At 41.2% G+C, this 567020-nt stretch overlaps 1 pseudogene; it reads right to left on the bottom strand.

Moving 5' to 3' along the window:
- Nucleotides 1–112249: 112249 nt before the first annotated feature.
- LOC124620183 lies at nt 112250–462705 on the bottom strand (annotated as a pseudogene).
- Between the last annotated feature and the right edge of the window lie 104315 nt (nt 462706–567020).

Genomic DNA, 567020 nt, shown 5'->3' with positions numbered 1-567020 from the left:
ACTATTAAGTAAGAAGACAGCAAAAAGTAACATCCTTAGAGTACTGATGTTTGGTATTAATTTCCCGTGGGAGCTGCTGAATTTACTAACTCTAGGCCTCACTAGCATCGCAAGGAGTCATATTTTTCGCAAAATAATTGCCTCGCTATCCGCTTGAACCTACAGGGAAATGAAATTTGTTCAAAGCGTTTGTCTTGATTCTGATAATTTACAGCAGTGATTGTTCAGGTTTATAAAATTCGATTGTTAAGATACATTTATCCAGAAGGAGTAAATATTCACACCACCGACAAACAAGGAGCACACAATATGTTTCAGATGAAACTGAGAAATAGGTACCGTAATTCTAGTGCATCTTAACCTGGTTGTCTCTGAAGGCGTCATTCAGATGATCCTAAAGAGGTGTAGAAAAGATGTAATCACTTGCTTCAGGATTATAAACATAAAATGACGAATAACCTACTGTATGTGAATCTTAACTTTCTTTCCTAAATGGCATAGTTGAAACTGCATACAGAGCGATAGAAAACGTGTATTTCGATGCATTGACACCAGAAATATCGCTAGAGAGTATGGATTTCGTGGTACATATACAACTGTATTTTTGTGGTCTATCCGTCTTTTAAGTACACCTGCTTACTTTAAACTTTTTTTTCAAGAAATTACAGACGAAACTGACAGGAGCAAGGGATCTGCATCTGTGATCTGAAAAGAGGATCTGTACATTCTCACAGTGAAATGAAGTTCCGCAGTATGATAGTTCAATTCAGTCGTTTTGTGATCTTGGAGGATACGTTTCCGAGGTCGCTAAGAGGATAATTATTGTAGAAAACCACTAAAATTATCGATCAAGGCATGTTTCAAACTATTTCGTTGGAAACAGTTAAATAAATTATGGAAATTAAAGACAATCTCCGAGGTTCTAGACCTGCTGTTGGCCTAAAACTACAGCTAATATCCTCCTTGGGTGCATAAAAGACATACTTCGGCACTCTAGTTTTCATTTATACAACCGCCGACGTGCCACTACAATCGCTCTTTGTGTGTGTGTGTGTGGTTTGAGGTTTTCGGGCGCTAAACAGCGTGGTCATCAGCGCCCAAAATCGCTCTTTCGCTGCCACTTACGTTCTTTGGTGGTTGAGAGATGTCTACATCTACATCTATACTCTCCACCTGTTGTGAGGTGCATGGCAGAAGGAACGTCACATAATACTAGTTATTAGGGTTTCTTCCTGTTACATTCGCGGGAAGAATGATTGTTTGAGTGCCTCTGTGTGTGCAGTAATTATTCCAGTCTTATCCTCATGATTGCTATATGTGCGATACATTGGTTGGTTTGGGGAAGGAGACCAGACAGCGTGGTCATTGGTCTCATCGGATTAGGGAAGGATTGGGGAGGAAGTCGGCCGTGCCCTTTCAGAGGAACCATCCCGGCATTTGCTTGGAGTGATTTAGGAAAATCACGGAAAACCTAAATCAGGATGGCCGGACGCGATACATAGGACGTTGTAGTATATTCCTACAGTAATTATTTAAAGCTGGTACTCGTAACCGTGTTAATAGACTTTCTCGGGATAGTTTATGTCTATCTTCAAGAGTTTTCCAGTTCACTTCCTTCAGCATCTCTGTGACACTCTCCCATGGATTAAACAAACCTGTCACCATTCGCGCTGCCTTTCTCTGTATACATTTGACATCTCCTGTTAGTCCTGTCTGGTATGGATTCCATACACTTAAGCAATATCCTAGATCTGGTAGCATGAATGATTTGTGAGCAATCTCCTTTGTAGACTGATTGCACTTCCCCAGTATTCTGCCAATAAACTGAAGTCAGATGGCCGATGCCAACAGTGACTTATTGATATTCTTATCATAGGACACTAAGTTTTTTTCCTTTTGTGAAGAGCACAATTTTACATTTCTGAACATTTAGAGCAGATTTCCAATCTACACCACTTTGAAATCTTATCAAGATCTCACTGAATACTTATGCAGCTTTCTTCAGACAGTACTTCATTATAGATAACTGCATCATCTGCCAAAAACCTGAGGTTACTATTAATATTGTCTGCAAGGTCATTAATGTACAGTATGAACATCAAGGGTCACAACACACTTCCCTGGGGCACACCCAAAGCTACTTCTGCACCTGATGATGACTCTCCATCCAAGATAACATAGTGCATCAACCCTATCAAAAAGCCCTCAGTCCAGTCACAAATTTCATTTGATACTCCATATGATCGTACTTTTGACAATAAGCGTGATGTCTGTGGATTCAAAGCACCCACAGTAAGACTCCCATAAATAGAAGCTCTAACCCATGGTTAGAGAGTGGCTGATGACAACTATTATCAACCGTCGTACGTAGTTCGACTTCCTGTGTCCTACTGCAGGCACTGTTCAACAGTCGTACCTGATGACTATTGTTATCGACGGTCATACGTAGTTCGACTTCCCATGTCCTATTGCAGGCACTGTTGCACAGTCATACCTGCACATTACTGTGCTTCATAATATAATTTGCAACACTCATTTCTCTGTAAATTGTTCGATGGGTGCAAAACTTTCGCACGAGTCCCGCATTATGAAGGCCATTGATCAAGGCAGCAAAACTTTCGCACAAGTCCCACATTTTGAAGGCCATTGATCAAGGCAAACAGGTGGATGCAATATTACTTGACTTCCGAAAAACTTTGGCTCCGTTGCACGTGAGTGTCTGTAACTGATGGTATGGCGTACTGGAGAAATTTTATGACTGAATTGAGAATTCATTGACAGAGAACTGCAGCATATTATCTTTGATGGATTTTTATCGAGAGCTGTGTAATTTACTTCAGGTATGCTGAGACATTCTCCAGAAGGTCTTAGAGTAGAGAAAAGTGTGTGCAAAGTTTGTGCTAACGACGAAGTGCAGAAATTCACATGAAGAGTCAAGGCTTTAAAACATAATCAATATTCAAGCCATCGTAAAATGTGACTCGAATAACATCTCGAAGAGGGACTTTACTGACCGTTTCACATTGTTGCATGAACGTTCTTTGTGTTGCACTCAAGTGGGGAGGAAGAGATCGTATAGAACACTTGAAACTTTAAAACAATCATCTTACTGTGTCTCTAGATTTTGTTAATCCGGGCTCGAAACTTTTTGGGGTGACATGGTTTACAAAGAAGGGCAGAACGAGTGACTACAGGTTTATTTGGCACATGGGAGATCATCAGTTGATGGCTCAAAATCCTCAACTGGCAGACACTTGAAGAATGGCGCTAAGCAGCCTATTTACAATGTTCCAAGAACCAGCTTTAAAACGGCATGCTAGGAATGTAATCACACTTGTAGGGATGGTGAGGTCAACATTAGAGTGATTATTTTAAAGAATTGAACTCCCACATACAAAACGTTGGATGAGTATAGTCAGGGTGATGTGTACTCTCTTTTTAAAAAATATAGTTTTTCATGGACTTCAATGTTTATGATGTCATATCTTCTGAACAATGTGTCATACAATGGAAAAATTTTGCAGATACTTTCAGAGATGTGTGTAGATATTGTCTGCAAAATATGTAGTGAATAGACTTAGTAGTAAAGAAGCAGTAAATTTAAACATCATACCTGATGCTGAAGTTTTACTACATGAACAATGAAAACGGAGTCAGCGATAAAGTTTGGCAAAAGTTTGAAATTACATTTAAAGTTTGTTGGATGTCGCCAAGGGCTATCATTCTCAAATACTGGGTGCATTCAGCGTGGGTAATTTGTTTACTGTGATCTATGACGCTCCAAGTTGAAAAAATTGTTTCTAACTTTAATACCTGACTTATTGTGTTACATCCTTAATGTAAGAATATATCTCTAAACGAGTACATTATAAAAGTATTTTAAATTTTTAAGTTCAGTTAATAATTATACAAAAATGGGAAATCAACATTTTTTGCCTCTGATAGCAATTACCTGGCAACCTACAAGCGAGAGTGGTTGACCATGTGCACAGAGGTAATAAAACAGGCATTCTTCTCACGCCCCACATATGAATGGGGTGGGAGGAAACCCTAATATGTGAGGTGATTGGAAGTACCCTCTGCCATGCACTGTATAGTGGTCGCAGATTAATGATGTACCTTCAGAATTACCACTGAGGCAGGTCAGCTAGAATGTATCTCCTTCTTCAAGACGATGTAATATTAAATACGAAAGTAGTGTCCACATTTCCATCTCCACTATTTTCCCACTATTATGGAGCCCGTTTCTCTCCTATCAAAATCTAAAAAAAGAAAGAAATGCCTGACTGTTTCAGTTTTTACGTCACAATGATCATCAACATGTAAGTCATCTACATCTTTTTCTCCTCACACCACTTTATAGTGCGTAGTGGAGTGTACTTCATTTTCCCCTTTTTTCTATTTCATTCGCAAATGGTGCTTGGAAAGAGTGCCTTTCAGAAAGCCTGTATCCTTTGGAATTATTCAGCTTTTCAGATCCTGCTCATTTTTCAATACATACGTGGAAGAAAGTTATATCTTACATGACTCCTTTTGGAATGTACAATCTGGTAAATTTAACAGTAACCACCTGTCTTCTAGTGTTTGCCACTGCAGTTCAGCGAGCAATCTATGATCCTCTATTGCTCTCAAAGAACCCATTATGAAACAGGCCACTCCTCGTTTATTCAATATAAGTGGCACTTTGTAAGGGTTCCAGACTTCACATGCAGTGCTAAAAAATCTGTCAAACGAGTTTTTTGTAATCCGATATCTGCTTCTCTTACAATTACAGTATTGTTATGTTGTCATTCCACTTTCAGCTGCTGTACACAAATACTCCTAGAAACACTGCATGACAAAAAAAGTGAAGTATCCAGAAGGGAAGGAGGGTACGAAATGAAACTTCAGAGAACCCAGTGGTATGAGCCCACATATCAGTATGACGTTGCATCCCTTCTGGCCTGTACGCATGCACTGATTCAGTCGGGAAGAATGTCATGCAGGCGTTTTGTCCACTCCTGGGGCAGGCTGGTCCACAGCTGTTGTATCTGATCCTTTATTGCTTGGGTGGTGGTACAGGGCAGAGTTGGCATCTGAAATGGTCCCACGCATCTTCTATCAGGGACAAATTGCAAGATTTTGCTAGCCACCAGACTACCTGATAATTAAATGTCATGTGTGAACAGGCACTGTCCTGTTGAAAAATGGCTCCACAATGATATTGTATGAGAGGTAACAAATAAGGACGCAGGATGTCCACCTTGTGTCGTTAGTATTCCCTCAATCACTAACAGCTGTGTCCTGAAGTCATACCCAGTGGCTATGTACACAATGTCGCCAGGAATAACATTGATGTGCCTCTCCAAAACACTGGACAAATGGGACCTTTTGTAAGGTCTTCCCTATACTCGCTGATGTTGGTCATCCAATGTTCTGCAGAACAGTGATTCATCACTGAACCATACGTGACACCATTCATCAGCAGTCATGTTACCTTGTCACAGCATCACTCCAACAGTCTTTAACGTTGTTTTATTAACAGAGGCATGGGATGGTAATTCCCTAATCGGGCTCCTGCTGGTCTCCAACCAGTGGTGTGGGATGACATAGAATGTTGCCAAGAGACCATTATATGTTCCCAGATGGTAGGTGCAGATGTGAAAGGCCTACGATGTGCTTGGTGCACAATAACGGCTAAAACCCATGTGGTGGTCAGTCGTAATCGATTGGAAACTTGCCTGACCACACGATCTAATGCACTCTAACACTGGGCAACTGTCTCACAGATCTTGATATTGCACTATTCTACCAGCTGATCAAATGGGGTTCCACAGTGAGGCCATTTTCAAACAATGTCAGGTATTGATAATGCTATCTCAACTAGCACGCAGCAGCAGTATAGCAGGGTTGGTTCAAGCCAAGAGACTGATCTTATCTCAGTGTCACTTATGGTGCCAGGTTATACTGTATTTCCAGAGTCAGGCTACACACTTGGACGACTTACATTCAAAGTCCTCCCCCCCCCCCCCCCCACTCCATTCCTCACTCTTTGGATGCAATTTTTAAATACTTTGTATGTTTTTCTTCCTTAGTGTATGATGAGCTGCATTCATAATCTGCACGACATTGATTCCACTACACAATTTAAGTTTGGTACACATTGCTTTATCAGCTGCAAATGCCACAATATGTTCTCCTGTGTCATTGCCCCTTCTTCACCGTATTTGCTTGGCTTTATCAACTAAATTTCGATCTGCAGGATTATGTTCTGCCATGATTTGATTTACAGTACACACTAAATCGTGCGCTTTGCAGGCTTCATCAAGTAGATTAATCCCTTATCACCATGAGCCAGACGCTTTCTTAATTTTGTTTCAGGACCGCAGAAGCAATATCCAGGTACAGAAGCTCAACTGCCAGTTTACTGAGACTAGCACCATGACCTCTGCAGCACTTCCTAGCACTCATGTTGTGGTACTGCACTGTCTGATGTTTGTTTTGCATACCACATCATGAGAGTAGTAGGGCAAATTTTGTATGGCTCCACTCTGCATTGTTGCTAAATTTATTCAAAATGGCGGCCATAGGTGCGGCAATGTCACAGTGACGTCACGGCGGGAAATTCAAGTTTTGATGGGAAATTAGGGCAATTGGGCTACCTCCACTAACCAACCACCCTCCCCTCCGCCTCCCCCTCATCTTCCCCTCCTCTCCCCTATTCTACCCTCTCCTTCCCTTCCGTCCCCATTTGGAAATTGGTGGGAAAAGGACTCAGTCTGTGCTGGGCTGCTTGATAGGATGGATGTAAGTATGCATTGTTTGTTTAAGCAATTTGAGTTGTTAATGCAGTGTCTCCATCCAGTGTGTTCACCATGAGTTCCGGAGCCCAAGTGACCTTTTCACAGTACTACCACTAGAGTGACTTCTCGGCCCTCCCCCGTCTCGCTCCCATCACATAATCCAAGATGGTGGTCTGCGGAAAAATGGTGAAAAAAGGACTCAGTCTGTGTCTAGCTGCTGGACTGGGTGGACGGACATAATTGTTTACTGAGTTCAGTGGATGAAATGTCTCTGCTGGACAAGAAGGAGTTCATTAGCCGTAACCATGCACCTGAGGACTGTATCAATATCAATGATATTTGGTGAAGACGAATATGCTTCATGAAATAATGAAGATGCAGTAGAATGGGGCTAAGTTACACTTCATAACTCATGCTGATAAATGCGTGTGCTTTAACTATAGATCATTCATAAAAGGCCACTCAGTGTTCGGAAGCACAAGAGGCAGGACGTTCACTCTGGTGTGCAAGCTCCGCTAGAAGGGAGGCCACATCCTGGGCTCACTGCCCTAAGGGTCTCCACGCGGGCTTATGGTATGGTCATGCGGTAGCCACAGTTGTGGCCGCGTACTTCCTGTCGCATTTGAAATGCCCACAGCCTTCCTTCTTCCCACACCCACCGCACAGATACCCTTTGTCATTGAACACAAACTGCTACGGGAGTTACTACATCTGATGTTGCTGAATATTGTCACATACATAACTTCAAGATGTCACAGGAACTAAATGTAGCACTGCACAAAGACAGAGACAGACAGCTTTGCAGATGATGCAAGAATATTTAAACAATTACACCTTTTATTCCGAGGAATACCACCACTGCCACACTTGAACATGGACTCTAAAAAGATCATGACACACTTGTGAAACCATCCCTGAGACACTTCACGCGATTTGGTAGGAAATACCCTTTTCTTTGGGCACAAGCTGCTTCAGAAGTTGCTAAATACATTTAAATACATCTTTAAATGACTTTCAAAAAAGATCACTACACAGCAGTTTACTTCAATTTTGCAGTGTATTTCGTCACACTTCAACATAGACTCTAAAAAAAAAAAAAGTCGGAGCACTTGTGAAACTTCCAGTTCGCGCAATTTTGCTGTAAATACCCTTGTCTTTGAGCATGAGCTGCTTCACGAGTTACTAAATCGAGTTACTAAATCAAGTTGAATATGTCTCTAAATACACCTTCAAAAAAGATCACTGCACAGAAGTTTGCTTAAATTTTGAGATATAAAAGTGGTCTACAGATCGTGAAATACAGAAATACAGAAACTACCCCCAAAGACACGCCCTCAATTACACTGCTGTGATATTGTCGAGGAAACCGATCTCCAACAGGGCTATATCCCAGTATACCATACCGATGTACTAAACGCAATTCGTATGCTGCACCTTACAAAATCATCACTTCTGCAACAGCATGCCATGTCCTGGTTTCAGTCACAGCCAATGGACCAAAACATGTTAATGTCAGTTTAGGACTGGGCACAGACCTCAAAGTCGTGATGGAAAAAACAAAATGCGTGGTGATGTACAAAGCTGTGTCATATGCTGATTGGATGTGTTATATCAGAAAAAAAACAATTTATCAAACAACAACACAGGGATGCTCTTTTGCAACTGATAGTCTCTGGGATATCCATTCACAGTACCAGCACAGCAAGGCCGTTTTGGTTCATGTTACAAGGCCAGATCAGTCAATCATCCAGACCTTTGCCTCTGCAACTACTGAAAAGGTTGCTGCCCGTCTTCAGGAACCACATGTTTGTCTGGCCTCTCAACAGATACCCGTCTGTTGTGGTTGCACCTACGGTACGGCTATTTCTCTCGCTGAGGCACGCAAGCCTCCCACCAACGGCAAGGTCCATGGTTCACGGGGGAGGGGGGGGGGGGTTTAATGGGAATCAGCGCATATGCTCGATGCCAGCAAGTAGATGGTAGTTGTTTTCGATATACATATTGGAAGACAGGGACACAGTAAGACCTTATCGAGTTATCTATTGGATGACATTAGTGGCGTTTTTATAGTTCATAGTTTTTTATTCGCTGTAGGATGGTACATGACAGAGAGAATGTTTGGATGACAGACGTGAATGCACCCTGAAAGACGTGGATCTCCTTCGGACTGCAGTATCTGTATGCAATTTGGAGATGCACTGCAATGCAGTAATAAAATCTGTGTCCTTCTCCCAGTTCCTGCAACTGCTTGTACTGTCTCTTTTTGCCTCTACTACTACCTCGTGTTGCAGGAGAAAGCTTTGTTTGGCGCTGACCTTACAAATCATACGCAGTTAGCGATGCTACTACATGTTTCCATTTCCACTGAATGGTCAAAACATGGCTCTGTGACATAACTCAGCTCACCCTATTTCTACACAGGTTGCAGAATGTGGTAGGTATAGTACTCTCTGACTTCTGCTCAGTTCCGACTTACATAGGAACTATCACATGCACAAAGCTGGAGGGAGGGCGGAGCAGAGACTGGGAGCAGTTACAAGATGCGTAGGAACTGTCTAGAACCACATTGGAGTTTTGCTGTTGCATATAGGTTCCCTGAGAAAGGTAACTCGTTTCAAGACATGAGAGTGCTACAAATATAGTCGACTAGTGGCTTTAATCATTAAAAGACATCTCCATAGGATCTGATGCAAGTATGTGGTTGAATGGAAAGACTTGATTCCAAATCGCAGACAGAATTTCTACCTGAAAGCGTAACACTATAGATCTGAAACGTAACTGTATTGGTCATAGGATTTTGTATATTTACCACAACCTAGCATTGCATTTCTTTTAAGTGATTCATCGCATAGCACACTATTTACTGTATGTGATCATTCTCAATCAAATATCGCTTATAACCCAGTTGATATATCACATACCTGTGACATGGCGTCAGGATAGAATGCGTTACAAATACTGGAGAAATATCTAGTGGCAGCATGAGGGTGTTGGAAGTACCGGCTTTATAACACATTCCTTAGCCGAATCACTTTCTGAGTTTGGTGATTTTACTAGGAGCTTACACCGCTGGCGATGTGTACCCGCACCTTCGATCTGTTAATACACACCCCAGCAATCACCGTCTGTATTCAATGTCACAGTATTTGTGTGGAAGACCACTTCATTCGGAAGCAATACCATACTTCGATTTATAAAGGTTGTATAGTCTTCACATGGATAGCGTTAGCGATACACATGTCCACCTGTAGAACCAAGACCGCTTGTGACAGTAACATAGCCTTACAATCGTGTTTTTTAATAGCTGGTCGCTTATAAGACGATTACATCTCTGTTCCTAAGGCACATTGTACCACTCGCAGGAAAAACAGATGAGGCATGTCCATCTATCGCGGATTTTCATTCAATATTGTTTGGTATCACGAGCTTTCAGTAATTCGCAAAGTATTATACTTAGTAGTAGGAGATATGTGATAGATTTGCTATGATCAGCAGGATTATAAAGTATGTGTACTTTGGTCAGTGTTCCTCCATGTGCAAAGAAAATGACTAAGTCGTATCGTAAGGAAGGTGTGGATTTGACGTGGAAAATTGCGGTAGCCATAAGCGGGATGACAGATTTTGTAGGTGGAAAGTTATGTTCAGTCATAAGACCGCTACAGATATTCACATTTCCAGTGGCACAGTCGTCGCTCACTGTCGAATGTCATCAGACTGAGGCTGCAATTGTAATATTTAATTATAAGTACTGTGTTAAAATATGTGTGGCTGGTTTCCTAGGGCGTTTCTGTTTTGGGTGCAGGAGTGAACTCATACTCAGTATGTATTGGGCAGCCTTCGTGGTCACGTGTGTTCTCCACGGAAATTTGAGAAGATTCAATATGGGCTTATGTTTGTGCTGGACAATTATTCCCTCCCATGTAAATTGTCTCATTCACTGCTTTTACACATTTCACGTCTTTATTTAGTTGAGATTGTGGTGTGTGCATCTAGATGGTGAAAGACATGTGGAAGAGATGTGCGCTGGTTCTCTAGACATGAGAGAGACCTTAGTTGACTTTGTAAAGTAGAAGGATGATTTAGAATCTGTTATATCATTGACATCGGTATTCGCTAAAAAAAATTACAAATGGAAATACCACTTTCCTCTATTTTATCGAGTTTTCACGTAAAGATCTTCACAGACGAGATAAGTTTCTAGTTACTCAGTGGTTTGCAGCACATTCCACCTTGCTGCACCTCATTAAAGTTTTGGGTTTCCAGAGAGACGATTTCCAGCCTTTATCTTCGGAATTACACTGTGCAAGCGATCGGTAGCATGCTGCTGTGTGCTTGATATCGAGAACTCTTGTGTAAATGGAATGATATTCTGGCAAGCCATGTGAAAATACATGTGTTCTTGTAAGCCCAGAGTCTGGAGATGGCTGTAGAAAGCATGGCAGTAAGCAAGCAAGAAGGTTGGGCCAGAACCAGTAACACCTTTGTGCCAAGGGGAACCAGCCCAGCCTTTGTACAACAGTTCAGAGAGTGACCACTGTCGATGGAGGGCACTCTGATTGTGTGTCAGGCCACTATTTGTGTGGGGGCAGTTTACTCGTGACCAGCGGCCATGGTGAATGACCAACCAATTTTGGGGGAAATATCTAGGGTTGCGGCTATATATACGGTGCATGTGCTTGTGTTTTTTTTTTTTTTTTTGTGATGTCTGTCTTCGCGGTATACGTACGAGTGTCTATTGGTTGATAGCTATATGCAGGATGCAGAAATGATGGTTTTGTATGGTGCAGAATATGAATTGTGCTTATCAGATCTATATGGTATGTGGTGATACAGCGTGGTTGGAAATCGGTTTCAGGCTGAAAAATTCAAGCTTTCCTCGGCAGTAACAGAGCAGTGTAATTCAGGAAGTGTCTTTGGCGATAGTTCCCGTACCTCATGATCCTTAGGTCACTTTTGCAGGCTTTAATTGTGAATGCAATATGACTGCTGTATTGTTTTTTCGATCTGAACAATAGTTTTGCCGCTGAAAGTCTCGTCTGCAGAAAATGGCAGACCGTGCTCCCGCACCGGTGGCAGCAGTAGTTTGGCAGGTAAATTCAGTAAGAACAAATCAGAATTCGCCACTCAAAAGAGGTCTCGTGACGTCAGAGTCACAAGACATCCTTTGTGTAGTGCATAGGATCCTGTACAGACTGGTTCGAACAAGACAGGGGAATGGTATCTACGGAAAGTTCTGTGACGTCTGAGAGTAATGTGATGTCGTTTTTGTTCGACTGTTCAGAGACATGTCGAAACAGACAATCTACCTCTGGCGGGATGCTATCCACCATCTGGCATTATGGCTTTAGAGTATCTCCAAGCCAGCAGTTGTAGGACACCGACAATTCCAGCCGTTTTTCTCGTCTGTAGGACAGTGATTTGAAATGTTTTGATTTTCTGTGCTTGGACAGCAGTATGTCCTTCGAGAAGTAAGGACAATAACATCCCTGACTTCAGCAGCAGCAAATATACACTAAGCCCAGACACCGTTTGAGAAAAGTGTTGAACACCGCAGCAGCGGCTGTAGGACTCAGAAATTTCTCTCACTTTCTTTGGCATTGCCTTCAAACAAGCAGCTAAGACTCGAAAAGTGGTAATCGTTCTGTTTAGAATTACAGAGATATTTATTTCTACTTCCAAATATCATCGTTTTGGCGTGTAAAATCAAATACTGCAGCTGGTATCAGTTTCGGGATATGTTTCCCACAAAAATGTGTGAAGTGACTCACCGAGGTTTCACAAGTGTGCAGCGATCTTTATAGAGTTCATGTTCGAGTGTGGTGGTATACATCCCAAAACTGAAGAAAACTACTGTGCAGCCATCGTTTTTGGAAGTGTATTTAGAGACATATTCAATAGGATTTAGTAACTCATGAAGCAGCTCGTGCTCAAAGACAGAGGTATTTCCCACAAAAGTGCATGAAGTGTCTCAGCAACGGGCTGGACCAGGCTGGGCAGGGGCGGGGTGGGGCAGGGGAAGAAAAACAGACGAGGAGGTGGTGCAGAGACTTGGAGGGGGGGGGGGAAGTAGGAGAATCCACTCTGGTGGAAGGAGGGGAGAGGGAAAGGGTGACCCTGTGGGGGAACAAAGCCATGTTACAGTTGAAAGGAAGGGTAGATGTCATGGCGAAGTTCAACATCTGGGAGGGGGAAGGACAAGCGTATTATCATAGCCAATTTAAGTAATGAATTGCACACAGTGCTATTGGGTGCATTGCTACATTTTTGAGCCTGGCCCAGCGTGGCCCAACCGGCACCGTTCTTCAGGATGCCCCCCGCCTCATCCTCCTTTCTCTCCTCCTTCTTGCCTCCTTTTCCCTTCTCCTTGTCCTCCACCCCTGGCAGATCCTCCCAGGTTTTTGTATTCATGTGTGTTAGTGTTGTGTTCGGTGCCATTATACAGTGTCATCAAATGATGTGGCTTTAAATTGTGTGTTCGACCCATATATAGTCCATGATTGTTTGTGTGATTTTCTCCTGTGGCTGACTTTTAACTTGTGTTCGACTCCAGTGATTTTAAGTGCGCAACGAATTGCCAGCTGTGTTGTTTTAACTTTATGTCAACATTTTAACTGCCCCTGTGTACATGTCCCCATATTAGTGTATATTGTAACTCCCATCATCTCCATTTACTGTGTTCTTTCTGTCCCCCTTTTATCCCCACTCCCCCTCTTTTTGCTGTAAGCATTCCCATTTGATGTCTTTTGTTAAACCATTTGTCTGAAGAGCAGTGGAACGTGCTGCTGCGAGCCCCATATGGGCAGGGGAATGAAATGACAACAAAGAAAAAAAACGCTTGTCCATTCTTCCCCCACATGACTCCTGTGTGATCTCATTCCCTTTCCCCACCTCCCCCTCTTCCGCCAACATCTCTGCCTCCTTTACACTATCCACAGGCTTGAGGCCCCCACCCCCTGGTTTCCTCCTTCCTCTCCAACCCCTGCCCATTGCCGTACTTCTATCATTGTATGCCTCCCTTTCTCCACCTCCACACCCTCCATCTCCTTCATCAGGGCAATTTCCAGCACCTCCCTGGACGTTGAACTTCACCAGGACATCTACCCTTCCTTCCAACTGTGACCTGGCCTTGTTCCCCCCTCTCCCCAGCCCCCTCTTTTCTCTCCCCTCCTTCTCCCAGAGCGGATTTCCCTCCTTCCCTCTGTGTCCCTGCACCCCCTCCTCAGCTGCTTTCCTCTCCCATCCTTTCCCTCCCTGACCTTCCTCCGGCGCGCCCCCCACCTCATCCCTCTTTCTCCCCCTCCTTCTCGCCTCCTTTGCCCTTCTCCCTTGTCCCCTCTCTGGCAGATCCTCCCAGAAATAATTGCTCACAAGGGAACCTCCCCATCGCACCCCCCTCAGATTTAGTTATAAGTTGGCACAGTGGATAGGCCTTGAAAAACTGAACACAGATCAATCGAGAAAACAGGAAGAAATTGTGTGGAACTATGAAAAAAATTAGTAAAATATACAAACTGAGTAGTCCATGCCAAGATAGGCAACATCAAGGGCAATGGGACTACAGGAGCGCCTTGGTCCCGTGGTTAGCGAGAGCAACTATGGAACGAGAGGTCCTAGGTTCAAGTCTTCCCTCGAGTGAAAAATTTAATTTTTTATTTTCAGTTTATGAGACAAACTCTTATGTTTTCATCACTTTTTTGAGAGTAATTATCACATCCACAAGAAAACCTAAATCGGGCAAGGTAGAAGAATCTTTTTACCCACTCACCAATTGTACAAGTTAGGTGGGTCGACAACATATTCCTGTCATGTGACACACATGCCGTCACCAGTGTCGTATAGAATATATCAGATCTGTTTTCCTGTGGAGGAATCGGTTTATCTATGACCTTGCGATCAAATGTTTTCGGTTCCCATTGGAGAGGCACGTTCTTTCGTTTACTAATGGCACGGTTTTGCGGTGCGGTCGCAAACACAGACACTAAACTTTTTACAGCGAACAGAGTAGTCACTGAACGAACGGACAGATCATAACTTTGCGAAAATAAAGAAAGTAAAATTTTCAGTCTAGGGAAGACTTGAACCAAGAACCTCGCGCTCCCCAGTTAATCACGCTAACCACGGGACCACGGCGATCCTGGGCCCACACTCTTCTTGATGTTGCCCATCTTAAGTATGGACTACTCAGTTTGTATATTTACTAATTTTTTTCCTAGTTCCACACAACTTCTTCCTGTTTTCTCGATTGATCTGTGTTCAGTTTTTCAAGGCCTATCCACTGTGCCAACTTATAACTAAATCTGAGGGGGGTGCGATGGGGAGGTTCCCTTGTCAGTATAATTGAACGAAACATAGCACAATAAAAATGAGACCAGTCGATGTATGTGATAATGGACTCATGGATGAGATGTACTATCGCATTAAAAAGCTGGATCCACGCTTGCAGAAATTTAATGTATGTGATTTGGTCCGTATCTAAATCACAAGACAGCATATAAGAAATCATACCTACCAAACTGGTCAACAGAGATATTTATAGTTTCGAAGGTGCAAAGAACGAACCCTAGAACTGGTATCTTGAAGGATAGTAAAGGTGAAGAGATTGCAGGTTGCTTCCACATTGAGGTGTTGCAGAAGAGCTCAGAACCAGACGTGTTTCTCGTGGAGAGAGTCATAAGACGTCAGGGGAATAGAGTGCTAGTCAAATGGCTTGATTTTCCTGTTGCACAAAACAGTTGGATTGATGTGAATGATTTGCTATATAATAGGGTGTGCAGTCCACAACCACCACAGTAGCATAGCATTCGTGCTAGGCAATGCATTAGAGGAGGTGGTGGTATTCCAAAAAAAAACTGCCACTGGAATTACTCACTCCGAAGTATAACTACTGTGGATCTGGAACAAAGCTTCAGAAACGCTTGGCATAAGGTGACAAGAGGGTTAATCTGCTCGACGAAGCGTGTGTGGAACACGACATTGCTACACTGCAAATAAAGATCTTCCAAGTCGTCACACTGCAAATAGGGTTTTAGCTGATAAGCTTAAGGCGATACACAGAAGAAAGTATACTGGTACAGGTCAACGCATTGCGACATTTGCAGTTGATAAAATCACACACGGAAAAATTAAGTTGCGTTTAACAGTGATGAATTTCAAGTGAGTTATGTATGCTGCTCGTTGTGCACTAAACAAAAAGAAGAGGGATGGGGAGCAGAGGTGTTTGAAGAACTGTATCCTGCCAGCGATGTCTGCAGCTAAAAACGCTTTGTAGCAGATGGGTGCAGGAAGAAGGAGAGGATCAGTTAAAACACTTTGAGTTCTACCAACACCATAGACGTCTGGTGGTTTTCTTCCATTCCTCATCCCAGCCCTCTCCGTTCTCTCGGCGTTAGGGTCTCTCGCTGGTGGTGCTCCAACTATTGCTCTAACAGTCAAGCATGCGCAAAACTCCCAAGTTAGAAGAAGCAATAATGGAAGCATAATGGAAGTTGCAGCCATCGGAAAAGGACTATACTTGAAACCGTACAGGAAAGAGCTTAATCTATTCATAAATAAAAGCCCATTAGCGGTCCCACCAGATTAGCCACTCACAAACACTGATCTTAAGTTTTGTTAGAAAAAAATTCATCATTCAAAGATCCTGTGGTGTGTTTACGCGGGATACATTGCCAATGACTATGTGAATTTAGATGTTGCCGGAGGTGCTGGCACTCACTGGGTGGTGCCATATGTTAAGAAAAAAGCAAACCCCATCTACTATTCGACTCATTTAGTGACCTGCAGCCACCAGAAGAATTACAATTATATTTCGCTCGGAAAGACGTGTGTTCCACAATTTTCAGCGCTATGTGGACTTTAATATACACCTCTGCGGACATCTATGCATCATGTTTCTCTTCATGTTTATAAAGAAGAAGAATTATAAGGAAGGGCATTAAACATTCCTTCACCAGTTGGAGTTCAGATTTAGTGTTGTACACTCTGACTTTAAAAGAACCATCATCTATATTATATAGAAATTAACTTCTCGCCAATTTATTTGAGCACTGGTGAATGCAGTATTGCATTGATTGGACTGGAGATGTACAACAGCATCCCAAATATCACCAAGGCTAACAACAAACTGCATCTGGATATTAACGGTGAAAAAGACATTGTGGAAAGAGAACCTGGTGCGTATGATATTGACGATTTAAACGAAGTCTTAAAACAGTCTGGAAAAGTACTGAGCTACACGCAAACATCCATACCCATAAATATGAAATAAGGACTGTGAATGCAACGATTGACTCTAACCCGAAAGGTTCAATAGGGCTCCTACTGGGTTTCACAAAATGACAGGTTTTGAAGAAGGATCCCAGCAAATTTTACAAGTCAGATCAGACTGTGGACATGCTGTCTGTCACCACAATCCGAGCCGAGTGTAATATTGCAACAAACTCCTATCTCAACGACAGTCTGATTCATACTATTTATGGATTCTTCCCCTCAATTGGAACAGGGTATAAGATTGTTGAGACTCCCACCAACGCAATATACCTCCCAGTGACAGATTAGACATTGGACTATTTAGAGTTGCATATTGTAGACCAGAATAGTCAATTTCCCGATTTTAATGACTAGGAAATGATTGTACGATTACATCTAGGGCAGGATGGGCGAACAGTATAAAATCACTGCACGCAGTCTGCAGCGTTGCACTTCGCTGGCGAACCGCAAAGTGATAATATTTCTTAAACCAGTTGGCTTGGAACCTCGCAATAACGCCCTCTCACAACATAACCAGTTCAGTAGAGTACGACGAGCGAATTATGTCAGGAATACTTCTAGCATAAAACTTACGCTTCGATTACATTTAACAAGTATGATGAAATTAGGATTGTCACCCAACACCAAGACATGCTGACACTTCCATGCAAGAGTTCCATATATTTGCAGGTGTCATTCAAGAAAACCGACGATAGGGATACAGTGGGGCCAAGCTTAAGGTAACGCTTTGGCATTCCTATTTCAAGAGATACGCTATGAACTCAATGTGTCTGAGATCGACTAAACACGCAATCGCGGCATAACATGAACCATTAAAACATATGTCTCTGCAACACCCACGGATATGAATCGTCCAGGAGTAAACAAAGTTATCGGTAACCATAATACAGATATTATAAAGTGTCCAGACACGCGACTATGGGAAACTTTTATGTCTTCTTTGGCTAAGGAGCATAGCATTACCAGGCTGCAGGCCACAATATACAACTACAGAATGGATCGTGTGTTCAACCCCGTGCAGAGCTGTTTAATTGTATTAGACATCAACGCGCAGTATTTACACTTTACTCTGTGCCAATTGCATCCATGTGGTGCCAGCTAACTAACAATTTACAGAAAACTTGCTGTGTGGTGTTTAACAACTCTCTACAATTTGTCTACTGGCGTAATAAGAACACCCGAAAATTGACTGGTGTGCAAGTAAGTCTGCTGGAGTCTCAAGACTGAGAAAAGCTTATAAGTTATGCTCTGTCTGCATACAGTTTTAATTATCTACCTGCAAACTACGTGGAGGTTCTTAATTCTGACGCCAACAAAGACAATATAAGTATTACGCAGAAGTGTTATGTTAAAGCAGAAGAAACTTATTTTTCTGAGTCTAGTACCCTGTTCTCCACAATAACGTCCGATATAGATATCGCTGAATTGGGACTGGTTCCTACAAATAAAGTTATACCCCAAGTCTTAAGAAAAAGTAGCAATGTATCAAACAGACTTAAACCATTCCCCATTAAAGAAATTACTCATTTAAATGCAGTTAATGTATTAAGTGTATGGAAACGAAAACTGGAAATGGAGGAACTCGAAGTAAAGAAAAAGGAGACTGGAGTATATGGAGAAGACAACTGCTATAAAGGAAGACTATAAGCTGCAATTGGAAAAGGAAGAAGCTATTGCCGATGTGCTGGCCAGATTTACACACGGATTTAAACGTTCTGTATGAAAAAATCTGACTACAAAGGGGGAATACAAATTATTGGCATTTACAGTAAACAGCCATGGAAACTGGTCACGTGTTGGTGTACTGACCGAAATCAGTGGAATCGAGAACGTTTATTATGTTAAGGGATACATGAAAAATGTGTTTATTCAGCTCTATTCCCATTTGGATTGGCTTAAAAAGGATGGTTCTGTTCCATCTAAGTATGGCGAACTGGATGTTGTCCACCTAGCAACGCAACAGCCATTTGCAGAGTTTAAAACTGATGGAATAACTACATTTAGTGGCCACTCGTTTGCAAAAGTTGTAAACTTAAAGTTCTATACAGAAATCCCGTAAGAATATGGAGCAGAAAAGTTACCGACATACACACAGGAAAATGTGGAACTCTTTAACAATACTGTCATGGAAGAGATACGAACAAAAAAATTAAAATCTCCGAATGCTCTCGCCTAGAAGAACTGCAGGAGGGAACACAGCTAATAGTTAAAGCCATAAAACAAGTCTTTTACAGGAAGAAAATTAGATATGTATTAGAATTCGAGAATATACCTTCTCGGTACTTGTCAAATTAGTGGTTGGAGAAAGAAGTAGATGATTCAGATGTGGATTTAAGTTATAAGTTAAAAACTAAATTGGACATTATTAAAACTACACCTAATAAAAATAAGGAAGGAGTTGTTTTCTGTGTGTAGATGTAAATGCAAAAGTTAAATCTTTTGTACGAGAATATTTACTTGCCGTATTTACTAATCTACCAAAAATCCAAAGACATTTCCTACATTCATCTATCTAAGTGCCTGTATTTCAGATGTGGAAGCGAAGGGTTGGATGATCTTGAGAAGTAGTTGAAACTAGGTAGTTGAAAGCATAGCAAACTCCTTTTCTTACCTATATGAGCACATGCGCACACGGCCCAGAGGATGACTTGGCGCTTATTTAGACAGACACGTGACGTCAGTAGAACAATCGAAGAAATTTAACTGTAGAGGTGACTTTGACATGCTGTCGGCAGTGGTGTGAGAGTGATAGCTCATGCTGGTTGCGTCCAGCAGTGGCTCACAGCGGCGTCAATGTGCCCGCGCTCTTGGAGCATTTGTGCTCTGCACAAAGATCTTTGCTCCCATCCAGTCGCGTCAGCAACAGTGCCTAGGTGATAATGTATTTCGAGAGCAATTTCTCAGGTGTCGAGTATGAAAGGAATATCACTGCCTTATGCTTGAGCGACTCGAATGGGCACCTGTGCATGGCTTGGCTGTGGCATCACTTTGCGGGGCAACTGGTGCACCCCGATTCCAGAGTCAGCTTCGGGTGTGGAGTGGCGGGATGTGTTTTTTTATTACCGATCTTTTGTTTAAACTATATTTCGAAAAAATTACTCCATACATGTGAAGAATATCGATTTAATTAATTTGCATAAATTTTTTATATCAATGTGGTGTTAGTAGTACATTAGTTAAGGGGAGGGTATGTGTGAGTGGGTGACAGGGAGCAGAACAGCAATTTAAGTGCAGAACACTAAGTTAATTGGAATAATTTTTATGTAAAATACAGTACAATAGTTTAAGGGGGTGGGTGGCAGAGAAGAATACGCCAGAAATGGCGTTCAAAAGCATGTGAAATTCGAAAACTGTACCAGAAAATAGTGGGAGGACATAACTGATTACTTAATTTGGTATCAAAGGCGGTACAATAGTTTAAGGAAATGGGAGTGACATGGAAAACCACGTAATACAACAATAGGTTAAGTGCTGACAAAGGCCCAACCCAGAGTACAGTCCAAACATTAGGTTGTGCAACATGTTTGCCCCATGTAATTGCTTCTTGCAAACCTACATGTTGCCAAACAGCAGAGAATGATGAGCAAGAGAAATCCAATGCCCACAAACTGAATTTTTTTGTAAATAAACAATATACCCTTGAGTTTTCTGTTATGACATCCTTCCCCTCCACCATCACCAGACCGCCATCTTGGATTACGTAACGGAAGGGATGACAGCGCCCTCTGGTGGAAGAGTGATGTAATAGGTCCATTGGACTCTGGACCTTGGAGTGCACACACTTGATGGCGGTACTGCCTCTAATTGACCGAAAATAAAGACTTATGTCCAGCACAGGCAGAGTCCTTTTCCTACCAATCCCTAGGAAGAGGTGAAAGTCAGATGACTTAGGTTAGTGGAGGTAACCAGAGTGCCCATTCCTCCTGCTATTTTCTTAGGTTAGTGGAGGTAGCCATGGTGTGTTGCGTTGACCTGATGGAATTTGAACTTACCACCATTTTCTGGGAGTGGGGGTTAACAGCAGGTGAGAAGTTAATTAATTGATCAAGTAACTAAGCAGTCAATCAAATTGATAAGAGTGAGAGGAGCTATTCCAATAACTCAGACCTGTAAGTGTACCTGTAGCAGCGAGGGAGGAGAGGTGTTGGGGGAGGGGGAGGGGGTCAGGGGACATTAGGATAAGTGCCTGTCAATCAAAAGGAAATGGGGGTGACATGGAAAACCACTTAACAGAACAATAATTTAAGTACCTGTCAATCAAAGGAGAACAATAGGTTAAGTACCTGTCAATCAAGGAGAACAATAAGTTTGCCCCTGACTGCATACCTGCCTCTGATGTAGGCAACCTGCACAAGCACATTGGCCCACAAATCGCCTTACACCTCTACTCACACACTCAGGTAGTTCTTTTACTTATAAACACTTACATATTACAGGGTATATGAACAGACTTGACTATCACAGTTCTGTGCCCATATTTTGCACACTAGGATCATGTAATGTGTCAAAATTAATTTTGAACAATTTTGTGTCGTTATGTTAAGAATATAATGTAGTCGTTTCAATCTATTATAACAGCAGTAAAATGTCACAAAGCACATAAAAGGTGTAAAAATTATTTATTTATTGTAATTAAAGTCAGTGTGCGTGTATAGGTTCCAGAAAAAGCAGTATTGTAACCAGCTGTACAAGTGTTCACCCAGTTGCAGCAAAGACCATCTATGCAATGTTGGCTGACAGCAGCAACGCGCGCCAGAGATCATCCTGGACGAGCTGGCCGCTGTACAACGAAATTACAGCCACAATAAATTATATATTGTTAAAGAATAATGATAGTGCCATATGTTTGTCTAGATTTATGGTTCAGTTATGGTTTTGTGAAAGAAGCAGTTAGACACTATCAAGGAGCTGAAGAGTACTTGAGGATGAGTCAGTAAGAGGGCTGTTGTGTTACTGTATGTGGGTCGAGACACATTTACGTGTGTCACTATCAGTACTTCGCTAGGATAATTCAGTATCTATTATCAAGATAGTTGGAGATTTTCCACGAATTTTGTTGGAAAGGTTTCGGAAGCTTGTAATGAATGGATACAGATTTATTAAATGTAAGATTAGATAATGCAGTTATGAGATTAGGGTGCAATTAGTGGAACTGATTGATGAGTATTATATAAAAATAGCTCCTGACAATTTTGTTTTGTACCTGACCTGCGGTCAAGCAATCCTTGAGTGACGAGCTCAGTGTAGCGTTGCTGGTACGCTGTGTTATTTTGAAGATTGACATTTGTGTGTCGTAGGTACGGCCATAAATGAAAGTTTTAGTTTTAGCACTTGTGTCTAACAAATTGTGAAGTTCTGCTTTGGTTGCCTGTGATAGTTTCTTGCACATGCCAAAGGATTTGAGTGTTGCATGTAGTGTGGAGATTGTGGGATAAGCAGACTCTAAGGTATTTGAGTGTTAGCTACTTGTGTAGATTTGTGGAGGATAGTGTTACTACAAGGTAGTAACTTGTTGTATACTGTGAAGTATTTAATAAGCGAACGTAGTTCTCGAGTTCTTCTCGATCATAGGATCAAGTACAGGAACAAACAGACCGAAAATGAATTGTGATAACCAGTGAATTTAACACATGCTCATTGCTCGTGACGCAATTATAGAGATTCTCTTGCCCTAGCTGAACCATTTGAAGGCGGAAAATCCAACTGCTACCATTATTCTAGTAGTATGTGATGAGTAACTGGTAGAAGCGGACCTCGGGGAAGATCAGTTTGGATTCCGTAGAAATGTTGGAACACATGAGGCAATACTAACCTTACGACTTATCTTAGAAGAAAGATTAAGAAAAGGCAAACCTACGTTTCTAGCATTTGTAGACTTAGAGAAAGCTTTTGACAATGTTAACTGGAATACTCTCTTTCAAATTCTGAAGGTGGCAGGGATAAAATACAGGGAGCGAAAGGCTATTTACAATTTGTACAGCAACCAGATGGCAGTTATAAGAGTCGAAGGGCATGAAAGGGAAGCAGTGGTTGGGAAAGGAGTGAGACAGGGTTGTAGCCTCTCCCCGATGTTATTCAATCTGTATATTGAGCAAGCAGTAAAGGAAACAAAAGAAAAATTCGGAGTAGGTATTAAAATTCATGGAGAAGAAGTAAAAACTTTGAGGTTCGCCGATGACATTGTAATTCTGTCAGAGACAGCAAAGGACTTGGAAGAGCTGTTGAACGGAATGGACAGTGTCTTGAAAGGAGGATATAAGATGAACATCAACAAAAGCAAAACGAGGATAATGGAATGTAGTCAAATTAAATCGGGTGATGCTGAGGGAATTAAATTAGGAAATGAGACACTTAAAGTAGTAAAGGAGTTTTGCTATTTAGGGAGTAAAATAGCTGATGATGGTCAAAGTAGAGAGGATATAAAATGTAGACTGGCAATGGCAAGGAAAGCGTTTCTCAAGAAGAGAAATTTGTTAACATCGAGTATAGATTTAAGTGTCAGGAAGTCGTTTCTGAAAGTATTTGTATGGAGTGTAGCCATGTATGGAAGTGAAACATGGATGATAACTAGTCTGGACAAGAAGAGAATAGAAGCTTTCGAAATGTGGTGCTACAGAAGAATGCTGAAGATAAGGTGGGTAGATCATGTAACTAATGAGGAGGTATTGAATAGAATTGGGGAGAAGAGAAGTTTGTGGCACAACTTGACTAGAAGAAGGGATCGGTTGGTAGGATATGTTTTGAGGCATCAAGGAATCACAAATTTAGCATTGGAGGGCAGCGCGGAGGGTAAAAATCGTAGAGGGAGACCAAGAGATGAATACACTAAGCAGATTCAGAAGGATGTAGGTTGCAGTAAGTACTGGGAGATGAAGAAGCTTGCACAGGATAGAGTAGCATGGAGAGCTGCATCAAACCAGTCTCAGGACTGAAGACCACAACAACAACAACAACATTCAATTAGATATGTAGTGGCTATGTGAGAAGCCAACACATGAAGTGGTTGAGTTTTCGCAAATCTGATATTAAATTGAGCATGTAAATGGTGGTAGTGCGTAGGTTTAATGTTGTGCTTTTATTCATTTAGTTTTTATATCTGTCTCGTGCAGAGTGGGGATTAGGTTTTTGGTCACTCACTCACATCAGTGTCTGCTTGTGTAAAGATCAGATACATTTTAAAGAGTTGAAATGAACTCTGATTAATTAAAATTAAAACCAAGTCCCTGACTTATCGTTTTACCCAATATTCCCAATAAAGCGAAAGAGAATAATCCAATTTTGAACTTAGAAAAGGGAAGTTATAAAATATAAAGGTTGAAAGTTTAGTAGAGCAAGCACATTCAAGCCAGCGATATAACATAAATAAATTACGCGTTTTTAAAAAGAACCAGGGAAGTATTTTACCAAAGTTTAACGATGCAAAGTTTACTATTGACGTAATTTCTTGAGGAGAAACATTGGAGTAACAGTTAAAAAAAATATTTTAGTGGACAATTATAAACCAATACGTAAAGATTTACTTATGAAAGAATTCAGATTTACTACAAAAGACTGTATTTAAACTTTATTAGCAGAGGTATCGCTAATCAGAGGAGGATGTAAATAACTGTTGTTAATTTCCACGGCAATAAATAAATCTTAGGCCTGAGACATCAACTGCTTTATAAAAATAAATAAATGCAAAACCTTTTTATACCCTTTGGAACGCAAAATGCTGTAATTAGGAACTCGGATTAATTAACAGAAATAATGTAATACTCAGTGCAACATTGTTACTATACAAGTAACGTTTTGAGAGGTCTCAGTACTACATAGTAGAGTATGACTGTCAAATATAATTTTCGTTAGTAGTAATTTGTATGGTTCACTCGTTTGCGGTGTGTTGACGATCTCTATAATTATTTATGAGCTTAACCCAAAAAGATCCATGGGATCGTTATAATCTCATAGCGTTGGAAAGCTTATTTACCAATTCGATCAGGTACACGAATACTGATTGTTTTCGGAATTGCAATTGCTCATACAGTGTTTCAACGAACCTGTTATCTTATGGGAAGTTGGATTGAGATATAATGCGCCTATCCACGAATTATTGGCGATTCATTGTATCCTTATTTATTTTTTTCTCTCGATATCCTCTCGTGGTGGATTTTATCAGGACTAGATAAACGGACAATCGTAGGCAAAAATTCTGGCACAGTGCGCTCACACATTTGATTCAAAATGGTTCAAATGGCTCTGAGCACTATGCGACTTAACTTCTGAGGTCATCAGTCGCCTAGAACTTAGAACTGCTTAAACCTAACTAACCTAAGGACATCACACACATCCATGCCCGAGGCAGGATTCGAACCTGCGACCGTAGCGGTCGCTCGGCTCCAGACTGTAGTGCTCACACATTTCTACTTCCATATAAGCACAGCATGAATCATAGAGTTGAGTGATTTCTGCAGATTGGCGCAAATCTGGCAGGCAAACTCCAACAGTTTAGTCCACAATGTACTGTAGAATCGATAGACTTGCGACTGCAACCTCAGTCAACACTTTACAGAGTACGTCAGAGACTAACTTCTGTGTATTACATTCTTAAACGTCTGTTCCTATAGATGTATGCACTTTCTGCTGTTAAATATTTTTTTTAGTTGTTCCAGCCAAGTCTCCTGCTGTGACCTTGTGGTTTCACAGCATCACTGACAGTGAGTATACATTCCCGTGGAACAAAGATGAAATTTGCATCCATGTACCACATAGTCAAACCACTTGTTGTTGTCGTGGTCTTCAGTCCTGAGACTGGTTTGATGCAGCTCTCCATGCTACTCTATCGTGTGCAAGCTTCTTCATCTCCCAGCACTTACTGCAACCTACATCCTTCCGAATCTGCTTAGTGTATTCATCTCTTGGCCTTCCTCTACGATTTTTACCCTCTACGCTGCCCTCCAATACTAAATTGGTGATCCCTTGATGCCTCAGAACATGTCCTACCAACCGATCCATTCTTCTAGTCAAGTTGTGCCACAAACTTCTCTTCTCCCCAATCCTATTCAACACCTCCTCATTAGTTATGTGATCTACCCATCTAATCTTATACATTCTTCTGTAGCACCACATTTCGAAAGCTTCTATTCTCTTCTTGTCTGAACTATTTATCGTCCATGTTTCACTTGCATACATGCCTACACTCCATACAAATACTTTCCGAAATGACTTCCTGACACTTAAATCTATACTCGATGTTAACAAATTTCTCTTCTTCAGAAATGCTTTCCTTCCCATTGCCAGTCTACATTTTATATCCTCCCTACTTCAACCATCATCAGTTATTTTGCTCCCCAAACAGCAAAACTCCTTTACTACTTTAAGTGTCTCATTTCCTAATCTAATTCTCTCAGCATCACCCGACTTAATTCGATTACATTCCATTATCCTCGATTTGCTTTTGTTGATGTTCATCTTATATCCTCCTTTCAAGACACTATCCATTCAGTTCAACTGCTCTTCCAAGTCCTTTGCTGTCTCTGACAGAATTACAATGTCATTGGCAAACCTCAAAGTTTTTATTTCTTCTCCATGGATTTTAATACCTACTCAAAATTTTTCTTTTGTTTCCTTCACTGCTTGTTCAATATTCAGATTGAATAACATCGGGGAGAGGTTACAACCCTGTCTCACTCCCTTCCCAACCACTGCTTCCCTTTCATGTCCCTCAACTCTTATAACTGCCATTTGGTTTCTATACAAACTGTAAACAGCCTTTCGCTCCCTGTATTTTACCCCTGCCACGTTCAGAATTTGAAAGAGAGTATTCCAGTCAACATTGTGAAAAGCTTTCTCTAAGTCTACAAATGGAAGAAACGTAGGTTTGCCTTTCCTTAATCTAGCTTCTAAGATAAGTCGTACGGTCAGTATTTTCTCACGTGTTCCAATATTTCAACGGAATCCAAACTGATCTTCTCCTAGGTCAGCTTCTACTAGTTTTTCCATTCGTCTGTAAAGAATTCGCGTTACTATTTTGCAGCCATTACTCATTAAACTGATAGTTCGGTAATTTTCACACCTTTCAGGACTTGTTTTCTTTGGGTTTGGAATTAATAAATTCTTCTTGAAGACTGAGGGTATCTCAGGGCTGGCTCTCCCATGGCTATCTTTAGTTCTAATGGAATGTTGTCTACTCCCGGGGCCTTGATTCAACCTAGGTCTTTCAGTGTTGTGTCAAATTCTTCACGCAGTATCGTATCTCCCATTCCATCTTCATCTACGTCCTCTTTCATTTCAATAATATTGTCCTCAAGTACATCGCCCTTGTATAGATCCTCTATATACCCCTTCCACTTTTCTCCCTTCCCTTCTTGGCTTAGAATGCTTTTCCATCCGAGGTCTTGATATTCATACAAGTGGCTCTCTTTTCTCCAAAGGTCTCTTTAATTTTCCTGTAGGCAGTATCTATCTTGCCCCTAGTGATATATGCCTCTATATTGTCCTCTAGCCATCCCTGCTTAGCCATTTTGCACTTCCTGTCGATCTCATTTTTTAGACGTTTGTATTCCCTTTTGCCTCCTTCATTTACTGTGTTTTTATATTCTCTCCTTTCATCAATTAAATTCAATATTTCTTCTGTTACCCAAGGATTTCTACTAGCCCTCGTATTTTTACCTACTTGATCCTCTGCTGCCTTCACTACTTCATCCCTCAGAGCTACCCATTCTTCTTCTACTGTATTTCTTTCCCCCATTTCTGTCAATTGTTCCCTTATGCTCTGCCTGAAACTCTGTACAACCTCTGGTTCTTTCAGTTTATCCAGGTTCCATCTCCTTAAATACCCACCTTTTTGCAGTTTCTTCAGTTTTAATCTACAGTTCATAACCAATAGATTGTGGTCAGAGTCCACATCTGCCCATGGAAATGTCTTACAATTTAAAACCTGGTTCCTAAATCTTTGTCTTACCATTATATAATCTATCTGATACCTTCTAGTATCTCCAGGCTTCTTCCATGTATACAACCTTCTTTTATGATTCTGTCCATGGATTATATCACTTTAGCATCACAGTCATGGGTTTTCAAATACAGCCATCAGATAGAAGTCATGGTCCAACATCATACTGACATTGATGTATCTACAACCAGTGTTATTTACACAGTAGCTAACGTTAAACAAAATAACTACCGTGTCATGTGGCTGCTTCTTAGTTCGTCTGCTATGCAACTTGACAGTTTCATCCTTTCCAGTTCTCTCAAAACTAGCTGAACTATTCATTTATCGCTGCTAGTAAACATTATTTGCAGCAGTGTAAGCAGTTTATAAAAATACTTTCACAGTATACAAGACGAATTACTACTGACCAGATCATCATCAAAATGAACAATGTTATGATCATTTGTGGAGTGACAGTGCTTGTTATTAGCTTACGTGAAGACTGAGAGTACATACTGCAAGTGATACCCGCTAATGAGTCTCTATTACCTCACTATTGAGGCAGAAAAGTGGCCGCACAACTTTGGTGTACTCAAAAAACGACTTAAGCCATACATTCCAGATATTGTCCAATATGTCACGATGATTCAGCTGAAGGACTATGGCTTTGAAGAGAATGATGATCAAGTTACTATTGTTTATTACACGTTTTAGTGGCAGAAATTTAGAAATATTTTTAAAGTGGCTTTCAACATTTTTAGAAAACTTAATGAAAGATGTCACAGTTTGAATGTTGTAGACTATTACTTGCTTCCTGCACAGCTTATACATATGCTATAGGATGTATCATACAGATTTAACATACTGCCTCAAGTGTTTAAAAATGATGTGCTTCTTTCTACATATGAGACCTGCTTATGATGTGACTGCATGTTGCCAAATTGATAGGGCTCCTCGTATCAAACTGCACTGTGTTGATAAAAAGGAAAAAAATAAATGTTTTTTCTGCTCATTTTATTTTTATAATAATATGTATGTAGAAATGGTGGCTCAGCAAGTACGTGATAACATTTGAGACACTACTGAAAAAGCTACAGTGTCTACATCTTTTCATGAACCCTTATTTCATACTTCAGTGAGGTAGCTGTGTCTCACTCCGCCAGTCTGTCATTGACACATGTGCTCATGGGGCAGACACATCTCATGCCCCAGTAAAGCAAAGCCTGCGGCTCTCAGTGCATACTGCTGTCAGACACCCATCCACAACGTTCGATGCAGCAGCATCAGCAGCAGTGGCAGTGTAGGTACCATAGGAGGGAGTGCTGGGTATAGGAATGGGGACAGTAACAGCGATGGCGCATGAGTGCTGACTCTCAGTAAGAACATATATATTTTTTCTTTTTTTATTGTTAGTTGGATAGGACATGAGATGTGTGTGAAATAACAACAATTTCGTAGGAACACGGAAAGTACTTTATTGATTTTTTATATACAGACTTCATTGTGTAGTGGCGGCACAGAATTTTGAAAATAGCTGCCATTTGTATGCCATAAATTCAGCTAGTGTCACATTCACCCCTATAGGTGGCATTACCCACACAGAAATTCCTTCAGTGAACTCAGCCTCTATAGACTTGATAGGTTCTACACTTACACATTTTGGTACAGGGGGAATACAGGCATTGATGCACTTCTCCACATGTTACATAGGTACACTATTTTTGCTCAAGTAGTCAACAAACTCATAGTATGTTGCTCTTATGTGCTGGCGCCAGTGCACAATCTTTCTGTAGCGATCGATAAAGCACAGTATAGATCATCCAAATTCACGACACATGAATGTTTTAAGTATATATTCGTGTCCCATGAAGTTAATTCTGACATTGTTATGCTGTATATATCTACTATCGAGACTTTCAAGTTGAAAAATTGCTATGTCGATTGGATTATGGGACCGACCATATTTAATCGTCATCTTGTTCTTTATATACCCCATCGTACTGCACAGATTTTCCCACTTGTACCATGGATATTGAACTTTGGCATCAACACATTGTACATTTTCAACTTCAATTACCACAGCAAAGTCACAGTCTCGTTCCACGCCTACATTTGCATGTTTAAATCCACTTGCAGTCACACTATAAGTAATGGCAAACAATAGTACTCTTGAGAAATACATTTACATGTTTAAATACACTTGCAGTCACACTATGAGTAACGACAAACAATAGTACTCTTGAGAAACTTTCCTGCAGCTCGATGGCCTGTGGCAGCAGCTGCAGCTGCATCTGCTCTGGCAGTTGTACAGTATAGTGGAACAATACCAGGTCTGACAAATTAGGAAGACCATCTGTGGACTGCTGCTGCTGTAATGGTGTGGACAATTATATGCAAGTGTCCTCAATGGCAGTTCTACTACCACCATATCAGTGAACAATGAACTGATGAAACAATAATAAAGCATTAATGTAAACAGATATATATTTATTAATAATAAAATTAATATATATAATATTATTAGGTACTTATTTTCAAATCTAGCAATCTTATTCCCTTATGCCTGGGGGCGTTGGCTGGCCCCTGCTGGCACATGATCATTTTACTATGAACATCAGATCACGAATGAGGAAGGCTGTGGAAGCTGTATTCATAATACAATAAAGTGGAGAGGAGGGAATATATATATATATATATATATATATATATATATATATATATATATATATATATACAGGGTGGTCTATTGATAGTGACCGGGCCAAATATCTCACGAAATAAGCATCAAACGAAAAAACTACACAGAACTAAATTCATCTAACTTGAAGGGGGAAACCAGATAGCGCTATGGTTTGCCCGCTAGATGGCGCTGCCATAGGTCAAACGGATATCAACTGCGTTTTTTAAAATAAGGAACCCGAATTTTTTAGTACATATTCGTGTAGTACGTAAAGAAATATGAATGTTTTAGTTGGACCACTTTTTTCGCTTGGTGATAGAGGGCGCTGTAATAGTCACAAACGTATAAGTACGTGGTATCACGTAACATTCCGCCAGTGCGGATGGTACTTGCTTCGTGATACATTACCCATGTTGAAATTGACCGTTTACCAATTGCGAAAAAGGTCGATATCATGTTGATGTATGGCTATTGTGATCAAAATGCCCAACTGGCATTTGCTATGTATGCTGCTCGGTATCCTGGACGACATAATCCAAGTGTCTGGACTGTTCGCCGGATAGTTACATTATTTAAGGAAACAGGAAGTATTAAGCTACATGTGAAACGTCAACGACGACCTGCAACAAATGATGATGCCTAAGTAGGGGTTTTAGCTGCTGTCGCGGCTAATCCGCACATCAGTAGCAGACAAACTGCACTAGAATCGGGAATCTCAAAAACGTCGGTGTTGAGAACGCTACATCAACATCGATTGTACTCATACCATATTTCTATGCACCAGGAATTGCATGGCCCCGACTTTGAACGTCGTGTACAGTTCTGCCAATGGGCACAAGAGAAATTACGGGACGATGACAGATTTTTTGCACGCGTCCTATTTAGCGACGAACCGTCATTCACCAACAGCGGCAACGTAAACCGGCACAATATGCACTACTGGGCAACGGAAAATCCACGATGGGTGCGACAAATGGAACATCAGCGACCTTGGCGGGTTAATGTTTGGTGTGGAATTATGGGAGGAAGAATAATTGGCTCCCATTTTATCGATGGCAATCTAAATGGTGCAATGTATGCTGATTTCCTACGTAATGTTCTACTGATGTTACTACGAGATGTCTCACTGCATGGCAGAATGGCAATGTACTTCCAACATGGTGGATGTCCGACACATAGCTCGCGTGTGGTTGAAGCAGTATTGAATAACATATTTCATGACAGGTGGATTGGTTCACTGGATCTGACGTCCCCGGATTTCTTCTGTGGGAAAGTTGAAGGATATTTGCTATTGTGATCCACCGACAACACCTGACAACATGCATCAGCGCATTGTCAGTGCATGTGCGGACATTACGGAAGGCGAACTACTCGCTGTTGAGAGGAATGTCGTTACACATATTGCCAAATGCATTGATGTTGATGGACATCATTTTGAGCATTTATTGCATTAATGTGGTATTTACAGGTAATCACACTGTAACAGCATGCGTTCTCAGAAATGATAAGTTCACAATGGTGCATGTATCACATTGGTACACCCGAAATAAAATGTTCAAACGTACCTCCATTCTGTATTTTAATTTAAAAAACCTACCTGTTAACAAATGTTCGTCTAAAATTGTGAGCCATATGTTTGTGACTGTGTTTATCACAAAGCAAAAAAAATGGTCCAACTAAAACATTCATATTTCTTCACGTACTACACGAATATGTAATAAAAATGGGGGTTCCTATTTAAAAAACGCAGTTGATATCCGTTTGACCTATGGCAGCGCCATCTAGCGGGACAACCATAGCACGATCTGGTTTCCCCCTTCAAGCTAGACAAGTTTCGTTCTTTGTAGTTTTTTCGTTTGACACTTATTTCGTGAGATATTTGGCCCGGTCACGATCAATGGACCACCCTGTATATATATATATCGAGAGGTTCCATGCCCTCTCTTGCAGTCACCTCTTATTTTCATCAATTTTATTAATGTTTTATGTCATTGTATGGTGGAAACAGGTCGAATAAGGTTATTGTAATGAGAGTATTTGTACTGAGAGCTCAAAATACTTTTCACTTGATTTCTCTGCATGTTGGGTTACTTCCCTGGGTGGCCTGGACTAGGCTAGCGCAGGAGAACGCGATACACTGTGTTTCTGGGTGGGGACTGCACTTCTGCGAATACTGAGAGGATCATATATCAATAGGCTTAAGCACCTGGAGGAATGACTGACGTCGGTCGAGTTTCGCCTATTGCATGCAGGGCGAAACGACCTGTGATACGTCTGAGTATCACCGCAGTTTATATATTTAACGTTCTGACGCGTCCGGAACAAAGACTGCTGGCGCCGACTGACTGCACTGTCCTCATGATTCTGAGAGTACTTGTGGACTGTGCCCTGCTGGGCGCAACTGTCTGGTGCCGGATGGCCGGTGGTCTACGGATGTTGCTTTTGTAGCCGGTCAAACGGCAAGTTCAGTGCCCTGAGATGTAGAGCAGTGGCATGTTTGGTCAACTTAAACTGAGGCTAATTGTCGTCATGAAGCCTAGCTCGAAATTGGAGGGAACTGTCGCTGTTGGCGGGAATGATGCTCTGAGACAGTGTCAGGGGGTTTTGGAATCAGCACTGAATGCTGTTTAGCGGTTTTCGGGGATAGTAGGGAGTTGAGCAATGTTGACGTGGCATTTGCGTTGTGCGGGGCTGGGCATTTGGGATCTGGTCTTCGTCAGAGTCGGACGGTCTTGCGACTCAGTCTCACTTTTTTGGCAGAACTTAGAATTCTCAGAAAGCCTTCGAGGCCAGGGGGTGAAACAGAGTTGCTGCACAGCAGAAGTCGGCGCCTAGATCATTAGGACGCTGCCTACCGACGACGTGCTGCAGATTTCAGGTCTGGTGCAGTATTTTGCGGCTTCAGCATTGTAGGACGTATCATTTGTATACTGAATCCCTCAGCAGCACGCGCGGTCGCTTTGCTGCAAGTCCACTTTGCTTGTTTCTCCATGTGATGCCATTTGAGTCCTCACTACTAATCCCAATACTGCAATATAGTTGGGATAGTAATATTTGATTCATTAGGACCTCCAGTCATTATCGTCACTCTATTGCATCACAGAGAGTAGGAGCCCCTTGTTCTTGAGCCAACTCTTATTCTCTTAATAGTTCAGTATGCCCCATCCTTTAAACTACTGTTGGTGTCGATAATCATGTGCCTTTATGTTCTGATGTATAATAAATCTCATTGTAATATTTAATCCGCACAGGTAATTAAGGCAAACACTTGCTTAAACTCGAAAATCCAGATTCGAGTCCCAATCCAGAACAAATTTTCGCTCACCATTGTTGAATTTATTTCAACGCTCAATGTGGCCGAGTTCTTTATTTCTTTTGAAAGCTTCATTTGGATGCTGCTCGCGTGATTTCCCCTTGTTAACAACAACATGTTGAGTCCCGTACAATAATAAGCCCTAAAATCTGTCATAAAGCTGGTTTTTTCGATCACTAGGCCACATTTTGGTACTGAATCAAAATCGAACGAATCTCACAAATCTAGGAACACGGCATCAGTCTGGGGATAAATGAGGTTTCTGTTGCTTTCTGGATCTTATGGACGATAAAAATGAACATATTTTGATAACACCGAGGTTTGCGCAACACATGGTGGCTATAAAACAGATTTTTTTCTGCAATGTGGCTATAAAACTTGGAGATAATACATGTTCCATAATTGTACAAGAGAATGTCCGAGGACTGGTTTTCTGCAGCTCTTCATGTATATGCCTCTTCGTCTCTGCATAGCTACTGCAACCTACATATATCTGGATCTGTTTACTGCAGTTAAACCTAGGTCTACCTGTACAATTTTTATCTCCAACCCTCCCTTCTGTTTGTACACACATCAAAAAAAGGTTTTGCATCACCTCGGTTCCGAGAGTTCCGGAACCTGTACGGACAATTGGAATAGACATCAACATAAACATCATTTCTGCTCTTTTTATTGCTCATGAAAACCACACATTGCATGATGTACCACTATACAGCGAAACCTTCAGAGGTGATTGCCAGATTGCTGTACACACCGGTATCTCTAATACCCAGTAGCACGTCCTCTTGCGTTGATGCATGCGTGTATTCGTCGTGGCGTACTATCCACAAGTTCACCAAGGCACTGTTGGTTCAGATTGTCCCACTCCTCAATGGAGATTCGACGTAGATCCCTCAGAATGGTTGGTGGGTCACGTCGTCCGTAAACAGCCATTTTCAATCTATCCCAGGCATGTTCGATAGGGTTCACGTCTGGAGAACATACTGGCCACTGTAGCCGAGCGATGTCATTATCCTGAAGGAAGTCATTCACGAGATGTGCACGATGGGGGCGCGAATGTCGTCCATGAAGTCGAATGCCTTGCCAATATGCTGCCAATATGGTTGCACTATCGGTCGGAGGATGGTATTCATGTATCGTACAGCCATTACAGCGCCTTCCATGGCCACCAGTGGCGTACGTTGGCCCTACTCATCACGTCTTTCGTGCGACGCCCAGTGTTGACGGGCGGAAAGTGTCAGCTTGTATCCGATTACAATCAAAACTCTTTTTAACGCGGAATTTTACGTGCCCATTCGATAGAGCAGCCCCAAATTATAGTTGGGGGTCATGAATGATGGCGGTCGAGTTTAAATTTGTTCTGAGCATCTATATTACTTATTCCCCGACAGTCAACGAGCGTTCAGTAGTGTTCTCAGCGCTCTGATGTGAATGGCATAGCCAATGAGAACATTAAACATGATTATAGCGACTTATTTAGTGAACAGTTACCCATTTCTTGTGGAGTGTCGCGGCTGATGGTGGTTGTAAGCGACAATTTCCGCACAGGCAAGCGGGATATGAAATTTTCAGTATACGCACTTTCTTCAAACGTAGAGCATGTGTATGTGCATAACCCTTTCGGGACGGAGCGCGTTTCTCCAAAGCGGAGCAATTCGGCGGCGCTTTGTGAGTTCCATATCCCTTAGGTTCTTTCGTCGCTTATAAAATCTATAGTTTTTGACTTATCGGTGTAATTTTTTTTGTAAATGAAGCTTAAAACACGCTATTTACTGGCATACTATTTTCATTATCACATACCGCGCGCTTTTTGACTTGGCGGTCGTGTTAAAATAGAAAAAAATGAAAAATTTGATTTTTCATTTTTTTGTTGAGAGGTGATGCATTGAATTAAACATTTTAAAATTAGTTGTATCTTATTCTTTAAAGTTTTAGCTCAAAAACTACATATAAAATACAATTTTATCTCTTATGGGACGTGCGTGGAAAGAAAAATAAAAAGTTCGTTTTGAGGGATGAAAAATTTGACTTATGTCAATAAACTACAAAGTTTCATAAAATGTGCTTAAAAAAAACTTTACAACTTTGGCATATAGATTTTTCGATAGACAACCGTATTTTACAAGTGCTTTCGGTTCTTTGCTACTTTGTGATACCTGTTGAAGCACTCAGGCACATGAAGAGAAGGGTTGGACGGACAAGTTTCGCAAAAAAAGGGGGACCGTTTTCGCCCTCCTGGCTTTGAGCGATCACTGCAAACGACACAGTCACTCTGTTTTCCGGTGACCGTTCTTGCGATAGCACGGTGCAGGCCGTCCATCATGTGTAGGTCACCATGCTCAGAGAGTGGCCTCTTCCGCGATGGGTTGGTTGACCCCAGACGTCGCCCACAAGCTCCTTGACGAGACTGCTGAAACTGCAAATGACTCTTTGGTGTCTCTCCTCTTTTCATTGCTATGATGACACATAGCAAGTAAGCGTTGACGATCCCCACCGGAAATTTGCCAGAAAAATTACCCTTTTGTCAGGATGCGCCCTGTCCCGTGTCGATACTCCAAGCCAGTCTCTAGAAACAGCGCTGGGTGTGTGACGCAACAATCGGACCACATATACGGGCCTCGCGTCCCATAGCGACTGCCGCGTCGGGCCACGTATGCGGGCCTCGCGTTGAAAGGGTCTCCCTCCCTCCCCCCCCCCCCCCCCCCCCCCGTTATGAGTCCTTTCGCTTTGTCCGCCCCCCCTTTCGTTTTTCCTCTCCTCCCCCTTGTTTTCCCCCTCGTCTGTCCAGGTCCGCCCCCCCTCCCCCACCATCTGCCCTTGGCTATGGTGTGTCATCTTTGTGCCAACATTTTAGTGCAGCGTTTACAGTGAGCGTTCGGTGTTGTGTGTCTTTCCCGAAGTGTTGTGAACGGACATCGTATTGTCACTGGGTGTGATTTTTTATATCTCTTGTGAACAGAAACCAGGCTGTCGCCATGTTTTTTAATTGTCTGTCTACTGTGTTACCTGTCTGCTTCCTGTGTATTTTATTAGCATTGCCAACCCTTTGCTTTATGTTTTAAATTTCCACAATTTTCCACCGTTTTGCAATTTGAGTCACCGTTTTATCGCCTGCTTTTATTGTTTCTTATCTTCTTCTTACATTTTAAAAAGTCTGTAGGCTGCAGAGCAGCGTACTAAGCTGCTGCCAGCCCGCCCCCTTTGGGGGGGGGGGGGGGGGCGAATCGAAATTCAATAAAGTAAAAAAAAAACAAAAAGAACTTGAAAGGGTTAAGGTTACTCTCGCTTGGAACCGGCAACAATGCAATCTCCGTTCGTGTCCTGAGATGCGCGAACCGCCATAGTAAGTGGATTGGAATATAATCAAGTGTGGTATTTATTTTATTGGTAAGTATTAACAGGGACAGTAAAACACGATGTGTAACCAGCACTAAAGCAGCGACAGCGCCGGCCGCTGTGGCCGAGCGGCTCTAGGCACTTCAGTCTGGAACCACGCGGCTGCTACGGTCGCAGGTTCGTATCCTGCCTCGGGCATGGATGTGTGTTATGTCCTTAGGTTAGTTAGGTTTAAGTAGTTCTAAGCCTAGGGGACTGATGACCTCAGATGTTAAGTCCCATAGAGCCAATTTTATATTTATTTATTTATTTATTTTGCAGCGACAGCACCGTTCTGGTGCGCGCTGGCTGCTATCTCCATGCAGCGGGGGTACTGATTGTGCTCTACTGTAAAAGTATGCGGTTTTGTTTCCTTTGTTGCAGACAGTTTTAAATGCAATATTGGGGCATTTAAACCCTTAGACAAATTATTTCTCCTATATTTGGTACATTCCTTCTCATTTTATGTAAGTTAAACATAAATTATATACAAAAAATGTGCTGCTTTGTTTTCTTCCCATTAGACGATTTTCAGAGAAAACAAGAAAGTTGTATTTATAGCTTATCGGTTTATGGTTAGAATAGTACTACAGAATCTGAATTTGCAATAACAATAAGCAAGTTTCAAGATCAGAAGAGGGGTGGGAGGATTTGAATGTAAGGGTGGGAGGTAATGGACATAGCGAAAAGTAGGACGATCACAGAAAGAGGATGCAGGAGTAGATGAAGAGAGAGGGGTAGCAGAAGATGAATAGAGAGTGGGAGAGGAGACGATGGACAGAGAGGGTGAAGAAGGAGGAGATGGACAAATAGGGGGACGAGAAGATGAACAGAAACAGGGAGAGAGGAGATTAGGACGTGTATCCAGTTCCCATACATATTAGAACCATGTTCTTTCTCTTCTCTCTCTTTTCTATTTAACCAGACATAATCACAGCAATGCATGGTTCAAATGGTTCTGAGCACTATGCGACTTAACGTCTGAGGTCATCAGGCGCCTAGAACTTAAACCTAACTACTTAAACCTAACTAACCTAAGGACATCACACACATCCATGCCCGAGGCAGGATTCGAACCTGCGAGCGTAGCGGTCGCCCGGTTCCAGACTGTAGCGCCTAGAACCGCACGGCCACTACGGGCGGCCAGCAATGCATGGCCAGATACAGCTATATTCACATCAGTACAAGAGAGCTGACATCGTTGTTGCCATCTCTCAGCTGCGTAACGCTAACAGCTGCAGGCGCAAGCAATAGCCGCCTATATAGCTGCGACAACGTTGTGCTATTGCCTAGAGACATTTACAAAATCATGCCTGTAACTGGTTAAGGTAGGTGCACGAAGCTGCGGCACCCAGCCCACTGCAGCTGTCAGGGATCAGACTGCACCGACTCGACTATAATACATCTATACAAATAAAAACGTAAAAGTTCGTTTGCGCAAAATCTTAAATCTTCGAAAGTTCTTCACCGATTTCTATGAAATTTTGACATAATGTTGCACTCGAAAACGCGCGTGTTTGTATCGACTGGTGTGCCATCTTATAATACACTGCTCAAAATAATTTTGAAGAACGTTGTATAAGCGTTCAGTGTGTTAGATCTGCTTTGCGGTCCCTGTGGTCATACTGCTTCCCTTTACGTGTATACAAATAATTAGTAATGTATCAGCTCTGCTGTACATTATGGTATCACTTGACCCCTTAGAAGGAAGTGATCGCGGTTGTTCCAGTGTTCTCTAGTGAGATGCACAGACGGCAGTTGTCATTTGTGGACGCCGTATTCAACCAACCATGCAACACCTAAATGCAGTGCAATTTGCAAGAGCAGTTAGTTTGATCCAAGAAGGATGGACCTTCCGTCGTGTTGCTGCAGATGCCAATTTCTCTCCATGTTTTATCCATAGGTTGCGGACACGCTGCAGGGGGACAGGTCAGTACACAAGACGAGTCGGACAAGGTCGCCGACGTATTACAAGCCCACGCCAACACCGATATTTGGCCCTCTCTGCGTTGCGGTGTCGTACGGCCACCACAAGATCAACGTGAAATGTTCTCAAACGAGCCGCTGGATCCGCTGTGTCCCATCAGACTGTAAGAAATGGATTACGAAAAAGAACCTTACGAGCTAGACATAACGTTCAAGTACACAGCTTGACACGACGACATCTCGTAGCTCGCCTCCAGTTCTGCCGTTTGCGTGTCAACTGGCAAATTCGTCTTTGGCGAAACGCGTTTTTCACAATTAGCCCTGATTGCCTCTGATGCTAAGTGATGGCCGTGTTCTTGTGTGGCGAGCGGTACCTGCGAAATGTTGTCCAGGAAATCAACAGATTCGGCTAGGGTTCTGTGCTGGTGTGGAGGAGCATCAGTATTGGCAACTGTATTGGTCTTGTTGTCTGTGGTCGCCTTACCGTCAGGCAGTACATCAAACAGCTCCTGTTGGACCATGTGGTGATTGCTGCATACGGTGGTGGCCCTGAATTCGCTCTCATGCACTACAGTCTGGAACCGCGCGACCGCTATGGTCGCACGCTCGAATCCTGCCTCGGCCATGGGTGTGTGTGATGTCCTTAGGTTAGTTAGGTTTAAGTAGTTCTAAGTTCTAGGGGACTGATGACCTCAGAAGTTAAGTCCCATAGTGCTCAGAGCCATTTGCACCATTTTGTTCTCATGCACGATAATCCTAGGGTCCATGTGCCGGGGGTCATCAAGGATATCTTGTAAAGCCTGGACATTGAAGTAGGAAGTCACCATGTGAAGGACATGCGTGACAAACGCGTTCGTGGTCGTCCTGTTCCACCGCAGACTCTAGGTGAACTTTCATGGGTTCTCACTGAATAATGGGAACGGATACCACAGACATACGGAACATGCAATGTAGGTGTCAAGCGCTGAAAAACGCTCTCGGAGAGCATATGCCTTATTGAACCTCTCGAAGTGCAATGAAAAGCACCCAGGATGATGGAATTAATGGTTGTTTCCATTTTGTTTTTTACAGCTGTCGGGTACTTCATTTCCGATTATTTAAATGAACGAGAATGTAGTGATGTTTTGTAATGTATTTAATTAATGAACGATAAAGGTGTAATTTGGTAAAATACCTAGCATGCACTTATTGCTCAATGGCGTATGGCAGATGCCTTAAATCACGTTCCCCTACTTTTTTCAATAGTATATAAATAAATATTTAATATACTAAGGGTAAAAGTTGTTACCAAAAATCTCGAAACGTTCTTGACCGATTTACATCATATTTTTACATAACATTCTAATGAACATCCAGATGGACATTGTCTACATATTTTTAATACACATACGAGAGCATAATGAAACATAATAACTCGGAAATTTTTTATTGTGGTCTCAATATCGGTAACATGTCATGCATGTTACTCGGTCGACTTCCCCGCTTCGCTAGTGCAGGTCACAACCGTTGGCCTCCAGGTTGCAGCGAGTAACGTTGTGGTATGCAAACTCTGTCGGTGGGTGACAGACCCTCAGAAAACTCAAAGCGTGAATTCGAAGATGTCATTTACACATGGAACATCCTCTTCTACAGCATGACAAAGCTACATCATACATGAGCGCTGCGACATCTGCAACAATTCGACGTCTTTGGTTCTCTGTCATCGATCATCCTCCATACAGTCCCGACATGGCCTCATCTGTTTCCAATACTTAAAGCACAGCTTCGATGACTTCACTTTGATAGTGATAGTGATGAAGCGGTGCAAGCAGAGGTGATGTTGTGGCTCCGTCAACAATGTGACGGTATGAACAAACCGGTCTCTCATTGGGACAAGTGTGTTCGTCGCTAGTGTGGCCGTGTTGAGAAATAAATACGTAAACATGAAAAATAAAGATGTAGGAGGTTAATAAAATTTGATTTATTTAAAAAGCTGTAAGAGTTTTCGCATAAAGGAATTCGGGAGCATTATTTCGCAGCACACTCTCGTATTCATCAACTGCGAAGCATGCCACGTCCGCTAGTTTATTAATACATTAACTATTCTCTGATGCCTCGGGCTGGGTCTAATCAACCTATCCCTACCTCTAGTCAAGCTGCGCCATAAAGCTCCTTTCTTCACTATGAAATTGAGTATCTTCACATTAGTTACCGGAACTCCACCTACACATCTAACCGTTAGCATTCTTCGATATTTCAAAAGCTTCTATTCTCCTCTTATCTGGACTGATGATCGTCTATGTTTCAGTTCCATTGGAGGCTTCATTTCCTACCAATAGTTTCAGAAATACTTTTTTATAGTTAAATTTTTATTCGATGTTGACGAATCTCTCTTATAGAGAAACGTTTTTCATGATACTGGCAGCCTAAATTTTAAATCCTCCTTCAATGAACCATGGACTTTGCCATTGGCGGGGAGGCTTGCGTGCCTCAGCAATACAGATAGTCGTACCTTGGGTGCAACCACAACGAAGGGGTATCTGTTGAGAGGCCAGACAAACGTGTGGTTCCTGAAGAGGGGCAGCAGCCTTTTCAGTAGTTGAGGGGCAACAGTCTGGATGATTGACTGATCTGGCCTTTTAACATTAACCAAAACAACACCGCTGTTCTGGTACTGCAAACAGCTGAAAGCAAGGGGAAACTACAGCCGTAATTTTTCCCAAGGGGATGCAGCTTTACTGTATGGTTAAATGATGATGACATCCTCTTGGGTAAAATATTCCGGAGGTAAAATAGTCCCCCTATTTGGATCTCCGGGCGGGGACTACTCAGGAGGACGTCGTTATCAGGAGAAAGAAAACACGGGTTCAACGGATCGGAGCGTGGGATGTCAGACCCTTAATAGGGCAGAAATATAGTGGGAATTAGTTAAGTACGATGGCAGGAGGAACAAGACTTCTGGTTAGGTGAATACAGTGTTATTAATACAGTATCAAATAGTGGTATTGCAGGGATTGGTTTAATAATGAATAAAAAGAATAGGACCATGGGTAAGCTATTATGAACGGCTTAGTAAACGTATTATTGTAGCCAAGATAGACACGAACCCCATGCCTACCACAGTAGTACAAGTTTATATGCCAACTAGTTCTGTAGATGACGAAGAGAATGAAGAAAAGTATGGTGAGATAAAAGAAATAAAAGAAATTATTCAGATAGTGAAGGGAGACGAAAATTTAATAGTCATGGGGGACTATAATTCGACAGTAGGAAAAGGAAGAGAAGGAAAATTAGTAGGTGAATATGGAATTGGGGTAAGGAATGAAAGATGAAGCTGCCTGGTAGAATTTTACACAGAGCATAACTCAATCATAGTTAACACTTGGTTTAAGAATCATGAAAGAAGGTTGTATACTTGGTAGAGGCCTGGGGACACTGGAAGGTTTGACATAGATTATACAATGGTAAGACAGAGATTTACGAACCAGGTTTTAAATTGTAAGATATTTCCGGGGGCAGATGTGGACTCTGACCAAAATCTGTTGGTTATGAACTGTAGATTATAACTGAAAAAGCTGCAAAAAGATTGAAATTTAAGGAGATGGGACCTGGATAAACTGAAAGATATCCGTATGGTGCAGAAAGTGGCAATTGACCCTGAATAAGGAAAAGTGTGAAGTTATTCACATGGGTACTGAAAGAAATCAGCTAAATTTCGATTATGCGATAAGTCAGACAAATCTGAAGGCTGTAAATTCAGATAACTACTTAGGAATTACAATTACACTACTGGCCATTAAAATTGCCACACCAAGAAGAAATGCAGATGATAAACAGGCATTCATTGGACAAATATATTATACTAGAACTGACATGTGATTACATTTTCACGCAATTTGGGTGCATAGATCCTGAGAAATCAGTTCCCAGAACAACCACCTCCGGCCGTAATAACGGCCTTGATACGCCTGGGCATTGAGTCAAACAGAGCCTGGATGGCGTATACAGGTACAGCTGCCCATGCAGCTTCAACACGATACCACAGTTCATCAAGGGTAGTGACTGGCGTATTGTGAAGAGCCAGTTGCTCGACCACCATAGACCATATGTTTTCAATTGGTGAGAGATCTGGAGAATGTGCTGGCCAGGGCAGCAGTCGAACATTTTCGGTATCCAGAAAGGCCCGTACAGGCCTGCAACATGCGGTCGTGCATTATCCTGCTGAAATGTAGGGTTTCGCAGGGATCAAATGAAGGGTAGAGCCACGGGTCGTAACACATCTGAAATGCACCATCCACTATTAAAAGCCCCTCAATGCGAACAAGAGGTGACCGAGAAGTGTAACCAATGGCACCCCATACCATCACGCCAGGTGATATGCCAGTATGGCGATGACAAATACGTTCACCGCGATGTCGCCAAACACGGATGCGACCAACATGATGCTGTTAACAGAACATGGATTCAACCGAAAAAATGACGTTTTGCCATTCGTGCACCCAGGTTCGTCGTTGAGTACACCATCGCAGGCGCTCCTGTCTGTGATGCAGCGTCAAGGGTAACTGCAGCCATGGTCTCCGAGCTGATAGTCCATGCTGTTGCAAACGTCGTCGAACTGTTCGTGCAGATGGTTGTTGTCTTACAAACGTCCCCATCTGTTGACTCAGGGATCGAGATGTAGCTGCACGATCCGTTACAGCCATGCGGATAACATGCTTGTCACCTCGGCTGCTAGTGATAAGAGGCCGTTGGGATCCAGCACGGCGTTCCGTATTACCCTCCTGAACCCACCGATTCCATGTTCTGCTAACAGTCATTGGATCTCGACCAACGCGAGCAGCAATGTCGCGATACGATAAACCGCAATCGCGATAGGCTACAATCAGGCCTTTATCAAAGTCGGAAACGCGATGGTACACATCTCTCGTCCTTACACTTGGCATCACAACAACGTTTCACCAGGCAACGCAGGTCAACTGCTGTTTGTGTATGAGAAATCGGTTGGAAACTTTCGACATGTCAGCACGTTGTAGGTGTCGCCACCGGCGTCAACCTTGTGTGACTGCTCTGAGAAGCTAATCATTTGCATATCACAGCATCTTCTTCCTGTCGGCTAAATTTCGCGTCTGTAGGAGGTCATCTTCGTGGTGTAGCAATTTGAATGGCCAGTAGTGTACAAATAACCTAAATTGGAACGATCGCATAGATAATATTGTGGGTAGAGCTAACCAAAGACTGCGATTCATTGGCAGAACACTTAGAAGATGCGACTGATCTACTAAAGAGACTGCTTACACCACGCTTGTCCGCCCTATTCTGGAGTGTTGCTATGTGGTGTGACATCCGCATCAGGTGGGACTGGCGGATGACATCAAAAAAGTACAAAGTAGGGCTGCTCGTTTTGTATTATCGCGGAATAGGGGAGATAGTGTCACAGACATAATACGTGAATTGGAGTGGCAATCATTAAAACAATGGCTTATTTCTTTGCGACAGGATCTTCTCATGAAATTTCAATCACCAGTTTTCTCCTGCGATTGCGAAAACATTCTGTTGCCACCCACCTACATAGGAAGAAATGATCATCACGATAAAATAAGAGAAATTAGGGCTCGCACAGAAAAGTTTAAGTGCTCGTTTTCCCACGTGCCGTTCGAGAGTGGAACAGTAGAGAGACAGCTTGAAGGTGGTTCATTGAACCCTCTGCCAGGCACTTTATTGTGAATAGCAGAGTAATCACGTAGATGAAAAAAACAAAGGTTATAGAGAGTTTCGGAGAGAGCATTAGGGAACAATTGATAAGAATGGGGGAAAGAAATACAGTAGAAGAAGAATGGGTAGCTTTGAGAGATGAAATAGTGAAGGCAGCAGAGAAGTAGCTTTGAGAGATGAAATAGTGAAGGCAACAGGGGATCAAGTAGGTAAAAAGACAAGGGCTAGTAGAAATCCTTGGGTAACAGACGAGATATTGAATTTAATAGATGAAGGATAAAATATAAAAATGCAGTAAATGAAGCAGGGAAAAAGGAATACAAACATCTCAAAAATGAGATCGACAGGAAGTGCAAAATGGCTAAGCAGGGACAGCTAGAGGACAAATGTAAGGATGTAGAGGCATATATCACTAGGGGCAAGATAGATACTGCCTATGGGAAAATTAGAGACCTTTGGAGAAAAGAGAACCACTTATATGAATATCAAGAGCTCGGATGGAAAACCATTCTAAGCAAAGAGGGGAGGGAGAAAAGTGGAAGGGATATATAGAGGTTCTATACAAGGGTGATGTACTTGTGGGCAATATTAGTGAAATGAAAGAGGACGTAGATGAAGATGAAATTGGAGATACGATACTGCGTGAAGAATTTTACACAGCACTGAAAGACCTAAGTCGAAATAAGGCCCCGGGAGTACACAAAATTCCATTAGAACTACTGATAGCCTTGGGAGAGCCAGCCCTGATAAAACTCTACCATCTGGTGAACAAGATGTATGAGATGGACGAAATACCCTCAGACTTCAAGAAGAATATATTAATTCCAATCCCAAATAAAGCAAGTGTTGGCAGGTGTGAAAATTACCGAACTATCAGTTTAATAAAAAAATACTAACATGAATTCGTTACAGATGAATGGAAAAACTGGCAGAAGCTGACCTCGGAGAAGTTCAGTTTGGATTCCGTAGAAATGTTGCCGTGAGGCGACACTGACCCTATGACTTATCTTAGAAGATAGATTAAGGAAAGGCAAACCTACGTTTGTAGCATCCGTATACTTAGAGAAAGCTTTTGACAATGCTGGCTGGAGTATTCTCTTTCAAATTCTGAAGGTGGCAGGGGTCAAATACAGGGATCGAGAGGATATTTACAAATTGTGCAGAAACCATATGACAGTTATAAGAGTAGAGGTGCACGAAAAGGAAGCAGTCAGTGGTTGAGAAGGGTGACACATGGTTGTACCCTAACTCCGAAGTAATTCAATCTGTTTATTGAGCAAGCAATAAATGAAACAAAAGAAAAATTTGAAGTAGGAATTAAAGTCCATGGAGAAGAAATAAAAACTTTGAGGTTTTCCGACGACATTGTAATTCTGTCAGAGACAGCAAAGGACCTGGAAGAGCAGTTGAACGGAATGGGCAGTGTCTTGAAAGAAGGATATAAGATTAACATCAAGAAAAGCAAAACGAGGATAATGGAATGTAGTCGAATTAAATCAGGTGATGTTGAGGGAATTAGTTTAGGAAATGGGACACTTGAAGTAGAAATTGAGTTTTGCTACTTGGGGAGCAAAATAACTGATGATGGTTGAAGTGGGGAGGATGAAAAATGTAGACTGGCAATGGCTAGGAAAGCGTTTCTGAAGAAGAGAAATTTGTTATCAAGTATAGAGTTACGTGTATAGCGTCGCAGTCTGGCTAACTAGCAGGAAAGCTGTATATATTGACGTTATATAAAAAATCTATTTGGATTGCGCTGAAATCCCACCGAGTGCGTATTATTTGTCTCGATCAAGTCAAGCAATTACGTGCTCCCTGGCGTATTTAAACACAGCAACACGTAGAGATACATCAGTTACTATTCCGGTATTAATCATAGCTTCAGCACATACACAATACCAGTATCTCCTCTAAGGTTATTCAATTTACTAGGGCCTAATAGTTCGTAACAGAGCGATAATTTGTTAATGCAGCAAAGAGTACTTATGCATGCCGCGTTCCTTGGACAATCAATGTCGTCGCACAGATAATTATTTACTGAGTACACAATATTGAATGGATTGAAAGAAGTTATTAACCCAGTAATAAAACTGAATGCTCGTTGATTGCACTATTTTCACATCCGTACATTGCCATACGGAAGTAGCTTTTCCTATCTGTGTGGAATTAATGACGTATACTTCAGTCCACGATATTATGCAAGTTCCAGAGTCCATTAACTGATTTTACGAAAGTTATTTCTTTTCTCACAGTTCGGTTTCAAAGTTTAGTTTCCATATCGGTCCATCATTAATAATTTCTAACTTTGGGTAGTGTCCAGTCTTTTATTGAAAATGTTCTATTTAAGACAATTTGGAATCTTTCACTATCTGGTTTCTACGTGGTATCCTATTTGAAGTTACTGATTTACTTCTTACAAGTTTAGCGCGTCGCAGTAGAGCAATCAAAACAAACAAAAAACAGTCTCTTCGCGCCCACGTAAACGAGCACAGGCTGAGGTACGACTTGCTCCGGAAAACTCTCGTAACACAGTAACAATGCATGGCTCTTTCTTAGGCATTACACACGATTCTCAAAGAGTACTCATAAGTAGTACTCTTTGAGATCGTTCGTCCTACTCCGTGTTTCTAATTACGGTACTTTGCGACATACTATGATCTTATTTTGAAACAAATGGGATTCTATCTTTTTTATTTCTTTCTTTTTCAAAACACTAAGCTACTTGGTACTGAATTTCTTTTCTATCTACGTGCTACTATTCAAGCAACATTATTTCAAAAGGGACTTTGATTTTTTTCTTTTTTTTATGAAATTCGGAACTTGATTTTGGGACTTTTGGGCTTTGGGGTACTATTTTTATATTCTTCATTTTTCGTCCAAAGGAAGCGGCGTTACACGCATCAGGAAGTCCTTTCTCAAAATATTTGCATGGAGTGTAGCCATTTATGGCAGTGAAACATGGACAATAAATAGTTTAGACAAGAAGAGAACAGATGCTTTCGAAATGTGGTGCTACAGAAGAATGCTGAAGATTAGATGGATAGATCGCATAACTTATGAGGAGGTACCGAATAGAATTGGGGAGAAGAGGAATTTGTGACACTACTTGACTAGAAGAAGGGATCAGTTGGTAGGACACGTTCTGAGGCATCAAGGGATCATAAATTTAGTATTGGAAGGGAGTGCAGAGGGTAAAAATCATAGAGGGAGACCAAAGCATGACCTACACTAAACAGATTCAGAAGGATGTTTTTTGCAGTGGTCACTCAGAGATGAAGAAGCCTGCACAGGATAGAGTAGTATGGAGAGCTGCATCAAGCCAGTCTCTGGACTGAAGACCACAACAACAACAACAACAACAACATTTTATATCCTTTTTATTTCGACCATTATCAGTAATACTACTGACCATATGGCAAAACTCATCTACATACTATAGTTACTCATTTTCTAATTTAATATCTTCAGCAATGCCTGACTTATTTCGACTACATTCCTCTTGTTTTGCTTTTGTTAACGTTCAACTTTCTGTTTCTGTTCAAGACTATCCATTTCGTTTAGATGGTCTTCCAAGTTCTTTATCATCCACATCAGAATTACAATTTCATTGCAAACCTCAATTTTTTTTTTGTTCTTCCTGAACTTTAATTCCCTTTCAACATTTCACATTATTCTCCTCAGCTGCTTGATTTATGAAGAAACTGAAAAACTATGGGCTAAACTACACATCTAATGTACTCCACTCTAAATCATCGCCTTCCTTGTAAGCTCTTTGACTCATGTAACAACAATCTGTCTTTAGCATAAGTTGCAGAAAACCTTTCACTGTCTGTGTTTTATCCCTCACAACTTCAGAATAGTAAGAATGTATTCAAGTCAGCATTGCCTAAATCTATTTCTAAATCTGAAAATGCTATAAATGCACATTCGTCTATCATCAAGTTATCTTCAAAGATAAGTCGAAGGGATGATATTGCAACGCAAATTCCTAAATTTCTCCAGAAGCCAGTTTAATCTTCCCATATGTCGGATTCTACCACTCGCTCCATCCTTCTGCGCCTAACTCTTGATAGTGTTCAGTAACCACGATAATTATGTGCAAGTACCTAACGACTCGTCCTGGAACCGGGAATGATCTGTGCGTTTTCCTCCTGCATAAAATGTTTCGTTGCTCCAGTGACGCTCCAGCGACCTGTTAGAAAAGAAGCAAATTCTTTTGTGTGATCTGTAGAGAATTGCAGGCACTACGGGTAGCCCACCAGGCTTAACAACCTTTCTTCCCTTGAGCGATTTTAGGGAGTATTTCATTCTTGCTCAATAGAATCAGTATATTTTCGTTGGCGTTCGTGTTATTGTAGAAAATAGGAACCTAACTAAGACGTACCGCAGTGAATTGAGTGTTTCGTCCTTCTCTCTGTCAGTTTCGTGTCGGTCCAGGAACGATCACTGAGTGACTGAATAAATGATTTTGGTCGGTTTACTGACTAATGCTTCACCTGTTCGGGTGGCAAAATTTGGATTACATTGTAACACCCCACCTGTCACTTATCTGGTTTTGGTGTGTGTTCACCCAGGGAATTGACTAAAAGATCAACAGAGAGTGCAAAACTGCCGCAATGTCGGATAACGCAAAGAAAGTAATAAGGCCCTGTGACTCCTGATTGAACTGCGGTGGCATTGTTGACATTAATTGATTCAGAATTGATCCTTTTTAATTAAAAAGGGGTGCACGTTGATGTTATATTCAGCTATTGAACACCAGATGCAAATGTTGAACATAAAATTAATTAAGAAAGTGACTTGGGATTTCAACTACTTGATTGAAAACAGATGCAGTCGATTAGCACAGATTTATTCTAACTCACGACCTTCAATCATCACATTACATGACTCTCCTAACAGGCAGTGGTAATAAATTGCGTTTGCGTAAAGTGGGATAAATCAAAAGTAATTCCTATCGACTGACCCAGGTGTAATGCGAAGTGCGAGAAGAATTCTACAATACACGGCCCATGAAACCCTCGTGGAAACTTTGCCGATGTGAGCCAACAAATTAATCTGTGGCCGGAGCACGTGCAATATCACCGAACTCAGTGTGGCGGAGTGGTGTCGTTGTGCGGACGTCGGCCAACCTCGTGGTGCTGCAAGGCTGCACTCTTCTATTCACTCCTAGCTATCTTGCTCAGTACATAGCTGAACCAAAACTTCCTGTCTCCAAGCTCAATCGTTCCATTTGCTAAACTGCAGAGATGCTCACTCTTTCTCAGGCAAGCTGAGTAAAGAACGCCACGTCCGCACTCTAGGCAAGCTGGGAACAAAAGACCTCTACGGGGACTTCCCCCAGTCCGCTCTTCACCTTGGTTTCCCCTCCAGCAAAATCACTTACGCCAATTGCAGTACAAGTCACATTAATTATGCGTCGCTTCCCAACGCCGACCAATGCCTGCTCTGGGAAGTGAACAAATTCCCACAAAATTTCCCTTCCTCTCAACTTCTGCAATTTAGCTCTTCCCAGGCCACCCATCAAGGTTAGCGTCTGCACAAACACCAAGTTTTCCAGAATTCTGACTCCCAGGAGGGTACTTCAAACTCCTTGGTCCTACATTCCCATTGGAGGCCGGCGTATTTCATTGTGTCGCTCTTCACCTAATTTACTTCAGACTCTGCAGACCGTGAATTCAGCATGAAGTTGCTGTAGTCATGAAAACGCATATTTTGACCTCTGTTGACCGCTCCACCGCAGCTTTGCGCAGCTTTCCACATGTTTCACTGAAAACGGGACGACAGACATTTATCAACAGGCATACAAGTTCCCAGTACACCAGCATGGGGCAACCACCCATTCACTGTCACTCATCTTAAGGCAGCAGGAGGCCGTGTCCCGTTACCGCTTTCTCAGAGCTTGAGCCTCCCTAGGCTGCCTATTGTCACTTCTCTTCGCCGCTCCCCAGCCATGCGCCACAGTCATTTCTGAGTACTTCCCTGGGATAAACTAGCCTCCAGTAAATCGATGCATTACCACAAAGTTTTCATGTCGTGTGAATTACTTTAAAACCATCACCCGGCAATGATTATTCCAATACGTCCATACTATATCATCTACGAGATGCATTGTGCCTTGTCAGTGATTTTGTTCAGCCCTACTGTTCGCTCAACGTGAGTTAGGTGATCTTTAATGACTTCATGCAAGGGGCATAGTTCTTGCCATCTTACAACATCGGACGCTTCTCGCATTGCTGTTCTTGTGCTCGTTTTGGTTTCAGCTTTTACGTGTTAACAATGCTTTGACTTTGTTTAAATCTGTGATTAACTTCTCTTTTTAATTATATGCAACTTTCTAGTCCAGCTAATAAACCAGGTTGATCTTTCACCTACAGCTACAAACACACTCCACAGGCCACCAAACGGTGTGTGGCGGAGTCGTTTCCTTTCCTCTTTCACCCACAAATGGAGCGAGAGAAAAACGGCTATCTATCGGTATATTCGTCCGTAAGAGACCTAATTTCTCTTTATCTTGACCTCGCGGTTCCTAGGGATAGGAAAAACAGACCGGTATTTTATTTCAAAATAACCGGTATTTTTCAGTATTTGTTTGCTCTCAGTTATAATAGCAGTTTTTATTTTTTACTGATGACTGGGTAAGAAAAACGAAGTATCATTCGAAGTTTCATTCAGTCATAGGTGCAGAGATAAAATTTTTCGTTTTTAAATAAACTTTTTTAAACAATGATAAATTTTTGAAATATTGCATTATTATAGAAACTCGGCTCAAAAAGCACATTGTAGTTGGGAATCATACCACTATTTGGACATTAAGAACAGTCAGCGCTAAAGGTTGAAATGCGTAAAAGCGATCAGTGCTATTTTAATAACAATGCAAGTAGAAAATAGTAACAAACACATAGTATAAGAATTAGTACAGCATTGCTTTGACAGTAATGTACCAGTCACCATTTGGCTCGGCCTATTAGATTGCGTACGTATTCAGCTGGTCTATATGATAGTTTCTCACTGTCGTCGCCGAACATCAGTCAGATTAGACAATGGCACTATCCCCGGTCTAGAAGTGTGTGATTAAGGGGACAGCAATGAGCACAATGGTCCATTTGGTTTAAAAGATTAAAAACAGTAGGAGGCACAACAAACTTGCGACATAATATAAGGAGAAAACGTTAAACTTTACAGTTCACTCATAGTTTACAATGAAAACAGAAAGCAGCTGGCCTTACGCTGTGTCTACATAATGTGCCTTTATCTGATTTCATGACATAACTGTATTTAATTCTTTATGTCTTGTTTTTAGTGCCAAAGTTATAAAGTTATTGTAGCAGCTTATTTTTCTATAAACGTGATTTGTACTTGCTATACGCTAAATAAATAAAATAATCTGATTTCAGCCCTTGAAAACGGATAAATTAATTCGAAAAATATTCTTCAACCTAGGATTTCACCCTTTAGCGCTGAGTATTCTTAATGTCCAAATAGTAGTATGTGTTCTGGCGTAACCGCAAGCGCCAGAATGAAGACCCCAAGACCACAGAAGGCGGTGAGGTGACGCCAGTCAATAACCTGCTGACAAGGACCGCGCCACGACAGACGCGACATCTGCAAGAAGCGAAAATAAGCGCCGCTCCTGCCAGCCTCAGCCGGACATTAGTGGATGATATTCACAGAGTATTAGCACGGCCTAGCAGAGAGCACTACGATAGCAGTTATTAAGGTCCCCACACACGCTACTGCATGCTTGACAATCACACTTGCGCATGCATGCTTGCTCAAGCGTGCACAAATTCCTCGCGCCTCCACACGACTCAAGCATTCACGTACAAGCATCAGTTTGTTTACATTGGAAAATGTCGAGCACAGCCGACGATGCGCTTGCTGTTGCAACCTTTTTTGCTTGTTTTACGGAAAAAACAAAAGAGGAAACGCGATATGTGGAGTAATGAGTGGTTTAAAAAACTAAAATCGTATTCTCATTCAAATTTACGGAGTGAATTGAAGATATATCCTCGTGATTGGCATAATTACCGCAGGATGAATGAGGAAACGTATTTGAATCTTTTGTCCCTTGTGATGTCTTAAGGCTTAACAACAGAGGATTCTCATATGCTACCATTGCAAAGGTCTACTGCAGGAAACATTCCACTTGATGCTAAACATGTGAGAGAGGAATTAATGAACTACTTTGTGAATGAAGAAAAAGTTCATTGGCAACATAATTTTGTGCATTAGCAGTAAAGAAAAATTAAAAGAAAACAATGTGTATTACAGTACAGTATAAACAAATAAAAGCATAGGCAGATATCTTAATTGTAATAGTGCTAATGTAACTAAATACCTATCTCACTTACCTCTATTCCTTGTAAATTACTCGAAGAGCATTTTGGTGTCCCCATTCATTTAAAAAGCTGAAAAGATCAAAGTACCACAGAACAGGTCTGTAAACTTCGTCTGCTGCAGTCCCTTATTTGTAAGTGCTGTCACGTTTCCTTTTTTCTCGTCTATAATTCGTTCGTAGCATATTAATTTACTTAATAACAGTATCTTTAGTTGCTGAGGGCTCTATTTCTTTGTACTGTGTGAGAAGCTCCTCATATGCTAAGCCTATTTTCATTTTATTGTGATAACCTTTACTTTTAATATCCCATAAACATGGGTGTCTTTCGTAGCACCTAATAAATTCCTCCAACACTTCCCGGTCCGACATCAGAAGGAAGAAGGAAACGACACAAAACCTAATTAAACGAGCCCTCTCCATAGTCTGCGTCCGAATGACAGATGTGTACTTGTTCAAGCCTCCCTACTCTAGGCACACACGAGCAAGCATGGACACACTTGGAGGCTTGCACAAGCATGCGTAATGGGACATTCGGTCAAGCGTCAAGCTGCTTGTGATAGCCTGATGCTTGCGCTAATTTACCCTACACATGGTCAAGCAAGCTTGCACAAGCACACTTGCGCAGCACATGTCCAGCATGCAGTAAAATGTGTGGGGGCCTTTAGTGATCCACAAACTGTGTGTCAAACTTGCATGAACATTAAATATAGCAAAAGGACTCGGATTTATGTTGCATGTCGCCCATCGCTTGCGACACCATCACTATTTCAAAGTTAAGTATTGTCAATCTACTTTATTGAAATGAAACAACTGATGTTATTTGCTTGAATTGTTGTATAGCATTCCGAGTACGCAGCAGCCTTTAGGCACCCTATACAAGACGAGTGGGCAGGACCCCACAGTATGATTGCCAACTATAGTATGATCTTTTAGCAGAATTTCAAAAAATTACAAGCAATGTGGGAATACTGGTGATCTTTTGTAGTAGTCAACCACTTCTCTCCTTTCAAGAAAAGCAGCAAGTGGTGGATGGACCAATTTTTCTTTTATTTGCCTACTTGATTAAATACTTTGATTCTATTGATCTCAAAAGTGAGGAAGTCAAGCCGACTGCTGTGACCGGGCGGTTCTAGGCGCTTCAGTCTGGAACCGCGCTACTGCTACGGTCGCAGGTTCGAATCCTGCCTCAGGCATGGATGTATGTGATGTCCTTAGGTTAATTGGGTTCAAATGGCTCTGAGCACTATGGGACTTAACATCTGAGGTCCTCAGTCCCCTAGAACCTAGAACTACTTAAACCTAACTAACCTAAGGACATCACACACATCCATGCCCGAGGCAGGATTCGAACCTGCGACCGTAGCGGTCGCGCGGTTCCAGACTGAAGCGCCTAGAACAGCTCGGCCACACTGGCCGGCGGTTAATTAGGTTTAAGTAGTTCTAAGTCTAGGGGACTGATGACCTCAGATGTTAAGTCTCATAGTGCTTAGAGCCATTTTTGAGGAAGTCAAAATATTTCAGTCTTTGTTCAGTTTCTATGTTTATTACAGGAAATGGTTCAAATGGCTCTAAGCACTATGTGACTCAACATCTGAGGTCAACAGTCCCCTAGACTTAGAACTACTTGAACCTAACTAACCTAAGGACATCACACACATCTCTGCCCGAGGCAGGATTTCTAACCTGCGACCGTAGTGGTCGTGCGGTTCCAGACTGAAGCGCCTAGAACCGCTCGGCTACGCTGGCCGGCTGATGTCTTCCTTTAATCCGACCTGCTGGGGATCCAAAACACTCGACCATTGCTCGGGAATGGGTCACTGCAGATGAACTACATGTTCCTAGAATATTCCAACGACGCTCCTGCCTGTGGTTAATTCAAAGAGAACTAAGATCGAAGTAGCGAGAGTAAAGAAGAAAGCTGAGTTTTTCTCACCTTTCTGCGCCTCTGAACGGCGTAATCGTGAACGAAGGATTACCTGATTTCCGTCTTTCGTTTTAGGAGTCCTAAAACGATGTTTGCGAAAGGCATCGAGACTGATATCGTACGACACACACAAACCAACTTCGCTTGTTTCCGGGCGTGGAAATGTCACTCAACCGCAGGAGTGCCTTACAGGTTCCGGTGCGTTCAACCTGTTTTCATCCGTAGCCACCGAGAGACAAATATAGTTATCTGCGTCGGGCGTTAGATTAAGAGTTCAGCTGTACTGTTCACAAACTGACGTCAGACTCTTGACTAGAGCACTGTATAATGCAAACTGGACAAACCGCCGTTTTCAATCCCACGCTGAAGGCACGCGTTGGAACACTACGGAACACGGATAATATTGCAGTATAGTAAATTTATGGGCTTACATTTGACTTAACGAAGCAAGAAAATTAAAGGACTTGCTGAGACGAGCATTTCGCGATATGATATAATTCACTTAAGTTCCAAGGAATGGAGGAAAATAGGGTTTAACGTCCCGGCGACATCGAGGTCGTTAGAGATGGAGCACAAGCTGGGAATGTGTCAATAATGGGAATGGAAATCGGTCGCGCCATTTCAAAGGAACAATCCGGTATTTGCCTGGAGCCATTTTGGGAGCTCACGGAAAACCCAAATCTGTATGCCCGGACTCGGGTTTGAATCATCGTTCTCCCGAATGCGAGTCCAATGTGCTATCCACTGCGCCACCTCACTCGGTGTCACGTCATACGTTGCTATTCTAAATATTTACCAAATACAGTTAAAACGCTTTACCAGTAGACCTATCGTATTTTCCAGTTTATATACGACACATCTACTTACGTTCACGGTAAGTAAGTAATAAGAGTGGCTTTCATAAACAATAACGGAATAATGTTTAAATGGCCTGCAGTGGTTTATAAGAATACATATAATTTTTTTTCTATTTTCTTTATTTTTGCCAGCCTCCCCTACTTATCTGTTTAAACTGATATTATACGGAACGTCTCAGCTACTCAGGCATCCGCCACAAATTTCTTCATTTTTGTGTTACAAGGAATATTTAACAATATTTTTTCTCTGATGCCCTAATAATCTAAGCTTTAAATTGTCTACTTGCAACTTCCTTAACATAATTTCATACTCTGTTTAAGGGGACGTTAAGTATCAGTTGATTATCCACTGAGGAACCAATCTGGGATATTTTGAACTTATCCTAAAAAAAATGGCTCAAATGGCTCTGAGCACTATGGTACTTAACATCTGAGGTGATCAGTCCCCTAGAACGTAGAACTACTTAAACCTAACTAACCTAAGGACATTACACACATCCATGCCCAAGGCAGGATTCGAACCTGCGACCGTAGCGGTCGCGCGGTTCCTGACTGAAGCGCCTAGAACCGCTCGGCCACAGCGGCCGGCCAACCTATCCTAACTGACGGTTTAAGGTAGTTTATTCATCAACTCACAGTTCTCTATGCATTTCTTTGCCTGTCAATTGGAAGTGGATGATTTGGCACATCAAAAAGAGTAAGGACGGCATTTGGCTTCAGCTTCTTGTTCTCTACCCCATTTTGCTCCAGCTGGCTTTTTTCAAACTGTACCTGTAGTAATAACTGCAAATATTTTGTTGTTATCAAGAATTTGTGGTAAAGTACTATTAATTTACTTCTTCCAAAAAATTAACAGCTCTTTAGGATGACTTGTGGTTTCATACAGTTGTAAATAAAAACAAGAAAAGTGACTCACTTAAAAACTAGCATCAAAATTAAAATAGATGCATTACTTTCATATAGAATTTCATCCCAACCGCTCTGTGAGCACATCTGTTTCTAAAACAAAGAAAAAATCATTTTTATCTTCATTACACAGGTAGTTGCTCGATTTTGGTGTCCAGTCTTGGCGCCTTGAATTTACAAGCCACCTTTTACGCCGATCTATATTATATCTTAAAGAAACCGATAAAGTTATAGCGACCGTGTCTGTTATTATTTGAGATGTATGGAACTGTGAAACAATAAAATGAAGCAAAATTTGCTGATTCACTTTCCTATGCTACGCGAAGCATACAACACTGGCGTCGGATTGGAATTCAAAATGATGGATAGTTGAGCTCTGTATGTCTAGTGCTTTGCTCTTCGCAATGGGATGGAACGTGAGTGTACTGCTCGAACGCTGCTCTCCTCAGTGGGGCTGCATTTACTGCGCAGTGTATTTATTCCAGGCCCTTTCTTATGTCAGAATATGGTCATGTGACCATAGACCTGAAATAAAAGAAATTTATTCCAGCAATCATTGTTCCTTTTGAACTGTAGTGGATTATTAACCACAAACTTCATGAAGGTATAAATTAACGTGAAGTTCTAGTCAGAATGCCCAACTCCTTGAATAGATGTCTACAAGATGATTGTGGGTGAGCACCATATATTATTCCTACAGCTCGTTTTTGACCAATGGAGACTTTCTTAGAGCTGAGCTACCCTAGAACATTATTCCATATGACATTATTAAAGGAAAATATGCAAAATATGTTAACAAGTTTGTTTATAAATAACTTTCTGTTACCAGTCACGATTTTCTTTTATTTTTATTTCACACACCTCGTTTTGGGAAATGATTCCCATTTTGAAGTGCATATTTCTTTGTATTATGCCACTGGGAATCATTTCCCAAAAGGCGTCGGGTAAAACATAAATAAAATAAAATCGTGACTCGTAGCAGAAAGTTATTTATAAACAAGCTCATCGTTTTCACAGTCGCTGGTTTTCAAGAAAACAATTTATAATGAACAAAATCACAATATGTCAACTTACTGATTTGTCTCTCTTCAAGATTTGCTTTAATTCTGTGTGCAACTGGGGCTGAACTAATTTGTTTTAGGAGTTCCCAAATTTCCTTTTTTAAGTTTAAATTCTCATCAATATGGACACCTAATAATTTTGAAGCTTCCGCTCTATCTACTATTTCCTCACCCTGTGCTACACTTACTATTGGTGCAGTACCCCTGGAAATGAGAAATGCGCGTTTGGCGTCATTGGCCGGGAGGCCGCTTACGGGGCAGATCCGGCGGCCTTGGTGCAGGTCTTATTACATTCGACGCCAGATTGGGCGACGTGCGAGCCGGATTGGGACGAAATGATGATGAAGACACACAACACCCAGCCCCTGAGCGGAGAAAATCTCCGACCCCGCTGGGAATCCAACCCGGACCCGTAGGACGGCAATCCGTCACGCTGATCACTCAGCTATCGGGGCGGAAGGTGTAGTGCCCCTAGCACTGCAGGACTGAATATGTTGTGTCTTTTGAAAATCGAGGTTGAGACCATTCGCAAAAAAAAACTGTCAATGATACTTTTAAGAGCATTGTTTACCTTTTCCTCCGTTTCTGTATTTTTGATTGGATTGTAAATGTCGTGGAACTAGGACCTCCCGTCGGGTAGACCATTCACCTACAATATCAATGTCATCTGTAAAAAGAACTAATTCTGTTTGTTATATATTAGATGGAAGATCGTTTACGTATATGAGGAACAACGGTGGATCTAAGTTTGAGCCTTTGGGAACCCCATATGTGTTTTCTACCCAGTGGGAATTACGTCTCCAAACTATACTGGTTGAATTACTGAGTACAACTTTCTGCTTTCTTTTGGTTAGCTATGACATTATCCATTGGTTGGCTATACCGGCTATATTAATTTTGTGCCGGCCGGAGTGGCCAAGCGGTTCTAGGCGCTACAGTCTGAAACCGCGCGACCGCTGCGGTCGCAGGTTCGAATCCTGCCTCGGGCATGGATGTGTGTGATGTCCTTAGATTAGTTAGGTTTAAGTAGTTCTAAGTTCTAGGTGACTGATGACCTCAGAAGTTAAGTACCATAATGCTCAGAGCCATTTGAACCAAATCACTACACTCTTTCAGGATACTCATACTTTTGGAGTAATACCGACCACTGCTTCGTTTATGTAACCTGTTGTGTAATTAGTTTATTAATGCTGGTAACATGCCTGCAACCCCTGAAATGCTTTTTTTCATCACGACGAGCCGATTCGTGAGGGTCTCTCAACTGTTTCTAGAGCTTGCAGTGGGAATGTGATGTCCACATGAACGTAGCATAATGACTTATTAGACGCATATCCACATAATGATAGTGAAACATGTACTTCGTATCTCGGACGCTTTTTACCAGGAGCACAAAGGGATCATTCCTATGGAAATTACGCCTTTTCGACCTTTTGTAACAGATTGTAGACTTACGATAGCACAAAAGGCAGCAAGTCGATAACCTTATTTTACTTTCCTGTCTCGCTTCTAGATCACATGATTTTATAATATTCGTTACTTCCTAATTCACTAACCTCACGATGAATCGTCTGTCCCTTCTTACGACCTGAAAACTTTGTGGAGGCAGAAGATATACTTTCAGTGGCTAATGGCTCACCAGTTGTTGAACTGCGCATTGTTCTTGACAAAAGAGTAAACAAAACAAAAAAGTATATAGATATATGTTACTGAAAACTATTATGAACTAACGAAAAGATATGGAGCGCTTAAACGGTGAAAAACAAAACACTAATCAGTCTCAATAAAACTCAGTATACCGTAAGGCTGACCTTTCGGATAGGCGATACTTCCACCAACGAGTTAACATTTCATAGAGTGGCTGAGATACTAGTTACAGCGCTCCTAGCGGCAACCAACGCTAACTCGGCCGCCATGTTCTCCTTAGTCAAAACATTAGGAAAGCGTTACTGTTGTTTTTGTTGGAAGTGTGTCAGCTGTTGTGATATTACTGCAATATTTAACTTTTGTAGTTGACTTTTTTGTTACAAAATATAAAGTCAACATGCCTGCAGTGTGTTCAGCGTTCAGCTGCACAAATCGCAGCGATAAAACAACAAATATTTCATATTATAAGTAAGAATATTAGTACCGATATACGACACACGTTTTTTTGATGTTTATTAAAGTCATTTGCATTGGAACTGTAATTATGTTTAAGACAAATGCAGGAAGTAATTTACTTATCGTTGATTACAGATTTCCTTTAAAAGATAAGGAAATTACAAAAAGATGGGTTATAAATATGAAGCGAGAAAACTGGTTTCCTACTACAGCCAGTTACCTCTGTTCAGCTCATTTTGAAGAGAAATATATGTACCACACAAATGTCCAGAGGCGCCTTTTGCGAAAACCAGTACCTACTATCTTTAACTTTCCACCACATTTACAAAAGCAAGATAAAGTATTCTGACCACAACCCAGAAAGCGATCTTTCGACAATTTGCAAGATAGTGCTATTACAGTGACATCATTAGCACAAAGTAAGTCAATAATTTAATTTTACTCCATGTTCTTATTACTTTGAATTACATACTTTCTATTATAATCTTATGGTGTAACTCTATTATAAACTTATGATGTAACTACATTCTTTCAGTGCCTGTCGGACCCATATCTGTTTCTGCTGACAATTACTGTCTACCAAGCCCTAAGAAGTTGAAAACACAATATAACAGAGTACAAGCAGAGAATGTGCGACTAAAGAAGCGGATAAAGCAAATGAAGCAACTTAGTGTACGACACAAAAGAAGAATAGTGCAGTTACAGACTTTAGTTGCTGGTTTGAGAAGAAGGCTATGTAGTTCAGTTTCTGATATGTTAAACAGTGAACATGTAGTTGGTTTGTTGAAGGAGCTATTGGAACTTCAGTGCAGTGCTAAAGTATGCCATTATTCTCAGCAAATAAGGAAATTTGCTCTGACCCTACACTTTTATTCTGCCAAGGCATACAGCTACTTACGAAAATTTGTGAAATTACCCCACCCAAGAACGCTTCGACTTTGTTATTGAATTACTATGCTTGTGTTAACTACTTGTAACACATATTTCAAATAAATTCTCGTTCACAGTGTACTGGTTTTTGAGGCTTTGACTGTTTACTTTGAAAGAGCGACAAAAATATCGCATTTCTGCGCCCGTTACTGTTTCTAATAGTTAACCACAGCATGTTCAGAAGTTTCACCGTAATATTTTGGTGGTACCTGCTCTAATTGCATTAATTTATGGGCAACAAGCAACGTTATAGTGGATGGACAGACTTATTTGAGTTGTCTTTTAGTGTTATCTACATCGAAAAGTTTAGCCATATTTCGACAAAAACATCCCTTTTTGCTGTCAGTGTACACTGAAACCACTGCTGTCTATTGCTTGTTTTAGAAAAAATAAAGCTAGTATGGGCTATTTCAAGTAAGTCAAACGCAGTTACAAGGGGGCGGGACACAGCAGACGAATGCCTTGACTAAAGAAAACATGGCGGCCAGAACTTCAATTTACTTCAAACATGGCGGACCTATAGCCACTCTATGAAATTTTAACTCGTTGACTTCCACTGACCATATGCGCCACGCCGAAGTGAACATACAGCAGGACTACCTTCCGGCCCACCGAGCGAGGTGGCGCAGTGGTTAGACACTGGACTCGCATTCGGGAGGACGACGGTTCAATCCCACGTCCGGCCATCCTGATTTAGGTTTTCCGTGATTTCCCTAAATCGCTCCAGGCAAATGCCGGGATGGTTCCTTTCAAAGGGCACGGCCGACTTCCTTCCCCGTCCTTCCCTAATCCGATGAGACCGATGACCTCGCTGTCTGGTCTCCTTCCCCGAAACAACCAACCAACCTTCCGGCCCCCGCCTCACGCCTCCAGCGGTGTTCACGTGAAGCGCAGCTCGAGAAACTGTGCCGCAACCACAACGCCGCGCGACCGGTCGCAGGCGCGTGTCGCCTCCCGGTCGCGTCACGTCGCAATTTGCGCGGTCTCATTTGAACCTGTGAAGTTATAAAAACGCGTGCTGCGCCGCGATACACGCTCTATACGCGTTTCAGTTTGCGCATAGCCTAGCACCACCGCCTCCGAATTTTACTGTTGGCACTACACACTTTGGTATATGACGTTCACCGGGCATTCGCCGTACCCACACTCTACCATCGGATCGCCACATTGTGTACCGTAATTCGTCACTCCACAAAACGTTTTTCCACTGTTTCATCGTCCTATGTTTTACGCACCTTACAGCCACGCGGGGTAGCCGTGCGATCTGAGGCGTCTTTACTGGTGTGGTGTGTGGCTTATGAGTAGCCGCTCGACCATGAAATCCAAGTTTTCTCATCTCTCGCCTAACTGTCATAATACTTGTAGTGGATTCTGATGCAGTTTTGGAATTCCTGTGTGATGGTCTGGATAGATGTCTGCGTATTACAGATTATGACCCTCTTCAGCTGCCAGTGGTCACTGTCAGTCAACAGACGAGATCGGCCTGTACGCTTTTGTGCTGTACGTGTCCCTTCACGTTTCCACTTCACTATCACATCGGAAACAGTGGACCTAGGGATGTTTAGGAGTGTGGAAATCTCGTGTACAGACGTATGACACAACTGGCACCCATTCACCTGACCACGTTCGAAGTCCGCGAGTTCCTCGGGGGGCCCCCTTCTGCTCTCTCACGATGTCTACTGAGGTCGCCGATAAGGAGTACCTGACAGTAGGAGGCAACACAATGCACCTAATATGAAAAACGTATGTTTTTGGGGTGTCCGGATACTTTTGATCACATAGTGTATAGAGTATTAGGGGGCCTTTGGGGACCGGGTGTTATAGTCGAAATATGAGTCTCATTTTGGCAAAACCAAGTACAACAGGGAGGGACCTGCGATGAGATTATGGGTTTGGTGGGCTGTAATTTCAGGCCCAGAATGTGATAATGTAGTTTTTGAAGTATTTCCTAAGTGAACGAGGAAAGTATTGGTGAAATTAATGGGAGATTATGTTGCAGAGGGTTCTGTAGTTATTTCCAATGTTTTTCTTCATATACGGATTTCGAGAATAGGGTTTTTCAGCATCTTGTCGTCAGTCATAATTGAATTCAGATCTTCATCAACTGGGGATTGTACCAACAGTATAGAAGGTTATAGGTCAGCCATAAAATCTGTTGTGGGGGGAGGGGGGCGATGCATTTCGACACTACAGATCCATTTAGATGAATATTCATGGAGGCATAGAGTACCCGATACATATCGCCTGTTAAAGTGTTTCCTTATACGTGTTTGGCAAATGTATCCTCCAAAATTTGTTAGTTAATTTCAGATTGGGATGGGGTGGGGGGTGGGGGCAACTGATAAAAGGAAAAGGGTGGGTTTGGTCGGGATGATTAAAATATTGATTTGGATTTTTTGGGTTTGATCGATCATTCTTCATTCTCTTGTGTTAGATAGTTTTCTTCTGTGGATATTTTTTAAATTATTTTACCTCATTTCGTTGATGTGAACTTCTGGCTTTATATATTTGAATGTATGTGAGTCTTTTGTAATGTTGTGTTTCTTATGTACGTGGGTATGTGATTTTTCTTGATGTCTTTCAAGACGAGCTTAATTTTTGTGGAGTTTGCGTATGGTAAGTTTAGTCTTTTTTATGTTGTACTGAATTTGTCTATTTTTTTATTTCTCTGTCGTATTGTTCTACGTTAAGTATGGGTTCGTCAGCTGCAGCACGGAATACAAATTTTGCACTTGTTGCTCTTTTTTCCTTTCCTAGTATTAGTGTCAATACGATTTTTTCGAGTCTATACTAGCACTACTGAAGGCGAAAAGACGACATACGTAAAATTCGTATCCCGTACTTCAGTCGACGTATACAGGTCAACTGAAGTACAGGGTACTGGTGCTATCTAGACAAAAAGAGCGACATATATAACACCGCTATCATTTACCTATATAGGTCAGCTGAAGAATAGGATACTAATGCTAACGAAAACGAAGAAATCGACGTACATTAAATTTGTATCCCGTACTGCACCTAACCTATACAGATAGGTTGAAGTTCGAGATACAACTCATACATATGTCAACTGAGGTATTCCATGCTGACGTTGCTTCTATCCCTTTTTATCTTTATTTTTTACGAAGTACTAGGACTCAAACAAGCGATATCCTTAACGTTATGCTCGAGATATTAATGCACGTGATGTACGTCTACCATCCGTTTTCTCTCTCATGCATTCCTTTGTTTATAAACACTCGTCTTTGCTGTTACATCTGTGTAATAGATCATCTCTGGCAAATTCTGATGTCGCTGGTCAAAGCTGATGGGTTGTATCCCTTTCTTCAATGGTCCTGGAAAGTCAGGTCTAGGAGAAAGAAATTTAAATAGACTATCATATGTGGAGATTTAGAAAAATAAAAAGTTCTCCTGGGAAAGGAAAGTACTAATTTGAACTTGAGAAAGATTCGCGTGGAGAAACAAAGGCAATCATTATTGTTACTGTAGTAGGAAGATCATTACCTGTCTATTCAAGCTGGAGACGTGATTCGGTTTTCTGATATAATCAGGGCAATCCGTCCAAAGTCTAGATCCTGTCCTGAAAAGAACCTAGAGAAGACGGCATTGTGATTGGGAAATAAGAACAGGATTTCGCTCTGACGAACGAATTATCGCTGCGTTTAGACAAGAGCGTTAAGGTCAAGAGTACATATGAGGGACTGTAAACGTTTATTATATGGGAAAAGATATGCTCTGTATAAAAAAAAAACTCTGCTATGTTTTTTTTACAAATACGTCTCGCAGTTTGGGAAATTCATTAAAGTAGCTAGATCAAACTTTTGTTCATGGTGGGATCGACTTTTTGACACCGTCTATACGGTGACGTAGGTTAAGGTACAACGTATACACCCTGCAGTCAGTCGCTCTGGTGGCCGGTGGGCCCTGGTTTGCGAGTAAAAAACATCGCTTCGCGTGATGCTCTGCAAATTAAAAAATAGTAACACTGTGACGAGTGGTTGTGTAGCGTAGTGGTTAATATACAGTATTCACGTGTGCAGTGTCGGGGGGCCCGATACTTGTCAGATGCTCTAAAATATTTTATTTTTAAATCTTTGTCGAAATGACTTTGATCATTCTTTTATTCAGTTACCTGGTTGAAATTTATTTTTATTTCTATTTCTTTGTCAAGTCATACTAATTACCATTAACTTCATTTGCTCTCATTTTTCTTCAAATCATTCATTTTCCACTTGGAATCTTTGTTCATGGGATTTTAATTATTTTTATGTATTAACTTCGATTAAATTTCTTTCGTTTTGTTATCTTATATTTTCGCCCATGCATTGCATTTATTTCTAATTATGCTTGAATTTCGTTTTACTTGTTGTCCCCTCTTTCTTTTGCGTGGTAATCGGCGTTATTTGTCCATAGTGCCATAATATGTTTTTTAAATGTTTGTAAGACGAGTACCATGCCAAAATAATGTCAACTTACAATGAAAAATAATTTTTTGACACTACTGCACATCGATATAATGTGTAGATTATATCGTCCTTTGTTTATTAAATGGTGGATCGGTATTTCCAAATGTTTAAATATAATAATAGATAAATGACAATAATTAAGTTCACTTGCACAAAGATTACAAGTAGAGGAAAATGACAGGTAGAAAACGAGAGCGATAGTTAATGTGGCAATTAAAATCATGTGGTTATCACGTATGGCTGGTCGGTAATAACACACACTAAGTATCGAATGACGAATATGCATTTACCAATCACTGAGGCACAACCAACTAACGTAGCAGGAGTACAAGTTACGCGCCGAGAATGAACTAGAACACAGCAGTCCAAAGAAAATTAGAGTCAAAGATAGGGCGCTCTGCGCCAGAGACGCCACAATTACATTTAAAACAATTAACTAAATAAAAATAATGATCAAAGTCATTTCGATAAAGATCTAACAATATTAAAGCACATGTAAAGCTGTAGAGCATCACACGAAATTTTTTTCGTTGATTACTAACAATCGAGGGCCAACCTGGATGAAAGTCTGCAGGGTGTGATCCTTTGTACTTTAACCTACGTCACCATGCAAATGGTTTCAAAAAGTCGATCCCACCGCTAGTGGCCTCTCTTTGGAGTTAACAGCATCGGATGGTAATGCAGAATAAATTTTTTTTCTGTAATGAAACTTACCTGTTAGCTTTGGGGGTTTAGTTGATCACTGCCTGGGTTCGAACGTTGTAGATAATAACTCAAAAGTTGTGTATAACTGATCATATATTTATTAACTGAATTAGCACCGATTATAACGACTTCTGCATTCAAAGAAATTTTCATAACTTTACAAAGTTAAAACTATACATCGCATGCTGATGAGTTACACTACAAATCACTCAAAACTGCAACTGCCAAAAACTAAAACTGCCTTGCTCCAGCACTCACCCTCAATAAATAATATACAATGTGCTCCAACCCACTGTATGAACACATACTTAAGTAAACTTATAACAGGGTATCTGATTGTTTTCTGGAAATTGCCTTAAAAGATTAATTGTGACATTTTATGCTCCTAACATGCTTTTTTCCTCTTGAATTTCAGTATTCTTTTACAAAAACGGAAATGAAAACCAAATAACTTGAACGCCCACTGAAACGCTCCATTCGAGTCGTCATGCCTGTGACGTCACTGGCTAGCTCGCTGCTCCTAATCTCATAATACTAGTTCACATGATGTCTTGTTTTGGAATTTACGTCTCGGAAAATGGATTAAAATTTCTGTGGTATACCATACTGTACAAATACATGTACAACAACTCCTGAAAAGTTGTTTTTGAGTGTTCCAGAGAACGAGAAGATGCGTAAAACGTGCTTCCGTTGTACCAGCAAATTACCACCACGTCGACACTAACTTAATTAAAAGTACGTTGCACTGTAAAGTGTAAAGTTAGCATTAACGTATCTCCGAGATATGCTCTCCCACTGTCACAACTAAGGACAGCGTCATTCAACGAAATTAAACTCCTAGTGAAAATTGTCATTTTACCTATCTACACCTCAATTATTCGCTAGCTCAGTTATAACAGCGGTAAAACGACGATTTTAGAAGACGATATCCATAGATCGCTGGTTCTAGCCCGAAAGACCATGTTAACTTATTTGTCAAACGAATCGATAGTCCTCTCGCATGAAAACCAAAGCACAATTGCAAAACTTCACCACATCGATCAGAAACGGAATATTACTGTTTTTTCCTTGCTGCTTACATATGCTTACATTTGCAGTCGCTGTTCACATATGTAACGTTCAAAAAGATATTTTCTAGTTAATGTGACCACACGATTTTTCCTTTGTTAGGAAACAATGTTTTTATCTTTGTACTGTCTAGCTAGGATCCTTATTGTTTAAACTTTTGCAGTTTCATCATCTTACATGAAGATGAGGTAAACCTGCTTCAGACGCTATCTTTATTTTACACTCACACTGTGTCACCTGCACGCTTTATATCTCTCCGTATAACCTCATCGTCCAAAACTCGTTGTACTGTGGACGTATGGTGATATCTTCACTACCAGCAATGCTTTCCAAAAAAGTAAATTGATTGTTCGCACAGTAAATGCGTTTATCCTCTGTTGTCAGTATCTGTGACAGACTAGTGCGAAGCTATATATAATACATCCCACAATCGAAACATCTGCTACAGTAATTTCTTGCTAACACTATCCGTTATTCCGTATTTTGTGTAAAACTTTTAAAAACACGTGACCTCTTTCACTGCAGTTGAATGTACTATCTGTTGCATCACAGAACGCCTGACTGATACAAGAACTCTGCTGAGTGCCTTCACACAGGAAATGAACACTAAGTTTTCCCAAGAAAATTTTTATTGTGCCTTCGGTCGTAGCTCATGATTGAGAGTCGACAGTCTAGTTGTAACATACGGACCCATTTGCAAATGTTATACAGTTCCTTAGTTTTGAGCGAGTTTAATGATGTTGCAAGGAAACGAATGTCCGTCGTTGTACATATCGCCCCCTCTAAATGATTGGAGCATAAATGCATCAACTTCAGCAAGGCTTCCAGTATCAACTTACACAAAATTCCTTTCTATTGTTACTTAAAAGTTGTAACTGTGTTTCATCACCAAATAGCTATACTGTTTGCAGTAAATGTACGTAAAAACCTCGTAACTTCGGCTTAACGCTCCTATATAACGCAAGTATACGTCGTCTTGCTCCTGTGACGTCACCAGAGTATCGGCCAATAGTAGAGGCTTTTCGAACACGTGACCAGATTTTGATATTCAATGATTTTTAAGTTTTAATTAAGTAACATATTTTGTGAGAATATTGACTGAAAATGCTATTTAAATGTTATGATAAACCAGAATAACAACAATGCGAACGATATTTTTAACACAGGGAAAATAGCCTCTTATGAATTACCAAAAAGTCAGACAGTCACGAAATACAGGAAAAATGTTTGCTAAGATCACCATTTCAGCTGATGAATATTCTCAATAAAAAATTTCACAATTTTTCCACAGATAACTATTACTTTTAATTGGTCTTGAATGATACTTTAAGTACATAATGATTACGATTCCTGACACTTTCACAGAAGCTTGAAAAAAGTGCTGAACAGATTACACTCTAAGGATGTACACCGAAGAAATTATCCGAATGGGGCGGAAATCAGTATATACGATGTACATGTACAAGCAAAGAAATAATGTTTTCATAAAAACTGTATGACTTATTCAAGAGAAAAATCTTCACAAACTGAACAAGTCAACAACTCATTAGTCCCTCTCTGGCCCTTATGCAAGCAGTTATTCGGCTTGACGCTGACTGAAGGAGTTGTTGGATGTCCTAACGGATATCGCGCCAAATTCTGTCCAATTGCTGCGTTGGACAGTCAGAATCGCGAAATGGTTGTAGAGCCCTGCTCATTGTGCTCCAAACAGTCTCAAGTGGGGCGGGACACGGCGACTTTGCTGTCCAAGAGAGAGAACCACTTTGGTGGTTCATAAAGGATCATGTGTGTGTGTCTCCGCTACCAGCTGATCTACGCAACCTTAGAAACAGCACTGTTGCAACAATTACGCCAGACACACTGATCAAGGTTTGGGAAGAACTCGCCAATCGACTCGTTGTGTGACGAATGGTGTTCAGATTGAATACTTATAAGAAAAACTGTTTGAGTCGCTTTTTCATTTTGTGTGTTATTTATTTCTGCAAGTCGAATGTAATAAATGCTACAAAGCCATGAAACCCGTATATTCATTTTGAAACATCCTAATTTTATTCCCGATCTAGTACATTTTCGTAGTCAAAACGTCTATGTTATTTACGTTTCAAAATATCGCCAATGAAATGTTATAGACACTACGTTATTTGTATCGTTTGTCGCATGCTCGTTACGTCATTGGTCAAAACCGACTGCTATAAAATCACAATATCCTCTTTATCGGTCCAACTGCGTGTCTGAAATTAAGAATATTGTAAGTTCTCTCGCAAATAATAAACGCTCGTGAGACACTGTTTTTGTATTTCTAATAAAATGCCATAGAATGTGATAACTGACATAGAGAGAGAATTTACGTACCAGTGACGAACGACAGAAATCACCGAAGGTGCATAGCCTATGACGTAACCGGATAGCAGAAGCGTCATCCGAAAGATAAACACCTAATCGCCTAGTGCGATACACGTTTCCGCCGTTCACCGGACCTTTGACCACAATACAGCCGGCCGAGAAAGAACAGAGAGAAGGTTAGACCTACCAGTGCGTAGCTTGTGATGTAACAGGGTTTAGCAGAAACTCAAATAAGCAATACTAATGATTATGAAAGTACATCTACGTCTACATGGTTACTCTGCAATTCACACTAAAGTACCTGATAGAGGGTTTCATCGAACCATTTTCATACTACTTCTCTACTATTGCACTCTCGAATGGCGCGTGGCAAAAAGGAACGCCTAAATCTTTCCGTTCGAGCTCTGATTTTTCTTCTTTTATTATGATGATCATTTCTCAGTGCGCAGGAGGGTGTCAACAAAATATTTTCGCATTCGGAAGAGAAAGTTGGTGATTGAAATTTCGTTAATAGATCTCGCCGCAAAGAAAACCGCCTTTGTTTCAGTGACTGCCACCCTAATTCGCGTATATCAGTGACACTCTCACCCCTATTGCGCGATAACATGAAACGAGCTGCCCTTCTTTGCACTTTTTCGATGTCCTCCTTCAATCCTACCTGGTAAGGATCCCACCCCGCGCAGCAGTATTCCAGCAGAGGACGGACAGATGTAATTAATGTAGGCTGTCTCTTTAGTGGGTTTGTCGCATCTTCTAAGTGTTCTGCCAACAAAGCGCAGTCTTTGTTTCTCCTTCCCCAAAATATTATCTATGTGGTCTTTCCAATTTAAGTTGCTCGTAATTGTAATTCCTAGGTATTTAGTCGAATTGACAGCCCTTAGATTTGTGCGATTTATCGGATTCCTTTTAGTACCCTTGTGGATGGCGTCGCACTTTTCTTTGTTTAGTGCTAACTGCCACTTTTCGCACCATAGAGAAATTCTCTCTAGATCATTTTGTAATTGGAATTGATCGTCTGATGATTTTACTAGATGGTAAATTACATCGTCATCTGCAAACAATCTAAGGGGCCTGCTCAGATTATCACCTAGATCATTTATGTAAATCAGGAACAGCAGAGGGCCTATGATACTACTTGTGGAACGCCAGATATCACTTCTGTGCAACTCGATGATTTTCCGTCTATCACTACATACTGTGACCTCTCTGAGAGGAAATCACGAATACAGTCACTCAACTGAGACGATACTCCATATGCACGCAATTTGATTAATAGTCACTTGGGAGGAACGGTATCAAAAGCCTTCTGGAAATATAGGAATATGGAATCGATCTGAGATCCCTTGTCGACAGCACTCATTACTTCATGGGAAAAAAGAGCTAGCTGTGTTGTACAAGAGCGATATTTTCTAAATCCGTGTTGGTTACGTATCAATAAGACATTTTCTTCAAGGTGATTTTTAGTGTTCGAGTACAGTATATGCTCCAAAATCCTACTGCAAATTGAGGTCAGTGGTATGGGTCTGTAATTCAATGGATTACTCCTATTTCCTTTCTTGAATATTGGTATGACCTGTGCTACTTTCCTGTCTTTAGGAACAGACCTTTCGTCAAGTGAGCGGTTTCAGCTTAGTAATTAGTAAAAGCGCATCTACTGAGTGACAGTAGTCTATGACCTGTGAATCATAGAGAAGCTTTTTTTCAATTTTATTATCCGGCATATAGTTTACAGCGTACGGATAATACAGTAATTAGTTTATGTAGAAATGTTGTATTTAAAGAAATATTCGAAATTTACGATTCCTCTGACCATGTGCACTTCAGAATTAGACCCATCTAATAATTATTTATTTTACGGTTGATATGCCTTATTTGGAAAGCCCATTCTCCTCATTGAAACATAGCTTTTATTTTTCTAAAAACTTAGTACATCAAAAATTAAAAACTTAGTATATCAAAAATTCGGGTGTTGTAAAATATACCGCTCTTAAAAATCTAATTCTTTCAAAAGTCTACATCTACATCAAGGGTTATTTTGTTTTAGCTTTAAATTTTCTGAATCGAAAAAAGTATTCTTTCACTAAAATAACATGTTAGTTAACGAAATGTTTCAATTAGAAAATTTCAGTTTCTGGAAAAATATTGGAGAACTTTGTAAACTGAAGTGCAGATCCAAAACTTCCGAAACGTAAAAGAGAACCCACGTTTTTACAAATTGGCCATTGAACGATGGTTTAATCAAAACAATATATAACCCTCTTCTACTAGTTCTCTTGCCTTTGACGATGCTGTGTAAAATGTATGACGTGTATAATATTGTAAAAATTTTCCTACGCGCGTGTTTAAATAGGCACTGGGCACTTACAGAGTACAGTCATTGTTTAATTTAGTCTTGTGCAGCCCCAGATCTACGATACTTCCTAATCGGGGCAAAAACTTGATAGTGACGCCCCATTACCCCCCCCCCCCCTCCCCCCTTGAGCGTTTCAGGTAGGACATAAAAAATAAAAAAGATTTTTAAAAAATGTTTTCTTTTGTAGCGCACATCGTTCTGAAGAGTTCGATATATAAAACATGCATGTTCGAGGAAATGTAAGACATGCTATTTGGTCTTAAGTGCTGTGCCACGCCTCTTCACACAGTATTCTTGCAGCGCACGTCACTGCATTGGAATTCAAACGTGTATACTTTGTCTGGGAAGCCATCAAGCCTACATTCAGGGCAGTGGAAATTGGGATGTGCTGCAGTGCCTCTCCTGCTCCCGGTCAGCCGATCTGGCACCCTACCCCCTCCCCATCCCCCCACCCCCACTGAATAAAACCATCACAATTAATACTAGGTGGGATTATTTGTGACCGGTAGAATAAGAACTCATCAGAAAATTTGCACTCCTTATTGCCTATTAGCTAATAACTGTCTCTTTTATATGACATAAAATTAAGAATAAGAAACATAAAACCTTGTAAAGACAAGAGACAAGCAACACAGCGCACATTTATTCAATCCTTAGGTCTCAACATTTTTTTTTCCTCTAATCTTGTTACAGCTTTCCACAATGTGCTTTCCTTTCTGTGAAGGATTTTATTACCTCATCAAAGTTCGTCAAACGTTTTGCTACATGAAAAGTCAACATGTTGTTTCATACTGAAAAAGCTGTTAATACGAATATTACCCAAGATTGGTGTGGTGTCTCGATTTGATTACGTCTATTTTGTCACTGTCTACTAGATAAAACGAAATATGAGTTCTAATATTGCAGCAGTTGTAAAACACGTCAAATAAACGAGACTGTTTTGGCACAAATGGTCATATCTGTCTACCTCATTTACATAAATAACACGACAGAATATAATTCACGAAGTGCCAATATCAAATGCCTATTAGACCTACTACAATAAAAAGTTTTATGTTAGGAAATAGTTTCGCATTTCATTCATAGGCTCCAGTTTCTCAAGCATGAGATCGAAAAGTAGTAATGCGAAATTTTTATATAAATTTGTAATCGTCATATTCTCCCACAAAATTTTTATGTAGTTCCTATTTCTTCTCCTTCCTCATTCTAACAAACAATATTGTCATTAATAATCCCGTAACTATCCCTGCGATTGTCAAAACTTATTATCCGGTTAACTTCACTAACCCTGCCAGAATTTTCAGTTTAGTTATCACGGGTTTATCCTCCGGTTAGGCGCTATTACGTTTTCGTACAGCGCGTTTTTCGTGCTATTCGAACAGAAACCAAGCGGATGCTAACCGGGGACTGTACAACTGGTCCTTAGTAGTGTAACGATCTGGCAAAAATTTTCTGTCAAAATTCCATTTTCCTGGATACACCAAGATCAATATATAATCTTTCTTACCTGTTAGCCTGTTAGTCATTTATTCCCACACTGGTAATCTGAATCTACGGATTTCGCTAATAATTAGAACAACGCTGATTACTAGCACACCCAGTCAACCAAATAAACAGCGATTGGTATTCAACCGTTTGGGTTTATGCGGCTCAGTTGGTGTAGCCCTGTCCCCTTTTGTCTGAGGGAAAGTTTTTATTTCTAGATGCGACGGGGATTCTCCTGGCAGAGACATCACGAACACTTTTGCACGTATTCAAAAATCAGTTTATGATTCGTTCAGAAATCAACTTAGAATGTGATCAAAAACCAATAACGATTCTTTTCAAAATCATATGAATAATAGATAAACCAACGTGCGCTAAATGCTAGGGGATTTGTGAAACAAGGTTTCTTTTCCTTCAAGAATATGAATTTGGCGCCCCCTGAAATTGCCGCCTGGGGCAGATACTCAGGTTTACCCTCTCCCCCCCCCCCCCCCCCAGCCCTAGATCTGGGCGTGGTCTTGTGTTACTGATTTGTTTGCACCACCATTGTGAAATTTCGATAGCCAATAAGGGTGTAAAACGTGCTTTGATTGTTTCAATCGACTTGCAGCTGTACCCAAGCTAGAAGACAGACACGAAACAAGAAGGAAAGATAAGTAAAATTTCGTGTGAATTGAAATATTCTAAAAGTTAATATTCTTGTGACAACATCTCGAGTGTATGCAGTGCAGTTAAAGTGTTAGTTGTATACTGAAATACATTTGCAACCCGATGCTAACTGATAAGAGCAAAATAAAAAAGGATAAATTTAAACTATTAGAGACATATTCTCTAAGAACCATGTCAAACATGGTAAGGAATGTTATAGGCGGAAGCACACGACTAGACGCGGCCCTCAAGTCTCGTCCGACAGTTGTTTACGGACCAAGACTCGAATGTGGATCTCCTCTGCTTTCCGTAGGCTAGCTGAACTCATCTCTAGTCCTGACTCAAGTGTTCCTTGTCACTTACGTTCCCACCTATAATTTCCAAGCACCAAGCACTATAGTGAGAAAATGTGCGTCTGAGCACTGCATGACACAAAAATTAATCAAGAGCTGTGGGGAAACCGGAAGGGAAGAGAAACGAAGTGTTTGAGCTGTGGTGTTTCAGATGGTTCTTGAACATTAAGTTGATTGATAAGTGATAAAGAAGTCCCAGTAGAAAGAAAAAAGGGATGTTTGAAAGGCACTGACTAGAAGAACGGTCATCAGGGACTGTGATAAGAGTAAATCATTGTACACACGGCGATTCAACTGCCCCTAACGATGTCTTTTATGCAGTCCACAATGTTATATCTGGCCTTGAAAAACCACACTCGAGATTTACGTATCCCCCCGTTGGCTACGCGCAAACTGTCAGTCCGACAGGGAAAATTGACAGGATCTTTTTGTAGGAAATTTAATGCTGTTAAATTTTGTTCCGGGATACGTTTTCGGTGGAGGCCACGGTTTTCGACTCATTCAAGAAAAACGTATAAAAATGACTTTCAAACGCACCTTCCCCTCCACAGTAGTAGTTGTAGTAGTAGTAGTAGTAGTAGTAGAGGGTTTTTTGGGCGCACGACATCAAGGTCTTCAGCGCCCGCTCAGTAACATAGTGAGACGGGTGTCAAGAAAAAAAAAACTCAGAACAGTAATATAAAACAGAACATAAAACACAGGTAACAAGTGCTACGGTAAAACACAATTTTAGTGCCATACGCGTTTCGCCTTTATTTTCTGCAAGGCATCATCAGTGGCAGGTTGCGTAGACAGTTTCCTACATATTACGCTCCTGTTGCATTTTTGGTGTTGTTCTTCTTCCTATGAGCGCCAATTTGCTGTTTTTTCCGCATTCCACAGCACTATGCACTGAACGCTTGTAGTATTACGCGCAACTGAGGAGGACAGGACCACAAAAGTTGAGGATGACAGGTAACAAGCTTTGAAAAATATGTGCCTACCCACACCGATGCGTGGGATGAAGCTGGGCGTCAACAGTAAAACATGGACAACACAGGAAGAAATTGGTAGAGAATCATCCTTCACCAGTCACGAATTCTAGTAAGTTGTTTGTGGCACTCCCTCCTACCACTGTACAAAAATTTTCGCCTACACGAACTATTACTGATATTCGACCTAGTTTTGTCTATATTGATTGGGCCATTATGCCACCAGCATAATAGGTTATTTCGTTAACATTATTAATTTAAAGGTGCCCTTGAGGGAAATGACCGAAAAACGACTTTTGTAAGCATTACGCTAAAAATAAGTACATTGACAGCTCAACGCAAACTTATTCCTTACGAGCACAATAGTTTCGTAATCAAAAGGCCTGACGTATACAATGATGGAATTGTTTACTTTATGTATATATGCAGACTGAAGTGACAGATGAAAACTTTGCACCAAGTCCGTATTTGAAACCAGGTAGCATGTGTTGTGGACTGGCAAGACAGCCAATCCACAGTGACGGGTAGCCGAAAGGCACGCGTTTAAGCTCACGCAGGCTGGCGTGAGGTCTGGAACAGTTAAAGGAGTTGAGTCTAGTAAAAAAGGTACATAGCTGCTGGATACTTAACTTTAATCCATAATTGGTGAACATCGGTCGGACGGTACATGCATCACAAGATAAATAGCAAATGATAATGGCGCCTTGCTAGGTCGTAGCAAATGACGTAGCTGAAGGCTACGCTAACTATCGTCTCGGCAAATGAGAGCGTAATTTATCAGTGAACCATCGCTAGCAAAGTCGGCTGTACAACTGGGGCGAATGCTAGGACGTCTCTCTAGACCTGCCGTGTGGCGGCGCTCGGTCTGCAATCACTGACACGCGGGTCCGACGTATACTACCGGACCGCGGCCGATTTAAAGGCTACCACCTAGCAAGTGTGGTGTCTGGCGGTGACACCACAGCATGCATTGGCACAAATTTGAGACTGATGTGAAAGGCCTCTACAACCATATAGTTTCATTCGATTAAAGCACCTATGCCTGGATTTCAGGCAGGATCCCTCGTTTCGCTCGACACAGATATGGCATTCCAATACGGCCGGAAGGCGTCTGAATGAGTTTAGCGGGAATACCAAGTGGGTTGAAGCATGAATGGGAATTTGGACTGAGGAGGGATGTGTGCTAGCACAGTCTATGCTAGAGTGGCGTTGTGGTTAGCGCATTTGCCTCGTGACCACGAGGCCTGGGTACAAATCCTTGCCTTCGTACAAATTTTCATTCGTCGCTTCAGTTTCCATATATACATCACAGATGTTTAAGGTTTTAAAAGATATCTGGAACCACATAGTTTCATTTTATGTTGTTGAAATTCATGAAGTTGTTAGGTAAAATTTACACAAACGTCAGTTTTACAATTTGTAAATACTCAAGTAAGCCAGTGGTGTAATAAGGCCAGTCAACGAAGACCACAAAATGTTGAATGTGGGAAGTAATTCATGTAGTCGCAAGTTTTTGTGTGTTTGGTATGTAGGAGTGCCACGAATAATAATATACTAGAGGAATCCTAACTGGTGAGGGTTGAGTGTGGAAGTGGGGGTGTGTTTGAACTTCCTTTTTGTACGTTTTTCTTGAATAATTGAACGCTACAGCCCAGTACAAAATTTAACTGCATTAAATTTCCTACAAAAAGGTTCTGTTCATTTCTTCTGTAGGACTAAAACAGTTTCACATAGCAAGCGAGAGAATATGAAAATTCGCACGTGGTTTTTGAAGGCCAATTAACATTGCGGGTTGCATGAAACGACATTGGTAGGGGCAGTTGAAACACGCTATATGTAAGGTCAGCGATTTCATCATTTTGAGGTTCTGCTTAACTCAAATAGTTGTACTGAATGTATCTGTGATCGATTGTCGATTATCCTTTGTTTTTTTTAAAACACAGTAACGAGTATAGCCCATGGAGGTAAAAGAAGAAGGGTGGCGTCATTAATTCACGAACTTGAAGCCGATGTCCGCCATCTTAACTAGCCCAAAACATTAGGTTCACAGCATTCATACGTCCATTGTTCATCGCTTTGATACTTATCGTGACGTCACTCTGACGTGCCCGTGCCCGGTTTCGACTGCCCTGGGTGCTTTTATTGTGCGGAGACGTAGTTGTTTCGTCAAAAACGTCAGCTTAGTTGTTTACGGCTGTATTAATTGATCCGTCGTAGCCTTAAGTTTAAAGGAATCACATGTCATTTCATTCCTAAGTGGAGCAATTCAAGCAATATTTTCTTTTGTACACAGGAATTATTGTTACACTGTTTACTTTTATTGTAATGGTTTTATTTCTGTCATTTAACTTTAGATGTGCCGTACTTTAATCAGTGTCCGTCGTTTCCTGTGTTTTCCATTGCCTTCCAAGTCGAAAACGCTCCAATATCCGAGCCACACTGTATCAACGGTCTCGTCTCCTCACAATGCAGGGCTGCGTAACCGCGCTCATTGTTGGGGCAGCATCTGGTACCCTAATTTCCTCTCGCCGATAATTATAATTCATTATTGAAGTTTCTTCCCCCCTTAAAAAAGATTTTGGCTAGAACAGCCGGAGGTAGCGGTTATGTGGGCGTAAGTTTTGTGTGTATGATTCTATGAATGTGTATGTGTGCTGTGCTTCCTTTTTGAAGAAGGATGTGGCTGAAAAGACTTTTTTCATCGTGCCTGCCTTGTGCTCGGCATGTAAATAGCAATCTACTCGTTTCAAAGTGTAGTTATTCCCTCATGAAGTTTATTGTAAATAATCCACTGCACTTCAAAAGGAACAATGATGTACCTAATTACACTACCAGAAGGAAAAAAATGACATTCATTACCCCATATTAAGGTTGTCTGTAACACAAACAGGGGTTCACAATGTTGCAACCAAAAGTTTTGATCACTCACCATTGATGTAAAAACCCTGACGCACAGCAAAGTAAAATTTGAAACTAAACTGAAAACGTTACTCTTTGATAACTACTCCGATTCCACAGAAAATTTTTAAAAAAATGTTTTAATTTTGAGTTATTACTCTTTGGTCGACAAATAATTTGAATTTTTGGTCAACAAGGCCTTCAGCCATGTATGATGTATGTCTTAAGAATTTTTAATTAGATATTGTCTCTTAATAGTGAAATTTTGATGATTTTTTTTTTTAAAAATATTTTAGTATCTGTTGGAGGAGTTTAACTGATTTTAACAATTTGTTCTCCAGGCCTTCAGCTGTCAATTTGTTTTGAGTTATTACTATTGGGGCCTTCAACACACAAATAATTTGAATTTATGGTCAATAAGGCCTTCAGCCACAAGTGCAATTCGCTTAAGAATTTTTTATCAGACATTGTGTCTTAATGTCTTAACAGTCAAATTTGATAATTGTTCCTTATTGTCAACCTCTTTTGCAATTGGTTCCAAATAAAGTGTATGTGATTTGTTAAAAAAAAAAAAAAAAAAACCTGTGCAACCCACGGTGACTGAGAAAGGCCCTGTCCAAACTGAATCCTGCCTTTTCTTAAGTCCCATGTTTCAATTAGGTCATAGAGGATCCATGTGGGGGACGGGACGCGTACACAGAACGTGAAGTGCAGTGCATGGTGCTCGAGGATGTGGAGGGACTTATAGAATTTGGGAGAGTCGGAGATCTAGGTGGGGCTAGTATAGCATAGGATGGGACAGATCAAGGATTTGTAGGTGTGGAGGATGGTAGAGGGGTTCAACTCTCATGCCCAGCCAGAGAGGAGTTTAAGGAGGCAGAGGCAGTTGTGCGCTTTGGTTTGGATAGAGCAAAGATAAGGGGTCCAGATAAGGGGACGGTCAATGGTGAGGGCGGGGGAGAGGTAAGGCGGACAGGATTGGTGCAGATAGTAAGGGAAAAATCAAGGAGCCGGAAGGAGGGAGTGGTACGACCTACGATGATTGCCTCAGTCGTGGAAGAATTGATTTATAGTTGCCACTGGTTACACCATGTGGCAAAAAGATCAAGGTGGTTCTGGAGAAGGCGTTGGGACTGTTGAAGGGTAGGAGTGAGGGCAAGGAATGCGGTGTCATCAGCATATTTCAGGTGGAGGACTGAAAAGGGGGGGGGGGGGGGGGGTTGTGCATATCTGTTGAATACAGGAGGTAGAGAAGAGGACAGAGTTCTGGCGCACACCCGAAGAGGAATAGAAAGTGCGGGAATCAGTGTTTTGGACGGTGACGTAGGAGGGGTGGCAGGATAGGAAGGAGGCAATCAGATGGACATAGTTAATAGGAAGGGCATAGGTCAGGAGACTGGGATGCCATACGCAGTTGTAGGCCTTTTCAAGATTTGGGGATACAAAAATGACAGAGTGACAGGAGTTAAGCTGGAGGGAAAGGAGATGGGTGAGGTGTAGGAGTTGGTCGTTGGCAGAGAAGGAAGGTCAAAAGCCACATAGGGTTTGGGGAGGAGGCGGTGTTGGTGGAGGTGATGGATGTGCCAGGTAAGGATGGATTCTATGAGTTTGCTGAACACCGAGCTGAGACAGATAGGGTTATAGGAAGAGGCATCAGACAGATGCTTGTTAGGTTTGGGGAACATCAGGATACGGGAGGTTTTCCACAGGTTGGGGTAGAAGCTGGTGGCAAGGATTACATTGTAGAGGGCGGCGAGCACTGCAAGGAAGGAAGGAGGGAGGGCAGCGTTTGAGGTGGTCATAGGTAATGTGGTCATGGCCAGGGACAGTGTTGCGTTTAGTGCGGAGTGTTATAATGATGTCCTGTGTAAGGATGGGAGTGTTAAGTTCCGATGGTGGTGTGTGGCCCAATTACAGAAAGCTAGGAGCAAAGGAAGGAGTGGAGATATCCGTATGTTCCATGACATTGGGGAAGAGGGAATAATCAAATTGGGGACCATCTGGAATGGAAAAGACTTCGGACAGGTGGGAGACAAAGTGGTTGTCAGGACGGTCACCATGGAGGAGAGGGTATTGCGAGGTAGGACAGTTCCCAGTAAGGCAGTGGAAACCAGACCAAAACTTGGAAGAGTTTATTGGGAGTGTGATGTTGAGTTGTGTGCATGTCTGTCACCAGGAACGGTGTTTCTTTTCAGTAAGCATGTCTCGGATGTGTCGTTGTACTTGCTGGTGATGAGTGGTCTATCTATCAAAACAATGCAGTATTACATATCACGATATAGTCCCATACAAACTGGGAATGTACAGATAACATAAGGTAAGGCGTATCTGTTCTACACCATGTCCTAATGTGATAAAGCCATAATGGCATCATCAAAACATATAAATACACTTAGCAAAGTATCGTTACGTAGGGACTAAAATATGGTGTAAAATAGGCCACATCATCCACACAGTCATTTTGCAACTGGCGTTGCTGTACAAAACACACTGAAGTGCAGTAGCTACCAGAAATATGTTTGCCTATATGCTTCATAGATGCTGCTACTGTGGGCTTAAAAGTATTCTTCATTTATGTAAGAACAATACTATGATGAAAATGCAGTAGTAGGTAAAATACATGCAGCAGACTTTTAGATTTTGATAACTATTATAGAAACCAATTGTGATATAATACAGGACGAATACAGTTAAACATATAAGACTATTTAAAGGAAATACACTGACACTTTTATGGTGAATTTATGGTCAAAATAAAATATATGTAATACACTGCCTACAGCAACCTATAAATTACCTATGCAAGGTAAAATGTCTGTATGACAAAATAACTGTATGGAACAAAAGACAGATCAATGATCAGCACCCTCCGTTGGCTCGGCCATCAGGATGTCATGTAGGCATGCAGCGATCATAAGAACTTAAGAGTTAGAGGGCTTTTTGTACATGATGATATGTCTTCTAAAGGAAAGGTTTATACAACATACTAATCGTCAATAAATAAAATTATATAGTCTGACCATACAATCCATGAATAGGTAGGATATAATCAGTTACAGGATTAGATCGACGAATGTATGGAAGTAAGGCAAATGCATACAGTTCTCGACATAAATCAGCAACAAGGCTAGATATAGATAAGTGAAGCATTAAGTGGTTATTGTAGTATGTTATCAAACAAAGCAAAGTAGGCGTGGGGTACTGGTACAAAAACGCTATGTCCATTGAACACACTTGCTGGTTTATGCTTTTTGGCCTTGTAAATCTATAACTCTTCCAACAAATTGAGAGCATGACCTCATGGTCACTGATACCAGATTTGATATGGATATCCTCAAAAAGGTCAGGTCTATTTGTTGTCTTTAGACCCAATATACATTTCCATCATGAGTGGTGTTCCAAACTATCTGTTCTAGATGGTTTTCAGAGAAGGAGTTTAGTAATGTTTTGCAGGATATCTTATCACACCCACCACTAACAAAACTATAATTTTCCCAGTTGCTTGCTGGATTATTAGTCTCCACTGATGATCACAGTATGATTCAGGAACTTACATACAAGTGAACTGACCATTTCTCTAATGTTTTTGGTTACATCAGGAGATGAGTCTGATGGGTGACAGAAGGATCCAATATCATTTTATGCCCAACCCTAATACTGAGTCTTGTCCAAACAATCTCACATACAGCTTCAATTTATATCTCAGTTGATTTGAGTTTGTTGCCTATTGTGACAAATACGCCACCTCCATTTCCCATTTGCCTGTCCTTTTGATACACACTTGAATTTTCCACAAAAATTTCACTGCTATTAATTTCAGGTTTCAAACAGCTTTCTGTGCCTAGTATTATGTGAGCACCCTGCTTTTAAGGATCACTTCAAACTCTGGCTCTTCGATGGGAATGCTTTAGCAGTTAATCATTAAGATTTTAATACTCTCACCTTTGGAATACAGACTTCAGATAGCTTGCACAGTTTCCAAGGAGAATCCACTTGTGAATAAACCAAGCCAAGCGCCTGTTGGTTATGTATGTAGATCACCTTTTACATGAGTTGCAATGTCTTGGCTCTATGGTGTTTGCAAATAGGACGCTGAAATTTTTTGTAATGAGACAGGAGTGTGGGTTTTGAACCACAGAACACTTATAACAACTACTAACGCAAACCATACTCAGTTGGAAGGAGTTAATGACACCTGTATTACAGGCAGTGCAAGTCTTAGGAAATGTAGCTGGAACATCTCCAGCTCCACCTGTTTATAGCTATTCCAACAATTATGAACAACATGAAGAGTAGGACACTTGTTGTTGAGAGTATAATAATAGTTTTTGGCTTGTCAAATTTCTGACAAGTAGAGGCCAAAAGGCCATGCATGTTCTTGTCAGGAAATTCTCAACTGTATCACCAAGTACAGAAACTGGAGCCATAAGGAATCCAGTGGAATTTGAATTGCCAAGAATATTTTTTTATTGAAACAACGTTTTTCAACAAAAAAACATGCTACTTCAGATAGCTTAAAATTGTGACAGTGAAAAGGCTCCAGTTGATCTCATGCGGACTGGGCTGCTGATCCAGAGAGATTAAGTAGGAATTACAATTTCAAATTTTTTTGGGCAGAACTACATGAAATCTTTGATCAGTTATGGTGTAGCTTATGCTTGATTCAGAAGTGAGAAATCAAGTGTTGAGGAAACTGGATCCTTCTCTGATAGAAGTAATGTAACTAGGTCAAGCCTACAAAACTACCTGTGCAGCTCAAAGTTCATTTAACTGGAACAAGGCATCACAACAGTCAGCTCTCTGGCACTAATCATGCAGAATGTCACACCGTGTCTGGTGGGGCTGTCACCTGCTCTACAGTTCAGATGACTGTGTAAACAACTAGACCAGTGTTGGCAGACCACAACAACAAAAGCACCATTGTAAATGTTGTTTCCTTCCCATACATGCAGTGTTTAAGAATGCTGATATCAATCTTTTCCTGGTCACACATATTTGCTCCAGCAAGTTGCCATCACTGACGAGGAGGCCCCATTGTAATTGGCTAGGTGCCTGCTGTGTGGTTCTGGGTGTAAGTGAGAGACAGAGTCTTGCTTTGGCCTTCATAAAGAGAGGATCACAAGTATGCGCGATCAAGTATAAACGTTATTAATTTGTAGAAATGATGTTATTTAGAAATTCAGGAAATGAATCTTAAATTAAACTCAACCTGAAAGAACCCACCAGCTGTGGCAAGCTTGATTTGAATGGTATTAACTCAATGAATGCAGATGCAGAATGAGTGTGACTAGGTTTGTAAGGATAATCTTGCTTGCATTTAAAGTAAAATTATTCGAGTGGTGTCAAATCAATGTGAATTTCATTTAACCTCTTCATATTAATTATAGTATTTTAACGGGAATTATGATCAGAAATAGTGGAGTTGTAGATAGGGCATCAGCAGGCACACAGTAGGGAACTTTCTTGAAATACCATGTCAATCGTGGTTGTAAATTCGCCCTTGTTACCGTTGTAACCATCAAGTCTGATTGCTACTAAAATTCAGATTGGCATAATAAAAGGGAAGAGCCCCACCAGCATGTAATATGGCATGGGCTTGGAAAAAAAGAGGTAGTAAGAGGTACGTTTTAGTAGTTTCACTACACACACGATACAACCTGCTGAAGTGAACCAAGTGTGTGATCAGTCTATGGAGACTTCTCAGAATACAGCCGAGAAAACTTACTTAGGTGTGTTCATTGGCAAACATCTGCTAATATTACTCTTGGACACCAGTGTTTCTGTGTCCTTGCTAAACCAAACTAATTACTTAAGTTTAGGTCATCACCTTTGCAGGCAGCCAAGACATCTTTGGGCTTATGAATGGCATCACATGCCTTTGCTAGGAAAGTTTCCAGTTTTACTTACTTGTAATGAAGTCACTTGTCCAGTAAATTTTTGGATGCTAGCTGACCCCAAAGAGGACATGTTTTTGTGACAGACTCTTACTTCACTTTTGGAATAACAGTTCATAAAACTGTGCACCTTCATATCCTTGAGAGTTTGTTCCAGAGGCTGACCTGAAAGGACTTAAAGGTAAACTGCACAAGTGTTCTTTCACCCTTCCTTAATGTATTTAGGCTCTGGCTCGTAAATACCCCAATGGCACTGAGAGCACTATTGCATGTGCTAAGACCTTATCTACTTCTCAGCAAAGTTATTCTCAAATAGAATGGGGCCGGCCGATGTGGCCGAGCGGTTCTAGGCGCTTCAGTCTGGAACCGCGCCACCGCTACGGTCACAGGTTCGAATCCTGCCTCGGGCATGGATGTGTGTGATGTCCTTAGGTTAGTTAGGTTTCAGTAGTTCTAAGTTCTAGGGGACTGATGACCTCAGATGTTAAGTCCCATAGCGCTCAGAGCCATTTGAACCATTTGAAATAGAATGGGAGGCTGTCACTATCACTTATGTAGTTCATAAATTTAAATTATTCCTTTCTGGAGAGAAATTTGCATCGATCATCATTTGTTGCTCACCTTCTTTGACTCCAAGCAATGCTTACCATATGTGGCCATCTATCACCTCCACTACTGGATGTTGTGTTTGTCTAATTTTCATTATTCCATTCACAATCCAGCAGTGATGTTAAACCCAAACATCGATACATTGTCCCTATTCCTGGTGGCACATAATCTAATCTTCAGCCAACATGAACTGGTGTGTTCCCAGCTGTTTCAGTCCTTCCCTTAACATTGTGTGACATTAGAGATCAGAGGTGCCACCCACAACTAACTGGTGTTAAACCACCTCACTCACTTTGTACTACACAGTTGGCTGGACATACCACCCCCCCCCCCCCCCCCCCCCACCTGACCAGAATTTCATTCCTTCTGGTCATGCTGGCATCAACTATACCTAAACTAAGGTGCTCTGTTGTGAATCCTGAATGAGGCCCACTGCCGTGTCCTGATCCCACTTCTCTTACGCCACAACTGCTGTACCCCTCCACATTGCCCATTGGGTCATGCCCAAGATGAAAAATTATTTGCTATAGTCTGCAGCCGTACTTATATTTGGTCTATTGGTCACCTGTTTTGGCACCTAGTACCTTCATCAGACCATACTCTGTCATGCAGCTGTTTACTTCACTTACACATATTGGCACAACATATTTATTCTGGCCAAATATTGACTCAGACATCATGGACATGGTCTGCCAGGCCTATCAAGCTGCACCACTTACACCTTTGAACAATTTTATGCCCATAACAGGGTTCAACATCTTCAATGTGCCTTTTCACATGGCCTTCAACTGTCATGCAGAGGATTTATCCATCCCTTCTGAACTCAGCTCCACAAGGAAATGATATCTAACACTGTATTTAATGCCATCAACTTGCAGCGGCACCCCAATTGAGACCTGCAGCCTGGTGGAGCAGCTTCTTGGCTGCCCTCACCATACCCTCTTGGATATGCTACACCCATCATTGGGGCCCCATCATCACCGAGGTCTAGGTCTCTCCCTACCAGGTGGGCCTGCTCACTTTGTGCACCATCCAACATGGATCTGCAAGATGATCTTGTATTGCATTGAATTGTATTTTACTGAGCCAAGTAATCATAATATTGTACAATTTGCACATATGATGCTGGACAAGTCAGCATATACGAGGGCAGTTCAATAAGTAATGCAACACATTTTTTTTCTGAAACAGGGGTTGTTTTATTCAGCACTGAAATATACCAGGTTATTCCCCAATCTTTTAGCTACACAACACTATTTTTCAACGTAATCTCCATTCAATGCTACGGCCTTACGCCACCTTGAAATGAGGGCCTGTATGCCTGCACGGTACCATTCCACTGGTCGATGTCGGAGCCAACGTCGTACTGCATCAATAACTTCATCATCCGCGTAGTGCCTCCCACGGATTGCGTCCTTCATTGGGCCAAACATATGGAAATCCGACGGTGCGAGATCGGGGCTGTAGGGTGCATGAGGAAGAACAGTCCACTGAAGTTTTGTGAGCTCCTCTCGGGTGCGAAGACTTGTGTGAGGTCTTGCGTTGTCATGAAGAAGGAGAAGTTCATTCAGATTTTTGTGCCTACAAACACGCTGAAGTCGTTTCTTCAATTTCTGAAGAGTAGCACAATACACTTCAGAGCTGATCGTTTGACCATGGGGAAGGACATCGAACAGAATAACCCCTTCAGCGTCCCAGAAGACTGTAACCATGACTTTACCGGCTGAGGGTATGGCTTTAAACTTTTTCTTGGTAGGGGAGTGGGTGTGGCGCCACTCCATTGATTGCCGTTTTGTTTCAGGTTCGAAGTGATGAACCCATGTTTCATCGCCTGTAACAATCTTTGACAAGAAATTGTCACTCTTAGCCACATGACTAGCAAGCAATTCCGCACAGATGGTTCTCCTTTGCTCTTTATGGTGTTCGGTTAGACAACGAGGGACCCAGCGGGAACAAACCTTTGAATATCCCAACTGGTGAACAATTGTGACAGCACTACCAACAGAGATGTCAAGTTGAGCACTGAGTTGTTTGATGGTGATCCGTCGATCATCTCGAACGAGTGTGTTCGCACGCTCCGCCATTGCAGGAGTCACAGCTGTGCACGGCCGGCCCGCACGCAGAAGATCAGACAGTCTTGCTTGACCTTGCGATGATGACACACGCTTTGCCCAACGACTCACCGTGCTTTTGTCCACTGCCAGATCACCGTAGACATTCCGCAAGCGCCTATGAATATCTGAGATGCCCTGGTTTTCCGCCAAAAGAAACTCGATCACTGCCCGTTGTTTGCAACGCACATCCGTTACAGACGCCAGTTTAACAGCTCCGTACAGCGCTGCCACCTGTCGGAAGTCAATGAAACTATACGAGACGAAGCGGGAATGTTTGAAAATATTCCACAAGAAATTTTCGGTTTTTTCAACCAAAATTGGCCGAGAAAAAAAATGTGTTGCATTACTTATTGAACTGCCCTCGTATTATTAAAAGTAATTTTTACAATTGTACAATTTTAATTGTTTCATAAAAGTTTGTCCAATATTATAAGAAGGTAATAGACATTACATTGTGCTTTCACTTTTTCATACTTGAAGGAAACATGCATTGTAATCAGGCCTAAGTGATCAATTATTATGAAATTTGTTGCCACTTATTACCTTTTTCAAAAATATCATTTACTGTGTATAAGTTTTGCTCCAAAATTTTGTTTTTAAATTTATGTGAACACTCTTGGTATTTCTGTTTTTATTAATTTTGGCTGGTAGGTTATTATACTCCATATGCCAAGATGTTGGACACTTTTTTGGTAACAAGTCGTTCTGGACTGAAACATTTATAGGTCAGACTGCTGTCTTGTTTTGTACTTATGAATATGTTAATTTAATATTATTGGGCTGTCTTTGCTTAATAGGTAGGTTTTAACAAATGATATAATACTACAAATGTTGAAACTTCCTGGCAGATTAAAACTGTATGCCAGACTGAGACTCGAACCCGGGACCTTTGCCTTTCGTGGGCAAGTGCTCTACCAACTGAGCTACCCAAGCTCGACTCACGCCACATCCTCACAGCTTTACTTCTGCCAGTTCCTTGTCTCCTCCCTTCCAAACTTTACAGAAGCTCTCCTGCGAACCTAGCAGAAATAGCACTCCTGAAAGAAAGGATATTGCAGAGACATGACTTAGCCACAGCCTGGGGGATGTTTCCAGAATGAGATTTTCACTTTGCAGCGGAGTGTTTGCTGATATGAAACTTCCTGGCAGATTAAAACTGTGTGCCAGACTGAGACTCGAACTCGGGACCTTTGCCTTTTGCGGGCAAGTGCTCTACCAACTGAGCTACCCAAGCACGACTCATGCCACGTCCTCACAGCTTTACTTCTTCCGGTTTCACGTCTCCTCCCTTCCAAACTTTACAGACGCTCTCCTGCGAACCTAGCAGAACTAGCACTCCTGAAAGAAAGGATATTGCAGAGACATGGCTTAGCCACAGCCTGGGGGATGTTTCCAGAATGAGATTTTCACTCTGCAGTGTAGTGTGTGCTGATATGAAACTTCCTGGCAGATTAAAACTGTGTGCCGGACCGAGACTCAAACTCGGGACCTTTGCTTTTCACGGGCAAGTGCTCTACCAACTGAGCTACCCAAGCACGACTCACGCCACATTCTCACTGCTTTACTTTTGCCAGTTCCTTGTCTCCTCCCTTCCAAACTTTACAGAAGCTCTCCTGCGCACAGTTTTAATCTGCCAGGAAGTTTCATATCAGCGCACACTCCACTGCAGAGTGAAAATCGCATTCTGGAAACATCCCCCAGGCTGTGGCTAAGCCGTGTCTCCGCAATATCCTTTCTTTCAGGAGTGCTAGTTCTGCTAAGTTCGCAGGAGAGCTTCTGTAAAGTTTGGAAGGGAGGAGACAAGGAACTGGCAGAAGTAAAGCTGGAGCTCGGGGCGTGAGTCATGCTTGGGTAGCTCAGTTGGTAGAGCACTTACCCACGAAAGGCAAAGGTCCCGAGTTCGAGTCTCGGTCTGGCACACAGTTTTAATCTGCCAGGAAATTTCATATCAGCGCACACTCCGCTGCAGAGTGAAAATCTCATTCTGGACTACAAATGTTAACAGATGGCAGTGTCATAATGCCAAGTTTCTTGAAATTTTGCCTGCATAGCTTATTATATCTCAGATTGCATATTATACATATTGCCTTTTTTTGTATTTTAAAGGGATCTCACCTGCATGGTGAGTTCCCTCAGGATACTGTAGTACAGAGTGAAAGTAAGACTACTATAACTGGAAGTACTAATTTGGTGACTGATTTAAACAGTACCCTTAGTATATATCACACAGCTGACAGTTTATTCAAGATGTAACTGACATGTGTGTGTCATTTAAGACTTTCTTTAAGACATATACCAAGAAAGTTAATGGAGCTCGTACTGGAGAGCTCTTGGTTCTTTAGGAACAAGTAAGAGATTTCCTTTTTTTAGATGAGAGGCTCAAACTTATGTAGGTTGTATTTTTGGAAAATTTATGATGAGATTGTTCTCATTGAACTATTCACTCAGTGATGACGTAAGTGGTTTAATCTCTTGATCATGGTTAGCTTTGTCTGTCCCTATTACTGGAATACTTGTGTCATCTGCAAATAGTGTAGTATGCCCTGAAGTAAGCTTCCTATTTGTAATCAATATATAACAGGAAAGTATGGGTCCCAGGAATGAGCTTTGTGGTACACCATATCTAACAAGCTTTTTCTCAGAGGAGTGAACAGTACACTGATGAACATTAGTATTCTTTTTTTTTTTCAAATTTCATTTCAACTTTTTGCACTCTGTTTGACTGATACGATTCTAACCATTGGTTTGCAGTTCCTCTCACACCTTTAGTAGCCAGCTTCCTAAGGAGTATGGTATGGTCAATGACGTCAAAAGCTTTAGGCAAATCTAAAAAAAAAAAAAAAATACCAGTACTAATTTCTTCATTATCTAATGATTTTAAGGTTGAGTCACAGATAGACACAACAAAAAGATTTTCACACTCAAAGCTTTCGGCCAATGACTTTTGTCAACAACAGACACACATATGCACACACACACACTCACGCAAATGCAACTCACACACATGACTGTAGTCTCAGGCAACTGAAACCACACTGCAAACAGCAGCACCAGTGCATGATGGGAGTGGCGACTGGGTGAGGGAAAGGAGGGGGCTGCAGTGGGGAGGGGAAGGGATAGTATAGTGGGGATGGCGGACAGTGAAGTGCTGTAGGTTGGGTGGCAGGCAGGGGAGAGATGGGGAGGGGGGGCGGTGGGGAAGTAGTGGAAAAGGAGAGAAATAGAGAAAAACAAATAAAAAATACAATAAAATAAACAAATAAATTCTAAATGTGAGTGTATGCTTTCCCGGCGTATACAGCTGGCGAAGAGTTCTCGGGCTTCCAGCCGGGTGGCGGTGTCTTCAAACAGCGACGTTTCGACGAGTGACATACTCATCATCTTCTGGCGAAGTGCCGAGACTTTGCGGATTTTTTCCACCACCATGGATCCTTGCTCCTTCCATCTGTGTCAATACAGACAAGTCTCCTTATCCCTAGCCAGATCCCAGTTCCACATACTATTCCTGCAATGTTGCTTGCCTCGTGGAACCCCCTTTAAGGCTTTTCTATCAAATTACCCATCTCTGGCTGCCACCCCTCCTTCCACAATGACCTCCACATGTTCAAATTCCGCAAATCCATAGCCCTCACAAACATAGTCCTCAAAACCATATCATCCAAGCCCAAACCTCCTTGCAGTACCTTCTCTCCATCCACAAGATTCTCCTGCTACGCAATTCCAAATTCCTGGAACTCATAACACACACTGGAACTCTTGCCTTGCAGGAACTTGAGCAACATGCACAACACCACCTCAAAAAGCTCTCCATCCTGCTCACTCCCTACTCCCACTTTGGAGTGCCACTGCCCACCACCTCTTCAACAACCTCCAAACCTCCCCCATGCCCCCTCATAGCCTACTACACTTACCCCACTCACCAAAACTCCCTTTCACCACCAACCACCACACAGAATCCCAACCTTAACAGACCTGCAACACAGTTATGAACCTTTCCTCCAGAAGCTGTAGCCTCACAGAAATATGTCCTTTACAAAGAAGTCATCTTTTGCCCCACTCCCAAATTCAATCATGTAGGACTTGTTAAAGACCTTCTCTCCTTCTCCCGGTCCCTAAGTGGAACACTTTCGCCAATCAGACTCAACCAAAGACCAATACTGAACCTTGCCTAACTCAGTTCATTCCTCCATCCAACTGTGATCCATCCCCACTACCCCCAAACCACCCCCTATTAACTTTGCAGAGTTTATTAACCTCAAACCTTGCCTCACCATCATTTCCCAAATCCCTCATCATGCAGACTAACCTTACATCCACAGAAAGAACTGCAGTCCACCATCTAAAAACTGATCACGACATTATAATCCTACCTGCCCCACCACTGTTGTTCTGAACAGCAAGGATTACCTGACGGAAGGACTCGGCCAGCTGTCAGATACTTCCACCTACAAACCTTGCCACAGTGACTCCATTCCAGTAATCCAGTACAATATCCAGGCACTACTCAAATTCTTAAGCCCAGAACCTTTCCCCAGAGTCCATCTCTCTACTCACCCCTACCACTCCCCACACTCCTACCTTCTACATGCTTCCTAAAGTCCATAAACCGAACCACTCAGGACACCTCATTGTGGCTCATTACTGTGCTCTGACTGAGAGAATCTCTGCTCTCATAGACCAACACCTTCAACCTATTACCGAGCGAGGTGGCGCAGTGGTTAGCACACTGGACTCGCATTCGGGAGGACGACGGTTCAATCCCGTCTCCAGCCATCCTGATTTAGGTTTTCCGTGATTTCCCTAAATCGTTTCAGGCAAATGCCGGGATGGTTCCTTTGAAAGGGCACGGCCGATTTCCTTCCGAATCCTTAACCCGAGATTGCGCTCCGTCTCTAATGACCTCGTTGTCGACGGGACGTTAAACACTAACCACCACCATCAACCTATTACCCGGAACCTACCCTCCTATATAAAAGATACCAACCATTTCCTCCACCGATTCTCCACAGTTCCTATCCCTTTGCCACACAGTGCCCTGCTCCTCACTATTGATAGCATTTCCACATACACTAATGTTCCTAATGCCCATGGCCTTAGTGCTATTGAACACTACCTTTCCCAATGCCCAACGGATTCCAAACAGACAACCTCCTTCCTAGTCTCCATGACCAACTATATCCTCACCCACAATTACTTCTCCTTTGAAGGCATTACCTACAAACAAATCCGGGGTACAGCTACAGGCACCCACATGGCACCATCCTATGCCAACCTATTCATAGGCCATCTAGAGGAATCCTTCCTAAACACCCAGAATCCTAAACCCCTCACCTGGTTCAGATTCACTGATGACATCTTTGCTATCTGGATCAAAGGTGAGGACAATCCATCCACATTCCTCCAGAACCTCAACTTCTCCCCATTTGTTTCACCCGGTCCTACTCAACCCAACAAGCCATCTTCCTAGATGTTGACATCTACCTCAAAGGTGGCTACATCAGTACCTCTGTCCATATCAAGCCTACTAACCTCCCACAATACCTCCACTTCAACAGCTGCTACCCATTCCACACCTAGAAGTCCCTTCCCTACAGCCTAGACACCCATGGTTGTCACATTTGTAGTGACTTGCAGTCCCTCTGAGGGTCTCACTGAAGCCTTCACTGACCATAATTATCCTCCCAACCTTGTACAAAAACAAATCTCCCATGCCTTACCTTTCCAGTCTGCCACCACCTGCCAAAGCCCTACTGTCCGGCCACAGAGGAGGATTCCCCTTGTAACTCAGTACCACCCAGGACTGGAGCAACTGAATTACATTCTCCGCCAGGGTTTTGATTACATCTCGTTGTGCCCTGAAATGAGAAATGTCCTGTCCACTATCCTTCCCACCCCTCCCACAGTGGTATTCTGCTGTCCACAGAACCTACACAATATACTCATCCATCCTTACACAATCCCTGCTCCCAAACCCTTACCTCATGGCTCATACACCTGTAATGACCTAGATGCAATACCTGTCCCATACATCCTTCCACCACCACCTACGCCAATCTGATCACTAACATCACCTATCCCATCAGAGGCAGGGCTACCTGTGAAACCAGTCAAGTGGTCTACAAGCTAAGCTGCAACCACTGTGCTGCATTCTATGTAGGCATGACAAACAACAAGCTGTCTGTCTGCATGAATGGCCACCAACAAACTATGGCCAAGAAACAAGTGGACCACCCTGTCACTGAACATGCTGCCAAATTGCCTGCTCCTATTCCAGCACTACACAGCAATCATTCCACCACCACACTCTCCTTCCCACCCATCCCCTGCCCACTGTCCAACCTGCAGCACTTAATGTGCGCAATTCTCACCATACTATCCCTCCTCCTCCCCGCCCCAGCCACCTCATTTCCCCCACCCAGTCACCATTCCCATCATGCACTTGCACAGCTGCTTGCAGTGTGGTTCCAGTTGCCTGAGACTGCAATCGTGTGTGTGAATTGCGTTTGTGTGTGTGTGTGTGTGTGTGTGTGTGTGTGTGTGTGTGTGTGTGTGTGTGTGTCTATTGTTGACAAAGGCCATTGGCTGAAAGCTGCAAGTGTGAAAATCTTTTTGTTGGGCCTATCTGCGACTCAGCATCTCTGCTATATGGTGAGCAGCAACTTTCCTTCTCATAATACTGTTACAGTCCATCCTGGATTTTCCATTGTTTGATTTTAAGGCTGAGTTCAGATAGTCATACAATGCTGTGGTTTTTGTTTTAGCTTTTTTAAATCCATGCTGGTGCTCTGATATTAAAGAGAATCTGTTAATAAAACTTTCTAATCTGGAGTAAAACAATTTCTCCGATATTTTTGAAAATGTGCTGAGTTGTGCTACTGGCCTGTAACTAGCTAGATCATTTTCTGGTCACTTTTTCTGGATTGGGGTAATTTCTTTTTGTGGAATGGGGTAACTTTAGCAACCTTTAGGAGGTCTGGGAAAAGTCTGTTACTAAAGGATACATTAATTTATAAGTCAATGGTTCTACAACATATTCCCCCCAATTTGTTACAGTAAAACCTGGTATGTTGTCACTGCCACTGGAGTATTTATTTTATAGTCTTTTTATAACTGTGAGCACTTCAGTGTTTGAGGCTTTGTGGAGAAACATTGATGCTTTTGTGGTTCCCACATGTGTTGTGTGTTGAGTACTGGCTCTATGGCAGTTTTTCTTTATCAGGCGTTCAGCTATTGTACTGAAATAATTGTTAAAAGCATTTACAATTTTTTCTGGTTTTGATGTCAATTCATCATTTAGATGCAGTTTCTAAGTTTTGTTTATAGCATGGCACTTGTTGTTAGTTTCATTTTTCACAACTTTCAAAATGCCTTTCATTTTATTTTTAGATTCTGTTACTGATTTATCATTATACAATTTATTTGCTTGCTGAATTACTTTCTTGTATACAGTACAGTAAGACTTAAAGTATGTACTAAACTTATCATTGGCCTCATGGTGTTTCATGTGGTTCTTCAGGTAGCAGTTTTTCGGCTAGAGATTTTTCTCCCTTTTGTTAGCCATGAATTTGTGCATTTGTTTCCAATTCTTGCTCTCTTTACTAGGAATGCAATGTTGAAGTAAAGAAGAAATGTTTTATGAAAAGAATTAAACATGCTATTAACATCATTTTTTCATATACCTCTGACCCAGCATCAGTCTGGATGATTTGTTATGTGATATGTAGTGCTGTCAGTTTCGTTAAGGGTTTTTGTATTGTGGACTTCATTTGTCACAGATGGAACCTTGATACAGTATGGACAGGACCTAATTTTGGAATATGGACCTAAGACAGCATTCACTGTTTTGAGGGGTATCTCGTATATATGCTGTTGTTGTGAATAAAATAGAACTAACTCCATATTTTTCCACCAACGCTGGGAGGCAGTATCATTTGACATCATGTAACACTCTCAACATTAACCAGGCTGTTCCAAGTAACGTGCCCACTGGCAGGGCAGGAGGCATCAAGATAAAATAAAATGGAGCTACTGAATCACAGATAGGCATGACAAAAAGAGTGTCAGAAAGTAAGCTTTTGGCCAACAAGGCCTTCATCGGAAATAGACAACATACATGCAAACACACACACTCATGCAAAACAAGACTCACACACAACACGACCATAGTCTCTGGCTGCTGAGGTCAGAGGTCTGGCCTTTTTGTTGTGCCTACCTGCAACTCAGCATCTCTGAAGTATGGTGAGTAGCAACTATCCTTTCCAGAATATTGTTTTGAAATTGACAAAATTAATATGTTTTTCACATATGTGAACAATATGCTTTATTCTGTCATTAAATAAATGATCTCATTAACACTTTAACCACATCATTGGCCTTAATTTGTTTCATTTTGATTATGATAACATACCAGACATTTACATCATACAAAAAATATACCAATCGTCTAGGTGAATTATATTTGCCAATGCAAGTTACAATCCACATACAAAAATATGAAATATGAATACATCCAGTCACTAAATTATACAACATTTATATCTATTACACAAAGCAGAGACTTTGGATTATCAGTAACATTTTGATATCAAATTTGTACAAACAGGTATCAAAATAATTTATACTAAAAATATGTACATTCCTTACAAGTAGAAAAAATATTGTATTTTACGCTTCAGTAATCTTATGATACATCTGAAACTACTACTTTGAGAGATTCCATCCATATCTCATTTACCTCTTCTACAGACTGCACCAGAAGTTCATACAATTTTGACTGTTGCATAGGTACTGATACAAACAAAGCATTCTGAGACTTACTTATGGAAAGTCTGCAATAATGAGTGCAGTAATCAAATTGTTATATTTTTGCATAATTGCAATTACATTATTTCTATGAAATTCTTCTCATAGGCACTTGAATTCAGTCTGAAGTGTTTTTTTATACATTTAGATGAAGTTATTTCAAGTATTGTTAGCTCCTTCCTAGGAGGCATCACAGTCCAGTTTTGAGAAATGTCTGGAGGCTTATTCAAATGAATTATACAACTTTTTCAAATTCAGTGGTTTGAAGAGTAAATAGCTGGTGATCTATTTGTTATGATTCTGTTTGGCACTGTTTCTCCAACAGAATGCAAAGTGATTTCCTTGGTGCCAAGTTTAGAATCTCATGATCATTCTCCTGAAAATCTACAACAAATTAACACAAGTATGAAATTATTATTCAACATGTATTCCTCTAAAACTAAATGAGTTGAACACATTTTTTCATTCATTCAATAACATATCCTGCTCCATAAACCTCATCATAAAACTGACCCTCCAGGGATGTGGAACATGTCAAGATATACAGGCAGTAATACTCACTGTGGGAAACTTCTGTAACAAATACTAACAATAAATTATGACTGGTGCTAATCTACCACAACTGATAACTATGAGAATTACCTTTAGATCATGGAATTTTATGTAGTTATATTATGATAAAAGCAACCAATTCGCAAAGGGCCTTTGCTCCTTCTCTAACACAAAGCAGCTGCTGTTTTTATCCACTACTTTCAATAAAGCATTTATGTATTTTACACAAAAGAACTTGAAGCTGCCTATATAGTGGCACACTTAGCACATGTTTGACATGAACATTAGAGTTAAGTAGTAATTACATCCATGAGGTCAAATATTCTGATAAATTATATAAGGAGGGCTAATAACTTCTTTACAATTTTAATTACTGAGGATTTTAAATTTCTTGCCTGATATCTACTACTACCATGGTATAAACTTTTAAACCAGAATGTAAAACTCTATTCTGAACCCTATAATCAATATGGAAATTATTTTTGCATAAAGTATTATGGTTGTGAATTATACTATTGTTATTAAGCACAAATATCATAAAGTAGCAACTACACAGAGGGGTCCTGAAAAATGTAGACGCTCTTTGATAGTCAATATTAATGGAACAAAATGACACACAGTTACAATTCTTGCACAGGAGACAGGTTATTTTATGTGTTCAAAGTGACCCCCATTAGCAGCCATCAATACTGATGTCACCGAACTGTTGACCAAACTACAGCTGTCAGTGTTGCTGGTGTGACAGCTGCACAGTATGCCTGAATGGTTTATCATAGCTCATTCAGTGTAGCTGGCTTCTGTTGAGAAACTTCATTTTTCAAGGTCCCTCATAGGTGCAAGTCAAGAGTTATAAGGTCTGGGGACCATGGAGGGTACTCAAAGCTTCTTTTTGACCTATTCATCATTGAGATAGATTTTCATCCAAGTAGGCTCTGACATCTCTGTGGTAGTGAGGTGGAGTGCCATCTTGTTGTAGGTAAAATCTTTCATTTCCATACGCCTCTTGGATGGCAGGTAAAATCGATGCTTGCAGCATACGATGATACCATTTGTAGTACCTTCAACGAAGAATGAGCCAATCAAATCATGCAATAACAGACCTTACCATACAATAACACCCGGTAGGTAACATGTTTGTTCATGTGAACATCAGGATTCTTGGTAGCTCAGTACATGCAGTTGTGGCAATTTGCAGTACCGTTCCATTTTAATTGCACTTCACTAGACAAGATAATCATCCCTGAAAACTGTTCATTCTCATTCAGCATGCCATCAAGCCACTTGCAGTACTCCATCCTTTGATCCAGGTTGTCCTTACTCATAGTGTGCAGTGATCTTGGAATGCACACTTTCCACTTTACAGCCTTCAGAATTCGTCATATGCTTGATCACCTTACCTCACTTTCACGTGCACCTCGCTTCACAGATTTATGAAGAGACATAGTAAAATATTTTGACACAGCAGCACTGGAAGATAGAGTTGTAGATGTTTTTGGTCAGCCAGACCTTTCCTAATGCACACCCTGAACAGACTCTTTGGCTTCAAATTTCTCCAGAATATGATACATTGTTGTACTTGTTTGTGGCTGAGTTCGGTACACATTACGCCATTGCCACTGTACCCCCATCATGTTTCCGTGCTTCCAGTACCACTGCGATATGGCCTTGTGTTGCTCAAGTGACAATCTTACTTAATTCAATGCTGCACTGTCAGGTGCTCGGAAACACACACCTAGATCAGTTGAGAAAACAATGGGCTATGCTAATGTGCAAAACTGCAAGGATAAGTCATTTTATTCTGAATGTATTAACTATCAACATGTGCCTACATTTTTCTGGACTTCTTTGTATTGGCACATAAGTGTAAGAATCTCTACGTCCTAAAAGAGCTTCCTACAGGAGGCTCAGTCATCAACTTTACATAATGTTCTTTTTGCAGTTTCTGCAGAACAAATATTTTTTGGTGTCAGTTGTATTGCTGCATAAGATTAAGGTAACATGCTATAATGCATTTTTGATGTTCTGTATTACAAACTAATATGCCCTTAAATTGCTTAACATACTGACATTCTTCTCTCAAACATTCTTTAGCATGTTAATAACATATATTTTTATTAATTTATAATTTATGTTTTTATTTACCTTTCTCTATAGCTTCTCTCCCTTTGGTCAGGTTTCACTTACCAGAATCTCATGTTCAACCATTACCCCAATTTACAATCATTTATTCTTCTATACATGCACTTAAGCTGGTATTTTAGATGATATACCTACCTCTTTGCCCTTTCTCTGGAGGGGGGGGGGGGGGGAGGGGGGCAGGGAGCGGCGGCAGGAACTAAGAGTGTGGAAAGCTCAAAGTAACTTCTTGGAAATCAGTTATGGACCAAACACCATACATCTTTCTTGCTAATACCACCTTATGCGTGATATTGTTAACCAATACAAATCCACATTTTGTACAAGAAATTATGATGAAATAGGATAATTTAACTCAATTTCACTCAATATAGAACATCCAGAGACTAAATGAAATAATGAACATACCAACAGATAATGACCATCTGCTCAGTTGAGCCAAAAGTGCTTAGTAACCAACAAAATATTAGGGATAAAATATATGTACCTGCACACAAAGATGAAAATGAACTTGATGTTGTCCCACCACCTTCATAATAATATACATTTGAATCATCTTGATTTTCAGAGAGCAGCTCAGCATCAATCCTATTTTTATAGGTAATTAGACATTTCATATTTGGTCCAGAGGTGGGTTTGAGAGCTGAAAACAATGAATAAAGATTTCAGAAGTACAAAACAATTTCAGCTGTACTTCATACAGCTTATTACATGTAAAAAGTCAACAGTGGTTCCATTAGCCAGAGACAACAATGTTTTTGTATGTAAACATGTTTGTATTTAAATATCTAAATGTGAGTTATATAATTTATCATAAACAGATTATATATTTGAGTCACTCTACAACAACAATTACATGGCAACATCTCTGAAAATGTCAGTAGACAAATCATACTGATAAGATTCAGAAATATTTTCAGCATAACATTATTGCAGCAATGACCAAGAAAACTTACAGTCTGTGGATCCTTACAAGTGAAAATTACAATTTTACAATCTATGGATTCTTACAAGTGAAAATTACTTTCTCTATTATTATTGTGCACAGTTTCAGTTACTTTTCACTTTTGAATCAACAGGACACCATGCTACTAGTCTTGGCTACACTTCTTGCTTTTCTGCTCCAAATGGTGACAACATATATACATCCAAAGCCTATCTTTACCAAATCATGTAATTTTTGGTCAACTTGTGGATCTGATGATAATCTTCCCTATACGTCAATACCAACTAGCACCTTCAGTTGTTCGAATTTGAAAATTTCATTATACACAGAATTCTCCTACACTTCTACAATTGATTTCTGTTTCTACTGAACTGCAGATTACTACTGCTCAGCATTACAGGAAACAAGGTAGTATTAGCAGTCACTACATAATTAGGTTTGTTTTGTTGCTCACTGTTCACATTGTTCACTGTCCCTTGGTGCAATAGCAGTTCTACTGCAGTCCTGTGGTCAATAATAAAGAACAGAAGAGAGAGTAAGGTTCAACATCTCATCAACATTGAGGATTGATGATGGCACTTGTCTTACACAACTTAGGTAAACCACAAAAGGCCTATATTTTGATTGCTGGTCCCAAAATCAAGGCAGATGTGAATGTCCTGTGTCTGTCTGATATTAGGGGTACTCACACAAAAAGTCAAAATTTCGTGTTTTCTTCCGGAATATGCAAAGCATAAAGAAGAAAAGTTTAGAACTACAAATAATTTTAGAAAGTTTTAGAGACACTATAGATGTGCTTTGTATAGCTGAGCATTGGCTTAAAGATACTGAAGTTGCCTATTTTTCCCTTCCAGGCTTTCAAATGGTTAACAATTTTTGCAGAACTAATAAAAATGGAGGTGGCTGTCTGATACTTGCCCGAGATAATGTAGAATGTAATTCATTACTGAAAACCAAGCATATGAACTGTGAAAAGCATTTTGAACACGTCACAGTAGAAGTTAAATTTATTAAGCTTTTAGTTATATGTATCTACAGACCACCTGATGGTAACATACAAATATTCACCTCCAAACTAGATATGCTACTACAACAATGCAGTTTAAAATATCCCAGTATTATCTTATGTGGAGACTTTAATATAGATTTCCTAGTAGAATCCACTGCTTCCTGGAAAATAGTGAATATATTGCAATGTTATAACATGATAAACTTAAACATAAAACCTACTAGAACAACTAATACCGGTTCCTCTGCAATAGATGCTGTTTTGGTTAACACTGACATGTCATCTGTCTGCAAACTGGACAACATCTCCAATGGTATATCAGATCACAACTGCTTGATACTGAATATGACCATGTAAGTTGCAAATAGACAGACAGAACCTCCCCAACAGACTTACAAAAGATCAACTGGCAATAAAAATAATATAGCACATTTCTCACTTCTGCTCCATAAAGCTGACTGGAAAGGTGTCTATTGTGCCAGCAATGTTGACAGAAAGGCTAATGAATTTATGAGTATCTTGCAACACTGCTATGAAGTGGCATTCTCAATCAAGCTTACAGCTAAAAAATACACATCTCAACTGTCCAATAATAAATGGGTAACACCAGGAATAAAAACCTCTTGCAGAAATAAGAGACTGCTATATGCCTACAGTAAAACTATAGACAGTGAGGTATTCCGTAACTATTTCAAGCAGTATAAAAGAATTCTAAACAAGGTAATTCATGAAGCAAAGAAAATGTATAATAGGCAGTTCATTATCAACTCAAGTAATAAATCAAAAGCAACGTGGAGATTGATAAATGAAACAGCTGGCAAAAAAGACAAGACACGCTCAATAACTTGCATTAAAGATCAGGATGGTGTTATCACTGATCCTAAGCAATTATGTGAAATATTTAATGACCATTTCACAAATATTGGTGACAAGTTTTCTTCTTTAATCAAGACTCCTGCACTCACTCATCTCTCAGATTCAGCAGTATTCCCGCAATCAATTTTCCTTGACCCAGTCACACCAAATGAAATCTGCAACATTCCTGTGGTCTTGATGGTATATCTGATTGCCTTTTTAAACGAGTCTGCCATCATGTGTGTGAACCACTGTCATATATAATAAACTGCTCTTTATCATCAGGTCAATTTCCTAGAATTTTTAAAGCAGCAAAAGTTATTCCTCTGTTTAAAAAAGCGGAAAGGAGTGATGTAAACAACTACAGACCCATCTCAGTCATCAAAAGTCCTTGAAAAATCAGTATATGACCGTGTTACACATTTCTTGGAAAGTAACTGCTTACTAAGTCCTCACCAGTTTGGGTTTAGGAAAGGGAGATCAATAAATGGAGCATTATACACATTTTTAAATGAAATCTATAGAGCACTCAATGATAGAAAACACCCAACAGGTGTGTTTCTTGATCTCAGTAAAGCTTTTGATCTTGTCAACCATGAATTACTTTTGGAGAAACTACTACGTTATGCGAAATTGCAATGACTGGTTTAAGTCATATCTCTCAGACAGAGTACAGAAAGTACTGATTACATCAAAAATTGGTGAAAATGCTCAATCAGAGTAGCAAGTTGTAAGACAAAGTATTCCCCAAGGCTCTATACTTGGTCCCCTTTTATTTCTAATATTGATCAATGATCTGCCCCAAAGCATTCAGGAAGGTCTACTGGTAATGTTTGCTGATGACACCAATATACTGTTTTCAAATCACTGTCCTCATCAACTCAACTCCACAATTGCTGATACAATTGTAGTCTGGTAACTGGTTGAACAAAAACAAACTCCTCCTAAATAAAGATAAAACAGTGTATATAAATTTCCACTCGACACAAAAGGTATCATCTGTGATAGATGATATCAGGATTGAGAATGTGCCCATACAGCGAGAAAGAGCCACAAAATTCCTTGGAGTGTGGATAGATGACACACTACAGTGGGACATACATAAAGATAAATTATTAAGTAAAATGAACAGTTTGTGCTATGCTTTTAGTATTTTAAGTACAATCTGTGATATCAAAACACTAAAATGTGCCTACTTTGCATTAGTACACTTTATAATTACATACTGCATTCCTTCTTGGGGCTTCTCCCGTAAGAATGTATTTATTATGCAAAAGCGAATAATTAAGACAATGAAACAAGTACCCCTGTCTTCCACCACTAAACATCGCTTTAAGGAGCTCAGTATTTTGCCAGTGCCTTGTATCTATATTCATGAAACAGTGTGTTTTATTCATGAAAATCTCCATATATTTACAAAAAATAGAGATGTTCATTATCATAATACTCATCATTCCAATGACATATTTATAGCTGATCAACGGCTACATAAAGGGCACAGTAGTGTAAGGCACAGGGGAGTACTTCTGTACAAGAAGCTACCTGAAAATGTCAGGTCTTGCCAGAAAGGATTCAGATCCAAAATAAAGTCAATCCTACAGAAGCACTGCTTCTATTCAGTGGAAGAATTTATGAATAGTAATCTAAAACAATTTTTGTAATGTATTTTAATGCATGTGTTAAAATATTACTTTCAACTGACTCATTTGACTCTATTCACAGATATAACTGTTTCTTGTTATGGCTCATCTGCACTTATGATAACCAATGTAAATAGTGTTACTCTGTAATCATTATCTGATGACTGTGTGTAACATACCAAAAAAGTTATGATTCACTATGTACACATATAATTTATATAAATGTATATCTTAAGAATGTCTATACTTATGCATGTAACTGAATACCTACAAAATAAGTATATTTGTGTATCAAAGGATGTTAAAGGTAACTTATCCTACATCTATGTGTAATAACACAACAAGATTTCTGGATGAATAAATAAATGGAATGGAAATGAATAAATAAATGGAATGGAAATGAATAAATAAATGGAACATTCTTTTCACCAATGAGTGTCGCATATGCCTTCAACCAGACAATCGTCGGTGACGTGTTTGGAGGCAACCCAGTCAGGCTGAACGCCTTAGACACAGTGTCCAGCAAGTGCAGTGAGGTGGAGGTACCCTGCTGTTTTGGGGTGGCATTATGTGGTGCCGATGTATGCCGCTGGTGGTCATGGAAGGTGCTTTAATGGCTGTACGATACGTGAATGACATCCTCCAACTGATAGTGCAACCATATTGACAGCATATTAGCGAGGCATTTGTCTTCATGGATGACAGTTCGTGCCCCCATCGTGCACATCTTGTGAATGACTTCCTACAGCATAACGACATCGCTCGACTAGAGTGGCCAGCATGTTCTCCAAACATGAACCCTATCGAAGATGCCTGGGATAGACTGAAAAGGGCTGTTTATGGACAACGTGACCCACCAACCAGTCTGAGAGATCTACACCAAATCACCGTTGAGGAGTGGGACAATCTGGAGCAACAGTGCCTTGATGAACTTGTGGATAGTATACCACGATGAATACAGGCTTGCACCAATGCAAGAGGATGTGCTACTGGGTATTAGAGGTACCGGTGTGTACAGCAATCTGGTCCACCACCTCTGAAGGTCTTGCTGTATGGTAGTACACCATGCAATGTGTGGTTTTCATGAGCCATAAAAAGGGCAGAAATGATGTTTATGTTGATCTCTATTCCAAATTTCTGTACAGGTTCCAGAACTCTCGGGACCAAAGTGATGCAAAACTTTTTTTTGAGGTGTGTATGTTACACAACAGCAACATGTTAAAATCTGACATAGTGTGAAAAATTTAGAAATTAAAAAAATTTGTGTAGTGCAACATGTAAGTAGAGACACCAAAGAGAGAGGAGGAGTTGCCACATGTTTTAAAATCTGTCATAGTGTGAAAAATTTTGAAATTAAAAAAATTTGTGTAGAGTAACATATAGAAATATGTGCATGTGAGCTTAAACTAAACAATGGTACTTTTATAATTGTAGCTGTGTATAGGTTCCAATTGGGAAATTTTCAGCTATTTTTGAAAAAAAACTTGGATTCTTTGTTGTGCTATCTGTAAGACAGAGGGATAAAAAATATTGTTTGTAAGAATTTCAGTGCAGATTTTCTGAAAGAGTCCAATAGAAAGCTTGACCTTGACGTATTACTTGATTCTTTCAACCTGACATCAGTTATTGATTTTCCTACTCAGGTGATATGGGAAAGCAGCACACTGACAAATAATGTTTTTGTAGACCAAGATAAATTTAATCAAATAAATCCTTTTTTCTGTTAAGAATATTGTTTGTAAGAATTTCAGTGCAGATTTTCTGTTAAGAATAGTCTGTCTGATTTTGACGCACAGCCACTTACAGTATATGACACAGCTCCATACAGTAATGCAAAACAGTCCTCCAAAATAGTGATTTAACTAGCGATTTAACAAACGAAAATTTTAGGGAAAGACTGTAACAGTTAGACTGGGATGAGGTGTAGTGAGAACCTGATGCTAATTTACAAATTAACCTATTTCATAATACCACTGTGAGTACATCTGAAAACAGTTTCCCTTTGAAAACAGTGAAATATAATTGTAAGAAACCATCCAAAATGTGATGGCTTACTAAAGGGATAAAAATATCTTGTAAACAAAAAAGGGAAATGTATCTTATAGCTAGAAGGAGTAATGATCCAGAAACAGTGAAACATTACAAAAACTACTGCACTGCATTAAGAAAAGTTATTAAGAAGTCCAGAAGTATGTGCACATCTCATAATAAAATTAAAATAATTTGGAATATTGTTAAAAGGGAAAAAGGCAACCAAGAGCAGAGGAAGATTATATTTCTATCAAACTCAATGAAAAGTTTGTTAACAAAAAGTCAGAAGCACAAAACATTTCTAACAATCATTTTTAAGTGTTAAAGAAAAAATATGATTCAGCCATTCATTAGAAAACGAAAGCCAGCATATGGAGGAGGCAATACCTATGCAAATTGATAAAATTGAAATTCAACCCACCTCTCCTACTGAAATTAGGAAGATAATGTCACTGAAAAGTAAAAAAAAGCTCACATGGAATTGATGGCATATCCAACAGAGTACTAAAGGCTTGTTCCCAACAGTAGGATTCTCAGCTTACTGAAACATGGCATTTTTCCAGACAGGCTGAAATACGCTATTGCTAAACCATTGCATATTAAAGGGGATAGGTCCAGTGCTAACAACTACTGCCAAATCTCACTTCTGACAGCTTTATCCAAAATTCCCGAAAATTTAACATATTCAAGAGTAGCATCACATATTTGTAAAAATGAAGTACTAACAAAATGTCAGTGTGGTTTTCAGAAAGGCTATTCAACAGAATATGCTTTATATGCTTTCACTGATCAAATATGAAATGCTTTGAATAACTGAACATCACCCATTCTGATATTTTGTGATTTCTGAAAGGCTTTTGACTGTGTAACCATGAAATTCTTCTAGATAAGCTTAATTACTGTGGTATGAGTGAGACAGTGTTCAAGTTGAAATTAACTGTATAGATAGTCTACAAATATCAGCAGAGTCTCTAACTGGGGACATATCACGAATGGCGTTCCACAGGGTACAGTCTTGGGTCCCTTACTGCTCGTATAGTAATCACACCCAACAAACAAGAATCAGCCGATGCTTTTCAGAAAATTATTAAGTAGTCCTCTGCAAATGGACTCTCATTAAATCTTGAGAAAGCTCAGTACATACAATTCTGTGCAGTAAATGGCATAACACCATTGGTAAATGTAGACTTTGAACAGAAGTCTGTCACTAAGGCAGAATATTAAAAATTTCTGGGTATGTGCACTGATGAGAAATTGAACTGGAAGAAACACATTGATGGTCTGCTGAAATGGTTAGGTTCAGCTACTTATGCTATTAGCATTATTTCAAATAACTAATCAGAGCAGTAAGGGAAATTGTAGCACTGGGTAAGAAGATGTCTTGGGAAAAATTCATGAATGATATAGAGGAGAATTTTAAGGATGACAAAGAAATATTATACCATGTATTAGGTGATGGAATGAAGCAAAAAGAAAATACTTCAGAAGCCATCAACAAAGAACAAAATCCCATCTAGGAGGAAGAAGGAGTTTTTAAAGTATAGAAAGAGTAATTCCAAAAACTATATGATAGACAGAATGAAACAAATATGTGGTGAGACAGAGGGAGATGAAAGAAATATCACTATCACAGAGGAAACAGAAAGAGAATGTCTGCAAATATTCGATGTAGAGAAAGCTGTATTAGAAATGGAAAATGATGACATCACAGTGGAAATGATCAAAGCTTCAGCATGTATCAGAATTCAGTGGTTGAATGGAGGATGATATGGACATTTGAAAAGATTCCTGAAGGCCGGACAAAGGCAACTGTTGCACCTATCTTTCAGAAGGGTAACAAGGTACTCCGTGAGAATTATAGATGAACAATACCACTGTGCCACTGCATGAAGATTTTATGAAAAGATAATTTTACAGAAAATCAGGAATAAGATAAAACCACAATTAAGAGAAGAACAACAAATATTACAACGCATTGCAGTTGCATTCATAAATATAAAAAGGGCTTATAACACTGTCAGAAGGAAAGAGTTATGGGAAGGTTTGAATAGACTGAAAGTGTTAAAAGGAAAACAACTGAGAATCAGAAATATGTACAAAAATGCCTGAATTGTGTTATAATATATGGCAAAAACTGAGAGTGGTTTATATCAAACAGGGGTTTGGCAAGGAAGTGCGTGCTCACCAGTACTTTTTAATATAGTCATGGACAACATCATAAGTAAAGCCAGCCAAGGGCCAAAAGCAAATGATATGAAAATCACAGCATATGTGGATGATGTGATGATTTGGGAAGAAAATGGAGCATAAATTGGAAGAACACCTAAATACCTGGCAGAGAGTAGTTGAAGAAGCAGGCAGCTTAACAGAAAATGAAGTAATGAAAATCAGTAGGAAAAATGAAAAAATGAAGGATGTAATTTGCAATGCAAAAATTATCAAATAAGTAGATGCTTTCAAATAAGTAGATGCTTTCAAATATGTAGGAATTAATCTTGCTCTCACCAACCTCCAGTTGTTTCAACTTAGTTACATCCTATGTCTTTGAATTTCTATCTTTCTGCAGCTTCTTCAGCTTTAATATATGAAAGTGTCATTGCAAAAAGAATGCCTCCAATTTTTTGTGGTGTCTTTGGATGTCTGTGCCAGATGTCACTGGTGTAGTCTGCAGCTTCTTCAGCTTTAATCTATGAAAGGGTCATTGCACAAAGAATGCCTCCTATTTTTTTGTGGTGACTTTTGACGTCTGTGTCAGATGTCGTTGGTGTAGTGCTAATGATTGAACCTTTCTCTTTCATTTGCCAGTGGTTCAATTGTTTTGCGGTACCTGATGCCAGCAGAGGAGTGTTCCAAAGTGGGGTCTGATATGGACGCTCATATAAAACAGCGTTGTGTGACTCAGTTCTTCAATGCTGAAGAAATTGTGCCGGTTGAAATCCATCAATGCTTGCTAAAGGTGTATGGAGATGATACAATAGATGTGAGCAATGTGAGACGATGGATATCACATTTCCAAGGTGGTGAAAATGGTGTGAATAACAAGCCATGGCACACTCGACCCTGCACAGCTGTCATACCTCACAATCAAGAGCGTCTTGATTAACTCATTCATGCTAATTGGCAGATAATGGTCATAGAATCATGTACAAAGCTGAATATTGGCTGTAATGCCTCGGAAACAATGTTGGAACATCTTGATTATTGAAAAGTCTGTGCAAGATGGGTCCAAAAGATGATTACAGAAGAACAAAAAACTCATCGAATTGAAATCTGTTGAGACCTCCTGAACCAATATAAAGCTGAAGGTGATGATTTTCTGAATAGCACCGCCATCGGCGATGAGACATGGTGTCACCACTAAGAGCCAGAATCCAAAAGACAGCCCTGGAATGATGACATGTGAATTCTCTGTCAAGGAAGAAATTCAAGACACAGCCCTCTACAGGCAAAGTGATGTACACAGTGTTCTGTGATAGCCAGCGTCTGCTTGGTTTGGATGTTCTGGAGCCTGGAGAAACTGTCAGTTCAGCACACTACAAGATGACACTGACTAAGCTGAAAGTCCGAATTTCCAGGCCAAAGAAGAAGACCAACTTTCACCTGCAACTCCACATCAATTTTGTAACCATGCAACTCACTGCAAAATTTGGCTGGACTGTCATACTACATCCACTGTACAGTCTCAATTTAGTTCCTTCAGACTTCCATCTCTTTGGGCCACTGAAAGATGGACTGCAGGGCGAACGTTTTCAAGACTTGGATGCTGTTGTCAAAGCTGTAAGGAAGTGGTTAGCCTCAGCTGGTTCCGATTTTTACATGTGCAGCATGGAGGCTCTGGTTCATCATTGCCAAAAGTGCATAACATATGGTGGTGACTATGTGGAAAAATGATAGTCTCCGGCTGAAATATTACTCTGTTTATCTGTGCTCTTGTGATTTCTGTATCTCCTGTAATTTCCATTAGTAAATATAGGAGGCATTACTTTCAGAATGACCCTCTTACATTCAGTAACTAAATACAGTTCATATATGCTTCTAAAATTAGAAATGTTATAAATGCAGATTTGCCTATCTATGTTCTAATATAAATAATTTGCAGTTACGTACTGAATTTTCTTTTCTATCATACATTTTTTCAACCTCTTCAACATTTGCAGAGCTAGTTTGCATATATATTTGTAATGTTGTAGTGGATCATAGTTTTCTGTGTATTCTGGCTATAATAGTTCATTTACTGTGCTATTCATAGTAATTCACCTGCATTCCTATTTTCTTGTTAACTATTTGATTTTGTGCTCATACCACTGTACTCACATCACTAGAACTCTTGATTTTGTGTCACACTTCAATAATTCTCACTATATTTAAGTTCAAACTATCCAGTTCTCTTCTCAAGTAATCTAATACTTGACGCTCTTCAATAAGTGTAATGCCTGATTTGTTTGTGATATGATTAAAAATATATTTTGTGAATATTTTTACAGCTATATTTTTACTAATTTATGGGTCACTTTGTTTGATGCATCTATATCATCTGCATTGCAGTAGTCTGCAGTTCATGTCAAGTGCTTATCAGGGGGTTCACAGAACCACATTCAGACTATTTCTCAACCGTTCCACTCTCCAATAGCCTGTGGAAAGAATGAGCACCTACACCTTTCCATGCAAGCTCTAATTTTTCTTATTTTATTACAATGATCATTTCAGCCTATGTGGGTGGTAATCAGCAAAATATTTTCACATTTAGAGGAGAAAGTTAGTGATTGAAATTTCATTCAAAGATTTCACTGCAATGATGAACATCTTGATTTTAATGACTGTAATCCCAGCTCACGTATTTTATCCATGATGCTCCATTTTGCGATAATTGAAAACAAGCTGGCCTTCTCTAGACATTTTAGGTATCCTCCATCAATCCTATCTGGTAAGGATCCCATACCATACAGCAATACTCTAGCAGAGGATGAACTATTCTAGTGTACACAGTCCCTTTAGCAGAACTACTTCATTCTAAGTGTTCTGTCAATAAAATGCAATCTTTGATTCTCATTCCCAACATTTTCTACATGATGGTTTCAAGTTAAGTTGCTCGTAATTGTAATCCCTAAGCACTGTTTTTGTATTATTTGTTGTGTAATGAAATTTAATGGATACTTTTTAGTACTCATTTGGATGAACCTGCACTTTCTATTGTTCAGGGTCAACTATCATTTTTTGCACCTTATAGATATCATGTCTAAATCATTTTGTATTTGTATTGGTTTTCTGATGACTATTAGACAGTAAACCACAGCATCACCTGTAAACAATCTAAGATGGCTGTTCACATTTCTCCCAAATTATTTATACAGATCAGATACAGTAGAGGGCCAATAACATATCCTTAGTAATGCCAGATATAATTTCTTTTGCACTCGATGACCTCTATTTAGGTACTACAAACTGTCATTTCTGACAGGGAGTTACAAATCCACTCAATCAGGTGAAAAGCTACTCTGTGTGCACAACATTTGATTAGAAGCCATGTGTGAGGAATTGCTTCAAAAGCCTTCTGTAAATCCAGGAATATGGAATCAACTTGAGTTGATAGAATTAATAACTTATTGTGAATAATGGGCCAGTTGTATTTCACAAGAACAATATTTTCTGAATCTGTGCTGAATGTGTGTCAATCAATCATTACCTTTGAGGTATTTCATAATGAATGAACACAGTACATGCTCCAAAATCATACTACAAATTGATGTCAGTAATAAGGGCCTGTAGTTCAAGGGAGTACTTCTATTTGATTCCTTGTGTATTAATGTGACCTGTGCAACTTCCCGGCCCTTAAGTACTGGTCTTTTGTCTGGAAAGCAGTTGAATATGATTGCTAAATATAGAGCTATTACATCAGTGTACCCCAAAAGGAGTCTAACTGGTATATGCTTTGGACTACAAGACTCGCCTTTCCTAATGAATTAAGATGATTCACTACAACAAGTACTTGATTTGAAGTTACTCATATTGGCAGCTGTTAGTAATCTGAATTCTGGAATATTTACTATATCTTCTTTCACTGGTAATATTATCATTGCTATCACGCAGTGAAGATATTGATTGTGTGCTGCTGCTGATGTACTTTACATATGACCAGATTCCCTATGGGTTTTCTGTCAGATTTTGAGACAGAATTTCATTGCAGAAACCACTAAAAGTATCTTGCATTGAAGTCGAAGCTATGTCAAGTCAAGCTTATGCACAACATTAACAATCTTGAAGGATTTGATTTCTTTTAAATCTGGTATACTTTTTTTTGTTGCTTCTACAAAAGTGTCTTGGCTGTTTTGGTGTAAGGGGGATCCCTCCATACCTTATCGATTCACTTGGAATGAATTTGTCAACTGTTGTCAATACTATTTCTTTGAATTTAAGCCACATCTGACTGAAGCTTACATAGTTTGGAAGGAGTGGATATTTTCTCATAAGAAGCTGTGAATTGAATTTTGTCTGCTTTTTTAAATACATATATTTCACATTTATTTTTGATGGATTTGGATGTTTTGGTATTCAGTTTTGCTGCAGTGACCTTATGGTTACAAATCCCTGTCTTGATCATGACACTTTCTATTTGTTCAGGACTGTTTGTTGCTAAGAGGTCTAGTATGTTATCACAACCATTTACACTTCGCATGGGATTCTGACCTAATTGCTTAAAATAATTTTCTGAGAATGTATTAAATAAAATTCTGGATGATGTTTTATTGATAATTTGAGTCTACAGTTTCAGATCAATAATTCAAAAAGGATGGCATCCATTACAATATTAATAAAATGAAATAAGAAGACAGCACAGTTTTTGAGTCTCCCCCTCCCCCCAAAACATTGCATGAATTATGCTCTTGGGTACCACACCTCATTATTTGCATATAAAATGTGGAAAGTTGACAAAAACAGAATGTTGAGCTTGTCAGTATCTCAAACAATTGGTGATCAACACAGTGCTTTAATTTGGTTTCTGTCTGATTTACCACTTTTGTCACTTAATATTGTGCATGTTGCAGGGTATGAGCAGCTCTTTGCTTCACTCTCCTTAGAATACATTCATCATGGACACATCACACAGAGGAAAATTTAAGGAGAGAATATTTGTTATGTGCAGAGCATAAGGAGTATAGAATTTTTATATCTGAAGACAAATATTATTTTATTGCTAATATGTCTAAGACTTGCTTATTTCTTTCAGTGAACTTTTTATTTTTAAAACATTGATGTTTCTGATATTAAGGTTACAGATAAGGATTACTGAAGCATTTCCTGTAAAAATTTTACATACTGTGCAGTTCCATGGAAACTGTAGTATCTGTTCCATTAACAGGTATCCTCAGCAGTTTCATGCTTACAGGCGTGCCATTTTTGCTTTCTTCCTCTGCACCATAATTCATTACATCTTCTTGTTGAATATCATTTTTAGTTTCAGGTTTATTCTTGCACTGCGAGAGATACTTGTAACCAAAGAAGGCAGAGAGCAGCACTAAAATAAGAAATAGGTATAAGTAATGCAATATCATTTATGGGTTTAATGTACAGTACATTTAATATGAAACAAAAGTAACTTTTTTAAAATAACTTTAATTTGTATCATGTATGAAAACAGCTATTTCAGGTAGCAGTACATTATTCATTGTATATTGGAGACCATTACTCAACATAAAGTTTCCAGTAGATTGAAAAGTTTTCTTTCTATGGCCGTTCAGTATGAATCAGGATGGAGTTTCCTTTATGCTATTCAGTTTTATTTCTGTGAATTTCATCACAACAGCAACTGTTTATATGGTTCTGAGTGTGCTGTAACCTCTGCTTTAGATTATACTTGCAGAAATATTGTTATAAGGAAATGGAGCTATTTGTGACTTTCTGGCTGCATAAGGTCTTCGATATTTTCTGAGTAATTTTCACAATGTAACAGACAGTTTTACCCTTGCACAGTCTGCTACAGTCTCATGGAACTTTAAACTCTAATCATTATTCTCTCTGGTAGCCGCTAGTAAGGGTTTCCAACATTTCTGTGGTGCTGAAATCTATGGACTTCAATGTTACCTTCCCTCATATGTATTCATAAGTCTATTAATTCAGTGTGATGGGGAACAAGTGCATTTCAGCATCCTCGCATAAACCAAGTCAATATGAACATTAAAAAAATACCATAGCATCCTCTTGTAAAGACAATGACACCAGAAAAAACCTTATTAATAAACTGAAGTTGGCTAACTACACAGACCAGGCACATTAATAATGACCACTGCCTATTTCCAATGTCAACTCACAATAACTTCACACAGAGAGCAAGTGTCAGCATTAGCATTGTAGGTTATATAAAGCATGTCAAAAGAGATGAGAAAAACAGTGCAGTCACTGGCTTAATGCAAAAACAGAAGCAATTTAGATGACATCCAACAGGATATCAACACTGGCTTTTGGGCAAAGTGCAAAAGCATTTCCAAAATGGCTCAATTTGTAAACTGATCATGTGCCGCCATGGTAAAAGTATACCATGCTTGGCAAAATGGTGCTATCTAAAACCAGTGCTGAGGCAACTGTTGTGCACTATGGGCCATAGATAGCAGGGCTGAATGACAACTGTGGAGATACTTATGGTGAACAGATGTGCAACTGTTGAGCAACTGACCACCCAGATGAACCAATGGGCTACACTCAGTGTCTACTCAATGACTGTTCAGTGAACATTGCAGTGTATTTGCCTCTGCAGCAAGCGCCTGGTTCATGCCCCCCATGCTGACTGCTGTTTGTTGATGAAAAGGGCTGCAATTTTCATGCCAGTACTGCAACTGGATGCCTGTTGTGTGCCGACAGGTGGCGTTTTCTGATCAATCATGTTTTACACTCCGTCAGACAGATAGCTGTTGGCATGAAACATCTGAAAGCAATGGGTCCAGGATGGAGAATGGAGCATTATGATCTGGAGAATATTTTCATGGCATTCCCTGACTGATCTTATCATTCTGGATGACACATTGGATCAACATAAGTATGCATCTATCCTTGGAGACTATGTCCACCCCTATATGCAGTTTGTTTTTTTCTCAGAATGGTGGCATCTACCAGCAGGACAATGCAATGTGTCACCAAACTCATAGTGTATGTGCATGGTTAGAAGAGCACCAGGATGAGTTTACTGTATTACTCAGACCACCAAACTCCCTGGATTCAAACCCAATCAAGATTCTGTGGGACCATCTTGATCAGGCTGTTCGCATCATGGATCCTCAAAGAGAAATGCTAGCAGCTGGCCATGGCACAGGAGTGGGAATAGCTCCACATCCCTGTCGGTACCTTCCAGACTCTCTTCCTGTATGACTTGCAGTGATCTGCACTGCAAAACGTGGTTTATTGAGGTTTTTGACAGGTGGTCGCATTAATGTGACACAATAATAAACCTCACTGTTGTAATTCTTCATGCTTTGCTGGTGATCTGTTGACATGTTGAAGTGTTCTGCCATATTTCAGTGTCATCCATGCACAATATTTTGACACTGTGACTTATTGTCTTCATCATGTGCTAAGTGAGACTGCTCATCAATACTTCATTATTTAATGACCAATGCAATTAGTTTATTGTGCTACACAATCCAATGAATGTTTTAGGGAGAAGTCTTTGAAACATGGAAAGAAATTAGAGTACAATAAAACCACTAAAAGTTATGGAATATACTGATATTATAGTGTAGCATGAATTACATAACTATTTATTCAGACATGAAATGGATAATCACTGAGGCTCTGTTATAGGTAAAGCAGCTGACAGACTTTGATTCATTCGTAGGATACTGGAAAAGATGCAGTTTGTCTAGAAAGGAGACTAGGACATTTACATCCGATTCTAGAATATTGAATAAGTATACAAAGGAGGGCATCACAAATGTTCACAGGTTTGTGTGACTCATAGCAGAATGCCACAGAAATGCTGAAAAAGCTGACTTGACAAATGACTGAAGATAGACACCAATTATCACACAAAAGCCTCCTTACAAAGTTTCAAGAACTGATATTAAGAGATGATTTTAGAAATATAGTTCAGCCCCCTCTGTGTCACATCTGTAGGGACAGAAAAGACAAGAACTGATTAATTACAGTACACACAAAGGCATTTAAGCAGTTATTATTTCTAGAATACAGTAGGAGGAGTATGTTCAACAGTAAATTCCATGCTTTTTCCTTGACCATCATGGGTTGATGAATTCTGTATTCCTCTAAACATCTAAATCTTTTTTCTGCATGAACATTAAACTTTTGAAGTGTTTGTAGATGCTTTCCCACTCCAGTGTTATAATCATGTATTGCATTACTAGCAACAACAAATGAAAATCATTAATATATTTTAATGAAAAGAATTATAAAAACCAGTTAAAGAGGTCTCTAGAAGACAGACAGAGAATTCAAACCCATATTTTAAATTGCTAAACCTTTTCAGGGGCAGAAGTGGACTACAATTTACTGGTTATTGATTATGAACTACACATTAAAACTGAAGAAATTGGAAAAAGATAGGAAAATAATGATGTGAGAACTGAATAAATTTTAAGAACCAGAGGTTTGTTGAGAGTTTCAAAGATAGCATTAGGCAACAATTCACTGAAACAGGTGAGTGGAATACAATACAAAATGAATGGGTAGCTTTGATAGACAATATACAGAACCCATGGTCTAGAGGTAGCATCTCTGATAAGGGATCAAAATCTCTGGGGTCTGAATCCAGCCACTGCCAAAATCTTGAACAAAAATCATCAGCAATAGCAGCCAAAGAGTTGCGGTATAAGAATTCTCCTTTGTTCTACCAATGACCATGTCAAAGGAGGTGGAGGAGAGGACAGAAGTTCATAGTAGAAATAAGAATAAAGAAAGACTGATTCAATTCTGCAATAAATTACAGCTGGAAATAGTGAATATATTGTTCAAAAATCACCTGAGGGGGAGGTATATTTGGTAAAGGCCCAGATACACGGAAAGAGATTGGCTGAATTACATAATGGTCAGGTGGATATTCCGAAATCAGATGTTGGATTGCAAGATGTTCCCTTGAGCAGATATATAAACAAATTTAGTAATGATGAAGAGTGGGCTGATGTTCAGAAAAGTTCCAGAAAAATCAAAGTGGAAAGAAATGAGGCACTGAGGAATGATGTGGTGTGTTTGAATTTCTTTAGGTTGTAGATGCTATGATAATGAATACCACAGCAGGCGATTCAGTTGAAAACAAATGGACATATCTAAATGGGCAGTCACAAAAGCTGGACGGACAGACAAACATAGGAACAAAGATCGTAACTGAAGAAACCTTGGGTAAAAGAAGAAATACTTCAACTGATTGACAAAAGAAGGAAATCCAAAAATGTTCAGGGAAAGACATGAATACAGCAATATAAGTCATTTAACAAAGAAAGAAATAGAAAGTAGAGGGAAGCAAAGGTGAAATACACGCAGGAAAAATGTGAAGAAATCAGAAAAAAATAGTCCATGGAATGACAGCATATAGAAAAGTCAAAACAATCTTTGGTGAAATTAAAAGAAGAGACATCGATATCAATAGCCATCACCTTCATTTGCTCTTTATCCAGCATCAGGCAAGACTGGGACATTCCTTGGTACTGATTGAAGAGATCATGGGCATACTGCTGGTCCATAGTGTCCACCAGGCATAATACTCCAGTTATCAGACATGTCGCCATTATCAGGTGCATTGATGAACTGAGGGCACGCAGTTGACGTATATCCCCTCATGCAGCAATTTCATGGAGATGCTTTTGTTGGTATCTGTGGAAGCATTGACATTGTTGCCCTGTCTGGTAGCATCGATGTTGCTGCTCTGTCAGCCCTGGTTGCCTGTTTGGTGGGCATCTTCTTAATAGGACCCAGTGCTGGTTTTCAGCTTTGCTGAGATTATAACTGTAGTTCCAATTGATAAGATTATCCCTGGTGTGAATTTCATTGGCTTCTCTAACAACACTGTCCCAATATTTGCAAGTCAGCACTAAAATCCTTGTACAGTTGTATGTGATTGCACGATATTCTGACAAACACTGAGTGCTGTGTGACCACTGAGTTGTTGGGTTACATTAATTAAGTGTACTGCTGGTGTCTTGGCATTGGTCTTCAATGGTGTCCACTGCTTGTCCAATATATGTCATGCCACATTGGCACAGAATCTGGTAATCTGGTACACCCTACCCATCCACAAACCGAGGACGTCTTTGACATTCCCCAGTAATACCTGTCTTTTATTGAGTGGGCATCTTACATAGTTCTTTTTCAGTATGCAAATGACTTTTCCCAATAGCACACCAGGATATGGTACAAAGGTTGTGGCTACCCCTTTCTCTGTGATTTCTTCCATCTCCACAAAGAGTGAACACTTAATCTGCTATTCTGTGTACCCATTTTTTTGGAACACAGTTCTGAGACATTACAGTCCCTGCAGCAGGCCCTCTGCACCTTAGGTGGTGTGCACTCATTTAGTAGTGGTTTTAGTAACCCAGGTTAGTGGCAGCAGGACATACAGGTGAGTGTGCATTTTCTTCCAATCCATGCATTTTCTTCCAATACACACCTTCACCCAAGGTGCTCTCAGCAATTCTCTTGATTATAGCCTCCAAGAATGGTAGTCTTCCTTCTTCTTTCATCTCCAATGTGAATTTGATGTCAGGATCTATAGAGTTCAGATGTACAAGGAAGTTAAGGAGTTTGTCTCTGCCATGAGACCAGAAGATGCACATGTCATCCACATAATGGAAAAAGCAGATGGGTTTCCATTTGGATGACATCAGGGTCTCTTCCTCAAAATGCTTCATATACCAATACAATCACTGCCTCTCCCTCCTTTGCTCACAGTATTCTCCATTAAATAGAAAAATATGTGGAGATTAGCATATGCCTGAAAAGGTCAGTGATCCATTCGTCAAATTTCTGATCAATGAGTTCTAGTGTCTCACATAGAGGCACCCTAGTGAGTATCACCATCATACCTGAGTGTTTCAGCCTGAAGTTGTTGAGGCATTTCACAAAATCTACAGAGTTGTGGATGTGATGTGGGCATTTCCCACATAAGGCCTTCATATCTCTGTCAGGTATTTTGCAACAAAATATGTGGGAGCTCTAACGTTGCTGACAATAGAACAAAGTGGCACCTCATTTTTGTGAACCTTAGGGAGTCCACAAAGTCTTGGCAGTACAGATCCTTGCAGTGACAATTTATTGATGACCCTCTCTAGTAACACTGATTCCTTGAGAAGTGACCTGGTCTTGCTCTCCATCTCCTTGGTGAGATCAGCACTGATGTTCCTGCAAGAATCATCATTTATTATGCTCTGCGTCTGCTCAATGTAGTCTTTGAGGGTGAGAATAACAGTGGCACTGCATTTTTCAGCAGATACAATAACAACCTCGGGGCACTCTCTCAGGTTCTGAATGGTTGCCTTCCCTTTGCAGGTAATGTCTGACCTTGCAGTCTTCGTTCTCATCAGAGGATGAAACGTTTCATGGCATGCTTCTTCTGCTGCTTCAGGCAGTAGTTGCATGGCAACCTGTTCAACTGTACTGACAATGTCCATGACCAATGTGAACTTAGGGGTGGGTGGGGGTAAAATTAAGTCCCCTCTGCAGAACCAAAATCACATCATGTCACTTGCATGTTAGTCAGACTGAGGAAAGTCTTGCATGGTGCCTCCAGTGATGGTTTGTCAGTGAGACATGAAAATTTTGATGTTTGACTACTGTTCAATCATTTTCAATCTTGGATCTGCGACCGGATTGATGGTGTTACCAAGTTTTGCCCTCTACAACTCCCTATAGTAGCATGAAGTTATTCCCTGATGTCTTAACAGATGTACTATCATCCTGTCCCTTCTTCTCGTCAGAGTTTTCCATATATTCCTTTCCTTGTCAGTTCTCCAGAAAACCTCCTCAGTCTTTACCTTACCATCCCATCTAATTTTCAACATTCTTTATAGCACAACATCTCAAATGTTTCAATTCTTTTCTGTTTTGGTGTTCCCACAATCCTCATTTCACTAACATACAATGCTGTGCTTCAGACACACATTTTCAGAAATTTGTTCCTCAAGTTAAGGCCTATGTTTTACACTAGTCGACATCTCATGGCCAGGAATGCCCTCTTGCCAGTGCCAGTCTGCTTTTTATGTCGTCCTAGCTCCTTCTGTCATGGGTTATTTTGCTGCCTAGGTAGCAGAATTCCTTAACCTCATCTGCACCATGATCACTTATTCTGATATGAAGTTTCTTACTGTTCTCATTTGTGGTACTTCTCTTTACTACTGTGTTTCTTTGACTTACTCCCAATCCATGTTCTATACTCATTATACTGCTTATTCCATCCAACAGATGCTGTAATTCTTCTTCACTTTCACTGAGAAGACCAATGTCATTAGTGAATTTGATCATATCAGTATATCCTTTCACCCTGAATTTTAATTCCACTCTTGAAACACTCTTATCTCTGTTATTGTAAAAGGCTACATTCTTGTCTTACACCCTTTTTAATCTGAGCACTTCGTTCTTGGTCTTCCTGTCTTATTGTTCCCTCTTGATTCTTGTACATATTGTGTATTCCCTGTCTTTCCCTCTAGCTTACCCCTATTTTTCTCGGAATTTCAAACATATTACACCATTTCACATTGTCAAAAGCTTTTCCAGGTCAACAAATCACATGAACGTGTCCTGATTTTTCTTCAGTCTTGCTTCCATTATCAGCTGCAACGTCAGACTTGCTTCTCTCATGCCTTTACCTTCCCTTAACCCAAAGTGATCATCATCTAACAGATCCTCAATTTTAAGTGATTGTGGCATAATTCTCACACTTGTTGGCTCTAGCTACCTTCGGAATTGTGTGGATGATGTTTTTCTGAATGTCTGATGGTATACTGACAGTTTCATACATTCTGCACACCAACTTGAATAGTTTTTGCGTTGCCACTTCCCCCAATGATTTTAGAAATTCTGTTATTTATCCCTTCTGCCTTATTTGATCTCCAAAGCTCTTTTAAGTTCTGAGTCTAATACTGAATCCTCTATCTCTTCCATGTTGACTTCTGTTTCTTCTTCTGTCATGTCATCAGATAAGTCCACCCCCCATAGATGTCTTTAGTGTACCATTTCCACCTAACTGCTCTCTCCTCTGCATTTAACAGGGGAAGGCTGCAGCTGCCAAACAAAAATTTTCACATCTTATAGACAAAGCATCACTGGAGGCCCTGACTAAGTAAACAACCATTTTAGTTGCAGCTCTGGTTGTCTCTTTTAGCATCACAATCTAAAGTGAATTGCTGTCCCATAAGCTCCAGCATGCTGGAGTTAATGCACTAGTATAGGGCACGCACCATCTCAGATGCTGAGAGTCTACCCCAGGAACTGGAACATCTCAGAACAGTATTGTCCCTCCACTATAGTAAACATGTGGAGCTGGAAGAAATCATGGAGGAAGAGGTAACTACAGCCTTTACACTGTACACCAGCACATTGTCTGGAAATAGGGTGCATACTGAAAAAGCATCACATAAGAATTAGCATTTGCCCACCCAATAAAACAGAGGTATTATAGAGAATGTTGAAGATGTTTCCAGGGCTCTCAGGTGTCCAGCCGGATGCAATCATTTAAGTCCCACGATATTTTGGTGAATAACTTTTCTGCCATCATCAAGTGGTTCTGATGGAATGGTCTGTCTGCTCATGCTAAGGCACATTATGATGTCCAGTGCCTTCATGGTTCTGGCTTTCAGGTCTCACAGGTGTGGCAACCACAACAATTTTGAGTAAAAAATGAGGCCCAGAAACCTCACTGAGTCATTAAAATGTAGAATGATGTCCCTCATATGCAAGTCACATAAGTTAAAAATGTCACAAGAATGATTAAAATGAACACACACACACACACACACACACACACACACACACACACACACACACACACACACACATCTGTAGAAAAATGAAAACGTGTCTTTGCACTCCACTCCTCCACATTGTAAGTTGCAACTGATAGGTTGCTGTTGAAACACTGGAGGAGATACAGAAAACAGTAAAATTATCCCCAAATAAGTGGCACTGTACAGGACTCCATACCATAGATGAGATTGTGTTCATGGCTACAACAAAGGGAGTAACACTTAAAAAACCACCCTGACAGACATCATTCTCCTGCTAAAAATGGGTGGAGGCTCAGTCTTGGAGCGAGATGATTGCTCCAGTCCTACGTTGAGGTCCATCATCTATGAGGCATAAGATAGGATGACGGACTGTGTACTTCCAGTCCCCATCAGTGTGCAATTCTTCACCTTTGACTTTGGTTTTTTGGTCTGAGGTGGCTTGGGAGCCACAACCCTGGAAATGGTAGTGGCAGCACTGGATGGTAGAGAAGACTTGATCTTTGGAGGGGCAAGAAGTTCCACAATGTCAGCAACCACAATCATTTCTGAAGTTCTGGGGGAGGGGGGAGGGACATTGTTTGAAGTAACTGCAGCACCACAACAAATGCAAGTACTAGTGCTGGCACTAGCAACCTCTGTTTTTGTAGCAGCATCAGTTTTAAGGACTGGGTGTTTGAGAATGGAAGCATATGAAGCAGTGAACATGGGTGGTTGCATGTCTTTATATCTCTTTTTAGCTTTGCCATACAGAATGTGCTTCATTGTTTTTATCTCTGGATCTTCCCCTCTTCAAGGAAGACACTGCAATCCCTACTCCAGACAGGGTGACCCCCAGAGCAGTTGACACACTTGGGAGGAGAGGAATGACCAACTCTGTCACGGGCAGCTTTACTTCATTTGCCACAAGTGGCCAAGAATAGTGTGCCCAAAGTGCTGTCATTTAAAGCAGTGCACTGAGTTTTGAAAATAACACTGCACGCTGAGGTGAAGGAAGCCAACCTAAACATGCTCTGGAAGTTTTTTGTTGCTGAAACTCAGTATAAATGAGTCCGGTTTCACTAGGTCGCCACCCACCCTTTTCATAATGTTTTGCACATCAACAGTGCCTTGCCGGGACCACTCAGCTTTCAGTTCCTCTTAGGGAACGCCAACCAAATCCCATGCAGGTCACAACACCTTTGGTGTAGTTCAAGATGTTAGGCAGTTCAGTTTCAATTGCATACACCCTGAGGCATTGAGCTTTTTGGAGATTCTTCACTTGCTGGCACATTTACATTTCCACCAACAGGCTCCCATTTCATGAGTGCCTGACAGATTTTAATGTTCCAGAAATTCCCTCTAAACCTTTCTGTATATAAAATGGCGAAACTTTGTCAAAACTGCTCTCTTTCCTTTTAACTATTATAAACACATTCTGAGAAACAGCACGTGTTCCATTACAAGTGTGAGTCAGGAGAACTCGCTCCCAAGCCATATTGTTAGACTGGGTGTTGCTACCTTCCAGTGGGCCATCCTTTCTGCTGGGAAGAGGAAGGGGAGATTTCAAAGGACCCATCTTGGTCCCATGAGCAGCTACAGAAATAGAAGTCCACCACCTAGACAGAGCACCACATGCCTAGGTAAGCCTTATGCAACTGAGGTTCAGCATGTTTCACAGAGATTGCCTGCTGATGACTGTTCCACCTCAACAGCTAAGCATCTCATCAGTGTGCAGCACACCTTGAGATTTAGGATTTTTGTTGTAGAGGTTTTTACCATCCTCATGACCAGGTGGTCAAAGCAAGATCCCCTTTCCCTGTGACATACAACTTTCAACCACTCTGCCACAGGATGGTCGCTGTTGCCTGACCAGAGCTTACAGTGACAGAGAACTGATAGTACTTACCAATCTCCAGCTCAGGAATCCTGGGGTTGCCAAGCCCATACACAGCAAATGAATGCTGAGCCCCTGAGGGCACAAAATTAATGAGGAGTAGCAGAAATGAGGTTAGCGATAAACTTAACAACCAAATTGGTGATCACAAAGTAGACAAGATAAGGAATTCTGCTACCTTGAAAGCAAAGTAACGCAAGGGAGATGAATGAAGCAAGGAAGACATAAAAAGTGACTAGCACAGACAAGGCAGGCATTCCTCACCAAATGAAGTCTATTAATACCAAACAGTTCTTAATTTGATCAAGAAATTTCTAAGAATGTATACGGGGTAGTCAAATGAAAATGAGGCTGGTGGAAAAAACTGAGTAAAAATGCAATCACTGTAACTGTTAATGTAGTTATCTGACTGTAAGACAAGACAGTCAATGTCTTCATGGAAGAATATTTGTAGCTGCTCACAGAAATGTGATTTCACCATGCAAAGCAAATCGAAAGCCACAAATGTTTTTCTTCAGGGCTCCAAAACTATGGAAGTCACATGGGGAATGATCAGGACTGTATGAGAGATGTGTAAGAGCTTCTCAGCAAAACTTCTCTGGAGTGTGCTTGCTGGAGTGACTGTGTGTGTGTGTTTTCCTTTCTTTCTTGAAGATAGCTTTGGCTGAAAGTTCAGAGTGTAACAGTCTTTCTGCAGAGCCTGTCTGCAACTCAATGTGTCATCTTTACAGCGAGTAGCAGTCTATCCTTTTCATAATTGTTGGACTTTCCATTGTTTGTAAACTTATTTGGTTTGCTAGTTCTTGTGAGTCTCTCAAGATTACTAAGGGTCTGCCTAGAAATATCAACATGAGAATACATTTATTGCCAAATCTGTTTTTTGTCAATGTAAGAGAAAGATGTGGTTAAATAAGTATTAAGCCATCGTTTCTATAACATAAAAACGAAAAAAGAGATTGTATACAGCATTTAAGATTGTCCAGCTGATTTTCTGGTTCATTATTGCATGTTTGGAATTATTTATGTGATGCATGTGCTCAGTTGAATGAAGGTGTCTATGTAATGCACTCTTGACAGCTATCTATGGGCACTCAGGCCAGAATCTGGCCTTAGCGGCTGGAGATAGCAGTCATATAGTCATATGCGCATGAAGTGTGCCTGCTTGAGTGAATATGTGTGTGTGTGTGTGTGTGTGTGTGTGTGTGTGTGTGTGTGTGCGCATTTTCCTTTCTTTTCTGAAGAAAGCTTTGGTCGAAAGTTCAGTGTGTAACAGTATTTTCATGTTCCTGTCTGCAACTCAACATGTCATCTTTACAGCAAGTAGAAACAAAGTTTATAGTGGGAGACTAAATGAAATATTTCCATTCACCACATTTAGAATGAAATAAAGAGGCACAACATAGAAATGCACAATTTTCATGAGCAGCACCACCTCAAGGGCAAGCCAAACTGATATGTAGTGAAAATATTTTCTTACATGCACATAGTAATTTTATTTAACAAAGTGAACACATATAAAAATGCTTTCCTAAACTTTTCTTAAAGGACATCATTTATAAATTTGTAACTGTATATGAAATTAAATTCATAATGAATACTGATTATAACCATTCTTACCAACTATCAGAACAATTATTAATGCTACAATTGTCAAAGTCCATACACCAAGACTGACTGCAAATCCATCTCCCAAAAGCTTGCAGTTCATGCCTGTCTCACCATGAGGGCACATGCAGTTGTAGAGAAATTTCGAATTTTGATGTAAACATTGCTGGCTGTTGATACATGACATTTTTGCACAAGTAGTTTGAGTGCAATCCTTACTACTTGAAGCCAGTACTTTTGCATCACTGCATCTGACAACACAAAGATGGATTATTTCTAAATTTATATCAAGGAAATAGAGTTTCTTTATAAAAAAAAATCAATATACACTGCTTATACATCAAGCTGTTAAAGTAATGTGACATAATAAATCACAGTTTGGTTGGAATCTAGATGGTGAACACACACACCTTATAGCATCTGAAGATAACTGGGTTGGCTTCTGAAATATAATACACAAAAGGATATTCCTATATAGACATGAAAACACACTACCTACCAGTTGTCTTAAGAGAAGTTCAGAATTAATATTATCAAAATAAATTGTATGCTACATTAAGAATAATATTTCATAATTCAAAATATGCATTTTAATAGACATCTTTGCTGCTAATCAAACTTATAAGGACTTTACAATGGAGGCAATGTCCAACAGTAGCACAAGTACTGAAACTGAATAATTCTATGGAACATAACAAACAAAAGTTTTAAATAATCATATTCACATTTTTTAGAAAGGCATATAAGACTGAACAGTGGTTATACAGCATATTAATAAGTTTCAAAAGATTAGTTATAACTGTTTCTGCTTCAAAAATAGAATGCCGCCAATGCCCCCACCCCTGCTTTTCTCATTTATCAATTTATGTCTTAATTGATATATAGGTAGCGAAATGTTTGAAGAAACTCTCCTTGTGTCTTACTATAGTGCTTGAAACTAATATTCTATGTTATTCTTTATTGCATTGGTTATGTTCATGACTACAGAGGAAAGAGCCTATACAGTAAACAAGCTCTCAGTTCTTCTCCCACAATGTATCATTTTCTTAATAAGAAATTATGAGTAATTTGTTTCTTCCTTCACTGATTCTTGATCTTTACATCCCCAAAACAAAGAATCTATGTGGTCTGACAACTAAATATCTGCTGTTGTATCTTGCATGTACTTCTCAGAACATGATAATCACTGTTATACTTGATGGCCAAGTTATTTATTTTTGTGGTAATTTTATTTTCTGACTTTTATTTGCAAAATCATATACTGCAGGATCTGTAACTGGTAACGTATTAACAAGAAACACCTGATTCAATTGAGATAACTAAGGAAAGGATATATTACCACAGTAGATTATCTTTTTATTTTGAACACCACAAAAAATAACGTGCTTCAAATACAGGAGAGCTTGAAAGATACTCACATGCAGTTAGACTGCTTCAGCTTGTCACTACATTTCACTGGTTCTGGGCAAATTATAAAATTACACTCAGAAGAATATTCACAGCCATATTCAAGATTAAGGGCTATTGTTGCCTGTCCCCATTGTGTGACATTTGACCCTGGAGGCAATGGAAGGGCTCTTCCATCTAGTCTCACATCATCCACACAGCCTGTTACAAAGAGTTTCAACAATCCTTTTAAGCTCAAGGTGTTGTCTGCAGCACTTATAATATGTAACATCTACAGTTTACATACTGAGATTTTGTAAGTAAGACAGGAAACTAGTTTCAGATTTAACTGCAATATTTTAATCAACAATTACTTCTGCATAATCTTGGTGCAAGATATGATATTTAGTTGGGTTACACTACTGTAGAAATTAAGTTTTGTTCTCATAACACACTTCTTATTCAACACTCTCATTAAATTCCTGTCATGATGAATGCAGTAGGGCTGATCAGCTCCACTTACTTTGACACTGTATACCACTAATACATTAAAAATTTAATTCTTTATGAATTTCTAATTTTCTAATTTCAGGGTATAATTTATATGCAGGTGAAGATAATGACAAATATTTCATGTAGAAACATTTTTAAAGTATAAATTCGTAACTGAAAACCTGTGGAAACCATGTAGGTCCTACATTTAAAAATCCAAAAAACCAGTAATGGTTTGTTTTAGGAAAGCCCTGTTCCTGTTCTATGTGAAGAACATCTTGTCTTTTTTATTATTCAGGAAATACTATTACTCAATAAAAATGTCAGATAGTTACTCAAATTTTAGACAAAAACTATTCACAAATCCAGAGCTACTGCCTTGTAGCCCTAATTTTTATCCATCCAAAAATGTATGATTTAATTATGAATATATGTTAGTGAAAGATGTTAAATACAAAAGTTAGGTGCCTGTAAATTCTTGGCAGGTTTTAATAAGCAACAGGGATAAAATTGCAGGTCCCAAAATCCACTCAAAAAATTGAACATAGTAGCATAAAACCCATTTAACGAATATACTAACAATGGTCAACCAAAATAACTTAATGACAGATGTGTAAAAGTGGTGCTACCAATTCCTGTCACTTATGTTGTTACTGAATATGTAATAGCTTTGTATTTTAACATTTTGTGAACACCTTTCTTGTTACTCTTTTAATAGCTGTTGTAGATAATGCCAAGGGTAGTAGATGGTTTGTAATGCATCCACAAAAAATTGTAATTGTCTCAATTTATCAAACGCCAGGCCCTGATGAGATAGCATTTAAAGAAAAAATTAACACTTCAATATTGCAGTTGTTGAGATACAGACAGCATAAAATTATAATTCTAGATGATATTAACATGGATAGATGGGGAAACATCAGAAGGTTTCACATTGACTGTATGATGGTAAAACAAATATTTTGGAACCAGATTTTAAACTGTAAGAGACTTCCAGGGGCAGATCTGGACCCTAACCACTATTTATAGGTTATGAACTGTAGAGTAAAACTGAAGAAATTGCAAAAAGGTAGGAAATTAATCAGATGGGACCTGGATAATTTGAAAGAAGCAGAAGTTGTTGAGAGTTTCAGAGGGAGTATTGGGCAATGACACAAAAGAAGAGGAAAGGATTACAGTGGAAGATAAATGAGTAGTTTTGAGAGACAATAGAGTGAAGACAGCAGATCAAATAGGTAAAAAGATAAAGCCTAGCAGAAATCCTTGGATAACACAGGAGATGTTGAAATCAATTGATGAAAGGAGAAAATATGAAAAAGCAGTAAATGAAGCAGGTGAAAAGGAATACAAATGTCTAAAAAAATGAGATAGACAAGAAGTGCAAAAAGGCTAAGTAGGAATGGCTAGAGGACAAATGTAAGGATTTGGATGCATGTGTCACTAGGGGAAAGATAGATACTGCCTACAGGAAAATTAAAGAGACCTTTAGAGAAAAGAGAAGCAGCCGTATGAATATCAAGAGCTCTGATAGGAATCCAGTACTAAGTAAAGAAATGAAAGCTAAAATGTGGAAGGAAAGTACAGAGTGCCTTTACATGGGAGATGTACTTGGAGGCAACATTAGTGATGGAAGAAAATGTAGCTGCAGATGAGATAGGCAGTATGATACTGCAAGAAGAAAATGACAGAGCACTGAAAGAAATAAGTTGAAACAAAGCCCCGGGAGTAGATGACATTCCATCAGAACTACTGATAGCCTTGGGAGAACCAGCCTGACAAAACTCCTCCATATGGTGTTCAAGATGTATGAAACAGACTTTGAGAAGAATGTGATAATTCCAGTTCCAAAGAAAGCAGATGCTGACAGGAATGAATATTACTGAACTGCCAGTTTAATAAGCAATTGTTTCAAAATACTAACATGAATTCTTTGCAGAAGAAGGAAAAAACTGGTAGAGGCCAACCTTGAGGAAGATCAGTTTAGATTCTGGAGAATTTAGGAACACACAAGGTTATACTGATGCTACAGCTTCTTTCTAGGTTGAGCGAAAGCACACCTAAGTTCATAGTATTTGTAGACCTAGAGAAAGCTTTTGACACTGTTGACTGGAATACTCGCTTTGAAATGCTGAAGGTAGTAGAGACAAAATACAGGGAGCAAAAGCCTATTTACAACTTATACAGGAATGAGACAGCAATTATAAGAGTCAAGGGGCATGAAAGGGAAGCAGTGTTATTCAATTTGTACACTGAGAAAGCCATAAAGGAAAACAAAGAAAAATTTGGAGTAGGAATTAAAATCCAGGGAGAAGAAGTAAAAACTTTAAGGTTTGCTGATTACATTGTAATTCTGTGATAGACAACAAATGACTTGGAAGCATAGTTGAATGGAATGGACAATACCTCGAAAGCACGATGTAAGATAAACAACAGCAAAAGCAAAATAAGGATAATGGAATGTAGATGAATTAAATCAGGTGATGCTGAGGGAATCAGATTAACAAATGACACACTTAATGTAACATATGAGATTTGCTACTTGGGCAACAAAATAATTGATGATGGCTGAAGTAGAGAGGACACAAAATGGCAATCACAAGAAAAGCACTTTTGAAGAAGTTTGTTAACATCAAATATAGGTCAGGAAGTCTTTTCTGAAAGTAGCCACATATGGAGATGAAACATCAACAGTTAACATTTACAAAAGAAGGGAAGAGAAGCTTTTGGAATGTGGTGCTACAGAAGAATGCGGAATATTAGATGGGTAGATTATGCAACTAACAAGGAGGTATTGAACAGAATTGGAGAGAAAAGTGTCAACCTAACTTCAAAAAGAACAAATGGATTACAACAGGTATTAGAATCTCATGTGCAGAGAAAAGAAGATTACACAATATAGCAAAGACACAGAACATGCCTCCTGAATTTCATTTGTACCTGAAGAATTACAAGAGGATCCTCAAAAATGTTGTAAGGAAAGCTAAAACAATGGCAAATGAAAAATACATTGAAAATTCAAAAAACAAATCTAAAGCTATATGGGAAGTTATAAAAAATCAAACAACAAGCGAAACTAAACAATATAAAAATATGAACTTATGTTATGAAGGACAAATGATTTCTTGCCCAACAAAAATTGCAGGGACCTTCAACAAATATTTTGCAAACATAAGTGAACAATTGGTGAGTGGACTGGAAGAACACAACAAAATATCACTTCCATCATGCAATAGTGCGAGAAATGTGTCTACATCTTTGTTCCTTTCACCCAAAAATACTGAAGAAATTTTATCAGTTATAAAAACCTTGAAAACAGGGTACTCATGTGGAATTGATGGACTACCAGATGCAATTATTAAAAAATGCTGTCTTGCCTTAGCTGAACCCTTGACACACTTGTGCAACAGCTCACTGGCATCAGGAACCTTCCCTTCATGCTTAAAAACAGCAAAACTGAAACCACTGTTCAAAAAAGAAAATCCAAATGTGTTTCAAATTGTAGACCAATAGCCCTACTGCCTGTATTTTCAAAAATTTTAGAAAAAGTTTTTATAAGAGATTGTCTGATTTCCTAAATAAAAATAAAATTCTCTCTCCTTCACAGCATGACTTCAGGAAAGGCTATTCAACTGAAAGTGCAATATTTGAATTTCTTAATGAAATTTATACTAAACTGGATGCAAGATTTTCAATAATCTACCTAACCATATTAAATCAATAGGTAAACTCTGTAGTTTTAAGAGTGAAGTAAAGGCATATTTAATTGATCATTGCTTTTACAGCCTGACAGAATATATAAAAGCCAAACAACAAAAATAAAGATGCATTATTAATATTCTACTTTGTACGTTGCCTGTCATGTTTGTTGTATGTATGAATCTTTGCTAAATTACTTCAATATCTAGTCCTAAGGATTGCAATACAAACTGTATTTTATCTTGTTAATACCTAACCATGTCCAATATCCTTGTATATATTCTATACATATAGGATTTGAAGGACTAAATAAATAAATAAATAAGAAAAAAATCTGTGGTACAAACTGGCTAGAAGAGAGGATACATTGAAAGGACACATTCTGAAACATAAAGGGGCCACCAATTTAGTACTGGAGGGAAGTGTGGCAGGTAAAAATCATGGAGGGAGACCAAGAGATGAAGAGAGTAAACAAATTCATAAGGATGTAGGATCCAATAGTTATTCTGAGATCATGTGGGTTGAACAGGAAACAGTAGCATGGAGAGCTGCATCCAACCAGTCTTTGGACTAAAGACTACAACAACAAGAAGGGCAAAAAGAAAAGAAAAAGTGATTTATATGGTTTATTCTTTAAAGTAATTGAAATATTAATATCTCAATGAAAAGCCCACCAGACTGAATTCATGTCTTGATAACATTATTAATAACATACACAGAAACTCTCTTGAATGTGATACTATAGAATTAGGAATATCAGTAATTTATTTATTTGTTTATTACTTGTCATTAGCCAACATTTGTTGAAATAGACAGTTTTGACATTACATTTGATAGTGGATCTAAAATTGGGAAACTACGTACATTCAAATTACATTACATGAGGATAAAGAGTTATTCTCTACATTATAATTCCTTAACATCATAGTTACTCTCTACTACATTCCAATTCCTTAACATCATAGTTGCTTTCTACTACATTCCAATTCTTTTACATCATAGATACACTTATCAGCTAACAATTTGTGCAGCTGCTTCTTGAAGGCATCACCTTGTAGGTCTTTCAGTGATTGTGGTAACTTGTTATATAATTTTAATCCTGTTTGCTTAAAGCTACTTTGGACCTTAGACAGCCTAGTAAAGTCTACATCAAGATTGTTTTTATATCTGGTATCATGTGAATGAACATCCGTTCTGGAAGGTAAGGTATGTATTTGTTTTTTATGGAAAGAAGACACGTTTTTATATACAGAGAAGGTAATGTTAAGATGTTAAGTTCCTTAAAGTGCTTTCGACATGATTCTTGGCTTTTAATACCTGTAATTGCTCTAATTGCTTTCTTCTGCCACATGAACACTGTCTGAGCACCAGTTGAGTTGCCCCATAATTTTATTCCGTACTGTACGTGAGATTCAAAGAAGGCATAATAAGAAGATAAAAGTTGTTTTCTGCTAACTAATGTTTTTAGTTTCCTTAGCAAAAAGACTACTCTAGATAGTCTGGTACATAACAGTTCCGTGTGGGTGTTCCATGTTAATTTTGGGTCCAGGCGGATTCCTAGAAGTCTTACAGAGTCAGACTCATTTAATTTTTCCTGTAGATTGTGCAAGAAGAAATATATAGTTTCAGTCTTGCTACTGTTGAGTATCAGCTTGTTACTGTGGAGCCATATGGCAGACTTTTCAAGCATTACTTTTGTTTGTTTCTTCACTTCCTCCAATTTGTTATCTGAGGTAATCAGGGTTGTGTCGTCAACATATATTATTGACTTGTGAAGCATGAAAGTAGGCAAGTCATTCATGTATACCAGGAAGAGAAAAGGTCCAAGCACTGAGCCTTGTGGCACGCCTCTTACAACTGGTAAGGCATTTGATTGCTGGCTATTTACTATAACTACCTGAGTTCTGTTTGTCAGGTATGATCTGATTAATGCCAGTTCGTTATTTTTGACACCATAGCCCTCTAGTTTATTTATTAGTATTTCATGGGATACAGTATCAAATGCTTTACTCAGTTCTAGTAGTACAGCACAAGTGATGGAATTGTTCTCGAAGCCATCAAGTATGTCTGTCACAAGAGTTTCTACTGCATTTACTGTAAACAATCCTGGCCTAAAACCAAAGAGCGAGGAGGAAAAAACATTTTGTTCAGCAAAGTAGTTGCAAAGTTGTGTTTTAATGCAGCATTCTATTATCTTGGATAATATAGGTATGAGGGATATTGGACGGTAATTTTCAGGTTTGTTTTTTTCTCCTTGTTTATAGATTGGGATAACAATAGTAGCTTTCAGGACCTCAGGAAATTTTCCAGTTGTAAAAGTACTATTGATCAGAAAGGTAAGAGGGGCAACAATAATGTCATTTATTTGTTTCAAGATGGTGTTGGAGATACCATAGAGATATTCACTGTATGAGCCATGTAGGTTTGTGACGACTTTGTATACAGTTTGCCAGGTCACCTGTTTCCATTTAAAGGATAAGTTATTTAGGGCAGGAATGTTGTAGGTAAAACTTCCAGAAGTTGCATCATCTGGTGCAGAGGTAGCAGTAGCTTCGAAATTAGCACTGTTAACAAAAAATTCATTTAATTTTTCTGGCACTAATGCAAGGATATGTCTTCAAATTGAAAATTCAGCTCTCAGTAGTGAAGGAAGAGAAGTGACATATAGACTACTAGAAAAATCCAATATAAAAAATATGATAGACCAGTTAAAGGAAATGGATTGACCACGTATAATGGATAGTAACAAAAGAATATGTAAAATCTTTTCCATTTTCTTGACAGAGATTAAGTGCATAGTAAAAAATACATGCCGCATTGTAACCAAAAGATATCATACTAATATTACACATAAGCAGCATTATACCAGTAAGTGGCATGCTCCATAATCTAACAAACTCAGCATGCTACTATAAATTCCCCAAAATAAGTCTCATAAAAGTGACTGAGACAAGGAAAATTACATAAATATGAGAAAACTTTACAGATCCAAAATACAAAAATCCTAGATGTGGTGCAAATGATGAGTATATTGTAAATTTCAAAATAAATGTAAAGCAGCCTGGAATGTCATCAAAGGAAAATTAATTATATTAATAAAGAAAACGTATCCCTACTGACCATGGTGCACTCAATAAATATTCTGTAAATAGTGCCAGCACTAGCACTCCATTCAACAGTTCTACTTTGGGTGCAGAAACCCTGCTAAATTATGCAAAGCAAATAAGTGATAAACTTACATGGACCTTGATCACTTTAAATGACATCCATAAATCTATATATAAACTAAGCAATTCCTGAATAGAAGACTATTTTGGACTCAATAATTTCAAACTAAAGTGTATAGCAAAGAAGATCAAAATGTCACTTCTCTCACTGTCTAACAAAGTACTAGATGAAAGAAATTTGCCAAAATGTCTTAATCTCACAGTTATGTTAATTATATATAAAAAAAAGTGACAGGAACTCTCAAATAACTATAGACCCATTTCAATAGTACAACCATATCAAATATAGTAGAAAGTTGTATGCATAAACAGATATATAGCTATTTTGAAAGCAACAAAATCTTAAATTAGCAACAGTTCAGATTCAGGGCTCACCTATCAACCGCAAAAGCAGTTGAACCTTGGGTGAATAATGTTTATGAAGGATATGAAAAAAGGCTATTTACAGCTGGAATGCTTACTGATTTAAGCAAAGAACCTGATTCGCTGTCACACTACATAATCATCAAAAAGTTAGAATATTATGACATACAAGATAAATCACACAGTTCATTCAAATCTTATTTAACCAATAGTTTACAGTTTGTTTATAGAAATATGCAGAGATCAGCAATACTCCCAATAAGAAGAGGAGCACCCCAAAGCTATGTCTTGGGACCTTCATGTTTATTGTCACTTTAATAGACTTTTCAAGTTATATACCATGTCAGAATCTCCTAATGTTGATGACATCAATAACCACAGGCAAGAAATTACAAAGTGGATAGCTAACAACAGAGGAATGGTGCAGGTGACTTATTGCTCATGTCACGGCAATCAGCTGTGCATAAACCAAACAAAAACTGAAGAAATATTTTTTAATCTGAAGGTAACCTAAAAATAAAATAAAGTTGTAAAGCTACTTGAACTGTTCATAGACCAGAAACTCTCTTGGGAAGAACACACAAATTAACTGTGCAGCAAACTAGCTCATTATTGTATAAATTAAGGAATAGTGCAAGCAAACAGTTGTTGCTCCACTCATATTTTGCTTTCTTCCATTCTCATCTGCAATATGGAATATTGCTATGGAGCACTTCCGCAGAAGCCAATAGCACAGGGTGGGACAAATAAAAATGGCCCAGAGAACAGAGTTCCAGTGTACAAAGAAACACAGCAGAGGAAAGGAAATGCAGTACTAACCTAACTACAGCAAATGTAGAAAGTGACCACCATTCATCTCCTGGAACTTTTGAGGCCTAGTCAGGAAGTTGATGAAGATGAAGGTCTCATCTGAAATGTTCTGCTGTAGTTCTTGAAGACTATGAGGGTTGTTGTGAGACACCTTAGACTTGAGGGTTCTCCACACAAAGTAATTGCACCCTGACAAATCAGGTGACCTGGGGGTCAGTTAGTGCCACAGCCAGACTGACCCCTGCTAACAATTCTGTCAGGTGTGAAGATTATGTCTATGTACTCCAATGTTTGGCAGGTTGTATGGGCAGTCGCTCCATCCTGTTGGAAGTAACTGTAGGTCTTTTCCTCCTCTTTTAATGGTGCCACAAATGGTTTCAGAATGTTGGCAATATAACATGCTGAAGACGGCATCTAACGAAAGAAGATGGGACCAATAACTTGGCATGCAGACACCATACACCAAACCCTAAACTTCTGGTCACGCAATGGTGTCTCGTGAAAGTCACGCGGATTCTCTGCTGCCCAGAACTTGTGATTCTGTGAGCTGCTGAGGAGCATCTGCTGGTTTTACTGCATGAGCAACAGACACACCGTAAGGATGCATGTGCTGGTCCAGGTAGAGTATTCATCCACATGATTGACATGATATGCTGATCTCTTGTGACAGGTGTCGGGTTGGTCTGTCAGGAGAAGCATTTTCTGGTGAACTGAAGCCACATTTTCTGGTGTGCGAGCACTTTTCACAATGTTTTTTAACTTGTCCCAAACAGATCCTGATGGATGCCATTTTTGGACTAGGCATTGCTTTGCACTCTTTGCTAGCACTACGATAATGTTAAACTTCTCAGCAAACAACTGAACATATAGTTTCCATGAGTTTGTTGTCACCTAACTTTCCACAACAAACAACCACTGCACCACTGTGATTTCCATTGTCCCCTTTGCACATCTACATTCACGCTGACACAGCCCGCACTTCACTCTGAACCAGTGTGGATCACGTGGTGGGTGTACACTTGTGTGCGCATCATCATGGGGTGTGGTTATATGCATACTTTCATGTCCAATTGAATCCACTTGTCCATGCCACTTTTATATGCCTCATCATATATTTGGAGATGGCAGAAAAAATAATGAGATGTTTAGTAGGATTACCATCTAGAAAGGACTGCAGAAACTACTTCAAATGTCTCTAGCCTGATAACTGTTTCACACATGCCAGAGAAAATCTGGAAAAGTTCAATGTGAGATGTGATGTGCATGTGCAAAATACCAGAAACAGTCACATATTGGATTTGCCTTCCTCAAGACTTGCTATAGTCCATAGTAACTACAAATACTTGAGCATAATTTTTTTTTCAGTAAGCTACCATACTTAACTCATATAGTACCACTAAATAAATATTAGAGCATATTACAAACTTGGCTAAAATACAGTGAATTCTATTCAACTGAAGAATTCCTAGAAAGAAATTATTATAATATATATGTTTCCTAAGTGATAAAGAAAATCTTTCAGCTCTTAATTAAACCCCTGTTATCTGTTTTATTTTCCGCATACATAATTGATCATTGTATAAAACTTGACACCACTGTAAGCTTTGCCGAAGCCCAGTTGTATGAAAAATATAGGAATGTGACTAAAATATTCTATTCTATTCAGTCTTGGTTGAGTTTCCATTGAGTAATGTTCATACAGTCAGTCTGCACTGAATAATGTCATATAAATCCACATGAAGTCCATAGCTTACATTCACAGAAATAACCACTTACATATGAGGTAGTATATAAAAAAATCCAAAATATAAATACAATTATTATATTATACCTAGATCTTATTCTGCGCCATATGATTCAAAGTAGTTCCTTTGGGAGCGAATACACAGATCCTAACATTGCTGCCAAAATTTGAAATGCATCCTGGAAGTCTTTCTTTCTTATGGTGTTCAGTACCTCCAGTGATCTCCTACACTTTATAAAATCATCAAGTCTTCACCTCAGGGAAAAGGAAAAAGTCACATAGAGTTAATTTTGTGGAATATGTCAGGTGGGCACACTATTGCCATCATATTTTTAGTGAAACATCCCTGAATAATATATACCACGCGTGATTATGTATTGTTGTGGAGAAGTAGACAACTATACATATGTCACATCTATTCTTTACTTGTCCTTCGTCAAGCATCATGGAAAAAATGATAGATGATGGGTTTTATTACCATCCCACCAGAAGGAATGATATCTTTACAAATAATTCAAATAATTCCCCCCCCCCCCCCCCCCCACTCTCCTCAAAATAAATGAAGGGTCATTTGTATTTTGATGATCAATTTTTAGTTTTGAGGTCATAGCCATAAACCCGTCTTTTATCATCAGTGACAACAACTGAAAGAAAGTTTTCTTTTTCTTGAAGCACTTGTTTAAAGCATCTGCAAACATTCAAATGATGTTGCTTCTGAATATCTGTTCTGTTGTCCAATATTTAGAAAATAACTTAATGTGGGCATACTGCTCTTTTGAGTCAGCCATCACAAAATTGCGAACTTATAGAAATATAAGAGGAAGTGAAATGAATGGAAAAATTTAAGTAAACTGTTTATTATTACAAAAGCGATCTCCATAACTGTTAAGAGATTTATCCCACCATGAAACAAGGTAGTCAGTGCCTAAATGGAAAAATGTTTGTGGGTGTCTACAGAACCATGACTGAACACAGGTGTACATCTCTTTACCAAAAGCAAATTGATGGCCAGTTCTTCAGGGCTCTAAAAATATGGAAATTGTATGGTGAACGATGGGGGCTGTATGGAGAATGTGTAATGGTTTCCTACCAAAACTTTTACAGTGTAATTGAAAAAACATGCATGCCAGTTCTGGAAAAGGCATGATGATCTTTTTCTTTGACAGCAAGAGTGTGCTGCTCATTGACTTTCTGGAACATGATGATACAATTCAATGGACATATTGCAAAAATTGAAGAGTGCAATCAAGTCCAAACACCCAGGAATGTTGACAGATGGCATCATTCTGTGCCTGCTCACATGCTGCTGAGGTTGTCTCGACTATTCTACAGAAGTTTCACTGGGAAGCCCTTACACCTTCTCCATACAGTCCCAATTTGTTCCTGTGTGATTTCCATAATTCTGGAGCCCTGAAGGGAGATAGTCATCACTGTCAATTTGCTTTGGATGAAGAGGTGCACACCTAGGTACAATCATGGTTGTCTAGAGGAACTCAGCATTTTTCCATGAAGGCATTGACCATCTTGTCTCAGTCAGATAAATGTGCTAACAGTTATGGCAATTACTTTTGAAATAAAACTTACTTTTTTACATCTGCCTCATTTTTATTTTACTACCCCTGTACAAAAATGGGAGTATGCTCATCAGTATCTAAACAAACCACTCAGCTCACAATCCTTTGGCCATAAATACAAGTACACTGGCCATGATGACATTTTCTTGGCTCCTACATTCTTACCCCCTATTACCACATGACTTTTGGCAAAACAATGTCGGTAGCACATTGTTCTAATTGCAGTACACAGTGTTTTGTTAAGGACAGTAACATTAAATTTCATGTGTAGGTATTATTAGTTTAATATGGCAGCATTTCTTGAAAGTGATAAACGTTTTTGTATATCATTGTGTGTGTGTGTGTGTGTGTGTGTGTGTGTGTGTGTGTGTGTGTGTGTGTGTTACCATGCACAATTACAATTTGAAGCATTTCTTGGATTACTATTTCATAAGGGTGATGTTTTCCTCTTCAGATTTCCTAGAGGTGAAAGGTATTGACAGGCTTCATCCCGCTGTAGCCCTCAGTGGTTCACAAACCCACAATAGGCCACAGCAGTCCACCTATCCCACTGCTGCCCCACACAGAACCCAGGGTTATTGTGCAGTTCGGCCCCCAGTGGACCACCTCCCCCCCTCCCCCCCAGGAACGTCTCATACCAGATGAGCTTAACCCCAGATGTTTGTGTGGTAGAATATTTATGGTGTATGCGTATGTGGAAATGGTGTTGGCACAGCAATCACCGACACAGTGTAACTGAGGTGGAATAAGGGGGACCAGCCTGCATTCACCAGGGTAGATGGATGACCACCTTAAAAACAATCCACATACTGGTGGGCACATTGGACCTCAACACCAATCTGCTGGGCAGATTCGTGCTGGGGATTGGCACGCCTTCCACCTTGGGAAGCAACATGCCATACCACGTGGCTATAACTGTGTGTACGTACTCACATCTCTTTCAAACACTTCATGGAAAATTGTTTTTTAGCAGAGTCGAGCTAGAATTGGCTTCACATTGATGCTATGGCAATCAAACTAAAATTTCCTGAATATCTTCAAGCAAAGATGCTGAGCTTCATTCTAATAATTCTCATGTACCTTGATATTTACATTGTGTATGTGTGCATGTGAGAGAGAGGAGTTAAGCAAGAGCACTAGAAATGCAACTGCAGATATGCAGGATTTCCTGTAGCAAGCCAGTGTGTGCATTCAGCTATGTGTATAAATTCTTTTAATATAATTTTCCTGTTAGTGGATTAGTATAGAAGAAAGAAGTTTTTGCTTTCAGTCATTGTACCAGATTTGGAAATGAATACCAGAACAAACAAGCACTTTAGATAATGGTCGATTTTGCTGAAAATGATATAGCTAATATCAGCATAGCTGAAAAAGTGGCAAAAAAATCATTTGAGGAAGAAAGTGCGAAAGTTACATAATCTGCAGTATTCATTCTGCAGGATGCAGAAGATTTTATGTTTGGAATCGTTAATATGTGATTTTCAGAAAAATGATGTTATAAATGAATTCATGGGTGATTTACTTAACCCAACAATCCATACACCAGGGCCTTGGAGGCCCCTGAAGGTCATACTTTTTAAATTTTTCTGTAACTGTCGATTTGATTTCCAGTATTCGTCCAGTCACCATATGGCATCCCTCTTATCAAGTCTGAGCCAAATTGTTTTTCAGTATAGGAATAAAAAATAATACAAATTATCTTTATTTATTGACGATGTTGGTACACCTTTGAGCTTCCTCCAATCATATGATTTTATTGTTGTACAGTGTTCCTACTATCACAATTTAGTTTGTTTGCTTCCCCAATGCTGGTACTGGTACCATCATGACTTGCTTCCTTTTGCATCAGCTGTTGTTTGAATGATACTTTTATTATCGGTTCATCGTGGAAAACCAGAATGTCACTACATGCAACTGCAGCTAATTTCTCAAGTGTTGTTATTCAGTGGTTTGAAGAAGCTGATACATTTAAAAAAGAAGAAGTTTTGAAGATAGAAATAGTCACGAGTCAAACTTTGAACCTGCTGATACGAATGCTGTGGAAGATTACAGTACTTCATCAGAGTCTGAAAATGAAATCCCACATCAACAACTCAGCGAGTCGTAATGGAACCATTTGGAATTTAGTTCCTCCTGCAGCTCCTTGTGCACCTGTTCACAATATCATAAAGAAGGCACCTTGTATAGCTCATGGATTGGAAACCTGTAAACCTAAGAATGCTTTGTACTACTTCATCTCCAAGGAAATACGAGATAGAATCATCAAGTGCACAAATACAAAACGCAGATGAGCAATTGCTTCACAAGGTAATACATGGAAAAATGTCTCATTTATTGAAATGGAGTGTTTTATTGGTCTTTTACTGCTTGTTGGTGTTGAAAAGAGTTGGGATATCCCTATAAGAGAATTATTCTTGGATGAAAAGCCAGATCCCACATATAAAGCCACGGTATCAGTAAATAGATTCAAGGATATAAGGAGAATAATAAGATTCAGTGATGGCACACCCATGAAGCTCAATCTGTAGGTAGCAAACTTGCAGCTGTTCACTATGTATGAGAACTGTTTTTTGACAAATGTAAGAGAGATCTTGCTAATAGCTTACAAGGATCATCCAGAAATATTACTGTTGACAACTTCTTCACTAGTATTCAGCTGGCAAAAGAGATCTTTCAGATGCAAATTATAAAGGTGGGGACAATCAAATAAAATAAACCAGAAATCCCCAATGAGATGAGACCATCCACCTCAAGAGCAATGCATTCCTCATTATTTGCCTTTAGAGGTGAAATCACAGTGGTGAGTTATGTTCACAAAAAGAAATTAAAAAAATCAGTAGTTCACATTAGCACAACCATAATTCAAAATCATGCAAAAAACAAACAAAAATCAGATGTAATAAAGTTCTAAACACCACAAAGGGTGGAGTAAATAAAATGGAGCAAAAGGTTCAATTTTACTGTAAGAGACAAAAATGGAGATGGCCATTTTCATTATGAATGATACTGATACATGTTGCAGCAATGAATAGTGACATTTTATTTTCTCCCTGACATTCAGCATACCATAGTAGAAGAATCAATAGAAGGTGTTTGTTCCTAAAAAATTTGGTGCAGGAAATAGTAAGACCTCTAATGGAGCTTCAAATTCAGATCCCTAATCTCCCAAAGAAAAGAGCTGATGCCATCAATAGATATGTGCAAAAAGATGACTCATCGCTGGACCTATTACCTGTACCAGGAAAGAGAAAATGGTGCAAATATTGTCCATATAACAAACATTAGAAAAGCACCATGATATGTATGAAGTGTAAAAACATCTATAAAGAATATAACAGGCACTTTTTGTGCATCTTACTTGACACAAGTTGTAATTCAAGGAACTGAATTAACAACGCTTATAATCTGGAGAACACATATATTAATACAATTATTTGTATATGCTGTATCTAAGTGATTGTAACTGATAAAAATAAATGCTAAGAATTCTTTAAAAAATGAATAAAATATTACTCAGGCCCACCAGATTTTCTTAGTATAGCTTATGAGCATTTCACTCTGTCAATAAATCTGAAACAAATACATTCAACTCTGAAAAAATGAATATATGAAAAGAGAACAATTTAAAATACAGACAGGGCCTCAGGGACTCCCTGCACATGAATGCATATGTGTGTCAACCACTGCGTTGTGAAAAAATTTAGTTTCTAACAGTTAATTCTGTTTTGTTGTAATCTTTTTCTGCATCATTGAAGAATTCACTCTATTATGAGATCTACAAAACAGGTAGAGTGAATAACAGTTTGCAGGTTTGGATACATGTGCTACAGTAATGGTTCTATTGCTTTCAGATGCTGCCAACCATTATGTCTGAGTTATTAAAGTGCACAAACAGAGGTCAAATGAGAGCACAGTACCCATCAGCATTTTAAATCTCAATTTCTAAAGCAGTAAGATAAATAATTGTTACGAAAAATTTCAGTATATTACTGACACATCCATTGACACAGACAAGATGGAACAGCAAGGAAGCAGCAATCGCTCTGACAATAAAAAGCCAGTAATTCAGCGAAAAAGGCAAGAAACTAATTGATGTAGTATACTGATTGATTATCGCCGCACATACGAAGGGTGATGTGAGATTTGATGGTTAATTGTCTGCTACTCATTGAACATATATCATGTTTTTAATGATGTCACTCTATTTTACTGATTCTGTAGCAAAGGACACTACCATCCAATGCTTATCTTGATGTTGGCTTACCAATGATTTGAGCCAAATTCGCTTTTGAAGATGACAGTTTAAACTGTTGAAACTGGTAAAGTGAATCAAATAAAGGTTTTGTTGTGCAGCTGACAACTGACTTTTTGTATTTGTTGAAAGTGGTGTTTTATGAGACTGATGGTGCAGCCAACCATTGAATAATGTCACATCTAACCAAAAGAATGCAGAAAGCTGTACTTAGTAATTCAACCCATGTAGTGCTAGGACGTTACTCTTACTGGGAAGAAATCAAGTATGGGATTTCAAATGGTTCTAATGGCTCTGAGCACTATGGGACTTAACTTCTGAGGTCATCAGTCCCCTAGAACTTAGAACTACTTAAACCTAACTAACCTAAGGACATCACATACATCCATGCCCGAGGCAGGATTCGAACCGGCGACCGTAGCGGTCACGTGGTTCCAGACTTTAGCGCCTAGAACCGCTCAGCCACCCCAGCTGGCAAGTATGGGATTCCCAAAGGCTCAACCTTAGGTCTGTTATTGTACCTAAATAATCTAATATATAGAAAGCAGAAGTAGTTCATTTTACAGATGACACTAGTTTTGTAATCAATCCAAGCAGACATAAAGCAACAGAAGGAATGGTAAACAATGTTCTTCAAAGTACCATTGGCTGGTTTTCTGTGAATGGTCTTATCTTCAGTTTAAAAAGGCACAACATACGCAGTTCTGCACATATAGGGATACTACACCAATGATAAGTGTAATAACACAAGGTGAGGAAATGATAAATGGGGTGAAAACTTCAAAATTCTCAGCTGTCTGTAGTGATGAGAATCTTAACCGGAAAAACGCATTTTGGAACTAATACAACAACTTAGTTCAGCCATATTTGCACTCAGAAACATTTCAGATCTTGGGGGGTGAGACAGATCAGTAAGTTGACATATTTTGTATATTATCATTCAATAATGGCATATGGAATAACATGGTGCTCACTTATGATCACCTTGTAGACATCTGCTTATGGAGTTAGTCATGCTGACTACTGCTTCACAGCACATTTATTCTCTCATGAAGTTTGTTATAAATAATCCACTGCAGTTCAAAAGTAACTATTATGTACATAATTACAATACCACAAGAAAAAATGATATTCATTACCAATATGACACATTGCGGTTGACTTCAGCACAAAAAGGGGTGCACAACACTATGACCAAAATTTTTTATCACTTATCCAGTGATATAAAAACATCTCATGGGCAGCAAAGTAAAATTTTAAAACAAACTGCAAAAGTTTCTTCTTGACAGTGCCTTCTATTCCATAGAATGTGTAAAAGAAGATGGGTGGGATTAACTAACTCACAACTGTATATTCAAAATTGTAAATTGTCAGCATGTAGCCATATTTACAAATTAATTTGTTACTGAAATGCAGAATGACTCATTCCATATCATTATGATTTATAGTGGAAATGATCATTGGAAGATGAAACTAACTAACAAAAGACAAAATTTTTATGGCAATGGGAATAACATTGAATGGGTTTGTATATTGACATTACATCATCTACAAAGAGTGGAGACACTGATTGCAGAACAATTCTACTGTTCCCAACATATATTTGTGTTAGGGCCTTAAAGACAAAATAAGAGAAATTGGGGCTCATACAGAAGCATATAGACAGTCTATTTTTCCTTGCTCTGTTTGTGAGTGAAATAGAAAAGGGAATGAGTGGTAGTGATAGTGGTACAAGATATCCTCCACCATGCACCATGTGGTGACCTGTGGATTACATATGTAGAAGTAGATGTTGCTAAAAAGGTAAGGATAAAATATGTTGAGCAGTTTCATCATAAAATGAATGCCAGAATTGCTGCACAGACATTGGGTAAATATTGCCCTTGAACCACTTGACAAACATTTACATCTAGAATACTTTATAGACTGTGAACCAATAACTGGGTTTATAAGATTGATGAATGACATTTTCAATTGCTTTAACAGTAGGAATCTGTTAGCAAAAGGCTAGAAATCATCTCTGTCAATGCGAACAGCTGGCTATATTTCGCCATTGCTGGATGAAGCTGAATAATACACTGACAGGAAAAAAAAACTGCAACATCTAGAAGGAGTTGCGTGATATAAACAAAAGTTTGTAGGTAAGTTCCTACAGCTGAAAGATGATGTATATTTAAATTTCACACCAGTCACACCAGAGTGCACTAGCAGCATTAGTTTGAGAATGCAAATTAATTTTGCTTCAAATGCTGTAATGGTCATGAGCATTAGGTACCTTTGAGATTGCATGTGGTGAATTGATGTTAGTCAAGAATGTCTTTAAGGCATTAAGATGACATTATCAATACCTAACTGAGTTTGAACAAGATTGAGTAATACGGCTATGAGGGGGTGGATGTTCCTTCTGTGATACTGCAGAAGGACTTGGCAGGAATGTAGCCACTGTACATGACTTCTGGCAGCAGTGGTCATGACAAAGTACAGTTGCAAGAAGACTGGGCTCCGATGGCCACGTGGCAGTACTGAGAGGGAAGACCATCGTGTTCGACATGACTCCAAACCACCGCCATCTGTGACTTCAGTGGTGTCAAGTGAGAGCTCGTTGGAGGGCAGGATGGAGGTCTGTTGTGTTTTCTGATGAAAGCTGCTTTCTGCATCCTCATATTATACATCATTGTTGCCCTGAGATCTGTCCTCTATACTGCCCTCTTTCACAATGCCATTGGCAGAATGAGGGTGACTCTTTATACTAGAAATCTTAGGTCACCATTGGCAAAGATCTTTTATTCAAAACATAAGCAGCAGCCAAATTTGAACCCAGTACTGAAAGAGGTCACTAAACCCACCATACTGTTTCTAATGAGGATTTCAGTCTTACTTCCTAATACTCCATGTAAAGGATTTTTACATTTGGTACAATATATTGTTTTCCACAACTTACATATGAATACAATGAATCCTGCTACACAAACAACATTCCTTACATACTTTGACAGCTAATCAAAGCAGGCACGTGGCATATAATAAGACTGGTCTTGAGACGCTGCTTCAACATTTGGGATTACGCAATGTGTACATAAAAATGGATTTATTTTCACTATACCCTGTGCTGAAGATACATTTAGAACAGAAGAAACCATGGTGTCCAAGCAAGTTGCAAATTCTGAACCTCCTACCTGCTGATGGATGAGCAATTTTTTGTAGGTAGCTTTGAACTGAGTAGCAGTGGGATTATTGTTATCATTGCCATGGTCTTATAACAGCTTATTAGAACTAAGTTTTGGAGTGGGACTGCTTATCAGCGAACCATGTAATCTTTTTAGGCCTTGAATTGACACAATAAATCCAAGGTATGCAGTACTTCTGTTTGTATATGAATCAGAGGGGCCGTATCCATGCAGTATCAACTCCTTTATATACAATGATGGGAAAAAAAATCACAACACCAAAAAATAATTGATGAAGAGTAATAAAATTTTGGGAATATATTTCCCTGGGTAATTATTTAACTGATTAACATTGCAGGATCACAGGTTAATGTGAGACAAGACATTGCAGATGTGAAATACTGGCTAATTAACAATCACTGTAATCACCAGAATGCGGAATGCAAGCATACAGACGTGCATGCATTGTGTTGTAAAACACTCCCTGGAGTGCTGTTCATGTATGGCAGCACAACAAGTTGAACCACCAGACTGACATAAAAATTTGTGGTCAGAATATATGGATTAACCACGAAACGTATGATCTGCTGTCATATGAAATTGCACCCCAGACCGTAACTCCAGGTATAGGTCCAGAATGTCTGGCATGCAGGCACATTGGTTGCGAGCACTCTGCTGGCCTCTTTCTAACTGACACACAGTCATCACTTGCATCAAGGTGAAACTAGCTTTCATCAAAAAAGGCAATAGATCTCCACTCTGCCCTCTAATGAGCTACTCAAGTGTGGTCACAAGCATCTCCTACCCACCAAAGGCAGGGCTAGTTGTGGAAGCAGTCAGGTGATCTACCCACTAAGCAGCAACCACTGAGCTGCTTTCTTTGTGGGCATCACGACGAACAAGCTGTCTGTCTGCATGAGTGGCTACTGACACACTATGGCCAAGAGATAGCTGAACCACTCAGTTGCTAAACATGCTGCTCAACACGATGTGCTTCACTTCAATGACTGCGTCACAGCCTTTGCCATCTGGATCCTTCTTACCAAAACCAGATTTTCTGAGTTGCACAGGTGAGAACTCTCCCTAAAATATGTTCTATCTTCCTGTCATTCCCCTGGCCTCAACTTTTTCCAGCCCTGTAACCATTTACCTATCCCCTTCCCTGTTCTCACTCCCACACAACACAGCCTTCTAGCCTTCTGTTTTGGCAACGCACCCATTAGTCCCTTTCCACTGCCCCCCCCCCCCCCCCCCACCAAACCTCCTGACTGCACCTAGCAGCCCTACCCTATCCCCACCAACACCTCATGCTCCTCCTTATTCCCACCATCCACACTGGATTGCTGGCAGCATCGGGTACAGTTACGACTTCATCTGGTCATAGTAGCTGGAGGCAATGGTCCTGTGTGTGTGTGAGTGTGTTTTGCGCTTGTCTGAATGGGTATGCTTTTTCTGCTGTAGAAGAAGGTGTTTTGACGAAATTCTTAAAAGTAAAGCAGTCTTTTTATTTTAAATAACCATTTCTTCGAAAATATAATGTGATTGTATAGGTAAAAAAATTTACTCACTAAGCGATGGCAGGAGAACACAAATATGAAAGGTGTTTCAGTTGGTAAGCATTCGGAGCATTGGCTCCTTCTTCTGGCAGAAGGATTGAAGGGGAAGGAAGAGGGATGTAGGAAAAGGACTGGTGAGATTTAGGAAAATGGGTAGAGTTCAAAGCACTTACCCAGAACCCCAGGTCATCAGTGATGACTTTAACAGACAGGATGAGAAGCATTACATTAAGTGTTTTCATTGTGCTGTCTACAACTCAATGTCTTCTCTATATGGTAAGTAGCAATCCATCCTTTTCATAATATTGTCGTTTTTCCATCCTGGAATTTCCATTGTTTGATTAAGGTAGTAATAGCAAACTTAATGTTCAAAAATCACAAGAGGGTGAGGTACACCTGGAAACTATCTGGAAACACACGTCAGATATTAGACTGTAGGGCATACCCAGAAGCAGATATATAGACATGGATCACAATTTAGTAGTGATGAAGAGTAGACTGAAGTTTAAGAGCATCATCCAGAATGATCAGTGTGAGAAGAAGTAGGGTACTGATGTACTGAGGAATGATAATAAGTACCTCAATAGGCAGCTCAGTTGAGGAGGAATGGACTTCCCTAAAATGGGCAATCGCAGAAATTTGACAGCCAAATGAGGGTGCAAGGAAAATAACAGAAGAAATACTTCAATTGATTGACTAAAGGAAGACTCCAAATATACCAGGGAAAGATGAGGATACAGCAATATGTCACTTAGGAAGTCTATTGAGGTCGAAGTTGAGTGTGACAGTGAAGTTATCTGGTGGCGTAGAACAGGTTCAGGTGAAACCAAGTTAATTGTTGGATGTTCTTAATGGCCACCTGACTCCGCCGTGACAGTTCTAGAGTCATTCAAGGAAAGTCTACTATCAGTAGCATGGAAATACCCAGATAATGCAATACTAGTTGCAGGTGACTTTAACCTGCTGGGTATACACTGGGATGTCCAAGGGTACCCTGCAGGGGAAGGGGCACAAACAGACAGTCATGTGAAATACTTTTGAACACATTTTCTGAAAACTACAATGTCAGTATAGAAATGGGGATTAGTGATCTTGATGTCATTAGAGCAACTATAGTTATGAAACTTTTGTTCTTTTGGGCCTGTGGTGCTATATCTTCTAATGACATGATTATTGTGAGTATCAGCCAGCTATGTGGGTCTTTAAATAGTTTTTATTTTATAAATCACTCATGATGAGTCCATTTCAGCATACAGCAAGTGCATTGTAAATACATAAGTAGGTGATGGTCTTAATATAATGGTCTGTAAATATGATCAGAAAAGTTATAATACATTCGTTTGGTGTTTTTACCTTACATGTAATATTGTTGCTGCCATGTCCTGTCTTTTTGTACATTTATTAGTTTCTCATTAGATATATTCTGGAGACATATATCTGACTATAGTTGGCTTTTATGTATGCTATTTTTTCTTGACAACTTGGATGACAGTGAATCACTGATTTACATGTTTACATAGTTACCATTATAAATAAGTGATGTATGTAAATTTGATTTTTTAAAATTATTTCTTTAGGTTAGGTTCGTATCCTGTTTCTGCCTGGAATTTATTTTAGTTTTATTCAAGATTTTTATGTTATACTTTTATTTTTTCATAATAATTTTGTTATTGTCTACGATTTGTGATGTTTTCTTGGTGTTATGTCTTTGTTTTGTGCTCTTCATGTTGTAATATCTGTTATGTTGATGTAGATGTAGAAATAGGAAGTGCAGGGAAGCCAACATAAATTTCTGCAGAAAAAAATGCAAAGGAATAAAAAAAGAAAGAAAAGGAAAGAAAACGTAGACTTAGGATGGACTGATTCAGCATACAGAAAAGTCAAAATAGGCTTCGGTGACATTAAAAGGCAAGCTCAACATTAAGAGAGTAAAAGGAACTTCACTGTTAAGTGGAATGGAGAGGGCAGATAGTGGGAAAGTACATTGATGGCCTTTATGAGGATGACAACATAACTGATGATGTAACAGATGAAGAAATGAGTGTTGATATGGGAGACATAGGGGATCCAGTATTAGTCAGGGTTTAACAGAGCTTTGTAAGACTTGCAATTAGATAAAGCAGAAGGAATTTTAGAATTCCCAATACCATTGGGGTAGTGGCAACCAAATGGTTTTTCAAATTGTGTACAGAATCTATGAGACTGGAGATGTACTGTCAGAGTTTTGGAAAAATATCATCGACACAAATTATGAAGGCCGCAAGGACATATGGGTGTAAGAATTATCACACAGTCATCTTAACAACTCATGCACCCCAGTTGCTGAGAAGAGTAATATGCAGCAAATGGAAAAGAAAACTGAATGTCTGTTTGGCTTTTGGAGAGGCAAAGGCACACAAGAGGCAGTCTTGATGTTGCACTTGATAATGGAAGAAAGACCTAAGAAAACTCACGACAGGTTCATAGGACTTGTTGTACTAGAAAAAGTGATCAATAATTTAAAATGGCTCAAAATGTTCATAATTTTGAAAAAATAGGAATAAGCTAATAGGGAAACATAGGAAATATACAATATGTACAGGAACCAAGAACTAAAAAGCGTATAAGGCACATACACAGTTTTCTGACCATACTGTTAAATCTATACATTGAAGAATGAATGACAGAAATAAAAGGAAGGTTCAAAAGAAGGATTAAAATTCAGCATGAAGGAAAATCAATGAAAGATTCACTGATGAGGTTGCTATCTTTAATGCAAGTGGTGAAGAATTACAGGATCTTTCAAATGGAATGTCAGTTTAATGAGCACACACTGAGGATAAGGAGTAGCAGAAATTCCAGTGTCCCAAAACTTTATGACATCAGCTTAGTCCTCCAGCCGACATAATGTATGGTTGGGTTTGTCAGAAGGTCTTAATGGGAGAAGGTATATGAACTTTGTGTCTGTTATTGTATTTGACTTTTGTGAGTAGCTCTGCATAAGTGAGTTTTAATGATGTCTTATGTTACTGAATAATGGAGGCAACACATGGTGCATCACCGGAGCGAGCAGGGTTGCATGTATGTGGCTGCTGTGTTGGTGTGTTGTAGGCCACTGTGACTCCAGGACCTGCCCACCTTGTCCTTAGAACTCCCAGTAGCTATTATTTTATTTTAAGTATTAGTTTTTTGCTGCACTATGTATTTATTTATGCATGAGAAGCACATTTTGCCAATTTGCCACTGACAAGTGTATGCCTTACAGCTGGTATGATACTGGTCCTCATGGAATCTTGGAGCATAAATGGTGGTCGTCTTTTTGTTATGAAATGATCATGTTATTTACACATTTACTTTTAATTAGTGTCATCTTGTAAAGCTTTTATTATTATTATTATTATTATTATTATTATTATTATTTTACAGCTTTTCTGACAGTTTTGGCTCCAGGGATACTGTATGTTTACAGATATTAGCACTGCAATAAAACATAAACATTCTGCATATATAGAGGGTGACATCAACAAATTAGTCCTAGAACACGTAATGTGAGTTGAACTAAATTCCTTGCCAGTAAACCTGAGCAAAATCTAATCCCGCTCTGAGCATAAAATCCTACAGGAGTTACCTATTGCACATGACGTCAGTAAATACAAAGGGTACACTGCTGCAATGCTTAAGCCTCTACTTAGATAGCAAAGTTACCTGGGACCATAAGTCATCTGGGCTATAGAAAGATTGTCCTTGGCTACTCTTGTGGTTAGGATAATCTAACTTAGTGGAGATATCAGTATCACAAAATGTACTTAATTTGGATCCTCTCACTCTGTTGTGTGCGACAGAATTACGTTCTGGGGCAATTCACCCACACCAAAGAGCTTCTTTCTGCAGAAAAATGTTGTCGAAATTACTTTCAGAGTACCGCCAAGAATGTCCTGTTGTAAAATTTTCAAGAAACTTGGACATGCCACTGCTTCCCACTATATTTAATCTATTATGCACATCATAGCTGACAATGCACTGAGTTCACTCAAACAGATGGTGTACATTTTGAGTATGGTAAAATGGCTTCTGTTGAGAAGCATGATGAGAAAGCGAAGAATTTTGGAACACTTCAGCATTATGATAATACTGATGAATTTAAATTTTTTAGTAACAAATATGGGTCTGTAATTATTAATAAAATTGTAACATATGTGTATAGAGTTAATGTTAGGATAGAATGGCTGACTCTTGATGATAAAGCTAACAAGAAGATATTTGAAGACCAGGGCACATTCGAGAAAGTGGCGTATAGCATGTAGTAATAAAATGGGAGCTTTTGATTTGAATCTACAGAAGGAATCAGGTGTACCTTGGCGTAAATATACTAGACAAATAGGTTTAAGTTTGTAACGTATTCTAAGCCAGAGCAAAGTGCTGATATAAGTAAAGTTAAGTCTTGGACAGATCTTGAAAAAGAGTGTAAAGTTAAAAATAGGTTGTTTAAAGGTACCAATCCTTTCTATATTGGTCTACAGATTGCAGGTGATGAACCCGAAAAGACAGATAAGTTCAGAGTGAAGTTAAATATCACATTTATTGTAAGAAATAGAGTGTATATGACATTTTGTAAAAGGAAAGGTAATGTAACATTCTGAATAAAAGTATTTGTTTACAGCTAATGTCTAAGTTGGAGTTTTTTTATGCCAACTGGGACCATATTCGAAATTATCTGGATGACCTACACCTGGCATTTCTTGTTCCTAATATTCAACAAAGGATTGATGAACTTGCTATTACCTTTTATGACAACAAGATTAATTATTCCGCAGCTGTTTTCGTGTTGGAAGAATTGTGGTATTATAACCCTAATTTGGAAGAATTATTGCATCAGTTTAGGGACGCTTACAGAGAATATGTATTTATGCCAAACAGTATAAGATGTGCAAACAGGCACTTTGATTTTAGGCAAGGGCGTTATACACCACTATGCCCATAGGCCATGAAGGCATGCATGTATTGGCCATGTGGATGGCACCTGTGTCCCATACAGGCACAGCTTTTTCAGTCACTGAAATGTGTTTCTCTGCATGTGGCATGAAAGCCAATTGGAGGATAGCTGTATTAGTTCATATTTTGTCCACTAAATTCAGCAGGAGTCGATTTACAAGTGTGCCTTTACTGAATATGCTGTAGGAACATCAGACGCTAGCTGTGTTTTGGCAATGCTAATGTGGCAGTTGTAATCTTATCCTCTCACACATCACCATTAAATTTCTCTCAGTCATTTCATTATTTTCAACAGTTTCATGAGGTGTAAGATATACAAAAGAAACTTTTTACTTACCTTCATTTTCTCTCTTGTTGTTGGCTCCAAGTCTTGCGTCTAGGGGTACATTCTTCCAGCTGAAATTTTGGTTTAACATTGTGGGTTCCTGATGACTAAATAACTGATGAAGATTTGCCTGTATATTTCTTGAATTTTATTCTTTGTCACATTGTTAAATATCATACCGTGTTTACAATATCCACTTAATATTCCAAATTACATTGTTATTGTTGATCTCCATCAGAGGCGTGCCCTGCCCACGACTACTACATTCTGCGGTACTCACAATATTCCAAAGCATTCACAAACTTTCTTGACAAAAGAAGTATCTGCACCAAGTTATGTCATTATTTTATAAATGAGTATAGAAATAAACTTAATAATTTGTGTAAGATTGTACAATTAATAATATGAATTTTAAGTAAGCTCGAAATTTCCGTTTCAAATATTTCCAAAAGAATAATAATTTTAACTGTACACATGTAATAAATTAATTTCCTTTTATACATTTTAGCCAGACATTTAATACATCATATGCAAAATCAAATGAAATTCTTTTAATTAAACAATTGAGATAATGTTCACCTATACAAGAATTGATAGTATAAATGATATCGGTTGTTTCTTAAAAAGGCTGATGTTAGAGGAGGGTGTCCCATTACACAGTACTGATGTGACACACATATAAGCAAGCATATTTCCTAATCTATAAAGTATAGGGTTTAAAATGATGCTAAACATGTGTCTCCATGTTGTTTCATTATTATGTAATTATTCTTTAAATTTGCTAGAAAATTGTCAGGTCGCCTTTGATTTTGAAGAGGAGAGATAACAGGGTTGAATATGTTAACACTTCCAGGTAGAGAAGCTATGATCATTATGTAAGACTATTCCCTGATGTTTTGTCTCTGAGTGTGGGAGATATCTTCAGAGGTAAACAGGCAACTGTATCATGGGCTCGAGGGCTCCTCGCTTTTTATAAAGCTGCATACTGGGCGCAGCCATTCATCACATGATGATGGCTGCATAATTGTTTCAGACTGGTGTCATTGTTCTTGATTAAACGTAGAGTAATTGATTGTCATTCTGCTGGTGCAAAGCCAACATAATAGTCACATAATCTTACTTCATACCATCATCTTTTGTATTAAAACTATAACATTGCTTACAATCATCTATGATCTCTCTGTACATGTGAGTATGACGACCCATTGTCTTTGTTAAAACATTTGTCTCACTTAACTTTATTTCATGGTTTACATCTTTGGAGACATGATCTGCTGCACCCCAGTCGTCCATATGTCCCAAATGGCAGTTACTTTTGTGTTCAGCTAAGTGGGTGTTAATATTTCCTTCTGTAGTTCCAGTGTATAACTGCCTCCAACTACATGGAATTTCGTGCACCCCCAGGCGTCACTCCACACACCCCTCCAATCCGCGTCCTCAATTGAGGATGATACAGCAGTCGGTTGGTCATGATGGGCCACTTGTGGCCTGAAGACAGAGTGCAGGTGTCACTAGTGGATGCCATAAATCTTTTGCTGATCTAAACATTCTTTTATCTTCTTGGTTGGTCTAAAGATAATTTAAACCACATAATTGGCCAACACTATCCTGGTGCAGTATAAAATTTTGTTAATAAATGGGAATGAAACTTTTCCAGATGGTGACCATTGTTCTGTAGTATTCCTCAACTTGGTTGGAGTACTTAATCCACATCCTTTTGTAATCATTTTTCTTGAAAGATGACTAAGTAATTCAGCTCATTTTGTAAATAAACTGGCTCACTAATTTCATTAACTCTGGCTCCTTCTTTTTTGTCTCTGGATTCCTCACATGGGTATCGATCAGTGTGTGTAGCTTTCCTGTACACCTTATAGCCTAAAGTCAATCCACTTGTTTGATCACAGCTACATCCAGAAAATTAAGTTCCCCTTTGCTCTCTTTGTCCATTGTAAGTCGAATTTTTGGGCTGATGTTATTGAGGTGTACCAAGAACACAGTCAACTTCTCTTCACTGTGTGTCCATTCTACCCACACAGCAGTACCACTTAGAAGGTCTTTTATTGGCTGTCTGCAGTGCCTGTTTGAAAATATTCATATACAAATTGTTAATAACATGGACTAACAGGGCTGCCCATGGCTACCCAATCAATTTTCTCACAAAATTCAATGCTATACTTGTAATAAGTTGAAGTGAGATAGTGTCTAAATGAAGCTACTGTATCAGTTGGAAAAATAGTTTCCATATATGAAATAGCTTTGTTCAAAGAAATGGTTGTAAATGACATGATATCAAAGCTGACAAGAATCTCACTCTTTCCCAATTTCATGTCTTTTAATGTTTCAAAAAAGGCACTGAGTTTTTAATATAACTGCCAACTGCACAAATATAAGCGTGTGCTGATGAAGCTAGACATCTGGTCACTTTGTTAAAGGGAGAGCCTTTAGCACTCACAATAGGTCTCAAAGAAGCCTGTAGATTGTAGAGTTTTGGTAAGCCATACAGTCTGTGTGGATGAGCATCTGTCCTTCACAGTTGTTTCTTATTGTCCAAAGAGCAACAAATGATTTTACCAGTTGATGGGTAATTTTTAAAACTTTCGCTGTAGAATCTTTCTGAATCTTTTTATAAGTAGTTGAATCCAAATGATCACTAATCTTCTTATAATAATCCTCACTCTTCATCACAGCTGTGGCATTACCTTTGTCAGTGGTAAAGCTAATGATGTAATTACGCACACTGATATTCCTCAGATCCATCCTTTTCAATTATGATTAATACTGTAGGAGAATTACATTTACATAATATTCTAGCCATTTCTGTCCTAATTTCATCAGCAAACTGTTGTGAAAACAGACAGATTCAAATAAAATTACCTTCTTCGGAGAGAACTGAACTTTCATCTTTAGTCAGTTCTGTGCAAGGCATGTTAATAAGCATTTGAGAATTATCAGTAATTAATGTTCCTGATCTGTTATTCTGCAACTTACACTTCTATTTGCTGACACTTCTGCACTAAGTTTAACAGTCCTTACCATTACACCATCAACCTTAATCCAGTCATAACACTACATTCTATTACTAATACATAAATAGAAATGTAACAGCTTACTGCTAGTTGCCACCAGTTCTCACCGTGTTTGATAGATCTGCTCTCATAACGTCACAAGTTTCATATAGTTGTAAATGTGTCACGTTTATGTTGAACAAAACATCATCTTCACCTTCAGAAACTTCAGAACTGTCTAGGTATCTCGACTGCAAAACAGGAAAGTGAGCATACACAGTTGTTGAGCTTTCTTCTTGCACACTCCCTGTAGTTGCTCACCCAGTTTTGACATATCCTCCCTGTAGAGGTGTTTAATCATACAGTGTAGGTTTTCATGGTCATTGTCTATCACAGTTAATAATGCCAGGCCGAGAGGCCATGATTGATGTATAAAACTATTCCTTGATGGCAGGAGGCATCTTTGCAGAGATAATGGTAAGTGCTTCAAGAGGTTGAGGACACCCCACATTTATAAGGCTGCATATAGGGCACCACCATTTGTCATGTGATTCTGACTGTGTGATTCTCTTTGGCTGTCCCCACTGTTTTTGATTAAAAATAATCTACTGTCATTCTGTTGGTACAATGCCAATATCCATATTTTATCTATCTTAATACCTTCATCTCTCCCATTAAAATTATTATAGTGCTTGTGAATCTCTCTGGTCTCTTTTTACATGTGTGCATTATCTTTGCTAAAATGCTCATCTCACTGGATTTTATGTTGTGGTTTACCCATCAGTCAACATGTTATGGTATGGACAATTTGTAAGTATTATGTTGGTGCATAAGTCCATAGAGTTTTTCCATAAGATACATATAACAGAGACTTCAATCATCAATAATATGTTTCCTTCACTATTTACAACAGTCTGCCAATGCTGGGGTAAATTTTTGATTCCGCGACTGTAATAATTGTGAGGTGAAGAAATCATCAAGCCAAGTTCGGAGCACATTTTCATATGGAAAGGAAGTTTCTTGAAAGTTGTTTGGTAGAGAGTGGAAAAGGTGAAAATCTGAGGGCACAATATCAGGTGAATAAGCTGGAATGACTTCCGAACTCAACTCCAGTATAGTGTTTTTGTCAGTCTAGCAGAATATGGGTGTGTGTTATCATGGAGTAGCAGCACTTCACGCAGTCTTCCTGGTTGTTGTTCTTGGACTGAGTCTACAAAACATCTCAGTTGTTGACAATAAATGTCAGCAATTTGGGGAAACAATCTGTAGTGCAACACACAGTCTTTTTTCCACCAGATGCATAACATTATCTTTTATGCATGTGTGAAAGTCTTTGTATGGGCTGTTGCTCTTTGTTTGGGATCAACCATTTCTTTCTTTTCATGATGTAAGCATAAAGACACCATTTCTCACCACCAGTAATTATACAGGATAGGAATGGTTAACACTGTTCATGAGCCAATTGATGATGAAAAATCAGAGATGCACATAAGGCCACCCACTGATGTTAATGATTTTGGCATAGAGCATGCAATACTCATACACCTGATTTTTCATCCTTCTCCACTGCATGGAAGTGTTGCATGATGGTGGAATGATCACAGTTCATCACATTTGTCAGTTCTTGAGCACAATGACATGGATCATTGAGATATAACACATTTAAACAATCTTCATCAAGCCCTGAAGGTCTTCCTGAATGTGGGGAGTCACTAACGTCTAAATTATCCTCCTTAAAATGAGAAAACTATTAATGAAATTATCCTCATACATGGCACAAATGTTTCTGGCTGCCTCTGCTGTGGTCATCCCTCTACTGAATTCAAGCAGAAGAATATGTTGGAAATGTTCCAATTTCTCCACTTGGAACTCGGTTTTATAGCATCCACAGCTCCTCTCACTATTTTCAAATGATAAAAGGATAATATCTAAACACAAATAACAACAATGAACTACAAATAAAGAAGGACAATCAATTGATAAATTCATAGAAACCAGAATACCAACATGAAAACAATATTGCCACAAACTTATGCACCAACAAAATATGTTTCAAATGACAATTACTTTTGTGTTGAGCTAGGCTGGTGTTAAGACTTCTTTTTGTGTTCCAGCATATAGTTGTCCAAACCTACATTGATTTTACATCCTACGTGCCACTAGTGGATGTAATATATCTTTTGCCATTCTGAAGTATTCTTTTATCTTCTTGGTGAGTCTAAAGATCATTTCAGCCACATGGTTGGCCAACAGCTTCCTGAAGCAATCCATAGTCTTGTTAATAAGAAGGAGGAAAACTTTCCACATTCCTCAATAGCTCTGGCTTTCTCTGTTCTTAGACTGAGTAACAATGGGGCCAGGCAGAGATAATGATGCAATTGACAGCCTGTGACAGATGATGGTGATATCTACGCAGCTCTATATATGCAGAGGACTCTTGAGCTCTTCATGCAGTTGCTGTTTTACCTCTGAAAATGTCTCCTGCCATTGGAGGCAAAATGTCAGGAATAGTTGTAGACATCAACTACCATCTCCCAGACTGAAAGTTTTAACTGTAGTAAACACCAACCATGAAAAACTACACTGTATGACTAAATATTTTGTTTTGTTGACACTGAACTATAAACCAGTTCCTCTGAGGGCTTCAGTTAAGCTTCTTGAGTGGGAACTTAATTTCTCTTTCAATGTCTCTTACGAGAATTATGTCATGAACACTAGCCAATATGGAATAATGGCATGACCTTATACAGGTATATAACTTAAAGCACTTTTTCTATTATTATGGTGAAGAGAAATGGTGACGGAGTGCCACTCTGTGACACCAGAATGGGCACTGGAGCCATTTGTAATGAAAATTTTAACTTTTAGACTGAAGCTGTGATTTGTCTGTACATATTTAGGTTGAATTTATAAATAATTGTGGAATTCCAAGTTCTCTCCTAGCCCATCACAAGTAGTTTATATTATCACTTTCAAATGATTTTTGAAGCCAACAGCATGTGCACTTCTAAGCCACATTCATATTTGTTGACGATCAAGATTCCTGATATAAAAATGTGAGCTACAGTAACTTCGTCTGTAACTGCCCAAAATTAACAAACAGGAAAAAGAATGACACAGTCTGGTGAAACATAAACCGGCTCAAAGAAAAAATATTTGATTTGGACTCATAATAGCACTATGATTAAATTTTACATGGAAATTGACGTGTGAAAACAAATAGAAAAGTTGTAGTAAAGATCTGTGTTCAGAAATGCCCCATTGAGTGATGTACATAGTACTCTAGCTAATTAATCCAGGAACTTTGTATTGGTTGTGGAAATGGATTGACAACAGGAACAAATGCAAAGTAATAACCTTGTTTTCGGAGAACAATGAAATATAAATGGATGACAATTTAATATTGTGAGTTTGCTGAACACTTACCATTTCTGTAATCGCCATAAATTTCCAACAAGTTCATGCCTGTGAACTCTGCTCTTCCTCCAGCATGCACACCTTCCTTTTTATCAATTATCAGCCACTGATGACCCTCGAAAAGTAATGTCTGATTATGTCATGTGAATTCACCATCATCTATCTGAAGAACAGATGATGAACCATAACGTGAAACCTAAAATTTCCATTAAACTATAATTTAATTTACAGTGCAGTGTGAAGATGATTTGTAGACACCAAATTTTTTAATGCTATCTTAGATGTAACTTGGCTAGACCTACCTTTGCTGTATGCCAGTAGCCATCGTCCACAGATATGTAACACAAGCAGATGTATTTCTCTTCATTGTGTTTACTGTTTAAATTGTATCTAAAATATAAGTTTCCATGCTTTATCTAAAACATATCAATTTTACTATCAATGATGGATTCATCATAATGATAAATGACAGAAGAAATAATAATTAGATCAGCAAAACAACCATGTAAATATTTAAATCTAGAGCCATATGCTATACTCCTTTAATGGGAAGAAAATTGGAGAAAGCAAGAAACATTTCAATTTTAAAAATCAAAATGTTAATTTCAGTTGCTTGTAACTTAATAAAAAAAGACAGAAAATGTTATCTACAAATTGTCTGTCTAATTTGGTTATGTTTTGTTTAAAAACTTATTTCATTTGTATATTGTGAGAGGGTTATCATTAATTTTATTTATTCTACAGCTTTGACATATGGTTATGATACAAAATAAAGGGCACAAAGTAATATCTCATTACACCTCTGAACACTGATCATTACAACATCAGTCTAGATTTTTGTTCTTAAATAAAACAAAAATATATACTATTTCCTGGAATAATAATTCACATGTGTAATACAAGCATATAATAAATAAATATGATAAATACAGTTAAGAGACAATTAACTAATACACAAGGTGATTGACAAAGATATATAAATATTTTAATATGTTATTCACATGTAAAACTAAAGAATGTTTAGTTACACAGTTACAGCTAATTAAATATGTTGCCTGAAATTTAGCAACTTTGCTAATATGGAACCATTACAAAACTGTATGAGATTAAAGTAAAGCAAGATTTCCATTTATTTTGTTGTTACTGGTCCGGTGAATCTAATAAAATATATCCCAGACGTGTATCTGCAGTAGTTTTCCAGAACATCCTGAGAAGCAAAGATTTTTATACAGGTAAATCTCTTTACTTTCCATTAAGAATGTACAAACATTTATTTCATTGTTGGCAACCATCAGTGAGTTGTTTCAGTCATTTCCTAACCTTGAAATGAGTTTTCTTTGCTTCTCTGGTTGTTCTGGAAAACTACTGCAGATACACATCTGGGACATGTTTTGTCAGATTTACCAGATCACTAATAACAAAATAAATGGAAATTGTGCTTTACTTTAACCTCGTACGGTTTTCTGATGGCTTCATATTAGTGAAGCTGCTAAATTTCAGGGAAAATCTTTTATTAGCTTTAACTATGTAACTAAACATTTGCAGACCTATGTTTATAAGAACCTTTTTTCTTTAGTTTTACTTGTGAAATAACATATTAAAATATTTGCATATCTTCGTGAATCACCCTGTATATTGTATGTTTTTCTAGGTTCTGATGAAAGATGGTTTTCCCAGACAGGTGGCAGCATACTTGAGAACCCCATAAATTCAAATATAAAAATATTACTTATGAAGAACTCGTAAAATTAATTAATTGATTCCTGAATCATGGGACTGTAATTTATTGTTAGTATTCTAGAGGAAAATGTTTATAGTAAAACTAATTTATAGTCACACTAACTTGCTGACACATTGACTAAATCTCAGCATACACAAATAAAAGCATTGAAGGGTGTGGAACATAAGTAGTATAAATACAGGAATAAAATTCTATTACAAACTGCATCGTGTGATACAGTAATATATGTTATTATGTTCTATTAACAGAAATCAGTTAAATATTTTAATTTTATCATATAAAGGTACATGGTTTTTTTTTTCAATAAAGATGTGACTGATTTCTTTTTCTATCCCTCTCCCAACTAGCAAGTTTTCAGTCTCCTATAATTACAACACTAAATAAACTACGTATCACCCACTCTTATTTTGGATCCAGACTTTGGGCGAGCACAGGCTAAGTTTGAAGCAAGTATTTCTGTTCACTGTTATGTTTTAATTTATAAGTTATTGCACATTATTTCTTTCCATATGAACTATAGAATTAATGTTATGTAACAAAGATGAGTACATCAAACAATGGAAACTCCAGATAGGAATATCAACAATGTAGAAAAAGGTAGAATCCTACATACCATAAAGAAGACACATTAAGTTGCAAACAGGCACAATCAGAAGACACTTACATGGAGCTTTTGGCCACAGTCTTCATCAGCAAAAGAGAAACAAACACCGTTCATACACAAAAGCAAGCATGCATCATGCACACTAGACCGCCAACTCCAGCATCTCGGGTTGGAATGGCGCTCTGGCCCAAGATGCTGGAGTTGGCGGTCATGTGTGCATAATGTGTGCTTGCTTGTGTGTAAATGGTGTGTGTTTCTCTTTTGCTGGTGAAGGCTGTGTCCAAAAGCTCTATGCAAGTGTCTTAATTGTGCCTGTCTACAACATAGCACATCTTCTTTATGTTAAGTAGCTGTCAATCTCTTCTTACAAAGATGAGTACATGTTACATATCTCTATTCTGAAAAGAAAGATACACCTACACTCAAGGAAAAATTTTTTTTTCATATTATGTGATGGATGGTTGAGTCTTTATTCATCTAAGTTCTTATTGGTGGTTAATTTTATTATACATATATGTCATTACACTATCATATGATTTATTTTGACTATAACATTACTTTATTTTTAATAAATTAGCTGTTACCCACAGCTGCACTCACATGTCAGTAGGTTTGTTATGATGAGTGATGGTGAGTAAGTAAGCTACTGCACATGCTGTAACATCAGCTGCCCTCATGTGTCTGCCTATTTGGAAAAGTATAGCTCATGATAAGCTCCCCACTATCACCCCTCCCAAGCTGTCCCCATGCATGAGCCATTGGCATGAGCAACATCGCTGCCTAACAATGTGTACAGAGGGGGATAAGTAGGTACGAGCAGCTGTGCATCATGCTATTGAAGTATCTGTACATTACACAACATACACATTATAATGTAACTGGAAAGATACAACATCTACTCACCAAGTGGCAGTAGGACACACACATATAAAAAGAGGCTTTGCTGATAAACAAACAAATGGACTTTTTATATGTGTGTTCTGCTGCTGCTTGGTCAATAGATTTTTTATCAATCCAATTACATTATACTGTCAAAAATTAATTATTTTCGTTTTTATAAGCCCATGTAGCCATCATTCCTTCTTATGTAATCATCTTGTCAGTCTTTGTTGTCATCGGTCTTATTCACAGTCATCTGTTTTCTACCTTATGTCCTAGTCCGTTTATTTATCTGTAAAACCTTTTTTTAAATGTGTGTTCTTCTGCTGCCACTTGGTGAGTAGATTTTTTATTTAGCCATTTACATCATATTGTATTAGCCCAGTGGCCATCATTCCTTCTTATGTAACCCTCATGTCAGTCTTTGTTCTCATCTGTCTTGCTCAAAGTTTGTCTGTTTTCTACCTTATGTGCTAGTCCATTCATTTATTTATCTGTAAAACATTTTTTATATGTGTGTTCTCCTGCTACCACTTTCTGAGTAAATTTTTTATCTATCTAATTACATTATTGTGTCACAAATTGATTATTTTTGTTAACATATACACTAAGCAACAAATAATGTGGAAGTATGGATTCAACACATTGAAGACTGCAAAGCATTGTATTCATTACTCTGAAATGTACCATGTTGCCCGTATCAATCAATAAAACATTTTTGCAAGTATGATAAAGTTAAAAAGTTACAGTAAATAGCTTTTCCAAGAGTAATTATTTTTCTTTAATTTGCATAATATTCTTCAAATCAATAAGTATCTTGTGCTACACACATTCTAATGTATTATAAGGTCTTGAGATGAAAATATTATATGCCACATACCAGACAAAACAATTTCATCATCTTCTTTTGGATATTTGCCCTTGTCAATTTTTAACAATAAATCAATTTAGTTTTCATCCAGCTCAATGTTTATGACATCATATCTCCTGAACTATGTGTTGTACTATGACATAATTTTGTTTGTGCATTCAGTGACATATGTGGATACTTGTCAAGATGACATTATGTTCTAGCTGGAGACCCAATATGAATGTAATTATCTGGATTCTGTTTGCAAAATGTGTTGCGAGTGTAATTAGCAGTAAAGAAATAATAAATGTAAATGTCATGCATGTTGTGGCAGTCTTTCATGCATCTTAGTGTTTATGACATCACATGTCCTGAACTATCAGTCAGTACAATGACATAATCTTGATACATTCAGTAGCACATGTGAACACAGCCAGCAAAATGTGGCACATATATAGTTAGTAGCAAAGAAGTATTAAATTAAAATGTCATGCCTGATGCAACAGTTTTACTGCATGAACTGTGAACATTTAGTAAGTGAAGAACTTTTTCCTTTCGTCATTTTGTGGTGGTTGTAAGGGAGAAATGGTTTTTTAAAGGTTTGAAATTATGTGTAAAGTTTGTTGAAAGTCAGCAAGTGCTCTCATTCTCAAATAATGGATGAATAAAGTATAGGTGTTGTGGCCTGTATTCCCTTTTCACTCCCACTCCTTCAATAGATAGGTTGTTCTTGTCATCACAGTGATTCTTTCCAGGCAGTAAGTGATATGTGTAGGAAGTTTGGTTGAAATTGGTTCAGTGGTTTCAGAGGAAATGTGTAAAGTACATACATTTCTGTAATATATGGATATATTTTTTCCCATGATCTGATTTTAATGAAATAAAGCCTACAGAGTGACCAAAGCTATCCTCAAGTTACGTGCAACAACCCCATGAAAATTTATCTAGTAGGTTTGGAGAAACATGTTCAAACAAACACACAGACACAACTGTTTTATTTTTAGTACAGATCTGACTGGAATTGATTTCAGTCATCAGAAAACGAAAGAAGAGCAGGAAGGAACTGAAACTTTCATTTTCCTGGTTACATTTCATGATTCTACATTGATAATATTTTATAGCTTAAAAATTTTGTTTCGTTTCATAGTGAGGATATGATTTCACTGGTTTGTCATGTAACAGACTTCATAGTGTGGGCACACTTTCATTGGCCCATTGTACAACAGGCCTCACAGTGAGTACACACTCTCAGTGACACACCACATGATGGGTCTCAACATTAAAAGGTTAATCAGCATCTGACAAGTTAACAATCTAGATTAGCATACAGGGTGTTCCAGATGAAGTGGATGCCTATGTAACTTACAAAACAATAGGTGAGAGAAATATTTATTGAGATAGGTCCACATAGGATATGTTACACTTTCTGTGGGGGCTATGAACGTATTTTACTGAGCTCTTTTCCAGAGCAATGAGATACAGTTTCGTAAACAGAACATTAGGTTTTTCAATCATGTAGCTGATGTATTTAAAACATCTGTGTACAAATCATTGTAAATCACATTTCTATCATGTTTAATTTGGGATACAGAAACCTTTGAAGTGTTAGGAGTGGATGCAACATGCTGTACACACTAGCTGCCTGTGTTCTGATGGATGCTCTGGTAGTGGAATGCTGATTTAAGTGAGGTGTTCAAATGTGTCCCAGGCTTCTGAGTGTGCAACATAATGTGCCTTCAAACGATATGCAGACAAGATGTAACGTCGTTGGTCTCATGGAGTGACAAGCTTCCTTGATGCGCCATTTGAAGTCATTTGGGGTTGTGCGTTTAGTGACATAAATACAATTCTTTAGGGACTCCCACAAAAAGAAACCTGCTAGCGTTAAATTAGTGGACAGTGTGTGCCATTCCTGAGGACCATGGCATCGCAACCATCTTCCAGGAAAAGTGCTGTTCTGTCCTTGCATAACATCACATGCAAAATGGCTGGGCGACTATTGTGATATATCCACAAATGGCCTTAAATGTCTAGAGGAACATTTTCAAGGAGAGTACCTAAACTGTCAACAGTAAAAGCTTGATACATTTCACCTGTTTTACGGTACAAAATAGAAATGAGTAGAAATCAGAAATTTTCTTATTAAAACTCACTAACATTGCCTCAGGCAAATTCAGGTCATGCCAGAGACAGAGGCTGAAGCAGGAAGCAAGCTATTATGTCACAAGTAGGTCAAGTCACGATGCGGTCTGCTGAGGAAGGAATAAGCATTCAGTAGAAAAGGTGATGGAAAACCTAAGGAAGTGAGACAAGCATACTTGTCAGTTTGTAAGCATGTTGCAAGAAAATGTTATCTATTTCATGAAAGCACTTAGTCAGGAACTAAAACAGCAGTTAACAGCCTATTAAGTGAATGTAGCAGAACAAGGAGCACACATTCAGTCACTACAAACTGAGTTTTGCATCACAGCCTTACATTTGCTCCCTTTAAATACCCCAGCTCTTGTCATGAGTTGATCATTGGAGTTGATGGCATTCACAGTAATAGCACTCGATTCCATGATTATGATACTTTAGTGAATCTATGTTTTAGATGCTCCAGCACAGTTTATGAATTAGCCAAAGGTGTGCTAAGGTGATGGCCTTCACTGGATGAGCTTCATGCCACTTGCCACCTACGATTTACTGATGGGGAAACTGAGTGTCTTTCAGCAGCATCATGTCCCATAGTACTGCCAATACGACTTCAATGCAGAAGCCAGCAACAGGGCCTCTTGGGACCCACGTTCCTGTTCAACGCTCAGGTGCCTTTGGGTGCTGAAACCCACCAGGAGTAGTGAGGAGACCAACCGACCACATGACTACTGACACCAGGTATATTGCGGATGGGTCATCAAGGGTCACTGTAGAATTTGTAGAGGGACTGAGGACACTCTGCAGCCAGAGTGTGAGAACCATTTCATGCTGGGGAGCTGCCGTACTGCTCATCAGCAGCCGCTGTGCCACCAGGGTTGCTGACATCAAACAGTGAGCTGATTCATAGGACATCAGCTAGACTCGAACATACAGCTGAATTAGCAACAGCCAAGGCTGCCACAGAAGAACGATGACTTGTTAACATTGTGAATAAATAACTGAACTCTAATAATGTTTTACTGGCATTGCTGACACTTCACAGGTTCCTAACAGCTATCCTGACTTCACGCAGTGGTGTCTCTGATCTGCCTTTTGTAATGACGATGTAGTGTGGATTGATGATTTCATCCCTAAGAATTCTACACAACACATTTAAGGACTACCTCCATTGACAATCAACAGGACATAACCACCCAAGATTTTCTGTGGCCCAGTAAACCATATTATGATGGTTCACTACATCATAATTTGTGAATGTTGATTCATGGGAGAACCTAATGCTTTGTAAGGGTTCAGAGTGAAATTATGGACAGCCCATTCAGAGACAGTAATTCTCTGATTGAAAATATTCCTATGCAGCTCCTGTGTCAGTGACAGATAGTACTACGAGCTATACAGATGTAAGGGTGATACCAGTGACTGCAGCAACACCTTGTAAGCTGACAGAGGATCTGTGGTGTTTTGCAGCTATGGAAACATCTCCATCTCTTCACTTCTTGCTGGTCTTCATCTGTCACTGCCATGCATTCTCAGACTACTTGTTTCTAAAGTTGTTGATCACCGCATAAGAGTGTAATGGCTGCTGGAGCTCTTCAAACAGGATATCTCATAGCATACGGCATGGTTGTGCTTCATTGGCATCACTTCAGCATTTGCTGAGCATCAGCAACATGTCAGTATACTCGTCAGATGCAAGCCATGTTTATTTGGTGTCAGTATCTGTGGCACACTGAATGCAATTTGTTTGTGTGGTTTGACCTGCTGTGTATATGGCGGTGTAAGGCAACAGTTGGCAGCCTAATGGAACATGACATCTAATATCGCATTGAGGAAGCTTGTAACTCCATGACACCACATTACATCCTGCCTGCTGCTCATTCAGGAGGCACACTGCACTGCATATTCAGGAACATGGACTCACATTTGAACACTGTTCTAATGTTATGCCCCACAATAAGACTGGTCACATTTGCTTGGAAATGAAACACACATCCAATTTCTGGAGACCAAGATCATCTTTAACAATACAAAGGAGACTTTGTATCTTTTTGCTAATAGGAGTAAAGACCACTGAGTGCCATGTTTTTGCTGGAGTCGACTGATCTTTCCAGAGATTGTGCCAGCGTAATCAGAAGATTATGGTTTCTGAAACTTTGACCTACCGTTACATAATTTCTTTGGAATACCTGATGTCTCTACATCTCTTCCATGCATAGAATCTTCTTTGATTATTCTTAAACCAGATGTTAGCAATGATTTAATTGCACTCTGTGCAAAATCCCAACGATTGTCTTCACCTGTTATTCTTTTCCACAGTCCATATTCTCCTGTTTTTTGCCTTCCTTCCTTTTCCTACCATCAAATTCCAGTCAGTCATCACAATTAAATTTCTGTGAATTTAAAAATTTTACTAGCTGACTGAATGTTTAAAGAAGTTTCAGGCTTGCTGCCAGTTGTCATCTGTGGTATTTTGAATGGGCACTTACCAGTCATCTTCAGGTGAGCCATTGGAGACTCCCACTGTCCCACAATTTGTTAGTGTATTATGCGTAGTCTACACATGCATTAAGACAGTGGTTACATACTGACCACACTACCTAGAAGGCAGTGCTCTTGGTGGTGGAATTGCAGAACTCTACTGTCCCAGGATTGTTGCTCATCACAGCCATTGGTGTACTGTGCCTTCTTTAGGGGTGAAAATTGTGGAAATGATTGGGTCTACACATTATCAAATCAGTAACCATTATCATGGCTCATCAAATTTCCCCACAGATTCTTTAACAATGGAGTCCCAAAATACTGTTGTTTTGGCTAAAATTATAAATTTATCTTATGCCACTGAATATCCAGTGGAAGATACAATGTTCAGCAGTAGCAGACTTGGTTGTTTGCACAAGGCAGGAGCAACATCGATGTTCAGTGCAGCATTCATGTTCAGTGCAGTGTTCTTGCCTGGTGCACCTAGTCTGACCAACATAGGATGTACCATACTGGCAAGGCATTTTGTAGATTCCAGTCTTCTGTGATAACAAACCATCCTTCACTGACCCCAGGGGGTAGAAAACCAGTTTAACCTGAAACTTCTGGAGGATTCTACCTATCTTGAATGAAACATTGCCAACAAAGGAAAGACAAGCTAGTGATTCTGCTGACACACTATCCTCTTTATCTGCTTCCAGGTTTTTGCCTTTAACTTACAGTGTCCTATTAATTTAGGGGCCATAATATCCAATTTCTCTGAACAATGGTTTTTAGGTGGGTGAATTATTTAAGCAATTTTTATGGATCTGGAACTGTGTGTGCAAGTCTTAAAAGACTCATAGTTTGCAAGGGGTGACATCAACTCAATTACTGCAAATACAAACATGTGTTAGTGGGCTTCTGATAAAGTGAATGCCTCAGAGAGCAAAGGCAGAAAACCATCTTTATTCATTTCTGTAGAGACCTGAATGCTCTTTTGAATGGAGTTCAGGTGATGTAAAAACTCCTATTTACTCCATGAGGCAACATTGTGAAAGTATTTTCTACATGCCTCCAAAATACAGTTGGTTTGAAGACTGCTGATTCCAGTGCTCTCTCTTCAAAATCCTCCCTGAGAAGTTGGCCACCTTATGAAAAGGGGGTTATCCTTGGTGACCCATCAGTTTGTTCAAAAAATTATTGGTTGGATAAAAAATAAATTGAAGAAAGAGCATGCCAAAAGGAAGCAGTGTTGTCTGCTGAAATTTATTACTAATTACAATGGAACCTCCATTTTACATTCTCCTGTTTTACATTTTTTTGTGAGTCTACGACATAAATTCATAGCTCCTGTGAAAATAAATAAATAAATAAATAAATAATAATAATGCTAAAAATTCCCCAATTTTGCATTCTTACTCGAAGCCTTGCTTGACTTTGTCCCGTTTTCTTTCTATTGACAGTTGATGTGGTTGTACAAGTTATAAGTGGTTCAAAAGACATGACATGGATGTTGGAGGAATTAAGGGAATATTTTAGCCCATTGTGAAGAGGGAAGATGTGAGAGAGGAAATGCTGATGTAATCCGCAATCAGTGTTGCCAACACAGCTTGCAACATTTAGCTTCACTGCACAATTATGATACGACTACTGCTAGGTTGCAGCAGTAAAGGAAAACAAGATAGTTGACACGAAGTGTTCGAACTAAGCCAATATGTGATGAAGGAGCCCAGCCACCAACTTTTCCTGTGCCACGTGTAAGTCAGTCTCATCTTTTTGCATGTATTTCCATTGTACTGTATTCAGCAAGAACATCAATCGTCAACCTTTTAAATTCAAACACTGAGTCTCAAAGAATATGTTCAGTCATAACTGAGGAAACATTGCCCATTTCCAGTTAGTGAACTCTTATTGACTGGCGATTTGTTAAGTCACCCAATAGGCAGTGCAGCTACCATACAACACTAACACACATAAAATAAGCTAACCTACTCTATGTGTGGAGAGGGGAGTGGCTATTCAGTGGCGAAAGTGCAAGTAGGGATTAAAGCATTTTGTGAAGTGCTGAAATATATTTTTCATGCACATGATGTGCTATGTATGACAGAGATGCCACAGAGAAATAGTACAAGGGTTTTGTGATAGCACATTTTAAAGACTTTTGTGTTCAAATCCAATGTGACACAGTTGCAACAATTACATACACTACTCATGTATATAATTTGCACCACACACACCAAACACTGTAGATTGTAAAGCCTGGCAGCATTGACAAAGGGCATGAAGTAAACTTTAGCACCTAAGCTTTCTTTCAAATTTACATTTTACACAGTGTACAGAAATTCACTGAGCCAACTTCTAACAAGCTTGTAATGTTAACTGGGGAAGAAAACTCAGATTTTTACGTCTCATTTGCCTCATAAAGACTAAAACAACACTTTAATAGTGGTGAGCATATGAAGTGCGGCTCATAAGAAAAGCATTAAACAATAACAGCAATGGCGGCAAAGAATTTCATTAAGCAGATGTCCGTATTTATGCTTATGGTTTAATCACTTAGCTGCTGTGCTGTTTTTGGTTTAATTCACCATGTTCATCAAGTTTTGCTTTTTTCCGGGTGAGCACAAAGGATGATCTCTCAAAAACGCATATTTTGAACGTATAATTTGTGGTTGTATCATGTTGGAAAAATGGTACAGTTACCAATTTCAATTTTTGTATGAATTTTTACTTGCTGTTACACATCTGTGATTTTTTAAGAACTGATGAAATCCATTATCACAAATTATTACAGGAACATCGTATTGTACTTTTAATTTCCTCCACTTAGATAGGTTTTACACAAAGTATTGGAGAGGACTGCGACTATTAATCATATTTGCCAATTACATGTGGTTTTACTCACATGTTGGTGAGTTTTAACATTTTCTTCAATTCTCCATTTTCCTCAATTTTGCATTTTTAAAGTCTGGACTGCACGAAAACATAAAATAAGGGTTTCACTGAAGTGCCAAATACTCTGTGAGGGAGAGACCTCTGTAAAGGGTGATACTACATCAAAACTAACAAAACACTCTGAACTGCCTAGAGGAAGAGCTCCCAGTCTACTGATAAAATCACCTGAGTTACATATACACTATGTGATCAAAAGTATCCAGAGAGTGTCAAAAACATACTTTTTTCATATTAGGCGCATTGTGCTGCCACCTACTGCCACGTACTCCATATGCTCGTAGACATTAGATGTCGTGAGAGAGCAGAATGGGGCACTCTGTGGAACTCACGGACTTCGCTGGATGTCACTTGTGTCATAAGTTTGTAAATGAGATTTCTACACTGCTTAACATCCCTAGGTCCACTGTTTCCAATGTGATAGTGCAGTGGAAACGTGAAGGGACACATACAGCACAAAAGCGTACAGGCTGATCTGCCCTGTTGACTGATAGAGACTGCCTACAGTTGAAGAGGGTCGTAATGTGTAATAGGCAGACATTTATCCAGACCATTATACAGGAATTACAAACTGCATCAGGATCCACTGCAAGTACTATGACAGATAAGCAGGAGGTGAGAAAACTTTGATTTCATGGTCGAGTGGCTGCTCATAAGCCACACATCATGCCTGTAAATGCCAAACAGCGCCTCACTTGGTGTAAGGAGTGTAAACATAGGACAATTGAACAGTGGAAAAAGGTTGTGTGGAGTGACAAATCTGGTACACAATGTGGCAATCCGATGGAAGGGCATGGTGAATGCCTGGTGAATGTTGTCTGCCAGCATGTGTAGTGCCAACAGTAAAATTCGGAAGCAATGGTGTTATGGTGTGATGCACCTCCTGTTGTTTTGCATGGCACAATCACAGCACAGGCCTACAATGATGTTTTAGGCACATTCTTGCTTCCCACTGTTGAAGAGCAATTCGGGGATGGTGATCGCATCTTTTAACACGATCGAGCACCTGTTCATAATGCATGATCTGTGGCAGGTGGCAGTGTGGTTACATGACAATAACAACCCTGTAATGGACTTGCCTGCACAGAGTCCTGATCTGGATCCAATAGAACATCTTTCGGATGTTTTGGAATGCTGACTTCATGCCAGGTGTCACCGACTGACATCGGTACCTCTCCTCAGTGCAGCATTCCATGAAGAATGGGCTGCCATTCCCCAAGAAACCTTCCAGCACCTGACTGAACATATACCTCCGAGAGTGGAAGCTGTCATCAAGGCTAAGGGTAGACCAACACCATATTGAATTTGAGCATTACCAATGGAGGGCACTATGGACTTCTAAGTCATTTTCAGCCTGTTGTCCAGATATTTTTGATCACATAGCGCACGATGTCAGCTGTTACCCACCAACAGTCTCAGCAAGGAAGCAAGATGTTTAGGTAACTCAATATGCATTATTTAAGACATTTTTTAAGAAACAGAAATGTTGAAGCACTATAACAGTGTTATTATAAACAGTAACAGAATATATATTTCACCTTACAGCAGCTTTTTGCAAAATACACGGCATTCACCTAAAGCTGGTTCTCTTATGTTGTTATGCAATAACACATCCACTGAATGCAGGTAGCCATTATTTCTCAGAATTACTTCACCACATAAGTTTACAAGTATTTTATTAATGTAATTATATGAGTTTTTTAATTTTATTAGATAAAAAATATACTCACCAAGCAGCAGCAGAATACACACATAAAAGACTGCCATAGTTAGCAAGTTTTTGGAGCCAGTGGCTCTTTCTTCAAGCAGAAGGGTTGAAAGGGAAGGAAGTTTCCTAGGCCTCTCCAGTACTTTTCCTTCACCCTTCTTCCTTCCCTTTCAACCCTTCTGCCTGAAGAAGGAGCCATGGGCTCCGAAAGCTTGCAATCACAACAGTCTTTTATGCATGTGTTCTGCAGCCACTTGGTGAGTAGATTTTTGATCTATCCAATTAAATAATTTCACAATAATTGATTGTTTTCATTGTTATAATTATATGTGCTGATACATTAGCAGCATACCTCAAGGATGGCATATTCATTTGTGTATTGGTCAGAAAGACGAAACAGCTCTCCTTCTGGCTCCTCTGTTCGGAACCTAAGCTGTACGGATGTTGAAAAATTGTCACTTTCAAAGGAAAGAGCAAATTTTATGTAGCTATGAGGCAGGAATGTGACTGGCTGTGTGGGCTCAGAGCAACTATGCCCAGTCCACCCGCCATCACACAAACACCAAGGTGATTCATCTGTAAGGTCAGCTTGGCATGTCCCATGAGCAGAACAATCTAAAGAGTGACATACAGCATCTGTCTGTGGACAGCCAACTACCGTGTTGTTAGACAGCAGTGCATCAGATAGATCCAGTATCTGTAACAATGTAGTTCATTAATTAATTGCAGAATGATAGATGCATGCTACAATTAAAATAACTGGGGTCATATTTTAGCATACAAGAAATCATCTACTAAATTTCAACATTGTCTGAGGGCAGCACAAATACCAACAAAGAAAGAAAAATGTTTTCCCTCAGATATTGAAATATTTTAAAGTCTTTTTTTTCACCAGGATGACATAATCAGTACACCACTTAAAAAAAAAGAAAATAAACATGAAATGGATATATTGCTACTTATCACATAAGTGTTAAGTTACTGACAGACACACTGAAATAATATTTCTAGATACTAACAGCTATTCGAGTAAGCTCTTCATATGCTAGTGCTGCCTTTTGGAGTGTACAGGGATGTGGCAGGGACAGGATAGTAGGCCGTTAGGGGGCACTGGGCTGGCAATGGAGAGGAGAGATATAAAGAAAGGGAAAGGACTATGCAGGTGTGCTAGTGGGAGAGAAAATGTGTATAGGACTAAGTGGCAGCAGGGACGGGGATAGAGGCAGGCAAAGAACAGAGGACAGCGAATGCTGAGGTAAGGAGGATTACACGAATGAAGGTGGTAGGGAGACCTCCCACCTGTGTATTTCCGAAAAGCTGGTGTTGGTGGGAAGAATCCAGATGGCAAATTCTGTGAAGTCAATGAAGTCAAGAAAACTGTGTTGTTGTGTGCTCAGCGGCTAGGTGGTCAATGGTCAAGCTGTCTCTTGGTCACAGTTTGGCAGTGGCCATTCATGCACACAGACAGCTTCTTAGTCATCACGCCCACATATCTTCACCTACATTTACATACACACTCCGCAAGCCACCATATGTGTATAGTTGAGGGTACGATGTACCACTACTGGTCATCTCATCTCCTGTTCCAGTTGCCAATAGAGTGAGGGAAAAACTACTGTCTTTATGCCTCTGTATGAGCCATAATTTCTCGTCTTTATGGTCCTTACACAAAATGAATGTTAGTGGCAGTAGAATTGTTCTGCAGCCAGCTTGAAATGCCAGTTCTCTAAAGTTTTTCAATAGTGATTCTTGAAAAGAATATTGCCTTCCCTCCAGGGATTCCCACTCGAGTTCCCGAAGCATCTCCATTGTTTGAACCTACTGGTAACAAACCTGGCAACCTGCCTCTGAATTGCTTTGATGTCTTCCTTTACAGTGAGCTGTTGTGGATCTCAAACATTTGGGCAGTACTTAAGAATAGTTCACACTAATATCCTATATGTGCTCTCATTTACAGATAATCCACACTTTCCTATAATTCTTCCTATAAACCAAGGCCAACTTCTTATCTTCTCTGCCACAATCCTCAAATGCTCTTTCTATTTTGTATTGCTCTGTCATGTTATAATAATGTCGTGTGACTAGGGCCTCCCATCGGGTAGACCATTCGCTGGGTACAAGTCTTTCGATTTGATGCCACTTTGGCAACTTGTGTGTCGATGGGAATGAAATGATGATGATTAGGACAACACAACACCCAGTCCCTGAGCAGAGAAAATCTCTGACCCAGCCGGGAATCAAATCCGGACCCTTAGGATTGACATTCTGTCGTGCTGATCAATCAGCTATCAGGGGCGGACGCTCTGTCATGTTATGCCTAGATATTTAAACGACCCCACTGTATTAGGCAGGACATTATTAAAGCTGAATCTGAACATTACAGGTTTGGTTTTTCTACTCACCTTTATTACCTTACATTTTTCTACTTTTAGAGCTAGCTGCTATTCATCACAGTCAAACCCTGGCAGTGAACATGAGGGGTGTTCCTTTGTGGCTGGTCAGTGGGCATATGGGGAACGGTAGGTGATTGGGCAGACAAAATTCTGTCAATACCAGAAGAAAACCTGAATGAGACCTGCTGTTACCAGCTTTAGATTAGGCAACGGATTTAGCACAATGTTAGTTTGAAAATGAAATCAGTTTTATTTACATACCAGTAGCTTAGAGTCTGATGGATCACAAAGTCAGAAGTATGCAAGTCTTGAGCATTTTTTAGTTTGAGGCAGTTTGATCAATAGATAATACATGGGAGGGCCCTGTGGGTGCAGTTCCAGTTTTCAACTTCAGAAATAAAGTAATGTTTTCAAGAGGGGGATTAAAAATCAGGGCAAAAGTCAATCATCGACAATACTCACTGATGACATTGCTATTCTCAGTAATAGTGAAGAATCACAGGACCTGTTGTGGACGAACAGCCTAATAAATACAGAATATTGAATGAGGGTAAACCAAAGAAAGGCAAAAGTAGTGAGGATTAGCAAACATGAACTTAATCATAAACTTAACATCAAAACTGGTGACAACCAAGTAGATGAGGAGAATGAATTCTACTACCCTCGAAGCAAACTAACATGTGACAAATGAAGCAAGAGGACATGAAAAACACACTAGCACGGGCAAAGAGGGCATTTCTAATTAAAAAGAAGTCTACTATTATCAAACATTGACCTCAATTTGCTGAAGAAATGTCTGAGAAAGTATTTTTCGAGCACAGCACTCTATCATAGTGATTCATGTACTGTGCAAAACTGGAAATGAAGAGAATTAAAGTGTTTGAGATGTATAGAAAGTTGTTGAAAAGTAGATGGATTGAGAAGATATGAAATGAGGAGGACCTCTGCAGAATCTGTGAGGAAAGTAACATTTATATTGACAAGAAGAAGCAACAGGATGATAGGACATGTTTTAAGACAACAGGAATAGCATCCAAAGTACTTGATGAAGCTATAGAGGGTAAAAACTGTAGACAAAGACAGAGACTGGAATATATCCAACAAATAATTGAGATAGTTGGGAGCAGGTACCACTCTGAGCTGAAGAGGTCAGCATAGGAGAGGAAGTAATGGCATGCCATATCAAACTGGTTATAAGCCTGATTACTAATGTACAAACATTTCCTTTTTTCCATGATATGTGTTGCATGGACACTGCATGAACATTGAATGCAAAAAAACTAATTATGTGCAATATGGAAAAATAAGTGAACATGACGACCTATATCACACCATGGAGGGTAAACAACTTGAAAGAGTACAGTGTGCAAAATTCCTGGGTATGCACATTGATGAGAAGATTAACTGGAGAGACCATGTGGTGAGCTTAGCACTAAAACTAAATTCAGCATGTTTTGTACTTAGTATAATTTCAACAGTTTGTAGTAATGACTGTACCAGATTAGTATATTTTGGCTATTTTCAGTCCATTGCATCCTATAGGATAGTATTCTGGGGAAAAACAAATTGTCATCTAAATGAGATTTCCAAATTACAAAAACGCGCTATTCGGATAATGACCCAGAGCCCACCTCAAACACATTGTAGGCCCCTTTTTAACACTCTAAGCGCCAAGCCCGTAAAATTTACGGGCCTGGGATCGCGCGAAAATCACCAAGCCCGTAAAATTTACGGGCCGCTACATTTAATTTCATTCAAAACACTGCAACGTTATTTCTACGGGTTTGGCCAGCGCTATACGTTTTTCAGATGTTTATTAACAAAATGCGTCCATAGATGTCACGGCAGCGCTGTAATTCATGTTAAAACTTATCTTTGCGTTCTCAGTCTGTATATCATTCAGTTGTTTGTCATCATGTTTCGGCGCGGTTTATCAGACGCAGAAATTGCGGATTTGATCAATCATAGCGACACTCTGGATAATGTAGAGAGTGATTCAGACGATTCTGAATGCAATGGTGTGTTTGAAGGTACGTATTTCCGAATTTTCCACGTAATTGTGCAGTACGCACATATCTGTTGAACATGTGTAAACGATGTATGTAGTTACACATAATGTGATATTCTTTTTAGAAGACGAGATTGATGACAGTTTGTCTTCAGATGAAGACGAGAATGATGTTGAAGGTGTTGCTTCAAATCCAGCAGCTGTGCCGTATCCGAAAGACAGTGAGTGGACTGCAGTTGACACCTACCGACCTCTGCCTGTCAACACGACACCCAGGCAGATACTAGTGGATATTGATGAGTCGAGTTCTGTACTGGATTGCAGTAAAGTGTTCCTTACTGACAGTGACGTAAATGAACTCAAGAGACAGACAAATTTGTATGCATCACAGACAATACAGAAGAAAAGAAGAGGAAATAATCTGAAGCCCCATTCAGTTTTGAGTTCGTGGAAGCCAGTGACTATAAGTGAGATGAGGCGTTTCTTGGGTATTATTTTCCACATGTGTGTTTCGAAAAAGCCCAAAATTGCGGACCATTGGAGCACTAATCCTGTTCTTAGTTGTAACTTTTGTCCCCATGTCATGAGCCGTTTGCGTTTCACTCAGATACTGTCATGCTTGCATCTTGTTGACAATTCAAATCAGAAAAAACCAGGCGAAGATGGATTTCATCCACTTTACAAAGTTTTGCCATATTATAATAATTTGAAGGAGCGATGTATCCAGGCATATCGTCCCTCAGAAAAAGTGACAATTGATGAAGGAATTTGCCCATTTCGAGGTCGTGTGAGTTTCCGTGTTTACATGCAAAATAAGCCTCATAAGTATGGACTGAAAGTATATGCTGTTGCTGAAGCCAGTAGTGGCTATGTTGTAAATTTTGAAGTTTATGCTGGTAAGCATATTGTTGACAATTCTTCGTCTGCGGTTATTTTGCGATTGTTGTCTGACAGCAGCTTGCTGAACAAAGGCCACACTGTGTATTTAGATCGATTTTATTCCAGTCCAGAGCTATTTCAGCAACTGGCAGAGAAAGGCACTGGAGCTGTTGGTACTGTGAACAAATCCAGGAAAGGATTGCCTAAAGATTTAGTATCTGCTAAGCTGAAAAAGGGCGAAATGTCTTTTCGGCGTAAAGATAATGTATTGGCAATGAAGTGGAAAGATAAGAGAGATGTGTATACATTGTCTACAAGGCATCAAGCAACATTTGGTACGCATACTAAGAGAAATGGGTCTGTAGTATTGAAACCACTTCAGGTACTTGATTACAACCTCAATAAAATTGGAGTGGATATTGGAGACCAACGCCTGCAGTACAATCCGTTCCAGCACAGAACTGTGAAATGGTGGCGAAAATTATATTTCCATTTGCTGCTTATGGGAGTATCAAATGCATTTTGGCTGTACAATGCAGTGCACAGGAAGAAAATTACAATAACAGACTTTATAACAGTGCTTGCAGTTCAGCTTGTTGAAGACGACACACTTGAATTCATTCCAAGAAATGAAGGAACTGTAGGTCGGCTAACAAAGAGACATTTTTTGCAGCACATACCTGCAACTACTAAGAAGTATGCTGCTCGTGTGTGTCACGTGTGCAGTTCCAGGAGCAAGAAACAGAGTGGCAAGGCTTCTCGCAAAGAGACACGATACGAATGTGAACAGTGTGGCGTTGCACTCTGCCTGGAACCTTGCTTTAAAATTTTCCACACTAAAAAACAATATGATTCTGTGTGAAATTTATATGTAATACTGTATACTATCAGAAACATGTAATGTAGTGCCACAATTTTGGTTAAAAATAAATCACAATTGTATTCCCTTATTCGTATGACTTTTTCTAAATTCTTAAAACATCTAAGTGATTTCTATAACTGTACCTTAAAGCTGTGCATTGTAAAGTAGTTTCTTTCACTCAGAATTAAAGTAGAAATGTGCAGCTTCAAGATGGTACCAAATTTGCCACAATCCAAACAGTAGATTTGATGCAGTAATTTTTTTAATATTGGTAAAATTGCCCGGTTTCTAGGGACGGGTGCATAAAATAGGCCTGGTACAGAGAGTGTTAAAGCATTGAAAATTTTAACAATTCCATCATTATACATTCTGAAATGTCTGTTGGTGATCAAAAGAAATCAGGACAAAATGGAAACCAATACAGACTACCATAATTACGATACACGGCAATGTAAAGATCTCCACATACAAGCTGTAACAAGGACCTGAAGTCAGAAACATGTATGTAATCAAGGCATCAAACTTTTTAATGCACTACCAAAACATATCAAAGAGCTGGAAAATGAGGATAAATTTAAAACTGTTATAAAGAATCACATGCTTGACAAATGTTATTACAGGGTAAGTGAATTTCTATGCTCAACTATATTAGAATATAAAGAAGCACATGCTTGACAAATGTTATTACAGCATAAGTGAATATCTCTGCGCAACTGTATAAGAATATATGTTTAAGTTAATGTGACAAATGAAATTACATCAGTGAATATGTCTGTCAATCACATAAGAAATTATGTTATAAAAACACTTATTAGTTGTATATTGTATTAAACATAAGACAGATTCATATGAATTCAGCTTAGATAAAAATTTTGTAAAGATATTATATAGTTGTTAAAATGTATCCTGACAAATCCTATATCACAAATGTGATCATTGGGATGATAATAAACAAATAATAAATGCACTGTGGCATAGAAATTAGCATTACAGCCTGGCATGCCATGGGCTGCCAGTTAAAACTCAATCACTAGCTTTTACTTGTTATTTAGTGTTTATCTGTTCTGGGAGATGCTGTGTACTACATCACTGTGGCTTGAATTAGGCAACATAAAAGTCATCACCTACATGGGCAGGAACAAGACTACAAGCATTACATCATTCCAAAAATCTATATAGTCAGGAGACCAATGGACCCAAGAACAGCAATAAGTCAACTGCATATCAGGTATTTATTAAAGTTTTCCAGAGATGCTGATCAGGACCTGATGAAATAGCTGAAAGGATTCAACCAAGTCATCAGACACAAGTGGGATGAAATGTGTTTGGCAAATGTGTACTTTTACTTGGATGGCATATCCCAGTAGTTGTTTATTCATTAGCTGGGACAAATTCCAGGCCACTATGAAGAAACCATTTGATGATAACCAGCAGCAAGTCCACTTAGTGGAAGAACAATTGAAGAACAAGGCCCAACATCATGGGGAAATGATACAGCCTTACATAGAGAATATTTGTCCTAATTGCCATGTACTGAATCCAAATATGACAGAAGCCAACAAAATCCCACACTTGATGAAAGGACTGCAGAAGACATATACCAGGCTCTTCTGGTAAAAGACATAAAACAACCAAGCAATTCATCATGTGGTGCAACATGTTAAGGAAATGCAACAGAAAATAACTGTACAAAAGAAGAATGTGATGCATATGGCAATTGTAGAAGACCACGATGACTTCACCATTCTTGTATTCCAGGCAATAAGAAAAGAGATACAACAGTTTAGACAGTTAGAACTGCTACACTGACTATGCAAGAGATAGTAGCCATCAATGTTCACCTCATACATCAGGAGGTAATAGAAAATGTTGAAGAAGAAGAGGTGTATTAGTCTTTGGCACTAATCTCTGCTGCCAATTGAACACACCAGTAAGAGTGGACTTGACCAACTTGGACTTATGTCACAACTATCAAATCACAGCCCAATATCTGACAAATGCAGACACAACCAACTCCTCTGCCAAATATACTTCCTCACAGAAGAACAGACATTTGGGATAAGGAGGGCAACACACCGGTATGTTTCCATTGTGGACATCCTAGACACAAAGCACACTACTGCAGAGAAAGAAGACACCACCAGATGCCAACCATTACAATAATTCCATCCACCCAGTCATTTGCGACTGATTACTGACAACCTGTGGGATGAATCCCATCACCATAGCCAGGATGAGGTCACTTCACAAAATGCTGTAGCCATTCCCCCTTGCCATATCCTAGCCACCAAATTCAGGGGAATTAAGCAAGGTGACCACCTGTGGAGGTGAGAATGCCTCAGATGAAAATACTCCAGGGATGGCAGTTACAAAGATGTCAGGAAACCTCAAAGGCATCATCATCTATGCCCGAGCTGTGTGGGCTTTAGTCAACTCAGGGACTTCCTTTTCTTTAATATAAAATGCTTATCATTACCGGCTAAACAAGACTATGCTCTGTGATATGTAAGCAATTGTGCTGGAAGCTGAAAGTGGGCAATACATCCAGTTGATAGCAAAATGTATTGAAAAAAAAAAAATGGAAGACAGCCCTTCAAAATTGTCATTTTAACAGAATGTAGTTGTAATACTGTTCTTAAATGGGACTTCGTGCAGGTATCAAAAGCAGTCATTGGCTTTGGAAGATCTGAGTCATTCCAACAAGCATGCATAACAAAGATTACTCTGAGCGGTTATTTGCTGTTGAAGGAGTTATCCTGCTGTCATGAACATGACAAGTACCAATTGTCTATCTGGATGTTCAGTTAAACTGTGAAGCATTTGTCAATTGTAAAAAGCGACCCAGGCTCACAAAATAAATCTACATGCCAGTGGCAAGCATAAGAATTACAAGTGATTAAGGAGAACTGTGGATCACTAATTGTCATGAGCAGCTGCAACTCATTTGTAGAGGCATGTGCATGGAAAAGGAGGATGCAGTCCAGGAAGAGCAGTTTAGTGTCATTGAGGAAGAATCTTGCTGTGCTACCAATGCAGACTATGCAGGGGAGGAAGTTCCAATCTGATGTGAGGGAGACACAATGTCAGTAAGTGTTAACTGTCCTGTGACAATTTTCAGGTGCCTTCAAATCCAGAGTGGAAAATAGGAAGACACAGTGACCCACAATAGAACATGATATCAACACTTGGCAACATCCGACAACTAGCCAGTGCTCTTATAGGGCATTGCTAGATGAATGACAGATAATCTGGAAGTGGAAAAGATACTGCAAGATGACATCAACGAACATTCAGAATATCCTCAGTCTCCTCCTGTCATCCTTGCGAAGAAGGAAGATGGCACATGACATTTCTGTGTTGACTATTGACAACTGAACAAAATCATGGAAAAAGATGATCACCCATTTTCAAGCACTGATGACACCCTAGTTTGCTTGAAATGAGCAAAGTATTTCTTGACTATGGACATGTAGTCAAGCTATTGCCAAATCAAGGTACGTGAGGCTGACTACAAGAAAACTGTTGCTGTGTCATCTGAACAAGGCACAGCCAGGGCAAAAGCACCACAGGCACAAAGATGCAAGCTGGTGCCAGTGTCATAGAGACTTGTCACTTGCGCAAGTTCCACCAGTGCCATGGGGGTGCTGATGATGAAGATATCGACTTCACCTCGACTAGTTGTCGGCTGAGTACAATACCTCAATCTGCGTGACAATGGTCAGAAGACTACTCGGAAGATAGAAGAGCAGATCTCACCCACTTGGTTATAGATCATTGTGCATGGCTGACTTCGACAGGGAACATCATTTAGTGAGCTCTTAGAAGTGAACAGACAGTTGTCGTAAATTGCATTTGCTATATGCTGTGAAGTTTACCAACGATCATTTGCACTTAGCCATTGAGGGCCTCTTTGTGTTATATTACATGCAGTGTTGCAGACCTCAATATTGCACTAGTCACAAAGATAAGTAAACCTTTTAACTCATTTTTTGTGACTGTTACTAATTTGTTGGTGTGTTCGTTCTCCTATCCTGTTACCTGACCTTGGGGCATAGCTGTGTTGTAAGTGACAGGGAGAATTGTCTTAGAGGTGTACTGCACCAAAAGCCATTTTACGAACTCACAAACTCGGCCTACCATAACAACAGTTGCAACTCGGTCTCCACAGCTGTAGCGATGAGGCCTTTATAAAACTGGTGACGAGTGTTTACAAAAACTACCTTTATAACTCCTGATGACCTCTATGAGTTCAAAGTTATCCCTTTGGGCTATATAAAGTTCCACTCACCCTAAGAAATATAATGGGCAGTCTACCTATACACCTTAAATGAATGATGTGTCCTTGCTATGTAGATGACACTGTTGTGTTTTTGAAGACATTTGAAAAACATCTAAGCTGCCTGACAATCATGATGCATATTGTTCAGACTGTAGACCACTGACCGAAAGCAAAAAAGTGGCTCTTCATTTACTAAGAAATAAAAGGTTTGGGTTATCTAGTTAATGACAGAAGAGTCTCTCCTGATACAGAGAAAATATGAGCAGTCACAGATTTTCTGATTACTCCAGACATTTGTGAAGCAAGAAGGTTTCTCAGAATGTGCTCACACTACTGGTAATCCATAAAGGACTTCGGTACCTATGCACTTTGGCTCTGAGCACTATGGAAATTAACTTCTAAGGTCATCAGTCCCCTAGAACTTAGAACTACTTAAATCTAACTAACCTAAGGACATCACACACATCCATGTCCAAGGCAGGATTCGAACCTGCAACCGTAGCGGTCGCGCGGTTCCAGACTGTAGCGCCTAGAACCACTCGGCCGGCACCTATGCACTTTCCTTGCAAGATCTACTGCAGGGAGATGCCAAATTTTCTTGGAACAAGGTGCAAGAAAGAGCTTTCCTTATCTTCTAAGAACTTGTTCAACATCTTCTCCACTCCTACAATCGTATGACAAGAATGCCAAGAAAGAATTTCAAATTGCCACTACTGGTTAAGGCATAGATGCAGTTCTAGTACAAATTCACGACTATGCAGAAAAGCTGGTAAGTTATGATTCCAGAGTACTCCCCAAACAACAGAGTGCCATGCAGTTGTTTAGGCTATCAACAAGCTGCAGCCATATTTATTTGTCATGCCATTCACTGCCTCGATCATCATTCAATGCTGGCTGACTAGCCTGAAGAATCCATAGAGGCAACTGGTGAGAGGGGAACTAAGGATTCAAGGGTACATCACAGTGATATGTGATAAAAGACACAAACGCAAGGACGCTGACTGTCTTTCAAGGAATTCTTTGGTGGAACACAGCTGTGTGGATGAAAGCCCATTCATTGTTGCATTAAATGGCACTGCTGTTGAACAGAGGGAAGATCCAGCACTGCTGATACCATAGAAGCCTAGAAGATAAGGAAATGAACCACAGGAGGATACCAATTAGTAAACAAAAATTGTATGAGAGGAACTATGATCCAATGGGGCAGAAATAATTGCTCATCATACCAGCTCATCTATGGTCAGCTATCCGGAAGTTTTTTCATGACACTCCAACATCTGTTCACCTGGGATTTGTGAAGATTCTAGACAGAATCACCACATGTATCACTGGCTAGTTCTCTACTGATCTATTAAGACACTATGTGAACCACAGCAAGGAATGCCAGAAATGGAAGCACATGTCACAATTAGCTCCTGGCTTTTAAATAAACTTGGTGTTGCATCTAATATCAATAAAAGTCAAAGTAAAGCCTAAACTACAATGTTCACATTAAAAGTTAATCTGCCCAGTCAGGCAATCAAGGCTATTTTTGAATACAATCACACCCCACAAAAGCTTGCAATATGTGATGTACTGTGACAGGGAAAGGAGCCTATGACCACTGGATGTATTAATTTTAGTAACTTATTTGCACTTTTACATGTATGTTCAGTTTCTTGTCAAAGACCTCCACAGAGCCAAGCCCTGAAACAATGTTTTGTTTTCTCTACTACACAGTGACACAGGTTACCCCAAAGCTATAACACAAAACATACATCCCATACTAATACAAATAAATCTACCTTTGGAACACATTGTGGAAACATATTAAACAGGGACTGGTAACAATAAACTTGTTTCCAGAATGAAATTTTCAATCTGCAGCTGAGTGTGCACTGATATGAAACTTCCTGGCAGATTAAAACTGTGTGCCAGACCGAGACTCAAACTCTCAGTCCGGCACACACTTTTAATCTGCCAGGAAGTTTCAATAAACTTGTTGTTCCAACCAATACCTCTGGGCCATCTGGTACAAATTCTGCCTGCAGCAGCACCATTCATCTGAATTGGAATCAACCTTTTGAAAGGCTCTTCAAGTCAATAAACAGAAACTGATGGATAATAGTTTTCACTGACTTCATCACCCACTACATTGTCACCAAAGCTGTGTCATCTGCTGAAGCTCCGGAAATTGCAATGTTCCTTGCAGAAGACACCATTTTGAAGTATGAAGCACATCAAGTAATGATCTGTGACTGTGTAAAAGTTTTCCAGTCAAGACTAGTATTAAGAGGCAATTTCATGTCGTGACATTACACACAGGGTGACAACTGCCAACCAACCATTGATGAATGGCCTCACAAATTGCTTCAGTAAGATCTTTGCAGATATGCTCTTGATGTACATTGATGTTGAACAGAGAGACTAAAATACAAACTCCCTGTCACGACATTTGCACATAACACAGTGAAGCAAGACACTAAAGGCTTCACACCATTTTTCCTGGTCCAGAGTCATGGGCAAAAATCACACTGGATACAAGATTTCCATTTCAACTGAACAATACTCAGAATGACTGTGTGAAACGTCTCATCACCATGTCTGAAGAAGCACGACAGGTGGCTTGCATATGGATACTGGAAAACCAGGAGAATGACCAAGAGCACTTAATGCAAAGCACTGGTGAGTGAAATTTGGCCTGGAAGACTTCCTATTAATTTTTACGCCTTTGTGGAAAACTAGTCTATCAAAAAACATTAAGTTGAAGATTACAACACTTCATCTAGAAGAAAAAAGTGCAAAGACATCACTCACATCCTCTGTATGAAGCCCCACTAAAGTCCAGAGGCACAAACTGATGATGGGGGCCTCTTTTTGAAGGAATCTGAAGACCCTCTTGATGACAGCAAAGCTTCAATGGGAGGGGCTACCATGACACTCAACATAGTGAAGGGCATGTGACAACTTGAACTGAACATGAGAATTCATCAGAGCTGCCATATAGAGGACCATTGACAAGATCTGGATCAAGGTGATGCAGTTAGTTCCAATGAAAACTTCTGGCACAGCGGGTTGCTGTTTCTTCAGGGGGTGGGTCAATGCTGTGAGCTGTGCTGAATGCAATGTGGCACAGTGATTAGCATCACTGGCTGGCAAGACACAAGTCACCAGTTCAAACTAAATCATCAAAAATTGTTTGTTGTTTAGTATTTATCATTGTGGAAAGGTTCTCAAAATTTCTTAGGATTGCGTATTATTGAATATTCAGTGTTTGTATACACAGCAGCACTCTTCAACCAAGAGCTCAGTTCTGATGTGTCTGTCTGTAGGTTACTGTTCTTAATAAACATGCTTTTTACATGTACTATTTATTAAAGTTGTCTAAACAGTTTAAAAGACAACATTTTTCAGATTTACATGGAAAGGATCAACATACGTAGGCATTGAAAAAATAAAAATAAAATCTTTGTGACTACATGACTGCCCTAAAAGTTTGCCAGTCAACAATGCCATCAGCTTGATTTTTTTACCACTGTGCTTGTTGACTGTACCCATAAAAGCTGTACCAAAACAGTTTCAGTTTTGAGCAGCAACAACAACTCATGAATACAATGAATAAATATACTGACTTTTCAAGTAAACATCTATATCCAAAATGATACAGTTGGGCATATGCACTAAAACTAAAATGGAAGCAATGCAGTCCATTTCACAACAGGAAACTGAAGGCTGTCCTTTCACAATAAGAAACCTCAAAATCCCTTTTACATAGTCCAATATCAAATTGTTTATAAAAGTTTATATTTTAAGCAGGTTTTGGATCCATAAACAGGGAAAATGATGAAGGGCACATGTCACTGGAACATTTCTAATCTCTGTTCATTTTGTGAATAATAATGTACAGTTTGCACTAGCCCTGATAAATCACAATAATGAATTTTTTAACAAGAAAAATTGCTAAACAGCTGTGCAGTTTGAGAAGTTATTTTCTTTTCTTTTCTTTTGACAACCAGTTTTGGCAATTCAGTATGTCATCTTCAGGCCCCATGAACACTTCATGTATCAAACATGTTGATATTGGCATGCTGGAGCCATCAGTATATGGATACCATGTATTTATATTTCGATTGTTTGCTTCGAAGATGTGACAATAACTGTGGAGACTGTGGTTCAGCTGTTCCAGCCCAGTGTGTTATTGGAGACAGAGGGATGTTTGTGTACAGGGAGATGGCATCAGTAGAAACAAGTAGGGATCCAAGACGTAAAGGAGTTTTTCCAATACCACCCCTAGTTCCAATCACTGGGATCAAGTCCCTGTGGAAGACACAGGCACAAGACCTGCCCAATGGACCCACCCACTATGCCAGTTCTGCACAGGCTTAGCCTACCCCTTCAGAGGCTGGGCCGCCTGTGAGAGCAGCAGTGACGTATATCAGCTCTGCTGCAAGCATTGCAAAGCTTTTTATATTGGTATGATGATCAGCCAGCTGCCCACCAGGATGAACAGCCACTGCCAAACTGTGGCCAAGAGCAAAGTAGACCACCCTGTGGCACGACATGCAGCTGAACTACCCAAGCCATATGGAATCTCCCTTCCACCACCCACTTTCTGAACTGCACAGATGGGAGTTGTGCTTATAACACATTCTCTGCTTCCAGAATAATCCCGGCCTCAACCTATGGTAACATACTCTCCCCAAACTCTCTGTCCTGTCACCCTCCTCCATATTCTCGTCTCCCACCCTCTTTGTGTGCAGCCTTCTGAGAATGCACCTGCCCATCTTTCCCATTCTCTGCTCCTCTCCTTTTTTACTCCCACCCCCACTCCTGCACCACCTCTCTGTCCCACAGTCTCCCAACACTGTGCCTGTTGGCAGTCTATAGTCCAGTCCCTCCATGCTCCCCCAGACTGTAGTCTTCTCTGCCCCCACCCATACCCTGCTATCCCTTCCCCTTCCCTGCACCCTCCAGGTTGCTGCTTCCATTCAACGTGACAGTTGTATTCCAGTCTGAGCTCCTGGAGATGGTGGACATGGCTGCGTGAGGCGTACTTGCTCATGTGAATGAATGTGTGTGTTTCCTTTTCTCACAAAGGTTGTGCCTGAAAGCTAATGTGTAAGCATCTTTTAATTGTTTGCACCTGTAACATAATGTGTCATTTTTATGGCAAGTAGCAATCTATATTTTCCTTAAATTGTTGTTAATGCCAACTTTTGCATATCTTCTAAAGCGTTCCTATAAAACTTCATGTTTCCTACGCATCAAAGCAAATGATTTGAAAATTGTATATAATTAGATGATTAAATCATATTTCACGTTAAACTAGAAAAGAAGTAAACTGCTGAAATGGGGAGCTTTAAACAGCATGTTTGAGGCTGCTATACATCTGTCAAATGTCACATTGTGTATAGTAGTGACACTGAATTCTACAATATTATGAAAACAATAATTGCTACTCACCATGCAGCAAAAATGCTGATTCGCAGATAGATACAACAAAAAGACTGTCAGAAAATGACCATTCGGCCAACAAGGCCTTTGTTGGAGATAGAACACGCAGACACACACTCATGAAAATGTGACTAACACACACAAGACTAAAGTCACTGGCAGCTGTGTCAGGCCACAGAGGCCAGTGACAGTGGTCATATATGTGTGTAAGTTGTGACTGATTGCTTATTTCAAAATTTATTTAAACTATCGTGGTAATTTTGTCTCTCTTTTATGTTTTTGAAAAATGCACCAGCCTTATATAGACCACTGAATTATCCAGTCAGCTATTTTTTCATAACTGGCTATTTAATTCAATGAGGAAATAATGAAACATAATGAGTTGGAAACTCCTTCATCTATTGTGTTTTCTATACCCATGAGTAACTAAAATTTTTCCCTTTTTCTTTCTATATCTAATGCAGCTGCACAAACAATTTGTAAAATGAACATGAATATCTCAAACTGTTATTTATTTGTGCGAAATTCCATTTAAATTTATAATTCAGTTTGTTATATTTATCTTCCAATTATACATTTAGCTCCACCCAAGCTCAGTTAATTAAAAGTTATGGTCAATTGAAATTTTGACAATAGTAAATAATGATGGAAAACTTTGAGCTAATAGACAGAATATAAAGTGTCGTTACCATTCATTCAATAGCAGATATTTCATTCTTTTTGAAAACATGCTCTGAATTACTTGGAACTAATTAAATTTGAAGATAACAGACACCAAAAGTTTGGAATCTTATAATTTCAATTCCTGATTTTGCTTTAATGCTTACAAGATTCTGAACTTTAACATTGCATTTTTTTTACTATGTGTTTTCCTGAATAGGACAATGCCTACCACTAATTAATTAAGATGTAATTAAGATTTTGAGTAATTTATTATAATAAAAGATTATTTTCAAGATGGATGCCATGCTTTTAATTGGGGATTTCTAACTTGGAAACATAACTATGTTCCACATACTTTTATAATTTACTAACCTCCAACATTTTTCATACCAGGTAACAGTAAAGTACAGGGTGGGCACAAAGTCTTGCCCAGATTATAACAATTTATTACAGAATAACCATTTGACATAATAATTTACATTTGATGCCGTTACATAGGTTAGTGTTACTAGTTTTTTTAAGACCATTTATGTTAGTAAACCTTAACATGTGCTCCCTTGGTAGCTTGGAGAATGTCGAGGCAGTATTCCAGTTCCCACCAGGTGTTTCGTGACATGTGTTCTGTCACAGTGCCTACAGCAGCTTGTATCTTAGTCTTCTGCTCGTCAATGTCAGCAAGTGGTGTGATGAAGACTCTGTCCTTGATATAGCCCCAGAAAAAAAAGGCAAGGGGCGTAATGTCTGAGGAGGGGAGTAACGTCCAGATTGGTGGATTGGAAGGAACGGTCCAACAGCCTGGTCACCCCGCTCTCCAGACATTACGCCCCTTGACTTCTTTTTCTGGGGCTATATCAAGGACAGAGTCTTCATTACACCAGTTGCTGATGTCGATGAACTGAAGGCTAGGATACAAGCTGCTGTGTGTACTGTGACAGAACACATGGCACGAAACACCTGCCTGGAACTGGAATACCACCTCAACATTCTTCGAGCTAGCAAGGGATCACACACCGAGGTTTACTAATGTAAGTGGTCTTAAAAAAACTAGTGACACTAACCTATGTAAAGGCATCAAATGTAACTTATTATGTCAAATGGTTATTCTGTTATAAATTTTTATAATCAGGGCAAGACTTTGTGCTCACCTTGTATTATAGTGCATACAAAATCTAACCTAACTGATTTTCAAAACATTAAGTAGTTTCAAAAATAACCTCATATTCTTACACCTGTCTTTAAATAGCCATTCCTCCTCCAGAATCACCAGTTTGTGACCAGTCAGCAGTCATGTAACATCACTATGTCGGTCCATGTTAGAGTCCAACATCAGATACAAAACGCGAAAGCATCTATACTAAATGAGACTGTGACCAGAAATTACAGACATGATAACTATGTTGATCTATCCTACTTGGTCCAGAAGAGACAATGTCAGACCTACGATTGAGCTTTAGGGAACACTGTACATGATTCCTTCTCAGTCAAAATAATGTCAGTGGACTACCTAGGTTGAATTTCTAAGTATGAGTTTCTACATTCTTTTGGTTAGATATTACATTATCCATTGGTTGGCTTTATCATATATCCCTTAACCCCTCAGTTTATCTAAGGGGAATATTGTGATCACCCACTCAAATGCCTTAAACAGATCACAGAAAATGTCAACTGGTGCTATTTTGTTATTTAATGCTTGTATAATTTGGTGAGTTAACATGTAAATTGCAATGATTGTGTTGAAATTGTAATTGTGATTTACTGAGAATATTACTGTTGGTTAGGGAACATACTATTTTAGTATGAGTCACTTCTCAAAAATTTGGAAAATTAAGTCAGTAGTGAAACAGGTCAGTAGTTATTGTCATCTCTCCTATCACCTTTCGTGTCGAGGGGATTTACAACAGCATATTTCAGTCTACCTGGAAAAATGCCTCGCATTAATGATATATAATTTTCTTAATTTCAGAAGAAAAAGTTGGTGATAACTGCATATGATTGAATTTTAAGAGACTTGCTTTTACAACATACTGCTGTGACTTTTCTCTTAATGTTTGGCTGTCATTTTCTATTATGTTTGAGAAATGAAAATTAAATACATTTGCTATCTGTGATTCATTTATAGCCCTTCCATTAGGTTCAATAGTGATGGGTTGTCCTGTGTCTCATCTCACTACATTCCATGCATATCACTGCATTCTCTCAGTTATTTCGGTTTGTTATTTTATTTATAAGATCAAATAAATGTCACATCAATTCCCTTCAGATGGCCAGTGTAATTCCTTATAAAACTAATGTGAAGCATCAAAGAACATTATGCACTCTGTAACGTTCCCTGGCAAACTCACACATTAACAAACTAAAATTTATTTGTACCATATACGCCGCTCTGAGCATTTGTATATAATGTAATTATTTAACAAAAAATATTATTGAATTTTGCGTAAAAGACATTTGTTATTATTGTAATATTTTTTGTAGTAATATTCTCTCTGTATTTAGGATGGTAATATTTCTATATTAATAATGTAATTGCAAAATGTGTCAATATCTGCGATAACAGAGATGTGAAATTCAGCCAGTCGAAAATAATGTCGTGAAATTACAAAGAAATGTTAATAGTCAGCAATGCTATGAAAGCATAATGCACTATGTATTCTTTGGTCTTCCTCGTTTAGAGCTGAAAGCGGTAGGAAGCTGTGTCGATGTATTCGGTGAATGGGTAGACGTCATTTGTCTGTATCTAGATTTAGCCGCCATTGAAGAAGAAATTACGAACTAATGTGAGTTGAATATTTGTTGTGGTAAAAATATATTGAAATTTATAAAAAGTGTGTATTATTAATGTAAATTAGCTTGCCCATGTCATCTATAATATTTCTTTAAAGAGTTTTCAGCATTTTTTAGCGGTGTTGCTGGGCTGTGCCGCGACCGATCGATTTGCAGCGGTGGCACATTTAAAAAATTGTTCCGCTAAAGGAAAAATCAACCAAACCCATAAATCGGGAACAGATAGATAAAAAAATTAACAGTGAATTAAGAGAATGTTCTTCTTTTACAGCGATCCAGAGACTGACTGAGATTTTAAAAAATAGTTACACATTTGTGCATTCTTAGATGGATAGTTAACATTGAAATTTAACAATTTTGGTTCTTTCAAATAACTTTAATGTATAGCGAAGTAGGTTTGATCAGTGATAATTAAATGTCGGCTTGGTAATAATTAACCATTTTCTGCTAATAGTGATAATCTTGTGTTCAAAAGCTAACGCCGGGATAGAATTCAGTAAAAATATTTAACAAAAAATCCACTGCATTTAGAAAATGTGTGCCAAGGCCGAATGATGTAAAGAATTTAATTTTCAACCAAATATTCTTAATCAGTTAATATGAGTTCACGTAATTTTTAAATGTACGTAATTCTTTTGAAAGTGAAAATTTTTATTACCACACGTAAATAAGAGAGAGGTTCTACAACAAAGTTCGCACGCAAAGAAAGTAAGGTAAAGAAAATTAACTTAAAAGCAAATTTTATTCTTTAACGAAAAATTTCATAGCGATTTCGTTAAAACTCTGAAACAATGAAAACCAGTAGTTTTATTTCGTTTATAAGTTTACTGGGATTAACAGCAAGGAAGATGACCTCATATTTCCCTCTTAACAACATTTCTATGTGAAATTTCAGAAATCTAAAAGTGTATGAAACGTAATTTCTTGATACTATGTTCAGTATTTGAATCATTATCACTACAATAAACTATACTACAAACTAACGTTATAGAAAATTGTTATCTATTTTAAGTACCTGTCCATTGTAAAACAAGTTTCTTATGCAGCCATTAAAGTTTATAAAATTGGGACTCGCATTCCACTTCTGAATTTCCTTTGCAAACAATTTTGAGTAAGTGCCGCCAATCTGAAGAGGACTATTTAAAATAAGTTTTCCACTGAACAGAGGAAATTCCCCCTTTGCTATGCAATTTGATCCATTGAAAAATGATGCTGTCATGTCATTCATTTCCAAAACATCAGCAGATTTACAGTGGTCAACTAAGAGATGAACATTCTGAAACAAAAGGGGAAAACCCTGATAAATTAATTTTATTACTAATGAAATTCTAACATAAGGTTTTCCATAAGGAAATTATTTTATCTATGTATTTATATGTGAAGGTGAGATTCACACAGAGGACCAAATGCTAGAACACAAATGCTAGAATGTATTGGATGTGATGACAAGTGCTACGAAGAATTTGGTAGATTCTTTCAAATTGTCTACAGGATGAACAAAATAAAAGGAAAACCTCAAAAAGTCTAACATGAAATAAGTGACTGGTTGGTAAACAGAACTATTCTTTACAGACACTGCTTGCATATTTATAAGTTAAGCTCTCATACATGCCTGCAGTGATTTCCAATGAAGACTTTGCTGTTTGGAGTACTTTGTCATGAAATGTGAAAAAGATTTTTAGTCACATTTTTTCCTCCTTTCTGCTCATCCCTTTTAATTCACATATCTTTTGCAACTACACTTTCAGCCTAGTTTTTCATACAGGAATGAAATTAACCACCACTGATATCATTATATGATTAATAACACCAGCAGTGTAATGTAAATAAAATAGCAAATAAGACCTTTCATATTTTCGTACTAAAAAGAAAGAAAAGCCACAGTTAAGGTAACTGAATGAAGCTGAGAACTCAAATTTTGTAACGGAGAAGCAACTTCCTCATTACTGTCGAATTAATAAATATTCTGATATATCTACTAACCTCATAGTTCCAGAAAATGTCAATTTGATGCCATTTCCCATCATTTAAAGGTTTCTTTGTTTTTATGAATAGTTCTACTGTAACCTCTCCTAAATGCATAAGTAGCCTAGGTCTGCCATTTCTTACTTCTAATGCAATGTAATCTGTAAAATTAGGAAAGCATATTTTTACACTACATACCACTATAACAGTGTTTCTGTATGAATATTACAATAAACATGAATGATACCTGATGTAGTCATATGATTTAACATGAAGGAAGATAGAGGACCATCATAGAGCAGCAGACCATGCTCCTTAATAGTCACAAATTCAAGACTAAGGTGATTTTCAGCCTGTGTGTGAAATGATGGAAACCAAGCCCAGCCATTTCCCTGGAAACTTCTTACAGTCTGCTGACAGCGAGGTCCTCTGAATCCATCTGGACACACACAGCTACAAAATAAGCCAGTTTAGATATAAAGACGGCCACTGTATGGCAAAAGTGGAGAAAATATTTCTCGTATAACAACTGAAATAACACACACACAAGCTTTGTGATACATGTGGAACCATATGAAGTTCACTTACAAACAACAAATAACAGTCTTAACAGCAACCTATTACATTTAAAACCAAATGTTAAGGTATCAGAAAGAAAAATTCTTATCCCAAAGAACAGAAAAATAAGGAAATATAAAAAGCTGTCGAACAGGGAAAAACTGGAAGAAAAAATACTGAGAAATGTAAATCATGATGGTTGTACAATGTGTTCAACAGGAATAGAATACAATAACAGATTTTCTCAAATAATATAAACTGTAAAGAGGAAACAACAAAAAACTGTAAAGTCACTTAAAATTTTTGTTCCTTAGTGTTATTTTTCAGTTTTAAACTGTCTTAGTATTCATGATATAATTCCATAATTTTAATTATATTTCACTGCCTGTGAATTCTTGTATAATGTCAGAATATTTGTATTTAATAATGTTTAATTTCTTCACCAGTTACTGATTTTTGATCTTGACAACTGCATAATGTCACTGTGCATTTTCCTCACTTGTATGAAATTTATTTACTCATGTGGCTCATAACCTGTCCAACACACTCTTTTTGGTGCTGCTAGGAGCATCACAAGTTATGTGTCTTACTTGTCTCTCAAGAAGTGACCATGATGAGTTGATTAATAGCTGAGCTCTGTATATTACTTGATGGTGAACATGATGATGAAGATGATGATGATGATGATAATGAGGCAAAGGAAGAGGAGGAGAGAGGATGAAACTTGCTACTGGCATCTAGCCTACTCCTCTCAAATAGTACCAAAATGGTTGCAAAACTTAGTGTCCTCGTCTTTCAAACAGATTTCATCAGGAGTGTTACATTGCGACACTTCACTGCACTGTTTGGAGAGGCATGGAATTTAGTTCAGTACACTGATGTAAAATTCCACTGCTACCACTCCTAATGCCAACCAATTACTGGCACTGAAAATGTTTTCACACCATGGTTTAAAGCATCTACAAAGGTGTTCCGTGACTGGATTAGATTCCTTTACAATACTGATTAACAAAGGCAAATACTTGTATTTAATGTGCCCTGCCAAATTAATATTCTGATTCTGAATAAATTATCTTTACTACTTTATAATCCTTCACCTCTCCATTTGAGTTTTGTTGTATGTGGTATACAGAAATGCACCTCAACGAATATCTGCTGACAAACTTAAATAATTTGTTATGGTTTTTTGATAATTATTACTTTGGAACCATCTAATCACAACTGACTAAACCATAATTTTTGTGCTATAAGTATTTCACCTTTATTGTTTGCAAAGCATTTTCAGTGGAGTGGAATATGTACGTATTTTGGTTTATAGTATTTATATCTAAAAACAAAGATGATGTAACTTACCAAACGAAAGTGTTGGTATGTTGATAGAGACACTAACAGACAAAAACACACACACAAAATTCAAGCTTTTGCAACCCACGGTTGCTTCATCAGGAAAGAGGGAAGGAGAGGGAAAGACGAAAGGATGTGGGTTTTAAGGAAGAGGTTAAGGAGTCATTCCAATCCCGGGAGCGGAAAGACTTACTTTAGGGGGGAAAAGGGACAGGTATACACTCGCACACACACATATATCCATCCACACATATACAGACACAAGCAGACATATGTAAAGGCGAAGAGTTTGGGCAGAGATGTCAGTCGAGGTGGAAGTACAGAGGCAAAGATGTTGTTGAATGACAGGTGAGGTATGAGCAGCGGCAACTTGAAATTAGCGGAGGTTGAGGCCTGGTGGGTAACGAGAAGAGAGGATATATAGAAGAGCAAGTTCCCATCTCCGGAGTTCTGATAGGTTGGTGTTAGTGGGAAGTATCCAGATAACCCGGACGGTGTAACACTGTGCCAAGATGTGCTGGCCGTGCACCAAGGCATGTTTAGCCACAGGGTGATCCTCATTACGAACAAAAACTGTCTGCCTGTGTCCGTTCATGTGAATGGACAGTTTGTTGCTGGTCATTCCCACATAGAACACTTCACTGTGTAGGCAGGTCAGTTGGTAAATCACGTGGGTGCTTTCACACGTGGCTCTGTCTTTGATTGTGTACACCTTCCGGGTTACAGGACTGGAGTAGGTGGTGGTGGGAGGGTGCATGGGACAGGTTTTACACCGGGGGCAGTTACAAGGGTAGGAGCCAGAGGGTAGGGAAGATGGTTTGGGGATTTCATAGGGACGAACCAAGAGGATACAAAGGTTAGGTGGACAGCGGAAAGACACTCTTGGTGGAGTGGGGAGGATTTCATGAAGGATGGCTCTCATTTCAGGGCAGGATTTGAGGAAGTCGCATCCCTGCTGGAGAGCCACATTCAGAGTCTGATCCAGTCCCGGAAGTGGGGCAATTTTGGGGTTCTTCTGCGGGAGGTTCTGGGTTTGAGGGGATTAGGAAGTGGCTCTGGTTACTTGCTTCTGTACCAGGTCGGGAGGGTAATTGCGGGATTCGAAAGCTGTTTTCAGGTTGTTCGTGTAATGGTTCAGGGATTCAGGACTGGAGCAGATTTGTTTGCCATGAAGACCTAGGCTGTAGGGAAGGGACCGTTTGATATGGAATGGGTGGCAGCTGTCATAATGGAGGTACTGTTGCTTGTTGGTGGGTTTGATGTAAACAGATGTGTGAAGCTGGCCATTGGACAGATGGAGGTCAATGTCAAGGAAAGTGGCATGGGATTTGGAGTAGGACCGGGTGAATCAGATGGAACCAAAGGAATTGAGGTTGGAGAGGAAATTCTGGAGTTCTTCTTCACTGTGAGTCCAGATCATGAAGATGTAATCAATAAATCTGTACCAAACTTTGGGTTGGCAGGCCTGGGTGGCTGTAGGGAAGGGACCGTTTGATATGGAATGGGTGGCAGCTGTCATAATGGAGGTACTGTTGCTTGTTGGTGGGTTTGATGTAAACAGATGTGTGAAGCTGGCCATTGGACAGATGGAGGTCAATGTCAAGGAAAGTGGCATGGGATTTGGAGTAGGACCGGGTGAATCAGATGGAACCAAAGGAATTGAGGTTGGAGAGGAAATTCTGGAGTTCTTCTTCACTGTGAGTCCAGATCATGAAGATGTAATCAATAAATCTGTACCAAACTTTGGGTTGGCAGGCCTGGGTAACCAAGAAGGCTTCCTCTAAGTGACCCATAAATAGGTTGGCGTATGAGGGGGCAATCCTGGTACCCATGGATGTTCCCTTTAATTGTTAGTATGTCTGGCCTTCGAAAGTGAAGAAGTTGTCAGGATGAAGCTGGCTAAGGTAATGAGGAAAGAGGTTTTAGGTAGAGTGGCAGGTGATCGGCGTGAAAGGAAGTGCTCCATCGCAGCGAGGCCCTGGACATGCAGCATATTTGTGTATAAGGAAGTGGCATCAATGGTTACAAGGATGGTTTCCGGGGGTTACAGATTGGGTAAGGATTCCAGGCATTCGAGAAAGTGGTTGGTGTCTTTGATGAAGGATGGGAGACTGCATGTAATGGGTTGAAGGTGTTGATTTATATAGGCAGAGATACATTCTGTGGGGGCTTGGTAACCAGCTACAATGGGGCAGCCAGGATGATTGGTTTTGTGAATTTTAGGAAGTAGGTAGAAGGTAGGGGTGCTAGGGGTGCGGGGTGTCGGTGGGGTCAGGAGGTTGATGGAGTCAGGTGATAGGTTTTGTAGGGGGCCTAAGGTTCTGAGGATTCCTTGAAGCTCTGCCTGGACATCAGGAATAGGATTACCTTGGCAAACTTTGTATGTAGTGTTGTCTGAAAGCTGATGCAGTCCCTCAGGCACCTACTCCCGACGATCAAGTACCACAGTCGTCAAACCCTTGTCCACCGGGAGAATGACGATAGATTGGTCAGCCTTCAGATCATGGATAGCCTGGGCTTCAGCTGTGGTGATGTTGGGAGTAGGATTAAGGTTTTTCAAGAAGGATTGAGAGGCAAGGCTGGAAATGAGAAATTCCTGGAAGGTTTGGAGAGGGTGATTTTGAGGAAGAGGAGGTGGGTCCCACTGTGACGGAGGACGGAACTGTTCCAGGCAGGGTTCAATTTTGATAGTGTCTTGGGGAGTAGGATCATTAGGAGTAGGATTAGGATTATTTTTATTTGTGGCAAAGTGATATTTCCAGCAGAGAGTATGAGTGTAGGACAGTAAATCTTTGATGAGGGCTGTTTGGTTGAATCTCTGTAACGCACCAAATACAAAATGTAAATGCTTAATGCGATCAAAGGAAATGATGGACAAGGTTCCACAAAGAGGAGACAGTTCGTTCCATTTCTAAATCAAAGATTTCCTGTCCTACACTCATACTCTCTGCTGGAAATATCACTGGTCCATTTCATCCTCAAGCAAGCGGGCAAACTGAATGAGTTCACCTTAGGTTATCTAAGATGTTGAGCTACTACATTAACCCACAGCATTTAAATTGGGATGCCTATTTGAACCTAGTTATCTGTGCCTACAACACAAAATCTCATTCTGGAATGTGCTCCAACATGAACTGGGTCCACAAAGTGAACCATTGAAGGAATTTGCAAAACAGTTAAAGAAATTTGGAAAATGGTTAAACGCGGCAATACAAAAGTGTTAGAGAAACAAGAGCATATTGGGCAAAGAGCAAGTAAACTACCACAGTATAGAATAGGGCATTGGGTATTGGTAACTAATCCTTATACTATATAGGCAAAACTAAGAAATTTTTGACTAAGTATCAAGAACCATACAAAGTTGTTGAAATGACTTGAACAGTCAACGTAAAACTGCAATTACCAACAAGGACTTTGATAGTGCATGTCAGTCAAGTCAAGCCATTTAAGGATGTAGTTGATGCATTGCCACAAATCTCTTCAACCAATCCTGAAAGATCAGAAAGACGAAAGAAATAACTACCTAAGAAGGATATATCTTATTCATTTAGATCTAGGAGCAAGTAAAGTAGGATTCTTCAGTGTAATCCAAGTATCATGATTGTTGTTTTTATGTTAGTATAATTTTTTCTTCTATTATACTGTTTTGTCTTTAGTTAGTAGGAGGGTCATGTGCCAAGATGCAGGCCAGAGAAATTCTTCTGTGCATAGCACTGCTATATTATTGCAAAGGACATATAATGCAGAATCAACCGCTGCACAATGGTAAACTGTTCATTAGAAAAGCAGATGTCTACTAACAAACCACAAACGGAATTCCAGACAATCAGAGACCACTGGCTTTATTCTATGTTTCCATGAGAAACAGTAATCATTACTTGTTAAGAAAATGGGACACCTACAGGAATTATGTGATTAGAATTACAAGGTAATGGACTGTTAATAAAAGGGACTAGATGTGAGCTAGCAGCAAGACAGTTTCACCATCCAGCTACCATTATGGGTACAGCACTAATTAATGCATCCACACCAATGTTGTACTGGCCAGAGAAATCACCACACATTCTATCCCACCAAAACCTAACTTTTATCAACTCACTGGATTCAACTTTATTATAGTTGATAGATAACTTGATAAATTCCGAAAACCAACAAATCCCAGTAAACCAAATATTGCAGCATGTGAAACAGTATAATGAAAAGCACAGGCAGAAGGCAATTATTTACAGTTTGTCAACCCTGAGCGTAATCTTGGGTCCGATATTTATTTGTGCAATATAATTCTGTGTGAAATGTAAAATAGTACACTTTAGTGAAATTGCAAACCACCAAATGCCAGTAAAATGGATACAACCGAGTCATAAGATGGGAAGCAGAAAACACACCACTGTAATTAGATGAGCATAGCAGAATGAACTAAGATTCAATATTCCATTGTAACTTAGCATAAGGAGAAATGTAAATTACTGATTAAGAATATATAGACTAACCAATAACAAGTGAAGATGAAAATTCAGGATGAATTTTAACAAAAGGGAGGCATGTGTTACGGTACAGAGTAATATAGGTTTCAAGTTATAAATTTTTTAACAGCGTTCACCCACCTTGACATGAGATCGGTTGGTTATACCACAATTAGCAGTGGAGCAGGAAGTATGGTGATGCAAGACAGATGGGCAGCACAGTCTGCAACTCTGCAGTAGCTCAGTGAGAGAGAGCACATGCAGAGGGAAAAGACAGAAGGACAGCAACTAAGCAAAATAACATGCATGCTTGTTTGCGCAGCAAAATGCTGCAAGAAGTGATACCCATGGCTATGGGAAATACTCCTAGACCAACTTCACTAGCTGCTAAGAGAGAATTAAAGCAAGGGTAGCAGAATAATGAGGCCACCTGCAGTCATTGATAGTAAACCATATGTCACAGAACTACAGAGAGCTCTTTAAATACTGGAGCCCCAGCTCCAAGTAGAGGGAACGATTCAGGTCAATGGGAACAATGGAGTTGATGACATTCTGTTCCATGACCATGTTATTTTAGTAAGTCTTGTTGCAGATCAACAACCACAGTACCAGCCAGCTGTGGAGTGCTGCAGAGCTGAAGTCCACTGATGAATTTCATGCTGTGTCGCTCCAACCACTACTGATGGGAGAGCTGCTGAACTACCAGCAGCAGTGCAGTACCAGGTGTGTACTCTCTGAGTGTGGGACGAAAGACAACAACCAGGCTGGCAGTACTGGGTTCAATGCCTGCCATCTACACTGCACCGAGGATGGGGTGGTCCAGGGAAAAAGAGGCACAGAGTGGGATTGTGTACACTCCCTCAGCTGGTAGCAGCTATCTTGTTCCATGTTTGTAGGATGTTGGCTGCGGTATTTTAAGTCTCTGCAAATGTGACTTGATTTGTTTCATACTTCCAATACCTAATGTGTTACTTGTATTGTGTTTTAAAACTCCTGTATGTCATGTCTATGTATAATGAATCACAAATTTGACATTCAATTTTGTAAATTCCTGATCCCTGGAATTCAACCCTCTTGATTGTTGGTTGGCTTATGTTTGTCTGGAGAGTTTGCACAGTTTTATATGCTATTTGGAGATCTTTAAAAAATAATAAAAAAAAATTGTGCATGGCAATCTGTGTGTTGATTCATGTGTTTAAGTCATAGTGAATCATGAACTTCCTTTCTGTAAAAAAAATATTGTGCATGGCAATCTGTGTGTTGATTCATCTGTTTAAGTCATAGTGAACCATGAACTTCCTTTTTGGGCAGCATTGTCACTGTGTGTGTGTGTGTGTGTGTGTGTGTGTGTGTGTGTGTGTGTGTGTGTGTTGTGGGTACTTGTGGGTTTGAGGCTGTTGGCAACACCATCTACAACAGTACATCAAAATGAGCATACAGTTCCTACTGGTGTGAAAATGAAATTTCAAATGGCAGGAAGAAGACCAAGAAAATCTCTAACAAAGAAACAGAACTCATGTAGATCAACATCCTAGAAATCCGTACATACTACTTTAAATTATTACTACATCATAGAAAAGCAAGAAGTCCTAGAATTGTTAGAATCTCAATCTACAGTATCCTAAGTGTAAACCAAATATTATAAACCAAAATATGTATTTATTCCTGACCACTTAAGATGCCTTGCAAACAATAAAGGTAACACATATATGGCACAAAACAGTGTTTCATTCAGTTGTGATTAGATGATCCCAAAGTAATAATTATAAACTTATCATAATATTATACACAACTGAGGATGACAGGATTACAAAAGTTGAAGATGTTACTGCTCCTATGCCAAGCATTCTCTGTCAATATGTGCAACAAGTTCAAAAAATACATCTGAGGCTCCATAAGACAATATAGCACATAAAATTCAACCAAACTTGAAGGGGAGCAACCTAATTCCACCTTACATTAATGTAAAGGCTGCAAACACTCCTACAGTGACACAAAAGTCAAAATCATATGCAGAAAGGTATTGGTAACTAAATGAAATTAAAATGCTGTATTAGAAAAAAGCATTATCTGAATGTGATACAGTGTAAAACTCATTTAGAGTTAGCACAGCACACAGGAAATCCCACAATGCTCATGCCATTAATAGACAAAACTGAACACAACACATACACAACAGACAAACATATACAAAACAAGCATAAACAGAAAGCAATGAGAATAACAACAAAAAAGACACAAACATACATTTACATTTGGAACGAGACAACACAATAACATTAACATACATTTCATCCATGTTTCATATACTTGACAGACAGAACTGCACAAAAAAGAAAAGCAGCTATTTGAAAAAGGGTTTAAATGTTGCATCAACAGGAGGTTGAACAACCAGTACATAACAGATCTCACAGTAGAAGCTGAACACATCCTTACAAATGGAGAACGTAGGATCTGTGTTCTGATTAACCTCTGCCGATTATAATTATTCCATTATAATGCTGAGGCACACAAATCCTTATTATGTGATATATATGGATATATAACACAAAAATTGTTAACACAAAAAAGATTGTTATAAGTTTTATATTTATAATTTTATTTTTTCAGGATCTGAAATGAGACTTGGCTGATGATGATGATATAAGTATTTTTGTAGAAACATTTTACTACAGGACTTATTCCAAATTTAAGATAAGGAAAAACCATATGCACTTGATAATCCAACACCACTAATAAGTGTTTGCTTTATGCTGCACATAACTAATTTGAATGCTTTGATACTCTTATAAATAAAGAAAATCTTGTATTTTTTTCTAAATTTTGTCATTCAGGCAATATAACTACTCAAAAACATTACTGTGTAATTACTCAAATTTTAGAATGCAATGAAAAAAATCAATGTTTTTAACTTAAAGTCCTAAATTGCCTGTATTAAAAAATGTATACTTTTACTAAATAAGTATGTTAATGAAATATCATGAATATAATACTTGTGTTTCTAGAAAAATCGTAGTGGCTTTTTACTAGAAAAGTGTACATCTAAATATCTCCTCACTGAAGCAGAAATTATTTTTAATGTCATTTAAAGAGAATAAAAAATGAAACAAAGAAGCTTCATTACTAGTTACGTACAAACATTAGCTATTGCCCCTGTCTTCTGTGTTATTACTGAATATGTGGCTGCTCTGTATTTAAGTACTATGTAAACCACTCCCAACACCAGTCTTTAAATAAGCAGTGTAAATGAACAGTGCTAGAATCACTCTGCAATAATACACAGTCATGTGTAATCAATTCTATAAAGTCCCCATTAAGCTTTCAATGACAAATAATACACAAAACTAGTTTCTGTTAAAACGTAATCAAATCAGCAAGTTCATGTAAAGTTTCTATTTGGCATGTACATCTGAGGTATTGGTGAAAACTGAAAATGGAAAATACAGGATGGAATAATCACATATTATGCAATAGATTGCTTCTCACCATATGGTGGAGGGGTTGAGTCACAGACAGATACAACAAAAAACCTGCCAAACAAATAAGCTTTTGGCCAAAAGGCCTTCTTCTGAATTAGACAACATACACACAAACACAACTTGCACCCACATGACCACTGTCTGTGGCTACCAACACCAGACATTGAGCAACAGTTCATGATGGGAGAAGCAATCTGGGTGGTGGGAGTAAGGAGGAGGCTGAGGTAGGGAGGGGGGAGAAGAGCAGGGTAGGGGTGGAGGAAGATAAAGCGCTGCTTGTGTTGTGAGAGTATACAGAGATTAGGTGCGGAGAGGGTAGGGCAGCTAGGAGCAGTCGGAAGGTTAGATGTGGGGGGGAATGGAAAAGGAGAGAAATAAAAGACTGTGGGTGTGTTGTTGGTATGGAAGGCTGTGTGCTGCAAGAATGGAAAGAAGGAAAGGGATAGATAGGTGAAGGACAGTGACAAACAAAGATTGAGGTCAGGAGGGTTACAGGAAGCTGGTTTTGGTAAGAAGGATCCAGATAGCACCAGCTGTGAAGCAGTCACTGAGGTGAAGAATGTTGTGTTGGGCAGGATGCTCAGCAGCTGGATGTTCCAGCTGTTTCTTGGCCACAGTTTTTAGGCGGCCATTCATGTGGACAGACAGCTTGTTGGTTGTCACACCCATGAAGAATGCAGTTGGGATGGATGAGGATATTGTGTAGCTTCAGTGGGCTGCGGAACACTGCTGTGGGAGGGGGATGGGAAGGATAGTGGGAGGATGTTCCTCCTTTCAGGGCGCCATGAGATGTTGTCAGAATGCCAGGCAGAGGATGTGATTCTGTTGTTATAATCCTGGGTGATACGGAGTGATGAGGGGAATGCTTCTCTGTGGCCAGATGGTGGGACTTAGAGACGTGGTGGGTGACGGAAGAGATAAGGCATGGAAGATCTGTTTATGTACAAGGTTGGAAGTGTAATTTTGGTCTGTCAAGGCCATAGTGAGACCCTTGGTATATTTTGAGAGGAACTACTTGTCATTATAAATGCAATGGCCACAGGTGGCTATGTGGTACGGAGGGACTTCTTGGCATGGAATAGGTGGCAGCTGTTGAAGTGGAGGTATAGCTCATGTTTGGTAGGTTTGATATGGATGAAGGTACTTATGTAGCCATCTTTGAGGTGAAGGTCAAAATCAAGGAAGGTGGCTTGTTGGGTTGAGGGGGAACAGGTGAAGAAAGAAGGTGTTGAGGTTCTGGAGGAATGTGAAAGAGTGTTCTCACCCTCAATCCAGATGACAAAGATGTCATCAGTGAATCTGAATCAGGTGAGTGGTTTTGTATTCTGGGTGGATAGAAAGATGGCCCATGAATAGGTTAATGCCATGCAGACACCCATTGCCATACCCCCAATTTATTTGTTGCTGATGCAGTCAAAGGAGAAGTAATTGCGGGTGAGGATACATTTGGTCATGGTGATCAGGAAGGAGATTGTTGGTTCACAATCTGTTGGATGTTTAGAAAGGTAGTGCTCAATAGCAGAAAGGCCATGGGCATTAGGGCTGTTAGTGTAAAGGGAGCAGAGGTTCTGTGTGTTGCTCGCAGACTGGCCTCGATGGCCAGAGACAGTGGTCATGCGTGTATGAGTTGTGTTTGCATGAATGTCTGTGTGTGTGTGTGTGTGTGTGTGTGTGTGTGTGTGTGTGTGTGTGTGTGTGTGTGTTGTCAAAATCAGAAGCAGATCTTTTGGATGAAAGATTTACTTGTTTAGCAGTTTTTTTGTAGTGCCTGTCTGTGACTTAACATCTACACTATATGATGAGTAGCACCTATCCATTTCATAATACTGTGATAGATAAAAATGGAATACATAACAAATATTGAAATGGGTATTTCTATTTGGATGCAACATGAACAGTTTTATTTACAGGAAAATGTGCAGGATCTGGGAGAATTAGCAACTTTATTTTAATATTGTCTGCTCACTGTTCTGTAAAACACTGCACCAGCCACAGTACAGCTCCATTGTGAATGCTGTTCTCGAATATGGTATGAATTAGCAGATGTTCAAAAGCACACGGAAATTGCCCTGACTACTGTGAAACAATTGAAACTGCTGCAAATGGACCTGTTGAGAGGAGTACCAAATACCAGTATTACCTCAACTACTGTCCTCTCCTGTGAATCCTGTCTCCTATGCAGACAGTACTGGATCTATCACACTTGACTGTGAGTGGCACATCAGTGGCAGGGCTAGGTGCCCTGTACAGGGGAAACAGGGACCATGCAGACCTCTGGGTGTCATACCCATCCCCAAAACCAACATTATTGAAGTGCTGTCTTCCACTGAAACTGAGCAAGTGAGATGAATTTCACCTGTTGGGAAAAGTGTTGTGTTCTGTGTCAGGAGGAGGCAAATGCAAAAGGGTAGGTCTCTATTAACCATCAGCAGTTCAAACACATGGAAAATAATGGTACCCTGCAGGGAAATGACAGAAAAGGATGGGAAGAGCCCCAGGTGCACTCAGTGTGTATGCCTTGGGGCCTCGTTCAAAATTTTGAAGATGCTATTCTGGCAGCCATTATGGGAACAGGGTGCAACAAATTATAAGCCATGGTGCATGTTGAAACAAATGATGCCTGTTGTCTGGGCTCTGAGGACATACCTGGATTGTTTCAGTGGCTTACAGAGAAGGTTGAGAACCAGTCTTGATCATGGAGTTTCAACAAAGCTCACAATATGAAGCACTGTTCCCAAAACTAACCATGACATCTTGATTCTGAGTCATCTGGAATGCTCAAACAAGACACTTTGAAGGTTCTGTGACAAGTTAGGATGTGACTTACTGGATTGCACTACCGGGTTGAGAGTCTTTTATATGGCTCAGGTGTGCACCATGGATTTAGAGGCTGGTAATCAGGCAGCTGACTGTGTGTGGGATGCACAAAAGTTTTTTAAAATTTGGTGACTTTCCATCCAGTCCAGATAAGGATAGCTGTATGGACCTCAGAAGTGTCAGTATAGCATACAAAGCAATGCCCCGTACAACTAAGAGTATTAAAATCTAGTGATTAACTACTGATGCATTCACAACAAAATATCAGAGTCTGAAGTGCTCCTAAAAAGCAATGAACCTCTTATGATACTATATGCTGAAAGCTGGTTAAAACCTGAAATTGATAGCAGAGAAATTTTTGGGGAAAATATAAGTGTATATTGAAAAGATAAACTAATGATAAATGGAGGTTTTGCATTTGTAGCAATACATAAGAAATTCAAATCCACAAAGATAAATATTGAAAATGGATGTGAGACTGTCTGTGCCAGACTCAGTATTAAGGGTGGACATAAACTTAACAACCAAGCTTAACTCCAGAGGTAACTGAAAACTTTAGGGAAAACCTAAGTTCACTAGTACATAAGACCCCAATCATACTGTCCCTATCAGAAGAGACTTTAATCATCAAAAAATCAATTGGATAAATTACATTTTTTTAAGTGGTGGGTGTGACACAACATATTGCAAAACATTACTAAATGCTTTCTCTCAGAATTACCTAGAAAGGATTGTTCAGAAGCCTACTCACAATGGAAATAAGTTGAATCTAAAGGCACAAATAGACCTGACCTCTTAGAGCAGTGGTTCCCAAAAGGGGTCCGCGGACCTCCAGGGGTCCGCGAGCTATGCCAGAGGGGTCTGCAAGATGCTATTAGAATAAAAAATATATTAAATATATTTTGTATGATAACAGATTCTTTGTTTTGGCCACTCAATATTTTTTCAATAATGAATATGTCAATGTTTTTTCTAAGTACCAAAAATAGAAAACATATAAAAAGACTCTTAATTTGGCTTTTTTAGGTACTTGATACTGTGATATGACAAGGTACCAATCATGCTCGATGAGGGGGTTCTTGAGAATATTTTGTTGGGAACCCCTGCCTTAGAGGATATACACGTTGAAACTGGTGTCAGTGGCCATGAGGCAGTTGTAAGCAAGCTAAAGAGGGCAACAAAAACAAATCTAAGGATTTAAATGTACAGAAACTTGATAAAGTGGTGGTACTGCCATATGTCAATAACGAACTCTGATCATTGAGCTTTAGAGAGGATCACGTAGATGAACTGTGGCTCAGGTTTTACAAGAACATTTGACCATGCATTTGACAGATATGTATCTAGTAGAACAGTTTGTGATGGGAGAAACCCTCTATGAAATACAGTCACTATAAGCAAACTTCCAAAGGAAGAGGGACTACTGCATAGCAAGTGAAAAACAAATCAAAGGGCTACAGGCAGAGAAATGTTGAATGAAATGCATTTCCCTGTCAAGATGGCACTGTGTGAAGCCTTAAACAACTGCTGTAACAGAATATTACTGAAAATTTTTTCACAAAATACAAAGATATTCTGGTCATATTTAAAAGCTGTTGGTAGCACCAAAGTTAATGTTCAGACACTCATGGATGAGACAGGAGCTGAAATGCAAAGCAAATGAAAAGCAAAAACATAAATGCTGAATTACATTTTCAAATGTTACATTAAAAAGGAAATTCTAGGGGTATTGTTTCAATTTAATCTGCACATGCCTGCAAAGATGTGTGATATAGGTATGGGTATCAATGGTATTGAGAAACAGCTGAAGTCCCAAAGATTGAACAAAGTCATAGGGCTCAATGGAATCCCAATCAGATTCTATATCAAATTTGTGGCTGAGTTAGCCATTTTTTAATTATAATCTACCACAGATCCTTCAGAAAATAAATAAATAGTGCCCAGTATTCAGAAGAAAACACAGGTCATACTCATCTGCAGGAAGGGTAGCAAGAATTATTTAAGAAAACTACTGTCTAATATACCTGAGATTCATATTTGTGTAGACTTTTAGAACATATTCTAAGCTCAAACATGATTATGTATCTGGAACAGAATGACATCCATGCCAAATAACATAAGTTTCAAAAACATTGGTCATGTAAGAACCAGCTTGCACTTTTCTCACACACCATTCTGAAAGCCACCGATCAAAGCAGTTAGGTAGTTGCAGGATTTCTTGATTTCCAAATAACATTTGTATCAGTAACATTTGTAAATTTATCTTCATTAGTACAATCATACAGAGTATCAAGCATACTTTGTGACTGGACTGAGGATTTTATGGTAATGGAAGATGCAGTTTGTTACCTTGTATGGAGAGAGTATAATGGAAATGTTCACTACATCTTTTTTTCAACAAGAATTGGAGAAACCACTACTCTGTAATTTAAAACATGATCATATGAGACCAAACTTGCAAATTATGTATTCTCTATAATTCTGATATAAATGCACATAGATGAAGCATAATGCTGATATAAAATTTACTATTTTATGAAAAACATAATTATTTCTGCATTTCTAATGTACATCAAGGTTTTGTTCATTTGTGAAGTTGAGAATATTTAAAATTAGTGATATAGTCATACTCACTGTTTCCCATAACTGTTCAAAAAGATAAAACCAACAGAAGAATTTATTTCTTTTTGCTTTCATGAAATATTAATCAACCTATAACTCTTTGGTCAAGGATATTGGTTATATAAATGTATCTTTGTACTGATATATCTAAAAACAAAGATGATGTGACTTACCAAACAAAAGCGCTGGGCAGGTCGACAGACACACAAACAAACACAAACATACACACAAAATTCAAGCTCTCGCAACCAACGGCCGCCTCATCAGGAAAGAGGGAAGGAGAGGGAAAGACGAAAGGATGTGGGTTTTAAGGGAGAGCGTTAAGGAGTCATTCCAATCCCGGGAGCGGAAAGACTTACCTTAGGGGGAAAAAAGGATAGGTATATACTCGCGCACACACACACACACATCCATCCGCACATACAAACACAAGCTTGTGTCTGTGTATGTGCAGATGGATATGTGTGTGTGTGTGCGCGAGTATATACCTATCCTTTTTTCGCCCTAAGGTAAGTCTTTCCGCTCCCGGGATTGGAATGACTCCTTAACGCTCTCCCTTAAAACCCACATCCTTTCGTCTTTCCCTCTCCTTCCCTCTTTCCTGATGAGGCGGCCGCTGGTTGCGAAAGCTTGAATTTTATGTGTATGTATGTGTTTGTTTGTGTGTCTATTGACCTGCCAGCGCTTTCGTTTGGTAAGTCACATCATCTTTGTTTTTAGACATATTTTTCCCACGTGGAATGTTTCCCTCTATGATATTCATATCTTTGTACTGAAATTGATATACAAGGTATCTCACAATTCATGTTATGCTTTCTTAGAAGTTGGAGAGGGGTCTTAGTAGACTAAGTTTTACATAGGAACACATGTCCAGAAACTACAGAGCATCAAAGTTATAGGCACTGGTGCCTGTAAATGTAAGTGTATACAAGGTGATTCCATGATGATGTTACAAACTTTGAGGATGATGGAGACAGATAAATACATCACTTTGAGGTAAGTATCACCAGTTTGAAGTTACAAGAGGAAATTATTCTGATGCCTCTGATAGTGGAATATGTGTACCAGCACTGTTTTGCTATGAATGTAGTGTACGCAGCTTTCAGAGGTGGTAGTATGGACGAAAACAAGAAAAAAAGTCTAGTAAACATATGCTCTAAAATTCATACCTTAAGAGCTATGAGCAGTTTTTCAATAGAGGAGATGAACAAGTGCTTACAGCTTCTCAGGTATGCATTTTAGAGCCCATGTTTACTAGACATATTTTCTTGTCTTGGTCCACACTCTCACCTCAGAAAGTTGCATATCCTACATTCCTAGCAACAACAGTACCGGTACTTGTATTCCATTGTCAGAGGTATCAGAATGATTTATGGTTGTAACTTTCGACTTGTTTGTTTCTGACCCAGGGACCCTTACCTCAAATTGGTACATTAATCTATCTCCGTCACCCTTGAAAGTTTGTAACATCATTATGGAACCACCTTGTATATACACATATTTACAGGCACCAGCACTTATAACTTTGATGCTCTGTAGCATCATTAGATGACATTTCCAGACATGGGTTCCTATGTAAAACTTGAGCTACTAATTCCCTCTAAAACCTCTAGAAGTGTGTAACATTAATTGTGAAAAACCCTGTACATCTCTAGTCTGGTTCACTTGTATTGTGTTATATTTTGGCAGAAGGCAGTTTGCTGTAGTTGTAGAGCAGTTCTGTTGTGAGATGTAATGGTAGGAAGCTGACAGACCTTGTCAAGAAGTGTTTTAATTTGTGAAAACTGCAGAATATGGAATAAAATAATTTTGAAGAGGATACGTGTTCCTGCTTCATGGTATTACTGATTTGGTGCATGGATAAACAGAACCCAGATACTTCTTTGCAGCTCCAGCATGAAGGAATCATTAACCTACAATGACTGTGCAAAGAGAAATAAGAACGTACAACAAACAACGATAAATAAGTTAAGCACAAAATACTTTTTAGTGACTATCTCACCCTGCACTTCGTGGTTTTGATAGCTGAAGACTCATAATCTACATTACACAAACAGTATTTGCGTAAAAATTGTTAATGAATCCAAAATTTAATTAAACTTTGCTGCTTTTTATGTTTATAAATGCAGGAGGGTGGGGAGGGGGGGAGGGGAGGCAAAAGAGTTAATGGCTGATATAGAAATAACTTCAGATGTGCTCCAGGGAAGACTGTCGGGACCTTGCTATTCATACTGTACATTAGTGACCTAGCAGACAGTATTAATATCAGTTTCGCAGATGATGCTGATGTCTGTAATGAAGTACAGTCTAAAAAAAACTGCACAAATATTTGACTGAAACTGGATAAGATTCTAAAGTGATACAAATATTGGCAAGTTGCTTTAAATGTTCAGAAATGTGAACTTGTGCATTGCATAAAATGAAAACATGGAGTGGTAACGTATGACTACAACATAAATGAGTTCCAACTGAAATTGGTCAACTCAAACTAAAATCTAGGTGTAACATTTTGTAGGGATGTGAAGTGGAATAATCACATAGGCACAGTCACAGGTAAAGCAGGTGGCAGATTTCAATTCATTGGTATAGGGGAATGCAATCAGTGAACACAAAAGTTGGATACAAAACACTCATTTGCCCAATCTAGACTATTGATCAAAGGTGAAGGACCTGCAATAGATACAATTAACAACAGCTTTTGAATGTATGCAGAGAACAGTAGACTGAAGATCATAGGTTTGTTTGACAAATAGGGGAGTTGCATGGAGATACTGAAGATACTATACCAAGAAAGCCTACTAACAAAGTTTAAAGAACCAGCTTTAAATAATGATTTTATGAATATACTGTGATCTCCTACATATCACTCCCACAGGGCTCACAATGACAAGAGGCATTCAAATTGCAATTGTTCTTGCATCCCACAGGTGAATGAAATAGGAGGAAGCCCAGACAACTGGTACAATGGGACAATGGGGAGAACTTTCTACCATGCATTTCACAGTAGTTTGCAGAGTATGGATGTGGATGTAGGAAAATATTAGCATCAACCACAAGAATGCTTAACCCACAAGAAGGAAAGCTTTTTGAGATACGTAAAATCCAAATTTTTACTCACCATATAGCGAAGATACTGAATCACAGATAATCACAACGAAAAGTCTTTCACAAATCAAAAATAGGTGACACACACACACACACACACACACACACACACACACACACACACACACACACACACACACAAATGTAACTCAGTGTGGCATCAGTTGCCTGAGACTGCAGTGATGTGTGTGTGTGTGTGTGTGTGTGTGTGTGTGTGTGTGTGTGTGTGTGTGTGTGTGTGTGTCTGCTATTTTTGATGAAGACCACACTGGCCAGAAGCTAATTTGCGGCAATCCTTTTGTTGTGCCTATCTGCGTATTAGGATCTCCGCTATCTGGCAAGTAGCAACTTTCCTTATCATTATATTTTTACAATCTATCCTGGATTTTCCATTGTCTGAAATCAAAATTTTTGCAACTTTATCTCACCAAAAAGTATCTAAAAGTGTAACTCAGTTATTACTTGGTGGAGGAAAGAGCAAGACTGTTACACCGTGTAAACAAATTATCAGTGTGTTTTGTTCAATAACACTACAGCTGCATTACTTTTTATATGCCTAAAATTACACCAATATTCAAATTAACCACAATGGAAGAGCTACCAATTTTTCAGTTTTATCATATTGTTAATTTAAAAAGTTAAAAACATACAAAATGGAAAGAACATTCAAACTTAAGGCATACATTATTTTCATTTGCATATCTAATTTCTATTGGTGGTTGGCTTCATTTTGGGATAATAAAACAACACAAAGTAAAATTGTGTTTTCGTAAAATAATGTTTCCTGAACACAAACCAAACCATAGATTTGTTTGAGTATTCTTGCACGTTTACCACACACAGCCTGTGGTCTTGTGATAGCATTCTTGCTTCCCGCTCACAGGGTCTCGGGTTTGATTCCCGGCAGGGTTAGGGATTTTCCCAGCCTCGAGATGACTGGGTGTTGTTGTGTCATCTTTATCATCATCATTCATCCCCATTACAGTCAGAGGATGGCAATGGCAAACCATCTCCACTAGGAACTTACCTAGTCAGCGGTGCAGGTCTCCCGCATTGGTCCCCTACGCTCCTTGGAGTATGGGACCTCATCATGATCATCATCACAACACACAGGTGTTGTTAGACACATCTCATTCTTGCATTCTGACATTCTGCACCTCTGTCTACATTTATTACTTGAGGTTTCATGATGCTACGACTTATTTCCAACTGCTTCAACCTGCTTAGAGCTGATGATTTTCTCTCTATTCTGTAAAGAATGCATGCATTTCTTCTAATGAAGTCCAATATACTATAAAAAAATGTATCTATTGACCATCTCTGTGAAGCTTCTTTTTTTACTGAATATATTCTAGCAATCTCAATATCCTGTTTTACTATAACAGTCTATTGTTTCAAATCATTGCAAATTGCTACACTTAAATGAAGCATTCTGAAAATGAGAATTTTTTTTATTGCCTTGGTAGCTGGGTTTGTATCCCCAAGCTTCATCACAGTTGTTTTGGCATTGTTGATGATACTGGGATGTCTTTTCCCAAACAGTTCACTATACTGTTGTTACATTCCTTCCAGTTCTACGGAATACAGCCGTAAGTTTCACAACACTGTAATCAGAAATGGTTTGATTGTCTAGTCAATGCTCATCCTCCTCAGATATGGAAATTCATTGCACTGACATTTGGTGTCTAGGCCAACTGCTAACCAAAATTTGATGCCAAATTTATCTGGTTTATAAGCTGCGTGTTGAATTAATCTGTGCCTGACCTTAGTGGGAAGGAGCTGTTCGTTAATGGTCATGTTATGCCTTGGAATATAAAACAGGGAATGAATGTCAATGAAATGTAATGATCAGCTCAGAGACTTCGGCATTTATTGTAGCACCATTTCACAGGGCTGTGCAATGCAACAGATCATTTGCAATACTCTCAGCTAGCATAGATAGATTCATAAAGAAACGATGTGTCCAAGGTGACCACTGCTACAGTTCTGACTCTACAGTCAGAAATAAAATCAGTGAGTACAATTACAAGTATGTATTTTGCAGAGTGTGTGTTGTGTGTTGTGTGTGTGTGTGTATTATAAGTGAAATCTCTGATAATAAAAAATTTATGAAAAATGTTGTCACTTTAGATGGACAAAATCCCAAAATGGTCAGTCTGACCCTTCTGCAGTTCTAGCACTAAACTGTAACTGCCATAACTTCTTCAATATCCCTCTAAAAGAGACCAAGCAATGACTAAAATGACAAATACAACAACAGCAACAACAACACTGGAATAACTTTCCTGCTTGCATTGTAGGTCAAGAAACATAAAATTGGAATGTGGCTGTACCTGGTGAAGTAATCAAGTTAATTTTACCTACAGCCACTACAATTTGTTTTAACATGCAATACATGTTCTGCAGTTAAACATATGTTGCTAAGCATTGGCCTGTCGTGTGCAAAGCCAGCCTGAAGTAACAAGTCAATAGTTTGGGCACTGTTTGAGTGCTCAGAGCCCAAAGGTATATGCAATTTATCTCGTTAATTATTTGCAAGCTATGGCCTTCTGGAAAGGTGATATGCTTTCTACATAATATGTCCAAACATTGTATGGACATGATCTAAGGGACAAAGAAAAAAAAAAGGAATGGAACAGAAACTGAGCACGAACGTTCATTGCCAGATGATTATCTTAGCATTTACATACATTGTGAAGAAAGTTTATTCCAAGCCTGTTGCAACTCAACAGGTCCAGTACAGCAATGCAAAAGGGAACTAAATAAAATGGTAGTACATATGTCTCACACATAAATAACTGCTGCATCTTAGTAGGTTCAGATGCAGAGTCCGATTCCATTCCCCAGATAATTTACCATCATACCATAATTAATGTGTCACAAGTGCCTAGAATTCTAATAACAATAAAAAAATATTATTTTAATATAATCATAATTATTTGTTTATTTCATTCGTTATCATAGTGTTACTGCTTTGGGGGGGAGGGAGGTGAGCAAATTATGACCCCCCCCCCCCACCCCAGTGATACGCCCTTTCCCCTCCCTCCCCTACCGCTTGGGTCTGAATGAATCTTACACTTAGACAGAAGAACATACTTTTATTATAACAAAAAGCAGATGATCAACAAGGAAAAACAATCCTCTTATACATCATTGTTATGATTATGAATGAAATGCAAATGAACAATAAAAGATACAAAGTTTATATAAGAACAGACATAAAATATTATGCATGAAATTATGAATTAAGTTGTAATGCTGATGTGCTGTTCATTTAATGAATGCAATTTTTCAACTTACAAGAATTTCTCCTACTTTTCACATCAATTATATAACAAAATTTCTTTTAAAAATTATATATGTGCAAGAAATGCTACAGGAAAGACAACAGTTTGAAATAGTTCAGCTTTGGAACTTACCGTTTACTAGTGCCTTTCTGAAGACAATGACCACCATTATAACAATAATATTTCCCACATGTTTCTGCTGTGAAGATCCTTTTTGTGGAATCACACACTGGTGTGACAACAATTGTTATTCCAACCAGTGAAGTCATGTTAGCATCTACCAAATGTGGTTTGCTGCTTGTTCCAATGACATTTGTACATGATTCTGGACACTTTATTTTTTCGGTGAAACAGTAGTCTAAACCAGCCATTACAATGTCAAGACCAGTTCTTCTTTCAATCTACAAAAATTAATCTTTGTGAAAGTAGTTTTCCTTCAATTGCTATTAATAACACTAAAACAATATTAAATGGTACATAAGATAAAATGCTTTGAATTGAATTAGTTGCAGTATCAAATGAGTACATAACAGGAAACAATTTCTGATACAGCAGAAGAGTGTAGATGCTATGCAAAATAAAAAAAGGAAATCCAGGATTGAATAATGACAATACTGCGAAAAGAATAGAATACTGTTCACCATATGGAGGATACACTGAGTCACAGACAGGTACCACAAAAAGGCTGCTATACATTCAAGCTTTCAGCCAAAAGTCCTTCTTCTAAAATAGAAAAACACACACATTCCCACAAGCACAACTCACACATACATAACCACTCTCTCTGACCACTGACACAGGACTGCATTCAGCAACTGCACCTGATGGGAGAAGCAATCTGTCAGTGGTGCGGTAAGGAGGAGGCTGGAATGTGTTGGAGAGGGAGAGGGGGAGAAGGAGCAGGGCAGGGTTGGAAGAATGTAGTGCTACCTGTGGGAGTGTGCAGGGGACAGGTGAAGTCAAGGGGGTGGTGGTGTTTGAGGGGGATTGGGGGGGGGGGGGGGGGGCAGGAAAATGCATAGATAGGTCAACGATAGGGACTAGCAAAGGTTGAGGCCACAGGGTTTACAGGAATGTAGGATACATTTCAGGGAGGGTTCCCACCTGTGGAATTCAGAAAAGCTGGTGCTGGTAGGAAGGCACAGGCTGTTCACACTCACTGAAGTGAAGCTCATTATGTAGGACAGCATGTTCAGCAACTGGGTGATCAGTCTGTCTCTTGGCCAAAGTGTGTCCTTCCTACCAAAACCAGCTTTTGTGAAATACATGCGTGGGAAACCTCCCTGCAATATACCCTACATTCCCATAACCTTCCCTGCCCTCAACTTTTGCTAGTCCCTGTATTTTACCTACCAATCCCCTTCCTTGTTCCCACTCCAGCACTACACAGCTTTTTATTCCAGTGACACATCCACTAGTCTTCTTCTCTCCTCCTCGCCTTTTCTCCTTTTCCAATTCCCCCCCCCCCCCCTCCCCCTCCTTCCTCCTCAAACCCTCCATCTAGCAGCCCTACCCTGTTCCCACCACACACCACATCCCTACATGCTCCCACAAGCAGCACTATAGCTCTGCCCCCCCCTCCCCCTCACCACACCACCACTACCAGATTTCTTCTCCCAATGATCCTGCATGTGCCAGTTGTGGTTATGTACTTTAGAAGGACGCCTTTTTGCCAAAATCTTAAATGTATAGGAATCTTTTTGTTGTGGTTGTTTGCAGCTCAACATCTCCTCTATTCAGTGAGCAGCATTCTATCCTTTTCATAATATTGTAGAGTAGCTGCTCTGTTGTATATTTATTTACAATTTTTCTTCATGAAGTCATTCTTTCTGAAGTCATTCAATTGCTGACTTTTGCAAACATCATCACACTTGGGTGTACATTGATATTATAGTAGTAAATTTGAATATAGTAATGATAATAATAATAAATTACTAGGGTTTAATATTATTCTCATAGTAGTATACTAAACATGAATTGTAAATGAAAGGCTTATTTCAATAGTGGTACAAGTCCATTACCTGCACTTTTCTGTCTATAATGCTTCTGAAATTAATGAGCCAAACAAACAGAAAGAGAAATTCATCTCTCGCAAGAAGCCATTTGCTTGAATATTTCTGGCATCTCACTGCAGATATTTCAGTGCTCATTTAACTTTATGACTATGTATCTCAATATGAACAAAAATGGACTTGTACCACTATTGAAATAAGCCCTTCAAATATCAATATTAGTACAGGGTCACACAGAAAAAAGGAAACATTTCCACAATCCAATAAAACTAGAAGTGACGAAGGAAAAAATTGCATTAATAGTACTGGTAATTGAAACCTCACAAGTTTGCTATTTATGAAACACTGACAGAATTTATCATTTTTTCAAAATTAAGTCCTTCAGATGGCATCCTCCTGTATGAATACATTTGTGAAATCTGCTGTTGAGATTCCTTATTGACCGTTGCAACATCTCAGCTGGGATACCGTGAATTGCAACCTGAATTCTCTGTTTTAACTCATCCAGGGTTCTTGGTCAAGTCATCTACACTTTGCTCTAGAGGTCGCCCCACAAGAAAAAAAATCACAAACAGATAAATCTGGTGATCTAGGGGGCCCGGAATGTTACTGAATCATGAGATCACATGGTTGCCAAACAACTCTCTCACATATGCCACTGATTGCCGTGCAGTGTGTAATGTTGCTTTGTCTTGCTGAAACCTCAACGCAGGTGTAATGAAAGTTCATTACATCTCCTCATAACAATCGGCATTGACAGTTATTGTGTTTCCCTGTTCATTTGCAAAAAAATATGGTCCAATAACTCCACGTGATGAAACACCACACTCTACTGTCACTTTACTAGCATGTAAAGGGCACTCATGAATGTCATTAGGATTTGTTTTCGCCAGTAACGGCAGTTCTGTTTATTCACATAACCTGTGAGATAAAAATGTGCCTCATCTGACATCCATAACTTGTTTAGAAATTCATCGCCATAGTTTATTTTTGTTACCATTTGTTGACAGAATCCTAATCATAACCGGTAATTCTTGTCCTTCAATTGTTGCACCATCTGTAGTTTGTATGGATGAAATTTTAAATCAAGATGAAGAAATCTGCGAACACTCTCCTGGGACATTCCAACCACTGCTGCTTGCTTACAAACTGAATGTCTTGGGCTCCATAAGACAGACTCGCATACAACATTGATGTTTGCTAATGCACACTTCTGGGTCATCCTTCTTCTTGAGGGCAGATCCAGTCTCTTCAAAGTTATTAATCCAAAATTTTATCGAGAGTTTTGGTGGAACAGCATCATGACGTCCTAATTCATAAAAACGTTGAAACTCCCTCTGTGCATTACCAAAATATCGCTGTTTCATAAAACATTTTTATGGTTAATGATGCTGTTGTCCGTTTCACTAATCCACGATTACTGTAATGGTGTACTATTTACTCACTGCCTGTCACAAACCCACAGTGCTGCCACTTGCTCATGGCTGGCAATACTCAATTCAAACATTCCCATTATTCTGTTCACCCTGTATAAGTATTGGTCAGGATGAAACAATATGCAAAGAAGTGGAATATGGAAGCACTAAGGAATCAAGAGATACGAATGAAGTTCTCTAAGGCTCTAGATACTGTGATAAGGAACAGCTCAGTAGGCAGTTCAATTGAAGAGGAATGGACATCTCTGATCAATCACAGAAGTTGGAAAGAAAAACATAGGTGCAAGGAATTGAGTGCAAAGAAACCATGGCTAACAGAAGAAGTTGGTTGATGAAAGAACGAAGTACAAAAATGTTCAGAGAAAATCAGGAATGCAAGTGGCTTAGGACTGAAATAAACAGGAATTGCAGGAATGCTAAGGTGAAATGGCTGCATAAGAAATGTGAAGAAATCGAAAAAGAAATGATTGTCGGAAGGACTGACTCAGCATATATTAAAGTTAAAACAACCTTCAGTGAAATTAAAAGCAAGGGTGTTAATATTAAGAGTGCAGTGGGAATTGCACTGCTAAATGAAGAGGAGAGAGTGAATAGGTGGAAAGAGTACATTGGAGACCACCATGCAGGGGAAGACTTGTCTGACGTGATAGAAGAAGAAACAGGAGTAGCTATAGAAGAGCTGGGAGATATAGTACTAGAAACAGAATTTAGAAGAGCTTAGGAATACTTAACAACAAATAAGGCAGAAGGGGGTTGATAACATACCATCAGAATATCTAAAATCATTGGGGGCAGTGGCAACAAAGTGACTATTCACATTGAGTATTGGTTAAAAACAGTCTTGGTTGCAATTTTGCTTTTTTATTTTTCAATGACATGTTTCGCCTTATTTAGGCATCTTCAGGTTATCTACATAAAAAAACAGAGAACAAATACATCTATTTAAGAATCATGTTCGCGTGTGCGGACTTGGATAACCTATAAGCATGTATAAACAAATCAACTATTGAAAGAACAAATACCTTAATTTCATATTTCTTACCATAATGCTTATGACCTGAGACCCCATCTTACTCTGTTACTCGCTCCTGTGAACGGGAACGTGTTATGCAGATCTTGGTGCCTCTCATGTCCATCTAGAAAAGGTAATGATTTTATTATTTTATATTTCTAGTTTTTACTGAGTTTAACAAAGGTGATGTTGGCCTGATATATTCGACGATGCCCTTTGGGTACACTGACAAAAGGATTCTTCTAAGAAATACCAAATTAAGGTATTTGTTCTTTCAATAGTTGATCTGTTTATACATGCTTATAGGTTATCCAAGTCTGCACAACGCAATCACGATTCTTAAATAGATGTATTTGCTCTCTGTTTTTTATGTAGATAACCTGAAGATGCCTAAATAAGGCAAAATGCGTCACTGAAAAATAAAAAACCAAAATTGCAACCAAGACTATTTTTAACCACTACTGTTAAGCACTGCTTTGCTGTATGCCACATATGGATTGGAAGAATTTCTATTCACATTGATGTGCAGAATGCGTGAGTCTAGCATATACCATCTAACTTTCAGAAAAATATCATCTGCACAATTCCAAAGGCTGGAAGAACTGACAAGTGTGAGAATTATTGTACAATCAGCTTAACAGCTCATGATTCCTAATTGATGACAAGAATAATACACAGAAGAATGGAAAAGAAGATTGAGGATGTGTTAGATGGCAATCAGTTTGGCTTTAGGGATGGAAAAGCCACCAGACAGGCAGTTCTGATGTTCTGGTTGCTGGTGGAAGGAAGACTAAAGAAAGATCAAGACACATTCATATGATTTGTTGACCTGGAAAAAGCATTCAGCAATGTCAAATGGTGCAAGACATTAGAAATTCTGAGCAAAATAGGTGTAAGCTCCATGGAGAGACAGTTAATATGCAATACAGACAAGAGCCAACAGGGAATAATAGCCATGGAAGACACAGAATGAAGTGATTGGATTAAAAAGTGCGTAAGACAGGGAGTCCTCTTTCATCTAATTGTCCAGTCAGCACATGAAAGAAGCAATGATGAAAATAAAAGAACAGTTCAAAAATGGAATTCAGATTCAAGGTGAAAGGATCTGAATGATAATATTCACTGGTGACATTGCCATCCTCTGTGAAAATGAAGAACAATTACAGGATCTGCTCAATGGAATGAAGAGTCTAATGAGTGCAGAATTTGGATTGAAAGTAAACCAAAGGAAGATGAAAGTAATGAGAAGCAGCAGAAATGAGAACTGTGAGAAACTTAACATCAGGATTGATGGTCATGAAGTATATGAAGTGAAGGAATTCTGCTATGTAGGCAGCAAAATAACAAATGATGGACAGAGCAAGAAGGACATCAAAAGCAGACTAGCACTGACAAAAAGGGCATTCCTGGCCAAGAGAAGTCCACTAGTGTAAACACAGGCCTCAAATTGGAGAATTTACATTTGGAACACAGCATTATATGGTAGTGAAACATGGACTGTAGGAAAACTAGAACAGAGGAGAATTGAATCATTTGGGGTATGGTGTTACAGATGAAAGTTAAGTTAAGGAATGAGGAGGTTCTCGAGAGAATTGATGTGGAAAGGAATATATGGCAAACACTGAGAAGAAGTAGAGGCAGGATGATTGGGCATCTGTTAAGATATCAGGGAATAACTTCCATGGTACTAGAGGGAGCAAAAACTGTGGAGGAAGACAGATATTCAATTACATGCAGCAACTACTTGAGGATGTAGATTGGAAGTGCTACTCTCAGGTGAAGGGGTTGCCACAGGGGAGAAGTCATGGGAAAAAAAAATCTATCTGCGATACAGCCACGAGCAGTGGGTTGCCGTACTATAGGTCCACTGCTGGCTCTGCACATACGTCAGTTTGTCAATAAATATATTGGCAGACAGATACACACCAGTATGTTGACATCTGAGCCTACAGAGATCTCCATGGTAACACGCAGCAGCAACACCACCTCCCATGGTGCCGGTAGTGCCACATTTGTGGCATTGCTTTGCCTGTACTGATTGCATGTCTATGAGAGCCCAGAGCAAGTATCTATTTTTTTATCCACCAAACCAGTATTTAAGTGACCATTCAGAACCAGAGCGAGCAGTTCCAGCCACAGTGCCTGTCCCACAATACTGAAACTGAAGCACCACTAAAGGCAGCCAAGCAATCATCCTGGAATCTCTTGCTCTCCCTCACAGTCTCCTCATTGGACTAGGGGATTCAGAGACATATATGAGTGTTTGAACTTAGAATCTGTGCTAATGTCAAGTAGTTGCTGTCAGTGAGCTATCTCCTTTGTCCTAACTAGTGAAAATGTTTATCAGTGATTTCTGTTTCTGTTTTGAGAACCTATTTAGGAATCATTCATTTGTATGTCTTTCAGAGTTACATGGACTTGTGTTCCACAGTGGACAATTGTTAATGAATTGCTGCATGTTCCTTGTTGGAATAAAAGTGCATGTTTTACTAAATTATCTGCCAATTCTTATTTTGTGCATGTGTATGTGCAGTTCCCTTTTAGCCACCACATTTAATAACAATGGGGATGTTAGAACTCTTATGTTTTCACATGTTCTCAAAGACAATCATTGCACATGCGAGGAGATTGGTTCCCCAGAACACTTCTTTTGAAATGCATTAGATACAGACACTTATTAAATAACACAGAACACATAACAGAAACAACACTATCTGATGCACTGAGGAACCCAGATATATGGACACAGTTAAATGGAATCACCAACAACATCTTAAAAGCATAACATGACATATACAAATGGACTCATCTATACAGAAGGCGCAGAAGATGAAGACAGACCGGCACAGGAAACTCGAGTAGCTGCAATACTGACGATGATATGAGTGACATTGACAACAGTGACATAACATAGACACATGAAATATACATAACATAAAACACCTAAAAGATGTACACCTACTCATGTGAACATTAATCAAAGACTGCAATTTATATCTTATTATGAATCAATCTGATTAAAAGTAGGAGCAATTACACTAGTCCGTGGATAGATATTGTTCTAGAATCCACCATTTTTAAGTAGTTACGTTAAGTGAACACATCATTTTAAATGTACTAATATGAACATAATATAAATTTAATATAAAGTAAGCAAGCAAAATCAAAGAGAGTAAATACACAACAGAAACAGATCATGCATCTTATACAATTATACAAAAGTAATGGGACCACCACTCAAAAAGTCTAGTTTCAGTCAACAAAAATGTATTTACAAGAATAATAATAAGTTAGTGATGGCTTGTTACATCTCCTACAGCTATGTAGGAACAGTTGTTGTTGTTGTGGTCTTCAGTCCAGAGACTGGTTTGATGCAGCTCTCCATGCTACTCTATCCTGTGCAAGCTTCTTCATCTCCCAGTCCCTACTGCAACCTACATCCTTCTGAATCTGTTTAGTGTATTCATCTCTTGGTCTCCATCTACGATTTTTACCCTCCATGCTGCCCTTCAATACCAAACTGGTGATCCCTTGATGTTGTAGGAACAGTATGTAATTTAATTAGATTACACTGAGGCAAGATGTTGTTCCAAAGCCATGCAGAATTTGTTTACTAACTAACCTAGTGGTAGTAGTTGTTATGCATCGTAACAAACATTAACTCACACAGCACTCATAGATCGAGTTTTCCCAATGAACATTGTTCATGTGGATAATACTAAAATAGATAGCGCCACATGTAGACGACTGGCCTGAAGTTCAATACCAAGTCTGCTTCCCCAGTTGGTGTTGATGAAGGGACATCTACATCTACTCTTTCCTGTCTTCTTTTATTCTCGTCTTAAATTATAACGTAAATTTATAATTTGCCACTTCCAAATACCTGTATTTTTCTTTAAAAAATAAGTGTAATTGCTGTAAGTAAACAAAAGGTAACACCAATGTGCAGACATAAGAACTCCACACAGACCAATCTCCAGGTGGTGCTGCATGGGTGCCAGTGCCTGTGATCTCAACTATGTAGCACAATTTTGCTGCACGGTGGTAGTCTTGGGTACTGTCTAAGAGGTCTGTGTGGAGCACTAAGGCCTGTATAAAGTAATCAGATGGCAGGCTCCAGTAGTCATAATGCAGCTCGAAAAAAAATAAAAAATAAAAATGCAGCTTGTTCCCAACATAATTACATTCGAAAGTTTAATCCAGAGGTGCAACACAATGTGAAACACATGTGCAACTTAAGAACAAGTTAGTAGACTATTTTCATTCTCAGATACACATGGCAGCAGCATTGCAGAAGTTTTTTGGTTGTAATAAGAAAACCAGCCAAAACTATTGCTAGTGGATCACAGTTGTAATGTCTGTCTAGAGACAGCAAATTTCAGTGTTTAAATCCCAACTGTAAACAATCATGCACAGACTCTTAGTTCATTTGCCAGATGAGGGCCTTTGAAATGATTACTGACAAAGTTATGTTCCTGTGCTAATTGCTCTGTCACACACCAAAGACAACAGTGTTACTTCTGCAAGGATAGGTCCACAATTTGTCACAAGTTGAGCCACAAGACTGAGGTATGAAATTCTGATCAGAAAATGAATGTGGACAGCAGATATGGACTCAGACACTGATCCCAAACTACCAAAGCTGGGTGTGAGAAACACTGGTATCTTTGATGTCAAATGTATCAATATTTTACTCCTTACTTATCTCTGGGTCCTGGAAGCTTCGGAGCCAAGCCCATATTTCCCATGAAGGAGCATTGTCTGGCCTTATAATGACAACAATGCCCCAGAGTTAGTAGTCACATGCTGTCTTGGCACGGGAGAGGAGTTGGTCTTGGTGTTGAGCTTCTGTGCAGAGCGGTCATGAACTGTTGCACCACAGGTAAGTAATGTGCAGAATTTGGTAGAAAATCGAATTAATAATAATTTTTGCAAACATTATTGGGAAAATCAATGATCTGATTAGATAATTTGAAATAGTAATCAGCCTTGATTAGAAATTTTTATTAAAAATTCAAAATCCCATGTTAATGGTAATCAGTTTTGATCATATCTAGGTCATCATCAGCTTGGGTCTCCCTTAGGTGGCAAGTAAAGATGACAAACTATGAGGTCATTTCTGCTCACCACTTAATGAGACATGGTTGGACGGTCTAGATACGATCAAAACTGATTAAAAGTGTTATGTCAGTTTGTAGAAGAAAGCACATAAAGTTGCAGACAGGCATGATTAAAAGACACCTATGAGTATCTTTTAATCCTGTCTGTCTGCAGCTTGACATGTCTTCTCTACAGTAAGTAGCAACCTCTCTTTTCCTACACTGTTGATATTCCTAGCCGGATTTTCATTGTTTGATTGCTGTAGTAGAAAAGTAATTCAGTTATTTCATGGAAAGGTCCATTGGATTAATTGAGAAACTTATGGTTGAAACCATACCCTCAGACTTCAAGAAGACTATAATAATTCCAATCCCAAAGAAAGCAGGTGTTGACAGATGTGAAAATTACCGAACTATCAGTTTAATAAGTCACAGCTGCAAAATGCTAACATGAATTCTTTACAGACATATGGAAAAACTGATAGAAGCCGACCTCGGGGAAGATCAGTTTGGGTTCTGTAGAAATGTTGGAACACGTGAGGGAATACTGACCTTACGACTTATCTTAGAAGAAAGATTAAGGAAAGGCAAACCTATGTTTCTAGCATTTGTAGACTTAGAGAAAGCTTTTGACAATGTTGACTGGAATACTCTCTTTCAAATTCTAAACGTGGCAAGGGTAAAATACAGGGAGCGAAAGGCTATTTACAGTTTGTACAGAAACCAGATGGCAGTTATAAGAGTCGAGGGGCAGGAAAGGGAAGCAGTGGTTGGGAAGGGGGTGAGACAGGGTTGTAGCCTCTCCCCGATGTTATTCAATCTGTATATTGAGCAAGCAGTAAAGGAAACAAAAGAAAAATTCAGAATAGGTATTAAAATCCATGGAGAAGAAATAAAAACTTTGAGGTTCACCGATGACTTTGTAATTCTCTCAGAGACAGCAAAGGACTTGGAAGAGAGGAAATGAGACACTTAAAGTAGTAAAGGAGATTTGCTATTTGGGAAGCAAAATAACTGATAATGGTCAAAGTAGAGAAGATATAAAATGTAGACTGGCAATGGCAAGGAAAGCGTTTTTGAAGAAGAGAAATTTGTTAACATTGAGTATAGATTTAAGTGTCAGGAAGTCGTTTCTGAAAGCATTTGTATGAAGTGTAGCCATGTATGGAAGTGAAACATGGACAATAAATAGTTTGGACAAGAAGAAAATAGAAGCTTTCGAAATGTGGTGCTACAGAAGAATGCTAAAGATTGGATGGGTAGATCACATAACTAATGAGGAGGTATTGAATAGAATTGGGGAGAAGAGGAGTTTGTGGCACAACTTGACAAGAAGAAGAGACCAGTTGGTAGGACATGTTTTGAGGCATCAAGGGATCACAAATTTAGCATTGGAGGGCAGCATGGAGGGTAAAAATCGTAGATGGAGACCAAGAGATGAATACACTAAGCAGATTCAGAAGGATGTAGGATGCAGTAAGTACTGGGAGATGAAGAAGCTTGCACAGGACAGAGTAGCATGGACAGCTGCATCAAACCAGTCTCAGGACTGAAGACAACAACAACAATATGTTTGAAACACATTCATGTTTAAGAATCAGTAACTGTTGTGGAGACACATACTGACAGCAGGCTTCTGTGAAAGTGATAACCTGTTCACTTAATGTGAAAACTCAATGCAGCAGTAGTTGTTTCAGTTTGAATGTGAAACAAAGATTACTGTGAAATGAGACTGGATGAACACAGGCATTTGTTAGGAAAGTGTGTTTTATGCAAAAGGAACAATAAATCAAAGTAAGTTAACTTGTATTATTATTATTATTTCAGGGTGGCATTCTTCAGTCTTTAATTCAATAACTTTAATATTTGCAATTTATAAGAGCCATATATTTGTGTTGGGCACTTGGTCAAGTTATTTTCATAATGAAGCAAGTTCACTATGTAAACTTCCCATACTTCTGAGAGTCAGATAGTAACAAAATTAAACTAGAAAAGACATTAATAAAGAGAGAAATGACCGAGCTTTACATGTGTTGACACATAAAAGAACAACTGCTCTTTTGTGAATAATATTGATTAAAAAGCAATAATCAGAATTAACTGTGAAGAACAGAGCTAAGAGTCTACATGCAGAGAGAACAATAAGAGTACATCATTCGTGACAGAATGTGTGTGAAACAGAAATCTACAACCTACTGAATTGCAGCAGGAAGAAGAGGAATTCTACATCATCCTGGATTGCAGTGGTCTGAGATGACCTTCACATGGACATAGGTAATGAGCTGCAAAACACAACTGTTTTTCCAGAATGTTTGACACACATGAAGCCACAGTTGGAAGTACCATCAAACAGGGAATTGCTAAAGGCAGCATTTAAAGATACCAGTTTTAAGAATGTGAGAAGAGAAAAACAGTACATATGGAACTAACAGCAGCACTAAGGCCAAGTAAAACATACTGAGCCCACATAGAAGCTGCCTGATCCCACAGATGCCAAACAACTGAAGTCAGTTCTTGGACAACTGAACAACTACAGGAAATTTATCCCACATGCCACAGCCATTGCACCACCTACCTCATAAAGACATCAAGTGGCATTGGTTGTCCACTTTCCAAAAAGCCTTCCAGGATCTTAAGCAAGCGCTCCTCCAGTCCACCTGTCTCATTGTCTGTGATCTTCAGAGATTGCTAATAGTGGCTGGAGTCATGTGAGATTATGGCTCAGGACAGTCATACCACAAAAGGTTAATGGTATTGAACACACTGTTGCTTTTGCTTACAAATCATTAACAACACAACAACACCACTACAATAAAATAGAGAAGAAGGCATGGGCAGTTATCTTTGCCATAAGAAAATTTCATGACTACATTTATGACCAGAGTTTCATCCTCTTGACAGACCTCAAGGCACTGCTGTCTCTTTTAAACAGGAGCTGCTATATCGCAAAAGATGGTAAGGCACTTTCATTGGCAGACCATGTTTTTATCTGTAAGGGTCTGCTGAAATATAATGGCTCTGAATCTTTTATTCTGTTCTGTATATCAGTTGAGGTACATGTTATGTGTATTACTCAATCAACTGTCCTGCTTTCCTGATGCAAGTTGCAACCCTCTGCCACTAGACAGCTCTGAATCGCAGCTTGTAACATGGCAGTATGTAACCTAACTGTGCCGGTGCATGAGAAACAGCAGATTGCAATTGAGCTTCTCAGCATAGAAAACATGCCTCCAATTGAAATGCCAAGAATAATGAAAGCTGTGTGCAGTGATGATTGTATCAATACCAGTAATGTGTGAGATTGGATCAAAATGGTGAACCTAGACTTCATCACCTGTCATGATGTCAAGGAGCCCATCACCCTCGTGCTCAAAATGCAGATGTTCAATCTCCTGTTTCATTTCAAAAGTGAGCATATGAGGCACCCTCCATGCATGCAGTTTTCTGCTGTGCAGTCCTGCAATGATGGCCTGTATATGCTCTCATTATATGCACACTTACCTGAGAACTGTGTCTGTATTTTCCAAGGATTTTCTCTGATGTGGTCATCACACCAATTCCAGCAAGTCTTGTCGGATGCCATACACGGTCATCCATTCTGAGCTCTATTACACACATTTAGGTTAGCACCACTGTTTTCTTCATTGTGAGCATGAACAATCCAATGTTCTAAGTTAGTCATGTTGACAGAATCCTCATTGTACACAGTTCTCACTCTTCTGGGATTTCAATTGCAGGCATGTTTTCTGTGGTCAGGAACTCAATAACAATATACGGTTTTTCACATAATGCCATAGTTACATTACACACCGTCATGTTACATACTGCAACTTGGAGCCCTCTAGTGACAGAAGGTTGTGTCTTGCATCAGTGAAGTGGAAAATTGACCAAGTAATGTGCATGACATATAGTGCCTCAACTGACATTGAGAATAACATAAAAAGTTCGAGGCATTACTATTCAGCAAGCCCTTGAATATGTACTTATGATTGTGCAAATACCATTATTTGACCATCACAAGGACTCTGATATGGAGGGTGTAGTAATACATATCCCCCGGATGTAGAGAAACAACTGAAAGAGTTGAAAGCAAATAAGGCACAAGGTGCTGATGAAATCCCAACTCAGTTTTACAAAGAGTACTTTACAACACTAGCCCCTTACTTAGATTGCATTTATTGGAATTTCTCCCCCAGCGCAAAGTCCCAAGTGACTGGAAAAAAGCGCAGGTGACTCCTATTTACAAGAAGGGAAATAAAGCATACGTGCAGAATTTAACATCAGTTTGCTGCAGACGTTGAACGTATTTTCAGTCCCAACATAATAAATTCCTTGAGAGGGAAAAGATTCTCTCAACAAATCAGCATGGTTTTAGAAAGCATTGGTAGTGTGAAACTCAGCTTGCACTATTCTCAAATGATATCCTGTGAACAATGGATGAAGGGCAACACGCAAATTCCATATTCCTAGATTTTCGTAATGCATCTGACATGGTGCCACCCTGACAACTAGTGGTGAAGGTACAAACATATGGAAAGGTCTCCAAATATGTGGGTGACTCAAACACTTCTTAAGAACAGAGCCCAGTATGTTGTCCTCGACTGCGAGTGTTCATCAGAGACAAGGGTATCATCAGGAATACCTCAGGAAAGTGTGATGGGGTTGCTGTTATTTTCTATACACACAAATGATCTGGCAGAGCCGGCCAGGGTGGCCGAGCGGTTCTAGGCGCTACAGTCTGGAACCGCGCGACCGCTACGGTCACAGGTTCGAATCGTGCTTCGGGCATGGATGTGTGTGATGTCCTTAGGTTAGTTCGGTTTAAGTAGTTCTAAGTTCTAGGGGACTGATGACCTCAGCAGTTAAGTCCTGTAGTGCTCAGAGCCATTTGAACCATTTGATCTGGCAGACAGAGTCAGCAGCAGCCTGCAGCTGCTTGCTGATGATGCTGTGATGTATGGGAAGGTTTCATTTTTGAGTGACTATAGGAAGGTACAAAATGAATTAGACAAAATTTTTAGTGGGCATGATGAATGGCAGCTAGCTCTAAATGTAGCAAAATGAAATTTAATGCAGATGAATAGGAAAAACAAATTTGTAATGTTTGAGTCCAGTATTAGTAGTGAGCTGCTTGACACAGTCATGACAATTAAATACCTAGATTTCATTTTACAAAGCAGTATGAAATAAATGAGCTAGTAAGGATTGCAGTAGTGGATGTGAATGGTCAACTTTGGTTTATTGGGAGAATTTTAGGAAAGTGTGGTTCATCTGTAAAGGAGACTGCATATAGGACACTAGTGTGACCCATTGTTCTAAATGTTTGGCATCCACACCAGGCCAGATTAAAGGAAGACATTGAAGCAATTCCTGAATAAGGCAAAAGTATTATGGAGATGCTTCGGGAACTCAAATGGGAATCACTGGAGGTAAGGCAATGTTCTTTACTAGGAGCGCTATTGAGAAAATTTAGAGAACTGACATTTCAGGCTGGCTGCAGAACAATTCTACTTCTGCCAATAGAGATTTCACATAAGGACCATGTAGATAAGATTAAAGAGATCAGGGCTCAAACAGAGGTATAAAGACAGTCATTTTTACCTTGCTCTATTTGCGAGTGGAACAGGAAAGGAAATGACTAGTAGTGGCACAGGGTATCCTCTACCACACACCATATGTTGGCTTGTGGAGTATGTATGTAGGTGTAGATATTCAACACCACACCACTACACAATTCATTAAAGTGTATACGCTCTTTTGCTTACCTATATGTCAAGATGCATCCTTTGATGCAACACCAGATGTCTGTTTTCAGACAGCAATGGAGACCATGCAAGCAGTAACACAGGTGGCCATTAACGTAAAGTTCATAGTTAAGGTGACTCTGGGTGACCCCATTCTGCAAGAAATGGTGCACCATGTCCCACATGGGTACCCAGCTGACAGAAAGCTCATCCATAAATGAGACACTGCAGCATATTGCTGCCATCATGAGCTCTCCATCTTTAAGGGGATCCTCCTCCAGGGTGACAATGTGGAAACTTGAGTCATCAGTCCCAAAGCCATGCACTGTCAAGTGCTGGACCTGCTCCAACAGGGATACTGGGGAATTGTTTTAACAAATCAGATGGCCTAGGAGCATGTGTATTGGCAAAGCTCTGTTGCCTCTTCCTACACAGCCATGGTCATCAATCCATTTGGATTTTTCAGGACCTTTCTTGGGGGCCCAATGGCTGGCGCACCCTTGTCAACACCCACAGCAAATTCCTTTAAGTTTAAAGAACGTGGCCCATGACACTGGCCAAAATTATTCAAGTTCTGGCACACATTTTCTCCATTGAGGGCTTACCAAGCACAGTCGGTATGGACAATGGTATTGTTCTGTTCAATGGAATTTAAACAGTTTTGTGAGGAAAATGGGGTTCAACAAGTGCAAACAACTGCTTTCCATCCTGCATCCAACAGCATCACAGAATGTTTTGTCTGCACCTTCAAGATACATATGGTCATGGTACAGCAAGAGAACAACAAAGAGGATGCACTAACACTGTTTATTGCTTCCTATCATACGACACCTCAAGATGGCACCAGTCCTCATAGGCACTCCATGGTCACTTACAGTGGACCAAACCATCTGCTGTCAAGCTGGTGCCCATAGCGACTTACTGCTAACAGGCTACCTGCATCATTTTCAGCCTTGGCAGCAGTGTTCATTAGGGGCAAACATTGTTGGGTCCCAGCTCGGATCATTCACCTTCTGGGAAATTCCATGGTTGAGATCCAAAATCAGGCTAAGGCATCCAGACTTATTAATCAACTCCATATGTGATAGGGGTCTTGCCTCTCCAAAAATGATTCTGCCAGGGTCCTTTTTCTGAAGCACCCCACCTGGTCCATGATCCAGAAAGGCAGCTGAGGCACAACCAGCAGTGGTTGCAGTGGTAATCCCATAGGCAGCACAACCACAGCTCCAAGGACAGGGCCATGGCAATAACAGACATGTGGATGCCAACTTTGATGGACCTGAGACATCTCCACAAGCAGACAAACTCATCACAATGAATTACCAGATGTCGAGATGGTTCTATGCTGTTCCATGTGACAGAATCCAACTGGAATACAGCTGTGACCAGTAGGCTGCTGTACTATAGGTCCACCATCAGCTCCACATATGGGCCAGTTTATTAATAAACACACCAATGAACATATACACATTGGTATGTTGACATGTGAGCCCACAGTGGAATGTGTGATGCCACCATCACCTACTGCTGTATTTTCATCACCAGTGGCAGTGATAGATTTGCAGCACTTTGCCTATGCTGACAGCATGTTCACGGAAGACCAGAGCAAGTATCTATCACCCAAGCTGGTTGCCCAGCACTAGAAAAACCAGTTCTAGCTGCAACACCTGTCCTGGAGGATCAACACTGAAGCATGACTATGAGTAGCCAAGCACTCACCATAGAAACCTTCACTTCTCCTCAGGGACAGTATACCTCTGGTTGAACTTAGAATCTGTGCTTATGTTGAATAGTTGCTGTTAATGACTTATGTTCTGCAGGATTTTGGAGAGTCAAGTGGTTGTTCATCCTTATTATGGATCATGTTTATCAGTGACTTCTATTTTTGTTTTGGGAACCTATTTGGGAATTATTCATTTAAGTATCATTCAGACTTACATGGAGTTCTATTCACCAATTGACAATTATTTTGACCTACTGCATATTCTGAGTAGAAACAAAAGTGCTTGTTTTACAGTGCTAACTGGTTATTCTTACTTTGTATGTGTCTGTGGTGCTGCTTTGGTCATTGCAGTATTCTATAACTACACTATTAATGAGTCATATCTGGAATCAGTCAACTCTTACAAATACCTGGGTGTAACATTTTGCAGGGATATGCAATGAAATGATCATATGGCATCAGTCTTAGATAAAGCAGGTGGCAGACTTGGGTTCATTGGTAGAATACTAGGGAAGTGCTATCAGTCAACAAAGAGGACGGCATACAAAACACTCATGCAATCCATCCTAGAACATTGCTCAAGTGTCTAGGACCCATACCAAATAGGACTAATAGGTGATATTGAATCGATAAAAAGAAGGGCAGCATGAATGCTCACAGGTTTCTTTGACCCATGGAAGAGTTTTATGGATAGGCTGAAGCAACTGAACTGCCATATGCCTGAAGAAAGATGCATACCATCCATCAGTAATCTATTTCAGGGTGTATACGTGGATGAGGAAAAAAAAATTCCCGGATTTCCTGGTTAAAAATACACTTTATCCCGGATGAAAATACACTTTTTCTGTGTTAAGTAACAATATACTTTTCCTCGGAACTCTAAAACTTATCAATACTTTCAATGGATGTGGTTTTAAACACTGGCGTAGAATTTCCTGGCAGTTTATAAAATGAAACTCAGGAGGAAAAACACGTTTTGAAAAGATGTCTGATATGCAGCAACATGTACACAGAATATTTTCGTATTACGAAAGTATAAATTCGAATTCCACCAAACACCGCATGTTACTTTCCAAAGGATTGAAATCGAGATTGCGATGTGCTTTTGTAAGCCAGTCGTAGCTCATGTCAAGCGATCTCGTAAACCGATGACAGCGGATATTCAGAACATAGGACATGTGATGCAGTCAGCCAATAGCAACATCACTGTTAAGTAGCATGAACCCACAAATAGGAAAAGGTAATGGTTTAAATTACTATATATAGTGTTGCTACAAGAAAGGAAAAGCTTTCACGTATAATATTGGTCTCTAAGATTAATAAGCAGCAAGGGAAGCTAAGCTTTCACACATAATGTTGATCTTTTTTGCACGTGTTACACTTTAAGATACATCAAACAAATGTGCCAGTAAAATTTTTAACAACGACATAAATGTCTGATCTTCTGGGCTCGAAAATATTCTAAATGGTCATTCTCAAAGATTTGATTTTTGAATGAGAGTTAAATGCTATGTGACTTAAGAAATTCATCGGACAGTCATGCACAGAGTTCATCTTGTGTAAAATGAAATTTACTTTACTTGAAAATAACGCTTTTCAAACAACCATTCAGAATATTTTCAGGCGACCTGTTAGAAATAGATTCGTTTCAGCAGTTGCACCAGATGACAGGTGTCACCGCGCTTGTGCACCTATGATGATGCAGGAAGCCCGTATGTTCGTACGTGTAAAACATTATAAGATCTTACATTATGTTATAAAAGAAACAAGACACTAGAGGATACTCCAAGAGCATGGGAATTTTGTGAACCATACTAAACTGCATAATTCGGCTTAAAGTGCACATTCGTATGTCCAGATTCAGATGTAAATTTTCTTGGAGTACCAGTACCCTATTATCTCATGTTTGGTTCTTTATTATGGCATAATACCATATGTGCTAGAAGATGAAAACGTGAACTTGAAATGCGGCGAACAGTTGAAACTAGCCAATAGCACAGAATTAAACACTTCATTTCAAATAAATTGACCTCAACAGAAAAGATGAATAAAAGTCAAATTTCTTTAACAAACTGACAAAAATAACTTCATTGTTCTGCACGGCGATTAACGCTTGACTGTCAGAAAGGTGGAAACAATATAAAATATGAAACTAATAATATATTTTAGCCTTCCGTAATTATGTGAATGTATTTTAATTAACTTGATAGCTCCCAGCCACAGAAATCTGTTTTGTTTTCATCTGACATGAGAGCAATAAATGAAGAGGAAACAACAAAATCACTTAACGTAAACACAGGTCACATGGAGACTACCACCTCCCCACCAGAACTCAGACTGCTCTGTGCATCAGGTCCGGATCTATGATGTTTCCAAACCGGGACAATATTAGATAATGGTGCTTCCCATACCTCGAGTGTTTGAGGTAGGATGCCAAAAATTTAAAAAAATTGACTTTTCAAAAATATGTTCATTTTGTAGCGCACATCTTTCTGAAGAGTCTGATACATAAAAGCTATATGTTCAAGTGAATGTAAGACATGTTATTTGGTCTTAAAGTGTGCCGAAGTACAATGCCAAGCCTCTTCCCGCAGCATTCTTCCATCGCATTTCTCTGTATTTCGCTCTGTGGAAGTCAAACATGTAATATTTTGTAATGGGTGCAACCAAACTATATTCCGGCCAGTGAAAATTAAAATGTCCTGTGGTGCCCTTCCTGCTCCCAGTCGGTCGGTTTGACATCCTGCCCCTCTAAAAAAATCTCGCAATATATACTGGATGGGATTATTTATAACCGGCAGAACAAGTACTTTTCAGAAAATTTGCAGTCTTCACTGCCTATTAGCTAATAACTTGCTGTTTTGTGTGGCATAAAATTAAATGTATGATACATAAAACGAGTAAAGACAAGACACAAGCAAGACAGTACACATTTCTTCAATCCTGGTGTCCTTGCTTTTTTTCTCTCTAATCTTTCCACAGCTTTATATGGCATACTTTCCTTTCTGGGAAAGAATCTATTACCTCATCAAAGTGCGTCAACATTTTTCTATATGAAAAAATGAAATGCCGTTGTCTAATACTAGAAAAGCTTTTAATACAAATAGTACCCAAGACTGGTGAGGTTTCTCGGTCTGATTACGTGTATTTTGTCACTGTCTGCTAGATAAAACGAAATAGGCCTAATATTGGACCAATTGTTACTTACACCAAATAAACAAGACTGTTTTCGCACAAATTGTCATTTTTATAACACAACAGAATATAATTCACAAAGTACCAATATCAAATGCCTATTAGGCCTACTACAAGCAAAAATTTTTATGTTAGGAAATAGTTTCACATTTCATTCATACTCTCTAGCTTCTGAAGCATGAGATCGAAAAAGTAGTAGTACGAAATTTTTATATAAATTTGGAATCGTCATATTCTTCCATAATTTGTGTGATTCCCCGTTTCTTCTCCTTTCCCATTCTAACAAAGAATCTTGTCATCACAAATTCTGTAACTATTACTGCCAGTGTCAACATTTATTCTCTGGTTAACTTCACTAACCCTGCCACAATCGCCTGTTTGTTATCCCACATTTATTCTCTGGTTAGGCGTTATTATGCGTACATACAATGCATTTTTTGCGCTACTCCCAGGATGGAACATTAGCGGCTGCTAGCCAGGGATTGTATAACTGGCACTTAGTAGTGTAGCAGTCTGGCCAAAAATTTTCTGTGAAAATTTCATTTTCTTGGATACATGGAGAGGAAAATACGTTATTCTTTGTTGCCTGTTATTCCTATTAGTAGTTTATTTCCACACTGGTAGTCTGAATCTATGGAATTTGCAAGTAATTATAACAACACTAATCATATGCGAACCCAGTCAACCACATAAACAGCGATTGTCATTCACCCTTTAGGCTTTATTTGCTCAGACCCGTCCCCGTTTGTCTCCAGGAAAGTTTATTTCTAGATGCGACAGGGATTCCCCTGGCAGAGACATGTACACTACGCACACATTCAAAAATAAACTTATGCTTCATTCAGAAATCAATTTAGAATTTGATCAAAAATGTTCAAAAACCAATAGGAATGCATTCAAAATCATATGAGTAATCAACAGACCAATGTGCGCTGGATGCTTGGCGCTTTGTGAAACAAGGGCTTTTACCTCAATAATATGATTTTTAAAATATTCCAGAGGTAAAATAGTCCCCCATTCGGATTTCCGGGTGGGGACTACTCAGGAGGATGTCGTCATCAGGAGAAAGTAAACTGGCGTTCTACAGATTGAAGCGTGGAATGTCAGATCCCTTAATCGGGCAGATAGGTTAGAAAATTTAAAGAGGGAAATGGATAGGTTAAAGTTAGATATAGTGGGAATTAGTGAAATTCGGTGGCAGGAGGGACACGACTTTTGGTCAGGTGAATACAGGGTTATAAATACAAAATCAAATAGGGGTAATGCAGGAGTAGGTTTAATAATGGATAAAAAAATAGGAGTGCGAGTAAGCTACTACAAACAACATAGTGAATACATTACTGTGGCCAAGATAGACACGAAGCCCACGCTTACTACAGTAGTACAAGTTTATATGCCTACTAGCTCTGCATATGACAAAGAAATTGAAGAAATGTATGATGAAATTAAAGAAATTATTCAGATAGTGCAGGGAGACAAATTTAATAGTCATGGATGACTGGAATTCGGCAGTAGGAAAAGGGAGAGAAGGAAACGTAGTCGGTCAATATGGATTGGGGGGTAAGAAATGATAGAGCAAGCCGCCTGTAAGAATTTTGCACAGAGCATAACTTAATCATAGCTAACACTTGGTGCAAGAATAATAAAAGAAGGGTGTATAGATGGAAGAATCATGGAGATACTAGAAGGTATCAGATAGATTATATAATGGTAAGACAGAGATTTAGGAACCAGGTTTTAAATTGTAAGACATTTCCAGGGGGCAGATGTGGACTCTGACCACAATGTATTGGTTATGAACTGTAGATTAAAACTGCAGAAACTGCAAAAAGGTGGGAATTTAAGGAGATTGGACCTGGATAAACTGACTAAACCAGAGGTTGTACAGAATTTCAGGTAGAGCATAGGGAAAGAATTGACAGGACTGGGGGAAATAAGTACAGTAGAAGAAGAATGGGTAGCTTTGAGGGATGAAGTAGTGAAGGCAGCAGAGGATCAAGTAGGTAAAAAGACAAGGGCTAGTAGAAATCCTTGGGTGACAGAAGAAATACTGAATTTAATTGATGAAAGGAGAAAATATAAAAATGCAGTAAATGAAGCAGCCAAAAAGGAATACAAACGTCTCAAAAATGAGATTGACAGGAAGTGCAAAATGGCTAAGCAGGCATGGCTAGAGGACAAATGTAAGGATGTAGAGGCTTATCTCACTAGGGGTAAGATAGATACAGACCTTCAGAGAAAAGAGAACCACTTGTATGAATATCAAGAGCTCAGAGGGAAACCCTACTCTAAGCAAAAAAGGGAAAGCAGAAAGGTGGAAGGAGTACATAGAGGGTCTATACAAGGGCGATGTACTTGAGGACAATAGTATGGAAGTGGAAGAGGATGTAGATGAAGATGAAATGGGAGATACAATACTATGTGAAGAGTTTGACAGAGCACTAAAAGACCTGAGTTGAAACATGGCCCCGGGAGTAGACAACATTCCATTAGAACTACTGACGGCCTTGGGAGAGCCATTCCTGACAAAACTCTAGCACCCGGTGAGCAAGATTTATGAGACAGGTGAAATACCCTCAGACTTCAAGAAGAATATAATAATCCCAATCCCAAAAAAAGCAGGTGTCGACAGATGTGAAAATTACTGAACTATCAGTTTAATAATTCACAGCTGCAAAATACTAACACGAATTCTTTACAGATGAATGGAAAAACTGGTAGAAGCTGACCTTGGGGAAGATCAGTTTGGATTCCGTAGAAATATTGGAACACGTGAGGCAATATTGACCTTATGACTTATCTTAGAAGAAAGATTAAGGAAAGGCAAACCGACATTTCTAGCATTTGTAGACTTAGAGAAAGCTTTTGACAATGTTGACAGGAATACTCTCTTTCAAATTCTAAAGGTGGCAGGGGTAAAATACGGGGAGCGATAGGCTATTTACAGTTTGTACAGAAACCAGATGGCAGTTATAAGAGTTATTTGGAGTAGGTATTAAAATCCATGGAGAAGAAATAAAAACTTTGAGGTTCACTGATGACATTGTAATTCTGTCAGAGACAGCAAAGGACTTGGGAGAGCAGTTGAACAGAATGGACAGTGTCTTGGAAGGAGGATGTAAGATGAACATCAACAAAAGCAAAACGAGAATAATGGAATGTAGTCGAATTAAGTCGGTTGATGCTGAGGGAATTAGATTAGGAAATGAGACACTTAAAGTGGTAAAGGAGTTTTGCTATTTAGGGAGTAAAATAACTGATGATGGTCGAAGTAGAGAGGATATAAAATGTAGAGTGGCAATGACAAGGAAAGCGTTTCTGAAGAAGAGAAATTTGTTAACATTGAGTATAGATTTAAGTGTCAGAAAGTCGTTTCTGAAAGTATTTGTATGGAGTGTAGCCATGCATGGAAGTGAAACATGGACGATAAATAGTTTGGACAAGAAGAGAATAGAAGCTTTCGAAATGTGGTGCTATAGAAGAATGCTGAAGATTGGACGGGTAGATCACATAACTACTGAGGAGGTATTGAATAGAATTGGGGAGAAGAGGAGTTTGTGGCACAACTTGACAAGAAGAAGAGACCGTTGGTAGGACATGTTCTGAGGCATCAAGGGATCACAAATTTAGCATTGGAGGGCAGCATGGAGGGTAAAAATCGTAGATGGAGACCAAGAGATGAATACACTAAGCAGATTCAGAAGGATGTAGGATGCAGTAAGTACTGGGAGATGAAGAAGCTTGCACAGGATAGAGTAGCATGGAGAGCTGCATCAAACCAGTCTCAGGACTGAAGACCACAACAACAACAATGAATTTGACGTAGGTCCTACCAATAATCTACTGAGATTTATTTCTGCAGCATATCTCCACAATTACATACATTAATTAAGATATGAGTGAATTGTGTCATGATAGACAGTTCTTAATTTATTGCTGGTGACTACCTTTAAACGATGGATGAATGGTAAAGACCACTGCTAATTTCCTCACTTAGAAAGTTTATGTGACAGACAAAAGGCATTATCTATTACATTGTTAATAAGAGATGCATGGTGACCGTAATTAAAGTTCCATTTTCAAAATGCAGTACAAAAATAACCATGGTCAGAATGACTTCAAATTTGAGCAGGATATTAATGAAGAGGGGGGGAAATGTAATTGGAAAAAAAAATAACGAAAGTTTTTCTACTAGATAGCACTGTAAGCAGCAGAATACACAAAATAAAAGACATGAGGTACATGACTGTTCCTCAGTTTGCATCTGAGGTGCTCTGAATGACTGTCTCAATGCAGGATTATGCATTGCTGGTAAATCCGTTTTCAAGAATAGTGATTGTGCATTAGTAGCTCTCCAGAAGTTCCAGACAGTCAGAGGTATCAAAAAAGGCAGTGGTTCAATGTCTGCCAAGGATCAGGAGAAAATAATTACAAAATTCAAAAAGATAAGTTCATTTGAAGTGTATCTTGTTAGAAAATCTTCATTAAATTCTTCTGGTTGCCATAAAATTTCCCTCTTATTTAATAATACAGCATTCTGTTTGAATGTGATATAATTCTGAACAGCAAGTCTTTTTTTACAATGTTTTGAAACTGAAACTTTATGATCACCCTGTATCTGTTGTTAGCTGTAGAAATTTTGTTTGCGGAATTATAATTATGCTTTTCAAATTGGGACATCTGCACAGAAGTCATATACAAAAAGGGAGCCAATTCTGTTTTCTGAAACACCCTAACGGTTTTTTAAAGAATGTTTTCATAATGAATATATTAATTTTAATGAGAATACAAGCGTTAATCCACTGGAAATGACTGCAACTGTATGACTGAAAATAATAATGATAATAATAATAATAATATTAATAATAATAATAATAATAATAATAATAATTACAATAATAATCTGCATTAATAATTTTAATGTTGTTGGTCCATTACACCAATAGGCATACTACAGACACAAATTACCTCTTCATGGTGCATTTGTAGAAGTGCATTGATTTTCTCAGGCTTATAAAGTCTCCAAGCATCAATAGAAAAGAAGGTGTCAAGGATATGTGGATGACTTTGGTGCTGTTTTACGCTGAATATGTCAACAGTTTTCTTTTTGATGCTAAGTGTTGCTGCCAAGCTACTTTTAAGAAGCCCCATTTTGCTCTCCTGAGAAAGAATATTTTGAGGAAGACAAAAAACTGATTAGGTACTTACAGTGAAAAAACACTGAGTTCATTGTGAGACATTATGTACATATGTAACATACCACATAGTTCCTCTCTCTTATAAAGTCATCAGCAGATATTCCAGAAATTCTTAAAGATCCCGGATTAATAACCTTTTCATATGGCAGCATCTTAACAGTGACAGTTACACTTGCTGTGACGTTATTCTGTGAGTACCTATGATCACAGACTCTGAATAATAAATTATATCTGAAAATTATGATTCATTTTAATAGAATTGGGAAAACAGAGTTCATAAACTGAATAAATGCTTGAGAGACATAGGATGTAAGTATTATGATATTACTGAACTTACATTCCTTCATGAGTACTGCTTCTCATTGTAATCATTCCCGTGCCCTCATTTATTTTAAATCTATGATGTTCATATGTCTGCCAGTAAAATCTTTTATCTGGTAAATCCCAGTCATCTGGATCTTCAACATATATCCTCCCAATATCTGTTTCTGGAGTTTGATCCTTTATATCAGTATGGAAATACATTAACATGCACAAAAATATACATGCATATTTGTTAATAGCCTCGCAATAATTACATTACATAGAACATACGATAAACATCTCTTTGTGCTATTAAAGCAGCATAGTTTCCAATGGCATTGTAACTGTGGTAAGGTTTATGTGAAACACAAGCAGTTATCTTTTACAGAGATGATGATAAATGAATGATTCAAAATCTATGTTATTTTTAGTTCTACTTGCATAAATGTTATAATTTCCTGAGATACTTAAGATTTTGCATATTACCTACGAGGATCCTTTCACTTAATGAAATTACTTATCAGTATTTTAAATAATGTTTCTACTGAAGCTGGGCAATTATCAATCCTTGGATTTATAATGTGTAACATTATTCCTGTTTCTATCTGGAAGGGCTGTTAATGGAGATAGATTACACTCTCATTTGCCATTACGATAACTTAAGCCTGCAGCTTTGTCATCTTTTTCAGAGTCAATTCCACAATAGATTCCAATAAAAATTATTTTGCTTCACACCAAGCCACTAGATACATCTACATCTACATCTACATCCATACTCCGCAAGCCACCTGATGGTGTGTGGCGGAGGGTATCTTGAGTACCTCTATCGGTTCTCCCTTCTATTCCAGTCTCATATTGTTCGTGGAAAGAAGGATTGTTGGTATGCTTCTGTGTGGGCTCTAATCTCTCTGATTTTATCCTCATGGTCTCTTTGTGAGATATACGTAGGAGGGAGCAATATACTGCTTGACTCTTGGGTGAAAGTATGTTCTCGAAACTTCAACAAAAGCCCGTACCGAGCTACTGAGCGTCTCTCCTGCAGAGTCTTCCACTGCAGTTTATCTATCATCTCCGTAACGCTTTCGCGATTATTAAATGATCCTGTAACGAAGCGCGCTGCTCTCCATTGGATCTTCTCTATCTCTTCTATCAACCCTATCTGGTATGGATCCCACACTGCTGAGCAGTATTCAAGCAGTGGGCGAACAATCGTACTGTAACCTACTTCCTTTGTTTTTGGATTGCATTTCCTTAGGATTCTTCCAATGAATCTCAGTCTGGCATCTACTCTACCAACGATCAACTTTATATGATCATTCCCTTTTTAAATCACTCCTAATGCGTACTCCCAGATAATTTATGGAATTAACTGCTTCCAGTTGCTGACCTGCTATTTTGTAGCTAAATGATAAGGGATCTATCTTTCTATGTATTCGCAGCACATTACACTTGTCTACATTGAGATTCAATTGTCATTCCCTGCACCATGCATCAATTCGTTGCAGATCCTCCTGCATTTCAGAACAATTTTCCATTGTTACAACCTCTCGATATACCACAGCATCACCCGCAAAAAGCCTCAGTGAACTTTGTCATCCACAAGGTCATTTATGTATATTGTGAATAGCAACAGTCCTACGACACTCCCCTGTGGCACACCTGAAATCATTCTTACTTCGGAAGACTTCTCTCCATTGAGAATGACGTGCTGCGTTCTGTTATCTAGGAACTCTTCAATCGAATCACACAATTGGTCTGACAGTCCATATGCTCTTACTTTGTTCATTAAACGACTGTGGGGAACTGTATCGAACACCTTGCGGAAGTCAAGGAACACGGCATCTACCTGTGAACCCATGTCTATGGCCCTCTGAGTCTCATGGACGAATGGCGCGAACTGGGTATCACATGACCGTCTTTTTCAAAACCCATGCTGATTCCTACAGAGTAGATTTCTAGCCTCCAGAAAAGTCATTATACTCGAACATAATACGTGTTCCAAAATTCTACAACTGATCGACGTTAGAGATGTAGGTCTATAGTTCTGCACATCTGTTAGATGTCCATTCTTGAGAACGGGGATGACCTGTGCCCTTTTCCAATCCTTTGGAACACTATGCTCTTCTAGAGACCTATGGTACACCGCTGCAAGAAAGGGGGCAAGTTCCTTCACATACTCTGTGTAAAATCGAACTGGTATCCCATCAGGTCCAGCGGCCTTTCCTCTTTTGAGCGACTTTAATTGTTTCTCTATCCCTCTGTCGTCTATTTCGATATCTACCATTTTGTCATCCGCGCGACAATCTAGAGAAGGTACTACAGTGCAGTCTTCCTCTGTGATACAGCTTTGGAAAAAGACATTTAGTATTTCGGCCTTTAGTCTGTCATCCTTTGTTTCAGTACCATTTTGGTCACAGAGTGTCTGGACATTTTGTTTTGATCCACCTACCCCTTTGACATAAGACCAAATTTTCTTAGGATTTTCTGCCAAGTTAGTACACAGAACTTTACTTTCGAACTCACTGAATGCCTCTCGCATAGCCCTCCTCACACCACATTTCGCTTCGCGTAATTTTTGTTTGTCTGCAAGGCTTTGGCTATGTTTGTATTTGCTGTGAAGTTCCCTTTGCTTCTGCAGCAGTTTTCTAACTCTGTTGTTGTACCACGGTGGCTCTTTTCCATCTCTTACGATCTTGCTTGGCACATACTCATCTGACGCATATTGTACGATGGTTTTGAACTTTGTCCACTGATCCTCAACACTATCTGTACTTGAGACAAAACTTTTGTGTTGAGCCGTCAGGTACTCTGTATCTGCTTTTTGTCACTTTTGCTAAACAGAAAAATCTTCCTACCTTTTTTAATATTATATAGGACAAGTAGACGCAACACTTTTTATTTCTACTGACTTATACACAACACATTGCATTAACCATTGCAGTTCTGTTCATCTTGATGAACATGTACCTAAATTAATACAAGGTGTATCAAAAAGAATCATGCAATTTAAAAAAAATCATAACTATTATGTTATCTGAGGAACCTGTCCTGACAATCACCAAAGTGATGATCTAAATAAAACTACAAGACTGGACAAGGAGACAGCATGCAGAATATTGGGCTCAGGTCCAAAAGCAAAAACATGGCAAGATATTGATGCTGAAGCCATGTTCTAAGAGAAGTCACTCAATCCTGGGCTTGAATAGGAGAGAAATGAAACTCATGGTTGGACTATTGACAGGCCACAGGAACTTCAAAAAATACCTACATCCAATGGGGATAATAGAAGAAGACCTCAAATGCAGGATGTGTAATGTGGGTGAGGAAACCACATCACATTTGATCTTCGAATATGAAACATTGGAGATTAAAAGACACAGAATATTCAGATCAACCAGACGTGAAGAAACTGTGACTAGTAAAGCTCTGGTAAAGGATCTCCTTGCACTGTGCAAGGGCACTGGTTGGCTATTTTTACAGACATAGGGAATGATACCACACAATTAACTCTGTTTCAGTGTGGGCAGCAGTGGGCTTGACCATTGTTGTTTTTGTTTCCCTGATAAAATCAAATCAAATCAATTTTACCTGAGAGACATGCGTGAAGAACATACTGTTGGAAAGAGCGAACTCTCAAGTTTTACATGATTCCTGCTAGGTAACAGCAGTGTGTGTCCACTTCAGTTCTAGTAAAAATGGTGTTGGGACAATAGAAAGTGTTTCGAGTTCTACAATTTGCTCAGTGCGAGTCAGTAATAACTATTCAGCATGACTTTTGTACTAGGTATGGTGTGGATCCTCCTATAGCACAAAGCATTAGACAATGGCATGAATAACTCCAAGAAATAAGATGTTTGAGTAAAGGAAAATCACTAGGCCCTCCCCAAGTGTCTGACACAGATGTTGAATGCATCTGCCATGGTTCCACAAGGAGTCCACAGAAATCTGTTTGCCATGCAGCCCAACAGGCCCTCGATGTCTGTCTAGCATGTGTTGTGTCGATGTTTACACATCAAACCATACAAAATTCAGCTACTGCAAGCTCTTTGCGAAGGTGTGGAGTTCTGTAATTTCATTCTTGGCAAGGTGGAGGATGACAGTTTCCTTCCATGTTTAGTGTTTAGTGACAAGGCAACATTCCATTTACATAGAAAGGTGAACTGTCATAATGAGAGAATATGTGGTATGGAGCAACCACACGAATCTGTGCAACATGGGAGGAACTCTCCAAAATTTAATGAGTTTCATGTACATTCATGGGAAAAGATGTATGGTCCATGTTCCTTTGCCAAGAACACTGTTACAAGAAGCACATACCTTGCTATGCTTGAGAACTTTCTTTTCCCACAGTTAGAGACTGATTCAAATGACTTCATTTACCAACAGGATGGGACACCAACACACTAGCATTTGGAAGTTTGGGAATTTTTTAATCACTGGATTACTGAACAACGAATCGTTCAGATGTAAAGGTAGTATCAAGAGTACCACAGGGAAGTGTGATAGGACCGTTGCTGTTTACAATGTATATAAATGATATAGTAGAAAGCACTGGATGCTCTTTAAGGCTATTCGCAGATGGTGCAGTTATCTATATCACAGTAGCAATGCCAGCACATAATAAAAATTTGCAGAATGACCTGCAGAGAATTGATGAATGGCGCAGGCTCTGGCAGTTGACCTTGAACGTAAATACGATGCTTGGAACTTTAATAGTGGCAATTACTTATTTACAGCTTGTACAAAATAGATACGCATTTCAAAGTTTTACTGACCTTCAGAGTAGTCACTAGCATTGTGTATAACCCGTTGCCAGTGGTGTGGAAGTCATAGGATGCTCTTAGCAGTGCCAGTAGTGTTGACAGTTTGAGCGGCACGGCCTATTGGCCAACAAATTTGTAGCAGTTCTGAAGCGAATGCCGTAAAGTGTTTCCTTCAGTTTATAAATCAAGCTGAACTTACGAGGGCTTAAGTCAGGGGAGTGCAGTAGGTGGTATAGCACTTAGCAGCCCCATCAGTCAAACAAATCAGTAACAGCTTGCACTGTACGTGCTTCAGCATTGTCCTGAAAAATGATGGTCAGCTCCTGCAGAAAGTGTCATCACTTCTGTCTCTATGCTGGTCACAGGTTGTGTTCCAAAAATGAACATCATAGAGACAGAAGTGATGACACTTTCTGCAGGACCTGACCTTCATTTTGCAGGACAATGCTCAAGCACATACAGTGCAAGCTGTTATTGATTTGTTTGACTGATGGGGCTGCTAAGTGCTGTACCACCTACTGCACTTCCCTGACTTAAGCACTCATAAGTTCAACTTGATTTCTAAACTGAAGGAAACACTTCATGGCATTCACTTCAGAACTGCTACAAATTCGTCATGCAATAGACCGCATCACTCGAACTGTCAACACAACTGGCACAGCTAAGAGTATCCTATGACTTCTGCATCACTGGTAATGGGTTATACACAATGCTGGTGACTACCTTGAAAGCCAGTAAAACTTTGAAACACGTATCTATTTTGTATGAGCTGTAAATAAATAGTTGCCACTATTAAAAGTTCCAACCCTTGTAAATGTAACGTATTTCACACGCATAGGAAAAGAAATCCACTACTGTATAGCTACACTATTGATGACAAACAGTTGGAGACAGTGTCTGCTGTAAAATATCTAGGCGTTACTATCCAGAGGCACTTTAAGTGGAATGGCCATATAAAACAGATAGTGGGAAAAGCAGAAACCAGATTCAGATTCATCAGAAGAATCTTAAAGAAATGTAACTCATTCATGAAAGAAGTGGCCTATAAGGCACTTGTTCACCCAATTCTTGAGTATTGTTCATCTGTCTGGGGTCCCTATCAGGTAGGACTGATAGAGGAGATAGAGAAGATCGAACGAAGAGTGGTGTGTTTCATCACTGGATCATTTAGCTGGCGAGAGAGTGTTACGATGGTGCTAAACAAACTCAACTGGCAGATGTTACATGAGACATGTTGTGCATCACATAGAGATTTACTATTGAAATTTCAGAGGAGTCAACAACATATTACTTCCTGCCATATACAGCTTGCATATTGACCACAAGGAGAAAATTCGAGAAATTAGAGCCAATACAGAGGCTTACAGACAATCATTCTTCCCACGCACTATTTGCGAGTGGTACCAAATGTACCCTCTGCCACACACCATTGGGTGGCTTGCGGAGTATGATGTAGTTGTAGATAAATCGGTTGCACTGGACCAAATGATTCAGCCTTACATTACCGGCCTCTGAGGTCACCAGACCTGACTATATGTGATTATTTCTTGTGGGGGTTTATGAAAGACTCTGTTTTTGTGCCTCCATTACCAACAACAATGAATGAACTGAGACATTGCATAAAAGCAGCTGTGGAAATTTAACTCATGACATGCTCACCACAGTAAGGGAACAATTTGAATTTTGCACTGACGTATGCTGAGCATCTCAAGGAAGGCATATTGAACACCTTTGAAAAGTTATGAAAAAAAGCTTTGTGAGTTTCCTGTTCATCAAAAAACAAAATTCATTGTATATGTTTATTAGTTTTAGAAATATAGACATGCCAAATAAGATGATTCTTTTTGATACACCCGCTATATCACAAGCCATAACAAATGTTTATATGCATTACATGCAAAATAACAGCCGAGAAGCAGTGTCATCAGGATTCAGCAAGGGAACTTACCGTTTTGGATGATCAGTCAAAAAAAGCAGTGAAAGCTATGTTCTTATTAACAATGAGGAAATTTCTTTTCTTTTTGCTTTCTTATTTAGCGTAAAGGACCATGGCAGTAAACATTGATTGTTAATCTCATGGCAGATAAACTTATTAGAAGAAATATAATATAATATCGAATTGTAGTTAATGTGCCACTTATGGATTCATGAAACACAGTTGTTAACACAACCGTACCACAACAAAATTCATTCCATCCTAATTTCTTTGCTTTTGAGAGAAACTCAACACCTTATATTTTTAATAGGAAGGGCTTGGAAGTATTCTTTACCTGATACTTATAAATTAATATATTTTTATTCCCAGGTTTCATCTTGTTGTCGTTGACATCGCCAATTATGATCCTCACTGTTGAGGTCCCCGTGAGTGGAGGATGACCAGAGTCTGTCACTAATATAGGTACAAAGTACTCATTTTGTTCTTCTCGGTCAAAAGACTTCAGTGATGATATAATTGCAGAGCCTTGGCCATTAGCACCTTCTGTTTAAAATATTTGTATTACTGAACAAGTAATGCTGTTAAGGTACATATGTATGATAGGAAGCTACTTAGGAAATAACATAAATTTTCTTTAATAATCTATCAGTGCTGACTACTGTTAATAGTCTTTTGCTATTATCATGACAAAAATGTACATTGGTGTGCACAAAACAACAAAAGTATGCATGTTTTTATGAATTAAAAATACCAGAAATAATCACAATTTCAGAAACATGCACTAAGAAGATAAAACTATAGAGATGAGAGGAACACATAACTCCAAATAAAAACTACTTTATCAGTAATTTGTAACTCAGTGGTACTAATTCCACCTTCCCATCAACTATTACTTGTGTTTACTATAATACATTATTAATGTTTTTATCTGAATTCTCTTAAATTAATCCTTTCCTTTACCTGTCAAAACATTTTTTTTCAAGTTTGGAAAGCACCTCTGCATTTGCACTCTGCAGAATTTTGAAGCAGCAGTGTCACTAGTATAATCCTACTAATACTTTTATACTTTCTCCTCTAGCACTGAGATGACAGCATGAATAAAATGTAACACTATATTCCCCTCCCATACATTACTTAATTTAAAAGAAAATGAGTTTACAACAACACCATGTCACAGTTCGTTGATAACAGAATTATATATTTCTGTTCTAATAATCAAAAAACAAAGATGATGTGACTTACCAAACGAAAGTGCTGGCAGGTTGATAGACACACAAACAAACACAAACATACACACAAAATTCAAGCTTTCGCAACCAACGGTTGCTTCATCAGGAAAGAGGGAAGGAGAGGGAAAGACGAAAGGATGTGGGTTTTAAGGGAGAGGCTAAGGAGTCATTCCAATCCCCGGAGCGGAAAGACTTACCTTAGGGGGAAAAAAGGACAGGTATACACTCGCACACACACACATGTCCATCCGCACATACACAGACATAAGCAGACATTTGTAAAGGCAAAGAGTTTTTTGCCTTTAAAAATGTCTGCTTGTGTCTGTGTATGTGCGGATGGACATGTGTGTGTGTGTGTGTGTGTGTGTGTGTGTGTGTGTGTGTGTGTGTGTGTGTGTGTGTGCGGGCGCGAGTGTATACCTGTCCTTTTTTCCCCCTAAGGTAAGTTTTTCTGCTCCTGGGATTGGAATGACTCCTTACCCTCTCCCTAAAACCCACATCCTTTCGTCTTTCTCTCTTTCCTGATGAAGCAACCGTTGGTTGCGAAAGCTTGAATTTTGTGTGTCTGTCTGTGTTTGTTTGTGTGTCTATCAACCTGCCAGTGCTTTCGTTTGGTAAGTCACATCATCTTTGTTTTTAGATATATTTTTCTCATGTGGAATGTTTCCCTCTATTATATTCATATCATTAATGTTCTAATAATCAATTAGAAATGGTTTATTGTATCAGTTTCTCCAGGATGGCTACTCAAACTTGGAAAAAAAACCAGAGTATTCCTAAGACAAGGAGGAAGTAGTGTCAAAATCTCCCTATTCTCAGTTGAGCTACATGCCAGACATACACAGCAGTTTAACCACTGTTTTTAAACATCAATAATTTATATGGAATAATATTCATGTAATTAATACACTTTGAGATATTAAGTATTTTAAGATTTGCAATTTATGAAATTCAGTTTCCATGCCAAGAAAAAAGTGCAAAATTCTTTGTGATTTTTTGAAATTCCTGAAATTACCTGAGATTCCCCTGATTTTTCCAGGTAATTTTTTGAGAATTCCAGGTTTTCCAGAAGAATCACCACTGTGTTCTTGAGAATTTGATAAAGTAAATACTTTCACATTTGTATCTGAGGTGCTTTCTAGTTGTTTAAACAGTTGTTTACACTGTGAACTCATTGGTACAGAGGTTGCCTTTTCTTGTAATGTGTGTGTGCATTATGTCCAAGTTTTTACAACTCGTTGGTAATTAAAACATTGTCATTATTCTAAATGAGAATCAGTGCTGTTTTAATGTGACTACCTTATCAACTTATGGGCCACTCAGTGATGAATTTTATGTGATGTATACTGAATACAATATTTGAAAAAGCGTGAGATAGAAGTTTTGAGGTAATTTCTGCTATGTGCACGTCTAGACCTTGAGTTGGCAGCTCTATGCTAGGCAAGATGTGTGAATTTTTGTTCTTTGATGAAGATAAGTTATTTACATTATAATAACATTTAGTTTAGTACAGATTACCCTTTAAATATGTGTATTAGTGTGTTTTTTAAGCTTACTATTAAAGGTTTAACATTTATTTACATATTATTTCAGAAAATGTGAAAAGATCATAAAGTTGGGTTGTATTACCTAATCATTATATTATTACACTTGGCCTCCCACGGGTATTATTGGAAAGAATGCTGTGACACTACAGTAAACAAGTTCAGTTGGACTAAGAAAAATACATTACATTGTGAATGATTTCACAACAGTTGTGCACATACTATCAAGTGGTTGAGGGTGTCCTTGTGAAATATTACAATAGAAACTTATGATACGCCGATCAAAGTGACCTCACTCCCAGATACAATAATAGTGTGGTAAACTAATACTCACACTTTTGATTACATTTTGGTGCATTAATCTTAGAGAATCCACTTTCATTGTTATTTTCTTCTATCCAAAAATTTAAGTGGAGTGAACCCACTCAAAAATAAGTTAATATTTCTGGAAAGTAGTATAAATCTTGTTGTCTGATTTGCAAACATTTGCACTTGTCGTTTGTTTACATACAGTCTGCATAAATTGAAAGTTACATTTTATTCTGAAAAAGGTAATTAACAGATGCTGTAGTTAAGTGAGTGATGAATTCTTGTTTTACGATGAAATAATTAACTTATTACATTATTTCATACACCTGAAGCACTAACCTATATGCTTAATTTTTGTGGCTTGCAAATAATGAAAATTTGTGTAAGGTTAAGCATGGAAAGTGATTTCACTCTATTTTTAAGTGTTTAATCTGTGGTGCAATGTGTGATAAGTGTGGATGTTGCTGTATGGTAGTCAGACAGGGAGTGGTATGAGTAGACTGTGGATTGGAGTTTCACTGGGGTGATTGTAGTGGGGAACAGAATGGGGAACCCATTGAGTTCCCCATGGAACTGTAGGCTCTGAAAAAAATGACAATAGAATCACTGAACAGGAGGAAAAGATTTGTGCCCTTCTGGCAGAACTAAAACACATGAAATTTGAACTAGATAGGTTGAAGGGGGAAAAAAGATGGTGGGAACTGGGTAATGGTAACAAGCGATGGGCAAAAAGGGAAAACCTCTTCCACTTCTTCATTTACATTTGAACATACTATATTGAGTAAATTTGACTTGTTACCTGAAGTAGGATGGGCAGACCCTCATCCAGATGTAGGTCACAGGAATGTGCAGCAGACTTCTAGCAAAGAAACTAAGTGCAGGTTGGTACCAAAAGAAAGCAGGAAGAAAACAGTCTTGCTGCTAGGTGCATGGCTACCATGTCAGGGGTGAAGGCCAAATGGTACAGGGCAAATCAGGAACAGGGTACAAGGTCACAAGTATTGTGAAACCAAGTGTTAACCTTAGCCAGATAACAGAGGACATAGAAAATTTGTGCAAAGATTTTGACAAAGAGGATTAAGTTATCATAGTAGGTGGAGCATGGAATAGCCTGACTAAGGACACGAATTACAGGACTCATGGTGACCTCAATGAAATACAAATAGCAACTACGCAAACAAATGTGAGTTTTGTAGAAGTCCCGCAGCACCATGACCAGCCCTGAATTAGCATAGCTGTGAGCCATGTGAACACTAAGCTGAGCAGGCTACTGCTGACAGAAATGAAATCTCATATGAGTAAAGTGCCTGATGCTACAATTTGGAGATGAAAATATACTTGACATGGCCAGCATATGAAAAGGAGAGGGAAAAACAGGTTGGATGAGCCTCTCATAGAAAAGGTTTAGGGAGAGGGGGGAGGGGGGGGGGGCATCATAACAAGCAGCAAGATCCTTGCATTATTGGTGTCAGAGAGGTACCTTTTTTAGGTTAGGATCAGGATTCTGGCAACCTGTTTTTAAATATGTCAAGATGGCAGAAGAGCCCCACGAAATGCTTAAGAATGTACAGAAAAGTAAAGTTAGTTTATTTCATCAGAATATTAGAGGACTGAGTAATAAGGTAGAAGGGCTTCTTGTCTGTTTCAAAAATTTAGATATCTCTGTAAAGATAGATATCCTGTGCCTGTCTGAGAACCACATAACCACAGAGTTAGATTACATTTAAGCATCTCACTCATCTAGTACTAATGTGTAAAAAGGAGGAGTTGTTATATATATTAAAACAAAACACAAGTTAAAAAACATTGAGACAAGTAGGTTTTGTAGTGATCAGCACATACAGGGTGACAATTATAGAACTATATTAAATAAAGTCCTCATAACTTCTGAAGAGTTTGTGTTAGGATGTTCAAACTGCATAATTGGCCACGGGATATGGTGGGAATTAATATGCGCTGTATGGCTTGGTTTAGCAATGAAGCTCACTTTCATTTGGATGGGTTTGTCAATAAGCAAAATTGGCAGATTTGGGGGACTGAGAATCTGCATTTCATGATCGAGAAGTCTCTTCACCCTCAATGGGTGACTATGTGGTGTGGAACGTCCAGTCATGGTATAATCAGTGCTATGCTCCTTGATGGCACAATAACTACCAAATGGTACGTGAAGGTTTTGGAAGATGATTTCATCCGCATTATCCAAAATGACCTTGATTTCGACAAGATGTGGTTGATGAAAGATGGAGCTCAACCCCATCGAAGCAGGAGAGTGTTTGATGTCCTGGAGGAGCACCTTGGGGACTGCATTCTAGCTTTGTGGTACCCAGAGGCCATTCACATGGGCCTCGATTGGCTGCCACATTCTCCAGATCTGAAGACATGTGACTCCTTTCGGTGGAGCTATGTTAAAGACAAGGTGTACAGCAATAACCCCACAACCATTGCTGAGCTGAAAACAGCCATTCAGGAAGTCATTGACAGTATCATGTTCTGACACTGAATAAAGTGTGTTCACACCCTAGTTTGTAAATAATTTACATTTTTGCATATAATTTAGTAAATGTCGTCCTATAGAAGCATCTGCTTGTGATTTAATACTGAAAAATAATTCACTTCTAATTCTAACTGTATGGCCCAGATCAGCAGTCACTGCAAAGACTGTTTATTTTGTATGTTGCACTTTGCTTGTGACACATCTGTGTAGTTACCAAAGTTAAGTATTGTAAATAAACTCATTAATATGATTTGTTTGATTGTTTGTCTAGTGAACTGAGTGTGCAGACTTCCTAGACACAAGATTGGTGATTAGGTGAACGAATCCCATAGCGACAATCTGTTACCAGCTGCCACAGTTGTTTTGTCATGGGCTTTTCTGTTTTGTTGGCACTTTAGTTCTACCTTGTCTTTTCTTTGCAGGGAGTGTTTACATGTTCTAACAATGTCTATTATAGTGCTTTTTCTATACATGATTTCAAGTGGACGTTGCAGAAAATTTCTTTGCTTGTGTGCTTATTTTTATTGTTTGCATTATCTGTTTATTGCATTTGCTTATTCCAAAATGAGCAACCCATCTCTCTCACTCCCTGCTTAGGTGCCTCAGCTTCAAACAATAGATACAATATAGCTAACACAGATGTTCCAGTTTCAGATGCAGAAGATTGCATCTTTTCTAAATACGGTAGAGCAGTTATTGGCAAACCAAACATCTAATGCAGCACAACAAGCAACAACTGTAGCTCCAAGTGTCATACCGCCTTTTTGCTTGTTTAACAACAAAGGAGAGGAATGGCTCAAGTGTTGCAACAGTATGAAGCCCACATCATAACTCACAAAATCTCAGATTTTGTGAAACTCCATTACTATTTATCAACAATAGAAAGTGTAGTCTTTTGCCTCACTCAGAAATTGTTCCTAATGCCACTCCGAGTGAACTTTCCTGTGGTCAGGTTGTAGGTTCTCTAATTGTTATGACCGACAAGTGAATGTGGTGGCAGTTAGGTACCAATTCTTTCATTGGAAGAAAAGGTCAGAACAAACTTATCATGAGTGGGTAACAGATTTGCAGGGTATGACACAGAAATGCAAATTCAAATGTGCTTGTGGTGCTTTATATTCAGATGTTATGTTGTGTGATGTGATCATGTACAATGCATCTGATGTCAGACTTGGAGAACAGATTCTGAAACAGTCAGATTCATCATTTCACCACGTTGTGCAAATTCTAGATCTTTATGATTCAGGTGCCATGTTGGCCAATAAATTTGAGCAGCCACCAATTTGTTGGGTTGAGCCGTTCCTTGTTTGCAACCAGCCCATTAGGCAGCAACAGTCCCGAATCATCCTTCGTAAACAGTTCTCTACACAGGTGAACAGAATTAAGTCATGCCACAGGTGCTACTCATGGCACAAATGCCAAGACTGCCCCTCCCGACAAGCTCAGTGTTATGCTTGTGGTAGGAAAGGACATGTACAATCTGTATGTTTGCAACAGAGCAAACATAAGAATTCTGTGCACTCACATAATTCTTGTCATAAGGTCCATGTAAACAATGTAGTGTATTCAAAGCATGCTGCAAGCATTGGCAGAATTAGCAAACAGTTTTTCCAGAGCTATGCCAGTCCAACAAACTTTTTATTCATTTGCATATTAGTGGAAAACGCGTGAAATTTGAATTGGACATGGGTGCTTCCGTTACATTGCTGAATCATAACATATATAAACTGCTAGGCTTCTCATGCCTGTCTCAAACTAGCATGCACCTGACAGCTTGTAATGGAAAAGACATTCACATCCTCAGAAAATGTACTTTGCCTGACATGTATCACTTGCATGTGCAAACTGTGACTTTCAGCGTGCTACAATCACGCAATTGTGAGAACATATTTGGCCTTGATTCATTTGATTTGTTTGGCTTTCAAATTTAGGTCAATGTTTTGTCAGTGACTGCATTCAATGCCAAAGACAAGCTTGCTGAAAGAACTCCTTGAACTCCTTTATGAGGGTTTAGCCAAGGCTAACAATTTTGTTGCACAAATTGCTATGAAAGACAATGCTCAACCAAAATTTTGCTGGGCCAGAACTGTTTCCATTTCATTATGAGACAAAGTAGCTGCTGAACTTACAGAATTGCAAAGTAGAGGAGCTATTGTGCCCATACAACCTAGTCACTGGGCGAGTCCACTGGTTTTGCTCTCCAAACCTTCAGCTCTTATACATCTCTGTGTCCACATTAAGTCTAGCATCAATCCACAAACTGTGATTGATCCATTGCCATGCCAAGAGGATCTCATGGACAGATTATGTGCTGGTTGCTACTTTCCAAAAATTGATTTGTGTGACGCATATCTTCAAATACCACTAGACAGTGAATCTTAAACCATGTGTGTTGTGAACACTCATTTAGGGTTGTTTGAATATTTGTGTTTGCATTTTGGCAGTACTTCTGCACCCGCCATTTTTCAATGGTATTTGGAACAGCTGACTGCTCCAGTACCAAACTGTTCAAACTATTTGGACGATATTGTCACTGCAGACCGTATACCTGAAGAACACATTGCAAATTTGTGTGCTTTTTTTCCATGTGTTATCTGATGCAGGACTAAAGTGTAGACTGAAACCTGAGTTGCAGTATCTTGGTCATGTCATAAACAGTCAAGATGTACATCCTCTTAAGTCAAGCTAGCCATGAGTGCCCTGCCAGTAGTTCCTCGTAAGGTCACAAAATTGCAGCAAGTCTTAGGGAAAATGAACTATTATATTCGGTTCATACCAAATGCAGCACAAATTGCAGTTCCATTGCATTGCTTGCGTCACAAGGATATCCCTTTTGTTTACATTTTAAAAATTTTAAGATGCATTGCTCAGTGATCGATGCTTGGTTCACTTTCTTCTTGACAAACCAGTTGTGTTGCAAGTTGATGTTTCCTCTTACAGAATCAATGCAGTGCTTTTGCACAGATTTGGTGATAAAGACAGGATTATTGCTTTCGTATCAAAAGTGTTGTCCAAATATCAGTGTAACTTTTCACAAATAGAGAAAGAGGTATTGGTTGACATGTATAATGTCACCAAATTCCACCACTATTTTATGGCAGAAAATTCTACTTAGTAATGGATCACAAGCCACTGTAGTCCTTGTTTCATTCAGTGAAGCCAGTTCCTGTACAAACTGCCCAAAATTCACAAAGATGGGCTTTGTTGTTGTCTCAATACCAGCACAAGATTTTGTATTGTCTGACAGCTCAACATGGTAATGCGGACGCACTTCCATGTCTTCTGACTGGCCCTGATACAGACTTTGATGCTTCTGCTGTATCTTGTTGTCACATAGATGGTCACAATTTTGAATTGCTTCAGTCTTTTCCTCTGAACTGTAAGAAAACTGCACAGGCCACAGAAGCTGATTCAAATTCGAACATTTTGCTAAAATACGTTCGCACATCCTGGCGTCGCTCATTCCATTGCATAAAGAACTCTGTAGTGTGCCGATACTTTGCACGTCAGCATAGTATTTCCATACAGAAAGGTGTGATCCTTGTTCAAAATGACAGTGGACAGTCACATGTGTTGATCTCGAAAGCTTTGCAAAAGGAAGTGTTGCAGTTACTTCACCTAGGACACTGGGGGATTGTTCGTACGAAACAGTTAGCATGCAAAGTCTGTACTTGGCAGTGTATGGACACCCAAAAGGAACAGATGATGTCACAGTGTCACTAATGTGCAGCAAATCAATCTGCTCCACCTCAAATTTCTCTGCTTGGCCTAAGTCGCAATCACCATGTCAACGTGTGCACATAGACTTTATGGGACCTTTTTGGAACATTCAATGGTTGATTGTAGTAAACTCTTATAGTGAGTTTCCTTTTGCTGTGGCCATGAACTCGACAGTGTCATGTAGCACAGTTCAGGTGTTGTCCTCTGTTTTTCTCCTCGAAGGTTTGCCTGAAGTCATAGTGTCGGACAATTGCCCTCAGTTCTCATCACATGAATTTGACACATTCTGTGAATGCAATGGCATATAGCATCTAACTAGTGCACCATTCCATCCACAATCAAACAATGAAGCGGAATGTTTTATCAAAACCTTCAAGCAGCAGATGGCCAAGCTTTGGACCACACACACCAGGGATCAAGCATTGCAACTGTTTCTCACTGCCTATTGTTAACATCCACGTGATGGACCACTGCCAGCAGAATTGGTTCACGTCTGCAGCCATCGGACACTGCTCCACCCTCCTCAGCATCCAGCACTGAAGGATGGCTTCAAGTATTGCTTTGCTTCACATGATATTGCGTTTTTCAGGAGTTATAACGGCAGCAAATGGTGGGTGTGAGGTGAGATCCTTTGTCGACTTGGCGCATGCATGTATCTCATTACAGGTCCAAACGGATTGCAACGCCAACATCACAGTCAAATTTGCCACTGTCATGTGCACGGTGATCCTTCTGTATCTCTTCCCCAGACTGATGGATCCTGAGGACAGAACGGCCACAGCAGCCGCCAGAGGGTGTCATCACAACACCGTGGGACAACCCCATGGAGACAGAGCCTTCGCATCTTCCGCTTCCTCTTGTCCTACTGTTGTTATGGCGTTAAGTCAAGTGCCAGCATGCCAGTCGGGAACGAAAAGGAAGAGAAGGCTATGAGAAGAAGTCAGCCAATCGCATGCCTGACTGACCTTCCTTCCAGGACAACAACATGACAGCAGCGGCCCTTAGGTGAAGAGGACATAAGTGCTGCAACCGACTGGTGATGGCCCAGTTCTACTGAAGTGTCAATGATAGCGACTTGGATAGCAGTTTCAATGATAGTGATTTCAATAGCAGTTCAGGAAAGACTTTTGTCAGTAAGAGATCAGCAATCACTGCAAGTACTGATTATTTTGTATGTTGCTGTTTGCTTGCGACACATCTGTGTAATTGCCAAAGTTAAGTATTGTAATTTTCTTTTTGTGAATAAACTCATTAATACAATTTATACACTCCTGGAAATGGAAAAAAGAACACACTGACACCGGTGTGTCAGACCCACCATACTTGCTCCGGACACAGCGAGATGGCTGTACAAGCAATGATCACACGCACAGCACAGCAGACACACCAGGAACCGCGGTGTTGGCCGTCGAATGGCGCTAGCTGCGCAGCATTTGTGCACTGCCGCCGTCAGTGTCAGCCAGTTTGCCGTGGCATACGGAGCTCCATCGCAGTCTTTAACACTGGTAGCATGCCGCGACAGCGTGGACGTGAACCATATGTGCAGTTGACGGACTTTGAGCGAGGGCGTAGAGTGGGCATGTGGGAGGCCGGGTGGACGTACCGCCGAATTGCTCAACACGTGGGGCGTGAGGTCTCCACAGTACATCGATGTTGTCGCCAGTGGTCGGCGGAAGGTGCACGTGCCCGTCGACCTGGGACCGGACCGCAGCGACGCACGGATGCACGCCAAGACTGTAGGATCCTACGCAGTGCCGTAGGGGACCGCACCGCCACTTCCCAGCAAATTAGGGACACTGTTGCTCCTGGGGTACCGGCGAGGACCATTCGCAACCGTCTCCATGAAGCTGGGCTATGGTCCCGCACACCGTTAGGCCGTCTTCCGCTCACGCCCCAACATCGTGCAGCCCGCCTCCAGTGGTGTCGCGACAGGCGTGAATGGAGGGACGAATGGAGACGTGTCGTCTTCAGCGATGAGAGTCGCTTCTGCCTTGGTGCCAATGATGGTCGTATGCGTGTTTGGCGCCGTGCAGGTGAGCGCCACAATCAGGACTGCATACGACCGAGGCACACAGGGCCAACACCCGGCATCATGGTGTGGGGAGCGATCTCCTACACTGGCCGTACACCACTGGTGATCGTTGAGGGGACACTGAATAGTGCACGGTACATCCAAACCGTCATCGAACTCATCGTTCTACCATTCCTAGACCGGCAAGGGAACTTGCTGTTCCAACAGGACAATGCACGTCCGCATGTATCCCGTGCCACCCAACGTGCTCTAGAAGGTGTAAGTTAACTACCCTGGCCAGCAAGATCTCCGGATCTGTCCCCCATTGAGCATGTTTGGGACTGAATGAAGCGTTGTCTCACGCGGTCTGCACGTCCAGCACGAACGCTGGTAAAACTGAGGCGCCAGGTGGAAATGGCATGGCAAGCCGTTCCACAGGACTACATCCAGCATCTCTTCGATCGTCTCCATGGGAGAATAGCAGCCTGCATTGCTGCGAAAGGTGGATATACACTGTACTAGTGCCGACATTGTGCATGCTCTGTTGCCTGTGTCTATGTGCCTGTGGTTCTGTCAGTGTGATCATGTGATGTATCTGACCCCAGGAATGTGTCAATAAAGTTTCCCCTTCCTGGGACAATGAATTCACGGTGTTCTTATTTCAATTTCCAGGAGTGTATATAAAAAAAGATGCTGTGACTTACCAAACAAGAAAGCGCTGGTAGATAGACACAATAAAAAACACAGAAACACACACACAAATTTCAAGCTTTCACTACCCAAGGTTGCTTCATTAAGATAGAGGGAAGGAGAGGGAAAGACAAAAGGATGTGGGTTTTAATGGAGAGGGTAAGGAGTCATTCCAATCCCGGGAGCAGAAAGACTTACCTTAGGGGAAAAAAAGGACAGGTATACACTCACACACACTCACATATCCATATGCACATATACAGATACAGGCAGATATATGTAAATTTGTTTAATTGTTTGTCTAGTGAACTGAGTATGTAGGCTTCCTAGACACAAACATTATAAATTAGCATGCAAATAATCCACGGAACATAAAACTAGCTAACCTTAAAATGACAGAAAATGACATGATAAGAATTACAAAACTCAAAGGCATTGAGAGCTGGCTGACCTAGAAAACTGAAGTGTGTATAACTTTAAGTGCCATTGGAGCTTGGGATATTATTACAGGCCAAACAATTAAACCAATGTGTAACGTTGACATGAATGCTACAGCAGGGCAGGCATATGGAAAGGATCTCACAGTGTGGAAAAACATGGACAAGACATTGCTGCTCAGAAAATTACCAGAATGTCAACTGAGGAGAAGACACTGCTTCATGTTATTAATTGTGAATTTTCGTTTGCCTTGTGGACCAAACTTCTTTCAGTTTACAAACAGAAAAGCAATGTAAGCACACATTTACTCCAGCAATGATGGTACAACTTAAAAATGGATGTTTCAACGGACATGACTCTATACTGTTCGAAGTTAGCAGACCTGGTAAACTGCTTGAGGAATCAAGGTTAAATATTTCAAACTTTAAGATGATCAAAAAACTCTTACTGATGTTACCACCATGTACAATTTTTTTTCTGATTGCATTGGAATCAACATATCTTGATCAATAAACATTAACTTATCTGATGTCAAGATTGTTGATGGAAGAAAAATTTCTAAATCTCCAGAGAGATACTGTTTCAATCCAACAAGAGAATACCACATCATAACTGACACAACAAACTAACTGCCTGACACAAAAAATTCAAAAATCTGTTGGCCGGCCAGTAGAATGAACAGATGAGAGGCTGAGCATGCCTCCACAAGTGGTGGCCTCTGAAGATTGTCGAATTTCTAGCTGCATCTGCTGGCTTCTGTGGCGTGCCCTACAGCTGTGGAGACAGATTTTAGGTGTGGATCTATGTGGGTCAGTACAGATACAAAGAGGGAGGCATTTCTGACAGTCAAACAACAGTTAGGTGAATGAAGTTCAGCCCTGCACTAATTTACAAGATGTGTTAACAGGAGATGTGTATCTGTCATAATGGATGTTACTGCATAGCTTAGCAGATGATTTGCTAATGAGAATAGGCTCAAAATTAGTCATCAAGTAATAAAGAAAATTAATTCTGCAGCTTGGATGGTTCTTTGCAATTTATCACATATTTGATACACAGAGAAACAAACATTTTAATAATAACCTTCATATTGGAGATAAAAATTTGAGAAAACCAAGTTAATACTTCAAATGTACTAAACCTGATTATTGGGCAAAAAGATGCAGAAATGTTTGCATCAAATGTAACAAACCTGGTCATGATGCAAAAGATGAAATAGACCATCTTCTTGGGTTGAGGCAAACTGTTTGAAAACTTATTCATTATTTCACAGTTTAACAGGGTTGTGTATTCCAATTATGTAACTGAGACCATTCCCACTTAAGTACACATAATAAGTGTTACATCTGTGCTGCTAAGAGAATTGTGGTACCCCTTTTGCCCACTGAATGTAGAGAACAGTATGATTTCATTTTAAGAGTAATATGTGATGTGAGGAAAATAGATTCAGTAATGGGGAAGAATCAGTGTTTGAAACAAGCTTCAACACAGTGAAAAAGCTGATGAAGGATAATGTTATCAGAATTGAAACAGAAAAAATATCTGTATGGAATACATAGATAACTTTATTCTGATGATATTTCAGACCGTAACATTCACTTCATTAAAAATAAAACTTACTTTGATCAAATGTTATGCTGAATGATGATTTTATCTGGTCATTTGCACTAGGATCCATTTTAAATGTGAATGGTGGTCCATTATTTTTTGAATAATCATCAGCATCAGCTCCAAGTATTTCTACTACTTCAGCAGGAGGAGTGTGCTCATATAAAACAGGTTCATAATTCTGCAGGAGATGTGGTGGATTGTCATTAACATCTTCAACAATCACTAACAATGTAGCTGTGGATGTCTGGGGTGGAGCTCCATCATCAACTGCTAAAACATTTACCTGAAACATTGGATAAAAGTGAGGAAGTAATATTTGACAGAAACTCTTATCTTCTTCTAACAGTTGTTTGTAATAAAGTTCTGTTCAGGAATGATATAAATGAAAAATAATAGTTTGACTTGAGAAAAATAAGTATATGGGATAAACTTGCTGCTTTCCCGAAAACAGCAGTTGCCAATTTTCATCACAGTAGTTTATCCTGTGCAAGCTTCAGTTTCTTCTTGCCTCAGGAGGTGTCCTGTCAACTTATCTCTTTTTTAAATCAGTATGTGCCACAAATTTCTTTTCTCCTCAATATGAAAATATTGGACTTGAATTACCTGAGCCTCAAAACAGATTAGGAATAGCTAGATGACGGCCCATGGACTATGGCATTGTATTTATGGCTCCCAGTCAGAAGAATTTATGTGAATACTATGAAAATCAGTTACCTAGTGGGTGGAAATGGCTCTTTTGGAAACAAATTCCGCTAGTAATGTGCATCAACTGAAAATAACCCATTAATGATGTGTGCAGTACTTGAAATCTTTCAGCTTGAATTTAACCAATAACTTATCTTTTTTCACAGCACCACTTCCGCACCTTGCTGGGCTTACATTCCTGAGTGAAAGGGAATAACAGAGAAGTGGCCTTGCCCTAGTCTAGGGATTGTTTTCTGAATTAATCTTTCATTATGCAACATAGTATGCACTGTTTTTAAACTCAGCTGGTTCAGAACACTGCCTGCAAAAGACACGGTTTTAATCTAAACCCATATAGTTTGTTGCAAAAATAGCTTCTGCTCTGCGGTACAAAAATTACTGGTACTTATAAAGAAAGAAATTATCCAAAAGAATACTCTCATCCTATTTATACCTGCTGTCTATGTATGCCAGGTGGTTCCTTACCTAATTAGATTATTCAACAGTTCAACATTGTGTCACTTTTAAACTGCGTAATTAGTACTTATATCTACATCTACATCTACATCTACATTGATACTCCGCAAGCCACCCAACGGTGTGTGGCGGAGGGCACTTTACGTGCCACTGTCATTACCTCCCTTTCCTGTTCCAGTCGCGTATGGTTCGCGGGAAGAACGACTGTCTGAAAGCCTCCGTGCGCGCTCTAATCTCTCTAATTTTACATTCGTGATCTCCTCGGGAAGTATAAGTAGGGGGAAGCAATATATTCGATACCTCATCCAGAAACGCACCCTCTCGAAACCTGGCGAGCAAGCTACACCGCGATGCAGAGCGCCTCTCTTGCAGAGTCTGCCACTTGAGTTTATTAAACATCTCCGTAACGCTATCACGGTTACCAAATAACCCAGTGATGAAACGCGCCGCTCTTCTTTGGATCTTCTCTATCTCCTCCGTCAACCCGACCTGGTACGGATCCCACACTGATGAGCAATACTCAAGTATAGGTCGAACGAGTGTTTTGTAAGCCACCTCCTTTGTTGATGGACTACATTTTCTAAGCACTCTCCCAATGAATCTCAACCTGGTACCCGCCTTACCAACAATTAGTTTTATATGATCATTCCACTTCAAATCGTTCCGTACGCATACTCCCAGATATTTTACAGAAGTAACTGCTACCAGTGTTTGTTCCACTATCATATAATCATACAATAAAGGATCCTTCTTTCTATGTATTCGCAATGTCAGCTATGCATAGCAAGGAAAAGGGTGAGGGTGACATATATGTTGATTTGCCAAAGTCTTTATTTGCATTTTCGGTAATATGATATGTTCGATAGGCTATGATGTCACGATCAACGAAGCTTTCCAGTCCGGATACATTCGGTACGCCTGTTCCACCACGTACAACAGCGACTGTTAACCATCTGTTACCGTGGGTAAACGAATCATTGATGTCGATGCTGAAGTTCAGTCTGCAACCACAAAACACTGCTGGTCCGTCCAATAGAGAGTGTGCAGCGACAGATTTGATGGTATTCTTTTTCTTGTCGGCGGCAGATGTGGTCATTTCGACGTCTTCAATTGTTTTATATATAGTCTGTTGCGGTTGAAGTCCATCTTGGCAGCGCGCCAGCAGCCGAAGACTGACAAACAGCGGACGCGGGCACCTAGTGCTACTAGTGGCCGCGTACGGGATAACGCTCTGCTGGCACTGTGAAATTTTCTAAGTCCCTTATCTCTCGCCGCGCCACTGCGCGGCCATAAAAGCGAGCGCTGACCGCGGAGCGGATCATTCGTGCTGCTGCTGCTGCACAGGCAACTGCATTGAACCCTGCCAAGATGCCATACAGAAGATACAGTCGTCGTCGTCGTGCAAGACAGACTATATATAAAACAATTGAAGACGTTGAAATGACCACATCTGCCGCCGACAAGAAAAAGAATACTATCAAATCTGTCGCTGCACACGCACTACTGGACGGACCTGCAGTCTTTTGTGGATGCAGACTGAACTTCAGCATCGACATCAATGATTCGTTTACCCACGGAAATGGATGGCTAACAGTCGTTGTTGTACGTGGTGGAACAGGTGTACCCAATGTATCCGGACTGGAAAGCTTTGTTGATCGTGACATCATAGCTGCTTGTCAGTCTTCGGTGGCTGGCGCGCTGCCAAGATGGCCTTGAGCCGCCTTATCGGCGGGGTCAAAGGTCACGCGCTCAGAGAGCTGACGTAACATGCTGTTGCATACTCTATGTCGACAGATCCTAGATGTACTCTTGTCCGTTTTTAAGCTACGCTACAGATCACTTTATTTATGAAAATACAATGTAGCTTGCAGTACAAGTAAACAGGAATATCTGTACATGTCTATTTCATTCTGACACATGAATTTTTCCCATCAATTATAGATCCGCAGTCAGAATTGTCATAATGTTAGGCACCTGTTATTTTACTCTCTTTTTAAAGTATTCCTTGACTAAATTAATTTCCCCTGTGGTTCTGCTATAAGATGGTAGCTACGAAAAACTAAGAATGGATGAAATGTTTTAAATCTACCATTAGAACATCTTGAGTCTCTGAGATATCTTTAAGACTACAATATCAAAGAGTTGTTGTTGGAATTGGCCAATTCATACAAATACCTGGGTGTAACACTTCATAGGGTTATGAAATGAAATGATCACATAGGTTCAGTCACAGGTAAAGCAGGTGATAGACTTTGGTTTATTGGTAGAATACTGGGGAAGTGCAGTCAGTCTACTAAAGAGATTGCTTACAAAACATTTATGCAAACCATTCTCAAATGTTGCTCAAGTGTGTGAGACCTGTACCAGATAGGACCGACAGGGGATACTGAGCATATACAGAGAAGGGCAGCACAAATGCTCACAGGTTTGTTTAATTCATGGGAGAGTGTCACAGGAGATACTGAAGGAACTGAAATGGCAGACTCTTGAAGATAGATGTAAACTATCCTAAGAAAGTCTGTTAATAAAGTTTCAAGAACCGGCTTTAAATGATTACTCTAGGGATATACTACAACCCCCTATGTATTGTTCACACAGAGATCATACGGATAAGATTAGAATACAATCATTCTTCCCATGCTCCATATGTGAATGGAACAGAAAGAAACCTTAATAACTGGTACAATGGCATGTACCCTCTGCCATGCACCTCACGGTGGTTTTCAGGGTGCAGATGTAGATGTTGATGAAGAAGACAATGAGAATTGTCAGCAAAGATGAACGTGAGACAATGAAATTGCAGAATGGCACAATGAAAGTAAAAGAATTAAGGCGACTATGATGAATTATTTCTAATCTGTGAAAATACGTGGTTGTGAATACTGATACATTATTAAGAAAAGAAGAAAATAAGATTCCACTGGTTGCAATTTAAGTTTCCATTACCACGTAGTGTGTTTCCGAACAATTTAGGTTTCTGTTACCATATGATGTGTCTTCGATATGTTTTTATTATGTCAGTACGTGCAGTTAAGTTCTTACCTTATGCCAAGATGCAGCTTCTCTGTCAAGTTTCCTCTGAATAATTACTTCGCCATTTTCTTTAATGTTAAAGTGTCTTGATGCTTCAGAATCATAATGAATACTGTATGATACTTTACTATTTCCACTCCTGTCAGCATCTTTTGCTTTAAATGTAGCAACTGTTTTTCTCACTGTGGTGTTTTCTGGTAATGTAATTTCAATATGAAATTTTTCAAATCTAGGTGAGTTGTCATTGATATCTCTGACTTTCACAGTTACCCAAGCATATCTCGTGTAGTACTGTCGTGATGTATCATTATCACCCTGCAGTTTGAAGTAAATACAATAAATTCTCTGTAGATTAATAATCTAAGACATTGTGAATTCACAAGTTATATAATTCAAAACATTCACAAAAATAGGTATTCATTGCAACAGCTAACTGGACTACTGGTATTCATAAAAAAGGAATGCAAGGGCAGTCACTAAAGAAAGAAGTGTGTATGCAATAAGAAGTTAACATCACCACGAAACCACAGAAATAATGAAATTAAGAATCTGGAAAACTAGTTACTTCATAGAAACAGTTTGTCAATACACCAAGCATAAATTTAAAAGGAACCTTGTCAGTAACTTGTATCTGGAACCTCAGGATATTGCCATGGATGTCCTCATAATCCAGGGGTTGAATTATTTTTAATGAACCAGTTCCATCATTATTTCTGACTAAGGAAAATTTATTTGACCCATAGCCACTATTTTCAACAACCTGGAAAGGAAATATGATGGTTTAAATACACAATAAAACTTCGATTCATATTTCACTAGTGTCATCCCAGCTAAAACTCTCTGTGATAACTTTTAATGCAATGATGGTCATATCCCTTGACAGCACTTTAAAAGGCAACAAGTTTCTGCAGCTGTTTCTCCATAGGATAATCTCCACATCTACAATTTCTTCACCACAATGGTACCACATTTTCTAATGAATTTAAGTCACAACTATAACACGTTGAGTATGTATTAAAACACATTTAACTTATCCACTGTTACAAGTTCTACTTTGCAGTTCAGTGGTCGAGACTCACATCCAAAAAGTTAAAGGATTTTTAAGGTAAAAAGATAAAAAAACAGTGCAACATGTCATGGCGACACTTAGTGTACTAAGGCATGATGGGACAATATGCAAATATGTGACACGCATAGCATGCAAGAATGAGACTTATTAATATATTCCATGTGAGGAGAGGTCTTGGGTACAGTGATTCTGACTGCATATTGAGTGTGTCTGGTAAACAGCACTTGTGATACAGAAATATAGGATGACACTATGAAATCTTCTGGAAGATATTATGATTTGTCAGATTATTGGCTATTTATTGTGGGCCCAACATGGGTTGAGAGTTATCATTACCCATAGAATCATTTCCTGGCTACGCACTGTAGTCTATGGGTGCTGGGTTTTAATCCCGGGCTCTGTGTAGGTTCTGAATAGAAATCATCAGTAAATCAGTAATGGCACTTGATGACACCTGGTACACAGGCATTTTTATTCTGCCAATAGCCTTTTGGAAAGAGAGCAGAAGAAAACTGCCCATAACATGAAAGAATGTGTAATGATCAACAATATGAGGATAGAGAAAGCAATGGAATCCACTTCATGTGACCTGTAATTGAAAAAAGTGTAGTAAAATATTCTGGATTAAATTCTCCTTTGAATATCCACGTGGAGGCTGCCAAGAGAAAGGTGGCCATGATAACAATGTTGGAAAACCAACGAACAGGTAACATTCTACAAGTAAGACCACAAAATGTCTGAAGTCTGAAAGAGACACAAACTACAAAATCTGAAAAGGGGAAACAGGAAGTCTGAATAGAAACATATGAGGGCTCAGTAAATAAAAATGGGAAAAAGGTACAGGTATATAGGACATTATCAACAACATAAGAAAATCTTATAACAGCACTAGCATGCTTTATGGATAGGAAGTTACGCCAGACAGTGAATTATTGTCAACAGTTTATCTGTAGTATCAGTGTCATCAGAATTGAAACCAAACCATTGTGAGCAATTATAGTTCAGGCATACATGTCAATGTGTATGTCTGAAAGAAGCAGAAGATGTAAGACTGGCAAAAGAGCTTACCACTGTTTAATACCCATATCTGGCCCTCAACAGTTAAACTCTGCTCTTCACAGGAACTTACAAACATGTCTTTAATGTACAACAAGATGCTGTGGCCAGAAATCTGAAAGAACCTACAGAGAAACGTAATGAAACAGGTGCTACCCTAATTGAAATAAATTCATCATGGAGGAAATCTTATGAGGAAACTGGTAGTTCAAGCCTTAGCAATCTGGCCAAGCTAAATGACAAACCATTGTTTGGAGGTGTATTTATTGCAGTAAGGAATTTGATAATATCCAGTGAGGTTATCATAGATTCTGAATGTGAATTAATATGTGTGAAGCATCAAAGCGTGGTCAAAAATGGTGATGAGATGCTTTAATAGACTGCCACTTCAGTGAGAAATTGCAGAATATCTTTAATAATTTTCCTGATCATGCCATTGTAATAAGGGGTGACTTCAACTTGGCAGGTAGAGATTGGGAGAGTCATGCTATTAAAATTTGTGTCAGAGACAGGGATTTGGGTGACATTATTCTGAATGTCTTGCCCAAAAATTACTTTCAGCAGATAGTTACAGAACTAACCTGTGAAGATAATGTCTTAGACCTTCTAAAACAAACAGATCTGAACTTACTGAATACACTATAAATGCCAGAAACTCAAAGACCTATGTTCTCTTTAACAGAGCACAACATTATTGAATCACTTGACACAGAGGAAGGTATCAGTAATCACAAGGCTAGAAATCAACTATGACCACAGGTTTTACAAGGAATGTTAAGAGAGATAGAAAAATATTTTTGCTTGGAAAAAGTGACAGGATACTAATTACAGAGTATCTGAGTAGTCAACATCAAATACTTGGTGGTGAGAATGAAGATGTGGAGCACAAATGGGAAAAATTCCTTAGACAAGTACGGTATGCTCTAAGAAGGCCATAAGAGGTGGGAAGACCAGGTTAGAAAAATTCTACATAAACAAAGAGAACTTCATCACTGATTCAAGAGAAGTCAAAACCTAGCTGACAAACGAAAGTTGAATAAAGCACAAATGAGTGTAAGGACAGCTGTGACAGAAGTCTTCAATGACTTCGAAAGTAAAATTTTGCCAATCCAACTGGGTGATACGCGATTTGGTCTTATGTAAAATTAGTAGGTGGTTGAAATCCTCTAGTCATTCATTCATTGAACATACTGGTACAAAAAGTAAAGGTAACAGGGAGAAGGTCAAAATACTGAATTCTGTCTCCTGAAATTGTTTCATGGTGAAAGATTGTAACAGTCTCTCCTTTTGATCATCCTATGAACATCAAAGTGGAAGATACTGGGATAACCAAACAGGAAAAGAAAAGCAATTCCAGTCACTTAGTAGTGGAGAGGCATCTGGACCAGATGAGATACCTATAAGAATCTACAAAGATTATGGGAAGAACTTTCTCTTCTTTCAGCAGCAGTTTTTGTACAATGCTGGAGGAACAAACAGTACCTAGCAACGGGAAAAAGCACAGATCATTCCCTTTTTCACGAAGGCTTGTAGGACAGATGCACATATTTATAAGTCTATATCATTGATGTCAATCTATTGTACAATTATGGGGAACACCTTTTATATTTCGGAATTATGACTTTTTGGTTGGCTACTTGGTTGATTGTTGGTGTTTAAGGCACCGAACTGCAAGGTCATCAGTCCATTCATCCTATATGTATCAAACCAACAATAATCCTTTGAAGGACACATAAGGCAAATACTGGGAAGCTTGATTCTAAACAAGATACAATAAGGTAGAGATAAAATCAAGGAGGACAAGGAGGAAAGTGAGAGGGGGTAAGGTGGGTGTGCCACTCTAACCACAATGCAGTTGAAGGTCCCTGGAGCATGATATGCAGTGGGAGATGCATCCTCTGCCGTCCACCAGCACCACCTCACTGCCCTTTACCACAAGAAGACGAGTAGCACAGACAACATGATAAAATTTTAGGAAAGATAAAACATCAAAAATGGCAAACATAAAAGAACAAGGAGAAAGAAAAGGTGGTAGGGCCCATAGGACAGTCAATTCCCTGTGAGAAGCCTGAAGGGAAGAGAGCCACGTGATCATGATCTCCTTTTGTTTGGGGAGTCCAGGGTGTACCATTCCAAGTTCCAGACCTCCTACATTTGATGGTGTAGAGTTGACTGAATGTCCAGTTCTGGAATCGCCATTTCCAAAATCGGCATCCTGATAGTCAACTTTTCCGCTGACTTAGCAATCCCCTATTCTTCAGGATCTCCTTGTTGGTAGGTAGCACCTTGGTGGACCTCAGAAATCACCGAGGCCATTAGAGATCACGGGTGGACTCTGCAATGCTGTAAGTGGCATCCATTAATCGAGCACATCATTGCCTTTAAACAGCTCCGCGCCTAGGTCCATCACTTAAGCAAGTCCAAGCAAAGATGACTGCCCATCCAGCTTGATGGATGTCAGAAAGGAGGTCATGAATAGCTGTGACTACAGGGTGACGAAGGTAGCACTGGTCTCTAAGCTGAAGATTGCTCAGGGAGTCACTGCAGATTAGAAACATCTTGCTGGTGCAAGAACAAGCATGGCTAAGGGCTGTTTTAAATGCCAGCAATTAACAAAGACACTGCATCCATTTGGCATGGAGCATAGTTGATGCACCTTGCATGTGTGCACACAAAACTGGTTCAGCCATTGACTACTGAGCCATCAGTGTATACCAGTTCCGAATCTGGAAATACATTGATGCCAACCAGGAACAGGTCAACTGAATCTTTTGGTCTAAAGTATAAATCGAGACAGATCCAAGGCTGGGGAGCATGCCATGGGGGTGTAAACAATTGCTCCCTGACAAGAGGTGACATTGGGGGAAGCTGAAGTTCAGAGCAGAGACACTGTAGTTGAATTGCTATCATGGCCCAGTTCAAGGTCTCTCTTGTAGGAGGTGGCTCTCCCTACTAGGAAAAAGGACACAGTAGTTTGGATGCTTAGGGGAGCTGTTAACATGTATAGCATAATTGGTAGCTGTTGCTGGTGTCTGATCCAGAGTGGAGCGACACCAGCCTCCACGAGTTGGCTGTTCAAAGGGCTAGTTTGCAATGCTCCTGTTGCAAGTCAGACCCTACAGTGGTGTATCGAGTCCAGCAATCACAATCCTGAGGACAATGTCAAACCATATGTCGGACTCCCATAATCAACACAGGATAGAATCAGAGCTTAGTAAAGCTGCAGAAGGGTAGAGCAGTATGCACCCCAGGTAGTGTTATTGAAGCAGTGAAGTGTATTAAGGTGTAGCCAGCTATGCTCGTGCTGATGAAGATGGGGAAGCCACGTCAACCAGGCAGCAAAGGCCAGTCCCAAGTCTCCACCACACTGAGTAACCGGTCGTCAAGGTAAAGTTTTGGTTGTGGCTGAATAGTACGCTGATGACAGAAATGCAAGATGCGAGTCTTGGCAGTGGAAAATGAAAGCTGTAGGTGAAGGGCCAGGACTGTGACTTTCAAAGGGCACCCTACAGTCAGTGTTAAGCAATACTCACACTAGAGGAGCAGTAGTACAAGCAAAAATTGTCGGCACACAAGGAGGGTGATACTGCAGACCCTACAACTGCTGCTAGATTGTTAATGGCCACCAGAAAGAGAGGGACACTTAATACACAGCCCTGCAAGACCCCATTCTCTTGCATATGGTGAATACTGTGGGAAGAACCAACTCAAACCCAGAAAGTATGGTGTGACAAGAGGTTCTGGACAAAAATTGAAAGTGGGTCCCAGAGACCCCACTCATGTAACATAGTGAGGATGTGATGTTGCCATGTGATGACATAAGCCTTTTGTACTTGAAGAAGACAGCAATAAGGTGCTGAGATCAGTCAAAAGTTGCCTGGATGGCAGACTCCAGGCAAACCAAATTATCAGCAGTGGAATGCCCTTGGTGAAAACTGTCCTGGGATGGAGCCAGAAGACCCAGAGACTGAAGGAGCCAAGACAGCTGCCAGCTCAATATGTGTTCAAGCAACTTAAATGCAACATTGGTGAGACTGGGTGATACCTGTTCATCTCTAGGTGATGCTTACCCCATTTCACTGGAGGGTTCTACTGGAGGGTCCACGGTGACCTGTATGGTAGCGATCACTTCCCGATCTTCCTGTCCTTGCCTCAGCATCATACCCGTGGCACCAGCCCTAGATAGGCTCTCCACAATGCTGACTCCTCACTAAATGGAGGCATTATGAGGCCGTCCAGAATGCATTAGCAGCCATTCTATTGGCCGCTGACTTAGCAATCCCCTATTCTTCAGGATCTCCTTGTTGGAAGGTAGCACCTTGGTGAACCTCGGAAATCACCGAGGCCATTAGAGATCACGGGTGGGCTCTGCAATGCTGTAAGTGGCATCCATTAATCGAGCACCTCATTGCCTTTAAACAGCTCCATGCCTAGGTCCATCACTTAATAAAATGACAGAAGTAAGAATGCTGGGAACAGTATGTTTCACCCATTGGGCCATGCATACCTCCTTCACACGTTTTGGTGAAGATCAGATGCCTCTATGACTGCCAGACCTCTGCAGGTGTACTTGGTATATCCCTGAACAATGCTGTTTTCACTGACACAGTGCTCTGCTTTATGCTCAAGCCTCTGCATCTGAGAACTACAAACCTGCCTTTCCCACCACTGAGACAGGAACTCACCCTCACTCCAAATACTGATGACGACAGTAAGGAGATAACATTGAGAATCCACTGACAGGTGTTGGAGCATTAGGTTGTGCATGCAGCCCAGCCCTCAAGCTGTATCAGGGAAAAGGGCTAGGACATTGATGAATTCCCATTCACTGAATGCAGCATTATAGGGCTCCAGGTGGCAAGTAGGGAAAGATAAGTGCAACTGCTCAAACTGCTATTTAAGGACATGAAAGGCAGGGTGATAGTTCTCAGATGCAGAGGCTTGATCAAAATGCAGAACACTGGATCAGTGAAAAAAGCACTGTTCAGGAAGATACTAAGTACACTTGTAGAGGACAGGTTTCTGTAGAGGCATCTGATCTTCACCCAAAGCTGCTAAGGAAGCATATCTGTCTAATGGTTGAAATGTACCATTCTCAAAATTATTGCTTCCGTCACTTTATTAAGTGACAGACCCAGGCACAGAGCCATTTAAAGGCAATGAGGTGCTCAACTGATGGATGCTGCTTACAGCACTGGAGAGGTCACCTATGATCTCCAATGGTCTCGTTGATTTCCAAGATCCACCGAGGTACTACCTACCAACGTGGGGATTCTGAAGAACAGGGGATTGATAAGTTGGCTGTCGCCAGAATGGCTGCTTTTGTATTCTGGATGGCCTCATTAATGCCTCCACTTAGTGGGGAGCTCACAACAATAGTTGGCACTGTGGAGAGCCCATCTAGGAGGGCACCCAGGGGAGAGATTCTGAGGGAGGGACAAGAAGATTGGGAAATGATTGCTGCCACACAGGTCATTTTGGACACTCCAGTGGATGGATGGGACAAGACCAGGGCTGCAAATAGAAAGATCACTGACCAACTAAGTTTCATGTGCCACACCAAAGCGTGTGCAGTAACCAGTATTCAAGAGATACAGAATGGGTTCTGCCAGTCTTCAATGTCTTTACTGTGGCCAGTGATTATTGTTCCACTTCACAAAGGGTTTTGGACACTATAGACACCCAAGATTAGCGGGAGCTGAGAAACCAATGTCCTAAGACACTCCACCATCAGAAGAGAGAGAAATAAGACAGATGGTGAAATCCCGAAATACCCTTACCTGTACAGCCACAGCCTCCAAAGTTGTATCAACAGGCACAGCTTCGGTATATACAGAGACCAGAACATACGTGCAAAATCCACATGACACCCTATCATAATTGGCACGCGTCTTAAAATATCTGTGGCAGTGACAAAGGGCAATGCAGAAAGCAGAGATCATAGCTCAGACAGATGTTGGAAAACACTGCAACAGTTCCACTGGAAAATCATGCCATCTGCATACTGTGAGAGCACAAAGGGACCAAGGAGACAGATTATGTCCCACGGTCAAATGCTGCCACTGGCTGGGAGTGTATGGTATCAAGACACACAGACATAGGTTCTGAAACACGTTATGTGGTGGGACTGCTGCCACAGCCACAAAAGCAGAACATGTGAGATCCAATGGTATGGGAGCCACTTGACTTTCCTTCATCTTGGGTGACTTCTTTTTGCCTTTCTTAGGGGGGTATGGATGACTGGGAAGGTTTCCCTGAATTAATTTCAGGGACTGAAAAAGGTAGTGAAGCCCTATGGGCAGCAGCCTGTGGCTCCTTCAGCTCCTGGCTGGTATCTGATTGCAGACTGGCAGAAACCTCAGAGGGGAGTGTCCTGAAGGGCCCCTTCCTGGCATGAGAAGCTAGACGATGATGATGTGTCTCTGGCTAGGGCTGTGCACTGCCAGTGGGTGGGTGCTCTCAAAATGGGTGTGGGGAAATTAGCAGGAGAGCCCCCAACCCTTTGGGGGGTGAAGGGGGGGGGGGGGCAGGCATGGTCAAGCATCCTGGAGGGCTCGCTTTCACTGTAGGATGCATAATGGAGGAGGGCAGTGTCGGCAGAGAGGGTGCTGTCATCATAGCTGTAGCCTATGACATTGTCATGCATGCAGGATGTAGACCTTAATACTTTTATTGGCCTCTCAGTATGTGGCAGTCTGTCCACAGACTTATATTCCTGTTGTTTTTTCTCTCCCTGAAAAACAGTGCAGTCTGGTGAGCAGGGTGAATGGTGTTGTCCATGGTTGACACACACAGGTGGAGGACCACAAGGAACATGCACTTGCAATGGGTGTCCACAATCCCTACAGACTAGGGCTGGCATCACAATGTGAAGACATGTGCCCAGATTTCATACATGTGAGGCACTGCACAGAGGGATGGGGGGATATATGGTTTTACATCATCTTGACCTTTACAGGCAGAAAATCACCCTCAAAGGCCAAGATGAAGGCCCTAGTAGCAACCCTATTGTCCTTTGTCCCCTATGGAAATGAGGGACAAAGTGCACAGCCCGGCAATCCAAGTTGGCACATAGCTCATCATAAGACTGCAATGGAGGCCACGATGGAAAATGATGCCTTGAGCCATGTTAGACTATTATGGGGGATGATAGTCACAGGAATGTTATCCAGCTTGTCACAAACAAGAAAATCCCGTGACTGGACAGGAGATAGTGTTTTAACCAAAACTGATACCCTCTTCAGTTAGGAGATGGTTGCAACTTCTCCAAACTTGTCCTTTATAGTCTCTATGAAGAATAATGGCTTTATGGTGAAAAAAGAATCCCCATCTGTAATTGTACAAACCACGTATTGGATGGGGGGGGGGGGGGGGGGGGAGTATTTCTATGATTGTTGCTTAACTCTACGTTCCTCCCAAGGCACAGCCAGGGAAGGAAACATTTTGGGGTTGTATCTGCATCTGTTGAACGAGTTCTTTCTCTCTGAAAAGTCTGCTGGGGCCATGTGAACACCAGCAGGAGAAAGCTTCATCCACTTCACATGTAAGTCATCTGCCATGGTGCCACTCACTTTGTATGGCAGCTCTCCCCATGGATGTGACCCACTTCATATGGGGCTCTCTCCATGGGTACTAACCACCCTCAGCAATGGCGATCTGGCCAATAGTCCATTGCTCCGAGACCCCATGCCCCAGTCATAGTGGGCATAGTGGACTACATTGGGAGGTTTCAGCTCAGGTACCAACACTGCAATCCCTGCATGGACAGGGGGCTACTACTGTGTAGGTACTTGTACTTGATGACCCCCCCCTCCCCCCCCCATTCCCCCCCCCCCCCCCCCCTGGCCCCCGCCCCCTGCTCACAACATGATGGTTGCTGTGCTGAGTTCTAGGTGCACTGCCTTACTGGAAGGGGAGGGTGCTACACTGGAAAGGCACAGAGGTGGAACAGACATCACACTGGGCAACCTTCCTTGCAGGACTCGCAGTTCTGAAAAATTTGGAAAAGTGGTGGCAGGTCAAATCCAACAACGGGGACCATATATTCATTAATGAAAAGGTGTAAAGTGTGCCTGAAGTGAAATGCAGAACTAGGGTCCTAAATCATGTACCAGGTGCAAGTGGGGTCTACACAAGAAAGACCATCTGATGGAAAGGCAGAGGGATGGAGTGATAGTGAAAATATAAGCCTGCAGCACAGAAAGGGAAGTAATGCTGCAAAGGCCGATACCCTGTGGTAGCCAAGCACGTACTCACAGAAGAGTTGCTAGCCCTCTAAGGGATATGACCTTTTAGAGAACAAAAATCTCCTCTATAAAAATCAACACAGATTCTGCAAACAGAGCTTGCCCTGTTCCTTCCTGATGTATGGCTTTTTCCACCTTAGGAGGGCCAGAGTTGAATATTTGAAATTAGTTTGATGTTATTAGCAAGGTAATTTATTCTCATGAAAAATTCATACCAATATATGTAAGACAACATGCACACTTGTCTCTCTCTCTCTCTCTCTCTCTCTGTCTGTGTGTGTGTGTGTGTGTGTGTGTGTGTGTGTGTATGTGTGTGTGAGAGAGAGAGAGAGAGAGAGAGAGAGAGAGAGAGAGAGAGAGAGAGTGATAGGTATAGACATTGATGACAGTTATATCAAGCAGGTAGTAAGAATTATTATGGGAGAGTGTTCTTCTCAGTTGAAAACATGCAGAATCCTAAATGATAATACATTATTACATTCTGTCCATGAAGCAATGCAACTGACAGCTAGTACACATTTGTTTTAAGTTTCTTCTAGAAGCATCACAGTAACAAGACTTTAAACATGACTGGTTAAGTATGACAACACATTTTGTGTACACTCTATTCCCAATGCTGCTTGATATTTATGTTTCTGAAGATGACCAATACATGGCTGAGGCAAGCTATAATTAAAAAAAAAATTGTTACTGTGATTGTGCTCAGAAGAAATGAAACATTGCACACTTTATTTCATGTTATGTCCCTCATCTGTCACATTCCAGGAAGGAACATAATGAGGACATTAGAGACAAGGAAAAATACAACTAAAAAAGTCCACAACCTTGTTGAAGAGGCTGGGCAAGGGAAATATGTGACTATGTTTTTGTGAAAGAAAATGTTTAAAAAAATGGTTCAAATGGCTCTGAGCACTATGGGACTTAACATCTGAGGTCATTAGTCCCCTAGAACTTAGAACTACTTAAACCGAACTAACCTAAGGACATCACACACATCCATGCCCGAGGCAGGATTTGAACCTGCGACCGTAGCGGCCGCGCGGTTCCAGACTGAAGCGCCTACAACCGCTCGGCCACACCGGCCAGCAATGTTTTAAAAACCTGGGTCAAACCAGGGAGCTAATGTTGTAACATTGCATGGACAAGATTATCTCAGATACTCATAAATATCATCAGTCTATCTGGATCTTTGACATGGCAGAAGTATGAGACAGTCCACTATGTCCATGAACATATTTCAGCTTTGAGAGTAACTCTAGGCATATGTACATGAATGTGAATAGAAACTTTAGGCTTATGACTTGGGTACGATATTGTAATATGTCAACTGGGGAAGGGTTGAGAGGAGATGGACCAATCTGTAGCGAAGCAAGACAGGGAAAGTCACCACAGGAGTGCAACAAGTGCTATTATCTGACTGGATTGGGCAGATGCATAGCCAGTACATGTTTCTGGTTGCATACAGGGACACAAACATTTGCACAATAAAATCTAGTCAGAAAGAGACAACAAATTCAGGTGACAGTAGAACACAGTGTTTGCAGATAATGTAGAAGGTAAGCAAAATGAAAGACAAGGATGAAGCTCTTTCTGAAAGGACTGCATGTGTCAGAAAACTCTGCAGAACACTAGGGGAGAGGTCTCCTTGTGCATGACTTGTATGCAAGGCTTCATGAGAGACATTTCAATGTTTGGACTAATGTAAGGCATTTAGGTGATTGCTGGGAGGTTATGTGAGACCTTGCTCATCAATGACTTTTCCAGGTGAAACAACATAGCATACAGTGTCTGCTCCTTTGACACAGCCACCAGTGGTTGGGAGCAGGAGGGACTGAAAGGGCACATTGGAACCAGGTGCATGGTTACCATAGAATAATAGTGTGGTGATGATGGTGCACATATCTGTAGTTGTATCCAACATAACACAATTTTTTTTCAAGGAAAGTAGAACCACACCAAAAAAGCAGTTACAGTAAAGAAACTTACCTTGAACTGAAAAGTGCTAGACTCGTCCTGGTCACGGACTGTCACTGTAAGTATTGGTTTGTGAGGGATGTTGTCACCTTCTGTTTCATCCACTTCTGCAAACCATTCTGATTTTGAAAATTCTGGTGGTGTGTCATTCACATCCTCCACTAAAATTGAGACGGTAGTTGTCCCTGTTAAGAGAAATAGTCTTTCTTGCAGTCTTTTCTGAGCATACATGTTAACCAGTGCCAATTCAAGAACATTTTTCCACACAAATTATATATCATTTGCCTCCCACCCACCTCTTCTCAGGCTGTTAGTAAGGCCTTTAAAACTACATCCAAATTTAGTGACTGTGGAAATGGGTTGTTTTTCTGTCTAAAGTAGGCACTTAATTGATATTCCTCTGTAAATAAAATAAAACCTCTGTATCTTGTTCCCAGTGCTAAATATTAAAAGAAGTAACAATTCATTTCCACATAAGGCAATTCCTGAGATCTTTAAAAACTTATAGTGCAGGTAGAAGGAACTCGATCTATTGTCATGTTCTCGTTTCAATAAAAATGTTTTATCTATTAAACTTGGTGGAACAACATAAAATTTCTGTTATTTTTAGTTTAATACTGGAACTTTTTAATTCTATAATTTAGTTACAATGTTTTTCACCTTCCACTGGATAAACAAGGACAGAAATGTGTTTAAGAAAATCTAATTTTATATTGATACGTTGATAGTAAGTGACACCTTCTGAATAACTGTATGAATTTTACATAGGCTAACTTTATTAGTAGATTAGATTCAGTTTTAGTTCCATAGACCAATATTGAGATGATTCCTGTGGGTGTGAACACGTCAAAAAGTATAACTTAAAAACATTTCAATATAATACTTACTACACTGGTCATTTGTCAGTAGATTGTCAAAAGAAGTGATTACATTAGAGTAAACTAGAATTGCTAATATTTACAGAATTAATATGCTGCCAGAATGAAACATTGTTATGCAATTTTCATAAATTTATCATACACAAAATACCTAATCTTGACTGTTGTGACCGAGTGCTGTCAGAACTGGAATCTAACAGACATTTTTATTAAGCTGGACTAACAGGCCCTGTTAAGATATTCACCTACATAGTGAAAAGAGTTGCCTATGAAAAAGTCCTTTAAACTCTGTTTAAAGCATGCTTTATCCGAAACCAAGTTTTTAATAGTTGCTTGCTATTTATTGAAAATGTTCTTATTCCTAGTGTCAATAGTACATATTGAGCTATTGGTCAGAAATAGAGATATTTTACTTGCAACAAGTTTCATTAAGGAATAAATATACTGAGAAGCAGTGGTTAGAATACAAAGTTCCTTGAACAGTTTTCTACGATTAGTTCTTGAATTTACACCACAAATGCTTCTTATAACATGCTTTTGCTTTCTAAAAACTTTTTTTTGGTTTGATGAGTTACCCCAGAATAAGTTTTTTTTATATTTATATGCCATACATCATTCTCACTGCAAATACAGACTTGTTTAGGTGCTTAAGCAATTCTGTGGTATGCCCTTCCCAATTGAATGTATTATCAAATTGTAATACCAGAAATTTAACACTGTCAACCTCTTTGATCTGCATATCTTCATATGTTATACACATGCTGGAAGGAAATCTCTTGCAGGTTCTGAACTGCATATAGTGGGTCTTTTCAAAGTTTAATGACAGTGAATTAGCTTTAAACAATTTATTAATGTCAGTGAAAATTTGATTAGCATCTATTTCTAAGTCACTACTTGACTTGCTACTTATTGGAATGTTTGTATCATCTGCAAACACACAAACTTAGCATCTGGCAATGTAACAGACAAGAGGTCATTAACGTACACAAGGACAAGCAACGGGCCCAAGATGGAACCTTTAGAACACCACATGTAATTAATTCCCAATCGGATAAAGACTGACTTTTTACCCCACAGGTATTTTGCAACTACACCCTTTGTTTCCCGTTAGGTGAATAGGACTCAAACCATTTCACAGCATTGTCGATGACACCATAATATTCTAATTTACTTGAGAGAATGCTGTGGTTCACAAGTCAAAGGCTTTTGACAGGTCACAGAAAATACCATTAGCCTCTAATTCATTATCTAATGAATTAAGTACATTCTCACTGTCAGTGTAAATAGCTTTCTCTATATCAGAACCCTTAAGAAAGCCAAACTGTGACTTGGAAAATGTATTATTTGCAGTCAGATTCTTAGAGATGCTCGAACACAACCTATTCAAATATTTTTGAGAAAGCCGGCAAAAGTGAAATTGGTCGATAGTTTGGTGGTATCTGTTAATCCCCCTTTCTGTAGAGAGGCTTATCTTCAGCATATAGAATCCCTCTGTTTCATATCATATATATATATATATATATATATCTCTCTCTCTCTCTCTCTCTCTCTCTCTCTCTCTCTCTCTCTCTCACACACACACACACACACACACACACACACACACGTACACACACTTTTTGAGAATATTTATTAATTTTTATAATAAATTAGGCCTATAAAAATTTAGCTAGCAGCGTGTGTGTTTTATTTACAAGTAACATAAAACTTTCGCAGTTAAACATTGTCCTATGTTTCACATGTCAGTGCGAAAACAGCTTCAGAAACAGCATCGTACACCTGTTTGATGTAGTACCTAAGACTCTCCATAGCATAATTAGACTTAAATATGTACTGCTAGGAAGGTTTACAGTCATTTGGCTGCAGATACATGTTTCTTCATAATAATCCGTCAGTAGGTAGATGCAGAACAGAAACTAAAAACTTGTTGAACAGTACTGACAAAGTTGACACCAACAAGATAGGACAGCACAGTCATGACATGGTTTAACGAAAGAGACCCACATGGACCAAGAATCTCAGGAGTTAAGGTCTTTAATTCAGTTTTGAAATCCTAAATTTTATCTCCTCATATTCGAGCCATTTTCGTATCCTTGGCTTTGGACATTTTTCACAGAAATACGCTGTCTTAACAACTCATTGAAGAGAACAAGACTTAGCATTCATCATTAGTGAATATACTTGGAATGTAGCTAACTAAGGTAGACTTGACAGACTTCCAAAGCCGATCAGTATTGTGGGTGTGGATACTGGTGTCATCCGAAGTGACGAACTCCACAGAATGATTCACGAATTCGTGGTCAAACCCTTCAGCTTTTAGTCTTGCACGACTGAAACCTGTCTGTGATGACTTTTGTTCCAGGCAGTATCAAGTGTTTTATGAGAGCCACTAAAGTCACCTTGTCTTGGGACAATACCCTCGCAACGAAACACTTGCGGGAGGCTCCTTCTATCCCACTGAATACCCAAATATGATCTATTTCATTTTTAGAACGTCGTCCTCTCTGGTTCTTTCGTCTAGCAACACGAGATTCATCTACTTCTACAATTTTATTCGCTCCACCAACTGGTACACTATCATTTGTCACTACCAGATAACAGACTGAATGGATAATTTGGAGGACTCGAACCACGCATTTTTCCTGATGCTGGTTCGCTTTCCGCAAAGTTCGCAACGAAATTGCAACGGTATCTCAGTGTCGACACTCCTCTTACGAAGTTTTACAGACTTCGCAGCACCACAGTCAACACAGTGTCACAGTCCCTCCTTTCTTCGTCCGGCAGAAGTCCATATTTGCGGCTAAAAGTCAAACATTTGTCTATGCTGGATATGCATGGAATTAGAGTTTTCCATGTCAGACAATCCGCAGAAGAAACGTGAGAAACAGCAGACAATACACTCGCTATCGACAGAAACCGTGTGGGTTTCCCAATAAAATCACAAATAATAACGGCGGGAATGTAATGTACACGAACTAAAGGAACACCGGAAAACATAAAAATGACGATCACAAATAATTGATCATAACGCCCGCCACGAGACTTCCATAGTCGATTTACTATCGCACGTTCGATATGTATCGTTTGGACCTCTCCGACTTCGATAGGCGATAATCCTTGAAAATAACCGTGAACACAATATCTGAAATGGTAACTCGTCCCTTGTTACCAGTCCTTTTCAGTGACTGCCAGAAAGATTCTTGGAGACTGTTTGACCCTCCTAATGATGTGCATGTTTTGTCCAACGCATGGAGCATTCAGACGAAAGATTTTTTGGTGGGGTAGAGTAATTGTTTCTGCTCCCTTTCCATTTTGCGGCATTCAATAGCACGCAATATAATTTCATGAGCACCGCTATGTAGCACTGATCGCCTACTAGCAGTAGGCCTACCGGTAGGTGGCTCAATACGTTCCAGGAATTACCTTGTTTTGATAACGTACGTACCGGTATTGCACAATAAGCGCCAGTCACAACACAGAAGCGCAAAACAATAACAAAGCAGACGACTAATAACTACCTCGCGCCATACATTAGCAACAGCCAAAAAAACGAATGACTGTCTACCGAAGCCTTCCGACGTCTACCGACTTTTACCGAGTCACAGCTGGGACAGTACTGAGCTGCCTGACAACTAAAATTTAACACACTACACTTTACTTCATTATTTAGTTTTGTACATGTTCCATAGATCATTGGAACGATTCTTTTATCGAACTAACGTGTAATGAGTCAGTTGCAGGACATTTACCTCTTTGGCGACAAGCGACGTAGCTCCTATCGGCTTATATTCCGGAAAGACGAGTGACATAGGATGTACATCGGTCGTTTCTAAACTTTGTAAACATATCCAAACATTTTTCTTACGTCTGTTGTCTGCATAAAGATACTCCATGATGCTTGTACTAGCATGGAAATACACAGAAGGCAACACTTTTCATTCGCGTTGGAATAAAAGGAACACAGATAACAATGGATGTTACTTGCTTTGTGGCATTCACCATTCCCCGTGTTGCCATGCGCCGAAGTTCACAAGGCCATACGCAGTGCAAACGGCGTCGACTGTTATATACTACACGCTTTTTATTTATTTGTAAGCTGGCTTTGCAATACAGTTCTGAAAAATAGGAAAGAGCTAGCAAAAGGTCTAAGTAACCAGCAACTGCAAAAAACTGAACTTCGTAGACTCATCCGCTGTCAATGTCTGAAAAAAATTAATAATAATGGAGAAGATGAGACGCATCTGGATTATAATAAAAATAAGACTGGTGTACCACAGCTACCAGCTAATGAGCTACTACCATTTTGAGGGCAAGCAAATAAAGTGATGGAAGAAAGCTTTTTTTCGTTTTCACGATGGTGGTTGAAAATGCGTACGTTTTATATAAAAATTCAAGGCCTAGCTAACATCTTGTTGAATTCGTCACTGAATTGGCATCGACTTTGATGAACAAAGTTTCCACTCAAAGTACTTCACCGGTAAATGGATTCCGTGAAAAACATTTTGCTAAATTGTTTCGGAGTAGGCCTATAAAAATGTCAGCATGCTCTCTGAGAGGATGGAGTGCAGAACGAAGCAAGGCAAGATCTGAGATATTGACAAGAAAAGATACCAGGTACCATTCTGAAACATGTGAGGTAGGACTTTGTTGTCCAAAGTACTCAGAAATTTTTCATACTAAGGCAAATGTAACTAAGCAGTTTTCAATTAAAGAAACTACATTTCCTAGCATTGTTCTTTTTAGTGTCAACAACTGTATCTCCATTTAGCAAAATAAAGACGAAAAATTGTTTGTTGTTACAATAACACCACCTTCTCCTCTCCATACAAAAAAGGTCACTGACGTAAGTCAATGGTACTATGTAGTTTTTCGTAGGAAGAAAGCTAATTTCCAAGAATGATTATCTATCGAACCTACGGATCCCTAACGATATATATCGAATGTGTGACTCTATTATTAATAAGCATTGATCCACCTACCTTCTTCCATGATTTAAACAGAAAACATTGATCCACGTATTCAGCGAGATCGTGGCAACACAAAACTGCACGCTGACCGATCTTTGTGATAACACTGAATTAGTGGATCAGTGTATTTCAGTTAATTCATGGAGAAGGTAGATGGATTAATTTTTATCAGTAATAGAGTCGCACATCTGATATACATCGTTACTGGCCCGCGCGTTCTATGGGCAATCGTTTTTGGAAATTACCGAAAAAAGACAACCCTTTCAAGTGCAATAAACTAACTTAAATTCTGGGAAGGAGAACCTGCTACACGAAATTCAGAAAAACTGTGAAAAAGAACAGCGTCTGCAAGATAAACTACACCCAAACTGCCAAGTCCTCAAATTGTTAATGAGCATGTTATTATTTTCAGCCCTATTCATGCAACTTCTCTTAATTTTTTCACTGGCTTCCAGTTTTTAAGTAGAAATTCATCAATGGAATAGAAGAGTTGTCCAGGAGAAATGATTTTAAATTATACTTAACACTTGCTTCACTCCCTGTCATTTATATTATTGGACAAACGACCAAAAAAATTTGTTGTTGCATATTGAACTCCTTCCTGGGCCACTGAAAAATTAACAAAAGGTAATGAAGGTCATTTTTCCCTATACTGCTGTAGATACAGGGTGACAATTATTGAACTACATGAGATAAAATCGTCATAAATTCTGCACGGTTGACCGCGGGGCATGATGGGAATTTGTATGATTTGCTTTAGCGACGAAGCCCACTTTCATTTGGATGGGTTCATCTATAAGCAAAATTAGTGCATTTGGGGGACTGAGAATGCGCATTTCGCGATCGAGAAGTCTCTTCACTCTCAATGGGTGACTGTGAGGTCTGCAATGTCCAGTCACGGAATAACCGGTGCGACATTCCGCGGCGGCACGGTGACTGTCAAACGGTACGTGAAGGTTTTGGAAGATGATTTCATCCTCATTATCCAAAGTGACCCTGATTTCAACAAGATGTGGTTCATGCAAGACGGAGCTCGGCCCCTTCGAAGCAGGAGAGTGCTTGATGGCCTGAAGGAGCACTCTGGAGACCACATTCTGCCACTGGGGTACCCAGAGGCCACTGGAATGGGTTTCGATTGGCCGCCATATTCTCCAGATCTGAAGACATGTGACTCCTTTTTGTGGGGCTATATTAAAGACAAGGTGTACAGCAATAACCTCGAAAACTATTGCTGAGGTGAAACCAGCCATTCAGGAGGTCATCGACAGCATCGATGTTCCGACAATTCAGCGGGTCATGCAGAATTTCGCTACTCGTCTGCGTCGCATCATCGCCAATGATGGCAGGCATATCGCACATGTCATGACCTAAATCCGAATATCTGTACTGACATTTACATATTGAATAAAGTGTGTGCACACCGTAATTTGAAACTAATTTAGGTTTTTTTTTTCGTATAGTTCAATAATTGTCAGCGCATATACACTTCATTGTTCTCAAATTGTGGTGTTCTTCTCAAACTGTGGTGGATTGTTCACAATGAATTTCGTTAGCGAATATGTATATTGCGATGGCTCAGTTAAAATGCTTAGCTCCTTGAAGAGATACGTACATGACGTCCATGGGTGAACATCACAAATATATTCTTAATGCTTTGATTACTAACCTGTCTGATGATTGTAACAATGAAGAATCACACAAATAAATATGAACTGTCCATATAAAATTCGTATTTTTTAGGAATAAGAAACTAGGTTTGGCAATATGTAAATAAAATAAGCTCTTATCTGCACCAGCAATCATACATGTGTTGAAGAGACAGAAACAGCTGTAAGAGGGTCATCACCTACGCTCACAATACTTTTGTGTTATACCAACTTACAAATTTTTTTCTTCTGATTGAATAAAGCGAAATAAAAACGTACTTGCATTGATTTAGCTTGATTTTCATTTTGCTTCCCGCCTTGCGCTTTTCTGTTTCGACAATAAGGGCCAGGTAATTTCTTCTTTTCGTACATATTTTCGTCAACTGATTCGTCGTTATGAAGATAGTAAAAATACCGATGAACTTCGCAATGTACTGAACAAGCGGACACAGAACAATGAACAAGCAAGCAGTGTTGCCAGATGCAATGGTCTCTGAAATCAGGAGGCAGAAATTCGAAAAAGCAGGAGGTAGCAGTAGATACTACACAGCCTATTCTCTACGCTAATAATCCACTATTGTACGCTACCAAGTACAATATATACAAAAGTCACAGCAAATTAGGAAATTACTGCTACAGTTTGAGTGTATTTTATTTTTTCCTGAGCTCGGGGTGAATTCATTTCCTCATTTAACTTTCACGTACACAAACTATTTGAAACTTTTCGCACTAATTGTAGGGCTAGATATAACACCACGTGCAACTAACAGCGATTTGAGGCATCGTAACTTGAATGCTGAAGTGCAGTAAGCCAGTAATACACGGCGAGTCAAAAGTCCTTGGACACCTTCATAAGTTGGAAGATTAAAGGGAAAATTGAAATGTGATGATGGGAACATAGGTTTGACGTGGGACTGCAACTTTTGGAGTGAATGTCATTCATGGCCGCCATCTTGAAATCCGCCATTTTGGATTCAAGTCACTTTTTTTTAAATGGGAAGGTTCAAATGGTTCAAATGGCTCTGAGCACTATGGGACTCAACTGCTGAGGTCATTAGTCCCCTAGAACTTAGAACTAGTTAAACCTAACTAACCTAAGGACATCACAAACATCCATGCCCGAGGCAGGATTCGAACCTGCGACCGTAGCGGTCTTGCGGTTCCAGACTGCAGCGCCTTTAACCGCACGGCCACTTCGGCCGGCCTTAAATGGGAAGGGGGGGGGGTGTATGACACATCAAATAACACTCGCTTGAGCTCTGGAATTGAGTGGTATAATTTGTTTTTGTCTATCTTGTACAGTTTAGAGGTTATTAATGTTCAAAGTTGGGAAATTATCTTCATACTGACTGCTACAACACATGTTCTACGTGTTATCCATCCCGAGAGACGAGTCGGTATCAATGTAACTTTGAACATTAATATCTTCTAAATTGTACAAGATAGACCAAACCAAATTACGCCACTCAATTCCAGAGCTCAAGAGAGTGTTACTTGATGTGTCATACACCCCCCTTTCCATAAAAAAATGACAAATTCAAAATGGCGTATTCGAGATGGTGGCCATGAATGACGTTTACTCCAAAATTTGCGGCCCCACGTCAAACCTATGTTCCCATCATCACATTTCAATTTTCCCTTTAATCTTCCAACTTATGAAGGTGTCCAAGGACTTTTGACTCGCTGTGTATTGTTAGTAGTATATGCAGCTATAACTGATTACATTATTTACGCTTTCAAATCCTTCACTAATACCATTCCAGTTACTCAAGACTGTTGACACCTAGTGATACATCTTACCATAACCATTACTGTATAGTGCTTGGACATCACAGTTTTACAAGCGTATCAGTCATTGTACCCATGTTTTTTCGCATAATTTTAGCTTAGAAATTATAGACGCCACGTGAACAGCTTTATTTTCTTAGAATGAATAACGAAAGTGTTACTGCAGACTTCTTTTAACAACATTATAGAGAAATAAATTTCCAGCTTTGTCTTTTATGAATCATTACTTACGGTGTTCTAGAAGAATCTGTATAGCTTCCCGCAGTCAGGTATAGTGTAGCTTATCATTGTCCAGGCATATATTATAAGCAGGCAAATAGAGCACTTGCCCGCTAGAGGCAAAGGTCCCGAGTTCGAGTCTCAGTCTGGTACACAGTTTTAATCTGCTGGGAAGTTTCATATCAGCGCACACTCCGCTGCAGAGTGAAAATTTCTTTCTGGAAACCAACCCTAGGCTGTGACTAAGCAATGTTCCCGCAAGATCCTTTCTTCCAGGAATGCTAGTCTTGCAACTGGCGCAGGAGAGCTTCTGTAAAGTTTGGAAGGTAGAAGACGAGGTACTGGAGGAGGTGAAGCTGTGAGGGCGGGTCGTGAGTCGTGTGTGGGTAGCTCAATCGGGCTAAATGCCTGGCTTTAGCGGCCGCCCGGAGTGGACGTGACGCACTTCTGCCTGCGGAGCGGAAAAGTTTGTGTTTATTTACATTGCGACTCATCCTGATCGTGGGTTTCACGCATTGAGATAAGTGCAGGAAATCGACATTATGTTTCAACTTTTTCCCGGACTGTGCACGACCAAAAGCCTTAGATGTGGAACGTTTCCTCCGTGAGGAGGCCAAGATCCCGTGGTCACAACTTCTGGGTATCCACCTGTGGATTCTCAGAAACACCGTCTACGTTAAAATGATCAATGAAACTGCGTGTGAGCGTGTTTTGAACGCGACCAATCAGAGGCTCCGTTTCCGCCACACTGACGGTAACGTCGGCGTGGTAAAAGTCGAACATTTGAGATTATGCGTTCGAATCATACGTGTGTTCGAACTGCCAGTCGAGGTACCCGCAGAGGATTCCATAGCGGCTTTCCGGCAATACGGCGCTGTTCATGATACCTAGGTGGAACCCTGGGCGCACTTCCACACATAAACTGTTCTTAACGGCGTGCGTCAGATCACAATTAATCAGCACAGCCATGTTCCGTTGTATCTATCAGTGGATGTCGGGCCGAAATCATGTACGACGGACAGCCGCGAACTTGCTCTGGGTTCGGACAAGAGGGACACGTCAGATCTGAATGTCTGCAGCGACGGATAAGGCAGCTACCAACTGGAGGAGTGGTACTTCCCTAGTCATTTACGATACTTCAGATCATATATGCGACGGCGCTTAAGTTACCGCCGGCCGCCACGCGGCTCTCGGGATCACTTGAACAGTTGATGGACAGCATTCCGCCCCTTCCTGAACCATCGGCGGACGAGATGACTGACGATGTCTCTTTAGCCATGTTTCCAGCTTCGGTGTTTGCTCTGGCTGCGCCTGAGGCCGACACTACTGTCGAACATGACTCCTTGGTCGACTATCTCGTTATTCCGATGGCGGCCTTTCTGCCTGACCAGCGTGACTCCCTCCCGTCTTTGGAAATGGAAGGACGATTGCGAAAACAACGCTCCCCTAAATGACGTAAAAGGAGGCGCCGTACGACGTCGGAATGGGACTCTTTGCCCTGTACAAATGGTCCACTACCTGTTGAGGAAACCAACGTTTCAGCTTCTGAGACCGTGGACGACGGCGTCGTCAGTGCGCCTGTGGAACGGTGGCCCTCATTGGCTCTCGCATTGACGGAACGGAATGTTCCTGCTTCTGAAGCCCCTACCGAAGTAGGAACGATACCAGCCTATCTGGCAGTGTCGGCAGCCGTTGAACATATGGGTACCATGGCGAAGGAATAAACGCGGACGTGGAGCGAGTATTTTGAGGCAACAGCAGATCTCATAAAGGAGTCTCCACCGTTAGGGGAGGCGACCTGCTGGTGTGAACATCTGCGCCATGTGAGGGGCACCGGCAGCTTCTGCTACTGGGTGCCTCCGCATCTCCACAGCAGCGACCTGCAGCGCCCAAACCATGGTAGGGCACAGTTCCACGCATACCGCATTGCGACACTGAATGTCAAAGACTTCCGCACGCCAGTCAAGATACATCTTCTGAACCAGCCGGTGTGGCCGAGAGGTTCTAGGCGCTGCAGTCTGGAACCGCGCGACCGCTACGATCGCAGTTTCGAATCCTGCCTCGGGCATGGATGTGTGTGATGTCCTTAGGTTAGTTAGGTTTAAGTATTCTAAGTTCTAGGGGACTGATGCCTCAGGTGTTAAGTCCCATAGTGCTCAGAGCCATTTGAGCCATACATCTTCCGAAAGAAATAAAATGGGCTTAGGAACTAGACATTGGACTGTTACAGGAGGTGCATTCAGCAGAACTACCCCAGATAGCAGGATACGACTTCTATGCCTCTCACAGCGATCACCTTGGCGGTGGAGTGGCGGTGTGCGTACGCGAAGGCATCCTGATTGACGACATCATATATCTCCCATCTGCCAGGGATATGGGACTTATGATTCAGTCCATGTGTGTCGTTAATGTGTATGTGCCATCTGCGTGAAAGAATTCGACTTTATGAGGAGGATATGGCCCCACTGTTCTTCGGTCGACATGAACATCTTCTCTTGGAGGGGACTTTAACTAGGAACTCGGCCAGAAAGATCAATACCCGAATTTTACACTGTCAGGAGCTGCGTTTCATTGCTCATGATCTAGCCCTATGGGATACCTAGGAGATACGGCGCACAGACGACCCTGGCTTCACGTTTCACACGAGCCCCTCGGCTAGTCAGTTAGACCGCATTTTTTTCTCCCATGAAGTGCTGAATGTAGAGCACTGGCCTTTGGTGTTATATGACCACTGTGCATATGTGTGTACATTGCTCCTTCCCCGCCAGAAAGTTTGGAGGAGTCGAGCATCATGGAAACTCGACACGCAGCATCTGTGGCATCCTAATTGTCGCCAATCACTGAGATTTGGAGAAGACGCGAACGATGTCTCCAATCCTACACATCCGTAGTGGACTGGTGGCTAAAATGTGCCACGCCGATGCTCCGGCGCACATTCATCGCTTACAGCAGGGAGGTAACCGCTTGGAACAGGCACACTAAAGACGTCTACTTCAGCGCCCTCCGCGCCCTTGATGATCAGCCACCTTCCCTGGAAGTACAAACTGAACGCCGCGTGATTAAGGCGAAGCTACTAGTGGTTACTCGCTGGAAACCACAGGGAGCTGTGATGCGTGCCCGCAGACCTGATGTGGTGTGACGGGAGAATCCCTCCATGCATCGTATTGTGCACGATCGCAGACACCGCAGACAAAGGCTAGTCACTGAACACGTAGATCATCATGCGCAGTGGGTCAACTGCCAAGCGAACATAGTCGATAGCTTTGTCAAACATTATCGCCGAGTCTACCGTGCCGACGATGGGGTCGTTCTAGACTACGATCCTATTGCCGTGGTCTTTCCGTGCACCGTCGCGCTTGAGGAGGGGGTTACGTTATTGTAACCTTTCACCTCCGAGGATGTCACTACCGTTATCTTCAGGTCTGCGCTCTGCAAGTCGCCAGGTACCGACGGAATCCCAACTGAATATGTTTTGTGGTCTCATGTCTACACGGTGGATGGAGGTGTATAATGAACTGATCACGTCTGCAGCTACGATTCCGCCAGCTTTTGTCGAGTGCATTGTTGTTCCCGTTTATAAACTGACACCTGGAATTACTACGGGCTACTACCGTCCTACCACATTATTAAATAACGATTACAAGATTTTTGCGCGGCTACTGGCGGCGTGCTGCAGACCCCTCTTACCACGTGCACTCTCCACCGCGCAAACTACGCCAAGTGCCACGGTTAACGTCCAGACAGCAACTGGAGGCTGTCGTGACGCGATTGTGCTGGCAGAGGCGTGAAAACTTCGTGCGGCGATTGGTGCCGTAGATTTTGACAGCGCATTTGACAGGGTGCGCCATGTCTTCTTGTATTTTGTCTTAGAATGGAAGGGCTTCCCTACCCCGTTCATCAACTTCAGCCGGCCGGAGTGGCCGAGCGGTTCTAGGCGCTTCAGTCCGGAACTGCGCTGCTGCAACGGTCGCGGGTTCGAATCCTGCCTCGGGCTTGCATGTGTGTGATGTCCTTAGGTTAGTTAGGTTTAAGTAGTTCTAAGTTCTAGGGGACTTATGACCTCAGCAGTTGAGTCCCATAGTGCTCAGAGCCATTTCTTTTTTCATCAACTTCCTTCGGCGGCAGTTTAGCAGCGTGCGTTCGTTGGTCCACGTCAATGAGCGTTTGGCGGGTCCAATACTGATTCAACGGTCGGTCCGACAATGCTACCCCTGTTCTCGTAGGCGCTACAGTCTGGAGCCTAGCGACCGCTACGGTCGCAGGTTCGAATCCTGCCTCGGGCATGGATGTGTGTGATGTCCTTAGGTTGGTTAGGTTTAATTAGTTCTAAGTTCTAGGTGACTGATGACCTTAGAAGTTCAGTCGCATAGTGCTCAGAGCCATTTGAACCTGTTGTTGTAGCGTGTACCTTTATGCAGCGGCGCTGGAGCCGCTCATAGCCTGCTGACGACGCAGTTGTCTCGACCCTCCTCACGCGGTTACACCTTCCGATGTCATACATACGCAGATGACTTCCTGCTGCTGGTTCGTTCTCGGGAGGAGGTCTCGAGGATCCTCGACACCATCACGGCTCATGGGAGAGCGGCTGGAAGTGTGTTGAATGTGCAGAAATCCACGGCGCTGTCTATTGGTCGCAAGCTACCCCACGGAAGGTCTGGCGCCCGTGCACTGTGTCCAACATCTCCGGTATCCGCTTGGGATCACCTTTACGTCAACATGCCGTACAGCGGCAGTCAACTTTCGTCAAGTTTTAAGAATTATCCATACGATGATGAGCCACAGACCCCTACGCCACCTCCATCATTTGCAGCCTATTGCCTACCTGAATGCCTACGTAGCACCCAGAATGGTTCATATTACGCACATCCTGCCTCTGCCGATTACTATAGGACGTTGTATCCAAGCGACATTCGGATATTTTCTGGCGCCTGGGTTCATCTTCAAAGAACGCTGTGACACACTCACTCGTCCCCCTCGTGCAGGAGGGCTCAGTCCTATGAAAGTCCGCTATAGTGCGTCAACACTTCACACGGCCACGATGCATAAACACTGGCGAAGTGCCGAGGCCTCCGTTATGCATCATTTACTTCCGTCCTCGTTCCAGTATCCCTCTCCACGCCTGTCCCGGTCGGTAGCATCAGACGCGTGTTTGTACACATCGCAGCCTTCATTGTGGACCTCAATTATGCTCGCGCCGAACTCTCACGAACGCCCCTCTCGCAGGCGAAGGATTTCTACGTCCTTTTTCTGCGTGGTGATACCTGTAACGTCGTAGAACGCAAATTCCCATTGTTTCAGCGGACTGTGATTTGGCGGCACATTCATCATAGCTTCTTTCCGACGCATATCAGATCGACTTGGTACTGTGCGACCTGTGGGACGTATCCCACCTATCAGCGGCTCCATGCCATAGGACTCCGGACTCTTCTCTCTGCGCCATCTGTCGCAGTGTCGACGGCGATTATCACTGATACAACTGTGTAGCCGTTGTGGATGTCTGGTTGTTGGGGGCGACAAATGGTCGCCTGTTTTCTACGAGTGCCACCGCATGTTGCTGAGCCCGAGTCCTTTCTTTACCCAGCGGTGGAATATTTTCCGGCAGCAAAGGTACTTTGGATAAAGGGCGGTTCTTCGGATAAATGAGTGGACTTTGGCATCTCTATATGGAGAAACTCTTCACTTGTGCCTTGATTTTTGGCAATATTTGCAGACCGTACATGCGGAGATTGCACGCAGTTCCCGTTATCACGCGTGCTTTTCCAATTACCTCAACTGCATATTTACCGTGCGTCCACTCAGTTGGCGTGCTCCCGTCGTGGCAGGTGACCACTCGATTCGGAATGAAATATGACACGCCTACACCTCGGATTCGGCCCGCCTTCCACCCTGTTTCGCCTTGCAGGATTTCCAGGGTTCCAGGTGGGTGGAATAATTTTTTGTGTTTTTGTTTCTCTATACACATGCACACAAAAAATAAAATAAATAAATGAGTAAAATAATATAAGCATTGTGAGGGTGCAGCACGGCGGCGGGAAGGGAGAGCCATCGTGACTGTGGCCCTAACAAAACCACAATACAAAAATAAATAAAAAAGTCGATAAAGCACTTGCGCGAAAGGCAAGGGTATCGAGTTCGAGTCTCGGACCGGCACACAGTTTTAATCTGCCAGGAAGTTTCATATTAGCGCATGCTCCGCTGCAGAGTGAAAATTTCATTCTGGAAATCTATCCTAGGCTGTGGCTAAGCCACGTGCCCGCAGTATCCTTTCTTCCAGGAGCGTTAGTGTTGCAGGGTTCGCAGGAGACCTTCTGTGACGTTTGGAAGGTAGGAGGCGAGATACTGGCGGAAGTGAAGCTGTGAGGACTGGTCGCGAGTCGTGCTTGGGTTGCTCAGTAGATACAGCACTTGCCCGCAAAAGGCAAAGGTCCGAGTCTCGGTCCGCCACACAGTTTTAATCTACAAGGAAGTTTTATATCAGCGCACACTCCACTGCAGAGAGAAAATTTCATTCTAGATAAACAGAGGTTTGAAATTGTATCCATGTGACGAGTAAATGTAGAGCAATTTGACTCACCACTTGGACCTGATAAGATAAAGGTCTCTGGATTGAAGAATTCACAGAAGGGATCTCCAAAACTTAATTACTATCTCAAGAAATAAAGAGTTAATCAAGTGGTGCACCAACATTTACCAAAATAAATATTACTTTGAAGGAATAGATACGAGTGTGATAAAAAAAACAGGAGATTTGCCCTTTTATTTGTTCAAATGGCTCTGAGCACTATGCGACTTAACTTCTAAAGTCATCAGTCGCCTAGAACTTAGAACTACACTCCTGGAAATGGAAAAAAAAAACATTGACACCGGTGTGTCAGACCCACCATACTTGCTCCGGACACTGCGAGAGGGCTGTACAAGCAATGCTCACACTCACGGCACAGCGGACACACCAGGAACCGCGGTGTTGGCCGTCGAATGGCGCTAGCTGCGCAGCATTTGTGCACCGCCGCCGTCGGTGTCAGCCAGTTTGCCGTGGCATACGGAGCTCCATCGCAGTCTTTAACACTGGTAGCATGCCGCGACAGCGTGGACGTGAACCGTATGTGCAGTTGACGGACTTTGAGCGAGGGCGTATAGTGGGCATGCGGGAGGCCGGGTAGACGTACCGTCGAATTGCTCAATTGGGACCGGACCGCAGCGACGCACGGATGCACGCCAAGACCGTAGGATCCTACGCAGTGCCGTAGGGGACCGCACCGCCACTTCCCAGCAAATTAGGGACACTGTTGCTCCTGGGGTATCGGCGAGGACCATTCGCAACCGTCTCCATGAAGCTGGGCTACGGTCCCGCACACCGTTAGGCCGTCTTCCGCTCACGCCCCAACATCGTGCAGCCCGCCTCCAGTGGTGTCGCGACAGGCGTGAATGGAGGGACGAATGGAGACGTGTCGTCTTCAGCGATGAGAGTCGCTTCTGCGTTGGTGCCAATGATGGTCGTATGCGTGTTTGGCGCCGTGCAGGTGAGCGCCACAATCAGGACTGCATACGACCGAGGCACACAGGGCCAACACCCGGCATCATGGTGTGGGGAGCGATCTCCTACACTGGCCGTACACCACTGGTGATCGTCGAGGGGACACTGAATAGTGCACGGTACATCCAAACCGTCATCGAACCCATCGTTCTACCATTCCTAGACCGGCAAGGGAACTTGCTGTTCCAACAGGACAATGCACGTCCGCATGTATCCCGTGCCACCCAACGTGCTCTAGAAGGTGTAAGTCAACTATCCTAGCCAGCAAGATCTCCGGATCTGTCCCCCATTGAGCATGTTTGGGACTGGATGAAGCGTTGTCTCACGCGGTCTGCACGTCCAGCACGAACGCTGGTAAAACTGAGGCGCCAGGTGGAAATGGCATGGCAAGCCGTTCCACAGGACTACATCCAGCATCTCTACGATCGTCTCCATGGGAGAATAGCAGCCTGCATTGCTGCGAAAGGTGGATATACACTGTACTAGTGCCGACATTGTGCATGCTCTGTTGCCTGTGTCTATGTGCCTGTGGTTCTGTCAGTGTGATCATGTGATGTATCTGACCCCAGGAATGTGTCAATAAAGTTTCCCCTTCCTGGGACAATGAATTCACGGTGTTCTTATTTCAATTTCCAGGAGTGTAATTAAACCTAACTAACCTAAGGACATCACACACATCCATGCCCGAGGCAGGATTCGAACCTGTGACCGTTGCGGTCGCTCGGCTCCAGACTGTAGCGCCCAGAACCGCACGGCCACTCCGGCCGGCCTTTTATTTGTTTTTCAGCAGTAGAGCACAAGATTTTATTTAAAAAAGACACGACATCTCCTGCAAAAACAATAGGCCTTACAACACTGTTAGCAAGGAATAAGGGCACTCTCGGAAACAGATCACTGTTGGTTGGAATTAGAGTTGCTATTGCATTGTTTATATGCCACTGTCAGCTGATCGGTGGTGAAGGAGGGGAGGGAAGTACAACAGTGTAAACAATTTGCTCCTCATCCGTCGAGTATTGGCGAAGCACTCGGTATTTGCTGTAAGGACCAGTTGATTTATTAGTCAGAATACCCTGACATTAATAATATCCAATAAGAATCAAATATAAAAATCATTTCCATAGCTGTGGACCTGAATTGGATTACTGGTGACACCATCAGTTTTACCTGACAAGCCCGTCACTGAAATGGCGTCAGATAAAAATATTTGTACCAAGCTGTGTGCTACACAAGATTTATGTACTTAATATCACAATAAAGTTACTGTAAGCACTGGATGAATCACAATAAATAGCGGAAACTGGCTCTTGTGGAAGTGTACAGCAGCAAAAGCAAAAGCCTTCCAGCAAACATGGGTCAGCAAAGCAACCATTTGTGAGATAACTGCGCCTGACGTGGTGGCCGAGCGGTTCTAGGCGCTACAGTCTGGAACCGCGCGACCGCTACGGTCGCAGGTTCGAATCCTGCCTCGGGCATGGATGTGTGTGATGTCCTTAGGTTAGCCAGGTTTAAGTAGTTCTAAGTTCTAGGGGACTGATGACCTCAGAAGTTAAGTCCCATAGTGCTCAGAGCCATTTGAAGCATTTTTTTGATAGCTGCGAATGCGTGGTTATGAACCGCCACTGATTTCAGTACGAAATATTGGCTTAGTTAATAGAAATATATTTGAAATGAAAATACTTCTGCGTAAGTGGGCAAATTAATGATGGGGGCACAGACACATTTTGATGCTGATGTATGACGGCATCTAACACGCCGACCTGTAGGCTGATTCCGTCATGATACTATAAGCATTCAGGGATGATGGTGACGGGTAAGTGTAACTACGTGAGGTAACGGATCCTCATCGACTGAGTAGAAAGTTATAATCCCAAATCGTTCTGATACCTCTGACAGTGGAATACCAGCTGTGTTGTTACTGCGATTTCAGGGTAGGCAACTTTCTGAGGAGGCAGTATGGACCAAAAGAAGAAAATATGTCTAGTGAACATGTACTCTAAAATGCGTACGTTATGAGCAATGAGCATTTGTTCATCGTTGATACCGTGAAATACATCTCTTCCACTGCAGTTGTTTTGATTTCCATAGTTTTGGAGGAGGTACTAAGACCCAAAACAAAAAAAAGGTCCAATGAATATGAACTCTAAAATCCATATCTTAAGAGCTATAACAGATGTGTTTAACAGTAGCGAAGATGAACGAGTGCTTATAGCTCATAAGGTATGCACTTTACAGCCCTTGTTTACTGGGCATTTTTGGTTGGTTGGTTTGTGGGATTGAAGGGACCAGAGTGCTAGAGCCATCGGTCCCGGGCGTTTTTGTCTTGTTCCGGTTCATTTTACCACATCTGGAAGTTGCCTACCCTATATTCTTAGCAACAACAATACCTGTAAATGTGTTCAACTATTAGTAGTATATGAGAAATTTTTTGGAACGTTTTAACGTAACACCTGCTTTGTTTAACCCTCAAATCTAAAGGGAGTGGAAGGGCTGACCCAATACAGAGGATATTTCAGTTCCAATGCGTTTATTAACTACCAAAAACAATCTCACATTAAAATTGACAGACGCCACTCAGGCAAGATTATTTACGAAACACTCATTACATAAAATCATAAGCAAGTTAATAAATCATTAGCCAACGATCTCCCATATACATCGAGAAACGCCACTCAGGCAAAATATTTAAGAAACTCATTGCATAAAATCATTAATAAACTAATAAACCATTAGCAACGATCTCATATAGAAATTGACAGAAGCCACTAAGGCTGAATCTGACCATAACTTTAACAAAACATTTCTAGTTAAGACACGTTATTTAAGACCCTTTCAATTCCAATACGTTAAAATTACATGTAAAATAACAGTGGACACACAGCCTCAATTTTAACACGAATACTTAGAACAAATTTATTAAAACGTAAATTACTAGACTAGAGAACCTTGCAGAGCGAACTACGAAATTATTCAAATGCCCATTGGCTTTTAAGATGGGCTTTTAGGACATAGAAAGTTACAACTTTTTACAATCACAAATGTGTAACAACAGAAGCAACGCCCAAACTTGTAAGACCGAAGTTTAACCACGAACGGTGGAACCGACTGGGGGAATTAATACTCAACTTCGAACCAAGACGTGGCTCTGTTTGCAACCCCACATCGAGTAGGCCACCGAAATGTGAACCCAGCAAACGCTACCGAAGAGGAATACTCGAGCTCAGGCGAAGTCCACCGTCCGTAAGCCAAACTTGTAATCTGAAGGGAAGCTCTGCGCTTCGGCTGCTCGCTGCCTCAGCTCACTTAAGCAAAGACCACACCAGACAACAGGAAGCCAAAAATCTTTTCTTAACTTTAACATTCAAGATTAACCAGTGAATTAATACTATAAAATCAAGGCTAAACAACAACTAATTTGCTTTCTTTAAGTGAAACAGTACCTGATAAACAAATGCTAAAAGTGGGAAATGAACTGGTTCACGAGAACCGACACTCACTAGAACTTAATGACACACATATTGGCCACCTTAAGTGGGCCTGCAAATCTCAATACGGTAAACTTTAGAAATAAAACTCAGATCGCCCGCAGAGGACATATTGACATGGATTAACCGAGATCGTAAGCAAATTAAACACTTGATAATAATAGCTAATGAACTAACATTCTGCAAATACATCAGTATTACGCGGAAGCAGAGCACACGCTTGTAAGAGGCATCAAATGAAATCGAACACACACGACACCACGAGTCCGGCAACGTCTTACTGTACCAAGAGCGATCACAATCACAGTTAATGCTGGAGCGATTTTGCGAAGATGTCAGAGCATCACTTCTCAAAACCTTAACAGCGTGTCCCTCCAAGGAAGCAGGCACATCCACAGCTGACGAGGTTGCCGGAGAATGCACAGCGCCGGCCAACTCCCGCCGCCTCCAGTACAACCACGTGATAACCGCCGCCCGGCCTCAGGCACGCCGTCTTCGCTTCTGCTCGCCAGCCAATCGCCGACTCGCGCACGGCCGCCTTCCGTTCTCAAAGCGTTGTTACCCTTACTCGCTCTTTTTCTTTGTGTGTGTGGTGGTGATGCTGAAGTCTGATCAACTTCGTTGATTTTTACTTCTGTAGGGAATGGAAAGAGTAAAAATTTTCGCTTTATTTATTTATTCTTCTTTCAGCTTTACGCTGCGCACACAGAAGGGTCCTTTAACTCGCTGCTTTTTGTGTGTGTTTGAAAACATGAGTGTAGAAATGCTAAAGGACTTTATGTTCTTAAATTATGGAGAATTAAGTAGGGATAACATTTACGGAGGCTCAAATACTATCGCCTTCGGTACTTTATATTTGTGGTTGCGTAAGGGTTCTACCGTACCTACTGTGGTGAGTTGTGGTGTATTGTCGCGTATCATGTCCAACTTCCGAAATAAGGTTCGTGTCTTCTCCTTGACCTTGTCTGAGAGGTAAGATTCGCTTAAGGCTCTATGAATATCATGATTCCGCATCCACCATTGGGCTCCAGTGATCCATCGTAGGCATCTGCTTTGTATAACCTGTAACTTCCTGTAGTTAGTGGCACACGTAGTACTCCAAGAGGTCGATCCATACAAAATAGATGGTTCGACTGTGGCGTGGTAGCCCGCCGCGGTGGCCGTGCGGTTCTGGGCGCTTCAGTCCGGAACCGCGGGACTGCTACAGTCGCAGGTTCGAATCCTGCCTCGGGCATGGATGTGTGTGATGTCCTTAGGTTAGTTAGGTTTAAGTAGTTCTAAGTTCTAGGGGACTGATGACCTAAGATGTTAGGTCCCATAGTGCTCAGAGCCATTTGAATCATTTTTTGTGGCGTGGTACAACTGGAGTTTCGTGCGTTGGCTGAGGTACGAGCTCTTCAGAAATTGGAGGAGAGCTCCCAGCATTTTGACGTTAGACGTCTTCTTCTCCATAATGTGATGACTATACAGCAGTTTGGTGTCCAGGTGCACTCCAAGGTATTTTACGGTTGTTGCCCAGGGGAGTGGCTGGTCTGATAACCGTAGGCGTTCATTGACGATGGGTCTCCGTCGTGTGAAGACAATAACTTTGGTTTTCTCTACATTAACTGTTATTTTGTGCCTGTGAGTCCAGTGGTCCACTGAATCTAGTTGGCGCTGCATCTGTGTGACGAGGTGGACAGTCTGGAACCGAGCGACCGCTACGGTCGCAGGTTCGAATCCTGCCTCAGGCGTGGATGTGTGTGATGTCCTTAGGTTAGTTAGGTTTAATTAGTTCTAAGTTCTAGGCGACCAATGACCTCAGAAGTTAAGTCGCATAGTGGTCAGAGCCATTTGAACCATTTTTGACGAGGTGGTCCATTCTGGTGCCTGCAGTCAGGAGCGCTGTGTCGTCGGCATAGAAACTGGCAGTAATATGTGGAACCGTCGGGAGGTCGTTAATGTATAAATTTAACAGCAGTGGAGATATGACCGATCCCTGTGGAAGTCCTTCAAGGACAGGCCGTGTTGTTGAATTCTTGTCATCAATGTGAACATATAATCTGCGATCCTGAAGAAAATTGTCGAGAAGTTTTAAATAGCAATCTGGTAGGGGAGTGGTACGTCGGAGCTTGATGATCAAGTTGCGTCGCCATACTTTATCGTAAGCCTTCTCTATATCGAGAAAGACTCCGATGGTATGTTTTTTCTTGTTGAAACTGTCTTGGATAGATTCCGTGATGCGTAGTAGTTGTAACTCAGCCGATAGCTTCGCCTGGAAGCCAGACTGCTCCGGTCGGATGATGTTGTGTGCCACAAGGATGTCCAGCATGCGTTTCAGTAGGACACGATCCAGTACATTTCCCAGCGTCGGCAGTAAGCTTATGGGTCTGTAGCTGTCAGGGTGTGAGAGATCCTTGCCCGGTTTTGGTATTGGCACTATTCTGACAATCTTCCATGCCTCTGGGAAGTATCCAGTCCTGAGGCGGCTGTTCACTATCCGGGTGAGAAGCACAAGAGGCTTTCTCGGTAGGTGTTTCAATTCCGTATTGCCAGTTCTGTCTGTTGCAGGTGAGGTGTGTTTGCTATACTTGATAATCCTCAGAATTTCCTCCGGCGTTGTCAGCCGGGGCATGGTATTAGTCGGGGCGTCCCGAATAGCTTCCCATTCCGCCGCTGTGTCCTCCTCTGCACGGTGGAGTGCATCATCTCCATCCTCCGTGGGGGGCGTAGTCATCTGTTGTTGGTATGTAAAAATGGTTCAAATGGCTCTGAGCACTATGGGACTCAACTGCTGAGGTCATAAGTCCCCTAGAACTTAGAACTACATAAACCTAACTAACCTAAGGACAACACACACATCCATGCCCTAGGCAGGATTCGAACCTGCAACCGTAGCGGTCACGCGGTTCCAGACTGTACCGCCTAGAACCGCACGGCTACTCCGGCCGGCTGTTGGTATGTATCCTCATACAGCTCCGCCTGCGCCAGTGAGTCGTACAAGAGGCCACGGAGTCCTCGAATTGCTCTTTTGGGGGGCTGTTGCTGTCTGAGACTTTTAACTATTCACCATTCATCTTTGTGCGTAATAGAAAGTTGTCCATTCGGAGTTCCCACGTGTGTTGCTTCCAGTCCTGAACCTTCCGCCGGAGTTCTCGGGTTAGTCTGTGACTCTCCCGTCTGTCATCCGGATGGCGGTAACGGACCCATCTTTTCCGAAATCGATTACGCCTTGTCTTCAGTTCCTGCAGTGGTGGAGGAAACTCGTCATAATTGACTTCTGGTTGCAGGCGCTCCGTGAGTGCTCGTTGTTTCGCACTGTTAATCTTCTTCCTGAGTACTGCGACTGCCACATCAATCGCTTCTCTGGTAGTAACAACCTGGGTTGGTCGCACATTGTTGTTGAGGTACGTTTGGAACTGCTGCCAGTCGTAAGTTCTTGTCGTCGGCAGTGGGAGTTTCAAAGTAGCCCTCTCTATGAGTCCTAACACCGGTCTGTGGCCCGACGAAAGATCATCCAGCGTCCGCAGATGGAGATTCGGGTTGATGTTCTTGATTATGGCGATGTCGAGAACATCAGGGTCATGTGTCTGGACGTAAGGTATCCTCGTCGGTTCCCGTGGGCCATGGACGGAACAATGTAAATCCTCAGCCAGTGCGAACAACATATGTCCTTTTGGGTTAGTCTTACGGGAATTCCAGGCAACATGTTTACTACTAAGATCTCCTCCAAGAAGGATCTTGTCGTAACCCTCTGTAACGACATAAAGATCTTCTGGGTGGAGAGGCTTCTTTGGGCTAAGGTAAGCCGCAATACAGGTAATGTTTCCGAGCGTCGTGTGGATTGTTACTGCCGTGGCCTCTAAAGTCTGGAGTTGGGGTAAATGTTCTTGGTGGTGACGAATGCATTTTTTGATCAGAACTGCGGTCCCTCCACCCCGTTGGTCCCGTCTGTCCGTCCGGTAGATGTGCATGTTCCTCAAGCGGAGGTCAATTGACTCGCGGAGATGTGTTTCGGAGACAAATGCTACGTCTATCCTGTGACGATGTAAGAAGTCCATGAATTCTATTTTCTTCAGTTTCAGGCCGTTGGCATTCCAGATGCAGAAGTTAAGATTCCTCGTGTGATGCCTTCTATCCACTTAGGGTGTTTGAAAAGCTGTCAGTATGCTTTCTACAAGCGAGAGGATAGACGTCAGCTTCTGCTGGAGGGCGGTGAGTAGTTGAAGAATATCTGTTAATGCTGGTGTAAAGGTGGTCGACCAGGCAGATTATGTCTCCGCTGGTGTTGGTGTCGGTGAATGGGCATGTATTGCTTCGGAGTAAGAGCGCTGTTGTCTTGTCTGTCGTAGAGTCACTCTGGGTGCCGGTTGTGGTCGAGAGGCGATTGTTTCCACAGGGAGAGGTGCCGCTTGTTGTTGGGTTGCCGGAATCGCTGCCATGGCCGAGTTCTTAACAATTATAGGCCGTTGTGGGGTCGATTTCTTTGGTGTCCTTCTAGTAAATTTCCGTAGGAGTTCTTGAAATTTGGGGCAGCCACGGTAGGTCGCTGGATGTTCTTGCTCACAATTGGCGCACTTTGGGGGTGCCGTCCTAGGATGGGTACAATTCGAAGATTTGTGGGAGCCACCGCAGCGGACGCAGCGTGCTGGCATGCTGCAGTAGTTCACTGTATGCTCGAAACGTTGGCAATGTCGGCACTGGACTGGTCCTTCTTTACTATTATAGGTATCTATTATCACTCGTGTGTAGAGCAGGTACTTGACATCATAGATCTTGTCACTGTCTTTTCCGGATGGGAGGGTGACTCGGTACACAGGTTGCGGTATCAGTTGTTTCGTCTTCTCGTCGCGTTCCTTAAATTGGTAGACTTGTAGCACTTTGAAGCCTTTTTCCTTGAGAGCATAGTAAAGTTGTTCTTCGATATCTTCCGCCGGAAGGCGTTTGAAAACTACTTTCAGTTCCCTGTCGTCTGGTGCTTGATGCGTAAAATAGGAGAAGCTGTGGTTCGTGAAGAATTTTATTGCACGTCTTTGGTCTTCGAAGGACTCAAAGTGGTATCTGATTCGGTCCTTTTGGTATGTAGCTTTAAGGTTGCCCTCTAGAAGTCCGTTGAGCGTTTCATTGAGGTGAACGTAATCCTTTGTGTAATAAAGTGACTGGGGGCACTTTGAGAAGCACATTCTTGTCTCTGTCAACGGCTTTTCCGGCATTAGAAGTTTGTGCCTGTGGCTTGTTGTTGGGTAATGGAGGCGCAGCTTGAGGTGTCAGTGGGGCGAATCGGTTCGTTGTGGGGATGGTCTCTGTTCGTCTCTTAGCCGGGTTGGCTAAGTCCTTGGCTAATGCGTTGCTTCTGCGCCGTTTGTTGTGTACGAGCGTAAAGTCACCCTCTGCCTGTGGGGAGTCGTTGTCGTTTTCTGCTGGAAAGGCCACTGACATCTCCGCGTCGTCGACCGTTTGGTGGGAGTGCTGTGATTCGACATCTGAGTCCATAGATGGAGATGCCAGACAGGTGTCGTTATCCTGCTCTTGTGTTTCCTGTGAATAGCGGATAAGGCGTTGTACGTCCTTCAGCGTTTCCTTGTCCACCTCACGACATATATCGAGTCTTCTGGCGTAGTCCTGGCGGTCGTCTTCATTGCTGCGTCCGTCGTGACGTGACGTATGGCCGACGTCCGAATACGGTTTCGTCGTGTGGTGTGTAGTCTTCTGCGGTCGAATAGCGCCTGTCGATCGTCGTTCTTGACGTTCTGTCCTGTCATGAACCGGTGCCGTAGCCTGGGTCGTCAACCTGGGATCCGTCCTGTGTGGAGCGGCCGCTGGGGCGTCCGGCGGGCCAGGCCCAACCGACCGACCAGCGGCCGACTCCGGCGCGTCCGAGGCGGCTGCGCCGGCCGCGCGCGCATCGTCCTCGCTCGTCGGCATTGCGAACTCAACTCCAACTGCCCTTACTCGCGATCGGCGCTCGCTTATATCCCGAGCCGACCCAAGCACCAAGACATACCTTTGTGCTAGGACATCGATCGTACTCATGTCAGAGATACTACTGGCCCCGGTTGCGCCACGGCTCTATTTTCTCTTGTAACTTCCGACTCGGTCGTGTCCAGACCCTTACCGCAAATGGATACATTTACCCTTCTCTATCATACCTGAAAGTTTATAACATAATCATGGAATAACCCTGCACATTTGCAAACGACTAACCCAGAGCACTGTCATCCTGTACCAGTTATATGTTGTCCCTCTAACGGCTTGCAGCGTGCAATAACCACTCACAGACGGCAGGTGGCAGCAAGAGCAGCAGAAGATATATAAAGCGAGTCGGGGGGACGCGGAAAAAAGTACAGTCTTTCTCGTAATGTGGAAACGTCCAAAAGGGTGAAAGCATATCCGAAACGGCTAAGTTTGCAAACTATTCGTGTGCCACCGTAGTTAAGTATACCACGCATGGCAAAATGGCGCTATCCAAAACTGGCGCCGAACAACTGTGGTGCACCACGGGCCGTAGATGACATCAGTGAATGACGGCTGTGGAGATGTGTACGGGCTAAAAGGCGTGCAACTGATGACCAACTGACCGCCCAGAGGAAGCATGGGGCTACCAACAATGTATTCTCAAAGACTATTCAGCGGACGTTGCTGCATAAGGGTCTCCGTAGCAGATGCCTGCGACATGCACTCGTGCTGACTGCTGTCCATCGGCGACGAATGCTGGAATTTGCTCCTCAATACTGCAACTGGACGTCCACTGAGTCCACTGAGAGCCGACAGGTGGCCTTTCCAGATGAATCACGTGTTATTCTCCATCAGACGGATGACCGCTGCTGGCTTGTACAGCGTGAAAAGTCTGAGAAGAAATCTCAGGTTGGAGGAGGGAGCATTATAATCTGGGAAATGTTTCCGTAGCATTCTCCGGATGATCTCGTCATTCTGGAAGGCACAATGGATGAACACAAGTATTCATCTATCCCTGGGGACCATGTCCACCGCTACATGCAGCTTCTTTTTCCCCGGCATGATAGTATCTACCAGAAGGACAACGGAACTTGTCACACTGCTCACAGTGTACGTGCATGGTTCGAAAAGCAATAGGATGGGTTTACTATACTCTCTTGCTCAGCAAACTCTTTACATTAAAACCCAGTCGAGAATCTGTGAGACCACCTTCATCGTGCTGTGCCTACCATGGATCCTCAACCGAGGAACCCAGTGCAGCTGACCACGGCGCTGTAGTCGACATCACTTCACATTCCTGTCGGTACGTTCGAGAACCTTTCTGACTCTTTCTTCATGTCTCGTAGCTGTCCGCGCTGTAAAAGGCGATTAATCAGGCTTTCGACAAGTGGTCCAATGTATGTGACTGGACAGTGTCTAGTCTCATGTTAAAGGTTTAACATAGTGCCACAAGTATTAAAATTAGAAATTGCCAACATATTTAGAGGCAGTGTATTTGTATTGCATTGTATGGAACTGGGGACCTAGAAACGATGGAGAGGCTTCGCCCCGCCGTAGCCCACAGTGGTACACAACCCCACAACAGGCTACAGCAGTCCACTCACTCACCGCCACCCCACACAGAACCCAGGGTTATTGCGCGGTTCAGCCCCTAGTGGACACCACAGACTGGCCGGCATACCGGACCTCGAAACTAATCCGCCGGGTGGATTCGTGCCGGGGACCGGCAAGGCTTCCCGTCCGTAAAGCAATGCGTTAGACCGCACGGCTAACCGGGTAGGCGAGGCAGTGAAACTCACAGCACGTAAATATAACTATCCGGTATATGAAAATGAGAGTACTTAGCGATTTCCAGTAACTTTTAGACATAATTTCAATAAATTTTCTAAACTTTCTCTATGTTACAAGCTTAACGTTAAATATTTAACGCATTAGCTCATCTGAGAGGTAATCAGAAGATTGAAGCTGTTTTTTTTTTTTTTTTTTTTTTTTTTTTTTTTTTTTTTTTTTTTTTTTTTTTTTATACACGGGAATTCAATTCCTTAAAGAATTGGGAATTCAGTGGTATGATCGAGGACAGCTTGTACTTTGGCCTCCAAGGTCACCTGGCGTCCTCTGGATTTTTCTGCCTGGCGTTATCTCAGAAGTGAAGTGTTCAGCATTTCCATTCATACCGCTGAAGAACTGGAGCAGCGACATCTACGATTTTTTCAAGATTTTCAAGATGATATACTCTGTAGGAATCAGCATGGGTTTCAAAAAAGACGATCGTGTGAAACCCAGCTCGCGCTATTCGTCCACGAGACTCAGAAAGCCAGAGACACGGGTACCCAGGTAGATGCCGTATTTCTTGACTTCCGCATGGCGTTTGACACAGTTCCCCACAGTCGTTTAATGAACAAAGTAAGAGCATATGGACTATCAGACCAATTGCGTGATTGGATTGAAGAGTTCCTAGATAACAGAACACAGCATGTCATTCTCAATGGAGAGAAGTCTTCCGAAGTAAGAGTGATTTCAGGTGTGCCGCAGAGGAGTGTCGTAGGACCATTGCTATTCACAATATATATAAATGACCTTGTAGATAACATCGGAAATTCACTGAGGGTTTTTGCGGATGGTGCTGTAGTATATCGAGAGGTTGTAACAATGGAAAAATGTACTGAAATGCAGGAGGATCTGCAACGAATTGACGCATGGTGCAGGGAATGGCAATTGAATCTCAATGTAGACAAGTGTAATGTGCTGCGAATACATGGAAAGAAAGATCCTTTATCGTTTAGCTACAATATAGCAGGTCACAACTGGAAGCAGTTAATTCCATAAATTATCTGGCAGTAGGCATTAGGGGTGATTTAAAATGGAATGACCATATAAACTCAATCGCCGGTAAAGCAGATGCCAGACTGAGATTCATTGGAAGAATCATAAGAAAATGCAGTCCGTAAACAAAGGAAGTAGGTTACAGTACACTTGTTCGCCAACTGCTTGAATACTGCTCATCGGTGTGGGACCTGTACAAGATGGGGTTGATAGAAGAGATAGAGAAGATCCAACGGAGGGCAGCGCGCTTCGTTATAAGGTCATTTAGTAATCGCGAAAGCGTTACGGAGATGATAGATAAACTTCAATGGAAGACTCTGCAAGAGAGACGCTCAGTAGCTCGGTACGGGCTTTTGTTGAAGTTTCGAAAACATACACTACTGGCTTTTAAAATATTTACACCACGAAGATGACGAGCTACAGACGCGAAATTTAACCGACAGGAAGAAGATGCTGTGATATGCAAATGATTATCTTTCAGAGCATTCCCACAGGGTTGGTGCCGGTGGTGACACCTACAACGTGCTGACATAAGGAAAGTTTCCAACCGATTTCTCATACACAAACAGCAGTTGACCGGCGTTGCCTGGTGAAACGTTTTTGTGATGCCTCGTAAGGAGGAGAAATGCCTACCATCACATTTCTGACTTTGATAAAGGTCGGATTGTAGCCTATCGTGATTGCGGTTTATCGTATCGCGACATTGCTGCTCGCGTTGGTCGAGATCCAATGACTGTTAGCACAATATGGAATCGGTGGGTTCAGGAGGGTAATACGGCACGCCGTGTTGGATCCCAACGGCCTCGTATCATCAGCAGTCGAGATTACAGGCATCTTATCCGCATGGCTGTAACGGATCGTGCAGCCACGTCTCGATCCCTGAGTCAACAGATGGGGACGTTTGCAAGACAACAGCCATCTGCATGAACAGTTCGACGACGTTTGCAGCAGCATGGACTATCAGCTCGGAGACCATGGCTGCGGTTACCCTTGACGCTGCATCACAGACAGGAGTGCCTGCGATGGTGTACTCAACGACGAACCTGGGTGCACGAATGGCAAAACGTCATTTTTTCGGATGAATCCAGGTTCTGTTTACAGCATCATGATGGTCGCATCTATGTTTGGTGACATCGCGGCGAACGCACATTGGAAGCGTGTATTCGTCGTTGCCATAATGGCGTATCACCCTGCGTGATTGTATGGGGTGCCATTGGTTACACGTCTCGGTCACCTCTCGTTCGCACTGATGGCACTTTGGACAGTGGACGTTACATTTCAGATATGTTACGACCCGTGGCTCTACCCTTCAATCGCTCCCTGCGAAACTCTACATTTCAGCAGGATAATGTACGACCGCATGTTGCATGTCCTGTACGGGTCTCTCTGGATACAGAAAATGTTCGACTGGTGCCCTGGTCAGCACATTCTCCAGATCTCTCACCACTTGAAAACGTCTGGTCAATGGTGGCCGAGCAAGTGGTTCGTCACAATGCGCCAGTCACTTCTCTTGATGAACTGTGGTATCGTGTTGAAGCTGCATGGACAGCTGTACCTGTACACGCCATCCAAGCTCTGTTTGACTCAATGCCCAGGCGTATCAAGGCCGTTATTACAGCCAGAGGTGGTTGTTCTGGGTACTGATTTCTCTGGATCTATGCACCCAAACTGCGTAAAAACGTAATCACATGTCAGTTCCAGTATAATATATTTGTTCAATGAATATCTGTTTATCATCTGCATTTCTTCCTGATGTAGCAATTTTAATGGCCATTAGTGCACCTTCACCAAGGAGTCAAGCAGTATATTGCTCCCTCCTACAAATATCTCGCGAAGAGACCATGACGATAAAATCAGAGAGATTAGAGCCCACACAGAGGCATACCGACAATCTTTCTGTCCACGAACAATACGAGACTGGAATAGAAGGGAGAACCGATAGAGGTACTCAAGGTACCCTCCGCCACACACCGTCAGGTGGCTTGCGGAGTATGGATGTAGATGTAGATGATCCGGAGTTGTTTGAAATAATTCGTAACTCACTGAAGAGATGGGTGGAGTATTTCTTCCATATGTGAGGACGACATGTGAAACATCTCATTTAACAGGTACGACCCGTACAAGTGTACAGTAAACTGTCACATGTAATGGATTGAATCAGTACTGTATTTCTTCTTAGGTTTTGGTGGAATATGAATCTAATTAGATGTGCAATTACTTGGAAAGTTTAAATTTCAAATATATTTCAAACATATTATGCAAAACTTTACAACCGTGCTATAATGTGATTTCCTTTTGACTTACAAGGATAGTAATTATAACTTAATTGAATATATTAATTTTAGTATATAAACTGAACTGTTTAAATATATTTAAATTTTATGAATAATCATTTAACACTGTGAGAAATAACATAAAATGAAAAAATATAGCTGTAATGAGAGCTGAATCCAAGCCGACAAATTGCCAGTCAGTGTTCTAGACCACACGTATGAATCTGTAGAGAGTGTTTTACGTTTTCCTATAGCCCGACCTGGTGAAATATTCTAGGGGTTTGCTCCTACTCACATAGTCTGAGTCAAATCGGCGAGCCTCGTTTGACGGCCTCCTGTTAGGTTTACTTGATTTGAATAGATCTAAGTAACTCTTTAAATCTCACTTTCTCATCCAAAGATTTTCTGGTAATGGGATTCCTTAGTAGATCATCTACAGAAAACATCTTCATACTGAATTTCCTCCTGTACTCTCTTTTTTATTACCCTCTTTGACTCACAAGGACCTTTTGGCTAACAAGGGTAGTAATTGTAACTAAATTGAGTACGTTAATTTTACCTAAATGTACTGAACTGCTTAAATACATTTGAATTTTATAATTAATCATTTAGAATTGGGAGGAATTAAATAAAATGAAAACTAATTGTGTAGCAACAGGAATCGAGACCGAACCAAGAAATAACCAGTCAGTGTGCTTAACCAATCGGCGATGACGCCATTACGTCAACCAATTCTCACGAATCCTCATATTCTGTGCTTGCATAATACGTTACACGTATGACCTGGTGCAAGAAGGGATGACGTCACATCAGAGCGAACACAGTCGAAAACAGACAGCTGCGCCCCTCCCTGAATTGATCATAATGTGGCTGACCATCATCTCAGCACTCGACACTGGATTCTAGTTCTCGTGGAGAGAGCGCCACAGAACACGTTTTCGTCCAATTTATTTGCGTAACAGACCACAGCAGAAGAGAAATTACGTAATTTTAGTGGGATTCCCTGTCCACATTCTAAGAGAAATGGCATCATTTTAGTGCGATAGTTACAGTGTGCTGTAGCATATTGGCACATGATAAACGGCCGTGACTGGTTTATATTGACTAGAATAATATTTCACACTGAAGTCAGAGGCAGATCGTAACCATTTATTGACAATTATCTCGCAATGGGTTCGTTCGCGGATACATGTTTACCGGACTTTTTCTTTCTGTTATAATATTTTTCCGTCCATGTCAGCTTTTGGTGCTACTTATGACACACCCTGTATACACATGTTGCACCTCTCAACTTGGAGTTTCAAAGGGTCGCTTGTGGTGCTTGAGTCTTAAACCAGCACTGATGTTAACTCATAGAAAGAAACTCGTGACCATTAACACCGGAACTCAAACTGCGTTTTTAATGGCGAAGAGAAAACGTCTTGCTTCACAAAATATAAAGAAGGAAGATGGAGATCACATCCTTCGTGGCATATGGTCATGAAACATATCCACAGAAGCACGAAAGATAAAATAGGTCAAGACAAACAGGAGAATATGTACAAGTCAGTTCTCAGCGGGACTCAGCGGCAGCTGTAGCGTTCGTCCTCCAACTTTGAACGGTTTCTTTATCGTCCTGCAGCATCAGAAAGGCATAAACTTATACGAATTGTGGCTAAACGTTATAGTTAGGGGTTGGATGGGCCCACAGTGGCGATGTTGGAGAAAGGTTCAAATTTTGCTCGCACTGCAAAGAGACTTCCTGTCACAGATTATATTTTCTCTGTAGAACAAGCAGGACAATGCCTCCCTGAAGACCAGGTGGAAGAAATAAGGCAAGAAGTGTCCCACACGTTACGTCCGGCTCTATCGCTGCGGGATACGATCTCTTCTGCAGAGAGAGAGCCATTCGTTCCCCCGAATGATGATGAAGTAGTAGTTTTACCAGCTGACAAGGCGAATGCCACGGTTGTACTGACAGGGGATGATTACGAACTTGAAATGGATTTACTACTGAACGATTCGGCTCACAGAAGACTGTCTAGTGACTACACAGAAAATATTAAGCGTAAGACACTTTCGCTGTTGAAAAAGAGCTCGTTGTCCGAAGACTTAAGTAAGAAATTTTATCCTGGTGCTGCCGTTCCGTCCAGGTTGTATGGTCTGCCTAAGTTACATAAGGAAGAGGCTCCTCTACGCACAGTTGTTAGTAATTTGGGTGCACCCACTTTTAACCTGTCGAAGTATTTAATATCTGTTCTCTGTCCATATGTTGGCAAGAGTGAACACCATATTTCCAATCTGCTGGAGTTTATTCGGCGACTGAAATCTTTGAGGCTGGATCCTTCGGATTTTTTAGTGAGTTTTGATTTGGTACCTCTATTTACAGGTGCCACTCCGGAAGAATCCCTGAGTTTGATTCGGGAAAAGCTGGATGAAGAGTTGGTGAAGCTTTGTCGTCGTTTGCTGACACCCGTATTTTTCATTTAACTGCAACATTTTTTAACAGAGTGACGGAGTGGCTATTGGTAGTCCTTTATACCCATAGACGTCAATTTATTTATGGAGGAGTTCGAAGATATTGCACTGAGGACCTCGACTTTGCAACCAACGTGCTTTTGGAGGTATGTAGATGATACCTTTTTTGTCTGGCCACATGGACGTGATGCTTTCAACTGATTTTTGGACGACTTCTACTGTCTTCATCCCAGCATTAAATTTACAATGGAGGTTAAAAGTGATGCGATGCTTCCATTCTTGGACGTTATGGTTTACAAAAAACCAGATGGTTCTCTGGGACTTGAGTGTTCACTGAAAGCCGAAGCACACTGATCAGTATCTGTATGCTAAGAGTTGCCATCCACCATACCAACGCAGTGACGTCCTTAGGACTATGGTATGCAGGGCATATGCCATTTCCGACGCGGACAGTTTAACCCAAGAAATTGCACGTATGATAGCAATTCCTGGAGGGCAGCAAATATGGTGGGCGACGTATGCGCCGTGTACGGTACGGAAGCCTATATAGGACACCGATTTGCAGCCTTCGTATGAGTTCTCAGCGGGACTAAGCAGCAGCAGTAGCAGTAGCAGAGTATTCTCCTGAAGATGGCCATCAGTTCGATCGCCGAATTTGTTCATTTCCAGTTTGGGAGAACAAAGCGATCGTTAGTAGGACACCGCTATGGTGTTTGCAGATAAGCTAATTTTACAAGGGAATATGTAAGAAAAACGCAACTGAATAACCATGCGCTTGATCCACTCACTAAGGCCACAATAACTAAATCATGAAAAATAGCTTGGCAGTTGCACTTATAAAGCAAAACAATAATCCACTGGATCACAGTATGTCAAAACTAATGAATAAGTTTCTGAACCATACAGTCAAGTGAATTGTGTCTTTAGCCATGCATGTGTGATATAGTGTTTGCTCTTACCTTCTAGCCCGCTCCCATCTGTAGCAATAATCTGGATTGTGTAGCTCGGTGTACGCTCTCGGTCGAGACAACAAATGGCTGTCGCTATTTCTCCAGTGTCGGAGTCGATTCCAAAAATAGCGGATCCTGTGCGTTCATCTACAGCGTTCTTCTCAATCGAGTACTTTATCCTTGCATTGCTTTCCTCGTATGGATCGTCGTTGTCCACTGCTGTCACGTTCAAAATGAATGTACCTGCAAACAGCAAAAGAAGCACCTGCTCGGAAATCCGATCTCTTTGTAAGAACTGCTTTCAAAATTCAAAACTGCTTACAACGACTCCTACCTCTCCCCCTTTCTCTAGTGACATTCTAACTAGAGCTTCACACTTTCCAAAATGTGCGAGTTTTGAGAAACATATTGATATTATGTGCACTGTTGCTTCTCGTAATAGCAGCCTTATGGAGTTTGTTGGCAACAATCAGTCCACTTTCTAAGATAACAATAACATTCTAAAGTATAAAGGTTAGTTGTACTGAGCGGAACTGCACTGCAGTATAGGGCGCTGCACGACGCCGTCAAATATTGTTTATATGCAACGAGGGATTGAGAATACAGGTGGTACAAGTGACATTTCACAAGAAAATGATCTAAATGCACGTTTGGAAAGCTGAGTATCTATCTATTCTAAGTAAAAATAAAAAGCGATTTTCCGCATAGGGCCGCACACTCTGACGAAAATGGTTAGGTCCTAAGACAATGCCTGGACTGCATTTCGGATATAACTAGTGCAGACAGAAAGAGAATTGCTGCCATCTTTAATGAAGGTTCAGGTACCCATTTTCTGAAAGTACAGCAGTAGCCAAAGGTGCGTGCTATAGTGTGTACTTATAGTAATATTTAATGCATGTTTAAATAGACTATATTTTGAAATATCTCTTGTTCATCTTAAGGCAAAATCAGCCTACTGACACAACAGATCATAAGTTTCTTGATTGTGGCCATATATATAACGTGATAAGATTTCGGTCTCTCTGAAAAGGCAAAGAAACACTTCAAACATGTATTGATTTATCAAGATGGGATGGAAGCAGTGACACAGGTCAGCGGAAATGTTTCCATAATGAAAATGAAAACAGAAAACTTCATTTCAATGAAATCCTTGCCATAGCAAACGACAGAATTACTATAGACACAGAAGGCAACAGCGTACAGCGGAGGAAGACCACGCGAATCTGAATCAGTAAAGAAAATCCTCTAACAGTGTAGTTCTAGTATTCACTAAACCGTGATCATGAGTTAATAGAGCAGATTTTAAGAGACCTAGTATTGGTACCCTATCAAATCGTCTTCTGTGGTCTTTCCATCAAGTTGAAATGGAAAAATTTCCAGGAGACGAAAAACTACGTCCCTCCACTTTCACACTTGTTCTGTAGCGGTATATACCATTCCTAGACTGTTGCTAACATGGGTGTAAGAAGAGGGAGTGGAGAACAAAAAAGAATATGCTCAAATAAGAAGATGAGGAAGACTGAAAAATGTACAATACAAAGGTGCAGCATCACAGGAAGGACATTCTTTAAGAGATACGACAGAGGGAAATGAATATGGTTCTACGGACACTGACTGTTAGGGGATTAAAGAAAGTTACTATGAATAATGTCTTGTATATGTTGGAAGAACACCACTATATTTTCGTTTTGGTATTTTAATTTTATTTGCTTTGATAGGCGTCATGTATAATTTTGGTATCTGAATCGATTGTGAGCGAGCAGCGATGTTGTAAGCTGTATCGTAGAAGTTAAGCTACGGTAACATCTTTGAGCTGTGCGAGGGCGCAGTGGGAGCAGACAATGTTTAGCTTGGGTAGAGAGAACTGTCGAAGTTCAGCTGTGTTAGAGTTAGGCAAGTGAGGAAGCTATGGTAATATTATGATTCAGATTTAATGTCTGTATTTATCATTTTGTTCAATCGACATGATTATGAGACTGATTTGTGAGGAAAGAAAACTAATGGAATGTCAGGTAAATACAATAATGATATTACTTTTTTTTTACTATTGCTGCGCCATCGAACTAACTTGGTTATTGTACTGAAATTTGTTAGTTTTGAGAGATAGGAAAGTGTATTGTTTGGATTTTGAGAAGTTCATTAAATTTAAAATCTGCCTTGAGCACTTTTTCTCAATATACAAAAAAACACAGTTGTGTCATTTATGCGCATATTTCATTTCCTTACCAACCTTTCTCTTACAATTCTTTTTAACGGACCATCCAACCAAGTATGTTTGATAAACAGTTCGATTTGCAATTAACAGAAAACTCATTGCACCTCTCGAGTGTCTTTGTGTAGATACAGTAATATGCAGCTTCAGCATAGCGGCGCGCGAGACAGAACAGTATTGCAACGCGTTATCGAGATTTGCGCAGAACAGAGGTAAGAAGAAAAGATTATGATTTTTTTATTTATTCAATCAGGGCCAACTTACGTTATTTAGAGACTGTTTTTGTGATCAAATTTTGCAAAGCCAATTACTCTAGGTTTCATGTCCAAGTTAATTATTCAGGCAGTTTATACTGTTCAAAATTCTTGCAGCCAGATTGCCAACTTTTACAGTATGAAAGACTTCCCTTTTCATTACTGCAATTAATTACTTTTACAATGGAGCTTGTCTTTCACATTACGACAGTATAAGTTTAAATTGACAGTTCATTTATTATCACAGCTCAGGTTTACAGAAACAGAGTGCTTCAGTTGATATTTTTATTTATTTAGATAACCTTCACTATAGTTTTATTTATTCAGATAACTTCCAACTTTATACCCATTAATTTTCAGGTTGTTGTATTAATTTCGCTTTAATTACTCATAAATCCTTGTTTTATAATGATCATGTATTGTATTACGTATATCATGAGCGTTGTACCAACACATCGGCAAAATATAGCACAGTAAATAAAACATTTTTGCAGTTGTACCTGTTTTACTCGAAAAAGTTTTAAGACGCAAGGAGTATAAGTATTTTTAAGATATGATACAAAATAATGCAGGGGCACTACAGTCTCTAACCATAGCTACAACCGCACACAAACTGACCATTAGGAAAAAATAGCTGATTAGCTGATATTTCGATAGTGATTCACATAATTCATAAATAGCCATTTAATTTTGGCAGTCATTTGCTCAGTATGCTTCAGCAAGAACTTGTACCTTTGCCCCTCAGATCGTATGTTCCCACTAAAGTGCAGCGGCAGAGGCTAGCGTTTCCCTGGTGACGCGCAACGCCACCTATCAGGCGTCGTGACGCGGCTGCTCGCGGAATTGGCGTTCCCATCTGCAAGCGGCAGACACTAGTGGTAGCCAATAACGGACCGCCACCGAGGTATGGGTGGGGGAACCACTGAAACACGTAGTTCCTTTGATTAACTTTATCATGAATCTATTCGAAAGAAACACGAAGATGGATGAAGAAGATGCCAGTTTTTTATTTTCTTTACGATATATTCTTTCACATATTTCATTACTCACGTTGTCTTACTTCACCGAAAACAGGTTTGACGAATTACCGATCATAGCTCTTCCCTATCTCACTACAGGTATGTAGCCGACAACGTTTAGAAAAGCGAGTGCTCTAGAACAAAAGCTCATTACAGATTTTAATATTATAACTTGCAGTGTCTAACTGTAGTTTACTACAATGATGATACATTACCTTTTATGGCATTTATTTATAACTGCAAATGTGTGACAGTTGATCCTCAGTATTTGCTATACTAACAAGGGGAGGCCACGACGTTGGGATCACAGGCTTACTTTAAACTTTGTACACCTCTAGCAGGCCTAAAAACAACTTAACGTGCAGGTAGTAAGGTGTTGTCTGCAGCTCGTGGTCTTGTGGTAGCGCTCTCGCTTCCCGTGCACGGGGTTCCGGGTCAGCGATTTTTCTGGCCTGGCGATGACTGGGTGTTGTGGTGTAGTCTTCATCTTCATCATCATCATCATTCATCCCCATTACGGTCGGAGGAAGGCAATGGCAAACCACCTCCGCTAGGACCTTGCCTAGCACGGCGGTGCGGGTCTCTCGCATCGTCCCCTACGCTCCTCGGAGTATGGGACCTCATCATCATCAGTAACGTGCACTAGTCTGGCAATTCCGAGAAAATCGCAGGAGAGGTTTTACGCATCTATTATGTAGCTAATGAGTCTGCGCCTACGTACCGGATGTTAAGAATTTAGGGTGGTCAAGTGGAGTCTGCACGGTAGCTCAGCGTGTTCGGTCAGAGGGCTGGTTGCCCTCAGTAGTACAAAACCGAGTAAAGGAATCAACGATCAACTGAACTGATGTCATGCGACGTCCTCCCGGACCGAACGCAACGAATGACACCGAACAAAATGAAGGGAAGTAAAAAAGAAAAAAAACAAAAAGAATCCATGTATGTTCAAAGGGTTAGCTGCCCTCTGTAATAAAAAACTGAGTGAATGGATCAACTGTGAACTCGAGGGGGTGTCATGGGATGTCGGCCCTGAACAAATCCAACGAACAATAACTAACAAAGAGAATAAAAGGTTGTTAGCTCCCGAGCTTCGTAAGAAAAGCGTTTATGAAACGACGGTTCCACTCTCTCTCGAACTCAGTTATTAATCTATTTTTTCATTACTGGTCAAATTATTTAATTTGTTTGGCATTTGAGAGGTAATAGAAGGAAAAAAACCACGTGTATTTGCAGGAAGTTTCAATTTATGTTCTCCGTGTTGTATGACAAATACTATCCTGTAGTGTGTAATGTTGAGAGCACATACGATGAGTAACTGTACATTACTGTTGTGGTCTGGCACATTATGACTTAACTGTATTACTGATTGTGAACAACGTCATTTGAATCATTATTTATCGAGGTCTGACTTGGGTTTTCCAAGCCTATCACTCGTCCTTGAAAACTTAATTACAAGTACTAAGTAGTCAAATAATTTATAAATTTCACTAAAGCTTCATGTAAATGGACGTGGTTTTTTTTATTATATTGCCTCCCAAATGTCACACAAATTGAATAGTGTGACCAGTGAAGAGAAAAATATAGATTAAAAAGTAGGTATTAGCGATATTTGAACCGTCGCCTCGTCTCCGAGCATCTCGCTTAGCGCTTACTCTAATCACTTGAGCACAATGACTTCTTAGGCTCGGTATCTTCGAACAAATACATCTGTTACATAACAGATGTGTAAAACTTCTCTTGCGGAATTGCAGAGTAATGCACGTTACTACTTGCACATTATGTTGATCTAAAGGCCTACTAAAGATGTACAAAGTTTGAGGCAAATCTGTGATCCCAAGGTCGTGGCCTCCCTTTGTAATATCACATGTTTTAAGAGCTGTGAGTGTTAGTTATTGAAAGACTCGCCAGGATAGCCGAGAGCGCTAACGCGCTGATTCCTGGACTCGGGTAGGAGCGCTGGCATCGGATCGAGTCCGCTCAGCGGATTAACGACGGCGGACGGTGTGCCGGCCAGCCTGGATGTGGTTTTTAGGCAGTTTCCCACATCCTACTAGGTGAATACCGGGCTGGTCCCCACGTCCCACCTCAGTTACACGACTCGCAGACATTTGAAACACAGTCACACTATTTTCACGATTTACGCTAGACGCAGACAGCCGGGGTACACTAATTCCGTCACGGGGGGTATGAGGTGGCGGCAGGAAGGGCATCCGGCCACCCCTTAACTTAACCATGCCAAATCCGTACTTAACCAGGCCGACCCTGCGCCCAATGCGGGATAAAGCGAAAGAAAAGTGTTAGTTATTGAAACAATCAGTGAAGTACACTGACATGAAAGAAAAAAGGTCATGGGATAGTGATACACGCATATACCGATGACTGCTGTATCGCGCACATAAGGTATAAAAGGGCAGTGAATTGGCAGAGCTGTCATTTGTACTCATGTGAAGCAAGTGAATAGGTTTCCTACGTGATTATGGCCGCACGACGAGGACTAACAGACCTTAAACATGGAACGGTAGTTCGAGCTAGACGCATGGAACAGTCCATTTCGGAAATCGTTACGGAAATCAATATTCCGAGATCCACAGTTCAAGAGTGCGCCGAGCATACTAGATTTCAGGCATTACCTCTCATCACGGACAATGCAGTGGCCGACTGCCTTCACTTAACGACTGAGCCCAGCGGTGTTTGCGTAAAGTCGTCAGTGCTAGCAGACAAACAACACTGCGTGAAGTAACTGCAGGGCTCACTGTGGAACATATGACGAAATTTCCATTAGAACAGTGAGGAGAAATTTGGCGTTGATGGGCTGCGGCTGCAAACGACCGAGTTTTCGTGATGTCTCAGCTTGTCTGCATGGAAATCCTTGTTCTAACAGAACCTGGTAACTAAAATAGCGCAGAATAACGCCGAATGCATTCCTCTTAATGATCCTAACATGGCACCCCGTCCATCACGTATTACCCTTCATGGAAATCGTTAAGTCCTGTTTTCAACAAACATCTCCGAAACGCAAATGTACACACCGTTATGTAGAGGCTTCTATGTCCCGGAACAAAGGATGTCTGGTGAATGAATTGAGCATTATGATTGGCTCTTACTGAATTTACCCACCAAATTACTAATGCCACCGGTGTGTAAGCACTGTCCACCTTTTTTTGATTTCTGCAGACGAGACTTTCAGTGGGAAAAAACTATTTTGTACAGATCGCCATATTGCACTGACAGTTTAACCCTGCAAAGTGGCCTACAGATCGTCAAATACAGAAAGACTCCTACTCAATTACACTGCTCTGCCACAGGATGGAAGCTTGAATATTAGATCATGAAACAGATCTCCAACCCAGCAATATATCACCTCGTATCGTGTCGATGTAGTAAACATACAATTCGTATCCTGTGCCATACAAAATCGCCCTTTTTGCATCATTCTTATAACTATCGACCGCCAGACACTTGTGCATATACCACAAAGACAGACAGCATCGTATATACTCCTCGCAGCTCTAGATATTTTCCCCCAGCTGATGGTCGCAAGTCATCAGCTTCCAATGCGTGACCAGAGCGCAATCGGCGGACCCAATTCACTCTCCAGACTGTTGTACAAAGTCTGGGTCGGTTCCCCTTGGCACAAAGGCCTCATCGTTTCTTGTCCCAACCTACTTCCTTGCTTGTTTTCTACACCAATCTTCAGACTCTGGAAGTACAAGAACACATGTATTTTCACATGGTTTGCCAGAATATTATACCATTTACGCGATACTTCTCGATGTCTAGCACATAGCAATATCGTTTGCATAGCAGTATCGCTCGTGTAACATAATTCCAAAGATTTGGAATGGAAGTTATTTCTCTAGAAACACGAAACTTTAGCAAGGTGGAGTGTGCTGTAAGCCACAGAGTAACTAGAAACTTATCTCATCCGCAGAGACCTTTACGTGAAAACTTAGAAAAAATAGAGGAATCTGAAATTTTCACTCATGATAACGGATGTCGGTGATGTAACAGATTCCAAATCATCCCCATAATTTACAAAGTCAAGTAAGGTGTTCCTCATGTCTAGAGAGCCATCAAATGTGTCTTCTACCTGTCTTTCACCTGCTACATGTGCACACTACAATCGTTCTCTCAACTAAATAAAGGTGCAAAATGTGTAGAAGCAGTCAACCAGACAATTTACGTGGGAGGGAATAATATCCTTATTGAATCTTCTCAAATTTCCACGCATTCACGAAAGATATCCAACACATACTAAGTATTAGTCCGCTATTCGGCCGTCTAGAGGACGCAATGGTTAAGTCAGCTACATTCCTGCATCCCAACAGGCCTCTCCATTCGGACAGCTGTTGCCGTTAGCTGGAAACGTGAATCATTTCCACTACAGGTCACCAGTGCAGACAGAATCTTCAAATGGCTCAAATGGCTCTAAGCATTATGAGACTTAACATCTGAGGTCACCAGTCTTCTAGACTTAGAGCTGCTTAAACCTAACTAACCTAAGGATATCACATACATCCACACCCGAGGCAGAATTCGAACCTGCGACTGTAGCAGCAGTGCGGTTCCAGCCTGAAGCACCTAAACCACTCGGCCATAGCGGCCGGCACAGAATCTTCCTAGGAAACCAGCTACATATATATTTTATCACTGTTCTTACAATTAAATATTACGATCGTGGTCTCAATTGTACGATATTCGACAATGAGCAAAGTATCGGAAATACACCCTGCTGATGGCTGTGGCTCTGGAAATATCTGTAACATTCTTATGACTTGACATACTTTCCCCTTTGCTATCACAGTATTCCACATCATATCCATAATTTCCTTACGACTGGTCATAGCCAGTCACTTTGCATATGTCGGAACACACACTCATACATTATAAGCCTGATGCTCAAGGCGAACCTATCGCACATCCCTACTACTAAGTATAATACTCTGCGAATAACTGATTGCTGCCGATACGAAATAATACTGACTGAAAATCAGCTATGGTGTGGACATGTCTCATAAGTTTTTTGTGCAAGCGAAACAATACTGAGAAAAAAATCAGCGATGGGTGGATATGTCTCATAACTTTTTCCTGCGAGTGCTAGCACTGTGTCTTAGAAAGGGAAGCGTAATCGTCTTACAGACTGCTATATGTTAAAAAACACGACCATATTACTATCACAAGCTGTTTTGGTTCTACAGGTGCACACAAGTATCCATGTTAAAAGCTGTACCAGCTTTATAAATCGAGGTACGGCATTACCTCCGAATGTAGTGGTTTTTCCAGACTAATACTGCGACACGTCGCTGATGATGCAACCTTGTAATAAAATTACCGAATTGAGAAAGTGATACGGCTAAGGAACATGGTATGAAACCAGTATTTTCAACTCCATATTACTGCCGCTAGATATTTATCCAGTATTTGTAACACATTCTGTCTCAATGGCATGTCAAAAGTGCGGTGATATATCGACTGGAATATAGCCCAAGGTTGATTGAGAAGGCTCACAAACAGCAAATGGCATGCTGATTGAGGTTGTAAGAAATGTACACAGGCTTTTCAGCTCTCTAGTGTTACGCTATCGCTTGAAATGCTGTCTGGGATTTGGAATCAAGTCTTTCTATTCGACCACATACCTGCATTGGATCCAATGTATAAGTCCTTTAAGGACTACAGCCGCCAGTGAATCATATTTCTGGCACTCTCATATCTCGAAACGAGTCATCTTTATCGAACCTGTCTGCTACAGTAAAATTTTAGATAGTCCATATGCATCTTGCAATTGCCCCTCAGACTCTGCGCTACCATCCCTGCAGCTTTGCGCATGTGGTCGTTCCAATTTAAGTCGGAACTGATTACAAGTCGGAGAAAGCTGTATTTACCACCTTCTGCAACACCTGTAGAAACAGGTTAAGCTGAGTTAGTGTGACAGGTTTGTGTTTTGACCATTTGATGGAAACGACAACATGTTGTCATAGCTCCGCCAACTGTGCACCATGTTTAAGGTTAGTGCCAAACAAAGCCCGCCCCTGCAACACGGAGTAGTATAAAAGACAATACAGGAACTTGGAGAACGACGAGGATTTTGCTACTGCATTGTGGTACTTCTCCAAACTACATACAGATACTGCAGTCCGAAGCAGATTTGCATCCCTCGGGGCCCATTCACCTCTATCACTCCAACATGCTATCATCGTTATTCTGTACCATCCAACAGAGAAAAATTAGGAACTATGAAAGCTCCACTAACTTCATCCGATAGAGAACTCGATATGATTTTTACTAATCTCTCTCCTCCCATATATCGAAACAAATACAGCATGCATGGTGTCACCGAGCACATGTGACAGTCCTGTCAAATATACAGGTATTCATCCACTGTGCGGACCAGTTTAAAGTTTCATCACCTTTACTCTAGGAGGATTACCGTACCCCACAGACTATACTGTAAGTCGCAAGAGACGCTCCGTGTGACCCTGTGTCGTTGTTTGAAACATTGATTTTTTTCTACTGTAACACACTTTGTACACTGCCAAACATTTTGTTTTTCCGCCACGACTTCGAGGTCTGTGTCAGATTCTAAACTGATATTAACACGTTCTGATCCATTGCCACTAGCAGAAAACTGGACGTCACATGGTGTAAATCATGTTGTTACTGCTGCTACCATAACACACCACACACACTGGCTGATTTTGAATAAAAGACAGTTACAACATAAGGAAACTTGAAGAGTTTGGCGGCGTTGTAGGGCGTTTCCAAACTACAGTCCGAAGGTGATTGACGACCTCTACATTTAAACTCATCTGTCACAGTGACGGAATAGCTGATGGCTCTGCATTCCGTTTCGACTGATTCCTCTTATTGTAGTCATGTACGCGATCACTGTTTCGGTGCTAGCCATCCCCAGAAGGTGTTGCCCCTCCACCAAAACTCTTTCTCTGTCTCAAACAAATGATTTCAGTCAATCATTATGTGGTGACCAACAGCGTACCAGTGGACGGATGGGATGGAAAAGACACCATCAATGTACTGTGATAATAAGCATCACAGTTGATAGTGTGAATAATTTTAGCAATTTTACAGTAATTTGAACACCGACCAATGATGAAAAAATGTTTCCCAGTTTCAGTATCATCGCTAAACCGCCCATTTTCTACTTTGCGAGTATCTTTGCGAATGTAGATAGATGACTGTGCAGTACGTCCATTCACTGTTGTTTCTTGAGCATATACATCATAAAAGTATACCAGACAGCACTCTACATATTTCTAGCACCTCAAACATAGTGTATAATTTACGATCTATCTCTATTCGCATGGAAGTCACAGAGCATTCTCATAGTCTTAGGATAAAATTAGAGACTGAAAGACCCCCTCGCACTTTGACTAACCGACCCTGCAGCACCGTTACCGATTTAATCTGCTGATGCCCAGAAGTAGACCACTACATTCTGCGTCTCGTGAATGAATGGACCCTGTCGAGTCCTCGCCCACCCAGGTGCACAAAATTTCTGCAGATGCGCTAATGTGGAGGAGTATAGTAACAGATTTGAAAGTGTTGTAACAGCAGGGGGGGGGGGGGGGGGGGCACAAAGGCGGTGTGAGGGAGAGAAACTGCCCTTTCTCCTCACAGTGACCTTCTCGTTACGTCCACATTGCTTGTGTTACCGTGGATTTCCACAGATGAACAACAAGCTGTTGGCGGTTCCTTTTTGTGTGAAGCTAGTGCATCCAAGTCCCACATGGCCTGCTATACTTTGGCATTCACTACAAGATCTTCATGATTACTCTGCAGTTCACGCTCAGGTGTTTGTCAGAGGGCTCATGTAACCACTTTCTTGAACATTTCACACTCGAACAGCACGTGGGAAAAAACGAACAACTAAATCTATCTGTGTGACCTCTGATTTCTCTTACTTTGTTGCAATGGTCTTTTTTCCTTATTGAGGTGGAAGTGAAAAAAATATTTTGACATTCGGAGGAGAAAGTCGGTGACTGAAATTTCGTGAAAATGGCTCGCGTGAGTACCACCAAACTTTGCTTATCATGTCCGTGACACTCTGTCTCCTATTTAATAATACAAAACGAGCTGCTCTTCTTTGAACTGCTTTGATGGTTTCCGTCAATCCTTTCTGGTAACATCGTACTGAATAGCAGTGCTCCAGAAGAGAACAAACAAGTATAGCTTAGGTCGTCTCTTTAAAAATTTAGTTACATATTCTGAGTGTTCTGCTATTAAAACACAGTTTTTGATTCGCCTTCCCCACAACATTTTCCATGTGATGGTTCAAGTCTAAATTGTTCGTAACTGTAATTTCTAAGTATTTAACTGAATTATCAACTTTTAAAATTGAGCAACGTATAATATAACAGAAATTTAGCGGTATTTTGTTACAACTGAAGTGGCTGAATTCAAATTTTTTATTGTTTAGGATCACTTTTTGTACAGTGCAGATATCTTGTCTAAATCACTTTACTTTTCGGTTGTATCTTCTGATGACTTTACTAGATAGTAAAAGAGAGCATCATCTTTAATTTAAGAGGGCTGCTCAGATTGTCTCTTAAATCGTTTTTATAGATTGAAAGCATCTGAAGACCTGTAACACAGATACCACTTAGACTTAACTAGATGACTTCCCATCAGTTACAACGAACATTGACCTTTCCGAAAGGGAGACACGAATGCAACATCCGACCACCAAACTCCATAGACGAGCAAATTAGTTAGGTACTGCTTATGAGGAACAGTGTGAAAATCTCGGGTTCGATGAAAGAAAGCATCAGGAATGATGTAAAGGACGTCAATGAAACGGATCCTTCCATAGGGACATCCTTTTTCACACATTTAGTGATCTAAAACAGCAGCTTGCAGTACGATGTAGAACAGAACGAAGTTCTTGACAACCTTTGCCACTGCTGACACTCCCCAGGAGGTTCAGCCGGTTTCTAAGGACGTCACAGGGATGAAATCATATTGAATGTGATATCATCCCTTTGAAGGGTAGTGTGATCGCAAGTTTTGCTTTGATGTACAGGATGGAACCACTACAGGCCGTTCGTGGCCATTCGACGAAATTTGAAAGTGATCCAAAGCAGAAAAGAGTATTTGACCTTATTCATGGTTCAAATGGTTCAAATGGCTCTGCACACTATGGGCCTCAACTTCTGAGGTCATTAGTTCCCTAGAACTTAGAACTAGTTAAACCTAACTAACCTAAGGACATCACACACATCCACGCCCGAAGGAGGATTCGAACCTGCGACCGTAGCGGTCTCGCGGTGCCAGCCTGCAGCGCCTAGAATCGCACGGCCACTTCATGACCTTATTCATCCGTCTTTTTTCGTGCTCTCCTGTGACGTACACACAGAGGGGTGTGATATTGACATGTAGTGAATGAAATGGCAAAGGGGCTCTCTAAGACCCCCAGTTCGACAGCTGCATTGGTGCCACTGGAGTACCTCTGCTCGGTGCTTTAAAAATGTCCATGGTTCAAACCCAGTCGGCCATCCTGATTCCGGTTTTCCGTGATTTCCGTAAATCGCTTCAGGAAAATGCCAGGATGGTTCCTTTGAAAGGTGCATGGCCGACTTCCTTCCCTAACCCGATGGGACTGATGGCCTCCCCCAACCAACCAAACAACCTAAAAATATACCTGTGCAGACATATCCATCCATCGACCCCTGCCTGGAGGCAGGACAGGCATCCCGCACCACACTCGTGTTTCCTGGTCGCATACGAAATCAGAGGGGTGTCGAAAGAGTTGCCTATCTGGCTGGCGGGTAGAGATCGGTAGATGGGTATCTCTGTAAGTTGGCATTTTTAAAGTGCACAGGCGGTACCAATGTCGTTGCCGAACCTGGGGGTGGGGGGCTTAGAAAGACCTTTCCCGTTTTATTCAGAAGCATTTCAGTATCACATCTCCCTTACACGCGCCAGAGGACGGCGTGAAAAAGGATGGATGAAAAAACGTAAACACCCTTTTCTGCTTCAGATAACGTTGAATTTTGGTCGGATGGTTTTTAACTGTCCCTACTGATTCCACACAGTATATCAAAGCAAAACGTGTGGCTAAACTGCATTCCAAAGGAATGAGATCGCGTTCAGTGGGGTTGGAGCCCTGCGATGTCCATAGAGTTAAATAGCCCGGAGTGGGGTGGAGGGGGGTGTCGGCAGAGGCAAAATTTGTCAAGTGAGTCTTCCTGGTGCATACTGCACTGAAAACTATCGTTTTCGATCGCGAAAAGTGTGAAATTCAAAATGGTTCAAATGGCTCTGAGCACTATGGGAATTAACATCTGAGGTCATCAGTCCCCGAGAACTTAGAACTACTTAAACCTAACTAACCTAAGGAGATCACATACATCCATGCCCGAGACAGGATTCGAACCTGCGACCGTAGCGGTCGCGCGGCTCCAGACTGAAGCCCGTAGAACCACTCGGCCACAACGGCCGGCGAAAAGAGTGAAAATGAATGCTTCTAGGGAAGGAGTGATTTCATTGACGCCCTTTACGCGACCTCCTGGGGCCTTTTCTTGCCGATTCTGAGCGGCGATGTGCTAGAAATGTTTTCCTTTATCACCCTGAAGAAACCCACTTCATTTCAACGCTTGGAGTCGCGGTTCTGACCTCGATCGCAGAGGCATCAAAAGAAGGGACGAAATGTGTGTAAGAGGGAGCTGAAGACCCTCCCATCGTGTGACATGTCCTCCGTGGCGTTGGGCAGATTTGTGGGGAAATATGGTGCCAGTGAGACATCATTAATCCACCTCGCATGAACTTCTGAGCTCTGGCCTTTCTTCCCGCATGTGTCGAGCCCGAGGGTCATATCACAGGGCGCCACGGTTTCGCAGCATTACAGAGGAAGGTTGTAGGCAGATTTTGTCAAATTTCAAACCTCTGCGTCGAAATGGAAGACAAGTACACGGTTTCGAAAAAATGCTCCTTTAATCGTGTTGCGCAGTGTAGATAGTAGGCAAGGAATGATGGTGTGGATATGTTCCACTGTAAATGATCCATGCGTTGGATGAGGACATTAATCTCGAAGGCTGTTTGTGGGGTTTAGGCGTCGCATCCACTTCCCTCGATTACCATAATCATCTTTAACGACAAAAATGGACTACAAAATCACTCTTGATAGGCGTTCAGAAGATCTAATTACTTATCGAACCTCATATACAGGTTGGAGGATGGCAGTAATAAACCAACACCTCTAAGTTCTTGCCCAGTGAACAATGCGGAATATCTACTTTTTCACCCCAAGGGTCAACTCCACACCTGCCGCCGCGTTCTCGACCACGTAGCCGCGGTAGAGCGGCTGTGTGAAGGTGGGCGCGTTGTCGTTAACGTCAGTGAGCGCCACCTGCACCTCGGCGAATCCAACCAGTCCGGCGCCGCCCTCGTCTTGCGCGAACGCCGTGAACCGCCACAGGGGGCGGCCGTCCGGTGGGTCGCGGTCCAGTGGCTGCAACACACATACATACGTAGCACTTGTAGGGGAACTCGGGGCGGAGCAGGATATCTAACATTTAACAATAAAGGAGCACAAGAAAACACTTCTTAAAGGTATCAGAAAACACATTGTCATATAACCTGACGCACTTCAGTTCAAAATCACTTAACATTGTTACGTATTTACTAAGTTTTTTCAAAGAACTGTTGCGTTCCACCCTGCCTATGGGGCAATTGTTGGTGAAATTGTTGCACAACCGTTCTAAGTATTAGGAATAACATTTTGAAATAAGACATAAAGTTATTTAATGCACAATTTATACTAAGCAATGTGGAATCTTAAAAAAAACCGTTGACAATAAGAAAATATTTTAACGTCATTTTAAAAAGTTACAATTATTGTTAATGCTAAAAACTAAGTTCTTTTACTGTTACTTTACTGAATCCCGTTATTCATGCACTCAGTGGCGGATTTACATACAGGCCCACTGGGCACGGGCGTAGGGACGGCACCTTAAGGGAGCGGCATTTATTGATCTGTACTCATTTTAACCTTTTAAAATAACTGCGCTTACAAACGACAAAAATGTTTAATATTGTTAAACAACTTGCTAGTTTAAATAAGCCTTTTAAGAACGAAATTCGACAATACAAGCTTAGAAATGGAAATTTAACATTGCATTTCTGTCTGGTATCATCTTCATGATTGTTCAAAATATTTTGAAGTAAGCTGTCAGGACGGCAGTCTACAATACAATGTTTCAAACGTTATTATTCAGAGAATGTTGTCGGCTTCTACTTAACCCTACCATATTTTCCCCGTGAAAATACCGGGACCCCTGAAAAGTTGTGCTAAACTAATCATCAATTTCTTAAATACTGTAACATGTCTGGGCCTCAGTATGTAAAACCCGACTCTCCTTAAATTTCTTATAGAAATTATGGGAAAGTGTCAAGTGAACCCTCCATTACTGTAATTAATGTGAAAGCTCTGTGGTATTCAATATCTGAGCTTTACTTTTTGGTGAAAAAAGAAGAAGAAACCAACTTTCGTTTGTCTCATTTATTGTGCTGCAGCCTGCACGGTATCAAAATTCCCGCTCTGTGGAATCGAATAGTACGTGGCATTGTAAATTTTATATTAAACTTCTTAACTAAGCTTTTTTTCTTTGAGGAGAGGTTCCTTTTATTTTATGTTGGAACAAAACGTGCATTTGCGTATAGACGTAACAACAGTGTTCACACAAATGACAACACACCACGTCAACTGCCAACAAGACTACTTAAACTTTGTAGTCTGTCTGCTCGGCCCACAGAAACCGCTAAAATGTTATAAGAATAAGTGGGATAAGAGTCGATCCAGCACACCTAAATGCAACAAATTTAAACAATTATTTGCTTTTTAAATTAGAAAGACAGTGTCAAGAATCGTGACAAAAAATAAAAACACCTACAGCCGTCCTTATGATTTTATTTTATTTTGTCGCTACCAGTTTCGACGCTTCATTGCGTCATCTTCAGGCTGTTTTGATGCGGTACAATTTGATACGATCCCCATGCATAACCCATCAGTTGCCAGCATTACTGGATACGCAGATAATGTGTCAGCACTCCAACCATCAACTGTCACCCGCATCAAAACAGCCTAAAGATGACGCAATGAAGCGTCGAAACTGGTAGCGACAAAATAAAATAAAATCATAGGGACGGCTGTAGGTGTTTTTATTTTTTGTCACAATAGTAAACGGCCCTCGTCCCAGAGACGTAATGCTAAAAGAATGGACATACAAAAGTGTCAAGAATATTCAGAACATATTTGCGTCCCAGCTAAATACCGGCGACACGGGAAACAGAAGCCAAAAAAGGGACTGTCCCGTTTTCTTTACGAGATGAATTCCAGAATTCCAGCCGGCCGGTGTGCTTCCACTGATCACTGACAACAGAGAAGCAGGGGACAATGAAATTAAATTATTCTGCATTGTCGTTCGAGTTTCACGTCGAGTAATCCGAGTTGGTCAGTTCATCGCTCCATGTTTAAAGGAAAAATCTTTGTGCTCGTGAGGCGTGTTTAAAGTAAAAAGCTTTGTGCCCATGTGCGGTTTACTACGATTGGAACTGGGTATAGTCTCTCTTTCTTTCCTTTTACAATTTTTTTTTTTTTTTACTGTTGGTTGACAATTTTGTAAGTGCCTTAACATGAATAACAGTGAAAAAAGCAAATATGTAAAATTAAGTGGGTGGGAGGGGGGAGGGGGGAGAGCAATTTCATAAATTATCGAAGGAAAGGCGAGAACGAGAAGCCAATGTTCTAAAAACTCTTGGAAGAGCAGATAAATTTTTCGCAAAAAATGTTGCTGGTTCGTCTTCGAGTTCAAATAGTACAGATGATATTTCTGGCACTGCAGCTGTTATAAAAGAAGTACATACAGAAGAACAAACGTTAAAAATGAAGAAAAGCAAATTGATTCTGATTTCGAGTTTCACGGAAAACTAAATGTCGAGTCAGACATTACAAAAAGAAATAACCTCGTTAGTGATGATCCTGCAGAATGGTGCGTCAATGAACCAACAATCGACATTCTCTTACAACGGGGCATTAATCGAAATTGTAATGGTGATTTTTCTAATTCAAGAAGATCAATAGGCGATAAAACCAGGTATTGTATTTTGCCATAAACTTTTAATTGGTGAATCAACTTTGAGTGATTTTCTAGTATACTCCTGTAGCACCGGGGCTGTTTTCTGTGCACCATGTAAATTGTTTGGAGGTAAGGCTGCGATTGCTACTAAAGGTATTGCAGATTGGAAAAATATTTCTAATATTTTATCTCATCATGAGAATCACTTGACCCAAATTTTGAGTTATTACTATTAACAAGAAAAAAGTCACTTGGAACAATAAACAATCATTTCAAGTCATATGTTGAGACAGAAAAAATGTACTGGCCTAGTGTGTTGAAAAGGGTGTTTGCTGTAGTGAAGAAGCTTACAAATCGTGGAATTCCCCTACGTGGACACGTTGAAAGATTCCATTCATTACATAATTGTCAATTTATGATGTCTCTAGAACTTATAACCAAGTTTGATTCATTTCTCGCAGAGCACATTGAACTGATATGGAAATCCATGGCAGGGACATACAAGTTATCTTTGTTCAACAATCTGTGATGAAATAATAGATCTTCTTTCTGAACGAATAAAAAGAATTATCACAAGTGAAATAAAACAGGCCAAATATTTCTCTATAATTGTAGATTCTACTGTGGACATTTCACATATTGATCAATTATCTTTCATATTAAAATATGTTAACGAGAATGGTGAACCTGTTGACGGTTTCCTTCCGTTTTTACCAAACCCGGGACACAAGTTCGAAAACTTAGCTGAGGCCTTACTGAAAGTCCTCTCCACAAATTACATTGATATTACTGACTATAGAGGCCAGTCATACGACAACGCAAGCAATATGTAAGGAACGTACATTGGTTTGCAGGCACGAATTAAAGAACGAAATCTGAAAGCACATTATGTGCCTTGTGCAGCACATTCTTTGAATTTAGTGGGCACTAGTACAGCAAGCTGTTGTCGGGAAGCATGTTCATTTTTCAATGTAGTGCAAATCCTTCACAATTTTTTCTCTGCTTCTACACAGCGCTGGGATAAACTTCTCTCTTTCATGGAACCAGGAAGCAAAACGCTTAAAAGTTTATCAAAAACACGTTGATCAGCAAGAGAGGAAGCGTGTGTGAGTCTATATGAAAACTGAGAGGGCGTTGTCAGTTCCCTCACACATATTGGCAACAATACGTTTGAAAAACCACTTGTGCGAATTGAGGCTTCTACTTTATTGTATCAACTCAGCAGACTAGAAACAGAATTCATGATGACACTTTGGAAGGACATACTCCAGAGATTTAATAGTGTAAATCTGAAATTGCAAAGTGTAAGTATTGACACTAAAATAGTGTATGAATTACATGAATCACTTTTAGGATTTATTACATCTATTCGTGGCATATTCGACTATCGAAAATAAGTCCATGGAGATTGTGACTGATATAGACTTTGAATGCACCTATAAAAATCACGAAAACGTGAACTTCATGATGACGAAGAAGCAGACTCTGAAAAATCTGGAGGCGAGACATTTCTCCCAGTACTCGACAACTTGTACGCCGAATTAGTGAGGAGGAAGGAAAGCTATAGAACACTGTTGGACTCCTTCACAGTTTTTAGTGATCTTAAGAACAGTTCATCTGACGATATTGCTGAACGTGCAGCAAAACTCCAAGCATCATATGACACAGATTTAGAGCTTTCCTTCCGTAGTGAATGTGTACATTTGGCGGAACTTTTCAAATCTTCTGAGAGTAGTGATGTACCACTCGAAATGAGTAAATTTTTACGAAAAGAGAGATTACAGTCCGTGTTTCCGAATTTTGACATTGCTCTTAGAATGTTTCTATGTATGGCACTTAAAAATTGTTCAGAAGAACGCTCGTTTTCGGCTCTTAAAAGACTGAAATCGTACCTAAGTATTAAGTTCTCTGAGGAGAGATTGATTGCCTTGTCCATTCTTCACATCGAAGCCAACCTTCTAACTGATAACCGTCTGAACTGCCGTCAAAGAGAGACGCATACTTTGCTGACTGGTGAGTTTGTTTATTTATTCATGTTAGTCTTAAAAATTTAAGATTATACTGTGATTTTATTATAACTTGGAGCACATTCATTGGATTTACGAACTACGTATGACCTGTTTATTTTACAATTGTCGATGGAAGAACGCGGAACTAATCCTTGTTTACGAGCAGACGTGACCGAAGGCGTCCGACAATACTAAACAATACCCGAATGACCTAGGCCGATCGGCGCTGTACGTTCAAGTCATACTGATACTGTAGCATATTAAAACTGATGTGTATTCTTGGGGTGTGCTGAAATGTATAGCTACCGCGGAAATATACGTTATCGGAGAGTAGGTTCAGATGAAAAAGTGTTAATAAATAACGTAGTTCAGTTGTGTTGATAAATACGTAAAAGCTTTGCTAATACCGTTAGATAGAGCTATGGTGAGAGCAGTAGCTGCAGTACAAAACCGTTCAGCCCTTACATGGATTAAAGGTACTGTGTACACTTATTATACAGCATCTAGTTACACAGACCCTAATGCTTTATATGTTAACTATTAGATTATAAAACAAATTTGATTTTTCCTCACTAGTCTGTAAAATTATGTAATAGCAAATCCAGTTCTGTGTTTATTGGTCTGTATTTAGTTGTTAGTTCGTGCACCGAAATCTCGATTTCATTTTCATTTCTTACGCTTTCCTATAGATTCATGTATTAATATCGAACGCGTTTTTTTATCTGCTACACATTCAAGTTATTAGATCGTAAAACGACAGTTTAATTTTAGTTTTGAACGCATCTCTGTAAAACTACGTATTAATTTGTGATGTATGACAAGTTCCCTTCAATTTTTAGATTGTAATACAACTTTTTTATTTTCATTTTCAATAGTTTTGTGTAAAAGAATATATTAAAAGTGAATGTATAACAAAAATCCGTTGTCTCCTACACGCTCTGCTGAATTTTTGGGCCATAAAAGAAAAGTTATTTTCCTTGTGTTCGTTTCTGTTGTCTTTCGACGGAGGAATTTGCTATCACAATGCAGTTTTAAGTTTGTTTTATCCGCTGCCGTACACCAAGTACAGTACAGGAACCATATTACATTTTTATTGAGCGCGACTAGATCGCTGACGCGTCCTTCAGAACAACTAATAGGAGAGCACAGAAACAGCTCACAGCGCTCCCACCCAAAACGGCAATTGTTAAGTGATCGGGCAATAGTTATTATTTAAAACATGTTTTTTGGGGGGGGGAGTTGGCGCATATAATATGGTGTGCTTAAGGGCGCAAAATTTTTAAATCCGCCACTGCATGCACTAGATGTATTTTCTGGCTTGGGAATAGACAACTTAGGATGATGCCTGGTAATAAATCCTACAATCCAGCTCTGCACAGCTAGACGAGTTTCTTTGTCAACTACGTGTGGCAAGCGTTTTCTTTCTGCTAGCTGATAGGCTAATAGTCTGGGAATGGGATGTGTCAGCGTTGGACTAAGCAGTCTTATGTCCATTGACTTCAGATACGGTATCACCTCATTTTCTTGTTCTGCAATGAATACATTTTTAACTTTCCCATCTGATTTGTGAACTCCATAGTTGAGAATATTCTTAGCCTTACGAATGTATCTTTCCAACATTGATTTGGGTACGTTAAACTCCTTAGACGTTTTTGAAACTCTCATTTTAGAAGATAAAGTGGCTGGAATTGCCATTTCTATTGATTTAATATCCAATTACGGTCGTCAGTCTTTGTAATGTAATTTCACACCATCTGGAAAATCAAGGAAGGAAAAAAAATGTATAGTTTGAAACATACTTGCATCAAAAAACTGAGGGGCAGAACATTGCGTCCCAAGTGCTCATTTCAGGATAGCAACTTTTGTTTAGCATAATAACACGGATTTATACGTATTATATAAGAAACGTGCAGCGGATGGCGTGCAGTTTAAGATTACGTGCCAGCATGTCAGTTGAGGACGTACAATTAAGAATTAACGGCTTATCCTGCCTGATAAGAACACAAATCGTAGCGTGAAGGGCACCCGCTCACTTGCAAGTCGCACTCCAAGCAAAGTGACTGTCGCACCTTCCATTCCATTCTGAGACATAGTTACATGTCACTACAATAACACAGTCTAATACATACAGTCACGACACTCTCAGGCACTTAAGCTGTTATCTTTCGCCAGCTGGTGCGACACTAGAACTCCAAGCGGTGAGAAAGCAGAGAGTCACATGCTTTGTAAGGATGATGTTTGTCTTTAATTGATGAGGATGATGTTAGTGTTTAACGTCCCGTCGACAACGAGGTCATTAGAGATGGAGCGCAAGCTCGGGTGAGGAAAGGATGGGGAAGGAAATCGGCCGTGCCGTTTCAAAGGAACCATCCCGGCATTTGCCTGAAGCGATTTAGGGAAATCACGGAAAACCTAAATCAGGATGGCCGGAGACGGGATTGAACCGTCGTCCTCCCGAATTGTTTTTAATTATTTTCTACTTAGTTGAGGAAATAGTTATTACATTTTGCGATACATGTGTTAGTAAACAACCAGTAGACATGAATTATCGTGAAGTACATGTGAAAACAGCCGAAACACACCAATTCAATAATATAAACTACAATTTATTTATGAAGAAATACTTTCAAATATGTGTGTATTTGCAGCTTATTCAGCTGAAAGCAAGAGAATATCCACACATATTTCATTCATGAGAGGCATATACTTCAGTTGTTGTCTGTTCTTATTAACATAGGTTCCGCTCCGATAGCTGAGTGTTCAGCGTGACGGATTGCCGTCCTATGGGCCCGGGTTCGATTCGCGGCTGGGTCGGAGATTTTCTCTGCTCAGGGACTGGATGTTGTATTCTTCACCATTTCATCCCCATCCGGCGCGCAGGTCGCCCAATGTGGCGTCCAATGTATTAAGACCAGCACGAAGACGGCCGGACCTGCCCCGCGAGGGGCCTCCCGACCGATGACGCCAAACGCTCATTTCCATTTCCATTAACATAGGCACCTTCCTTGACATTTAAGAAAATCTTGTGGAGTCTAATGATTCGCCAATTCTTACGCTTTACTGGAATTTCTAATATACTAATACTTTTCTAAGTGTGCTTACTTTTTCTTCAAAAGTGAATTTGTTGAAGATTCTTGACGTTTGTGACCCAGATTTAGCAACAATTGTGGGATTACTATGTTCTGTGTTGGGAAAAAGTTTTATTCCTTTCGACGATTTATTTATCACGTCCGTGTATTTCTCGCTTCAGCAGCAGTTGTGGTGGCTTATTTGGTTCGTTAAATAATGTATGTATTACGTTTCACAAAGGTTTCCTACGTTCCACATTCACTGATTTGGCTGAAGGTGTAGCGAATAAAACTCTGCTTCCTTGGGTAGATACACGATGTCTTTCTACAAAAGGTCAGGTCTTCTGGTGTTTACTTGCAATTTTTTGTTATTACAGGAAAACGACATTTTTCAATACATGTCCCGTAAGTTACAAGAGAATCGTAAATAAACTATCCTGTAATTTACGGTCTCCTATCTCCCAGAGCCCTTAGGAAACAGAATAATGACGGATGTGAAGTCGTTTTTAGTTATTGTAGATTTTTAAGACACTACATACGCTCCATGCTGTAAAAACTATGCTACAAATCAGTATAAACATTAATATTCGCACTCGTCCGATAACATATTCAGAAGTGTCGCTTTCTGGCCGCTTGGGGTGCTGTTGTGCAACGGATAACAAAAACGAGACGGAATGTCGTGACAGTTATGTTAAACTGTGACAATAGGTTACAGTGTTCTCCAGGCGAGGAAACAGCATAATTCCGTTGTCGCTTCGCTAACTCGTTCTGTCCCGACCTCCGTACCACACGTACATACTGATTATTATGAAGACGCCTGAAACACTATGAACGATTAATACGCCAGACAACCTTACACGACTCATTATTGTGATCAGCACTACTGTGTAAGAGTTTATCTTTCCGCAGAAGCATTTGCTAGCTTTACAGAAACTATTTTACTCTCTGTATTTCCTGTAATACACCGTTAAAAAAATGAAAGGAGGAGAAAATATTCTCTGCTAAGGCCCGGATACTCGGGAAGATTCCAGCTGCGTTACATCATGGTCAGACAGAGATTACGATATCAGATACTGGACTTCAAGGCGTACCCAGGAGCAGTTATTAACTCAGCCACTATTTGGTAATGATGACAAGTAGACAGAAGTTTATGAGAATTGTCTGGAAGAATCAATGTGGAAAGAAGTGAGACACTGAAGTGTTGTGGGAGGAAGCTGCGTTTGAAATTTTCTGAGGCTGCAGATACTGTAATAGTGAAGACCACAAAAGAGTTGAGTTGAAGGATAGACGTCTTGAAAAGAGGCAATAACAAAAACTGGACTGACAAAAATATGTACAAGGAAGGTGATTTTGAAGAAAGCTTCGGTAACAGAAGAAATACTTCAACTGCTCGACGAAAGAAAGAAATGCAAAAAAGGTTCAGGGAAACACAGGAATACAGCAATATATATCACTATGAGTCGAATAATTAGAAAGTGCAGGGATACCAAAGCGAAATGGAAGCAGGAAAAATGCGAAGAACTCAAAAAAAGAAAAAAAACGCCCCTAGCGTTCAATCAGTATACCGAAGAAACAATGGCGAAAATAAAAGACGGGGTAAGGAGTGGTTCAACATATAGGGAAAGTCAAAGAAACTTTAGGAGACATTAATAGCAAGGACGTCAGTATTAAGAGAGGAAGAGGAGAGAGTGGATAGACGGAAAGACTATACTGAAGGCTTCTACAAGGGGGAGCAACTGTCTGTTGAGGTGATAGAAGAAGAAATGGGAGTAGATATGGAAGACGTAGGGGACTCAGCATTAGAGTCGCAGTTTAACAGCCGTTTGGGAGGTATGGATAACATGCTTTTGTAATTTCTAAAACCATTGGTAAAGGTAGTAACCAAACGAACAGTGGAGTTTGTGGAATTTTTGAGTCTGGAGACATACCATCAGACTTTGACAGAAACATCTTCCACACAATCTAGAAGATAGCGAGAGTAGATAAATACGAGAACTATCGCATATCTCCAACGCTCATGCACTGAATTTGGGAGAAAGAATAATATACAGAAGAATGGAAAAGAAAATCTAAGAGCTGATATATAAAGACATCTGGTTTCTGGAATGTTACAGGCAGTAGGGAGAGAGTTCTGAAGCTGCTCTTGATAACGGAAGCAAGACAATAAAAATCAAGAGACGTACACTGGTTTTGTTGGCCTAAAAAAATATTGTAAAACGGTGCAAGATGTTCGAAATTCTTATAAAAATGGGAGTAAGCTGTACGGAAAGCCGGCTAATAAACAATGTTGGGTATCCAAGAGGGAAAATAAGAATGGAAGTGGAAGAAAGAACTGCTCGGATTAAAAAGCATGTGAGACAGAGAAGCAGTTTTTCGAACCTAGCATTCAATCAGTATACCGAAGAAACAATGGCGAAAATAAAAGACGGGGTAAGCAGTGGTATTAAAAGGACATCAATGATAAGCATACTTTTATTTTCAGTGTCTGATTGACGGTTTTATCATTCAACGATAATGATTTTGTATTTCGCCTAACATGAAGCTGTGAATACTATTATGTGAGTACGCGACATCTTATTACCTGTGTGTTGTCGTTAACATTTACATCAATCAACAGATTCGTGTTTCAGCCAATAATTTTACTTATGTATTATCTTATTGGTATATAAGAACCTGATGATGATCAGTCGACCGACACTGGTCGTGTAAATATAGAATTTTACAAGCAGCTCAAAGTGGTAATATTTTTCAGTAGTATCTCAATCTGAGGTGTGTCCCGAATTTTGCATAATTTTGATCATCTAAACTCCTCAGTACATCTGTTCGTTTGAGAAGAGCCTCTATTAGTGACCTACCTTGAGTACAAAGACGTCTCCCGTGGTGGGATCAACGCGGAAGTACCCCTCACTGCCGGACCCTTCTGGGGCGACGCCCGGCCCTGATATGGAGTACACCACGTCCTGAGGGCGGCCCACGTCGCCATCCACGGCTTTCACCTGTAACACAGAGGACACCGTACAAAAGAGCCGTCCGTTGCCATCTCAGCAGCAGCATAACGTTCGCTGTGCAAATAGTCGTGCGCTGCTATCACACCTACACTCCTGGAAATTGAAATAAGAACACCGTGAATTCATTGTCCCAGGAAGGGGAAACTTTATTGACACATTCCTGGGGTCAGATACATCACATGATCACACTGACAGAACCACAGGCACATAGACACAGGCAACAGAGCATGCACAATGTCGGCACTAGTACAGTGTATATCCACCTTTCGCAGCAATGCAGGCTGCTATTCTCCCATGGAGACGATCGTAGAGATGCTGGATGTAGTCCTGTGGAACGGCTTGCCATGCCATTTCCACCTGGCGCCTCAGTTGGACCAGCGTTCGTGCTGGACGTGCAGACCGCGTGAGACGACACTTCATCCAGTCCCAAACATGCTCAATGGGGGACAGATCCGGAGATCTTGCTGGCCAGGGTAGTTGACTTACACCTTCTAAAGCACGTTGGGTGGCACGGGATACATGCGGACGTGCATTGTCCTGTTGGAACAGCAAGTTCCCTTGCCGGTCTAGGAATGGTAGAACGATGGGTTCGATGACGGTTTGGATGTACCGTGCACTATTCAGTGTCCCCTCGACGATCGCCAGTGGTGTACGGCCAGTGTAGGAGATCGCTCCCCACACCATGATGCCGGGTGTTGGCCCTGTGTGCCTCGGTCGTATGCAGTCCTGATTGTGGTGCTCACCTGCACGGCGCCAAACACGCATACGACCATCATTGGCACCAAGGCAGAGGCGACTCTCATCGCTGAAGACGACACGTCTCCATTCGTCCCTCCATTCACGCCTGTCGCGACACCACTGGAGGCGGGCTGCACGATGTTGGGGCGTGAGCGGAAGACGGCCTAACGGTGTGCGGGACCGTAGCCCAGCTTCATGGAGACGGTTGCGAATGGTCCTCGCCGATACCCCAGGAGCAACAGTGTCCCTAATTTGCTGGGAAGTGGCGGTGCGGTCCCCTACGGCACTGTGTAGGATCCTACGGTCTTGGCGCGCATCCGTGCGTCGCTGCGGTCCGGTCCCAGGTCGACGGGCACGTGCACCTTCCGCCGACCACTGGCGACAACATCGATGTACTGTGGAGACCTCACGCCCCACGTGTTGAGCAATTCGGCGGTACGTCCACCCGGCCTACCGCACGCCCACTATACGCCCTCGCTCAAAGTCCGTCAACTGCACATACGGTTCACGTCCACGCTGTCGCGGCATGCTACCAGTGTTAAAGACTGCGATGGAGCTCCGTATGCCACGGCAAACTGGCTGACACTGACGGCGGCGGTGAACAAATGATGTGCAGCTAGCGCCATTCGACGGCCAACACCGCGGTTCCTGGTGTGTCCGCTGTACCGTGCGTGTGATCATTGCTTGTACAGCCCTCTCGCAGTGTCCGGAGCAAGTATGGTGGGTCTGACACACCGGTGTCAATGTGTTCTTTTTTCCATTTCCAGGAGTGTATAATTTGTGCGTTGTACAATTCGTCGTGAGTTGAAACAGTGGTCGCCTTTTGAATTTTTAGAAACGATTGCTAGATTGATGCTTGAGGAATGATATTACTGTTGCCTTTGAAAAGGTAATTTGCTATAGTTCAAATAATAAAAGGTCAGACAGTGACCGAGTAGTTTGGTAACAGTTGGCGTTTAATGGGACAGGTCTTGAAAAAATGGAAAGTTCACAAGAAGTAATTCATTTGTCGATTATTTAATGATTTTTAAAAGTCTAATTCACCCAGATTGTTTCGAATTCATTCATTCTACTTTTGGTAATGAATCACCGTCGAAGAAGCCGCGCGGAGTGGCCGCGTGGTTAGAGGCGCCACGTCACGAATCGTGCGGCCCCTCCAGCCGGAGGTTCGAGTCCTCCCTCGGGCATAGGTGTGTGTCTTGTCCTTAGCGTTAAGTTAGTTCAAGTAGTGTGTAAGTCTAGGGACCTCGGCACTTTGGTCCCTTAGGAATTGTACATCTACATACATACTCCGCAATCCACCATACGGTGCGTGGCGGAGGGTACCTCGTACCACAACTAGCATCTTCTCTCCCTGTTCCACTCCCAAACAGAACGAGGGAAAAACGACTGCCTATATGCCTCTGTACGAGCCCTAATCTCTCTTATCTTATCTTTGTGGTCTTTCCGTGAAATAAGTTGGCGGCAGTAAAATTGTACTGCAGTCAGTCTCAAATGCTGGTTCTCTAAATTTCCTCAGTAGCGATTCACGAAAAGAACTCCTCCAGAGACTCCCAACCGAGTTCCTGAAGCATTTCCGTAACACTCGCATGATGATCAAACCTACCAGTAACAAATCTAGCAGCCCGCCTCTGAATTGCTTCTGTGTCCTCCCTCAATCCGACCTGATAGGGATCCCAAACGCTCGAGCAGTACTCAAGAATAGGTCGTATTAGTGTTTTATAAGCGGTCTCCTTTATAGATGAACCACATCTTCCCAAAATTCTACCAATGAACCGAAGACGACTATCCGCCTTCCCCACAACTGCCATTACATGCCTGTCCCACTTCATATCGCTCTAGAATGTTACGCCCAAATATTTAATCGACGTGACTGTGTCAAGCGCTACACTACTAATGGAGTATTCAAACATTACGGAATTCACACACATTTGAACATTTCACCGTCCAAGAAGACTGTTTACAACTGGTTCACAGAATTTCGTTGTGGTCGTGTTTCAGTCAGCGATATACCAAGGCATTTCAAAAAGTAAGTTACGCATGTCGTCCCATGCTAAGACCATTGCGCAAGAAAGAGTGGCTCATTGTCAGAAGAGAGTACGTGATCCGCGCTGACATGAGAATAGCATAATCTCCACGTCAGATGAGTGCTTCTACTTAACCATTTAACAGACTCGCATTTTTTCCACCGTGACTAATTTTGTAAGCTAAGCACATCATCAGTTACAGCACACTCCTGGGGCTGGGAAATGTGGCCACAATGGTCTGGTGGAACGAACTATCACAGGTGCAATGCGTGGGTTCAGGCATTTACTTTTAAGAGGCACAAACAGATTTACTTTACCTCTGGTAACCTTAAGAGAAAGACGTTTTAATACAGAATCCGCATTAAACATCACGTTCCTTTATTAACAACCGGGCAGAGCCGGTTTACGTTGGAAAATGACATAGGCGGAAGTCATGGTAAACAGAAATACTGTCTCCAGTAAATTTACTTACATTAGAAAACTTTATTTTATTTGATTTAAAGGAACAGGGCTCTTATTTTTCTTGTACTTGATTCTACTAGAGACGTTGAAAAATTTGGTGCTGGACTGTGATTCGAATTCGTATCTCATCTTTCGAGGATCTGAATCTCTCGGAACAGTATAGTTCAATCATTTCGTTCCTAAGACTGCAATCTTCTCTAGTTCTCCTCCAAAGGTAAGTATCTGGGTCCGAATCCCAATCCAGTACAAAAATATTCATTATTTCATTTCAAGCCCTATCGCGTGCATACCAATCTTCTAGTGAGAATTAACGTGCATTTTTAATGTCTGTTCATGTGTTGCCAACAATCGCAATAGGTGTCGTTATTTCTGGTCAAACACGCACACATCTTACTGTTGGTGAGTAAGCAAATGTTACTTAAGCTATGTTCGTGGATGATAAAGAAGGACGGTAGGTGTACGGTTCGATTGTCGTTCAGGCACAAAAATTGGTATCCTTATTTTAGATTCAAATATTCAGCAGCTGGTAAGAAAAACCGATACGGAACATTTGATTTTACTTAGTTAACAATCCGATTGCGTGCTGGGTTCGTATCTCCGTCACATAACTTAACATCATGCGCTTCATCTTCAAATGCATGAACACTTTGTTCCTTCTGAACGGAGGTATATCACACATCTTTCGTGGTTAGTTAACAGGGACAAAAGGGTCTTTAAAGTAGTCCCGGTTTATTACAAAAACTGCCGTCCTTTTTTTTTTCAAGTTTAGATTTGGTTACTGATATTGGCGAAAATTTCTAATTCGTGCCTCTTCATGACTAGTCAGCAATATGATATGATTAGATTAGATAAGATTAATACTTGTTCCACAGATCATGAATACGACATTTCGTAATGAGTAGAACGTGTCATTTTAATGAAAGATTTCTTTACATACCGTGATTCAGTTTCTTTGCAACAATTTTTTACCCTCTGTCTCTCTCATTCTTTTTTATTTTTATCTCTCTCTCCCTCACACTCTCTCTCTTCTCTCTCTCTCTCTCTCTCTCTCTCTCACTCTCTAGCTCTCTCTCTCTCTCTCTCTCTCTCTCTCTCTCTCTCTCTCTCTCTCTCTCTCACACACACACACACACACACAGTCTGTTTTTGTTTTTATTAGTTTGTTCTGCTCGACTATCGGTGAGGCACGAAAACGTTAGTCAATGATTTTCTTAGTTTTGAGTACACTTACGAAAGATATATAAAAACAACTATGAGAGTTACTGATTTATGAAGCTTAGTTTGCAGTCAGTTCTGAGTATTATTAGTGACTACGCTCCAGTCCCTAAACCCATTTACAGACATGTGAATCAGACGGATTACGTATTTCAGGCCGTAGTAGCCGCGTCTTTGAGACGCCAGCTATGGTCACTTCCCAGCCCGCTGTAGGAACACATCGGTTCGTCTTCTTCCTGCTGGTAATGTAACTGAGATTTGGCAACAAGGCAAGGTATATTTGGAAACTCTGTGATCGATGAGTTACTTCCTGGTGTGCACGGAATTAAGCCTCGAAGTTCACTTGATTTTTCCTGTCATTTCCATTGAATAACCTGAGTTAATATTAATGCTTGAGCTGTAACAAAAGATTTAACTTTACGGTTTTCAGCCCAGGAAAGTCGTTGCACTTGAAAATCTCATCTAATCTCGTCCTTTAAATAGCGGTTTACGAGTTCTAGCCACTACTGGTCTCGTAAGAGGAGACGTAGACGCATGCTTCTTCCCTAGCTCTGTGGAAACGTGCTAACCTGAGAGAAAGCGTTTGTTATGGTTTGCGGTTCCAGTCTTGGTGACTTACGTTTTTATCCCTTGTGTGAAAGAGCTACAAGGAGTCAGATCACACATCGATAAGAAAATGGTAAGAAAATACTTTCGGCTCATAGTGCAATGGTGAAAAACTTACAATGCTGCACAACAGGTAACGCCTCTTTCCGCTGCTGACAAAGAAATTTTGGGTTTCTAGGAATCGGCCTTGGGAGAGCCAGTCCTGACAAAACTCTACCATCTGGTATGAGACAGGCGAAATACCCTCAGACTTCAAGAAGAATATAATAATTCCAATCCCAAAGAAAGCAGGTGTTGACAGATGTGAAAATTACCGAACTATCAGTTTAATAAGTCACAGCTGCAAAATACTAACGCAAATTCTTTACAGACGAATGGAAAAACTAGTAGAAGCCGACCTCGGGGAAGATCAGTTTGGATTCCGCAGAAATGTTGGAACACGTGAGACAGTACTGACTCTACGACTTATCTTAGAAAATAGATTAAGGAAAGGCAAACCTACATTTCTAGCATTTGTAGACTTAGAGAAAGCTTATGACAATGTTGACTGGAATATTCACTTTCAAATTCTGAAGGTGGCAGGGGTAAAATACAGGGAGCGAAAGGCTATTTACAATTTGTACAGAAACCAGATGGCAGTTATAAGAGTCGAGGGACGTGAAAGGGAAGCAGTGGTTGGGAAAGGAGTGAGACAGGGTTGTAGCCTCTCCCCGATGTTATTCAATCTGTATATTGAGCAAGCAGTAAAGGAAACAAAAGAAAAATTTAGAGTAGGTATTAAAATCCGTGGAGAAGAAATAAAAACGTTGAGGTTCGCTGATGACATTGTAATTCTGTCAGAGACAGCAAAGGACTTGGAAGAGCTGTTGAACGGAATGGATAGTGTCTTGAAAGGAGGATATAAGATGAACATCAACAGAAGCAAAACGAGGATAATGGAATGTAGTAGAATTAAGTCGGGTGATGCTGAGGGAATTAGATTAGGAAATGAGGCACTTAAAGTAGTAAAGGAGTTTTGCTATTTGGGGAGCAAAATAACTGACGATGGTCGAAGTAGAGAGGATATAAAATGTAGACTGGCAACTGCAAGGAAAGCGTTTCTGAAGAAGAGAAATTTGTTAACATTGAGTATAGATTTAAGTGTCAGGAAGTCGTTTCTGAAAGTATTTGTATGGCGTGTAGCCATGTATGGAAGTGAAACATGGACGATAAATAGTTTGGACAAGAAGAGAAGAGAATCTTACTAAATGTGGTGCTACAGAAGAATGCTGAAGGTTAGTTGGGTAGATCACATAACTAATGAGGAGGTATTGAATAGAATTGGGGAGGAGTTTGTGGCACAACTTGACAAGAAGAAGGGACCGGTTGGTAGGACATGTTCTGAGGCATCAAGGGATCACAAATTTTGCATTGGGGGGCAGCGTGGAGGGTAAAAATCGTAGAGGGAGACCAAGAGAGGAATACACTAAGCAGATTCAGAAGGACGTAGGTTGCAGTAAGTACTGCGAGATGAAGAAGCTTGCACAGGATAGAGTAGCATGGAGAGCTGCATCAAACCAGTCTCAGGACTGAAGACAACAACAACGACAACAGGAATACATAACTTTATTTATGAAATGCCACATTTGCATACCACTTGAGTATGACACAGCATACCAATCAAACACAGACTCAATCGAAATCTAAATGATTAGTATTTTACTAATTCGTGCCAATAGAGGCACGATTGTGTACACATACTCAGTTTTATTGAAACAGACTTTCGTCGTAAGGTTATCGTGGGTAGTTTTCGTACGGTTTCTTTTAGTGTTGTTCAAACAATAGTTAACATGAGAGAGAAATTAATTATCAACGATATATGCGAATTCTCTGATGTTATCTATAACAGAATAACAATGCACATGCAGTTTATTGATTACGTGCATGTAGAAAACGTGTACTGAGTTAAAGTTGTCAAACAAGGTTTTATGAAGAATAAAATGACACTGCCACACGACAGCTAATGTAGAAAATAGTTTTCCGACGTATTTTGGCACGATGCACTCTCCCCATACATAATACAAAAGTTTCGAGATGTATCTGCAGCCTGTCCATCTATTAAAGCTGAAAAGAACAAAACGTCGCAGAAGTTAGCCCTTTTTCCACATGCGACTATTTTGGGTTGAGAAGTGAAGGGAATTACGTTCAAAGTTCCATTAGATCGATAACTTCAGCAGACAGCAGTATGGTGTTTTAAAAAATGTAGCAGTGAATGTACCCAAACTCGCGACGTATTCTCAACAGTGCGCGACGCTTTCCGTTAGGCTACTAGCTGACACATAGCTACAACACCTCCAGAACTCAACAACAATTCCTCCAGAACTTGCGCATTGCACAGTGCTGTGAGATAATGCATATGGCCGGATCTAGACTTCTGAGAGACAGACAGTTACAACTTTTCTTTTGCATTGCACGACGTTATTAACAAACAGGTAGCGCAATAGAGTAGCTCAAGTCGAAAGGAACACTTCCTGTTTAAATTTCTGCATCCTACACTGTTGGCAGTTCTGTGTAGGTGTCAGTTACGTGATTTTATTTCGGTGATTACAAAAGAGTCGAATGTATGCACTGGGTAGCCGAGGCAGCTAGTTCATGGTGATTCGGTCAACCAAGTAAATGAATGTACTGAACATGCTGCAAACCACTACAGGGAGTCTGTGTGTCAGAATTCTCATCCAGCGTGGCGCAACATTGTTATGATAGAAAAATGAGTGATACAGCAGTGAATTTGGTGGTCTCTTGGAGTGATGCTAGGTTCATATACTTATGGTCTGGGTTCGATTCCAACTTCTGCTGATGATTTTTGATAAGGAGAGACAGATTCTGTTTTCTTCTGGCTACGCCAAGTGAAGAAGGTATAATGGCACTGTGGTCTGAAATTCACGTTAAACATGATATTCCTTCTCTACCAAGTAGACGTTAGGTTGAACCACAATCAAGTCAGGAGTCGCGTCACGTAGAATCTATATCAGCAGTAACATTTCTTATACTAGTTATTTATTTCTAGTGACAAAACAAACGCAATGTAGGGTCACAGGACACTTATTCCATCTTTTATTAGAGCCTCTGTATGTCGATAAGATCGGTTCTGATCTGGGAATGCAACTCAGACCGCCCTTAACGCGGAATTTGATCCCTTCGTGACAATACAGCTCGACTGCAATTTATTGTTTGTTCAAAACTGCAGATTCCTCAACATCTCCACATATTGCGCGTGAAAGGGTTCGAATCCTGGCCTGGCACTAAAGCTTTATGTATTATCAAGCTCTAGCATGAGAACACCTATCTGCTGGTGGGTAATAATTTTGGTTTTTAATGTATTTTCATTCGTTGTCAACACTAACTTTATTTGACGTTTTTGAGTTCCAGTGAGACACAGAACTGTTTGCGAAATCATTGTAAATTCAACGATGTTATTCCGAGCTGCTGGTGGAGGAAAAATTCGGTAGCTGACGTCTCTTTGTGTGCAGTCAACAACGATATGTATGGTGTTCGATTCCCAGTCAGCACTGAAGTCTTCGTCATATTATTTCTAGCTCAAACATGCTCACATGTCGCTGCTGGTGTAACAAACCCATTTTTAACGTTCATTTTCTCTAGAATATAACAGCGATAGGTGCCAGGCTGGAGTCCTGGGAAAGAAAAAATTAATGTTTCGTCTCGTCATTTCAGTTAAAACGTCTAGCTACTGCCGAGAAAATCCTATATGTCACAGTTGATTGTGCTTCGATGACAATCCAATTAGATTCTGGGTTAGAATCCCTGTCCGACACAAAGCTTTACGTCACGGCATTTCACGTGAGTTACTTGTGAAGAAGCAATATTTAACATCTCTCGTAGTTCGTTAACAAGGACAATAGATGCTGGGTAGGAATTCGCGTCCGTTAACAATGTTTACGTTATGTAGTTTACAGTTGATATTTGCTAACTGATACTGTCTAAAATCGAGGTATATTACTCTCTGCATGCCTAGTCAGGAATGACTGTTAGTTTCCGTCAGTCACGAAGCCTTTGCTTAGTCTGCATGACCTGGGTTTGAACCCATAGGCAGAACGAGACGGTTTGTCGTGTCATTTGAAGTTCACACATATTGTCAACTAGCTGCTCGTGAATAAGTCAAATTTTTAATGTCATTTTGTGTTAAATAATAAGTACGCTATGTTATTTTGAAGAGGAAATCATGAATACGACGAACTTACTACGTGAATTACCTATCTGACGTAATAATGAAAGTGGTAACATTTCGTGTATGTCATTTATTGTAATAAATGTGAACTTACAAGCCTGAAGAACCGTCTTATCTGTGAAGAGATGTTCCCTGATATTTTTAGTACCTTGGTACTATTTTAAATCTTGAGTTATTGCGATACAGAGCAGTGTTTTCTACTGGTGACTTGTTGGAACCATTTTCAATAGTCAAACGACTGTACCGAGGGGCGATTAGAGGACCTGCTAGACAGCTGCGCTATGTGGGTTGCATTCGAATCAGGCGAAATGCAATTCAGGTCGTTCGGATACTTTTGAGCACGACTGTACCTCAATTCTTTTTTGTCGCCGATCTCTCTGCCTGTAGCTCCCAGTATTGTGTTAATTAAAAGTCAATATGCAGAAGTCGCTAGTTTACATTCTGCTATCGTGCTATGCCCTAGTCTCCACATACCGGTTGTAGAGTGGCTCCATGACAAAGGAGCGGGTTTCTATCGTTGAGGAGCTGAACGATTGGTAGAACGCTCCGGTAGTTGTATACAAAAACTCGGTAGCAAATGTCTGTTGAAAAATAGTGTCACGTATCTGAGTCGCTTGGAAATGTAGTGCACCATTCAACAAAAGCTACTTGACCTGCCATGTTAATGAATAACTTACTTTTTGAAGTCCTCTTTTAATTCGTGAAGGTCTACCAAATCGGTTGTTGTTCCATATAACACGGATGCTGAGAGCGACGTGCCGGAAAAGGATCGAAAAGTGTCAGAACGTGAGTTGGACGCATGGTTAGGCATGCCGAAGTAAGCGTTACGGTCGATATTCCATGAACATTCACATATTTTTTTCCCCCAAAGAATGTCTACGAAAAGACGAACGATTAGCTAAAAGCTACAATCGCATTTAAAATTTGCTTTTTTGCATTATTTTCTACAAAAGACTACTAATAATTCAACAATATCTCCACTATAATATCGGATGAATTTAGCTGTGTTCACAGGATGCATATCGGAGGTAAGAGAAAGAGACGTAGCATCACTAACACTTGCGAGATTATTTTCGACTTGAAAATATGCACTATGTAAAAGCAACTCAAACAGTCACGTTCCAGTAACTTTATTTTTAGATCTAAACTTGTTATTAGTCATATATGTCAAACAGTAAAACCACTTCAAATTCAACTGAGTAACTGAGTGCAAGTATAACAAATTTTTAGTAAGAATGAAGACTATTTTTGTAACTACAAATACTTGTTTACAATATAACATACTCACTACAGAAATGAATGAACGCAGTAATTATGGCTCAAAGGTATTAAATCAGTATACGTTCATGTAAAAAAGAGAACCTAATAGCGGGTAATTCAAAATAAATAATACGTGGAACTCTTTCTCTACGTTGTATGTGCCCGTTATTTTCTCTTTCATTAACAATGAGCAAGTAGAAAGGCTTCAGAATGTTTGTCTCTTTAAATGTCAGATAAAACACATAGCGAAAGCATAACGACATGGTTTCTGTGACACCTTCCAGACTACATTTTTCAGTCTGCAGCAGATTATGCGCTGATAAGATACTTCCTGGCAGATTAAAACTGTGTGCCAGACCGACACTCGCAACCATTGCCTTTCGTGGGCTTGTGCTCTACCAACTGAGCTATCCAAGCACGATTAACGATCCGTCATCACAGCTTTACTTGAGTCTTGCCAAGGTAGCTCAGCTGGTAAGGCAAGATCCAGCGAAAGGCAAACGTCCCGATTTCGACTCTCCGTTCGGTACACAGTTTTTATTTGCCGGGAAGTTTCTTTGATACCTTGTCTGCGGAAAAGTGTTGGGAAGATTACAAGAGACGTCTTCTTCCAGACTGTGTAAGATACTAACAGCACAAAATTGCTCCTTCTTTGTAGAACAAGTTGAACGACCCCAAATGTTAGCGTCTTCTGTGTCGTACACTTGGAGGCATCTTTTTAACTCTGTACTGTCACACTTTGTACTTTATTTGAAATATTTTGCTTGGAACTCTTGTCTTGATGATCAGTCATCTTATCAGCTCCGATTTTCTCTCATGTGTTCTTTATTTGAGAATAGCACTTGCATCCAATGTCTTCAAGTATTTACTGGATCAATCTCTGTCTTTCCCTGCAGTTTTTATCCTCCAACTCTCCTCAACTACTACGGAAGATATTCCTTGAATCTTAACACATGTCCTGCTTCTTGTACCTTCTTAAGGTCAAAGATTTCCACGTGATTCCATCTTCGCCTATTCTACAGAGAATCTGCTCACCTTGTGTCTTATGAGTCCACCTAATTTTCAACTTCTTTCTGCAGCACCACATCTCAGAGACTGCAATTCTCTTCGTTTCTGGTTTTCTCACTGTCGAGACCACGAGTCGCGAGATCGCAACTCACTGCAAGCTAGACTTCCCTCTACCATCGCATGTTGCGCGGGTCAGCCTACCTCAAAGGCAGAGTGAGAGAGCTAGTAATTCCAGAAGCCTACAACAGATGTACGCCATAACAGGAATCTTGTTGCACTTCAGCAGTCACGTGGAACGAGTATGCGCAGTTCACATCACTGCGTAATCCAGTATACAAGCCACATTTCGCAGTTTAAGAGGCAGTTCCATTTCCAACGATCTCAGCTGTTGTCTCGCAGCGGATCTGCCGAAAAGCATCGACCGGTGCACCAAAGGAATCGCCACGCTCGTTGACGATGACTCCTTCATGAAATCAGCAGCTCAGAGACAACACAAGACATCGTCGCAGAGCAGTGTCCATGATGACAAGAAGACAGTCGTTTTCATCAACTCGACTTTAGTCTGTGAAAGAGACACTGACACAGGCTAGAAATACACTGATGAAAGAAAAATCCCATCACCAAAAAATAACTAATATAGAGCGATGAACTTTCGGGAATGTACTTATCTAGGTAACGTAGTCAAGTGGTTAATATTGGAAGATCACAGGTTAACGTAAGCGGGAGGTAAGTCATTGAAAATGTGAAATGGTGGTACATTAATAATGTTGAATGCAAGTATACAGAAGTGCATGCATTGTGTTGTACGGGCGCCGGATGTCAGTTTGTGGGATGGAATTCCGTGCCTGTTGCACTTGGCCGGTCAGTACAGGGACTGTTAATACTGTTTGTGGATGACGCTGTAGTCGTCATTGTGTGACGTTCCATATGTGCTCGATCTATAAGGTTCTCATACGTTTTCTGCTATTGCAAGTAATTCACCCTTACTGTACTGGCACAAAGATAAATCAGCACACTGCATGAGTAGTAAATAAGACCCATGACTTCGTATCTAGTTTTATCTGTGATTGACTTGCTTGTCAGTCAGTTGTTCAGCGATGGGCCTCTCTTATTCGAGGCCTAGTGGTGAGTAGCTTAGTTTTTCAGAGAATGAGATTTGTTTTCTGTGAATCAGGCAGAAGTTATCTAGAATATTTTATTATGGAGATGAAAACTGATATACAATACTTTCTTGTTCATTTTATTGATGGAGAAGATTTTGAAGGAATTTTAAGGGTATGTTTATAGTTTCTAAGTAACGAGAGACTTTCGTAATTGTTAGATTCTTTTTATATTATGCAGTCTTTTTATCAATAGAGTTGGATTACTCAAAAACGATTTTCTTTAAAATAAAACCCATCTTCATGATACATTGTAAAGTTCTGAATTTTTATTGTGTGTGCATGGACCTTATGCCATAGGCGGCAGCCGATTGTGTCTGACAGTTTGCGTATATTATTTATCTTTAGCTGCTGCATCTGCAGACTGTATTTACTTTCGAGAACGTAAATACTCCAGAAACAAAAACAGCATGCTGAACAAGAGGCAAGTCACTTTTATTTCAGGGCAGATCTCACCTTGCATTCTTGTGCAAATAGTGTGTAGTCAGGATTGTTAGGTGTCATGCTAGCAAGTACATTAACTTTCAGTGAACAGTGTTGGTAATTTCAAACAGTTATTTTCTTCCGAGTAGAGTAGTAATCTATTTTTGTGAATATTAGGAGTCTAACATTGCATTTCATATCATGCGTCGTTCATAATGTGCTTCGGTACTGAGTTTTAGTTATATAGTTTTCATTGAGCGCACAACTTGTTTCCTTTTGCATTTAATTAGATTTACTTTCTTTAGTTAAAATTTTACATTTTATGAAGCTTAAAGATTTATTTCACGATACTGTTTACATGCACAACACAGGGCCAACCAACAGTTAATTTTGCTCAGCAATAGAATACGATACCTAAGTTCACTTAACATGAGGAGAAAGTTTCCGATATCAGTGTTAAGCCGTGGCGCTCGTTACTCGCGCGCCAGTCTCTTGGCTGTCCATTATCGATCCTTCGATGTTTCTTATCTTTGCTTGCCTTGTTGTTTTCCGCATTCGCGGGGCGAGTGGCAGTTGACGTTTTGCTCGGGCTACCTGCTGAGACGCCGCGAGGTACGAGGTGGGAAGCAACCATGTATATGTGGAGTTGGTTGTGCGCTGTCTGCCGGTTCAGCATGGAGGATATGTGTTGGCTGCCTGCCTGTCTGCTCTCCTGATTTTGCTCGCCGTGCCTTGCGACCACCTAACTTGGGTTGCTGCCTGGTGTATCCTACACGAGCCATACCGGACGTCCAGCAGAAGCCATCAGAAGTTAAGCTGCCTTGTGTTTCTTTAAGAAAAGGAGCAAATGTATAAGACCTTTTGCAACCAATTTTGGTGGCCTCTTAAGTGTGGCCTTCGCGTTTACACTGCCTTGGGGAGAGCTAATTCTTTTAAATTTAAGTAGTCAGGGTTCCCTGTCCTTTATAATCTTTTGGGGGTTTTTATTTGAATTTTCTCTTTGGGGTTCCTTCCTTGTGCATGGTTAAATGTTTACTTGTATAGCGGGAAGTGACTCCTGGTTAAAACTCGGAGAAGGTGTTTGATGTTACTGCCGCTTCCGGCATTTGTCTTTTCAATTAAGTGTTGTCATCCCTTCGGGCGACCTGATGTCACTCCCGGTTAATTAATGCAGGTTTATGTGTGCTTAATTTTGAATTGGCCATTTGAATTAATATTTTGGAGCGCAGTATAGCACTAAGGCAACCTCATTGTATACCACCTTGTACTCCGGTCTAGTACCTTAATTTTCAGTGCCACCAGTTAGCCCCACTACCGGTTTTACTGATGTGCTCCCTTCAAAATCTTGTCTTGTATAACTTCGCTCCATGTGTGACTCGGAACACAGAGATGAGCTTTCGTGTGACTTTAGTGCTAGTCACTTAATGGAATCTTTATTTTGGCTTGGCTTCCACTGAAGAGTTTGAGTGGAGCGTAGTGTGTTTGATTTGTTATTCATTTAATTACTGTAAGTTTGTTTATTTAATGGGGAGCAAGACATTTAAAGACTGTTGGTATTAACTCCCCTAGTTGCGGGGTGTTGCTAATTCGTTCCAAATGGCCTACTAGTTATTCAATGGCAAGGCTTTTGATTAGTTGGTGACTGTGAGTACAAATTCACGCTGTTTGTTACCGAAATTGTTGAAATGTCTGTGTCGTGATTCAATCACTAGCTACGTGTTTGAGCTAAATTCATATAAACCTTACATTGTCTCCTTAAAATTTGTTGCCAGCAGAAACCCTTAAGACAACTAAGTATTGTCACTGCTTATGTTAAACTTTACTGGGAGCAATATTTCATGTAGCTAAATTTTGTCTATAAATGTGTATTTCTCTGATGTAATAAACGAGTGATAAAAGAAAAAAGGAAAGGGGCCTGGTTCTTCCCATTGTGTCCGGTTTGTAACATGTATCAAGTGTAGTCTGTTTTCTCTTAGTTTGACGATATTTTATAGAAATCTTACAGATTGGTGAAAGATCTGGCGATCGAGCAGACAAAGGAAACATGCTGGCATTCTGTGGAGCATGTTGGGCTACAACACTGGTATGTGGGCCAGCGTTATCTTGTTGGTAAACACCCCGTGGAAATCTGTTCATGAAAATCGCAGCACAACAGGTCGAATCACCTGACTGACGTACAAATTTGCAGTTAGAGTACTTGGGATAACCAAGAGAGTGCTCCTGCTGTCGTACGAAATCGTACCCCAGACCATAACTCCAGGCGTAGTCCGAGTGTGTCGAGCAGGCAAACAGGTTGGTTGCAGGCACTTACCTGGCCTCAATCTAACAAACACAAGGACGTCACTGGTTCCGGAGGTAAAACCAGCTTTCATAAGAAAACACTACAGACATCGACCCTGCCTTACAGTGAACTCTCGCTTGACACCACTGAAGTCGCAAATAGCGGTGGTTGGAGTCAATGGAATGCACGCTTCAGGACGTATGGCTCGGAGCAGTCTTTGAAGTAACCGATTTGTAACAGTTCGGTGTGTCTCTGTGGTGCCAGATGTCGCTCAAATTGCTGCTGCATATGCAGTGCGATGCACCAGAGCCATACGCCAGACGCGATGGTCTTCCTTCTCGGTAGTGCGACGTGACCATCCGGTCACCGGTCTCCTTGTGACCGAACATTCTCGTGACCACCGCTGACAGCGGTCATGTACAGTGCCTACATTCCTGCCAAGTGTATTTACAATACTGCAGAAGGAACTACCAGCTTCTCGTAGCCCTATTACACGACCCCATTCAAACTCAGTAAGATGTCGATAGTGGGGTCTTTGTCCACTTAAAGGCATTCTTGACTAACATCAACTCATCACGTCCAACCTCAAAGATAAATAACGCTCACAAATGTTAGAGTGTGTGCTTAAAGCTATGTGTTGTCATTCCTCATGTTAGCATACTAGCGCCACTCTTATGCGACTGGGGTGAAATTTGAATAGACATCATCTTTCAGACGTAAAAACACGCCTCCCAACTTTCGTTAACGTCGCACAACTCCTTCTTTGTGTTGCGATTTATTTTCATCGTTGCATTTCTACAACGATACATTAGAGTTGAGTGTTCCATTTTCTGAATAAATCAACTTTTCTGCCATGGAAATTTGTATTTATTTCCTTAGTTATAATATTTATGTGTAAGTGTGCCTGAGGAGCAACGCTGTTAGCACATTCGCACAGACATTTAAGTGTCTCCTCATAGGTTGTTGTGAATGTACAGGTATCGCAGTAGCAGCATCGACTGGCGACGAAGTTAAGTTAGAACACCGAGAATTCATGATTCACTTCCATACTATGCTAGTATTACAATACAATGTCCAGCCACATTAAAGCGACCACCTGTCAATAGTCTGAATAACCACCTTTTGCAGCGCGGACGTACAGGAAGAGAATCATTAAGGTTCCGACAGGGACGTAGAGTCATGTCAACTCCAGTGCCACGGTCAGATGTGCTAAGTTTCTCGGTTGAAGATCTATGACACAAATAGCTCGATCAAGGTGGTCCCACAGATTTTCGATTGGATGTAAAGCCAAGTAGATTAGTGGCAAGGGGAGTGCTGGTACTCTTCGCACGTCACATGTAGGCTGTGATCTGTGATACATGTTGCATTGCCCTACTGGTAGATCCCATCGTTCTGAGGAAAAAACAAACTGCACGTAGGGGTGGACATGGTTCCCAACGACAGATGAATACTTCTGTAGATCCATTATGCCTTCCAGAATGACGAGATCACCTAGGAAATGCCACGAAATTATTCCCCAGATCACGACGCTCCCTCCTCCGGCCTGGACCGTTATCACTATTGTTGTAAGGCCATATACGCCAACAACTAACTGTCCGATGGAGCATAAAACATGATTGATGTGAAAAGGCCCCCTGTCGCCCTTCAGGGTGGCCGAGCGGTTCTAGGCGCTTCAGTCCGGAACCGCGCTCCTGCTATGGTCGCGGATTCGAATCCAGCCTCGGGCATGGATGTGTGTGATGTCCTTAGGTTAGTTAGGTTTAAGTAGTTCTAAGTCTAGGGGACTGATGACCTCAGATGTTAAGTCCCATAGTGCTCAGAACCATTTGACCACTTGTGGCCTCTCAGGAGACGTTCAGTTGCGGTATTGCCGGGCAAATTCCGGCCGCCACCTCTGATGAATAGCCGTCATCATGGGTACACGAACCAGTCGCCTGCTGCGGAGGCCCATAAGCAACACTGTTTACTAAACATTGATTGAGGAGACACTGTTGTAGCCTCTTGCTTCTTCTGTGCGGTCACTTGCTCAACAGTGACACGTCTATTTGCCCATACACTACTCCGCAGCCGTCGTTCACGCCTGTCGTCTACACTGATCAACCAGAACATTATGACCATCTCCCTAATAGCCGGCATGTCCATCTTTGGTACGGATAACAGCTATGACACGTGGCATGGAAGCAATGAGGCCTTGGAAGGTCGCTGGAGAGAGCTTGCATCACAGGCTTCGTAGCTTGCATCGCTCCGTTTTTGCAGTTTCCAACACACAATTCAACAAAACCTGACGTTTTAATTTCACATGATGGGCATACGAATAGTGAAACTTAACAGCTCAAATTTCTAGGTGTCAGATAGATAGTAAGCTGTCGTGGAAAGCCCTCGTTCAGGATTTTGTCCAAAGACTTAATACTGCTATTTTTACTATTCGAACGGTATCAGAAGTCAGTGATCATTCGACACGAAAATTAATCTACGCTGACTATTTTCATTCGCTTATGTCGTATGGTATTATATTTTGGGGTAACTCTTCCCATACGAAAAGGATACTTTTGGCTCAGAAACGGGCGGTTCGGGCAATCAGTGATGTGAGTTTACGAACCTCTTGTCGACCTCTGTTCACGAGTAGGCGTATTTTGACATTGGCCTCTCAATATGTATATTCTCTATTGTCGTTTCTTGTTACCAATATTAGTTTATTCCCGAGAATAAGCAGCTTTCACTCTGTTAATACTCGGCAGAAATCAAACCTGCATTTAGATCGGACTTCCTTAGCTCTCGTGCAAAAAGGTGTGCAGTATACTGCTGCATCCATTTTCAATAAGCTGCCACTCGAATTCAAAAATATTAGCAGTAATCCACGCGCTTTCAAATCGAAACTGAAGAGTTTTCTCATGGGTCACTCCTTCTATTCTGCCGAGGACTTCCTTGAAAAATTAAGCTGATTCTTATTCTATTGCTGATAGCGTTTATGGACTGACTTCATGAACATTTATTTTTGTCTGTTATTACTTCTGTGTTGTAATTTCATTTACTGACACGTTCATGACCTTGGAGATTTGCTCCTCAATTTGGTCCTACGGAACTTGACGGGTAAATAAATAAAAAATAAATCTGCACACACAACTCAAAGAGTGGTTGAAATGGCTCCAAGCACTATGGGACTTAACATCTGAGGTCATCAGTCCCCTAGAACTTAGAACTACTTAAACCTAACTAACCTTCGGACATTACACACGTTCATGCCCGAGGCAGGATTCGAATCTGCGACCGTAACAGCAGTGCGGTTCCGGACTGAAGCGCCTAGATCCACTCGGCCACAGCGGCCGACACACAAGTCAACTAATTCCCATACATTTCTGGGGGATTTGGGGGGGGGGGGGCTGTGACGAGTTCTGACACCACGTCCAATCACATCCCAGATGTTTTCAATGAGGTTCAGATCTGGCGATTTGGGGGGCCAGCTCATCAACTGGAATTCACCACAGTGTTCCTCAAACCACTCCATCACACTCCTGGACTTGTGACATGGCGCATTATCATGCTGAAAAAATGCCACTGCCGTCGCGAAACATAATCGTCGACAAGGGGTGCATTTGTTCTGTAACCGGTGAACAACTTGGCAGTCATGATGCCTTGCACGAGCTTCACTGGATCCATGGGTGGCCACGTGAATGCTCCCTACAGCAAAATGGAGCCGCCCCAGATTTTTTGATCCCACAGTACAGATATCAAGGAGCTGTTCCCTTGAAATCGTGCCCTTCGATCGGCATGGTGAAGAAGATATCGAGATTCATCAGACCATGCAACGCTCAGCCACTGCGCCAATATCCAGTGTCGTTGGTCACGTGCCCATTTCAGTGTAGTTGCCGATGTCATGGTGTTAACATTGGCACATGCATGAGTCGTCGGCTGAGGAGGCCCATCGTCAAGAGTCTTCGGTGCAATGTGTGGCCCGTGGTGCAGCAGAGTTGCCTTGGCGCCAGATTTGGATGGCGCCATTTTGGCATTTACGGAATACTGTAATAACTGTGGCAGGTGAACAGTTTACGAACTTAGCTATTCCGGAAATGCTTCTACCCTTGGTCCGAAAGCCAATGATCATTTCTTTTGGACAACAGATAAATGGCTCCGTTCCTCGTTACAACAATGACTGCATTTTCTTCCGACAATCCCCGATACGCTTTGTGTGCGCTACACTACTGGAGATGCCACCTGCTTTCTGTGAGTGGTTATTGCACACGGAGTCGAATAAAGTATCTGGCTCGTGTATTTCAGTAGTTATGATATTTGTGTGTATGGGATCCTGATACAGTTTCACTGTTCTCACGCACATAAATGTCATCTCGTAGGTTGTTGTCAACGTACAGGTATCGCAATAGCCAAATCGCTTGGCGACGAAGTGAAGTTACATCAACCAAGGTTAATGATCACTTCCTTACTATGTTAATAATAATAATAATAATAACAATAATTTTGTGTGGGTCAGTGGCCTGGTGCAAGTCTATTTGACACCACTTCGACGACTTGCGTGTCCCTGACCCACCCCAGTCATCCAACCGGGGAAAGAGGACTTACAGTTCAACGTGGAATCCGAACCACGTATTGTTTCTGGCGATAAATCACATCGTTGAGATGTGAGGACTAGGTTATGGCGAAAACTGAGAAGCCAGTGATACGATCGACATTCGAGCATACTACAGGCTCTTTTGTGGGTGAACCCAGTAACGGGGCAGCCACTACGCTGTCTCTAGCAAGGCAGCATTTATTGTGACGGTTCTCTTTTGGAAGTCGACATTGGCACTCCTTTTGGATATATTCTGCAAACTAGCGTATTTTATCGGTGAAATGTGTCTGGTTAAAAAAGCACTGCAGTAAAGTTAAGCAGTCTTCAAAAGGGAAAAAAATATGAAAAGTAAAAAAATTAAAGGAGAATCAGTAAAGTACAGGGTGATTCAAAAAGAATACCACAATTTTAAAAATGTGTATTTAATGAAAGAAACATAATATAACCTTCTGTTATACATCATTACAAAGAGTATTTAAAAAGGTTTTTTTTTTCACTCAAAAACAAGTTCAGAGATGTTCAATATGGCCCCCTCCAGACACACGAGCAATATCAACCCAATACTTCAACTCGTTCCACATTCTCTGTAGCATATCAGGCGTAACAGTTTGGATAGCTGCTGTTATTTCTCGTTTGAAATCATCAATGGTGGCTGGGAGAGGTGGCCGAAACACCATATCCTTAACATACCCCCATAAGAAAAAATCGCAGGGGTAAGATCAAGGCTCCTTGGAGGCCAGTGATGAAGTGCTCTGTCACGGGCTGCCTGGCGGCCGATCCATCGCCTCGGGTAGTTGACGTTCAGGTAGTTACGGACAGATAAGTGCCAATGTGGTGGCGCTCCATCCTGCTGAAATGTGAATAGTTGTGCTTCTTGTTCGAGCTGAGGGAACAGCCAATTCTCTAACATCTCCAAATACTGTAGTCCAGTTGCAGTAGCACCTTCGAAGAAAAAGGGACCAAAAACTTTATTGGCTGAAATGGCACAGAAAACGTTCACCTTAGGCGAGTCACGTTCATACTGAGTTGTTTATCGCTGATTCTCAGTGCACGCTGAACAACTGTCGTCGATTCACTTCTGCCGTACTCAATAACACAAAAAGCTTTCTGTTGAGCGGTCGCCATCTTAGCATCAACTGACGCTGACGCCTAGTCAACAGCACCTCAAGCGAACAAATGTACAACTAAATGAAACTTTATAGCTCCCTTAATTCGCCGACAGATAGTGCTTAGCTCTGCCTTTTGTCGTTGCAGAGTTTTACATTCCTAAAGTTGTGGTATTCTTTTTGAATCACCCTGTATAATTAGACGAGGATCAGTCAGGTGGAAAGGATTGCACAAAGGAACGAAAGTTTTTGTGAAGTGTCTTTTGACTCCCGCTAAATGTGAACCTGGGATACCAGATAGAAGATTGAGCCTCAGTTTCTACCAAAGAGCATGTCTGTAGGGTGAACCAGACTAATCGACAAAATTTCAGTCGTTGTTCGGGGACAGTTTGGTACAAAAGACCTGTGGTCTCTGGTGACTACTTAGAGAGTTACTGTATTTAATTTAATTTCCTACCCTCACTACGACGACAACCACATTACACCACATGAGGGTGGTTGTGTGTTTTTTGTTGTGCGTTTTGGTGAATGCATATTACATTTTTTTTTACTGTTCTGAATGAATTGGGGCAACGAACTAATGAATCATAATTATTAGGTCTACAACTTTGCTTCCGCCATTTTTTCTCGAACTCGAGGCTTTGTTGTCAAAAACTTTACGAATGAAAGTACTGGCCGCCACTGGCCACTATTTTCTCCCATTTTTCTGGCGGCATACGAATCCCGTGGTGGAAGAACCGGGCGTCTTTAGAGGAGATCCATGAATCGATCCAATCTCTGACTTCTTCACGTGACCGAAGCGCTGGTCAACCAGGCTGTGTGACATTGACCGGAAAAAGTGGTAGTCAGAGGAAGCAATATCTGGAGAATGCGGTGGGTGTGTTACGACTTCCCATCTCAACGTTTCCAAATATGTTTTGACTGATGTTGCAACATGGGGTCAAGCACTATCATACTGCAAAATCACTATTATTTTTCCCGCAAATGACGAGAATTGGGGTCTTGAGTTGAGATAATCAATCCCGAATAACTTTATGATGCAGTCACAAGTTGAATAATATTTTGGTGACGTTATGTTTACAAATGCAAATACTTATTGTATGGCACTTACGACCTACCAGCTGCACCACGACGTGACGCTACTGCCATCTATTGGAAAACAGCGGAAGCACAGTTGCAGAGCTCAAACATTATACATTATAATGAGCTAAGATGACTGGTAACTTATACCAAAATACTCAAAAAATGTCCCTAAATGACTCCGAAACTTTGTCAGTAGAGTTCAGGTTCACACTGCATATTTGTACGCACAATATCAGCAAATGAACTATGTGTCTGTAAATATAATACCCTTGCACATAGTTAAACGTTTCATGGCGAGTATCATTTTCTCAGGAAAAATGCAGCCAGTTCGCCAATGATCAGCCGTATCCGCTCCTACTGATAATAATGACGATGCATCCCCAAAGAATTCCGAGGAAAAGTGAGCTGCTTTTCTGTATCTGTATCTATATCAGTAAGTTACTGTAAACAGACTGGCACAGAGTGAATTCAATTTTACCACTATTAGGTTTTCTTCTTGCTACATTTGCATATAGAGCGTCGGAAACATCACTGTTTACTTGTTAGATGCACCTGTGCAGGTTGTAATTAGCCTAAGCTTGTATTAGAGGTTCCTACGAGAATAATACGTCGGGGGTCGTATTGTACCCCTAAATCCCTCATTTACTCGAAGAAACTTTTCAACAATTTCTGTCTCCTGAAGATTTCTAAAGGAAAACGAAGTTTTGAGATAAAGCAACAACTGCAAATGTTAGGAAATCTATGACTTTATTAGTTGTAGACTAATTCATGTCGTCAAACCTTATATTTTTCAGTCTCTTATTTCTTCCCAAATACGACTGGTATTGACAGAGTTCGTGACATATGAAAGCAGAAGGCTGACAAGGATACCATTCCACAGTACCGCTGAATTTCTACAAGAAAATCGCTCTGCTAAAAAGACACAAACTGTAGGATGCGATGTCCTGACAGAGTAAAACTGTATGGTAGAATGAGAGTCGGGATATTGTCTTATGCGTGTAAATTTTTGTAATTTTGGATCGTAGCTGTTCTGACTAATTTGATGCGGTCGGCCACGTGTTCCTCTCCTGTCCCAATATCTTCGTCTCAGAGTAGCATTTGCAACTTATGTCTCCCATTATTTGTTGTATGTATTCCAATCTCTGTCTTCCTCTGCAGTATTTACTCTTTACACTCCCTTTAGCAGCACAGTTGCATGTAAGTTACTGCCTGAAGTCTTAGCACATGTCCTATCATCCTGTACGTTCTTCTTGTCGGTGTTTACCATATGTACCTTTCCTCGTCGATTATGCGGAGAACCGCCTCATTCGTTAACTTATCAGTTCATCGAATTTTCAACATTCTTCTGCAGCACCATTTCCCGAAACGTTCCGTTCACTTCTGTTCCGGCTTTCCCACAATCAACTATTCACTACCGTATAATGCTATGTTCCAAATGTATGTTTGTTCCTCAAAATAAGGCATATGTTTAGTACCACTAGACTTCTTTTTCGCCCATAATGGATTACTTTGCTTCCAAGGTAACGAACTTCCTTAACTTCACCTATATCGTGATCACCAATTTTGAAGTTAAATTTATCACAGTTTACTCTATTCGTATTCGCTACTGATTAAACTATTCATTGCATTCAATAGATCCTGTAATTATTCTTCACCTTCACTGGGGATAGCAATGTCACAGTGAATCTTATCATCCTCTCACGCTGAATTTTAATTCCACTCTTAAACCTTTCTCTTATTTTTAGCATTGCTTCGTGAATGTATAGATTGAATAGTAGGGGCGAAAATTGGATTCCTATCTTATCCCATTTCGTTCTTGATCTTCCATCTTATTGTTCCCTTTCATATATCAGCCGTCTTACCCTACAGCGTACTCCTATTTTCCTCAGAATTTCGAACATCTTGCTGCATTTTACGTTATCGAATGCTTTTTCTAGGTCGACATATCTCTACGAACGTATCTCAGGTTTTCTTCGGATTTCCTTCCATTATCAAGCACAGCGTGAGGGCTGTCTGTCTGGTACCTTTACCTTTCCTAAAGCGGGCATAAATACACTACCGGTCATTAAAATTGCTGCACCAAGAAGAAATGCAGATGATAAACGGGTATTCATTGTACAAATATATTATACTAGAACTGACATGTGATTACATTTTCACGCAATTTGAGTGCATATATCCTGAGAAATCAGTACCCAGAACAAACACCTCTGGCCGTAATAACGGCCTTGATACGCCTGGGCATTGAGTCAAACAGAGCTTGGATGGCGTGTACAGGTACAGCTGCCCACGCAGCTTCAACACGATACCGCAGTCCATCAAGAGTAGTGACTGGCGTATTGTGACGAGCCAGTTGCTCAGTCACCATTGACCAGATGTTTTCAATTGGTGAGAGATTTGGAGAATGTGCTGGCCAGGGCAGGAGTCGAACGTTTTCTGTATCCAGAAAGGCCCGTAAAGGACTTGCAACATGCGGTCGCGCATTATCCTGCTGAAATGTAGGGTTTCGCAGGGATCGAATGAAGGGTAGAGCCACGGGTCGTAACACATCTGAAATGTAACGTCCACTGTTCAAAGTGCCGTCAATGCGAACAAGAGGTGACCGAGACGCGTAACGAATGGCACCCCATACCATACCATCACAATTACACGCTTCCAATGTGCGTTCACCGTGATGTCGCCAAACATGGATGCGACCACAATGATAGTGTAAACAGAAACTGGATTCATCCGAAAAAAATGACGTTTTGCCATTCGTGCACCCAGGTTCGTCGTTGAGTACACCATCCCAGGCGTTCCTGTCTGTGGTGCAGCGTCAAGGGTAACCGCAGCCATGGTCTTCGAGCTGATAGTCCATGCTACTGCAAACGTCGTCGAACTGTTCGTTCAGATGGTTGTTGTCTTTCAAACGTCCCCATCTGTTGACTCAGGGATCAAGACGTGGCTGCACGATCCGTTACAGCCATGCGGATAAGATGCCTGTCATCTCGACTGCTAGTGATACGAGGCCGTTGGGATCCAGCACGGCGTTCCGTATTAGCCTCCTGATCCCACCGATTCCATATTATGCTAACAGTTATTGGATCTCGAGCAACGCGAGCAGCACTGTCGCGATACGATAAACCGCAATCGCGATAGGCTACAATCCGACCTTTATCCATGTCAGAAACGTGATGGTACGCATTTCTCCTCCTTACACGAGGCATCACAACAAGGTCTCACCAGGCAACGCCGCTCAACTACTGTTTGTGTATGAGAAATCGGTTGGAAACTTCGCTCATGTCAGCACGTTGTAGGTATCGTCACCGGCGCCAACCTTTTGTGAATGCTCTGAAAAGGTAATCATTTGCATATCACAGCATATCACAGCATTTTCTTCCTGTCGGTTAAGTGTCGCGTATGTAGCACGTCATCTTCGTGGTGTAAAAATTTTAAAGGCCAGTACTGTATTAGCAACTGAACATCCGAATATACTCACGAGTGGAGATACTCTCAACCTGACAGCACTTCTCTCCAAATGTAAAGACACCGCAGGGGTGCTCCTGCATATTTTTCTAGACGAACGCCTTGGGAAAAATACTGGTTGGAGGGAAATTTAGCCAAAGTAGTATTAGTTCTTAGCGTTGGCAGTTCAGCAAGCCACCCAGGAGAGCCTGTATAGACCTTGGAATGTGGACGAGGGTACATACTCGTACATCCAAGTCTCTGAAGAACGCTTAGAAAGAGGTCCGACTTCGAGACAATTTAATTACAGCGTACCCGTCAGATCTGCGGAAAATACACTGCCACGCGGAGTGGACGCACGGTTTGAGGCGTCATATCACGGATTGCGCGGCCCCTTCCACCGGAGGTTCGAATCCTGGGTGTGTGTGTTGTTCTTAGTATAAGTTAGTTTAAGTAGTGTGTAGGTCTAGGGACCGATGACCTCAGCAGTTTGGTCCCTTAGGAATTCACACAGATTTGAATTTGAAAATACACTGCAAAAAAGAATCACTTTTTCGAAACCTCGTAATTCCCATCCATTGAGACGCGTAACTTTGAAATTTGGCTCAAAGGTGCGTACAATATTCCACTGTAATGGTGCAAAAGCGTGGCGCCCTGCGAGGTCACCTTCGGGCTTGACCACGCTTCAAACGGGAAGGTGTCGACATATACTACAAAAAGGCTCACAGCTCAGAAGATCATGTGACCAGTAAGGTGGGCCAAATTTCGCCACAATTTTGCCCATGCCACTGTACAGGTGTCACGTGATCGGAAGGTAGTCAAACGCCCTTTCATCCACATTTCACCACTTTTTTTAATATCTCTGTGATGGAGGTCAGAAACGCGACGCCAAGCTTTCAAGTTGTGCGGTTTTCTTATGAGCGCCCGAGGGAAACATTTCAGGGACACCACCACTCAGAATCACCACGAAAGAAAACGACAATATGCAGTTCAGTGAGCAACCGGAAGATATTCATTACAAAGTTCGACACTTCCCTCACTCTAGGGTGTTTAACCCTTCTCTGAGCGCACTGTGGTGCTGCATCACCAGCGAACATAATCGCACAGGAGCGCTGCCACCGTTTTTGCTCTCGTGTACAGGTTCGAATGACTTGGGACCATTCCAAACCATTCGACGAAATCTGAACGTGTTCCAAAGCAGCTAATGGCGCTTATGTTTTATCAGCGCCCCTGTTTTGCATCCATCTGTGGCTTGGTCACACCGGTCGGCCGATCTCCCCAGAAGAAGTCTCCCGGCCAAATACGTCATAAGCATAATTTTTTCTTTTCTTGAAAAAATGTGTTACATCTCACCACCAAAGAAATTCCATATTGTAAGCCAGCTTCGATTTCCTGAGAACGCAGTACCCGGAGAACTGAGGCCTATGCAATGGAGGGACGGAATACAGGATCAAATCGCAACATCCTGGTCCCGTGCAGAAACAAGAAAAATTAACAGAATGTTTTCTGTCAGTCTTAGCTTTGTATCGATCTTGGACTGGCGTATGACAAAGTTGCGCCGGTCTAGGGCTATAAGAATTAATCGATTCACGATTTAAAAGACAGAAAGTTTGATTATATGCTGTGTAGTGCCTGTAATATTAGTGAAGAATATGTGCTAATGTTCTCAGCAGTTCATCGTTTCCTTTATGGGGTGAACTGAGTTGAAAATATTCTGATTGTTTCCAGTAATTGAGGCAGTGTATAGTTTTTTTAACTGCTGCTTGGAATTGAGACATTTCTTTATTCTTAGTATAGCTAGTTAGTATTCTCTGAAGCCGAGCGACGGTCGGAGCGGAGGAACATAGTTAACAGATGTGTGTTCCAGGGGCCTAGTAATGATTTTCATGTTGGTAAAATAATGTTTCCATGGGAGTTTTAGTTTTAGACTCCTAACAGATGGCTCAGATGAGTCAAAATTTATAAAAATCGAGTACGAGTCGTTATCCAAACATAAAAGGAGATCAGCAAGACTAGTACACCACACAGACCAAGAGAAAGAAAAATAGAAAACGTCAATCACTTGCGGTTCTTGAGGAAGAATGGATAGCCGTTCCTCCATAGACATCCAGACACCTAATTGAAAGTGTCTGCAATGGAGTTCAAGCAGTCATAAGGGTTATGGGTGGACGTATCCCATAAAAATGTCCTCAAATAGGTGTCTGGATACTTTTGTGTGTTCCACAAGCTGCGACATTGTCGCGAATAAAACAATTTTTTTTAAATTTACGTCTATGATCACAAACTTTTTGTTCACAGATTACCTGTTTCGATCTATAATGACCATCTTCAGATCTGTGTTTTATAAAACAAAGATCTGAAGATGGTCATTATAGACACTATAGATAGTGTGTTACCAACTGCACATCCGAATCCCCTCATGGGTGTACAAAAAGCCTCAACCTGCCATTATCTCTCTCTTACTTTACAAACAGCAAACGGGCGCTCCTGCTTAGCTTTAATGAGGAACGCACCGGGAGAAAGACAGTGGTGGAGATTTTGCTTAACCAAAAGCGTGTTATTCCTAGCGCTGGCAGTTCAACAAGGTATGCAGGAGGGTCTACGTTGACTTTGCACTGTAGAGTAAGGCACATACAGGTTGGGCCATGAAGACTTCTTAGGCAGGTAAACGGGAAAGGGAGTTCTTTACAAAAGGCGAGGTTCTGGGGTCTACTTCCATGAATTTTAATTACCAAAGATGATACGTGCGGATAAACTCGAAAGCTGTCAGACGATTAATCTGAATAGTCTCGCTAGTAAAATCCTACCCAGAATAACACACAGCTGAAAGGGAAGAAAAATTAAATACGTACTGAGCGAAAATTAATTTGTTTTTAGGACAGAAAATAGAACCAGAGAGTATTAGTGCTATTCCACTTAGTAATGGAAGGCGCACCTTTGATAAATGTATCCCTTCCTATCCTTTCTGCACGTGAAGAAAGACTTCGACGATGTAAGGTGGAATGAGATGTTTACAATCCTTAGAAAATTGAGGCTAGAGTGCAGCGACATATGTTGCTTATTGTAGGGTCGTTGTCGCTTGTCGTGCGTTATATGGGATGCGAATGGTCGGGTTTGGTTTACTGGGACAATTCTAGGAAAGTGTAATTCAACTGTAAAGGGGATTGCGTACCAGAGACTTGTGCCATTCATTCTCGAGTATCAGTCGAGTGTCTGGGATCCTCACAAGGTCACATTAAAGGAATACATCGTAGCAATCTAGATGTGCGGTGCTAGATTTGATGCTAGTATGTGTACAACTGAAATGGTCTGTGAACCCAAGTGGGAATTCTAGGAAGGAGGAAGACGTTCTTTTCGCGAATCACTACTGAGAAAATTATTATGAACCCGTATTTACAACAAAAAGCAGAAAGATGCTACTGCCACCAACCTACATCTCGTGCAAGTATAAGACAAGAGAAATCAGGGTTCATACGGAAGGCTATGGACAGTCCTTTTCCCGTCGCTCCATTTGCGAGTGGAACAAGCAAGAGAATGACTAACAGTGGTGCAAGATATCCTCAGCCATGCACCGTGTGGAAGCCTTTTTTAAACCTGCTATACGCCGTAAATAAAAGACATATGTACACAAAAAATAATTTAATTACTAAAACTTACGTCCACTTGACGTTACTTTTTAACATAATCTCCATAACGATTTATAATTTTTTGTATCTGTGGACAAGGTCTCTAATACCCTCGTCATGAAATGTTGGCGTCAATGAATTGGAATGAGTCTTGATGTTGTCTTGAGGCTTCTCAGTAGGGAAGACGGGTGATCAGAAATGTGCCACTGAAATTGCCCGTGAGGGTGGGTGTCGTCATGGATCAGAACAAATCTACAAGTCGGCGTGGCTCACTGAATAATTTCGTCTCGTTCGCCGATGATTTTCCACTGCACCATTCCCGTCTGCTTGTAGGAAATGAATAAGCTTCGAAATTTGCACCTGACGGGAGAGTCAGTCGAGGCGGCCAAGTCTGCGTGAATGCAACTCTGCACAGATCAACGTCTTCAACTCGGCAGTGGCATACCACCTACTTGCCCCTTGTCTGGCGTTTGTGCTGTTCGATCGGTGGTTGAAGAAAAAAAAACCCTCGCATTTAAGTGTAGATTTATAATCTACAATTATAGAGCCCAAGTGGGAGTTAAAAGAGTGTAAGACAAGTTCGTGTTAAGAATGATCTAAGGCAGATTTGCAGTCGACCACCACTGTTGTTCGCCTTATTCGTTGAAGAAGCATGAAAGAGGCGAAGCAAAATTTAGGAGGAGGAATAAAAGCGCAGGGAAAAAGATGCCATTACTAAAGTTTGCATAAGACATGGCCATTCTAACCAGATATTAGGAAGGATTAGATAGACTGTTTAACAGAATGATTAGTATACTTAGTACAGAATATGGGTTTATAATAAACAAAGCGAGACAAAGGCGACGAAGAGTGGTTCAAAGAAGAGCAATGACTTGCGCAACATCAAAACGAGGAATGACAGAGTGGTGCAAGAAGTTAAGCAATTCTCCTATACAGGGATGAAGATTACACTGGACGGCTGAAGCAAAGAAGAGATCTAAGGCAGACTGGCACAGATGAAGGAAGCTGTATTGAATAAATGAGCTTTGTTGATATTAAATATTCATAAAGAAATACAGAAGAGGTTTCTGATCTGCAGGTGTGGGTCTCGAATCAAGTCATATCCATAGATTTTAATTTGTTGTATTATTAGTTTAGGAGGACAACGAGATTTATTAAATATGCATAATTTTAAAGTATTACGTCTACACCGCCGGTCTTGCACCACATTCTCTCTTATGTACTGTGATTTCTGCCTGGTGTTAAAACAACTTGATATGTCTTTGTGCTTTCGTCAGTATGTTTTTTTCTCGACGTAAAAAAGGTAAATACTTTTACTTTCATGCCTTAAAATCAGCAGTGACGTCATGCGCCATGTGACACAAAAATAAGTTTCATGTTTGACCCAGTCTTTTTCATCAGATGTCGTAAAATAATTTAAAATAGAGATACTGTTGAACGACTGAAAAGAATGAAATAAACAGCCTAATTTTTATGTATAATCCGTTCTTCTCTTTTTTTGTTAAAAAGGAGAGATAAAAAAGAATTTTCCTCTTCTTCGAGCGAGAACAAAAAATTCATTTGTCATAAACAATTTCTCCGTAACAACACAATAACTCAGTGCTGTGTCTAGATTTCGACCTTCTCTACCACTGCATTTAGCCGCTTGGGGTTAGAGACAGCAAGTTTCCGGAGGAACTGTCATTCTCTAACAGCTTTCCCATGCATCATGAACCGCTTCGGACAGCGCTGTCTTGGTTGTCGGTGTTGGGCTTCAGTCTGGAACTGCGCGACCGCTACGGTCGCAGGTTCAAATCCTGCCTCAGGCATGGATGTGAGTGATGTCCTTAGGTTAGTTAGCTTCAAGTATTTCTAAGTTCTAGGGGACTAATGATCTCAGATGTTAAGTCCCATAGTGCTCAGAGCCATTTGAACCATTTTTTTTTTTTGAAGAGCTACTTGATTGAGAAGTAGCGCCTCCGGTCACGAAAACTAACAACGGCCGGGAGAGCGATGTGCTCACCTCACACCCCTCCATATCCGTATTCAGTGACGCCTGAAGGCTAAGGATAACATGACTGTCGATCAGAACCGTGGGATCTTCCGCGACCTGTTAGGAAGGAGTTTTTAATCTAGTTTCAGAAGGAATGAGAGATGAGAAAGATTAACTGAGTTCTGCAGTAAATATCAGCTATTAATAGCAAATAATCTATTCAGGAATTATAAGAGGAGGAGCTGTACTTGGAAAATGCCGGGAGATAAGGGAAGATTCCATTTAGCTTACATCACGGTCAGGCAGAGATTCCGAAATCAGATACGTGTCAGTATGAAAAATGTAAGAAATTGAGAAAGAAATGATTGTCCGAAGGACTGACTCAACATATAGAACAGTCGAAACAGTCTTTGGTAAACAAATACGGTAACATTACGGGTGTAGTGGGAGTTCCTTTGTTAAATGCGGAGGAAAGAGCAGATCGTTACACTGAAGGCGTCTATGAGTGGGAAGACTTGTCTGAAGTTATAGAAGAAAGAGGAGTCGACAGGGAAGAGATATGGGGTTCAGTATTAGAATCAATATTCAAAAGAGCTTCGGACGACTTAACATCAAACAAGGCAGAGAGATAGATAAAATTTCATTGGAATTTCTAAAATCATTCGGGGAAGTGGCAACAACACGACTGTTCACTTAGGTTTGTAGAATATATGAGACTGGAGATATACCATCAGACTTTTGGAAAAACATCATCCACACAATTCCGAAGATAGGAAGAGCCGACAAGTGCGAGAATTATCGCACAATCAGCTTAACAGCTCATTCGTCCAAGTTTCTGACACGAATAATACACAGATGAATGGAAAAGAAAATAGTGGATCTGTGAGACGACAATCAGTTTCGCTTTAGGAAATGTAAAAGCACCGGAGAGAAAGTTCTGACATTGCGGTTGACAATGGAAGCAAGAGTAAAGAAAAGTGAAGACCAGTTCAAAGGATTTGTTGACCTGGAAAAAGCGTTCTAGAATACAAAATAGTGTAAGAGGTTCGAAAATCTTAGAAAAATATAGGTAAGCTGTAGGGAAAGATGGGTAATAAGGTATACAAGAATCAAGAGGAAACAATAAGAGCGAAAGATTGACAACGAAGTACATGGATTAAAAAGGGAATAAGACACGGATGTAGACTTTCGCCCCTACTTTCATTCTACAGATCGAAGAAGCAATGATGGAAACAAAAGGAAAGTTCAAGAGTGTGTTTGAAAATTTTTTTTTGAAGGCGAAAAAATATTAATGATAAGATTCACTGATGACATTGTTATTCCCCGTGAAATTGAAGAAGAAATACAGGATTTATTGAATGGAATGAATGGTCTAATGTGTATAGGATACGGATTGAGAGTAAATCGACGAAAGAAATGTGAAGTAGCAAAATGGTTCAAGTCGCTATAAGCGCTATGGGACTTAACATCTGAGGTCATCAGTCCCCTAGACTTAGAATAAACTTAACTAATCTAAGGTCATCACACACATCCATGCTCGAGGCAGGATTCGAACCTGCGACCGTAGCAGCAGCGCGGTTCCGGACTGAAGCGCCTAGAACCGCTCGACCACAACGGCCGGCGATCCTTAAGTGAAAACGCTATCGAATTCCAGTAGGAGGTGATTTTCTAATTCAGTGAGCTTTGATTGAGTGTTAAAACTAGAACCGCTCGGCCACAGCGGCCGGCTGTGAAGTAACAGAAATGAGATCAGTGAGAATCTTAGCATTAGAATTCGAGCTCACAATGTAATTCTGCTCCCTCGGCAGCAAAATAACCTTTTATGGACGAAGCATGGAGGACATAAAAAGTTGCCTAGCACTGGTAAAAGGGAGATCCCGGCCAAGAGAAGTCTACTAGTACCATACACAGGCCTTAATTTGAGGAAAAAATTTACTAGAATTCCTTGATAGTAAAACATGGACTGCGGGAAAACCGGAGCAAAAGAGACTGCGGGGAAAACCATCAACAAAAGAGAATCGAAGCGGTTGAGATGTGTCACTACGTAAGATTGTTGAAAATTAGGTAGTCTGATAAAGTAAGGAATGAGGAGGTTCTCCACCGAGTTGTCGTTGAAAGGAATGTAAGGAAAATACTGACAAGGAGAGGGGCAGGGTAATAGGACATCTGTTAAGACACCAGGAAATAACTTGCATGGTACGAGAGGGAGTTGTAGACGGTAGAACCTGTAGAGATTTTATATGCTCTTTGCAGCAAAAATACTCTTCTAGCATTCTTGATGGAGCTATTAACGTTAGTAACCATCATCACTTTGATGATTTGATGATCACTAATCTCTGTCTCTATACCGGCCCTGACTCTGATTTGTTCGAAGTGGTAACTGAAACTTTATGACTATTCCTCTTACGCTTGCGTCATCATTAAACGGAACAGTTTTTGGATCGACCTTTAAGGTAAGGAAATATGGAGGAAGGCAACAAACGAGTCGAAAGGTATCAAACGATTGCAAAAAGGGATGGTAAATCTCATTTTCAAGAAGGGTCAACAGACAGACGCGCACAGTTACCGGCTGACGACAATGTATAGTACAGTTATGGAATATGTCTTATGTTCACACATTAGACGTTTCTTGAGAGAGAAGATCACCTCTTCAACAATCGGCACGGATTCCACAAATGGAGTTCTTGCGAAACTCAGTTCGTCATTAAAATCCAGAACGCCGTAGACAAAGACGCACAGATTGATAGGCGTGCTCCTTCCGCAAGGCATTCTATACAGCTGCTTGGAATTTTACCGGGTTGTATGGCTGTGGTCCATGGAACTCTTCAACCCCTGACGTTTCGTCCAAGGCTACGTTAGACATCTTCTGAGGTGCTCCTGGTTGTGCTGAGTCTTGCCGGCAACAATCAGGAGCACCTCTGAAGATGTCCACCCTAGCCTTGGACGAAACGTCAGGGATAGAAGAGGTCCATGGACTACGGCCATACAACCCAAAAAGATTCTCAGCAGCTGAAACATCCGGTCGTGAAAGCCTTCATTGTATGATTATATACAGTGTCGCGCTGTCGCTTAGTGGACACAATATGAGCATATCGAGTATTGGACCAGATTTGTAGTTGGATGAAGTACTTTCTTGTAAATACAGATCAACACACTGTTCTTAACGGAGCAAAATCGTGAAATGTACAGATAATTTCTAGAGTACCCCAAAGAAGTTTGACGGGAAGCTACCGTGTACAATCGGTAAGAATGCGACGGTATGCGCTACTTAATGTGATCCAAAACGCCGAGCATAAGAACGAATTCTTCCGGGGCTCATACCTCAGACTCTAATGGTGATAACAAGGTACGGTCGAGGTTTTGGATAGTCTCTGGGCTAGGGACGATTTGTGTACCCAACAGAAAGATCGTCTTAGTGTCATTATCCTACTTTACAAGGTCAAATTATGAATATTACACACTTTCTTCTGCTTAGGCAAATGGAGCAAATCGGTTGATTTTTTTTGCACTTGACGTGGTCCATGGTGGGGCTTAAAAAGCTTGTGGATGTACCATTACTTCATGTGCGGTCCCTCAGAAAACTCCAAACAAAAGTCTTTATACAATTTTTTCGTACTAAAGCCGAGCCACGGATTCCAAGAGACTATGCACAACATAAGGTTAAAATTATTACGATATATTCCTAAGATCCCAATCCCGATCTTGAAAATTTTCTTGTTGTCTTTAGCTGTTTCCAAGATCAGAGGTTTATAGATGTCACACTTCTACACGTAAAATATGCATTTAAAATCCGGTATGAGGAGAAATGAAAATAATAAATAATCGCAAAAAATTGCTCAAATTTTAACGGAACCTTCTCTAGGAATTTATCTAGAAGTACCATATTTCTGTTTCCCAAAGTCTTTATCCATTATTGAGAAACATCTTAAAAACATGATTTTTGGATACCAAAATTGTTCTGCAGATTCCAAGATAGTTATGCGTAGCATATAGGTATAATTTCCATGACATATTCTAAGATTCCTTTCTCGAACAGCCTTGGAAAATTTTCCTGATATCTTTATCCGCTTCCTAGCTACAGGTGTTCGAAGTTTAGTACGTGTGCACGTAAAATACGCACGTGAAATCCGATGTGAGGCAAAGTCGTAATTTATGAATTGACGTAACACGAAGAGATATACTTCATAAATTATAGAGAGCAGCAATCAGTCGTCCTTTTTTGTAGGTTTTATTTGGCAAATCCAGATTTCGGCTAATGCCTAGCCATTATCAGTGCAGTATTTTTTAGTCTCGATACATGTCAGTTTCCTGTTGTTCGGGCGTCAGTCACAGTTCTTTGAATTGACTGACGCCCGAACAACAGGGGAACTGACATGCATCGAGACTAGAAAATAGTGCTTTGATAATAGCTAGGCACTAGCCGAAATCTGGATTTGCCAAATAAAAGCTACAAAAAAAGGACGACTTATTGCCGCGCTCCATGATTTATAAAGTATATCACAGTCGCTGAGTGCACCAACTTTCCTAATGGAAGGCAAGCTGATGACGAAGAGATATGCTGTGAAGTACCTCCGTTGTCAACAGAAGGGTTCTAGGAAATCCATGTTGCAGGACTCAAGGGCGTACAACATTCTTATGCACGTAAAATCCAGTCTGTGGTTAAAATTAGTTTTGCGTTATTTCAATTTCATATAAGTAAACTGTTTAAATTCTGCTGACTCATAAAGTTCTTTTCATATGAGTGACATGATCTGCTGTGGCAGGGAAAAGATGGGGACCAGCAGAAAAATGCTCCTATCTGGACACAAAAAAGACGAATATGCTCCTATTTAAAAGACTCTGACTGGAAGTAAGGGTTACCAGCTGCCTCACCATTTTTAAAATATTTCGCATAAGTGTTTGTATGCTAACATTTTCACCCTTTTTATGCTGGTAGAGAAGGATAAAGTGTCTGTGGGAAAGAGACGGAAAAGTAATAACTACTGGAAGTTAGTAGTTGTGGTATAGAAAGAATGAAACAGGCAATGTCAGTGTGAAAGAAAGGGAGGGACATAGTGGCAGTGACACTGGCAGAACAATGATAGGAAAAGATTGAAGGAGACAGTGCCAGTGGAAAAGGAATAAAGAGACGGCAAAAATGGAAGTGGATGACGGCCATCGATAATAACAGGCAGGGTCTATGACAGTGACAACGAAGAAGAGAGAGAGAATGACAGTGAGAAGAGACAGCAACAGTGGGAAGTAATGAATGAGCTAGTAGCAGTGCGAGAGAGCAAGTGGAAGACACTGACAGAAAGAGGAGGCAGTAGTAGTAGGACAGAACGAAGGAGCCTGTGGTTGTGGCACAGGAGACAGTGAGGAGACAGTGACAGAGAGACACAAAGAGATGATGACAATGATTTGGAATAAATAAGTGAGAGAGTGACAATGGGCAAGTGCGAATGGATGGGTATGAGCGACTAACAGTGACGGACTAGTGGGTGTGAGCGACTTACAGTTAGGGGAGCTTGTGGCAGTGAGAGGTGAGCTGCATGTTAGATACAGCGGGAATATGTTCGCATGGCAAAATTTTTGGGAAAATTTGTAAAGGTGCCGAGGAAGACAGAATGACAGTTGATACCTCAGTGAGAGGCTTTTAAACAGAAACGTATTCTCATTTGTTTGTGCTCCTACAGGAACATTTTTCCTCTGGTTTATATTAACAGTCAGGTGTATAATGTTGGAGACTCCTTGAAGCCACTTGCGGATGATGATATTGTCTGTAGGAAGCCTTAAACGCCAGAAAACTATAGTGAAATACAGGAAGACTTGCAGAAGGTGAAGAATTCCTGCAGGGCTGGCAGATGACCGCGAAAGTGAATAGCGGGTATAAATAAAAGAAGACATCCTCTACTGTTCTACTAGGGCTAGTTTTCTTCAACCTTTGACCAGTCGTGAAACTGAAATTTTTTTTTTTTTTTTTTTTTTTTTTTTTTTTTTGGCAACGTTCAGTTACATCTTCGTTACTTTTCCACATAGTCGCCGCTCCGACTTAGACATTTGTCGTTGCCTTGCACCAACCTTCCAATAACTTAGTCATAGAAGGAAGCCAGCCGCCCAGTGATTTCCGCCAATTCCCTGAGTTGATCTACGGCTCTTGATCTGTGCCAAAATACTGTCCTCATAGCCAGCGGTTGATGTGAGAGAAGATTTGAAAATGAAAGGGTGTCAAGTCTGGGCTGTATTTCGGGTAATCATTTCCCATCTAAAACGCTGCAGGAGCGTCTTCATTGCCATGCGACGGAGAACTGTCATGAAGGAAACAGACGACAGTTCGTGATGTGGGCCACAGGAAATCAGGCGAAAACTCTCACCAGGACTGTACACTTGGTGGGAGGCCCTATATTGCAGGCATCTCTACGTGCTGTCTATGATCTCAGTACCGAAAAGTGCGACGTGACGCGGTAGACGGACTTACTAAAAACACAGCACAACACATGTATGCAAAGATTCACAGGATATTCACTGTGGTTTTAACTTCGCGACCGATCGGAAGTTAAAAAAATAACCATCATGTTACACTACTGGCCGCATGTGAGTGGGAATAGTAACCACCATACAATGGAATGATCACATTAAATTCACTGTAGGAAAAGGAGATGTCATGTTGGGATTCATTGCAATAATATGAAGCGAGTGTAATGCATCCATGAAAGAAGGGGCTAAAAATACTCTTTCTATCCGTTTTTGTGCACTGTTCATCGGTCTGCGACCGTTAAAGTAGGAGTAATAGAATGCAAGGAGAAAATGCGACGAAGAGAGGGGCTCTTCGTCACAGTATCGTTTCCTCGACGGAAGATCGTTACGGAGATACAACGGCAGATGCTGTGTAAAATTGTGAGAGTTACTGTTGACATTTCGTAGCGTATGTTTGAAGACGAGTCGGGTAACGTGTTACTTCATCTCACATTTGCCTCACGAAATGATCACGATAAGAAAATCAGAGAAGTTAGGTGTCACACGGAGCATTACCGACAATCATTCCTCCGACGCGCCATTTGTGAATGGAACAACATATGGAGGGAGGGGTGGCAAAAGATATTGATACAAGAACTACCCTCCACCACACACCGTAAGAAGGCTTGAGGAGTATAGATGTAAATGAAATGCTGATTACTCAAAAAAAAAAAAAATTACAGAAGATCAACTGAACATAAGTAAGTCACCATCCAACATTCTACATCAATGATTTCAGGTAGGCAGCCGTTGGCACTGACCGTGAGGATCCTCCTAGGCAGGTTTGCGGGGTCCTCTTCCTCTTGCAGCTCTGCGCGGTACACGGGCTGCTGGAAGACTGGTGGCATGTCGTTGACATCCACCACCGTCACCAACAGCTCTGCCCGGGACGACGCCACCGGGGACTTCCCTGTCACCACTGCCGCAAGCCGCAGCTCATACTGTAAGCACACACACACATAGGAAGGTACTGAATGATGGTCTTTGTAAATAACGTGCCATGATACACACATATTGGCTTTTGAGTATGTTAGTTATCTGTTCATTCTTCTACTGGTTATTTTGCAATTATTTTAGATATTTCGGCTTAACACTCTGATAGCCATTAAAATTTCAGCACCAGAAAGGACAGTAAATAACGAAATATTGTAACCGCATAGGCTTCTGCAGCCAGAGTCAGTTGACATAAAAGTTTACTGAGTATAGTACTGCATCATACAGTAAAAAACTGTGGTGGAGAAACCAACTTTTTGCCCACGACCAAGATTATTCGAAAGACGCAGACGTCTATTAAGGACTCAATAACTGATGCTGACAGAACTGAGGGATTCATTCCTATTCTAGAATTTATGGAGTGCCAAAAATATATAAACAAAATTATCCATTAATGCCAATTGTGAACTGGATCAATTTTCCTACAAACAATTTGGCAAAGTATCTACTATACAAATTAAGACCTCTGTTTGGCAAAACGGTCTCTCATGTGAATAAATCGATACTCCTAATAGAATACATGACGGGAGAAACAATTTTATCCATGGACATCATGCTCAGCTTTGACATAAAGTCGCTATCCACAAATGTGCCAGTGGACAAAAATGTTCACGTCCTACAAGTGCATGTCAAGCCAGACATACGTAACCTCGTTGAGATATGTCTTCTACATACTTCAAATGGCAAGGAAAATACGAAGTAGCAATGGGGAAATTAGCAGCCATCGTATTCACGACTTCGGAGCAACGGCACTTTCTTCTGCTCCTTTACGCCCACAACGCTGATTCAGATACTAGGATGATACATTCGCTATATGGCCTAATGGTGCAGTGGACCTACACAGATTTCACGAATATTTTAATAAAGTGCACGGGTAGGTATAGTTCACCCTTGAAATGAATGACGCACTTTCATTATTAGACGTGGATGCATATTGGGCAGAGGAGGGCGCACTAGCTCGCAGTGTATATTAGAAGCCTACACATATGAACAGGTACGAGTATATGCACCGCCCAATCCAACCACCACTAGCAGAGAAGAACTCAGTTATCCACTCTTTGGCTGTAAGCGCGGTCTGTACCGCTCAAAACATAACACATGAGCTCAAATGGCTGCATACAACGTTCTTGGCCAATAGTTACAACCATAAATCGATCTACACAGCCATGGCAACGAACAAAAGAAAACAAGACTGGCAAGAAATCGACAAACTGAAACTAGCAATGCGCTTACCTTACGTGAAAAATGACACTGACCAGATTGGTAAACACTTTCCCCAGGATGGTGTCCGGCCTGTGTTCTACAGCAGCCGCAAGATAGAGGATGTGCCAGGCTCCACCAAAGACAAGATAGATGTTTTACAAACTGGAGGTGTGTACAGCGTGGAACGTAAGAGTGGAGAAGTATATATCGATGACACTGGCAGACAAATAGCAACATGGATACGGGAACACGAGCGGTACATTCGCCTAGGACAACGCAGCAAATCTGATGTGGCCGAACACGAGCAAGAAAAATAAAATTTAACGAAACCAGCAAACTTGCCAAGCAGCCAGTTTTGGTAAAATGCAAGATCAGAGGAGTCCTCGAACCACCAAAACATCCTAACAACATGAACGCAGAAGAAGGACCCAGTCTGATCTCGTACCGACTGCCAGCTCTCAGAGTCCCACAGGCCGCAACAACAACACAAGACGCGAGCGCTACTGGCGAGAAGCTCCTGTGCCCGGCCTGCATCCAGCAGGAGGAGAACAGGCGTAAGTATCTCATTTTCCGATGCAATAGATGACATCAGATCGTCAGACGCTTCACTGTAGGAACCTATTACAAGAAAGTTCCCACTCCTTCCATCTTATGAGGCAAATCGTAATAACGATCTTTTAAACATTTTGACGCAATGTGATGCTCACAAGGAATCCCTTAAGTGAAAGGTCGCAAAATGCGAAATATGTTTATGGCATTCGACGCCCAACATAGTCTGTCATGCAACCACAATATTATCACATTATTGTCGGGTTTCCAGTCTGATCAAACTAACTACTGAGCACAATATTTCAGCGGTCCACCTGGCCGCCATCATCAGGTGAGAAAAGCTACGCTGCTCTCGCCGATGACTGACTCCCCTCGCAAAGTGCTGCATTGCCTTTTAGAGGGACACAGGATGCTATACAATGAGACGCAAGTAGTTGCAAATACTTCTCGGTATTGGGATTGTGTTTTAAAAGAATCTGTTGAAATCAGACTAGCAGATAATATCATTAATCGTGATAATGGATACCCGCTAAGTAAAATGTGGAATCCTGTTTTATCAGACATGAAGAAACAACGGCATCTGAATCGGCCGGCTATGAATAATCATTTGTACCGATATATCGTTTGCAACAGCATTCACCACCGGAGGCACTGCAACTCTTTTGGCGCCAGGGGGCAGCAGGAATGATTGAGTGCGAGCGCACTGTATTTAGCGCGTGCGCTTTTGTACTTCCGATCCACATAAAGGTGCTGTCATTTGCGAGTGGAATCAATTATCGGCGAGAGCACCGTAGCTTTTCTCACCTGATGATGGCGGCCAGGTGGACCGCTGAAATATTGTGCTCAGATGACAGTTTGATTCGGCTGGAAACTCGACGAAAATTTGATATACTAAAACGCCGGGAAAGTCTACATAGTCACAACCACAATATTGGTTGCTAATGACAAAAGGGGCGGGACGGGAGGTATCCAATGATGAGCTCAGCATGAAGCTATGGAGCTTATTTGAGCGGCTTGTTCGACGAGTAACTTACAACAGTGCTACAGTGCTTTTGATATTGGTACAAAGCAGAGCAATGACAACGATAAACAAAGAAAACAATTGCCGAAGTTGACATTTCGTCAGATAGGAACCCATGGAATTTCTCAAAGTGAGAAGTGACGGATGAAATATTAGCGTTTTTGCAAGATGAGTCAGTGGAATATTTGGTGTAGTATACGCTAGACTGTGCTGTCAGTGTGATTGAGGAGTACAGTATGACGATACCCGCTTAACAAGTGAAGGTGATATTGAAACAGATGTCGCGGCATGTAATCCACCATCTCTGTCTGACAGGAAGCCACAAATCTCGTCTCCTGTGAAACGTAGTAAAGTTCATTCGTTGACGAAGGAGCAGGCACTAAACATAATTGCGTACGTAGATCATCCACAGCATCGCAGAAGAAAAAGCAATTAAGAACAGATTTCGAATATGTTCGCAGCAACATGGTCGTGTAGTGCACAAGAAAAACTACGGATATTCAAGGGGGGACAAGGTGCACTTGTTACAGAAACTGGTGTTTGCGCGTTTCAAAGATGCTCGTACAATTTACAGGATACACATGATAGTGACCTACTACGCTATGAACAGCAAATTAGTGATTTCAACGGAAGCAGTGGATGGTTCCATGACTTCAAACAGTACTACAGAATTGGCAGACGTAAGATAACGAAATCTGAAACAAAGCGTCAATTTGACAATGCACAGAAAAGTACGGAATCGGTTTGAAAATTTGTAGACGAGATAAACAAACATCCCATCGTTCAGTAAGGATTTTTTTCAAGTCTAACCGCTCGGGATTTGAAGAGGAAATGCATTTGAAAGGGACCCTGGAAATTAGAGGTAACAAGAGAGTTGTATCAAGATCAACTAACATCAGTACCTTAACGCATTCGTATAAATTATTCCGAGTTTTAATCTGTATGGTAAACTGACTGGAAAGTTATCTATTGTGCTGCAAGAAGTTGGAGGTACTCTGTCCCCTACTATTCTTTCTTGTATCAGTGATCTTTACGGGTCAGTAGGGAATATTTACACTATGTGATCAAAAGTATGCGGACACCTCCAAAAACATACATTTTTCATATTAGCTGCCTTGTGCTGCCACGTACTGCCAGGTAATCCATATCAGTAGTCATTAGACATGCCGGCCGCGGTGGTCTCGCGGTTCTAGGCGCGCAGTCCGGAACCGTGCGACTGCTACGGTCGCAGGTCCGAATCCTGCCTCGGGCATGGATGTGTGTGATGTCCTTAGGTTAGTTAGGTTTAAGTAGTTCTAAGTTCTAGGGGACTAATGACCACAGCAGTTGAGTCCCATAGTGCTCAGAGCCATTTGAACCATTAGACATCGTGAGAAAGCAGATTGGGGCGCTCCGCGGAACTAACAGACTTCGAATGTGGTCAGGTGATTGGGCTTCACTTTTGTCGTACGTCTGTACGTCGAGATTTCCATATCCTACACATCCCTAGGTCCCCTGTTTCCGATATGATAGTGAAGTGGAAACGTGAAGGGATACTTACAGCACAAATGCGTACAGGCCGACCTCTTCTGTTGACTGACAGAGACCGCCGACAGTTGAAGAGGGTCTTAATGTGTAATAGGTAGACATTTATCCAGACCATCTCACAGGAATTCCAAACTGCATCAGGATCCACTGCAAGTACTATGACTGGCGAGAGGTGAGAAAACTTTGATTTCATGGTCGAACGGCTGTTCATAAGCCACACATCACGCCAGTAAATGCCAAACGACGCCTCGCTTGGCCTAAGGAGCGTAAACATTGGATGATTGAACAGTAGAAAAACGTTGTGTGGACTGACGAACTACGGTACAAAATGTGGCGATCCGGTGGCACGGTGTGGGTATGGCGAATGCCCGGCGAACGTCATCTGCCAGCGTGTGAAGTGGCAGCAGTAAAATTTGGAGGCGGTGATGTTATGGAGTGGTCGTTTTTTCATGAAGGGGGCTTGCACCCGTTATTTTTTTGCTTGGCACTATCACAGCACAGGCCTACATTGATGTTTAAGCACCTACTTGCTTCCCACTGTTGAAGAGCAATTCAGGGATGGCGACTGCATCTTTCAACACGATCGAGCACCTGTTCATAATGCACGGCCTGTGGTGGAATGGTTACACGACGATAACATCATTGTAATGGCCTGGCCTGCATACAGTCCAGACCTGAATCCTCTAAAACACCTTTGAGATGTTTTGGAGCGCCGACTTTGTGCCAGTCCTCACAGACCGACATCGATACCTCTCCTCAGTGCAGCACTGCGTGAAGAATGGGCTGTCATTCCTCAAGAAACCTTCCAGCACCTGACGGAACGTATGCCTGCGAGAGTGGAAGCTCTCATCGAGGCTTAGGGTGGGCCACACCGTTTTGAATTCCAGCATTACTGATGGAGGATACCACGAACTTTTAAGTCATTTTCAGCCAGGTGTCCGGATACTTTTGATCACATAGTGTACGTTACAGCACGCAAGAGTGCGAAACTGGGCCTAAAGGAACTAACAACTGTGGTAGATAATTAAAATAAGTTGCTTTTGCTTGGTTCCTGGTCCACGCACAGAAATCATACTCCTTTAGAGCAAACTCCCCTTCTTGAAAGGTGTGTGACATTGCAGTTCATACCACTTGGAACCACTGGAGAAATACAGCCTCTGGATGTTTGTTTCTATAAAACATATTGTCCCACTGTCTGCAACTACGCCTTAAAGTATAGCCAGTTTCACGATAACGTCCACCAGATACTGTTTCATATTCGGTTGCGTGCCATCAGATTCCCTCAGTTCTGATCACCCCTTTATACAAATATAATTTAAGGCACAAAGAAATTACAGATCCCGGCTGCGAGCGGGCATTGATCGAAATAAATGGGGAAATTTGAAAATCTGTGCCGGTCCGGGATTCGAATCCAGGTCTCCTGCTTACTAGCAGATGCTCTGAGCACTGAGCCTCCCGGACACAGTGGTCGTTGCAACTGCACGGACTACCCTAGCACGCCACCAGTCAGACACAGATTCTTAACTAATCCAAACACTAGTAATGCAGTGTCCCTTGCCCATTATCGTCATTACTCGCGGTATTTCGCCGATTACCATAAGAGTTCGAGCCTGGTGTGAATCTGCACTTAGGACGTTATTGGCCATCTCCCCTTAATTATATGTATATGTGGTGTCTGTTCTTTTGGACATCAAGGTATATGCCGGCCGCTGTGACCGAGCGGTTCTAGGCGCTTCATTCCGGAACCGCGCTGCTGCTCCGGTCGCAGGTTCGAATCCTGCCTCGGGCATGGATGTGTGTGATGTCATTAGGTTAGTTAGGTTTAAGTAGTTCTAAGTTTAGGGGATTGAAGACCTCAGATGTTAAGTCCCATAGTGCTTAGAGCCACTTGAACCATTTGAACCATCAAGGTCTATAATTCCTGTGTGTCTCACTTCATAATGGCTGCTGGATGAAAAATGGACATGCCCGAAAGAAGAGACACCACATATATACACCATATGTCTATAAGAATTTCTTAAAAATGGGTATCTAGCTGAACGTCCTGTACGGATTTTAACTCCCAAGGAGTTGGCCTTCAGTCTTGATGGTTCAAACCTTTCTGATCACTGTGACGTGCTATTTTTCATTCAGTGTTCGTGGTGCAAGTTAATGGTTTGTTTTGAACATTTATTGAATGTCCACCACAGCCATTTTGTGAAGTGTAGTACAGGGTGACAACTATTGAACTATATGAAAAACGTAAATTAGTTACAAACTACGGCTTGCACACACTTTATTAAACATATAAATGTCACTACAGATATTCGGATTTACATTATGACATGTTCGACATGACTGCCATCATTGACAATGATGCGACGCACACAAAGATTGAAATTCTACATGAGCCGCTGAAGCCTCGGGCAGCTGATGCTGTCGATGACCACTTGAATGGCTGTTTCCAGCTCATCAAAGGTTTTGAGGTTATTACTGTACACATTGTGTTTAATATAGCCCCACAAAAAAGGAGTCACATGTGTTCAGATCCGGAGGATATTGCAGCCAATCGAGGCCCATGCCAGTGACCTCTCGGTACCCCAAAGCCAGAATGCGGTCCCCAAAGTACTCCTCTTGGACATTAAACACTCTCCTGCTTAGATGGGGTCGAGCTCCGTCTTGTACGAACCGTTTCTTGTAGAAATCAGGGTCACTTTGGGTAATGAAATCATCTTCCAAAACCTTCACGTAACGTTCGGTAGTCACCGTGCCATCAAGGAATATCGCACAGATTTTCTCGTGAATGGACATAGCACATCACACAGTCACCCGTTGAGGATGAAGAAACTTCTCGATCGCGAAATGCGGATTCTCACTCCCCCAAATGCACCAATTTTACTTAGTGACTAACCAGTCCAAATGAAAGTGCTCTTCGTCGCTAAGCTAAACCATACATGCGCATACTAATTCTCATCATCCCCAGCGGCCAACCGTGCAATTTGAACGTCCAAAGGGGCAAACCGCTCGGAAGTTATGTCAGTTTTATTTCATATAATTCAATAATTGTCACCCTGTACATAAACGCCATAAGATGTTGATCTCTGCACCTCCCGGACACTCATTATCTGTCGCCATCCTGATGCAAACGGTGAGTCATTAACAGCTAATATTTTTCCTGTCTGAAAACAAAACTTTCAAATAAGCCTTACTTAAGTTTGAACTTGCGATCTCGCACTCAAGGAGTACCCGGTCAGTGAGGAGTAGTGACTAAATGTAAGTGACTTTGCAAAGTTAAAACACAGCTGTAGTCCCAGAACAGGGCCTTTGTAAACGTGGCTGAAACGTTGGTTTCTCCAGTATGGTTTCTCACAATACTACGCGGCACCATACTCAGAAAACTTTTATGTCCTTGAGATACAGTGCTTGTACAGTATAGCAGGTAGAGTACGTGATTCAATTAGTAGGTGATTTCGGGGTCTACAGCGTGCGAAATTAAGAACACAGATCTTCCACCTGTGGCAGCAACGATGCCTGTAACCCGACTGTGTTTCGAACCGAAGTAAACTCGGATGGCAGCTATGGGCAGTCATTCCACGCTGCTCCACCTCGAAGAGTCCTTCAGTCGTAGCGGCAGCTTGCCAGTCTGTCGGCAACGCTCGACCAGATGTTCTCAGTGCGTTATCGATCTGGAGAACGTGCTGGGTAGAGGAACATTGAATCTCCTGCTGCATCACGATAGGTCAGGACTGAGGAGACAACACGCAGTATTGCGTTTTCTTGTTGGAAGTGTAAGTAGGCTGTTTAGGTTTTTTATTGGTAACGCCACCTCTGTATGAAAATCACTGGCTGTGCTGTGTGCAGTCTGTGGCTGCTTTGCATTGTTGTAATACTCGCCATTGTAGTGTTGGGCAGCGGCAGCTGGATGTGAACAGCGCATAGCGTTGCGCAGTTGGAGGTGAGCCGCCAGCAGTGGTGGATGTGGGGAGAGAGATGGCGGAGTTTTGAAATTTGTCATGAACTGCTATATTTATATATGATGATATCAAGGTAAATACATTGTTTGTTCTCTATTAATATCTTTCATTTGCCAACTATCCCTATCAGTAGTTAGTGCCTTCCATAGTTTGAATCTTTTATTTAGCTGGCAGTAGTGGCGCTCGCTGTATTGCAGTAGCTTGAGCAGCGAAGATTATCATGAGGTAAGTACATTGACTTCTGCAGAACTTAGCTTTCGGAGGACGATAACTACGACACTTCCACAGAGATTATGTTACAAGACGCACAGTTTAGCGCTGCAGTACACGTATTTGAGTGATTAATTTTATACTTAAAACATTTATTTTTAAAGATTTTTGAATTACAAAGAAAGTTTTCCGTGATATATTTCATTCCATTGGTGTAATCTGTAACACCTGAGGGTATAATTACATTAATCCTCAGGGGGGTACACGCTTACTTTGTGTACCATGTGTGTGGCAACCACAAGGAACCCTAGCTAATATGGTATTTGCTTATACAACTTTACACATCGGTACCATATTTCTCTAAAACATAAATTACACAGCTATCTGATCATTTAACTGAGAGATAAACATGTTTTTTACGTCAGTGACAGGTGTTTATGTAATTACACAGTTGGATAACTTCACACTTATGAAACTGTATTTTGTCCGTACTTTGTAAACTGTTCATATTTTTTCGGAACCATTGTGATATTATGAGAGCTTTGAATGATGTATTTGGTATAAGATCATGATTTTTAAAGTATGTTTGAGGTAGATGACACTATTGAAATGAGCAGAGATTTTTTTTAGGTTTTGAAATTATTGGAGGAAGCTACGACGATTTTGAGAGTTGACTGAGGTGTTATGATATTATTACGATGACTATGTGTATTACGCTGTTGCGGTATGTTTATGATCAGTAAGCTGATGCTATATGAGTTATTTGATTATGCTACATATCTGTAATGATGAAATATTGAAGAAGTGTCGACGAATAAGGTAAGGAATAATGAGTAGTGGTTAGGGACGCTTATTTGTGAAAAAGGTTGTTGGAAACCAAGAATCGTACTTTAAGAGTTATGAAATGTGTGTGTATATGCGTGAATGTATCACAATGCCGGCGAAAATTTTTTTGGACACTTATATTTATAGGATTTTGTTTCTACAGATTTGCAACGCTAATTCTTGACCTGTGAAATATTTTTATGTGAGACTGTAACTGTAGCGGAAACTGCTGTCGTAAATACTTCCGTAAGAAAGTTAAGTGACCACCTGCACGTAATGCGTTGCGGGCACCCACCTGGGCGACAGCCGCCCGAAAAAAAAAAAAAAAAAAAAAGAAAAAGGCCATTAGCCTTTCAGCGGCACAGGTAGAAAAAAAAAGTGGAGGCCATTGTCCGTGCTACTGACATTTCCTTGTTGAAAGCATACTGTGGAGCTCATAATTTATATTTACTGAAATGCCTAATAAAATGACAAGAAATATTTTTACATCTGCACACCTGATTATGACAAGCGTCTTTCTATGAGAGTTGAGAGAATTTCTACTAACTTATGAAATGTCACATGACTACTGAATGATATTTTTATGCTTTGCTTTTCATAGTTGCTTATTTCATTTGATATCTGGTTTCCAGCTGTGTTGCAGCATTGCTTTTATAAAATGAAATGCATTTGCTAATGTGAACACTTTCTGTCAACAGATCTATTAAATAATTATTTTATGATCCACATTCTTTAAAAAAGGAGCACTTGGAAAGGAAACAACAATATGAAGGAACTAGTAACAGTAACACATAATTTTCTTTTCAAGTACATGGTAATATTTCTTTTTACAATCAGTTGTTGTGGTGCACCACTTTAATTACATAGATATTAAGATGTGAATATACATTTCCCTTATCTGCATTGTTGTTTTTACTGTAATATTTTTTCTGCTTGAGCTATGTCATGTTTAGGTATAAGTTACTGCTGTTTGCCAGGCGTAGTGTTACTGAATTTGACTTTGTGTTACTCTGCTAAGCCAATTTTACTACTCATTTATTTTTCTTGTTGCTGCACATTGGCTCATATTAGTTGTAATGTTGCATTGCTTGGTAATTAAGATTTACTGTAGCTTGCTTTGCAATTTTCCATTTTTTTGGTCATTGTTGTTTGTGTTACTTATTTTGTGCTGCTGCACTGCCTCGTTCCTTAGTTTAGCATCTGAGCTCAGTAGATTTAAGTTAGCTTAAGAGGGGGTAGCCTCTAAGAGAATGAGTTTCGATGAATTGGAAGAAATGCATAGAGAAGTTATACGAAAAACAAGTACAGAAAACAGGTTTAGGTAGGATTTTCTTGGAAATAAATGTTGAGGTAAGAAATGTGTGAACATATAAATACAGAAAGCATGCTTAGATAGAATTTTTTTTGGTGGAAACAAAGGATGAAATAAGAGGAAAGATATATGAAGTTTTGGGTTGGACTGCAGTACCACATGTTACACTGAAAACGAACCCTGTCCTTTCCTATTGGTGTTATTCCGCTATGTGTTTGTGTACCCTTGTGTATTTGTTTTCTTCCTGTCTCTGTGTAATTTCATAGAATTTTTTCTTCTTTTAATATTAAGCTACATTCACTATGATGAGGAATACTGTTATCCTCAAATATAATTTGCATTAATAATATTTTATTTACCTTGTAAATATGCTTAGACATTATTTATTCTGTTTTGTTTTAATGCTCATATGTGAAGGTAATGTTTCAAAAGTTATTCTGATCTTTTATGTATGTACTCATGTCATAATTCCTGTAACACTGATGTATATGTTATTTCGATTCTTTTGTAAAGCCTGTACTACAAATGTTATCTGTATTGTTATGTTCTTTAATGATGTATTTTGTACCTTTGTAATTTTATTTTCATGTTGTAAATTTATAATTGTATAGACACCAGTTCTTCAAATTAAGTTACATTTCACTGCACACGTTTCTGTTGGTCATAGTATATGGACAATATGTGAGCAGTAGGGACTGATAGTGTTTGCACATGTGTTAATGATTCAGCAAGGGACTGGATAACAGCATTGCTGGTTCTAAGGACAATTCCAAAAACTTTGTGAGTGCACAAGTGGTGGTTATGGACTTGCTATATTATCTGCAAGACTCTTCAATGGTGATTGTGCACCTGCACAGTCACAACAGATGGCTGTTGGTTATCTCTACAAGGACTACAGTGGATCTACATCTTTGATGATCAATCAATATCATTATTTCTACAAGGACTGCAGTGGGTCTGCACCTCTGATGGCCCACCAAACCCGTAATCTCTACCAGGACTACAGTGGGTCTGCTCTGTGATGACCTACCTACAATATTCTTCAAAACGTCGAATGAACTCTGCTGTGGCTTTGCTCTGTTGTGGCCCATTATCTGTCAGCATGTCAAGAGTCAGCACTGTCTTTCCGTTGGAAGGACAACGCTACTTCTTCAAGGCTGCATGGAAATCCACTACTTCCAAGTGCATTTTCTTTTACTGCTCGGACTTTGAGAAAAACTCTGCATTTTTACTGTGATGAACAATGTGGACTGTCTTTATGGACTGTGAGAAATTTTTAGCTTTTGACCAACATTGTATCAATAAGTGTGTGCATTTGATTTCTTTGTTATTGTAATTATGAAAAATTTTTTCAAATCTGTATTGGCCACTGCCCAATCCAATTTGTAAAATTTTTTGTGGGGAGCATGGGGGCTATGTAAGTAGGCTGTTTAGGTTTTTTATTGGTAACGCCACCTCTGTATGAAAATCACTGGCTGTGCTGTGTGCAGTCTGTGGCTGCTTTGCATTGTTGTAATACTCGCCATTGTAGTGTTGGGCAGCGGCAGCTGGATGTGAACAGCGCATAGCGTTGCGCAGTTGGAGGTGAGCCGCCAGCAGTGGTGGATGTGGGGAGAGAGATGGCGGAGTTTTGAAATTTGTCATGAACTGCTATATTTATATATGATGATATCAAGGTAAATACATTGTTTGTTCTCTATTAATATCTTTCATTTGCTAACTATCCCTATCAGTAGTTAGTGCCTTCCATAGTTTAAATCTTTTATTTAGCTGGCAGTAGTGGCGCTCGCTGTATTGCAGTAGCTTGAGCAGCGAAGATTATTATGAGGTAAGTACATTGACTTCTGCAGAACTTAGCTTTCGGAGGACGATAACTACGACACTTCCACAGAGATTATGTTACAAGACGCACAGTTTAGCGCTACAGTACACGTATTTGAGTGATTAATTTTATACTTAAAACATTTATTTTTAAAGATTTTTGAATTACAAAGAAAGTTTTCCGTGATATATTTCATTCCATTGGTGTAATCTGTAACACCTGAGGGTATAATTACATTAATCCTCAGGGGGGTACACGCTCACTTTGTGTACCATGTGTGTGGCAACCACAAGGAACCCTAGCTAATATGGTATTTGCTTATACAACTTTACACATCGGTACCATATTTCTCTAAAACATAAATTAAACAGCTATCTGATCATTTAACTGAGAGATAAACATGTTTTTTACTACGTCAGTGACAGGTGTTTATGTAATTACACAGTTGGATAACTTCACACTTATGAAACTGTATTTTGTCCGTACTTTGTAAACTGTTCATATTTTTTCGGAACCATTGTGATATTATGAGAGCTTTGAATGATGTATTTGGTATAAGATCATGATTTTTAAAGTATGTTTGAGGTAGATGACACTATTGAAATGAGCAGAGATTTTTTTTAGGTTTTGAAATTATTGGAGGAAGCTATGACGATTTTGAGAGTTGACTGAGGTGTTATGATATTATTACGATGACTATGTGTATTATGCTGTTGCGGTATGTTTATGATCAGTAAGCTGATGCTATATGAGTTATTTGATTATGCTACATATCTGTAATGATGAAATATTGAAGAAGTGTCGACGAATAAGGTAAGGAATAATGAGTAGTGGTTAGGGACGCTTATTTGTGAAAAAGGTTGTTGGAAACCAAGAATCGTACTTTAAGAGTTATGAAATGTGTGTGTATATGCGTGAATGTATCACAATGCCGGCGAAAATTTTTTTGGACACTTATATTTATAGGATTTTGTTTCTACAGATTTGCAACGCTAATTCTTGACCTGTGAAATATTTTTATGTGAGACTGTCACTGTAGCGGAAACTGCTGTCGTAAATATTTCCGTAAGAAAGTTAAGTGACCACCTGCACGTAATGCGTTGCGGGCACCCACCTGGGCGACAGCCGCCCGAAAAAAAAAAAAAAAAAAAGAAAAAGGGCATTAGCCTTTCAGCGGCACAGGTAGAAAAAAAAAGTGGAGGCCATTGTCCGTGCTACTGACATTTCCTTGTTGAAAGCATACTGTGGAGCTCATAATTTATATTTACTGAAATGCCTAATAAAATGACAAGAAATATTTTTACATCTGCACACCTGATTATGACAAGCGTCTTTCTATGAGAGTTGAGAGAATTTCTACTAACTTATGAAATGTCACATGACTACTGAATGATATTTTTATGCTTTGCTTTTCATAGTTGCTTATTTCATTTGATATCTGGTTTCCAGCTGTGTTGCAGCATTGCTTTTATAAAATGAAATGCATTTGCTAATGTGAACACTTTCTGTCAACAGATCTATTAAATAATTATTTTATGATCCACATTCTTTAAAAAAGGAGCACTTGGAAAGGAAAGAACAATATGAAGGAACTAGTAACAGTAACACATAATTTTCTTTTCAAGTACATGGTAATATTTCTTTTTACAATCAGTTGTTGTGGTGCACCACTTTAATTACATAGATATTAAGATGTGAATATACATTTCCCTTATCTGCATTGTTGTTTTTACTGTAATATTTTTTCTGCTTGAGCTATGTCATGTTTAGGTATAAGTTACTGCTGTTTGCCAGGCGTAGTGTTACTGAATTTGACTTTGTGTTACTCTGCTAAGCCAATTTTACTACTCATTTATTTTTCTTGTTGCTGCACATTGGCTCATATTAGTTGTAATGTTGCATTGCTTGGTAATTAAGATTTACTGTAGCTTGCTTTGCAATTTTCCATTTTTTTGGTCATTGTTGTTTGTGTTACTTATTTTGTGCTGCTGCACTGCCTCGTTCCTTAGTTTAGCATCTGAGCTCAGTAGATTTAAGTTAGCTTAAGAGGGGGTAGCCTCTAAGAGAATGAGTTTCGATGAATTGGAAGAAATGCATAGAGAAGTTATACGAAAAACAAGTACAGAAAACAGGTTTAGGTAGGATTTTCTTGGAAATAAATGTTGAGGTAAGAAATGTGTGAACATATAAATACAGAAAGCATGCTTAGATAGAATTTTTTTTGGTGGAAACAAAGGATGAAATAAGAGGAAAGATATATGAAGTTTTGGGTTGGACTGCAGTACCACATGTTACACTGAAAACGAACCCTGTCCTTTCCTATTGGTGTTATCCCACTATGTGTTTGTGTACCCTTGTGTATTTGTTTTCTTCCTGTCTCTGTGTAATTTCATAGAATTTTTTCTTCTTTTAATATTAAGCTACATTCACTATGATGAGGAATACTGTTATCCTCAAATATAATTTGCATTAATAATATTTTATTTACCTTGTAAATATGCTTAGACATTATTTATTCTGTTTTGTTTTAATGCTCATATGTGAAGGTAATGTTTCAAAAGTTATTCTGATCTTTTATGTATGTACTCATGTCATAATTCCTGTAACACTGATGTATATGTTATTTCGATTCTTTTGTAAAGCCTGTACTACAAATGTTATCTGTATTGTTATGTTCTTTAATGATGTATTTTGTACCTTTGTAATTTTATTTTCATGTTGTAAATTTATAATTGTATAGACACCAGTTCTTCAAATTAAGTTACATTTCACTGCACACGTTTCTGTTGGTCATAGTATATGGACAATATGTGAGCAGTAGGGACTGATAGTGTTTGCACATGTGTTAATGATTCAGCAAGGGACTGGATAACAGCATTGCTGGTTCTAAGGACAATTCCAAAAACTTTGTGAGTGCACAAGTGGTGGTTATGGACTTGCTATATTATCCGCAAGACTCTTCAATGGTGATTGTGCACCTGCACAGTCACAACAGATGGCTGTTGGTTATCTCTACAAGGACTACAGTGGGTTTACATCTTTGATGATCAATCAATATCATTATTTCTACAAGGACTGCAGTGGGTCTGCACCTCTGATGGCCCACCAAACCCGTAATCTCTACCAGGACTACAGTGGGTCTGCTCTGTGATGACCTACCTACAATATTCTTCAAAACGTCGAATGAACTCTGCTGTGGCTTTGCTCTGTTGTGGCCCATTATCTGTCAGCATGTCAAGAGTCAGCACTGTCTTTCCGTTGGAAGGACAACGCTACTTCTTCAAGGCTGCATGGAAATCCACTACTTCCAAGTGCATTTTCTTTTACTGCTCAGACTTTGAGAAAAACTCTGCATTTTTACTGTGATGAACAATGTGGACTGTCTTTATGGACTGTGAGAAATTTTTAGCTTTTGACCAACATTGTATCAATAAGTGTGTGCATTTGATTTCTTTGTTATTGTAATTATGAAAAATTTTTTCAAATCTGTATTGGCCACTGCCCAATCCAATTTGTAAAATTTTTTGTGGGGAGCATGGGGGCTATGTAAGTAGGCTGTTTAGGTTTTTTATTGGTAACGCCACCTCTGTATGAAAATCACTGGCTGTGCTATGTGCAGTCTGTGGCTGCTTTGCATTGTTGTAATACTCGCCATTGTAGTGTTGGGCAGCGGCAGCTGGATGTGAACAGCGCATAGCGTTGCGCAGTTGGAGGTGAGCCGCCAGCAGTGGTGGATGTGGGGAGAGAGATGGCGGAGTTTTGAAATTTGTCATGAACTGCTATATTTATATATGATGATATCAAGGTAAATACATTGTTTGTTCTCTATTAATATCTTTCATTTGCTAACTATCCCTATCAGTAGTTAGTGCCTTCCATAGTTTGAATCTTTTATTTAGCTGGCAGTAGTGGCGCTCGCTGTATTGCAGTAGCTTGAGCAGCGAAGATTTTTGTGAGGTAAGTGATTTGTGAAAGGTATAGTTTAATGTAAGTCAGGGCCGTTCTTTTGTAGGGAATTTTGAAAGTCAGATTGCGTTGCGCTAACAAAATATTGTGTGTCAGTTTAAGGACAGTCGTGTATAATTGTTCAAAGGGGACGTTTCAGAAGGTAATGTCCCGGAAAATAGGGCACAGTGACAGCCTTTACATGACAGAACGGTAGCGACAGCTCTCCAAATTCGCGGTATGTGAACCAGTATCTACGGTTGTTAGCATGGATGGTGCGCTAGCATGGCACCTAACGATACTATTAACCAGTTGCAAAAATCTTTGAATCATACATAACATTGAATTTCAACTAGTGCATACTTCTTTGGTGATCACTTGTTACTACCATTTTATTAAACCGCGTTACACTTCTTGTCACAGCAGTAATCAGCTCAGGTAGTCTGCCAGTCTTTTCAATAGAATATTTTGCTACCAAAATTAGTATGTGGACAAATCACTATGCATGCCGTTTTCTTCCAAGTGTTATTTGTACCGTGTTAACCCTTCTAGCCCAGTGGATCGACTTGCACCCTAAAAAGTTTTTAAGTACTTCAACAATATCCACGAAACGCCGCTGCTTTCCGTGTTTACATTCTATCACTAGAAGGCAGCACCAACAGGATCATGAGTGTGCAAGAGATTTCATCCATCCTGTAATCAAGTGAATGCATGTAGTTCAGCTAATGAAGTTGAATTATTTTGCAGCAGGTTTTTTTTACGTACTTTTTACTTTATAATGCGTAATTAGAGTGTACAGAATAATTATTAAAAATTATATTATTGGAGAGAAATATGCATATTACTTCCAGTACTGTGAGGTTATAAATAAAGCGGCTCACATGGACTCATTGGGAACACTACTATCTGGGGGCAGGTCTACAAGTGACCATATGTAAGGAAACAATATTGCGTGAACAAACCAATTTTATTTCCCTTTGCAGATGTCTTTATTATTGGCGGAAGAGATTCTGGAGTTCTGATGAATGGTTCAAAAATGTTCAGACGTGTGTGAAATCTTATGGGACTTAACTGCTAAGATCATCAGTCCCTAAGCTTACACACTACTTAACCTAAATTATCCTAAGGACAAACACACACACCCATGCCCGAGGGAGGACTCTAACCTCCGCCGGTATCAGCCGTACAGTCCATGACTGTAGCGCCTAAGACCGCTCGGCTAATCCCGCGCGGCTGATGAATGGTGATATCACTGATACTGAAGTATTGCAGGAAGATTCGGATGATCAATTTCCGCGTTCGGACACGCAGCTACTTAACATAAATCACAATTAACCAGCCGTTTTCAACGATTATTGTTCATACATAGCGCTAGAGCTTCCAAGGAACAGGTTTCCTAAGAACTACGAATAATTATTTGGCAACATACTGAACATAATGATCACACCAATGTTAAGTACGAAAATAAAGGCCAGTGGAATCGCCCTTCCCAATCCATGCACATTTTTAATAAGTAACTTGAAATATTAATTTGATGTTTCGCATTGTAAGTACCGTGCACCTTACTATAAGGAAACGGCAACAATAGTCGGTTCATACTGAAATGTTTCAATGTGTCGAGCTACCACATAAAGGATGAAAGAAATTCCAGATAGAACACGAGGCAAAACTTGTATTACACTTCTAAATGTTAATTTTTTGCAGTGATGTTACTGTATACAATAATTCGTGAAGTTGCTATTAATTTCGTGCTTTGTAAAAAAAGTAAGTGCTTCGCCGGTAACGTTATTCCATCCCACGTAATAAAGATACAGAGAGTGAGTGGAAAACGGAAATACATTCCGTTTCGCAAGGTTTCCTCGGAGTCACTTTCTTCATACATACACATTGAAGCGCCAAAGAAACTGGAATACGCATACGTATTCAAATACAGAGATTCGTAAACAGGTAGAATACGGCGCTGCGGTCGGCCACGCCTATATAAGACAACAAGTATCTGGCGCAGTTGTTAGATGGGTTACTGCTGCTACAACGGCATGTTATCAAGATTTAATTGAGCGTGGACGTGGTGTTATTGTCGGCGCACGAGCGATGGGACACAGCATCTCCGAGATAGCGATGAAGTGGAGATTTTCCCTTACGAACATTTCACGAGTGTACCGTGAATATCAAGAATCCGGTAAAATATCAGATCTTCGACATCGCTGCGGCCGGAAAAGGATCCGGCAAGAACGGGATCAATGACAACTGAAGAGGATCGTTCAGCATGACAGAAGTGCAACCTTTCCGCAAATTGCTGCAGATTCCAGTGCTGGGTGATGAACATGTGTCAGCGTGCGAACCATTCAACGAAACATCATCGATATGGGCTTTCGGATTCGAAGGACCACTCGTGTACCCTTCATGACTACACGACGCAAAGCTTTACGCCTCGCGTGGGCTCGTCAACACCGACATTGGACTGTTGAAGACTGGAAACATGTTGCCCCGTCGGACGAGTCTCGTTTCAAATTGTATCGAGTGAGGATCCATTCACCCGCATTGTGCATTCCGACGGACTTGGGCAATTCCAGCAGGACAATGCGACATCCTACACGTCCAGAATTGCTACAGAGTGGTTCCAGGAACACTTTATTGATTTTAAACATTTCCGCTGCCCACCAAACTCCCGAGTCATGAAAATTATTGAGCATATCTGGGGTGCTGTTCAGGAGAGATCTCCACTGCTTCGTACTGTTACTGATTTGTGGACACCCCTGCAGGATTCCAGGATTAATGGCGTCAATATCCTCAGCAGTACTTCAGACATTAGTCAAATCCATGCCACATCGTGTTGCGGCACTTCTGTGTGCTCGCGGGGGCCCTACACGAAATTAGGCAGGTGTACCAGTGTCTTTGGCTCTTCAGTGTATTTGTCTAGCACGCTACTGCAGCTACCCTTTCAGAGATGTCCGTTCCTCTCCGAATGTTCATTTCTCTTCAGCTGAAATGTCTACCGTGGTATTTGGTATAGCAGTGAGTACAGCCTCAGATAACGTCAAATGCACGTAATCATTCCTCAGTTCTTCAGTACATCACTTCCTTACTGTCTTTCTTCCTGTCGATTCTCTCAAACTTCAGCTTACTCCTTATCGTTACTAAACAGTGATATAAATCCTTTCCAATTCTGGGTAACCAATAAAATACAGTAATTGATTTCGTAATCTGTGTTTGACTATGATGCAATCCAGTTGGTATCTTTCCATGACTTCTGGCATTTTCCAAGTATATCATCTCGTCTTGTCTTCTTGAACAATGTACTACCTGAAATTTTTGCAGAACAGAAGGATTCTTTTTCCTCTCCCATTCCTACTGCGGAGAACGTATCTCATCTTTTCTTTCTCCTATTATTTCCCATTATTATAAGTTTTTCATCCATCTTTACGTATCGAGTTATGAACTTAATACTCTCATAAACTCTCATCTTTTGACTGTGTAGTCGACATGTGTACCCGAAGTATTGTTGTTGGTGATGGGCTACTGTCGATTTTAATGCGAAAAGTTCTATGACTGAACTGTTCATACTACCTAAGTCTTTGCTTCTCCTTCATATGGATAACGAAACCCATTTTTGTTATGTCATTTTCTAACGCAGTAGATATTACCTTAAATTCATGGAATCATAAATCTTTCTTTTATTTACTTTTCCCTTCACAGACAGTCACTATATCTAGATTGAGCTTTTGCATTTTCCTTTCCTGATTTTCTTGTTTCCGTGCTACATACAGACTTCTCACATTCCGCACTGTAGCTTGTTGAAATGTTACCCTTTCGTTGGTTTCTCAATCTTTTTTCCCACGGTCACCTCCACTTCGCTATTCCCTCGCAGACATCTGAATGGGTGACTAAACAGGCGTCTTCTGCTAATGTAGGGATCATCCCCAATAAGCAATTACAAAAATGGTTCAAATGGCTCTGAGCACTATGGGACCTAACTTTTAAGGTCATCAGTCCCCTAGAACTTAGAACTACTTAAACCTAACCAACCTAAGGACATCACACACATCCATGCCCGAGGCAGGATTCGAACCTGCGACCGTAGCGATCACGCGGTTCCAGACTGATATGCCTAGAACCGCACGGCCACCCGGCCGGCAAGCAATTACATGAACTGTTTTGAAGAACACGTAAATCAATATTAACAATGAATTATTAAAACAACTATAAATAATGCCACGAACAATGAGTTTACCTCTAAAATAATCACAAGCTGTTCAACCCAGTCAGAAGTTCATTAAATATGATGGATAGGAAACAGATATCCAGCTAAGATGAAAAATAAATAAAAACTTAAGCAGACAATGAACCGAAATGTCATCAGTTGTCAATCAGCTACGGCAAGTTCAAAATTAAACTGCCTGCAAGTCCAATTGTAAATCCAACACATGCACACGAAATCTTGACAGTACACCAAACTAAACGGTGTTCGAACACTAGCAGTAATGCTAAATGATTATTCCAAGCTTGGAAATAATCTTTAACTATTAAAGTCCCGAGGACGAAATGTTCTCAGTTCAGTGCTGCTCCTCAGACACCATTTTCAGCCGGCCGGTGTGGCCTTGCGGTTCTAGGCGCTTCAGTCTGGAACCGCGTGACCGCTACGGTCGCAGGTTCGAATCCTGCCTCGGGCATGGATGTGTGTGATGTCCTTGGATTAGTTAGGTTTAAGTAGTTCTAAGTTCTAGGGGACTGATGACCATAGATGTTAAGTCCCATAGTGCTCAGAGCCACACCATTTTCCCCACTGTACGAAAAAATATTCCGAGTCCAAATTAACGGGAAATAGTTCTGTTCTCGCGGAACAGACGTGGCGTCGTATGTAGCCTGTCAAGTATTTCGTCCCGCTGGCTGTCTGCGCCTCACCTTCCAAGTATCAGCTTCTTGTCTCATTCATATTCGTTAATGACAGTTCATGCCCTCTTACAGTATAAGTGACTTTTTCTTTAGTGGGCCGATCTTTTACAATGAAAGCTTCTTTACAAGCATTTTCGTGTGAGTAGTAGATTAGTCTTTTGTAACTTTAACATTCCTAAAATTATGACAAAATTACAATTACAAAAAAATAACAAGAAAAGACCTGATTAAATAATGAATTTCATAAGCTTAAATTCTACAGCAAGTGGTATACATGAATATGTAGCAATTTTTACTTCGCTTTCCATTGATGCATTCATATTTATTGTTCAATTAATTGTTTAGCAGCTAATTGCTAATCAGTGCATTGGTAACGGAAAAACAGCCATATTGCTCATTAAGATAAATCACGCATACAAAATAAACATGTCACACACTGTATTGTATCAATTGTCATCTCGCGATATGGTTATATTTGCCGTTCAGTGTTTAAGCTGCTTTTAATTGACTAATTAAGTAATCAGGATTGATTTTATGCTCCAGTTCTAATTTACGTACAGGTATTGATTTTCTGGTGGCACCAGTTGTAGCCTTGATTTACTTTTATAAATGGCACTTCACAAAGTCTTGTAATATATATATACATCAAAAGCTATAGAAGAAATACTGTTTCGTATTACTTAAAAATATCGAATACCAATAGCATTTTAAATGTACGTATGTAGTACAATATTTCGATATCTGTTGTTATACTCATCAGCATTAAAATGATGTTCGCATTGTTTTTTCATCATAACTGATGTAAAAGTTTTCCTTGTGTAATGTGCAAGTTGCAATCCTAGCTTATTCTACTATGTTCGCCAAAGTCATGAGGTCACAGTAGCCGTTGATCTCTCGAAAATACTGACTGCAGTGTCGCTAGCCGCTGATTGGCGAGGATTCCTTACTCGGTATGTGCGGAGGGTAAACATTAAAAAGTTATTCCTGCTGAGCCTACTGATGTGATGTTATGATTACTTAACTTTCTGGATTAGTCTCGACTGATGTGGCGATCGTTTTGCTCTCAGGCTGCTGTAGAGAAAAAAATTCTCGCATCAGGACTGGCCTCTGGTGATGTGAGGGTGAACTGTCCTTAGGGTGCTGCGAAAAATTATTCTCTCGCCAGTCCAGCTAAGGTGGTCTCAGCCTGGGGCGCGACCTTAGACTGTCTTCCTCGTATTCATCGACGAATAATGACAAAGAGGGCAAAACTTCGTTCAGCTGCTCAGGAACCTTGGTTCCTCGCTCTTCGCGCAGCTGGGCCGCCGTTGTCCTCGGTCCTATTCATTTCACGACCGAACAGATCGAGCTACGTTTCACCAGATGTTTGTCTATTGAATACCTGTTGAGTTCGACAGAGGAAACTTAAGACGCCCAAAACGCACACAACACGTGAGCACAAAAGATGTGGTAGGACGTATGCATTACAGACGCATTGGCATGTCGGTCTGTCCGATGACTCTTCTTGAAAACTCGGATATAAAGAACCTTTTTCCAATCTTTTGGGGCCATCGATCTAGGATTAGCGGCTGCTAAAAAAAAGAATAGGGGAGGAAGGGAGGAGCACGGGAATTCCAGCTAGAGAGAGAATCCAGCAACACTTGCCCTGATGCAAAGTTGCAAGTTTCCTAGATGTGCCGAGACATTTTTTCCATCTTTAACTTTTAGGGTCGTCCACCCTCGTTATACGCACGGAGACCATATGTGACGTTCGCCACTTTTTCCACGGAAAGGAAGCATATTCCTCACCTCAGTGTGCCACTGAGTGAGGTACACATACTTACTCGCCCATAGCAATCTGAATTCACCAAGCGTTTGCTCTCACATCTCTAAGTTGTTGCGTCATATTCTCCACCAAATATAAACATTAGCATTTAGTACAGTTTTCTGTTGTACTGTACAGGATATGTATTTTGGCACAAAATGTAACTTATTCTAAGATAGAGATGAAGAAGTCTAATTTTGGCTCTCGCTTCCCGCGCCCGGGTTCCCGGGTTCGATTCCCGGCGGGGTCAGGGATTTTCTCTGCCTCGTGATGACTGGGTGTTGTGTGATGTCCTTAGGTTAGTTAGGTTTAAGTAGTTCTAAGTTCTAGCGGACCGATGACCATAGATGTTAAGTCCCATAGTACTCAGAGACATTTAAACCATTTTTCTAATTTTGGCGAAAAGAACAAACAAGTTATGATACCACTTAATAAACCACAGGCTGTTATAGAAGGCGGAACGTAGAAACTGTGTGACATCGATAGGATGTCAGTTCAGCACAGAATGCTTTACTACTGACAGGGCTTACAGCTATACACATGACAGGGTGTTTCAGGACTTTCTGACAAGGCACATTTTGTTAAAGAAAATATTTGTAATGTCATTTGTGACTTAGTCGAATTAACCTTATGAAAAATTCTGAGCAACAATTGTTCACAAAAACGTGTTTTCAAACGCTCGTCGGAATAAATATAAAACAGATTTTCGTACTGTCTTCTCTGAAGCTGATTACATGCTAGATAACATCGAAAACAAATGCCGCCCTTGTAGTGAGGCAGTACTCTGTTTCCCTGGTGTTCGTCATAGCAGAAATGTGCTATCTGGTCCCAAATAAAAATATCAGTTGGACTCTTTCGCGAATGCGCTGAGCGCACAAAAGATCCTGATTGTCCCAGAAATTATCGCTCACAATATTTGCATATCACACTTCTCACACTGATGGCCTCTATGCTGGAAACTGTGACACTACAATACAGTTATTAATATAGAAATTTTATTTCTTCTTATTCCTTTCGTTACTGCGATCGCTATTTATTTCGACTGTCAAGTATATACGAGGGCGTTTTTTTTTATATCTGATCAATCGCGAAATGAAAACCTCAGTAAAAATCCGTTAACACTTAGTGCAGATGTGTTGTGCAGTATCTCCAGTATGCCTATCTGTCGAATCATGTCACGTTTTTCAGTTCTGAGCACACAGTGAGCAAGTAAATACGCCTAGAAAATAGGGTCTCTCGCCACGTGTCAAGCCCTACTGAGGGGTTTCGCCTGATTTCGTGCGGCCCACGTAACATAACTGTCACGCGTTTCCTTCTTTATGACAACTATCAGCCGCATACTGCAGGTGCAACGAAGATGCCCTGCAACGTTTTCGATGCAAAATGTTTGATCACCCACCATACAGCCATGACGTAGCTGCTTCCGGTTTTCATCTCTTCGCTCACATGAATCACTGGCTAGGCTATGAGGACAGCACTTTGACAGAGACAGTGAGATGGAGACCATCGTAGTCTCAGTCAGCTGCTTTTTATTGGAAAACTGGTTCCATCCTACGATAAATGTCTAAGTCGAAGCAGCAACTATGTAGAGAAGTAGCTGGAAGGCGTAGCTAAATATTACAGGTAAAAAATTTGATTCTCACTGTTGTTTCCATTTGGTGACCGGTCGAAGGTTGAAAAAAATAGCCCCCGCATAAACGATATAAATGACAGTAATTTCAATGTTATCTGAAATGTGAATACAATATTCTGTGCCGGCCGGTGTGGCCGAACGGTTCTAGGCGCTGCAGTGTGGAACCGCGCGACCGCTACGGCCGCAGGTTCGAATCCTGCCTCGGGCATGGGTGTGTGTGATGTCCTTACGTTAGTTAGGTTTAAGCAGTTCTAAGTTCAAGGGGACTGATGGCATCAGCTGTTAAGTCCCATAGTGCTCAGAGCCATCCAATATTCTGTAAAATAAATATGTTGACTTCTACCTCCGGTGACAATCTCTTTAAAATCTGTCTGACTGCACTGCCGTGTCGTAAAATACTTAAAATATTAAAGTACTAAACTTCAGTGTGTGTTGTTTGTTGCTATATGTTATGGACAGCTAGGTAAGGAAGATGCAATGAAGCGATGTATTGCTATATGCAGTTGTAGGCTTTCCCAGAGTCTAGACATAGGAGGAGAATGTTGTGTTATTCGTATAAGAAGTGGACACGGAGCAGAAGAAGTTTCTCGTATGTAGAAAAGACTGGTCGATTAGTGAGAACGTTAATTAGAGCATTGGACGAGAATGTCTATCAGTAGGCCGGCGTAATGTTTTACGGGAGAATGAATTTCCGGGAAATTTTGTTTACAATTTATTTTCTCAGTAGATCAGCGCTGGAGTTATTAAGCTACCTCCAGAAATGACTGTTGCAGGTTATCAGATTCAGACCGGAAAATTTGCTGATAAAGATGCTGTTATGTATTAATTGTATTTGCATCCTACAATGTAAGGACCGATGAGCTCGCTGTTTGGTCCCTTCCGCCAAACCAAGCAACCATCCAACAAAGTTCGGTATGTTAAAACCCTAGAACAAAATACTGCAATAGACACTGTCCAGTCACATTAATGTAACCACCGCCTATGTTCGACGTCAACAAGTAATAACTACTAACTGAAGGCAGGTGACAGAACCAGCAGTGGAGGGTTTATAAAGCATGTCGGGGAGACGCGATCGTTGTCGTAATGAGGAAACGGTGTGGTTTATCTGACGTCGAAAAGGGCAAGGTCAAGGGTGGAAGTATTTCCGAAGTGTCACCTGCCGCCGTTTTAAAGTATACCGTATATGGCAAAATGGCTCTAACAAAAAGCGGCGCCAGGGTTACTGTGGTACACCGGGGGGTTTAGATGGCAGGGATGAACGACGGCTGTAGAAATGTGTACGGACGAATTGACGTGCGACTGTTGAGCTCCCATGACCCAAGGGCAATCAACAGTGTCTTCTCAATGACTCCCACGCCCGGGTTCCCGGGTTCGATTCCCGGCGGGGTCAGGGATTTTCTCTGCTTCGTGATAGCTGGGTGTTGTGTGATGTCCTTGGGTTAGTTAGGTTTAAGTAGTTCTAAGTTCTAGGGGACTGATGACCATAGATGTTAAGTCCCATAGTGCTCAGAGCCATTTGAACCATTTTTTCTCAATGACTGTTAGATTAGATTAGATTAGATTAATTATTCATTCCATAGACCCACAAAAGAGGGGATCGTCTTGGGTGTGGAACATGTCAGATAAACACATTACAAAAATGTAAGTAGAAAAAATTGAGTTTCATTAGTTTTAATGATCCAAGTATTGTCAAAATTTAAAGTATAATAAATTTTCATTAAAATTGTCTACAGCACTTGTTGAGAAATTCATGGATGGAATAGAAATTCATGGATGGAATGGAAGGAGCTGGACCCCCAAAATTCTTTTAAATTATGTTTAAATTGTGCCTTATCTGAAACTAAACTCTTAATGGATGCTGGTAACTTATTGAAAATATGCGTTGCTGAAAGCTGGACTCCTTTCTGGGCAAGAGTAAGTGATTTTAAATCCTTATGTATATTGTTCTTATTCGTAGTATTGATACTGTGTACTAAGCAGTTAGTTGCAAAAAGAGATGTATTATTTACAACAAACTTCATTAAGGAATAAAATTACAGAGAAGCTGTGGTTAGTATGCCCAATTCTGTGAATAGGTTTCGACATGATGTTCTTGGATTTACACCACACATTGTTCTTATTAGATGCTTCTGTACTCTAAATTTTTTTCGTCGGTTTGTGGAGTTACCCCGAAATATGATACCATATGACATAATGGAGTGAAAATAAGCAAAATACGTCAGTTTTTTTATATTTATATCTCCTATGTCTGACGTCATTCGCATTGCAAACACAGACTTGTTAGGCGCTTTAGCAGTTCGTTAGTATGTTGTTCCCAACTGAAATTATTATGAAGTTGTAATCCCAAGAATTTTACACTCTCAGTTTCTCCTATTTCCATGTCATCATATTTTATACACACACTAGAAAGAAATCGCTTGGAAGTTCTGAACTGCATATAGTGGGTCTTTTCAAAGTTCAATGACAGTGAATTGGTTATGAACCACTTAATGGCAGTAAAATTTTGATTAGCTGCCCTTTCTATATATTTGATTTACCATTTATTGCAATATTTGTATCATCTGCAAATAAGATCAACTTGGCATCTGGTAATGTAACAGATGACAGGTCATTAATATACACAAGAAACAGTAATGGACCTAGCATGGAAACTTGGGGAACACCACATGTAATTTCTTCCCAATCACATGATGTCTGATTGCCTACTGCTGAAGTGTTACGTAATGACACCCTTTGTTTTCTATTAGTAAGATATGACTGAAACCACTTTGCAGCACTACTATTGATGCCATATTATTTTAATTTACTTGAAAGAATGCTGCGATTCACACAATCAAAAGCCTTTGGCAGGTCGCAGAATATGCCAGTTGCCTCTGTTTAGTGAACGTTGCTGTGTTGGGCCTCCGCAGTAGGCGCCTGGTTCATGCACCCATACTGACTGCTGTTTATCGGGGACGAAGGCTAGAATTTGCACGCCACTTCCACAACTGGACGTCTACTGAGTGTAGCGGTTTCAGATGAATCTACTTTTGTACTCTGAACGGTGTGAACTGCCTGGAAGCAAACACGCTGCAACACTTCTCGGAAGAGTCCAGGCCGGAGAAGGGAGTGTTATGGTCTGGAAGGCACTATGGATCAACATGAGTATGCGTCTAGCCTTGTTTTTCCTCAGCACGATGGCATCTACCAGCAGGACAACGCAACGTGTTAGACTGCTCGCACTATACAAAGAGCACTAGGAAAAGCTTCCCGTTCTCCCATCCTCACCAAACTCCCTGGATTTAAAACCAATCGAGACTCTGTGGATCCACTGTAATCGGGCTGTGCACGACATGCATCCTCAACCGAGAAACCTAGCGCTGCTGGCTGCGGGAGTCAGCATGCCTCCACATCCTTGCCGGTACCTTCCGGAAGTTCACTGACATTCTTCTCGCACATCTCGCAGAGGCCAGGCCCGCGCTGGACAGGATATTACATGGTAAAAACGATATGAAGAAGTTTATAAGTCAGACTGCACAATTTAAAATGGTTCTTCAAACAAGCTTTATGTTTCCAGCAAGTCGAGGTCACAGTCACTAAATTTAGATATCACATTCTGTCTTTCACACAAATTAGTCAAGTATTAGGAATGTTAGGATTAATAAATTGATTTAAAGTTTTATGTCCTGACATGAATTGGAAAAGGTCGCAAAATACGATTGTAAATGTTCAAACCATGCCCAAAATCAAGTTTATTACCATTGCGTTTAAGTGACTCACAAAATTTCATCATCATCAATACTCCGTATTTCATAGTTGATAGTTATTGGTCCATCACATGATCTTCTTATCAGTCTGTCTCCATTTCTCTCGGTCTTCTGCATCTCTGAGTATCTGGCACCAGTTTCGTCTGCCTGCCGCTTTATCTAATATGTTCATCGCCTCGGTGGTCTTGCCTGCAATCTTTTCCCTTCGATTTTGTCAGCTTCGATGCAGCATCCCTACCCAGAGCTATTTCACGCAGTGTTTCTTGTGAAGAACCGCCCTCTTTCTGAGCCACTGCTCACAAATAGACAACTTGATTATAAGAATTTTATTAATTTCCAAATCCGTCCCTCCATAGCAATCGCGAAACTTCACCCTGTGTAATACAAATTCCGTCAGCGGAAGACAAACTCTTCAGCAAAATGCAAATCTTCACACAAAACTCGCAGTTTTCTCTAAGTGCACGATCCATATGATGACCACATAGGGTGAACGCACACTGCTGACTCCCCTAGGAGCAAAACCCACAGTGTTGCTCCGAGTTCCGTGAAATGCAGCATTCCAGGCTTCCACTAGCTGTGCATCAACGCAATGAGAGTTACTGCGGGAAAAGACTACATGATGGGCTCCATTTTAAGTTTCTTCAACACATTTTCATTTGATGGGTTCCATTTTAAGTTTGTTCAACACATTTTCATTCCTTTTGCTATACCACTTGGTTCGTCTCAAGAACTTCATTTCACAGATTGTCGGTCTTTCCGATATCTGCTGTCTTTATTTCCAGGCTTTGCCACCATAGCAAAGCGCAGGTCTTGTTAAGGTCCTGTAAAGGCGTATTGAGGTGTGCTTCTGGACTGTGCAAGGTTCCACTACGTTAAGAATGACTCCCATTGTTTCTATATACCTGGTGGCTTTTTTAGCTACGTGTGTTCCTTCCAGAAAGGATAATTTATAGCCTACATATGTGAATGATTTCACTCTTTATACAGTTTTATCTTTCAAACTGCTATTACTTTGTGCAAGCTATTTTCATCAGAAGGTCATAGTTATTTTTTCGGTGTCTAAGTTCAAAAAAATGGCTCTGAGCCCTATGGGACTTAACTTCTGAGGTCATCAGTCCCCTAGAACTTAGAACTACTTAAACCTAACTAAACTAAGGACATCACACACGTCCATGCCCGAGGCAGGATTCGAACTTGCGGCCGTAGCGGTCGCGCGGTTCAAGACTGTAGCGCCCAGAACCGCTCGGTCACCCCGGCCGGCTGTCTGAGTTCATACTGTATTTGTGATGTGATCTGTAAATTGCGTACAGAACGCTGCAGGTCGTCCTCTGGAGATACTATAGGAGCTAAGTCATCTGCAAAGACTAAAATTTCTAGCTTTGTGTTTCAGGGGTTAATTTGAATGAAGATATGTGGCATTCGACTCCACTCTTGGATGGTTTTATTCATATAAATAATAAACAAGAGAGATTAAACACCGCATCCCTATTGTATTCTGACCCAATCTGATAATCTGTCTGCTTTATTGACACAGATTAAATCTGTTCCGTAAATTTATCGATCTCCTGCTGTAAACTATAACAATTTGTTTCTGTTGACTTTATCAGAAACGTTTTTTGATGTTGACGGAGGCAATATGAGTTTCTAGATTGAATTGCCTATGTTTCTGTATTAGAGATTTCAATGAAAAATAGTCGTCACAGCATGATCTTCCTTTGCGAAACCCATTTTGTTCCTCACCCAAGATGGATTCATAGTGTCTGTAAAAATTAGTTTTGATGGTGTTGGCAAAAATGTTATATGCCGAGTTTAATGAGCCTATTCCTCATTTAAGACGTTCAGGAATCTGCCAACAAAATGACTTACTTGCATATTCAAACAGCTCTACAACCTTCTCCTGGGGACATTATTATTTTTTTAGTTTGTTTAATACTTCATGTACACACTTAGAAATGGATTCTCTTGAATCGTTCCCTTAGAGTTTGATTGTAAGAGGCTTTAATGTGTGATACCATAAATTCTGAAAGCTCTGTATCCAAAATTAGGTAAAGCGATGGGATTTACAAGGGGAAGTCAAATGGAAACGCGTCACGGAAGAAAAATAAGTAAATTGTTTATTATTTCTAAAGTAATCACTGTCACTTGTAATACATTAATTCCACTGTGAGAGAAGACGGTCTAGACACTCGTGGAAAAATGTTTGTGATTGCCTACGGAACCAAGATTGTACCTAGGAGTGCACCTCTTCATCCGAAGTAAATCGATGGCAATGAATGTCCTTCAAGGATTCAGAGATATGGAAAAGCGCATGGGGAGAGCTCGGTACTGTATGGGGGATGTGTGAGCAGTTCCAACCGAAACGTCTTCAGCGCACTCTAAACAACCTTGGGAAAATTTGGGGTCCACATGGAGCCCTGAAGAAAGATGTTCGTGGCCATCGATGTGCTTCAGACAAAGAGGTGCACGCGTGGGTACAATCGTTGTTTCACAGGCAACCGCAAACATTATTCCATGAAGACACTGACGATCTCGTCTGACAGTGGGATAAATGTACGATGGTTGGAACTTTAATAGTGGCAATTATTTATTTACAGCTCTTACAAAATAGATACGTGTTTCAAAGTTTTACTGACCTTCAAAGTAGTCACCAGCATTGTATATAACGCGTTGCCAGCGATATGGAAGTCGTAGGATACTCTTAGCAGTGCCAGTTATGTTGACAGTTCGAGCGGCACGATCTATTGCCCGACGAATTTGTAGCAGTTCTGAAGAGAATGCCGTGAAGTGTTTCCTTCAGTTTAGAAATCGAGTTGAACTCACGAGGGCTTAAGTCAGGGGAGTGCAGTAGGTGGTATAGCACTTAGAAGCCCAATTAATCAAACAAATCAGTAACAGTTTGCACTATACGTGCTTGGGCATTGTCCTGCAAAATGTTGGTCAGGTCCTGTAGAAGGTGTCATCACTTCTGTCTCTATGCTGTTCATTTTTTGGAACACAACCTACGACCAGCTTAGAGACAGAAGTGATGACACTTTCTGCAGGACGACCATCATTTTGCAGGACAATACAAGCTCTGAAAAGTACTCGTGGTACAGACTTTGAGCTTCTCTTCCATTACGGCGAACTTCACCGTACGTTAACAACATATCGGAGTACTCTGCAGACGTGTACTCAGTCATCCTATTACTACAGTATTAGTCATCGCAATGTCAACTGAGGCATCACGAGGAAGCATGAAAACGAGGCAGACGGAAAAAGAGGATATCGAGTGACATATCATTTTACCATTCACGAATGTGGCTAGCCTACCATAACAGGCGAATTGCGTAAGAAACATCTAGCGCGTGATTGAGTAGCTCTTGTTTTCCTTATAATATGGCAACGAATCGTTTCCGGACACGGGTTCCTGTGTAAAACTTGATGTACTAAGTCCCCTCCACCACCTCTAGAAATGTGTAAAGTGAGTTGTGAAACCCCCTGCGTGTACAAGCTAAAGCCTCTCCTACATTTGTCCTCCAGAAACGGAGACAAAAGACAGGCTTCTCAGTTAGATCCTTAGGGAAATCGCATAACAGAACCTAACCGTTTCTGTCTAAAAAGTTTCATTTTCAGATTTTCTGCCGTAAGTACTCACGGTTTTGTTGTTATTATTCTCTTCTTCTACATACGTGAAAAGAGTCACAAAAATTGTGTAGATGTCAGTAAGCAACATCACTCTAATTCGTTAGACACTCGTTTAAGAAAACACAGGGCTTATGTTCATAAGGCTGTTACCTTCATCCTTTGTCTGGAGATTTAGTTACTGTAAATTTCTCTCTCTCGATCTCTACTCTTTTTTATCTCTAGTTCTCGGAAACGCAAACATACACACTACACTTGTATCGCGTACACTTAGGGTGGGTGTACTTGTTTTTCAGCCTTTGGTTATCTTTGAGCTGCTGCACGACTACTGCGAGTTTGCCCGTAGGTTTTGTCGTCACTAAACAACAAAATGTGGGCTTTCGAGTATGAGGTGCTCAGTCATGTTGGGACAGGGAGTCCGTTAAGTGATTTCATAGAGCAAGGATAATGGAAATGAGAGATACGAAATAAAGTTGCGATTGTTTTGCTAATGTCTTAAACTGTCACGAAAATTTATTTTACTATATCTTCAAACGTACCAAGATTAGAAATAATATAAACTATGAATAAGTCGAGCTTCTGAGAATTTACTTGCAGTTCTTATCGACTTGCGCACTTTTATAATGTTCTTACAGTGGTTGATGAACTTTTTTACAAAGTTTTACGGACGCTGGTGATAGAAGTCGCAAACTTAACTCACACAAAATTAAGCTTGAGATGACGAATAACTGCACTTTTCGATTGTGCTATCGAGAAAGAATGTGTGTGACTTCCAATGGGCAGGCGTAACTGACTTCCCGAAAGCAAACTCAAGAAATTGAAAAATCCAATGATAAAAAGTGTTATCATTTCGCATTCCCCTTTCATTGATATGTTTTAAAACAGGAAATGTAACTGTGGTCGTATTGGTTAAGGTACATGATTTACGTGTGTGAGCCCGCTTCTCGTCAGTCATTACAATGCCTGAACGTTAGAAACTACAGTGGCTTACCAACTGCAGGCCAAGTTGAAGACAGTGGAACAACGTTTACAACCATATATACAGTACAACCATTAAAATTATTTTTTGCGAGCCAATTTCCTAACGAACTGCAGCGCCAATGGTAAATCATTTTACAGTGTTTTTCTGATTATCTCTTCAGGTGACGAACTTGTACATGAAGACTATAATATCGGAAATCTTTGAGTATTTGCTGAAAAAAAAGTTTCTGCCAACACAAACAGATCACGAGTCTCATTTGTTTCACCCATCTTCTAGAACAATTAAGTTGTTGTAGATGATGAGTATCCAGCAAAGACGGAAGTATGGGCCGGCCGGAGTGGCCGTGCGGTTCTATGCGCTACAGTCTGGAGCCGAGCGACCGTTCTGGTCGCAGGTTCGAATCCTGCCTCGGGCATGGATGTATGTGATGCCCTTAGGTTTAATTAGCTCTAAGCTCTAGGCGACTGATGACCTCAGAAGTTAAGTCGCATAGTGCTCAGAGCCATTTGAACCATTTGAACGGAAGTATGTGCTACAAATAAGTTTAAACTAGTAATTATGGCTATTCGTAATAGTCAAAATTATCCCAACAGGTTTAGGCTAAATTTTCTGTTGTCATGATTATTTTTCAGATTTTTAAAAGTATTTCATGCGGTACAGATGTGCTGAAACACGTTTACGTAAAAAAGAAAACTGAAGGGAAAAACAAGTGGTACGCAAACTTAGGCTGATGCCATTCCATTACGAAGTAATTACTTACTAAGGTCCATGAAGCATGGACATTGCCGTTGGTGGGGAGACTTGCGTGCCTCAGCGGTGCAGATAGCTGTACTGTAGGTGCAACCACAGCGGAGGGGTATCTGTTGAGAGGCCAGACAAACGAGTGGTTCCTGAAGAGGGGCAGCAGCCTTTTAAGCAGTTGCAGGGGCAGCAGTCTGGATGACTGACTGATCTGGCATTGAAACATTAACCAAAACGGCCTTGCTGTGCTGGTACTGCGAACGGCTGGAAGCAAGGGCAAACTACAGCCCTAATTTTTCCTTAGGGCATGCAGCTTTACTGTATGATTAAATGATGATGGCGTCATCTTGGGTAAAATATTCCAGGGGTAAAATAGTCCCCCGTTCGGATCTCCGGGCGGGGCTCCTCAGGAGGACGTCGTTATCAGGAGAAACAAAACTGGCGTTCTACGGATCAGAGCGTGGAATGTCAGATCCATTAATCGGGCAAGTAAGTTACAAAATTTAAAAAGGGAAATGGATAGATTTGTGGGAATTACTGAAGTTCGGTGGCAGGAGGTACAAGACTTCCGGTCAGGTGAATACAGGGTTATAAGTACAAAATCAAAAAGCGGTAATGCAGGAGTGGGTTTAATAACGAATAAAAAAATAGGAACGCAGATAAGCTACTATGGACGGCATAGCGAACGCATTATTGTAGCTAAGACAGACACGAAGCCCACGCCTACGACAGTAGGACAAGTTTCTACGCCAACGAGCTCCGCAGGTGACGAAGAAATTGAAGAAATGTATAATGAGATAAAAGAAATTATTCAGATAGTGAAGAGAGACGAAAACTTAAGAGTCATGGGGAACTGGACTTTGATAGTAGTTAAAGGAAGAGAAGGAAATGTAGTAGGTGAATATGGAATGGGGGTAAGAAATGAAAGAGGAAGCCCCCTGGTAGAATTTTGCACACAGCTTAACTTAATCATAGCTAATATTTGGTTTAACAATCATGAAAGAAGATTGTATACGTGGAAGAGGCCTAGAGGCACTGGAAGGTTTCAGATGGTAAGACAGAGATTTGGGAACCCGGTTTTAAATTGTAATCATTTCCAAGGGCTGATGTGGACTCTGACCACAATCTATTGGTTACGAACTGTAGATTAAAACTGAAGAAATTGGAAATAGGTGGGAATTTAAGGAGATGGAACCTGGATAAACTGAAAAAAAAACAGAGGTTGTAGAGTGTTTCGTAGAAAGCATTAACGAAAGATTGAGAAGAACAGTGGAAAGAAATACAGTACAAGAAGAATGCGTAGCTTTGACAGATAAAATAGTGAAGGCAGCAGAGGATCAAGTAGGTAAAAAGACGACGGCTGGTGGAAATCCTTGGGCAACAAAAGAGATATTGAATTTAATTGATGATAGGAGAAAATAGAAAAATGCAGTAAATGAAGCAGGCAAAAAGGAGTAGAAACGTGTCAAAAATGAGATCGACAGGAAGTGCAAATTGGCTAAGCAGGAATGGCTAGAGGACAAAATGTAAGGATGTAGAGGCATATATCACAAGAGGTAAGATAGATACTGCCTACAGGAAATTAGAGACCTTTGGAATAACTTGAACGAATATCAAGAGCTCAGATGGAATACCAGTTCTAAGCAGAGAAGGGAAAGCAGAAAGGTGGAAGGAGAATATAGAGGGTATGTACAAGGGTGATGTACTCGAGGGCAATATTATGGAAATGGGAGAGGACGTAGGTGAAGATGAAATGGGAGATATGATACTGCGTGAAGAGTTTGACAAAGCACTGAAAGATCTAAATCGAAACAAGGCCCCGGGAGTAGACAACATTCCATTAGAACTACTGATAGCCTTGGGAGAACCAGCCCTGACAAAACTCTACCATCTGGTGAGCAAGGTGTATGAGACACGCGAAATACCCTCAGACTTCAAGAAGTACGTAATAATTCCAATCCCAAAGAAGGCAGGTGTCGACAAGTGTGAAAATTCCCGAACTATAAGTTTAATAATTCACGGCTGCAAAATACTGACACGAATTCTTTACAGACGAATGGAAAAACTGATAGAAGTCGACCTCGGGGAAGATCTGTCTGGATTCCGTAGAAATGTTGGAACACGTGAGGCAATAGTGATCCTATGACTTATCTTAGAGGACAGATTAAGGAAAGGCAAACCGACGTTTCTAGTATTTGTAGACTTACAGAAAGCTTTTGACAATATTGACTTGAATACTCTCTTTCAAATTCTGGAGGTGGCAGGGGTCAAATACAGGGACCAAAAGGCTATTTAAAATTTGTACAGAAACCAGATGGCGGTTGTAAAAGTCGAGGGACATGAAAGGGAAGCTGTGGTTGGAAAGCGAGTGAGACGGGGTTGGAGCCTATCTTCGATGTTACTCTATATTTTGAGCAAGCAGTAAAGGAAACAAAAGAAAAATTTGATGTAGGAACTAAAATCCACGGAGAATGAAATAAAAACTTTGAGGTTCACCGATGAAATTGTAATTCAGTCAGAGACTGAAAAGGACCTGGAAGAGCAGTTGAACGGAATGGACAGTGTCTTCAAAAGTGGATGTAAGACGAGCACCAACAAAAGCAAATCGAGGATAATGAAATGTAGTCTAATTAAATCAGGTGATGCTGACATAATTACATTAGGAAATGAGATAGTAGTTGAGTTTTGCTATTTAGGGAGCGAAATAACTGATGATGGTCGAAGTAGACAGTATGTAAAATGTAGACTGGCAATGGCAAGGAAAGCGTTTCTGAAGCAGAGAAATTTGTTTACATAGATTGTAGATTAATTGTCAGGAAGTCTTTTCTAAAAGTATTTGTATGGAATTTAACCATGTATGGATGTGAAATACGGACGATAAATAGTTTAGACAAGAAGGGAATACAAGCTTTCGAAATGTGGTGCTACAGAAGTATGCTGAATATTAAATGGTTTGATCACGTAATTACGGAGGAGATACAGAATAGAACTGGGGAGAAGAGGAATTTGTGGCACAACTTAACTAGAAGGAGGGACCGGTTGGTAAGACATGTTATGAGGCCTCAATGCATCACCAAGTTAGTATTGGAGGGCAGCGTGGAGGGTAAAAGTCGTAGAGGGAGACCAAGAGATGAATACACTAAGCAGATTCAGAAGGATGTAGGTTACTTGGAGATGAAGAAGCCTGCACGGGATAGCTTAGCATGGAGAGCTGCATCAAACCAGTCTCCGGACTGAAGACCATATAACACCCACGATATATATATATATATATATATATATATATATATATATATATATATATATATATATATATATATATATATATTGTACGAGTGGAATATGAACATGTGGATAATATTCATTCAATTATGTAATTATTTCTTAAAAAGATGATAATTATGTAAAACAGAGACAATATTTGTCTCACATTCTTTGTTAACCTATGTCATTCTTCTCTTTTGTTTTGTACCCTTTTGTCGTCTTCTTCTGATGTACATCGCCGACGCAAGACGCGAATCGATTTGAGGTCTGTTAAATGAAAAACATTTAATGAAAAATTATTGTACTTTTATGTTCATTTGCTGGTAAAACAAATAGAGCCAAATTCGTTAAAACTATTTATGATTAATTATTGAAAATTCACTTCCTCTTTTAATTATAATTTTGTATTAATTGTTTTAGCATAGCCGCAAGAAGCGCAGCCATTGTTAGTAGCGATTATACATACCAACTTCGTCTGTACTTCTAGTCGAAAATACACTCCTGGAAATTGAAATAAGAACACCGTGAATTCATTGTCCCAGGAAGGGGAAACTTTATTGACACATTCCTGGGGTCAGATACATCACATGATCACACTGACAGAACCACAGGCACATAGACACAGGCAACAGAGCATGCACAATGTCGGCACTAGTACAGTGTATATCCACCTTTCGCAGCAATGCACGCTGCTATTCTCCCATGGAGACGATCGTAGAGATGCTGGATGTAGTCCTGTGGAACGGCTTGCCATGCCATTTCCACCTGGCGCCTCAGTTGGACCAGCGTTCGTGCTGGACGTGCAGACCGCGTGAGACGACGCTTCATCCAGTCCCAAACATGCTCAATGCGGGACAGATCCGGAGATCTTGCTGGCCAGGGTAGTTGACTTACACCTTCTAGAGCACGTTGGGTGGCACAGGATACATGCGGACGTGCATTGTCCTGTTGGAACAGCAAGTTCCCTTGCCGGTCTAGGAATGGTAGAACGATGGGTTCGATGACGGTTTGGATGTACCGTGCACTATTCAGTGTCCCCTCGACGATCACCAATGGTGTACGGCCAGTGTAGGAGATCGCTCCCCACACCATGATGCCGGGTGTTGGCCCTGTGTGCCTCGGTCGTATGCAGTCCTGATTGTGGCGCTCACCTGCACGGCGCCAAACACGCATACGACCATCATTGGCACCAAGGCAGAAGCGACTCTCATCGCTGAAGACGACACGTCTCCATTCGTCCCTCCATTCACGCCTGTGGCGACACCACTGGAGGCGGACTGCACGATGTCGGGGCGTGAGCGGAAGACGGCCTAACGGTGTGCGGGACCGTAGCCCAGCTTCATGGAGACGGTTGCGAATGGTCCTCGCCGATACCCCAGGAGCAACAGTGTCCCTAATTTGCTGGGAAATGGCGGTGCGGTCTCCTACGGCACTGCGTAGGATCCTACGGTCTTGGCGTGCATCCGTGCGTCGCTGCGGTCCGGTCCCAGGTCGACGGGCACGTGCACCTTCCGCCGACCACTGGCGACAACATCAATGTACTGTGGAGACCTCACGCCCCACGTGTTGAGCAATTCGGCGGTACGTCCACCCGGCCTCCCGCATGCTCACTATACGCCCTCGCTCAAAGTCCGTCAACTGCACATACGGTTCACGTCCACGCTGTCGCGGCATGCTACCAGTGTTAAAGACTGCGATGGAGCTCCGTATGCCACGGCAAACTGGCTGACACTGACGGCGGCGGTGCACAAATGCTGCGCAGCTAGCGCCATTCGACGGCCAACACCGCGGTTCCTGGTGTGTCCGCTGTGCCGTGCGTGTGATCATTGCTTGTACAGCCCTCTCGCAGTGTCCGGAGCAAGTATGGTGGGTCTGACACACCGGTGTCAATGTGTTCTTTTTTCCATTTCCAGGATTGTAGCATGGGTTTGTGTTAAACTAATTTGCATAAAATTTAATAATTTTTTTATTGGTGGCATCAATTTAAATGATTAACTATTTATTGGGAAAAGGAAAATCTTAATTTAAAGAGAAATCCTCTATCTTTTGTTGGCCGCTATCATAACTTTTATCAAAGCGGCAAATTAAATTACTTGAAACTGCAAACTTTCAATATTCCGATGTGTAAGAAATAAATGTGCACCGGTGGACTGAACTCTACTTATAAAAGAAAAAAATTAATCGAATCAGACTGCATTTTCTAAGAACAGTGCTGATGGTATTTATTGTTGAACAAGATTTCATTGCTGATGTATGTGGCCAAAATTAAACTACGCACGAATCACGGAGAAAAATATTTCTGGTAGCATACGTCAGTGTTGTGTGCGGGTGGTATTCTGTGGTTCCTTCTCATGATCAATTTGCTAAGAATAATTAAATCCATCGAAGACAAAAATTATAAAAGCTCTGATGTTATCCAGGAGAAGTTGTAGTATGAATAATGCATTATACATGTGTATAATATTGTCAGTGTCAATTACAAAATCAAATCAATGCAACTGCTAAAAAAAAAAAAAAGAGTGAATTCAAACAGCAGAATACCATAGAGTATCGTATCATCCATATTCATTGCACTTGTCGATGCTGATGATACACAAAAACCGCCACAACCACCACCACAACAACAACAAAGTATACGAAGACTGGGCAAAGGCTCTGAAATGCTTAAGAGAGAAATACGAGAATATCTAGAGATCACGCTGGGCGAACATTTCAACTAGTGGACTCTTACCAAGGAGGAAGTCAAACTAACAGCATGATAAATCTGAGCTACCTAAATAGGTACTCGTAACATAAATTCAAAGGCCATTTTCTTGCAGAAATCTATACGAGTATGTTCTATTCGTATTCCAGACACATTCGTCTTATATGTACTGCCATCTTCAGTGGATTTAATCTGAAATAATACAGTTTTATTTGTATGTGCGACCCTTATAGATCAGAAAATTACGGTATAGTTTCTACATTACTAAATTATATCTTATAGTTACTTTTTTCGCCCGCCAAAATCATCGATTCTTGTCATCTGTCAGGAAAAAGAGTAATTGTAAGTAATACTTTATTAATATAAAAATTATGGTATGAACTCTTTTATTCCAGATCAAATCCACTGCAAAAACCTCAAAGTAAAATGCGAAACACGTATGGAACATTCAGAATGGCCACACCAGCAAAGTAACTAGAAAGGCACATTGAAATACAGCTAGGTTTAGTCACACTATTAACAGACTCTAATGGTAATCATATTTCGACAGTTGATTATGACAAACTATGTATTGTTATCAAACAAAATCGTTAAATTCGTTTCGACTCCCATTAAGTTCGTAATTTTTTTTATACGTATGATAATTTTGTTCTGGTATGAACGAATCAGAAATGAAGCTCGTAGTGCAACAAACATAGCAACGATCTCACGTTTGCTGGACTACTCCAAATCCTTGTCCACTGAGCACACAGTATAAAATGTGGTACATGCGAACAATGAAGTGTATGAAGTCATTGTCCAATTTAAATAAGGAGTTCCAGAACTGACTCACGAGACATCTCTTTTGTTTTTGTCTCGGATTAACTTAACACATAAAATATAGACTGAGTGGGCGAACAGGTGATACGTGGGCGGTCTGGCAGCGAGGCTATAGCATAAGCGAGAGTACTACATGAAACGGGAGCCCACGCGCAGGCGTGGCCAAAGTGGCCAGCGCACGCACAGAAGAAGTGCACTAAGGTCACCTGACGGGCAGCCTATGCAACCTGCGCTTGGTGCGAGCATGCTGAGGCGGCTGGGGTAGTGCTGGAGCAGCCTACCAAGAAGGTATATGTACTTAACAGAAATCGATAAGTTTTGTAAAATACAATAAATGGCAAGCTAATGCCGTTTTTTTCTTTGTTCAGTTTTAAAAGGGTTAATGATTTGTAATAAATTTATCAGGATTTGTGGAGAGGCATTGATGAACCCAAAAACCATCGACCTTACTGAGGTGAGGTCACATGCATGCCTCCACGATACAAATAGCTGTACTGTAGGAGGAATCAGGCAACGGCCTTGCTGCAGTGGATACATCGGTTCCCGACAGATCACCGAAGTTAAGCGCTGTTGGCTGTGGCTGGCACTTGGATGGATGACCGTCCGGGTCGCCATGCACTGTTGCCATTTTTCGGGGGCACTCAGCCTCGTGATGCCAGTAGAGGAGCTACTCGACCGATCCACCGAATAGTGGCGGCTCTGGTCAAAGAAAACCATCGTAACGACCGGGAGAGCAGTGTGCTGACCACACACCCCTCCTATCCTCAACTGAGGATGACACGGCGGTCGGATGCTCCCGATGGGCCACTTGTTGCCTGAAGACGGAGTAACAAGACTGAAGGGGTAACTGTGAAGCGACCAGACTAACCCGTGGTTCCTGAAGAGAGAGGGTAGTCTTTTCTGTAGTTGCAGGGACAACAGTCTAGATGAGACTACTCTGGCTTTGTATTATTAGGCAACATGGTCTTGCTGTGTTGGTACAACGAATCCTTGAAAGCAAGCGGAAACTAGGACCAATATTTTTGGAACTCTACTGTGCTGCTTGTCGATGGTAGTACCCTGTTGAGTAAAATATTCTGAACGTAAAATAGTACCGCATTCGAGTCTCTTCGCAGGGAGTACCATGGAGGATGTTGTCATCAGGAAAAACAAAACGGCCATTCTGTGAGTCTGGAACATGGAAGTTTGATCTCTTAAACTGGTAGGTTGCTTAGAGAATTTGAAAATGAGAGCGCGTAGATTGAGGTTAGGTAATAAGTGAGGTGCGGTGGCAGGAAACAGGATTTCTGGTCGGGTGAGTACAGGGTTATAAATGCGAAATCAAATAGGGTTAATGACGGAGTAGGTCTAATAACAAACAAGAAAAGAAGAATGTCGATATGCTGCCATATCACGAAAAAAAGATAGCGAACGCATTATCGTTGTCTCGTAGCCAAGGCGGACACAAAGCCAACACCTACTACAACTGTACAGATTAAATGAATGTGTGGTGTCTGTTTTTTCGGACATGTTCGGAAGAACAGACACCACACATTCAAATTTTTTCAAAGCCTAGCTGGGAAATGAATTCACCTTCTACAATGCGGATACAAAAATTACGTCCGACCTTCTGTGGGAATTTCTAAGTAGCGAACGGGAGTATAATAGAAAGGGACTGCTGATAGGTGGCGCTCGATGGGAATGTCGATCGGCCCTGAGGCGTGCCTAGATCGTCCATGCAGTTGCGATAACACTGTGTCGTGGATGGCGCAGTGGTTACCACACCTGTCTAGTAAGCAGGAGGTCCCGGGTTCGAATCCCGGTCTGGTGCACATTTTCACTCGTCGCCGCCGATTCCACGTAATGTCCAAATGCAGCTGACAGTAGTGATCCTTTCCCTTTCCTTTCGCTCCTTCCCTCTCCAACTTCAATTTACATACAACTGTACAGGTTTATATGAGTAGTAGCTCAGCAGATGAGACTGAGGCAGCGTATGATCAAAGGAATTATGCGGATAGAGTAAGGTTTCCTAAAACTTATACAGCCAATTCTTTCCAAAATATGATACACCAAGCCTATTCACAAAAACCAAATCTATCACAAACGTTCCTACTGTTAGTTATACTGCCACTATTTAGGAACAGTCAGTCATAATTCGTTCTTCCACTACAAACTCCGTTTTCCAGGTAAACAATAATATTGACAAACAGCACTTTCAGACTAAAATAACTATGCATATAGTTCTAGAACATTAGCCACAGCCGGCCGGAGTGGCCGAGCGGTTCTAGGCGCTACAGTCTGGAGCTGCGCGGCCGCTACGGTCGCAGGTTCGAATCCTGCCTCGGGATGGATGTGTGTGATGTCCTTAATTTAGTTAGATTTAAGTAGTTCTATGTTCTAGGTTACTGATGACCTCAGAAGTTAAGTCCCATAGTGCTCAGAGCCATTTGAACCATTAGCCACACTTTCGCAAATATTTACTAGATACCTACCAAATTTGTGTCACATACACAGAAAATTGTTCTCCACCAGTTGAATAATTCATTATTGTCTTATTTATTACACAGAGATAATTATTAAGCAGTCACTATAACCCTTAAATGTGTCACCCCGCTTCTAAAATATGGTACAGTTGATTTCTAAAAGTGATATCTGCTCGGTGACTCAGTGTTGTGTTGTCCTTACATTGGTATCGTTATTACCGACATGAAAATCGCCATAAATACACTGGCGTATCGTCTTCCCACTATTGAGATCGCTTAAGGGGCACGAACCGGGAAAAGTGACACACGGTTGCCTACGACCCAGTTGCCAGGCACACAGCGGTGTACTGCGGGTTGCTGCCCTTCCTATCCGCTAGGGACACAACCGATGGAGGCCACACCTCCAGCAGTAATCCATTGCTGATACGGAAAATCCTCGAATCGAAAACAGAGTAGGCCAAAAGCAGGGAGCCAGAAAGCTATTCCTGCGACCAAAGCTGTCGTAAGTATACAAAAAAGAAAGAAAACTGTGGAGACAGATTCAGGTTCCGACATTTCTTTGAAGAGTACAATAGCTAGATCCTACAGTAATGACTGATGCAGCACATGTAGGTGGACGAAATTATATCTTTGCTAGCGGAGGAGAGGGAAAGTCATTTATTTATTTATTTATTTACACGTCAAGTTCCGTAAGACCAAATTGAAGAGCAAACCTCCAAGGTCACGGAACATGCAGTACATGAAATTACAACATAAAAGTAATAACAGACAAAAATAAAACGTTTATGAACCCGAAAAAAGTCAGTCCATAAGTTTAAGTAAACGCAGTCAACAATACAACAAGAATCAGCTTAATTTTTCAAGGAACTGCTCGACAGAATAGAAGGAGTGACCCATGAGGAAACTCTTCAATTTCGAATTGAAAGCGCGTGGATTACTGCTAAGATTTTGAATTAGTGCGGTAATTTGTTGAAAATTGATGCAGCAGTATACTGCACACCTTTCTGCACAAGAGTTAAGGAAGTCCGATCCAAATGCAGGTTTGGTTTCTGCCGAGTATTAACTGAGTGAAAGCTGCTTAATATTGTTAACAAGAAATGACACTAAAGAATATACATACTGAGAGGGCAATGTCAAAATACCCAGACTCGTCAACAAGGGGTCGACAAGAGGTTCGTGAACTTACACCACTTACTGCCCGACACGCCCGCTTCTGAGCCAAAAATATCCTTTTAGAATGGGAAGAGTTACCCCAAAGCATAACACCATACGACTTAAGCGAATGAAAATAAGCAAAGCAGACTAATTTTCGTGTCGAACGATCACTCACTTCAGATACCGTTCGAATAGTAAAAATGGCAGCATGAAGTCTTTGAACAAGATCCTGAACGTGGGCTTTCCATAACGGTTTACTATCTACCTGAACACCCAGAAATTTGAACTGTTCAGTTTCAATAATCATATGCCCATTCTGTGAAATTAAAACGTCGGGTTTTGTTGAATTGTGTGTTAGAAACTGTAAAAACTGAGTCTTCCTGTGATTTAGCGTTAGTTTATTTTCTACAAGCCATGAACTTAGGTCATGAACTACACTATTTGAAACTGGGCCAATGTTGCACACAACATCCTTTACTACCAAGCTAGTGTCGTCAGCAAACAGAAATATTTTAGAGTTACGTGTAACACTAAAGGTCATATCGTTTATATAAATAAGGAACAGGAGTGGCCCCATCACTGATCCCTGGGGCATCCCCCACTTGACTCGACCCCACTCAGACGCCACATCACAGCTATTCTCAACATTGTGAATAATGACCTTTTACTGCCTGTTGCTAAGGTAAGATGTGAGCCAGTTGTGAGCTACTCCCCATATTCTGTAATGGTCCAACTTCTGGAGGAATATTTTGTGATCAACACAATTAAACGCCTTAATTAAATCAAAAATAAGCCTAGCGTTCTATATCTTTGTTTAACCCATCCAGTATCTCACAGAGAAAAGAGAATATAGCATTTTCAATTGTTAAACGACTTCTAAAGCCGAACTGTACATTTGATAGCAAATGGTGTGACATAAAATGATGAATTATCCTTACATACACAGCCTTTTCAATAACTTTAGCAAACACTGATGGCATAGAAATAGGTCTAAAACTTTCTACATTATCCTTTTGTCCCTCTTTATAAGGCTGCTTTACTACTGAGTACTTTAATCGTTCAGGAAACTGACCATTCCTAAAGGAAAAATTACAAATATGGCTAAATACAGGGCTAACATGTGCAGCACAGTTCTTTAATATTCTTCTAGGCACTCCATCATATCCATGATAGTCCTTAGTCTTAAGTGATTTAATTATTGACTCAATCTCCCCCTTGTCTGTATCACAGAGGAGTATTTCAGACATCAATCTCAGAAAGGCATTTTCCAAGAAAGTTATATGATTCCCTGTAGAAACTAAATTTTTATTAAATTCACCAGCAATGCTCAGAAAATGATTGTTAAATACTGTTCATATATCTGATTTATTACTAACAGAAATATTTTTACTGCGAACTGTCTTTATATCGTCTACCTTGTGCTGCTGACCAGACACGTCCTTCATAACTGACCATATGATTTTAATTTTACCCTGCGGGTTAGATATTCTATTTGCATACCATAAACTCTTTGCCTTACTAATAACATTTTTAAAAACCTTGCAGTACTGTTTGTGATGGGCTACTGTTGCTCTCCCATAAGGCACCGCCTTATCGTAGCACTGTCCGTATGGGCGGGAGAGTTTGTGTGCTCCAAGGAAGCTGAGAGCTATATCGGCGGTAGCGTAGCTACTGGCAGGTCCAACCCAGCTGGGCAGGTCTCAGCAGAGGAACCAGACAAAGTGTGTCTCACAACGACCCGTCTTATATCCTATATCCTATATATCCTATTCCCTACCCTCTCCTCAGTTACCATTCCTTTTCTTTCTCTAATTACCTTAACACACCACTGCCTTGTGGTTGGTCTCGGGAGGGATGAAGGCTAAGGGAGAAAACCCTGAAAGAAAATCGGGAGTGGGGCCCCAAAGGCGGTTGGAAGGCGCACTACGTCCCCTTCCGGCAGCTCCTGCAACCGAAGTGATACCAGACGTATTGGCTTGCCATTCCTCTGGATATTATCATTAGGTCGAGAGGGAGACCGTGATGATTGGGCAGCGCACGAGTCTTCATATTTATCGCTCAGGCTTGTAGCATCCTGGAGAGGACACTTCAGCGACGTCCAAGGACTTCGGCACAACACGGGAAGAGGCAGTTACCGGTTATAAGCTCTGTCTTACTGGCGTAAGATTCGAGTGCCAGGGGCCACTTCCGACGGTGGGAGAGATCATTGCATCTCATTGGACAGCTACCGCCCGCCTCAAGCTGGGCAGCCCCCAGCCAATAAGGTGCTGTCCCGCCACTATCCGCCTGCTTCACGGGGTGTGTGGAGCTTAGAAGTAATCTTCGACAAGCGGGTTGATATAGTACACCTACCAACAACAAAAATGAAATAGTAAAGAAATCACTATTTCGTATTGCCACCTGGAATGTTAGGACTATGTGTCCAAGGTACATTGACGATGCCCAAGAGGTTGATTTCATCCGTACGACTGCCGTAATTGACAGAGAGCTCCATCGTTTGAATGTTGACATTGCGGGACTGCAGGAAACGCGGCTTCCAGACGCGGGCTCTATCAGGGAGGATAATTACACATTCTTCTGGCAAGGGAAGTCTTAAGACGAGCCAAGACTTCATGGCGTAGGATTTGCTGTTAAAAACACCCTCCTGGACTGTTCTGTGCCACCACCCGGTGGAACAGAGCGAATTATTGCTTTGAAAATATGCTCCTCAAGTGGCACTGTCAACATCTTAAATGTGTACGCTCCCACCTTATCATCCTGCATGGAAGAGAAGGATCTGTTTTATGATTTACTCAGCGACAGAATAGCCAAGGTACCTAGCACCGAGACACTGTATATTCTAGGGGACTTTAATGCTGGAGTTGGATCAGATAATGACATATGGCCGAATTGCCTGGGACATCATGGGGTGGGAAAAATGAATGCAAATGGCCAGAGACTGCTTGAAGTTTGCTGCTTTTATGGACTCTGTATTACAAACACATATTTCCAGCTTAAGGGCCAGCACAAGGTGTCTTGGAGACACCCGCGCTCTCATCACTGGCATCAACTTGACTTAGTCATAGCTAGGCGTACTGGTCTCAAAAATGTGCTACTGACACGAAGTTATCATAGTGCTGATTGCAACACTGACCACGCCTTGGTGGCGTGCACATTCTAATAAATGTCACCACGCTAAACCGAGAAGTCATCCCCGTATCAACACAGATCATGTTCATGACACACAAAGAAACAAGATTTTGCCAGTAATTTTGAAAGTGCTTTCCCAGGAAACGTGCAAGCAGAAAGGAATGTTGACAAGAAATGGGCAAAACTCTCGGGTGCAATTTACAGCTCAGCAGTATTGGCCTATGGAATAAAAGGAAAAAAAGGACTGATACGAGCAAAATTTGGAAGAAATGGAATCAGTCACTGAGGCTAAACGGAAAGCCCTGCTTGCTTACAAAAGAAACCCAAATGAAAGAACTCGAGATGACCTACGAAAAGCAAAGAACAGGGCACAGCAAACATCCAGGAGATGCGCAAATAACTACTGGCTGAATTTACGTGCAGGTATACAGAAAGCGGCCGATTCTGGGGATGCTAAGGCAATGTACGATGGTATTAAGAAAGCAATTGGACCAACTCTCAGAAAAACAGCTCCTCTGAAGTCCAAGACGGGTGAACTCATTACTGATGAAGGCAAACAAATGGAACGCTGGGTTGAACACTACCTCGAGTTTTATGCAGCCGAGAATGAAGTTAGCAAGGATGCATGTGACGCCATCAAACAAAAGCCAGTTATGGAAGAACTAGATGCAATGCCTACTATGGAAGAAGTTAGTAGAGAAATAGATTCTCTTGCTAATGGAAAGGCCCCAGGTGAAGACGGGATCCCTGCAGAGGTTATTAAGTATAACAAGTCTGTTCTTCTCAAACATTTATATTCACTTATCACAACCAGCTGGGAAGAAAGTTATGTCCCGATGAGTATGCGGAATTGGGGATAGTTACTCTATGTAAACAGAAGTGACTGTAAAAATTACCGAGGCATTTCATTACTAAATGTAGCCGGGAAAGCTTATGCAAGAGTCATCCTAATGCGATTACAAATCTTAGCTTCCAGAATCTACCCAGAATCTCAGTGTGGCTTTAGGCCCGGCCGATCAATCGTAGATATGATCTTCTCCTTAAGACAGCTACAAGAGAAATGTAGTGAGCAGCAGAGGCCACTTTATATTGATTTCATTGACGTTGTTAAAGCGTTTGATTTAGTGAGCAGAAATGGGCTTTTCAAACTGTTGCAGAAGATTGGATGCCCACCTTAATTATTACAGATAATTGTCTCTTTCCATGAGAAAACACAAGCAACAATCTGCTTCAACGGTAAAACATCAGAAGCATTCCCTGTTAATAGCGGTGTGAAACAGGGGCGTGTGTTAGCTCCTACATTATTTGGGATTTTCTTTTCCCTTCTGCTCAGATTTGCCTTTGAAGACTGTGAGGAGGGAGTGTATCTACATACGAGGTCTGATGGAAATTTTTCAACATTGCTCGCCTCAAGGCCAAGACTAAAGTAAATACAGTTGTTATCCGTGAGTTGTTATATGCGGACGATGCAGCTCTAGTACCGAACACAGAAGATGAGCTGCAGTATATAATCAACAAATTATCAAATGCCTGTGAAAAATTTGGTCTACTCATCAGCCTTCAAAAGACTAAGATCATGGCGCAGAGCACTACCAACCTTCCATCCATCAGCATTGATGGCAATCCTCTCCAGGTAGTTGATGACTTTACCTACTTGGGATCCGCAATATGTAGCAACTTGTCCATGGACACTGAACTTACTAACAGAGTCGCAAAGGCATCATCTGTCATGGCTAGATTGAAAAATAGAGTATGGAACAACGGACTGCTTACCACAAAAACTAAATTAAAAGTCTACAACCCTTGTGTTATAAGCACCCTTCTCTATAGCTGCGAGACATGGACAACTCTTTCTAGGCATGAATCTCGACTCAACAGCTTCCATCTCCGCTGTCTCCGGAAGATCCTTGAGATCTCTTGGAGAGATAGAGTACCCAACACCGAAGTCTTTCATCGTGCAAGCACAACCAGCATCTTTGCACTCCTGAGTCATCGACGTCTAAGATGGTTGGGCCATGTCAGGCGCATGGGTCCTGAACGGATACCGATACAACTGCTGTACGGAGAACTTCAGGAGGGTGTGAGGCCAGTAGGACGACCGCATCTTCGCTTCAAGGATGTCTGCAAGAGAGACCTGAGCAAGACCAAAATCAATCCAAGTCGCTGGGAAAGCATTGCAGATGACCGTGTCAAGTGGCGAGTAACTGTGCGCAATGGCGTCAAGCTCTCAGAGGACGAACGCACACAGGAACAAATCAGGAAGAGGACAAAGCGAAGAGACAGAGCGGCTTCTTTTCGAAGTCCCTCAAATTTCACACGTCCAAACTGTAGTAGGGACTGCCACTCTCGAGTGGGACTTTTTAGCCACAGCAGACGCTGCAGACTCTGAATCAAGCACGTTACACCATCATCCCTAAAGGATGGACGGATGCCATTATTTTTATTATTGTTTCTTGATTATGACTGCTTCTAACATTTTGATATAATTCCCGCTTTGTTGTATATGATATCCTAATCTCAATAGCCAACCACCCAGACTGCCTATTACTGCTAGTACCCCATTTAGAACGTTCTAATGGAAAGCAACTCTCAAAGAGCATGAGAAATGTGTTAAGGAAAGCATTCTAGTGATGACTGGGTGTTGTGTGATGTCCTTAGGTTAGTTAGGTTTAAGTAGTTCTAAGTTCTAGGGGTGGCACAACTTGACTAGAAGAAGGGATCGGTTGGTAGGACGTGTTCTGAGGCATCAAGGGATCACCAGTTTAGTATTGGAGGACAGCGTGGAGGGTAAAAATCGTAGAGGGAGACCAAGAGATGAAAACACTAAGCAAATTCAGAAGGATGTAGGTTGCAGTAGGTACTGGGAGATGAAGAAGCTTGCACAGGATAGAGTAGTGTGGAGAGCTGCATCAAACCAGTCTCAGGACTGAAGACCACAACAACAACAAAGTTCTAGGGGACTGATGACCATAGATGTTAAGTCCCATAGTGCTCAGAGCCATTTGAACCATGTTTTAGTCTGTACTCTAGCTGGAAAAAACACAGTCTGGTTCAAATGATATGAATTTAGGATATTCGCCGACATCTTTTTTCTTGCACCATAATATACAAAATTTATATTGAAACCACCACATATCAGGTGTTCCCCAGGGAAGCGTCCTGGGACCTCTGCTGTTTCTGATCTATATAAATGACCTGGGTGACAATCTGAGCAGTTCTTTTAGTTTGTTTGCAGATGATGCTGTAATTTACCGTCTAGTAAGGTCAACCGAAGACCAGTATCAGTTGCGAAGCGATTTAGAAAAGATTGCTGTATGGTGTGGCAGGTGGCAGTTGACGCTAAATAACGAAAAGTGTGAGGTGATCCACATGAGTTCCAAAAGAAATCCGTTGGAATTTGATTACTCGATAAATAGTACAATTCTCAAGGCTGTCAATTCAACTAAATACCTGGGTGTTAAAATTACGAACAAATTCAGTTGGAAAGACCACACAGATAATATTATGGGGAAGGCGAGCCAAAGGTTGCGTTTCATTGGCAGGACACTTAGAAGATGCAAAAAGTCCACTAAAGTGACAGCTTACACTATACTAGTTCGCGGTGTGGGATCCTTACCAGGTGGGATTCACGGAGGACATCGAAAGGGTGCAAAAACGGGCAGCTCGTTTTGTATTATCACGTAATAGGGGAGAGAGTGTGGCAGATATGATACGCGAATTGGGATGGAAGTCATTAAAGCAAAGACGTTTTTCGTCGCGGCGAGATCTATTTACGAAATTTCAGTCACCAACTTTCTCTTCCGAATGCGAAAATATTTTGTTGAGCCCAACCAACAAAGGTAGGAATGATCATCAAAATAAAATAAGAGAAATCAAAGCTCGAACTGAAAGGTTTAGGTGTTCGTTTTTCCCGCGCGCTGTTCGGGAGTGGAATGGTAGAGAGATAGTATGATTGTGGTTCGATGAACCCTCTGCCAAGCACTTAAATGTGAATTGCAGAGTTATCATGTAGATGTAGATGTAGATGTATAACTAATCTCTGGTACATCCTACAAAGTGAATCAAGAACCCTTTCTAGCTTGACAGAAATGCTCTGAAGTCACAGTTAGGGGACCTATAAACAACAACAATTAGAAGTTTAGTTTCACGAAATTCAACTTCCCCTGCACAACATTCAAATATCTGTTCAGCGCACAGGGTCCCGGGTTCGATTCCCGGCTGGGTCAGGGATTTTCTCTGCCTCGAGATGACTGGGTGTTGTGTGTCATTCATCATTATTTCATCATCATTGACGAAAGCAAGTCGCCGAAGTGGCGTCAACTAAAAAGAACTTGTAATACGGCGGCTGAACTGCCCCGCATGGGGCCTCCCGGCCAACAATGCCATACGATCATCATCATCGTTTCAGTACAGTGCGGTGATACGTCTATGGACTCAATTGGAACACTGCTACAGCAACAGATATGTCTACAACACACAAAAATTACTGGAAAGTCATCTAGAAGTTACGGCTTTAGAACACTCGTTCCAAACCTCGCTGCGACCATTACCCATGACTGCAAATACGTATTACCTAGTAGCCCACTCCCCCCTCTACCCCCCCCCCCCCCCTGCCCTAGTCATCGAAATTAACCATTAAGTAAGTATTACAATGAAACAAATTTAGTGCCGCCAGCTGTGGCCGAGCGGTTCTAGGCGCTTCAGTCCGGAACGGCGATGCTGCTACGATCGCAAGTTCGAATCCTGCCTCGGTTCAAAATGGCTCTGAGCACTATGGGACTTAACATCTGTGGTCATCAGTCCCCTAGAACTTAGAACTACTTAAACCTAACTAACCTAAGGACATCACACACATCCATGCCCGAGGCAGGATTCGAACCTGCTACCGCAGCAGCCGCGCGGTTCCGGACTGCGCGCCTAGAACCGCTAGACCACAATCCTGCCTCGGGCATGGATCTGTGTGATGTCCTTAGGTTAGACAGGTTTAGGTAGTTCTAAATATAGGGGACTGATGACCTCAGATGTTAAAAAGTCCCATAGTGCTTAGAGCCATTTGAACAATTTTTTTGAAACAATTTTTTTTATCGCTTTCATTTTTAAGCCGATGAAGAAAATGTGATATTCAGTTTTCGTAGTTGCTTTATTAAATCACGAGCTAATGAGTAAGTGAGACAATTGGTACTTATTATTATCAATAACTTTTTTTTTACAGACTGGTGAAACAGTTCTGACAAGGGAAACTCTCCATTGCACCCCGTTCAGGTTAAGTGGTACAATGGCCCAGTGGATAGCCCGACAAAAACCGAACACAGATCAAGCGTGAAAACAGGAAAGAGTTGTACTGAACTGTAAAAAAAGAAGTAAAATAGAAGCAATGAACGGTTCGAGCTTAAGATGTGGAACATCGAGCGAACTGGAAGAACCACGATGTTGTGGTTTTGTGGTCACCTTGTTGGACTGCATAGCTCGATATCCATGTTCAAAGTCATTCCGTTTTGAAAGTTTTGACTCTTTATTGCGACAAAGTTCACACCCGTTTGTTTATTGTCTTTATTTCTGTGATATTTCCATGCAGCGTATCACCTCCTCTCACCATTAAACACATCTTCTGTCTTCAGCGTACACAACAGAACTTGTATATCATATTTTGCACCGGCTATATCATAATAAAGAATTTCAGACCAAAAATGATATGGTGTTTTTATTTTTCCCAGTATACATTTGTAGATTTAACAAATTAAAAATATTGTCATTTTAAAGCAGCTTACAATCTCTAACATTTACATTTTTCCAACAGTTATTCTCTTTCATTCAAAAATAGACCAATTTTGTAATTTGTGTCATGTATAGGTCACCTTACCCTTGTTAAGGAAGTCGAAATTGCCATGGGGGGTTCGAATTCGATAGTAGGAAAAGGAAAGGGAGGAAAAATAATAAGAGAACGTGCCTTGGAAAAAGGAATGAAAGGGGAAGCCACCTGGGAGAATTTAGAACAGAACATGATTTAACTTGAAATACAATGTTCAGTTTTACATGTCTTATGATGATGAAATTTGTCAGGAGTCTATTCTTAGACTGAAATGAAATGTGAACGATAATCAGTTCAGACAAGGAGAGAACAGGAGCTTTGTAAATGCGGTGCTTCAGATCAATGCTGAAGATTAGGCAGGAAGCTCGAATAAAGAATGAAGAGGTAGTGAATCGATTTGGGGAAAAGATAAACTGATGACACAACATGATTAAATGAGGGAATCGGTTGACGGGACACGTCCCGGGGGTCGAGGTGTATCCAGTTTTGCAATGGAGGCCACAATTTGTTGAGGCGGAGCAAGGCTTGAATACATTAAGCATGTTCAAATACATGAAGGACGCAGTAGGTAACGCAGAGATGAAGAGGCCTGCACACCCATAGCTTCTGGATGTGCTCAAGCCAGTCTTCGAGCTGAAAACCGTAGCAACAAAACAATTACAACAACGATGCATCTATTTTATATTTCTTCTCTTTTAGCTATTATTTGAAAGTCCTATTTTTCCTTATTTTGTTTTTGGCGCCAGGGGCCCCCAGCCTAGTCACGAACCTGATTGAACAGGCTGCTGTGATGTACAGAAGGGTGCAGTACTCACCACCGTGCGAGCTTCGTAGTCAAGCTGAGCAGCCACTCGCACCTGTCCGGTGTCGCCATCTATCGAGAAGGTGCCATCCTCGTTGCCTGCCTCGATTTCGTAGCGCACAGCAGGATCTGTAAAAAGACGTTATCATTAAATATTACAAAATAAAGGTTTCTTAAAATATAAGTTTCCCCAAATTAAATGTATTAGGCTGGCGCATAAGTGCGTAGTATTTCTGTTTCGCAAGTTAGTATTTCGCTTCCAGTGAGTTTATTTATTGACTGTCATTTTTTATTTGTAGCTCACTGTTGCTGTCTGAGTTCGCATATTATAATTTTGTCATTTGGAGATAGTGATTGGAGCTGTGGGCGCTAGAACATGGGTGCCATGTGGAGAAATTGGAACATTTCCGACGTATTCTTCTGTTTGACTTCAATAGAGGGGTGACACTAAAAGAGGCAACCAGAAACATTTTTGCCTTGTATGGGGATAATGCCGTTGGACAGTGCACGGCAAGAAATGGTTTCCTCGTCTTAAGGAGGATCATTATGAAAATGGCTCTCCAGTTTCAGGAAGACGTTTTAACGCATTAACCCACAATGATCCACGCCATTGTACTCGAGAGCAGCGTTTGCATGCGATCGGGAAGGTTCAAAATCGGGTGTATGGGTACCGCATCTCTAAGCCGAATCACAAAATCAGTGGGTGGCCGTATGTGCTTCTCCTCTTGCTCGTCATCAACTGCCTCGTGAACAACACCTACTATTCCTATCCCGACTTGTTACTGGTGACGAGAAATGGTGTCTTTAAGCTAACATAAGCTAAAGAAAGAAACGGTTGTGTCCAGACAACCATTCCCGGTACATAGACCTGCGCGCTCCACAAAAAAAAAAAAAAAAAAGGTTCAAATGGCTCTGAGCACCATGGGACTTAACATCTGTGGTCATCAGTCCCCTAGAACTTAGAACTACTTAAACCTAACTAACCTAAGGACATCACACACATCCATGCCCGAGGCAGGATTCGAACCTGCGACAGTAGCGGTCACGCGGTTCCAGACTGAAGCGCCTAGAACCGCACGGCCACACCGGACGGCAATAGTCATGGGGAACTTGGAGTGCGATTGTAGGGGAAGAAAGTGTTACGGGAGAATACGCACATCGTACTAGGAATGAGAGAGGAGAAAGGATGTTTGAGTCTTGCGATAAATTTCAGCTAGTAAATGCAAATACTCTATTCAAGGATCGCAAAAGGCTAGCAGATACGGGACTATTTCAGTTAGATTACATCATGGTCAGGCGGAGATAGACTCAGATCACAATTTAGTAGTGATGAAGAGCAGGCTGAAGTTAAAATGACTAGTCAGGAAGAATCAATGCGCCAGCAAATGTAATATGGAAGTATTAATGAATGAAGAGATACTCTTCAAGTTCTCTGAGACTATAGATACTGCGATAAGAAATAGCTTAGTGAGCAGTTCAGCTGGAGACGCATGGACATCTCTCAAAAGAGAAATCACGGAATTTTGAAAGAAAAGCATAGGCACAAAGAAGGTAACTGCAAAGAAACCATAGGAAAAAGAAGACATACTTTAGTTGATCGATGAAAAATATTCAGGGAAAGTCAGGAGCACAAAAATACAAATCACTCAAGAATTAAATAAATACGAAGTGCAGGGAATCTAAGACGAACAGGCAGCTGAAAAAATGTCTTTCTTCGATTTACTCTCAATCCATATTCTGTACTCATTAGACAGTTCGTTCCATATACAGATCCTGTAATTCTTCTTCGCTGTCACTGAGGATAACAATGTCGTCAGCGGGCCTTATTGATATCCTTTCACCTTGAATATTAAGTCGAGTCTTGAACCCTTCTTTTATTTCCATCAGTGCTTCCTCGATGTATAGATTGGATAGTAGGTGTGAAAGACTACATCCGTGTTTCACACCCTTTTTAATCCGAACACCTCGTTCTTGGTCCTCCACTCTTGTTATTCCCTCTTGGCTCTTGTACATTTGTGTATTCTGATTCGAATAGTGGATCCTCTGTCTCTCTTATTTTGATTCCTGTTTCTTCTTCTATCACATCAGACAAATCTTCCCCCTTCATAGAGGCCATCAATATGCTCTTTCCATCTGTCCTCACTCCTCTGCACTTAACAATGGAGTTGCCATTTCACTATTAATGTTGCCACCTTTGCTTATAATTTCTCGGAAGGTTGTATTGAATTTCCTATATGTTCAGACTGTCCTTCCGACAATCATTTCTTTTTCGATTTCTTCACGTTCTTCACGTGCCAATTTCGCGTTAGCTTCCCTGCAATTTCTATTTATTTCATCCCTAAGCGTCTTACATTTCTGTGCTCCTGTATTTCTGTATTCCTAAATGTTTTTGTACTCCCTTCTTTCAATAAACTGACGCATTTTCCTGTTACCCATGGTTTCTTCGCAGCTACTTTGTTGTACCTATGTTTTTCTTTCCATCTTCTGTGATTGCCCTTTTTAGAGATGTCCATTCATCTTCAACTAAAGAGCCTATGAACGATTCCTTGTAATAGTGTCTATAGCCTTAGTATTTCCGTATCCCACTTGTTTGCTCATTGATTCTCCCTGGCTCGTCTCTTAAACTTTGACCTACTCTTCATCATTATTAAATTGTGATCTGAGTCTATATCTGCTTATAGGCACACATTACAATCCAATACCTGATTTCGGAATCTCTGACTGATCATGATGTAGTCCAACTAAAATCTTCGCGAATGTTCCGGCCTTTTCCAGGTACACCGCCTCCTCTTGTGATTATTGAGTATTCGCTATTACTAACTGAAATCAATTGCAGAACTCAATTAGTCTTTCTCCTCTCTCATTCCTAATACCAAGCCCATATTCTCCTGTAACTACTTTTCTTATTCCTTCCCCTACAACTGCATTCCGATCCATAATGAATATTAGATTACGTCTATGATGGCGTTACGAGGCGGTTTCATGATAGGATACTTGAGGGACCGACGTCGATTGTTCCGTGAGTTCACGTGCCCCTATTAATGCAGCCATGTTCCATGAGAAAGAAACAGCATCTCAGAATCAATCTTTCCGTCACACGCCGACTGGAATAGCCAGCAGCTGTAGTAACGTCGAGCATAGGTCAGTCTATACGTTATCGTTTACGTTATCGTTATTTTGTAGGGGTTTAACTAAGAGTTAGTGGGCAGCTCTGTGAACAGATGTTACTAACACACCGGTCTGAAGAAGTGAATGGTAAAACGATTTTCTTCGCACTTCTTTCCAATGCTGCTCCTAACTCTGAGTTGAGCTGAACCCTACACCTGACCTGCTACATTCAAAGAACAGGCCGGCGATGCCTACAGCCGTCAGCTCTATTGAAATTTTACTCATCCTTGGGTATTTTGACTGCTTCACCGACTGTCCGTCTATGAATGTTACTTTCCGTGGCAACCACTATATTTTCGTATAATCCATAACCTGGTCACATGTTTTTCCGTGCACAGATACCGCTGATTTTACATTTAGTATTTAACTTACGAGGTACATCCGGAAAGTAAGTTCGATCGCGTCCACAGATGGATAGGAATGAGCATGCTTAGGAGTACAGAGGCGGTATGTGGGAATAGCGCAGTGCAGTTTTCAATCTTGTGACGGCAGTGGTAACAGCACAGTGCCAGAATAAAATGGCAGATCTGATATTGTCTCCCGTCAACAGCGAAGTTCGTTTTGTTATCCGATTTTTGCACGCTCGGAAGCAACCTTCAGCAGAGACTCATCAACAGTCGCGCCACGTGTATGGACACATTATGAACGACAGGATCACCAGACGAAGGTGCAGGCCACTCGTTGAAGGACGAACCAATATTTACGAAGAAGACTAGTGATCGATCGTCCCTCGTGACACCACAACTGATGAAAAGTGTATGGAGAGCAATTTTGCGGAACGCTCTCGTCAGTTCCCCTAGATGTGTCGCTCGCTGTTGCACGAATTTGTCTCCCGGTGGTTTGGTTTTCATGAAGTATGTGCATGGTGGGCGCCAAGGCAACTGACAGATGAACGCAGCACTGACATCCCTACAGCAGTACGCAGAGAAAGGCGACAAGTTTCTCGCTCATTTTGTAACTGTCGGTGAAACGTGAGTGTTTCACGCCACACCATAAACAAAACAAAAGTTCATGCATTGGCAGCATAGTGGTTAACCTATGAAGACCAAATTCAAGCAGACAGTCTCTGTGAAAATAAGCGAGGAGAGACCATAAATGGTGATCGGTATTGTAAGACATTGAAAACTCTGAGGTGGGCGATCCAGAACAAGAGACGTAAGACGTCGACAAGAGACATTACGATTGTGCACGACAATGCACGACCCCATGCTGCCAACTCCACACGAAATGTATAAAATCAATCTGGGTGGGAGATCTTCGATCATCCACTCTACAGCCCGGACTTCGTCCCAAGTGACTTTCATCTCTTCCATCTCAAGAAGTGTTTTCTGGCAGGAAAACGTTTCCCTAACGACGCTGGCGTACAGACTGAAGTGACTTCATGGCTTGCGGACGTTGATGGCAGACTGGTATGACATGGGCATACAGGTGACCGTGAACCGTTACGATAAATGTCTCACCAATGGTGGTGACTACGTTGAGAAGTAGCCAGTGTATTTATGTAAATATTCCAATAAATTTGTCTTAGTGACGTTTTTGTTTTCTTTACCAGTCATCGTAAGTTACTTTCTGGATGTAGCTCCTATGTGGCATTACTGCTTTTGAATACATTCTTTTGTTCACCTTCCAGTTTCACGATATACATATTGCCACAACCATGTCACTTCGTATGCTGTCACAGTGTGAAGGTGGTTAGACGCTATTGTTATAGGTCAGAAGAAGTCTTTTGTCTTGTGTCGATTGAGAAATGTAGATGTTATTCCAGCCTTCAGAAGGATTCTGTGTATGCAATCGGTAACTGTAGTCACAAAAGGTAAATGTGCGGGAGGTTCCTTGCTTTTCTTGTTTGCATAACTATTATTATTACCGCTTCGGATGAAGCCCTGTTAATGGAAAAATTAGCATATCTCTTGGTCATCAATATTTTACTAAAGAGAGCTAGCTGTAACCGCAAGCTCTTACTGTCATCGATGCGAAGCGGCGCCTAATACACTCGCGGATTTTCCACGATTTTAAGGAGCTCGGTGTGTATGCACAACGTTATTACTGTTGTATTTAATATGGGTGTGCTAACTGCCAGTAAGTGGCCACTGACGCCAGTAATCACAAGCAGGAAAATGATTTAATTAATCAGTAACGTAAAATTATTTGAAATAATGTCAGCGTTGTATAAGAAAAATAAATAGTGCAATGAACGTTCGGCTATAGCTATGTAAGTTACGGAAATAAGACTGGAAACCAGGCTTTCTGTTCTACACTGAGTGCATAATAAACTCTAATAACCATTTTATTTCCTGAGATATTTAGTTGTATAACGTATGAGAAAGAAATTAATTTCAGGAGCGATATTGGAGCGCTGGGATATACACACCAAGTTTAAAAACAATTTTTGCGTATCTATATTGTAGTGTCACCGTGATTTATGACGAGGAGGATTAGTATTACTGGAGTTAATTATTTGATAGATCATTTGCGAGCGGCAGAGGTTTTGAGATAGGATTTCATTTCAAAGCTTTTGTATGGATCAGAGATTTACGTGACCTGTTTCGGATACATTTGGTCTGTTTCGGGAGGAAGTAAATACGGAGCCTTTGTAACCCGCTTATTCATTTGTTCTCGTCGCATCGCTCATTTTTTTTTTTTTTTTTGTTTGCTCGACCTCACGTATTTCATGTGTTGAGATTACAGCAAAATTGGGCTTGTCTGTTGGAAGCTTAGCACAATACAGCAATCGTCCGCCAGAATTTATAGCTCTTCCATGTGAATGTGAAGTGCGATTTTTATTAATATCTTCATAATGGGACGCTGAAAGAATTATACCCTATTCGGTTGTGAGTCTTTCGCTCTGTAATTTACATCAGTACCGTAGATAGCAGTATGATGATAGCGAACTGACTTGTTCAGTCTCAACCAGTACAAGTGACTAAAAAATAAAATTTATACGAAGTTTAAATGCGAACATTTTAGGTGTTGCTTGATCGTGATCGTTACAAATATCAACTAAAGCTGTACATTACTGCAACCAGTCACACTATAATTTCCAGTATGCATTTCGAGTGATTTTACCTCCACCATTAGATGGATTTATATTTGACAAAGCAGGATGGCTTTATGTATGACTTTTGGGTGAACCGTGTGAAACATATCTTGTAAAAGCCGTGTTATTTTTCATTTAAAAAAATTCTTACTATGAAATAATTAATCCTTACGAGAACTAAGTTACAAAATTTATATATAACATCAAATACTAGAAAATGAATGTTGGCTGTAATGCAAAGACAATGACTACGAGAAATATTAAAGAAAAATTGTGAACCTCGGTAAATTTTTTTGTAAATCAAAAGTTTGGAAGCGAGCCCTTCCTCTTCTCGTAACTCACTTCAGATGTTCCCTACGAACCTACAGGAGGTACGTGCGATTGGGCTCTGTAATTCATCTCATTTATTGAATAATAATTGTCGTACTGACAATAAATGTGTTAGCATTCATTGTACAAACCTTTTAGCAAATAACATATTAATTTTGTTGTGTGAGTTTTTTGTTGCAAATGAATGTTTCTGGAATTGCGCACTTATTATCGCGTAGTGTCGTTCAAATACTACGTTCTTAAAAAGTCGAAATAGTATATTCTTTTCTACGAAGTCCGAACTAATATTTACTATCGCTTTTCACCTGAAATTCACTTTAACGTTTTCAGGGTAATAATGCTTGCAAACAATGAAGTAGAATAGCCACCAGAGCCTGATGCATCAAGAGTTATGGCCTACAAAATGTACAGTGAAAGTGATACGATGTTAATTGATAACTTATTGGCATGTTTTATAATAGCGACCGCATCATTGCATCTTTCCCGAGACAAATCTTTATTCATGTATTGCATACTTTCTGGTCGATTTAATTATTTTTTTTCCTCGCTTTATTATATACTAGGAAGGAAGGATACGTTTCAAGTGGCACCGTATGACAGCTGAAGAAAACCCCTCTTAGTCGCAAGGTCGAAGTTATGTGGTTGTTTAGACTGGTAGGTGAAGAGTCAGATCCTTGCAGTCATAAAAGGATTTCGCTGACCAATTGTAGAAAAAAACGTGCTTCTTAGAAATTTTTTTGGCGAGTGCAACTTCAGAGACACACAGAAGTCATGTTGTAATTTCGTGAACAATTTAGTTTGCGGAGTTTGAAGATATAACCATTTTCCCCTTACAGGAGGATTTTCGTTGTTTTCTGATAAGTTGTTCCATCACAGTAATCTCAACTGTAAGTCGCTGTGGTGGGGAATACCGTCGTAGGTATCACGAAAGAGAAAATACGGATGTAGAGCATTAACTTTTATTGGTTACATCACATATCTTTTCTACTGGATAATCTCCACATATGTCAGTTACGAATAAGACCGTTTCAAGGCCCAAGCTGCACAAGCAGTCGTTTGGGGAGCCAAACTGGGAGGATCGTCAAATTCAGTTTTACAATGAGCTGACAAGGGTTACCTCCAAATATCGTGTCGGAATTCCTTTTGCCCGCTATAGTGCAGCAGCTCGGCCTGGCATGGGCTCAACAAGTCCTTGAAAGTCCCCTGCAAAAATATTCGGCCCTGCTGCCCTTATAGCCGTCCATAATAGCGAAAGTGTTGTCGGTTTAGGATGTCGGGCAATCTGGGTGGACAAATAATACGCTTGAATTGCCCAGAATCTTTTTTGAACCAAATGCACACAACTGTGGCCTGGTAACATGCCGCAATATCATCCACAAATATTCCATCGTTGTTAGGTAACATGAAGTCTGTGAATGGCTGCAAATGGTCTCCAGCAATATGATCATAACTACTGACAGCCAATGATTAGCTCAGTAGGACCAGAGGACCCAGTGCATCCCATGTAAACACAGCCCAAACCATAATGGAGCCAAGATTGCACGGTGCCTTGTTGAGAATATGGGTCCGTGACTTCATGGGGTCTGCGCTACACTCGAGCCCTACCACCTGCTCTTACCAATTGAAATCGGGTATTATCTTACTAGACCACGGTTTTCCCGTCGTCTATGATCCAACCGTTATGGCCACGAGCCCAGGAGAGGCTCTGCAGGCCATGTCATGCTGCTAGCAAAGGCACTCTGAAAGGTGGCTACACTGAGCCACAGCGCCAGAGATTGCGCCAAAGAGTATTATTCAGCTGCCTCCACTGGCAGTGCTGGTCGAGAACTCGTAGTAGGGTGTGCTTGCTGAGATGTCGTAGTGAAAAGTGCTTGTGGAGATGTTGTAGTAGTGAGCGCTTGTTCATGTTTTATGCAGTTGTTTGATGGGCTAGACAGCAGATGTTGTTCTAATGGAGATATTGTAATGATTAGAGTGCTTTTCATCAATATATATGAAGGTAACAAAACTCGCTTTTTTTTTCATTATTTCAGTGTCTTAAATAATGCGTCATTACAGGTTCAGTCAACAAAGCATTTGGCTCGTGTTCTTGTATTAGAGTGTAATTCTGGTTTTCTTGCGCAATTATGGTATTTCTATTTTTTAATTAGTTCAGTATAAATGATATTTAAAATTTCTGGTCTTATTGAAGAAGAGCCGTGCCAGATGTGTACGTTGAATTACACTCCCACACACAGAACAATTACACTTGTGTTTTGGTTTCGTAGGTTTTATAGTTGCTGGGGACTTAATTAATTAATTGTGTTAACGGAAATTTTCTTTCATTCTTGTTGTTATTCTATGCAGTCAGATTGCGTACTAAAACTAGTCAGGGCCAACCGTTTACGACACTTCGTAATCGGACAGACAGTTATTAAAATGAAAAATATTTGCATTCAAAAAATTAATTAAGCCCCCATGCACGTGGCGACCCTGCCAGGATCATCCATTGGAATTCTTCTGATTGTATAAATACAGTAGTAGACAGTAGTATTGTTGTAGTGATTTGTAGTTTAGTAATTGTAGTCTATATTGCATGTGTAGATTTGGTAATTGTCATTCTTCTAATGGTATTTTGCAAAATTTAATTTTTGATGTCTTGTATACGTGTTTGACAATTTTGTGCAATTATGAAGATTTCAATTGTTCGTTAATCGTGTTTGAGGGAAACCTTTCGTGTGAATGGTATTGTTGGAGATAAAGAGTCATTGCGTGTAATTTTCGTACAGTGATGTGTTTTGTACATTTTGTAAATGATTACGTGATCGATGAAAAAGGCAAAAATGATGAATAGTCAGAATAACGAAATTGTTGACATGGTGAACTCGCCAACACAGGAGAACAGGATGATTAATAATGAAGTGGAAAACAATTTAATAAGTCGGGAAAATAGTCCAGAAACAGTTCAAAATTTTTCACAATCAAAAAATTTTCAGAATACGAGATTAACGACAGAAGATATGGAGCAGTTGATGAGTGCAATATTAAATTTGGGATCTGAATTTAAAACAATGGCAACACGGTTAGAAACCAAGATGAAAGCAATGGCAACACGGTTAGGCTCACAAATAGGAACAATTAAAACCAAGATGGAAACAGTGGAAACACAGTTAGGCTCACGAACAGGGACATGTTTCAAAAACATGAAAGATGAATCAAAGAAAGAAATTAGAGAAGAAGTACAACCGATTTTGAATGCTCACAATAATAGTTTAATTTCAACAGAAATCAGACAAGAGGAACAGGACAGAGAACAGGAAGAAAAAGATCGCGTGATAGTACAAAAATTTTCAGAATTAAATTTACAACGTGCACACAATAAGGAAGAAAAATTGAAAGAATCGAGGAATCCGTACCAAATGACAGAATAAATAACTTAACGCAACAGTGTGAACAGTTAACTACTAAATGTGACAATAGTGAAACCCGAGTCGCGACACTTACAGAAGACATAAATAAACAGAAATAACAATTAGGTGACTTATCGGAAAGAGTTGAGGAAATTTCAGATAAATTGACAAGTCTTAGTTTAAATGGGGACAGAGATTCAGGTGATACAACACCATTGCCATTTGCAGAAACCGAAGAGTACCAGAACATAAATAAGCATGTTGAAAATCAGGGAAAATTTAATGAACGCATTAAAAGAGAAGTTGAGGCATTCCGAAAGCAAGTCAAACAAATCGAAGGCGAAATTGTAGGAAAAGACAGCAAAAGAAATTTGGAATCACAGATAGCAGAGGGGTTTGAAGAAAATAATTTGTTTCATTTACGGGATGCAACAAGAGAGCGCCAGGCGCGTGAACTTGACAATAATCAACATTGGGACTGGGACAGATGCGGTAGGTCTTTGTCGCCACGAGGCGAAAACTTTGACTATAAACACTTTTTGACTGTTCGGAAATTTAAGATCTTCTGCAATTCTAAGAATGACATACATCCATGTGCATCGTTAGATCAATTTATGTACGCACTTCCACGAAACTGGCCACTAAGTCACAAACTAGAAATTATGTGCGGCTATTAAAGTCCTCAGGGGATTCACTACACTAAGTGAATATGTGCCGTAGCATGCATAGGGCCCCGAGCTGTAGTGGTGCTATTTCCCTTTTAGTTTTCTGCACCGCTGCCTACTCTTTTACTATTCTTTGCATCTGTCAAAACAACTCTTCGACTATCAATCTATCTAGACAGTAGATAAACGATAACCGGATATGACTATTTTACCCAAAAGTGATTTCGGAAATTACCGTTTGGACTTACTATATTTTCTGCAGCATTCATTCATAGTTTAAACGAAATCTTACCTGTTTATCTTCGTGACAATATTACTTCATGTGTTGACGATATTCTTATTGCTAAACATTCTTGGAGTGAGCGCAACAAAATTTTGGATTCATTATTACGTATTTTTGCAAGAGTTGGCATTACAGTGAACTTGGAAAAATCTGAATTTGGTCGTTCTCAGGTGAAATTTCTCGGTCACATTATTTCTACAGAAGGTATTCTTCCTGATCCAGAAAAACTAGACGCTATTCGTAATTATGCTGTTCCTACCACAAAACGTGATGTTTGTAGTTTCCTTGGTGTCTGTAATTTTCTTAGACGCTTTGTTAGATTGGACAATTTGGCCACACCTCGTTTATGTGAACTATCTGAAAAGAATTCTAATTGGTGTTGGGATGAGAAAGCTCAGTCAGAATTTGAACAACTTCGTGACGCTTTAGTTGATGCTCCACTTCTTTCACATCCGGATTTATCTAAAGATTTTTGTTTGGCGATGGACTCATCATACAAAGGCCTAGGTGCACATTTAATACAAGAGATAGAAGAAAACGGCATTGTTGTGCAGAAAACTATTGCCGATCAGTTCTTGCCAAATGCAAATTATGTCAAAAGGCTAAGCCGCCAACTATTTCTCACAGAGCACCATTGTTTCCTATCATTCCAGCGAAATTAAAGGACATGGCTGCAGTCGATTTGTTCGGTCCAGTGGTTCGTTCTACTAATGGTTTTGCGTACATTTTCGTAGCAGTGGAATTGACATCAAAATATGTGTGTTTTACACCTTTATGCAAAGCAACAGCTCGTTCAGTATCTAACGCTTTCATCAAACATTCCTTAAAGAAGTGGGTCATGTTGATAAGGTTATATTAGATAATGGATCACAGTTTCGTTCTAAAATTTGGCTTTGTACTCTAAGGCATCATAAGATTAAACCAATTTTGTTTTCACTTTTTCACCCTCAATCTAACGCTTTAAAGAGGTGTATGAAGGAAATCAATAAATTGCGTCGTCTTTATTGTCATCAGAATCACAGAACATGGGATCAGTATCTTCATATTTTTCAAAACATTCTGGATGAACTTCCTAATGACTCAACTTCTTTACCGCCAATACTGATATTAAAAAACAAAGCACCGACAAATCGCATTTCTGAAATCGCTCCTTTTCCACCTACATGGAAACTGCGGCATTTTGAAGTTGTCAACGTGGCTCTACGAAATATTGCATCTGCGGTTGCTAGAAGAGAGAAATCAGCTAAACATCCTGGTCGTTTAAAAATCTTGTCAGTTGGTCAGAAGGTGTTAATTAAGTCTCACCGTTTGTCTCACAAAGGAAAGGGCTTGTGTCGCAAATTTTTTTTGCTTTATAACGGTCCATATGGAGTTCGCTAAATTATTCATAATAACACTGTCGAAGTAGAAACTCTTAAATCTCGACGCTCTAAGGGAATACATCATATATCGAACGTAAAATTTTTTGTGGAATGACATACTTATGAGAAACTAACAGCTAGATGTAAACATGCAGAGAATACAAGGATACCGCGCTGTGTTTTGGCGGCGGCACATACTCAAAGCAACAGTCAAGTCTGCGCGCCGCACAAGGCAGTCATTGATCGCAAACAATTACTTCCTACGTCACGCGATTACAGCTGATCGAGCGCTCAGTGCGAATGCACTGACAGCCGTAAACAAATAAACAGTCTAATTTCTCCGATTAAATTCAGTATAAAGCTGGAGTGACTTGATGAATTATGCTATTAACGTTCAGTATTTTTCAGGATACGGTTGTATGAAATATTTGAGAACTTCAGGTAAATTCTGTGCGTGTCCGACGTTAAGGCGACTTGCTATGGAGAAAATTTCAGGAAGAATGTAATTCTGAAGAAAAAAGTAATAAACTAAAAAGGGTAACTATTAATTGAGTTTATTTTTCAGGTAACATATTTCCACTTTGGTACATACTTTAGACGTAATTTGCTGCTCGCGATTACGTGATTCATACTTTGTGCTAGATCTCATGTTCTATGAATTTACTTGTGAAGCGACGTGCTTGCGTACATTAACTGATATTGACAATGATTGATTAATGGACAGTGTTGTTATTTGTACATATTATGCTTTTTCACTGACGTCATATTCTTTTTATTATGTGCCTGCTGTGCTTATTTATTTGAATTGTAATTGTCACATGATTAATTGTGCTGATATGGTTATGTATGTAGGTTATACTTTGTGATTTATCTGCTTGCGCCTTCATGTTTACTTATTAAGATTACATATGAACATTTATTTGCTTATGCTGATATGATGCTAATGACCTGTTTATTATGTAAGATATATGTTTGCTGCTGTGCGTATGGATTGCATATTTATACATTTCTGTTTGTTGTCATAACTACTCTTTAATTTGGTATATAGAAATGCTGATATACTGTCTACAAACATAGAGTTAATTATAGATTGTTTGCTTGGCAGAGCCTCGTTGTAGGAATTGTGCTGCATCCACTTGTTGACATTCTGTTCTCTACTGGTATATTTACTCGCTATTGCATGTTTCGCTTACGCTCAGTGCCTTATATTTTTAAGATAAGAAAATGAACTGCTATAATTTGACGAACGACATTAGTACAAGAAACGTCATAGAAGTCACATGAGCTGGAGGTTTTATGGAATCTGTATAAATTTGTGCTAATAGAAAGGAAGCTAATGACATGACATACCAACACTAGGTTTAGACCATTGACAGTTATTACACTGCATTCTTCGTGAGCAATTGAAATAGGAAGTGACACTTGACACAAAATACTCCACATGTTTGCTTCTGCCATGATTCTTGAAGTGATGTACACACTGTGAAATATTATGATCATTCACACTCTGTAATTGTACTTAATTACTGAGAGTTATTCGAACTAAAGTCTGTTAGAGGTCATGTATGCATTTCCTTTAATGATGTACAAGGTAACCAAAATGTATTTTATGATTCGTAATGAGTAGAAGATATGGGTCAGGTGGACTACACAGAGGTTGTGTGTTGACATTGTGTCTACGGATTGTATGGGATGATGAACTGAAGTTTGCACTAGAATTTTATCTGTACTTGTTCGAGGAGACTGACTAGAGGAAAGAGTTGTTATGTAAGGTAAATGATATTGGTAATAAGGTTTATATGTATCGACATACTGAAGAGGTATTATTGAGGTATTGAGATTATGTGAAGTTGATGATTATTGGAGTTTTAGCGGACAAGAGGTAAGGTAAATGATATTGACGATAAGATTTATTTGTATCGACGTAAGAGGTGTTATTGAAGTATTAAGATTATGTGATGCTGATGATTATTGGAGTTTTGATGGATAAGAGGCAAAGTAAGTGAGGAGCATTTTTTCTTTTTTGTTGGTTTATATGGAACAAGGAGGATGAAGATAGCAGACTAGAAGACTAAAGTGGAAGGAAGATTGTCTACACACACTTTGTTAAATCAATAAGCAGTATATACTTTTTCTTTTGAGAGAGTAAGCATTTGCGTATCTTGGCTCACTGACAGTTGTTCAGCAACTGTACATTTTGATCTGGCTTGGCAAACATTGGCCTTGACATGATGACTATGACATTGACTAACTATTGGCTCTGAGCACTATGGGACTCAACTGCTGAGGTCATTAGTCCCCTAGAACTTAGAACTAGTGAAACCTAACTAACCTAAGGACATTACAAACATCCATGCCCGAGGCAGGATTCGAACCTGCGACCGTAGCGGTCTTGCGGTTCCAGACTGCAGCGCCTTTAAAACTATTATTGACTGTTATACATTGCTGCCACTACTACTTGATACACATGATGAACATCAAAGTTTGACAGAATTGCATTTACACAGTTAACACTATTCAATTACACAGTAGTACTTAATGTGGATGAAAGATAAGTGAGTGTGTTTTGTGTGTTTTCCTTTCTTAATCCCAAATAATTAGTCCCAACCTACCTCCTAAATATTATTTTACTTGTTTGTTGTGGCTTGCACTGACACCCATAAATATTACAGGTTTACTGATATTTGTGCATTTGTAATAGTTAATATGACAATTATCTGATGTCATTTGTGTGTTTATTATAATTTGTATGTTCAGTGTAAGAGCATTGGGAATAATTTTGTAAAAGCAATTGTGTGTGCATTCAAACTATTGTTCATGCCTGAACTGTCTGATTAGTGATGGTGAATATTATGGACTGTTACCTGCACTTCTTCAACATAATGGGTGCCACTTAGAAATGTTTAATTTCTGCTGATGAACTGTGCGATTAGTGATAGTGAATATTATGGACTGTTACTTGCACTTTTTCTACATGATTGGTGCCACTAGGACATATTTAATTTCTGCTTATAAACTCTGATGAACAGTGTGATTAGTGATAGTGAATATTATGGACTGCTGTCTGCACCTGTTCAACATTGCTGGGTGCCACTGATGGACTGCTTCTACTGAAATGATGTCACTTGTTGGTGTCTGCACCTGTTCAACATTGCTGGGTGCCACTGATGGATTGCGTGTACTGAAATGATGTCACTTGTTGCTGTCTGCACCTGTTCAACATCGCTGGGTGCCACTGATGGACTGCTTCTACTGAGATAATGTCACTTGTTACTGTCTGCACCTGTTCAACATTGCTGGGTGCCATAGATGGAACTGCTTCTACTGAAATGTTGTCACTTGTTGCTGTCTGCACCTGTTCAACATTGCTGGGTGCAACTGAGGGAACTGCTTCTATTGAGATAATGTCACTTGTTGGTGTCTGCACCTGCTCAACATTACTGGGTGCGACTGATGGAACTGATTCTACTGAAATAATATCACTTGTTGGTGTCTGCACCTGTTCAACATTGCTGGGTGTCACTAATGGAACTGCTTCTACTGACATAATGTCACTTGTTGGTGTCTGCACCTGTTCAACATTGCTGGGTGCAACTGATGGAATTGCTTCTATTGAAATGATGTCACTTGTCAGTGTCTGCACCTACTCAACATTGCTGGGTGCCACTGTTGGAACTGTTTCTACTGAAATGATGTTACTTCTTGCTGTTTGCACCTGTTGACCATTGCTGGGTGCTACTGCTGGAATTATCAACTACTTGTTTTTTTTTTGAATAATTAAAAGCAATTTATGTGAACATTTGTATAAACTGATTTTTTGTGTATTGTGTAAACTATTATGTAAAGTCATATGTATGAAAGAATTTGTATTGCTTACTGTATTTTATATATTAGGTTATTGAAAGGTCAGTGCAAAGCCAAAATTTTATCTAATTATGTTATATTTACGTATTAATATTATCTTTTATTTTTGTCTGTATTTTTGAGGACGAATTTGGTGGTATTTTCACCACCAATGCTGGCAAAAATACCATCAAATTCTGGCCCGTGGAGGAAGGGCATATGAAAGGTGGCTACACTGAGCCACAGCGCCAGAGATTGCGCCAAAGAGTATTATTCAGCCGCCTCCACTGGCAGTGCTGGTCGAGAACTCGTAGTAGGGTGTGCTTGCTGAGATGTCGTAGTGAAAAGTGCTTGTGGAGATGTTGTAGTAGTGAGTGCTTGTTCATGTTTTATGCAGTTGTTTGATGGGCTAGACAGCAGATGTTGTTCTAATGGAGATATTGTAATGATTAGAGTGCTTTTCATCAATATATATGAAGGTAAGAAAACTCGCTTTTTTTTCATTATTTCAGTGTCTTAAATAATGCATCATTACAGGTTCATTCAACAAAGCATTTGGCTCGTGTTCTTGTATTAGAGTGTAATTCTGGTTTTCTTGCGCAATTATGGTATTTCTATTTTTTAATTAGTTCAGTATAAATGATATTTAAAATTTCTGGTCTTATTGAAGAAGAGCCGTGCCAGATGTGTACGTTGAATCACACTCCCACACACAGAACAATTACACTTGTGTTTTGGTTTCGTAGGTTTTATAGTTGCTGGGGACTTAATTAATTAATTGTGTTAACGGAAATTTTATTTCATTCTTGTTGTTATTCTATGCAGTCAGATTGCGTACTAAAACTAGTCAGGGCCAACCGTTTACGACACTTCGTAATCGGACAGACAGTTATTAAAATGAAAAATATTTGCATTCAAAAAATTAATTAAGCCCCCATGCAACTCGCTTCGGTCGCTTGCTGCCATAACCCATTAACGCCACTTTTCGCTGCACTGTTCTAACAGATACGTCCTTCGCACGTCTCACATTGATTTCTGCGGTTATTTCACACAGTGTTGCTCGGTTGTTAGCACTGACAATTCCTTGCAAACGCCGCTGCTCTTGGTCGTTAGGTGAAGGACGTCGACCACGGCGTTGTCCGTGGTGAGAAGTAATACCTGAGATCTGGTATTCTCGGCACACTCTTGACACGGCGAATCTCGGAATAATGAATTCCCTAACGATTTCCGAAATAGAGTGTCCCATGCGTAAAGCTACAATTACCATTCCTTGTTCAGAGTCTGTTAATTTCCATCGTTCAGCCACAGTTACGCCGGAGACCTTTTCACATGACTCACCTGAGTCCAAATGACAGCTCCGCCAATGCTCTGTCATTTCAGAGCACGTGTACGCGACATTACCATCGTCTGTGTATGTGTACATCGCTATCCCAAGACTTTCCTCACCTCAGTACATTTGCTGTAAAATGGTCTGTGCGGTTATTAGGTGCGCAAAAGAATCACACACAGCACCACGTGCGATACTGATCTGGCCACCAGATACTAAAGACCTGCTATACTATGGATGCAATTAATAATGAAATGTTTTAAATTTGACAAATGAATAGCGAAGTATATTTAATTCAAAGTATGTGGGCACATGAAAGATTTCTTTAAGTGAGACAACATAGCATTGTCTGTCCTATCCTTAAATAACCACACTTAAACGGGATCTACTTCTCAAGAAGCATTACATCAAATGTGTTTCTGTCCACCTAATAAAATTACAGGACTAATGGAAAATGTGAAAGATGATCTTGGTTTACGAAAACAAGGAAATTATAATATACCTTAGCAATACGGCATATTGTACATTGGCCAGACAACTAGGATAGTGGACATGTGCCATGATCATCAGAAGCAAGCCTGGCTGCGCCAGTCAGCTATATCAGTGATTTTCGGGTACTGTTTAGAATTTAACTGTACAATGATCTACGGAAAAACGAGAGTTCTGGCGCAAACCCCAGATACTGGGACATTGTTATAAAGAGAGTCAACATAAAGCTGGAGGAAAAACCTCATAATCTTAACACTGCGTGCCAACTCAGCAAGGCTTGAGATGCTGCTCTGGGATTACTAAAAAAGAAACGGATGCAGCAGCAGAACTCAAGAAAAATAACTGAGAACATGAATGCTGGGAACGAAGCCCAAACAGAGCACCACATCTAGCAGAGGCGATCGCTGTCTGGCGCACCGGACCGTCTCAGTGTGATTCTAGTGGGAACGAACTGCAGACAGAGCGTCTCGTAGCGACCATGGAGCAGAAAGGTAATATGTATAAATACTGAAGCCGTTGAAGGAAGAAAGAAGACACCTTGATGTGCTCCACTGCGGTGGGCCACACGTCGCCAGGTGGCGCTGCTGCAGAGCTTTTGCTGGCCAAACAGGGAATGGCAATCGCGCCTCCAGAGCAGAACAGAGGTGCACCAGCAATAGCCCTCTCTACCCCGCGTCCGCCCATCCCATAGCCCTGCGATATTGTGGTGAGGAGGGGGAGGGGGGCAGGCCGACCGCGTGCGGTCAGTCGCTCCAGTCCGCACAGAAGAACAAAGCGCCGCAGTGGTAAAGGCGGACTAACAATGGAGCAGCAGCACGCAGACGTCGGCGCCGCTCTAGGAAGGCACAGACCCGCTTCCGAACGGCGCTCCACGCCGAAATGGAAGCAGCCTTACTCAGGGAAATCCATAACGGGCGACCACAGACGGCGACTGTTGGACTAGTGAGACGCCTACCAGCGCCCCGACATACGCGACGGTGGCCTCCCATGCGGAGAGCCAAAACCAGGAGAAGAAACTCAAGAAGAGACTAGTGACCAAGCGATGCAGGTGACGGAGAAGAAAAACTGGTAACGACCAACTGAGAAATCCAGAGGGTCGAATTCATCTTCCGGGGATACGCCGTCAACGAGGAGTTGATGGAGGTAGCGCTGGAGGGGTATCCACCGGACAAATACGAAATAAACTGGCTGCAATACCTATAAATGCAAAATCAGGTAGATGAGAAGGAAAGTGTTACTCCATACAACTCTGGGCAGCCCAAAAGGAGCTACCAGAGAAGACTACGCCCACGCCAGGGCAACGTCACCAACAGTTCCGGCCAGGCTTTTTGGAGGTTTCCCCGTGGCTGTAAGTCGAATGACGGAACTGCCCCTTACTACTCCTTCTGCAGTCTCAATTGGGAGACCTTTGTGTGTATTGTATTGTATGTTCACCGGGGACCTAGAAACGACGGAGAGGCTCCTGTCCCCACCGCAGCCGCAGTGTTCCACAACCCCACGACGACTACCGCAGTCCACTTCAACCCTCCGCCGCCCCACACCGAACCCGGTGTTATAGTGCGGTTCGGGCCCCAGTGGACCCCCCAGGGAACGTCTCACACCACACGAGTGTAACCCCTATGTTTGCGTGGTAGAGTAATGGTGGTGTACGCGTACGTGGAGAACTTGTTTGCGCAGCAATCGCCGTCATAGTGTCACTGAGGCGGAATAAGGGTAATCAGCCCGCATTCGCCGAGGCAGATGGAAAACCGCCTAAAAACCATCCACAGGGAGACCTTAGTTAAATTCCCCTCTCTTCTTTTTAATTCCATAGTATCACCTGCAACCAAATAAAGATACAGAGCAGAACAAACTAACGACAACCGTTGTCGGCAAAAGGCACTTCCCTGCAAGCTCTAGAACGGCCAGCACTCCCCCATAAGAGGAGGGAATGGAACGTGCTTAAAAAAGACAACGTGTGACGTCGAAATATTGTGCATGAACGACACTGATGTCAAACAAAATATCCGACACTTCAAGCTGTGAACACATCGTCGGGAAAAAGTGAAGAATCACGTCATTGTCTTTGTTTTGCCTACATACATTACGTTCACATCATTAATGCATACCGTCACATTTGTTTAATTATGTTTTCCATTCTCAAATCACCAATTATACATTGATATTACAAAGTTTCAATTTTTTGCTTAAGGCAGGCTGTTAGAAGAAAGACCCAGTAAGAGCCATGGAAGTTTTAGCCAAATAGGGGCAGACAGTCGCAACCAATATCAATTTAAACGTTTTCAATATGTTGCGTCTTGAAGCTTACAAATATTCAAGAAGCGATATTTTTACGCCAAAGCTAAGCTTATTTACGGGATGAATGGTTTCGGGCGTTGTCCATCTTCACAAGCCACGTATTTGTATCTAGGATGTGACACTTAAATGAATCTCGTATCTTCATTATCCAGCCTGATGTGACTCACGTGACGATTGTATTTTATACACAATCACGTCAAGATGGATAATGTAGATGCGAGATTCATTTAAATGTGATGACAAACAGAACTGTCCACGCCTACCATATCCTAAATATAAATAATTTGTTTGCGTAACTACGGTTTGAGATGTCGTTACTTCGGCATCAGGCTGAGTAATGTGGATACGAGAATCATTTAAGTGCGATTACAAACACAGCTACCATAACCTAAATACAAATACGTTGCGCGTGAATAAGGTCTAATCCCTATGCTAATAATGGTGTATGATGACTACCTTAGTCATTGTCGTTTCTTCTGCTTTACATTACATTTCTTGCACCTTTCGGTATTAATTATTCAATGTTGCCATAACCTAAATACAAGGACGTTGCATGTAAGCTAATAATGGCATGCAAGATGCGGCTATCTCAGTCATTGTCGTTTGTTCGTTGCACGTGAATAGGACCAGATCCCTGTGCTAATATATATTTTTCATAACGATGTACAAGAGTTCGTTATATCGTTCATGGTTAATTGCTCAACTTTATGTTTTTCATATCCATGTGTAAATGCTTTTTTAACTTATACACCACACGTAGAGAAAGTAAATTACACTGCAACTTATTCCTGGGTTGTAGCAAACTAACTGCGAGAAGAAATGTTACGTAAAAATTAACATAATCTTCGCAAGGTTATTTATTTATGACAGATACTGAATTTTTAATACAGCTTGCTAGTAGTTTACTCTCAAGTGCAAAAAAGGATGTGGACACATCCTTTTCGTAAGTATATACGAAAAGTAAGATGCCCTGCACATTTACGCATGGCACGGTCCAGTGGTGCACTTACGGTAGTTTGTAGGGGACGGGGCTATACCTGGAAGTATGGAGTATTTTTAATATTTTGTAAGACAAATTGTGACTTACGTAGCCATGAAAAAATCCGCGTTATAGTGCAATTAAAAAATTACGTAATAGTGGCTTTTAACGCATTTACTTGAAAGAACACAACACCTGATTACGCTATGTTTTCTCCTTTGTCTGCAGCTGGCGGGGGGGGGGGGGGGGGGGGGGGGGGGGGGGGCTCCGGTCCATGTGAAACTAAAGAGTGGCAACTTTGTTTTCGAATTCCAGTATTGTAATGACTAATGACGCGTGCAAAGGGCAAGGTCTGACTTTTCAAAAGCGATCAGCGTTCAATAAATAAACAATGAAGTGTGACAAACTGAAGGACGGAATGAAGGACTGGCTCTTGTCACAGGCACAGGAATTCTGGGAACAGAATTTCTTCAGTTCGTGAAACAGTGGGATAGTATTACTCAGCCCTATGGTCATGGACATACCCAGCGAGGGGAAGGTTGGGGGAGGGGGCAGCGCCCCCCCCCCCCCCCCTCTAGAAGATTCGCAGTTTTTCACTAGTTTACTGTTTTATTTAATAAGAAATGCTGCATGTTTTCTCGGATTGTACAAGTGCATTCTTGTATTTAAAACGTTTATTAAAAGCAGTTTTTCACTGGTTTACTGTTTTATTTAATAAGAAGTGCTGTATGTTGTCTCAACTCCTTGTTCCCTGAGACTAGTATGACCTGTCAACCCCCCCCCCCCCCCCCCCCCCCTCCCCCCAGTTCAGATCCTGGGTACGCCCTTTCCTATGGTGATTACTTCTGAATAAAGTCTTCAGTTCTACCTACAGTGTTGTATCATACCATTTGCTTTGAACACCCTTGATATACGATCTCTGTAGGATTCCATCTGTAGCATCACAAATGTTCGCTGTTGCTGTCAAAGTTAATAAGATAACTTGTGCCTGAAACAGATGGTAATTTCATTGGAGAACGTTGGTCAAACGATAAGATATAGCAAGGACGTTATTATGTGCACAGAAATTCAGATTATTTTTAAATTTGCGTTCCTTCAGATTAGAATAATGTGGACGATAGTTTCCCCTTTAAATCGAATAATTTAATGCACTTACAAAGCAATCAGCACCATATCAGGTAAGTGGTACTACTGATGTTTGAAAAAAAAAAAAAAGACATACAGAGCACAAAATAACCGATAACAGATCCTTATGGCGTGGTAAATAGCAACAAGCTAATTTAATTTAGATAAGTGAACGGAAAAAGGTACAGAGACTGATTTGAATACTCAAATTTATTCTTCAGTGAGAATTTACATTATCTTCTCTTGATGTGATGGCTCCACAAAGTAAGGATTAACATTGGCTTATAAGAAAACTTGGTATATCAAAAATAAAACAAAAATATTTTTATTGCATTATTAGGTCGAAAACCTCGTACTTCAACTATTATTATAAGCCAATGAAAGGTAACGATCTACATGCTGCACTCTAGTGAGGGGAGAAAGAAACCACGTATATTGTTAGGCAATTATACTAATTGAGAAAAATACGCATAACTTTTCCGAGATACAAAAATTTACTCAACCGGAATTTACATGGCGAAATATTAAACTGGGACATTACAGCATTAAAATGCCACATTCAGCATTACTTAATAACCTAATACAAAATTTTATACAATACGACTTATTTTTTAAGCCATTCAATGTCATTGTCCGTAAGGTTGTAAAAGTCGACGTAAAGCAATATATAGATCCAGAAACCTGCGGGAAGGTATAGAACGTCTCCTCAGGAATACATTCTATTTTATTCGTACACTGATGGGCCAGACCATTACAACCACCCGCATGGTCCATCTTCGGAACGTGACAGGAAACGAGGCCTCTGACGCTGCTGCCAAGGCTGCAGTCATCGTACCTCAGCCCGCTAGTTCTTATTTACACTCTCTGATGATCTCAGTGTTGCCGTCTGTCAGCAGGTGATGTCACTTCGGCATCACCACTGGTCTTCCCTTCATGGGCACAAGCTCTGACTTGTTAAGCCTCTCCCAGCGGCTTGGACGACCTTCTCTGGGCCCTCTCGCCTTGAGATCACTTTAGCCAGGTTGCGTATCGGACACTGTCTTTTTAACCATCAACATTTGCTAACTTGTGCTCCCCCACCACGTTGTGCTCATTGCGGTCAACCTTTGACGGTCCGCCGTTTCCTGACGGAATGCCCTTTTTATAACCACTTACGTTCTCGTTTGTGTTTGCCGTCTGAATTATCGGCTGCTTTAGCAAACGACACGCTGGCTGTCAACCGCGTTTTACTTTTTATCCGTCGTAGCAATATGGCAAAGGAATTTAATTTTTAGTTCAGGGCCTGCGTTTATCTATGGCGTATTCTATAGACCTTTCTCCATGTCTCTGTTTTTAGCTGTCTTCTCTTCCGTCGATTGGAATTAACGTGTAGTCGTTCTTAACTCTTCTCTTTATCTTCGTGTTCTACAGTTCTGACACGGGTGCGTATGACCCTAATTGTTCTTGCGCCCTAGAACAAAACAAACAGATAAACAACGGAATACGGCGGCGACTCCGCATGGCATGCATGTGACAAGCCGTCGGTATGTTTCCGGAGGTATGTGGCACCACACGTTTATGGGTAATGATTGCCTATCGAAGTCGCCGGGTCCAAACGATACATATCGAACGTGCGATCGTAAATCGATCACGCGACTCCGGTGGCGGGCGTTGTGATCAACTATTTGTGATCGTCATTTTTATCTGTTTTCCGTGGCTCCCTTACTTGCTCTAAATTACATACCTCCGCGAATTATTTGTGCTTTGCTAGGGAAACCCAGACGATTTGCGTCGTCAGTGAGTGGGATGTCTGGTGTTCTTGATGTTTCTTCGGCCGATTCTCTTACATGGAAGAATCTAATTCCATGTTTATCCAGCGTATAAAATTGTTCGGCTTTTTGTCGCAAATATGGAGTACTACCGGACGAGGAAAGAAGGGACTGTGTAGACTGTCGTGGTACGAAGTGTTTAAAACTTCGTAAGAACAGTTTTGATGCTGAAATACCGTTACAATTTCATTGCAGACAGTGCGGAAAACGGACTAATATCAGGAAGAATACATGGTTCGACTCTTCCAAATTATCCATCCAGATCACCGTAATGGACTTCCACATGACGACAACACCGGCGACGAGTAAGGAAAGTCGTCTCCTTTGCAATTACAAGTATTTTTGTAAGACTGTGCTTTTGTCGTTGCTATAGTGACCAACGTAAACATACTCATACGCCCGCCACTAGAGTCGCGTGATCGATTTACGATCGCACGTTCGATATGTATCGTTTGGACCCAGCGACTTCGATAGGCAATGATTCTTGGAAATTACCTGTTTATGCATAGGTCTCACAATTCCCGTAACTTACGGGCCGGCGGTTTGTTGGCACGTAGGTGGCGCCCCATAACGTCCCAGATATGTTCCATCAAGTAATTTGGTAGCCAACACATGAACGTATATTCACTACCGATTCCTCATCGACAGCGCGAGGCTACATCTTTGGCAGTCGCTAAGCAACCGCTTACGCGGCCTCTCGCGAGAGGGCATGCTCGCGCGACCGACCGCGATGATTTAACACCCAACTGCTTTGGCTCTTTGTCAGTTACGTCTAGCCACTACCTGGAGAAGCAAGTTCCTGAGCAGCCACAAGCGGTCGTTCCGCGGGGCTACAAACTGACAAGCATTACCCGGCTCTGCTCTGTTTTGTGAGCTGGTCGTGGATCACTAAGCCCACTTGTCTGAAAAACACGACGCTCGAGTTAGCCTTTGATGCACGGTCCGTGGATATACGCAGAGAGTGGAGTGGCGGACACGTATGGATTTGTTTGGTGAGCATCTTGCTTGGTCCTGTGGCGTGCTTGTCCTCAGTGATTACGCTTACCCACTTCCAAGTTGTGTCTACTGGCAGTGGCGTTGTTATGTTCTTTTGCCACGTCCAACTGCAGCACTTGTCTTTTGGCGTGTATGTATTTACCAAGAGTCTGCTACATGTGTGTAGTGCACGGGAGAACTCAAGTTTCCTACTGCTTCTTTTTGTGTTCCAATGAAGTGGTCTATGTTGGCCATATTTACGTGTGCTGGACGAAGTGAATTACGCAAGAACCATTTCAATGTTTAGGGCTCTAAGTAACTGAAACTTTTTGTCAATATGTTGTTCATTTGTTTAAATACTGTTAAAATTAAAAATAATTTTCTGAGTGTAAAGTTAGTTTGCCCAATAATTGCCATTAATTTTTTTTTTTTTGATGGAAAGTGTACTCTTCACGTTTATGTTTATTGAGAGGATAGTCTTGAATGTGTAGTGTGGGCTTTGTATGAAGTTCAGTATTTTGAGTACACTTGTTTCTGCAATAGTTGGGGCCCCATTTTCTTAATCGTAAGTTGTATTCCGCCCAGTTGTTCTTATTGCCCTTCGTTACGACGGCTCACTGCTCAGCTGTGCCGATTCTTAAACTCCTTGGATGCTACTTCTCATCAATATCTCTACTGTAAATTCTTTTCTCGGTTGTAGCATTGTTTGTACGATATAGATTGAAGCAGAGGCAGTAAGGACTACAACTTATTAAATTTCACCTTTACACGCCTCCTGTAACTATGTTATTGACGCTTCAGTGTTTTTTAAATTGTTGCTCATCTACTTAAACATTGTTTTAATAGAGAAGTCTTATTACGAAATTATTGTTACTCACTAACAAAAATTACCAGTCCTTCAGTTTTTTAAAACATTCTTTGAGCTGTAGGGGTCAATCCTCTTGCTGCCGTAAGCAAGCATTTTTTAATAAAAAGCAAAGTCTGACTTTTTCTAGTAATTTTAACTGATGTCTCCAAATAAATTTCTTTTCTGGCGTAAATGTCAAGTTTTACTTCTCAGCACCTTACTGCTACCAGCTCCCCGTTGGCTGCCCCATTACAACTATCATTCTCCTCAAATCAATTTAGCCCGATTCTGGCCTTGTGATAAAATCAGTAATCCTGCATCGTCACCAGGAAGGCATGAAGCATTAAGAGATGCATGTTCTCCACAATAATGTTCGTGTAGTCCATAGCTGATAGCGTCCGTTGTGCGATGCGTATTTCGAGCAACTATCCGCCTTAATGGAGTATCGGGACACGACCGTCAACGTGGTATAACGCGAAACGTGATTCATCCAACCAGTGGCACGTTTCCATCGATCTGCGGACCATTTTCTATGATACCGTTTCCACTGCAGTGGTAAGTGACGAGATCGTTAGGTATACATAAGAAAACGTAGAGACTGTCTGATGCATAGCCCCATGTTAAACAATGTGATGTAAGTGGTGTACTCCTAAAAATTTGTGCCTATACGAGCATTGTACTCTGTCATCGTATCTGCCACACCGCCGCATATCCTGTTTTATAGAACCGTCAAACCTCCGACCTCCACATTCTGCGTTGAGGCCAGTACGTCTAACACCTTGTAGCCTACTCGTTTCATCGTCATTCAACCATTTACCATAGATGCTCACGAAAGCAGTATGTGAACAGACGACCAGTTTCCCCATTTCTGAGTTGCCCATTCTAAAAAGCCAGGCCGTAGCAATCAACCCACGTCAAAGTCGCTTATATCAGTGATATCCCCAGTTGCCGCCCGTATTGTCGGCAGAATTAATTCCCAACTACTTGCATTCGACAGTGACAAACCCACTTGGGCTTAATCTACGCAGATCAAGCAGTCTGGTACCATAACTGCACTACTCGTATCGGAGGATGGTGTTCTGCTCCCGGATGGGTGATTTGCCAAATGGGCTGACTGTTCGTTCACGTCTTCATCTGATGCTGCAGTGGAAACCCACACTCCCTGCAATTCTGGTCATCTCGTGGGCCGCCGGAAATGTACCTGTTATACACTGAGATGACAAAAGTCATGGGGTAGCGATATATACATATACAGATGGCGGTAGTATCGCGTACACAGGATTTAAAAGAGCTGTCATTTGTACTAAGGTGATTCATGAGAAAAGGTTTCCGACGTGTTTATGACCTTACGACGGGAATTAACAGACTTTGAACGGGGAGCTAGACGCATGGGACATTCCATTTCGGATATCGTTAGGGCCTTCAAAATTCCGAGATCCACAGAATCAAGTGTGTGCCGAGAATATCAAATCTGAGGTATTACCTCTCATCAAAGACGGTTCACTGGCCGATAACCTTCATTTAACGACCGAGAACAGTGGCGTTTGCTTAGACCCTGTTGGTGCTAAGCAACACTGCGTGAAATAACCACAGAAATCAACGTGGAACGTACGACGAACGTAACCGTTAAGACAGCGCGGCGAAATTTGGCGTTAAATGGCTATGGCAGCAGACGACCGATGCGAGTGCCTTTACTAACAGCACGACATCGCCTGCAGCGCCTCTCCTAGGTTCTTGACCATATAGGTTGCATCCTAGACGACGGGAAAGCCGTGGCCTGGTCCCGATTTCAGTTGGTAAGATCTGATGGTGGGATTCGAGTGTAGCGCAGACTCCACGAAGTCATGGGCCCAAATTGTCAACAAGGCACTTCGCTGGCTGGTGGTGGCTCCATAATGGTTCGGGCTGTTTTTACATGAAATGAACTGGGTCCTCTGGTCCAACTGAGCCAATAATTGACTGGAAATGGTTAAGATCTTCTACTCGGAGACCATTAGCAGTCATTCATGGACTTAATACTCCCAAACCACAGTGGAATTTTAATGGATGATAATGCACCATGTCACCAGGCCACAACTGTTTGCAATTAATTCGAAGATCATTCTGGACAGTTCGAGCGCATGATTTGGCCACCCAGATCATTCGGCATGAATCCCATAGATCATTTACAGAACATAGTCGAGAGGTCAATTTGTGGATAAAAACCTGCACCGCGAACCTTTCGCAATTATGGAGAGCTATAGGGGCAGAATGGCTGAATATTTCTGCAGGGCATTTGCGATGACTTGTTGAATCCACGTCACTCCGAGTTGCTGCACTACGCCGAGCATAAGAATTTTAAGAGGTATCCCACTACATTCGTCACCTCGTTGTGTGTTCCTTCCGTCTGAGGCGCTGGAAGAGCGGACTGGCCGACATTTGCGTCCTTTCATTGAAGCGCAGCCTAGCGGAAAGGGTCTCGCAGCATTGCAATTCCGATGTGTTCACGCAGTTGCCTCATCGGTTGGTCCCGCGGCAGTTTCAAGGCGAACGTCAGGGCATCATTTTTGTACACTTTGGAGCTATCCGGGTGTGTGCGCCAGGAGCGATACTCCGCATAGCTGCCGCGAACCCATGACTGTGACAGACAGGAAATCAGGAGACAGCTTCTTCCTCGCGAACACGAGCGCCTGGCTTTTTGTGGTATTGAACTTGATGGCCCAAGCATCGAGACATTCACACTGTAGGCGAGCAGCACTGTGTCATCGGCGGATGGGGCTAGCTCTGTGCGCACTACATTGGGTACAGGCAGGGGAATCCACCATCCTGTGAAGCTTGTGGTGTACCAATTTGGGTTCCACGTATTTTGGAAATAGATATTTGATATACTGGGTTTGGCTGTAGATCAGCCCACCATCTTCGCCGACACTGCCGGCCGAAGTGGCCGTGCGGTTAAAGGCGCTGCAGTCTGGAACCGCAAGACCGCTACGGTCGCAGGTTCGAATCCTGCCTCGGGCATGGATGTTTGTGATGTCCTTAGGTTAGTTAGGTTTAACTAGTTCTAAGTTCTAGGGGACTAATGACCTCAGCAGTTGAGTCCCATAGTGCTCAGAGCCATTTGAACCATTTTTTCGCCGACACTGACCCCTGTGTCACAAGGGGTTTAAAATTTTATGATCTGTAATGCATCATCCCTTAAGTGCCGATGAGGGAAGGTGAACTTTAATGCATTATAAACAAATCCGCCTATGGGAAACTCTATCCCATACCCCCCCCCCCCCCTCCTTCCTCTCCAGGCCTGCATCACGAGAATGTATGCTGAAAATTCGTATGTGCGCTGATGACCATGTTGTTGGACGCTCCACATTCAAAAACACCACCACCATCATCATAATCATTGAGTGGGCTCTGAACCGACCCATGGGGTGGCATTCAAAAAAATGGTTCAAATGGCTCTGAGCACTATGGGACTTAACATCTATGGTCATCAGTCCCCTAGAACTTAGAACTACTTAAACCTAACCAACCTAAGGACATCACACACATCCATGCCCGAGGCAGGATTCAAACCTGCGACCGTAGCTGTCCCGCGGTTCCAGACTGAAGCGCCTGGAACCGCACGGCCACACCGGCTGGCGGGGATGGCATTCAGTCTCATGGTGTACAGTGTTCATAATTTTAAACATGGATGACAGCAGCATGGTAAATATATTTTCAATAAATGATGTATGCAGCTAATTAGTTGAATAAAGTTTATTGCAATAAGCCTTGACCAGGTTTCAGTACCACTAGGTGTACCTTCTTCAGAAGCAATAAAGTCCCTGTAATGTTGTAAATACATTACAGAATGAAAGCCTAAGATAACCGATACATTACAACCATGAAATGAAGTGCCTGGAATAAAAATGGTACTTACGTATCTTACATTTTTACGTTAAAAGTACAAGCGTACATTATGAGCTAAAACGCTTTAAGTCAAAAAGCAGAACTCATAATAGTTTGTCTACCATGAAAAAGAACAAGCGTTACTCCATGAGTACAGCCTATTATAAAAACAAACACTAAACTAAACGTGTGGAAACTAGTTAGATGACAAATTAATTTAGCATAGAGCGCGCCACGTGCTGGGTGCTAGTAGCATGATAAACGCTCAACCTTATGAAAAGCATGATTGAAGTATATATCAGTGTAATATAGAATTAAGTGTTTTAAATAGAAAAATGTTGTACATAGTGCAAAAGCAAGGACATTATAAAAGATAATACAGTGACTATGACAGTACATAGCCCAAATTAATAAAATGTTTAATAAAATATATGTGCCGATGGAAAATAAGGAATGTACTGTAGCAGGATTTTAACAAGAAATTATAATACACAAAAAGAAGAATATACTTCGCGTGAAACCTGCATAACCAAATAAAATGCTGTCTGGGGTGCTGTCAGTAAGGAACTACAGAGTCCGCTAATCAAAGGGAAAAGTAACCTTTCCGAAATGGTGGTCATCTTTACTGGTCAAATGTCTAAAGATTTCATGTTCTTCCAAGACATAAAGCTTTCACCCTTTCTTCTCTCTATGTAGAGTCGTTATTACGTCTACTCCTTTTGAATTGTAGCCTGATATTAATAAATGATCTGCGAAAATGGAATTAGGAACATTGATATCCTTCTTTTCTCACAAGTGTTCCATGTATTTTATGTTAAAGACCCTACCGTGCTGTCCGATGTACAACACCGGACATGTACTTCAAGTAGTGTGTAGACTCCTGAACTACGTAAATGTTCATTTGAAGTTTTTAAATTATAGATGAAATTAAAAAAATGTAATCTGTGGGAAAAGCAATTTTGCATCCATATTTCTTACTCAACAGGCACTGAATCCTATACGATACATTACGTAAGTTATTTAGAAATTTTCCGATATCTATATCCCCATTTTGACAGTTACATAAAGTATTAACTCTTTTATTAGTTATCGTTTCGAAAATTTTTCCTGTTAATGAGTGTTCGTAACTGTTATTACAGGCCACTGTTTTAATTAAATTAATTTCTTTGTTTATTTTAACTGGTGTTAAAGATGTGACTACAGCGCGACAAATAGCTGAATGAAAGAAAGCTGTCTTGGGCAACTGAGGATATGTCGAATCAGAAGGTACGATTTGGTTAGTGCTTGTTGCTTTACGAAATACACCGAAAGTTATTTATACCATCAGTTGTGGTCAAACTGATATACAAAAAATTTTGCTCACGATATTCGTTTCGAAACTCGCGAGCGAAACTAATTTTCTCATGAATATTATTAAATATTTCAAAGAGTTGGACTGCTCCACCGTTAGTTCCGTTGTATATAAGCAAAATATCATCCACATATCTCAAGTAGAACTAAATACCTGATTCTCCAGAAGCGTTAACTTAAAAAAAGTTCTTCTAGTGAATTTATAAAAATGTCTTCTAGTATGCCCAGTAATAGAGTGTCGGGCAAATAAAAGTGGTGCGGAGAATAGAGTTCCAGGGTACAAAGAAAGACAGCAGAGAAAGGGAAATACAGTACTAACGTGACTGTAGCAGATCTCGAAAGTGACCACCATTCATCTCTTGGCACTTTTGGGTCCTGATCGGCAAGTTGCTGAAGGCGTATCGAAGCTGGACCGCTGGAATTGTTGCAACACGTTCAAATGTGTGTGAAATCTTACGGGACCAGACTGACCTCTGCTAGCAACCCTGTCGGGCGTGAAGACTGTGTAAACGTGCTCCAGGATTCGGCCGACTGTGTGGGCAGTTGCTCCATCCTGTTGAAAGTAACTGTAGGTCTCATCCTCCTCCGTTAACGCTGCTACAAATTCACGTCCAATGGTATGCTCTCGTCCGTACCTGTTTTATTTGCTCCACCTTGCAGATTACCCATTTCAAGGCTATCAGGTTTTCTGTTAAATTCGAAGTAATTGTATTTAACTGCCATTTTTAGTCAGTGTACACGATCTATAACATGTTCATCGATTGTATCTTTCTTACAAGCATGAAGGTTTTTATCAACGATTTCCACAGTTGTTTGAACTGGTACTTCAGAATGCAAATTAATAATATCGCAGATATTAATTTTGTCGCTCGGTTACGCTCCGTATTTTTTATTTTATTTATCTAGATTCAAGATTCATAAAATAAATCATCCTGTTGGTCCAATTGTAAATACACTACTGGCCATTAAAATTGCTACACCACGAAGATGACGTGCTACAGACGCGAAATTTAACCGACAGGAAGAAGATGCTGTGATACGAAAATGATTAGCTTTTCAGAGCATACACACAAGGTTGGCGCCGGTGACGACGTCTACAACGTGCTGACATGAGGAAAGTTTCCAACCGATTTCTCGTGCACAAACAGCAGTTCACCGGCGTTGCCTGGTGAAACGTTGTTGTGATGCCTCGTGTAAGGAGGAGAAATGCGTACCATCACGTTTCCGACTTTTAAAAAATGTTCAAATGTGTGTGAAATCTTATGGAACTTAACTGCTAAGGTCATCAGTCCCTAAGCTTACACACTACTTAACCTAAATTATCCTAAGGACAAACACACACATCCATGCATGAGGGAGGACTCGAACCTCAAATATTGATAAAGGTCGAACTGTAGCCTATCGCGATTGCGGTTTATCGTATCGCTACATTGCTGCTCGCGTTGGTCGACATCCAATGGGCGTTAGCAGAATACGGAATCGGTGGGTTCAGGAGGGTAATACGGAACGCCGTGCTGGATCCCAACGGCCTCGTATCACTAGCAGTCGAGATGACAGGCATCTTATCCGCATGGCTGTAACGGATCGTGCAGCCACGTCTCGATCCCTGAGTCAACAGATGGGGACGTTTGCAAGACAACAACCATCTGCACGAACAGTTCCACGACCTTTGCAGCAGCATGGACTATCAGCTTGGAGACCATGGCTGCGGTTACCGTTGACGCTGCATCACAGACAGGAGAGCCTGCGAAGGTGTACTCAACGACGAGCCTGGGTGCACGAATGACAAAACGTCATTTTTTTCCGGATGAATCCAGGTTCTGTTTACAGCATCGTGAAGGTCGCATCCGTGTTTGGCGACATCGCGGTGAACGCACATTGGAAGCGTGTATTCGTCATCGCCGTACCGGCGTATACCCGGCGTGATGGTATGGAGTGCCATTGGTTACACGTCTCGGTCACCTCTTGTTCGCATTGACGGCACTTTGAACAGTGGACGTTACATTTCAGATGTGTTACGACCCGTGGCTCTACCCTTCATTCGATCCCTGCGAAACCCTACATTTCAGCCCGATAATGCACGACCGCATGTTGCAGGTCCTGTACGGGCCTTTCTGGATAAGAAAATGTTCGACTGGTGCCCTGCCCAGCACATTCTCCACATCTCTCACCAGTTGAAAACTTCTGGTCAATGGTGGCTGAGCAACTGGCTCATTGCAATACGCCAGTCACTACTCCTGATCAACTGTGGTATCGTGTTGAAGCTGCATGGGCAGCTGTACTTGTACACGCCATCCAAGCACTGTTTGACTCACTGCCCAGGCGTGTCAAGGCCGTTATTGCGGCCAGAGGTGGTTGTTCTGGGTACTGATTTCTCAGGATCTATGCACCAAAATTGCGTGAAATTGTGATCACATGTCAGTTCTAGTATAATATATTTGTCCAATGAATACCCGTTTATCATCTGCATTTCTTCTTGGTGTAGCAGTTTTAGTAGTGTAGAATTAGCAGTGAATACCGCGAATTACTATGTTTCTTAATGGAAAGATAAAAAAATCATACGTTTTGAAAATAATTATTCAATAGTATTAGTCAAATCTTTGTAAATTATCTGTTAAGTGTTAGCAACAGTGAAATGTATACTGTCTTCTGGGGTTTGAGCGATAGCTGTTGCGGGAATGAAGACCTGATTGTAGGCCACCAGAAGCTATCATTTCGCGTAGTGAGGCACAATTACGACAGCGAGGGCTGGGCGGCGCTCACCCCTCCAGCAAGACCGTCGACAACCAGCTGCGTTACGCCGGCTGACCCGGCGGCAGGTTCTCCTGCACGCGATGAGTTTACAGCTGGGAGACGCCGCCTGCTGTAACTTGATTAGTGCCGTGGTCCGGGTGGAGACGCGCCGTATTCGACTAACTTACTTTGGAGAATTATGCAAAACACAGCTCGTCGATCCTCCACAGAGCTTCCCAAGAGAGATCCGCGCAAATTGCCGCGCACGTCATTCTTCTCGTAATATGATTTGCTACAAGTGCTCGTGTTTGGCTTCCATTCTCCTGTATATTTTGCTATCGAGGCAACGCATTTAATAAAGATGTGCAAAATACTGCTTGTTGAGTGCCGACGTATTGGCCCTCTGCTGCCCAGATAATTGAAAATTTTTCATTTCGGATACCAATATTGCGCTCCTTTCTCTACGTCTCTGTTTAAAGCAAAGACCAACGGAAATAATTTTAACGAAGAAACTAATCTATACAAGTAATAATTTAAATATTCTTTTGTTCGGAATCTTAATTTCTTAAAATTCTTCACCGATAGCACGCGCACGTTGCATGGGAATACACCCGTATTTTTATATACCTCTTTTTTAAATATGTAACATGTTATGGGGAAACATTGTTATCAGAAATCTCGTAAAGTTCTCGACCGATTTACTTCAAATTTTAAAACACACTCTATAAAGTATTCAGGCGGACATATACCATATATTAAAAAAAAAAACAATGTACAGGTTTTCTGTTAAAACCGGCAGTGTGAAAGAAAATGGTCTACTGTAAATCTGTGCGGTTTTGTTTGCTTTGGCGAATCGAGTTTTAACTGCGCGAGCGGTACATTTGGACAATTAGACGGATTGGTTATCACAAATTTATTCTTTCTCATTATACGAGGCCTATTCAATAAAGAATGATCATAATTTTTTTATGGTCACAATTTCTCGCCCTAAAATTTAATCTTTGTTATTCTGTCAGCCTAATGTGCAACAAACACGCCTTCCAGTTTCATTGTTGGGACTCCTGGTTCTCGACTGTGAGAGGCAGACTAGATCAGACTGTTCATTGTCGCCTACCGCTGCAATGGAGGTAACAGGCGAGGAACAACATGCGGCTTTGAGATTCTGCTATCGTCTCAACAGATCTTCAGCTGAAGCCTCTTCAATGTTATAGGAGGCCTATGGAGAGTCTGTTCTTCCCTACAGCACAGTTCTAAGGTGGCATAAAATGTTTAAAGAGGGGAGACAATCAATTTCAAAGGTATGTGGACCCGATGGTCCAGTTACTTCTCTTACGGAAGAAAACCTCAACACTGCTGCTATCATTGTGAGAGACGATCGACGAATTGCATTAACATCACTTTCTGAAATACTGAACATTTCATTGGGTGCCACACATACTTTGGCGACAGAAAAATTATAAATGACACGCGTTTATGCGCGATGGGTTCCAAGACTTGGTTTCTGAACAAAAGGACATTCGTGTGCAGGTTAAAGTTGATGTTAGAGGAATATCCAAAGTTTCTTTCAAATGTAATTACTGCTGATGATACTTGGCTGCAGCCTGAGAGTAAACAGCAAAGCTCAGTGAGGAAATCACCTTCGTTACCAAGCCCCAAAAAAGCAGAGGTTGTTGCTTCTGCTGGTGATGTTGTGGTCATCTCATTCTTTAATATTAATGGAACGGTTTATCAGCATGTTTTACCTGCACACATACACGTCAGTAAGCGGACAATACTACAGGGATTTCCTGAAAACATTGCAAGTTCATATCAGGCACAAAAGACAACATTTCCGTGAAGCAGGCTGGGTGCTGCACCACGACAATGCGCGGCCATATTTGCCAATGTTGTTGCTGAATATCTAGCAAAATCAACGTGAAGTGCATCCCTCACTCTCCCTATAGTCCGGATTTAGCTCCATGTGACTTTTTTTCTATTTACTGACACGAAACGCCTTCGTGGGAGGCATTATCAATCATCAGAAGCAGTGGTGAAGGCTGCGGAGGCGATTTTGAGGGACCTACAACATGTATTTGAAGAGTGGCAGAAACGCTGGGACAAGTGCATCGCATTCATGAGAGACTTCTGGGAAGGACCACCAAAATTATGAGTATGACTAAAGGTATGCCGTCAAAACAAAATCATTCTTTATTGGACAGTCCTCGTATACATATATTTAAGCATAAATTGTGTACAGAACAATGTGGTGTTTTGTTTTCTTCCTCTATGACGGTTTTCGCAGAAAACAGGAAAGTTGCATTTCTGGCTTATCGGCTCATGATTAGAACATTACTACACAGTTTCATGATGACGTGGACAGAGAGGTGGGAGGAAATGGACATATAGAGACCGCAGAGAAGAACATAGGCAGACAGAGTAGGCAGGAGGATATGGAAAGAGAGGAGACGATGGACAGATTGGGGGGGGGGTGGGGGAGGGGGGGAGGAACAAGGAAGAGATGGACAAGGAGAGGGGGAGGAGGATATGGACAGAGACATTGGGAAGAAGGAGTTAGGACGTACACCCAATTCCCAAACGTCTACGTTCTCTTTTCTTTCTTTTCCATTGAACCAGACTGAGCCACAGCAACTTGTGGCCGGGTACGGTTAGTTGGGTACTGAATTTTATAATCACATATTTGATAGACAGCGCTACAGATTGGAAAATGAAGATGAAAGTTTTAACATTTTCTTTCACGTGCCTGTCCAACTGATTTGTAACTATTGGTTTCGTTTTGTTTGTGGGTATCCATACATCATAGTTGGCTAGGGTAGTAGCAAAAGTTCTGTATGCGTCACTTATGTCCTCTGCCAATACTATACCACCATCATCGACAAATCTGCAGCAATGCATTCCTTATCATTGTTTTCATTCCATTATTTTAAGTATAATAAATAAGGAGATATAAATATCAGACAAGCGGTATATCCTAAGACTTCAAGTAGAATACAGTGATTCCTATTCCAGAGGAGTTAGATTCTGACAGGTGCAAATACCACAGAATCAACAGTTTAGTAGCTCATGTTTCCGAAACACTAACACGAACTGCTTACTAAAGAATGGAAAAATCGGTAGAAGCAGATCACGCGGAAGATCAGTTTGGGTTCCAGAGAAATTTAGAAACACGTGAGGCCTTGCCATGTCTACGATTTACCTTAGAAGATAGACTGAAAAATAGCGAACCTACGGTTACAGCAGTTGTAGGTTAAAGAATGCTTAGACACTGTTGACTGGAATGTACTTTTTCAGATTCTACGTAGCAGGGGTAAAACACAGGGAGTGAAAGGTTGTTTACAACTTGTACAGAAACTGCAGCTATCAGTCGAAGGACATGAAATGCAGGCAGTAGTCTAAAAGGCAGTGGCGCAAGGCCAACAGTAAAGGAAACAAAGGAGAAATTAGGGAACTGAATTAGAGTCCAAGGAGAAGAAAAAAGTTGAGGTTCACTGATGACAATGTAATTCTGTCAGAGGTGGCAGAGGTCTTTAAGGAAAACAGAATGGATAGTAAAGAATAATATTAAATACATACCACCCCGATTTTAACATTGCACGTGATAACAAACTCAAAATGCAACTATTATGTTGTTTCTAGATAATGGAATGATAATCTAGATAAGGTGCAACGAGCGTAAAAGCAAGAAAATGTCATCGTACTAATTTGACACATTTTGCCACAATTTTTGTAATCTAGATATCTACACTACTGGCCATTAAAATTGCTACACCAAGAAGAAATGCAGATGATAAACGGGTATTCATTGGACAAATATATTGTACTAGAACTGACATGTAATTACATTTTCACGCAATTTGGCTGCATAGATCCTGAGAAATCAGTACCCAGAACAACCACCTCTGGCCGTAATAACGACCTTGATACGCCTGGGCATTGAGTCAAACAGAGCTTGGATGGCGTGTGCAGGTACAGCTGCCCATGCAGCTTCAACACGATACCACAGTTCAAAAGAGTAGTGACTGGCGTATTGTGACGAGCCAGTTGCTCGGCCACCAATGACCAGACATTTTCAATTAGTGAGAGATCTGGAGAATGTGCTGGCCAGGGCAGCAGTCGATCATTTTCTGTATCCAGAAAGGCCCGTACAGGACCTGCAACATGCGGTCGTGCATTATCCTGCTGAAATGTAGGGTTTCGCAGGGATCGAATGAAGGGTAGAGCCACGGGTCGTAATACATCTGAAATGTAACGTCCACTGTTGAAAGTGCCGTCACTGCTAACAAGAGGTGACCGGGACGTGTAACCAATGGCACCCCATACCATCACGCCGGGTATACGCCAGGATGGCGATGACGAATACATGCTTCCAATGTGCGTTCAACGCGATGTCGCCAAACACGGATGCGACCATCATGATGCTGCAAACAGAACCTGAATCCATCCGAAAAAATGACGTTTCCCCATTCGTGCACCCAGGTTCCTCGTTGAGTACACCATCGCAGGCGCTCCTGTCTGTGATGCAGCGTCAACGGTAACCGCAGCCATGGTCTCCGAGCTGATAGTCCATGCTGCTGCAAAGGTCGTGGAACTGTTCGTGCAGATGGTTGTTGTCTTGCAAACGTCCCCATCTGCTGACTCAGGGATCGAGACGTGGCTGCACGATCCGTTACAGCCATGCGGATAAGATGCCTGTCATCTCGACTGCTAGTGATACGAGGCCGTTGGGATCCAGCACGGCGTTCCATATTACCCTCCTGAACTCACCGATTCCATACTCTGCTAACAATCATTGGATCTTGACCAACGCAAGCAGCAATGTCGCGGTGCTATAAGCCGCAATTGCGATAGTCTACAATCCAACCTTTATCAAAGTCGGAAACGTGATGGTACACATTTCTCCTCCCTACACGAGGCATCACAACAACGTTTCACCAGGCAACGCCGGTTATCTGCTGTTTGTGTATGAGAAATCGGTTGGAAACTTCCCTCATGGCAGCGCGTTGTAGGTGTCACCACCGGCGCCAACCTTGTGTGAATGCTCTGTAAAGCTAATCATTTGCATATCACAGCGTCTACTTCCTGTTGGTTAAACTTCGCGTCTGTATCACGTCATCTTCGTGGTGTAGCAATTTTAATGGTCAGTAGTGTATCACTGTTGGTTACTCTATCTGGCTAATAATTGTGGTACACTGACTGAATTATTTACTAATTGTGGGAACATGTGCCCAGTAGGTGACATGACAGTTCTTTCTGTTACCCTCACAGCAGTTTTATCTACATTAACATTTCATGGTCTGGAAACCACACTGATGTGATAGTAAGCAATTACATGACCTTAAATGAACGGCTGATGATATGTGATTCGTGGCTACTGCTATTGCTCTGATGAAATGTGCATCAACATATTAAGCATTACCATACAACAGAGCTGGATACATTATTACAGTTCATAGACGATAGTTCCAGCTGCGAACTATTAAGAAAATATTAGTGCGGCACAGTTGTTGGTATACACTGGCATTCTGGAGATTTAGTGTAAAATGTGGTGATTTGTAAATGCTTTGTATACACTTGATATTGTAGTGCATAGACATTCTTTTTCAGTAGTGTATAAATTTATAAGGTATAAGTAGGACTATCTTAAACAGACAAGGCACTAGGTTGTCAGGTCTAATACTGTTAATCACTGTTAATAATTATTGAAATATATATCATATTGAGATTGTACCCATAAGGGGGAAAATTAGAATTTAGTTGACATTGCATGTCATGACGATGTTATCTGTATGGCTAGTATTTATATTACTTTCAGAGTTCGTTAGACTGCAATGTGTCTATCAAGGTTTCCCCTTATGTTACATAACAGAAGCAGTTTGTATTTACTATGTGCAATGCAAAGATCAGTGTTGTATTAATAATCGATCTATTCAGTAATTGGTACATCTTTGCGATGTCTTAAATGCGTCATTGAATAATGCTTGACCTATTCTGTTCTGTGTATCTCTCTTTTTTCGTTAAATGAATTTAGTGAGTGCGTGGTCTTTCCACCTCAGAAAACAGACGGATTATTGACGTAGCACTTCCCAGTAAATTGTTCACTCCTGCAGTGTGTGTCAGTACCAGTTTGACAAGTACAATGAACATTGCTTTGTCTCCGTTATTCACAGAAAATGCTTTCTGCCTTGTTAGTCATCCGTCTGTACCCTAAAATAGACGTTACTCGAATCTGTCCAAATTCTAAATCTGACTCTCATTTCCACAGTGGTCTCGCTAATCCATATTTGTCCACTGGCGCCGCAAATGCTCTTAGTCCCGGATTATAGTGCATCGGCGCGTCAGAGCAGAGTGGAGCTGGGTGTGGGGCATCTGCCGCAACACTGCCTCGCCTCCAGTACAGTGGAGGGGCAAGGCATCAGGGCGGCAGCAGGCAGGCTCACTTGACTGCGTGGACGGCAAACGGACAAACCGGCCGATCTGAAAACTTTCTCAAACGATTTTAAAGAAAATACTCTGTAGAAAACTTGATTATCGCGCATCTCATACCTTTATTCGTCAGCTAACAGCTTTTGTTGTTGTTATTGTTGTGGTCTTCAGTCCACAGAGTGGTTTGAGGCAGCTCTCCATACTACTCTTTCCTGTGCAAGCCTCTTTATCTCCAAGTACCTACCGCAACCTGCATCTTTCTGAATCTGCTTAGTGTATTCATCTCTTTGTCTCCCTCTACGATTGTTACCCTCCACGCTGCCCTCCAATACTAAATTGGTGATCCCTTGATGCCTTAGAACATGTCCTACCAACCGAGCCCTTCTTCTAGTCATGTTATGCCACTAATTCCTCTTCTACCAAATTCTATTCACTACCTCCTCATTAGTTACGTGATCTATCCATGTAATCTTCAACATTCTTCTGTAGTACCTCATTTCGAAAGTTCTATTCTCTTCTTGTCTAAACTACTTATCACCCATGTTTCACTTCCATACATGGCTACTCTCCCTACAAATACTTCCAGAAAATACATCCTGACACTTAAATCTATACTCGATGTTAACAAACTTCTTTTCTTCAGAAACGCTTTCCTTTCCATTGCCAGTCTACATTTTATATCCTCTCTACTTCGACCATCATCCGTTATTTTGAAACTTCCTGGCAGATTAAAACTGTGTGCCCGACCGAGACTCGAACTCGGAACCTTTGCCTTTCGCGGGCAAGTGCTCTACCAACTGAGCTACCGAAGCACGACTCACGCCCGGTACTCACAGCTGTACTTCTGCCAGTACCTCGTCTCCTATCCGTTATTTTGCTCCTATCCGTTATTTTGCTCCCCAAGTAGCAAAAGTCGTCTACTACTTTTGTGTCTCATTTCCTAACCTGATTCCCTCAGAATCAGTTGATTTCATTCTACAACATTCCATTATCCTCGTTTTGCTTTTATTTTTCCATTATCCTCGTTTTGCTTTTGTTGATGTTCATCTTATATCCTTCTTTCAGGACACTGTCCATTCCGTTCAACTGGTCTTCCAGGTCCTTTGCTGTCTCTGACAGAATCAGAGTGTCAGCGGCAAACCTGATAGTTTTTATTTCTCCTCCGTGGATTTTAATTCCTACTCCAAATTTTTCTTTTGTTTCCTTTACTGTTTGCTCAATATAAAGATTGAATAAAATCGGGGATAAGCTACAACTCTATCTCACTCCCTTCCCAACCATTGCTTTCCATTCATGCCCCTCGACTCTTATAACTGGCATCTGGTTTCTGTAAAAATTGTAAATAGCCTTGCGCTCCCTGTATTTGACCCCTGCTACCTTCAGAATTTGAAAGAGAGTATTTCAGTCAACATTGTCAAAAGCTTTCTCTATGTCTACAAATGCCAGAAACGTAGGTTGGCTTTTCTTAATATATCTTCCTAAGATAAGTCGTAGCGTCAGTATTGCCTCACGTGTTCCCACGTTTCTACGGAATCTAAACTGACCTTCCACTAGGTCGGCTTCTACCAGTTTTTCCATTTGTCTGTAAAGAATTCATGTTAGTATTTTGTAGCTGTGACTTATTAAACAGATAGATTGATAATTTTCACACCTATCAACACCTGTTTTCTTTGGGATTGGAATTATTGTGTTCTTCTTGAAGTCTGAGGGTATTTCACCTGCTCACAAAAAAAGAAAAAAAAATTGCTCTGAGCACTATGGGACTTAACTTCTGAGGTCATCATTCACCTAGAACCTAGAACTACTTAAACCAAACTAAACTAAGGACATCACACATCCATGCTCGAGGCAGGATTCGAGCCTGCGACCGTAGCGGTCACGCGGTTCCAGACTGTAGCGCCTAGAACTGCTCGGCCAACCCGGCAGGCTCTTGCTCACCAGATGGTAGAGTTTTGTCATGGCTGGCTCTCCCAAGGCTATCAGTAGTTCTAATGGAATGTTGTCTACTCCTGGGGCCTTGCTTCGACTTAGATCTTTCAGTGCTCTGTTAAACCCTTCACGCAGTATCATATTTCCCATTTCATCTGCATCTGTGTCCTCTTCCATCTCCATAATATTGCCCTCGAGTACATCACTCATGTACAGACCCTCTACATATTCCTTCCACCTTCCTTTCTTTGCATAGTACTGGTTTCCATTTGAGCTCTTGATATTCATATAAATGGTTCTCTTTTCTCCAAAGGTCTCTTTAATTTTCCTGTAGGCAGTATCTACCTTACCCCTAGTGATATATGCCTCTACATCCTTATATTAATCCTCAGTCCATCCCTACTTAGCCACTTTGCACTTCCTGTCGATCTCACTTTTGAGACGTTTGTATTCCATTTTGCCTGCTTCATTTACTGCATTTTTATGTTTTCTCCTTTCATCTATTAAATATCTCTTCAGTTACCCAGTATTTCTACTAGCCCTCGTCTTTTTACCTACTTGATCCTCACCATTTCATCTCTCAAATCTACCGATTCTTCTTCTACTGTATTTCTTTCCCCCGTTCTTGTCAATCGTTCCCTAATGCTCTCCCGGAAACTCTCTACAACCTCTGGGTCCTACATTTTATCCCGTTCACATCTCCTTAAATTGCTACCTTTTTGCAGTTTCTTCAGTTTTAATCTACAGTTCATAATTAATAACTTGTGGTCAGAGTCCACATCTGTGCCTGGAAATGTCTTACAATGTAAAACCGGGTTCCTAAATCTCTGTCTTACCATTATATAATATATGTGAAATCTTCCAGTGTCTCTAGGCCTCTTCTACGTAAACAACCTTCTTTCATGATTCTTAAACCAAGTGTTAACTATGATTAAGTTATGCTCTGTGCAAAATTCTACCAGGCGGCTTCCTCTTTCATTCCTTACCCCGATTCCATATTCACCTACTATATTTCCTTCTCTTCCTTTTCCTGCTATAGAATTCCAGTCCCCCATGAGTATTAAATTTTCGTCTCCCTTCACTCTCTGAGTAAATTCTTTTATCTCATCATACTGTTCTTCAATCTCTTCGTCATCTGCGGAGCGAGTTGGCTAACATACTTGTACTACTGTTGTAGGCGCCGGCTTCGTGTCTAACTTGGCTACAATAATGCGTTCACTATGCTGTTCGTAGTAGCTTACCCGGGCTCCTATTTATTTTATTCATTATTAAACCTACTCCTGCATTACCCCTATTTGATGTTGTATTTATAACCCTGTATTCACCTGACCAGAATTCTTGCGCCTACTGCCACCGAACTTCACTAATTCCCACTATATCTAACTTTAATCTGTCCATTTCGCTTTTTAAATTTTCTAACCTACCTGCCCGAAAAGGGATCTGAATTCCACGCTCCGATCCACAGAACGCCAGTTTTGTTTCTCCTTATAATGATACCCCCCCTGAGTAGTCTTCGTTCGGAGATCCGAATGCGGGACTTTTTTACCTCCGGAATATTGTACCCAAGAGGACGCCATCATCATTTAACCATACAGTAAAGCTGTATGCCCTCGGGAAAAATTACGGCTGTAGTTTCCCCATGCTTTCAGCCATTCGCAGTACCAGCAGAGCAAGGTCGTTTTGGTCAGTGTTACAAGGCTAGATCAGTCAAACAACCAGAATGTTGCCCCTGCAACTACTGAAAAGGCTGCTGCCCTTCTTCAGGAACCACACGTTTGTGTGGCCTTTCAACAGATATCCCTCCGTTGTGGTTGCGCCTACGGGACAGTTTTCTGTATCGCTGAGGCACGCAAGCCCCCCCCCCCCCCCCCGCCCCCCCCCCCTCTCCACCAACGGGAATGTTCGTGGTTCGTGGGGGGACGGGTAACAGCTTATCATTTCATTGAAACTTGCTTTCAGATTAAAACTGTGTGCCGGACCGAGACTCGAACTCGGAATCTTTGCCCTAAGCGGGCCATTAGACTTACCCAAGCACGACTCACGCCCCGTCCTCACAGTTTCACTTCTGCCAGTACCTCACCTCCTACCTTCCAAACTTTACAGAAGCTATCCGGCAACCTTGCAGAACTAGCACTCTTGAAAGAAAGGATATTGAGGAGACATGGCTTGGCCACAGCCTGGGGGGTGTTTCCAGAATGAGATTTTCACTCTGTAGTGGAGTGTGCGCTGATATGAAACTTCCTGGCAGATTGCAGAGTACTTGCCCACATAAGGCAAAGGTCCCGAGTTCGTGTCTCGGTCCGGCACACAGTTTTAATCTGCCAGGAAGTTTCATATCAGCGTACACTCCGCTTCAGAGTGAAAATCTCATTCTATCATTTCATTAATTGTCATAGTTATCGTGATACTAAGCAAGCTACTGGAAGAAAATCAAATAGTTTGCTGTAAAAAATAGAGGTGCTATGAATTTGCGTTTGGTGCGCGTTAGGTCATACATTGTTGAACACCAAATGTAGTTGAACTATTCTTTAAACTTTGGATGGGATCTATAACACACTCTTATCTCTAGAAAATGGATCATTTTTAGAACTCGCGTGCCCAGCTGATAAAGAGACAATGAATATTCATGACACCCTTGTATCTCACAACCAAATCTTCTGGTGTTAGACACCCAGGTCGGCACCAAACGTTGTATGTCGATAGAGTAACAACCAAAACTCCAATTTAGTTCGTACTACGTGCTGTTGTCCAGAAAAACGGGCCTAAATAGTAATTAAAAGTAACATCAGGACTACGGTGCACATAGAAAGCATGACTGTGAGTAACTAACTCATATAGCTTCTGTGGGGAAGTTGGTAGATCGTCGTACCAAGGGTCCTGAGTTCATACCAAAATGATGACAATTTTTTTACTGTATTATGCGTGTAAGTGTTACGTGTTTCTATTAATACTTACGCATGTGCGATGCAATTGTTTTTTGATTCTACTGTTGCGATTTTTTATGTTTATTCTGTGAAACTACAAATGCACTAGGTTCTTCATCACATGTGGTGTCTGTTCTGTCGCGCATGTGCGACAGAGCACCACACCCATCTATACAAATGTACTCTTCATGTTCGCTACTTTCAGCCAACGAAGCGCAAGTAGACTGCGAAAAGAACATTGTTACAAACCCCGAAAACTACTTTTACATTTCAGGTAAAGGTTACCCCATACAACAGTTTCATGCATTATTCGGGGGACCGTTGGCACGACGACATCACGCTCTAACAACTCACCCACGTGATATCTGCAGACATATCAAACACAGATATGCCTTTCCTGTGTTTCATAGTTCTGGTGTTACTTTTAATTACCGTTTACGCACGTTCTAAAGGATGGCAGCACATAATACGAACTCAGTCGCTGATACTCTATTTACATACAACGTTTGGTACCGATCTGAGTGTCTGGCATCTGGAGGTTTGGGTGTCAGAAACGGTCTGAGATATCGAAACAAGATTTTGGCAAAATGATAGTACGCAAAGACGGGAGTAAGTTGCCATATGGTTACTGTGCGTAATATTTTAGCTAGCGTTATATGAAACTAACTACATAATTTTTTCAATGGAATAATCTGTTTTTTTACATGTCGTCAACAGCTTGTAGGTTCCTAGAAACCACAAGAAGTTTACGAAACATGGCTCTGACATTCTCAATCGGATTCATAGCCATTGTGAGAACTGAGGAGTCAACAACCGGAGCATTGTGGGATTGTTTCCAGCCACGAGAAATGAGTGCCTTCTGAAGACGATTTTATAAATAATGTAAATTATTTATAAGCATACAAAACTTTCCAAAAGCAGTCGGTGATGTCGACAGAGAACACTTTCATCTAAAACAATCAGAAAATCCTGATACAATTTTTATAACTATAAAATGTTTTCGTTCTGTCCTCCGACAAGCAATTGCAGATCCTCACTGGAAATTCATCATCATCAGTGTTGGGCGATATGCGAAGGAAACTACAAGTGGCAGATTCCATTCTTCTAGTGTATCTTGCTTGATTCAAGAAGGGGGACTTAATATGCCACCAGGCTTTCCACTACCAGAGGTGTCATGTGTGTTGCCTTTTGTGTTCATTGGACATGAGGCATATCAATTCTTGACGCTTTTTATCAACTCTTACAGTCGTTGGGTTTTAGACCAAGGAAAATAATATTTCGTAAAACGCCTTTCCGGACCATGACCATGTTCTCCACAACAATTTAATTATTCTAGAAGGATCCCTGACTGTCGATGAGAAACATACAGTAGAAATCAAGCTTTCTATACAAGCCACGTATCAGACAGGACGAAACTTTAAAAGAGCTTCAAATGAAGCTGTCAAAATGTGACGGTTCTGAAAACTTTTCTCTCACATAATGAAAGATGATTTTCAGGTGTTTGTCACCTATGCTACTTCAACTTTATTATCACCTATCGTTTATAAGACAATGAGAGAAATAAGAGATTAAGAAAATGTATTCTATACTTCTAGTTTGTAATACTACTGCTAACTCCCTAGGTAATTTGTTCAGAATGAATCAGTCGTGTTGATACTTGTTTCACTGGTTCCGTAAAGAACGGCGAGTAAAAACAATTGCTGTTAATGCTTTCGCTAATGCCACTTTCTCCAAAGGAAACAAGTGCCAGCAACAGTACCGACTCTGCTATCCGCGGCAACAGCTGAATGCTGGCGGAACTGCCTCAACACAGCCGGAGTCACTCAACACTCTAGTCGCTGCTCTCAGAAACAAACATGCTGTTCTATGCTGCTCTGCTTCGCACCGCTCTGCTCGCAGCGGCGCTATAATCACGCGCACTGAACAGCTCTCGTTTGTTTTTCCAGTGATGCTCTGCTCACTGTACCATGCTGCTCTCATTGTGTTACGTCGCACCACTACAACCGCAGCCTTACGCAAGAGGATTTCATGTTCAGTACTCACAAACGTGTAGAGAATATATGACTTTTAGAGGACTTATTCTGATCAGTAAGTTTACCTAAAAGCTGCTCATTTATCTCCAGTAAATTCGCAACGAAATTATGTTTTCCTTGCCGTTACTAATGTGTTTCACCTACACACCTACAGCATTAACGTTGTGCACCGATGGGACTGCGCTTCAGCCGAAACTTGTCTTATACTGTTACTTATTGAAGAGACATCCTTTCCGGAGATTGTAGAAGCGAGCATAATGATGTGTCTAAATAAAGGGAGAAACACAAAATAGTGATAATTCAAGCAGTTGTGACACAAACGTGTCAAAGTTAGGATGAACAAGAGGATATATGTCCCAGCTTAAATACCACAGTTAACACAACTCTAGGTGTGGGAGGAACACATCGATGCGAAATGAGACCAGACGCAGCATCAATGTCGCCCCCTACAGACAGCGACTCCTATTCTGCTAGGATATATGTTGTCAGATTGGCGTAGTTCTGGGGGACCGAGTGAGGTGGTGCAATAGTTAGCACACTGGGCTTGCATTCGGGAGGACGACGGTTCAAATCTGCGTCTAGCCATCCATATTTAAGTTTATCGTGATTTCCCTTAATCGCTCCAGGCAAATGCCAAAATGATTCCTTTGAAAGGACACGGCTGATTTCCTTCCCCATCGTTGACATAATCCGAGCTTGTCTTCGGTCTGTAATGTCGACGGGACGTTAAACCCAATCTTACTTCCTTCTTTAGTTCTGGGGAGAAGGAGAAATAATAAGGAAAAGCCAACGAGTAATTAAGGCTTTCGACACCTCTCTTCACAAGCGTCTTCTAACCAAACTGCGTGCCTATGGTATATCGCCCCAGTTGTGCGACTGGATTCGTGATTTCCTGTCAGAAAGGTCACGGTTCGTAGTAGTAGAGAGAAAGTCATCGAGTGAAACAGAAGTAATATCCGGCGTTCCCTAAGGAAGTGTTATAATCCCTCTATTGTTCCTGATCTACACTCCTGGAAATTGAAATACGAACACCATGAATTCATTGTCCCAGGAAGGGGAAACTTTATTGACACATTCCTGGGGTCAGATACATCACATGATCACACTGACAGAACCACAGGCACATAGACACAGGCAACAGAGCATGCACAATGTCGGCACTAGTACAGTGTATATCCACCTTTCGCAGCAATGCAGGCTGCTATTCTCCCATGGAGACGATCGTAGAGATGCTGGATGTAGTCCTGTGGAACGGCTTGCCATGCCATTTCCACCTGGCGCCTCAGTTGGACCAGCGTTCGTGCTGGACGTGCAGACCGCGTCAGACGACGCTTCATCCAGTCCCAAACATGCTCAATGGGGGACAGATCCGGAGATCTTGCTGGCCAGGGTAGTTGACTTACACCTTCTAGAGCACGTTGGGTGGCACGGGATACATGCGGACGTGCATTGTCCTGTTGGAACAGCAAGTTCCCTTGCCGCTCTAGGAATGGTAGAACGATGGGTTCGATGACGGTTTGGATGTACCGTGCACTATTCAGTGTCCCCTCGACGATCACCAGTGGTGTACGGCCAGTGTAGGAGATCGCTCCCCACACCATGATGCCGGGTGTTGGCCCTGTGTGCCTCGGTCGTATGCAGTCCTGATTGTGGCGCTCACCTGCACGGCGCCAAACACGCATACGACCATCATTGGCACCAAGGCAGAAGCGACTCTCATCGCTGAAGACGACACGTCTCCATTCGTCCCTCCATTCACGCCTGTCGCGACACCACTGGAGGCGGGCTGCACGATGTTGGGGCGTGAGCGGAAGACGGCCTAACGGTGTGCGGGACCGTAGCCCAGCTTCATGGAGACGGTTGCGAATGGTCCTCGCCGATACCCCAGGAGCAACAGTGTCCCTAATTTGCTGGGAAGTGGCGGTGCGGTCCCCTACGGCACTGCGTAGGATCCTACGGTCTTGGCGTGCATCCGTGCGTCGCTGCGGTCCGGTCCCAGGTCGACGGGCACGTGCACCTTCCGCCGACCACTGGCGACAACATCGATGTACTGTGGAGACCTCACGCCCCACGTGTTGAGCAATTCGGCGGTACGTCCACCCGGCCTCCCGCATGCCCACTATACGCCCTCGCTCAAAGTCCGTCAACTGCACATACGGTTCACGTCCACGCTGTCGCAGCATGCTACCAGTGTTAAAGACTGCGATGGAGCTCCGTATGCCACGGCAAACTGGCTGACACTGACGGCGGCGGTGCACAAATGCTGCGCAGCTAGCGCCATTCGACGGCCAACACCGCGGTTCCTGGTGTGTCCGCTGTCCCGTGCGTGTGATCATTGCTTGTACAGCCCTCTCGCAGTATCCGGAGCAAGTATGGTGGGTCTGACACACCGGTGTCAATGTGTTCTTTTTTCCATTTCCTGGAGTGTATATTAACGTCATAGGAGACAATCTGAGTAGCCGTCTTAGATTGTTTGCGGATGATGCTGTCATTGACCGTCTTGTGAAGTCATCAGATGATCAAAACGACTTGCAAAATGATTTAGGTAAGATATCTATATGGTGCGAAAAGTGGCAATTGACCCTGAATAAGGAAATGTGTGAAGTTATTCACATGAGTACTAAAAGAAATCAGCTAAATTTCGATTACTCTATAAGTCACTCAAATCTGAAGGCTGTAAATTCAACTAAATACTTAGGGATTACAATTAAAAATAACCTAAATTGGAACGATCACATAGATAATGTTGTGGGTGGAGCAAACCAAAGACTGCGATTAATTGGCAGAACACTTAGAAGGTGCAAGAGGTCTGCTAAGGAGACTGCTTACACCACACTTGTCCCCATTATTCTGGAGTATTGCTGTGCGGTGTGGGATCCGCATCAGGTGCGACTGACGGGTGACATCGATAAAGTACAAAGAAGGGCAGCTTGTTTTGTATTATCGCGAAATAGGGAAGATAGTGTCACAGACATGATACATGAACTAGAGTGGCAATCATTAAAACAAAGGCGGTTTTCTTTGCGACGGGATCTTCTCATGAAATTTCAATCACCAGTTTTCTCCTCCGATTGCGAAAACATTCTGTTGGCACCCACCTACATAGGGAGAAATGATCACCACAATAAAATAAGAGAAATCAGGGCTCGCACAGAAAAATTAAGTGCTTGTTTTTCCCACGTGCCGTTAGAGAGTGGAACGGTAGAGAGACAGCTTGATGGTGGTTCATTGAACCCTCTGCCACGCACTTTATTGTGAATAGCAGAGTAATCACGTAGACGTGCATTAGAGAGAGAGAGAGAGAGAGAGAGAGAGAGAGAGAGAGAGCTAGTTCCTGTCATTTGGGCGTGCCAATCGGTTTCACAGTGGGGCCAGAATGGACAATACATCTACATCTACATCTACATTTATACTCCGCAAGCCACCCAACGGTGTGTGGCGGAGGGCACTTTACGTGCCACTGTCATTACCTCCCTTTCCTGTTCCAGTCGCGTATGGTTCGCGGGAAGAACGACTGTCTGAAAGCCTCCGTGCGCGCTCTAATCTCTCTAATTTTACGTTCGTGATCTCCTCGGGAGGTATAAGTAGGGGGAAGCAATATATTCGATACCTCATCCAGAAACGCACCCTCTCGAAAACTGGCGAGCAAGCTACACCGCGATGCAGAGCGCCTCTCTTGCAGAGTCTGCCACTTGAGTTTATTAAACATCTCCGTAACGCTATCACGGTTACCAAATAACCCTGTGACGAAACGCGCCGCTCATCTTTGGATCTTCTCTATCTCCTCCGTCAAACCGATCTGGTACGGATCCCACACTGATGAGCAATACTCAAGTATAGGTCGAACGAGTGTTTTGTAAGCCACCTCCTTTGTTGATGGACTACATTTTCTAAGCACTCTCCCAATGAATCTCAACCTGGTGCCCGCCTTACCAACAATTAATTTTATATGATCATTCCACTTCAAATCGTTCCGCACGCACACTCCCAGATATTTTACAGAAGTAACTGCTACCAGTGTTTGTTCCGCTATCATATAATCATACAATAAAGGATCCTTCTTTCTATGTATTCGCAATACATTACATTTGTCTATGTTAAGGGTCAGTTGCCACTCCCTGCACCAAGTGCCTATCCGCTGCAGATCTTCCTGCATTTCGCTACAATTTTCTAATGCTGCAACTTCTCTGTATACTACAGCATCATCCGCGAAAAGCCGCATGGAACTTCCGACACTATCTACTAGGTCATTTATATACATTGTGAAAAGCAATGGTCCCATAACACTCCCCTGTGGCACGCCAGAGGTTACTTTAACGTCTGTAGACGTCTCTCCATTGATAACAACATGCTGTGTTCTGTTTGCTAAAAACTCTTCAATCCAGCCACACAGCTGGTCTGATATTCCGTAGGCTCTTACTTTGTTTATCAGGCGATAGTGCGGAACTGTATCGAACGCCTTCCGGAAGTCAAGAAAAATAGCATCTACCTGGGAGCCTGTATCTAATATTTTCTGGGTCTCATGAAGAAATAAAGCGTGTTGGGTCTCACACGATCGCTGTTTCCGGAATCCATGTTGATTCCTACATAGTAGATTCTGGGTTTCCAAAAACGACATGATACTCGAGCAAAAAACATGTTCTAAAATTCTACAACAGATCGACGTCAGAGATATAGGTCTATAGTTTTGCGCATCTGCTCGACGACCCTTCTTGAAGACTGGGACTCTCTGTGCTCTTTTCCAATCATTTGGAACCCTCCGTTCCTCTAGAGACTTGCGGTACACGGCTGTTAGAAGGGGGGCAAGTTCTTTCGCGTACTCTGTGTAGAATCGAATTGGTATCCCGTCAGGTCCAGTGGACTTTCCTCTATTGAGTGATTCCAGTTGCTTTTCTATTCCTTGGACATTTGTTTCGACGTCAGCCATTTTTTCGTTTGTGCGAGGATTTAGAGAAGGAACTGCAGTGCGGTCTTCCTCTGCGAAACAGCTTTGGAAAAAGGTGTTTAGTATTTTAGCTTTACGCATGTCATCCTCTGTTTCAATGCCATCATCATCCCGGAGTGTCTGGATATGCTGTTTTGAGCCACTTACTGATTTACCATAAGACCAGAACTTCCTAGGATTTTCTGTCAAGTCGGTACATAGAATTTTACTTTCGAATTCACTGAACGCTTCACGCATAGCCCTCCTTACGCTAACTTTGACATCGTTTAGCTTCTGTTTGTCTGAGAGGTTTTGGCTGCGTTTAAACTTGGAGTGGAGCTCTCTTTGCTTTCGCAGTAGTTTCCTAACTTTGTTGTTGTACCACGGTGGGTTTTTCCCGTCCCTCACAGTTTTACTCGGCACGTACCTGTCTAAAACGCATTTTACGATTGCCTTGAACTTTTTCCATAAACACTCAACATTGTCAGTGTCGGAACAGAAATTTTCGTTTTGGTCTGTTAGGTAGTCTGAAATCTGCCTTCTATTACTCTTGCTAAACAGATAAACCTTCCTCCCTTTTTTTATATTCCTATTAACTTCCATATTCAGGGATGCTGCAACGGCCTTATGATCACTGATTCCCTGTTCTGTACATACAGAGTCGAAAAGTTCGGGTCTGTTTGTTATCAGTAGGTCCAAGATGTTATCTCCACGAGTCGGTTCTCTGTTTAATTGCTCGAGGTAATTTTCGGATAGTGCACTCAGTATAATGTCACTCGATGCTCTGTCCCTACCACCCATCCTAAACATCTGAGTGTCCCAGTCTATATCTGGTAAACTGAAATCTCCACCTAAGACTATAACATGCTGAGAAAATTTATGTGAAATGTATTCCAAATTTTCTCTCAGTTGTTCTGCCACTAATGCTGCTGAGTCGGGAGGTCGGTAAAAGGAGCCAATTATTAACCTAGTTCGGTTGTTGAGTGTAACCTCCACCCATAATAATTCACAGGATCTATCCACTTCTACTTCACTACAGGATAAACTACTACTAACAGCGACGAACACTCCACCACTGGTTGCATGCAATCTATCCTTTCTAAACACCGTCTGTACCTTTGTAAAAATTTCGGCAGAATTTATCTCTGGCTTAAGCCAGCTTTCTGTACCTAGAACGATTTCAGCTTCGGTGCTTTCTATCAGCGCTTGAAGTTCTGGTACTTTACCAACGCAGCTTCGACAGTTGACAATTACAATACCGATTGCTGCTTGGTCCCCGCATGTCCTGACTTTGCCCCGCACCCGTTGAGGCTGTTGCCCTTTCTGTACTTGCCCAAGGCCATCTAACCTAAAAAACCGCCCAGCCCACGCCACACAACCCCTGCTACCTGTGTAGCCGCTTGTTGCGTGTAGTGGACTCCTGACCTATCCAGCGGAACCCGAAACTCCACCACCCTATGGCGCAAGTCGAGGAATCTGCAGCCCACACGGTCGCAGAACCGTCTCAGCCTCTGATTCAGACCCTCCACTCGGCTCTGTACCAAAGGTCTGCAGTCAGTCCTGTCGACGATGCTGCAGATGGTGAGCTCTGCTTTCGTCCCGCTAGCGAGACTGGCAGTCTTCACCAAATCCGGTAGCCGCCGGAAGCCAGATAGGATTTCCTCCGATCCATAGCGACACACATCATTGGTGCCGACATGAGCGACCACCTGCAGATGGGTGCACCCTGTACCCTTCATGGCATCCGGAAGGACCCTTTCCACATCTGGAATGGCTGCCCCCGATATGCACACGGAGTGCACATTGGTTTTCTTCCCCTCTCTTGCTGCCATTTCCCTAAGGGGCCCCATTACGCGCCTGACGTTGGAGCTCCCAACTACCAGTAAGCCCACCCTCTGCGACTGCCCGGATCTTGCAGACTGAGGGGTAACCTCTGGAACAGGACAAGCAGCCATGTCAGGCCGAAGATCAGTATCAGCCTGAGACAGAGCCTGAAACCGGTTCGTCAGACAAACTGGAGAGGCTTTCCATTCAGCCCTCCGGAATGTCTTTCGCCCCCTGCCACACCTTGAGACGACCTCCCACTCTACCACAGGTGAGGGATCAGCCTCAATGCGGGCAGTATCCCGGGCAACCACAGTCGTAGTCCGATCAGGGGATGCGTGGGACGAGCTGGCCGTCCCCGACAAACCCCCATCCCGACCCCCACAGTGATGCCCATTGGCAACAGCCTCAAGCTGTGTGACTGAAGCCAACACTGCCTGAAGCTGGGAGCGAAGGGATGCCAACTCAGCCTGCATCCGAACACAGCAGTTGCAGTCCCTATCCATGCTAAAAACTGTTTTGCAAAGAACGTCTGAACTAATCTACAGAGAGCGCAAACAAATTGACAAAATTTAAACGGTTATTAAAATACAAGATTGCCAAGTAAATGCAGTAATGCTGCTACTTGCGCACTGCTGACACTGCTCGGCGGCGGAAGGAGACTACGCGAATTTACACTATTCAGGTACTAAAACGCGATGCTACACTCTCAAATACTATAATACGCCCGAAATTTATGAATTAAACAATGCAAGTACCAAAAACACGCAAAGAAATTAAGAATTAAACTATGTAACAAATGAGTGAGCTAGGAGTATACGACTTGCTGCTGCAGCTGCTTATCCAACGGCGGCAGGGAGCACGCTAACTGTGACCAACCGACACTGGCCGTTCAAAACAAAAACAGAAGACAAACGACTACGCGAATTTACACTATTCAGGTACTAAAACGCGATGCTACAACTCTCAAATACTATAATACGCCCGAAATTTATGAATTAAACAATGCAAGTACCAAAAACACACAAAGAAATTGAGAATTAAACTATGTAACAAATGAGTGAGCTAGGAGTATACGACTTGCTGCTGCAGCTGCTTATCCAACGGCGGCAGGGAGCACGCTAACTGTGACCAACCGACACTGGCCGTTCAAAACAAAAACAGAAGACAAACGACTACGCGAATTTACAATATTCAGGTACTAAAACGCGATGCTACAACTCTCAAATACTATAATACGCCCGAAATTTATGAATTAAACAATGCAAGTACCAAAAACACACAAAGAAATTGAGAATTAAACTATGTAACAAATGAGTGAGCAAGAAGTATACGACTTGCTGCTGCAGCTGCTTATCCAACGGCGGCAGGGAGCACGCTAACTGTGACCAACCGACACTGGCCGTTCAAAACAAAAACAGAAGACAAACGACTACGCGAATTTACACTATTCAGGTACTAAAACGCGATGCTACAACTCTCAAATACTATAATACGCCCGAAATTTATGAATTAAACAATGCAAGTACCAAAAACACACAAAGAAATTGAGAATTAAACTATGTAACAAATGAGTGAGCTAGGAGTATACGACTTGCTGCTGCAGCTGCTTATCCAACGGCGGCAGGGAGCACACAACGGATAGCAGTATGTTTGACCGCAACCTGATTTAATTCGACTACATACCATCACCCTTCTTTTATTTTGATTTAAATGCTCATCTTATACACTATCCATTGCATTCAGCTGACCATCTGTATATCGCTCATGGTATCAAATGCTTTGAAGTAGATTGTTGACATTCAGCTGCTGGACTACTACATCCACACCAAATACCATTATCAGGTATCCAAACCAATCAAACCACAAAAAGTTGGTTTTATCAGAGTGACCGATAATAAAATTATAAACAAATGCTAAACACAGCTTGATTTATGACTTTGATGACATTTTGTAATTCCTCCGCCGGTCGTCACTTTCGCTGACTCCCTTTTCCAGCGGCCCAGGGCGAGGGGAAAGTCGGACCTCAGAGGGAGGGGGGGCTGGTGGATGGTCTCGTGTCACTTAAGAATAGACACCTTGCGAAGTCTCTGGCGGATACTGAGAAACGCGCCACTAATTCGTGGAGCCCTTCAACAATGATACTCCAACTCGACGGCTGCAAGTGTAACTGGCTGATTTGGTGCTAAGATGATCCGGGCGTAACACTTCAACAGCCGATCCATGTTTGATGCGGAACGTGGGCGGGCGGAATGACTGGGCCCTACTCTCTCGAGAATGCCGCAAGTAATGCAACGATAGTACGTTATCGCAATCTGATTAGTAAACTGGAGGGGATGGAACTTGTTGTAACGGCGACCGGAACAGTCACGGGGTTGAAGTGACGGAAAACGCTGCGGGACCATCAGAGCGGCCCGCGAACAACAACACAACGGGAGAGGGCGGACAAGACCAACGAAGGACCTTATGACAACAGCAAGAACGAGACAACAGAGGCAAGAAAACGTAACTAGACAACCACGTCCACTCATAAACAAAACACGAAACTAAATACGCTGTCTAATGCGAGGCGATATGTCAAGAGACGTACGCAATGTTAGACTGGTTGGCTGAGCTTTTTTTTTCTTTATTGTTATTTTAACACCATTACAGAAGCTGGGCTGGCAGCAGCATCCTACGCCGCTGTTCAGCCACAGGTTTGACAATGAAAAAATATAAAGAAGACACAGAAAAATACTGAACAAAGTGGCGGGCAAAAAACAGTAGACATAGAAAACAAAAAACACGAAGCCGTTCACACTCGACGAAAAACACACAAAAAACTGGCGGCACGGCGCACAAACACTGACGACTTCGACGGCACAGGTGAACGTAGGAGCGTGACGGCGGAGAATACTAAAAACAAACACGATGGCACACACACGAAACTGATGGCGATGATCTCCGGCGCGCAAATGTCCACACAACGTGTGCGAGTCTGGAAACCTGCCAAGAGGGGAAGAAGGGAGTGGAGGAGGGAGAGGGAAGAACAAAGATGCCAATGGCAGAGGAGATGGTAGGAGGAATGGAGGTATGGGGGAGGGGAAGCGCGGGGGAGAAGTGGGGAGAAGGGAGGAGGGAGGGAAGGGGGAGAGAAGAGAGAGAGGGTGCCCATAGGAACAAACACAGGAAGAGGGAGGGAGGGTCAGAGTTGGTATGAGGGGTAGATGGAGGGGAGGAGGGCATCATCAGTGAGGGGGAGCTGGCGGAAGCCACCTTGGGAGAAGGTAAGGAGTGTGGAGAGACGGAGAGCAGGTGGGATGTGGAAATACAGGCGTGGCAGCGGACGGGGGCGGGAGAGGATGGGAGAGACCAGCGGGTGAGAAGGATCGAGTTTACGGGACGTGTAGAAGAGCCGTATCCGTTCGAGGGATAGGAGGAGGTGGGGGAACGGAATAAGGTCGTACAGGATCCGCATGGTGGAGGGGATACGGATGCGATAGGCGAGGCGAAGAGCATGTCGTTCTAGGATCTGAAGGGATTTGTAAAAGGTAGGGGGAGCAGAGATCCAGGCAGGGTGGGCACAGCAAAGGATAGGGCGAATGAGGGATTTATAGGTATGGAGGATGGTGGAGGGGTCCAGACCCCACGTACGGCCAGAAAGGAGCTTGAGGAGACAGAGTCGGGAGTGTGCCTTGGCTTGGATTGTCTGGAGGTGGGGGGTCCAGGAGAGGCGACGGTCGAGGGTGACGCCAAGGTACTTAAGGGTGGGGGTGAGGGCGATAGGACAGCCATAGATGGTGATATAGAAATCTTGGAGGCGGAAGGAAGTGATGGTTTTGCCTATGATGATCGCCTGGGTTTTGGAAGGATTGACCTTAGGCAACCACTGATTGCACCAAGTGGTGAACTGGTCAAGATGGAACTGGAGAAGGTGTTGGGAGCGCTGCAGGGTGGGGGCAAGGGCAAGGAAGGCGGTGTCATCGGCGTACTGGTGAAGGTGGATGGAGGGTGAAGGCGACGGCATGTCCGCCGTATACAAAAGGTACAGAAGAGGGGAGAGGACGGAACTTTGAGGCACACCAGCGGAGGGTAAAAATGTGTAGGAATCCGTGTTATGGATGATGACGTAGGAAGGACGTTGGGAAAGAAAGGAGCCAATCAGATGGACGTAGTTAATAGGAAGGGCGAAGGTTTGGAGTTTGAAGAGGAGACCAGAATGCCACACGCGGTCATAGGATCGTTCAAGATCAAGGGAGAGGAAGATAGCGGAGCGACGGGAATTAAGCTATTCGGAGAGGAGATGAGTGAGGTGAAGGAGAAGGTCATCGGAAGAGATGGACGGCCGAAAGCGACACTGGGTAACGGGAAGAAGGCGGTGCTGGCGGAGATGCTGGTGGATGCGACTGGTTAGGATGGATTCCAGGAACTTGCTGAAGACCGAGGTAAGGCTGATGGGACAGTAGGAGGAGACAGCGGACGGCGGTTTACCAGGTTTAAGGAACATCAGGATATGGGAGGCTTTCCACAGGTTGGCTGGCTGAGCGAGAGGCAGGCCCTTAAGTACTCTATCCGGGACCCCGCTATTGGCCGCTGCAACTACGTGTTCCACTGTGGCACCCTCATGCTAAATGCGGGCCAGGAGGCGCGCGCCGCCACAGCTTACGGCGCGATGGTGCAGAGACCTCTAGGGGTCTTCGACGTCCGTGATGTCTGGCGATGATTCGAATTCCAGGGCGCGCGGTACCAGAGAACTCGAAATTAAAAGTGGTTCCATCAAGATGGTGCCATGAGACACGCCGCTGGTGAATCGCACGAATCGTTGAAGGATAAATTGCAGGGTGTTCCATCTAACGCAATGGATAACATAACTGGTCACAAGATCTTCCTAACTGACGCCGTGCCACTATTTCCTGTAATGTTCCGTGAAATCACGTGGTTACGCGAATATAACAAATAATATACTTGTGTTAAGAGACCATATTGAGAGCATAACTGCGGCAATCCATTCAGAAGAGTACAAACATATTCTCAACAGATCTGTAAAATGACTGACAGTTATGCTGTTTGAGGCTTTTTCCCGAATTACGAACCACTTGATCGGTCCTGGGGAGTAGCGCTGGGTCATATTGTCCAATGCGCACAATATTTCTGCACCCAAAGATGATCAGCAGCTGTTTTGTGGAATACTGTGCCGTTTAGGCAATACCATCCGACGCTATTTCTGAGAACCTTTCAGTGAGCGAGAGTTTTTAAGAGTGGTTTGGCAGATATGTACCCAAATTTTTTTCCACACTTAACCTCATTGTATACCTTCTAGTTTAAGGCATAAATATATCACCCTTCCAAATAATAAACGTGTTTTATTTTTAAAAAAATTGCTTTTTCTAGTAGGAAATTTGCTAGTGATTGAGTCCGTGGAAGTATATTGTTGACCAGTCGTTTTCAAACTTTTTTGGCGACGGAACTGATTTAAAACACTAAATGTTTTGTGGAGCCCTAAAATAGGCAAAGCCTGTTTTCATATTCATTCTTCAACTATAGACATTAAATGAAAATCTTAAAGAAATTCGTACATTATACACTACTGACTTCAACAATGTACAAAAAAACCACAATAATACAATATACAGAATAACACTGCAGTGATTTCACTGTAAATTGACAAATCTGTTCCCCTATAATGGGAGGTATGATTTTTTTGTTATGTTTTTGACCAACTGTTTAATGTCAGGCTTGACAGAAGAGAGTTGAAGACACATTTCAGATTCAGCATCCAGTAAGTTGCGCTATTTTATGTACGTAGCTGAATATGCTGAGAATCCTGAACAAAAGCATGTTATTGGGGACGAGAGATGAATAGAAAGAATCTGTGAGGCAAGTAGTGGATATTCTGAGCCAAAAATCATCTAGTGATGTTGTTTTGAATAATGATTCCATGCTTTTAATCTTATTTCATTTCTAAAACGAATTCGTTTGTTTCATTTTGCATATTTTCTGGCTTCCGCAAATTCGGCACAAAAGATTTGTGAATCTCTGAATTCATTTTCTGTTTTGTATTCTGTTTCTCACAAAAATACGTAAAAAAGGCGCGCACATATCATGGGGACATCGGAACAATTCTTTGAATATTTCATTTCGTAATCTTGCTGTCTAACAAACAAACACATTAAAGGTTAAAAAGCTTTCTTGTTTAGCCTTGCCAACACAAAAAATCCAAAAATCTATTTTTTAAGGCAGTTACTTTCTTACTAGTATTGAAAACTGTTGTCTGTCTTCCTTCTAAAGATACTTCCAAATATATATGCCAAAAAAACTAGTCGGAATCATGAAGTCACATATTTCAAACCGTCTTTTAATTTAAAACCATGTACAGTCATAAAAGTTTTTAATTCAGGTCTTGGTTCAGATAATTTTGTTAAGGTCTTACCCCGACATAACCATCTAACCTCGGTGTGGAGTAGAAGTGTTTTACAATGAGTAGATAATGAAATTTCGGAGATACATTTGACGAGGTAACATATTTCAGTGATTAACATTGCAAGATCACAGGTTAATGTAAGCCAGAGATAAGCCATTGCAAATGTGAAATGCTGGTATATTAATAACCGATGTAACCGCCAAAATATTGAGTGTAAGCATGCAAACATACCTGAGTTGTGTTGCACAGGTACCGGACGTCAGTTTGTAAGATGGAGTTCCATCCCTGTTACACTTGGTCGATCAATACAGGAACGATTAATGATGGTTGAAGATGGCACTGGAGTGTCGTTTAATGATGTCGCATATATGCTCTACTGGAGATATATTTGATGATCGAGCAGGCCACGTCAGCATATCGACACTCTGTAGAGCATGTTGGATTACAACAGCATTATATGGGCGAAGTTGTCGTGTTGGAAAAACAGCCCATGGAATGCTGTTAATGAATGGCAGCACAACAGGTCTAATCTGCAGATTAACGAACAAATCTGCCGTCAGGGTGCATGGGATTTTCGAGAGTGTGCTCCTGCTGTCATACGAAATCGCACCCCAGACCATAAGTCCAGCTGTAGGTCCAGTGTGTCCAGCATGCAGATATTTTGGCTTCAGGCCTTCAACTGGCCTCCTACTAATCAACACGACGCCATCACTGTCACCAGGGCAATACCAACTTTCAAGAGGAAGCACAACAGACCATCACTCCGCCCTCCAATGAGCACTCGCTTGATACAACTGAAGTCACAAAAGGCAATGGTCTGTGGTCAGTGAAATGGACGCTACACGGTGTCTGGCTCGGAGCTATCCTTGAAGCAACAGTCTTTTATCAGTTGGTTGTGTCTTTGTGGTGTCAACTGCTGCCCAAATTGCTACTGCAGATGCAGTACGATACACCAGACTCATACGCCGAACACGGTCGTCTTCCCCCTCTGCCGTCAAGAGCCCGGTCTTCTTACGACTGTACATTCCCTTGACCAACGCTGCCAACAATCATTTACAGTGGCTACATTCGTGTCACGTCTTTATGCATTATCACAGAAGGAACATCCAGCTTCTCGCAGTCCTATTACACGACTTCGTCCAAACTCAGTGTGGTGCTGATAACGGCGTCTTTGGCCTTGAAAAGCCATTCTTGAGTAATGTGAACTCACCACGCCCAATACCAAAGATGTTAAACCAAACGTGATTTGAATAATCGTACTCTTATGCGACTAGCGCGAAATTTGAACAGACTTCATCTACCAGACGTACAAATACGTCTAAAAGTTTTCGTTTTTGTTGCACAACTCCTTCTTGGTGTTGTGATTTTTTTCCCGTCCGTGTATGTCTACTCCAATAATCTTCACACAATATTGAAAACAATCGGCACTCAAAACGGCGAGGATTAATGCAATTGATTATTTTTACTGCTTCATCAGGAACTAACTTTAGATTTGGCCGCATCTTCTTTATTACGAGTTCTTCACTATTCTGGATACAGTGCCTGGAACTAAAGTTTGACTCTTTACTTTTTAGTTGTCATACCGCACCTTCTGTTTTATCAATTATTGCCTTGCCCCATCTGTACAAATATTGATACAATCGTTCCAGCCGAGATGTTTTATTTCAAAAAAATTATCACTAGTGTCACTTGTCAGCGATGGGCGTATAATCAAGTCTTCTTCGAGTGAATTTTTATATAATTAGATGAGATTAGTACTTGTTCCATAGATCATGAATACGACACTTCATAATGATGTGGAACGTGTCAGGTTAATAAAAGGTGTCTATACAAGATATTACATTACACAAAATATTACTGACACTTAATATTTTTAATTTTTTGTGGGGGTTGGGGAAATTACCCACTTACTATATCCAGAAATTCATCTAATGAGTAGAAGGAGTTGCCATTAAGAAATTCTTTTAATTTCCTTTTAAATGCTATATGGCTATCTGTCAGACTTTTGATGCTATTAGGTAAGTGACCAAAGACTTTTGTGGCAGCATAATTTACCCTCTTCTGAGCCAAAGTTAGATTTAACCCTGAGTAGTGAAGATCATCCTATCTCCTAGTGTTGTAGCCACGTACACTGCTATTACTTTTGAATTCGTTCGGATTGTTAATAACAAATTTCATAAGTGAATACATATACTGTGAGGCTACAGTGAAGATCTCTAGGTCTTTAAATAAGTGTCTGCAGGATGATGTTGGATGAGTTCCAGCAATTATTCTGATTACACGCTTCTGTGCAATGAACACTCTTTTACTCAATGATGAGTTACCTCAGAATATGATGCCATACGATAACAGAGAATGAAAATAGGCGTGGTAAGCTAATTTACTCAGATGTATATCGCCAAAATTTGCAGTCACCCTAATAGCATAAGTAGCTGAACTCAAACGTTTCAGCAGATCCTCAGTGTAATTTTTCCAGTTCTACCCCTCATCAATGCATACACCTAGAAATTTTGAATATTCTACCTTAGCTACCGATTTCTGATCGAAGTCTATATTTGTTAATGGTGTCATTCCATTTACTGTATGGAACTGGATATACTATGTTTTGTTAATGTTTGATGAGAGCCCATTTGCAGAGAACCACTTAATGATTTTCTGAAAAACATCGTTTACAATTTCATAAGTTAATTCTTGTCTGTTGGGTGTGATAGCTATACTTGTATCATCGACAAAAAGTACCAGCTTTACATCTTCGTGAATATAGAATGGCAAGTTATTAATATATATTAAGAACAGCAGAGGACCCAAGACCGAACTTTGCAGCACCCCATTCTTGATTGTTCCCCAGTTTGAGAAATCACCAGTTTTTTGCATATTATGTGAACTGCTTATTTAAAATTAATGTACTCTTCCAATTAGGTTTGATTTAACCATTTGAGCACTGTCCCATTCATACCACAGTACTTGAGCTTATCTAGAAGTGTTCCATGATTTACACAATCAAAACTTCCGGTTATTCAGAGCATTTAATATTTCATTAATGAAAGTATATATAGCGTTTTCCGTTTAGTATCGTGCAGGTGCCAGTCCAGCAACATCAGTCGATTCATCGATTTGCAGGACAAATTTGTTGTGCTGAAAGAGACCAACTAATTCTTGTTTGATATAGTCCGTGATATCTTTCATTCGACGTGAAACAGTGTTGTGCAAAAACGGCACTGCAGAAAGATGCTAAGCGGATTTGTCATCGCGGATACATTGTGTTATGTCTGCCACGCATGGTTTTATTAAATTCTCAGCGATAGTATGCACTTTTCCCGCTTGTGCCATGCAATAGATGACAAAATACGATGCCACCGCGGCTTTCTCATTCATAGATTGGGTGGCGTACTTCATAATTTTTTTGAGTTCTCAATATTACTGTTCTTTCTTAAATATAAAAAATTCTTTAGTATTGTTTTTGAAATCGGGGTGTATAGTTTCTAAATGTCGACGCACCTTAGCGGGCGCCATGAAACAATTAGGAATTAGCTTGTTACATGACATGTAGAGAGGGAAACCTTTAGAATCAGAAAAATAGAGTTTAACGTAAGATTAGTCATAATTTTTTTCTTCATCTTTAGTGAGTTGTTAAATATCTTACTGTTTGAAAATATGGAGCCCTAAGTTGTTGCATCACCTTCTTGAATCTCATAGTCATCTTTCAATGCAAGATTTTGTTAGAACACCTTTAAGCCAATGTTCTTTTCTATCTTTCCAAATCAACAGTTGAATTTTACAATATGACAAACATAGAATAATATCGGCACAAGATACTGAATTTTACAACTATAGTAAAAAAAAACACGTGTCGAATACATTGCGGTCCGTGGGTCGTGTGCGGATTCACCATGCCTAATTGGACCCCGCAATGGCAGACTCGAGTAAGAATTGTATTGTGTGTTGAGCGAAGCGGGATTTATTCAGTAGTGGAAATCAGTATAAAGACAGGGTTGCTACGAAAGTAATAGTACAATGTATGAATCGTACATGTATCGAATGTACTATGGAAGTGGTAGATACATACATGAGATAAACAGTCATCCCAGAATTACAAAGTTTCTTTCATAACACGAGTAATAAATTCAGGTGTTTGCATTTCCTGGGTGGAAATTGGTATAAATCCACTCACTGTCATGTTGGGTTATTGCATTGTTAGTACTTTGTCCAAACTCTCTTCTTCCTAAGTACCTGAAAAATTCCCTACTGGATTGATTTTGTTAGGGGTTTGTTGTTCTTGCAATGAAATTGTCTCACACTCTTCTCGTATCGCTATTTTCAGCTCACATAAGGCCTCAAACCGCGTTCCATTGCGATAAACACGACTTGAAACTGTTCACCAAACGTTTATACTGGGTTCAAATCGGGGATAAGTGCAGGCCAATGCAAGACATCGAAATCTTCATTCTCAAACAACTATTTGGTTGTAGGAGAAACATGCACAGATGCATTGTCTTGTTGAAACATTAGACTTCGACCACTAGGTCCTCATACATTCTAATCAGTTCTGGCCTTAGTACCTCCGTGTACAGGTCAGAGTCCATTCTAGGGTTAAACCGAGCAAAGTGTGATTTAGCTGCTCAGAAGGCTGGTCAGATCTTAACATTACCACAACTGAAATTTCTGCTCATTCTTACCTGCTGCTCCGTTATCAGATCAGGCCAATAATACTGAAATCCAGTAGGCCTATCTAAATTAAACTTCTTCCCATCACTGAAGATCACTTGATCCCATTCTGAAGTCCATTACATATGTTTTTTAGCAAACTCTAATTTAATCTGTTTGTGGTTGGGCCTTAGAGCAGGTTTCTGCTGTCGTTTTTTGAATGAAAGATGTTTGACATGTGCCAAAATTTGTCGTACACGTCTGCCAATTACTGGCAACTGTAAATCATGAACAAGTTGAGAAATGTTACGGTTTGTGGCCCATACTTTACGGAAAAGCGACCGTTTCGATGCCTCAGACACCTTTCTGCTATGCCAATATTTGCCATCCTGTCCATACTGTGCGATCAATCTAGTAGAATTATCATTGTGCTAAACGGTACAACTTATGCTTTGACGACTAGACAATCACATTTCCTTGTAAGCACCGATTTTTGTTTTTTCATTATATCAAAACTGTTTTACACCTGGCATAGTGAAAATCGTGATTTATGTACACAAAAAGCACTGTTGATAACGATGTCTATTTCCTATCTGCAATGAAGGCACAGACACAAACCCTTAACACCGTACAGAGCCCATTGTCTTTGTACCGATTACCGCCATCTACCACCTGAACCATTGCTGTCTTGTTATATGTCGTATTACTAACACAAAATGCGATACCATTTGACTGCATATGACAATATACTGGCTCTCGCACTATTGCGTATATACTGTGAACAACTATTCCAATAGACAGTTTTAATTTTTTTACAAATATCCATACCTTTATACTGATTTCCAGAGTTGGGGAGAGCATAGTGAGATGTCCGCAGTGCAGCTATTACACACTGACCGAAAAAATGACTGAGAGAAAGCCAACATTAGTATGATATTTATAAGAGTTTTCTTTCAGTTTGTGACAAGCCTTTGTGTGCTTTTTGTATGTATATCCTCCTGACTGGAGGTTTGTCGGACTTCGGCTGTTCACTTGTGTAATAAATTGGAACACCTGTAGCCGCCCTTTCGATGTTATTTGTTCTATGGCTACCAGTTTCGGTGCTTCGGTACACCATCTTCAGGCGTTAACTGATGCTGAGGAAGTTAACTCCAATCGTATAAAAGATTCCATCAGTGGGCAATACCTATGAAATGGTTTGCGCAGACTACCTGGAACTACAATGTTGTGTCTCCAACCGTCAACTACCAATTCAGAGCTGTTGGTAGTTGTTTTTGGTAGTTGATGGCCGCAGACACAACATCGTTGTTGCAGATAGTCTGCGAAAACCAGTTCATAGATGTTGGAATCAATAAACGATTTAACACCTTCAGCGTCAGTTAAGGCCTGCAATGGTGTACTGAAGCACCTAAACTGGCAGCCATAGAATAAATAACATCGAAAGGACTGCCGAAGGTGTTCCATTTTATTACGTTTATGGGCTCTGTTCTTTGGGTTGATATTATTTGGCGGAGCCGTCCCTAATGCCTTGCGGAGCCCCAGGGCTGCGCGGAGCACTCTTTGAGTATTGCTGAGTACACAGTGTGTGTGAATATCGTTTTCCAACGTCACACAATGGTTATGAATCCTGTGACGGGCGCTCTGAGAAACCTAAGGCCTGGGATTAAACTGATCCTGCTGTCTGCTCTCCGTGTAATACATTCCGCTGAATTTCATTAATTTAAAACACTAGAACGCGAGCTCCCTGAATTAAATTTCGAAAGGTCGTTCTTTACACACAATAATTCCGTGAAGCACTAATGGAAGCACGATTCTGAACCAACAGGAAGGGATGCATTTTCAGGAAACTGCCCTTGCTGTGAGTGTTCAAAAACCGTGCGAGCAAACGGTAGTTTTACAACTTTACGCAACGTGCCCCGGCAGCTGTATTACATACACTGCTTTGGGCCGCCGAAACCGGCAGAAGACGTAATTGTATTTTTTAGTTTCGCGTTTGCTGCAGATTCAATTTTTCTAGATATTTAGTCTGTTTGTGCATTGGTTTCGTGCCCCCTAAAACATCTACCCAGGCATTCTTAATCTATTACACTGTACGTAAAGCGAGTAGCAAATAATCTAATAACCAAAATCTATAGAAAGGAACATGTCAAAAAATGATAGTACTATTAACAATGTGATGAGTATATTTCTCACGGCATAACACGTTCCACGTCAAGTCCCATGAGTGACATACCTGACGAGCGTAATATGCAAAGAATGTAATCTGGAGCAGAAGTTTTTTCGAGTGGACGGGAAAGACAAATAAGGAAAAAAACAGCCTAAGAGATAACGAAAGCAGAAGCAATGGAAACGGAAGGAAAAACAGGAAAGAGAATGATAGGAATGAAGAGAACTCGGGGAGTGTTAACAATGGGACGTGTACGAGTATACCTTTTCGTTGACACTGGCGTGTACCAAGCTTTGGTCTAGTCTTAAATGCAGAGTGTTTCGATGACACGCAAGTTATTGGGTATTCTCTTCCACAGACGTGTGATTAAAATGAGGCGGAGGTAGCACTGGAATAACCCTGTACACGTAATATCTCGTATTTCAGTTATAGATCACTGAAATGTAATTGATATCAAGAGGAACTACTGAGATCTCCATTGACTAAGAAACCAAAGAGGAACACAAAACATGTGAAACTCACTCGCATGCTTGGTCACTTCCACCCTAACTGAATCAGTACGATTAAACAGCCCAGTTTTACGAACATCGTGTGCAAGCAATTGTGGCCAGTTCGAGTCGTCTAAAGGTTTCACTGTTTGTATCATGCTGAAATACGTTACAGTAGAGAAATTTGGTTAGACAATCTACTAGACTACCTTTAGTTTTGTTTGTTTGAGGTCTTTTAAAAGGAGATGTCCGTATATCGATGATGGGCGTCTGATTAAATCCAAGCACAGTTCGATGGAGATCAATACATATACTGTGCAACGGTACATTCCATAAGTATTTGAAGCTGTTCTGGTGTGGCTCGGCTAATAAGCAACCTCTGTAAGCTGCTAACGGCCAGTTCCTATCATCATGTATGAGATTACAAAATGAAATGTTACTTAGTTACTTTACTTTACGCGATCAGGCAAAGAGGACCGAGCTGCTACAAGGTTCCTCCTCCACTGAGTTCTGTTTTGTGCCTCCTGGCGCCAATCATTTTCTATTGCAATCCGCAGCAAGTCCTCTTGGATTCCGTCCCACCATCTCTTCTTTGGCCTCCCCAGTGGGCGTCTTCCACAGGGAGTATAATCCATAGCTTTCAAAGGCCATCGGCATTTATCCATCCGACTGACATGTCCTGCCCATACGAGGCGCTTGGTTCTCATCAGTCCTACAATGTTTAGTCTATTGTACATTTCGTCTAGTTCACAATTATGTATGATCCTAAATTCTCCAGTGATCTCATCTTGTACCAGATCAAAGATCTTCCTTAAGACTTCCTGCTCAAAAACAAGAAGATTGTTCAAGTCTTTTTTCCGGACACTCCAAGTTTCACAACCATACAGTGCTACATGTTGAATCATTGTTGTATACAGCTGGAGTTTGAAATTCCTCGAGAGACCACGCGATGCAAGAAGTTGACTGAGACCAAAGTATGATCAGCTGGCGGCTTGGATCCTCGCTTTGATTTCTGCTTCACATGCTGCGTCTTCTGTAAAGATTACCCCCAGATATTTAAATTCACGAACCCTTTTGTAGGGTCCGTTTCCTACTATCAAAGGTGGAATGTGTCTCTTGAATAAGCATGGGTTCTGCTCATCACCAGATATTCCGTCTTTGATTCATTCACAATGAGTCCAATTTTGTTAGCTTCCACCTCCACGCTTTCACTCACCCTAATTAATTCTTCTTTAGATCTGGACAAGGCCACATCACCAGCAAACGTAAGATGTGATTTTCTCACCCTCTAGCACTATACCCGCGAAACTTTTACGAGAGACTTCTCTCAATATCTTTTCAAGTGTCAGCTTGAACAACACCGGTGACACATCATCTCCTTGTCTCAACCCTGTGCTTATGTTAAAGCCCTCCGTGAGGTGGTTCCCGAACTCCACTTTCACTTTTGAGTCAGTGAGACAAAATCCAACTAGGCTGACGAGTTTCTTAGGTATTCCAAACTCCGTTAGGCAGTTCCTCAGGATATCCCGGTGGATGTAGTCATATGCCCTGATAAAATCAATGAAGAGTACATCAAGTTCTTCGTCATACTTCACAACTTTTCGGTGAGTTGTTGCAGCACAAAGATGTTTTCAACTGTTGTCCAGCCCTTTCTAAATCCGCCTGATATTCACCAGTCACTTCTTCTGCAAATGGCTGTATTCTATCCAGTATACAGTTGGACACGATCTTGTAGCAGACATTTAGTAGGGCCATTCCTCTGTAGTTAGTGCAGTTCATTTTGTCACCTTTCTTGTACATAGGGCATATGACAGATGTCTTCCAATCTTCTGGGATCTCCTCCAAAATCCGGATCCCCTTGATTAATTGGTTAATTTTTTTGTGGAGTCCCTCCTGTCCAGCTTGAATGATTTCTGCCTGGATTCCATCTTCTCATGGGCTTTTGTTCTTCTTTAGCTTCATTATCTGATTATTTCTTCCAGTGTGAGTGGAGGATAGTCTAAATCTGCAATGCCAGGAAACTGAAATTAAAACAGATCTTTAGGTTCATCACAGTTGAGGAGTTCCCTGAAGTATTGTTTCCACCTTCAGCAATGTCAAGCTCACTGGTGAGTATGCTCCCATTATTGTCCTTGATGAATTTTTGGCGGCCTTGATATCCCTTCTTGAAGAATTTCACTTTTTGGTACATCTTTCACGCCTCTTTCCCCAAGAAATTTTGTTGAGCCTCATCTATCAGCCCTTTAACATACATTCTCTTTGCTCTTCTCAGGGTTGCCTGAGTAGTTCTCCGAACTTCTTCGAAATGTGCTTTGCGTTATACAAAATCAACCCCTTGTAACCAGCTCTCCCTGGTTTCTCTTCTCTTTGCTGATGTGTTAATGCTTTCATCCCCAAACCAAATCTTTTTGCCTCTGATCCGCCTCTTGATGACTACATTCGCCACCTCATTTACGGCATTCTAAACATATTTGCACATTCCATCTGGATTCTCTTGTGAAACCTCTTCTTGCATATTTTCAAAGCGATTCCTGTACTGGAGCTGAAATTCTTCTTTCTTTGTGTTATCTTCCAGCGCATCGATATGGTAGTGTACAACTTTTGAACGTTTGTTTCTTACTTTGGCTTTGGGGTGTACTTTTAGCCAGCTGTTTACGAGGAAATGATCACTCCCACACTCTGCACCCCTCTTTACATCCCTCACCCAGTTCTTTGCTTTGATATCTATTGCAGTGTGGTCTATCTGATTAACTATTTTACCATCTGGCGATATCCAAGCTCCTTCATGTATATCCTCCCGTTGGAAATTTGTGCTTTGGATGTTGTAAAGGTTATGAATCTGATGCCATTGTCATTGCTGAGTTCATGAAGACTGTGTCTTCCGGTTGTTGACTGGAATACGTTTTCTCTTCCAACTTTAGCATTCTGTCTCCCAGTAGGACTTTACAATTATTATTTGGGATGGCATGTATGACTACCTCCAGTTCCGCGTAGGATTCATCCTTCACTTGGGGTGTATTTTCTTCTGTGGATGCATGGTAATTCACAAACGATATTTTACATCTCTCTATGTCTGTTACAACTGCTTTTCTAGGGCTCACAGCCTCAAACCCAGATAGATTAGCAGCCAGAACCTTACTCACACAAAATGTCATACCCAGGTTATGTCCTGTCTCACAGCCTCCATGAAAGATTGTGTACTTCTCGATATCTAGGGTACCAGTACTATCCCAACGGACTTCCTGCAAATCGACAAGATGCATCTCCTATCAATCGATCTCCTTGACTAAGACTGATGGCGGCGCCTGTTTTATATAAACTACGAATATTCCATGTTCCAAATCGTAAACTTTGTTCTCGCACTTTTCGTCTATTTTGTATTACCAAATTCCGAGGCTTCCTTGTAGTCTGTTTACCATTAGAAAATTTTCCGCGATGAGGTGATAACCCATCGACAACCCCCAACCTGGAGGACCAGGGTATTTAATTTTGGGGTAACCTTCCCCTAGATGAATTGCTTTCTCTTTAGCTGTCGAGGTTTTCTTACAAATGGGAAAGGATGAAGGGCAGGGAGTGGAAAGATAGGTCGTTGTGAGTCACACTTCGTCTGGTTCATCGACTACAAAACAACATGAAATCACAGATAAAATTTGGTATTGTATTCTTTTGCAAACCAATTTATTTTCCAAGATCGCTATGTTAACATAATTAATGGATTACTAGTTTCGGCCATCATCAGATCCATATAACCGGGCAGTGATAGCTACATCATACAATACTTACACCATTCTATCACATCAGGACTATACAATACACACAAAAATCGACACATTACAATGCCATGCCAAGTGATTTATTGTAAAGGAGCTACCGAAAGTTTCGATTCCCATCTTTCTCGTAAGTTGGTTGAATGACAGTCGTTCTTCGCAAGCATAGTTCACAAACGCAACAGGAAGACGGAGCGGGGAATGATGCTGGTACGGGTGTAACTTCCACCACACATCGTAAGGTGGAGTATAAATGTAGATGCAGACTGCAGGCACGTAATAAACAACTTGGGTTACCGGTATTTTGGGTAGGGCGGCAGTATTTCAGCTGTAGATTGGCGACATACGTCACCTAGCTGCGAAACACGTTACTTGTGTGCTTTACAAGTAAACGTAGCGGTAGTTTAGAAGATGTGACGCGAGATTTTCAAAATACAGTTTTTATAAGATAGTTTATAACAATTATTTTGGGAAGAATACTTTGGATATATAGTTCAGTTAGGAATGTGGTTCAAAGTGAAAGTGCAAGTGGGCGGCGTGGTTTGACCGTATTTTGAAAATATCTGAAAAAAAAAGAAGTCTGTCCGAGGGAGAAGTGGTCGTGTGCGGAAGTAACTCTGTTACGAAGAGATACATGTAGCACAGTGGAGTTATGTACATTTAACATTAACCGAATTTTCCCATGGTGCTTGGCAGAACAAAATAATAATATTAAATAGGAAACACTTCCTAATGTTCTGAAAAATTCTTTTCATTTGGTTACGTTATGGCTTTCAGCTTCTTACATAAAATTCAAGTGACTGTTATGACAAATGACTAAATTTACCGCAGCTGTCACCTGAAGATGGGCTAAGAAGCTGAAAGCTGGTTCGTGACCAAATAAACACAATTTTTCACAATATTAGGAAGTTTTCCCTATTTAAAATTACATATATTTTACTAATGGAAAGTGCAAATGTTTAGTTTTATGTGAATAATTACGATATGGAGCGTCATGAACTCTCTTAGAGTTTTTTAAAGCATCAAATAGTACTGTAACACCTGCAGTTTAGGGCTATAATGCAAAACGTATGTACTAGACTGTGTGCGATTATTTATGCAAATAAACTTGCGAAATAAACCACCATACAATGTGCAGACGAAAAACTCATACCAGCAGTTAAGTAATAAATGTGTAAACTTAACGCAGTTGTGACTGTTTTTGACACTAATCTTTCAAATTGTACAATCCCAACATTTATTTTTCAACTATGATTATGTTACAGTCATTCTTCAGGAAATATCTCTAATGATAGGCATTTATGCGATTGTAAACAAGTAATGGGATACGCTAAATGCCAGAAAGTGGGAATACAGGAAAAACTATGAAGGATTCAAATTACACATTTTATTTGAAGGAATGCAAATTATAATAGTTTCACATCATTTTCAATGTCTCACAGAATCACTGAATGTGCACAGCATCACCCCATTTATTTCTGAGCAGTAGTACAGAGTACAGTACGGAACCTGTGCGTAGATATGTGCCCGTCTTTTGGTTGGCCGTGACTGAAAAAGTGTCGTGTAGTGGCAGAGATTTTCTGCCTCCTTCCCAGCGACACAGAAGAAATACACTTTATTGGCTAACCACGCCAGAATCCGCAAGAGTAGGAAATAGTTAAACATGTTTGTTAACTTATCATTGGTTGGAACTCAAAACGCCTGCTGCAGTTCGCTGGCAAGGTACCAGTACAGGCAGATCCAGTTGAGTTTTGCAGAGAAAAGTTGTAATACATTTGCTTCGAGCCAGCTGCAGAAGATGGCTGTTGCAGGTCGTTACAGAGAGCTGCAGTGAGAGATGTCTCCATCTTAAGATCAGAATACAGAATTTGAGCTGAATTTCAAGTCTTCAGCCACGGCTGCAGGTGCCTTCTAGCTTCACGCAGCTTAAGAGTGGTAAGCAATAGTCATCATTACATCCACTGAGACAAGGTGAGCTTTGAGTTAGTTAATTTGCATCAGGCTTTATTTAGCTGGACTAATTTTCACAGGCAACTAGTTGCACCTATTATACGCTTAGACAAGAGAAATGGTGTTTGTTCATGCTTTTATGGATATTTTTCATTAAATCACGAAGCTTCTCCACAACTGTTGTCTGTATTCATGACGTAGTTTTATATCATTTTATGTATCCACCCGCATGTGTTAAGGCTATAGTTCGTATAAGCAATCCCATGTTCACTTATTAAGTGTTCGTATTCTTGATTCAGTACGTAAATCGTGTTTTATGCCTTTTGGCAATAAACCAGGCTGTTATATTAACCATTACCTACATTTCATAGCTTGGTGACTCCCCTTATTAATATGTCCATGTGAGTTGCGGTATTCATACTTTCATGCTCATCTGGGCCACCCCTGGTAATTTTCACTTAATAAGCCCTTATACGTTGTTGGACCTTGTTTATTTTAAATTTGAATCATCTTATGGGGAACTCTCCTTCTCACTGGGAACAGAAACTATAGCAGTAGGTGGCAAGTGCTACTCTGAAATCAAGAGGTTGACACAGAAGAGCAGAAGAGGAATTCGCGGTCCAGGATTAATTTTCGGTGTCCTACAACAGTCTCATTTTTCCTAAACATTTTTATAGGTCAATGCATAAGAATTTATTGCCTACTATTTTAATCATTTGTTCTTGATCACATTTTAACCGGAAAAGGCATATAAAAACAGCACAAAGAACTTCAAGCACACAAATTAAGACTTAAGAGGCATGCACCACACTAATTTGTACTTCTCTTGCAGCAAGAAGAAGGTCGGTGAGTAGAGTCAGTCATTGTCCTGAGTTTCGACGTTGCAATTTTAGGAGATATAAATGTACGTGTTTTAGTAGGTTTTTAGTGTGTTTCATGGTGTATAGAGATTAGAGATCGCATAATTAGGAGAATGTATTTTACCTGAATCAGTGTTTGTGGGTATGCCGAGGTTAAATCGTGCTAATGTGCATAACATGAAAAACATGTGTGAAAATGATCCGTCACTGCAGATAGTGAATTTACTACTGAAGTCGAGAAACAAAGTTTACAGAGTATCATTGTTAAGGAAAGTCAAAATATCAATTTTCAGGGTTCAGCATCAACAGGTAATGAACTAAATGTCCTTGAGATTAATAGGGAACGGTCCAAAGCTGAATCGTTGTGTAAGGAGCATGTTGAGATGTCACTGTTAACGGAAAGCTCTGTAGCCGCCGGACGCGGTGAAGTGGCACAGAGTGCTATGAACCGTGCACTGACTCCATTTTCGCCACCACCATTTGGACTCCAATCGTTACTGATTGAGATGGCACTGGAAAATAAGAACAACATGACAGGATGTTCAGAAAATGGGAAGCGTTGCGGAAAGAGATGGAAGAGTTTTTCAAAAACACAGAAGAACTGCATAAATGGGTGAAAGAGCATTAGAAAAACCCAGATGAGCATCATAAAAAGACTGAAGGTTTTTCAGAAAGACGGAAGAAATATTTTGCGGCACTCACGTTGATCAATAAACTTTATTATGACAATCACTGAATGCAGTAGAGAGTAATCCAGTCGTTGATTCCGAGCAGGCTATGTGCAGAAACATTTACGCAAGGCAGGTCACTGATTACGACGGAAGTGTACCATAAGTCATTCGATAGAACTCTTAATTTGAACTTATAAACCGTGCCACACTTCCGTGAGAAGAACAACACAAACAATATAATCATTAACTCTTCCGCAAACATGTCATTTCATGTGAAGAACTATTGGTCGGGACAATTTGTAACGTGAACAAGCTGTCTGCCAGAACAGTGAAGCTTACCAATTTTCTTGTGTGATTTTATTTGTACATTTTCAGGGACTTTATCATTTCTATTATTTGTTAACAGAGCTCACTAATAGCTATGGATTAATGAAATTATCCTGACACCATCAGTGGTGTTGTAACTTGTACCGTTTTGTAACCTTATGGTATTTTATCAATCAGAATTAATAATTATTGAACTGATCTTATGTACACCATCAGCAGTGTTGCACATGTACATATCTGTAACTTTGTAGTATTTAGTTATGAGTGATATAATACGGAAATAACCTTTTTTGTATGAGACTGTCAAGTTGAGTGTCACAATTTCGACACTAATTTACAAATATGTATTTGATTCTGTTTACACAGTGACGTAACTGCTATTATATGAGCGTTAGTCTAATGCTTTTAATGTTCTCGATGTTATCCTTGTATATACGTAATCAGATGTAACCATGACTAGATGTTTCTGGTGATTTACAAATTTATGCTTGCATCTTATCGTACAGCAACACAGGTGTAGTACAGAGTGATCATCTAATGTTTTGGATGTTAACTATATGTGTTATTATATGTGTTAGTGTATTTGTATGTGTGTATTTGTCACAAACCATGCAATAGGATGTTTTTCTAAATGGATGAATGACCTGCAAATGTGATACAATAAATGTGCGTTTCTTTTAATTAACTGTGAAATTGATTTCAAATATGTGTATAGTTGAGCACAAGCTCACCACTTGTGTGCGAAGTTTGTAAGGCATTGCTACGGTCGCAAGTTCGAATCCTGCCTCGGGCATGGATGTGTGTGATGTCCTTAGGTTAGTTAGATTTAAGTAGATCTAAGTCTAGGGGACTGATGACCTCAGATGTTAAGTCCCATAGTGCTTAGAGCCATTTGAACCATTTGTAAGGCAATGCCTTCACTTATAAGTATTGTAAATTAGTATGTGTGTGGTGCGTTCTTAGGTGATGTTTCCCTTCACTTACATGTATTCGCAATGAACTGACCCTAAGACCCTCGTATACGAACGAGTGGGAGGAGGCTTGTTAGTGAGTGTGCATGCGTAGTTCCATATTCATTGCTTTGGCGCTAGGCCAAAGTTTTCCACTCATAATATGTGACTTGAAAATTATCAATCAATAATAATGCAAAACAAAATGAAAAATAGTACCCTTCGCCCAACAAAAATATCTTTGATGTACTTGCGCTACAGATGAATCACAGCACAACTGCCTTAGCTTCCATTTTAGAAACGATGAGGAGGTGATGCCAGCCAAATTAAATGAATAACCAGACTTTTATAATAACCAGTAGTTTGCCTTTACAGTTTGGTGGATCCATTTATTGATGTGTCCATGTTTGGCGGATCCATGTGAGGTGTTGCACCCATACTGACATGCTTGACTAGGCCAAACCTACTAATGGTCAACTAATAAGCCGTCATCCGTTGCAACCTTCATTGTTTTAAATTTGCATGATCTTAATGGGGAGCTCTCTTTTTATGAGAGTCACAGGGGATATTACTTATAGCATCTCAGGGCACGCTAAACGCTCAGCTGACACCTCACAACTGGACACAGAAGATTCGCGTCAAAAATAACTGAAATGAAGTAATATATTCTACTGCTTGTTGCTTGTAGGCAAGCGAGCGAGAAACAGGTTGCAGTATATTTACCATCGCGGTCAGGAATGCTCAGCACATTTGGCGTTCCTCGGGTCACAGACGAACGAACTTACACATTACTACAACTACACTACTGGCCATTAAAATAGCTACACCACGAAGATGACGTGCTACACACGTGAAATTTAACCAACAGGAAGAAGATGCTGTGATATGCAAATGATAAGCTTTTCAGAGCATTCACACAAGACTGGTGCCGGTGGCGACACCTACAATGTGCTGACATGAGGAAAGTTTCCAACCGATTTCTGATACACAAATAGCAGTCGACCGGCGTTGCCTGGTGAAACGTTGTTGTGATGCCTCGTGTAAGGAGGAGAAATCTGTACCATCACGTTTCCGACTTTGATAAAGGTCGGATTGTAGCGATTGCGGTTTATCGTATCGCGACATTGCTGCTCGCGCTGGTCGATATCCAATGACTGTTAGCACAATATGGAATCGGTGGTTTCAGGAGGGTAATACGGAACGCCGTGCTGGATTCCAACGGCCTCGTACCACTAGCAGTCGAGATGATAGGCATCTTATCCACATGGCTGTAACGGATCCTGCAGCCACGTCTCGATCCCTGAGTCAACAGATGGGGACGTTTGCAAGACAATAACCATCTGCGCGACGTTTGCAGCAACAGGGACTATCAGCTCGGAGACCATGGCTGCGGTTACCCTTGACGCTGCATCACAGACAGGAGCGCCTGCGATGGTGTACACAACGACGAACCTGGGTGCAAAATGACATTTTTTCGGATGAATCCAGGTTCTGTTTACAGCATCATGATGGTCGCATCCGTGTTTGGCGACATCGCGATGAACGCACATTGGAAGCGTGTATTCGTCATCGCCATACTGTCGTATCACCTGGCATGATGGTATGGGGTGCCATTGGTTACACGTCTCGGTCAACTCTTGTTCACACTGACGGCACTTTGAACAGTGGACGTTACATTTCAGATGTGTTACGACCCGTGGCTCTACCCTTCATTCGATCCCTGCGAGACCCTATATTTCAGCAGGATAATGCACGACCTATGTTGTAGGTCCTGTACGGGCCTTGATGGACACAGAAAATGGTCGACTGCTGTCCTGGCCAGCACATTCTCCAGATCTCTCACCAACTGAAAACGTCTGGTCAATGGTGGCCGAGCAACTGGCTCGTCACAATACGCCAGTCACTACTCTTGATGAACTGTGGTATCGTGTTGAAGCTGCATGGGCAGCTCTACCTGTACACGCCATCCAAGCTCTGTTTGGCTCAATGCCCAGGCGTATCACGGCCGTTATTACGGCCAGAGGTGGTTGTTCTGGGTACTGATTTCTCAGGATCTATGCATCCAAACTGCGTGAAAGTGTAATCACATGTCAGTTCTAACATAATATATTTGTCCGATGAATACCCGTTTATCATCTGCATTTCTTCTTAGTGTAGCAATTTTAATGGCCAGTAGTGTACTACATCTTGGGGCATTGCAGCATCGTGTGAATTATTGTTTGTAAGGCTTTGCAACCAAACGCCGGTGTCGCTCACAGCATAAGAGAAAATTTTAAGCTAATCTGGTATGACCGGTGCGTAGCCGACTTAGGACGGTGGATTCCTTCCAGAAAGAACGCAAAGAGGGGTGCGATGCAGCTGTAGTCTTCTTAATAGACTCTAGTAAAGGTTTATGACAAATATGCTGTAAAAATACACATACAAGTTTCTTGACACATATAAAAGAACATACAGTTACGTGGACCTATTTACAGACTTTCAACGTTTAACTGTACTATCTATTACAAACTTGAACATTTTCCTCGCGTAAATTATTTGACACATGCAGATAAAGTACAGAAGTGTCAGCCGTAGTATGAAGATAAATAAGTATAAGAAATAGGCCCAAATAGGCGATCTAGCGATTTTCCTTCGATCATATATTGACGAACAATCACTACATACATGGAACATACGTTCCGTGCAGTTTAAGATGGAATGACGGCCATCATTGTTATTCTTTGACGGAAGTAGCTAAAAAAATCCTCGTCAGTCTGGGACTATTACCAGACGAAATTAATAGAGAGGAAAGAATATTCAAAGAGAAGATGTACGTTTCGTCTGGAGTTTTTTTAGTAAACACGAGAACATAATTAACATTTTCAGTGAACTGACGTGACAGAGGGGCACAATGCCAAAATTCCAGGAGTATAAATTCCAGAAAGAGTAAAGCAACGTATTGCTGCTTCCCATGTGTATCTAACGAAATTCATAAGACGGTAAACTCATAGACATTCGAGTGTCAACAGTGGCTTAACAGTAGTGCTTCGATTCTCACACTATTCACGAATATTGCAGTATCAAGGATTGCTATGGGTAAGGGTAAGGGTAGGGAAAATTCTGGTTGACGAGGGTATCCTTTACTACACTCTCTAAGTTAACTTATCAGAATTACACTCACACAGATACTCTCTCACTTCCTCACTCACTCTCACGCACACTCACACACACACACACACACACACACACACACACACACACACACACACAACGCGCGCGCGCGCGCTCCCGCGCGCAAACTCGCTCGTTTTAAACAGCAATATGAGGGAAGTAAATCAATTGAAAATGGCTCTCACTGCTTCGGTTCTACTTAACAAGACAACTACACGGAAAATATGACCAATGGAACAGCAGCTAGTCAGAATTTTGGACCTATCAAAGGAAAAATTGAACATAATGTTTACTGCTAAAATTTACAGTCGTATTTACACACCGCTGTATGCCTGCTGGCACTTCACTTGTTTCTCCGCCGGAGAGCAGAACAATGAGTGAATCACAGTTGTAAATGCCGCAGGGATATGAAACCGGCTGGCTTTCATGGCTGTAGGACGAAGGCATTATTATTGGCGAGATGGCGGTGTCAGCGCGAGAAACGAAGCAAAAGCGGCTGACACAGCCCGGGGCCTCCGCAAAATACTCACAAAGGAAATCTCTCTTTGTTCAGACGCCGTTTTCTGATTAAAACGGGTTATATTTTGGGAACAGAGCCAGAGAAACACACAGAAATAAATGTCAGGGTGCTACGTTTCCGAAAATGAAATTTAATGCTAATAATAATAGGAAAGTAATTTTTTTGCCTTCCTCGGTTCTCGTGAGTGTTTGTTGCATTTAGCACGCTCCATAATTTACTCGGGGAGATGGGGAGGGCGTAGGGGGAGATAACCCCTTACGACCATTCAGAGTTGGTTTGTTTGGTGGATTTCCTAAATCACTGGACTGAAAAGTTGGATGGTTCATCGTTTTTATGTACTATGAAATTGTGCTCTGTATCGAATTATGTAACATCAATGAGATGTCGGACAGCGTAAGCATCCGTATTTAGGGCTTGCTTGAAAACCTGATCTTGCATGTAGATTGCTTGATTGTATGAAGAGGCTTGTACAGGACAACTGCGGACGAACGCAACATATTATTTTCACTGCTTTTCTTCTTAAATGATGAGGTACCCCAGGAAATTATACCATAAGATATTAATGAATGGAAATATGAAAAGTCTATTCTGATGTTAATTTGTTTCCAGAAGCAGCAATTATCTGAACCGTAAAATATGTTGAAGTTAGTTGTCGGGTTGTTTTGGGGAAGACCAGACAGCGAGGTCATCGGTCTCATTGGATTAGGGAAGGACGGGGAAGGAAGTCGGCCGTGCCCTTTCAAAGGAACCATCCCGGCATTTGCCTGGAGCGATTTAGGGAAATCACGGAAAGCCTAAATCAGGATGGCCGGACGCGGGATTGAACCGTCGTCTTCCCGAATGCGAGTCCAGTGGAAGTTAGTTCTTTCAAAAGCTCAGTCACATGTTTATTCCAGTTCAGATGTTCAGGAATAGGCACATTCAAGAATTGGATATATTCTGCCCTATTCAGTGAATCCAATTTATATGCTGCATTAACTGTTCATACTGCTTTATTTGTGTACGAAACTGAAACAACTAGTTTCTAAAGTAAGGAAGAGCACATCTGGAATAAAGCAATTAGTAAAACTTCTGCGAATCGTTATTTTCTTCTATTGCTGTTCCCTAACTATATTAATTATGACATTTGTGGCATCTTCAGAAAGTACCCACTTTCTGACTGTATGATAGCAGTGGAATGATACGGCTTCTGGAACAAAGTGAGTGTTGTTCTCACTAAGTAAATAAATCAGCTAGTTGATATAGCTCCCCTTACGTAAACAAAGTGTTCACTTGGGCTCCTAGTTTGGTTATTTATGACAAAATTAATGGGAAGTAACTGTCATTACGATTACAGTTAATGGTCTGTAACTGTTATTATTACCATAATTTACGGGCCACATGGCACCCAAGTAGCGCAGTTGTGCTCATGTTTACCCAGGTGTTAGTTAAAGGTCAAATGCCTTTAGCTTCAAGTGATAGTCTCCATAAAGACATTAATTTATGACATAAAACTGGTGTCTGCCCCCCCCCCCCCCCCCCGCAACTGGTGCAGTGTGCTCTTTTTGGTTCATTTCCCTCCCCCCCCCCCCCTTTCGACCTCCACCGCCCCCTTAGTGTCCCCAGCATTCTAAGGACGTCGTTCTTAGTCTGTACAATACTCGAGCAACACCGTGAACTGTCAGCAATTTCCAGAATGATAATGTACCCAAATGCTATTCATCGAGATTTTAAAGAAGACATATGTCACCAAAAATATGTTCTCGCACTTTTACAATGTAATGTTATAGCAAATAACACTCGAGTAGATAAGCTGCTCACTTTACGGTATGTCTTCCACACACTGGCACTACATTAAGGCAGGGGACGATTGGTGGCGGGCGTACAGGTCTCTTCATCACCGAGTGGCTGATGGAGTTAGGCTGTCACAGGCGGTAGTCACCCAGCACGTCCTCTCTCCTGCTCTTCAGGTGCTTGATTAAACACATGGGCACTAGGCCCGCTGTATTGCAGTAGAAATTTCCCTCACATCTTATTTAAAGTGTTTAAATATGTGCAGCTGGCTTAGCACAGTCAATACGGTACTTGCAAATACACACGTCAAAAAAAGTTTTGCATCACCTCGGTTCCGAGAGTTCCGGAACCTGTAAAAAAATTGGAATAGAGATCAACGTAAATATCATTTCCGCCCTTTTTATTATTGCTCATGAAAACCACACATTGCATGTTGTACCACCATGCAGCGAGACCTTCAGAGGTGGTGGTCCAGATTTCTGAACACAAAGGTTCCTCTAATATCCATTAGCACGTCCTCTTACATTGGTGCATGCCTGTATTCGTCGTGGCATACTATCCACAAGTTCATCAAAGCGCTGTTGGTCCAGATTGTCCCACTCCTCAATGGCGATTCGGCGTAGATCCCTCAAAGTGGTTGGTGTGTCACGTCGTCCGTAAACAGCCCTTTTCAGTCTATCCCAGGCATGTTCGATAGGGTTCATGTCTGTAGAACATGCTGGCCATTCTAGTCGAGCGATGTCGTTATCCTGAAGGAAGTCATTCACAAGATGTACACGATTGGGGCGAGAATTGTCGTCCATGAAGACGAATGCCTCGCCAATATGCTGCCGATATGGTTGCGCTATCTGTCGGAGGATGGCATTCACGTATCGTACAGCCGTTACGGTACCTTCCATGACCACCAGCGGCGTAAGTCGGCCCCACATAATACCATCCCAAAACAGCAGGGAACCTCCACCTTGCGGACAGTGTGTCTAAGGCGTTCAGCCTGACTGGGTTGCCTCCAAACAAGTCTCCGACCATTATCTGGTTGAAGGCATATCCGACACTCATCGGTGAAGAGAACGTGATGCCAGTCCTGAGCTGTTCATTCGGCATGTTGTTGGGCCCATCTGTGCCGCGCTGCATGGTGTCGTGGTTGCAAATATGGACCTCGTCATGGACGTCGGGAATGAAGTAGCAGCCTGTTGCGCACAGAGTCGTAACACGATGTCCTGTGGCTACACGAAAAGCATTATCCATAATCCGTAGGTTGCGGTCATACTGCAGAGTAGTAGCCCTTGGGCGGCCTGAGCATGTCATCGACAGTTCCTGTCTCTCTGTATCTCTTACATGTCCGAAGAACATCGCTTTGGTTCATTCCGAGACGCCTGGACACTTCCCTTGTTGAGAGCCCTTCCTGGAACAAAGTAACAATGCCGACGCGATTGAACCGCGGTATTGAACGTCTAGGCACGGTTGAACTACAGTCAACACGAGCCCTGCCTCCTTCGTGGTAGAACTATTGGAACTGATCGGCTATCGGACGCCCTCCGTGTAATAGGCGCTGCTCCTACATGGTTGTTTACATCTTTGGGTGGGTTTAGTGACATCTCTGAACCGTCAAAGGGGCTATGGCTATGATAAAATATTCCTCGTCAACGTCTATCTTCAGCAGTTCTGGGAACCGGGGTGATGCAAAACTTTTTTTGATGTGTATAGTAAAATGAGTGGCCCCATTGCCGAATGGTTGTGCTAAATAGTTACATTTTACATGAAAAAATATGATGTGTTACAAAACCATTTGTTTTATTCGATCACTTTTTTACAACCCTCACTGTGCAGTTTAATATGAGGTGGGTCATCAGCCTTGCAGCCGACATCCAACTGAAAATGCTTATGTCAATAGTCGTACTAGGAAATAAACTCATCATTCATATTTCTGTGTAGTATTACTCAAAGCAGGTACCAGCGCTTTAGGAAACAGATAATAATCAACTGAATTCAAATTATAGCACTCATCTATAAGTTTTTTGTAAATTTCAAAAGTAACTTTACACACATTTTTAGATATAAGCCATTTAAATACGTAATGTCACCACTCTCTGTCTTGCCAAATCCACAGCCTTCTAATTTAACCATTGTCATGTATTGTTGTATAACTGGTTCCAGAGTATTTAGAACAGCTGGGCTTCACAGATTCCCTGAAAACCTCAATGTCCGGTGTGTTAACAGCTTCTTTGTGGTAGACTATAAAGTGTTGAAAGAGTCCTCAGTGCTGAGAACTTGCAGTACACATTCGTCGCCTGCATGTAGATAAACGATACACACCATTAATCTCTTCTTATTGCATTTGGCTTCATCCTGTCATGTGATGAACATACTATGAAACTCCCTGTGTGGTATTTCTCATATGTCTAAAACCAAAGATGATATGTATATAGTTGTTCATTTTTTAATATTTCATACAGTGCTGTGAATGCTATGGATTAACAGTGGTTTAAAGTAGCTGTATATCAGTCGAATAAGTACTCTTAAAGGGTGAAAATGTTGAACTGTGCATCGCAGCTCGCCTCCTCCGTGAGGCAAGTGGCAAGTAAGGATTAGTGGTGATGCAGTTAGCAAAAGAATGTGATCACCCATGTGTGTATCCAACACATTCCCTCATTTTTCTGTAAGTGAAGAGAAGCCACCAAATGACAAAATTCTGTTACATAACACCACCTGCTACTTAAATATCAGTTGGTTTTCGAAAATACTCGGTGTAGTGAAACCGAAGTAATAATACCCTTTGATGAGTGGATGTGTCTATGTGGAACTTCGATTACTGACATGTTCAAAGGAATTGGTCAAGCTCGCTTAGTAGTACTGGGCAACCACATAGTTGCCGTAAGGGACTTCCCAGGCATGATTACAACTTATAACGAAAAGGAATGCACTCGTCAGAGGGGGTAGACATTTAAGAATGCTCTAGACAGGTGGTTAAACTTATAAACATATGGGAACAGCCTCTGCTAGAAAATGTGGACCAGTTGGCACATCAAACTCATAATCCTTCAGAAGAAATCAACGCTCAACTGTACAATGCATATTGTTCATTTATTTGTGGGAGTATGTATGAAACAACCATGCTTGATGTGGGCTCCAATCTATAACGCATTTAAGTAATTATTTCTATCCTCACATGTGTAAGAATTTATAAAGGAATAAAAATATAGGAGCAGTATGTGCTTTCTTTCTCTGTAAAATAAACCTGTAATCATCACCAAGGCTGAGTTGATGCAACATACTCATCACAAGGACATTGCAGTAACCGTCTGCTCCCGCAATGATGCTCATGCTGAAAAGAAAAATCGAAAACAGTCACTCCTTCCCGAAACCATTTGTGGTTTTATAAATGGGCCTTCTGCCTGTGGGGAACTTATCTTATTCTACCACTACATCCTGAGAGGATCTGCTTCAAACATGTTTATATACACTGCTAGAAAAAAAATTAGTATGCCCTCTTACAGGGTTCCAGTTCACTCAGGATTTATTTTTGCATCAGTGCATATGGAGTACATGAATGATTACATTTACAGATCAATAGTACAACCGGTTCTGAGAAGCAAGGTATCGACCAAGGAGCAACACCCATATTAGTACGTGTTGAAGCCTCCACAGGCGGCAATGCAGGGCTGATTCTGGCATTCAATTGATGGCACAGATGGCGAATACTGTCCTGGGATATGTTATGCCACATCAGCTCGACCTGTTCATGTAGTTCTGTAAGGGTTGTTGATTGACGAGTCTCACGAGTCACTTCTCATCCCATCCGATCCTACACATGCTCAATTGTAAACAAGTTCGGATACTGTGCTGGCCAGGGAAGTTGCTACACGTCTTGCAGGGCATGTTGCGTTTCAGGTCAGTGTGTAGGCTAACATTGTGCCGTTGGAATAACACATCAACTTCCTGTTGCAAGAACGGCAAAAGAATGGGTCTAACAATATTCTGCACGTACAGTGTGCTGGTTAGCGTACTCTCCAAAAACACCAAACGAGAGTGAGAAATGTAGCTTATCGCATCCCAGATCATTAAGCGTGGGATGGGGCCATCGTGTCTTCCACGAATGCACTTAACGCGATGGTGCGCATCAGGTTTGTGTCGTATGTGCAAACGACCATCACTTGCATGCTGGCAGAATCTTCTTTCATTGCTGAAGACCTAGACGCGCCATTCCATCTTCCATGTGATCCTCTGAGGGCACCACTCAAGCCATGCTCGTCGATGCTGTAGTGTGAGTGAAAGACTGGCTAGAGGTGTGCGTGCACATAGTCCCACTACCATTAACCAGTTCGCAACGGTTTATGTGTAAACTCTTTGGCTCACAAGCCTACTTATCCGTGCTGTGGTAGCTGTAGGGTATGAAACTGCTGACCTTACAATACGACAATCCTGGTGGGCGTCTGTGATGCGTGGATGTACAGAATTGATCTTCGGGTGTTTGGCTGTATGAAGCACAATTGTGTCCCCGTGGCATGGCTGTCTGCTTGTTTCACACCTCTGTACCACACTGAGCGTTCTGGTTGTGAGCATTCCCTATTAAAGCGTAGACACAGGTGGCGCTCTGGTAGCTAGACCACCAGGCTGTTTGTTGGTGAACAATGCTGTAACGATTACCGATACATCTACTATCCTCCAGGTGACATAAGACATCATTTGATCAAAATCGACACCGTTGTTCCAAGTGTACCATTTTTTCAGGCAGTGTATTTTCCAAAACATTATTCTAGTCCAAGTATCAGCTATTGCAGGACATTCCGCATATCACTGAGGGAGTAACATGGAAGATGTCCAGTGAAAGCCGCGATGTTCAACCACCTGAAAAAATAAAACGTACAGTGTATTCATATGTGACGACATTGCAGTGGGAAACTAGGATGAGACGCAGATGGGATTCCAATTCGGTTTTACAGAGAGTACTCTACTGCATTGGCTCCTTACTTAGCCTGCATTTATCGCGAATCTCTTGCCCAACGTACAGTCCCGAGCGACTGGGAAAAAGCGCAGGTGACGCCTGTGTATAAGAAGGGTAGAAGGACGGATCCTCAAAATTACAGACCAATATCCTTAATATCGGTTGGTTGCAGGATTCTTGAACATATTCTCAGTTCGAATATAATGAATTTCCTTGAGACAGAGAAGTTGCTGTCCATGCATCAGCACGGCTTTAGAAAGCATCGCTCCTGTGAAACGCAACTCACCCTTTTTTCAAATGATATCTTGCGAACCATGGATGAAGGGTATCAGAGGGATACCATATTCCTTGACTTCCGGAAAGCGTTTGAGTCGGTGCCCCACAGCAGACTCCTAACTAAGGTACGAGCATATGGGATTGGTTCCCAAATATGTGAGTGGCTCGAAGACTTCTTAAGTAATAGAACTCAGTACGTTGTCCTTGATGGTGAGTGTTCATCGGAGGTGAGGGTATCATCTGGAGTGCCCCAGAGAAGTGTGGTACGTCCGCTGTTGTTTTCTATCTACATAAATGATCTTTTGGATAGGGTGGATAGCAATGTGCGGCTGTTTGCTGATGATGCTGTGGTGTTCGGGATGGTGTCGTCGTTGAGTGACTGTAGGAATATAGAAGATGACTTGGACAGGATTTGTGATTGGTGTAAAGAATGGCAGCTAACTCTAAATATAGATAAATGTAAATTAATGCAGATGAATAGGATAAAGAATCCCGTAATGGTTGAATACTCCATTAGTAGTGTAGCGCTTGACACAGTCACGTCTATTAAATATTTAGGCGAAACATTGCAGAGCGATATGAAGTGGGACAAACATGTAATGGCAGTTGTGGGGAAGGCGGATAGTCGTCTTCGGTTCATTGGTAGAATTTTGGGAAGATGTGGTTCATCTGTAAAGGAGACCGCTTATAAAACACTAATACGACCTATTCTTGAGTACTGCTCGAGCGTTTGGGATCCCTATCAGGTCGGATTGAGGGAGGACATAGAAGCAATTCACAGGCGGGCTGCTAGATTTGTTACTGGTAGGTTTGATCATCACGCGAGTGTTACGGAAATGCTTCAGGAACTAGCGTGTGAGTCTCTGGAGGAAAGGAGGCGTTCTTTTCGTGAATCGCTACTGAGGAAATTTAGAGAACCAGCATTTGAGGCTGACTGCAGTACAATTTTACTGCCGCCAACTTATATTTCGCGAAAAGACCACAAAGATAAGATAAGAGATTAGGGCTCGTACAGAGGCATATAGGCAGTCATTTTTCCCTCGTTCTGTCTGGGAGTGGAACAGGGAGAGAAGATGCTAGTTGTGGTACGAGGTACCCTCTGCTACGCACCGTATGGTGGATTGCGGAGTATAGCTGTAGATGTAGATGTAGATATAGAAATAATTCTGTTTTGGCTGACAGATGAAAGTCGGTGTCTTTTATTTGAGTAAGACATACCCACAGATGTTGATCTATGATATTGCAAACCTTATTGTTGTTTTCAGCAGGACAATCTGACTTTAAGGAGTGTTTACCAAGCTCATGTAGGAAGTGACAAGTCATTCAATGAATTCAACACCGTATCTTGGAATTTCTGAAATAACTGGAATTACAATTTTGTGGTTATTGATCAAACTAGGAAATTGAATGATGGCCAACATAGACGAAATTTTCAGAAATTTCTGTTTAAATAATAGTGTACCAAAACATCTGCATCAGTTCTTTTGTTTGCTATGGATAGGTTGACAAAGACATTAAACACCTCTTCCGAGGATGTAATGTGCAGGTCAAACGTCTGTTTATATGTCGACACAAAAACTGAAATTCTCGAAAGCTCTATTGAAAATATCACTGAAGCTCTTGGAATGTTATACCGCAGAAATGCAAGTGGGGGAGGGAGTGGGGTGGTCTCAAAACGGTAACTATAAAGTCCCACGAAACCGAAGAAACACTAGAAGATATAAAAAAGTTCCTTCTGTAAATAATGAGGAAAGAACAGCATGGGAAGAATGTACTGGAACCATTCTGAGAATAATCAGTATAGTAAATGCAAATGTTGACGAGTCTGGGCGAGTTTTAGGCATACAAAAAGGAAATCCCATGCATTAACTTGTCTACAAGTTGTGTACTGTCTGGAAGGTAGTTTAATAAACAGCAGCATGTTACCGAAATGCAAAGTATCCAGGCACGTAACGCTATTCGCCGTAAACAGGGACTGCTTAGACTAGGAAAGTTCAATCTATATCTTTCTACCGCTAAGGGGGATGGAGGCAGAAGAGGAGAAGAATAAGAATAATAATAAGAAGAAGATGCAGTATTCTAGGATAGGTCACGCGAGTCATTTGGAAGCAATCTCTTTTGTAGATTGATCCCGCATTTTTCGCCAGTGTCCCGGATTAAATTTCCAAGCTCTTCACAGAGTCTCATGCTTATGAAATGAAGGCATGCGACACTGTTGATGGTGATCTGTCCATCAGATGGGGACATTCAGCTTGGCGGCCCTTTTCATGCTATTGAAGGAGCAGAGCAGTAGCATATGTCACTTAGTAGGGTTTCTTCTCATTCCATTCACGAATGGTGCGCGGAAAGGACAACTGGTTAAATGTCTGCATGCATGCTGTAATTGGACTAATCTTGTCCTCATGATCACTACGGCAGTGATGCATAGAGGAGTTGTGCTGTAGTGCATTCCTAGAATCTTCGTTTAAAAATGTTTCTTAAAACTTTCTAAGTAGCTTTTCTCGGGATAGTTTACATCTGTCTTCAAGGCTCAGCCAGTTCAGTTTCTTCAGCATCTCTGAAACAGTCTCTCAAACAAACCTGTGACCATTCGTGCTGCCATTCAGCGTATATGTTCAATATCTCCTGCTCGTAATACTTAATAGATGTCCCACATACTTGGAAGATATTCTTGGATGTGTCACGAGAGTGATTTGTAAGCAATCTCCTTCATAGTCTCATTGTATTTCCCTAGTATTCTACCAATAAACTGAAGGCTGCCACCTGCTACACTTACAACTGAGTCTAAGCGAACGTTTCATTTAACATCCCTATAAAGTGTTGCACCCGGGTATTTGGATGAGATAATCAGTTCCAACTGTGACTCAATGATGTTACAGTCATAAGAGACTACGTTTCTTCGTTTTGAGAAGTGCATATTTTTACAAAAAATGGTTCAAATGGCTCTCAGCACTATGGGACTTAACTCCTGAGGTCATGAGTCCCCTAGAACTTAGAACTACTTAAACCTAACTAACCTAAGGACATCACACACATCCATGGCCGAGGCAGGATTCGAACCTGCGGCCGCAGCGGTCGTGTGGTTCCTGACTGTAGCGCCTAGAACCGCTCAGCCACTCCGGCCGGAGTTCATTTTTACATTTCTGAACATTAAAAGCAAGTTGCCAGTATATGTACCACTTTGAAATCTTATAGAGATCTGATTGAATGTTTATGCAACTAATTTCAGACAATAATTCACTATAGTCAACTGAATCATCTGCGAGAAGTGTGGGGTTACTATTAATATTGTCCTCAAGGTCATTAATATTCAACATGAATAGCAAGGGTCCCAAAACACTTCCCTACGGCACACCTGAAGTTACTTCACATCTGTCGATGACTCTCTGACAAAGATAACTTGATGTTTCCTTTATACCAAAAAATTCTCAATCCAATCACAAATTTCGCACTAACCACATACGTTCCTACTTTTGATAATAAGTATAGATGTGGAACTAAAGCAAATGCTATTTGAAAATAGAGAGATACTACATCTGTCTGACTGGCTTTATCCAAGACTTTCAGTATGTTTAAAATTGAATGAAAACTGTCTTGATCGCAATACAATATTTATTGGCAGTGGTGAACGGTTTCGGTCAAAATGCGACCATCTGCGAACCATATTACGTCATGATGGCAGACGGTATATTATGGTTTGAAGATGGTAACATTTTGAACGAAACTGGTTACCATTGCCAATAAATATTTTATTTTGGTCAAGAATATTTTTAATTCAATTTTAAACTGTTTTATTGAGACATCTGATATTCTCCACGAGAAATTTTCTCGAAAATACTTTCAGTATGTCATGTGAGAAAAGTGCTAGTTGGGTTTCATCCATCTCACAAGCTGCGACATTGTCGTGTATAAAACAGTGACCAGTATATAGAATAAATTTCCTTTAATTTACGATTATGGTCACAAACTTTTTGTTCACAGATTACCAGTTTCGGTCTATAATGACCATCTTCAGATCTGTGTTTTATAAAAACAATGGCTGCAGTACATTAGGACACTGTTTTTATAAAACATAGATCTGAAGATGGTTATAATAGACGGAAAATGGTAATCTGTGAACAAAAAAATTGTGGCAACAGACGCAAATTAAAGGAAATTTATTTCATCCAATCGATGTTTACAGAATTCATATTGGTTGGCATGGAGATCATTCTGTTCTAGATATCTCATTACGTTTGAAGTAAAATAAGTTATAAGCTTCTACAACAAATCTGAGTCAAAGCTTTTAGACGATAGTTTTGTTAGTCATTTCTGCTACCCATCTTGTTGACAGGTGAGACATGTGCTTTCTTCCAACTACAGGGCACGGTTTTTTATTCGAGGGATCTAGGATAGATTATAGTTAACATAGTGACTAACTCAGCTGCAAATTCAGTATATAATGTGATAGGGATACCACTGGGAATGGAGCTTTGTTCAATTTTAATGATTTCAGCTGTTTCTCAACCTCACTCACATTAATGTATGTTTCACTCAACTTTTCAGTGGTATGAGAATTAAATTGGGCAATACTGAATTTTCTTATGTAAAGGAACATTTTGAAAACAGATTTAAACTTTCTGCTTTTGTTTTGCTACACTTAATTTCTGTTCCTCGCTCATCTACAAGTGACTGGATGCTAACTTTGATTCCACTAACAGCCTTTACATGATACCACAATTTATTTGGTGGGAGATCATTAGACAGTATTCTGCTACAGTAGTTAGTGAAGGCTTCACACATTGCTCTCTTTACAGATAAACGCGTTTTATTAAGAATGTTTCTACAGCCCTATGCTTTGTTTAACATCTGTTATGCAGTAGTGTCTGTTTCCTTCAACATGCTGCCCTTTACTAAAAGTTCCTATTTCATCAATGAGATATAGTTCTAATACTTTTTCAACCAATTTTTGAAAATATAAACCTTTCTAATTATTTTAATTGCTCTCTGTACTTTGGTAATCATTGTTGCGACAACCGCCTCATGGTCATTAATAACAGTCTTGATGCAGATATCCTCAGAGAATTCAGATCTATTTGGTGGCATTAGATCTAATATATTGCCATCGTGATTGGGATTAGAACTATCTGTTCTAAGTAGATTTCGGAGACGGCATTTAATAATGTTTCAAAGGATATCTTCTCACGCCCACCACGAACAAAACTATAATTCTCTCAACAGATTACTGGATGATTTAAGTCTCCACTGATGATTACAGAATGACAGGGGAACTTAAGCACAAACAAACTGAGGTTTTCGCTAGTATTTTCGGCTATATATGGTGAGTCTGGTTGTCGATAGAAGCATCCAGTTATAATCTTTTGCTCAAGCATCCAGTTATAATTTTTTGCTCACGCTGGATACTGAGGTTTACTGAAACATTCTCGCATGCAGCTTCAATTTTTTTTATCAGGGGATTTGAGTTTGTTGTCTACTACGACAAATACACTGTTCGGCCAGAACATTATGATCGCCGACCTACTATCGTCATTACTCGTCCAGGTGATACCAGCGTCACTTGGCGAGAAATGACTGCCGGTCAGACACACGCACACTGCGTGTAGTATCAGTGAGCGTGCTGTCCGTATTTAGAATGGGGGAGGCACGCGATCTGTCTGAGTCTGACTGGGGGCAGATTGTGACGGCCTGGACGTTCGGCACGAGCATTTAGGGATCTGCAGGACATGTCGGATATTCAAGGAGTGGAGTGGTGAGTGTCAACACGAGGCGAAACCAACGTGAAACCACGTCCTGACATCGTGGGGTTGGGACGCCGCCCCATATTAGAGATGTCGGACGTCATAGGCTGGGCAGACTGGTAAAACAGGAGGGGTGGCGAACTGTGATGGAACTAACATCAGACTTTAATGCTAGACCGAGTACAAGTGTGTCTGAACACGCAGTGCACCCTATACAATAGGCCTCCGCAGCCGATGATCCATGCAAGTGCCAATGAAATCGGTGCGTAACCATCGGCACTGGGTGTTGACGCGCTGGCAGAGCGTTGCATGGCCTGGTGAACCTCGGTACCATCTTCATTATGCCAATGGGACGGAGAGAATCCGTAGTTTTCCAGGAAAACAGCTCCTTGGCATTTCGACAGCGGGGCAGAGAGAAGCTGGTGGTGGCTGCACTATGCTCTGGGAAACATTCACATAAGCATTCATAGGTCCAGTGGAACTCGTGCAAGGCACCATCATGGCCAAGGAGTATCGTACACTGGTTACAGACCACTTACCGACAGCACTGCCGTTTTTCAGCAAGATACTGCGCCATGTCACAAGGCCAGGAGTGTGATGGACTGTTTCGAGGAACACAGTGGCAAGTCTCAGTTGATGTGCTGGTTCGACAACTCTCCAGGTCTGAAACCGATCGAACACATCTGGGATGTGATTGTATGTGGCGTCAGAGCTCATCATCCCGTCATCCCGCCTCCCCCCCCCCCCTCCCCATCTCTCCCCTGAATTTGAGGAGATTAGATGACTTGTGTGTGTTGATGTGTAGACAGCTCCCTCCAGTGACCTACCAAGGCCTCATTGCTTCCGTGCTACGACTTGTTGCCGCTATTATCCGTGTCAAATGTGGACATACCGTCTATTAGACAGGTGGTCGTAATGTTCTGGCTGATCAGTATGCATCACCTCCATTTTCCATTAGCCTATCCTTCGATATACACTTAAATTTTTCCATAAATTTCACGGCTATCAACTTCAGGTTTCAGCCACCTTTCTGTACACAGTGGTATGTGAACTTCATTGCTTTTCAGGACCACTTCTAATTCTGAAACGTTATTGTGAATGCTTCATTAGTTTACCACTAGGATGTAAATACTCTCATCTGTGAGAAGCATTTCTTTCGATCTTACACTTCTTGGTTTAGTACAACTATCGTTATCTGTGTTAGAAGAAGAGTCACCTAATCTAAAACAGTCAGCTACCTAGGTAGCAGCCTCTGATCTGTAATGCACATCTGACCAGTTTGCGGTGACCCTACAGTTCTCAATCCTGTTGCCCAAGTCCAGGTAGTCGCTGGTTAGCTTCCGCAAAAGCCTGTGGTTTAGCCCTCCCGCTCGACTCAGAAGCAGTCTGATGTTATCAGCTCCGGGGACGATGCTGCAAATAATGTTCTTCCTTGGAACTCCGGGGCAAGGCTGGCCTTCTCAACCTTCTTTACTAGTCGCTGGAATCATCCAAGCATGACCTTGGAGCCCAGATGACAGGCCTCGTTTGTTCCAACGCGCGCCACAATCTGCATTTTTGCAATTGGTTGCACCTTGGTCCCTCTGTGGCTGTCGAAACAACCTTTTCAACATGTTGAACGATCCCGCTAGGTATACAAACTGAGAACCCCAGGTGTTCCTTCCCGTCCCTTGCTGCCATTTGCTTATGTTGTACCGTTATTCCCCACCCGTTTGAACTGCTGATGATTAATAAAATCCTCCACTTTTGAGTTTGCCTCCTCTTAACGCAGCAGGTCAAGCGAGTCCTACAATCTCAGTTTCAGTGAAGTACCGCATCTCGAACTTGTTGACAGCGGGATCGTTACAACACCCTGAGTCCTCCCTGGTCCCTGACTCCACTGTACAGGATGCCTGACACACGACACGCCACTCACAGTCAAATAGTGATAGATTCCGTACTTTCATGTAGAGTGTACAGGTCACACGGGAGAGAATAGCATAACTGGTACACAACGCTGGTGAGCCCTACCAGCATTTCCATTCGCAGCAGCTGAAATTCATTTGACAGTAGTCAGGGCGATTTCCAGCTGCTTACGAACGCCAACGAACTCATCTGCTTCCGGTAACAACGTGAACAGCGTTGTGGCTGGTGTAACGTTTTGCAGGACTAAACCTGCTGATTTTCTTATGTGTTAAGCTAAAAATCTTACGAATTCCCTTTAAGATATGAAGTAATTAATACACAAACGAGATTTCTATTAAAGCAACACAAAAACCTGTGGTAAAAATTACTAGTTTCCTAAAACTTTTTGAAGTTATAATAGTCAACATACTCCACAATAACATTAATTTACGAGAAATGCAGTAATATACACTTCGCTTGAAAGAGAAAACTAGATGTAACACGGCGCTGCTATAACTGGATCACAACCGCCGGTTTAGTATGAAATACCACATGCAATCAACAGTTGCAAACTTCGAATATTTTCCAGAAATGCGCCTGCACCAGATTCCACCCTTTCCATTCCTTTCATCGATAACGAAAACCTAACACCGCACTGTATAAGCACGACATACAATACAGGTACACACTTGACACTTCTTAACAGGTTGGAGGAAATGGTTCAAATGCCTCTGAGCACTATGGGACTTAACTTCTGAGGTCATCAGTCCCCTAGAACTTAGAACTACTTAAACCTAAGTAACCTAAGGGCAACACAAACATCCATGCCCGAGGCAGGATTCGAACCTGCGACCGTAGCGGTCGCACGGTTCCAGACTGTAGCGTCTAGAACCGCTCGGCCACCAAGGCCGGCAGGTCGGAGGAAGACAAAAGCGAACCATCTCCAATAGCACCATCTCATGAACGGCGATGCAGAATTCCTGTATTTGTTCCCCAAGCTTATTTCTTGACTTTTTGTATCCTTTTTTGAATATGACACAAAGATGTTGTTCATAGCACTATTAAATGCATAAAACGTGAACGTCTTTAGAAAAATTTCATGATTTACACAATAAAACACGTTGCAAAGATTACAAAAATACAAGTATTGTGCTATTTATGACGTTTAAAGTTTGGTATGACTGACATTCTCAGTATGTAAACTTTACTGTTCAAAAGACTCTGAGCACTATAGGGCTTAACTTCTGAGGTCATCAGTTCCGTAGAACTTAGAACTACTTAAACCTAACTAACCTAAGGACCTCACACATATCCATGCCCGAGGCAGGATTCGAACCTGCGACCGTAGCGGTCGCGCGGTTCCAGACTGTAGTGCCTAGAACCGCTCGGCCACCGCAGCCGGCGAACTTTACTGTTGCTCAGACTGTGACGTACGGCGTAAACACATTCTATAGTTGTGGCACTAGTTTAAGTACATTACATGTCCGAAAAACTATGGAAACTGGACTATAATTATTTACATTTTCCGTATCGAGTAGCTTACAAAAATGTTTAAGAATGGTTTATTGTAATATGTCTGTAAAATGTTCCTCGTGTTAGTGTTGCATCACTTGCATCACTAAATGGCTTGCTAAATTACAACTACTCTTCATAATTCTGACTGGCAGGGGATTGCTACGCACTAACATCGGCATCACTGACTCGCGTCTGTTATTAATAAAGTTTCATCACAACTGTTAAATGTTCTTCACAACTACACTGTCATCAACTCGGATCCGCAATACTGAGAATGGAATGCACGTGAAGCTGCCAAGAAAATGTGACTAAAAAGAAGCTTACAGTTCAACAAGAGAACAGTGTAGACCTAATTCATATAATATGGACTTTGTACTTTCCATAGGAAATAAAGATTATAGTAAATTTTTCTAACTTGAAGTTCTCATTTTTAAAATTCATGTAGTAGGTCTCCATTGTCGAGCTTTCGCAATTCAGTAACTTTTAACCGTAAGTGGGTAGCATAGTTGGCCGTACTGTATCAAATAGGTCGCTGAATTCTCTAATGAAACAACCCTTTAACATTTGTTTTTCTGAAACTTCCTGGCAGATTAAAACTGTGTGCCCGACCGAGACTCGAACTCGGGACCTTTGCCTTTCGCGGGCAAGTGCTCTACCATCTGAGCTACCGAAGCACGACTCACGCCCGGTACTCACAGCTTTACTTCTGCCAGTACCTCGTCTCCTACCTTCCAAACTTTACAGAAGCTCTCCTGCGAACCTTGCAGAACTAGCACTCCTGAAAGAAAGGATATTGCGGAGACATGGCTTAGCCACAGCCTGGGGGATGTTTCCAGAATGAGATTTGTTTTTCTGTTTCACAATCTCTCTCAATCTTTACAGCAGCGAATTCACCTCTCTCTCCTTTTGTTCAAGGTCACTAAAACGCGGAAGGTGATGTAACTAAGCTGTGGTTCTCCGTTCAGAGCTCTAGCCTCTGAGCTATCCTAGCAAAGAATCATCATCACGTATAAAATACCTCACTCGCTGGCAGTCAACTCATCCAGACGTTTCAACATATTATTCAGTGAGGTTAAAGATCAAAGATGCTGCTTCTTGACAAGGTGATTATTCAGATGGAATTATTCCTGCATAGCCAAAACGTATATTTCTACAATCAAGATCTTCATCAATTCATCCATTGGCTTGATTTCTTCAGGTGATGATTAGAGCTTTACGACTGTCTCTAGTTTGTTGCACATATGTATAACTTAGTGTATGTGTGTTTGTTCACTATCTTGTCAAAAACTGTGGATGGATTTCAATCAAATTTGGCGTAGAAACTGCAGGCCTCACGTGTATCAGCACTGTGTAGTTTATAGCCTCCCAGTTCCAATAGGAGCGGAGATATGGGCAAAAACGTGTTTCCTCTCAGCCTCCCGTGTATAAGCTGCCCTGGGTGACAGGAATGTTGTATGGGTACAGCATCAACCTGCCAAATCAAACTGCTTTCCAGGGAAGCCTGTGTGCCAGTCATGAGAAATAGTTTTCTGGGCCCCATTATGTGGGCTGCCCTGTATGGCAGGTGTGTTGCATTCGGGCAGTATCGGCCTGATTTGTCGACCTGCTTTCCATGGCGACCTGTATGTTGGACAAATAAATAATTTTTAAGCCTCTAACGTGCAGCTTGACAGGTATGTTGTGAGAATAGTGCCGGCCTGCTTTATTCAGCTGTATTGCAGGGGCTACACACGCTGATGTGCATGTCTAGGGATAGGTCGGGATGGATAGAGGAAGTGATTGATCAGGTTGGAGGTGGAAATGGACAGAAAGATGGATAATGGGTGGATGAGGTAGACAGACGGAAGAAGGAAGAGGTGGACACAGAGAGGAGAAGTACACTCATGCTCATAAATTAAGGATAATTGCAGAATGTGGTGTCACACAACGTGGCAATACACAAAACTGGCGCTAATAGCATAGGCACATAGGGAACACGACACAGATCTGTAAGTCCACCCTATTGGTGATAAGTTGAGAAAACCGTCCGGAAACACATGTGCTACAAAACGCCACTGTTACCTGCGCATGTGCCCCGACATCAATATGGGATATGATCACCATGCACACGTACACAGGCCGCACAACGGGTCGGCACGCTCTGGATCAGGTAGTCGAGCAGCTGCTGGGGTATAGCTTCCCATTCTCGCACCAGTGCCTGTCGGAGCTCCTGAAGTGTCGCAGGGGTTTGAAGACGTGCAGTGATACGTCGACCGAGAGCATACCAGACGTGCTCGATGGGGCTTAGGTCTGGAGAACAAGTATGCCACTCCATTCGCCTGATATCTTCTGTTTCAAGGTACTCCTCCACGCTGGGAGCTCGGTGGGGCCGTGCGTTATTATTCATGAGGAGGAAGGTGGGATCCACTGCACCCCTGAAAAGGCGGACATACTGGTGCAAAATGACGTCCCGATACACCTGACCTGTTACAGTACCTCTGTCAAAGACATGCAGGGGTGTACGTGCACCAATCATAATCCCACCCCACACCATCAAACGACGACCTCCATATAGGTCCCTTTCAAGGACATTAAGGGGTTGGTGTCTGGTTTCTGATTCACGCCAGATAAAAACCCGGCGGGAATCACTGTTCAGACTATACCTGGACTCGTCCGTGGACATAACCTGGGACAACCGTTCCAATGAGCATACACTGTGTTCTTGACACCAGGCTTTACGGGCTCTCCTGTGACCAGGGACAGTGGAATGCACCTTGCAGGTCTCCGGACGAATAAACCACGTCTGTTCAATCGTCTGTAGACTGTGTGTCTCGAGACAACTGTTCCAGTGGCTGCGGTATGGTCCCGAGCAAGGCTACCTGCAGTATTTCGTGGCCGTATGCGGGCATTGATGGTGAGATATCGGTCTTCTTGTGGTGTTATACACCGTGGACGTCCCGTACTGTAGCGCTTGGACACGTTTCCTGTCTGCTGGAATCGTTGCCATAATCTTGAGATCACACTTTGTGGCACATGGAGGACCCGTGCTACGACCTGCTGTGTTTGACCAGCCTCCAGTCGCCCTAGTATTCTACCCCTCATAACGTCATCAATATGTGTTCTTTGAGGCATTTTCAACACACAGTCACCATTAGCATGTCTGAAAGCGTTTGCACACTTTCTCGCTGCACACTTACTCTGACACGCACCAACACACCTCTGCTTATGTGGACTGCTGCCAGCGCCGCGACCGCAGGTCAAATGTACCGCGTGGTCATACCCCGAGGTGATTTAAGCCCGCAAACCGCCCACCAGAGCGTTATCTCACCATGTATCAGTATTATCCTTAATTTATGAGTATGAGTGTAGAATATGTGTTTAATATATGTGCCGAACACGTACACAAGTGAAGCCATGGGGAAAAGAACTAATATTCCAATAAAGGAAGGCATATTCCGTCTGAATGCGACAGTAATGGGAGGTACTGGCCTTGCATATTAGATACGTGTAATACAGGATGTATCAAAAAGAATATACATATTTTGAATGCATATATTTATTAAACTTGAAGACATACGAATATTAAACTTTACACACATGTTTAAGAACCTCTCAAGTTTAGATTACAGATGTTCAATATGTCTTCCATCAGCGACTCGAACAATATCACATCGATACTTAAATTCCTCCCATACTCGGGCAAGCATGTCCTTCGTCCCTGATTTTATGGCAGTACGCATCCGGTTCTTCAACTCTTCCAGGTTGTGTAGGAGTGGTGGTACATAAAATATGTCGTCTTTAACGAAACCCCCACAGGAAGAAGACAGAGAGTGTCAAATTCGGTGACCATGGAGCCTAGCTGAGACATTCTAAGTCGCCAGCTTCTTGACGACCAATCCAACGTTTCTGTAGAGTTTCATTCAGATACTCACGCACTTGGTGACTAGAGTGAGGGGGTGACCCGTCTTGTTGAAAAATGAAGTTGTCTTCGTGCAGCCTTGGAAACAGCCAGTTTTATAACATATTGAGATTCTGCTGACTTTTACGTTTTTCCATCAAGTAAGAAAGGGCCGTAAACAGATGATCGGGATATCGCACAAAACACATTGACTTTGGGCGGATCTTGTACATGTTCAATGGCTGCATGTGAGTTCTATAGGCTCCAAATTCGAACATTATGTTTGTTTACCTGACCAGTAACATGGAAAGTCGCTTCGTCAATGAACTCGATTCATTGTGCGAAAGTGTTTTCACTGTCAATAGCATCAAGAATCTCGTTATAAAATGCCACGCGTTTGCGTTTGTCCTCACGACGCAGAGCTTGTAACATCTGTAACTTGTGCGGCTTCATAACCAACCGACGACCCAAAACACTACAAATTGTTGTTGTAGGCAGTTGTAACTCCCGACTGGCACGATGAGTTGATTTTGAAGGACTACGTTGAAAAGCAGTTTGAATTCGTCCAACATTTTCTTCAGGAACACGAGGGCGGCCAGGAGTCTTTCCTGTACATACACATCCTGTATCTAGAAACTGTTTATACCATCTGCGAATGTTCCACCCATTCGGAGGATCAATTTTGTACCTCAACCCGAAACGTCTTTGCACTGTAATCACGGCAATGCGCTTCACAAACTCGAGAATCCAAAATGATTTCTGCTGCGGAATAGCCATTTCAAACGTCGTATCACGGTTACCAAGCAAAACTGAATACAACTGACATCTAGCGTCTATTAATAAAACTAGACTACGTACTCATTTCTCCAATAGCCGATCCGAGGTGCAGCGATCGATAGTTTGGACAAAATAATACTTTGTGATACGTATATTCTTTTTGAAACACCCTGCATTTACATTCCATCTGGAGCAGATTACAGAGAAATAGAATAAAGTTGTTTAGGGAAGAAATTGTTGCTTTAATAGCAACGAGTGAACCCAGAGTCACATAGAGAGATGTTGTCAACAGTAACTACTGTGGAGAATGATGGTCATAATATTAGGGACATATTCGTTGTTAGTACCGCAGTCGAAAATTTTTTATTTGTACAACTGCATCAGCAGGTAAAAGGCTTAGTTGGTTTTATATTGCTGAACGCCCCTCTTGGTAGTTAGGATGTGGTCACTGAATGTGTCATTTATGGTTGTGACAGAGGACATTTTAAGGAAAAGGACTTTGATTTATCAATGCCTTTGCTACCTCTGTATTCACCAAGAAAGGATCAGCAGTAAACTTCCTAGCGACTAGGGTAACACATACAAAATTAATAAAAGGAAACAAAATACACTCCTGGAAATTGAAATAAGAACACCGTGAATTCATTGTCCCAGGAAGGGGAAACTTTATTGACACATTCCTGGGGTCAGATACATCACATGATCACACTGACAGAACCACAGGCACTTAGACACAGGCAACAGAGTATGCACAATGTCGGCACTAGTACAGTGTATATCCACCTTTCGCAGCAATGCAGGCTGCTATTCTCCCATGGAGACGATCGTAGAGATGCTGGATGTAGTCCTGTGGAACGGCTTGCCATGCCATTTCCACCTGGCGCCTCAGCTGGACCAGCGTTCGTGCTGGACGTGCAGACCGCGTGAGACGACGCTTCATCCAGTCCCAAACATGCTCAATGGGAGACAGATCCGGAGATCTTGCTGGCCAGGGTAGTTGACTTACACCTTCTAGAGCACGTTGGGTGGCACGGGATACATGCGGACGTGCATTGTCCTGTTGGAACAGCAAGTTCCCTTGCCGGTCTAGGAATGGTAGAACGATGGCTTCGATGACGGTTTGGATATACCGTGCACTATTCAGTGTCCCCTCGACGATCACCAGTGGTGTACGGCCAGTGTAGGAGATCGCTCCCCACACCATGATGCCGGGTGTTGGCCCTGTGTGCCTCGGTCGTATGCAGTCCTGATTGTGGCGCTCACCTGCACGGCGCCAAACACGCATACGACCATCATTGGCACCAAGGCAGAAGCGACTCTCATCGCTGAAGACGACACGTCTCCATTCGTCCCTCCATTCACGCATGTCGCGACACCACTGGAGGCGGGCTGCACGATGTTGGGGCGTGAGCGGAAGACGGCCTAACGGTGTGCGGGACCGTAGCCCAGCTTCATGGAGACGGTTGCGAATGGTCCTCGCCGATACCCCAGGAGCAACAGTGTCCCTAATTTGCTGGGAAGTGGCGGTGCGGTCCCCTACAGCACTGCGTACCATCCTACGGTCTTGGCGTGCATCCGTGCGTCGCTGCGGTCCGGTCCCAGGTCGACGGGCACGTGCACCTTCCGCCGACCACTGGCGACAACATCGATGTACTGTGGAGACCTCACGCCCCACGTGTTGAGCAATTCGGCGGTACGTCCACCCGGCCTCCCGCATGCCCACTATACGCCCTCGCTCAAAGTCCGTCAACAGCACATACGGTTCACGTCCACGCTGTCGCGGCATGCTACCAGTGTTAAAGACTGCGATGGAGCTCCGTATGCCACGGCAAACTGGCTGACACTGACGGCGGCGGTGCACAAATGCTGCGCAGCTAGCGCCATTCGACGGCCAACACCGCGGTTCCTGGTGTGTCCGCTATGCCGTGCGTGTGATCATTGCTTGTACAGCCCTCTCGCAGTGTCCGGAGCAAGTATGGTGGGTCTGACACACCGGTGTCAATGTGTTCTTTTTTCCATTTCCAGGAGTGTACGTTGCTTCACGATGTCAAAAAAACAGGAAAATAACTTCATATGCTTACGAGATTACACTGTAGACTGTTATGCTTGTTATAATTTTTATACTTTATCTATTCAAAAAGATTTTACCTGTCTAACCGAACAATTTTCGATGGGAAAAAAATGGGGACACCAAGAACAAAACTGAGCATTGCGCTCGCTCATATCGTTATCTGTGCTTGTGGAATCTCTATGGGTTTCGTTGTCTAGCTACAGTTCCTCTAGCATTTATTGAGGACGCCTTTGCGGTGCCTTGAATTGGATTAACACACGAGCGCAGCTCGTACTTGGGGCTGTTCCCGGGAGTTTAACATCTCGGAAGGAGTGTTTCTGGATTCTAGCCTAGGGTTGGTAATCGCAGACGTCCACTCGCTGCATTTACGCAATATCAGTGTCTATGTTTTTAAGAAGTACGATGCAATGTTCCTTCGGACACGTATGCATATCTGAAGGAACATTACGTTGTATTTATTAATAGCACAGCCGCTAATACTGTGTATTTATTTATCAATACCAGGCCTTCGACTCTCAATAAATATATCCTTCCTGGAGGGGAACGTACGTAAAGCACGAGTGCAAGCTGTCACACATTGACTTCGACATATGGAAGTTTGGGTCTAGCGGTGACTTGTGCTCAGATAGTCGACGTGGGTTTGGGCAACCGTTCACGCAAATTCGGAAATATGGGTTCGAGTCCCGGTCCAGCACAAAATTTCATTGCCGTCATTGCAATGTACAGCCGAAGGTGGTTCATATTCGCGGTTCCAAAACATTTTCTATATTGCTGCATTTGGATGGCGCATGTTTACTATGGGGAGCGTGCCTGTGCCTATTGGAGAATCGTCAATTCCCTCTGTCAGTGAGGCACCGAGGCGTACTCAGGAGTTCCTGCTGCCTTGCTTGCTGGACGCGCTCACATATGCAATAATACTTATATGGATATGATGTCTGTTCTTTCGGACATGTCCGAAAGAACAGACACCATATCCATATAAGTAGATAGTTCTGGCAATACCGGCCATGACCTTCTTCTTCTTCTGTGCGGATGCACACATATTTCCCGGTAGCTCAGCGTGTTCGGTCAGAGAGCTGGTTGACCTCTGTAATAAAAAACTGAGTAGAAGGATCAACAAACGAACTTGAAAGGATGTCATGTGACGTCCGCAACGACAAAACACAACGATCAACAAAAAAAAGAAAAAAACAAAAAAAGAAAGATGGATAAAGCGTCGACCATGTAAGCAAGACATCCCGGGTTAGGGTCCCAGTCGGGGCACACATTTTCACCTGTCCCCGTTGATATATATCAACTCTCGTTAGCAGCTGAAGGTATTAATATAGTTCTAATATGCATTAATTCTCCTGGGTCTACCGCAGGAATAACGGTGAGCATCATGCAGCCAAGCGTCCGCCGTTGTGACCGAGCGGTTCTAGGGGCTACAGTCTGGAACCGCGCAACCGCTACGGTCGCAGGTTCGAATCCTGCCTCGGGTGTGGATGTGTGTGATGTCTTTAGGTTAGTTAGGTTTAAGTAACTCTAAGTTCTAGGGTACTGATGACCTCAGGTGTTAAGATCCATAGTGCTCAGAGCCATTTGAACCAAGCGTCCGCCGAGTTTCGTAGAAATCCCTGTTCTTTTGCTACTGAGTTTCATTTGGTGTTCTTGCCGTGACCTGTCCTCTGTCCTGGTTTACTCTGATGGTCGTTATTTACAGGGTGCCTTTTACGTGTATTAGCATCCTGGAAAATAAGGACGTGGCCAGGTTAAACACTGAGTATACTATAAGAGCTATTCTCGAGGAATTTGTTTTATGTGCGCTATTGGTGAATGTATCTTTCTAAGCTTTGAATTTTTAAAATTTCTCGCACTCACTTTGCTTTAATGTGCAAAAATTTGCCTTTATCTACAGTACTAGTGCCTGTGTTTGTTTTGTTGTTGTAAGTATCTTTAAAATGTTTAAATATTGTGTGCAAACACTGATCGAAAAAGTCCTCATTTCACCTGCAGTACTAGTGCGTACACTTCCTCGATTTATAGATCTTTAGAATTTTTCACTGTCAGTTTACCTTTATCCAGAAAAATTAGCTCTACCTGCAATACCAGTGCATACCTGTTCTAAGTTCGAATGTGTTTAACCTTTTGTTGTCAGTTAATCTTCAGAGGCCCAGATCTATCTGTAGTTATTTACGTATGCAATTTATACTCTGTTACAATACTTGTGGGTGGAAAGGACTCAGTTGTCTGCAGTCATTTGGTCTGTCATGTTTGGGTCCATATCATATTTTCCACTTACAATTTACGTACATTTAACGCACTTTTTGCGTGTACATTTTTAATTCGTACTGAAGTGAGTAACTCAGGGCGTGGGGCCGAGCTGAAGCCGCTTACCATTCGTAAATTAATAGGTGTATTTCAACCCAATTATTTTGGATTTGTCCCTGATCGCTCTTACGAAAATTATACTTGTTTATTTAATAATGATCTCTTTCTCATTTTAAAATAGTGTAGTGGTATCTGTTATATTGTATGTCCTGTTATCTTGAAAGTTTGTTTTATGATTATAGAGTATGTTTATTGTGTTCTGTATCACATTGATCCTTAAGTAAAAACGCTATAGCATTTGATTATAGAGTATGTTTATTGTGTTCTGTATAACATTGATCCTTAAGTAAAAACGCTATAGCATTCCAGTAGGGGGTGATTTTCTAATTCAGTGAGCTTTGATTGAGTGTTAAATTCTTTGTACGATGATAGAAATTGTAATTTTAAATTTGGGATCCGGGAAATAAATATATTTAAAGATGATTTTCTTTCTCATATCAGTTCCAAACACTAGCTCCCTACCATTTGAAAAACAGTTCACTATATTGTATTCTGAGAGAGCGATAAAGAGCATGCCAAAAATTAATGATACGGCCGACAGGCTACAAGGCAACGCAGGTGAGTGCACAGGCGGAAATTAAGGCGCAGGTGATAAATTATTTTTACGAGTTTGCATGAGGAGGCACAAACAATGCTGGTCACTTCGGTACAGGTTATAAACCTAATAAACGAATAAATTAATTACGGTGATGGATGAACCTGTCGTTGGCTCGTGGAACACGGCTCGTTTATTAAGCGCAGTAAACTAATTACACAGAAAACAAGTACAATTCTCGAAACCAAATCCAAGTCCAACTATGAGCTGTAGGTAAGAATCTGGGTGGTACAGTAACTCGAAAGTTTAAGCGTATTCTTTTTCCACTTTAAATTCTTTTCGTTTTTTTATTTTTATCATGAGTGACGTCTCTTAGGAGGGTACCCAATATTCAGGGTGTCCCATTTATCTTGACAACCCCAAGTAACTGTTTGTCCAGATGCAAATTACAAAATGTTTCAAGCAAATGATCTTTAGCCGCCGGGGGACATCAATCAGCATGATGGCTTTCGTGGTTGCTTTGTTTTTTACAAAGTTATGAACAGCGGTATGACTTTTTTAAATGGCACACTGTATTTTTTATTCGGTAATTCATTTCCTCTCCTAAAGACCTATTCAAAAATGTATCACAGTGTACCATTCACTGAAATACTGCGTTGTTAATTACATAACACAACACTGACGTTGATGCTCCCAGTGCGTAGTGCAGGTTCAAATGGCTCTGAGCACTATGGGACTCAACTGCTGTGGTCATAAGTCCCCTAGAACTTAGAACTACTTAAACCTAACTAACCTAAGGACATCACACACATCCATGCCCGACGCAGACTGTAGCGCCTTTAACCGCTCGACCACTCCGGCCGGCCGTAGTGCAGGTACTCGGGGTAATGGAACACATTTGCTTGCTGACGTTGACAGAGGACAAATGTAAATATAAGTAGAATGCACACCCGTCATTCCGTCAATTATCGTTAGTTGAAGAGTTGTGTGAGTAGAATTGCACGAACGAAGAGAAAACAGAAATGCTACTCATCTATGGGGAATGTAAGTTAGCAGAACAGTAATTGCAATACTGTTTTCTTATGTACGAGTACATTTAGTACAGAAGTTTAGTTCTTTTAAATACTGTTGTGTTGAGTAGGCATACAATAAAGGCTGTCCTACCTACAAAGTGCATCGACATAACATTTCTTTTATTGTTATTGTTGAAGGTAGGAGAAATGCCACGCAGGCAACGGAACTGTACAGAGAGCGATATCCTGACAAGAACCCACCTTCCTGACGAATGTTTTCTCGTCTTGTTGCGACGCTTCAGGAAACGTGAAATTTCAACCCACGACAACACAATCATAGCACTCGCACAGACGAAGCTACCGAGTTACTGTTCTCGCTTCCGTTACTATGAATTCACAAGTGAGCACACGACAACTTGAACACGAGATTGGCATTCCTAAAACCAGTGTACATCGTATTCTGACACGTCACCCGTTCCATCCTTACCATGTACATCTACATCAAGAATTACATGGGAATGATTTCCAGAATCGTGTACAGCTCTGCCAGTGGGCATAGCAGCAAATCCTCACCAACCCGAACTTCTTCTCCAATGTTCTGTTTAGCGATGAATGTACCTTCTCAAACAAAGGACGGGTAAATACATGGAACATGCATTATTGGTCCAGTGACAACCCATGATGGCTTAGACAGGCCCATCAGCGTCAATCCAGAGTTAACGTCTGGTGTGGGATGCTTAGTACTACAATTATTGGTCGTTATTTCATCAATGGTAGCCTAAACGGCACAGCGTTTGCCAACTTCTTCAGATGAAGTGCCGCTAAGAACCAGAATGCTTATGTGGTATCAACACGATGGATGTCCAGTATATAATGCCTTGCGTACACGTCGTGTTCTGAACCGAAGGTATCCTGCCAGATGGATTGGTCAGGGAGGAACAGTTACTTGGCCTGCTAGGTCTCCTGATTTAAATACTCTGGACTTTTTCTTTGGGGGGGGGGGGGGTATGCATTGAAGACGTTGTGTATCGCGATAACCCAACAACTCCAGAGTACAAGCAGGAAAGTATCGCACTTGCTTGTAATTCTCTTCAACAGGCAACACTGGAAGTTGTAAATAATTCTTTCATTCAACGAGTGCACCAGTGTATCGGTGTCCAGGGTCACCACTTTGAGCACCTTTGAATGTTCTACTCCTGATAAATGGTACAGGAGAGTTAAATCCAATTTTGTGTTACGTTTTTACTTGGTTTTCATTTGTTTTAAGACAACTCCAGCAAGTGGACGACTTTGTGATCCCGGGCTCAAAGTCAGTGTTGTGTTCTGTAATTAATAACGCCGTGTTTCACTGAATGGCACACTATGATACATGTCTGAATAGGTCTTTAGGAGAGGAAATGAGTTACCGAATAAAAGACACAGGGTGCCATTTAAAAAAAGTCATATCGCAATTCACATCTTTGTAAAAAGCAAAGTTAAAACGAAGGCAATCATTCTGATTGATTCCCCCTAACGGCTAAAGAACATGTGCTTGAAACATTTTGTAATTTTCATCTGGACAAACAGTTGTGTAGGGTGGTCAAGATAAGTGGGGCAACCTGTATATTATATGGATGTAGTACATACGTATGTATATATGTTTGTTCCATATCTCCTCCTAAACCAAAGAACCGATTTCAACCAAAATTGTAACACACGTACTGGCTGAGAAGAATCATTTGGTACGAGTTTGGAAAAGCAGTGAAGCCCACGATGCGAGAATACCCATATTTAATTATTCACTACTTGAGAATGAGAGCATTTACATACTTGCAACAAAACTTATCGTTGACGACCCCCAAAAAATGATGAAAGGAAAGGAGCTTATCGCTTACTACATTTTCGCTGTTCATGCTGTAAAACTAAAACATGAAACATGGCGTTTCAATTTATTGCTTATTTACTACTAGCTGTATTAATGAAGCATTTTGGAGACAGTATTCACATTTATCACTGAATGTACTAGAGAAGTTACAGCATGGTACGACACCTAGTTCAGGAGATACGACATCAAATACTGAGATGCGTGGAAAACTACCACCTAATGCCTGACGTTTAAATTTGTTATTTCTTTACTACTAAGTCTATGTGCAATACATTTCGCAAGCAGTATCCATGTATGCTGCTGAATGACCTAGAAGAACATGTCACTATACGACACACTTCAGGCATCATAAACACTGAGATGCGTGAAGAACAGCCGCATCATGCATAATGTTTAAATTTGTTACGTTTATTATTGCTAACTGTATTCATATTTGTCAGACAGTAGGCACGTATACCACTGGATGTATCTGCAAAATTATATCAGTGTACAGCACGCAGTTCACAAGATACGATGTCATAAACATTGAGTTTCGAGAATGTGATACTACTGGGCAAAATTCGCTAGACATATAGGTGAAATATGTTTATAAATACGGGAGAAAATTGTTAAATATGTGTGAAATAAATTTTACATGTGCGTATACAGGCAAACTCGAGGGTAAAATACTCATCTTAAATCTTTGATACGATTTCAATCAAATTTTATACATTTCTTATGGAAAGAAACTGAGGGAGTAAGAACTATCAGCCTCCTATTGAGGTGAGTGTGATAATGTGGAAAGAGAAGGGAGGTGTCAGGCAGCAAGGGAAAGGGAGGAGATAGGCACAGATGAGAGGAGGGGGAGATGGACAGAAATAGGGGGGGGGGGACAGAGAAAGAGTGGAGAGAGGAGGAGATGGACAGAGACTGGGTGAGGAAGAGAGAGGTAAAGATATGGAGAAGGAGAAGATGAACAGACAGAAGGGAAGGAGGAAATGGACAGAGGAAGGGAAGAAGAGGAGATAGAGAGGAAAGGGGAGGAGATGGACTGGGGAGGGGAAGATGAACAGAGCGAGGGGCAGGAGAAGATAGGCAGAGAGAGGGGAGGTGGAGAAGGAGGGCAAAGAGAGAGGGCGGTGAAGGTGCATAGAGAAATGGGGAAGGAGGAGATGGACTAATAGAGGATTGGAATGTACATACCAGGGCAGTGTGGGGTACTCGGCTAGCACACACACACACACACACACACACACATACACACACACACACACACACATATATATATATATATATATATATATATATATATATATATATATATATATATATATATATATATATACACTCCTGGAAATTGAAATAAGAACACCGTGAATTCATTGTCCCAGGAAGGGGAAACTTTATTGACACATTCCTGGGGTCAGATACATCACATGATCACACTGACAGAACCACAGGCACATAGACACAGGCAACAGAGCATGCACAATGTCGGCACTAGTACAGTGTATATCCACCTTTCGCAGCAATGCAGGCTGCTATTCTCCCATGGAGACGATCGTAGAGATGCTGGATGTAGTCCTGTGGAACGGCTTGCCATGCCATTTCCACCTGGCGCCTCAGTTGGACCAGCGTTCGTGCTGGACATGCAGACCGCGTGAGACGACGCTTCATCCAGTCCCAAACATGCTCAATGGGGGACAGATCCGGAGATCTTGCTGGCCAGGGTAATTGACTTACACCTTCTAGAGCACGTTGGGTGGCACGGGATACATGCGGACGTGCATTGTCCTGTTGGAACAGCAAGTTCCCTTGCCGGTCTAGGAATGGTAGAACGATGGCTTCGATGACGGTTTGGATGTACCGTGCACTATTCAGTGTCCCCTCGACGATCACCAGTGGTGTACGGCCAGTGTAGGAGATCGCTCCCCACACCATGATGCCGGGTGTTGGCCCTGTGTGCCTCGGTCGTATGCAGTCCTGATTGTGGCGCTCACCTGCACGGCGCCAAACATGCATACGACCATCATTGGCACCAAGGCAGAAGCGACTCTCATCGCTGAAGACGACACGTCTCCATTCGTCCCTCCATTCACGCCTGTCGCGACACCACTGGAGGCGGGCTGCACGATGTTGGGGCGTGAGCGGAAGACGGCCTAACGGTGTGCGGGACCGTAGCCCAGCTTCATGGAGACGGTTGCGAATGGTCCTCGCTGATACCCCAGGAGCAACAGTGTCCCTAATTTGCTGGGAAGTGGCGGTGCGGTCCCCTACGGCACTGCGTAGGATCCTACGGTCTTGGCGTGCATCCGTGCGTCGCTGCGGTCCGGTCCCAGGTCGACGGGCACGTGCACCTTCCGCCGACCACTGGCGACAACATCGATGTACTGTGGAGACCTCACGCCCCACGTGTTGAGCAATTCGGCGGTACGTCCACCCGGCCTCCAGCATGCCCACTATATGCCCTCGCTCAAAGTCCGTCAACTGCACATACGGTTCACGTCCACGCTGTCGCGGCATGCTACCAGTGTTAAGACTGCGATGGAGCTCCGTATGCCACGGCAAACTGGCTGACACTGACGGCGGCGGTGCACAAATGCTGCGCAGCTAGCGCCATTCGACGGCCAATACCGCGGTTCCTGGTGTGTCCGCTGTGCCGTGCGTGTGATCATTGCTTGTACAGCCCTCTCGCAGTGTCCGGAGCAAGTATGGTGGGTCTGACACACCGGTGTCAATGTGTTCTTTTTTCCATTTCCAGGAGTATATATGTGTGTGTGTGTGTGTGTGTGTGTGTGTGTGTGTGTGTATGTGTGTGTATGAGTCGTCAGATGGATATTCTCAGATGTTCTGGAAGACATCTGCAATTTAATTTTTGTAATATGTAGCTGGAATCGGCCCAAACAAGTACTGCTCATCAAATACACTACGAGAAACCGAGTGTAGACGGAAAGCGTCAGTTTGTTTGCTGTTTCGGAAACACTATTTTTAAGGCGGAGTTTTACGTGCTCATCCTATAGGTGATCCCAGAGCAGCCTAGTGCGATATTCGTTTTATCGATATGTACTAACAGGGACAGTAAAACACGAAGAACAACCAATACTTAAGGAGTGACAGCATCACACTGGACTGCGCTGACTACCACCACCATGCAGACATGCTGCTGAGTTAGTGGTGGAATACGGGATATACGTCGTGTATTACTACATCTGTTAAAATATATCAATGAAACGAATATTGTACTAGTCCAATTTGAGACAACTCTATCAAATGGGATCATAATATTCCACTTTAAAAATCATTTTCTTTCCGTAGACACTGGGCTCCGCTTGAAAATGGCATGATGAACAGTATTTGTTTGGGCTAACTATAGCAACACATATATATAAGGATATCAGTATGCTTGCTTGTATATTCAGTGTTACTACGTGGTTTATTAGTACGTGTGATATTGACCTCGTGACGTGCTGCCACATTGATGGTGCTACTTGTACAGTTTTAATAGTATATATGATATCCGCCCTCCCCCCATGAACCATGGACCTTGGCGTTGGTGGGGAGGCTTGCATGCCTCAGCGATACAGATAGCCGTACCGTAGGTGCAACCACAACGGAGGGGTATCTGTTGAGAGGCCAGACACGCGTGTGGTTCCTGAAGAGGGGCAGCAGCCTTTTCGGTAGTTGCAAGGGCAACAGTCTGGATGATTGACTGATCTGGCCTTGCAACAATAACCAAAACGGCCTTGCTGTGCTGGTACTGCGAACGGCTGAAAGCAAGGCGAAACTACGGCCGTAATTTTTCCCGAGGGCATGCAGCTTTACTGTATGATTAAATGATGATGGCGTCCTCTTGGGTAAAATATTCCGGAGGTAAAATAGTCCCCCATTCGGATCTCCGGGCGGGGACTACTCAAGTGGACGTCGTGATCAGGAGAAAGAAAACTGGCGTTCTACGGATCGGAGCGTGGAATGTCAGATCACTTAATCGGGCAGGTAGGTTAGAAAATGTAAAAAGGGAAATGGATAGGTTAAAGTTAGATATAGTGGGAATTAGTGAAGTTCGGTGGCAGGAGGAACAAGACTTCTGGTCAGGTGACTACAGAGGTATAAACACAAAATCAAATAGGGGTAATGCAGGAGTAGGTTTAATAATGAATAGGAAAATAGGAATGCGGGTAAGCTACTACAAACAGCATAGTGAACGCATTATTGTGGCCAAGATAGATACGAAGCCCACACCTACTACAGTAGTACAAGTTTATATGCCAACTACCTCTGCAGATGACGAAGAAATTGAAGAAATGTATGATGAGATAAAAGAAATTATGCAGATAGTGAAGGGTGACGAAAATTTAATAGTCATGGGTGACTGGAATTCGAGAGTAGGAAAAGGAAGAGAAGGAAACGTAGTGGGTGAATATGGATTGGGGGAGAGAAATGAAAGAGGAAGCTGTCTGGTAGAATTTTGCACAGAGCATAACTTAATCATAGCTAACACTTGGTTCAAAAATAATGAAAGAAGGCTGTATGCATGGAAAAACCCTGGAGATACTAAAAGGTATCAGATAGTTATATAATGGTAAGACAGAGATTTAGGAACCAGGTTTTAAATTGTAAGACATTTCCAGGGGCAGATGTGGACTCTGACCACAATCTATTGGTTATGACCTGTAGATTAAAACTGAAGAAACTGCAAAAAGGTGGGAACTTAAGGAGATGGGACCTGGATAAACTGAAAGAACCAGAGGTAGTACAGAGTTTCAGGGAGACCATAAGGGAACAATTGACAGGAATGGGGGAAAGAAATACAGTAGAAGAAGAATGGGTAGCTTTGAGGGATGAAGTAGTGAAGGCAACAGAGGATCAAGTAGGTAAAAAGACGAGGGCTAGTAGAAATCCTTGGGTAACAGAAGAAATATTGAATTTAATTGATGAAAGGAGAAAATATAAAAATGCAGTAAATGAAGCAGGCAAAAAGGAATACAAACGTCTCAAAAATGAGATCGACAGGAAGTGCAAAATGGCTAAGCAGGGATGGATGGAGGACAAATGTAAGGATGTAGAGGCTTATCTCACTAGGGGTAAGATAGATACTGCCTACAGGAAAATTAAAGAGACCTTTGGAGATAAGAGAACCACTTGTATGAACATCAAGAGCTCAGATGGAAACCCAGTTCTAAGCAAAGAAGGGAAGGCAGAAAGGTGGAAGGATTATATAGAGGGTCTATAGAAGGGCGATGTACTTGAGGACAATATTATGGAAATGGAAGAGGATGTAGATGAAGATGAAATGGGAGATACGATACTGCGTGAAGAGTTTGACAGAGCACTGAAAGACCTGAGTCGAAACAAGGCCCTCGGAGTAGACAACATTCCATTGGAACTACTGACGGTCGTGGGAGAGCCAGTCCTGACAAAACTCTACTATCTGGTGAGCAAGATGTATGAAACAGGCGAAATACCCTCAGACTTCAAGAAGAATATAATAATTCCAATCCCAAAGAAAGCAGGTGTCGACAGATGTGAAAATTACCGAACTATCAGTTTAATAAGTCACAGCTGCAAAATACTAACACGAATTCTTTACAGACGAATGAAAAAGCTAGTAGAAGCCGACCTCGGGGAAGATCAGTTTGGATTCCGTAGAAATACTGGAACACGTGAGGCAATACTGACCTTACGACTTATCTTAGAAGAAAGATTAAGGAAAGGCAAACCTACGTTTCTAGCATTCGTAGACTTAGAGAAAGCTTTTGACAATGTTGACTGGAATACTCTCTTTCGAATTCTGAAGGTGGCAGGGGTAAAATACAGGGAGCGAAAGGCTATTTACAATTTGTACAGAAACCAGATGGCAGTTATAAGAGTCGAGGGACATGAAAGGGAAGCAGTTGTTGGGAAGGGAGTAAGACAGGGTTGTAACCTCTCCCCGATGTTATTCAATCTGTATATTGAGCAAGCAGTAAAGGAAACAAAAGAAAAATTCGGAGTAGGTATTAAAATCCATGGAGAAGAAATAAAAACTTTGAGGTTCGCCGATGACATTGTAATTCTGTCAGAGACAGCAAAGGACTTGGAAGAGCAGTTGAACGGAATGGATAGCGTCTTGAAAGGAGGATATAAGATGAACATCAATAAAAGCAAAACGAGGATAATGGAATGTAGTCGAATTAAGTCGGGTGATGCTGAGGGAATTAGATTAGGAAATGAGACACTTAAAGTAGTAAAGGAGTTTTGCTATTTGGGGAGTAAAATAACTGATGATGGTCGAAGTAGAGAGGATATAAAATGTAGACTGGCAATGGCGAGGAAAGCGTTTCTGAAGAAGAGAAATTTGTTAACATCGAGTATAGATTTAAGTGTCAAGAAGTCATTTCTGAAAGTATTTGTATGGAGTGTAGCCATGTATGGAAGTGAAAAATGGACGATAACTAGTTTGGACAAGAAGAGAATAGAAGCTTTCGAAATGTGGTGCTACAGAAGAATGCTGAAGATTAGATGGGTAGATCACATAACTAATGAGGAAGTATTGAATAGGATTGGGGAGAAGAGAAGTTTGTGGCACAACTTGACCAGAAGAAGGGATCGGTTGGTAGGACATGTTCTGAGGCATCAAGGGATCACCAATTCAGTATTGGAGGGCAGCATGGAGGGTAAAAATCGTAGAGGGAGACCAAGGAATGAATACACTAAGCAGATTCAGAAGGATGTAGGTTGCAGTAGGTACTGGGAGATGAAGAAGCTTGCACAGGATAGAGTAGCATGGAGAGCTGCATAAAACCAGTCTCAGGACTGAAGACCACAACAACAACAATGACATCCGCATTTAAGCACGATGTTTAACTCGTGGAAGCGAAGAGCATGGCAATATTTGCCACCGTGCTTTTGAAGATGATGCAAGTAACAAATGTATTTACGTACTTGAGAATCATATGATAGTACAGAAACTAAACTAAAGGCGGACAGAAGCAGGTGAGATGGAATCATTAAAAAGATTCTTAGCAAGTATAGAAATGAAAACAGTTTGTTATCTTCTGGATTTGCAACACGAGGTAGGGAATCTCAATCAAGATGGTCATGCTACACAAAAAGTCTGAAAGCTAAAGAAGAATGAGCTAGACAGAGATGGCGGGAAGAGAAAAGTGCTGCTTGATAGCTTAATAAAAGACAGAGATTAACCAAACGCAAACTGAAGTTTCAGCAAATTACGAACTAATTCCCAGTCCCTGTTTCAAAAATCTCGGTACACAAATGGTTAAACTATAGTATCACTTCTAACATCACCCGCTTCACAGACCGATGGCTACGCCACTCCCCTCCTCTAGGTAAACTGGGGCGACAGGAAGGGTACTTGACCACCAAGAGAGAGAGAGAGAGAGAGAGAGAGAGAGAGAGATATCTAACCATGAAAGTAAATGAGAGCGGAACCCGAGAACACGTTAGGAAGAAAATAAAATGCCATCCCTATGTTATCTAATATCTTCTCCTTCTTTGTAAAAAGCCTACTGAAATATCGTCAGTAACTTAATAGAAGAAGAGTATGGGCCTAAATTATTCTGCACCTTTTCTAAGAACATCAAGATATAGCGTAGGCTTTCGCGGTCGGAGTCCATTCAACAAAATTATTCTGACTGTATGATAGCGCCGTATGTTATTAAACTATGGACACATCGGATACTACTGCAAGCAGACATCATCAGGTTGTAATAGCATTCAAAGGTAGAAATGTTACTACTTACGGCACAACCAGAGAAGCAGAAGAATTTTAACGAAATCTCGACATCATTACCAATGTACATAAATGTAGTGGATGTTCTTCATAGGCTCAGCATGCTGATCTGTAGAAACTGATGTAAATAATGTTAGCTGGGCCTCAATGTAAGTAGTGTAATGAGTAAAGAGATAAAAGTTCCCGATGTCGTATGACTACACCACCAGCACATCGCACACTGAACTCAGTGACAGTCTCCATTTATCTAAGAATTTCTCTGCAGAATGGTTTAAGATGGTATGATTCTATACTGTGGAGAAGACGGATGCTAGACTGTGTTTTACTGGAAGAATACTGAGGAACGTAATTGATTCTCGATACAGGTAGCTTAAAAAATTCTTGTTGTCTTCTTTGTTTTTCGGCTCCTTTTCTCTGCAGTCGCAGTTACACAATTTATATGGGTTTAATACCGTCGTTTCAAGAATCCTGGAGATACTAGTAGGTATCAGATAGATTATATAATGGTAAGACAGAGATTTAGGAACCAGGTTTTAAATTGTAAGACATTTCCAGGGGCAGATGTGGATTCTGACCACAATCTATTGGTTATGAACTGCAGATTGAAACTGAAGAAACTGCAAAAAGGTGGGAATCTAAGGAGATGGGACCTGGATAAACTGAAAGAACCAGAGGTTGTACAGAGTTTCAGGGAGAGCATAAGGGAACAATTGACAGCAATGGGGGAAAGAAATACAGTAGAAGAAGAATGGGTAGCTCTGAGAGATGAAGTAGTGAAGGCAGCAGAGGATCAAGTAGGTAAAAAGGCGAGGGCTAATAGAAATCCTTGGGTAACAGAAGAAATATTGAATTTAATTGATGAAAGGAGAAAATATAAAAATGCAGTAAATGAAGCAGGCAAAAAGGAATACAGACGTCTCAAAAATGAGATCGACAGGAAGTGCAAAATGGCTAAGCAGGGATGGCTAGAGGACAAATGTAAGGATATAGAGGCTTATCTCACTAGGAGTAAGATAGATACTGCCTACAGGAAAATTAACGAGACCTTTGGAGCAAAGCGAACCACTTGTATGAATATCAAGAGCTCAGATGGCAACCCAGTTCTAAGCAAAGAAGTTGAGGCAGAAAGGTGGAAGGAGTATACAGGGGGTTTATACAAGGGTGATGTACTTGAGGACAATATTATGGAAATGGAAGAGGCTGTAGATGAAGACGAAATGGGAGATAAGATACTGCGTGAAGAGTTTGACAGAGCACTGAAAGACCTGAGTCGAAACAAGGCCCCGGGTGTAGACAACATTCCATTAGAACTACTGACGGCCTTGGGAGAGCCAGTCATGACAAAACTCTACCATCTGGTGAGCAAGATGTATGAGACAGGTGAAATACCCTCAGACTTCAAGAAGAATATAATAATTCCAATCCCAAAGAAAGCAGGTGTTGACAGATGTGAAAATTACCGAACTATCAGTTTAATAAGTCACAGCTGCAAAATACTAACACGAATTCTTTACAGACGAATGGAAAAACTAGTAGAAGCCGACCTCGGGGAAGATCAGTTTGGATTCCGTAGAAATGTTGGAACACGTGAGGCAATACTAACCTTACGACTTAACTTAGAAGATAGATTAAGAAAAGGCAAACCTACGTTTCTAGCATTTGTAGACTTAGAGAAAGCTTTTGACAATGTTAACTGGAATACTCTCTTTCAAATTCTGAAGGTGGCAGGTATAAAATACAGGGAGCGAAAGGCTATTTACAATTTGTACAGAAATCAGATGGCAGTTATAAGAGTCGAGGGGCATGAAAGGGAAGCAGTGGTTGGGAAAGGAGTGAGACAGGGTTGTAGCCTCTCCCCGATGTTATTCAATCTGTATATTGAGCAAGCAGTAAAGGAAACAAAAGAAAAATTCGGAGTAGGTATTAAAATTCATGGAGAAGAAGTAAAAACTTTGAGGTTCGCCGATGACATTGTAATTCTGTCAGAGACAGCAAAGGACTTGGAACAGCAGTTGAACGGAATGGACAGTGTCTTGAAAGGAGGATATAAGATGAACATCAACAAAAGCCAAACGAGGATAATGGAATGTAGTCAAATTAAATCGGGTGATGCTGAGGGAATTAGATTAGGAAATGAGACACTTAAAGTAGTAAAGGAGTTTTGCTATTTAGGGAGTAAAATAACTGATGATGGTCGAAGTAGAGAGGATATAAAATGTAGACTGGCAATGGCAAGGAAATCGTTTCTGAAGAAGAGAAATTTGTTAACATCGAATATAGATTTAAGTGTCAGGAAGTCGTTTCTGAAAGTATTTGTATGGAGTGTAGCCATGTATGGAAGTGAAACATGGACGATAACTAGTTTGGACAAGAAGAGAATAGAAGCTTTCGAAATGTGGTGCTACAGAAGAATGCTGAAGATAAGGTGGGTAGATCACGTAACTAATGAGGAGGTATTGAATAGGATTGGGGAGAAGAGAAGTTTGTGGCACAGTTTGACTAGAAGAAGGGATGTTGGTAGGACATGTTTTGAGGCATCAAGGGCTCACAAATTTAGCATTGGAGGGCAGCATGGAGGGTAAAAATCGTAGAGGGAGACCAAGAGATGAATACACTAAGCAGATTCAGAAGGATGTAGGTTGCAGTAGGTACTGGGAGATGAAGAAGCTTGCACAGGATAGAGTAGCATGGAGAGCTGCATCAAACCAGTCTCAGGACTGAAGACCACAACAAGAACAACCGTCTTTTGCGACTGTAATGAAAGATTTCTTAAGTACATACGCGTTTCGCTTTACAGTATTTAGAAGCATCTTCAGTGGCCGTGTGTTTTGTTGCCTGCGTCATTCTTCCTGTCCATTCATGCATATGTGGTAGATTTTTGAACACAGTGCTTTCACTAACAATAAATATGATCACATTTTCATGTTGTGAAGAACCACTGCCTTCTCATCATTCCGTATCATAATGGCTCTACAGAAAATGAAAGTGTGAACATATTTAGTGTCTGCCTCTCCTAAGGCCAAACTGATCGTCACCTACGAGATCTTTACAGAGTTCTTTTAACGGAGCAGATAGAAAATCCTCAAGATAGAGCTACACGGTTTGTCGCCGTGTGCAATTACTCAGTGTGAGAGTGTCATGAAAATGCTAAACTAACTGTAGTGTAGACATTGCAAGAGTGATTCCATGCATCGTAGAGAACCTTACAAAATTAGAAGAAGCCAAGTAACAAAATGAGTGAAGACACACGTTACTTCCTACTAATTAGAACTTGCGTATAACGATGATATAGAGGGGTGGGATCATGTGGATGGGTATGGAGTAAGATGTGACGCCATAGAGCACATACCGTACAATAACTTGCGGGATACAGAGGCGAATGTACAACTTTTCTACGGCCGATTCAAATCAACTTCTGGTGGTATCGATTCTACAGGAACTTCGCAGGATAAAGTTTCGCACCATAGAGAGCTATCGATTGCTGAAGAAGCGGAATTTTTCTGACTGGAAGACTGCCTGAGACTGGAAGTAATGCGGACAGCCATAAATCCCAGGGGCCGCAGCTGTGGACGCCGACGCTGCCAAGTGGGCAGCCGTAGGCACGACAGATTTCCAGACAGGGCTGGAACTGCTGGAAAGTGTCCAGCGCCGCTGCGCAGAGCGTTCGTGTCTTTGTGGAGTATATTTTGATCCAGCAGCTGCTTAAAAATTTTAGACTGAACCTGTGACACTACAACACTTTTATCGCTACTGAAATGGTAATTTTTTCATTTTTTCCTTTCTTCTCACACATGTTACAAAGTTTATTTATCATTACGGGGGATATATATACCAGTATTATGAAATAACAAGGATCCGTGTTCGTTGTAAGTGAAATATACACTGAAGCGCCAAAGAAACTGGTATAGGCATGCGTATTCAAATACAGAGATATGTAAACAAGCAGAATACGGTGATGCGGCCGACAACGCCTGTATAAGACAACAAGTGTCTGGCGCAGTAATTAGATCGATTACTGCTGCTACAGTGGTAGGTTATCAAGATTTAAGCGAGTCTGAACGTGGTGTTATAATCGGCGCACGAGCGATGTATGGCTGGGGATTTTCCAGTACGATCATTTCACGAGTATACTGTGAATATCAGGAATCCTGTAAAACGTCAAATCTCCGACATCACTGCTGCCGGAAAAAGGTCCTGCAAGAACGGGACCAACGACTACAGGAGGGAATCGTTCAACGTGACAGAAGTGCAACCCTTCCGCAAATTGCCGCAGATTTCAATGCTGGCCCTTCAACAAGTGTCAGCGTGCGAACCATTCAACAAAACATCATCGATACGGGTTTTCGGGGGCGGAAGGCCCACTCGTGAACCCTTGGTGACTGCACGATACAAAGCCTTACGCCTCGCCTGGGCCCGTCAACACCGAGATTGGACTGTTGATGACTTAAACATGTTGCTTGGTCGGACGAGTCTCGTTTCAAATTGTATCGTGTGGGTGGACGCGTACAGGTATGGAGACAACCCCATGAATCCATGGAACCTGCATGTCACTAGGGGACTGTTGAAGCTGGTGGAGGCTCTGTAATGGGTGGGGCGTGTGTAGGTGAGTGGTATGGGACCCCTGATGCGTCTAGATATGACTCTGACAGGTGACTCGTACGTAAGCATCATGTCTGATCACCTGCATCCAGTCATATTCATTGTACATTCCGACGAACTTGGGCAATTCCAGCAGGACAATGCGACACTTCACACGTCCAGAAGTGATACAGAGTGGCTCCAGGAACACTTTTCTGAGTTCAAAAAATTCCACAGGCCGGCAAAACCCCAGATATTAACATTATTGAGCATATCTGGGATGCCTTGCAACGTGCTCTTCAGAGGGATCTCCATCCCCTCGTACTATTACGGATTTATGGACAGCCCCGCATAATTCATGGTGTCAGTTCCTTCCAGCACTTCTTCAGACTTTAGTCGAGTCCATGGTACGTCATGTAGCGGCACTTCTGCGTGCTCGTGGGGACTCTACGCGATATTGCGCAGGTGTACCAGTTTCTTTGGCTCTTCAGTTTATTACCTAGGAAGAAAAGGGAAGCACCCAGGAGAGTAGGAGGAAACGTAATGGAAGTCCGTAAGTTGCGAGAGTATGTCATGTTACTTCAATGGCTATACCAACGTGCAAATTTACAAAGAACTTGGCAGTATGAGCCCACATATCAGTAAGACGTTGCACCTCCTTTGACTTCGAGCCATTCACTAATTCGGTTGGGAAGGGTATCACAAAGCGATTGTATCCTTTCCATCTGGCAAGCTGGCCCTCAACTGTTGTAAGTGGTCCTAGAAATCCTGGGCACTGGCACTGTGATATAGTTGTCGTCCGAACTGGTTTCACACATGCTCTACTGGAGACAGATCTGGGGATCTCAGTGGCCCTGGGAATATCTCAGCATCATGCAAACATTTCGTAGAGACGCTTGCCATGTGTGGACGAACACTGTCTTGTTGAAAAATGGCACCACGATCCTGTCACACATGAGGAATAATACATGAGGGCGCAGGATGTCTGTGACATCGGTGTTCCCTCAGTCACTACCAGTCATGGCCTGAAGTCGTACTCGGTGGTCATCTAGGGTATTACAGAGCCATGACACGTCACTGAAAACAATGCGATTCTGTTCATCAGTTATCCATGCTTCCTGGTCGCAGCACCACTCCAAACACCTATTGTGGTGTTATAAGCGGATTGTGAATGTGATGTTAAGTCCCTAGTCTGGCTGCTGCTAGTCTCCAACGAATGGTGTGTGATGAAACAGAATATTTTAGGGAGTGCATTACTTGTTCTTGGATCTCAGGTGCAGATGTGAAGGGTCCTTATGATGTACTTGGTGCATGATCATCCCTTGTAGTGGTCCGGCATGGTCAACTGGAGTCTGGCTGGTGAGTATGCTTGCCCTGACGTTCTCATGTAGTCCAACAGCTCACTGAATAATTGTTCTTGCGTACTGAATGTGTGTCCTTTAGCCAGGACGCCAAGTTTGTTAGACGTCTTGTGATGCCCTCCTAAAGATGTCATTTTGCTGATTCGGTTACAAGAGACAATCACTATACCAGGCCAAGCCATGGCGAAAAACTTGCAATTCCACCACCATTCGCTTCAATGGCCGACACAGGATTTGCCCAAATATTTTACTACTACCTTGAAGATACTCCTTCAAACCATCACTCATACTACTTCAGAGTTATGTAATACCGTTGCAGCACAGCCATATGTAACTGGCTGGATTTGACTGTAGAGTCTACAGGAAGCTGTAGTATAGGTTCTTGAGAACCACAGTGAGCACCGAATCAAAGATGCCTATTCCTCAGGAACACTCTTTATTACTTCCCTACAGTACTTTGATCTCGGTGGCTCAGGAACCAGTGGCGGCCAATAGTCAACCCCCGACGTCCCCAGAGGTATCCCTAGACAGTGTCACCTGCTGGTGGACTGTGATGTGATCTTGCTGACGTGAGTTGTCTATCAGATGTACGGCGCCTCAAGGCTAGGCGTCAGGTGAAACCAGAATCCTGGAGACTGGCTGGAGCGACAGACGATGTCGACCATCTGGTGGCGTCGCCTCAGTGGACACATTTCGAAACCCAGACACATCAGGGTTAGTTCGTGGCTCTTAAACGGCGGTTTCTCGTAGCTGTTGAAGCTGCTAGATGAGGCTGGAGTAGCTAAGCCACACATTCGATGAATGAATGACATGGAGTCTGACGAACAACGTGGAATGATTGAAATTTCCGGTAAGCTGGGAAATTTGTGCTTCTTCTAGGTGAGTGTGTTACGACAGGAGATAGGCTCCCGTCACTTAGTCGGCCGTGGGAAAGCTGCATTGAGCCACACCACACAGGAAACCCACTCAACCGGTGTTGCCAGAACTCTTCGATGCAGGGTGATGTGCTAGCACTATTGCAGCGACCATGAGCAGATTTACATTGGCAGATGGCCAACATAGGCCTTGGTTGTTTTGAAAGTCGTGCCTGAAGCTTTGCCATAGTTCCTGACGTTTCAGTGTATCTACTACATTACACAGTCAAATTAAAGCAACCATCTGTCAAAAACCTGAATAACCACCTTCCGTGGCGTGAGATGTGCAGGAAGACAGTCAATTGTGTTCTGGAAGGTACTGTTAGAGATTGGAGCCACGCTGGCTGCAGTGTCATGGCAAGCTGCGCTAGTTTTCTCGGTTCACGATGTGTGGTGCGAACAGCCCAATCGAGTTGGTCCCACAGGTTCTCAACTGGGTTTATATCAGCGGAGTTTGGTGACCAGGGGGTACGGGAAAGTCATCCTGTTGCTCTTTGAATGACACATGTACACTGTGAGAGTTATAACATGTCAGATATTGTCTTGCTGGTAGGTTCGAACTTGCTGAGGAAAAACAATCTGCATCTACGGGTGGACATCGTGCCTTGATCAACTGTGCCTTCGAGAAAGATGAGCTAACACAGGGAATGGCAAGAAACGCATTACCCAGACCATAACGTTTTTGCAAGGTGTTTACTTTGAGAAGTTTCAAACCATACAGGCCAACGGTTATCTATCTTATGGAGTATAAAACGTGATTCATCTGAAAAGACCAACTGTCCCCGCTCAATTAAAGTCCAGTTGTGATGTTGACGTGCAAATTGCAGCCTTCGTCGCCCATGAACAGCAGGCAGCGTGGGTGCATGAAGCGGGCACATACTGTGGAGGCACATCCACAGCAATCCTTGTTGAACGGTCGTTGAGGAGATAATGTTGGTTGGCTTTAGTTCATCAGGATGGTCAGTTGCTCAACAGTGTCACTTCTATTCGCCAGTACACACCTCCACAACTGGTGTTCACCCCTGTCATTCTATGACCCGTGGTGCACCACAATTGCCTCGGCGTCCGGTTTGGATAGCACCATTTAGCCAAGCATGGTAGACTTTATCCATGGTGGTACGTAACGTAAACAATTTACAAACTTACCATTTCGGAATACTTCCACCCTTGGCCCGATAGCCAATGACCATGCCCTTTTGGACGTCAGATAAATCGATCCGTTCCAACGTTACGCCAACGACTGCACTGAATCCTGCGTCCTTCCTGACACGCTTCATATACCCTCCTCTGATAGTGCTGCCGCCTGCCGCCTGGGTACTGTTATTGCACATTGACGTCGATCATAGGACGTACTCACATTAACGTGACTGGAACGTGTATATCGTTTTACAGATGCTCGCGTTTTTAGAAATACTCTGCTTGATCACAAAACTTAAGCATCCAGAAGAGTGGTCAGATGTCAATGGATCTTTTGCGTTACAGGCACCATCAGTTGATATGAAATGACAAGAGTTGCAATTCTCCGTGACAGGTAGAACGGTCACCAGAGTGCTTAGTGATCTTCATGTTTAGTATCGTCACCAGGTCTGGTAGGGTATGTAAGAGAAGTGAAATGTGTCACTGTGACGGACACAGAGTTGCCGTTTACTCGTGAGAATTAGTTATTATTAGCTTATGATTACAGTTTTAAAGCGGTCTCATCGTGAGTCTCCATTTGACTGGGTGGTCGAATCGTGCAACATCCTGTCCAGCGGAAAAATGCTCCTATCGGAGCACGAAAAAGGCGAATATCCCCCTATTTATTGAAAGAGTTTGGAGACTTTTATTGTCTCCTTCGCCCTTACTGTAGTACAACAACTGATTATTATCTTCCGGTATATTACTTATTCTGTCTCTTCCCCACTGCCACTGTCTCCTTCTGTCTGTCTGTCTGTCTCTCTCTCTCTCTCTCTGCATAAAACACCATGAATACGTTCACGTGTAAAAATCCTTGCTAAAATTTCTAAACGTGCTTAGGAATAGAATGAGGCAGTTGATACCCCACTTTTCAGCTAGAGTCTTTTGACAAACAGGAGCAAGTACGCCTTTTTTGTGCTCCGATAGCATTTTTTCTGTCGGTTCCATTTTACCTGCTACAGAAGGGCATGTCACTCATATGAAAAGAACTTTAGGAACCAGCAAAATTTTGATAGTTTACTCGTGTGAAATTGAAAAATACCGAACTACATAATTTTAAACTCCAGACCGGATTTTATGTGCACTAAAACTTTGCTTGTGCTACGGTAATACAACATGAGAGCCCCAGAACCCTTCTGATAATGATGAAGACACTTTACAGTATATTTTTACGCACTGCTTCACTTTATGAACTATGTTTCCGCCTCACACCGGATTTTACGCTTGTTTTTTACGTGTACGAGTAACCTAACTTTGAACCTTTTTATCTCGGTAACGGATAAACATAGGAAGAAAATTTTCGAGACTGTTCGAGATATGGATCTCAGGAATACTCGTATATCGTAAAAATTTCAGCCGTTTTATGAGCATACCCGCCTTGAAATCTGTGGCTCGATTTTGGAACCCAAAAATTATATTTTTTGGCTTTCTCCAGAATTGTCTAAGAATTAAATGGTGTCTCCATAAGCCCTTAACGTGCACCGTATACCGCATCTAATGCAAAAAGACCAACGTATTTGCTTCCTGTGCCTAAGCTGAAATAAGAATGTAATCTTCAAACTTAGACCCTGTACCGTAGTATAGTTACATTAAGGCGATCCTTCTGTCGTTTATAAAAAATTTCTCTATCCATAGGACTATACAAAAGATTTGACCCTACCTTTCTACAACCAATAAAACCTGATATATGAGCCCCAGAATCAACAAAATGACATCTTTAGGAGGGCATCACAAGACGTTTAACAAACTTGGCGTCCTGGCTCAAGGACACACATTCAGTAAGCAATAATAAGTATTCAGTGAACTGACATTGCAGAATTCGCCGTCCAGCGCCTCTAAAAGGAATTGCTCCTACACATTACATGACGGGAAAGATTGCGCAACGACTATGCCCGAATGTCAGACATGTCTGACTTAGTTCACTGGATCGCTATCGTTTCATAAACACTGACCAACCTGATTTGTGTATATAATGTCAAGTTGAGAAAGACTTTCTCAGTTACGCAGGAATCACCATCCGCTAGTCACAAGGTGGGGTCTACACCAATCTGCTGTCCAAGATGAAGAAGAGAGCTGTCACAGTCGGACTCTGTCGTCTGATTACTACACACCTTGACGCCATCAGACCATGAACTTGGTAACTACCATTCTGGTGACGACTAGCTTCCTGGTGGGCTGCTCAGTCATCACTGTCCGAGTGGGAAAACACTGTAAGTGTACATGGTCCTGTGTAGGCATATGCTGTTGCTGTCTGGCAAGCCACTAACATCATCGATTATTGGGATCGCGATTTGGTTCCACCTGGCCTTTACGCATGTCACACTGAGCAACAGGGGCATGCTAGCTGCTTCAGGCCATGTGGTGTCCATCCACCACTCACCACTCACCACGCAATGGTGTCTGTGACAAAGGCATCCATGACCGGTGAAGTGCAGTGGCGCCAGTAATAGCTCACAGTAAGCATGGCATGCTACGTGTTCCTTCAAGCGGTTCTGAGTCACCTAATTGCCCAGTCATCAACACCAGAGAGGGGAAAAACTGTCGCTGTACATCACCCAATGCTGGCATACACTATCGCTGTCTGCCATTGCCCAGTGTGGGCACTCGCCGCCAACAGCTTCCTTGCTAAAAATACGATTTGATCCCGCCTGACCTTATACATGTCGTGCTGGGCAACAGGAACAGGCCAGATTCTTTAGATCACGCAGTGTCCGTCCACCGCTTACCACTCAGTGCCATTCCTGAGTCAGTGTTAGTACCGCCGAGCACATATCAGCAGGTGCTGACTGCCCCCATCGCAGCAGGCCGTCCTCCTACTGATACCAGCACGTTTTATCGGCCGTGGCTGCCCTTGTCAGGGTGGTCATTGACAGAGTTTCAGCTCCGTCTCTACTGCTGTAATTTTTGTAGAATAAAGGACTAATTCAACCAGCATTTTTTCTACGGCGATCCACTGTCCGACACCTGCCAAAACTCCACTGCAGCCACGCCATGGGATATGAACCGCGATTCAGGTTCACATGCCACCGTAAAGGTCATATCTATACGAGAGAGTGAGGACGCAAAAGACGGTGATTAAGAGCAACAGGGACGAGAGCAGTGAGCTGAGTTGGTTGCCGTTTGTAGGATTCAAATTAAAATAGCTCTGAGCACTATGGGACTTAACTTCTGAGGTCATCAGTCCCCTAGAACTTAGAACTACTTAAACCTAACTAACCTAAGGACATCACACACATCCATGCCCGAGGCAGGATTCAAACCTGCGACCGTAGCGGTCGCGCGGTTCCAGACTGTAGCGCCTAGAACCGCTCGTCCACTCCGGCCGGCGTTTGTAGGATTCCACAGTATATTGGCCATTAATTAAGAGGTTTCGACGTCATACAAGAAGCAGTCAGATTATAACCGAACACTCGCCACAGCGTAACGACGTGCAATGGTTCCATTCAAAAGTACACAGCAAACGCGTTAAGACATTTATCCCAAAGGGAGACGAGACAGTTCCTGTTTCGCAGAACGTGAACGGTCGCTGACGGACCCACAACTCTCTGTCCGAGTAATACGACGTCCGCGCTTTTCTTCAGGTCGTCAAAGATGTGAAAACCACGCGTGAAACATCCGGGCTGTACCGAGGATGTTTCAGGGTTTTACAACGAAATCGTTGAATCGTAGCCTTCGTCCGACTGACAGTGTGGGGACGGGGGTATTACGCAATTCCTCGGCAGTTTGCTTTATGGTGCGTTGCAGTTTCTGCAAAATGCCTTTATAGCACTGCCTAGTGACTGTGGTTCCACGCTCGAGGAACTCGACGAGGAGAGTGCACCTGCTGTCGAAGGAGGTCATCATGACCTTTCTGGAACTGGCGTCAGGCTGTAGGAAGGAATCATCCTGTCACACAGCCAATTGGGCGAAAGCAATGCGTCAGCGATTTGGTTGTGAAGCACGAACATTTTAGGTACATCGTGGATATTTCACCGTGTGACTTCACATCTTTGACGACCTCAAGAAAAACATGTGTGGACGTCGGTTTGAGTCGGATGAGGAAGTAAAAGAGCGGGTGCGGTAGTGGATTCGTCGGCGACCGACCATGTGCTATGAAAGAAGTATTGTTCGTCTCGTCTCCTAGTGGGATAAATGTCTTAACGCGTGCGGTGACTACTCTTGAATGGAACCATTCCATGGTTCCGTTGTGGTGGGTGTTCGGCTTTCGTTTGACTGCCGCTCATAGAAGGACGAACGCTGCCGAGCATCAGATGGCTCTGAGCACTATGTGACTTAACAGCTGAGGTCATCAGTCCCCTAGAACTTAGAACTACTTAAACCTAACTAACCTAAGGACATCACACACATCCACGCCCAAGGCAGGATTCGAACCTGCGACCGTAGTGGTCGCGCGGTTCCAGACTGAAGCGCCTAGACCCGGCCGAGCATCAGCAGTGACTTGGTCATTGGAAGTGCCCGGATTATTAGGAGCGGTAAGGGAGGAATCAGATTGTGAAAGGATAGCACATTGTTGGCGCTGAACCGTTACTTCACGCCTATAGCAGCGAAAACTGTAATATCATAGCACTACAAGGGTTTTACATAATATGAACAATGTGATCTTTGTATCGGATAGAAATGTAGACGGTGATGATCATTTTTCCAAAGTCAGTATAAAGGAGCCATGTCCTCTTGTTCTGCAATGCGATAGTATTGCCATAAAAGCTGATTTTTACAATCAAATTTATTGCTAGAAAGTGAAACTGAAATATTTCTGAGTTTGAAAATTCAGATTGTTTCTAAGTAATTAAACTCATTAACCCCACTTTGAGTAACGACACTAGTACTGAAAGATACGGAGGAAATTTTTGCAAGAGGTATTGAAAAGAAAAGACTGTGATGAATTTCAATGTTAATTTTAAGTATACTCAGTTATTTTTTGTGCTACTGTGGTTGTTTGTATCAGTGGCTTGGCTGTTATATTCCAGTGTTGGAATGGTGCTTTGTTGCGTTTAGAGGCAGTATTATTGCACTAAGGAAATGTTGCTAATAATGTTAGTGTACGTTTGTATCACAGTCTTATATGGAATAACTGTTGGGTTGTGGGAAAGTCAGAAAGAAGAGAATCGACGCGTTTCAGATGTGCTGTAGAAATATGCTGAAAATTATATGGACTGATAAGATACGGAATGAATATGTTCACCACAGAATCGGGATAGGAGACGAACATTCGGAAAACATTGACAAGAAGAAGGCATAGGATGGTAGGACATGTGTTAAGGCATAACGAATAAGCTGGGTTGGGTTGTTTTGGGGAGGAAACCAGACAGCGAGGTCATCGGTCTCATCGAATTAGGGAAGAATGGGGAAGGACGTCGGCCGTGCCCTTTCAAAGTAACCATCCCTGCATTTGCCTGGAGCGATTTAGGGAAATACCGGAAAATCTAAATCAGGATGGCCGGACGGGGGTTTGAAGCGTCGTCCTCCCGAATGAGAGTCCAGTGTGCTAACCACTACGCCACCTCTCTCGGTAGCGAATAAGCGAATCACTTCCTTAATACTAGAGGGAGCTGTAGAGGAGAAGTGTTATATGGGAAGACAGAGATAGGAATATATCTAAAAAATAAGCAAGGACGTTGGGAGAAAGTGCACTCTGACATGAAAAGATTGAGGCACTAGAAGCATCAGACTAGTCGGAAGACTGATGTAAAAAAAGGAGAAAGAATTGGAGCTACGCTTCTCTGACGTATTCCGTATTATAGGAAGAAGCAAAGGGAAAAATAGCTGACGCACCAACGTACAAAAGCCAAGCATTATCAAGAACTAATCTCGCGTTTCGTCTACTGTATGGAGATTAACAAGACATTACGCTCCAACCGTCACTTTGCGATAACTACAATGACGGAAAAAACTGCAGCATGAAGAAGAAGTTGTGCCATAAACTAAAGTTGATAGAAGTGTTTCTGCATCTGAATGATGATGTCTATTCGAATTTAGCGCGTCGCATGAGAGGGAGGCTGGTAGCGCCACTATGAGGATGCAAATCAGGTTTGCTTTAAATACACACTGTAACGAACGTGAAGGTTAGTTACCTTTGAGATTGGGCATGGTGAGGTAATGTTAGTTAAGAACGCCTTTAAGGCAACAAAGACACCATTATCAACGCCTCACTGAGTTGGAACGAGATCGTGTAGTAGGGCTTCGAGAAGCTGGATGTTCCTATTGCGATATTGCAGGAAGACTTGGCAGGAAGCCGGCCGGAGTGGCCGTGCGGTTCTAGGCGCTACAGTCTGGAAACGAAAGACCGCTACGGTCGCAGGTTCGAATCCTGCCTCGGGCATGGATGTGTTTGATGTCCTTAGGTTAGTTAGGTTTAAGTAGTTCTAAGTTCTAGGCGACTGATGACCTCAGAAATTAAGTCGCATAGTTCAAATGGTTCAAATGGCTCTGAGCACTATGGGACTCAACTGCTGTGGTCATAAGTCCCCTAGAACTTAGAACTACTTAAACCTAACTAACCTAAGGACAGCACACAACACCCAGCCATCACGAGGCAGAGAAAATCCCTGACCCCGCCGGGAATCGAACCCGGGAACCCGGGCGTGGGAAGCGAGAACGCAAGTCGCATAGTGCTCAGAGCCATTTGAACCATTTTGAACTTGGCAGTAATGTAGCCATGTACATGACTGCTGACAGCGGTGGTCACGAGAACGTACGGTCCAAGAAAACCAGGCTTCGAACGGCCATGTGGAACTACCGAGAGGGAAGATCATCGTATTCGGCGTATGGCTCTGCCACCTCGTAACTGCATCCGCAGCAGCAATTTGAGCAGCAATTTGGACCACACTGATGCAATGGACTGGTCAAAATCGGTATCTTCAAGGTCTGCTTCGAGTCAGACGCACTATAGATACTTCCCTGACCCCAAACCACCGCCATTTGCGACTTAAGTGGTGTCAAACGAGAGCTCATTGGAGGGCAGGGAGGAGGTTTGTTGTGTTTTCTGGTGAAAGCTGCTTCTGCCAGTTGCCGGTCTCCAATCAACCTGTCTGCGTGCTAGACGCATGGGATCTACACCTGGAGATATGTTCCAGGGTGCGAGTTCGAACGACAGCAGGAGTACTCTCCTGATTATCCAACGCACCCTGTATGCAAATTTGTTTGTCAACCTGTTGTGTTGCCATTCGTAAACAGCATTCCAACACATACCGCTGTTGTAACTCATCATGATCTACATAGTATCGACATGTTTCCTTGGCCTGATCGATCACCAAATCTGTCTCCAGTGGCGCACATAAGAGACATCACCGGCCGACGTATCCAGCATCACACGCAAACAGTATTAATGACCAACCAAGTGCAACAGGCATGGAACTCCATCCCACAAACTGACATCCGGCACCTGTAATACACACTGTATGCATGTGCTTTTTCATTCAGAATTCTGGCGGTTACATCGGTTATTAATGAACCAGCATTTTACAATTGCAGTGGCTTCTCTCGTGCTTACATAAACCTGTAATCTTGTAATGGTAATCACTTAAATATCTTATCCAGACAAATGTATTCCCGGAGTTTCATTACTCTACAGTAATTATTTGTTGGTGTTGCGATCTTTTTAATAAAACACAACTAGCTCCAGAACTGTGACAGTCTTTAGGTACAATTCCAACCTTTAAGGCTAATTAGCGTACAGCGCTAATGTTCGCAAAATCTGTTTGTTTTCAAGAGTTGCTGAAATTTTACACATCCTACGGGAGAACAAATGCTCAGTACAAGACTGAGAGATACTTGTATCAGTAGTTAATAAAATCCTTTACATTATTCCTATCGCAATTTGTGTAATTATACTTTCTCGATTTTTAGCGAGATACTAGGTCTAAAGCCGCTTCTAAATCTTAATATTCATAAGTGTTTGCCAGATAAAGCTTGTTATTTGCATATGTTGTTTGCACAGAGAACTTTTCGAATATACCCATTTATCATGAAAAATGAGCCTCATATCTAGTGGTGAGAAATTCAGGAGTTCTGTGATTTAGAATAATGCTCAAAAAATGGCTCTAAGCACTATGGGACTTAAAATCTGAGGTCATAATTCCCCTGGACTTAAAACTACTTAAACCTAACTAACCTAAGAACAACACACACATCCACGCCTGAGGCAAGATTCGAACCTACGACCGTGGCAGCAGCGCGGTTCCGGACTGAAGCGCCTAGAACCGCTCGGCCACAGCGGCCGGCTAGAATAATGTAAATCCAAAATGCGAGTAATTATACAAGGAGGATTAGGTTGTTACACTGTTGGATACTACGAAAAAAAGACACAGTTTTCATGTTGGTGATCAGTTTCCACACTGTCGGACAGCGCTGGCAGCTTCAGAAGAAAAAGAATGACTGAGTGTCTCGCAGGATAATGAGATGTCTTCGTCTTCTATCGATAACACAAACGAAAATGGCCACATTTTATGTCATATGCCATTTACACCATTCATCAAAATTTACGAGAATTCAATAAAATAGCACCAGTTGATATTTTCTGTGGCCTATCTCCCAGTCGAAACAAAACTTAAATTTTTACGTTGCTACATATTTCTCATCTTTTTCTATGGAGCTGAGCCCGACCGACATGACCAGCAAACAACTCGAGGAACGTGAGATGAGGCTCTACTGGAGAATGCTGAGCGTGGCATGGACAGATAAAGTGACTAACGACGACATTTCCAACAAAATTACGAAAGGAAAAAAAGGCTTAAACACAGTAAAATGCAGAAAATTACAATATCTGGCCCACATAATGAAGAATGGTAACAAGTACAAACTGTTGCAGAACGGTCTTCAAGGAAACATACCTGGTAAATGAGGACGAGGAAGGAGAAGAACATGTTCACTGTGAATCTTGACAAAGACTTCACACACGAGTTGGGACCTTTTCGAATACGTAAAAGTGATATATAGCTATGATGGTGACCGATATCAGAAACGGACAGTCACTATAAGAAGAAGAATCTAAAGCATTCGACTACCTGAATCAGAATATCCTCCTGAGGCGTAAGAGATCGATGGTACAGCCAATGACACATCTAACCAAGAGAGTGAAGGAAGATGTACTTAATAACTCGACCAATGTAGTCGGGGAGTTTCTTCTGACTGGGGAGAAGTCACTTACGGGGCTCAACAAACCTCACCTTAAGCCCACTATTATTTCTTCTATACTTGAACGAACTTCCGTCTAACGCACAACAAGCAGAAATAAATCATTATTAGGCTGAATTTGGTATTGTAATCGATTCAAACTGAGCCGGTCCGCTATCGATATTCGAAGATATCGGAGCAGCGTCTCTTGGTAACGCCTTTCCTGACGTACCGCTAGGCGGCAACGGAATCGGCCGATGAGGCTTTAGAGAGCCTTGTAAGCGACTCGGTTGAGGGTCTTGGTACCTGCAGTGAATGCAAGAGCGAGAGTGTTGTGGGATAGCAGGGGAGCTATTTGTACCTGGAGTTGAAGCCGCGATGTTGGCACAGTGTGACCTTGGACGGAAATTCAGCGCCACCGTTTACACTATGGTGGCAAAAGTCATGGGACATTTCCTAATGTCGTATCGGGCCCCCATTTTCCCGACGTAATGCTACAGATCGACGTGACATGGACTCAACGAGTCGTTGGAAGACGCCTGCAGAAATACTGAGCCATGCTGCTTCTATAGACGTCCATAACTGCGAAAGTGTTCCCAGTGCTGAACTTTTTGCACGAACTGACCTCTCGATTACGTCCCATAAATGTTCGATGATTGGCCACATCATTCACTCGAATTGTTCAGAATGTTCTTTGCACTAATCGCGAGCCACAGAATAATGTAGATAGAGAGGTACAAATTGACACACATGCTTGGAATGACAAGGGGTTTTATTAGAACAAAAAAAAATAATAATAAAAAAAAATACAAAAGTTCAAAAATGTCCGACAGATGGCGCTTCATCTGATCAGAATAGCAATAATGAGCATAACAAAGTAAGACAAAGCAAAGATGATGTTCTTTACAGGAAATGCTCAATATGTCCACCATCATTCCTCAACAATAGCTGTAGGCGAGGAATAATGTTGTGAACAGAACTGTAAAGCATGTTCGGAGTTATGGTGAGGCATTGGCGTCGGATGTTGTCTTTCCGCATCCCTAGAGATGTCGGTCGATCACGATACACTTGCGACTTCAAGTAACCACACAGCCAATAATCGCACGGACTGAGGTCGGGGGACCAGGGAGGCCAAGCATGACGACAGTGGCGGCTGAGCACACGATCATCACCAAACGACGCTCGCAAGAGATCTTTCACGCGTCTAGCAATATGGGGTGGAGCGCCATCCTGCATAAACATTGTACGTTCCAGCAGGTGTTTATCAGCCAGGCTGGGGATGATACGATTTTATAGCATATCGGCGTACCTCTCACCCGTCACGGTAGCAGTTACAAAACCAGAATCACGCATTTACTCGAAGAAAAAAGGCCAGATAATGGTAGATGTGGTAAATCCAACCCATACCATGACTTTCTCGTCGTGCAATGGAGTTTCCACGACAGTTCTATGATTTTCGATAGCCCAAATTCAGCAGTTGTGGGCGTTGACAGACCCTCGTAGCGTGAAATGAGTTTCGTCGGTCCACAACACGTTACTCAACCAATCGTCATCTTCCGCCATCTTCTGAAACGCCCACACCGCAAATGCCCTCCGCTTCACTAAATCGCCAGGTAACAGTTCATGATGCCGATGGATTTTGTACGGATAGCATCGGAGGGTACGTCTCAGTGCCAACCAAACAGTAGTGTATGGAATACCGGTGCGACGTACGACTGCACGAACCCTTAATTTCCCCGTGCTTAGATGAACCCGCTACAGTCTGAATTTCGTCCTGAACTGTCTCAGCAGCATTACGCCTTGTGCTCGGTCGGACACTACGGGGTCTACCGTCTAAACAACACGGGGTCTATCGTCTAAACAACCTGTGGCTTCGAACTTCGAAATCATTCTCGCCACAGCTGCATTTGTCAACGGACCTTTACCCGTTCAAATCGTAACGCTGAACTAGCACATTCCCCATTCTAATAATACAGCTTCACTAAAAGCGCCTTTTCAGGTAACGTCAACATGCTGCGACTGCCTGCGCATCTGATTCTCTCGCTCATTACAGCTCTCGCATTACAGCCAGCGCCATCTCCCGGACATTTTTTGGTTCTAATAAAACCCCATGTCATTCCAAGCATGTGTGTCAATTTTTACGTCTCTATGTACATTATTCCGTGATTTAGTAAGTTTTCAAATTTATACTGACTTTTTGATCACCCTGTACACGAATGGCAGCAAATGGTCTTCAAGTGGCCGACCAGTGAATGATCAGTTCAATTGGACGAAAGCGCCCAATATATTTCATGTAAACTGACCAGGCCACGGTTTTCGAGTTGTCTAGGGTCCAAACTGTGGTGTCACCGCCAGACACCACACTTGCTAGGTGGTAGCCTTTAAATCGGCCGCGGTCCGTTAGTATACGTCGGACCCGCGTGTCGCCACTGTCAGTGATTGCAGACCGAGCGCCGCCACACGGCAGGTCTAGAGAGACTTACTAGCACTCGCCCCAGTTGTACAGCCGACTTTGCTAGCGATGCTACACTGACAATTACGGTCTCATTTGCCGAGACGATAGTTAGCATAGCCTTCAGCTACGTCATTTTCTACGACATAGCAAGGCGCCATTACCAGTTAATATTGAAATTATAAAACATGTACCGTCAAGAGCGATGTTCTCCAATTATGGATTAAAGTTAAGTATTCCAAGATCTTCGTACTTTATTTGCTACTATTAATTCCCTTAACTGTTCCAGACCTCGCGCCTGCCTGCGTGAGCTTAAGCGCGTGCCTTTCGGCTTCCTCTCATAGTGACTTGGCTGTCTTGCCAAGTCACAACACAAACGATATGGTCACGAGCCCAAGAAAGGCGTTGCCGGCGATGTCGTG

The sequence above is a fragment of the Schistocerca americana genome, chromosome 6 (genome assembly GCF_021461395.2).
Source record: "Schistocerca americana isolate TAMUIC-IGC-003095 chromosome 6, iqSchAmer2.1, whole genome shotgun sequence".
NCBI classification, from domain to species: domain Eukaryota; kingdom Metazoa; phylum Arthropoda; class Insecta; order Orthoptera; family Acrididae; genus Schistocerca; species Schistocerca americana.
Note: the sequence above shows the minus strand (reverse complement) of the source record. Positions and strands in the feature narration are given on the sequence as shown.